Below are 556,497 nucleotides of genomic sequence, written 5' to 3' on the forward strand. Positions count from 1 at the left end.
TGGCATGCAGGATCTAGTCCCTGACCAGGGATTGAACCTGGCCCCCCTGCATTAGGAGCAGGGAGTCTTAGCCACTGGACCACCAGGGAAGTCCCCAGATCTTTATTTATGTGCCCGGATGGATCTCTTTGTCTACGTTTGGGATGTCCTCAAGAGTCTGATAACATGTCCAAAGCTGATCTCCAAATCTGTGCCTTATCTCTTGTGCTCCCCATTTCTGTGACACTGCCTCCACCTCAGACTCACCTTAACTCTGACCTCCACCATCAGTTTCTGGATTCCGCTCTCTTGACACCTCTCCAATCTAGTTCTTCCTCTTTGGATCCCACCCTCAACTCTCACCCTTTCCAGTATATTCTTCACATCAAACCTTTTTTTTTTTGCATTAACCAAGTCTGATGGTTTTACTGTTGTCCTAAATGCTTTGATGACTCCCAGCTGCTTAAAAGTTAACACCTCAACTCAACAAGGCAGACAAATCCTTGATAATATGGCTCTTACTTCCTTTGCAGCCTCATCTTCCAACACACGTTCGTTAACACTGAGCTTAGAGTATTCCAAGGACTTCCTTGTTCCTGTTTGAAATCCTGCCCTCCCCCATCCCTCTTCCTGGTGTGTCTAGTGAAGTTTTACTCAAGTTTCATCTCAAACATTTGCTCTCCTCAGAAGCCCTGAGGTGGAACTGGGTACTCTCTTCTCCTGATGTATCACCACCCCACTACTTACACTGCGTGGCTTACAATTGACTGTCTTAATTCCTCAGAGATTTGAACTCAGTGAGGACATCATAAGCACCTAGTGAGATCAAGAAGTGCAGAGAGATAAAACAATACACCCAAGCTTCACGCACAAACTGGAAACTATTCTTCTATGTTGGTGAGCTGGAAACTGAGAATTAACCTTATTGCAATTTATTTCTATGGGTTCCTTTGTGGTTCTTCAGTAATGCATTCCTCTCAGAAGTAACCTCTGAAATATCACATGTTGGCACATGTAGCTTGATGAGATTTCTCACTGGTTCCCCCTTCCAAAGTTCTTTCCACATTGCATACCAGTAATCATTTCAAACACACACCTGATCATCTTTCTCACCCCATCTCATACATACCACATCCTACTTAAAGCTCTTCATGGCTTCCTATTACTCTTTGGCTACAACAAAAGAAAAAAAAACCCCAAAACACCTCTTACCATGATCCACACCATCTGGCCTTTTCTTCAGCTCCTATTTACTATCTGTGTTGTGGCCATTCTGGTCCTTTTCTGGGTTCCTTGTACTTGTCTCCCTAGCCCCACTGAGGGCTTCTCTGCCTGTGCTTCTCTGGATAATTCTTTCCATCCTTCTTCCCCTGGTTCATTCACTCTTACTTCCAGACCTCAGCTCTAGTGCTGGCTCCTCAGGGCAAGGTTTTCATCTTGTGTGGATCAAATCCCCCCTGTATCTCCCTTCCACTGTGTTTGTCACACTCCATTTTTGGTACTTAGTAATGTGATGGTTTAGTCAATGTCCACGTCCCTAGGGCTGGAACCACATCGCTCATGTTCCCTCCTGCATCCCATGGTCCACATAAAGCTTGGCATAAAGGTGTTCTGATATAAGCCCCAGGAAGGGCACGGAGCTTTCAGTATAATCAACAGTCAGTAAGTAAACACTTGATTAATTTTTCACATAAATTAAGATTTATGTAAAATTGGTTTCTTGGGCTCCAAAGTCAATGTGGATGGTGAGTGCAGCGAAGAAATTAAAAGATGCTTGCTCCTTGGAAGAACAGCTATGACAAACCTAAACAGTGTATTAAAAAGCAGAGACATCACTGTTGACAAAAGGTCCATATAATCAAAGCTATGGTTTTTTCAGTAGTCACATACAGATGTTAAAATCGGATCATAAAGAAGGCTGAACACCAAAGAATTGATGCTTTTGAACAGTGGTGCTGGAGAAGACTCTTGAGAATCCCTCAGAAAGCAAGGATATCAACCAATCAACCTGAAAGAAATCAACCCTGAATATTCATTGGAAGGACTGGCGCTGAAGCTCCAATACTTTGGCCACCTGACGCGAAGAGCTGAGCCATTGGAAAAGACCCTAATGCTGGAAGGGCAAGAGGAGAAGGGAGCGACAGAGGATGAGATGGTAGGATGGCATCACTGACTCAATGGATATGAGTTTGAGAAAACTCAGGGAGATAGTGAAGGACAGGGAAGCCTGGTGTGCTTCAGTTCATGGGGTTGCAAAGGTTTGAACACCACTTAGAGACTGAACAACAAGTTAGCATAGAAGGTTTGGGCTTTGACAAAGAGTGTCACAGACTTATTCAATGAATAAGGGAGTCTGTGAGTTGAGTGAAGATCAAGAATAACAGTTTTCCCTGCTGCTTTCACCCTCACGGATACTCTGTATTTGTGTATGTACCTTAGTAAATTTGCAAAATATTTCCAGATAAGTGGTCTAATTTGATATTAACAATTGACTTGAAGAGTAGAAAGGGCAACCAGTTGCAGATGACTTGTCCAGTGTTACATGGCTAGTAAGCAACAAAGTGGGACCAGAACCAAGACTTGTTACTTTTCAGACCAGGGCTCTGGGCAGTAAACAACAAAAAGGAAGCAAAAGAAGAAAATGCACAATTGAACAGGCAGCATCTACACAAAAGGCAATAAATAGAGATTATCCAAATCAATTAAAATAAAAACAATTTATTTTAGGCTGATAGAACCTTGGTTCATTGTAGGTGCAAGTTCTCTAACTGCTGGCATGTTCGCATACAAGGTTAGAGCTCTGATAAAGAGCATGTCACCTAGAATTCTGGTACAACAGGACTCAGTTAATATTCTATCATAATTTTCGTTAAAATTTGGATGTTTAATAAATGTCGGCTATTAAGTCGTTAGTGGGAAAGTTTATTTCTGGAAACCTTTTCGTTCTTTCTTTAATGAGACTATTTATTTATTTATTATTGTAAGGAAAGGAGAGAAAAGTTAATCACTTAGTGGGCTAAGATTACGTAGCTGGATCCAGTTGTTTTAAAGAGCAGCCTCTAAAAAAAAATAAAGAGCAGCCTCTAACGATACTTGTTCATTTAGCTCACATCAGAGCACTTCTAGTCTTTATACACGTTAATTTTTATTGAAATATAGTTTCAATAAAACTTGGTTACCCCACTTATATTTAAACTTATTTTGCTTTGAGTTTAGTCTACCCGGTACCACTTTCTTTTGGGGAGCAGGGGCGTGGGTAAACGGGGAGAAAGATGTAAAAATACAACCTAGACGTGCAAAAATTCGTATACAGGAATTCGCTATCACCTGCTAAAAACAGGATTGGGTAATAGCTGGAAGTCCACAGAAAGTTTCACTCGACTGATGGAGTATACGCAACTGTTAACAACGATTTCCTACATTTGCCCTCATTTCCAGAGAATCAACGTTATCTCTGCATTCAGGAAAATACAAGAAGTGAAAAACGCCGGAGAAAGTCGCACTTCACTTGCCCCACGTGGTCCTTCCCGAGCTAGGGGCTTCTCCGCCAGCTCCAACGAATTTCCAGCGCCGGCAAACGCGTCCTCGCGCGCGACCTCTGAGGCAGGCTGCGGGTCGCAGCTCGCAGAACGGAATCTGAGCGCGGCCGCGGCGGTTCACTTGACGCGCCAAGAGCTGGCGCCTAGGGGCGGCAGAGCTCTGCGCGCCCGACCTACGCGCCGGGCACTAGGGCAGAGCGCCTGCGCGCCCAGTCACGTGCTGGGCGCTCCGCGCAAAGCGGGTTAAAAGTGACGACCGCGGAGAGCCCGTGAGAGCCTCGTCGGTCCGCGCGGCGCTCCTCGAGTCCCCTAACCCGGTTCTAAGGGAGGTCGTCCGGCTCTCCTTTATCACTTCCCGCCCTCTCGGCCCGGCTCAGCTCCACGCAACGCCAGCACACTTCCTCGCCGCCTACATAAGCGCGTGAAACCGCCTCTTTCAACTGACAATGAAGCCGTAGCCGCGCAGCACGGCCGCTGCGGGCCAACGGGCGCGAGGCCGGGAGGGGGAGGGGGTGGGGAGAGGAGAACGGTTGGGCCGAGCCCCGCCCCAGCTCGCACTCTTATTGGCCGGCACCAGGGCTCTGGGCCCGCCCCCTTACGGACCTGTCGCATTGTGACAGGCGGAGGGGCCAGTTCCTGTTGGGTCGGGGGCGGAGCCAAAGGTAGCCTGAGCTCCGCCCGGACGCCCGGGGGCTCCTCCTCCTGTTCCTCACGGCGCGGCGGGCGGCGGTTGTGAGGGGAATGTCACTGCTGCTCCGAGCGGTGGTGCCGCCTCCGACTGCTCCTGCTCTTTCTCTGGCGCCCTCGTCCCGTCAGTTTCCGCCGTTGCCGCAGCTGCACTGAGGAGACGGATGGCTAGAGGGGCGCAAGGGCCATCCGAGTTGAGAGAGCGGCGGTCGCGGCCACTGCTGAGGCGGAGACTCCCCGCCGCCGCCTCCACCCCCAGTTTTCTGGCCTCGCGGCGCTGAGGGCGGGCGCGCGCCGCGCTCTTCCCTCCTCCCTCTCCTCATTCTTCCTCCTCCTCCTCCTCCTCTGGGTCCCCGCCCAGCACCCCTCGCACCAGGCGGCGGCGGCGGCGCGGAGCGAGACCCGCCGCCGGGGCACAACATGGCGGAGCCCTCGGCCCCGGAGAGCAAGCACAAGTCGTCCCTCAACTCGTCCCCGTGGAGCGGCCTCATGGCCCTGGGGAACAGCCGGCACGGGCCCGGGGCCCAGTGTGCGCACAAGGCGGCGGGCGGCGCGGCGCCTAAGCCGGCCCCCGCGGGGCTGTCCGGGGGGCTGTCGCAGCCGGCCGGCTGGCAGTCTCTGCTTTCCTTCACCATTCTCTTCCTGGCCTGGCTCGCCGGCTTCAGCTCGCGCCTCTTCGCGGTCATCCGCTTCGAAAGCATCATCCACGAGTTCGACCCGTGGTGAGTGCCCGCCGCCCCTCCCCCGCCGCCGCTACCCCCCCACCCCCCCCACCGCCCGCTCTGCCCGGACCGGCCGTGGGTCCCGAGCTCGGGCGCGCCCCCGTCCGCGGGCGAAGTTTCCCCGCGCGGCTCGAGGCGGGGCGTCGGGGCCCGAGCGGGACCTTGACCCCGGGCCGGGCGAGCCTGTCGACTCCCTGGAGGGCGAACGTGGCTCTTCGAGGCCGGCTCGGCCCCCGGAGCCCGACCCGCCTCGCGGGGTGCCGGACGGCGGACTCCCCGCCTCCCCACTGCCCGGGGCTCTCAGCTTCTCGGGCGCCTTTTCGGCTGGCTGGGGTGGGATCGCCCAGGGGGGTGCCCCGTTGCAGTTGGAGGTGAGTCCCGATGTGCCGGAGCCTCGTCTGCTCAGACTCGCAGTTGCACGCTTTTACGTTGTCTCTCTGGGCTCTCAGACGGGAAGGGAAAAAGCGAGGTGTTGGAGCAAAGGAAATAATATCCCTGAAAGTGATCTGAAAGCTAGGGACGCTAATTTATTTAACGTGAGATATTGTCAAGAGTGGCTTTTTTTTTTCACGGCCCTTAAGTGCATTCCGCACCTCACCGGTTCCACAGTTACCTTGGCTCATGACACTTAGCCAAACTGTCACCCTCAGTATGTTATGCACAATATCCGAAAGCGTTACATTAGTTCCTTTATTGGTCTCTGTAAGAAGGTTTGTGGATTAGAGAACAAACGGTAGCATAGTGGATGGGAGCCCTGGATTTTAATACTGAAGTTGCACATGGCATCAAGGACTGACCTCAGGTTTTAGGAAATTACCCCATTAAGAGCACTGGCTAATTTATCTAATTTTATTCATTGGTCTGTGATAGGAAGAGTGCTTTAATATTTTTTGCAACTTGCCCAGCCTAAGTTTCCTGTGGGTTTTATTTTAGTCTGAGTCTATGCCTTTTAACTAACTTAATTCATCTTGACCCATCACCGTTGAGTTAATCTTACTTCCTTATGATCAGACCCGACTAAACTGGTATTTATCGCTGGGATTAGAGAGAAAATCTTCTTGAGAGTTACTAAATATATGACTAATAAATATTTGGGGGAGTGATGTTAAAATACCAACTGAAGTTCTGTCACAGATAGAAAAATTGGTAGTGCATCGTCTGTTGAACAGCAGAGGGGTCCACTCCTGGAGAATTCAATTTACATAGACAATTAACAGCTGTGACATGCTTCCCTGAAACGTTTTCAAAAGCATTTTAGAGGTTTTTTTTTTTTTTTCTTTTTAAAATAACTTTTGTGTTACTTGGAATCACAGAAGAAAATAAATTCCTGTGAAGCCTTATGAACCAGAGTATTCTTAGTCCTAGCTTTTAAACACATAAGCAAGTGAGATTAAAAATGAAATTGGAACCAGAAAATGAAAACTGCTAATATGTTGCTGAACAATGTGAAAAGAGAAAGTTCTGTTTTTTCAAATTACGGGAGCAGAAGTGCATGGTTGACCAAACCTTTCGGGTAACAAAAGTTGTGAATTCTGTTTCTGGAGAGTATAATTTTTAAAAGCAGAATTTTTATTAGTAACATTGAGGCTTAAATTAAAGATTGCAGAGAAATTAACAGCTACATAATGAGACGATTGGTATTTTTCCTTATTTTGAAGGAAGGTTAGACCTGTGCATCAAGCCAGCCAAAGAGTTTTTACTAAAATTGAATATTATTCATGAAAAGTCTTACTGGATTGCTTCACAGATAAGTTTTTTTTTAATATGGCAAAAAATTAAAAGTTGATTTCTTCTCTAGTTTCGAAAACATACTCCAAGGGTTTTTGGAGAACAAAATCCTTTTTCACTCACATAAAAATTTGTTTTGTGTCCCTTTTTCTATGTATAAGACACATTTTAGAAGCATCCTTTAGTAGAATATATAACGTTTGACTTTGATTCATATACTCTAAAAGTATATAAACCTCAGAAGTCTTAAAAATCTATTTGATGTAGCTGTTCAGCTTACTGATAGTTTTAATATTTATGTTTTGTTATATTCTTGGTTAAACATTTATGTTCATACTGTTAGATAATTCTGACTAATAGTAAATAGCCTTTTATAATAAAGGAATTTTTCCTATCTTTTATTGTGAATGGAGATTTGCCAGTATAAATCTTAAATATAATTCAGATGACTTAGAATTTTCAGTCCAAAAAAAAAAAAATTCCTTGTTTGTTCACTTACGTTTTTCCTGTCATGTCTTTCAAAGAATTCAGGTATCTTATTCTTAAAATCCATTCTTACTGAAAAATTAAAATTTTAAAAGTAGTTTTTCTTCAAAGCTACTAATAGTACCAGCACTTTGATTCTCAGACACTCAAGTATTATACTGTCTTGGGAGTCTCTCAGATTACTGTTTTAATATGTAGTAGTGACATGAACCTTTAATAATATTTGAATGTTCCTCTCAAGTTCTGTACCCGCAAACCAATTTTTCTCTGACCTTCCCTGATCCTTTTGTTGTTTTTTTTTTTCCCATGTCTCTGTACACTGGCTTCACTTCTGAGGTCTTTTTAGTGAAAAGTTTACTTCCTCTGTTTGATTGTAAGTTATTTCTATAAATTTTAACAGTAGTACTTATATTGTGTAAGACTCTAGTTAGCTGCCAAAGGTGACTCATTGTCACAAAGTTATACTTGTTTTTTAAAAAGTTTGTCATTCAAGTTATTTTATAAAGCTTACCAGTTGTTAGAAGGTGTGGTATGTGATGTTCATTAATATTTACTGAATTTTAAAGTACACTGCACTTTTTTAGAACTTCACTGCATTTTGGGTAATGATCTGTTCCCCACTTCACTTTAGTAATTTTCCCCCTTATCAGTTGAGTTGATCATACATGAGGACACAGTTTGAGAATTTGTTGTTTGTACTTGGCAAACATTAGGTTGACCAACTTGTTTAACAGCACCTAATTTTATCTTTTTATCTGGTGCAGAATGTAGTTTCTACTTATTTTTGTTGTAGCTGTTAATACTTTTATATTAACCAAATGCTTTTCCCATAACCATTATCTTGTTAAATTGTGGTAGCTTTTCCCACAGATACAGTGGAAAAGCTCCCTATAAAAGAGGAGTTGCTCTTTTCCCCTGCCTGCAAGGTTGGAAAGGGGTTCTCCCTGGAGCCTGGAAGGAGAATTCTCTCAGCCTTGAGTTTTGACTGCAGTTAACTGTAAAAGGGTAGCAGGGCAGAAAGCTGCAGTTTATGGAGTTGAAACTTGGGAGGCAATTTTCCATAGAAACTTTGGTATAAATAGGTTAATTAGTACCAACATGTTTTCAGAGGAGTGATAAACCTTTGGAACATAAGCTGTAAGTTGGGGACTACTTCCTGTACTTTGAGGTCTCCATGTTTTTCTTCACTTGACAGATGACAGAGGCTGTCGACCTCAGTTCTGAAGATGACAAAATGGGTAACAAAACCAATTTTAGAACAGAAGTGTCACAAAATCTTAAGTCTCTTTACGGAATCGTTAGTAGCAGCAACCCAGAGGCCCTTCAGAACAGGTGTACTGTCACTGATTTCATTGTAATTGAAAACTCCTTAAGCCTTGAGCTCTGGAGATCTTTCCACTTGTAAGAACACTTAGGGAGGAGGCGCAGGAAGTGTGTGAGCTCCTGGGTTGGATGAGGGGATTGGACCTGCTCCCACTGGCTGAGTATGGTGGCTCCTCTAGGTAGTAATCACGGGTTTCCTGAGGCGTCTCATAGGTGCTGGGGAAGTTAGGCTCTGTCAGCAACCACTCTGGAACTTTTTTCTGTCCTTATTCATGTATTGAGGGCCAACTTGAATAAGACTGCACACACCCCTTACTGCCATAAGCAGTTTGCACAATGTTGGTCTGAGAAATTTGATTAAGGAATTGCGTTCTAGGTTCTGACCCAGTTATTATGAATATGGGCAGACTTACTAGCCTGCCCATGCTTTGTCTTCTCTGATTTTTATGCTATCAGTAAGTTTTGGGTGCTTTGTGTGGTATGAGAAAGTGTTAAAAGTTGTCTTCATTGTAGTATCTTATTATGAATCAGTGCATACATGCTCTCAGAAATAATGGAATGATTGATATTCTCCAGTGACTGAAACATTTTTTTCCCTCATTTTGTTTACTTTGAAAACTTAATGCTGTTAGGGAAAGACAATACTGCAGTTAACCTGTATTATAAAGCACTGTACAGTTCAGCAGCTCAGTATATTGCTTGATTGTCATATTATGAAAATTTTCAAGCATACAGAAAAGTTGAAAGAGTTTTACAGTGAGTGCTCATACTGAACATGTAGGTTCTGCACTTTGTTGTTTAGTTGCTAGGTCGTGTCCGACTCTCTTGTGACCCCATGGCCTGTAGCCCACCAGGCTTCTCTCTGTGGGATTTTCCAGGCAAGAATAGTGGAGTGGGTTGCCATTTCCTTCGCCAGTTAGTATTTACTTAATTTGCTTTATCATGTCTTTCTATCTGTCCGTTACTGCTTTTAAATCCTGCTTGTAGGATACTAATAGTACACTGTAATGTGAAGAATGTTATCTTTGTTCCTCAACTCTGTGATAAAGAGGAGCTCTTATCTCTGGGTAGCATTTATTTTCTATAATACTTGAATATAATGAGCATAAATACAGTTTATATATCATCTTCAAATTGAACTGCAGGTTAGAATCAGATTCAGTCATTCTGGGTTTTGGTTAGTAACTCACCTGAGTACATTATAAGTCAGTGCTTTTAGGCCAAGTCTGTTAAACGACTTGAAAGTGAAAAGAAAGTGAAGTCGCTCAGTTGTGTCTGACTCTTTGTGACTCTATGGACTGTAGCCTACCAGGCTTCTCCGTCCGTTTTTTCCAGACAAGAGTCCTGGAGTGGGTTGCCATTCCCTTCTCCAAAGTTGAATCCTATGTCTCAGGAGAAATTCTGAAGGTTTTATTAGATTTAGTTTTTGTGGAACTCCTAAACTCGTTTGAATTATTAGAAGCCTTTTATTGGTGAGCCTGTGCTTATTATGAGTTCTTTTTTTCTTCTCTTTTTTTTTTTTTTTTTTTTAGCGTTTTGGCTGTTCTCCATTGCTGTGTGCAGACTTTGTCTAGTTGCGCTGCATGGGATTCTCATTGTGGTGACTTGTAGAGCACAGCCTCTAGGGCGCAAGGGCTCAGTAGTTGTACATGGGCTTAGTTGCTCCTTGGCCCATGGAATCTTCCTGAACCAGAGATTGAACCCCTGTCTCCTGCATTGTTTTAGAGACTTAAATAATGGCAAAACTTAAATAATGGCAATACTACACACATAAACTGGATTTTAATTCTACTGCTAGTGTAAAGGTCTAGTCACGCATCCATGACTTTTTTGAGACATCACCACTACTGCTTTTGGATTAAAGCACTCTAGTACTCTTGCCTGGAAAATCCCATGGACAGAGGAGCCTGGTAGGCTGCAGTCCATGGGGTCGCTAAGAGTCAGACATGACTGAGCGACTTCACTTTCACTTTTCACTTTCATGCATTGGAGAAGGAAATGGCAACCCACCCCAGTGTTCTTGCCTGGAGAATCCCAGGGACGGGGGAGCCTGGTGGGCTGCCATCCATGGGGTCACACAGAGTCGGACACGACTGAAGTGACTTAGCAGTAGCAGCAGCTCCTGCATTGATCAGTGGCTTCTTAACCACTGGAACACCAAGGAGCCTTCTGATGAATCTTATTCGTGCTTTTTTTTTTTTTTTGCCATGTTTTATCCACATGGAATGTGTAATTGAGTATTATGTATGATTCCAAAAGTGGCTTCTCTCAGTCCCTGCAATAAACGGGAAGAAAGGAAAACATGTTCAAACAATGTAGGACCCACAGTTGTTAACACATGGGCAAAATTAATACTTTTGAAAGGGGAAAATATATAAATGGTTAACCTGCTATTCCATTTTTACTCCTTCATTTGCTTAACTTGATTCTGGTGGCTTTTTTGTTTTTAAACCTCTGGCTCTTTTTCTGAGAGGGTTTCTATGACCTTACTTTATCTTCTTATATAAACAAATAATTTCCAGGAATTTAGAAATTGATAGAAAATGTGTGCTTAGTCACTCAGTTGTGTCTGACTCTTTGCAACCCCATGGACCCCACCAGGCTCCTCTGTCTATGGGGATTCTTCAGTCAGGGATACTGGAGTGGACTGCCATGCCTTCCTCCAGGGGATCTTCACAACCTAGGGATCAAACCTAGGTCCTCCAGCATTGCATTACAGTCTGAGCCACCAGGGAAGCCCAAGAATACTGGAGGGGGTAACCTATCCTTTCTCCAGGGGATCTTCCTGACCCAGGGAGACCCAGCGATTGAACCAGGGTCTCCTTAATTGCAGGTGGATTTTTCACCAGTTGAGCTACCAGGCAGTACTATAAGATTAAAAGAAAAATCTGTTAGGGGAGGGTCAGGACTGGAAGTGGAGAAGGAAATGGCAACCCACTCCAGTATTCTTGCCTGGAGAATCCCAGGGACAGAGGAGCCTGGTGGGCTGCCATCTGTGGGGTCGCACAGAGTCGGACATGACTGATGTAACTTAGCGGCAGCAGCAGTGGGGCTGGAAGAAACAGGACTCAACTCAAGGCTCTCATACCTTAGGTAAATGTAGGTTAACTGGCATTTATAGACTTGCCAGGAAACTGAACTACTGTTTGGAGCCTTATTTCTTCGGAAAAGGACTTTCATAGTTTTAAATGAAAGACATTTAAACATTTTGGAATATAACCTGTATTTAAGTTGGTAAATATCTTTATGTTGTTCAGGTTTGTACTATTTTTAGAAAAGCAAATTTCTAGGAAATTGTGACTGGCATACTGAGCTGACCATGTCATCAGTGACTTTTCTTTCTTTGGAACTTAATATTGCAGGATAACTTGAATGTGTGTTCTAAAAAGTGGTAAATGCTTAGTTTTTACATGGTCTTATAACTTGATTTTAGATCTTAGAATTGAAGAGGTCAGGTAACATCTTTTATTTCAGTAGATAAAAAATATTTCAATGCAGTATTACTCTCAAAGATTGTATAATACAGGTCTGCCTGTTCTCCAGAATCTGTCCTTTTTATTACATCTTTTGCCTCCAAGGCAGGATTAAATGACAGCATCCTCCATTTAATTTATGTTTTTTAATCAGTCGCCCTGATTTAAATCTTAACACGTTGGCCTATCAAAATGCCTGGGCACACACAGTTCCTGTTCTAGCAAACTACACACTCACTAGTTGGATGATGGCTAATTACTTCGTTTGTTTTGATGTAAGGAAGAGAGAAGAGTTGATGGTGGCTTAAAGTTGTTATACCCGAATGACTAGGCAATTTTCAGAGAGGGGCTTTTAAGGGAATAGCTGAATGAGAGGGAAAAATGATTGAATCCAGTTGAATGTTTTCATTTAGATTTGCCTATAAAAAGTTGAGAGAAATGAATTTGGAAGTATCACGCCATTCCAGTTAAGGGAATTATGGTTGTTACTGTTCAGTGGCTAAGTAGTGTCTGACTCTTTGCTCTTGGAATTCTATAGTCTAAAGGACTATTTAGAGAGTTAATGTTGGTCAGCTTGTCTTGTTTTCAGGACAAAGATGCTGACTGCCAGAGGACTGGAGTACTCTTTCTAAGGTAGTATAGTTGTGGGTTGGCCAAATTCTTTTGTATTTTCATTGCATCTGTGTTTGCATTAGAAGTTTTTTGAGAAGTTGTTTGGAGATTGTTACTTCAAAAGATGAGGGGAAGCTAGTGTCTACCCTCACTTAAATCTGTCTGGGAGATCTTCGCAGTTCAAGTTTAGCTGTGGAAATGGCTTTTGTGTGAAGTTTGACTGTTTTAGAACTAGGGATTTTCAAAACTCCATCAGTTATCTGTAATTTCTGTAAGTTACTAGTTTCCGTAGTTCAACTTTCAAACTTCTGTTTTTGATTTTTTTTTTATTCTTATCTCAAGGGAAATATTACCACAGAAAAACAAAGAAATTCTATGTTTCTGTTAGTAAAGTACTAGCAATTTGCTGATAACCAAGTTGGTAAGGTTTCTTTTGGAATTTCCTTTTAATTTCTTTCTCATGCCTTACTGGTTTACTAGCTATTCTCAAGTAAGGATTTTTCTTCATACTGTGGATGTTCTTTTCTTTAGTGATACCTCGCAGTCTCTCCATCCTACAGATGACTTGGACTGAATTTGGTTTTTAAATTTAAATTATTGGATTCTGTTTTTTTAGATAGATGGATAGATAATATTACAGCATATACTGTTTTTCATACTGTTTTAAAAATTAAAATGTAGTAATTCGTAATTAATTTCTAAAATGCTAGTATATGCATACCTTAAATGTGCTCCTGGCCAAAACCTGGAAACTCACTTGTTACTATCATGCCTTTTTAATTTTTTTAATTGAAGTAAAATGGACATATAACATTAGTTTCAGAAATACAACATATGATTTAATATTTGTATACATTTTGAAATGATGACCAGGGGAACTCTAGTTAACATCTATCAATCACCTTATATAGTTACCTTCCCCCCTTTTTTACTGGGATGAGAACTTTTTAGATCTACTCTCTTAGCAATTCATGCTTATTCTTAAAACACCAGTAACTCCTGTTAAGTAGAATGTAACCTTTTAAAGTAGTTTTTATTATTAAACTAGTTATTAGGACATGAAACAACAGACTGGTTCCAAATAGGAAAAGGAGTGCGTCAAGGCCATATATTGTCACCCTGTTTATTTAACGTATATGCAGAGTACATCATGAGAAACGCTGGACTGGAAGAAACACATGCTGGAATCAAGATTGCCGGGAGAAACATCAATAACCTCAGATATGCAGATGACACCACCCTTATGGCAGAATGTGAAGAGGAACTCAAAAGCCTCTTGATGAAAGTGAAAGAGGAGAGTGAAAAAGTTGGCTTAAAGCTCAATATTCAGAAAACGAAGATCATGGCATCCGGTCCCATCACTTCATGGGAAATAGATGGGGAAAGAGTGGAAACAGTGTCAGACTTTATTTTTCTGGGCTCCAAAATCACTGCAGATGGTGACTGCAGCCATGAAATTAAAAGACGCTTACTCCTTGGAAGGAAAGTTATGACCAACCTAGATAGCATATTCAAAAGCAGAGACATTACTTTGCCAACAAAGGTTCGTCTGGTCAAAGCTATGGTTTTTCCAGTGGTCATGTATGGATGTGAGAGTTGGACTGTAAAGAAGGCTGAGCGCCGAAGAATTGATGCTTTTGAACTGTGGTGTTGGAAAAGAATTCTTGAGAGTCCCTTGGACTGCAAGGAGATCCAACCAGTCCATTCTGAAGGAGATCAGCCCTGGGATTTCTTTGGAAGGAATGATGCTAAAGCTGAAACTCCAGTACTTTGGCCACCTCATGCGAAGAGTTGACTCATTGGAAAAGACTCTGTTGCTGGGAGGGATTGGGGGCAGGCGGAGAAGGGGATGACAGAGGATGAGATGGCTGGATGGCATCACTGACTCGATGGACGTGCGTTTGAGTGAACTCCGGGAGTTGGTGATGGACAGGGAGGCCTGGCGTGCTGCGATTCATGGGGTCGCAAAGAGTCAGACACGACTGAGCGACTGATCTGATCTGATCTGAGACCATCTTACCTGTGTAATTCATAGAAAAAATAATGGAGTACAGAATTTCTGGAAGGTGGCATTCTTTTAGTTTTTGAGATATTCTGAAAATGTCTTAAATATTTACATAAAAGAATCATATTCTGTCAGTGAGAAGATATTCAGCTTCAGTCTGTTAAAAATATTTCCCTTACAGTGAAACACATACTGAAAAGTATATAAACCTAATGTGCAGTGTAGTGACTGATTATAAAATAAATACCAACGTGACCATCACCTCCATCATCAAAAGAATTGCCACCACCGGGACATCCCCTGGTGGTCCACTGCCTAAGACTCAGAACTTGTAATGCAGGGGGCATGGGTTTGATCCCTGATCAGGAAACTAGATCCCGTGTGCTGTGACTAAGGCCCAGTGCAGCCAAATAAATATTTTTTTAGGAAAAAAAAAATTTCTGCCTCCTCAGAATTCTTGTTGTGTGCTTTCTCAATCCATCCCCCTCCCCACCACACACGTGATAGTAGTTACATTCTGCTTTTTCTCCTAGGTGGTATAATTCTGAGTGCATTCCTAAATAATATAGTTTTGCCTATCTTAGAACTTTAGAAAAATGAACTTGTGGCTTTTGTGTCTTGCTTTTTTGTTGTTCATCACTGTAAGATTAATCTTCAGTGCTCGAAGGGTGTTGAGAGTATGTCGGAAATAAGGTTTGACAATAATTTGATTCACCATACTTTTCAACCACCTGAGGAGGTTGCCTGCTCTTTTGCATCAGAAGTATCTGTAAGACAAGTTTTTTTTAAGGTATGGAGCGATTTAATCTTTTCAGACAGTAAGACTACAAAGAGGTTGGAGGAGGAGACATCACTTTGAGGAGACAAATGATAATCAGATAAATGCAAAATTATTGGCTTTTTAAACTGTAGCTTTTGCCAACTGTTCTTTTTAAAGTATATACACTAAAATTTACATAAGGAAAAGTTGCTGTAGTTCTTGAAAGAGAATGTTGAAAGGGGAGCTGAAATATAGGAATTTAGGAAAACCCTAAGACTGAACTGTTTAATGTATTAATATTTTTGTAGAGGATCGTTGACTCCAGGTTGTTTGTGATTTTGTGTAGATATTATGGGCTCTTGAACAGCTTTCTTTTGTCTGAGTGTTGTTTTCATGTTGCTTTCTTCCAGTCTTCCATGGCCACCATTTTTATTGTTTTCCCATATTGTTACCCACCTGGGTTCTTCGGGCTTCCCTTATGGCCCAGCTGGTAAAGAATCTGCAACGAGGGAGACCCAGGTTCAATCCCTGGGTTGGGAAGATCGCCTAGCGAAGGGAAAGGCTACCCACTCCAGTATTCTGGCCTGGATAATTCCATGGACTGTATAGTCCATGGGGTTGCAAAGAGTCAGACACGACTGATCGACTTTGACTCTGGGTTCTTCAGTCAATAGAAATTGATAAGAGGCCTCTTTAATCAATAGATATCGATAAAAGGATTCCTGCAGCAGGAGGTAACAGAAATAAGTAACGGGATCCCTTGCTTGCATCTTGCAGAGGGGTGAGCTGGTCCCTTAGGGGTGATGGTAGGATTGGAGGGTTGGGTCAGGTGGGTGGCTTAAGGTAGTCTTTCTACCCTGTTGATGCTGTGTGCAGGGATAATGTGCAACTTGCTTTTGGTCCTGGCACCTCAGAAGTAGTGGTTTTTTGGCCTTTTTGTATGGTGTTTTTCATAATTTGCCCCAACCTGCACAGTTATTTTTAGTCCCTTATAGTTTCTTTGTATTCTGTTGCTCAGGGAGATGTTTGTCCATGTACAAGTGCTGTAGGAAACGGTCCCAGGTCCCAGCCAGTTTCAATATCTTTTTTCTTTTATTGATTTAGTAGTTATCTTGGTCTTCAAGAAGAATGTGAGAGGGGTGATGGTAGAATCCTTTCAAAAGCTTCTTGGGATAAAAAATTTTTTTCAGAGAGGTAAAGAAGAGGTTGTTGATTTTTATGTAGGAACTTAGTATTTATTGGGGTGTGAGAATTTGTCATGTATTAGGAGGTGATTTAAAGACTATTGGAAACGTTATTCCAGATTATGAGCTTCTAATTAGCAGTTCTTAAGTGAAACAAACATATGAATGCTTCTAATGCATTTCTATTTATTGGCCAGAATGATTTTGATGAAATTTAGTGGTATTTTTCTGCTGTGCTTTAGTATGGAACCCATGCTACTTCAATGGATAACAGTTGGTTTCTTCTGTGAACAAAAAAGACTGTATAGTTAATTCATTAATAGTTGAAGGAGAATATAAATCTCGGACTGTCTTTCTTCAAACTTCAAATTGAGCTAACCAGTATTCATAAGGAAGATGTATTTATTATCCTTTCTTCTCCAAATCCCATGTAATGCATGCCAGAGAGAAACTTTGAATTAGGCTCTATTTGTATAATGGTCCAACTTAAAGATTTAAGCTATTTTAACACTTTCAGGGTTTCTCATGTGAATTCTTCAGGGAAGTAGGAAATGCCCAGCATACTTCTTTCAGAAATAACAATCCAATATAGTTTATCTGTTTTATGTGAGAGATTTAGGTACAAGTTTTATTAATCCCAGTATAAAGCAGACTTCAGTTAAATTTTGTTTATGATTGTTCATTTAACTAAATAGGCCAGAGCCATTTTGAACAAGATTTTAACACCTGTAATGTAAAAACACTTAAGGAGACTTAAGTTGTTATTCCTTCTTTGCCTAAATTATTATTGAGATATTGTTGTGGTGTTATGGTGCTCATTTCCCCCTCTAATGAATAATTATAATTTATAATTTATTGTTATTACTATACAAAGACAAAGGAAGATCCTTAAGAACATCATCTTCCTAGAATATCTACATTATATTGGGAGCGTAGTGAATGTTCAACAATGATAACCACATTTTATGTTTTGGTCATGACAGTGATGGAACAAGAAGTGTTTATTGTGTAATAAACTTTGATAAACTTTGGCTTTGACTGTGCTGTCAGGAAAATCATGTGTAGTTGGGATAAAGTGGTAATAAGTCATATTTGGTCTAAATTGTCTTCTTTGTGTACTTAGTCATGTCTGATTCTTTGCGACCTGCCATGCTCCTCTGCCCATGAAATTTTCCAGCCACTGAAGTGGGTTGCCATTTCCTCCTCCAAGTGATCTTCCCAACCCAGGGATTGAACCCATGTCTCCTGTGTCTCCTGCATTGGCAACCGGATTCTTTCCAGTGCCGCCTTGCAAACCTTAAATCCCCTTGCAGTTTCCTAAATGTTGAGAGCTTTGAATATGTCGTTTGTATGTTAATGAGTGAAGTTTGGAAGCCCCTGGCTCACCTGAGGATGGGAGATGGTTGCCAGTGGTCTGACTTTCAGTTCCACCCCCTGACCTCCAGGGAAGGGAGAGGAGCTGGAGTGATCTAATCACTGGAGAATCACCAGTGGCCAATAATTGAATCAGTTGTTCCTGTGTAACAGTCTCCATAAAAACCAAAACAGTCGGAATTGGAGAACTTCTAGGACCTTGTAGAGACTGAGCGATGGGTTCAGAGAGAGCGTGGAAGCTCCGTGCCCCATCCGGCACACCAGCTCTTCACCTGGCTGTTCCTGAGTTCTCTCCTTTTATATTAAACCAGTGATCTACTTAATGAGATATTTGAGTTCTGTGAGCTAGTTTATTAATCCAGCTCAAGGGGACATGGTTGGTTAGAAGCACAGGTGACCTGGACTTGTGATTGGCATCTGAAGTTGATGAGGTGCTTAGTCTTGGAGGTGTGAGCCCTTCACCTGTGGGATCTGATGCTGTCTCCAAGTAGATAATGTCAGTTGAGTTGTAGGACACGCAGCTGGTGTTGGAAAATTTCTTGGTGGTGTGGGGAAACACCCCCATTCCCTGCCCTCATCACACACACTGGAATGCTGTGGTGAACTGCTTATAGTGAACATCAAGATCTTACTCTCAATAAAGATGTCATTTTAATGTTAAGAAAGAAAGAGTTGAAGAAAGTAGGTGATAATGTTTGTAGATGTAATCTACCTGAGCATCAGGAATTGCCATCAGCAATTGAGAGATGGCTAGTTGGATGGATGGATGCCTTAGGAATAATTTTAAGGGAGGGAGATTTTAGTTACATGAGTAAATATTTCTTCGAAATACCAGCAACTCTTAAGTAAAAGTTTTGTCTCACTAGTTAAGGAACATTGAATAAGAAAAGACAGGTAAGTTAATATCTAAAAATCATATGAATGATACAGTTTAAGTGCTGTGTTCTTTTGAGATGATAAATGAAAAAAGATATCAGCTATAGAAGAGTAAAATTCACAAGCTGGCATTTCATTTGAACTTGAGAAATAATGTCTTGGTGTGGGAAAATAGGAATGATCATTATATATACAGGTACTAGTTAGAATATGCTAAATTCATAAAAATAAGTTTGGATGTGGTTAGATTAATGATCCCTTTGGTTTCTCTGTTCTTGACTTAGCTTTATGGTAACAGGTAATTAATATGGAAATTAAGCAACACTTTAGGAAGCATTCCAGCTCTGTCTGATCGAAATTTTTAAGTTTTACCATAAAAGGTTAAAGGATACTAAATAAAAATACTCGTTAGGAATGAAAAAAGTTGTTTGTCTCCTTTAAAGTGTCCACAGTGGAAATAGTTTGTCTATGTCTAATCACTGGGAGAATCATTGAATATTGTAGATCTTAAGAGTAAAGTAAACCAAGATATAAACTCTTTATCTTCTTTTACTGTGTGTTGGACTCTAACAAAATGATTGATCTGCTCTTTAATTATACTATTATTCATGTAATAATAACAACATTCCTATGAGTCCTAAACCTGATGTGCTATAGTGACATTTTTGCTTAAAACTGATTTTTTTTGTAACCTTCATACATGAGGGTGCCTTTAAAAAAATTGTTATAGTGAGTAAGGTTTGATGAATATATTGACAATTAAGACATTGAATATGTTCTTAAATTTAAAAACTTAATGAACTTGCTTCATGGAAGTTTAATTTTAGTCCTAATAATATTTTTATTCTAGTTAGCTAAAAAAGAGTTTTGTTTTAATATACTAAGCAGCTTCCTGGCATTTGAAGGAACAGGATAATGAAACAATGTGCAGCAGATGAACTGTAATCTTAAAACTGTCAAGTCCAGTCATTTGTTCAAAGTAGAAGAATGAGTTTGAGGAATGACTAAAATCTTTTTAAATATGAGTTTTTTTTTTTTTGGAAGATGGTTAAAAATGAGTTAGTCACTTAGAAAGGGAGATCTTTTCTCCTGTTTAAGGTACTTATTTTGATTGTTAAAATAATTTGCTGCATTTAAATGAAGTGTCTGATATAAACAATTTAAAGCAACAAAAAAGATTTTCCTTCTGAAATAAGAATCGTTTTGGACTTTTAATAAGCATTTGTGTAATTAGTGTTGGAGGTCATAATTGTTGGTTGTGAATTGCCTCATAATGTTCTACATAAAATTTTTGTAAGTCAAACTATATTGAGAATGCAACTTGCATATAAAAGAATGTATAAACCCTTGTATATAGTTAGGAACATGATAAACACCTGTGAAACTCCTACACAACTAGAGAACTGGAACATTACCAACTGCACATTATCTGTGTTCCTTCCCTAGCCTATCCTCCTTGTTTGCCTTTTCACGCTAGGAAACCACTGTCCTGAATTCTGTTTAACATTTCCTTTGAAATACTGAGAAAAAAAAGCTCATGTATGTATTTCTAGACAGTATATTGCTAATTTTGCTTAGTTTGGAGCTTTAAAAAATACCCTATTATATAAAGGGTCTCTGACTTGGATTTATATATATATATATATATCAGTTGAACATTTGGGTTTCCTCGTTTTTTATGAGTAATGCTACTATGAACATTAAAAGCTATATTTTCTGATGCATATGTGTACATGTTTGCTAGAGTGTATACCTGGGAATTTTGTCATGTGTTTTGATTGTTTGTAAAAACAAATCACCACTCTAAGTGACAAAACAGCATTTCATTATTTTGCAATCTGTGTCTTGAGTGGGAGGTTCTTTTGCTTCATGGTATCAGCTGTGGTGCTGGGATGATTATAGTCAACAGGCTGCAGTCTGCAGGGGCTAGAATGGCTGCGATGTGGACAGCTCAGAGTCATCTGGATTCTTGATTGGGAGCTCAGCCAGGGTCTTTTTTTTTTTTTTTTTTTGGCTCCTTCACGTGGGCTGCAAGGACTGCCTCACAGCATGGTGGCTGGGTTCTGAGAAAGAGCCTCCCAAGAGAGAGGAAGTTGCCAGGCTAGTCTTGGAGTTAAGGGAGAAGATGCATATACCGATAGGGACAGAATTGTTTTGGGCATCTTTGGAGACTTGACTGCCACAGTGTGTCACTTTTATCTCCTCTGTGAAATAGCTGTTAAGTTTTTGGTCAGTTTTTTTAGTTGGGTGGTTTTGTATTTTGGTGTGTGTGTGTATGTGGAGGGGGGATGGTGGCGCTGATACTAAGTCTAGGTTAAATTTGTTGCAAATTTTACTGCATATTTTGGCATATTGGTCCTTAAAAGCAGTCCTGTGAGACAGATATTTTATTACATTCATTTTACAGGTAAAATCAGTGCTGCTTATTATGTTAAAGTAGGTCTTAAAAGTCAGCCAGCCTCGGGATATTTTTGGTATAAAGAATAGCATATGTAAACATGAACAATTACCAAATGGCATGCTTCCATCAATCTGCCTGCTACACCACTGCCACTATCCTGCACCAAAAGATTAAAGCTTGAAAAAGTTTACAAGTTTCTCTTTATTCATTTATGGTCAGTTTCAATGTTTTAGGTGAAGTGTGGCTTTCGTTAGTAAACTGAGGCTTGGTGATGCCAGAGTGACAGAGCTGGAACCAGTACACTCAGGTCCAAGTTCTCTATAGTCTTCTTGCCTTCCCCCCATCCTCACTTTTTTTCCTCTAAATTCTTCAGTTGGATCATCAGCAGGATCTGCTAGTACATTTCAAGACACTTGTGATTTTGATAGCCAAACTAGTTCTGCTCTCAGCCTCCCACTTTGAGGATTTGCTGTAGTTCTCAGAACACAGTGTAAAGGAATTGGCTGATATTGGAGATTTCCTTGACTAACCCTGCTTACAGACTGTATATTGGAAATTAAGATGCATAAGTGTTGTGGTCAGAATGTTTTATAAGAATTCTAGTAAGCCTAGAGATTCACAACTGATATTCAAGTATCCGCCATATGTATGTACTTTAAAAAGAACACTGTAGGCTTGCATCAAGCTCAGCTGAGTTGCTTTAAAACTGAAAATGCCACGGAGCAAGACTTTAAAATGAAGCAGCTTTCTCTCATGCCTGAGCAAATTCAGAATATATAGAAATGAGTGTGTAGACACTTCCCAACCCTCAAATTTAGGAAAATCGTTCTTTGTGTAAGTATAGTTTCTGATCATTACAATTCTATTAATATATGTTGAATTCAGACACCTCAGTACAATTCTCCAGTGTAAAAGCGCTGCTTCAGGCAGCATGACTTACTTTCATGTCACTTCAGATTTCTTGGGTCCAAGATTCAAAGGCAGAAACAAAGGTGATAATAGTAATTGTACTTATTGGAGGAATTTTTGACGGATAGTGAAATTCAGAATATCTTTGGGCTTTGACTTAGGAGTGTTTTTCCCAGCAATAACAGCCATTGCAGGACTGAGCCTCTCATTCATTTTTATTTTTCCCAGCCCCATATTCTTCCATTCCAGTGTCCTGCATATGAAGATTAGTTACCCTTCCTCAGGAAGTAAACTGAGATAGAACACATTTGCTATACTGTTTCCATGATAAAGTATAGCTGTCAGGTCACTTGGCAAAAAGCTTAACACTAGATACCCCAAGTGAGTATAGAACAATACTATTTGTTTTTTTTTTTTAAGAGGAAAATTAATGATTTTTTTACTTCATTCATTTAAAAATTCAATAAATGCACTTAACATTTGTAATTCTTAGAATAAACACATTTTAAAATAGAGTATACCAAAAATATGCTATTCTCTGAATCTCTGAGGCATTTAATACATGTTATTAGTTTATAGAAATTAACAAAATTACCTTTGCTATGTGAAGGACACCAAAGCTTTCTTATAATTCACTGTTTCCTGTCAGCTTTTCCTCCAGCCTGAAATGTGGGTCAAAAGGGAGGAGAAAATGGAATCATTCTCCTTTTACTCTTTCATTACTCTTTGAGTATATTTGCTGATACTTTGAAAATGGGGTGATTAAAACTAGGTAAACTGGATCACTTTCCCCCGAGCCCTGGAATGTAGAATGAACTTCATACCTGGAAGAGAACATAGCAATTATTTGTTAGCATTCATATGTGCTCAGTCTTGTCTGACTCTTTGCGACCCTGTGGACTGTAGCATACCAGGCTCCTGTGTACATGCGATTCTCCAGGCAAGAATACTGGCGGGGGTTGCCATTTCCTCCTCCAGGGGATCTTCCCTTCCCAGGGATCGAACCCAGGTCTCCTGCATTGGCAGTCGGGTTCTTTAACACTCAGCCACCTGGGAAGGTCATTATTTGTTAGAGTGCTTAGCAAAATGTTGTGCAGAACACATATCACAGGAATTGTAGTTCAAAACTAAAAAATAACCTGCTTACTGCTAAGTCACTTCAGTCGTGTCTGACTCTGTGCAACCCCATAGACGGCAGCCCACCAGGCTCCCCCGTCCCTGGGATTCTCCAGGCAAGAACACTGGAGTGGGTTGCCATTTCCTTCTTCAATTAAAAAAAAAAAAAAAAAACTATTACAATTTAAATTTGGAAAAAACTGAATACCCTGTGCTCTTTATTACAGTACATATTAGCATGTTAAAGGCTGAGGCATTTTTGACCATAGTATTGATTTTATTTAGTATTAGTGTCTACATATTAGAGAATCTCTGTAGCTTTTTTTTTTTTTTTTTTTTCATTTTCTGTGCAATGCAGTTTGGGAAAGACTGATCTGGATGCTTTATTTGATAGATGAGGAATCTGAGGCTTGATGATACTAAGTGACTTCATAGAGCTACAGCTAGGACTGACAGCCTTGCAGGTTTGAAATCTTTCCATCTTTATTTTTTAGTTTGAATTACTACATTGTGAACATCAAGTGTATCTACCTTATAATGGGAGCATGTATGTTATTTCATAATGAAACAGGTGTCTACTCGCTTATACCATCACCCCATTCGTCTTGGTGACTAAGTTGGGTGTTTTGACACTCTTCAGTACTTGCATGGCAACCCACTCCAGTGTTCTTGCCTGGAGAATCCCAGGGACGGGGGAGCCTGGTGGGCTGCTGTCTATGGGGTCGCACAGAGTCGGACACGACTGAAGTGACTTAGCAGCAGCAGCAGCAGTACTTGGTAATTTGTCAGATTTTAACATTGCGCTCTGGCTTATGAATATGAGGGCCTATATACATTGCTTATTTAAGTGGCTGTTTCAGTTTCTTTCTCGATATTGCTTTCCCCCTGAATGTTGTTCACTTCGCTTTTGAATTACCCACTTTGGTTCTTTAATCTCAGCAAATTGTGGATCAGGGGATATTAATACTGTACATGTGTGTGCATGCTTAGTCACTCAGTCTTGTCCAGCTCTTTGCAACCCCATGGACTGTAGTCCGTCAGGCTCCTTTGTTCATGGGATTCTCCAGGCAGGAATATTATTGAAAGGGGTTGCCATTCCCTTCTCCAGAGGATCTTCCCAACCCAGGGATTAAACCTGAGTCTCCTGCATTGCAGGCAGATTCTTTACCATCTAACCACCTTCTTAGTTGGAAATCTTTTTTTTTTTTTTTTTTTTTAAACAGCGGGCTCTTGCTGCCTTCTCGTCTGTCTGTTCTTTATTTCACTAGTTGTATTCAGAAGGGTAGGGAAGTGGTGACATCACTGGTTTCTGTCTCTAGGTCTGAGTAGGTGCCAACTTGAAGGCCTGCTCCTGTTTTCCACGATGAGGTCCCTCTTTGTTGGGGAAATTTTCCAACGTGCCATTCTAAATATTTTGAGCCCTGTGCTTTTATTTATTTATTTTTTTCTTTTTTTTAATTTCAGGTATACACATGCTCTGTAGTATATAACATGTCTTGGGTTAAATATATATTATAATACATATTTATATATCAAATGCTTGTTAGTTGGAAATTAATTATATTGTATATTACAGTATAGTGCATATAATTATGTAATGGCAGTGTTAGATAAATGGGCTTCCCAGGTGCTAGTGGTAAAGAATCTGCCTCCCAATGCAGCAGATGCAAGAGACCTGGATTCAATCCCTGGGTTGGGAAGATTCCCTGGAGACGGAAATGGCAACCCACTCCCATATTCTTGCCTGGAAAAATCCCATGGACAGAGGAGCCTGGTGGGCTGTACAGTCCATGAGGTTGCATAGAGTTGGACATGACTGAAGTGACTTAGAATGCACAGCATGTTTTTGTGTGTAACATTTATTAGAGATCTTGTTGCTTTTATGTATGGATGTGTGCCTGACTAAAATGTGTATGACACGTACATGTGTGTGCTTTGTAGGAAGAAAGAATACATGCAAGTGTGTGTAACTGTCTCTTATGTAGGTTTTTTAAGACTTGAGTCTGTATTGCATTTAACTGAGCAAAAAGTATCATTATGTATACTTTTAATGTATCAAATACACTATTTTATGTATGACCCTAGAATTTTTTTAGATTTTTTAAAATGGCATTAAGACACTTATTTTGGTAGAAGTTTTTGGTGCCTGTCTATCGTCATTTCCTTTTTTCAGTTTTTAAAGTGTCCTTTATAAAGCAGAACATACTCCTTTTTCAAATGGTTACTTAGGAAAATTGATAGCTGTCATTGTTAAGTTAAGGCAAAAGTTGAGAGAGCAGTAATAATATTTTTGCCCTGTGTTCTTGTGAGATCTAATATTTTTTGTATTTAATGCATTCTGCCTTTGTGCGATGGCACAGAGAAGCTCTGTAGGGCATCCCCAGCTTTTGAACGGTCCTTGTTTTTCCCCTATGGGTTGCTCAGGAGTAGAGAAGCAGACTATTTGTCCATGTGAAACATACAGCATGCTTTCTGCTTACAGAAGATCTTGAGGCAGAATGACCCACACACATCATGGGTAAGAACCAGGGAGGTTATTAAGAGTAGTCTTAGACCCAGTAGCAGTTACTTTTCCTTAAAAGAGTTGTCATTGATGGTATGCTAGCGGTCAGTCTGCATTTATGGGTCTTTTCAAACTTCAAGATTGACCTAATAAAACAGGTTAAAAAAAAAAAAGACTTCTTTATTCTGTACCATTAGTAATCCTTTGAAATTTTATTTTTTTGCTGTTGTCACTTTAATATTGGTATGACTCTCTATAATCGTGTTAGGCTTTAATATATCTCTACATACAAATTTCCATAGTTTCCAGTTGGCTAAAGTGTTCATATGTATAACATGTTAGGATTAGATTGTCCCTTTTAGTAGTTTTAGTAAACTGAGGATTTTTTTTCCTCTCTTAGCGTTTCAGTGTGGCATACTTTTGTTTTTGATACTGCCACTAGATTGCAAGAATAAAAAAGGTATATTGAAATGCTGATACAAACTGGTAGCCTTAGCTGCTTTGTATTAATACTTTGCCCTGGCCTGGTTGTTTTCTATTCCCATGAGTGCTGAATTTGGGGTGTATATATATATAGTCTTGTAAATACTTACATATATAGATCTGGTACCTTGCGCAGTCTCTTCATTCCGAGACAAGGTAAAAGAGAACAGTGGGAAACAAAAAACATTCAATCCTGGATGTAATCACTGGTGTTCTAACACTTTGGGTTTCACTTTGATTATCTCTGTGAAATTCCGTTCCATTCCTTTATTTTATTGATTCTCTTACGTTTACATTGGTATCTGTAGTTGGTCATTTTTGTTGGTGATAACTAGTTGCCTTCTCATCTAGCAGATGCATACATATTCAGATCAGATCAGTTGCTCAGTCGTGTCTGACTCTTTGCGACCCCATGAATCGCAGCACGCCAGGCCTCCCTGTCCATCACCAACTCCCGGAGTTCACTCAAACGCACGTCCATCGAGTCAGTGATGCCATCCAGCCATCTCATCCTCTCTTGTCCTCTTCTCTTCCTGCCCCCAATCCCTCCCAGCATCGGAGTCTTTTACAATGAATCAACTCTTCGCATGAGGTGGCCAAAGTACTGGAGTTTCAGCTTTAGCATCATTCCTTCCAAAGAAATCCCAGGGCTGATCTCCTTCAGAATGGACTGGTTGGGTCTCCTTGCAGTCCAAGGGACTCTCAAGAGTCTTCTCCAACACCACAGTTCAAAAGCATCAATTCTTCGGCGCTCAGCCTTCTTTACAGTCCAACTCTCACATCCATACATGACCACTGGAAAAACCATAGCCTTGACTAGACGAACCTTTGTTGGCAAAGTAATGTCTCTGCTTTTGAATATGCTATCTAGGTTGGTCATAACTTTCCTTCCAAGGAGTAAGCGTCTTTTAATTTCATGGCTGCAGTCACCATCTGTAGTGATTTTGGAGCCCAGGAAAATAAAGTCTGACACTGTTTCCACTGTTTCCCCATCTATTTCCCATGAAGTGATGGGACCGGATGCCATGATCTTCGTTTTCTGAATGTTGAGCTTTAAGCCAACTTTTTCACTCTCCACTTTCACTTTCATCAAGAGGCTTTTGAGTTCCTCTTCACATTCTGCCATAAGGGTGGTGTCATCTGCATATCTGAGGTTATTGATATTTCTCCCAGCAATCTTGATTCCAGCATGTGTTTCTTCCAGTCCAGTGTTTCTCATGATGTACTCTGCATATAAGTTAAATAAACAGGGTGACAATATACAGCCTTGACGCACTCCTTTTCCTATTTGGAACCAGTCTGTTGTTCCATGTCCAGTTCTAACTGTTGCTTCCTGACCTGCACACAAATTTCTCAAGAGGCAGATCAGGTGGTCTGGTATTCCCATCTCTTTCAGAAGTTTCCACAGTTTATTGTGACCCACACAGTCAAAGGCTTTGGCATAGTCAATAAAGCAGAAATAGATGTTTTTCTGGAACTCTCTTGCTTTTTCCATGATCCAGCGGATGTTGGCAATTTGATCTCTGGTTCCTCTGCCTTTTCTAAAACCAGCTTGAACATCAGGAAGTTCACGGTTCACATATTGCTGAAGCCTGGCTTGGAGAATTTTGAGCATTACTTTACTAGCGTGTGAGATGAGTGCAATCGTGCAGTAGTTTGAGCATTCTTTGGCATTGCCTTTCTTTGGGATTAACCCAGCCCAATTTTGTAAGATCTTGCTCTATACTTTGTAAAAAAAAAAAAAACCTCTGAGTTATAATTGACTGTGAATCTTTTCACAGAATGAATTATTTTTGACAGAGCTTGTCTGTTGATAGTTTTTAGAGAATGGAGTGGTGGATAGAGGCTAGGGTGGTGGCACGTAGCTTCCATCTTAACATTATGTGAGATTCTGTCTTACTATTGGACTCACACCAGCAACTCCCCTTGCTGACATTATGAAGTACTAAGTGGCCATATTGGAGAAGTCCATGCGGCAAGGAACTGCAGTGGCCTCTTGTCAGGCTCCAAAGAACTGCCAGCAAGAAACCATGGTCCTCAAGGAAATGAATTCTCCCAGTAATCTAAATGAGCTTGGAAGTAAATTCTTTCCCTAATTGAGTCCCAATGACAGCCCAGCCCTGGTCACACCTTGATTGCAGCCTTGTGAGACCGTACAGGGGTGCAGTTAAGCTGGGCCTGGATTCCTGATCCCTGAAACCATGAGATAATGAATATATGTTGTTCTAAGCCAGTTGAGCTTGTTGTAATTTGTTACACAGCCATAGAAAACGAATACAAATACCCTTGATAAACCTTTCCCATCTCTGAATATTATGTATTTACCAGGTATTTGGATCCAGTGGTGTGAACCCAGACAGATTTAATTCTAGTCTAGTCGGGGAGATAGACTTGAAACAATTAAGAATGACAAATGGTGTGAAGGTCATACCACAAGAGCATGTAATAGACTTACTGAAACATGACTGTCTCTTTAGGACTTACTCTACTTTTAAAAATACTCTTCCTAGGTCTCCTCCCCCGACCCCCACCCCACCACTGTCTCTCTCTCTCTTTACTACTGGCAGTATATTCTAACGTCACAAAACTTGATCTAGCTTTATTTTCTATTAGCATTATGAAAACCATATTACAGCCTTATTATTGCCTCAAATTAATTATTCCTCAATAAGAGAATGAACTGTAGTGTTTGTAAATGGAATACTACTCAGCAAGAAAAAAGGAACAAACTGCTGCTACATGAATCAATCTCAGAAACAGTATGTTGAGTGAAAAAAGCCAGACACCAACAGAAAGTAAAATCTATGATCCATTTATAGGACATCTGAGAACAAACAAAATCAATCTATGATGAAAGAACTCAGAAAATGGGAGGGGGAAATGACTGAAAAGGTGATGTGGGAACTTTCTTTAGTGATGGTTTTGGGTGATAGTTATGATTGATGATATGTATAAAATTGTCAAAATTCATGGAATCAAACATAAAACATCAGTGTGTTTTAATGCATGTAAATTATACTTCAAATTTTAAAAATAAAGTTAGATATCCCTTTAGTTTCTTTTAGTGGATTTAGTATCCTTTAGTGGATTCTTTCGGAGAAGGCAATGGCAACCCACTCCAGTACTCTTGCCTGGAAAATCCCATGGATGGAGGAGCCTGGTAGGCTGCAGTCCATGGGGTCGCTAAGAGTCAGACATGACTGGGCGACTTCACTTTCAATTTTCACTTTCACACATTGGAGGAGGAAATGGCAACCCACTCCAGTGTTCTTGCCTGGAGAATCCCAGGGATGGGGGAGCCTGGTGGGCTGCCGTCTATGGGGTTGCACAGAGTCGGACACGACTGAAGCGACTTAGCAGCAGCAGTGGATTCTTTTCTCTGATTGTATTTTCTTGTTGACTATCCCTCCTGTAAGATTGTCCAAGATTGTGAGCTTCATGAGGTCAGGGACTGAGTTTGCCTCTGGTTGTTAGTTAGACTTGTGTGCTTGTATGTATAATGCCCAGGCTTATTTCCTCTGAGGGAAAAGTTATTTGTCAACTATAATTTACTCGTAAGTTGATAGCCATATTTCATGGTTGTGTGTTTCAAGAAAAATATTTGTATTATTTCAGAATTTTGTAATCAGTGTTTCTTTATGTCGCTTCTGTTTAAGTGTTGGTAATCTTGCTCCAGTTTCATCTTTGCCAGCCAGTTTGAGATAACACCGTGCTATATTTATATACCAAAACTTAAAAATCAGATTTTTTTTTAAATGTGAAGTTTATTATATTCCTCTTAAATGAAAACTAGATATTGCTCCTCTTTCTGTCATCTCTAATTTTTTGATGGGGAGCAAAGAATGGAGACACTCTTGTTTTACAGTTTTGATACAAAAAGCCCTTAAGTACCACAGTGATTTGAAAAAGAACAAGATGGCTCCATAGTACTTTGCCTAACTGGTGCTATCCCTTGACAGTAAAATTTAAATGATTTAATGGCTGGGCCACAAACTTGAAAAATAAGTATACTCTGGAAGTGGTAGATCACAGGTGTAGTGTTTCTGAACTGTTGAAAAAGATAACTCAGAATAGGTTTCTCAGTGCCAGAAAAAAATGCCTTTCTATTGTGACTTATATGTTGGGGGTCTTTAAAAATAAATTTGAAATTCTGCAGATTTTTTTTGCATATTCTTCTGATAAGAGAATTCATATGTTCATCAGACTCCCAGAGGCCATCATCTAGAAAGATTAAAAATCCCGCCTATCCCTCCTTTTTTCTCATAGGATTTTTTTATTGCCAGCTGATGGGTTGCCAACTTTTCAGAAACATAACCAGCTCTCAGTAGGCAGGAAATTACTCTGTACTGTGTTCACCTGTACTGAACAGTTTGAAAGTGTAGTGTTTGTTTCAGTTGGTTCTGTATATTTCTTCATTGTTTTTTTCACTGTTTTTCTGACCTTTTGGGTTGCACAGCTAAATCCTAATTACTGAGTTCCACCTGCATTCCAAACCATTACAGACATAGGTGTAAGAATGGTGGAAAAATACTTCCGTAAGTAAACCTGATTTTTGTTAGGGAATCTCTGGTCAGAAATGCTTGTTCTCAATTATGATACCAGTTTTTTTGCAGGAAAATACCACTGTCTGGCAAGATGTTGAGAAATGTCAAAGTCTGAGACTGTGGCTACATGTGTATTCTGTCATTTGTTGGTTTGTTCTGTCCTATTTCTAATCTTGCCACTCTTTTCCTTGAGGTGGTACGTGGTACCTAGCTGTAATAACCTATAAAAAGGTAAAATAGCATGATTCTTAGCAAAAAACTAATTAGGATAAGCTTCATATTTTAAGAAAACTCATATTAGAGTTGCTGCATTTTGATATCCGTATTCTATTTGAGTTTAAAAGACATTGTCATATTGAGATACGTTCAATCAAAATTTAATTGTGGAAATGACATTTTTTGTCCTTTCTGTTGAGAGTTATGTTACTCATGCCTCTCCTGTTTTGCCTTGATTGCTGGGAAATGAAATCAGATTTAAAGTTAAAATCATAGGCTCTTTTGACTTATTTGGTGTGCTTTTACCTAGTCTTGAATTTTTGTATATGTGTATTTCTCTTATTGTTTATCTTTTATTAGATATTATTGTGGAACCAGAAGGTAATAATAAGACAACTGATAGAATTTAGAATTTGGAAAAGCATTGATTTCTCTCCTCCCCCCACAGGCCTTGATTGCATATCTGAACTATTGTAGAGCAAATGCTTTTCGTACTAATTTACCTTTAACATTCAAGTCACATAACACATATTTACTGTGTGGCTTGCCTAGTGGCTCAGCAGTAAAGAATCTGCCTGCCAGTGCAGAAGATGCAGGTTCAGTCCCTGGGTCAGGAAGATCCCCTGGAGAAGGAAATGGACTCCATTCCCACTTCAGTATTCTTGCCTGGAGGATCCCATGGACAGAGAAACCTGGTAGACTGCAGCCCATGGGGGCGCGAAGAGTCAGCATGACGTAGTGACTAAACAACAGTAATCATGTGCCAGGTGCTGTGCTGAGTGTTTGGAATATATATGGGGTCTCTGTTGTAATGGACCTTATTTTCTGGCAAGGAAAATATAAACAAAAGACCTAGATCATTTTAGTTAATGATAAAAGCTGTGAAAAAATAATACGCTAGCTAGTGTCTGGGATGTTGCTGTGGGGCTACCACTATAGAGAAGGAAGCGAATGCAGCCCTTTTGAGGCGGTGTTTGACCTAAGATGTTAGCTAGCCTGTGAAGATGACAAGGAGTTAGCTAGCTCTATGAAGATCTGGGTTAAAGGCTATCTCTGCAAGCAGGAACAAATTTAGCATGCTGAAGGAAGATAAGGCCCCTGTGGCCAGGATATAGTGAGAAAGGATATACTGTGAATGGGGATAGGATAAGAGATAGAGGATTGTGGAGGTTAAACTCTGAATGCAGACTAGTTTGAAAAAGTAAGTGGAACAGAAATTAATTTGACTGTAACAGATGTTTTTCATTTCTGGGTATAATACTGAGTGGTTGTGGGTGACACACAGGATGGATGAAAGACTTCAGAGGCCAGAACCTAAAGAGGTAACCAAATAGCACTGACCGTATGGAGTGTTCAGTTCAGTCGTGTCCAACTCTTTGTGACCCCATGGACTGTAGCACGCCAGGCTTCCCTGTCCATCACCAACTCCCAGAGCTTGCTCACACTCATGTCCATCAAGTTGGTGATGCCATCCAAACATCTCATCCTCTGTCATGCCTTCTTCTCCTGCCTTTAGTCTTTCCCAGCATCAGGGTCTTTTCCAATGAATCAGTTCTTCGCATCAGGTAGCCAAAGTATTGGCGTTTCATCTTCAGCACAATGGAAATTTTTTAAAGACCTTTTAAAACTTTTTATTTTGTATTGGGGTATAGCTGACTAACAATGTTGTGATGGTTTCAGGTGTACAGCAAAGGGACTCAGCCATACATATACATGGATCCATTCTCCCCCAAACTCCCCCTCCCATCCAAGTTGCCACATAACATTGAGCAGAGTTATGTGCTATACAGTAGTTCCTTGGTTATCTGTTTTAAATATAGCAGTGTGTACATGTCCATCCCGAAGTCCCTAACTATCCCTTCTCCCCATTCTTCTCCCCTGATAACCATAAGTTCATTCTCTAAGTTTGTGAGTCTCTTACACAGTGGAAATTTGATTAAACCAGTTACAGTATTTTTATTGCCTCCTACCTGAATTCTATTTCTATAGAAGAGTAGTTTACCTTAGAGTGGGAGTTAAAACGTTACACAACTCATAACTCACATTAGCATTAAATAACCTTACTCAGGGGACATCTGTGGAAAATATGTAAAAATTGGATCATATATAAAGTGTTCAGAGGCGCTTTAACATTTATTGAAATTACTATATTCAGGGTGCTTGGTGATAAGGGGGATAGTAAGATCAAGTCATTCATCTTTGTACACCAAATTGTGTGACTCCTGGCTTTGCTGTTTTTTAAGTGACCTTGAGCCAAGCTAACTATTTGCATTTCATTTCTCATCTGTAAATTGGGATTGACATGGCTGATTCATGTCAATGTTTGGCAAAAACCACTACAATGTTGTAAAGTAATTAGCCTCCAATTAAAATAAATTAATTAATTTTAAAAATTGGGATTGACAGTAGTACCCATCTCAGTGAATTACCATAAAGATGGAATGTACTCATACGAATAAAAGTACTTAAAATAGTATATAATTCATAAAAGGCACTCATTAATGTTCACTATTTGTTAATTTTGTTACTGTTCACTTACAGGGGCTTTCCAAGTGGCTCAGTGGTAAAGAATCCGCCTGCTAATGCAGGAGACACAGGTTTGATCCTTGGGTCAGGGATCTCCAGGAGAAGGAAATGGCAGCCCACTCCAGTATTCTTGCCTGGAAAATTACATGGACAGAGGAGCCTGGCAGGCTGCAGTCCATGGGGTCACAGAGAGTCGGACACGACTTGGTGACTGACCAACCAACCAATTAACTTACGATGCAAGCTAATAGGTAAATCTATGCAGTTTAGTATGTTGGTTGGAAAGAGTGAAATGCAGAGTACAAGATCCACTAGAGGCATAAAGGAGGGTTTCCACTCCTTAGCTGAAAAGGAGAGTTATGACTTAGTAGCGGGTGTCTTTTGAGTTAGGTCTTGAAAGTTAAGTGTGGGAGAATTTGGAGGAGGATTTGCTCTTCAGGAAACAAGAACAGCTTGTGCAAAGGTATAGACGTATGAGAAAGCATGAACAGTATATGTTTAGGGAAGAACAAGTTTGGATCCATGAGGTAAGAAAGAGGTAGTAGGGAGCCATTTCAGGGTGGGGATAGGGAAGGGAGTCTAAAAACATTAGGACTTTGTCCTGTAGATTTGGGGAAATAGTGAAGGACTAGTGTATTTCATTTAAGAGAGAATTTGTGCAGGATGAATTGGGAGGCAGGAAGTTAATAAAGAGGCACGTGAAATAGAATAAGAAGAGTTGTTTTTTTTTTTTTTGGCCTCTCCTTGAGGCATGATGGGTCTTCTTTCCCTGACCAGGGGTTGAACCTGTGCCAGCTGCATTGGGAGCACAGAATCTTAACCACTAGATAGCCAGGGAAGTCCCTGAAGAGGACTTTTTATTGGGGGATTTTAAGAACTGGATTTAGGAAATGAGTATAAGATGATCCCGATACCTCTGTAATAATGGTAGCCTTTTTAACTAAGAAGAGAGCCTTTTTAACTAGTGGAGAGCAGAGTGAGTATGAGTTCAGTTTTAAGTACGTTGAGTATAATGTGCCATCATTTCCAATGTGAAACTGTCTCAGCAGCTGTTCTGGTGGGCTGCTCTATATGAGGATTGAGAATTTAGGCAGAGGAATTCTTAGGAATCATCCATGGTAGTCAAATGGACAAGGAAAGAGGAGAGGTAGCAGTGAAGAGAGTCTGGCATCAGTCAGACTCTTTACATCAATCTTTGAAGCATAGTGACTAAGAAAATTTGTGTACATGATGCACAAAATTGTTTTTCATCTAAGGGACTCAGGGGAAGGGGCACTTGGAAGAGACTTTTCAGGTTCTTCTTTATGTTGTTGTTTGTCTCTGAGTCATGTCTGACTCCTTTGTGCCCTGGTGGACTGTAGCCCCCCAGTCCATCCATGGGATTTCCCAGGCAAGAATACTGGGGTGGATTGGCATTTCTTCCTCCAGGGGAATCTTCCTGACCCAAGTATTGAACTCATGTTTCTTGCATTGGCAGGTGGATTCTTCACTGCTAAGCCACCAGGGAAGCCCTGCTTCTTTATGTACTTTTTCTTAAAACTGAGGTCCAGGCCACATGGGAATTCTCATTCCCCATCTCCCATTGCACAGTTACTCATCTCTCATTTTCCAAAAGGAAAGCATCCCACTCATGTGTCCCTGTATGTTGCCCTGAGCTATAAAAATCTCTGAGGGTTCCAGATGAAGGCACAATACAGTTGTCTGTTGGTGTGGAGAACTCTCCGTTCTCTCAAAAAAAGCTAGTAAGATCTCTGTTACAGGGACTTCCCTGTGGTACATGGGCCAAGACTCCACACTCCCAATGCAGGGGGGCTGGGTTTGATCCCTGTTCAGGGAGCTAGATCCCACTTGCCACGAAAATAAATAAATAATACATTTTTTAAAATGCCTGTTGAGTTTTTGGAAATTTGTTTGCCAGATCGTAATTGAAACAGATTGAATGTATCAAATTTAATTTGAAAAAGCTAATATATATCCTGAGATATTTGTGAGAGTAAGTCTAAAAAACATTGACTATCCTACTAATTTTAAAGCATGAAATAGAGCAGAAAAATCAGTATCTAAATGAGAAAAAAAATGGACAGAGGTCAGTTTTACAGACAAAAATCACAGTATAAACCTTGAGATGCTTCTTGCATTTGGTGAGGGATGTCTCATTTGGAATTTCGATATACAGATGGTCTCTCTCAGGACAGATCTAGCTTTGATAGAGCTTAGCATAGATTTTCGTACTCTAACAAAGCTGATGATGATTAAACAGGGTTCTTTAGGAAGCAATTTAGAACTCTGAAATTAGAAAACTAGTTCTTTTCCATAAAACCAGTCTTTTTTAGAAGACAGTACTTTTTCTTCTTGTGTTTTCTTGATAGTTTTTACTGCTATAGTTGAAGAAATAGGAAAGTTCCTTTTCTTTTACAAAATAACTAGAGTAATGCAAGCAAGAAAAGACACTAATTGAAATAGTTAAATATTAGAAGTATATAAAGGAAAAGGTGGGGCTTCCCTGATGGCTTAGTGGTAATGAATCTGCCTGCCAATTCAGGAGACCTGGTTCAGTCCCTTGGTTGGGAAGATCCCCTAGAGAAGGAAATGGCTACCCACTCCAGTATTCTTGCTTGGGAAATCACATATACGGAGGAACCTGGCAGACTATAGTCCGTGGGGTTGCAAATGAGTCAGAAATGACTGAGACTAAACAATGGCAACAACAATGGAGAAGGTGATTTTCCCTTGTTTCGTTTAGGGTAGAGACTCTCCTTTTTGGTAGTGTAATATTTTACTTGAAAAGAGTGCAAGTCAAAGGGAGCTAAAATTGCCCACTCTTGCACATTTTTGACATTTTTCCTTGGAAAGAGAGGGAGAATGACTTTTAAAGACAGACTAAATAAGTCTCAGACTTCATTTCTGAAATGGGTTATATGAATAATTTTCTCACTTGTCAGTAACAAAGACTATTTACAGATATATGGGTAAAATGGGATGAGTAAACTGTGATTTTTAAGTTCATTAAAAGAGGAGAAACAACTTTACTTATTGGAGGATTCCTATTTCATCTAAAAAGGCCAGTTTACTTTTGTAATATTTCTATTATACATAGGTGAAAAACTTATCTGATAGAAAACTGTCAGTTCTCATGCAGGACAGACTTGTTAATGGTGGTGGTGGTGGCAGCTTAGTAGTAGCTAAGTCATGTCCGGCTCTTGCGACCCCATGTACTGCAGTCTGCCAGGCTCCTCTGTCTGTAGGATTTCCCAGGCAAGAATACTGTAGTGGGTTGCTATTTCCTTTTCTAAGAGATATTCCTGACCCAGGGATTGAACCCGAATCTCCTGCATTGCAGGCAGATTCTTTACCATCTGAGCCACCAGGGAAGAAAATAGCATGACATATGGAAATGGCAACCGACTCCAGTATTCTTGCCTGAAAAATTCCATGAACAGAGGAGCCTGGTGGGCTACAGTCCATGGAGTTGCAAAGAATCAGACATGACTGAGCGTGCGCACACATACAGTATCTCTTGTGCTTTTCACCAGTATCTGGTTTCCCTCTTTTCTCAGCACATGAGTTGGGCCATGTGATTAGTATTAGTGGTGAATCAAGATTGTAAATGATGTGTGTTTCCTTCCAACCTGAAAATTTGTTGTGCCTGAGCCTCCAAAGTTCTGTCTGTCAGGCAGAATGATTGCAACGTTCAAGGTAGTGGCTGTTCAGGCCATGATAGTTTAAAAGGTAGTATCTGTACCAGAGAGGTAAAACCTGAAATGATACAGTTAAATAAAATTTAAAAAAAAAAAAAAAAGAATACAATTGTAAAAAAAAAAAAAAATTAAAAAAAAGATATAGTGGGCTTCTCCATCTGTTTGTTTCCAAAGTTACTTAAGAGCAAAAGCTTCATGGTTCAAAGTTGCATCTTAATCTTAAGAGAACTTTGCTAATGATTTTGCCTATATAATTTTAAATATATGCCAGTGTTTTTCAGACACTTGTTTTTAGCTCTTGAACCCTTACTTTAAATGAGAGTTTATACAAGAGCCTAATTAATATATAACCAGATAAGTATGATTAAAATGTGATGGTTCCCCATTCCCTTGAAAACTATATTCCATTTGCTTCAAAATGTGTACCCCACTCCTTTTAGAGTGGTAGGGGTTCTTTGAAATCTGATGTACGGGGAACTATTTAAGATTCACTTTTAAGATTCACAGTGCCTGGAAGGTGATACAAATTATTATTTGGATTTATTACTCTTACTTTTTGGAATCATTGGAGAAGGCAATGGCACCCCACTCCAGTACTCTTGCCTGGAAAATCCCATGGGTGGAGGAGCCTGGTAGGCTGCAGTCCATGGGGTTGCTAAGAGTCGGACACGACTGAGCGACTTCACTTTCACTTTTCATGCTCAAGAATGTGGGCTCTGGAATCCGAGCTGCTTAGTTCACATTCCATCTTGACCAGTTAATGGCTATATGACTTTGGGTAAGTAATTTAGTGTCTCTGATAGATTGGGCATAGTATCCTTAACCTCAGTGGTTTGTGTTTTTTGTGAAGAAAGCTGTTCTTACCACAGTACCTGACAGTTGTTGATGGTTTTTAAAAAATGTGCTTAGTCTCTCAGTCATGTCCCACTCTTTGCGACCCTTTAGGCTGTAGCCTGCCAGGCTCCTTTGTCCATGGGGACTCTCCAGGCAAGAATACTGGAGTGGGTTTCCATGCCCTTCTCCAGGGATCTTCCCAACCCAGGGATCAAACCCAGGTTTTCCGCATTGCAGAATATTCTTTACTGTCTGAGCCACCAGGGAAGCGCTGATTGTAAATAAACAGTGCTGAAAATGCATTTCTTTACCACCACTCCTCTTGGATTCTTTTCTGTCCTTAAATACACTAACCTCTCCCATCTCAAGGTCTATGCATTGGAGATTGTTCTCCCCTACTCTCCCATCATTAAGGTCTCACAGATATTAGAAGACTGCATTTATACCCACTTAAAGGCACCTTTACCCTTCTTCCCATTTCACTCTTTTATCCTGTCCCTTTAGTATCTTCCAAAGCTCTTGTTTCAACCTATAATTATCTGGTTTGTGTTTATTGTACTAAAGCTCCAGGAGAGAGATACTGCCTCTTTTTCACTGCTCTGTTCCAGTGCTAAACAGATATCTGTGACACATTCGTTGCTTAGAATTTTAAAAAATAATAATAATAAATGATTATTACTTTTAAAAAATGAAAACCACACTAATGTTCAATGTAGAATGGCAGTCCTTAGAGGCACATATTATAATATCTTGACAGACAAAAATTGGGAGTTATTCATGTTGATGTATGGCAGAAATCAAACCAATATTGTAAGCCAATCCTTAATTAAAAATAAATATTAAAAAATAAAAAAGATAATCACACTTAAGTGCATAAGTAAAGAAAAAAGGGTGTACATGATAAATTATAAAATTTATAAATATAAAACTAGTGGAATTATGCAGAGAAGGCAATGGCACCCCACTCCAGTACTCTTGCTTGGAAAATCCCACGGACGGAGGAGCCTGGAAGGCTGCAGTCCATGGGGTCGCTAGCAGTCGGACATGACTGAGTGACTTCACTTTCACTTTTCACTTTCATGCACTGGAGAAGGAAATGGCAACCCACTCCAGTGTTCTTGCCTGGAGAATCCCAGGGACGGGAAGCCTCGTGGGCTGCCATCTGTGGGGTCACACAGAGTCGGACACGACTGAAGTGACTTAGCAGCAGCAGCAGTGGAATTATGCAAGTAAATCTTCTAAATGCCATAATTGGATTAGTTTCACCAAAGTGACTGAATTTGTGTTGCTTTATGTACTCTCTAAAAGGAGTGTTACTTTTAATTTATTTTCTTAATAATATTATTGGGATCTCTGTCAGCCAGAGTAAAATTAATTTTAAAAGAAACTTTGAGGAAGACTTAGAAAAACGTGCTGTCAAGATGACATAGGAGCCATAGACAGCTCTTGAGCCCTCAGTTGGAGTCCATGTATCCTTATTTTTGGTAGAAACTAAAGTGTGGTTGACCTGGGCTTTCAGTGCAAAGCAGATGAAAATAGCGGCGCAAGTGCAGACTGTGGCCTTGGAGAGGGGACCGTTGGTGCCGGTGCCTGGTGCGAGCTCTGCGCCCCCTTCCCTTCTGTCACATCTCCTTCCTCCCGTTCCCTTCGCTGCTTTCACTTGGTGTTCATCATCATGGAGCAGAGCTGCTTGCCTTGCCTTTGTTTCCTCCACTGTTTCCGGTTGGTTCTTCTGTTTTTTAGGTTTTACTTGCAGAGGCTAAGCTAAACTAGACTTGCGTTGTTTTATGGAAGTCAGATTCACGCGCTGACCATTTGTGGGGTGTGGGACGTGTTTGTCTTCATCCTCTCTGAGTTTATCTTGTTTCGTTGCCAAAACCATTCTTTTTCTGTTGTTTCTTAGTTACTTCCTAATTTGCATCTGTTTCTGTAAGGCCTGGTTTTTGCACTTCTGAGGTTTTTACTTTGTTCCTCTAAAAGTGTGTTAATCTTGGATCTATACAAGAATCTAATACAGACGTGAAAAGAGTAGGGGTTATTACAGGAGGCACTTATTTTGAGACAATCATTTCGATGCCAGTCTTGCAAAAAAGCAGTGACATAGCCCCTGGAAAATGTCAAGTAGCAAACTGTAGTTAAGGGTTTAATTATATTTATATGCATTTGGTAGATAGTTTTAGAGAAGTAATGGTTTAGGGAAAAGGAGGACAGAACTGGCCCTTGGGAAACTTGGCTTGTGTTTTCCTTTCATAGCACTGCCTATAGCCCATTTCTTTGGCCTAGAACCTTTTCTGTCTTTTACGTCCATAGCTGTAAATTGAGGCCTTTATTTCTCAGCTTGCCTAGCTCAAGTTCTACATATACTGTATATTCTGTTATAAAAGCTAGTCACGGGAGTCATAGACAACTTCAGGTTGGTCACAACTTTAAGGCTAAGAATACACTGTTCTGCTTATTCTTAGACATTTTCCAATTATATTAGTTTTGTGTATATATGTATGATACAGTGTCATGTTTTTATAGAGGACTGGAAATGTTAAACATACAAAACCCTTTGCCACCTCCGAAGTTTCCTCTTGAAGATAGAGAAACCTTTGATTAATATTAGGACTAAGGTATATATATTTTTAACCTTCAGGATTAAGGGTATATTGTGGTATTTTGTTTTAGTACATAATCATGAGATTCTATGTTTGGTTCTGAATGTATGTTAGTGGTTCAAAATAGCATAAAATGAATAACAAACCTAAGATGAAATGTATCAAGTGGTTAGGTCATCAACTAGATCTATAGAGGAAAATGTGGTTGTTCCTAAGGGCAGCCCCAGTTTCTGAATGGATTGGTACTGAGTGTTCTCCTCAGGAAACAATATGGTATATGTTGATAAGCCTTAAATCGGTTTCTGAAATTCTATTTAAGCTATGTTTTGAATATAAGTACTAGACTAATCTCTACTAGAATCCAAGAAGTATAACCCATTTTTCCATAAATGGGCTTCCATAATTTAATTTCATCTTAACTACTGTAGTTTTTAAGCACAAACTTTTCTTAGCTTTTGAAGAATTTCTTGGGATGAAGAATTAATAGTATGGCATTCACAAAGATTTAAAATGAGTATGTGGCTTTCAGAAGCAAGTTTTTTATTCCTATCTTCTTTCTTGGCATTTATTCCCTATAGATAGAGGGAAAGGCCATTATAAAATGTGGTGTCTTTGAATAGCCAAAGGACACCTTAGGTCTTTTAGGAATATGTTGAAGAAGGAAATAAAATTTATATATCTTAGCTTTGTGAAGATGGGTCTCTAAGACCTCTTTTAATTTGTCATGTGGCCATTTCTCTTTTATCAAATTTAAAACTCATATTTCATTTTCATACCCAGTTTCTTCTTATAAAATAGTTTGTTACTCAGAAGTAGACAAATTATTTATATGCCCCTTTCAGAATGAAAAAGTTAATGTGAGAATAATTTTGTCTGTCTTAATAAGTCATTATCCCACACTTTATTGGAATTTCAGGGTGACTCTAGAGATTGGATTAAGAGAATTTGGGGGAAGGCATTCATTTATTTTTTAAAAGAACTTTTATGAGAGTGTCAAATGAACGTAAGTAGAGACTGTAATGAACCACATACATCTACTATCTGTATTCAGTAATTATCTTTTTGTCACAGTTGTTTCAAAACACATTATTTTATTGAACTTAAAATACTGAACATTGCTCTTACAATATTGATAAAAATGTATGTAAAATGTGGTGGTTTACTCAGACTATTTTAAGGTAGATATTATTTTACCACTTATCTTTCTCTTTTATTTCAGTTTTATTTTGATGTCTCCTAACTTTTAATACATTATTTCTCAGTCAATTCACCTAGTTTTACTTGTGGGAAACTAAGTTATATGTATGGCATATGTGTGTATTTGTGTGTGAAGTTTTCTGACAGTTGACTTGAAACAAGTAGACTGCCAGATATTCCTTCAGCAAAAGTGAATTATTCGGGATTAGCTGCTGCTGCTGCTAAGTTGCTTCAGTTGTGTCTGACTCTGTGCGACCCCATAGATGGCAGCCCATCAGGCTCTGCCATCCCTGGGATTCTCCAGGCAAGAACACAGGAGTGGGTTGCCATTTCCTTCAGGGTCTGCAACACATAGCAGGCCCTGTGCAAGTCCCAGCAGGCCATTTTATAGAGAGGAAAAGGGAGTTAGAGCGGCTGAAGTAAACAGGATCCATGGCTTTTCACTGGCTACTGAGCCCTCGCCAGGGAAGAAGAGGAACCTTTTTCCTCTTGGGCTCTGCTCTCCTTGCAGGGCATGAGAGCTCCCTTTTCTGATCTTCCTACTCTATTTAATCGGAGTTTATTAATTTTTAACAATATGTGTTACATTACTCACATATATAATTATGTAGACCATGTATCTATGTATATATAAGTTGTATTATAATTGCATATATAATGTATGTTTTATATATACACAAACACATATACACATGCACAATATCGTGGAAAATTTCAGACATAAACAAAAGAGCTAAAACTGTAATGAACCTCCATATATCACCCAGCTTCAACAGTTTCCAATTTATGGTCCATCTTTTTTCACCTTATAACACCCTCCCCAGCTATTCAAATGTTTTTTTAATATGTAAATTGGACATACTAAAATTGAAGACTACTTTTGTGCACGTGATAGCTTGCATTTAATGAAGAAGAAAATAGCTAAGATTGAAGTCAGTGTTAACACTCACGCCTAGTATGCTAGAAAGGAGAATTAACTGACCCTTGTAAGCGAAGTGCCAGGAACTATATGATGCCTCCAAGGATACAAAAGTCACTAAGAAAAAAATATTCCATTGCCAGGTGAACTAGAGTAAAGGTTCCAACTTGATGCTTTCAAAGCACAAATTCAAGTGGATTGGGAAAGGGAGGATACAGTATTAGAAAATGCTTCTTCAGGCATGAATTTCAGATTTGAGGAGACTTGCATGAAGAAAGGGGAATAAAATGCATGGCTATGGATGGAAAAAAGAGCTAAAAAAGATCACGCTAAAATTGCTCCATAAGAAGGCAAAACAAATGAGTGATAGGTATATTCTTTTTTTGGTTATTTACTGTAATGGAAAACAGTAGTTGTACGATTAATCCAAATGCCTTTTATATCTGTTTTGAATTTTTTTCCCCCATTATTAACCCTCCCACCCAGATTCTTTTTTTTCCAATTGAGGTATGACTACTATATAACAATGTAGTATACATCATAATGAGTTCATATATGTATATGTTGTGAAATGAGTACCACAATAAGTTTACTGAATATTAATTATCACAGCTAGTTACAGAGTTTTTTCCTTGTGATGAGAACTTTTAAGATCTAAGTAACTTTCAAATATATAATACAGTATTGTTAAAACCGTAAATTTGAACCTTTGGACTACCTTCATCCATTTCCCCCACTCCACCTCTGACAGCTAGCAGTCTGTTCTCTGTATCTGAGTGCTTTGGAGTTTTTTGTTTGTTTTGTTTGGGAGAGAAGGTTATATTCCACATAAATGAGATCTCGTTTATGTCTTTCTCTCTGACTTACTTATTTCACTTAGCATAATACCCTCAAGGTCTCTCCTTATTGTTGCAAATGACGGGATTCCTTCTTTTTTATGCATGTGTGTGTATGTGCTCTGTCATGTCCGATTCCTTATCCTTTTATGATTGAATTATATTCCTTTGTGGGTGTGTACTCGTACGTGTGTACACCGCATTTTCTTTTATCTGTTTATTTGTTAGTGAATACTTGGCTTGTTTCCATACTTTGCCTTTGCTACAGCAAACATGGGAGTACGGATACCTATTAAGGATAGTAATTTGGATTAATGCCCAGGAGTGTAATTGCTGGGTCATGTGATTGTACTATTTTTATTTTTTGAAGCATCTCCATACTGTTTTCCATAGCGACTGCATCGATTTACGTCCCCGCTCAGTGTGCATGGGTTCCCTTTTTTTTATACTCTCACCAACATACATTTCTTGTCTTTTTGGTAATAGGCTTTCTGACAGGTGTGTAGTGGTATCTCTTGTGGTTTTGATTTGCATTTCCCTGGTGATTAGGATATTTAACACCTTTTCATCTAACTGTTAGTATTTGTATGTTTTCTTTGGAAGAATGTCTAATCAGTTTGGATTGGGTTCCCTGGGAATTCACATAGAAGGAAATAACCAGACTCTACTTGTAGTAACAACTGAATCTGTAACACAGTGTTACAAATTAAAATTTGGGTACTTCTGCTTTACTCTCTATAATTTGTATGTGTGTGTGTATACATATAATGAGAAATACAAGCATTGTTACATAATAGTTACTTAATCTTGAACTGAAGTTTTCTATTAGGCTCTAAACTTTCATATCATTTAATTGAACGGTATCTTTAACAGCAAGGAATACTTTTTAAAAAATGATTACTGTTTGACAGGTACATCTGAGTCAAATTTTTTTAGTTTTGTGACCAAAAGAAAATAACAAATTTGATGAGATGGTTAGCATCTTTGCAACTATGATATATAACCTCAAGTTTAAGATTCTGTTTCTGAAAGAACCTAATTGTTTTTAATGATTGACTTATTAATAAACATTTTAAATTTAGGCTTAAATTTCTATTTTAAAGACTACTTTTATTTTTCCTTTATTTTAAAGATTTTATTTGAATAAAGGTTCAAGACCTTTATAGTTTGAGAATGTAGTAGCTTATTCCATTTTGAAATTTCATATTACGTATCTTAACTATTTCAATTAAATATCTTTACTTGAATGAAATTAATGTTTATCTGTATTTTCTGCTAATTGAAAAGATTGGTAGTTATAAGAAAGAATGAAGTGATTTGGGAAGACAATATTACCTCTTATAACAGGGTTTTAAAAACTTGAAACTTGTCAAGTAGTAGTCTGAGACATCTCTCTCTTTTTAACATAGTCATCGGGGTGTTTATTGATTTTCAGATTTAAAGCCTGAAGGAATCTAGTGACACGTTTCTAGTTATAAAATCAATGTAAAATATCACGAGGTGCCTGTCACTATGTCAAGCAGAATTTTTTAAAAATAAATGATTCTATTAAAAATGGGAATGGATCTAAGCAAACAGTGTAAGACCTCTCAGGTGAAATTATATATTTTCTGGAGAGACATTAAAGAAGACCTAAATGAAAGAGTTAAAGTGTATTTATGGATTGGATGGGTCAGTATTCTAAAGATATTAATTATCCCGAATTAATGTGTGGAATTAATGGACTTTCAGTCAAAACCCAACATGATTTTCTTGGTGGAATTGGCAAGCTTATTTTAAAATTTATGTGAATATGCAGAAGGGCAAATTATAAAACGCACAGTTTTAGAATGTTCTTTGAACTCAAGATTTTATTTGAAGCTCTACTTATAAAGTTTGCATATTATGGGAGGACATAAAGATTACTCAAGCAGAATAGAGTCCAGAAACAGATCTGCACTAATGAATCCTTAGTTTATGGTAGAGGTGGAACTGTACAGCAGTGGAGAAAGGAAAGCTAGTTGAAAACTAGTTGTTTCAGTAAATGGCAGGGAAACAATTATTTATATTAATACAGAGGCAATCAAGTTGAACCCTTATTTCTCATTATATAAAATAATTGATTCCAGGTGTATTACGTACCTAAATAATTAAAAGTTTAAGCTGTTAATTGTCATGAAGAAGAATATAATACCTTTATGACCTTGGGGCACTGAAAGACGTTTTTTAACTAGAAAAACTGCACTAACCCATAGCAAAGAACTGATGAATTAGGTTTATGTCAAGAATTTCTATTTAAAAAGTACCATTATGAGTGAAAAGAAGCTATGGAATGACAGTAGTTTATAAAGTCATATAACTGACAAAAGAACAGTATAAAGAACTTTATCAAATTAATTAGAGAAAATGTTCAAAGTACTTCAGCACACACTTAAGAGGAAGGTTAAAGACCAATAAATATATGAAAAGTGTTCAACATCAGAAGGCATCATGGAAATTCAGTTACTTTTGTTGGCAAAAAGCCTTTGGGAGTCCTAAATGTTGGTAATGTTACTAAGCAGCAAGAACTCTTAGGTAATGTGTCCACCATTTATATATCTCTGTAGTTAGTTTATTTAGCTGACAGGACTGATTAGTGGTAGTGGTGTGTTGTATGGGGGAAGATAGGGCTTCCATGGTGGTTCAGGTGGCAAAGAATCTATCTACAGTGCAGGAGACCTAGGTTCGATCCTTGGATCAGGAAGATCCTCTGGAGGAGAAAATGGCGACCCACTCCAATATTCTTGCCTGGAGAATTCCATGGACAGAGGAGCCTGGCGGGCTGCAGTCCATGGGGTGCAAAGAGTTGGACACGACTGAACGACTAACACACACGGGCAGTAATGTATTATGTGCCCGAAAAAAGAAAAGTGACTGCTATTACTTGAAAGTGCTCAGTGAAATAAGAGAGTGCTGTGCTTTACAGTAGATAAGAGGGGAAACCCATAAGCACATTCAGTAAACTATTCATAGTGGTGGGTTAGAAACTGGGCCAGAAAATAGGATAGAAAAATGAATGGCAAATCAGATGGAGGAAGTGAACTGAAAGTCAAATAAAAATGGGTATATACTAGAGAGTTAAGGGAGTTTTGGGAGCCTTGCGTATCAGGATTGACTTGACCCTGGGGATAAAACAGGGCAAAAAGCATTCTTCATTCATGTTTAGTTTTTCTATTCTTTGAGTAGGTTTTCAGTAGAATCTTAATGAACTTGCTTGTTTGTTTGAACTCCGTAATTCTGCCTTCAGGTTTGGATCTCAAGAGGTATAGTTAAACTGGTCTTTAACTTTGGGGATACCACTTAAAGTTGACACTAGGTAGCTCTCTGGGAAGCTATCTAGATTGTATTTCATCTATTTAAAACACATTTATGAAATCAGTTATTTATTCAACGAATATTTTAGGGCTACTATGTACCAGGTGCTATGCTAGGTGTTGGAGATATGTGGTTTCCTTGTGGAAGTATTTATCTAGTGCGGTAAATATTAATCAAGTAAACTGATGTGAAATTGCATCTGTGGCAAGTGCTAGGGAGAAAAAAGTACACTGAACCTTTTTCTTTTCCCCCCTCAGAACAGCATCCCCTAGAAATGTGCTGAAGTTTGAAGGATGAATTATTTAGGCTAAGAGGGGAGATAGCAGTGATACAGAGGTAGGGAACTGGCAGTCTGAAGATGCTGAGGAGGGGGCAGGGTGAGTCTGGAGGACTGAAAGATAGGTATATGGAAAGTAGGGAGATGGTAAAACGTGAGACAAGACTAGAGTTACGTAAGAGCTAAAGTACGTGTGGCTTTATATTAAGGTTCCTTCCATTTAATTTTAAGAGATGAAGCCCTTGAATAGTTCAGCAGAAGATTGCAATGTAATTACATTTGTATTTTGAAACATTCTTTGTTGAGAAACAGTATTTACGAATTGGGAATGAGATGGGCAAAATGGATGTAGGGGGTTGAGTTAGGGGCTGTTGCAGTAAGTAGTGTAGTTTAAAAATGATAGCTTAGATTTCAGTACTAGTATCAGAGTAGGAAAAGATTAGACAAATTTCAATGGTATTTAAATAGAAGGATCACTCCGGGATGACACCTAGATTTTTGGATTTTTCAATTTAGGTGGTAGATAGGAAACACTAAAAGCAGACAGTGTATGTGCTGGTTTTGAAGTTAGAGGGGTGGTGTCCAATCATAAGTCTAGTTGAATGTTGACTTTGAGATGCCTTTGTGACATTCAAGGGGGGAAAAACATGTAGATAGGGAGATAACATTGGCAGATTGTGAGCATACTGGCATACAGTCATACCCAGGTATGACTGACATCCCTTGGGGAAGAGTTAAGAGTTGGTAAGAGGATCTTGGGTAGAGGAGTCTGCCTGTACAGAAAGCAGAGAAGAGGACTGGAGATATAGGGTAAAAATTAGGAGACTGTTGTAGTTTTAAAAGCCAAAGAAAGAGAATGATTCAGCAAAGAGGGAGGAGAGGTCAAGAATTATGTAAAATGAAAAGTTTAAAATATCACGCAGAACAACTTTATAGAGCTGGAGCCCCATGTTTCTCAGTTTTCAAAACATGTTTATTATCCCTTGGAGTCCTTTTTTTTTTTTTAATCTGAAAAATTGTATTTAAAATTTAAAGCCCTGATTCTTGCTAAAATACTAGGCCTTCTGTCACTGAAATACTTTGACCAGTTTGGGGGCTGTTACTTGTGTAGTTTCTAATGGTGGTTCTCTACCGCCTATAGTTTGTTACTGTTTATGAGCTCATTTTTTCTAAAGTTATTTTTGGTTTTTGCTTAAACTGTTAATCTAAGTTTTTGGACCTTGGTTTCAGTGTTAATTTCTTGATTTGGAGATTCCTGGTAAATATAGACTGTCATGCATGGTAGGAAGGTTAAGAGTTTACCTTTTTTATGGGAGTCTTTCTTCCCTTGAAAAGAGAAAGATTTAGCCATTTCTATTCTGGTGGCTACCTTTTTTTTCATCTCTAAAGTGGTAGTCTCTCCAGGGTCCCACCTTTAAGTACAATAAATATTTTGTTTCTAGTATTGGGGGATTTCTCTTTTAAAATTACCTCCCATACTTTCTTTGGAGCATGTGTAGCATTTCTAGCACTAGCTTAGATTTCCAGAATTGTTGCTGGAAAATAAATGTTGTTTTACTTTAAGTTCTGATTTTAAAATTCTTTTCCTATAGTCAGAAATTTCATTGCCTTTGTAGCATTCAATAATGGCAATTAGTTGATACTCCTTCAGAGAAAATGTTTATTTTCTGTGGATGATTTTAAGTTAGACTTTATGCTTGTTGTTCAGTGTCTCAGTCATGTCCTACTCTGTGACCCCATGGACTACAGCATTGCCAGGCTTCCCTGTCCTTCACCATCTCCTGGAGCTTGCTCGAACTTATGTCCTTCCAGTTGGTGATGTCATCCAACCATCTCACCCCTTTTCCTCCTGCCTTCAGTCTTTCCAGCATCAGGGTCGTTTCAACTCTTCACATCAGGTGGCCAAAGTGTATTGTAGCTTCAGCTTCAGCATCAGTCCTTCCAGTGAATATTCAGGACTGATTTCCTTTAGGATTGACTGGTTTGATCTCCTTATCATTAGTGTTTTGAAATTTGTGTTTTTTCATAATCATCTGTGAAACATAGTGATTCTTTTTTTTTATGATTAAATGTAAAAACTGGATTTACTTTTTGTGATTTCTTAAATTTTTCCTTAATATTTTTTTCCAGCTTTATTGAGATACAATTGACAAAGTTGTATGTATTTAATGTACATAATGATTTGAGAATGATTTGGGATATAGGCAAGAACACTGGAGTGGGTTGCCATTTCCTTCTCCAATGCATGAAAGTGAAAAGTGAAAGTGAAGTCACTCAGTCATGTCCGACTCCTCGCGACCCCATGGACTGCAGCCCACCAGGCTCCTCCGTCCATGGGATTTTCCAGGCAAGAGTACTGGAGTGGGGTGCCATTGCCTTCTCCTGAGATATACATACACATTGTGAAATGATTATCACAATCATAGCACATCTGTCACCTCACATAGTTGGTTTTTGTGTGTGTGTGTGTGAGAACTTTTAAGATTCCATCTTCTCTTAGCAAATTTCAAGTACATAATACAGTATTACTAAATATAGTCATCTTGCTGTACATTAGAGCCTTAGAACTTATTCATGTTTTAATTGAAGTTTGTAACCTTTGACCTGTGTCTTCCCATTTGTTCCATCCCCCATCCTCTGACATTCACCATTCTACTCTCTTTCTGAGTTAAACTTTTTTTTTTAGTTCATATGTAAGTGATACTATTCAGATTTTTCTTTTTGTGTCTGGCTTATTTCACTTAGCATAAATGCCTTTCAAGTTTGTACATGGGTCACAAATCACCAATGGCAAGGTTTCCTTCTGTTTGTGGCCAAATGTTTCATTATATAAATGCATAATTATAAAATGTGTGTGTATATACATGTTATTATTTACATTATAATATAACTACATTTTCATTATCCATTCATATATCAACAGACCCTTAAGTTGTTTACATATCTTGGATATTAGAAATAATGTTCCAGTGAACATGGAAGTAAGTGCTGATACATCTTCTGTATACTAATTTTGTCTCCTGTGGATATACAGTAGACCCTTGAACAATGCAGGTTTGAATTGCCCAAGTGTACTCACACACAAATTTTTTTTCATTGATAAATACAGTCTGCAGCTGGTTGAATCAGGTGCAGCTGGAACAGATGCAGAGGAACTGCAGATGTGGAGGAACCAAGTATCTTGGAGGGCTGACTTATTTTTCAGCTGCAGAACCTTGATGCCCCTAACCCGCATATTGTTCACAGGTCTACAGTGTACCCAGAAATAGGATCTCTGGATCACATACTAGTTCTATTTGAATATTTCAAAAGGAATCTCCACACTATTTTCCATAATGGCTTATGAATTTACATTCCCACCAGTAGTATACCAAGGGTGACAGCATTCTTTACCTCGTCCTTTTGATAATAGCCATCCTCATAGATGTGAAGGGTGTATCTCATTGTGGTTTTGAGTTGCGTTTCTCCAAATAGTGATGTTGAACACCTTTTCTTTTTCCTATTGGCCATTTGTGTGTCTCTGGGAAAATACCTTTTCAGGTTCTTTGAACCTTTTTTTAAGTCATATTTTGTATGAGTTTTTGGATTTTTTGTTTGCTTTTGAGTGGTATGAGTTCCTTATATATTATAGATAATAACCCCTTGTTAGATATATGGTTTGCGAACATTTTCTTTAATTCCATAGGTTACCTTTTCACATTGTGTATTCTTTCCTTTGTAGTACACAAGCCTTCTCATATATAGTCCTGCTTATTTACTCTTTACTTTTTTTGCCTGTGTTTTTGGCATCATATCTGAGAAGACCATTGCCAATGCCAATGTCAGGGAGCTTTTTTTTTTTCCTCTATGCTTTCCTCTAGAAATTTTATGGTTTCACATTATACATTGACGTCAGTAATCTATTTTGAGTTAGTTTTTTTGTATGGTGTAAGATAAGGGTCCAGTTTCATTCATGTAATATCCAGTTTTCTAACACCATTTGTTGAAGAGACTAGTCTTCCATCATTGTTTGTCCTTGATGCCCTTGCCAAAGGTTAGTTGACTGTAAAAATAGTTTTTTTCTGGGCTCTGTATTCTGTTCCAGTGTTCTCTCTCTCTCTTTTTTTTTTGCTGGTAACATACTGTTTTGGTTACTGTAGTTCTGTAACATGGTTTGGAATCAGGGACTTTGATGCTTCCAGTTTTGTTCTTTCTCAAGTTTGCTTTAGCTATTCAGGGTCTGGGGATTCCATGAAAATTTTGGGTTATTTTTCTGATTGTGTGAAAAATAGTATTGGAATTTTTATAGGTATTGCATTGAATGTGTAGATTGCTCTGGGCAATATGGACTTCAAAATTTTTTTTTTCTTGGCGTATGGCTGATTTACAATGTTGTATATATGGACATTTTAACAATACTGATTTTTCTAATCCATGAGCATGGAGTATCTATCCATTTGCTTTTGTCTTCATTTATCAGTGTCCTATACTTTTCAGTGTACAGGTCTTTCACCTCCTGGGTTAAATGTATTCCTAAGTATTTTACTGACCTTTTTTTTAAACATACTACTGTAAATGGTATTGCTTTCTTAATTATTTTCAGATAATTCATATTTAGTTTATAGAAATGCAACTGCTTTTTTAATGTTTTTCTTGAATCCTTGGTAAAGTTTTTAGAGTTTTCTGTATATAAGATCATGTCATTTGCAAACAATTTAAATTCTTCCTTCCCAATTTGGAAGCCCTTTATTCCTTTTTCTTATCTAATTGCTAAAGCTAGGACTTTAGTACTGTGCAGGTGAGAGTGAGCATTCTTGTTTTGTTCTTGATCTTAAAAAGCTTTCACCATTTCACCATTGAGTATGATGCTAGCTATGGACTTGTCATATATGGCATTGATTATGTTGAGGTAAATTTCTTCTATACCTACTTTTTTAGTTGTGAAAGAATGTTGAATTTTATCAAATGCCTTTTTTGCATCTGTTGAGATGATTATATGATTTTAATCCTTCATTCTGTTAATATGGGATCACATTTATTATTTCTCGTATGTTGAAACATTCCTGACTCCCAGGGATAAATTCCAGTTAATTGTGGTGTGCTGAGTGCTAAGTCGCTTCAGTTGTGTCTGACTCTTTGTAACCCTGTGGCCTGTAGCCTGCCAGGCTCCTCTGTCCATGCAATTCTCCAGGCAGGAATACTTGAGTGGGTTGACATGCCCTCCTAACTCAGGGATTGAACCTGCATCTCTTAGGTCTCCTGCATTGGCAGGCAGGTTCTTTACCACTAGCACCATTTTAAATCCATTTTAAATGGCAGTCCCTAATAATGGTGCATGATCCTCTTAATGTGCTGTTGATTTCAATTTGCTAGTATTTTCTTAAGGATTTTTGTATCTTTGTTCATCAGGGGTACTAGCCTGTAGTTTTCTTGTTGTGTTGTCTGACTTGGTTGTCAGGGTAATAATGGCCTTGTAAAATGATTTGGGAAGTGCTTTTTCTTTAATTTTTTTGAAAGAGTTTGAGATGGATTGGCATTAATTCTTTAACTGTTTGGTAGAATTTGCCAGTGAAGCCATCTGGTCCTAGACTTTTCTTCGAATTAGTAATCAAAAGCCCCCAACAGTCACCTTTCTTGTTATTGGTCTGTTCAGATTTTTAAAATTTCTTCCTGGTTCAGTCTTTGATATACGTTGTTTCTAAGAATCTGTCCATTTCTTCTGGGTTATCGAATTTGTTGGTATATAATTGTTAATAATAATCTTTTATGATCCTTTGTGTATTTGTGGTAGTAGTTATAATCTCTCCTGTTAGTTTTTTTTTTTATATAAATTTTTTTGCCTTAACATGTGGCATGTGGGATCTTAGTTCCCCAGCCAAGGATCAATCTTGTGCCCCCTGTATTGGAAGCTCAGAGTCTTAAGAACTGGACCACTGGGTAAGTCCTCTCCTCTTTCATTTCTGATTTTGTCTTCTTTTTTCTTTGTCTAGCCAGAAGTTTGTCAATTTTGCTTATCTTAAAAAGTAGAATAAAACTTTTTTCCTCTTTTTTTTTTTTTTTTTTTAAGTCTATTGCATTCATTTATGCTCTGATCTTTATTTCTTTATATATGCTCTTTGGGCATAATTTATTCTTTTTCTGGTTCCTTGAGGTATAAAGTTAGACTGTTTATTTGAGATCTGTTTTCTACTAATGTTGATATTTATTGCTATAAACTTCTCAGATTGCTTTTGCTGCATTTTGCTGTGTTTCCATTTGGGGGTGTCTCTTTTTTTTTGGACACATTGATTAAGGAAAATATTGTTCAGTTTCCACATATTAGTGTATTTCCTAGCCTTCTTATTATCACTAATTTCATACCGTTGTGCTCAGAAAAGACACTCAATATAATTTCAGTCTTAAATTTGTCAAGACCTGTTTTGTAACCTAACGTATAAAGTATGGATGTGAGAGTTGGAGTATAAAGCTGAGCGCCGAAGAATTGATGCTTTTGAATTGTGTTGGAAAAGACTCTTGAGAGTCCATTGGACTGCAAGGAGATCCAACCAGTCCATCCTAAAGGAAATCAGTCCTGAATATTCATTGGAAGGACTGATGCTGAAGCTGAAACTCCAATCCTTTGGCCACATGATGTAAAGAGCTTACTCATTTGTAAAGACCCTGATGCTTGGAAAGATTGAAGGCAGGAGGAGAAGGGGATGACAGAGGATGAGATGGTTGGATGGCATCATCGACTCAATGGACATGAGTTTGAGTAAACTCTAGGAGTTGGCGATGGGCAGGGAGGCCTGGTGTGTTGCAGTCCATGGGGTTGCAAAGAGTCAGACACGACTGAGCAACTGAACTGAACTGATATGAAGTATCCTGGAGAATGTTCTCTGTGCACTTGAGAGGACTGTATGTTCCATTGTTAAATGGAGTGTTTTCTGTTAGATTCATTTGGTCTAAAGTGTAGTTCAAGTCCACTATTTCCTTCTTTATATTCTCCTTCTCATCTGTTCTTTGAAAGTAGGGTATTAAAGCCCACTACTATTATTGCATTGCTATCTGTTTCATTTGTTGTATCTTGATGAATTGATTCCTTTATCTTTATATAATGAATGACCTTTTATCTCTGTTACAATTTTGGGGTTCTTTCTTTTTTGGTCTGATAAAAGTGTAGCCAATCTTGGTCTCTTCTGCTTTCCGTTTGTATAGAATATCTTTTTCCATCTCTTCACTTTAAATCAGGCTGTGTGTGTCCTTAAAGCTGAAGTGAGTTTCTGTTAGCATATATTTGGGTATTGCATTTTTAATATATTTATTTACTCTATGATTATCTCTATGATCATCTCACACGCTAGTAAAGTAATGCTTAAAATTCTCCAAGCCAGGCTTCGGCAATATGTGAATCGTGAACTTCCTGATGTTCAAGCTGGTTTTAGAAAAGGCAGAGGAACCAGAGACCAAATTGCCAACATCCACTGGATCATCGAAAAAGCAAGAGAGTTCCAGAAAACATCTATTTCTGCTTTATTGACTATGCCAAAGCCTTTGACTGTGTGGGTCACAATAAACTGTGGAAAATTCTTCAAGAGATGGGAATACCAGACCACCTGATCTGCCTCTTGAGAAATTTGTGTGCAGGTCAGGAAGCAACAGTTAGAACTGGACATGGAACAACAGACTGGTTCCAAATAGGAAAAGGAGTACGTCAAAGATGTATATTGTCACCCTGCTTATTTAACTTATATGCAGAGTACATCATGAGAAATGCTGGGCTGGAAGAAACACAAGCTGGAATTAAGATTGGCGGGAGAAATATCAACCTCACCTATACAGATGACACCACCCTTATGGCAGAAAGAGGAACTAAAAAGCCTCTTGATGAAAGTGAAAGTGGAGAGTGAAAAAGTTGGCTTAAAGCTCAGCATTCAGAAAACGAAGATCATGGCATCTGGTCCCATCACTTCATGGGAAATAGATGGGGAAAGAGTGGAAACAGTGTCAGACTTTATTTTTGGGGGCTCCAAAATCACTGCAGATGGTGACTGCAGCCATGAAATTAAAAGACGCTTACTCCTTGGAAGGAAAGTTATGACCAACCTAGATAGCATATTCAAAAGCAGAGACATTACTTTGCCAACAAAGGTCCATCTAGTCAAGGCTATGGTTTTTCCAGTGGTCATGTATGGATGTGAGAGTTGGACTGTGAACAAAGTTGAGTGCTGAGGAATTGATGCTTTTGAACTGTGGTGTTGGAGAAGACTCTCGAGAGTCCCTTGGACTGCAAGGAGATCCAACCAGTCCATTCTAAAGGAGATCAGTCCTGGGTGTTCTTTGGAAGGAATGATGCTAAAGCTGAAACTCCAGTACTTTGGCCACCTCATGCGAAGAGTTGACTCATTGGAAAAGACTCTGATGCTGGGAGGGATTGGGGCAGGAGGAGAAGGGGACGACAGAGGATGAGATGGTTGGTTGGCATCACTGACTCGATGGACATGAGTCTGAGTGAACTCCGGGAGTTGGTGATGGACAGGGAGGCCTGGTGTGCTGCGATTCATGGGGTCGCAAAGAGTCAGACACGACTCAGCGACTGAACTGAACTGATGATTAGTGAATTTAATATGTTTACATCGAAAGTAATTATTGATAGGTAGAGATGGTTGGATGGTGTTACCGATGCAATTGACATAAGTTTGAGTAGGCTCTGGGAGTTGGTGATAAACAGGGAAACCTGGCGTGCTGCTGTCCGTGGGGTTGCAAAGAGTCAGACGCAACTGAACTGACTGACTGAAAGATTTAACTACTGCCATCTTGTTAATTGTTTATGATTGTTTTGTAGTTCTTTTGTTCCTCTCTTCTCTTGCTATCTTCCTCTGTGATTTGATAGTTTTCCTTCGTGGTAGTCTTTCTGTATCTACTATAAGCTTTTGCTTTGTGACTACCCTGAGGTTTAAATAAAACATTTTATAACAGTCAACTTTAAGCCATTATGTCAGTTTTTTTATGTTTTGTATTTAACAAATTATTGAATGCAGATATTTTAATTTTTGTCTTTCAACCTTTATACTAGTTAAGTGATTTACACACCATTACACTACTAGAATATTCTGAATTTGCTTATGTCCATATCTTACCAGTGAGTTTATACTGTATATGTTTTTAAGTTGCTAATCACTGTCCTTTCATTTCAGCTTGTAGAACTCCCTTTAACATTTCTTATAAAGCAGGTCTGGTAGTGATGAACTCCTACAAATTTTCTTTCTCACTCTCTTTTTTTAGTTTGGGAATGTTTTTTTCTGATGGTTAGCTTTGCTGAGTATTCTTAGTTGGCAGTTTTTTTCTTCTAGCACTTTGAATCTATATACCTTATTCTGGTGCAGGGTTTCCACTGAGAAATCTGATAACCTTATGTGGGGTCTCATGTATGAGTTTCTTTCCTCTTACTGAGTTCTCTCTTTGTCTTTGATTTTTGATAGTTTTATTAGATTATCTCTCAGTGAAATCCTGTGTGAATTGAATATGTATTGGGGCATGTGAACACCACATGCCAGGATGACTCAATTTCTCTCCCCAGATTTGGGAAGGTTTAAGCCATTATTTCTTTAAATAACCTTCCTACCCCCATCTCTCCTACTAGAACTCCTATAATGCAATCATTACCCTTGATGATGGCCTATAGTTGGTGTAGGCTATTTTTCACTTTTCTTTTCCTTTGCTTTGATAATTTCAAGTAACCTTTCTTCTGGTTTTCAGATTCTTCTGCTAGTTCAAGTCTACTACTAATGTTTTCCACTGCATTTTCTTTTTCATTTTATTAATTTAATTAGCTCCAGTATTTCTCTTTGGTGTTTTTTTTTCTTTTAGTATACTTTCTGTCTCTGTTGAACTTCTTATTCTGTTCATGTGGTATTTCCTGATTTGTTGAGTTGTCTCTCTGGCTTCTCGTAGCTTGCTGAGCTTCCTTAAAACAATTACTATGAAGTCTTCATTGAGAAATAGATTTATTTCTCTGTGGTCAGTTACTGAAAAACAATTGTGTTCCTTTGGCATTGTCAAGTTTTCTTGATTTTTTTTTTTTTTTTAACATTTCTTGTAGCCTTATTTTGTATAGTGTGTTAGTCACTCAGTCATGTCCAACTCTTTTTGACCCCATGGACTGTAGCCTACCAGGCTCCTCTGTCCACAGGATTCTCCAGGCAAGAATACTAGAGTGGATTGCCATTCACTTCTCCAGGGGATCTTCCCAACCGAGGGATTGAACCTGCATCTCCTGTATTGCAGGCATATTCTTTACCATCTGAGCTACCTTTATGTCTGCCCATTTTATGGAATAATTTTGGTGGGGAAAGACCTTTACCTGTGGGTAAGTGCAAGAGTGACAGCTGGATAGACTGGCAGTTCTTACCCCGGGTAAGATCCGGGGGTGTAGTCTTCGTGCATTTCTAACAGCTGAGTTTAAGTGGAGACTGCACACTGCGGAGGTTCTCAATGGCCGAGGCTGCAAGTGTCCATGGGGCTTGTAAGGGCTACGGGGAACCTTCTGATCTTTTTTTCTCCCATGGCGAGGAGTTGTGGCCAAGGAAATCTTTCTTGGCACCCGGCCCAGCTCACCGGTGTCGTCCTCATTGTGGTGTTACTGGCTAATGCCCATGGAGTCACTACGGAGCTGTGAGCTAGAGCGCAGGCAATGGTGGCTCAGCTGCAGATCTGGGGCCCAGAGGCACTTGTCAAGCCAACCATGGAGCTGGGATCTGGAGCTCAGGAGTCTGCAGAGCTGGAATCTGAAGTGTAAGCACTTAACAGTGGTTCTGGGGTTCAAGAATATTTGTGGGACCGTGGTAGCCCTAGTCCTGGGGCAGTGCAGCAGCAAGTCTTTCTTGTTGAGGGCATAACAGTGTCTCCTCCAGGGGCCCTGTGGCAGTGATGACTTTTGCTGAAAGCTGTTGTCCTCTGTAGAGCAGGCCACTGGAGTCTGCTCTGATGAATACTTACAGGGTCCTCCTTTGTGAAACCTCTCATGGATATTGTTGTCCTCAGTCAAAAAGCCTGCCTCGGTCCACCACAGAGCAGACCATGGGGACTGCAGGGGTACCTGCCACGTGGCTGATCCTGTTGTCTCCAGATGCCTCAGCTAAGCCTGTCACCCCAGTGATCCTTCTTCCGTCTGTGTGGTTGCTCTCCATCCTTTGCTTCATTGTGCTGCTGTAGGATCTCAGTTCTACTTGAGCTTCCCGTAAATATTTTCCTTTGTGGATAGCTGTCTGTTATTTTTTATTGGGGGTATGAAGGCTGCTGTCACCTACTGTGCCATCTTTTCAAAGCCACCTCTCAAGATACTTTTTGTCTTGTTACTAATTTCCTTTGCATCTTTAACTTTTTAAATATTTAGCTTATTTTTAATTTGACATTCAAAAACTCAAATAGTGCTTTTACCATACTTTATTTCACAGTAATAGTAACAGTAGCCTCTGGGTGCTTTAGGGACATTATATTGTTTATTTATCAAAGCCGCCTTATTGACATGGGTACAGTTGTTATTCCTTTTTTACAGAGGAAGAAACTGGACCACAGAGAATGGTCTAGCCAAGGTCACATAGCTAGTAAGTGTGGAAACAGGATATCCAAACTTAGGCAGTATGATTCTAACCTTTGTACTGTAAACCTCCCTTTCAGGCTGTGTGGCTTATCTTACTTCTGAAGTTATTCTTACGTCTGTTGCTATTAGTTCTTCCATTGGTTGATTTTGATGCTTAGTTTTCATATTGCTTATTTTTCTCATGTTTGATTTTTGGATGTGTGCTTATTTTATATTAGATCAAGTCTGTCTTAAAATATTACAGTATTTTGTTTCTAGTGATCGTGTGTTGGAAAGTCATGACTTGCTGTTGGGAAGGATATATCAAGCTGACTTTGGATATGAGGTTTTCCTATTCATCTGGGAAGCATTGTTCCACTCTTTGAATTACTTGGCTGTGTGTGTTGGAAATACCCCTGAGGCCCACTTCCTTGTTTGGCAGTGGTCGTCTAAGGGGATCCACCTGCCTAGCAGTTCCTATTGCTCATTACCCTGAGGTTGATGCAGGATTTTCTCTTGCTTCTCTCCCGCCCTCAACAACTTTATATTAAACATGAACCATCCTGAATATTGCCTCTTCAACTCTTCCCCCTTCCAACACCCAAGCGTGCACACATGTACACAACACACACACCATAGTTTGCAGTTACTTCAGGTTGCAGTTTGGACTGTGGTTTCTTCCATCTCATTTCTTGTTGTTGTTATTTTGTCTTTCATTGATCAAAATTCTCATTCGTTAAGGTCATGTTCTTATTTTACAGTACAGTTACGGTTCATCTCTGGTTATTTATAACTTGACTCTTTATTTCTGTGATTTTTAGAGTTATAGTTGTTCAGTCGCTAACTTGTGTCCAGCTCTTTGCAACCCTATGAACTGCAGCACGCCAGGCTTCCCTGTCCTTCACTGTCTCCTGGAATTTACTCACATACATGTGCATTGAGCTGGTGATGCTATGTAACCATCTCATCCTCTGCCACCTTTCTCCTTTTGCTTTCAATCTTTCCCAGCAGCAAGGTCTCTTCCAATGAGTCAGTTCTTCACATCAGGTGGCCAAGGAATTGGAGCTTCAACGTCTGTTCTTCCAATACATATTCAGGGTTAATTTCCTTTAGTATTGACTGATTTGATCCCAAGGGACTCTCAAGAGTCTTCTCCAGCACCACAAATTAAAAGCACCAATTCCTTGGTGCTCAGCCTTCTTTATGATTCAGTTCTCATATACATTCGTACCTGACTACCTGGAAAAACCATAGCTTTGACCATACAGACCTTTGTCGATAAAGTACTGTCTCTGCTTTTTTTAATACCTGTCTGGATTTGTCATAGCTTTCCTTCCAAGGAACAGGCTTGCATCTTTTAATTTTGTGACTGCAGTCACCATCTACAGTTATTTTGGAGCCCAAGAAAATAAAATCCGTCACTGTAATCACTTTTTCCCCCTTTTGTTTGCCATGGGGCCATGTGCCATGATGTTAGTTTTTTGAATGTAGAGTTTTAAGCCGGCTTTTCCCCCTCTCCTCTTTCACCCTCATCAAGAGACTTTTTAGTTCCTCTTTCTTCCATTAGAGTGGTGTTATCTGCATATCTGAAGTTGTTGATACTTCTCCTGGCAATCTTGATTCCAGCTTACGATTCATCCAGCGAAGCATTTTGCATGCTGTATTCTGCATATAAGTTAAATAAGCAGGAATTGAAAGCAATTATATTGAATGTACAAGCTTCATTTTGGTGCTGTATTCTGTTAGTGGTTTTTAGTCTTTTGAGAGTCATTGACATCTTTGAAGATTTGGTAAATTTTATGTACCATCACATTTTTTGTTCAGATGCATAGCTGTGTACCATCTGTACCCCAAGCAATGGCCAAATGTTAATTTGATCATTACTAGTTTTGTAGACTTGTTTTTCGGGGGAGAATGGGCTTTTTTTTTTTTTTTTTTAGTTATTTTTAGAGGTATAAGCCAATTTCTTAGAAAATAATCTATTGTTCAGGTTTGAGGGAAATTGTTATGAAAGATATATTTATATAGCCATAGATTTATGTATAAAGAGTTGAATATAAAGTATAGTATTAGAAAGCTAGAGCTATTTCTTTCTAGTAAACCAAGTTTTATAACATTTCTTTTTTTCCTATTTTCTCTAGGTTTAACTATAGATCAACACATCATCTTGCGTCTCATGGGTTTTATGAATTTTTAAATTGGTTTGATGAAAGAGCATGGTATCCACTAGGAAGAATAGTAGGTGGTACTGTAAGTATATATGCAGTTACTCATGTTAATCTTAAATTTTTTCAGTGATTTGAGTAAATCATTCATCACTAAGGTGATGGCAATTCTTAAAAGTTTTATATAGTTAAATGATACGTTTTCTCTGGCTAATTATCTGTTATTTAATTTGTTAAATCTCTTTTCTTAATACTCTTCTTCACATACCCCCACCCCCCAGGCTGTTTTGGGGTTATCTCATACTAGCCATTATTTCTGACAAGTGGTGGAGGTTAGGAGGAGAAGCTCTTGTCACACTCTTAAGTTCAGGTTACTTGTGTTTTTGTTTTGTTCTATAGAAGCTTTATTGAAAAAAACATTTTGGAAGGAAATAAAAATGTAGAACAATCAGATAATTCTAATTTTCCTGGTCCTAAATCTGTCTCAGATTACTCCAGGTATTGTTCATAATTTATGGGAAATCAGAATGTCCAGAAGATGATAGAAAGGAAAATGTTTTTAGGATTTGGGATGTAAGGAGAATGGTTTGAGAGAAAATGAAAGACAAGGCACCTACTGGAGAAACATATACATTTAATATTTTTTTCTTGATCACTTTTGTCAGAGGTTTATCAATTTTAGTAGATTCTTTAACCCATTAAACTTTGTTGATTATTGAATATTTGTGTGTTACCTTCCGTTTGTTTCCTTCCTCCTACTTTCTTGAGTTTGATGTTTTTATCTAGTTTCCTAATGTAGTTTGCTCAATAATTTTCAACTTCTTTGTTACTAATGTATTTGTTTTGAAGCTCCAAATTGCCTCATGATCACTGTTTTAGCTACATTGCTTAAGTTTTGATATGCAGTGTTTTCATTGTCATTCAAGTCAAAATGTATTTTAACTTCTGTTATAATTTTCTCTTATTCATGAGTTACTTAGGACTGTATTTAACTTTTAAACATTAGAGAATTTCCTCATCATCTTATTTTGCTTTTTACTTCAAATATATTAATGTTAGAAAACAAATTCTATAATTTTAATCCTTTGAAATTTATTGAGACATGATTTGTGGCCCCAGGATATAGCCAAATTTTATAAATGTTCCCTCTTTGTTTGGAAGGAATATGTTCTCCATGATAGTGAGATGTTATATTTATAAAATCTGGCACATCTTTTTATCTTTGTAAATAGGGATAATGATACAGAAGAATAGTCATGATAGCCTCTGAGGCTGATTAGAAAGGTATTGAATGGTGAAAGATGTGGTAGATGACTATTATCTGTACTGCTTGTGGTGTGAATGCTGTCATATATTTTATTGTACTAATCTTTGATTACTGTAGTTTGTTTCCTGCTATGTTTATAACTTTTTATCTTGAATTCACCCTCGGTTAAGGCTGGTTTTCTGAGATTCCTGGTGTCCTGGTATTTGGAACCATCCTTACAATAATCTTTTTCACTTCCCTTTTCTGGAGCCCTCAGAAGTTTAGGACTGTTTTTACAGGTTGTTTCTCAGTCTAAGTTTCTTATATGTGAAGTTGTTATAAATGTGGAGAGGGCTTCCCTGGTAACTCAGTGGTAAAGAACCCTCCTGTCAGTGTAGGAGATATAGGTTGGATCCCTGGGTTGGGAAGGTCCCCTGGAGAAGCAAATGGGAACCCACTCCAGTATTCTTGCCTGGAGAATCCCATGGACAGAGGAGCCTGGTGGGCTACAGTCCATGGGGTTGCAAAGAGTCGGACATGACTTAGTGACTGAGCTTGCATGTATAAATGTGGGACCCATACTCACCCATGTGATGAATGAGTTATTTCTTGTTTTGTTTCTACTTAAAGATTTGGACGTAAGGGAGAAGTTGCTTACTGTTTCATTTGATGGGTGGGTAGAATTCATCTAGTTTCATAAACGGGCCCTGGGTTTGTGCTGGGAATTAGGCCTTTTCTTTAATCTCAGTGGTGAGCAATAACTATCCCCCAACCACCTCAAGTACCTAAAGTATATATTAGGGCCTCGAGTGTTTTCGTTTTTTTTTTTTTTTAAAGACTTCTGAAATACCAGTGCCTAGTTTGAAATGCTTCTTTATGTTTGGAACCTGAAGGATTCCCTTCCAGGTTCTCTTTCTTTTAAGGTTAAACATGCCTTTTTTGTTGTTGAGTGGTTTTGTTTGTCTAGAATACCTTGATTTTTTCATCTAATACTTCTATGTGTTGTTTTGTGTGTCAGTTCAGTCTACCATATTTAGATATTTTCAGATTTATTTCCATTTAAAAAAAAATTTTGCCAGGAAAACTATTCATTTGGGACCTGGTATTGTATATGTAATGGAACAAAATTTTAATTTTTAAGAATGGTGATGATTGCCATACTTTTTCCCCTTTCCTTATCCCACTCTCCTTCCATGCGTTCAGTAGATACTGTGCATCTATTTTATGCCTATCATTGTTATTTGGATGCTGGGGAAATTGTTCATGTTATTCTGGAGCTTGTATTCTGTGAGAGTGTTCATTTATTTATTTATTTTTGGACATGCTGTGCAGCATGTGGGATCTTAGTTGCCCAACCAGGGATTGAACCCATGCTCCCTGCATTGGAAGTGCGAACTCTTAACCACTGGATCACCAGGAAAGTCCCTAAGGGTATTTACTTAATAGATTGTAAGTAAATAAGTAAAATAAATACTATGTGAAATGGTGATAAGTGCTCTGGAGAAAAAGCAAAGGAGTTGGTTTAAAGACCATGGGCAGTTTGCAAATAGTATGGCTCATAAAATAAATTTATAACATTCTTTGTAGTTTCAGTGATGGAGAAAGAAAAAATCTTTTAGGATGTAGCTAAGGATGAAAGTGTAAATACACATTTTAATCACAAATAGCTCAGAATTAATGTCCTGTTTATTGTTCATTGAATCTTAAATGTTTCATGTTCCTCCTTTGGGGAGAGGTTGAAGAGTACAGCTGTTAACTAGGCCTATTCTAGTTGATTTGCTTTCCATTGTTAAGTATTTTAAGAAGTGTAAAAATGTCAACCTTCGAGGAGTTCCAAAATATTATATTTGAATTCACTAACTAGTCCTCCTTTTCCTAGCTAGAATTGTTCACTTTCCAGATCTTGACTTTGAAGGGAGGAAGAAATTATTTATAAATATCACTTAAATAATAACTGCACATAAATTTTTTTCATCTTCTGTTTGTTTCTCAATCCCTTAAACACAAGTATGGGCAAAATTGTTAAAACCCCATACTTAAGGATGTGTTAGATAGAACCCTGTTTATAGAGAAAGAGTTAGTGGGGACAATTATAAAGTTACTCAGTGTTCCATCATTAAACATCTTCACTTTTAATACTTCATTCAGTCTGATCTTTCTTCTTTTGCTTAAATATATATCTCTGCATATGAGAATTTTTTGTGTCCAGTTGAAAAAGAACATTTAATTTTGTAGTATGTAAAGAAGGCAAACTGTTGTGAGAGCTTATTCTCAACCTAATTATGTAATAATAAAGAGCTTAGTGTTTTCAGCTACCTCCTTATATTTGTAATTACATTTTCCTTTTTTTTTTTCATAGGTTTACCCAGGGTTGATGATAACAGCTGGCCTTATCCATTGGATTTTAAATACGTTGAACATAACAGTTCACATCAGAGATGTATGTGTGTTCCTTGCACCAACTTTCAGCGGCCTTACGTCTATATCTACTTTCCTGCTTACCAGAGAACTGTGGAACCAAGGAGCAGGGCTGTTAGCCGCTTGCTTCATTGCCATTGTGCCAGGCTACATTTCTCGCTCAGTAGCTGGGTCCTTTGATAATGAAGGCATCGCTATTTTTGCACTTCAGTTCACATATTACTTGTGGGTAAGTAACACTTGATGTTTTGTTATCATTAATACCCATGAACTTTCTACTGAAAGTTGTTATTATAGTTGCATGCAGAAAACTGTTACTGTTCATGACAAATAAGTCACAGCTCCAATAAAAGAGGCTATTGGAAAATAAGCTGTTGATTTTTTTGTTGTTGTTTCTTTACTAGTGGAGAGAGAGGTCAAAAATACTTAAGAAAGCTGAAGTGGGGTTCAGTGGCTTAGGATGTTGAATTCTGTGTGTGAAATTTGCATTATTTTACTGTTGCCAAGTTATTTCTTCTTTCCCTATCTGTATACCTTCTGTTTCTTTTTCTTGTCTTGCTTTATTAACTAGTACTTCCAGTATGATGTTGAAGAGGTGTAGTAAGATGATCCTCACCTGGTTCCTTTTCTTAGTGGGAAATCTTTGAGTTTCTCACTATTAAACATGTTGGTTATATGTTTTTTTGATCTTATTTATCAAGTTGAAGATCCACTTTAGTTTGTTGAGTTTATCATGAGTGGATGTTGGATTTTGTCAAATGCTTTTTCTCTACTGATAGGTGATTGATTCATGAACAACACAGGTTTGAACTGTGCAGATCCATTTATACATATATATTGTTTTCTATTAAATACATACTACAGTACTTCACAATTTGGTTGAATCCATAGATCTGGACCCAAGGATTATGTAAGGTCCCTACTATAAAGTTATATGTGGATTTTCTTATGCCAAGGAGGTAGTCACTGCTACAACCTCTGCCTTGTTCAAGGGTCAATTATAGTTACATATAGTTGTAACTATATGTAAATTCTTTGACCTTTTGATGTCATGAATACATTATTTTCAAATGTTGAACCAGTGTTTCATACCTGGGATAAATCTCACTTGGTCATGCTATATAATTCTTAAAATATCTTGTTAGACTTGATTTCCTAATATCTTGTTGAGGATTTTGTTTCTAATGAGAGAGATAATGGTCTGTAGTTTTTTTTTTTCTTATAGTGTCTTTGGTTTTAGTATTGGTTCTGGCCTTGTAGAACGAGTTAGGAAGTATTTCCTCTGCTTCTATTTCCAGAAAGAGATTGTAGAAAATTATTATTTTTATTTATTCTTTTTTAATCATTTGGTAGAATTTACGAGTGACCTCCCCCTTGGCCTGGTGCTTTCTGTTTTGGAATGTTATTATTTATTTATTCCATTTCTTTAATAGAGATCTAACCAGATTTTCTATTTCTTTTTGTTTGAGTATTAGCAGATTTTGCCTTTCAAGAAATTGGTTCATTTCGTTTAGGTTATCAAGTTTTTGGACAAAGAGTTGTTCATTGTATTTCTTTATTATCCTTTCAATGAATGTCCAGGGGATCTGTAGTGATGTTCCTTCTTCCATTTCCAGTAGTATTAGTATTTGTGTCTTCTTTTTTTGTTATTAACCTGGCCTAGAGGTTTATTGATTTTTGTTCAGCTTTCAAAGAACCAGTTTTTGGCTTTATTGATTTTCTTTATAAATTTCCTGTTTTCAATTTCATTGATTTCTGCCCTGGTTCTTAATTCTGCTTTCTTTGGATTTAAATTACCCTTCTTTTTCTAGGTTCCTAAGGTGGAAACTTAGATAATCGTCTTAGATCTATCTTTTCTACTGTTTACATTCAGTGCTATAAATGTCCATACTAGCATTGCTTTTTGCTGCATCCCATAAATTTTGATCAGTTGTGTTTTCATTTTTATTTAGCACTATTTTGAAATTTCTCTTGAGGTTTTTGACTTTTGAATGTGCTTATTTAAAGATATGTTGTTTAACTTCCATGTATTTTGAGACTTTCTAGTTATTTTTCTATTAGTGATTTTTTGTTTGATTTCATTGTGGGCTGAGAATTTATATTATATGACTTTTATTCTATTAAATTTGTTAGGATGTGTTTTATGGCCCAGATGTTGTTTATCTTGGTGAATATTCCATGCCGACTTGAGAAGAATATGTATGCTTCCATTACTGGATGAATTTATCTTTAGATGCCCACCACAGCCAGTGTCCAGTTCATTGGTGGTGGTGTTGAGTTTTAGCTCTATCCGTCTGTCTGAGAGAAGGGTTTTAAGTCTCCAATTATGATAGTGGATTTATCCAATTATACTTGTGGCTCTGTCAGTTTTTCCTCATGTAGTTTGATAAACCTGTTGTTTGACATGCACACTTGAAGAATTGTTTTGCTGTCTTTGAGAATTAACCCCTTTATCATTATATAATGTACTTCTTGATCTCTGATAGCTTTCCTTGCTTTGAGGTAGGCTTTATTATATGTATCTTTATCAGTTCATTTCACTCAGTCATGACCAACTCTTTGCAACCCTGTGGACTGCAGTACACCAGGCTTCCCTGTCCATCACCAACTCCCAGAGCTTGCTCAAATTCATGTCCATCGAGTTGGTGATGCCATCCAACCATCTCGTCCTCTGCCGTCCCCATCTCCTCCTGCCTTCAGTCTTTCCTAGCATCAGGGTTTTTTCTAATGAGTCAGTTCTTTGCATCAAGTGGCCAAAGGATTGGAGCTTTAGCATCATTTTTTCCAATGAATATTTAGGACTGATTTCCTTTAGGATGGACTGGTTTGATCTCCTTGCAGTCCAATGGACCCTCAAGAATCTTCTCCAACACCACAGTTCAAAAGCATCAATTCTTTGGTGCTCAGCTTTCTTTATAGTCCAACTCTCACATCCATAATGACTACTGGAAAAACCATAGCTTTGACTAGATGGACCTTTGTCAGCAAAGTAATGTCTCTGCTTTTTGATATGCTGTCTGATGGAGCAAGTATCTTAATCTCATGGCTACAGTCACTGTCTGCAGTGATTTTGGAACCCAAGAAAATAAAGTCTGTCACTATTTCCATTGTTTTCCCATCTATTTGCCATGAGGTGATCGGACTGGATGCCATGATCTTCGTTTTTTGAATGTTGAGTTTTAACCCAGCTTTTTCACTCTCCTTTTTCCCTGTCATCAAGAGGCTCTTTAGTTCTTTGCTTTCTGCCATAAGGGTGGTGTCATCTGCATATCTGAGGTTAGTGATATTTCTCCTGGCAATCTTGATTCCAACTTGTGCTTCATTCACCCCAACATTTTGAATGACGTGCTCTGTATATAAGTATCTTTATATATACTTCAAAATTTTTTAAATCTTTAAAGGAAGTATTTATTTCTGGCTGCACTGGATCTCCATTGTGGCACACAGTACTCTTCATTGCTGCATGTGAGTTTTCTTTAGTTGTGGTATGTGGCCTTCTTGCAGAGCACGAGATCTAGGATGGGCAGGCTTCAGTAGTTGTGGCACTTGGGTTCAGTGGGATCTTAGTTCCCAAACCAGGGGTCGAACCTATGTCCCCTGCATTGACAGGTGAATTTTTAACCACTGGACAACCAGGTGAGGCCCTGTATCTTTATATTCAAAGTGGGTTTCTTGTAGACAACATATAGTTGGGTCTTGGTTTTTGATGCACCCTGACAATTTGTTTTTTAATTTGTGCATTTAGACCATTGACATTCAAAGTGATTCTTAACTGTAGTTGGTTTAATATTTACCCCACATGTTACTGTTTTCTGTTTGGTACTCTGTTCTCTATTCTTTTTCTGCCTTTTGTGGTTTGAACCGTGCATTTCTTGTGTTCTGCTTTCTTTCTGGCACATCAGTTATGCTTTTTTAAACTGTTTATAGTGGTTGCCATAGAGTTTGCAGCAGACATACACAGCTGATTCAAGTTCACTTTCAAAGAATACTATACAGGCATACCTCGTTTTAATGCACTTCACAAATACTGCGTTTTTACAAATTGAAGGCTTGTGACAACCCTGCATCAAGTGAGTCTGTCAGCACTAGACATTTGCTCTCTTCATGCCTGTCATATTTTGGCTTTTCTCACAATATTTCAAACTTTTTCATTATTATATTTGTTACAGTGATCTGTAATCAGATTTTTGATGTTACCCTGGCAAAACGATTATAACTCCCTAAAGGTTCAGGTGATTGTTAGCATTTTTTCGCAATAAAGTATTCTTTATAAAGTATTATGTGTTATTTTATTAAACATAATGTACTCTTAATATTGAGGACTTTCCAGGTGGCTCAGTGCTAAAGAATCAACCTGCCAGTGCAGGAGTTGCAGGTTCGACCCTTGGGTCGGGAAGATCCCCTGGAGAAGGAAATGGCAACCCACTCCAGTATTCTTGTGTGGGAAATCCCATGGACAGAGGAGCCTGGTGGGCTACAGTCCATGGGGATAGCAAAAGAAACGTGACTTAGCAACTAAACAACTCATAATCGACTCCAGCTTAGTGTAAACATATCTTTTATATGCCTTGGGAAGCAAATTTGTGTGAGTGGCTTTACTACAATATTCAGTTTATTGTAGTGGTCTGGAACTAAACCTGCAATATATCTGAACTCTGCGTGTGCCACTTTATAGGCAGTGTGAGTACTTTATAGTAACAAAATAATCCCTGTATCATTACTGTCATGACATTCATATGTAATACATACATAATAGATTACATTGTTGGTATTATTATTTTCAATAAACTTATCTGTTGAATCAATTAAGAATAAGAAAACTAAAAGTTTTTAATTTCCCTTCACTTATTCTGACTTTGATGCTATTCCTTTCTTTAGATGCAGATCTAGGTTATTTTCCTTCTTCTTAAAAAACTTCTAGCTTTTATTGCAGGACAAGTCTGCTGTCAACAGATTTCCTCAATTTTCATTTATCTGAGAAAGTCTTGAAGCATAATTTCACCAGGCCCAAATTTCTAGATTGTTTTTTTCTTTCTTTCCTTTCTCAGTTCTTACATATTTCACTCTAATCTCATCTTGCTTGCATGATTTTTGAATAGAGGTCATGTGATCGTTATCCTTGTCCTTCTAGAAGTAAGGTGTCTTTACCTCTGGCTTCTTTTAGGGTTTTTTCATTATTGTTGATTTTCTGTAGTTTGAAAAAGATATGCCTAGGTGTGGTTGGTTCTTTTGGCATTTATTGCTTAACATTTGAGCTTTCTGAATCTGTAGTTTGGTTTCTGACTTTATTTAGGGGAAATGATCAGTTGTTATTGTGTCAAATATTCTATTCTTTCTCTCCTCTCCTGGTACTCTCATTACATGTATGCTATATCTTTTGAGGTCTTTTAACTAATACGTAGTGTTTAACATATATAAGTATATATTTTGACAATATGTATGACTGAATCTTGATAGTATAATGCCAAGTGGAAAAATAAATTGAGGTAGAATACACACAGTAATTTTAAGTAGTACAGAGTGTATTGTCAGTTTATACTTATTTATAATGAAAGTATAAAAATATGGCATTTATCCATCATATATACCAACTTTATGATAGTGGTTACTCTTGAGTATGGGTGAGTGATACTGAGGAAGGAAGTGTGAAGGGGGAGGTTCAACTATGTTAAAAACTTTTTTTTAATAAAATCATCCAGAGCAAATATGTTTTATTTGCATTTGGAAGTCTGGATGGCTATTTTTCTCTGCTCTTCTATATGTTTGAAACCTTTTGTGATAAATTTTTAAAATAATATATTCTATCTGTCGGGAATTTAAAAACATAGAAAATTAATATAAAGAAACCATCACCTGGGTATTACTGTCATTTGCATTTTGTCATAGTTTAAAATTTTTTCATGCTTTTATGAAATGCAAAAGTGTTACTGTTTAAATAGTTTTTTTATTCTTTTAAAAAGCATGAGTCAACCATTGCAGTAGTGCCTTAACTGGCATGTTAATTACCTTTCATCATTTAAAAATTTAAGAAATTGAGACAAAATTCATGACATAAATTTACTTTCAGCCATTCTAAAGCGTACAGTTCAGTGGCTTTTAGTATCTTCTGTTTACTTGCAGAACATTTTATACCCCCTAAGGAAATCTTGAACCTCCCCCTTCCTTATTTTTTAGTTTCTGTTTGAAGACTTATTCTGGACATTTCATGTAGGTAAAATCCACATAAAAAAATGCATTCACTTAGCATAATCTTTGGTATTTTTGACATGTATCAGTATTTCTTTTTTGTGGCTGAATAACCCATTGAATTGCATTGTATTATATTGTATGGCTTCCCTGATGGCTGAGATGGTAAAGAATCTGCCTCCAACACAGGAGACCTGGGTTTGATCCCCAGGTTGGGAAGATCCTTTCGAGAAGGGAATGGCAACCCACACCACAATTCTTGCCTGGAGAATTCCATGGACAGAGGAGCCTGGTGGGCTACAGTCCATGGGGTCTCAAAAGAGTTGGACACGATTGAGCGAGTAACACTTTCCCTTGCAACCCATTGTATGTATACCACATGTTTAAAATCCATTAGTGGGTGGGCATTGAGTAGTTCTCAAGTATTAACCATTAGGGGTAATACTGCCGGTGCACATTTGGGTACTCGTTTTTGTGTGAACATATATATATTTTCATTTCTCTTCCATATATATGTAAGAGTGAAATTGGGGGATTTGCCAGACTATTTCCTGCAGTGGTTTCCCCCTTTTACATTTCCACTGGTAGTGTATGAGAATTTTAATTTCTCCTGATCCTCACCAAAACTTCCCCCCACTCACCCAGTTTTTTTCATTTGTTTTACTTGACTATTGGTATGAAATGGTATCTCATGGTTGTTGCTTTGGGTTTTTTGTGTGTTTTTTAAAATTGTGGTAAAATATATGTAACATAAAATATGCCATCTTAACTATTAGAGTTCAGTAGTGTTTAACATTCAATAGATTTATAATGTTATACAGTCGTCACCACCATCCATCGCCATCGTTTTCCATAACTGCCCATTTTAACCTTCTCCAGCCCCTGACCCACCACTATTCTACTTTCTGTCTCTGTGATTTTGACAGCTCTTAAGTATTTCATATAAGTGGAATCATACATTTTTGTCTCTTTGTGACTGGCTTATTTCACTTAGTGTTATGTCCTCAAGATTCATCCATGCTGTGGCATGTGTCAGAATTTCCTTTTTTATGGCTGAAAATAATATTCTATTGTATCTATATACCACCTTTTGTTTATTGATTCATTTGTCGGTGGACACTTTGGTTGCTTCCATGTTTTAGCTAACATGGGTATACAAATCTCTCTCTACCTTGCTTTCAGTTCTTCTGGGTATATACCCAGAAGTGAAACTGCCGGGTCATGTGTTAGTTCTATTGTGATTTTTTGAGAAGCCACCATATTGTTTTCTGTAGCAACTGTACTATTATACATTCCTACTAGCAGTAGGTCTATTTGAGTTAGTTTTGTATATGCTGGTAAGGATCCAACTTCATTATTTTGCACATTGATGTCCAGTTTGCTCAGCACTGTGTACTGAAGGGACTGTGGTTCCCCATTGAAAAGACTTGGCGCCTTTATTGAAAATCATTTGACCATATATACAAAAGTCTGTGAGTTTTTTATTTTGTTCCATTGACCTCTCAGTATGTATGTGTCTTCATGCCAACACCACACTGATTACTTTAGCTGTGGAGTAAGTTTTAAAATCAGGAGGTGTTTGTCCTCTTTGTTCTTTTTCGGGATTCCTTTGGCTACTAGGGGTCCCTTGAGATTCCATTTGAATTTAGGGTGGGTTTTTACTTCTGCAAAGAAAAAATCATTGGATTTTGATATGGATTGCATTGACTCTAGATTACTTTGGGTAGTATTGTCATCTTCCAGTCCATGAATAATCATGGAGTGTTTCCATTTCTGTTTAAACAGTGTTTTACAGTTTTCATCATGCAAGTCTTTTAATTCATTAGTTTAATTGTATTCTTTTTGATGCTATTGGAAATTTTTTGTAATATCCTTCTTGCATTGCTATTGGTTAGTGTATAGAAATGCAGTGGGGTTTATTTATTTATTTTTCCTGTGTTGACTTGTATCTTGCTGTTTTGCTGAGTTCATTTATTAGCTCTAGCAGGTTTTGTTTGGGGGGGGAGGGCTTTTTCCATATGAGATCATATCTGTGAACAAGGGTGATTTTACTTCTTTCCAACCAATTTGGATTCCTTTTATTTATTTTTCTTGTCTAATTGCTCTGGGTAGGACTTAAGTACTGTGTTGAATAGAGGTGGTGAAAGTAGGCATCCTTGTCTTCTTCCTGGTCATAGAGGAAAAATTTCAGTCTTTCACTTTTGAATATATTCACTGTAGTTTTCATATATGGCTTTTGTTATGTATTACATATTATTAAGTATGTAATATATTTTATATACTAATATATAGTATTTTGTATTTTAATGTCATTTACACATTTTTATACATGGTATCGCTAGTCTCATATGTGAGAGTTCGGCTAGATAGAAAGGTCTAGGTCATTTGTTCTTTACTTGAAATTTTTGAAATTGTTGTACTATCATCATTTTGCTTCTTACTGTTAACCTAATTTTATGTGTTTCATAAGAAATGTCTTTTTTTTTTTTTTTTTCCTAAAGAAATAAATAATGAGTTTTTTATTTTTTGGGTTTTTTTAACCTATATAGCATTGAAATCTAATAGATTCTAAGATATGTACCAGAGTTGATAACTCTTGGTAATGGTAAACCCTTGCAACACAGTATATTTATTGTTAATTTTTATTTCTGGAAAGCTGTCTTTGATTATAGTCTCAAATATAGTTTGTTTCACTGTTTGTTTTTCTTGGATCTTCTTCCTCTTTGTTTGAATTCCAGTTCTATCATTGGAGTTGTTTAAACCTCCTCCATGTCTATTTCATCAGTTATAAAATGAAAGACAAGTGATACTTAACTACACATCCAAATTTGAGGAAAAAAAATTATTTATTTAGGTTTCAAACACTGTAATGGATAAGAAGCAAAAATAAAATCCTGTTACAAAGTAAAAAAAAAAAAAATTACCTCATATGGTTTAAATAAGCTAATTCATGTAAAGGTACAGAACATTGTAGGAACACAGAAACGGATGAGTCAATGTTTGTTTCCATTGTTACTATCACCAAAAATAGAGCTAATGTGGATAGAATAGTACTTAGAACAGTACTTCTCACCATATTGCAGCCTATAGTCCTGTGCCTTGGTAATCAGCCTTGTCCTGAAACTGTATTACTTGCAATCACAGATCTGATTTCTGTCTGTATTATCTCTTGGAATTATTTCTTTTCTGGAATGCCATGTTATAGAAACAGACAGTTTGGAGTGGCCCTTTATGTCTGACTTCATACAGCATAATACTTCTGAGAGTCATCTAAGAACATGGTATCTCTTTTTATTATTTTATTTCTCAGTTTTTGCTTTAACTTTTCTAGATCATTATATTAGTCATTTGAGATCATCTCTTCTAATGTAAGGAATCTTCCCAGGTGGTGGCTCAGTGGTAAAGAATCTATCTGCCAGTGCAGGAGACTCAGGAGATGCGGGTTTGATCCCTGGGTTAGGAAGTGGAAATGGCAACACAGTCCATAGGGCTGCAAAGAGTCAGACACAGTTGAGCACTCATACACTTCTAATATAAGCAGTTTCCCTTTATGCACTATTTTAACTTCACTGCACAAACTTTCTTTGAGAAATAATTTACATACTATAAAATTCAGTCTTTCAAAGTATACAGTTCAGTGGCTTTCAGTATATGAATAGAGTTATAAATCAAACTTCCAGATTATAATTTTCTTGCTTTAAAAATTTTTAATATTTTAATATATCCCCTCCCCATTCATATTTCAGAATAGGACCCATGTTATCTTACCCTGCCCAAAGGGAAACCTTTTCAAAGTTGGCATGGTTTGGGGGAGGAGATCAGAGTATATTTTGGCATACATGTGCACTGTATTCCGAGCAGTGTTTCAGAACACTGAATTCTGAATTCTGAGCAGTGTTTCGTAGTCTATTAGAAGTCTCAGGCAGCTCGAAGTGCTGTGAATTGGGAATGTTTTCTCTTTTCTTCCTCTTTCCCTTCCTTTTTTGTTACAATTTCCCCAAAGGTTGATGTCACCTGTGGTTTGTTTAATGTACTAATAGAAGACCATTTTGAAAATAAAGAATTCCTTGAAATAAGCTCTGTATAATACTGTTAAGTTGAACTTCCTATCATATCAGGACATAAAGATAGCTCTTAATACAGGATTGCTTATAATGGGCCTTATGTCTATCATTTCTTTAGGACCCTCACTTGATTCATCTTAAAGATGACCCATTGCTCTTGGCATAAGTATTCAGAGCTTATGCTTTTAAATTTTTAAATTATGTTTCTGAAGGTGCTGATGTATTTTGCTCTTTCAGATGAACATATAAACTCTTTGATTAGTTTCTTTGTAGATCATAGACATTTGTCAACTTTTTAAACCTTTGTTTACAGACCGTTGTCTTTCCAGTTGAGAGTAATTGAGAATCTTACTGACATTAGGTCTTCTAGAAATTTAAGAATATAAACTTAATGAAGATGTTGATTGTGGTGTCTTAAAATTTCTAGTTTAATTTGTTTTCAAAAATGAATGTTCATAATTAATATTTATATATAGATGATCACATTCAGATGAAGAAAAACCACAGATTAAGGTGTTAGGTCTAAGCAAACCTGCCATATAAAAATGTAGAGTTACTAAACAAATTTATTTTTTAGTTAAAAATCTTAATTTGTTGATATTAATCATTTTAAGATAGAAAATAGAACAAATGGAGAAATATACATTGTTCCTTTTGATACTCTTTTTACTAAAAACTACATAACTTAAAAAAAAAAAATCGAAGCTACTCCTAAAATGTCTGACTACTGTCCAGTGTTAGTAAGTGGATCTAAGTATCTGTGTAATCTCATTACCCATTTTAAAGAATAATTTTCACTTTTTATAATACAAGTTTACTAAACACTTAACCTTTTTTCAATCAACAGGAACATTTATAAACATTTTTATATCAGTTGCTTGTTTGTTTTTCAGGTAAAATCTGTAAAAACTGGGTCAGTTTTTTGGACGATGTGCTGCTGCTTGTCGTATTTCTATATGGTAAGATTTCATACTTGAAACTGAATACATGAGGTCTGAGTCTTTGGCAACTAGACCAGTGCCTTCTCTTCTCAGTCAGGGTAGTTCTCCACTTCCTTTCTCCTGAAGTCTTTAAGATCTTTTATTTCATGCATTTTCTTTCCTTACTACCACTTTCTTCCCTACTCCTGTCTTCAGGGTCTTGTATGGACTTCTACTTTACGGGTGATGGAGGACTAATACTTAACCTCTCAAACAAAATTTGCAGCAAGTGAACACAAAAATTTTCTTTCAGATGTACAACTTTTTGTAAATAATGATCACATTCTCTGGGTTAACCTGTGAACTACTTGTCTAATTTTTTCAACAGGTTACTTAAGATTGGAGTTCAGTATCACCTCTTTAATCTCCTGCCTTTCTTTTCATACCACAGCCTATATGGTTTTCTTATGCTGAAAATTAATGATAATCTTAGGTAACTTTTTTTTGGTTGTTAAACAAATGTCATGGAATTTGTTTCCAAGTTATCCATGCCCCTTTTTAAGTGGTTAAAGGTTAGGACATATTATGTACCTAATTAATGTGTCCTAGGCACGTTATGCTCAGTAATAGCAAACTTACTCTCTTTTGAGTTTAGACTTAAATTTTAGAAATAACCAGGAGTCCTTCAGGTAGAACTGGAGCTCAACCAGAGGAATGTTGTTTTTTGTGAAAAAATAGCACATGACTGAAGCAGTAAACTGATGTTGTTATATGAATTGTAAACAAAAAGCAATTTCTTATATAAGTAGTTCTGAAATATTTTAGACAGGGATAGATTGCATTGTTAGAATGTATGTTAATATATAGTCTCCTAAGGTGACTGTTGATTCAAATGGTTCTATCAAGCTTTTCATTATTAGAGCATATGTAAGAACTTGATCTTGACAGACCTTATTATTGTTACTGAATTGAATATTCTTAAAAAATAATAAATAATAATACTTTAATCCTAAAGCATAATCATTAGGATCTTTATTAATTTAGACCAGAACATACTCAACTGTCTGATAAATAGAATTTTTCTAGCTTTGTGATACAGGCTAAACATTAAACTGGGATCCTGGTTTGTATCCATTAGTAGGAAGAAATTTATACCCAAGGTAGCACCTTTTATCTTGAGGATCACAAAGCATATCCAGATCATCAGAGTATTCCTTTTAGTTGAGGTGTTGACTGATGTTAACATCCATTGTTCTTACTTTCTGTGAAGTCTCTTGCAATGTATTTACCATAAAAAATGGGGGAGAGCAAAGGGTTTTTTGCCTTTAAAAGTTTATGATATGTATCCTAAAGTCTGTATCTCTGTGACAGTCTTTTTATTGCCAATTCACAAACTGTTCTCAATGTTCTTAATAAGTTTAATTTGACCATTCCTCTAGTGGATATAAAAAAGTGTATTGGATTTATGGGATTGTGTTGTTTTAATTATCAATAAAAAAAAGTAGGTTATTTGTATGTTATAGAAAAAATAGGTTATTTTGAAGCATCTCAAAATTGCTGAAAATCCTAGTGTTTATGTTTAGACTTTTGTGGCAGAATTTATCTACTTTAAGAAGCAAATATGTAAATTATTTAACTTAGCATTTCTTTACTCATAGGTCTCTGCTTGGGGTGGTTATGTGTTTATTATCAACCTTATTCCACTGCATGTATTTGTGTTGTTACTGATGCAGAGATACAGCAAAAGAGTCTACATAGGTAAGTGATTTGACTTCTGGTATCTGTCAACTTCTAAGAGGTGTTTTGTATACATTCTTTCATTGTCAGACATTTCTGTTTTGGTATTACCCATGAGTAATAAACCTAACTTTACAGTGTTTTGCTTTTTTGTATTCATAAGGAGGGTTAGGCATTTTTACCGAAGTGTGTATTAACTTTTCCTTAATGAGTTTGTTTTATTTTTGTAGAAATAAGTCTTGATTTAATATTTATCAGCCTTTTTTTTTTTTTAATTTGGGGAAATGATATATACACACTATAAGCATACTATTACACTATATATACACACTATTCTAATTCACCTTACTCACTGTAAGAGACTGAGCATCCTTAACAGTTTAATAAGCTTTCGAAAGCCCTTTCTGAATAATACACAGCACAGTGTCTTAATCCATTCAAGCTGCTGTAACAAAAATGCCACAGACTGGGTAGTTTATAAACAAGAGAAATTTATTTCTCAATTTGGAAGCTAGAAAGTCTAAAATCAAGGCACCAGAATGCTCACATTCTTCTGAGGGCTATTTTCCTGTTAGCTTGATACCATCTCTGTCTCCACATAGTAGAAGGAACAAGCCAGCTCTCTGGGGCCTCAATTTAAAAGGGTACTTGTTCCCCGGTGACCTCATTATTTAATCACTTCCCAAAGGCTGCCTCCTAACACCCTTTCCTCGGGTATTGGGTTTATAAACATTCAGACCAGAGAGTAGACTGAGTATTTTCTTTGCAAGATTTTAATTTGCTCTACAGGTTTTAGAACACATCTTTAGAATAAGATGCTTAGTAATAGATGGTGTCTTGAATCTTAGAACTCACTTTCTATGATAGAGACAGAACTTTTACAGGTTGTATTAATCACAGAGAAGTTGTCATCTGAAACCAGTGTCTTTATAATAAAGTAATACAATTCTATTATAATAATGTTGGAAAACATTAACAAAAATAATAAAGCTGTTTGCTTGATTAAAAAACATAACAGTTTGGCAGTTTATCAAAAACTTAATGATAAAGTTACTGTGACCCACAAATCCACTCCTTGGTATATACCCAAGAGAATTGAAAATTGCATACTTACACAGAAACTTGTAATGTTCATAGCAGCATTCGTTATTCATAGTAGCCAAAAACTGAAGACAACCCAATGTCCATTAACTAATGAATGGATAAAGTGTGGTGTATCCATACAGTGGAGTGTTGTTCAGCAGTGAAAAGGAATAAAGGTGATACATGCTACATCGTGAACCTTGAAAACATTGTGCTGAGTAAAATAAACCGGGTACAAAAGGCCATGTAACTATGGGATTCTTTCTGTATAAAATGTCCAGAGGTGGCAAATCCATAAAGACAGCAAGCAGGTTAGAGACAGAAAGTTGGTTTAGAGGTTGCCAAGGGTTTGGGGACTAGAGTGACAGCTTATAGATACGGGTTTCTTCTGGCGGGGGGGGAGGGGGTGGTGGAATTGTTCTAGAATGAAATAGTGGTGATAGTCACACAACTTTAGTCACACACATAACCACTATAATAACCACTATAATAACCACTCAGTGGTACATTTTAAAAGGGCGGGGTTTTTTTAGTATGTGTTATATCAGTTTTTTTAAAAAGTTATAATCTGCTGATTAGGTTTATACCCACTTCAGCATACTTTATAACAATCACCACTGAAATAGTACATATATATATATCAGGTAGTTCTTATACACAATGAATTGTCCTAAGTTCTTTGCGTGTATTGAACTCATTGACTCTTGATAACCTCACCTTGAGGATAGGTCCTGTTAAACAAGAGAAGACAATTTGCTCAGGATCATGTAGCTAGTAATGGAGCTGAAGCCTAAATGTAGATATTTTGGCTCGATACCCATGATGCAAAAAAATCACTGACTGTATTGCCTACCATATGAATAAATACCTTACTGTAGAAATATATCAACATGTGATTATATATCTCGTTACCCTGAAAACACTGTTAGCCAGCATTGGAATCCAGAAAAGACGACCATGGATTAAACAGTAACTCCGAACTTTTTGTTTTGAAACGGTATGAGGAAAAAATGTTTTTAAATTAAATGCTTATGGGGAAGAACTAAGAGTTTCTTTGTTTAATTTTAAAAATGTAGGGCCCTAAAAATGTAATGGTCAGGAGAACAGAGTTAGGGAGAAGATTGAGGGATAGACCTTTGTGAAATGCCCCTGAATCAGGAAGAGGAAGAAGAGCTAAAGAAAGTGAAGTTAGATTAGCAAAGTCTAACTTCCCTACCCTCCTCATTTCTATTTAGCTCTAGAAGTTACCAAAGAGCATCGTCTTACACTTTTAAATTATATTTCTTCGTTCTTTCTGCTATCCTATGCTTGATTTCATTTTAAGCATCAATAGTAGGTATATTTTGCTATTTTAAAAAATTGTCATTGTGTCTCCATTCAGATGTTTTGCACAAGTCACTTCTTCCTGCTTTTACAAATAGAGCTTATAAAATAGTAGTTTAAAAGATTCATTCAATACAGTTTATAATGAACCACATCCTTGAGAAAGAAAAATTATTTTTTCTCTTGTGTATCTGTTAGTCATTATATTTCTTTCTGCTGGTCAAGAAGAATCCATGGAGGGTTTTTGTTTGTTTGTTTGTTTTTTGTTGGGGGGGATCTTGTAAGCTATAATTCCATGTACGTTTCTTCCCATCTTTCACTCCCTTTATTTATCAGCATTCACAGTAATCAAACAGTAAAATATCTTTATTAATCAAAGATTTCAACAGTCTTGTAAGCCTTTAATCATATTTATTAATAATAAAGCAAAACTGGTTGAGTTTGGAAGTATTTTCTGTTTCTTTTGGTTAGTGCTGTTGTGGTTGAGAGAGAAGTATTTTGCCAGCCCTTTCTATTAAATATCACCCAGGAGATAGAGCGAATGCTAAGGTGATTTCATGGTAGATTAGAGTTAACTAGAATATAATATTCACAAAACCTTTTCTAACTTTATTTACATAAAGGGACGTACAGTAGTATTTTAAAAGCATGAAGGGTGCTGTCAACTTAAGTTGCGATACTTTGTCAGGGAGAAAGAAAATACTTAAAGATTACTTTGGGGAACAGCAAGAGCTTCTTGAAAACTGGGCATTTCTTTGGTACTTGAATCAGGCCTTTTGGTGCCTTTTATTTTACAGACCAACTCATATGTGCACCTTAAGCTAAGAACAGTGGTTTGTTTCTTTTCTGTATCAATCTAGTCCCACCCAGTACCCTTGGGAAAAAAAAGTACTGTAAAAGTGAAAAGATGTTTAGGTTCTGTTTTAGAAGATTACTATTTGTCCCAAATCAAAGAGATTTTCTTTGCTTACAAATAAGCTAACAGACTTTGTATATATCTTCCTAATGATAATTTGAGGGGAATTCTAACACATTGGAAGTTTGATCTGCAGGAGAAAATTGCTGGTAACTATACTTCCACAGGATGGCAGTGTGGTAACATTGTCATGATGTAATGAATGATTTACCACACTATTGGTCTTGTTTGTTTCCTTAGAACTCACTACTTTGATGGAAAGAAAGCTTTATTCTTCTGGTTTAAAGGGTAAAAAAAAAGTAGGTTAAGATAGATGGATAGAAGGTTGTGAAGATGTAGACCATAGTTTGGTCAAGTTTCAGAGTCTGATGGAGAACAATTGCTCTGTGCGTGTGCTGTTGAGGGTTCTGAGAATGTCAGAGAATGGTGCAGGTGGTGTTATGTGCGTCTTCAATGTCCAGGTCAAGAAGCAGAGCTCTCGCCCTCCTTTAAGTTCTTACAGAGCCAGGGTTTTTTCCACCAACGTTGCATGTACTTGCTCCATTGTATTGAGGTAATTTGTGTACATCTTTGATTTTCCAAATTGGATATCTGATTCTTAGAAGGTCGGATTGTATTTTTAGAATGTCTTGACCATAATAGAATATAACTTAATATTTGAATGAACTAAAGAGATAATTTTAAAACATATGGTACAAAGACTCGAGAAAAACACATTTTCATTTTGCATTGGAGAATGGTTTAAGAATTGAGGGTTTACTTCACAATTTCTACTAGTTTCACTGTTTCTTAATATGTATTTTCTGTGTTTTAAAACATGGGTTTGTAAATGGGATTTAAATTGAGGTATGGTGATGTATATCTAATTTTACAGGTTCAAGAAGAAGGGCAGTATTAAGCAAGATAAACTTGAAATTTTTTTTTTTTTAAACAAAATTCAGCTGAGTGCATTTTAAGTATCTAATTGGCTTTATTAATGATTCATAAGTTGGGCAGCATCACTATTCTAGCCAACTAGAAAGGAGCTCCAAAGAACCACTGTAAGGGAAAGATTTTTTATAGGCAAGACAAGGAATTCATAACCAAAAAAGCCTTTCAGGCTTAGGTAACCTACTTGTGGGGGAGGGAAAGGGTCTTTGTGGCAGATTCCCTCCTCTTTCTTTGGGCAGTGGGGGTTAGAAAGAATTACCTCATTTATGCTGACAGAACATTCCATGCTGACCTAGTAGAATAGTATTCCTGGGGAAGGTTGTGACTACAGTTAGGATTGGGTATTGAGTCTTGAATTTCAGCACTACTGACTCCATCTGGGGCCTTTAACAATGGAAATATTTGTGTGTTAAAGAGTACTATGAAGTAGAACATACATCCCTCTATGTAAACATCTCAGTATCACTGATCCAAAAAAGATAAAAATAGGGAAGACATGAATCAAGTTCTTTTAAAAGAAGATGGTTATCTTCGGATTATCGCATGTATCACGTTTATTAGCTTTGAATCATCAGTGTATGTAAGTAGGTATAAATGAGGTTAGTTTGGGTAGAGGAATATTTATAGGTAAAATATTGTTGAGAACATGTCTGTTTCTATTAGTTGAGATTTGTTTGACACTAACTCATATTTACAAAGTAATGTGTTTGCAAGTTAAAGTCCCACCTGGCCTTTTTTTTATGTTTCTTGAGATTGAGTTTCTTTTTCTTGAACCCATCTCCATCACTTTTTTTATTAACTTGAACTCTAGTGTACCACTTCTTTATAAAGAGTTTTCTTTACCTAATGGCAGTGAATGCCTGTGTAGCTTCATGAAACCACTGAAATGAGAATATTAGCAGATTTAGTCTCTTTTTGAATATACCTGGAAAAGTAGAAACAGTTAACAGATTTTCTTGGGCTTCAAAATCACTGTGGATAGTGACTGCAGCCATGAAATGAAAGACACTTGTTTGGAAGGAAAGCTATGACAAACCTAGACAGTATATTAAAAAGCAGAGATATCACTTTGCTGACAAAAGTCTGTCTGGTCAAAGCTATGGTTTTTCCAGTAGTCACGTGTGGATGTGAGAGTTGGACCATAAAGAAAGCTGAGCACCGAAGAATTGATGCTTTTGAGTTGTGGTGTTGGAGAAGACTCTTGAGAGTCCCTTGGACTGCAAGGAGAGCAAACAGTCAATCCTAAAAGAAAATCAATCCTGAATATTCATTGGAGGGACTGATATTGAAGCTGAAGCTTCAGTAATTTTGCCACTTGATGTGAAGAGCCAACTCATTTGAAAAGACCCTGATGCTGGGAAGATTGAAGGCAAAAGGAGAAGAGGGCAGCAGAGGGTGAGATAGTTGAATAGCTTCACCAACTCAATGGACATGAATTTGAGCAAACTTCAGGAGATAGTGAAGAACAGGGAAGCCTGGCACATTGTAGTCCATGGAGTCACAAAGAGTTGGACAGGACTTAGTGACTGAATAACAGCAGTTCTTCAAGGTCACAAAATGACCATGTTCCCATTTTTTTTTTCCTAATTCGGCCTGCTTACTCTTTGTGCGTCTACACAGACTGATTTGTAAGAGAAACATACTGGTATTTGAACAACATCAACCACAATGGTTGGCAGTTCAAATATATGTGACATAGAATTTCTTGTTCATATTTACTTTATTGCATTTGCGTTCACATATCTCATTGAGAGTAGTTCTAGTCCAACACTAATGTGTCTGTGAAGAAAGCTGAGCACCGAAGAATTGATACTTTTGAAATGTGATGTTGGAGAAGACTCTTGAGAGTCCCTTGGACTGCAAGGAGATCCAACCAGTCCATTCTGAAGGAGATCAGTCCTGGGTTTTCTTTGGAAGGAATGATGCTAAAGCTGTAACTCCAGTACTCTGGCCACCTCATGCGAAGAATTGACTCATTGGAAAAGACTCTGATGCTGGGAGGGACTGGGGGCAGGAGGAAAAAGGGATGACAGAGGATGAGATGGCTGGATGGCATCACTGACTCGATGGACGTGAGTCTGAGTGAACTCTGGGAGTTGGTGATGGACAGGGAGGCCTGGCATGCTGCGATTCATGGGGTCGCAAAGAGTTGGACACAACTGAGCGGCTGAACTGAACTGAATGTGTCTGGAAAGTACATTGTTGGATGAGTTTGTTCTGCAGGATCCTCTTGACAACCAGTTCTTTGTTAGCTTGAGGTCATCAGAAACTTTATACATTGGTCCTTCCTATTACATTTACTTAAGCTTCTTAGCCTTTTCCTAATACTGTAGTCATCTCTGACCAGACAGCTTGGAAGGCAACTTAACATTTGAAATGTTAACCCATAATTTACCTCAATAAGCATGCTTTCTCAGCTGGGATAAAGAGAAGTATATGCTGTGCTGTACAGTGTGTAGCATACAGATGCGTCTGCTGAGCCGTTCTCTTGCAGTCTTTTTTTCCCTAGTAGAGTACTTTATTTGCCAAGCAGTAAATATTGACTATCCTTCATAAAGTGATGTGTATAATAAGCTTTTTAAATGGAATATTTTTCACATTTACTTATTTCAGAAGAGTTTTAACTTTTTTTCAAAGTAAGTTTTAATTATGACTATTCCAGATATTTTCGCTGTAATGATCTGTGAACACCTTAATGCAAAAACAAGTCCTTCATACAAGCCGTAACCACTTCCCAATTTGCCTATACACTTAGGTTCATATAAGCCAAGAATACTACATAGTATATTCAGTGCAGAAAGCAAATAAGTTTCCTTTATTAGATCCTAATAAATTTGTAACTAGTCTGTTTTATGACTTGACCTCTGTGCACTTAGTTCTTTTATTCTTTAACAATAGAAAACCTAGTAGATGGACATAAAGTTTCTTTAAACTGGTTACATTACTGTACAAAAATATTAGGAGATTATAAAAAGGTTGTGAAATACTTACAAGCTTTTCAGACTGCAAGCTACTCATATAGGATAATGATAAGCTTTCATTTGGTAATGCATACTTTGTGTTAATGCTAATAGGAATGGTGTTTACATGCTTATTGGGTCATGTCAACAATTGTTAATGATAGGTTGAAAAAATTTGATTCCATTTTCAGAAGAAGAAAACAGCACCAGTCTCCTTAAAATAATACTTTTCTTAAATGGCAGAAAAGAATTGTATGTTTTATAATGTATGGTTGATTAATCATCAAATATGTATCAAATAGAATAGTCACTTCAAAATTCTATTAAAATAAGTTGTTAAAACTTTGCTAAAAAAATACATGAATCATGTATATATTTATGTTTGAAGTACTTAATGGTAATAGTGAATTGTCCTTGTTTCCTATTTTGTCTTTATAGCATATAGCACTTTCTATATTGTGGGCCTAATATTATCCATGCAGATACCTTTTGTGGGATTCCAGCCAATCAGAACAAGTGAACACATGGCAGCTGCAGGTAGGAAAAATATCTATGTTCTTTCTTCTAAAGAATCCATGAATGTGTGACTGGTCTTCAGTGGAATGAAGGGTTCTTTTGGGGTTTTGTTGTTGTTTCTAATTTTCATTGTATTAGTTCTGAAACATCACCACTGTAAAATATGACAGAATTTATTGAGACTTTCTGATATTGGGCTTCTGAAAGTGCCTGTCTTCCCAGGTATGACTGTTTTGAGAAGGTAAAACATCCTTTTTTGCCAACACTAATTTGCTTTGTATAAACAAATATTAAACATTTGCTTTGTATAAACAAACATTAAATAGTAATGTATCTGTATACTGAGTTATTATACCGAGTTGTCATTTTACCAAATTTAGATGGAATGAAACATTTCATTTTTATATTCTTTACATCTCACTAAAATATTTTATCCATCCCTACTAACTAGAATTAAAAGAGCTTTTATATTGATTATAAAGTCACATAATTCTCCCTAAAGCAGAGCATTTTGCCATCATTAATCTGGGTCACAGATAACAAGATATAATGAAAGATCTGTGAATAAAACTTTTTATCAGAGATTCCACACAAGGTCCATGACCCATGGAAAATCCGTGGGTAGTCATTTTGTTTGTAGCATTTTATAAATATCGGTATATTTAACTTTGAGATGATGATGGTCCATAGCTTTTATCATCAGATTTTTCAGTGAGAATCTCGAACCACACACACCCACCCCAGCTATGAACAGTAACCATATATTGTTGTTCAGTCGTTAAGTCATGTCCCCACGGACTGCAGCACACCAGGCTTCTCTGTTCATGTATTAGAAAAAAAAAATGTAACAGAATTTTTTGGATGTATTAATTGGTTACCTGTCATTTGACAAAGGAAATGTCAGATCACTGAATTGTACAAGGTATTCTAAGTCTTCCAAATTAATGTTTCTCAATGTTCTTAGAAAAATGCTTTGTTGATTACTTATATGCACCTTCTCTTTAATTAGGTGTCTTTGCATTGCTGCAAGCTTACGCTTTCTTGCAGTATCTGCGAGACCGGTTAACAAAACAAGAGTTCCAGACCCTGTTCTTTTTGGGTGTGTCGCTAGCTGCAGGTGCTGTGTTCCTTAGTGTCATCTATTTGACTTACACAGGTAGGTGTCATCACCTGTCGGATGTGAATATTGTCTCTAGGTCATTGCAAAAGGTAAATTCTTTTGCAAATTTTGTACATGTTCCATTTATCCTAGTAGGTCAGCTATTGTTTCCTTAGAAATGGTATGAAAATAAGTCAAAGGTTCTAAAATCTGAACAGCACTACAAATTTCTTTCTTTTTTTAAACAATATATTTGTTGCTTCAGGTTTTGCTAAATCCACATTCAAGCATCCTTCTCTTGATAGATGATTAGGCCCAAAATGTATAAAATCCAAAGTTTCTGGTGTTAATGGCATAGGTTTACCCTCCCTAGTGTGTTATATACTCTGTCTCCTGCTTCTAAACAGCCAACCAGATCAGCTTTCAGTCAGCTTCTGGATTCTAAGTTACTTTCTTGTCCTGACTTTACCAGTCACTGGAAGCAAATCAAATTCTTTCTGAAGATATGTCAAATTAATGTACCAGCTTAGCTCATAAAATCATGAAGAATTCATTGACAGGAGTAAAAGGCATAAATGTTTAAAATCACCTTTATAATTGATCTAAATTTGGCGTACTGGACACCTCTCACTTTTTAAAATTATCCAGTGCTATCTTAATATCTCTACTAGTCAATTAGAGGTTTAAAAGAATCAGAAAGCTTTCTACAGTGTTGGTGTCATTAGCTTGTTGTATTTCTTTGGAAATGTAATGTCCATGGGTATTTTTTTAATTTGATCCCTAAGGCTCAGACAGTAAAGAATCTGCCAGCAATGCAGAAGACCTGGGTTCGATCCCTGGGTCAGAAAGACCCCCTGGAGAAGGAAATGGCAACCCACTCCAGTATTCTTGCCTGAGAATTCCATGGACAGAGGATCACAAAGGATCCATAGGATCACAAAGAGTTGGACATGACTGAGTGACTTAACACTACTACTACTGTATTTTATGTGATGACCAGCTGTGTGAAATACAGTATAACCTTTTTTTTAGGGCAGTTCTTTTAACATTAGCTTAAAATTAGTCCAAATAATCCGTAAACATAAAACCAATAAAAACAATGAAATGGCCAATGAATTTCCTTTGCATTTTTCCTTCCAAGGTTACATTGCACCATGGAGTGGCAGGTTTTACTCATTGTGGGACACTGGGTAAGTGCAGATAAGTTATTTGCCCTCATGTTATTTAAATATTCTTTTGTCTTCTTTATTGTTAATATCTCTGTCAATACCTGGCAACATTCTAAAATATTTAGCATATACCGGTTTAGTAAATGTTGTATTTTGTCTTTGTTATAATATCCGTTTGGAATTCACCTGTAGTTTGATATGTAAGTCATATTTCTGTTCTTCATGGGCAACTCCTTATTTTTGTTTATTAAAACATTTCAGGTAATACGTGCCATTTTAATGATTGATTTTTTTTTGTTTTTACCAATGTATTCAAAGTTTCCATCTGTTAGTAATATTTAATTTTTAACCCTTAAGGATAGATACTATGTTATAAATCCATATGCTATAGATATGAGAAAAAATTTAATTTTATTTAAGTTTCCTGGTGTTTTTTAACCATCAAATATGCTAGAGGATATTTGTTGCATTTTTTAAGAGTGCTTTTACGAGATGAGTTAATAAAAAAAATTTTTTTACATTAGCTCAATACTTTTTTTAACTCTAAAAATGTTTTCCTAAGGATAAGAAAATATCTCTTGGTGATAATTGATCTCTCTCCCTTGATTCTGCTATTCTGTTACCCCATGTGGCCCGATAAAAAACCTACCACATTTTATTGAACAGGCCTGCCCTTTGATATAATACCAAAAAGGCCCCTAGCCAGGCCTAATTAAAGGGCATAAGCAAATGATGTATGGGTGGCTGAAGCTAACAGACACATACTCCCGGAGATCAGCCTTTGCATCACCAGAGAGTTTGAAGGAAAAACCCCAGTTGTAGAAGTTAATTAATTCTGACTAGGTTAAAATTTTACTAGTCATACTTATTCTTGTTTTCAAACTTTACTTGCCCACTTTGGAATCTTAGGACATTTCAGAGAAAATCTGTCTTGTCCTTTCCATGTCTCTGACCAACCACCTCTGTGCCATCTCTGTGTTAAGAAAGGTATTGTCACAATAGGATATCTTATTCTATGAGTTATTCTGCTAGTCACATATCCAAAAGGTAGTCGAACTCATTGGTGCAAACTTAGGAAGTGCTTGTTCAGTTCAGTCCCTCAGTTGTGTCCAAATCTTTGTGACTCTATGGACTTCAGCATGTCAGGATTCCCTATCCATCACCAACCCCCAGAGTTTACTCAAACTCAAGTCCATTGAGTCGGTGATGCCATGCAACCATCTCATCATCTGTCGTCCCCTTCTCCACCTGCATTCAATCTTACCCAGCATCAGGGTCTTTTCAGATGAGTCAGCTGTTCACATCAGGTGGCTAAAGTATTGCAGTTTCAGCTTTAGCATCAGTCCTTCCGATGAATATTCAGGACTGATTTCCTTTTGGATGAACTGGTTGGATCTCCTTGCACTCCAGGGAACACTCAATACTCTTCTCTAACACCACAGTTCAAAAGCATCAGTTCTTTGTTGCTCAGCTTTCTTTATAATCCAATTCTCACATCTATACAAGACTACTGGAAAAACCATAGCTTTGACTAGATGGACCTTAGTTGGCAAAATAATGTCTCTGCTTTTTTAATGTGCTAAGTTGGTCATAACTTTTCATCCAAGGAGCAAGTGTCTTTTAATTTCATGGCTGCAGTCACCATCTGCAGTGATCTTGGAGCCCCTAAAGATAAAGTCTCTGTTTCTACTGTTTCCCCATCTGTTTGCCATGAAATGATGAGACCAGATGCCATGATCTTAGTTTTATAGATGTTGAGTTTTAAGTCAACTTTTTCACACTCCTCTTTCACTTTTATCAAGAGGCTCTGTAGTTCTTTACTTTTTGTCATTAGGGTGGTGTCATCTGCATATCTGAGGTTAATGATATTTCTCCTGGCAGTCTTGATTCCAGCTTGTGCTTCCTCCAGCCCAGCATTTCTCATGATGTACTCTGCGTATAAGTTAAATAAGCAGGGTGACAATATAGAGCCTTGACGTACTCCTTTCCCGATTTGGAACTCTTGCTTTTTCGATGATCCGGCGGATGTTGGCAATCTGATCTCTGGTTCCTCTGCTTTTTCTAAATCTAGCTTGAACATCTGGAAGTTCATGGTTCACATACTGTTGAGGCCTGGCTTGGAGAAATTTGAGCATTACTTAGCTAGCGTGTGAGATGAGTACAGTTTTGTGATAGTTTGAGCATTCTTTGGCATTGCCTTTCTTTGGGATTGGAATTTTCCAGTCCTGTGGCCACTGCTGAGTTTTCCAAATTTGCTGGCATATTGAGTCCAGCACTTTCACAGCATCTTCTTCTAGGATTTGAAATAGCTCAACTGGAATTCCATCACCTCCACTAGCTTTGTTCGTAGTGATGCTTCCTAAGGCCCACTTGACTTTGCATTCCAGGATGTCTGGCTCTAGGTGAGTGATCACACCATCATGATTACCTGGGTCATGAAGATCTCTTTTGTATAGTTCTTCTGTGTATTCTTGCCATGTGTCCTTAATATCTTCTGCTTCTGTTAGGTCCATACCGTTTCTGTCCTTTATTGCGCCCATCTTTGCATGAAAAGTTCCCTTAGTGTCTCTGATTTTCTTGAAGAGATTTCTAGTCCTTCCCATTGTATTGTTTTCCTCTATTTCTTTGCATTGATACTGAGGAAGGCTTTCTTATCTCTCCCTGCTATTTTTTGGAACTCTGAATTCAAAAGGGTGTATCAAAAAGGTACCATTTCACACCAGTCAGAATGGCTGCGATCCAAAAGTCTACAAATAATAAATGCTGGAGAGGGTGTGGAGAAAAGGGAACCCTCTTACACTGTTGGTGGGAATGCAAATTAGTACAGCCACTATGGAGAACAGTGTGGAGATTCCTTAAAAAACTGGAAATAGAACTGCCTTATGATCCAGCAATCCCACTGCTGGGCATACACACTGAGGAAACCAGAAGGGAAAGAGACACGTGTACCCCAATGTTCATCGCAGCACTGTTTATAATAGCCAGGACATGGAAGCAACCTAGATGTCCATCAGCAGATGAATGGATAAGAAAGCTGTGGTACATATACACAATGGAGTATTACTCAGCCATTAAAAAGAATACATTTGAATCAGTTCTAATGAGGTGGATGAAACTGGAGACTATTATACAGAGTGAAGTAAGCCAGAAGGAAAAACATAAATACAGTATACTAACGCATGTATATGGAATTTAGAAAGATGGTAACGATAACCCTGTGTACGAGACAGCAAAAGAGACACTGATGTATAGAACAGTCTTATGGACTCTGTGGGAGAGGGTGGGAAGATTTGGGAGAATGTCATTGAAACATGAATTTAAAAAAAAAAAAAAATAAAGTTTTATTTCAGTTTTAAAAAAAAAAAAAAAAAAAAAAAAAAGGGTGTATCTTTTATTTTCTCCTTTGCCTTTCACTTCTCTTCTTTTCATAGCTCTTTGTAAGTCCTCCTCAGATAACCATTTTGCATTTCTTTTTCTTGGGGATGATCTTGATCACTGCCTCCTTTGCAATGTCATGAACCTCCGTCCATAGTTCTTCAGGCACACTTGTCTATCAGATCTAATCCCTTGAATCTATTTGTCACTTCCAGTGTATAATCATGAAGGGATTTGATTTAGATCATACCCGAATGGTCTAGTGATTTTCCCTATTTTCTTCAATTTAAGTTTGAATTTGGCAATAAGGAGTTCATGATCTGAGCCACAGGTCATCTTGGTCTTGTTTTTGCTGACTGTATAGAGCTTCTCCATCTTTGGCTGCAAAGAGTATAATCAATCTGATTTCAGTGTTGACCATCTGCTGATGTCCATGTGTAGTCTTCTCTTGTGTTGTTGGAAGAGGGTGTTTGCGATGACCAGTGCATTCTCTTGGCAAAGCTCTATTAGCCTTTGCCCTGCTTCATTCTATACTCCGAGGCCAAATTTGCCTGTTACTCCAGGTATTTCCTGACTTCCTACTTTTGCATTCCAGTCCCCTATAATGAAAAGGACGTCGTTGTTTGCTGTTAGTTCTAGAAGGTTTTGTAGATCTTCATAGAACTATTCAACTTCAGCTTTTTCAGCATTACTGGTCAGGGCATAGACTTGGATTACTGTGATGTTGAATGGTAATGTTGAATGTGATGTTGAATGTTGCCTTGGAAACAAACAAACATTCTGTCGTTTTTGAGATTGCATCCATTATGGTCATCTGAGTTAAATTCACCCATTCCATTCCATTCCATTTTAGTTCACTGATTCCAAAAATGTTGATGTTCACTCTTGCCATCACCTGTTTGACCACTTGCAATTTGTTTTGATTCATGGACCTAACATTCCAGGTTCTTATGCAATATTGCTCTTTACAGCATCAGAACAAGTGCAAAAGAAATTCCTATTTGAGCAAGCATTTTTGTGTTAGAAATCACACAGAAGAATATGTGTGTGGCCTTTTATAACTGGCCTTAGATAATTCTAATTTTAGGGGGAAGTATGTTGATTTTGGTTTTACCCATATGTGTCAGATTTATATCCACTATAGCAGGTAACATTGGAATGTACTTTTAAGCCAGAAGAGGGAGAGATGGGAACCATATCTATTAGTACAATCAAAGAAAGTTTATTCACCTAAAAGGAACTTCTGTTTTATCATTTAATTTTAAATAACGTAAACTTCTTTAATACCAGGTATGCAAAAATACACATTCCAATTATTGCATCAGTGTCTGAGCATCAACCTACGACTTGGGTATCTTTCTTCTTTGATCTACATATTCTTGTGTGTACCTTCCCAGCAGGCCTGTGGTTCTGCATTAAAAATATCAACGATGAAAGAGTATTTGGTAAGAGGTTTTTAATAAATACTTCGGTTTATTTTTGTTATTGAGATTATCATTCCACCATGAAGTTTTGTCTTTGCTCAACTTTGCATAAAGATAAACTTTCCTCTCTTACTTTGCATAAGTGCTTAACCAAAAAAAATTAAGTGAATTTGCATTATATATACTCTTAATTATTAACTGTTTAACTTTTGGACTAGTATGTAAGCTTTTCCTTCAATTTATTGTTTTCTGAGAGGTTAATGTAATGATAGTCTGTGGCTGAGAATTGGAAATTATAACTTTGTTGACAGAATAGACTTGAGTATGTTTTCTCAGTTAATTCTAAGTAGGAAGACTTTTGCAGGGGCATCCATGATCCAAAAAGTTTCAGTGGGAAAGTACATTTTGTAATAGAATAAGAATCACCTGTAAGTAAATATCCTCTTGGCTGATAGATTTGTGTAATTTTCAACCAACAAGACTTAGAATTACAAACTATTTTAAAGCCATTGTTTAAGATAAGACCTGAAACTGAAAATGCTTTGTAATATGCACAGGGTCACACAAGCATATATCTTGTATAAGTACGTGGCCTGGACCATGCATGACACTCACAAGTTAGAGTTTCAGAGTGAAGTCAGGAGAGAGAAAATAGCATCTACGTAGGTGCTAACCAAAGAATGGCACTCATTCTTTTCTGCTGTATATAGGTCAGTGGACTTTGGAGAAAGCCATGTTAATACTACATCACTCAAGAAGAATTAGTTTAACAAATTGCCCATTCATGATTTAGCAGTCCCAATCCTAGATACCAGGAGAAGGGAGTGTGTGTGTCTAACAAAGGACATGTCTAAGAATGTACATGGCAACTTTATCCATAATAGTCCCTAGTTAGAAACATTCCAAAGGTTAGCAGTAGAAAAAAGAGATTCTTATGCATTTTAGAGTGGAATACAGCACAACAATTAATATAAGAATAGCATGGGTAAACAAAAGAAGTCAGTACAAAAGAGAACATTTTATATAATTTTATTTCTATGAAGTTTAAGAATAAGGAAGCATCACTACGAACAAAGCTTGTAGAGGTGATGGAATTCTAGCTGAGCTATTTCAAGCCCTAAAAGATGATGCTGTTAAAGTGCCACACTCAGTATGCCAGCAAATTTGGAAAACCCAGCAATGGCCACAGGACTGGAAAAGGTCAGTTTTCATTCCAATCCCAAAGAAAGGCAATGCCAAAGAATACTCAAGACTACCACACAGTTGCACTCATCTCACACGCTGGCAAAGTCATGCACAAAATTCTCCAAGATAGGCTTCAGCAGTACGTGAACTGAGAATTTACAGATGTTCAAGCTGAATTTAGAAAAGGCACAACCAGAGATCAAATTGCCAACATCTGTTGGATCATAGAAAAAGCAAGAGAATCCCAGAAAAATATCTTCTTCATTGACTTCACTCAAGCCTTTGACTGTGTGGATTATAACAAACTGTGGAAAATTTTTCAAGAGATGGGAATACCAGACCACCTGACCTGCCTCTTGAGAAATCTGTATGCAGGTCAAGAAGCAACAGTTAGAACCAGATGTGGAACAATGGACTGGTTCCAAATTAGGAAAGGAATACGTCCAGGACGTATATTGTCACCTTGCTTATTTAACTTACATACAGAGTACATAATGAGAAATGCCAGACTGGATAAAGCACAAGCTGGAATCAAGATTGCTGGGTGAAATATCAATAACCTCAGAGAGGCAGATGACACCACCCTTATGGCAGAAAGTGAAGAGGAACTAAAAAGCCTTTAATGAAAGTGAAAGAGGAGAGTGAAAAAGTTGGCTTAAAGCTCAACATTCAGAAAACAAAGATCATGGCATCCAGTCCCATCACTTCATGTCAAATAGATGGGGAAAGAGTGGGCTTCAAAATCTCTGCAGATGGTGACTTCAGCCATGAAAGTAAAAGGCACTTGCTCCTTGGAAGGAAAGCCATTTCAAACCTAGACAGCATATTAAAAAGCAGAGACATTCCTTTGCTGGCAAAGGCTCATCTAGTCAAAGCTATGGTTCTTCCAATAGTCATGTATGGATGTGAGAGTTGGGCCATAAAGAAAGCTGAGCATTGAAGAATTGATGCTTTCAAGCTGTGGTATTGGAGAAGACTCCAGAAAGTCCTCTGGACTGCAAGGAGATCAAACCAGTTAATCCTTAAAGGAAATCAATCTTGAATATTCACTGGAAGGACTGATGCTGAAGCTGAAGCTCCAGTAGTTTGGGCATATGATGTGAAGGACTGACTCATTGGAAAAGACCCTGATACTGGGAAAGATTGAAGGCAGGAGGAGAAGGAGATGACAGAGGACGAGATGGTTGGATGGCGTCACTGACTTGATGGATAGCAGTTTCAGCAAGCTGTGGGAGTTGGTGATGGATAGGGAAGCCTGGCTTTCTGCAGTCCATGAGGTCACAAAGATTCAGACACAACTGAGCGACTGAACTGAGAATAAGGAAAGTTAAATTATTGCTTTAAAAGTTCAAATAGTGATTACCTGTTTTATGGGAGAGCATAGTGGTTATTGATTAGGAAGAGGCATGAGGGCTTCTCCTGAGGAGGGATACAGATGTTCTGTATTTTGATATGGGTGGCAATTACATAGGTGTGTGCATATAAAAATTCACTGAGATAAACAATATTGTATAGTAAATGTATTTTTTAGTCAGGAAAAAAATATGAATTTGTTTCAAGTGAGATGGGCACTCAGATGACTCAGTAACTTTGTGAAGTCACAGCCTCTAGCCAGAAATGAATAGAGACTTTCCCCGTGGTGAGCACATTATCTGGAACAGTTTGATTGTTGGAAAGTACTTGCAGACTTTTTAAGTTTCTCGGCAATAGCTTCATAAGTTCCTCCTTTGGTTAATAAATTATTTTCTTCTTATCCTATTCTTACTTTAAAGCAGGCTTTATGCCAAATATTGGCATGATCTTTTCATAGACTATTTGATTCTATAAACTTACTGTGCCTATAATTCACCACATTTTCCTCTGTTATGGATTTTCCTAATATGTGATGCTGTTGACAAATAACAAATTGTCTCATTCCCCATAATAGCTATAATTAATTTGAATCCTGATACATTTCTCTCAACTATTGATATGTAGTGTTTATTTGGTCAATACTAGTTATAATCTCTAAATATGACTTTGAAATTGGTTCAGATTATCAGTTTAGAAACAGCCCTTTTATGAGATGTTTGTCTGTGTTTCGATTGTCCTTTGAAGTAGTATTGAATTTTCAGTGGGTCTTCCTGAGACCCTTTCTTTCCTGAAGTATTGTAAGAGAACCTGTCTTTGCAGTTGCACTGTACGCCATCAGTGCTGTCTACTTTGCGGGCGTGATGGTCCGGCTGATGTTGACCTTGACTCCAGTCGTCTGCATGCTGTCTGCAATTGCCTTCTCAAACGTTTTTGAGCACTATTTGGGGGACGACATGAAAAGGGAAAACCCTCCTGTGGAGGACAGCAGTGATGAGGATGACAAGAGAAACCCAGGAAATTTGTATGATAAGGTGGGAAATCTAAAGTAAGGCCTTTAAAAGTTTTATGTGTTCCTTTGTTTTGTTTTTCCATCATAGTAAGAACCATACATATTAAGAAGTGTGGTTAAACAAGAATCTAGAGAAAGTTCGTCTTTTCATTCAGAATAAGAAAACAGAATGTCACCAGAGTATATAATCACCTTTTGGGTCAGGTTTTATAAACTAAAACCCAATTTTGAGAGCAAAAAGCTGATGTTCTTACTAAATTACATAAAATTTAACACTATAAATCTTTCTGAAACCACGTGCACAAGGGTTTATCCTTGAAGTCCATATTCAGTGTAAACGTTTTAAATATCTGGTAGACTGAACAGTAAATGAGGGATATTGTGTATGCTGTTTTGTCTGACACTTTGCGACCCCATCGACTGTAGGTCCTCTGTCCGTGGGATCTTTCAGGCAAGAATACTGGAGTGGGTCACCATTTCCTTCTTCATGGGATCTTCCCATGTCTCCTGTATTGGCAGGTGGATTCTTTACCCACTGCACCACCTAGGAAATCCCATATGAAGGGTATTAAATGCCTTTTTTTTTTTTTTTTTTTTTTAAAGTCTCCAGTTCGTTAATACTAGGTGCTGGGCCCATATAATGTAATTTACTTTTAAGATCTCAGGAAACACAGCAGAATTAGATTTGGTGGAAGTGTGGAAAGACTTAGAGCACTTATCTTGAACAACAAATTAAACTTTACTACATTAACTAGGTTTTTAAGTAGCAGTTTAAAACTTTCCTTACTATGATAGGTCCAATATCATTCATACAGATTAGTGCTATTAAAGCATATGCCTGCTTTTTTGTTTATTTTTGTTTTGTGGTTTCTTAATAATTAACCTTGAAGTTTAGAACCTCTGACTCTGTCCTGTTCTCTCCTGGTTTTTGATGAGGTTTATTGTTTTTTTTTTATTTATTTATTTTCTTTTTTAAATTTTATTTCACCTTTAAACTTCACAACATTGTATTAGTTCCGCCAAACATCAAAATGAATCCGCCACAGGCATACCTATGCTCCCCATCCTGAACCCTCCTCCCTCCTCCCCCCCCTCCACACCCTCCCTCCGGGCCGTCAAAAATACAATCTTGATTTTAACAAGCTTATTGATTTAGGGTTTGGAAATTGGAAAACTCATTCTGATAATGTGTTCTTTTTCCTGTACTAAAGTCCTACAAAGTCCTGGATTATAACTGAACATTGCTTTTTTTAGGATGAGGAATTCATTTTTTTTATAAAGAAAGGTTGCCAGGATGAGACCATTTGGTTCTCCCCTTTGTATTTATGTAAACATAAGGTCAATTGAGTTCCAAAGCAACTTCTTACTGGAGATATTTTGCTCTGCAACCAGTTCCTGGATTGGGTTTAGTTCCAGGAAGTCTTCTTTTTGACAGTTGACTTGAGAATCTACCTTGATAATTTTTAGAAAACATTGTATGACCCATGCAAGAATTCCTGATGGTTATACATTCTCCTCTTGAAAGAATTAAATTGATAGATGACATTCTCCCAGCTTCTCCATTTAATGTCTTAATGAAAGCAAATGAGATGATGAATTTGTCTCATCAGTTTTCTGTATTTTCAGGCAGGCAAAGTGAGGAAGCATGTAACTGAGCAGGAAAAAACAGAAGAGGGATTAGGTCCTAATATAAAAAGCATTGTCACGATGCTGATGCTGATGCTGTTGATGATGTTTGCAGTCCACTGCACCTGGGTCACAAGCAATGCGTACTCCAGCCCAAGCGTGGTCCTGGCCTCTTACAACCATGATGGGTAAGAAGATGGCTTAACTACGAAAGGGTTCCACACCTGCTCTTTCTCTTGCCTCAAAAAATAGAATTCAGAGGTCTATCTGAATATCTTCGCATATATAACATACACATTAGTCTTTCTCAAAGTGTCATGCTTGGACACAGCATCATCATTACCAGGAAGCCCATTAGACATGCGCGTTCTTGACCCCACCTAAGCATGTAGAGTTAGAAACGGGGGGGTGAGACTCAGGAATCTGTGTTTTAAGGAGTGCCCCAGGGATTCTGATGCAGCTGAAATTTAACAACAGGTGGTCTCTGTTCTGCCCCTACATTCCCACCCCAGCTTCTGCTTCATGTGGATACTCTTCAGACTTGTGCAGGCTCCATTTCAGAACTACTATATCAGAATTTGCTTTTTTACATGATAGCCTGGTGGTTTGTATGCCTATTAAGTCAAAGAAGCACTAGTCTAGCTCTTTTTTTTTTCTTTCTTCTTCCTACCCTTGAGGCTTTTTAACTACTATCCTTAAAATATGAAATTATTTAGTGGCCTGGCACCCCAAGATTTTAAGAAACCATCTTCACATTTATAAGGTCTTATTTAAGTTAATATTGTGATTCTTTTCAGAACCAGGAATATTTTAGATGATTTCAGAGAAGCTTACTTTTGGCTAAGGCAGAATACAGATGAACATGCCCGAGTGATGTCTTGGTGGGATTACGGCTATCAGATTGCTGGGATGGCTAATAGAACCACTCTGGTGGATAACAACACCTGGAATAACAGCCACATAGCACTGGTAAGAACTTGACCAACAGAAGGTCAAAAGTTACAAACCGTTATTCACTACTTAGACATCAGACTTCACTTGTGATTAAGTAGGAAAACTGTGGGGGAAAGTGCTTTTTGTTTGCTGAATTTTCAACATACTTCTCTACATATTTGTTCAGTAAAGTGATTCAATGTATGCTTGCTTATTTGGTTTTTAAGACTAGAATTTGTTTATCATTCAGAATCAGAGGCTATATGCTGGAGAATGAGGCAAAATCTGAAATTTACTGTATTTGTCTTATATTTTCCTTTTCGTAAGTTAAGAAAATTATTTGCAGATGTGTAAAGCAAGTGCAGTGTGTTTTATGAACATGCACATTATGTTTACTCTAGCTATTACATAACTAATTTACATTAATTAATCACCTTTCTGTTCTCTAAAGATTTTAAATAGATAGCTAGGTGTTAGCCAAATGAATTTTGTTTGTATTTAGTGTTGCGGCTAATCATTAGGTGTTTGGTAGACTGAAGAAAAGGATATATTTGTTGTAGCTAGATGGATGGTCATCCCCAGCATGGGATTTTGAGAAATTCTACTACTTTTAAGCTTTTTTTGTTTGCTTTCATATTAAAATGTTAATTTAATGCGACCAAATTACTAGGAAAATATGAGCACATATCCTGATTTTGACATGCTGTAGTTGGTTATAGTAAGGGAGGTGCTTATAAATCTCATGAATTTGTTGAATTTATAGCAGATTGTTTCTATAAAAGGAATTCCATGTAAATCAAACTTTTGAGATGCATTCTATTTTAAGGTAAAAATGTGCATTCATGTTTTAGTGTTATTTTGGGACTAAGAACACACATTCTCACTTTTTTATTCTTTAGGTGGGAAAAGCTATGTCTTCAAATGAAACAGCAGCCTATAAAATCATGAGGAGTCTGGACGTAGATTATGTTTTGATTATTTTTGGAGGGGTTATTGGCTATTCTGGTGATGACATCAACAAGTTTCTCTGGATGGTTAGGATAGCTGAAGGGGAACATCCAAAAGATATTCGGGTAAGAAACTAGGTTCTTGTTGGTGTGTGAAGGACCATTCCCAGAGTGCAGGTAACCCTCTTCCCTTTCTGACTGCGTTGTATTTGTTATCATCATCCTGTCTCCAGAGCAGTCCCTCACTGTACTGTTTACTAAAGCCAGCATAAGCATTTTCCCAGGTTTAAAACTTTTGAAATCTGGTACTCCCATTCTCCTCTAGGAAACAATTTCTTCTCAAGATTCTTGCTTTTACTCCTACAGCCTCTCACATTTGCCCTTTCCTTCCATTTTTGTTGCTTCCACTCTGGTATTGACCCCAGTGCTCATAAACCTGAAATAGGACAGTAGCCTTCAAATTGCTGTCTTTGCCTTTGTCTGTTTCCTCTCCCAATTTTAACATGACATTGATCATGTTACTTTACAGCTTTTTTTTTTTTTTTTTAAGCCTCCATTAGTTTAAGGAAAGGAGCCTCGGAAAAAAAAAAGCAGACAGATAAGAGTTGCAACTAAACCCTGCCGCTGTCAGCTTGGTGCTTTGGGCAAGTTGTTTTTCGACCAGTCAGCATTATATGGTTCGAGTGGTAGGTCTTGTTCTAGGTTCTAGTGTTAACAGTGGTGATTGGGCCATTTCAGTTGATAACTAATAGAGATGCCAGGAATAATTCACTTGTAGTACTGTTATGAGATTTTCTGGTAACATAGATGAACCCTCAGCCTCATGACTGGTTTAGAATAATCAGAATGATGATTGAAATAGGAAAGCATTGGTACAAAATCAAAACCACTTAGCTCAGAATGCAACCCTTTAATACTTCCCTTTGCTGGCTTCTTGTCCTGCTAGCAACGTTTTCCACTCTGTCACTCTCCCCTAGCCCATGAAACTTGGTTTGTGTTTTCTTTCCTTGGCTCATCTGACATTCATGTTATAATCTTTTCTTCTTGGGGTACCTTCCCTACAATAGTTCTGTCCTCTTGGCAGAGGTCCTTCTGTGGTAGGTACATCCATGTCTCTATTCATCAGGTCATGTCCAGCCTGTTTTGTAGGTAGACTGTGTTGTATCCTCCCACTCAGAGAGGATGGGCACCCAGCAGTGAGGTTACATGATGAAGGCATAAAAGAGGAGAGTAGGATTCACTGCTGATCCGGAATAAAAGGACCTTTTGGGAAAACATGGGAATGTGTTATGTGTGACAGGGGTAAAGTTGAGTAAAACCCCAGATTTCCTGTTTAAACATAAATGCTTAACTACCCGACATTATCTCTTAACTACCATTAATAGTATTTCCTTGTATTTACATTGGTCTTAATCTTCCAAGTATGTGAGTTTTCACTTGTGGATTTGCTTTTAGCAGTGTTAAAATTTTGACATGATAGATTGAGATATGTTTTGAACATTTGTGTAGAGAAAAATCCTAATTTTCTGTGCTTTGTGAGGAAGTAATTTACACATTCACATGGTTCACAAAATGAATATATATAGGGACATACAGTAAAAGTGTATCCCCCCCCCCCAAGAAAAAGAAAAAAGTCCATGGTAATCTCTTGTTATTTTCTTATTCTAATTGAAGCAGATAACTAGTAGGAAAATATATCAAAACTAATAGAATTATGTAAAGTTTTAAAATAAAATAAAGAATATATACATTGTTCTTGTATTTTTTTACTTCACAATATTCTATGGAGATCTTCACATATTAAAATATGGGGATCCTTCTTCATTTCTGTTTTTTTACATCTGTATAGTGTGTTCCATTGCGTGTGTGCACTATGATTTATTTAACCTGTCCCTGTTAATGGATATTAAGATTTTTCAAGTTTTTTAATCTGAAACGGTGGTGCAATAAGTAACTTTCTACACTCATCATTTTGCCCACATTTTAGTATCTCTGTAGGATAAATTCCTAGAAAAGAAATTTCTGTCAATAGTATCAGATTGGCCCTCTCAGAGGTTAATTTATAAACTTGATGCGCTTACAATAAAAATTGCTGCAAGAGTTTTCTAAATGTTCCCCTCCCAACTAAAAAAATTGTTTTGGCATTCATATGGAAAAATAAAACAAATTTAGGAAAACTCTGAAAAGGAATAATGAATGGCTGGGGAAGGGGACACAGTTGGAGAGAGTCAGCATACCTAGTATTAATTCATGGTGTTGGTACCTTTTTTTTTTTTTTTTTTAATAATTATTGAGGTTTTATTATAACATGGTTTAAAATCTGGTAGAATTAATTGCTCTCCTTCATCCAGCAAACTATTGTTCTCTTTATGTTTTCTTGGATACTTTTTTCTTTTAATAAATAATTTCTGGACTGAGTATTAAACACCCATGATAGTTTTGTGGGTTTTTAAGAGATCATATTAAATTTATAAATTTGTCTTCTGATACTGTGTTTTTTTGAGATTTAACTAAATACGGCTTTATGAAGATAACCTCAAAAGCTAGCTCTTACGGGGAAATGAAAAGGGGAACCTGTAGTTGTGAATATGTTATATTAAACTGACACAGAAACTTCTGGATTCTTTCCTGTAGGAAAGTGACTATTTCACCTCACAAGGAGAATTCCGTGTAGACAAAGCAGGATCCCCTACTTTGTTGAATTGCCTTATGTATAAAATGTCATACTACAGATTTGGAGAAATGCAGGTTAGTTATAATCTTTGTTTTTTTCTATAATCTTTATTTTATAAGCTTTATTCTAGACTTTTTCTGTAATCTTTATTCACAGGAATATTTTAACAATAGTCTTGTTTGACTCTAAAAAGCAGGATAATATTTTGGTTGTGCTCTAAAGAAAAATGTGCTCATCTAAAATTTTTTCTACTCTATTTACTTTCTGAAACTTCTGTGTGAAAAATGAGGAAATATTTTTTAGAGCAGAGGTTTCTTTCCAAAATGTTAATTAATAGAGGCTTAAATCCAACCCTTGCCTGCCATCCTGCTTTTTTTTTTTGACTTCATGTTTTTGGAAAACGTTGCTCTCCCAGCGAGGGGTCTTCCAGTTGGGCAGCAGTGTGATCTTAAGTAGCTTACTCTACTGCCTGGTGAGGGAAAGCTGGAAATGAAAGGGTTGGATTATTTAGTCACTTCACACATTTATTCTCTCCCTGTTCTCCATTACCTCAAATAGCTGGGACTCTCTAGGTCAGCGTTTCCCAGAAAATTAGAATGATGTGCTACAAAAGATTTAGTCAATGAAAGGAATGAATGGACAGGGAAGCATTGTGGCAAAAGGAACGAACAGCAACTGTCACAAGCTGGGGTCCAGATCGGGCTCTATCATATCATGTAATCCTTGGATGAGTCACATTCTCCCTGGGCTTGGTTTTTTCCTTATCTGTATATAATGGGGCTCCTGGTAGCCTCTACTGTTCTTCCTAACTTTTATATTCCATGACTGTCATACCAAGTTACACCTTCATACTAAGGTTATATTGAAAACTTTCTGGTTCCATGCTGCTTTCTGGTTGATACTAGAAGGCAGAGGAAAAAACCACGGATCAAGATAACGCTTCTGCATTATTCATTTGGAATTTTTTAAAACAAGTAGCTTTAAAAAATAATAATTTTACTACTAGGTTTAAGTTTTTGTTAGTGTTTTGATTTCTTTTGAAGGCAAACTGCCTGGTCTCTAAACTCATGTTATGCTAAGAGATAAGCACTAAGGGCACAATAATTAGCTGCCCCAGAAAATTGGTGAAAGATTAGTTTCTCTATTCACTAATAATAGCATTAAAGGACCTTTGTTTTTCCTGTCTGTTCGAGAGTTCTAAGCCATGCATCTAGCATGCATTCATTTTGATGCGTTTCCCTACTCAAGAATATGTTCAAGACATGAAGTATAATAACTTTCCTGTTGTAAGATATGTAATAAGTTATTCCCTCATTGGACGAGATTTGTTTTCTGGTCTTATTTTTAAATTGAATTCACTTAGGTTCTATGTGACAGCATAAACCTACTCCGAGAATTTCTTAAAATCCTCTCCCTTGCCTCCATTTTTGTCTCTCCTCGTCCTGGTTAATCTTCCCTTGGTTTGGTTTAACGTCCTTTGTAGTTGCCACTTTCAGGATGTTTAGCATCAGGCTTACTTGTGCTCTGATTTCACAAGTAGCACTGGTGAGAGAGAGCCACACTGAATAAGGTAAAGTCGTCGTGCACCTTACCTCCTAGTGGAGGATGCGGATAATTTTGAAAATAAAAATTTTAGCAACAAACACTATAGAATAAAACAATCAGTGGAGGAGACTTCTCAGTCATCAATCTAAAGAAAAGATTTCCCTGAAGTGATGGTGTTTGGGCTGAGACCAGAGAATAGAAAGGAGCCAGTCATGCAGAATTGCCAGATGAAGAACTTTGAGGCTGGCAAAGTAACCTGGTAGTGCAAGGTCCAGGTAGGGAGGCCCTTCTGTGTTTGCTCTGAAAACCTATAAGAAGGGTTTTCATGGATTTCATTTTGCTGTTTTGGGTTTTTTGTGCCTGCAGGCCCCTCGTCCATTCTAATTCTTATGCATTGAGTTTCTCTCTTGCTGATTTCTTCTTGTCTGGTTAGCAGCATACGAGGACTGGTTAACAGTATATCACTCTGATTCTGTTTCCCTAGTTTAAAAAGAGAGAGTTGTGCTCTGGTGATAACACTCCCTTCTAATACTGAATGTTTCCCAGTATGTTTAACATCCACCACTCATGTCACTTTTGCAGCTGGATTTCCGTACACCTCCAGGTTTTGATCGGACACGTAATGCTGAGATTGGAAACAAGGACATTAAATTCAAGCATTTGGAGGAGGCCTTCACATCAGAGCACTGGCTTGTAAGGATATATAAAGTGAAAGCCCCTGATAACAGGGAGACACTAGACCACAAACCTCGAGTAACCAACATTTTCCCCAAACAGAAGTATTTGTCAAAGAAGGTGGGTACCAAATGAAGTCAGGTCTATAAAAGAGTAACTCAAGATCGGTCGGTTTGTCTGAAAAATTACTGAAAATTGCTAATAGGTTTTCATTTGCCAGATTTGTAAAGACCAAGGCTTAAATACAAAGTAGATATCAAGTGCCAACCTTACAAACTAAGCACTTAAGCTTACCGCAGGAAGCAGCTGTTTCTGGAGAGTTCTTCATGCAAAGAGTGGTTATCAGTGAACTGAGCCAAGATTTTTCAGAGACATTCTGGCTTTAATTTGTGCCACTCCCATTACAAAGACTAGTTTGTAAAGTAAGATGTGTCTGTGGCCATCAGTTTCTGAACCTTTGTGAAAGTAAAAATGCCAAACACTCAGTAGCAGTTGTGATTCATTCATGATCATTTGGTTAAAGCAAATTTATATAGCATTTTCACGTTCCAGTCTCAGTACAATGTTACTATATTATTCATTGAATTAAAAAAAAGCTCAAGTTGAATTGAGTCCTGAATCCTCAAAAAATTTATCTTTAGATAATTATTAAGTATAATTGGCACGAAAAAGCTTGTAGGCAGAATTATGATGATGAGACCATTGCAGTCTTTTTGTAATACTTAATAAGACATGAAGCCTTTTATTAGAAGTCATTATAGCTCACTTAAACCAAATAGGTCTAATCTTTGCTATAAAAACTATTGAAAATGAGTATTTATATGGTTTGCCCTCTGTGGGAGATGGAAAATAATGAACAGTCAGATGAAATACGAAGATTGTATTTTAAAGTACAACCCTTAATAATACTAGTTGTTGTTAGACTGATTTCAGTCTTAAATCTTGAAAGATGCTTGTGTTTACATTGTCCAGATCAGTTATTTTAAATCATTGAAGGGGCTTCCCTGGTGTCTTAGTCGGTAAAGGATCTGCCTCCAATGCAGGAGACCAGGGTCCGATCCCTGGGCCAGGAAGATCCCCTGGAGAAGGAAATGGCAGTCGCAAAGAGTCGGACATGACTGAACAACTAACACTTTCACTTTGTATTACTTAAAATATACTTCAAATATGCTCAGAATACCAATTCAGTTTACCCTATAAAAGTGCTAACTATTAACTGAATGATATGTAAATGGAAACTTTAAATGACTATTAAAGTGTTAGTCGCTCACTTGTGTCCGACTCTTTTGTGACCCCATGGACTAAAGTTTGCCAGGCTTTCCTGTCCAGGGGATTTTCCAGGCAAGAAACTGGAGTAGGTTGTCATTCCCTTCTCCAGGGGATCTTCCTGAGCCAGGGATTGAACCCGGGTCTCCCACATTGCAGGCGGATTCTTTACCACCTGAGCTACCAAAGTTTCTGAAACTACCTCCATAGTTATATTTAAATATGAGAATTGAATTGAGGGATCAGTCTCTTGAGTCTTCACCTACTGCTAACCCAGTACTTTGATGATGCATTGAATTACTTGTTGAATTGAATTACGATAAAAAGTGTTGCCTTTTTTCAGTGTCTATGAAAATGTCAGATTTGTCAGACACATGTCTTATATGATTTATCTTGTGAGACTCTAAGATAGCAAACATTTTTGCAGTAATTTGTTTCTTACACCACAGACATCAGTTTGACAGTATTTTTTTTTAAAGATGTATGAAACTCAAAGGATGTTACAGTTTTGTTTTTTTTCCCTTGGTGTTTGCCTTTTGTTTCATTTTGAATATTTAAGTGCTGAAGAATGTGCCAGGTAACTTTATTCTCTTTTATTTTTGTGGATAGGTATAGGTCATCCTTTTACAGATAAGAGAATTGGGCTCCAGAAGTTACCAAGTTAATTAGGATTTCTGACATAGCTAATTCTTGGAGCCTAAATCAGGAGCACCAGAAACAGTTGCTGAATCCTTAGTCTAGGCATACTCTAGCATGCTTAGAAATGTGAGTCATTATAGCTAAGCATTTCGTGGTTGAGAAGGCAGGTCGGGGTCCATTCACTTGATGACAAAGACATATGACAGGCTTTGGAGGAGCACTGTGGTGGTCTTTCCTCATAAAGCTGAGGACCTTGTCCAGCTCATCCTGGACCTCCACATCCTCGGTGTAGAGCAATGGGGAGTGCTTGTTGACAGTTCAGGGAGACCGGACCCAGGAAGAGCTGAGTGCTTATTAAGACAGTCTTCACCACTCTGCAGTAGACCATGTGTGTATCCGTATTTTTAATCCAAAAGAAACCTGCACTAACACCAGGTATTCTGTTTTCTTTTTAGACTGCGAAAAGGAAGCGTGGCTACATTAAAAATAAGCTAGTTTTTAAGAAAGGCAAGAAAATATCTAAGAAGACTCTTTAAAAACACTGTTCTGGTTCCTAACTTGAAGCAGATGTCTTTGTGAGAACCGGTCTTTGCCTTTAGCTCATGTCGTGTTTCACAGCAGCGGAGGGTACAGAACCATCACTGGTCCAGGTTAACAACCAAAACTCTGGCAACACCTGATTTAAAAAATAAAATTGGCTTATTGAGAACAGCTGTTTTTGATTTGTAATGTGAAGCAAGACAGAGCACTGCTGTAAATGTCTTAACAGCAGATTTTTTTTTTTATTGGTACATATTATCCTTCAAATCTGAAAATTTGGACAATTCGCACCAAAGAACCCTCTAATTTGGTCCCTGGCACATGCATACTTGTCAAGGTTTTTTTATTCTTTTACAAGACCTGCATTTTATTTGAATGACCCAGATAGCAATATGTAAAATACAAATGACAAAATGTGATGCAAGCTTCTTGAACCAGTAAAACTAGTACAGGTCTGAGAAAGAGGTATGAGAAGAGTACTTCCTTGAACTATATTTATTTTCATGTTTCTCCAGTGCAAAGAATGTTTCATCAAATGTGCATTTTCTATTGCTTACTGTTTGCTCTGAGAAGAAGCTGCTGTTTTAAAGATGGACCTCTAACTCATTGATTCAAGTAGTTGTTGTTTTGTTTTGTTTTTTAATGTTGAAACATTATTGCTGCTGTTAGCAGTTGTTTTCACCAGGTACTTACAGAGCAGATACCATACATGGTTCATTCAAGGGCTAAATTTATATCCTTTGGCAATCATGGCAACACACACAATGTTGCTTGTTAGCAGGCTGGGGTTCGGTGTCCTACTCCTGAGGTGAGCACTGTGTTTACATACAAAAGGTTAAGGAAGAAACCCTTAAAGTGGACAGGTATCCAGAGTTCGTTTTGTGTGACTCTTCAAAATGACAAAGGATTTGTAAAATTCTGGCTTTCTCTCATTTTTACAAGTTTCATCCATCACAATGACTTTTGTCCTTTGCTCCATATTTGTTAATCCCTTAAGCATTTGATGAAACACTCTTTAATGCTATGTGCATTTTCTTTTATTAAAAATGTGACAGTTGTCAAAAAATGCACTAAAATGTCAATGGAGATTGAACATGTTCACTTTCCAGCTCATAGGCAACTTTATATAGACTTGAAATTTTTCTCCTGTTTAGTGAAAGTAAAAGAGAAAGGGTTTTTCCTGCCACAGGATATCTTTCCTTTTTTTTTTTTTTTTTTTGATATAAACAAGCATAACTTACACCACTGATTTTGGTGGAAAAGTGCAGAATAGTATGTACCTTTTATGAAGAAAAGTGTAATTTACAATATACAGTGAGAATGTTACTGCCAATTTTCTTTTTCCAAAGTGTAGAATATTCTTTGATTTATAGAATTCATTTTTGACCCAGATGATGGTTCTTTTACAGACAAATAAAATGGTCCAACATTTTCACAAATGAAGTGTAACTGAATCTGGATTTCTGATACCTTGTCATTTGGGGGATTTTATCTTACTTTGTTGCTTTAAAATTCAATGCAGAAAAGTTGTTGACTGTAGGGAAAATAAAGTTAATTCAAATTTTGTGTTAAGTGTTGTCTTTTTACAAGTCTTTTCTTTACAGAGTCTTGAGCACACGCTTCCTTCTTGTTCGCATTGACAAAGGTTTGAGAGAACCCATGTGGAGAATCAAAAACAATAAAAACAAAGGCAGTTACTATAATTTCACTTTTATATATCTCTAATTTCACTTTTCTGCTACATTAAGACCTCAAGTGTCATTACAATATAGCTTTTACTGACGCAGTTCATGGAACCAAAATGAGGTTCCCCCAAACTAATTCAACTGAGACCTACTATTTTGTTATGCCTTCCTCCCCGCCCACCCCGCCCAGAGTGAAAATTTCATTTTGACTTTTTATAGGTAAGTGAGGGGAAGACACCTAACCAAAAAGGAATTTTTATCTCCATGTAAATGAGGGCAAAACTCTTAACAAAAGCTCTTCTCTGTAAAGTTCTAGTTAAACATCACTGAAGTCTTATTTAATTTTCTCATTAAGAGTAGGAATGACCTCTCACCTCCAGTTCTGGTTCAGGGGATTATCTCAGTAAAAACTATATTGTAATGACACTTGAGGTTTTATTATAACAGAAAAGTGAAATTATCAACATATTAAATAGCTTTTGTTTTATTCCACATCTTAGAATTGAGCAAACTGAGTGCTTTGTAGTAAAAAAAACATTAGGCTGCAAGTCCAAAGATAAAACTCACATTGTTACCTACTGGAGAGTGCATGTGTAGAATTGTACTTTTAGTCCCCAGGCCATGACCAAAAGGCCAGAGGACTGAAGAGTATAAAAGCATCCTATAGAGTATTACTGTTTCTATAGCTCAGGGGTCATATGATTATGAAATCTGGAGCTACTACACATGTTTTTTAATGGTGGTAAAATATAAAAGAGAATATTTAACATCCTAACCACTGTACAGTTAGTCGAGTCGTGTTGAGTGCGTTCACGTTCTTGTGCGACCCTCTCCAGAAGCTCTTCCTCTTGCTGGATCAGCCGCTGTTGAAGTGGGGACTGTCAGACCTCTGCTTTGTTACCCAGGTAGGTGGAGTCGTGAGTGAACGTAGAAACAGCAACCTGTAAGAAATGGCAGGTGTCTGAAATGAAAAGGTAAGTCTTTTTTAGTGTGAAGTGTAACATAGAGAAGACAAATGTCCGCCTTAGCAAGTTACCACCAGACGAGCAACTCTGTAACCACAATTCAGATCAAGACCACAGCACTGCTGGGGCCTGGGAAGTTTCCTCCTGCCCCCACCCAGTCACTGGCCTGTCCCCTTGCCCGTCCAGAAGGTAATCAGTCTCCTAGCTTTTACAGTAATTACTCTTTGTAAACATATTTCATTGTACCTATTCTTTGAACACAAAATGCGATCAAAATAGATATTTTTTTGTATCTAGCTACTTCAGCTTAATTTTCATGAAATTCAGAATGTTGCATGCAGCTATAGGTTTATTTTCATTGATGCATAGTATTCTTTGTCTCACATACCATTCTATCATTGATGGATGTTTGCATTTCCAGCTTGAGGATATTATAGATAAGGCTATAGCAGTTTCTATTCTCTCTCTCTCAGAGACTATATGCACACATTTTTGTATTTACCTAATAAAGTAGAATTACTGGGAAAGGTATAAAGGTTCTTGTTTACTCCCACATCCTAATCAGCCCTTGTCAAGCTTTATAATTTTCTTTCTAGTAGGTGAATGATGGCTTTTTGTTGTTTAGTTGCCATTTCTAGGTTACTAGTGAGGTTGGTCATTTGGAAATCCCCTTTTTACAAGGTTTTGGGTGTTCTGTTGATTTATATTTTTTCATTGTATTAGTAGGGGTTCTTAATATATCCTGTGTATAAGCTCTTCATCATTGTGTTACAAACCACCTAGTTAGTATTCTGATGTTGTATTTTCAGTCTTCTATCTGCCTGTAGCTTTCTGTGCCATTTAGTAATCTTTTCCTTACCTGTGGTGTGAAGATAGTTTCTTGTGGTCTTTTCTGGGAAGTTTATTGTTTTATCTTTTATACTTAGCTTTGCAGTCTGCCTGGAATTCAGTTGAGTGCAGTGTGAATAGTTTGGGTTTTGTTTTGGGTTGGTTATGTTTTTGTTTTTTCTCCATATGTGAGTCTAATTTTTGCATTTATTGAAAGAATTATCCTTTTCCTGCAGCTCTGCAGTTCTCCTTTTGCAGGAAATCCGTACATGAATCTGTCTGAACTGTGTTATATTCCATAGGGTTCTTAGTTTTCTGTATTGACTTAATGTGCTTTAACATATTTCAGATGGTGATATAAGTCCTACTGCATCTTCTTAGACCTAGCTTGGCTATTTCCGGGCCTTTGTTTCTCCATGTAGATTTTAAAACCAGTTTATAAAGTGATACCAGAAAAGAAAGAAAAAACTTGTTGAGCTTTTGACTGGGTATTGAGCATTGAAACTATAGGAAAAATTAGCACCTTTGAGTCTTCTGTATGTGAATATGGCATATCCTTTTATAGAAGTCTGGGTCATCTTTAATTTCTGTATTGTTTTTAAATAGGTGTTACTCATTTTCATAAGTTGTATTGCAATACTGTCCTAGAAATTTATTTTCCAACTGTCAGGATATAAAATGCGTGGTTTTATGTGTTAAAATCATACTAAACAACCTGTTAAAACCATTGTAATAAGTTTAGATTGTTACTATAAACATATGCCATTGTAATAAGGAAACAGTGGCAGTTTTCTCTCTCCTCTTGTAGTGGTTATACATTTGACTTTGTTTTCGCTGCACTGGTCAGGACAGCGAGTCTAGTACTGCATAGAACAGGTAACACCTTTATCTTGTTCCTGTCTCAGGAAGTCATCAGTGTTTCTTCTTTAAATATGTTTGAAAGTGTTAGTTGCTCAGTCATGTCCAACTCCGTGCCCCCGTGCACTGTAGCCCACCAGGCTCCTCTGTTCATGGGGATTCTCCTGGCCAGAATGCCAGAGTGGGTAGCCATTCCCTTCTCCAAGGGATCTTCCCAATGCAGGGATCGAACTCTGGTCTCTCACATTGCAGGCGGATTCTTTACCATCTAAGCCATCAGGGAAGCCCTTAAGTATGTTTACTGTAGACTTTGTATTGGTATCTTTGATTGGATTGAGTACATATTTTTCCCAGTTTGCTGAGTTTATTACATGTGAAGGAATTGTTTTTTGGTTTATTGAGATGATTTTGGTTTTTCTCCTTTATTCTGTTAACACAGTGAATTATAGAGATTTTTTGTTTACATTGTTAAATTTGCCTTCCTGGGATAATGATCAGTGTTTCATCAAATTTGCTGGTGCAATCATTTGGGCATATATTTCTCTTTGAATATAAAATTAAATATGGGAGGGAATGGCTACCCACTCTGGTATTCTGAATTGAATAGATGTAATAATTTTATTACACAGTTGGATTTTTAAATTTTTTTGTCAGATTTGGTAAATTTTTCAAGGAATTTGTCCATTTTTGTCTAAATTTTCAAATAGGTGAATGTAAAATTGTTGCTAATATCACTTTAACAGTTATGTTACTGTCCACAGATTCTATAGTGATGTCCTTGTCATTTCTGAGGTTGGTTTTCTTTCTTCTCCCTGTTTGTCTCCTCTCTCCCTCGTTACCCTTCAGTTTTTATCAAAGACCAACTTATTTATGGCTTTGTTGACATTTTCTACAGTATGTTTTTATTTCATTAATTTGTGTTAATTGTTTGCTTAAAGGAGAGGTATTCTTTTCATCTTAGTGTGATACATGATTTTAAAGTTCTAAATTTATTCCAAGCATAGTCTTTCATTCTCAGAGTTATGATGTGAACTGTCATTGAGTTTAGTGCATACTTGTGTACTTTCTTCTTTGAACCTTGGGTTGTTTGTTTATTTAGATGTACATTTCTTGATTTTTTATGTAGTGGTTTTCTAGTTATCCTTTTATTATCAGTTTCTACCTTAACTGCACTGTAATCAGATACTCTAAATTTTACTCCTTTGAAGATGTTTGAAATTTGCTCTGTGGTCCAATTGTGTGTATAAAATCTCCCTGAAGCTTGTTCTGTTTGCTGAGAAGGATGTATTGACACTGTACACTGTTCCAGGTTTGCTTGTTACTCTCTGAACCTTTTTTATATGTTTGGACCCAGATTATTAGGTGTATATACATTTACAACTTTTATTGGTAAATTGAACCTTCAGTTTTTGGGGACTACCAGGATTTATTTTCAGTAATGCCTTTTGTTAAAGTCTATTTTGTCTGATTGTTTTATCAGCTTTCTTCAGATGACCGCATGATGTATGTTTTTCATCCGTGAATGTATCCTACTCTGGATTTGTTCAGCATGTAGCTTTGTAGCTTGTTGGGTTTTTTTAAGTTCCCAGTCATCACTTGGAATATTGCTTCTGCCCCATTCTCTTTGCTTTCCAAGACTCCTTCTATCAGAAGGCTATAATTAAGCCTTCTCTGTTGGCTGTCTCCTTTCCCCTCTCCATTCTGTGTATTTTCTCTTGATTCACTTCTCTCGTCAGTTATAACTAATCTGATGTTAAGGCTAGCCGTCCATTGAGTTATTATTTTCAATTTTAGAATTTTTCCCCATGCCACATCTACTGTTTCTTTTTATGGTTTATAGCCTACTACTGACAGTCTTTGATCTAGTGAACATAAAGTGTGTCTGATTCGCCCATTAATTCACTCGAGTTCTTGTGGGTCTTGTTTCTGGTGTGTTTCCTCTTAATGTGTGGAGGAGAGGGGGCAGATGGTGTGCCCCGAACATACATAGGAAATTGTACAAGTAACTTTAGGTCTAAGAGATTTTCCTTTATAGAAGATTTTGTTTCTGCCAGGTACCTCATGATTCATAGCAAGCCGTAATCAGATTCATCCAGTTCAAGGGATGTTGTGTGATCACAGAGCTAGGCTGCCATCTCTTTGAGGGCTAGTTTATGATTCCCAGACTGAAATCCTGCAAGGACCTCATCCACGCAGGTTTTAATACCAGCCTTTGTCCTTTTAGTTCTACAAAGTCACTGAAATTGCAGTTCAGTCTCTGCCAGTTTCCAGGGGGAAATGGCCTCAAATGCCAGGCCTTCTCTCTCAGAATTTCCATTTTCTGGATTCTGTGTGGTGATGCACTCTTGGTTCTGTGAAGTCTTAAAACAGGTGGTATTTCTTGTCCACTTCCCTGGTGGCTCAGCTGGTAAAGAATCCACCTGCAATACGGGAGATCTGGGTTCGATCCCTGGGTTGGGATGAGTCACCTGGAGAAGAGAAAGGCTACCCACTCCAGTATTCTGACCTGGAGCATTCCATGGACTGTATATATAGTCCATGGGGTCGCAAAGAGTTGGACACGACTAAGCGACTTTCCCTTGTCCGGCTTTACTACTTGGCTTTAGCTAAAGAGTTGGTCCAAACTCCCCCAGTTCACTACTGTCAGAAGCAGAATATTAGGAACAAAACGACTGATGGTCCTTTCAATCCCAAAACAGCGTATGTTTCTGAACATGTTCACCTCCATCTTGGTGTATAATAGCTAGACATTGTGACCATCTCTGGGAGCCACAAAATTCAGATCGTCTAGCTCTTAATATTTTACTTGGAGAATATGGAATATTCTTGGTGAGTGGTCTTATTTCTAAGATCTTGGAGGCATTTTGATTAGAGTACCAACTGTCTGCTTTTGTTGAATGGGGTTTCAATAAAAGCTGGAGATACAAGATTGAATGAATGAAAACTCAAGGTCAATGGCAGTCAGACTGACTGTGACAACAGTGCATTCTCTTAACCTCAGCACACTGTCGTAATTATTCAAACAGGCCAGATAAAGCAAGATCTGTTCTTTGACAAACTTAGATTAACATGAATCAGAGCTCAGGCCTGTATCCTGCTGAAGGAAATAATATATAATCCTCTTTGTCTTTTGATAAATATGATCTATTTTTTTTAATGTTTTTATGGCTCTAGCTATTTGAGGCAACAGATAGTGTAGAAGGTGGTAAGTTTCTCTTAGCCCACTTTGTACAGGAATAGAAAAACCTCCCATTTCGTACCTTTTTGGCCAACATAGAATTAACTTTTAGATCTGTAATCTGTTGAATTAGTTTTTGTATATGACTTGTGTGAGTTTTTTCAGTTGAGCCAACATCGTTTGTTGAAAAGACTTGAAAACTGACCAACATTCTTAATCTGTTTCATCAATCTTTGTGTATCCTCTTGATACACCGATAACTACATCTTTTCAGTAAATCTTGAACTTGGGTAATATGAGTTCTATACCTTTGTTCAGTGACCTTTAAATATTTGCCGAGACCGCAGGGCTAAACGAGGACGTGTTGTCACCCAGCCTGCAGCAGATGTAAGATCAATGTCCAGACTCTGTAAAGAATGCTTAGGGAAAAAACAGATGCTGATTTTTGATTAGTCCTTAACAGAAGAAATCCAAATGGGAAATAAACATACCCATGAGGTTAGCCAAAATACAAACATATGCATTGCTGATGGGAACTTTAAGATGACTCAGGAGTTAGCTGATGCACGCTGAAGATATATATCCCTGCAATTCTAAAGTCTGTCAGAAGTGGCTAAGATAAACTGATAGTAATATATTCATATAAAGGAACAGCATAGAAGGAAAAAGTGCACTACATTGATGATCATAAAAAGTTTGAGTTTACAAGCCAAGAGATTATATGATTCCATTTATATATCAAAAGCAGGCAAACTATGTATCATTTAGGAATGTGTGCATAGTATTAAAGCTATAAAGCAAACCAGGATGTGGTTTACTCACAAAGTTGGATTATAGGTCAACTCTGGGGGAGGAGAGTTGGGGGACAATAATGGGGACTTTGATTATAGAAAAAGGCTCTGGAGTGATAGCATGTTCCAGTTGAGTTGGATTGTGATTACATGTGTCTGCTTCTCCTTTACACTGTGCACTTGATTTTAGCACACACAAGACCAAGGTTGCAGACTGGAAGCTCCAGGCCCTTGATGCTCCATGAAGACATTTAAAGTAACAGCAAACGAGAACCTGGCTAAAATAACTTTATAGGGGTTCTGGAAAATGGTCATTGGTCTACAGCACTGAACATACGCCCAATCATGGAAAAGTCACACTAAAAATAGTGCTATGTTTGGAAGTGTTCTGATTTCATCCTTTTACATGGAACTGTCCCGTTTTCCCAGCACCATTTATTGAAGAGGCTGTCTTTTCTTCACTATGTATTTTTGCCACCTATGTCACTCATGAGGTGACCGTTAAGTGCATGAGTTTAGCTCTGGACTTCCTGTCCTATACCACTGATTCATATTTCTGTTTTTATATCAAAACCATACTGTCTTAATTACTGTAGCTTTGTAGTTTTTGACCCACCTTTAAGAGTAATGAAAATTTTTTAAAGAAAAAAAAAAAGGGACCTAATTGAAAGCTTTGCACAGCAAAGGAAACCATAAGACAAAAAGACAGCCCTCTGAATGGGGGAAAATAGCTGCAAATGAAGCAATGAACAAAGGGTTCACCTCCAGAATATATAAACTCAATCGAAAATGGACAGATCTAAATAGACATTTCTCCAAGAGGCACATGAAAAAGATGATCGACATCACTATTACAAAAATGCAGACACCTCAGAAATGGCCATTATCAAAAAATAAAGGCTGTGGGAAAAAGGGAACCCTTGCACTGTTAGTGGGAATGTAAATTGATACAGCCACTATGGGGAACAGTCTGGAGGTTTTGTAAAATACTAAAAATAGAACTACCCCATGACCCAGCAATCCCACTACTGGGCATATACTTGAGCGTCCCCTCTCAAATAGGAGGGAAAATAAAAGAACTTACCTGCACCAGTCTGATGTATCTAGGGCTACCTGAAGAAAAAAATCTTTTCACTCTATAACTTGTCAGAGAAAAGTGGTATGGCTCAGATCGCAGGCTGGGAAAGCTGCAAAAAGGCAGACACTGCTCATAAAACTAGAACAAAAATGCTGTTTGTTTTTATAGAAACATAAAATACCCTGAACACCCAAAGCTTGAGAAAGAAAAACAGACCTGGAGGAATCAGGTGCCCTGACTTAAACTGTATTACATAGCTACAGTCATATAGTGTGGTACTGGCACAAAAACAAATATAGATCATCAGGGTAGAAAGCCCAGAAATGACCCACACAACTAGGGTTGAGCTATATGATAAAGGAGGGAAGACTATACCGTGGAAGAAAGGCAGTCTCTTCATTAAATGGTGCTGAGAAAACTAGACAGCTTACATGTAAAACAAATTAGGACATTCTTTAACATTATACACAAAAATAAGAAAGATCTAAATGTAAGAACGTAATACTATAAAACAGGAAAACATGGGGAAGAACACTCACATAAATTATAACAGTATCTTTTTCAAGCTGTCCCCTAGAGTAATGGAAATAAATAGGACTTAAAATAGGACAAAAACTCAAAAGCTTTTGCACAGTGAAGGAAGCCATAAACAAAGTGAAAAGACAGTCCACAGAATGGGGAAAAAAATACTTGCAAATGATACGACCAACAAGGGATTAGTCTACAAAATCTACAAACAGCCCATGCAGCTCAATATAAAAAACAAACAAAACCCTGTCAAAAAAATGGGCAGAAGAACTAGACATTTTTCCAGGATGTCCATGGAAACATACTCAAAATTACAGTGAGAGACCATCAAAAAGTCTACAACAATAAATGCTGGAGAGGGCGTGGAGAAAAGGGAACTCTTCTACACTGTTGGAGGGAATGTAAATTGGTACAGCCACTATGGAGAACAGTATGAAGTTCCTTAGAAAACTGAAAACAGTTACTATATGATCCAGAAGTCCTACTTCTGGGCATATATCCAGAGGAAACTATAATTCAACAGGACACATGCACCCCAATGTTCACTGCAGTGCTGATTACAATAGCCAAGACATGGAAGCAATCTAGATGTCCAACAAATGAGTGGATAAAGATGGGTATATATACACAATGGAATATTACTCAACCATTAGAATCAAATAATGCCATTTGCAGAAACATGGATGTGCCTGGAGATTATCATACTAGTAAGTTAAATAAGAGAAACACCATATGATAGTACTTAAGTGGAATCTAAAAACTGACAAACTTACAAAACAGACTCACAGACTTAAAAATTAGTTTATGGTTATGAAAGGGGGAAGGTGGGGTGGGATAAAGGTGGAGAGGGGTTTTGGGGATTGGAATATACACACTAATATATATAAGATAATCAACAAAGACGTACTGTATAGCACAGGTAACTCCGCTAGATGTTCTGTAGCAATCTAGACAGGAAAAGAATTTGAAAAGGAATAGATGTGTGTGTGTATATAAAATCAAATCACTTTTCTGTACACCTGAAACACGTTACTCCAGCTCTACTCCAGTATTTTAAAAACAACAGAATGGCTATAGTGAGACTACAGACATGGAGATGCCTGGGCAAGAAATTAACGGGTAGAACAAGTATCTAAGGTCCTGAGAAGAAGCTAAAGGGAAAGTCTGAAAAATCAAGATGTAAAAACAGTCACATATAAGGTGGACTCAATGGTACACAGCCCTAGACAGGACATGTGCTCAGAAAAACACCTGAGACAAATTTCCACCTCAGGCTGATCCCAAGGCTCAGATGCCTTACACATCAGCGAAGGTCTTCCCTGGTGTGCAGCAGTGAAAACACGGAGAGATGGTTATTTTTTTCAAATGCCCAACATTCAACAAAATACCGCAAGAGATACAAAGAAACAGAAAAAAACATGGCCTATATGATAGAGGAAGAAAATAACAGCAATCATCTATTAGACAAAGACTTAAAGCCAACTGTCTGAAATAAGCTCATAGAAATAAAACAACGAACTAAAGTAATTCAAGAAAATAGAGAGTATCAACTAAGAAATTATCCTCTTAGGAAAAAATCAAATTCTGGAGCTGAAAAGAAAAAGTTGAGTAGAGTGTTTTAACAGGAAAAAAGAATCAATCTTGGAGAGGTCAATTGAAGTTATTACGTCAGTTCAGCTGCTCAGTCGTGTTGGACTCTGTGAACCCATGAACCACAGCACAACAGGCCTCCCTGTCCTTCACCAACTCCCAGAGTCTACCCAAACCCACGTCCATTGAGTCGGTGATGCCATCCAACCATCTTATCCTCTGTCGTCCCTTCTCCTCCTGCCCCCAATCTTTCCCAGCATCAGTGACTTTTTCAATGAGTCAGCTCTTTGCATCAGGTGGCCCAAGTATTAGAGTTTCAGCTTCAACATCAGTCCTTCCAATGAACACCCAGGACTGATCTCCTTTAGGAAGGACCGGTTGGATCTCCTTGCAATCCAGGGGGCTCTCAACAGTCTTCTCCAACACCACAGTTAAAAAGCATCAATTCTTCGGCGCTCAGCTTTCTTCACAGTCCAACTCTCACATCCATACATGACCACTGGGAAAACCATAGCCTTGACTAGACGGACTTTTGTTGACAAAGTAATGTGTGCTTTTCAATAGGCTGTCTAGGTTAGTCATAACTTTTCCTTCCAAGGAGTAAGCGTCTTTTAATTTCATGGCTGCAGTCACCATCTGCAGTGATTTTGGAGCCCCAAAAAAATAAAGTCTGACACGGTTTCCACTGTTTCCCCATCTGTTTGCCATGAAGTGATGGGACAAGATGCCATGATCTTCGTTTTCTGAATGTTGAGCTTTAAGCCAACTTTTTCACTCTCCTCTTTCACCCTCATCAAGAGGCTCTTTAGTTCCTCTTCACTTTCTGCCATAAGGGTGGTGTCATCTGCATATCTCAGGTTATTGACATCTCACATACTAGTAAAGTAATGCTCAAAGTTCTCCAAGCCAGGCTTCAACAGTACTTGAACCATGAACTTCCAGATGTTCAAGCTGGATTTAGAAAAGCCAGAGGAACCAGAGATCAAATTGTCAACATTGATTGGAGCATTGAAAAAGCAAGAGAGTTCCAGAAAAACATCTATTTCTGTTTTATTGACTATACCAAAGCCTTTGACTGTGTGGATCACAATAAACTGTGGAAAATTCTGAAAGAGATGGGAATACCAGACCACCTGACCTGCCTCTTGAGAAACCTATATGCAGGTCAGGAACAACAGTTTGAACTGGACATGGAAAAACAGACTGGTTCCAAATTGGGAAAGGAGTACATCAAGGCTGTATATTGTCATCCTGCTTATTTAATTATGTGCAGAGTACACCATGAGAAACACTGGGCTGGAGGAAGCACAAGCTGGAATCAAGATTTCCAGGAGAAATATCAATAACCTCAGATATGCAGATGACACCACCCTTGTGGCAGAAAGAGAAGAACTGAAGAGCCTCTTGATGAAAGTGAAAGAGGAGGGTGAAAAAGTTGGCTTAAAACTCAACATGCAGAAAACTAAGATCATGGCATCTGGTCCCATCACTTCATGGCAAATAGATGGGGAAACAATGGAAACAGTGACAGACTTTGTTTTCTTGGGCTCCAAAATCACTGCAGATGGTGACTGCAGCCATGACATTTAAAGATGCTTACTCCTTGGAAGAAAAGCTATGGCCAACCTAGATAGCATATTGAAAAGCAGAGACACTATTTTGCCAACAAAGGTCTGTCTAGTCAAAGCTATGGTTTTTCCAGTAGTCATGTATGGATGTGAGAGCTGGATTATAAAGAAAGCTGAGCGCCAAAGAACTGATGATGCTTTTGAACTGTGGTGCTAGAGAAGACTCTTGAGAGTCCCCTGGATTGCAAGGAGATCAAACCAGTCCATCCTAAAAGAAATCAGTCCTGAATGTTCACTGGAAGGACTGATGTTGAAGCTGAAACTCCAATTCTTTGACCACCTGATGCGAAGAGCTGACTCATTGGAAAAGACCCTGATGCTGGGAAAGACTGAAGGCAGGGGCAGAAGGGGATGACAGAGGGTGAGATGGCTGGATGGCATCACCGACTCGATGGACATGAGTTTGAGCAGGCTCCAGGAGTTGATGATGGACAGGGAAGCCTGACTTGCTGCAGTCCATGGAGTCAGAAAGAGTCGGACATGACTGAGCAACTGAACTGAAAGAAAATAAAGTCTCACTTCCAGATTTCAAAACTGGTACTGGCATAAAATCACAGACATGTACCAATGGAACAGACTAGGGAGTCCAGGAATAAACCCTTCACAGATGATCAAATGATTTTCGATAAGACAACCATTCAATGGGGAAAAGAGTGTTTCCAACAAATGGTTCCAGGAAAACAGGATATCGATATGCAGAGTCATAAAACTGGACACTTACCTAACACCGTATACAAAAGTTCACTTGAACTGGATCAAAAATGTAAAACATAAGAGCTAAAACTATGAAACTCTTAGAAGACAACATAAGGGGAAAGCTCCATGAAATGAGATTTGGCAATAATTTCTTGGATATGATATCCAAAGCACGAGATGAGCCACCTGGGAGGCCCAGGGAAAAACTGGGCTTCATTAAAGGTAAATACTTCTGTACATCAAAGGACAGGTATCAACAGAATGAAAAGGCAACCCACAGAATGGGAGGGGATATTTGCAAATCATGTATATTAACAATGTATAAAAGAACGCAATTAGAAACTGTGCAAAGCACTTTAACAGACATTTCTCCAGAAGATACACAGATGGTCAATAAATACATGGGAAAGATGTCAACATCACTAAAAATCATTAGGGAAATGCAAGTCAAACCCACAATGAGATAACTGTTCACACCCATTAGGATGATTGTAAAAACAACACAATTCAGCAGAGGCACAAAGGTGGCTTTCAAGGTGTGGACAAACGGGTTTCTTTCCCGAGGCAGTGGGTACACGGGTATTTATAATCATTCCTGAAACTGTAATGTGTTTTATATAGTTCTTTATATGATGTTTCACAGTATTTTAAAAGGCCAAATGAACTCCCCGCCACGACCAAAAAAAAAAGTGATGGATCTCCATTCACCCCCCAGGCGGTTTATGCTCTGGTATAAGACTGGAACATCGAAAAACACCACAGTGATTCCTTTGCAGTCTCCTCATTAAAGATTTCCCTCTCAAAATACATCTAACCTGCTTTCCCTCTCAGAAATAAAATGATTCCACTTTCTTCTCCCAGATGTCTTAAGACAGTGAACCAGAACAGGCTTACCTTAGCATTTTGCCTGGTAAGTCGCTTCTCAAAACAAGACCATTCCCTGGATATAAGTTAAATTTTCTTATGACCTTATCAGAAAATATCCATATATGATATTTAATGTGTTTAAAACCCTGTTTTGATGGAAATATAATGGCTGTTCACATCAAATGAACACTAATCAATAAAATATGAGTTCATGCAGAGCCACCAATTCCAACAGAACTTTGGAATACCTGAAAATCAAGCACAGACACTCAGATAAGTATAGTATTTAATCGAAATATATTTGTCTAATGTCTACAAAGTGTGAACAATTGGTCTTAAGAAAGCAGACGAAAGGCACAGAATTAGTATTACTACAGAGAAGCATTCACGCTACTGGACTGTATAAATATTCTCAGAGTGGCACAGTAAAAAATAAATTAAGCATTGAGCAAAGATCAAATACTTCATTTTCTCCTTGCTTTATATTCTGGTCATGTCTCGACCTCATTTGTAAAGGCTGAAGACTGAAACTGAACTGAAACCATGGAACACTTAGGCAGGCTGTATGGATGTTTTAATCACAGTGGTTTCCTTGCAGAGTTTGGGTCAAACAAGAGAGGGAGATGCGCTTAAAAAAAAAAAAATTCACTGGGTATTCTTTTCTCTTTCCCCAAACGAAATACAAGGCTGTGGTAGTGCGTGTCTGTATGTGCATGCGTGTAACTCACTTCTAAAGCCCTTTTTTCAAAGATAAAAGGAGTGAAGTCTCCATAGGACTTGTTTTCTACCATGAAAGCAGCAGCTTCTGAAAACTGTATGACTGGCGCTTTGAGCATAAGAAATCATCAGAGAGCTTCTGGGGCAAGGATGTGGGAGGACCATCCCAAGGCAGGCCTGGCTGTGGGCTCCCTCCGAGGGGCGCTCCATCCGGGAAGGCGCCAGCCTGCGCCTGGAACAGCTTCCTGCCTGCTCCCCGTCCCGCAGGAGATGCAGATGATCTGTCTTGAGCATGGACAAACGGACAACAGAGTTGGGGGCAGAGTGGGAATCCCAGCCATAATGGGAAGTGGCGGCCGCCTTCCACCAGACGGCCACACCCGTTCACCTTCGTCTGGACGGGACTTGTCAACTGGAGAATACTTTGTGAGTGCAAAACATTTTTTGGCAAAAGTGAAAACTAGAAAACTTGAAACCTTATTGATAAAAAGGAGCTCATAATCACCCACGTCGCTGCTAAGTGCAGTATTTCCATGTGTAGTGATACCCAGCAGACGGAGCGCGTGCGTGTGAACAGACGGTGTGCGGGGAGCTCTGCACACAGACACGTGCACACACAAGCCCAAAGGCTCTTGAATAAGCTCAATCCCAGCAGAGTCCGGGGGCGCATTGTTCACAACAGAATCTCTCTTGGGTGCCGTGTCTTGAGTGCTCTCAGGCGGCCTCAGGGAAGACCAGCAGAACCTTGATACCGTACCACTTTAATTCCTACAAAATCAGGGCTATTTCTGAAAGCTCTGCATCTCCACCCATCAGTGTGCCTTCCACAGGGGGTTGAAGTACACCCAGCCGTCACCCTGCAAGAGACAGGAGGACTCATCAATACGTGGAGACCTGTCGGCGAGGCGAGGGCAGAAGCGAAGGGGTCCTCCCTGCCCAGCCCCTAGGACCCTGTGGGGCAGTGCTGGCTCCCACCAGCCTGTGCCCCTGCCTCGCTCCTCAAGGCGCACAGCCCAGCCACGCTGCTGGTCTCACCACCCCTCCCAGAGCCCACGGGGCCTGCACATCTGCCGCTTCAGGAGGAAACCCCATGAAATGACCAAAACAACAAAGAGGAGGCGGACGGCCTGTGTGGTTTCCGTCAAGAAAGATTAATTAGCCCCAAAAGAAAAAGCACCTTGAAACGGCAGGACAGGAGGCAAAAAGGAAGGTATTTGGATGAAAGGACAGGGAAGAGAGAAAACAAGGGCCTGAGTAGGAGGAACCTGCCCAAAGCAATGAATTTACAGCCAGCTAAAGGCACACAGCAGGCGGCAGCCCCATACACGCCAGCAGCCCCAGGAAACGACACCAGTCACACGCGGTACCAGTGAGGAAAAGCCGAGACTCCCGGCGGCGTGGGCCCGGCGCCAGCCTAGAGGAGCGCGCTGCACGGTAACCAGGCTGGGCTGGTCTGTACCCTTTAGGTGTCCTCAAGCCTGTTAGAGACGGACTGGCTTTTATACACCCTCTAGCGGGAGAAAGAATGGGGCTGGCTGTCATTTTACTTCTTCACGTGCAGCAGCCACAGGAGCCAAGCCGAGGAGTTGTCTCTGGGAGACTAGATCTAGCTCACGCTAGATCCTGCGGGATCCCGTGATGGCTACTTTGACGTGTCGACGTGACCGGCCCCGAGTTGTTTGTTTCTGAGCCTGAGAGTAAGGGTGTTTCTGGAGGAGGGTGGCATGTGGGTTGGTGGGTGGGGTGCGGTGGACACCCTGCCCCCGTGCGGGGGAGGGGATAGCCCCATCTCCCCCCGCCGGAGTAGAACCGGAGCGGGAGGAGGTGAGGATCAACCTTCTCTGTCTTGCCTCACTCATCTGGACTTCTGCTCTTGAGCTGAGGTTCACACCATCAGCTCCCCGGGTCTCAGGCTTAGGATTGAATAAACCACTGGCTCCCCTGCAGTTCCAGCTTGCAACCCACAGATCTCATGGCTCTGCAGCCCCCACCATCTCATCATAGATCTACATGAGCTCCTATCCCCTGTTGGTTCTGTGCTGTTTCTCTGGGGAACCCTGACTAATAGAGAGTCGCCTGCCCTGGGCAAGCCCTCCAGACAGGGACCCGCTCCCAGTGTCCCCCAGCAGGCTTCCTGTCTAAAGGAGCGGCCAACCGTGACGCCGACCCTCAGCCCACAGCCCTGGCTCCAGCCTCTGGGAGCTGGGCCCAGCCCACCTCATGGTCACCCTCTCTCCCTGCAGCCTTCCGGCTACTTGGGGCCATCCTTCCACGGAGTGCAAGGCAGACGCCGCCAGCGCCCAGACACGGAAAGTCCAGACAGACTGCCACTGGCTCTCAATGTCTAAACTTACAGATTCCTCGACACCAGCTGAGTATCAGATCTCTAATAGAAATTCTGATTTCTGGCTTCTCGTGAGAACTGGGGAATCGGCCTGTGATGGCCTGGAGGTGAGTAGCATCCACCCCTTCGGGTACAGACTGGGGTCTGTCTGGTCCCCACCAGCCTGTTTCTCTCATCGCGTGTCTCAGACTCCTGACCACCTGCCTGAAAAACTGCGCCTCCTGCGCTTCTGTTGTTTCCAGTTCTGTTCTCAGGACGCTGCCCAGCTGCGCCACAAACAGCTGGGCACGTGGCGCTCTGACCAGCAGGTGGGCCAGCAGGCTGGGGTGGTTTCCCCAGGATTCCTGGTGACCTGGGACAACCCTCCCCACCCGCCACCGGCCTCCCTCCAAGTCCAGTCCATCGGCCCCACGAGAGGCAAAGCTCTAAAAAGGTGCTTGTCATAGGAAGGTTCCAACCTCCCCAGGGGAGGAGATGGGCTGGGCAGGCCTTTGCTGTTAACTCGCTATGGAAGACAGCAGCAGTCTGCGACCTCTGTGAAGCGCTACGTGCCCAGGGCCGCGGCCCGTGCGCGCTTCCCCACTGGCAAGGGCGCTCCTCTAACGGAAACCTGAGAGCGCCCGGCACTCAGGGCCCCCGCCGCGCCCGCCAAGCCCAGCCCTCCGCCGCCCTCCCTGCCAGTCCCACGGCGGAGACGGGCCAGCCCGCCCACCCCGCCGCCGGGTCACCTCCTGGATGAAGTACTTGGGCCGCCAGGGCGCGCGGAGGTTTTCTCGCTTCCGCTCCTCCGCCCGCTGCTTCTCCTCCAGCCGCCGCTTCTGCTCGGTGGCCGCCTCCATGTCCCCTAGGCGCAGGCACCGGGTCACCTCCCGCCAGAGGTTCCTGGGGGAACACGGGGGGCACAGTTAGCAGTCAGGCAGGGCCAGCGGCCCGAGGCTGCGGTCCCCGGGCCCCATCTGCACCCTACCCTGAATCCCCTCTCCCCTCCCAGGCGGGCTCTGAGTGCCGGGGGCCAGTCTAGGGATGACGGGAGGAATCCTGCTGCTCCTACAGACAGAATCCACGCAGACCCTTCCACGCGCGGGTACCTTGTTTATAAGAGTTTACATTAACTCATCACCACAGCACCCCAGTGACACAGACGTGATGTTAGGACCCCACCCTAAAGCAGAGAAAAGACGACTCACACCCAGGGCAGCCACCTGCCCGAGGTCAGCAAGTTGATGGATGCAAACAGTGGCCGCTCCCGCAGGGGAAGCCCATACTAGGAGTTTGAGACACCGGGATCCACCACCTGCCCGTGTCTACATGCAAAGTCAGACTCATTCATTCATTCCTTTACTGGAGAAGCCATCAGCTTCCCTCCTCAGGAAACACCTTCCTGCTAGTCCCACTCTGTGCTGGAGCTGAGTTGGGGGGGGACCCGCATTTAGGTGAAGGGTCACTTCCTCACTTTCTCATATCAGGACCCGCCCAGATTCCGCACAAAGCAAACAGCAGACTTCTCCACAGCGAGCACCCCTCCCTGGCTTGGGGGACACAGATGCCTCTGCAGCAGGCTGAGCACAGGTGCCCTGTTAGCTCCTAGGCCAGGGAGTCAGCAGTGGAGCGGCCAAGCCGTCTGAGACAGCAGCCTCCTGGGGAATCCAAGTCCAGGACAGGAGCTGGGCTCAGGCTGCAGAGGCCAGACTGCCTGCTTCTGCCCCGACCAGTGCCCACCCCACAAAGCACCAGGGACAGTGGCGTCCTGGCTCCCAGCATACACAGGAGAAAGCTCTGGAGCGGGGCAGGAAGCCAGGTCCAACCAGGCTCCCAGCCCTTGCTCTTTCTACCGCACCCTGAGAGCTTAGAGGGGAAGAAGAGGTGGGCTCAAAGAGGAAAGGGGGGTGGGGAAGCAGACAGGTCAGGCTGGTTGCTGCCTCAAACTGGCTTTTCCATTGCCCCCACCTTCAACGCACATCTCGTGCAGAGGCAATGACCAGGTGCCTGGACATCCACGGTGGGGGTGCTCCCAGGGCAGGACTTCCCCTGACAAGTCCCATCATAGGATAGTGGCCTCAAAACTAGAGGGCAGAGAGCCCCCGTGGCTGGAGACGGGGTGGTGAGCAAGGAGCAGCCCCACGTCAAGGGCTCTGCCCATCCATTCACAGGCTCCACCCAGAGCCCCTTGGAGGGGCAAGGCCAGGGCTCGCTGGGGAAGGCGCTGAACTTCAGGCCAAAACACAGGGCAGGAAAGCCTCCAGGGCTGGGAGGGTAGGAGAAGGTGAGCGTGAAAAGCAAAAAGGAAGCCCATGGAGCCCTCACGGAGAGCAGGGAGGTCCTGGAGGCCGGGGGTGGTCAGCAGCAGCATGCAGGCCAGGCTCGGGGCATCGTGAGCACGCTGACGGGGGTGGCTGATGAAAAGCAGCTTCTCTTCCCACAATGGGGTAGGGGTTCCCTTCCATGGGGAAGGTGGGGGCCGGGCCCCTATGGAGCCAAGGCAACCGGGCAGTCCTTCACTTGGCCTCCGGCAGGTGGGGCCTGGCTGGCAGGCATGTAAGCAGGCTCAGGTGCTCCGAACAGCAGGTGCCACACCTCTGGGCCATTCCCACCACGAGAAACAAGGTGGGCGGCTGGGTTTGCCAACGGCCCAGCTCCAGGTGCCAGGGAGTCCACGTGTGTGAGACAAGAAGCGTCAACCCCCGCCCCCTCCCGTTCCACACTCCATTCCCCATCTGCTCTGCTCCAGGCAGGGGCCTGAGCTCCCCGCTTGAAGAGGCTTCCTAAGGACCAGCTAAGCCACGGACGTCCTTGGGAGCTCAGCTCAGGGAATCAGAGTTTAGTGCTCAACAGCCACGCCAGAAACAAGGGGGGCTGTGATAGGAACCGCAGGGCTCCTGACGGGGGGCGGCATCGTCGGAGGCCATGTGGACAGGGTACGCGTCCCATCACAGCTCACTGGGCTGGGTTCACGCCCTCCCTTCCGACACAGAGGCCACACTCTCATCAACGAGCACCAGGGGACGACTCCCAGCTCAAAGCCAGATTTCCAGGACACCGCAGCCCTCTTTCTAGTAAGCTTGGTGACAACGTATGATTTACACACACTGGGACCCCTGGCTCATTTCCACAAAATAAGCACTTTTCCAATTTGGCGGCAAACTTTTCTGGTCATGGCAAACCCTTTCACAGGATCATCTGTGATTTCATTTTAATCCCACGTCATCTTTCTATAGAGCAACATGCTTTTCAATAAGAGCAGGGGCCAGCAAACGTTCTCCTGTGACGGCCAGCGAGCCAACATTTCAGGCTTTGCAGGCCGTGTTGTCTTGGTCACCACTGTTTCACTAGAATTGTCGCAAGACGGTGGCCGCAAACAGATGAACACGGCGGTGTTCCCACAAAATTGTACAAAAATCATTTACAAGGTGCGATCTGGCTTGCGGGACAAACTTGGCTGAACTCCTGGATTTAAAAATTTTAATGGCATATTTCCAGAAGATTCTGCTTCTATACTTGCATAAGCATCACGTTAAGTGGCTGCAGAATATTCACATGACAGAGTGGATTCTCCTTTACTCACTTAACCATTCTCCAAATCACTGAACTGTTAGACAGTTTGTTTGTTGTTTAATTAAAAAAAAAATGCCCAAATTTCATTTTTAAAACCTTTTGTGAATTGAAGGAGTCTCCCTTAGATGAGATTCCCAGAAGCAGACTACAAGATAAAGGAGAAGTCACGAATGTAAAACTACTGGTCCCTGCAGCGAACCTGGCACCTTCCTGCACAAGTCACAGTGTCAACTTTATCACAGTTTCGCCAGCACAGAATTTTTTTAAATTATGTTGCTAATTTGTTAAGAAAAAAAAAAGTATCTCATTGCTTAATTGCATGGTTTTTTGATTACTAGCATCTCTCCGTACTTAACTTAGTGATTAAGTAACAGACCAGCAGAGCTGACAAATTCTCGTAAGACAGGCAGTAAAGTCTGGGCGGGCTGTCTTCACATTCTACCCCAGGACTGCAGAACAATAAACTGAAAGTGACAACCGGTCTATTCCTAAGTGACAGCCAGAGGATAACTCAAGTTTCTAAAGGAATCAGAACATGATTCTGGCCCCGTCCCCTGAGACGTCCTCTCTGCCCCTTGGGTCATGTGCTGAGGACAGCTAAGCTTGGGCCCCACCTGGACTCCATGGGGCCCTGCTTCTCCAGGGGGCGGATCTTCTTGGGGTACACGGGCAGTGTGGTTGTGTCGATGACCTTGGTCTCCCCGTTGTTGTAGGTGAACTCCAGGGTCCCGTTCCACTCCCCGTGGGCTTTGCACACGATGGTGTTGGTGGGGTTGTGCTTCACTTCTGCTGTGACCCTGAATGAATGAAGAGGGCAGTGCACACACTTCTGTGAGATTATCAGAACACAGACTGACTTCAAAAGGTGTGCTCGCATGGAGACACTTTTTTTTTTTTTTTTTATGGGGCTGCTCTTTTGCTCAAAGACTAGCTCTTAAAGTGTGATCTAACATCCTTGAGCAGATAAGGAAAACATCAATGGGCAAACAGGTAGATCTGAATAAAGTCTAAGGATGCAGCAATGTTAACTGCTTAGGTTTTTTTTTTAATTGAAGTCTACTTAATTTACAATGTGTATTAGTTTCAAGGAAACAGTGATTCATATAGTTACACACACATATATGAACACGGTATTTTTTCAGTTTCTTTTCACTTACAGGTTTATAATAAGGTACTGAGTAGAGCTCCCTGTGCTATACAGGAGGTCCTTGTGATTTACCTGTTTTATATAAGGTATGTATCTGTTAATCCCAAAGTCCTAATTTATCCCCTCCTCAGTTTTCCCAGTTTGTTTTCAATTAATATCGTTTTACTGATTTTTGAAAATAAATTAGGCAGCTTAAAATTATACGTGCTTTATTGCTCTTTATTGTGAGTTGTTTAGTTGAATCCCATCGATTTCTTAGTTTTGATAAACACGCAAAGGTTTTACAAGATGTTATTATTGGGGTGGAAATCACCCCTCTTCCTCAAATAGCGTCTAACGGTGTACATTTGGGGACCTCTCTGGCGGTCCAGTGGTTAAAATTCCACACTCCCACTGCAGGGTGGTGGGTTCGACCCTGGTGGAACTAGGGTCGCCAGTCAGGGAACTAGATCCTGCATGCTGTGGGGTGCGGCCAAAAATTTTTTTTAGTAATAATAGTGTACATTTCAACCACCAAAAGAACATAAGAGCCTCAGGAGAACTTTTCAATCACTAAACGAGGGCGACTCCCTGCGGCCTGGTTTATGAGGGTCTAGGTGGAGGTGTGTGGCCTCTCGCCTCACCCACCCAGCCCGGGGACTCGGGCTCAGCTCTTGGCCAAGGCAGGGCCCACTCCCTCTCCCTAGGAGCCTGCTGCGGGCAGAATAACACAGCAGGAATGGGAGGTGGAGGACCCTCTTTTCCTCTTTTCATCCACACTCTGGATGAATGTGGAGTTTCTGAACACAGGCCTGGAAGCGTTCCCCCTGAACCTGGACACAGCTGGGGGCCCAGGGCGCACCCAGAATCCTCTGGCGGATCCTGTGGGAAGGGTGTCTGTGCTGTGCTGGTAACGCTTTAACAGTGGGCTCGCCACGAGGGAAACACCCAGTTTGCAGCCCTTCTGTGAGTTTCTTCCCTGCCCCAACCTTGGTGGATTCTCAAGCCATCAGGCAGGATGAGGGCCCGCAGAGCTGGGGAGAAATGCACACAATTGGCTCTTAGGAGCCAGTGTGTCCAGCTCCAAAATGGCCAGGAGGGCATCCACTTCCTGGGGGACAGTCCAACACCCCTAGGTGAACACCACCCAGGACAACTTTCCAAGAGAAAGGTATAAGAAAGTCTCCTTTGCTTATCCAGTGATCTGCTCCAAAGGGGGAGAACCTTATAACCAGAACCATGGAAACGAGGTGAAGCTCCGCTCCAAGCCCTCTCCTTCCTCTTCTTAAGGCATGCTTCCTAGCTTCCCAAAGGAGAGAAACAGTGCTGCTCTCAAAGACACAGGATTCAGGATGTTGCATGGAGCCCATGGACCAACTGTATCGGAACAGGTCAGGCGGAGGCCTGGGGAGCGAGAGGTGACAGTGACCCCAGAAGCCCTCTGATCTCTGCTCTGTGTTCCACCAGCACCTCACCAGACTGGGAAGGGTTCAGAACTGCCCCAGGAGACCTGTCATCTGAAAAAGATCCCTTAACTGGATTTTGATTATCAATGCATCTTCCGGCTGGAACCCAGGCTTCTGATGGAGAGAAGAGGCCTGGGGCCTCGTGATCAGACGGACACGGGCCCGGCCCCGGCGGCCGCCTACCTGTGGACCTTGCCCCCGTAGAAAGGCTTCGTGTGGAAGATGACGGTGGCCGAGTAGCCGGTCTTGGCGCAGGTGATGCTGACTTTCCCTCCGAGCTCCACCCACGGGAGGGTGAGGATGGACCGGGCGTAGGCGCTGGGCAGGGTGAACACGTACTCCTCCCCGTGCTCCAGGAGCCGCAGCACGCCTGGGGGAAGACGGCGCGTCGGGCTCGCCCGCCACGGAAGGGCGGCTGGCGAAACCCAGCGCGACCCTGCGGGATTTCGTGCCCCCCCCCGCCCCCCAGTTGCTCATCGGCAAGACTCCAGCCTCCCCGACCTCCCCGGAGGTCCGAAGGGCAAACCCGCACAGCTGCTAACCAAGAAAGGGGTAGCGCTGCTGCTGACTGCAGCCGGGACCTGGGAACCTGCGCGCCCACCGACGGAGGAATGGACTGCGGAGATGCGGCCCAGGCACCCAGGGGAATATCAGCCAGAAAAAGAGTGAAACCGAGCCATTCATAGAGATGTGGACAGACCTAGTCTGTCGTACACAGTGAAGTCAGTCAGAAAGAGAAAAACAAATACCACATATTAACACGTATACACGGAATCTGGAAACAGCGCAGACGGACCTAGCTCCAGGGCAGGAACAGAGACACTGACGTACAGAGTAGACGTGTGGAGCTGCACACAGCCTCCTTGTCAGCAGCCCCACCCCTGAACTACTGAACTCCTCACCCCATCCTGCCGGGTTGGGACACACAGTTTGGAGGCCAGGAGCCCACCGTGTCCTCGAAAAGCAATAAAGCTGTTCTCTTCTACTTCACCCAAAACTTGGCCTCTGATTTGACTTGGCACCAGGGCATAGAAGCTGAGCTTGCAGCATCACCAGGACCAGAAGGTGCAAAGATGAGAAACCAAGCCTGCTCCCGCCACGGACGTCACGCCTCCGCCTAGGTCAGCTGCCTACCTGCCAGCCCTGTGTGTGCCCTGCCTCTACTGCACGCCAGGCACCAGGAACACACGTGAACAAGACAGACTCACTCTCTGCCCTCAAGAAGGTGAAGAGAAAGGTGGGTGAGACTGAGGTGCCAGCAAAGCCACAACTGTGATGAGGAGGGACGGGGAGGAGCTGACCTGGCAGGAGAGACTCCCCTGGGGAAGGGACGCAGGAGCTGGGCTAAGGGCTGAGCTGGGGAGGAGGCCAGGGGAGAGTATCAGGTTGAGGAAGGCATGTGCAAAGGCCCTGTGGTGGGAAGCAGCCAGGTGAGCACAGGGTCGGGGGCAGAAGGGGGCTGAGAAAAGGCCCCTAGGGGAGAAAGGGAGGCGGTGGGCAGAGGTGTGGAGGCTGCTCGGTCTACAGGAGCCAGACTGCACCTTTAAACTTCTAAAAGCCTGTTGACGAGTTCTGCCTTTGTCCTGAGGGCAACAGAGACAAGCTCAAAGGTTCTCAGGAAGTTAGAAATCAGAGCCGCTGCCACTGTCACGGCCCAGGGGAGTCTGCCCTGGAAGCCGAGCACCAGACTTGGAGAGCGCTGATCCTCTTGGGACACTGCAAACGATACAGGGTTCTCTCTTTTTCTGGGGAAAAGAATGATAGTTTGGACCAAGCTCTCAAAGGCCACTGTGAGCACCGCTGCACGCACCATCTCCCCGGGGCTGCTAGACGGCAGGTGCGTCAGCGTCCAGCTCTTGCCTGCTGGGCGCCCCCACCGAGGGCCAGCACCTCCCTGCCCGGCAGAGGCCTGGGAACCAGCAAGATGGGCTCCCTGAGGTTCGCTCTGTGTGAGAGCCTTCCCGGCCTTCCACCCCACCCTGGGGCTCTGCTTTCTGTAGAAATGCCCTCCTGGCTCCACTCCTGTCCATGCTGGCCTGGCAGTGGGCAAGGGCACCAAGAGCCTCAGGAAAGCCAGTGTGTGCTTCAGCCGGATCCATGCGACCAGAAGCATCAGTGATGTCCCCTCCCTGGGCCTCTGGTTCCTCTACCGGGAAGAATAAGGAGGCTCAATGTGCCCTGGGGACCCTGCCTGGCTCCAGGGCCTTCACAACTACTCACTGAGCATTCCTCAGTGAGAGTGAAGAAATGAAAACTCAGCTGGCACTTCCCTCTGAGGCTAGATAAGCATCTAAATCAACAGGCCTAGGTGCCACTCAGCCATGAAAAGAATAAAGTCACATTTTCAGCAACATGGATAAAACTAGAGATGAGTACACTACGTGAAGTAGGTCAAGCAGAGACAAATGCCACAATGTACCGCTTACATGTGGATCTAAAACACGACACAGATGAGCTTATCTACGAAACACTCTGCTATTTACCTTACATGCAGAATACATCGTGCGAAATGCCAGACTGGATGGACCACAAGCTGGAATCAAGATTTCCGGGAGAAATATCAACAATCTCAGATGACACCACTCTAAAGGCAGAAAGCAAAGAGGAACTAAAGAGCCTCTTGATGAGGGTGAAAGAGGAGAGTGAAAAAGTTGGCTTAAAGCTCAACATTCAGAAAACTAAGATCATGGCATCCGGTCCCATCACTTCATGGGAAATAGATGGGGAAACAGTGGAAACCGTGTCAGACTTTATTTTTCTGGGCTCCAAAATCACTGCAGATGGTGACTGCAGCCATGAAATTAAAAGATGCTTACTCCTTGGAAGGAAAGTTATGACCAACCTAGATAGCATATTCAAAAGCAGAGACATTACTTTGCCAACAAAGGTTCGTCTAGTCAAGGCTATGGTTTTTCCTGTGGTCATGTATGGATGTGAGAATTGGACTGTGAAGAAGGCTGAGTGCCGAAGAATTGATGCTTTTGAACTGTGGTGTTGGAGAAGACTCTTGAGAGTCCCTTGGACTGCAAGGAGATCCAACCAGTCCATTCTGAAAGAGATCAGCCCTGGGATTTCTCTGGAGGGAATGATGCTAAAACTGAAACTCCAGTACTTTGGCCACCTCATTCGAAGAGTTGACTCATTGGAAAAGACTGTGATGCTGGGAGGGATTGGGGGCAGGAGGAGAAGGGGACGACAGAGGATGAGATGGCTGGATGGCATCACTGACTCGATGGACGTGAGTCTGAGTGAACTTCGGGAGTTGGTGATGGACAGGGAGGCCTGGCGTGCTGCAATTCACGGGGTCGCAAAGAGTCAGACACGACTGAGCGACTGATCTGATCTGATGATTTTTCCAGTAGTCATGTACAGATGTGAGAGTTGGACCATAAAGAAGTTTGAGTGCTGAAAAACTGATGCTTTTGAACTGTGGTGTTGGAGAAGACTCTCAAGAGCCCCTTGGACTTCAAGGAGATCAAACCAGTCCATCCTAAAGGAAATCAACCCTGAATATTCATTGGAAGGACTGATGCTGAAGTTGAAGATCCAATACTTTGGCCACCTGATGAGAAGAGCTGACTCATTGGAAAAGACCCTGATGCTGGGAAAGATTGAAGGCAAGAGGAGAAGGGGACGACAGAGGATGAGATGGTTGGATGGCATCACCGACTCACTGGACGTGAATTTGAGCAAACTCCAGGAGATGGTGAAGGATAGGGAAGCCTGGTGTGCTGCAGTCCATGGGATCCCAAAGAATTGGACAGAACTTAGTGACTGAACAACAGCAACAGCAGCAAGACATAAGAAGACTCACAGATGTGGAGAACAGAATTGTGGTCGCCAAGGGAGAGGAAGCTAAGGGAGGGGTGGATTGGGAGGCTGGGGTTAGTGGATGCAAACTATTATATACAGGATGGATAAACAGCAGGTCCTACTGTAGAGCACAGGCAACTATATCCAGCATCCTGTGATGAACCGTAATGGAAGAGAATATGAAAAAGAATGTGTGTGTATGCATATATGTAACTGAGTCACTTTGCCGTACAGCCAACAAATTAAAATAAAAACATCAACCAACCAATCATGCTAGAGTCTGCCCAGCAGAGAGACACTGTGGGTGTGTCTGTGTCCCTTTCAGCCCCGGGGAGCTCGCGAGGAGAGTCTGAAGATACAGAGGGGTCACGAGTGCTGAGTTTCCAAAGCCCACATAAAGATGTCCTGGAGGAGTCATTCAATTTACTCTTGAAAACTCCCTGAATTGCCCGTGAGCCACAGTTGATGGAACAAACCAGGCTTGTCCAGAACCCTCACCCTCACCCCGGGTGAAGTCCTGCCAAGTCAGACCTGCCGACCCAGGCAGTCAGCAGGCTGTGTAGCCCAGGGAACAGCTGCGTGTGTGGGTGGAAGGGGTCACAGTCTCTCCCAGTGGGGCAGGATGCTCACGTGCAGGCACCTGGAGAAGTGAAGATCCCTGAGAAAAGCAGGCTCATGGGTCACTCAGGATCACAGGGGCAGGACTGAGGGGCAGAGGTTGCAGCAACATGGAAATCTCTCCCTCTCGCTCTCTTATGTTACTTGAATCCCTGTAACATAAATGCCCAGGCAACACGGCTCCACTCCACCAGACACACCGAAATCCAGAGCACACTGATCTCTGCACCATCTTAAGTACAGCATCTTCCCCAAAGCCAAGCCTCAGGCCTCTCTCTCCTCACTGTCCCTCCTCCCACAGCCGAGATGCCCCAGGTGACCCCTGGGGCCCTGTCCTGAGATGCAGGCGAGGGTGGACCTGACCCTTGTCTCTTCTCACGGCTCCTGCTCAGGACCCTGTGGAAGTATGGGCACGCCTGAGTTGCTTTCATTTTCAAGGCTACTTGCGTCCTTCCTAGAATTAAGCTGCTGAAGATAGAGAGGCAGGTGGCAAGTTTCAGCTCATGCTGAACAGATCTGACACCAACATCAAGAGGGACCGGAAGTGGAAGCTGGGGAGAATGAGGCCCCCACTGACTCCCCTGTGCCCCAGTTCTGCTCAGAAGCCTCGAGGTCTCAGGGCCTACGGCAGTGAGGAGGGGCCCCGAGACCAGGAGGAGGAAGCTGTAGGTGCCTCTGTCACCTGCCTTCAAGGGCCCAGAGAAGGCGGCTCTCTGTCCCCCATCCCTGCCCTCCTCACTGACGGACTACATGGCAGTCCAATCCTCCCAGAGGACTCAGGTGTCCCCGAGAGCACCACCCCACCCCTGCTGTCCACACTGGCCTCCTCTGTGGTCAGCCCTCCCAGCCCACTAGCACGTCCCACGGTGGCCTCTGCAGAGCAGGAGCGTGCGGCAGCCGTGAGTGCCACGTGCTGGGTCTTCCTGATCTTCACGAGTGTAAACTTGGTGAGCTAAGGTCAAACAAGTGACTGTTTCTTTAGAATGCATTTACCTGGAGCATATGCCTGGAGATGGTTAGATAGCATCACCAATTCAATGGACATGAACTTGGGCAAACTTGGAGAGATAGGGAAGGACAGGGAAGCCTGGCGTGCTTCCCTGGGGTGCAGTCCGTGGGGTCACAAAGAGTCAGAAGCAACTAAACAACAACAACATATGTCACCATTTTTTAAAAAAAGTCTTAGATGAGACCTTCCCAGGTGGCTCAGGGGGTAAAGAATCTGCCTGCAATGCAGGAGACACGGGTTCAATCCCTGGGTCAGAAAGATCCTCTAGAGTAGGAAATGGCAACCTGCCGCAGTATTCTTGCCTGGAGAATCCCACGGACGATGAGCCTGCGGTCAGAGGCCATGGGGTCGCAAAGAATCGAGCATGACCGAGCACAGATGAGACCTGAGGTCAGCAATCCCCAACATTTTTGGCCGCACCAGGGACCAGTTTCGTGGAAGAAACTCTTCCACGGACGGGGGGCTGGGGTGGTGGTCTGGGGATGCTTCAAGCACACTGCATTTACCGAGCACCTTGTTTCTATCGTCACATCATCTCCATCGCAGGTTATCAGGCGTTAGATCCTAGAGGCTGGGGATCCCTGCATCATTCCAAGTCCTCCGTCCTTCACCAGCCTGGTGACCTTAACTCCTCTGCCCCTCAGCTGATGCAGGGGTTACGGCACCCACACCTCATCGGGATGTGAAAAGGTGACCCCTGAAATTCAGCTAAGAGCACACAGCTACGCCGCCAGGATCCTGATCACTCCCCACTCTCTGGACAGGTGAATTCTTAGCAGTGATTCTTCCACTCGGGAATGAAGAGGAACTCAAAAAGTCAGGTGATGGGTGATGCTCGTGGGGAAAGGGAGCCAGGTGGGAGGCAGCCTCCACCCGCCCAAACCAAAGTGAAATTTCCTGCAAAGCCCTCCAAACCAAGGTGAAATTTCCCTCAAGTCCACTGAAATCAGAGGAGCGAGACCCAGAGCAAGGCTGACTTACTGCACTGCTGAGACCACCTTCCTGGGCTCTTTTCTGAAAACCCATAAATGTGTTCTCATTCATTAAATCACCAGCAATTATGCCTTCTCAACACTCTGTTTTCAAGACTGCGTGCAAAAATCTGTCCTTAATAATGAATAAAAGACTATATTAAAACTAGACTTGCAAACGGGCTCACAAATGAAAGCTCCTCTTTAATTGGCCTAAGAGCTGACAGAAGCTGAAAAACAGCGAATAATCCAGCCTTCCGGGCCATGGCTGGTCCTCAAGCTGGGAGGTTTCTGCTTTAAATCCCACCAATTGATTTATCAATAAATATAAGGCCAATAATGAAGACTTTGAAACTGACATATCTAAAATAATTTTGAAGAACCAAAATATTCCAACAGGACGTTGATGCTGGAAAGAAAGCACAGAAGCATGGACAGTGACTCCAGGGGACTAGTCTGCAGGCTCTGTGCTGCCAGCCTTCATGGGCAAACCTGTCCCGGCCTGTCCCCACGGACCTGTGTACTGGGCACTGGTCTGGAGTTCTGGGGGGCAGGGGTTTCCAGACTGGCTGGATGAGCTGTGTCCCCAGCAATCCGCTGGGTGCCAAGCAGAGGGACCTGTGCCCTTCTTCACAGAGCGATGTCACCTCGGGGAGCTGAGCAGTGTCAGCACTGAGGGACCATTCAGGGAGGTCTCTGAGGAGCAACTAGGAAAGGCAAGGCACGATGAAGCCCTTGAAAATGGCATTTTATCCCAGCCAAACACGCCGCAGCCTAAGGCAACCATTTAATGCTTCCCTGGGGCTTCCCTACTGGGCCGGTGGCTAGGACTCCATGCTGCCAGTGCAGGGGGCCCGGGTTCGATCCCTGGTCAGGGAACTAGATCCCACATGCTGCAACAAAGATCCAACACAGCAAAATAAATTTAAAAAATAAGATTAGCGCAGGTAGTTAAGTACAAAATTTCAAGTCGACCCATCTAATTTTTAGAATGAAGGGCTGAAAAATGTCACTTCAAGCCCAACCAACACATTCACAGAATGTTCCAGATCAGTGCAAAGAAGGCAGTGAGGCAAAGAGAAACAACCCACCTCCCCCAGCACCACCCACCCACAACCCACCCCCCAAAGGAGCCTTGAGCACAATAACCAGAATCTTGGAAGTTTGGTATTCTTAGAAGCATTTTCCTGATGGGTGAGACTGACTAAGGGGGAAACTGGGTCTTGTTCTGATGGGCAGGGTCAAGCTCAGTCAATCTTTAATCCAATTTTCTGTTGATGGAAGGGGCTGCGTTCCCTCCCTGTTATTCGCCCTGAGGCCACTATGGTGGAGGTAATGAAGATAATGGCGACCTCCTTCAAAAGGTCCAGTGTGCACTGCCACACTCAGTGACCCTGATCCTGCAGCAGGCCACTGCTGACCCATGCCTCCGCCAGAGACTCCTGGACACTCACAGGCAAGTCTGGGTCAGTCTCCTGTGGAGTCGCTGCTCCTTTCTCCTGGGTCCTGGTGGGCACAGGGTTCTTTCTGTTTGTGCCCTCCAAGAGTCTGTTTCCCCAGTCCTGGGTACAGGTCATGGTAGAGAGGTCTGACAAAACGCGGTCCACTGGAGAAGGGAATGGCAAACCACTTCAGTATTCTTGCCTTGAGAACCCCAAGAACAGTATGAAAAGGCAAAATGATAGGATACTGAAAGAGGAACTCCCCAGGTTGGTAGGTGCCCAACATGCTACTGGAGATCAGTGGAGAAATAATTCCAGAAAGAATGAAGGGATGGAGCCAAAGCAAAAACAACACCCAGTTGTGGATGTGACTGGTGATGGAAGTAAAGTCCGATGCTGTAAAGAGCAATATTGCATAGGAACCTGGAATGTTGCATCCATGAATCAAGGCAAATTGGAAGTGGTGAAACAGGAGATGGCAAGAGTGAATATCAATATTCTAGGAATCAGCGAATGAAGATGGACTGGAATGGGTGAATTTAACTCAGATGACAACTATATATACTACTGTGGGCAGGAATCCCTTAGAGGAAATGGAGTAGCCATCATGGTCAATAACGAGTCTGAAATGCAGTTCTTGGATGCAATCTCAAAAATGACAGAATGATCTCTGTTTGTTTCCAAGGCAAACCATTCAATATCACAGTAATCCAAGTCTATGCCCCAACCAGTAATGCTAAAGAAGCTGAAGTTGAACAGTTCTATGAAGACCTCCAAGACCTTTTAGAACTAACACCCCAAAAAGATGTCCTTTTCATTATAGGGGACTGGAATGCAAAAGTAGGAAGTCAAGAAACACCTGGAATAACAGGCAAATTTGGCCTTGGAGTACAGAATGAAGCAGGGCAAAGACTAATAGAGTTTTGCCAAGAAAATGCATTGGTCATAGCAAACACCCTCTTCCGACAACACAAGAGAAGATGCTACACATGGACATCACCAGATGGTCAATACCAAAATCAGACTGATTGTATTCTTTGCAGCCAAAGATGGAGAAGCTCTATATAGTCAGCAAAAACAAGACCGGGAGCTGGCTGTGGCTCAGATCATGAACTCCTTATTGCCAAATTCAGACTTAAATTGAAGGAAGTAGGGAAAACCACTAGACCATTCACGTATGACCTAAATTACATCCCTTATGATTATACAGTGGAAATGACAAATAAATTCAAGGGATTAGATCTGATAGACAGAGTGCCTGAAGAACTATGGATTGAGGTTCATGACATTGTACAAGAGGCAGTGATCAAGACCATCCCCATGAAAAAGAAATGCAAAAAAGTAAAATGGCTGTCTGAGGAGGCCTTACAAATAGCTGTGAAAAGAAGAGAAGTGAAAAGCAAAGGAGAAAAGGAAAGATATACCCAACTGAATGCAGAGTTCCAAAGAATAGCAAGGAGAGATAAGAAAGCCTTCCTCTGATCAATGCAAAGAAATAGAGGAAAACAATAGAATGGGAAAGACTAGAGATCTCTTCAAGAAAACTAGACACACCAAGGGAACTTTTCATGCAAAGATGGGCACAATAAAGGACAGAAATGGTATGGACCTAACAGAAGCAGAAGATATTAAGAAGAGGTGGCAAGAATACACAGAAGAACTGTATAAAAAAGATCTTCATGACCCAGATAATCATGATGGTGTGATCACTCACCTAGAGCCAGACATCCTGGAATGTGAAGTCAAGTAGGCCTTAGGAAGCATCACTACGAACAAAGCTAGTGGAGGTGATGGAATTCCAGTTGAGCTATTTCAAATCCTAAAAGATGCTGCTGTGAAAGTGCTGCACTCAATATGCCAGCAAATTTGGAAAACTCAGCAGTGGCCACAGGACTGGAAAAGGTCAGTTTTCATTCCAATCCCAAAGAAAGGCAATGCCAAAGAATGCTCAAACTACCGCACAATTGCACTCATCTCACATGCTAGTAAAGTAATGCTTAAAATTCTCCAAGCGAGGCTTCAGCAATATGTGAACCGTGAACTTCCAGATGTTCAAGCTGGTTTTAGAAAAGGCAGAGGAACCGAGAACAAATTGTCAACATCCGTTGGATCATTGAAAAAGCAAGAGAGTTCCAGAAAAACATCTACTTCTGCTTTATTGACTATGCCAAAGCCTTTGACTGTGTGGATCACAACAAACTGTGGAAAATTCTGAAGGAGAAGGGAATACCAGACCACCTGACCTGCCTCCTGAGAAATCTGTATGCAGATCAAGAAACAACAGTTAAAACTGGACACGGAACAACAGACTGGTTATGAATTGGGAAAGGAGTATGTCAAGGGTGTATATTGTCACCCTGATTATTAACTTACATGCAAGTACATCATGAGAAATGCTGGACTTGAGGAACCACAAGCTGGAATCAAGATTGCCGGGAGAAATATCAAAAACCTTAGATATGCAGATGATACTACGCTTATGGCAGAAAGTGAAAAACTAAAGAGCCTCTTGATGAAAGGCAAACAGGAGAGTGAAAAAGTTGGCTTAAAACTCAACATTCAGAAAACTAAGATCATGGCATCCAGTCCCATCATTTCATGGCAAATAGATGGGGAAACAGTGGAAACAGTGACAGACATTGGTCTTTTTGGGCTCCAAAATCACTGCAGATGGTGACTGCAGCCATGAAATTCAAAGACACTTGCTCCTTGGAAGAAAAATTATAAGCAACTTAAACAGCTTATTAAAAAGCAGAGACATTACCTTGCCAACAAAGGTCCATCTAGTCAAAGCTATGGTTTTTCCAGTAGTCATGTATGGATGTGAGAGTTGGACTATAAAGAAAGCAGAACGCCAAAGAATTGATACTTTTGAACTGTGGTGTTGGAGAAGACTCTTGAGAGTCCCTTGGACTGCAAGGAGATCCAACCAGTCCATCCTAAAGGAAATCAGTCCTGAATATTCATTGGAAGGACTGATGCTGAAGCTGAAACTCCAATACTTTGGCCACCTGATGCAAAGAACTGACTCACTGGAAAAGACCGTGCTGCTGGGAAAGATTGAAGGTGCAAGGAGAAGGGAACGTCAGAGGATGAGATGGCTGGATGGCATCACCGACTGGATGGACATGAGTTTGAGTAAACTCCGGGAGTTGGTGATGGACAGGGAGGCCTGGCATGCTGCGATTCATGGGGTCTCAAAGAGTCAGACACAACTGAGCGACTGAACTGAACTGAGAAGCATTTTCTGTGAAAAGTCAAGAAAAACGGTGGGTTACAGAGCCCACCCTTAATTAATATGAAAGAAAGGGAGATGGAGCTACTGAAAGGACTGAGACAGACTGAAAGCCCCACAAGAATGAGAGGCAAGCCTCCCGGGCCTGTCCAGGCAGGAGTGCACGGGGTGGGGTCCCCAGGGGGCCTCGCAGAGTCTCTCCAGACTCTTCCTTCGCTTTTAGCACTCCACTGAGATGTCTGAAGGAGAATTTTCATGCACAGAGGAAAACCGAGAGCAGAAAATCCCAGCTCTGCTCGAGATGCTACAGCAAGGGCATGACGCGATCTCCAACACACGTCATTAAGAGCTTTGTCCCGGGTGTGCAAGGTGAATGAAGGCCGCTGCCCCTACCAGCTGCCCGTTAAGGAACGGGGGAGCCCAGACCCTGAACGTCAGAGGCCGACCCTACACTCAACAGACGTGAGTCTCCAGGTCCTAAGTGACACGTTTTAAACTCATCTGGGACCTCCCCACAGAACCCCAGCATGCAGAGTCACCGTCTGCTCAAGTCGTCCCTCGAATATCTAAACCCTAACAGAGCCCACCTGGACCCCTGTGCACTCCTCCTTCCAAACCCGCGCCCCTTCCAGTCTCCCTCGCCTCAGCGAAGGGCTCTTCCATCCTTGTAAGCTGCTCAGGCCAAAAGCCTGGTGTCACCTGCCTCTCACAGCTCACATCTGCCCAGATGCATCTGATGAGGGGTTAATGTTCCAAACAGACAAAGGACTCACACATCTCGACATTAAAAAGCCAAACAACTGACAACGAGGTAGAGGATCTGAAGAGACACACAGCAGTCCGCACGGCCGCTTAACGGCCAAGAGGCGCATGAGCAGATGCTCCGTGTCTCAAATCAACAGGGAGAGGCAGATCAAAACCACAGTGAGACGTCACCTCACACCTGTCAGGACGGCCATCGTGAAAAAGATGAGAGATGAGAAATGCCGGTGGGGCTGTGGAGAAAAGGGAACCCTTGTTCACTGGTGCTGGGAACATCACCTGGTGCAGCCACCATGGAGAACAGTATAGAGGCTTCCCCAAAGCTAAGGAGAGCACCACCGCACGATCCGGCAATCACACTTCTGGGCATTTACCCAAAGAAAACGAAAACACCGATTGGAAGAGATACACAGCCCTGTGCTCAGAAGCAGCAGCATCTACAATAACCAAGGTACGGAAGCAACGTAAGTGCCCACCAACGGACAAACGGATCAAGAAACTGTGGTATAAATACACAATGAAACAGTAATGATGAAAACCATGAAATTTTGCCCTTTGTGATGAAAGGGATAGACCTAGACGGTATTATACTACATGAAATAAGTCAGACAGAGAAAGATAAACACTGTATGATATACTTATAGGTGGAATCTAAAAAAACAAAATGAACAAAGCGAATGAACAAACATAACACAGCAGAAACACAGATTCAGAGAAAAAACAGGCGGCTGCCAGAGGGGAGGAAAGAAATAGATGGGGGAGATCAGGAGGGACCGACTTGCAGCTGAAAAATAAATGAATGAGTCACGGGTATGAAGTGTAGAGTGCTGGGAAGAGCATCAACAATCATGCAGCATTTTAGGTGGCACTAGGGTTGAGGAATCCCAGGAGACACGAGAGACACGGGTTCGATCCCTGGGGCGGGAAGATCCCCTGGAGGAGGGCGTGGCAACCCCCTCCAGTATTCTCGCCTGGAAAACGTCATGGACAGAGGAGCCTGGTGGGCTACAGTCCGTGGGGTCACAAAGAGTCAGACACAACTGCATGACTGAGCACACACAGAAACAAAGCAAAAAGGCTCGGCATCGCCTTCTGCTCACACCCCACGTCTGATCGCTCCACTTATTCACCCAGGTTCCCGCCCCATGTCACCACCCCACCATCTCTGCCCTGGCCCAAGCCACCACCATCTCCTGCCTGGATTCTCATCATAGTCTCCTGACTGGTCTCCTTGTGCCCCTTTCTCCTCTTATGACCTAGCGGCAACAAGCAGCTGGAACAATCTTGCTAAAATGCAAGTCAGTTCACAGAATCTTCTACTCAAAGCCCACATCTTCGCAGCTCACTTAGCATCAGTGACAGCGGATACCCCAGGGGATGGCCCCCAGGCTCCCACATTCCCTGGCCACAGTTCTCTCTGACCTTATCTTCTCCCCCTCTCTCCCTCCCTTCTCCAGGCACATGACTTCCCATCTCAGTCCAGCATGCAGGGACCCCCTGCCCCTGGTCCCCAGGGCCTCTTTCTCTTTGTCAGACACACTTAGCAGGCCATTTACAAGGCCTGTTCTTCATCACCCCTGGGGTCCTTCACCACCCCCTGGGGTCCTTCACCACCCCTGGGGTCCCTCACCACCCCCTGGGGTCTTCGCCCAGTTGCCTCCTTTTTAGTGAGGTCTATCCAGCTGCCACTCCAGCCCGTCCTCTAGCTCCACCACCCTGTCCCCCCCATTCCCAGGTCCACCTTCCCTGCTTTATTTTTCTCTCTAGCACTGAACACCTTCTAAAGCACCCACCACTGTATTTCCCCAGCAGAAGAGAGCTTCATGAGGACACGTTTTCTTCCGCGTATTTTGTTCACTCAAGTATTCATGGCTCCCAAGACAATGGCTGGTGTACATTAGGTGCTCAATAAAAGCCTACTAAGTCAATGGGAGGTACTCTAATCTTCTGGAATTCTGGAAGGGCTTCTGAGGAGCCATGTATACCCTGAACCCGAAAGCCAAATTTTGTGTTGGATTTTTTTTCTCTTTTCTGAGAGTCTGTGGCCAGATTCTCAAAGGGACTGATGACTAAAAGGGAGTTGAAGAAACACTTACATAGGCACCTGAATTTAACAAGGATTATTAAAGTTTTTCTCCAACAATAAACTGCATTCATAGCTATCCACTAAGAGGGGAATGTGTGATCCATGCATGGTCTGATTACACTGGGTTCTTGATTCAGAATTGCAAGCCCAGCATCCAGAGATTTGTCTTGAGAATTATTTATGAGCAGATAATGAACAGGCAGCTCTATGATGCTCAGGGCATCGCTGGTGGCTCAGAAGGTAAACAATCTGCCTGCCATGCAGGAGACCTGGTTTCGATCCCTGGGTCGGGAAGATCCTCCGGAGAAAGGAATGGCAACCCATTCCAGTATTCTTGCCTGAAGAATTTAATGGATAGAGGAGCCTGGTGGGCTACAGTCCATGGGGGTCACAAAGAGTCGGACACGACTGAGCAGCTACGTTGTTTGTGAGCCAGAACACCGATGAGCATGAGTAAAGATGTGTTTTCATAGATTTGAAGCCAACTCTAATATTCATACGGAGCTGGAAATAAAAGGATCTGTTTGGTGGCCCACACATGAGGAGAAGGTGAAGAAGCCAGCCTAACAGGCAAAGAGCCGCATCCTGCTTCCTGCATCACCTCGGCCCCACTGGCAAAGGGCCAGGACCTGGTCCCCAAAGGCAAGCCCCATCCCTAGTTCCCGCCTGTCCGCTTACCCCCAGCTCTGTGATGAAGTGAAAAGAATGGAGTCCACACGCACACCCTCAAGCACCCATCATGTACACAAATGTCCCTCCATCAGAGCCCAGCTCCACCCCTCAGCACGGCTTACCTTCCCCGATCATCGAGACCCCCACGGACATGCCCATGAACTTGCTTTTGGTCCACACGTGAGTGTTGACACACAGTCTCTTCTCCTTGCACTCACAGTAGAAGCAGGAGATGGGCGGATGGTGAGACACCTGCTCGGCCACAAACCGCAGCTTGTAGTTCTTGGAAGAGTCGTCGGCCATTGGGTGTTCGTGGCCCGCGGGGGCAGGGAGGGCAGTCCTCCGGGCCTTGACCTTATCCTTAGGAACCTCCCAGGAGCAGTGGAACGTCTCGCCAATGATGGGGTTGTAGGGCTTCTTGGCCAGGGCGCCCTTGCGGCCCTCATGGAAGGCGGTGAGGTAATATTCCACGAAGCCGATGACCCGGTCCTGGGGCGTGGCCCCCGCCGCGACGGCCAGCAGCAGGTCAGGGTGCGCCAGGAAGTCCGCGTACATCTCCAGCAAGGACCGCTTCTCTAGAATGAACGTGGGGAGCACCACCTGCGCCCGGAGGAGGCAAGGTCAGACAGCGAGCCCTGCGGTTACAGGTGAAAGCTGAGGCTGCCACCCCCTAGGCACAGTCCCCAGGGCCGGCGCCAAGGCCAATTCCTTGGATGTGCGCACACATGACACATCAGACGGCAGAATGAGGAACTGGAAATGGCTGCGGAGGCGCCCATGATGCCCACCCAGCTTCGTGGGTGAGACCGTGCTGAGCTGTCTTCCACTCTGCTCACCTGGGCTGAAACCACAGCCTCTGTGTCTCCCTCCACAGCCAGCGCCTTGCTAACACGTGACCCTTGGTCCACACCCAGCTCTCCACATTTAGAGACGTGAAGAAAACAGCTCCAAAGGGCTCTTTTGTATTCTTCCTGCCACTGGGCACTGCCAAGGGCAATGCTCGGTGTGTCCCCACAAACCCGGATCCCGGGGCTCAGGGCTGCCATGTCAGAGGGGGTCCAGATAGACCACCACCCACGGAGAGAATCTTTGGAAATGGCTATAGTAAGAGCAGTATAGAAACCCTACCAGGATTGGGACAGAAAATGAGTACAGAAAGGGCCTTGGCCCATGTCTCTGGAGGCAAGGCCAGCTAGCAGCAGTGTTCACAGGGCTACCACGGACAGGAGGGCCACAGCTGGAGGCTGCTCCGTGGGCTGGGTCAGGAGAAATGAGCTATGAAGAAACAGACTGGGCTGACAGCAAAAGCTTCTGGTAAACTGCCTGGCAGAGGGGCCGTCCCCTCGCTGTGTCACTGGCCCATGACTGAGGACAGGGAGGAGCCTGGAGCGTCCACCAGGGGCTACGGCACTCCTCATTGGTCCAGCGTGGATCTGAGTGCTCCCTCGTGTGCCATCACCCAAACGCCCAGAACCCAGGGATTAGGCCACCTAAAGCAGCTGAGGGACTTTCTGGGACACAGGTAGCCCCTCACCACGCCGACCTGCTAGCACCCCTCAGTGAGCTCACTACAAGACGGCTGTGGGCCAGTAACCACACCCGCTCGGCTGCAAGACAAGCCTGTGCTGACGTGGAACGCCATCTCACTCGGCTCCTCCTCTCCTAGGGTCACCGGGTTTTGAAGCCAGAAGACCAGTCCTGACCCCTGAACTGCCCGGGTGAGGGAAGGGGCTGGCCAAGGTCGCACGCTGGCTTCTGCTCCTCCCTGCGTGGCTGAGTCTGTCCTTCTGCCACATCCGTGGCGCCAGGCCATTCGAAAGCGTCACCAACTGGGGATATCACACACAGCCCTGTGACTGGGTCCCCAGCTCGGCCCTCACTGGGACCGTTCCTCTAGAAAGATGGAGACACAGTGGAAGCGAGGTATCCTGAGAGACAGGCGGACACGAGAGAGACAGGCAGACATGAGACAGCCAGGCAGACACAAGAGAGACAGGCGAGGCAGACACAAGAGAGACAGGCAGACATGAGACAGACAGGCGGACACGAGACAGCCAGGCGGACATGAGACAGCCAGGCAGGTACAAGACAGCCAGACAGGCACGAGACAGACAGGCGGACACAAGAAAGACAGGCGGACACAAGACAGGTGGGCACAAGACAGACAGGCGGACATGAGAGAGACAGGCAGACACGAGAGAGACAGGCGGACACAAGAGACAGGCGGACATGGAAGAGACAGGCGGGCACGAGACAGACAGGCGGACATGAGAGAGACAGGCGGGCACGAGACAGACAGGCAGACACGAGAGAGACAGGCGGACATGAGACAGGTGGGCACGAGAGAGGCGAGGCAGACACTAGAGAGACAGGCGGACATGAGACAGCCAGGCGGACACGAGCCAGCCAGCCTCGAGAACAGCAAAGCACAGATACCTCAGAATAAGCTAGGGAAAGGCCAGCCCACCGGGAAGGAGAGGCCGGTATCCTTCTTAATGCTTTTCTATCTTTCTCTTGAAACGAGAGGACAGCGCAGCTGTGACAAGTCAAAGGAGCCAGACGCAGAATGAACACATGACACAGCCCACAGGCCACAGAAGGACCCCATGTTCCACACGTCTCTCTTGGCGACAGAAGTGTCTTTACATTTCTTATGAGTATCTTTCTGCTTCCTTTTTCTAATAAACTGCAAGAAGAAACATCTAAACCACAACCCTACAAACTAACAGAGATCTCATTTTCTTCTGAGCCACAGCCTGACAGATTTGAGCAGCTCGGTGCCCGAGGACTCGAGCTGACCAGGAAAAACACATTCCGGCTCAGAGTGGCCTTCAGACCCCACTGATCTCACCTCCTACGGCTCTGGGTGGGAGGAGGTCAAGTTCAGCCTCCTTCCCCACACTCTGTTGGGGCCCGACTATGTCTCTTATGTCCTCCCCCAACAGAGCCACTCGAGGTCCCCGCAGGAACGCCTCCCACACAGGCTGTGCAGATTGGGAGCTGTGGATTTAAACAGCCTTTGAACTCCCCCTCCTTCCAGCCAATAAAGTTAAATTAATTTAAAAAGTAAAGAAAGGGACTTCCCTGGTGGTCCAGTGGTTAAGACTCTGCACTCCCAATGCAGGGGGGTTGGGGTGATCCCTGGTCAGGGAACTAGATCCCACATGCATAACTAAAGATTCTGAGTGCTGCAACTAAGAGCCGGCACAGCTAAATACATAAACATTTTCAAAAAGAAAAGAAGCTTCCAGGGTCTCCATCTCCAGACCCTCCCACACCTCTCCACTCCTGTTCTCCCACCCAGGCAAGGGGTTCTCTGCTGGGATCGGCTGTTGGGCGCTGAGCCACACTGAGGCCTCCAGCCCAATGGACGGAGCTGCACATGAAGGGGGTCCCCCGGCCTGGCTCCTCCTCCCCGCCCCCCATGGGACGAGGTGTCTCTGTCAACCATTCCACCTCTGGGACCCAAGAATGAACACGAAGGCAAAGAATCATGCAGATGTTTCTGCTCTCCTGGGAAAAGGGCTAGAGTTTAAGACATTTCCTCCAAGCTAGCATTTCTGAACTCAGAAGCTGAAGGATTAAGACAAATTAAATCGGGACTTGCCTGGTGGTCCAGTGGCCAAGACTCTACACTCCCAATGCAGGGGGAACTAGATCCCACATGCACAACTAAAGACCCGCTGTGCCACAACTGAGACCGGGTACAGCCAAATAAACACATACGTAAACAAATGTTTTTTTAAAAAATGAAATAAATGGAGAAAAGAACGCCACTCAGAATCCCCAGCTGCAGATCATTAAAGCCCAAAAGCCTCTTCGGGATGCTGTGGTCAGCCCTCTGCTCTCACAGGTGAGGGACAGACAGGGGAGGAGGCAGGGAAGGTGTGTGGAGGGAACCCCAGGGCCCCCGACTGCTCCCCAAGTTGGGTCCATCACCCCGATACCACGATTCTCTGCTTCTGCCCAACGAGAGCATCTTCTTTCCCTCAGTGACAAACGAGGTGAGCGTTCACTGGACGTCAGAATGGATGGCTGGGCCACCCCTTCTCCTGTCCCTGATTACGGCCAAGGGGGTCAGGAAGCGGCCCAGGGGAAAGGGTGGGATGAGAGCCCCACCTTCCAGTCCATTTTACTCTTTCCAGGATGACAAGGCAATCCACCAGCCCCAAACTGTCATCAATATGCAGACGGGCATCTGCTTTCCAACACAGGGGACTTGGGTTCAACCCCTGGTCTAGGAACAAAGATCCCATGTTGAACAAAGATCCCATCTTCTGCGGAGCAACTGAACCCATGAGCCATAACTAGAGGAGCCCACACACCTCAACAGAGACCCAGCACAGCCGGAAGAACAAAACCAAACCTGGCATTAACATGCAGAGGGGAGGGAGCCGTTGGTGACTAAGAACGGACACTTCCGGTGCCCCGTTTCTGGAAAAGCACAGCTGACCCTCCCTAACCCACCCTCCTTTCCAGCTGTCACGCCCACTTCTTATCCACGCCACAGCTGGACTCGTCTTTCTAAACTCTCTGCAAGAGACAAAGGCCAGGGTGTCCCTCACCTTCTCCAGTCTCACATTATCCCTCATTTTCTGCCTCCAGCCTTCCCCTCACAAATGTGCATGCACACACACACACACACACACACGTTCAGTCCTGTCTCTTTTGCCTGCCCTCCCTCCTGCCTTGTCTAAATGAGAAACAGCTCAAGGGTAACCTCCTCTAGGAGATCGTTCCTCACAGCCCCCCCTTCCAGGCGAACCCACCCACCGGCTCCTTGACTGTAACCATCAGACACCCACTTTGTAGCATCTCCAGGGCTCTCTTGCTTTGATCAATGCTAAACAGAGCCTTATTGGAACAACTGGGGGAAATTTTACTATGGGTGTGTTAGGGGACGCACACTGAAACTGCGACTCTGGCTAGGCACCAGAGTAACCATCTGTGTGAGTTATTTTACGACAGGAAGTCCTGGTAAGGAACTAAGCCGCCACCAACCGGAGGAGTTCGGGAAAGGTCAAAAGGAGACACCACGTGTCCTTCCACCTCCCACCTCCTTCTCGCTGGCATCCATCTTGGCTGAGCAATGCATGCCCCACGGGAGACAGCCTGGAAACTGATCCCATCACCGAGAAACCCGAGGCTGCGGAGCCACGTGGCAGGGCAGTTCTCCTGGGGCCCCACACCCTGCTGCTCTCCGCCTGGCGCCCCTTCCCAGTGAAGTCTCTCGCTTTGTCAGCACATGTGTCTCCTCGGAAGATTCATTTCCGAGTGGTAGACAAGAGCCCACGCTCGGGCCCTGGAAGGGGCTCCCCTTCCTGCAACAGGTGTGTGAGAAACAGAACGGCATCGAGGTTAAACTTGACCAGGGTGACGAATGAGTAGTGCAGGAGAATGTCCCCGTCAGGTAACTGATGATCTGCCCAGATCCACTCACTGAGGGACATCAGGGAGGAGTGCTGTGTCTGCGACCTACTCCGAAACGGCTCATCAGGAAACTAACACACACATACACCTCCATGCGTTCTTGTGAGGGACAGAGAGAAGCGGGAGAGGAGGAAGAAGAGAGAAAAGTGCAAAATGGCAACATGTGAACAACTGGCCGATACAGGTGAAGAATGTGCGAATTCACTGTTCTCTTCCTGCAGCTCTACCGTAGACGGGAACATGGGCAAAATAAAGAGCTGAAAGGAAAGAAAAAAAGGCTCTGCTAGGGATGCAACGCCTGGGAATTTACTAGTTGTCCCAGACAATGCTCCTGAAATGAAAGACGCAGGGAATGTGGCCTCATAGCCAACCGCAGGTCCCACCCACTAGGCACCCGCTAGGCATGTGATGCTGTGGCTCTGTCAGCTCTGGGAAAAGTAGAACTCCTGGAGAGACAGAGGAGAATGGGGCAGCTATGCGGTGACTGTCTCCCCGTTTATCTCTTGCTGGTGTTTGTGCAGCATATCCAACCCACGTCTTTCCACCCAGCACCGTGACCATCCTGGGCAAAGACGTCACCCTTCCCTCTAAAGTAGATTCTCTCTCGTCTATGGTCCCTCCCTGACATTCCTTTTTTTGGTCCCTTTGCCAGTCAGTCACTTAATCATCTGTGTCTTGGGCAGTGGACACTGTAGACACGAGAGCCAAGAAGTGGGGAGGACTAATTGGGCCGTCTGTCTCCAGCAGAGAGGTGAGCGACCGCCCAGCTGCTCAGGATGACGGCAGCCAAAGCCCCGAAAGCACTGCTGCAGGTTCATCAAGCCATCCGCCAGGGCTGCCTTTGCCGCCACCAACATAATTAAGACCTTGAACTACTTTGGGGAAAAGGAAAAAAGATCTGCACTTGGGAATCAGAGAAAACTTAATTACAGCTAAAGTCGCAGCAGTCTAGAAGTAACGAACTACCCTTTGGGTTGGGCTCCTAGAACCTGGAAACAATTGACTGCCCATTGAGAAAGTCAAAGGGTCCCCGGAAAGAGTGGGCCTCCTCTAAGAGCACAGTGGGCCTCCTATAAGGAAGGGCTGGGCGGGAGCCACCTCTCCAAAGAAACATCAGTTCATTTGGTAACCGGGAGAGCCATCTACCTGATGCTCTGCCATTAAGACTGGCAAATCCACCTGGAGCAAACAGCAAGGAAAGGAGACCAAGATCAGCCCCCGAGACGGATCTATGCAATCCTTTAAGGCAGCCAGAGGACGTACACACAAGCCACACACTACACACAAGCCCAGCCTTACAAAGCAAGCAGGAGAGGAGCCGCACTGCCCAGGGGTTTCTCTACTCAGCCCACAGGATTCTCCCCTGAGTTCCCTTAAAGGGCCAGCTCCCTTCATGCCTATTTCATGGTGCTTGGGACATCACAAAAGGCATTCATTAAAACTGTTATTGGATGAAATGAGTTTCAAATAAAATTTTACTTTTTCTGAGAAGATATTTACTACATATAGAGAGGTGCATTTGTTGGAATCAGGTCCCACGTAGCCTCAGGGTTCAAGACCTCGGCTCATAGGAGAGTCAGAGGCTGTGGATCGAGGTTCACCTCTTGGCTGCGGCAGCCATGAGGACCTGGGCAAACTCTCCCCTGAGAAGGAGGAGCGTAAGCACAGCAGTGTTGTTAATCTGTGCATGTTGTGACTGCGCCTAGAATGTGGCCTAATAAATTATGTGATCAAAGGAAAAAGCTGTGCATTTAGGATGTCCACTGTATAATACCAAGTAGCCACTTGAGGAGGTCATGCAAGACAACACAACGGTCTGCTGGGAAGTTATCCATCCGTGAACAGGAATGCAGGCCATGAGAAAGTTTTCATGCAGACATGCAGGTATCTGTCCTAATGCGATTCTCTATCCAGGGGGTCCACGAACCACAGCCACAAACTAAATCTCCTCTTGGTTTTACAAACAGCAATACTGAAACAATTTAAACAATTCTTTAAGAATCAGAAAAAATTAAGACGAAGAAACGAGAATAAAAAAAAATTTAAGAAATTAAAAAAAAAAAGAATTAGAGAAACTTCATAATGATCTCGGCGAGTTTCCCTCTCAATGTACAGAATCTTGGCTAGCATCCTTGATGGACGGGATATGCATGGGACGCCCAAGGAGAGCTCAACCCACTCTTTGCCTTGCACTAGTTCTGAGCACAACTATCCCGAATTTACAGAGAAGGAAACAGAAACACTCAGAGGCAAGGTGACTCAGTTGGGAGGCATCCAGGCTCAGAGCCACGGGCATGAACAGAGGGCTCTCCTGCGAGTCCCTGGCGTCTGCACACTTCTCTGCTGCCTGCCTCCTGCTCCAACGATGAATGGTTCTGGATATGGGCAAGCCCTCTGCGCCTTCACGGGATCCCAGCCCCTCCCCTCTCAAGTTCCCGCAGGCACCTGCACCCTCTCTCCCGACTGTTCCCAGCAGCATTCAAACATCTGCAGAAACTACACTTGTCAATTGCAGACCTTCCTTCCAATTTTCTGGTCCCCGTGGCATCAAAACTCCTTGAAACTTTACTGCCTGTCTCCACTTTTTCTCCCCATCCTCCCTTGAAGCCACCCAATCATACCTTGACCAAAACAAAGGCAATGGTCCCTCTGCAAGCATGCTTTTTCTCCGCCCTCAGCTGGAATGCCATGCAGTGGAGACTCCCTTCTCTTTGAAACACTGTGTGACCTCATGCTACCATGCTCCTCTGCTTCCTGTCCTCTCCCTCCACTGACTCTCCATCTCTCCCAGAGAAGGCAATGGCACCCCACTCCAGTACTCTTGCCTGGAAAATCCCATGGACGGAAGAGCCTGGTGGGCTGCAGCCCATGGGGTCGCGAAGAGTCAGACACGACTGAGCGACTTCACTTTCACTTTTCATTTTCATGCATTGGAGAAGGAAATGGCGACCCACTCCAGTATTCTTGCCTGGAGAATCCCAGGGACGGGGGAGCCTGGTGGGCTGCCGTCTGTGGGGTTGCACAGAGTTGGACAGGACTGAAGCATCTTAGCAGCAGCAGCAGCAGCATCTCTCCAGACTCGACATATTGGGGATTCTCTGGCATTTCCTCCTATGCCTCTATTCACTCCCTTTTAGGTATGAATGGATCTCTCAGACCCAAGAGACTCAAGGTTGAACCTGGGGTATCCCCCTGACCTCCCCATTCTATACCTTCTTTCCCTTGCTAAGCAGGGGTGGTGGTCAGCTCCACTGTGGCCCTCAGCGAACCTGAGCCCCTGGAGATCACACTCCTACACAGTCCCCTTGTCATACATTCATCAACAGAGTAGAACTGACATGGTGTCAGTTTGGGGCCTAAGGTTTATCAGTGTTCACTTTTGCCCTCCTGGGAGTTTTGAGCTGGCTACCCCACTGGACAGATCGCGAAGGAAGGATTCACGGAGAAAGAAGGTCCTGGAACTTCATGGTGAGAGAAAGGCCCAGCTGTTCCAACCAAGTCCAGCCCACAGTCAGCCCAACAGCTGAAGACAGGCACACAGGCAGTGGCCACAGGCAAGACCAGCAGGGGGACTGCTCGGCTGAGCCCAGCCTAGACTGCCTGACTGTGCAGAGGTAAAAGGATCACTTTCGGTCATTTTGTTTAGGGTCATCAATTCCTCAGTAAGAGATCTCTGAAACAAACAGCAGTTCTAATTTTTATTATCCCAGTAGCCTGGGTTACAGTCGTTCTTTATTCCTCTTTAGCTCATATCCTACATCCAATCTACATGCAAACAGGACAGTCGCAGCCCGCTGGCACCCCTTCTGTGTACACCTAGAATCTGCCACCACCCTTACCACTGACTGTCACTTCCGTTTCCACCATGACCTTGCTGCCTGCACCCCGCTCGCCTTTTCTCAGTCCACTTTCCACACAAGAGTCAAAATAAACCTTTACTTTTTATAAGGAATAATAATAATAATAAAAAAACCCTTTACAAGGAAGGGAATTGCCCTGGTGGTCCAGGAGTTAAGAATCCGCCTTGCAATGCAAGGGATGTGGGCTGATCCCCGGTTGGGGAACTAAGATCCCACATGTCACAGAGCAACTAAGCCACATATCGAAACTCCTGAAGCCTGTGCGCTCTGGAGCCTGGTGCCTCAACCAGAGTCCATGCACTGTGACAGAAGATCCCGTGTGCCGCCACTAAGACCCGAGTCACCAAACACAAAAATAAATATTAAAACAATACGAGGAAGGCCCTGCATGACTCCGCTCAAAGCTCTCCAGTGGCACCCACATCACCCAGAATAATACCCAAGTCCTCACAATGTCCGACTAGGTTCTCTGATCCAGCCCCTGCCTTCCTGCCAACTTAATTTCCTGCCAACCCATACAAGTCACTCTCATCCTGGCACAGTGGTCATCCTCAAACGCCAAGCAAGATCCACCCTGGGCCTTGTCCACCCACCGTCCCCTCTGGCCTGAATGCCCTTCCACTGCGAGGTCCCCTGCCTGACTTCTGTATCTCCATCTGGGGTCTGCACTCCAGCGACACCCGGGGAACCCTGCTCGGAGCAGCTGATGGAGGAGGTCCGCCCTCCTGCCGTCACCTTAACCCGGGCCCACCGTGCTCTGTGTCTCTGCATCGCGTTTCTAGTCCCTGCATCCTTTTCACTCTCTTGTTTCTTGTCTGTCTCCTTCCACCACCACACAGGCTCCACGAGGGCGTGGATTCTGAAAGGTGGAACTCCCAGCATGGCAGGTGTGGAGCCCAACATACACATACCAGATGAGAGAGCACATGCGTCAGCAAAGGCTGCCTTTCACAGCCCTGGAAACAAGGGAAAAATAATCATAAACCAAGCTCAACCTTGCACCCTGGGGCCCGCCTCCCTGGAGCCCATGATTTGGCAGGACAGTGGCTCTGAACACGTTTCCCAGCTGCTCCAAGTGCTCCAGAGGTTTCCTACGTCCCTCAGGATCAAATCTACCCTCCTTCAGCAGCCCACAGGGCTCTGCAGATCTGACCCCTCCAGACTCGAGGCTCCTCCGGGCCCACTAGTACGCACTCCTCGCACACCCCACCACCGTACAGAACTCTCTGGCTTTGCCCATGCTCTTCCCTCCGCCAGAACACCCTTCCTCTCGTTCCTCCCACTCCTGTCCACTTGTTCTTCAGGCTCCACCTACATGTCCCTTTGTCAAAGTGCCCTTCTGTGACCTCCATCTTCTACAGCCCCTTCTTTTCCTGTATTTTCCTTCCTGGGCTACCCACAGTTTGTGAAAGTACAGCAGATTATTCAGCGGAGGAATTTACCAGAAACTTAGGCTTCTGGAACCACAACCGAGAAAGGAGGGCAGGCAAAGGTGCTTTTCGAAGCAGGACCAGTGAAAGGGCCCGGTGAAAAATGAAAATGCAAGTCAAGTCAGCAACAGCAGAGTAGTAACCAAGCCTGGGGTGCTTCTGAGCATGGGGTGCTGTACGACCCCACCAGTCACATGTCCAGGAAACTGCAAAATGCAGCCCTAAAGGCCTGGTGAGGCAGCTGACCTGTGAATGTGGCAGCACTGGCCATCTCTGCAAAGACAGAGCCATGCACTTATTTTATGGAGAGACCAGAGCTTCATTCTTGAATGGAGGAATCTTCCCTCTCCAGGATGCCCGCTCCCTGGACCAAGTGCCATTCAGGCCAAGTTCATCCACAGCCAGTTTAGCACAAGCGTCACTGAATAACACAGTCAAGAGCTGAGAAGAGGCGAAGAGACAACAGGAACGATTTGATCTACAAACAATAGATGCTGGACAGGGTGTGGAGAAAAGGGAACCCTCATACACTGATGGTGGGAATATAATTTGATGTCACTTCAGTTCAGTTGCTCCGTCGTGTCCGACTCTTTGCGACCCCATGAATCACAGCATGCCAGGCCTCCCTGTCCATCAACTCCGGGAGTTCACCCAGACTCACGTCCATGGAGTCAGTGATGCCAATTTGTAGCTACTGTGAAAACCAAAATGGAGATTCCTCAAAAACAAACAAACAAACAAACAAACTAAAAACAGAACTACCAAATGATCCAGGAATCCCAGTACTGGGCATATACCCAGATAAAACCATAATGTGAAAAGATACACGCACCCCAGTATTCACTGCAATGCTAGTCACAGCAGCCAGGACATGGAAGCAACCTAAATGCCCATCAACAGATGAGTGGATAAAGAAATGAGGTGCATACATAAAATGGAATATTACTCAGCCACGAATAAAGAACAATGCCATCTGCAGGAACATGGGTGGACACAGAGATGACCACACTCAGCGAAGTGAGGCAGTCAGAGACAGACAAGTACCATGCGATATCACACACAGGCGGAATCTAAATTACAGCACAAGTGAGCACATCAACGAAACAAAACCAGAATCAGAGACACAGAGAACAGAAGTGTGGTTGCCAAGGGAAGGGGAGGATGGGGAAGGGACAGAGGGTGAGGTCTGAAACGAAAGGGAAGGGGGAGGCAGAACCTTTGAAAGAAGGACACCGCCACAGGACGCGACAACAACTGGCTAGAACAAGCTAGTTCAAGATGGCGGGCGAGTGGACTTCCGCCAGCCCGCGCGCCTCAGCACGGGCTCAGCGCAACGCAGTGAAAGAAACGGCACCGCCACCAGCGCCAGGGCAGTTCCGAGGCTGCCCGTCAAACAGCAAACAGTGGGCAGTGGTCCAAGGCCTGGGAATTCCCGCCCCTCCCTCAAAACAGCTGTAGTGATTCTCCTGCTCATTAGCCTATAAGATTACCTAGCCTATAAAAACTAAAGATGCCATATTTGGGGCCTCTCTCGCCTTCTGAGAGGACCCACACTCTGTCAGTAGGGTGTACTTCTCTCTAAATTAATCCACTTCTTACCTATCACTTTGTCTCTCACTGAATTCTTGCTATGATAAGATATCAAGAACCTGAGTTTCATTAAACCCTGAGACCAGGTGTGCGATCTCAATTAAAAGACCTTGGGTTCAAGTCCTAATCTGGGTTGTCCTTGCAGTTTGGGATTAGCAGATGCAAACTATTATACATAAGGTGGATAAACAATGTTATATACAAGATGGATAGACAAATGTAAGATGGATCAACCCCGTTCGAGAGGAGATCACCTGGGCCAGACTAAAGGAGTACAGGCCCTGCACGCACCCTGAGCCTCAGCAGCAGCTCCACCCTTGAGCCGCTGCTCTACAGCTCCTCACCAAATCCTCCTGGGTTGGGGCACACAGACTTGAGGGCATTAGGCTGCTGTGTCCCCCTTTGCCTGACAAAGCAATGAAGCTGTTCTTCTCTACATCACCCAAAACTCTGTCTCTGAGATTCCTTTTGGCCCTGGTGCACAGAGGCTGAGCTTCCAGCATCAGAATCAGGACAAGGCAAGGGAACCCAAGGCAGGTTAGGCAGTCAAGTCCAGGCACCTCGCACAACCCACAAGGCCATTAATGCCCGCCCTCACCTCTCAGCGGCAAGCATAGCGGCCTTTCCTCTCGCCTCCAGAACAAAGACGCTGCCCAGAGTGGGGGGAGCCTCCACATGGGCCCTCTCCTGGGCATCACCGTGAGGATGCTGAGTCCTGTCAACAGTTTCCCAGGATGAGCGCACACCAGCGGGAGTTTCTGCATGTCCACCAACCAGCAGCACACAGCTCTCCACGTGGGCACTGAGGTCTGGTCACCAGCAGGGTGAAGGCCAGCAACAGGCGGCAGCAGCAGGTGGCCAGGTACCCGGGAGGAGGTGCCAGGGGCCAGGCTCACTCCCACCCCCACCGTCTCCTTCCTCCTGTTTTCTGTGGCTAATGTGCCACGTGCATCTCTCTAGGTCACCTTTCATCCTCTCGAGGACACAGTGGGAGACAAATCCCATCTGGAACTGTCCTCATCATCTCGTGTGCTCTCCCCACCCTTGGAGCATCTCAGCTCCTCCAGAGATGCAAAGGCCAGGCTCTCACCCTTGGGATGGGTGTCCGCATGAAATATCCTTTCCAGGGACTTTCCGGGTGACCCAGTGGTTAAGCTCCATGCTTCCACTGCAGGGGCTTAGGTTCAACCCCTGATGAGGGAACTAAGATCCCACATGCTGTGTGACACAGTCAAACAAACAAACAAAAAAAGCCTTTCCAATCATCCCTGGGGCATCCATGCTTGACAGGGAAGCCTGGGAGGGAAACACAGCGCCCAGACGACCAGCCACAAGTCCCTGGGGACACGCCCTCCTACCTTGGTCAGATCCATCCCAAGTTTGAGCTGAGAAATGAGGTGCAGGATCACACTGCGCTGGTCCTCCATGACGCCCAGTTCTGTCTCTTCCTGATCTTCAGTGTCGCTTTTCTCATCTTCGGACAAAACCAATTCAGGGCCTGAATTTGGCTAAAACAAGATCATCAATAAAAATCACCAGCTGGTCCCGAGAAGGGAGGCACAGCACCGCACCCATGTTCTTTGGCAAAAGGGCAGAGAGCCCAGGCTCGCCCAGAAAGAACTTCACCAGCTGGTGCTCCTGGCTGTGGGGTGAAGACGATCTTTGGGGTGCAGGTCCCGCCTGCAAGCGCTGCAGGAACTCGCTCATCTTCCCCACCTCATCAGTAAGTGAACATTCTGACCTAAGCACCTCCCCTGACAAAAAGCTTCCTGGCCCCCAAGAAACTATTAATAACTGTAACATACCAGCATGCATCCATTCATCTCCACTATTCCCAAATGATGTTCTCCTGTTAACTTGTACAACTCACTACAGCTAATGTAAATTTACACTATAAGTAATGCAAATTTCTGTTTATCAGCAAACATCAGATGCCTCTGAAATTGACATTACCCTTATTTATGTGAAAATTTACTCTGAAATTATTTCTACTCCCATTAGTTAATATCAAGATGGCAAGTGTGACCGAAAAAGGCTCAGTTGTTGGCGTTCATTTAGGCAGGGAAACAAAAATGAAAACGTAAAGAAAAAGCCTGAAATGGAACAACAATACTAAGCTTCAATCCACCAACAGACCCTATGCTTTCCTTGATGCAAGTTTTATTCATTCAGTTGCTTGATTCCCATTTTCCAAATTACACAGAAAGCAGGCAAGTTAATACAATGTGCCACGGGAGTAGCTAAGAGCAAAATTTTCTGATACCTAAGTGCCAAAGAACTCTTCTCTTGAAAGAAACCACCATTTTATTCACCATTCCTCATTTATGTTCTCAAAGTACTTGTTTCTCTATCAGCAAAAGCACTCCACACAAAACACGTCGTAATTGTTTCTAATTTCTGTTGACAGGTTAGACACAATGAACTTAAAATACAGAAACACAGGAGCTTGAACGTTTTCATATAAAAGGATACAGACTTGTCCAAATATCCACACAAAAACTAACGATTTTCAACCTCAGGAGACAGAACCATCGCATCTATTTCCGATACACAAAAGTTACTTCGCTATCACGGTATTGATAATCATCTGGCTTCACACACACATGCTGGCCGTTCCTCCCCAACGCGCCAGAGGAAATAAGGTATTTTTCCCACCGGGGTAGCAGTTTTTAAAATTTCAGTTGAGGGACTTCCCTGATGGTCCAGTGGTTATGAACCCACCTTGCAACAGAGTGAAGAAGCCCAGGCCACAGCTGAAGAGGGCATGGGCCACAAAGATCTCGATGATGCAGCCAAATACACACATAAGTATGCTGTTTAAAAGTAAGAGGAAGACTTCAATTGAAATAGACGTTTTCCTTAGACATATTTCTCAAATCATTCCCAAGTCCACGGGGCTGTCCTCCAGCCAAGAATCGTGTTTCCATCATCTGCCTGGTTCCCCAGACTCACGCCACGTGTCTTATGTGACCATCACCGGAAAGGTGCTTTGCTGGATATACTGAAACAACCGAGGGCCTCTGTCCCCCCATCGTGATCCAGCGGACGGACCTGAGCGGAGTCTGGGGCCGTGCTGGGAAGCCAGGGGCAGGCGGACAGGAGCCCAGCGCCCGGCGGCCCTGTCTCTCCTCCAGCTTCAGCTCCTCCGCTGCAGTGCCCATGGCGATCAAGGCCGCTGTGCTTCTGCGCCCGACGGGCTAAGTCAGGGCCACCCTCCCACGCACCTGTCCTCCTCACTCTCCTCGTTCCTCTCCTCAGCATTTTAGGGGAATTTTAAAGGGTGGCTGCCTCTGTGCTCTGTGAGTTTGCATCTCCAATCAGGTGCCACTGAAGCCAGAAAGCTCAGACACCCACCCTTCAATGCGAAGGCGAAAAGTGTTAGTCTCTCAGTCGTGTCTGACTCTTTGCAACCCCACAGACTGTAGAGCCTGCCAGACTCCTCTGTCCATGCGGTTCTCCAGGCAAGAAGACTGGAGTGGGTAGCCATTCCCTTCTCCAGGGGATCTTCCCAACCCCGGGATTGAATCCGCATCTCTTGCCCTGGCAGGCAGATTCTTTTACCTCTGAGCCACCAGCAAAGCCCGTGCCTCGGTGACGCAGCTGCTGCCTCCTCTGCAGCGATCTGACAGGCAGGAAGGATTAGCAGACTGCCCTCCACCCGGGGCAGGGGGGCAGGAGAGGGCAACACCTGGCATGTGTGTCAGGAGGAGAAAGCACAATCGAAAGCAATTGTGGGACCTTCCTGGTGGTCCAGTGGCTATTCTCTGCAATCCCCATGCAGGGGGCCCAGGTTCAGCCCACACCCTGCAACTGAGAGCCCAGGTGCCACAAGTAAAGACCTCACACAACGAAGACCTGGCACGACCAAGAACATTTAGATAACTTGTTAAAACAGAAAGCAAATCAGGTTACCAGCCTGCACTGGAGAAGGCAGGCGTGGCTTTCAAGGTCCCTGCACATCTCAGCAAGAAAGGGAGCGCCATGGGAAAAGACCCTGAAGAAGAACAGATACCTGTAGGTGTACAACTGCATCACTGCTGGGCACCCGAAAGGAACACAGCATCGCTCATCAACTGTTCTCCAAAACAGAAATTCAAAAAGAAAGGGAGCTCCATTTGGAGTGCAACTAACTGTTCCTCCTGAAATGAGTTGCTCTCGCAAAGTACTGAGTGTGAGGTAAACAAATCAATAGCTCAAGTCAGCTTTGCGAAGTGAAGAAGGCTCCTTTTTTCTGAAACTGTGATTTTTTCCATCTGCCTATAGGCCAGTGCATGGGGAACTCTCCACCCCTCCCATCCGTAGCCACTCTCAGGGAGGTGCTTACAGACCACCCAGACCACACATCTCCTGCTGTCTGCCTCCCTTGAAAACTAAACCCAGCCGGTCCCTGATTTCCAAGGAGCCAAGAAGCCTTCTGCGAGATCCTGCCACAGCAAACAGACATTACTGTGCATGCAAGCCTCTCCAGCTCGTCCCACTCCAATCAACGTCACATTTCCCGTGTCTCATGATACCACCAGGGACACTGGCTCCAGCAAAGAGAAAGCAGGCCGGTGCACAGGCCCAGAAGCTGACTCACTCCAGGGTGACTGGTGGCCAAAACTCCTGGGGGCCCTGAAGTCCCGTCAAGGGAAGAAAGGCCGCGGGGAGTCTGACACACATCCCCTCACTGGCACAGATCCTTAGCAAACTGTGCCCTGAGCTTAAACAAGGATCCAGTAATATTCCTGTTTCTTCCAGCTTCTGAGAAACTGCAGAAGAGTCTCCTACCAAACCTTGAATAAATAATCAAGTTTTGTTGTTTTTTTTTTTTTAAAGCTGGTTTCATTCATCACTTTGTCTGTGAACATATTAGAGAACCACCCCTCCTCCAATTCCACCCAAACTGGAACTCAATTCGTATGCAGAAGGTGAGACCACTTTTTGTGTGGGTCTCAAAATGGGGATGTGTGGGACTTCCCCCGTGGTCCGGTGGATAAGAATTTGCCTGCCAATACAGGGGACATGGGTTCAATCCCTGGTCCAGGAAGATCCCACATGCATCAAGGCAGCTAAGCCCACATGTTGCAACTACTGAAGCCTGCATGTCTAGAGCCCGTGCTCCACCACAAGGGAAGCCCCAGCAATGAGAGGCCTGTGCACTGCCTCGGTTTGCTGCAACTAGAGAAAGCCCACTCACAGCCACAAAGACCCAGAACAGCCAAAAATAAATAAAAGTAAATTAAAAAGTAGCAATTATTAGAAAAATAAAACAATACAGGCATGCGTGGATGGAGGGTAGACGTCTCCAACAGGGCACATCAGCCTGAAGGTCAACTGGCCGTGTGAACACCAATTTGTGGGCACCTGCAAAGCACCCACAGTTAGCAGGGTCTCTGAAAAATGGAGAATTCGAAGAACCAGCTTTGATGGAGTTTTAAAGGCAGAAAAGCTCCCTTTTCAAGGTCAAGGGCTTGCAGATTCTCCTGCTCTAACATGAAATCCACAACAGTGGTAACGGTCAGTGGATCCAATCTCCTTTCCACAGTCAGGCCCACGTGCTGGTCGCATCCTCCCCCGCCCACTCATCAGGTCTGCTCCTCTCCCCAGGGGATCAGAGGTGGCTGAACAGTGTTTCTCCACCTCAGAAGAAAACTGAAAGGAAAAAAAACGGCTTTATAACACTGAGAAAATTCCTAAGACCTGATCAAGAAGCATCTTCAAATCCCCCTCCCCCATCCCCTGGAGAGCTCTGCAAATGAGCCAGCTGGGCAGTAAAAAGGTCTGCAAACTTGAAGATATAATGGAATTAGGATATGCTGTAAAGAAAAGCAGACTTTGGGAAAATGAAGCTTTTAGTAAAAACAAAAATTATGACTCAGGATTTCTACCACATGAGCACCGCAGAGTGTGGTGCTACAACAAGCCAGTGACTCCTGCGTTGCTAGCAAAAGGGAGGACAGACAAGCGGAGGGCCAGGAAAAGGCCGACAGGCAGCTGGCGCCCCCTGGTGGCTCAGCAGTGACCTGGCCCCCAGGGCAAGGGCTCTTAAGGACATTCAATGAGGTATCTACTGCTATGGGACTTTCCTGGCCGTCCAGTGGTTTAGACTCCCTCTTCCAATGCAGGGGGCGAGGGTTCGATCCCTGGTTGGGGAGCTAAGATCTTGCAGCCAAAAAACAAAACAAAACAAAGCATAAAATAGAAGCAGCGTTATAACAAATTGAATAAAGACTTTAAAAATGTCCACATACAAAACAAAAATCTTAAAAAAAAAAAAAAATCTGTCACCTTTGACATTTCACACTCAAATTGGGGAGGGACGGCATTTTATAGAGTGGGTCTGCCTAGACTGACCTCAGGCCTCTCAAGGTCTGAAGGGTCATGGAAGTGAGCTGGGCTCTCAGGCTGAGAAGTGGTTGAACAGGAGACGGTCCCAGCACCAGACACGCCCCTGCCTCATTACCGATCTCTACGCCTCATCTGAGAGGGAGAAGCTCATCCGCGCTTTGGGATCCAAAGCCAGAAGCAACATCGCAACTCGTGTTAGATCCATGTGGGTCCCGCTGCCCTGTCAAGGGGAGCACCGGTGTCTCAGACACATTGAACTTGGCTGGTGTCTCATCCTTTTCACAAAAACCTCCACGCCTTCATACAAATGCAAATCCCAAGCAAGACTGAAATTCCAATCTCTTTTATTCAATACACACGTGTGATGTAATTACAGTTGGAGTCAGTTCCAGGGAAAAAACCAACCAGGAAACAGACATTTATCTTTAGAGTCCATGCAGTTCCCTATCGGAGGCCTCACTCCGCGTCACGCCCCCCAAACCCACCCTCTTCCCAGCCTCATTTCTATCTTCCCCTCCTCTTTCTTCACGGTGATCTCCCCTGCTGTCTGGACTGAGGCCTGGGGCCAATACAAGCAGCTGGATCTACTACTAATGTCCGCTTTAACCCAGTGACTTAAATCAAAGGGCTGAACCTTCACCTCAAGGCCTTAGAGAGAGGCCTGTGCCCTACCCAGCCTTCCAAGAAGTCGTTTCACTGCTGGGCAGGGAGCAGCTCCCCATGGAGCCTGGAAATACAGCCATGCAGGTCTGAAAGGTTTCCTCCAGTAAGGATCAGATGGATGCCCGCAGCCAACTTTTGCCAGAAAAACAAGCATCCTGACAAGAGGTATTTTTAACTGGACTACATTTTCAACAGAACGACAGAACCCACTGAGCTCTACTGAGCTGCAACTTTCCCCAAAAGTCTACCAGATCAAGACAGAAAGCCAGCAAGAAAATGAACGTCAACTTCTCTTCCAGCAGCGAACATGCTGCAGCTCAACTGTTTTTTAAAAGTCTGGCATCTCTCCCTGCGTGCTGGTATCTCGGCATGGAGGTATGGGTGGGCTGAGTCAACCCAAAAACCTTGACACTGAATGCGAGAGCTAGACGTAGCCCAGATATTGTGTTTACAGGAAAAGGGGGGACCCAGCCGTGCCAAGAACACTGTCTGGTATTCTGAGAGCCACCAAGAGGTGGGTGGCAGGGAAGAGGACCCCAAGCGTCACTACCCTCAGATGCCCTCCATGTCATGAGCACGGTAGCGGGCAGAGGAGTAACTGGGAAATGATGTGGCCTCATATGCCACGTGCTTCTCAAGGTCACAGCTACACAGAACATGCAACGGCATGCGATCACAGCCACCAGGGCGAGACGGCTTTTGCTCACTAAGCGATACAAGTCAAGAGAAGGTGGTCTTCCCAAAATGAGAGGTTTTAGAAAAAACAGGAACGTGAAGCTGAAACATGGAGAGCGCTGAGGGGGGCCAGCGCTGAGGGCCTCCCAGACTGGGAGGGCGGGTGAATGGAGACAGACGAAGGGAACAAAACAGGGAGCACGGCGAATTCCAGAAGACCAAGAGGATCCAAGTGTCTAAGAGGTACAAGTGCCCAGGGACCAACCACCAAAGGTGTTACCGCCTCTTCAGTCTCTGGTCATTTTTTCTCCATCTTGGTATTTACAGTGTATGTAACCAAGTGGTCACAACCAGTACTCTATCCTCAGAGCGCATCAACACATCAGTGTCATCTGGCACCCTAAGAAGCCCCATCTAACAGCCCGAGGTCACGAGGATTGGCACAGAGGGATCCAAAGTCCCAGTCCAACTTGGGGATCCAATCAGCAGCACTGGCAGAGCCCGGGGCCCCCACGGCCGGCCGGCTGTGCAGCGAATTCCACTGGCCACGTCCGCCCTCACTCCCCAGTGGTAACCATGTACCGTGGGACAATCGAGGGCACAGCCCTCGCTACCACACGCCCAGAACAATTACTCCCCGAGGACAGACATGGATGTGATGCTTGTCCTCTGAACACGCGGTGGCAACCGCGGGGACCTACTGTTCTCCCCACGCTCAGTGCATGCGGGGTTTCTCCTCCAGAAGACTCTCTCTTGCGCCTGTCTCTAATTCCCCAAAAGGAGGCCATCCTGGCTGGGTGGGAGGGTTCTCGCTCGAAGGATGGATGCTCGTCTCCGGTCAGAAGTCATGACAGAGGGCTGCTGACAGGCGCAGGTCTTTGGGTGGTGTCAGGTCCGGCTGATGCCCCTCGGCCCAGACGCAGGGTGGCTGCCAGAGGCTCCTCACACGTACCGTCCTCTGTTCGGAGCCGCGGTGGCCTCAGGCGACCAACTGTGCCTCAGAGGCCGCCCCTGCAGCTGGAGGACCTTATCTGGCCATTTGGAGGTCTGTACGAGGCCACGATCAGGGAAGACCTGATGGAGGAGTCGGCTCCTAGCTTGGACAGGTGCAAGTACAAGCATGTCCACGCCTGGGGGAGGCTGAGCTGGGTGCCGCTGATGTCACAATCCTTCTCTGCTGCCTCCCAGCGGCCGCGATGGCTCTCTGGCGCTACCCACACATACACACACACTTCCCACACTTGGCTCTCATAGACTGGAAGGACAGATGCTCGTCGTGAGCAAAGGGGCCGACCTGCAGAAAGGTTAATTGTACATCAAACACACCCCGGAAGATAAGAGGAGATTGCTGCTGGGGAGAGGGAACTGGAGAGGCGGGGCGGGCATTCCTCATCAGGAACAGCACACCGGGAGGATTGTAAAGGCATTCCTTTCAAGACGCACGGGGGAGGCATTCGGGGGAGGCATTCGAGGGAGGAGCGTGGCCAAGCCCTTTTCCATGTCTGCGTGTCTGCTTGGAAACCATCTTAAAAGAAAGGAATCGCGAAGGAGCAAAGGAAGCTTGGAGAAAGGGCAGCAGGGGAAGCGGCAGCAGCGAATGAAGCGGGAATGACTGTGCTGCAGTTGAGGCTTGGGAAGCAGGTCAGCGGCCCGGCCCAGGCATGCAGGCACCCGGAAGCGAGATGAGGGCGCAAACGCAGTGTGTCAGGCTAAGGGCCAGGGCTGTGTCCGGGGCTTTGTGACCTTTTCTGCAAAAGTCCGGCCCTTTCCAGCCTGAATTCACAGCTGGGCGAGGGCTCCACGAAGTTCTGCGGGGTGAGGGCGTGCCTACCACGCCCTGGTCCTCGGACGGTGCTGGCGGCACAGGTCACGCTTCCCAACTCACAGGAAGCCCCTGAAGATGGGATAAAGGTCACGAGAAGGCAAGGAAGAGGACACATCATCGCAGCTCTGTGGGGCAGCCAGGCATCCGGGGAGAACTCTGAGTGGTGGCTGCAGACACACCCTGGATGTAAATCCTGAACCTGCCGCCCTCCACCTGGCAGGCCGTCTCCTCACCTGTGAGATGGAGATGGTACCACCCATCCCTGGGGAGGGGGAGGCCGCGGAGAGGCTCAGGGAAGATGGGGCATCGGTGCAGAGGGAACGCTGAGCAAAAGCCCGCTGCTGTCCTGAGGTCGAGGCACCCTCGCCGGGGATGTGGGGGCCCTTGGTGCAGGGACCTGGAAGCCACAGCTGAAGCGCCCGCCACCCCAACTTGGCCTTATTCCCATCCTAGCAGCACCCTTCTGGAAGCTGCAGGATGCCGCCCACACTCTGTCCCAGGCCCTCCCCAGCCGAGGACTCGGGGGCCACAAAGATCCAGGCCCCCTGAACCACCAGAGGCAGCATCAGTTCCCAGACCTGGGGCTGCAGCAGGAAGGGATGCATAGGAATCCCCCTCGCAAATCTCAGCCGAGGATCCCGGGAAGATCCGGGCATCGCACGGGACAAACAGCACAGCAGCCAGGACAAAGACTCAACGCGAAGGCCATCCCAGGCCCCAGGGTCCGGCTGTGGTCTGTGGGGAGTGATGGGAGTGGGCGGCTGCTGTCCAACGCTACTCAGAAAAGGTGGGGAAGAAACTCCCTGAGTTCCATCCTAGCCTTTCTGGACTCTGGTAAAAGAGAAAAGTGGTGGTTTAAGACAAAAAAGACCTCCCACCCTTAGGGAGTGCTGAAGGATAAGCAGGTACCAGACTTGAATGAGTTACCACCACACCAGTCTCCTCAAATGCTCATGATCATCACCTGAGATACTGAAGACAGAAGGATGTTCGAGGTATGGGCCGCCCTGCATCCTGCAAGTGGGGTCTGCGGGAGACCCTTCTCCTCCAGCCCTGGGTGGGAGTGGCAAGTTTCAACGCATCATTCGAGACCTTAGTTCAGCTGCGCTTCATGGGCGTGGAGGCAGTGCCTCTATCCTAATCAGGACTCCATAAGCACCCTGTCTGTGCCCAATTTGGCACTTACCCAATTGCATTTTTTTTTAAATACTTATGAGCACCATAATTTCTAAGTACCATGGGAGGCTTGATTGCTAAGTGTGCTTTTTTTTAAAAAAGGATAATATATATTAATAGTTTGTTATCAGAAAGTTTATTTATCTCTTGGCCGTGCCTCGGGGCATGTGGGATCTTAGTTCCCTCACCAGGGCTCGAACTCACGTCCTCCATTGGGAGTGTGGGGTCTTAACCACTGGACTGCCCGGGAAGTCCCTTTGCCTACCGTGTTTATGCAACAGCACATCTATCTGCTTTCCCGTCAGAGCAGGACTGCCAGGACTCTTTTGGTACAAGGAATACTGATGATTCGGGCTGGCTGCTTAGGGCTCTGGGTCAATGTGAATTCGAAGCCTCTTCCAGGTTGCAGGAGGATGAAGGCCCTGATCCATCAGCAAAGTCAGCTGGGAGTTCAGGAGGGGAGACTGAGGCTGTCAGCACACCCAGCTCAGAGCTCCCTGAGGACAGGAGACTGTGTACCTTGGGTTTCCAATTCTAGAATCGCAGCACAGAGGCTGGTTTTGTAACAAGTGCTCAGTTAAAAAAAACACACAAAAAAACAACCTGTAAGCACTGAATGAAGAAAACTAAAGAAAAATCGGAAAAAGTAGAGCCTGCACGGACAAAATCCAGATTTAAATTGAAAAGGCCAGCCAATCACAGAAGATTACCAATGCTACAATCTCGCTCATGTGAGATGCCCAGAACGGGTCAGTCTATAGGGACAGGAAGTAGATTAGTGGTTGGTGGGGGCTGGGGGGATCTGGGGGTGACAGCTAGGAGCTAAGGTCCTTTATGAGGTGATGACAATATCCTAATGCTGACTGTGGTGCTGGGAGCATCCTGAAACACACTTGAAATGGGTGGGCTGACCTGGCCTGTGAATGATCTCAATAAAGGTGTCATTTTAAAATGACAATTAAAAAAATAAAAGACACGTGATGCCAAGTCAGACAAGGCCAGGAGGAAGGTGACTTGTGCGCTGCCAGACTCTGGGCCGAGTCTCACCAAGAAGCAATGCTTAGGGCAGCAGAAAAAGAAGGGGCCCTTCCAACAGGAGAGACACAGCGGTTAGGGAGGTCTGGCTGAAGCCAGATGATCCATGACTTTGACCTTACACCTCGACTGGGAGAGCCCATGTGACTGACTGGCTTTAAAACCATTTGTACACTGATGGCTTCTAAATGTACATCTCAGATCAGCCTTCTCCCCCAACCTCCAGCCTCGTGTGTCCAACGGCCTGTCCATACCCGCCTGAGCAATTAGGCAAAACCATGGACTTTTAGACTCGTCCAAGCCCTCACCCTGGAACCTGTGAATATGGTACTTCACATGAGAAAGAGGCTTTACAAATGCGATGAAAGCCTGGAATCAGGGTGCTGGTCCTGGGATATCCAGATGGATCCAACAGAATCGTATTATCTCTAAAATGCAAGACTCTTTCAACTGGCTGTGGTCAGAAGGAGGTGTCCCCAGGAGAACTGGTCAGAGAGAAACACCACTGGTGGCTCTGTGGATGGGGGAGCGGGGCCACGAGCCAAGGGAAACAGGCAGCCTCTCACAGCTGGAAGAGCCGAGGGGACCGAGTCTCTGGAACTCCCCCGTGGCCCAGTGGTTAGGGTGTGGCTCCCCTGGTGGCTCAGATGGTAGTCTTCCTGCTATGCAGGAGACCCGGGTTCAATCCCTGGGTCGGGAAGACCCCCTGGAGGAGGACACAGCAACCCACTCCAGTATTCTTGCCTGGAGAATCCCACGGACAGAGGAGCCTGGTGGGCTGCAGTCCATGGGGTCGCAAAGAGTTGGACACTGAGCGACTAACACTTTGACTTTCCAGTGGTCAGGACTCGGTGCTCTTACTGCACAGCCCACGTCCAGTCCTCGAAGGGGGAACTGAGATCCTGAAAGCGATATGGCCAAAGAAAGAAACTGAGTTTCCCCTACAACTGTCAGAAAAAATCCTTGGTTTTAGCTCCGTGAGACCTGTCTGGGACTTCTGACCTATGGAACTACAAGGTGACCCGTTTACATTGTTTTAAACCAATGAGTCCGTGCCAGTTTGTTACAGCAGCAATAGAGAATGAGCATACTAACAGGATCTCAACGTATCACGTCCAAAACACACCTTTCAGCTCCCACCTCCAAACTGCGCCCCTCTGTGGCTCAGAACGTGGCAACTTTGCTTTCCCAGGCTCTCAGCCGAAAGCCTCGGCAGCACCCCCGAGCCCACGCTTACTCATGTTCCCCCCACACCGCTCGCCCCAGCAAACCCTACAAGCTGCATCTCGGTGCTGACTGCTCTTACAGCCTCCACGCCCTGCCACCGGCCACCGTGAACTGTCACTTACTTACTGCACCCCCGTTCCAGCCAGTCTCTGGGGCCCCCGCCCTCATGGCTCTGTCTCCTCTCGGCAGCCAGAAGGCATCTTCTGTCATAAGGCAGATCCTCTGACTCCAGTGCTCAAAACCCTCCCCGCTTCCTTCCACATTAAAATCCTCCCTGAAGCCCACGAGGCCCCCCTGCTTCCCTCCCCTTCCTTCCCAGCATGCCCCTCCTGCACCCTCCTCGGGCCCCACCATCCACCTCCTGCTCCTTGGGCACGTGCAGTGCACACCTACCTCAGGGCCTTTGCACCTGCTGTTACCGACCTCCCACCCCGCCCCGATTCCTGCCTGACTCCCCCCCTCCCTTCCCTCAGGACTCACTCGAGCATCACCTGACCTGAGTGACAGCCTCGTGGTCCTCTCCGCCTCCCCCTCCCCCAAGCTCTGCTCCAACTTCCAGCACAGATCACATCCCATACTGACAGATCACATCTCCCCGCAGAGAAGGCCCGCTCTCGGGAACCAGGCTGTGTTTTATTCACACTATCAACAAAGTCAGGACACACACACTGACGCTGACATACTCCTTGAAGGAATAGATACACTTGGCTTGGCCCCTTTGGAGGTGAGCAACTACTGAAGATCTCTAAGAGGCTGATGAACACACCCCAGACCCCGGGGAGATGGCCTGTTCAAGCAGCAGTGTGACTGTCACAGGGCCGATGGGCACTGAGAACCACTCTAGAAGCTTCCTGCAGCCGCGGCCCAGCGTGAGGGAGCGTGGAGAGCAGTGGGGGTGCCGGAGGATGCCCCGCCCCTTCCCTTATCCAGACAGACCCGTCAGGCTCCGTGGGAGGCACAGGACATGGCCTGGGCTCCCCTGGACCTGCGTGGACCGGGGCTGGGCTGCGTTCCCAGCTGTGGAGTCAACAGGAGCTCTTGCCGGAGCCGTGGGGAGCAGTAAGGCGGCGGCAGGCAGTTCGGAAGGAAGGAAGCGGCGGGCCCTGGAGGCAGCAGATGGAACCGGCGGCCACTCTGGTCCCAGTGCCTGCAGGTGGCATTATTTTAGTCAACCAGGGACGGCAGAGGAGCACTTAAGAACTCAGACATGGCATCACTCAACTGGGAAAGAGCCGTTAGCATTTCTTCTCCCCTCTCAGGCCCACACGCAACTCAAGGGCCCCCCACCTTTCCTGCTTCACTCACCATCCTCCCCGTCACCCAGGCTGAGCCTGCAGGCTCACGGACACCTCCCCAGCACCCCAACAACCACCTGCTTATACACCCCCCTGCCTCCCCCACCTCTGCCATCACACTCGGGTCCTATTTGGGCACATCTCACAGAATCCCAGCTCTTCCCAGACTCTCACCTGCTCCAGACCCCTCCTCTCACACTAGTCTGGCACCACCAGAAGGTTCTTCCCTGAACACCCGCTTCTCCATTTAAAGTTTCCCACTGCCCAGAGACAATGATCTACTCCCTAAGCCCAGCATCTGGGGCCTTCCTCCCCCAGACCCCCTTACTCATATCCCCTCCTGCTGCTCACCTGACCCTCCTCCAGCCTAGACTTGCCCTGCTTGACGTGGCAGCCACCAGCACTAAGCAGATACGGGAATTAATTCGAACGAAACACACTTTACCGAGCCTCACTGGGAGTACTTGGGCTTCCCTACTGGTCAGTGTGCAAAGAAAACATGTTCGTCACTGCAGCAGGCTTTACAGTGACCGTCCTCCCAACTCATTTCCAGGGCTCCAGCATTTGTTATTTCTCTGCGGCAAGACCACGCGCATCCTGGCGAAGGTGCTGATGATCCCAGGGCTGAAGGAGTCCCTCTCTCCTCTCCTTCCCTCTCCCGCATGGAAGCCTCCCCAGGGTCATTCACAGGTTACCGCCGTACCTGTCTTTTCTTAACATTTTCACAACAAAAAGCTCAGTGAGAACAGATCGTTTAAAAAATCTAAAATGCTGACTGAAGCACAGAAGAACAATTTTACAAGGGCCTTCACCGCCAAAACGAAAAGGTGATGGAATGATGTATGGCGTTTTGGGGAGGGGCGGCGATAGAAAATGATTCTGTAACTACAGATTTCAAGGAGTTCTACTCTCTCTGATTTGCCTCTGTCACAACCACAGATGCACATCGAGGACAGAACTCTGACTTTCTGTATCCACAGTTACTGATTTGAGCTCTGTGCTGTATGATGGACTTCTGATTCGGCCAAGGTTAAGCACTTCTATTCAGAAGTGAACACAGGAGACTAGACTCGATGGCGCCCCCAGAGTGGCTGTTTCAGACTCTACCCTTAATGCTGCTAACTGATGGATCACCTAGCTTTTCCTGCAAATTATGCACAGCCATGGGCTCAGCCTCTAAGGCAGGGATGGGGAAAAAGGACACAAAGCTAGGAGAGGCTGCAGGACGGGCTGGGGGGGAGCTCAGGATCTGGCCTGCCTACCCCACTGTCTCCAACCTGCAGCCCCAGCATCACCAGAACTTGATGGAAATGCCAGGCCTGGGACTTCCCTGGTGGTCCAATCGTTAAGAACCCACCTGCCAGTGCAGGGGGCGCAGGTTCAGTTCCTGGTTCGGGGAGATCCCGTGTGCCTCGGGGCAACTACGTAAGCTGCGTGCCACAACTGCTGAGGCCTGAGCTCCTAGGGTCTGTGCTTGGCGATGAGACGCCACACACGGCAACCAGGGAGCAGCCCCTGCTTGCTGCAACTAGAGAAAGCCCACACGTAGCAAAGGAGATCCAGCGCAGCCCCCTTCCCCCAAAAATGCTTAATAAAAGAAAGAAAGAAAGAAATGCAAAGTCTGGGTCCTATCCCAGACTTTCAGAACCCGGAACTCTGGGGACAGGCGCCCAGAGCTTGTGTTCTGTTTGCGTTCTGATGCTATTTTTGAATCGAAGCAGAATTTACATACGATGCAATGTACAGGCCTTACTGCATAGTTATGACAAATCACTTTACACATCCGACTACTGGTTTAACATCTTAACTGTTATTAAGTGTACAGTTCAGCTGTATCAATTCTATTCATGTTACTGGGCAATAAATTTCTGGAACTTTTTCGTCTTGTGAAACTGAAGCTCTATACCCCCTGAACACTCCTTGCTTCCACCCTTCCCCCTGCAGAGCCTGAGGGTTACCGAGCCCCCAAGTGATTTGGACACACGTTAGCACTTGAGGAAAGCACTGCTCCTATGAAGAAAGGCCAGAGGGACTCCAAGGATCAGCCCAGAAAAGCAGCAGGCGTGTTGGAGGGCTGGGCCCCAGGAAAGCTGGTAGCAGGAAGTGTGTCACGGTCTCTAACGCCTTTCCAAACTTAATCCTGAGAGCTCAGTGTGGACACAGGATCCAATCATGGACACACGGACAACTTTGCCCCAAATCTCAGGTAGGCACAAGTTAAAGAAGGAAATTATATTTCTCAACATTAGACCAGGTCCTGGAAATTTTTCTCAAGGACCCAAAAGCTGGATGAGAAAGTTATAAGCTTGGACTGGAAGAGCATCAGCGGCTACAGCACGTGTTCATTTAATTCTGACTCAGGACTGTATCTGTCCAATTTCATCATTTCTGTCTCTCACTTGAAAATTCCCAATTGGTTCTCTCCAGGGAAAATTTCCCAGGTGGCTCAGTGGGTAAAGAATCTGCCTGCAATGGAGTAGACTAGGTTCGATCCCTGGGTCGGGAAGATCCCCTGGAGGAGGAAATGGCAACCCACTCCAGTAGTCTTGCCTGGGAAAGCCAGTGGACAGAGGAGCCTGGTGGGCTACAGTCCATGGGGTCACAAAGAGTCAGACATGATTAAGTGACTGAGCACACAGCACACACAGTGAAAATTTGGGGAGGGGATGATAAGCCAAAGGAGATAACTGGTGGTCCCACAAACTACAGAATAGCTTTGACTTGCTTCTGAGTCATTCAAAGCAAGAGGTATTTATTGTCCTTTGCAGGTAAAATGGGATCGCATCATGAATGGCAAAGTCAAAGCCCATTAAACTGTTCTGAAGATAACACTCTGTCCAGGCCATCAGGGATGACACCATTCGTGGGCGAGCTAGAAATTTTAGAAACGATCTGAAGCTTGGGCAATTTTAGACTCTACTTCTCTTAAAAAGTCTCTAGGGGGCTTCCCTGGAGGTCCAGGGGTTGAGACTCCGTGCATCCAGTGCAGGGGGCACAGCTTCGATCCCTGGTTGGGGAACTAGGAGCCCACATGCTGCACAGCGAGGCCAAATAAATAAAAGCCATCCATTTTTAAAGAAGCCCCCGGTGTACATCTATCATGTCCTGATCTCTATAAAAACTAATAAACTTAGGGAAAAGCATCCGGGAGAAAATAGGCTCTATCTAGGGTTTCGGTGGGGTGTGGGGGAGAAAAAGAATAAACCAGAAACAAAACCACCACAGCTCTTAACTCCACAGTGATGAAGCACCAATAAGCCTCCAGTGATGCTCCAATCTCTAAATCCCACTCAATACACTTTGGCTCAAACAGCTGGCATTTTCTCTGCTTTTTAATTTGCATTTTGTAAGACTATTTTTCTAGTCACAGTGATAGCAGATATTATTAAAGAAGGTTTCCCTGTATTTTTATCTGAATGGGAACCGATACTCGGGATCCAAGAGGGTAATTGCAACAGTGCATTTTTTCAGATTATTCCACTGCCATAAAATTCCAATGAGGCTTACTACATCTTCTACTTTAAAAACCATCACAGTATCATACTCTGCCTTGTCCCACTTTCAAATGCTTCATTCAGTGGAAACTTCAAGGGGAAACGTGTGAGACAGTTGTAACCATCCCAGAGGAATGAGAAAACTGCGTGGTTACAGCTATTCATGATCAGAACTGTGGGTTTAAAACCAGATTTCAAAAAGATACATGCATCCCAGAGTTCACAGAAGCACTATTTACAACAGCCAAGACATGGAAACAACCTCTATCCAGAAGATGGATACAGAAGATGCTGCGTATTATATATAATGGAATATTACTCAGCCACAGAAAAGAATGAAATAATGCCATTCGCAGCAACATGGAAGGACCTGGAGATGATCAAGTAAATCAGACAGTGGAAGACAAAATACCATATGATATCACTTACATGTGGAACTTAAAATACGGCACACAAATGAATGTACCTGTGAAATGGAAACAGACTCCCAAGACACAAAACCAGACTCGTGGCTGCCAAAGGGGAGGGAGAGTAGGAAGGGTCGGGAGTATGGGGTTAGCAGATGCAAACTAGTCTATACAGGAAGTGTAAACAAGGTCTTTCTGCACAGCACAGGGAACTATATTTAATATCCTGCGATAAACCACAATGGGAAGAATATGAGAAATAATACACGTAAGTGTAACTGAATCCCTTTGCTGTAGAGCAGAAGTTAACACATTGTAAATCAACTATACTTCACTAAAATACCGTTTTTAAAAAACTGGATGATATTTAGCACAAAAAGACCACAATGAATTTTAAGGTATGAATGTCTCAGGTAGGACCTACACTCTTTTAAACACTAATTCTTTTTAAGACCATTCTGAGGCACAGAATTTCCATTTCTCCAGCATAACAGAGCCCTGCGATGACTCTCAAAGCTAGGCTTCCTGTCACTTGGGTAGACGTTTGATAAATGCTCTATTCCTGAACGATAAATCTTCATCCCATTCATAAAGCATGATCATGAAACACATCCTTCATGTGAGTTTAAAAATACCCTGTGGTAGATGATACCTTATTTGAAATTGATATTTAACTGAATATTTTACCATGCTACCATCCAATGTCTTTAGAACTAAAAAAAAAAGAAAAAAATGTTTAACTTCTGACATTATGTGCTTCATTTTCTGAGAAATAAAACTATTGGTTTTTTTTTTTCCAACTTGATAAGTATCCTGCATAAAACTGTCTTAAGGGGCTTCTTTGGTGGTTCAAGTGACTAAGACCCTGTGCTTCCTATGCAAGGGGTCAGGGAACTAGATCCCACATACCGCAGCTAAGAGTTCAAAATGCAGCAGCTAAAGATCCTGAGCGCCACAACGAAGATCTGGTACAGCCAAATAAATACATTTCTGAAAAAAGACCCTTAAAGAAACTGCCTTAAAGCCAGCAACAATCAACTGTGGCTGGAGATGAAGGGTCAAAGCCAGGACCACTTGCAGAATGACGGCTACGTATTTTGACTTCTGCCTCTGAGTAAGCAGGGGCCCCGGGGAGAAGGTCGCAGGCAGGAGGACCAATGCTCTCCATGGCAGGACGCTTGATTCTTGCAGATGGTGTTTCCCGGAAGGAGGGGTATACACAGCAGCTCAAGTACATTCCCACAATGTCGAACTCCCTATAATACTGCCACCACACACACTGCAACACAGCAGCTCATCCCAGTGGGCGACCCTAGATACCAATACGCAACAGTCTTCTGAAACGAGCGCTGACTTATGAAAGGATGTAAAGGGAATCTGACTCTCAAACTGACTCAAGGAAGGGGTCCTCCACGGGGTGAAGTTTTATGCTGGCTACTGTAACGATGACTGTGATCGTCATGTCTTAGCGCTCAAAGTACACCCAAGAGGAGCGCAAAACATTTTTCCCACACAATGAAGGATTGATTGGCTTAATACAAAAAGGATTCTTATAGAAGTCCAACTGAACTGAAAGAAAATACAAAGGCTATGACTAAAACATTAAAAGCAAGAGAAATACAAAGGGCTAATAAATACGCGATGCATATCCTTAACTTCATTTGTAATTATAAAAACAGAAATTAAACAAGAAACCATTTTTCTTCTTAAAAAGCACCGGTAAGAAAACAAGACCTTGCTACTCATCCCTAATGGCAAAAGAAAAGGACAGTAGCGACCCTCACACAGTGCCGAGAGGGTAAATTTGGCGGAGAGTCTTGGGGAGCAATTTGGTAACACTTTGCAACATTTTCAATTCCCACATATGCTGGGAATTCCCACATATGAATTCTGCTTAAATTTCACTACTCGACAGTTTCCCTATATAAGACATCTGTGCATTATGTGCCAAATATGTGTCAAGCACTATTTGTAAAAGAAACTGGACAATCTGAAAGTCTCTCGTGGAGTCCGGTTAAAGAAATTAGTGGTTCACTATTGATAAATTACAGTATGTGATTCCATGACTTATGAGACACAGACTTGAATGCTTTGCGGCTGTTAAAAGGAATGCAAACAATATACCTATGGTCTATTGTTAAAAATGAAAGAGCCATGTTATCTATAGTGTGATTCCACTGCTGTAAAAACTGTTTAAAGCATGTATGTTTGCTCTGCAAACAGAATCCCCGGGAGAGAGACAGCAGCTCCTTGTAGGTGGTTGCATTGGAAGAATAGTGGGCATTTCCAACTTCCTACAAATCCTGTGCTGTATTTATGGAACAATTATGTTGTTTCACAGTAATTTTTCAAGTCTTCCTCCTCCTCCTCCCACTGACAAGCTCTGAACTGTGTGAACTGTCAAAGATGACCTCATGGGTCACATCTGACTTAAGTCTGAGGCTCCTGGGAGCAGTGGGAGTGGGGGGAGGAGAGCAGGGACAGGCTGGGAAAAAGCCACTTTGGAAAAGTTTCACTGTGTACAAAAAGCAAAGCCAGTCACTTTTCTCCTGATAATGCATCCAGCTGAGCTGACTGCTTTCCTTAAAGGGAGCAATTTAACCACTGTCTCTACTTCAAGCCAGAGGTCGATCCCAATTTCATTTCCTTGGTTTGTCTAATGTATTTGGTGACTGCCAACCAACTTGCCTGCTGTGTAGACTGAATAATGGCTCAAAGATGTTCTGTTCTAATAATCAGGACTCGACTGTGTTAGGTTATTAACTATGCTAGGTTATTAATGTTAGGCAGTGGGGAATTAAAGAGTGCTCATCAGCTGATCTTAAAGTAGGGAGATTCTCCTACGTTATCTGGGTGGGTCCAGTGTAACCACAAGGATCCTTAAAAGTGGAAGAGAGAGAGGAGTATGGAAGCAGAGTCAAAGAGATGTAAGGTCCCTGGCCCTGAAGACAGAGGAAGGGGGACTTCCCTGGCGGTACAGTGGATAAGAATCCACCTGCCAATACAGGGAAAACGAGTTCCATCTCTGGTCTGGGAGATTTCACACGCCACTGGGCAACAAAACCCGAGTGCCACAACTGCTGAGACCACACAGCACAACTAGACAGTGGTCCCCGCTTGCCACCACGAGAGAAAAATCTGTGCAGCCAAAGAAAAAAATCATTTTTAAAAAAGATGGGAGAAAGAGGCCACAAGCCAAGGCAGGCAGGTGGCCTCTAGCAACTGGAAAAGCCAAGGGAACAGATTCACCCCCAGAGCCTCTCTCCAGAAAGGAATGCCATCCTGCTGACACCTGGATTTTACTCCACCAAGACCTGTATAAGACTTCTAACCTACAGAACTTGAAGATGATATATTTGTGCTTTACAAGCTGTTAAGTTTGTGGCCATGTGTTACAGCAGCAATACAAAACTAATACAGTCCACGTAATATTTCCTTTCTCTACACTCCTGACTTCCTCTGCTGAGCAAGGCTGGGGTGTGAAAGTCAGCACATCTTCCAGATGCCCAGGGAGCTGGGCCCACTCTGCAGCTGGATGGATGGTTTCAGGACTTCCTCAGTGAGGAGCCTGGCAAGATGCCTGCCTTGCAAGAAAAGTGCCTTCATAATTTCTTCAATCAGCTGGAGAAGCCATATTTGAATAAGTGGAGGACCTTTGTAAATCGGGGCCACCAGATAAATAGATACATCTGTCATCACTTACACCCAGACTATTCTTTAGGAAAATGACATAAGAGAAATGAGTCTCGTGTGAAGAACTCAAACTCGCTTAACAACAAATGCTCGGAGGGGTTTCTCAACTTGTATCTACAGCCAGGGATAAGAGAGGCAGGTCAAAGACGATCTGAACAGGGACTGACTTAGACTAATGAGTACCTACTAAGTGCGAGGGACAGAGCTGAACACTGACAAGGCATGGTCTCAACTGGTTCTCATGACGTTTCCACCAGGAAATTACTATGATCTTTACCATTGATCACTGACACACCCACGTTCTCAAAAACAGTTAATAAACGGACTGGGGTTCAATCAACTCTGCCAGCCTCCACAGAGGGGACCCTAAAACATACCGTGCTAACACCCACCCCTCTGCATTAAGGGATGGCTCAACCTGACATCAACCCTAGACCAGAATGCCTAAGAGAAGACAGAGTGCCAGCTTCGGTCCTATGATCTAGGCAGGCAAACATCTAACCTTGCCTCTCCAAAACACTCCCACAGCTCTGAGAAACTTTTTATTCATCTCCACAGCCAGACTGTCAAAAAGAGGATCTCCCCTTCTCAAGTTAATGTTCTGGCTCTTACATTCTACCGATTGTTTCTTCCAGGAATCCGCATTCTAAAAAATTTATAAACAAAGATCCTGCTTCTGTGAGATGGGCACGCTGTTGCTTTATAAAGGGCTTCTGTTAAGGCTCAGGAAGAAGCCATTATGACATCTAACCTCACTTCTCCCCTCTTCCGGTGAAGACCCACTTATTTCACAAAACAGCATCTAACATGGGTGGGTATTTTCTCATTCTGGGAATTTCTACGTAAGATTTCCTTCTAAATAAAGTTTTTAGCTCTAAAAATGCACCATAATGAAACAAAAAGGCAGGTAACCCTAAGAGCAGTCCCTTTCTCTTGCTTGCATTTCTTTTCTCACTTCAGTACAGGAAACTGGTTTCAGTCACTATAAGAAAACCTTATGTTCCCCAAAGGGGTTGTTTTTTCCCCCAGTCATATAATTTTTTAAAACAAAACTACAAGCTGGCCCTGCATTTTAGTCCACAAGCCAGTGAAAAGAAGATATTTGGTGTCTGAAACACATTTTCCAAAAAAGAATGTCATTCATGGTGGGGTCCATTTCCAGAATGACCCACAAAACTCTTTCAAACTCAGAGTGTGGATTAAATACTATACATCCGCTGTAAGATCTGATGCCTTGCAGCATTACTTAAAGGCAATCAAGTTCCATACATGGCTAATTCTCTTTCAAGGAAAGCAATTCTGATAAGATCGAGGAAAACAGATTTGGGGGCAATCTGAAGGACAGTTCTAAGGCTTTAACAACTGATACAGCATTCTCACTCAGATTTAACTTCATTTCCAAAAAAGTTATGGTTTCTTTTTCCTGCAAATGGCTGTGTGTCTGCCCCTCTTATACTTATTAGTGATGAGGTCACGGGCTGGGATTACTGTAGCCAACAGAGAGAGCCACATGTGATGGAGGACAGTCCAGTGTCTAATGAGCCAGCTGCAGATGGAGAATGGCAGAGAAGTGGGGTCAGGGTTTTGGGTAAGCGATGACTACAAATTGTTCCCAGAGGAGAAAGAAGATGGTGGTGGCCAGGTGTCACGTGACACCTGACTGCACCTGTCACCTCACAAAGCCCACCTGCTTGACCCCTGCTGCTCTAATATCTGCAGGGACAAGGAGAGCTTTGGGAACAGGACAGACAGCCAAACAGCTGAGGGTAAAGTAGGATCAAGTGTCAGAGTGGCGGTCGTTTGAGTCCTATATCCGCAGGGAGAGAAATCTACCAGGACTTAGACAATTTCATTCGCATACACACACATCATCTCTGCTCTGGTGAGCTGCTCATCTTTCATCATTACCAAAAAATTTAGAATTTAGAATTACAATACAGCACAGAGGCACTCCCTGTGCCACATGGTCCCATAATCCATCTACAAAACTCAATTTCACATCGCAAAAGGGATCCAAGAACTCATTGATTAATTCAGGCAGAGCCCGAAGTGGATGTGAGAAAAGACTTTCCTCGTTTCTTCCATAACATTGTTTTCCCAAGATCATAAATCTCTGAGCATCGACTTCCCATCTCCGGAAAGTGAACATCATCAGAGGGGGCACATAAATCACCCTGGGAAGAGTTATTCATCGTGGGCAAATAAAAATGTAAGCCGGGCAGATGGTGGAGAGCTTCTTTCTGCTGGGAGCACTTCACAGGGCAAGGCGGGCCAGGGGGAAAGCGGAGGGAGTTGTGAAATTTGGGGCCACCTGGCTAGGAAGAGAATAAATAAACCCGAAACAACAGGACACTAAAAATAAGCATACCACCTGCATACACTCGCTTCCACTCTTCACGTCTGGTTCAGGTCAGGCTTTCCCTCTTTGTGGCCACAGGACTGGCAGGAAGGCAAAGAGGAGGAGGAGGGAGGGGAGAAGCGGGGGATGAGGAGGGGGCAGTGGAGAGGAGGAGAGGAGGGGTGGAGAGAGGGAGAAGCGGGAGGGGAGAAGGGGGGAAACCCACACGAAACACTGCATAATTCTAAGCCCTTTTCATTCACCAGTTTCAAAGTGCTTAATCCTTTGGGGGCTGCTGCAGGACGGAAGAGATTATACCACTTGGTGCTGATTTTTTTCATACAGCTCCAGCTCACAACTGGCAAATGCACGGCGGCTGCATCCCCAGCACTCCAGTGGGTGTTTATGTCACAAAGCCACAGTGGACTGGGGGGAGGGGAGGGGGGAGGCCAGCCACAGACCAGCTCGTTCCAGGGCTGCACCCGCTGGTTCAAGCCCCAGACACACCCTAGCAGCCCCTAAGGAGGTGTGGCTGGGGACCTCCTAGTGTATTCCACCTGCTCTCATGAAAGCAACACCAGCCAAGAAAACAAAACTTTATTATCACCCACTAGAAGGGAGAGGAGAAAAAAGGAAAAGGAATGAAGGGAGGAACAAATCCTTGAAAAAGTAACAAAAAATTCCCCCAAAGCTGCTCAGGAAATGACACTGCTGCATCTGGTAGCCTCTGAGAGCTCATCAGTGCAGCCAGAGTCCAGGCTCAAGCAGCCCTTGGAATACGCACACAGAGCTTAGGTTGTGTGTGATGGTTATGTTTGCTGTTGATTGTTAAGAGGACAGAAAAACTTTTTCTTTTTTTTTTTTTTACAGACAGGAGCTCTCGGGAGGAACAGCCATGGGAGGAACAGCAATCAGATCCTATGAGGGCACCACCAAATGCCATGCGGCTCACACATGGTCATTTTAACTGCCACGGGCCACAGGCAGACCACAGCCCCAGACCCCAGAACCTTCACAGTGTTGGCAAACTAACCTGGAAACATCACTGAGCTAAAAACCATCTCTCCTGCTTCTAATCTCAAGGTATAAAGAGAGAAAAATAATTGTGACTATTGTGAGAAAAGCATGGAGTTAATAAGCTGAGTGTCTTAGCTTGGGCAAACAAAAGTCCATAGACTGGGTTGGGTTAAACAATAGGAGTTTATTTTCTCACAGTTCTAGAGGCTGGAAGTCCAAGATGAGGGGGCCAGCACGGCTGGGTTCTGAAGAAGGCTCTCTTCTTGGTTTGCAGACGGCTGCCTTCCGCTGCGTCCTCCCAGGGTGGAGTCAGAGAGAGTCCTCTTGGGTTAGGGCTCCACCCACATGACCTCACTTAACCTTAACTGCTTCCTAAGGACTCTCAGATACAGTCTGTAACTCTCAGATACAGTCCTACTAGGGGTTAGGTCTTCAACATATGAACTTGTAGGGAGGGTTGGTATATGATTTAGCTCATGCGTACTAAGTTACTTTAGTCATGTCCAACTCTTTGCAACCCTATGGATCGTAGCACACCAGGCTCCTCTGTCCGTGGGATTGTCCAGGCAAAAATACTGGAGTGGGTTGCCATGCCTTCCTCCAGGGGATCTTCCCAACCCAGGGATCAAACCTGCACCTCTTAAGTCTCTTGCATTGGCCACCTGGGTATGACTTAGCTCACAGTACTGAGCTATGAAATCTGCTAAAGTAAGGAGTCTTCCATTCAACGTCCACCACATAGCAGCTCAATTAGTGTTTGATGAACAAACAAATAACCAAGAAGATGAATAATTACTATCTTACTCTATTGGGACACAGAGCAAACTTATGAGGGAAGGATCTTTTTTCAACACAATCAACAATCTGGATCCTTCTGATTTCTAAGTCCTGAGGGTCTGGTAACTAGGAGGCATATCTTCTACATTTGCAGAGTGGGTGGACTGCTGTCTCTGCAGACCTACAGCCAGAAGAGGAGAAGAAAAAATCCAGATGATTAAAACCCACTGCTCATTCCTATAATGTCAGGACCTAAATTGGAATGCCCTGCATGGATCTTCTGAAAAGGTCATAATAAGAGTTCCACATATCACCACCATCATCTAGTATGTGTTGGACAGGTCAAGGCCCATCACGAGAAATGGACTAATGAGTAGGCGAGCCTTCTGTTTAGGGAGGCCAGGACACTGGTCATTAATGAATTTCTTATTACAGCAGCATTCATAACTCACGTGCCACTCTGCAGGTTAGACTTACTTTTTTTTTAGGTTTTTGGCCATGCTGCATGGCATGTGAGATCTCAGTTTCATGGTCAGGGATGGAACCCATGCCTCCTGCATTGGGAGCACAAAGTCTCAACCGCTAGACCGCCAGGGAAGTCCCTAGACTTACTTCTATTGGAGCATCCAGACTCCTAGAGAGAGCAAGGGACAGAGATGAGGACAGGGAGAAACGCCCTCAGCACATGAACAGTGCAGACGGACCTTTCACTCACATTCACTCATCAAAGCATTGGGCCTATGAGATGAAATGGTAGGGCTGGAAAAGTCTTGTGGAAGCTGCAGATGAGTGCTGTAGGAAGAAAACCCGCTTGGGGCAGGTTTGGGGGGTCCAGTCACACCATCTCCATACCCCAAGGCTATCCCCACTTCTCCCCTGCTAATGGGGACCCAGTGTGGGGCCACCTAGGACTCAAGATTCACTGTGATTCAGCACCCTCCTCCACAGCCAGGGAGGGTGACTGATCACTCTAAAGCAGTCATGGAAACCCAGTTGCCAGGCTCGAGTTATAGGTCCTGGGTGGGGCCCCGGGGGGATCTAGTTCTGGTTGGGACATACAGGAGAAGTGTGCTGGGGCCTTCCCTTCCCACATGGAGCATCCTGGGAGAGCCTTCATCTCGTCCCACATTCTAAAGGAATGCCATGGGTTTCTGATGCTTGGGGCTGCAGCTGGCACACCGCCACCATGACAAGCGTGGGGACGAAAAACCGACTCAAGAATAGTGGAAGAAACCAGTTTTTATTTTATTTTTTTTAAATAGAGGTAACTGATGTTTTGCATCATAAAGGACTCACAAGATCTACTCTCATAACAAATGCTGAAGTGTACAGTACGGTCGGTGTTAGTTACACGCACACGGCTGCACAGCAGCCCTCCAAACCCTTCATCTCGTACAACGGGAACTCTCCACTCACTGGAGAACACTCTTCATCCCCCTCTACCCCGGCACCATCATCCTACTTCCTGTTTCTACGCATCTGATAACTTCAGATGCTTCCTATGAGTGGAATCATGTATTTGTGCTTCTGTGACTGGCATATTTCACTTAGCGTAACGTCCTGAAGGCTCGCCCCTTTTTTGAGACTGACTAACAACCCATCGTATCATACACCACAGTCTTTGTTCATTCATCCACTTAGGCTGTTCCCACCTTGTGTGGCTATTCAGGAACAAAGCTGAAATAAACGAACACTGGAGTGTAAACATCTCAAGATCCGGATGGCAATGCCTCTGGATAAAGATACACAGCAGGACTGCTGGATCAGGCAGTAGTTCGGTTTTAGTTTTTTGTTTCTGAGGAACCTGCATACCATTTTCTAACAGCCCGTATCTTCAAGGGCATCAGGACTGACTGCAACAAACCCATGACCGCTATCAGCAGAAGTCCAATTGTGGGAGAAAATTAAACGGTGTTACTGCTTGAGCTTCTAATTGGGTTCTCTGTTATTTGCAGTTGAAGATTCCTTCTGGACACAGGAAATGGTGTGGTCTATAGGAAAGGGCATTGGCTGGGGATAAAGAAGTCCAGACTTCTACCTTGCCTTTACTGCTCACCAGTCCTGTGATTCTTCACGACTTCTACCTTGCCTTCACTGCTCACCAGTCCTGTGACTCTTCACAAGCCAGTCACTCCCTCCAGTCTGGGGAGTAGCCACTGGACCCCTAAAGACTATTTTAAGATTTAGGGATTCAAAGGCATGGTTCACAGAGGAAAAAAGTGTTCTACAGGATCTGGAAAGTTTGATGCAATTAAACTCTCTGACTAAGGAAGGAGAGTGGGGTAGAAAACAGGTAATCGTGTCACCCGTGAACTTTCTTGTTACAAAGTCTGGACATGATCGACAACATTTCCTACAGAGCAACCATTAAACTTTGTGGACCTATCACAGAAATCACAAAAGCAATTTTCCACCATTATAATGATGGGTTAGCTGTCTCACTCCCTGGTCAAACAGTTGCTAACAAACAAATGTGTGTCAAATATTTTGAACAAATCTTCAAGGTTGAAAATGTATGCTAAAAGAATTAACCAGGACTTCCCTGATGGTCCGGTGGTTAAGAATCTGTGTACTAGTGCAGGGGACACAGGTTTGATCTTGGTCTGGGAACATCCCACATGCCATGAGGCAACTGAGCCCATGAGCTGAAACCACTGAAGCCTGCACTCTAGAGCCCACGCTCTGCAACGAGAAGCCCCTGCGATGAGAAGCCCACACACCCCCCTGCATCAGAGAGCAGTCCCCAGTTACCACAACTAGAGAAAGCCCAGGACAGCAACAAAGAGCCAGCACAGCCACCAATAATAGCTTAGTTACAAAAAATCATCCAAATGATCAAAATAGCATACCACCTTACCTTGAAAAATCTATCACCGTCCCATGCCTTATCCTTATGCTCAAATCTACACACACCTATACACTGATGCGTTGTGGAGGTGAGGCATGAAACACCACCAAAATGGCTTGAGATTGGACTGGCCAGGCTTCAACTTGAATTTCAGAGTATTTCAAAACTGACAGCCTTCTATGTTGAGTGAGTGGTTCAAAAGTTCTGGGCTAAAAATGACAATTCAACCAAGGGCATGAAAATTCTTCTTGAGGCAACATTCAGCTACATCTTTTATATCTGTCTCCTCCCCTCATTGGTAAGACAATCCCCTCCACTGGAGAAGGAGGGATTATGACATAAGCACTTGAAAATTCAATTCTGCCATTTTCTAACCAAAGCCCACTTAGCTAATTTATATGCTGATCCAGTCCGTAGTAGGGACATTAGGAGAAGTCTTTCTGAACCTGCTAGACTTGGAGGATGCAGGGCATATGGTCTCTTGATGGCAGTGCTGACACTTCGATGCAGATGATTCACCAAGCAAAGTGTTCTAATGAAACAGTCAACCCAGGGTTGACAGGAGCTGACAGCGTGTTCCTAAGACATGGCATCAGGACTTTCTGCTGAAGGTACCCATGCATGTGTGCTAAGTCGCTTCAGTCATGTCCGACTTTGTGACCCTGTGGACTGTAGCCCACCAGGCTCCTCTGTCCGTGGGATTCCCCAGGGAAGAATACTGGCATGGGTTCCCATGCCCTCCTCCAGGGGATCTTCCTGACCCAGAGACTGGACCCAAGTCTTTTATGTCTCCTGCATTGGCAGGTGGGTTCTTTACCACCAGCAGTACCTGGGAAGCCAAAGGGGAGGGATTAACGAGAAGACTCCCCAGTTTCTCTCCAGGCCAGGGGTAGGTGTCTGGGCACCAAATAAACACCTCCAGTGATTAACACAACACACGTTATGCCCAACAAAGGAAGCCAGACTCATGAATACAGACTGCATGACTCCATTTAGATGGGTGTTCTGAAAAAGGAAAAACTACGTGGAAAGAAGACAGGTGAGTGCTCACCAGGGACCAGAGGACAAGTTAAACATACAGGAACCCAAGGGAATCCTGGAAAGTGATGGAACTGCTCTAACAAATCAAAGGACAGAAGTGATAAAACTGCATTTTTAAAGGGCTGAGTTTTATTATTTATGAATTATACCTCTATAAACCTGACTTTTAGGACAAATGAGGGGTTTTACCCCTCAGATATATTGTCTAGAACAGTGGTCCCCAATCTTTTTGGCACCAGGGGCCAGATCCATGAAGACAATTTTTCCATGGACCGGGGGTTGGGGTGGAGGTGGGAGATGGTTTCAGGATGATTCCAGAGCACTACATTTATTGTTATTACATCAGCTCCACCTCAGATCATCAGGCACTAGATCCTAGAGGCTGGGGACCCCTGCTCTAGAAAGATGGGTCAACATCCAGGATTGCCCCCATGCCATCCTCTGCTTCCTTATTTCAACAACAGCCCGACCAGTCCAGATCCAGTGCTGGGAATGGAAACCACTTCAGGTGTTTTGACCAGGAAGGGATGTGATACGGGAATTGGGCATGTACAGTATCACTGGTCTGGAGGAACATAAATCCCTCTTAGGCTTTTTAACTCAAGAGCCAGCACTGCAGGCGGCCCTGACCCCAGCATCTGGCTGCTGCTGCTGCGGCTTCAGCAGCCTCTCCCGCCAGTGCAGCAGGGGGACTGAACAGAGCTCTGCCACTGCACCTGCCTCTGAACACATCCCTTCATGACCCTGTCCACCAGTTACACCAGCAGAAGGAATATGGGCCCCATCTCAGCTTCTAGCTCCCACACAAACGCTCTGAGGAAACCGTCATGTGTTTAGAGACCTTGCTGTGAAAAAGCAAAGGACCTGGGGACCTGGATTTGAGCTGGTGGGTTTTCAGTCCAGAGGGTGGATAAAAGTCAAGAGCACCAGGCCCAACATCTCCCCTTCTCCTGTCCTAAAACAAGCTGTGCTTCAACAAAGAAAGCGCAACCAAAACCTTTTTCTGTCTAAACTTAACATTTCAAACACGTTAGGAGAGTTGAATTATCGTTCTACTAACAGGGGAAACCAAGATCCTAACTCGCTTCATTATGTGAGAGTATTTCATTTTCACATTTAGTTAGTTCCAGCCCCAGCAGAATAAAATTTTGAGATTTGATAACAAGGCCAACCACGACTTTCTTGTAACTCACATTATTAAATACACACTGCTTTCTGAGTTCTGTTCTGTTGAGAATGAAACAGACTGAGCTTGAAAATGCATTCATTTTCTAGATATGTGTAAGTTGTTTTATGGTAAGCCAGAACCAGGAGAGGGGAGTGTGAAATTGTGATGTAGGGTAAGAAATGTACATTTGCTTTTTGTCTCTATTTCTGGCACAGAGTTCCTCAAACCCTCAGAATTTCCTAAGAAATGAGAGCTTTAAATGTGTCATTTGTTATGTTAGTGAGTGACTTTTGTAAGCCCCTGGTCGCCTAAGGATGGGAGATGGTTGTCCGTGGGGCTGACGCCCTGTGATGAGAGGCTTGGAGTTTTCAGTCCCACTCCCTTGTCTCCGGGGAGGGGAGAGGAGCTGGAGGTGCTTTAATCACTGGAGAATCATCAGTGGCCAAGAATGTCTTTACTCTTGCCTATGCAATGAGACCTCCATAAAACCCCTAAAGAACAGGGTTCAGAGAACATCCTGGTTGTGAATAGGTGGGGTGCAGGGAGGCGGAGGTACACTCAGAGAGGGCAGCAAAGCTCCAAGCTCCTCCCTACAGACCTTGCCCTGAGCTTTTCTTCCTTCCATTTCTGAATGACATCCTTCTGTAGGAAACTGGTAAATGTTTCTGAGTTCTGTGAGCCCCTCTAGCAAATCAATCACACCTGAGAGAAGGGCCGGACTCCGCAATCCATAGCCAGTTGGTCAGAAGCACAGATGACAACCTGGGCTTGTGACTGGCATCTGGCGGAAGGCGGGGCTCGTCCTGCAGTCTGAGCCCTTCCCCTGTGCGATCTGGCGCCCCCTCCAGGTGGACAGCGTCAGAACTGAGTTAACTTGGAGGATGCCCAGTCTGTGTCTGATGGGAATTGGATTGATGAGTTAATTGCTTGATGCCATAAAAAGACACAAACAGGGACTTTCGTGGAGGTCCAGAGATCCCACACTTCCACTGCAGAGGGCATGGGTTCAATCCCTAGTGGGGGAATAAAGATCCCGAGTACCATACAACATGGCCAAAAAATAATAAAACAAACACCATAAATATACATCAGAGTGTTTATATCCTAATTTACGCTCCTAAAGACCTAACATGATCACAACAATAAGCCAGAAGAACGTATTTGTCTAAAGCATCACAATAGCTACAATTCCTAGTCTCCCAATGACCACCCAGTTAGTAACTATATTCTCAATATCATAAGGGATAAGGAACATTCTCATAAGGAACTTTTTAGCCTTCAGGAATTTCACCTCACTTCTTCTGGGGTTATTTCTCCAAAATTATACAAAAGGGAGACAATGAAAACACTCTCCTTTTTCTGACAAGAAAACTATTGGGTGGCTGATGCTAGCTTCTTCAATTCTTACAACAAGAACAACAAAAAAGACAAAGCACAATGGCCTAAAATAAAAATAGCGTCCAACCAACACTAGCTGTTTGGGTTGCAAAAATCATCTGCTAGCGGTATCACTGGAAAAAATGAGGGAAGGCTTTGCAAAAGAACTCTTAATCCTTCCTTCTCAGAAAACCATCACACCCACATCACAAGCCGTAAGTCTTGCCTGCCGTAAGGGATTACCAGACAGGATCTCCTACTGGGCCCACAAAAGGAATAAGGGCAAAAATGACAAGAAATTAATGACTGTCCCTAACTTCAGGGGGAAAAGCTCTCCTTAGTGTTTCTCCTTCAGGGTCTATTTAAGTTGAACTTCGGAGCTAGTTATTTCATATGGATAATGATATACTATCGTCTGCCTGTGCTACTGACCAGAAAGCAAAGTGGGCAATAACTTTATGTTTAAAAAAAAAAACCCAGATCTCTCAAACTTTGGAGTTACAGGAAGCACCCATGGGAAAGCAGCACAGATACAAGGAAGAACTCAGAATGCGGAATACCAGCAGCCCTGATAGTCAGCTTATTAGGTTACTAAACAGACATTTCTCCTAGAACACAGAGATGGCCAACAGGAACAAGAAAAGATGCTCAAGGCCACTAATTATTCAGTTCAGTCACTCAGTCGTGTCTGACTCTTGTCGACCCCGTGGACGCCAGGCCTCCCTGTAAATCATCAACTCATGGAGTTCACCCAAACTCATGTCCACTGAGTCGGTGATGCCACCCAACCATCTCATCCTCTGTCAGCCCCTTCTCCTCCTGCCCTCAATCTTTCCCAGCGTTAGGCTCTTTTCAGATGAGTCAACTCTTCGCATGAGGTGGCCAAAGTATTGGAGCTTCAGCTTCAGCATCAGTCCTTCCAATGAACACCCAGGACTGATCTCCTTTAGGATGGAGTGGTTGGATCTCCTTGCAGTCCAAGGGATTCTCAAGAGTCTTTTCCAATACCACCGTTTAAAAGCATCAATTCTTTGGTGCTCAGCTTTCTTTATAGTCCAATTCCCACATCCATACATGACCACTGGAAAAACCATAGCCTTGACGAGACGGACCTTTATTGACAAAGTAATGTCTCTGCTTTTTAATATGCTGTCTAGGTTGGTCATAATTTTCCTTCCAAGGAGTAAGCTAATGATTAAAGAAATGCAAATCAAAACTGCCACAAAGTACTACCTCACACTGGTCAGAATGGCTATCTTTAAAAAGTCTACAAGTAACAAATGTTAGAGAAGATGTAGAGAAAAGGGAACCCTCCTACACTGTTGTTTGGAATGTACGCTGCTGCAGTTACAGTGAAAAACACTACAGAGGTGCCTCAGAAAAAACTGAACACAAAATGACCACATGATCCAGCCATCTCACTCCTGGGCATATATCCAGACACGGCTCTAATTCAAATACCTGCACCCCAGTGTTCATGGAAACAGCCTAAATACCCACTGACAGATGAATGCAGAAGGAATACACACACCACAGACACACACACACACGTGTGTGTGTGTGTAATAATCTCTAGCTGCATCCAGGTTGCTCATTCGTTAAGGCTGACTAGTATTCCATTATATATATAATTATAATTATATATATATACACACAACTAGAGATTATTACATTAAGTGAAGTAAGTCAGAAGGAGAAAGACAAATACCATACGATATCACCTACCTGTGGAATCTAAAATATGATACAAATGAACCTATCACAAACAGACTCATGGACACAGAGAACAGACTTGTAGGTGGCAAGGCGGGGGGGACTGGGAACTGAGAGATTGGGAGGTTGAGGTTAGCAGATGCAAACTCTTTTATGGAATGGATAGCCAGCAAGATCCTACTGTATGGCACAAGGGTCTACTGATATATTCAACAGCCTGTGATAAACCATAATGGAAAAGAATATTTTAAAAAAGAATTATGTATAACTGAATCACTTTGCTGTACAGCACAAATTAACACAGTATAAATCAACTAGACTTCAATAAATAAATTTTCTTTTAAAGCCTATTAGATGACAGTCTCTGCTAGGATTTCCGTGATGCTGCTGTGCACAGGATTTAAACAATTATTTCTGAAGATCTAAGAATTTCTCTTTTCACTTCTTTCTAGAGCAAGTTTTAAGTATGTGTATTATGGTGTGAAGTCCCAAAGCTTCTTTCCCAATGGAATGGAAGGGACTGGAGTTCTCAGCCCCTTAGCAGCGAAGTACCCCTCCTCAAACGTGACCCCACCCAAGGCTCTCAAAAGAGCTACCCAACACCAAGCTCCAATCAACTTCTCGGTTGCCAACTTACCTTGCAAGGCAACTACATGTCAGCTGCAAGTGTTCCCTACCTGAAACTTGGTGCATGGCTAGGCAGAGGCCTTTCAAAACCTCACACCCCCTATCATTTCATACTCTGTGAAGTCACCTTACAGATGCTGATGAAATGCTCTGTGGGCAGGCTAACCCTGCCTCTGGAAGGCCTAGGCCCTTTAGTCACCCTCGGAGAAAAGAACCACGTGAAGCTGGGAGGAAAATGCCAATGGAGAACCAACACCATCTGATCCAAGACGCTGCTTTGGGGCTTGCACCCTTACAAAATAGATCTTGTTCTATAATTCTGTAGCCGAAGTGATTTCAACTAAAACGAAGAACCACCTCTAACATGTGGTTACAGTAGGTCCCAGCCCAGTTCACGAGATCACGTCAACAGGAAACGTGCATGCAAAGAAACAGGGAAACAGAAATTCACTCGTGACACAGGAGAAATGAACCAAAGGCAGGCTGCATTGGCTTCTCTCCAGCTGCCACTCAGAGGCGCCATCAGTCAAGGGGCATCGTGCAGGCAGATCACAGGCCCCGGGGAGCCTGTGGGGGTCTGGCTGGCCGCTAGGGTCGACAGAGCTGCTCGTCCCTGGACCTGAGCTGCAGTGCAGCACCTGGAAGAGCCCCAGCCACTGCCCGTGGGCTCGCCCGGTTCTGTAGCATGCAGGGAGTGAGAGTGGGAGGCAGGTGCTCACGGTATTAGCACAACCAATACAAAGAAGCCGCTATTTTAGGGGAGTGATATAATATATTGTAACTGCTCCCATCGTGTCAACAGGCGTCACGTCAGTGGGTGCGTTAGAATCTCTCCTGCTCAATATGAAAATAACTTCCATTTCAATGAAAATAGGAGATTCCCCATAGGTTGCATCATAATTCGCCCACGGCAGCTGCCAGGCAGGAGAACAGGCGTGCTCGGGGGTGATTTTGTCTCCCCGAGGGATGCTTCCATTTTATCATTGGTCTCCTCTTAAAATCCTGAGATGAGCAAGTTACAAATATAATTACTCTCTTTCCCAGCAAGCACTAACAAAAGCCATATGCGGTGCTAGAGAGGACAGGCGGCTCACCTCTGGCTCTGGCTCTGGCTCTGGCGGGAAGGCTTGCTCGTCCTCCGTGGAGTTGGGTAAAATGGCCCAGGTGATGCTGGCGCTGGCTGATGGCAAGGAGCCAAGTGTCCCATTTTTCAGCTGCTCTGTGGAGTGCGACTTGGGCCCGTGCCATCCCAGGATGCTTTCTGAAATAAAGACCGAGGATGATGCCAAGCATTTTCCAAATCCAACATTTAGAGGTCAAGAGGAATCACACTAGATAAGAAGTCCAACATGAAGTGGGCCCAGCTTTAAGTGGACGGTGGTGGATTTCAGTTGATTCAGTAGACTGAAGTGTAGATTCAGATCATCTATTCATAAACGGGTCTCTGCAAAATGGCCATATCAGAATCACCATAGGCTGTGTCTCTCTCTATTCTTGGACAAAAACAAGTCTGCCACATCTCCTTAAGGGTGTTTTTATTAAATATAAAAAATTTTTTTAATCTGTTTAAAAATACTTTAAAATATTTACAATAAAAAACCAAAAGTCGAGGACTCCCCTGGCGGTCCCGTAGTTCCCAAAGCAGGGGGCATAAGTTCAATCCCTGGTCAGGAAAGATCCCGCATGACGTGGGCAAAAAATAAAAACAACGTAGAATTTTATCAGACACAGGCTGCTCACAATGCAGTTTGAGTGCAATCTGATGACCAGAGCTGAGAAAAGACATCTGCAGTGTGATGACGTCACAAGCCCACAGCCATTAGATGCAGCCAGCGTGGCAGAAGTCAAGAAGCCACATCACTGAAGACAGATGTGGTCATGCCATTATAGCAAAAAACACTTTTGGGGTTACCAGATTGGTGTTTATAAAATGTTTATTTTCTTTCTCTCTTTATTTGGCCATGCCACGTGGCTTGCAGGATCTTAGTGCCATTATCAGGGATTGAACCCAGGCCTCCAGCAGCAGAATCAAGAGTCCTAACCACTGGACTGCCAGGGAACTCCCTATAAAGCATTTTTCTAATCTTCCCTAGATCCTTGAGAACAACAAGAAAACCTTTCTAACTCTAATACTAACCTTTGTAAGCATGTATGCTCAGTTGGGCCTCTTTGCGACCCCACGGACTGTAGACTGTCAGGCTCCTCTGTCCCTGGGATTCTCCAGGCAAGAGTATTGGAGTGGGTTGCCATGCCCTCCTCCAGGGGGTTTTCCTGACCCAGGGATGGAACTCGGGTTTCCTGTGGCTCCTGCACTAGCAGGCGGGTTCCTTAAGCACTGAGCCACCGAGGCATCGCCGACCTTTCTAAGAGTCATGGGTTACTGTAGAATAGTTGTATATGCTTCCTAAGGGGACAGGAAGTAACCGGAGGCAGATTTCTACACCCCACCGCAGTCCTGCCGTTAGAAAAAGAACTGGCCTCACACTCAGCTGAATCTGGGGATTCCGTCCTCAGCCTGAGAGCAGGAGTGAGTAAGGGAAGGTTGGCTCAACTGCCTCACATGAACGAGAACTCAGTCGCCCTTCAGTGCTCAGACGCTGCCCGCCATCTGCTCTTCTCCCTCTGCTGTTCACAATGCCCAAGCAAGGCTATGTTTTTTCAAGCTCTTCAAAGTAATGAGAGTCTTGGTGGGCACTATTTCCCTGCTAAGACTGACATCCTTCATTCATCTACCTGGTGGAGGAGGTCTCCCACATAAATCCAGGGATCGACTCAACCATCACTCACTCAGAGAGGCCCCCTGCCCAGGACCATGGCGGCCAAGGCAGCACGCCGCAGGCTCCCCTCCATCCCGATAGTTGTTTTACTGTCTTCCGGCTCTGGAAAAGACCCTGATGCTGGGAAAGATTGAAGGTAGGAGAAGGAGACAACAGAGGATGAGATGGTTGGATGGCATCACCAACTCAATGGACATGAGTTTGAGAAGCTCCAGGCAATGGCCGGGCATGCTGCAGTCCATGGGGTCACAAAGAGTTGGACACAACCGAGCGACTGAACTGAACTCACTCTGTTCATTCGTTTACTGTCTGCCTTCCTCTTCTCCCTAAAAACTCAGCAAAGACCAGGACAGGAAGGGAGGTGGCAATGCATGCTGGGAAATGTAGTTTTTTGTACATTCTACAGATTCTGAGCATTAAAGCCCAGTGAGTGAGGACAGGAGAGAAGCCCACCTCAGACCAACCAGTCCAGCTGCTCTGATCCCCAGTCACTGGTTTGGGAGTCTGGATAGGCCTACATTGTGTGAGGATACAGGGGGGAAATTCTAACAGAGTGAATGATAAAGGCTGTATAAATTGATCAATTCTGCACTGAAGATGGGTAGTGGGGGCCGCTGCACCCTCATTTTCCTTCCTCTCAGCCCCAACCCTTCCCAAAGCCGAAACCAAAGCAAAGGCCTTGAAGGCCAAGGAAGCAGCGTTGAAAGGCATCCACGGCCATAAAATGAAAAAAGAAGATCCATACATTACTCATCTTCCAGTGGCCCGAAACACTGTGGCTCAGGAGGGAGCCCACATATCCCCAGAAGAGTGCCCCTGGGGGAAACATAGACCACTATGCCATCAAGTTCCCCCTCAACCAGCAAGTCAGCCACGAAGATAACAGAAGACACAACACAACTGGTGTTCACTGTGGATGTCAAGGTCAACCAGGACCAGAGTAAACAGGCTGTGAAGACGTTCTATGACATCAACATGGCCAAGGTCAACACCCTCATCAGGCCTGAGGGAGGGAAGAAGGCATATGTCCAATTGGCTCCTGACTATGATGCTTCGGATGCTGCCAATAAAATTGGGATCATCTAAACTGAGTGCAGCTGGCTAATTCTAAAGTTTCCACTGTTTTTTTTGTTTGTTTGTTTTTAAAGGATTCTACAGTGCTTGAGAAAAGAAACAGTATCCTGAGAAGGATACTCAGAAGGCTGAGAGGAACAATATATCTCTGAAATTCACTCTAATGGTAAGGTGTCAGAGAAAACATCAGGAGAGGTGTCTCCTTGAAACAATACAAAATAAAGTAACCACTATGAAACAAGAACACAGAGCCAGGAGAAGAAAACAGGCTGAGGTGAAGAAAGAGATGGAGGCAGGAAGGAATTATTATGAGGAAATGAAGCCATAATGTTGGCTTAATTAGCAGAATTAAGGTTTCAGTATTGAAACAAGGTTAAAACTGAATCAACTGTGTAGAAAGTCAAGTAAGTAGTGTGTCAAGATGAAGTTCTACTAGTGAGCAGCTGCCAAGGGCACAAGGGTGAGCAATAAGACAGAAGATTCAGGGCTTCCCTGGTGGTCCAGAGATTAAGAAGCCATCTACCAACGTAGGGGTCATGTGTTCGACCCCTAGTCCAGGAAGATTCCACATGCCACGGAGCAACTAAGACCACACACCGCAACTACTGAGCCAGTGCTCTAGAGCCCACGCTCTGCAACAGGAGACGCCGCCAACGTGAGAAGCCTGCAAACCACAGCTAGAGACCGGCCCCACTCACCGCAACTAGAGAAAGCCCGTGCACAGCGACGAAGACCAGTGCAGACAAAAATAAATAATAAAAATTGTTTAAAGACAGAAGGTACACAGCAGAGACCTTTAAGTTGAAAGAGATCACTGAGACAAATGGAAAAAAACAATAAACAATAACAGAAGAAACACACAGCCGGAGCTAAAGAGTGGGTTATGGGTCCTGTGAAAACAGCCCACCACAGTCCAGCAAAACCAATCAGAAAACACTCATATCTACACACAGCTTCCAATATTTTCTTAGGTTTTTTTCTTACTGAAATGTCAAACACACACAAAAATAGAAGAGTTTAATGAATGCCTGGCTCATGAAGTTTGGCAACACTTTTTAATTAAAAAAAAAAAATCAAGAGGAAAAATTTTCCATTCATTTAGGCAGAACAGTTAGACTTGCCTTAAAGGGGGAAAAAAAAATCAAGCTAGTCTTGGCTTTTGCCACAACGCTAAATGCCAAAAGTTGACAGGTGAAGAGAAGAATGTAAATGAATATCTACATATTTCTGGGTGGGTGCGAGGCTGGAAAGATAATGCTTGTCTTCGGACAAACTATCTTTCCTCCGCTGAAAACAGTCAGCACTTGTTGAGCTCTTGCTAGGTGCCAAGGACTACTATGCAAAAAAATTTCTTTTTAAAATTATTATTTAATATTTATTTATTTGGCTGGGCCAGGTCTTATTTGTGGCATGCAGGATCTTCTTCCTTTTTTATTTGCAGCATCTTTAGTTGTGGCTTGCAAACTCCCAGTTGCAGCATACTGAATCTAGTTCCCCAATCAGGGATCAAACCTGGGCCCCCGCACTGGGAGCAGAGTCTTAACCACTGGACCACCAGGCAAGTCCCTATCATGTGGAATTTTTGTGTGTTAACTCATCTAATGACGACCCATAAGGTAAGTCCTAGGACCTACCTCTTGACAGATAAACAAAAAGGCACGCAGAGCCAGTAAGTGTCAGGGGTAAATGGCAGATGAACACCCAGGCCACCTGTGCCTAGAACCCAGACTCTCAAACTCTACCCTCTATGCCTTCTGAGTACCACTGCAGGGACTCAGAAAATATCCCACTTTCCGGGGAAAAAATGACTTGAGGACATATCCCAAGACATGAAGAAAAGCACCAGGATAAAGAACTCAAGACCGGAGAAGCTGCATGAAAGGAGCGGCAGTGAGCAATGAACCCAGCTGAACGCAAGGCTAAGCAGGGCTGGGGCTCGGGAGGGAAAAGGCACTTGCCTCTGGGTAAAATTTAAACAGGCATCAAGACACTCAGTCATCAAGATAAATGTCACGTTCATGCAATATTATTTAAATCAAAATTAGTGTCAAAACAAAAAAATGTCTTAAAGGACTCAGTTGCCTCTCCCAGTCAAGTCCTGACTTTAAGATTTTGATATTTTGTTCATCCTGGATTTTTTTGCATTAATTTTGGTTTAAAGATATTGCATTAAAACATAATTTATCTCAATGACTTTGGTACCGTTAAATTTGTGCTCACAATAGTTGTTCCACTCATCACACCCCATCCTAGCCCTGGAACTAAATTTAAATACTTCTTGAAAACATGAAACACCACTGACGATTAAGTCAAAATTCTTTTAAAGAGATTTGTCAGGAAGCAACAGTTAGAACTGGACATGGAACAACAGACTGGTTCCAAATAGGAAAAGGAGTACGTCAAGGCTGTATATTGTCACCCTGCTTATTTAACTTATATGCAGAGTACATCATGAGAAACGCTGGACTGGAAGAAACACAAGCTGGAATCAAGATTGCCGGGAGAAATATCAATAACCTCAGATATGCAGATGACACCACCCTTATGGCAGAAGTGAAGAGGAATTAAAAAGCCTCTTGATGAAGGTGAAAGAGGAGAGTGAAAAAGTTGGCTTAAAGCTCAATATTCAGAAAACGAAGATCATGGCATCCGGTCCCATCACTTCATGGGAAATAGATGGGGAAACAGTGGAAACAGTGTCAGGCTTTATTTTGGGGGGCTCCAAAATCACTACAGATGGTGACTGCAGCCATGAAATTAAAAGACGCTTACTCCTTGGAAGGAAAGTTATGACCAACCTAGATAGCATATTCAAAAGCAGAGACATTACTTTGCCAACAAAGGTCCATCTAGTCAAGGCTATGGTTTTTCCAGTGGTCATGTATGGATGTGAGAGTTGGACTGTGAAGAAGGCTGAGTGCCGAAGAATTGATGCTTTTGAACTGTGGTGTTGGAGAAGACTCTTGAGAGTCCCTTGGACTGCAAGGAGATCCAACCAGTCCATTCTGAAGGAGATCAGCCCTGGGATTTCTTTGGAAGGAATAATGCTAAAGCTGAAACTCCAGTACTTTGGCCACCTCATGCGAAGAGTTGACTCATTGGAAAAGACTCTGATGCTGGGAGGGATTGGGGGCAAGAGGAGAAGGTGACGACAGAGGATGAGGTGGCTGGATGGCATCAATGACTCGATGGACATGAGTCTGAGTGAACTCCGGGAGTTGGTAATGGACAGGGAGGCCTGGCGTGCTGCAATTCATGGGGTCGCAAAGAGTCGGACATGACTGAGCGACTGATCTGATCTGAATCATTATTACACATTATTAAGTATTAAATTAATATTAAAATATTGATAATATCTCCCACATTATATTTTAATCAAAAATCGGGAAGTCTACCGAGAAAAAAAGGAAATTAAAGTATTCTGAGTCTTCATCACTCTACCCAATGTGTCATTCTTGATTTTGACAATTACAATAATACAAGTCAATGAATCTTTTCGAAGACTGCAGTGTAACCACTACTATAATTTATATGCATATTTCCCCCCAAAACGCTAAAGAAAAGGAAGCACAACCTGTGTAGCAAAATGAAAGGAAACAAGAAAAGCAGCATAGGAACACAGAAACAAAAAGCGTAATGGAGACTAACAGAAAAACAAGCATCAGTGTAAGGAAAAAAAATAACTGGCTGTATGATGTGTTTGAAAGATAAATTCTCAAGGTTGTGTCATAAAACAAAACACAAGTCTAAACCAGGTTTCATTAATCCAAAGACACACCAATTTTCACATTTTAACATCTCTGAAATCAGAGTCCATCTTATGCTCAACGATGTGTCATAGATTAACTAGCACCTTTTTCTTAGTGGCACAGAGGCTCAAGGTGTGTTTTACTACAGATGTGTTGGACAAGTGAGAAAACCTACAGAAAGTGACTCAGAAGGTCTATGACAGAAAGATGATCACAGACATACCAGCAAGTACAAATGCAAAGAAAACCAGGATCTAACATTACCACGTGGCTGCTGACCGTAGCCTACTGGGTGTATGTCAATTACCTTTCACTTTCCAGTCCACCTTAAAGCTCCTGAGTGGCAGACCATCAGAGATGATCCAGTGGGAGAGAGGAGCAAGGCAATGGGTCAGGTGTTCACCAATGTGCAAACCAGTGCTTACCCCAGGTTTTGACGTATGCCTGCAGCTCCTCACACAACACGCCTTAGTAGACACAAGAAACCCAAGAAAAAAGAGGGAGGGGGGACTTTCTGGTTCTCTTAACCAACCAGAAGCAGAAAGAAAGCTACAGAAGATTTAACCATGGGCTTAAAGCTTTGACTGTGGGACTGTCTGACTCTGCGCTTGGCCTCAGCTTACCCCTTGCTGGAGCGCTGGAGGCTGCAGTACCCACACCAGCGCTGTGATGCCTCTGCCCAGACAGAGGCCAGTGACAGGGGAGGCACTGGAAGGCCCCCCACTGTTCCTGTAACACAGTGAACTCCCGCCTCTGGGGTGCAGTCAATCTGAGAGGGCTTTCCCCAAGTAAGACTGACATTTACAAGCGTGGGGGAAAACATAGGGTGTATTTACGATGAAGAGCTGGTATGGTAGGATCTGACGGCTTTCTTTATGGAGGAAGTGCCAATCAATCTGTTTTGACCGCTGTAAAAAAATAAATAAAACTACCCATCTGAAATATTCTGCAATGGTAGTATTTCCAAATATGCTGCTTACTGAAGGGATCATCACATTTTTATCTTGACTTTTAATCACAAAATAAGGGAAAGTGACTTAAATGGGATGCACTGCCACCAGAAGCACTGGGTGTCAGGAGAGAAAGATGGATAGAGAAAGAGAAAAGATAGACATTGTAGGGGCAGAGGGAAAAAAGGGGTCTGAGTGGGGAAAAGGGATGAAAGTTGAGAATCTGAAGTTGTTTCTGGGAAAAAGTGAAGCAGAACAGGAGGAAGAAGTCAACAAGTGGGAAAAGCCCAGAAAGGCCCCTACAATAGTCTCACCAGGACTTTCCTGATGGTCCAGTGGTGCCGGGGGCCAGCATATTGCATATTGAGTGCATATTGCATATTGAGTGCAGCACTTTCCACAGCATCATCTTTCAGGATCTGGAATAGCTCAACTGGAATTCTACCACTGCCGGGAGCCAGCGTGAGGAACTCCGCCCATGACAAAGGTCATGAGGAAGGAGGCTCGGCATACGCAAAGGCGGGATCGAGCCTCAGGAGTCCCCCTGGAAATTCTCGAGCATCTACCCTCAAACCAGAGTCTGCCTACTTTCTGCTTTGTGCTCTCACCTACACCTCTGACTTCACAGGGGGGCTGTCCCCGACTACTTCTCTCTGAAAAAAGTTAGCTTACAGCTCCAGTTAATAATTCCTGGGTGTGACAGTGTTTCAACCTACAAACTCCTTTGGAAGTCCTCTAGCCTGCCTGAATAGGTTTTTCCGGCCACATGTTGGCTCAGAGCCTCCCAACTGTGAGAGGCAGGAGATGTTCTAAACTGTCTAAACACGGATTCCTTTGAGTAGTTAAAAGATTGGTTAGAAATTGTATTGGTGAAGGGTTTTTCGCTTATTGAGCCAATGTTTGCTGCTAAGTCTCCATACTCCTTACCTACTGTGTCCTTGGTAGTGTATTGATTGATATAATGGGTGTATAGAAATGTAAGTAGTAGCCTCAATGTTTGTAACCTTGGACCCTTGAGTTAAGTCTTTTCTTGATTGAGCCCACCTCACCTTTGCCCTATAGGAATGCAGCTTTGTCCAATGCTTTTTGGAGGCTGGCGCCTGACTTTAGAATAATCACCTTTAGAGAAAAATAAGTTTCTTAAAATGTTAACAGGCCTCCTGGCCAGAAGATGATGTAAATCACCTGAACTTTTGCATATGATAAGTTTGAAAGCCTGGCTTCGATTAGGACCAGGAACTGCTGTCCTTGCATGACTCCACCCCTTCCCCCATTATCCTCTACGCATAACTTAAGGTATAAAAACTACTTTGGAAAATAAAGTGCGGGCCTTGTTCACCGAAACTTGGTCTCCCCATGTCGCTTTCTCTCTCACTCTGGCTGAGTCTCCATCTGGAGCACGGAACCCACCATGCTTACTAATTACGCCTGGGCTTCTAAGATCCGACCGGGGAGGCCTCAGTGTCTCCTTTCCTTCGGGAGAACGGAAGGACGCCTGCGGCCTACATAAGTGGTGCAAACTTCTTGTCTTGAAGTTTTATTGGTCTCCCGCGTAAACCAAGCTACTCAGCCTCTTTTCTCCACTGAATTTCCTCACTGAGCTATCCTCATTCTATTACTGTTTATATTTTTGATAAATATTTAAATAAATAGGTCGCCTATGCCGTCTCTCCTTCGAATACCCTGGATCAGCCGGGGCTGGACCCCGGCACAGTGGTTAAGACTCCACACTTCCCACACAGGAGGCCTGAGTTCAAGCCCTGATGAGGGAACTGGACCCCACATGCTGTGTGGCGCGGCCAAAAGGAAAAAGTCTCATCTATTTGACCCTTTTGGCCAAAACCCCCAAATAGCAGGAACCAATGCAACTGGCTTATTAACCGACAATCCTTATAAATCTTAAAAGAGAATGAAACAGTTACTGGAAGGGCAAGTTAAGAAGTGCATATTAAATTCTGCTCCGGTTCCCCTCTCTTCAATTACATGTGTCTTGGTCTCTAGCCCTGATTCATGTCCAAGGGCATGAGCATTATCCATGCAGATTCCTCTGCCACCCCACTCCAGCAGCTCTAACCCCAGGGTTCTCTCCCAGCATGTCCTGCACCCACCATAGGGTGGTAGCCAGCTCTCACAGTGCACAGGAACATGCTGGTCTGATCACAGGTGTCTGTGCTACCTTTGAATCATGTTCCCTTATCAGATAAGGAACTCCCCAGAAGCACAGGCAGCAGACTGCTCTGCCCTCCTAGACCACTTTAAGGTCTGGAATCCCACTCCAGCACAGACTCCCAAGCAGCCCAGCCATCTCCAGCTCTGGTGCAGCCCTGACTTGTCACATCACGGAAAATCAGAGGCACATATCTGGACTCAGGAAACCAGATGCCCACCTGCCCCATCCCATCACACATCTGCCTCTATCAAAATGCTGGAGAAGATTCAGTCACCAGGACAGAGGAGAACTGGGGAACATAAGCCTGGACCAAGAAGCCACGTTCCTTTATAAAAATTTAGCTACAAACCTCTCCATAAACAGAAGTTAGATGAAGCATTTCAGCCCTGAATTATCTCAGAGGTAACATCGGAGACAGGACCCGAGCCTGAAATGTGTAGGTGGGCACAGAGGAGAGCTCAAGTAATTCTCCACCTTGGTCCAGCCACTCTGTTTGAAATGAAATTGAGGTCAGGGAGCAACATCTGCAGACAAAGGCTCTAGAGCCACCAGGTTCCCCAGAAGATGCAACAAGAAGCTACAGAAGATGCTGAGAGATCACAGATTGGTTTTGATTCCAAAGAGGGGCAGAAAGAAAAAAAAAAAAATCAGTGCAGAAGGGATCAGAAAGCAAAGAGATTTCATGAACAGTGCCTACAGATATCGGCTGTGCCGCACGATCTGCGCCCCACCCCTCACCCCCTGCCCCTTGAAACTCTAGAGCAGGGGTCCCCAACCTCTGGGCCACAGACTGGTACCTCCTGTCAGATCAGTCGTGGCATTAGATTAGAAATAAAGTGAGCAATATATGAATTTGCTTGAATCATCCAGAAACCATCCCCCAACTTCCGGTCCATGGAAAAAGTGTCTTTCACAAAGCCGGTTCCTGGTGCCCAAAAGGCTGGGGACCACTGCTCTGGAGGAAAGCCTGATAGAGGTTCACTTTAATGAGATTTTTATTTCCATCAAGCCAGTCTGGCACTCCTTGGATATAACCATTAAGTTTTTATCAGCAGGAGTCAGGCTGCTACAGTCCCTATCAACCCAAAGAACCCTGAGGTTCTTAACAAATGCATTTTGAGATGACACTCCTGGGGTCGCCAGGTTCTTCCATTCCATTAGCTTGAGATCCTGGAATTCTGTTTTAACTGCAGGCAACTATGATGCTTTGGATGAGGATGTAATTCCACCTTTTTTCCCCTAAATGTGCTGGCACAGATTTAAAAGACATGTGCAGAATGTTTTAAAATGCAAAGGGCTGTGTTATATGGAATGTAACTTTGGAAAGGGTTAGGAAGACAAAGAAACAGAATAACCTTTATGATGCTTCATGGTCTACTCTCCAACCTTCAGCCAAGTTCCCCGGTAAAAATGGCTAAAAGGAAGGGTGGATGGACAACGGAGTCAGGTCCCAGAAGGGACAGGACGACCACTCCCCCCAGGAGGCAGCAGGGTGGGTGGGGCAGTGTCCACGACATTGCGTGGTCTCCTGCGTCCCCCACAGACAGTCCCCATTTCAACCTCTCACCACATGTGAAATTCGACCTCAAGCTTTGTCCTTCCAGCCCTTAAAAACCCCTGAGAAAGAATGAAAATCTGGAACGAAAATTTGAAATTTACTAGAAAGTCACCCTGAAGAAAAAGGTAAGGCATGAATTTCAGGCACAAGAAAATGGTTCAAGTTTCTTAGCCACCCCTTCTTGGAATGAGCCCATTTGTTTGCAGAGCCTAGACGCAGGTTCTGGTGCAAGAAGAATTCTAGGAACTTTGAGAAGCACCCAGTCTAATGCTGAGGTGTGCCCGATGCCTAAAGCAGTCACTGAGGCTCAAACCAGACCAGGGAAAGTCAGGGAGTCTCAATTTTCAAGTAGAGAAGAAAAAAGCAAGGAGAAGAAGCACAGGGAGTGCCTTCACTCTGCACCTGGACACACACGCCTCTCCCAAGCCCAGATCTGGCACCTGAATGTTTTTTCTTTTGTTACAGAAGACACGGGTAGAGTCAAAGGGAAACTTCTGTAAAGTCGGGACTTCCCTGGTGCTCAGTGATTAAGAATCTGCCTGCCAACACAGGGGACATGGGTTCAGTCCTTGGTCAGGGAAGGTGACAATGCCACGGGGCAACTAAGTCCATGCAACACATCTACTGAGCCCACACTCTACAGAGTTCAAGAGCTACAACTACCGAAGCCCATGTGCCCTAGAGCCAGTTCTCCACAACAAGAGAAGCCCCCGCAACGAGAAGCGCAGGCACCGCAACTAGAGAGTAACCCCTGCTCATCACAACTAGAAAAAACCCACACGTAGCAACGAAGACCCAGTGCAGGCAAAAATATAAACAAATACAATTTTTAAAAAATTTAGTAAGGTCTGCAAATTAGGAAGAGGATTGTATTTATGTTAATTTCTCGATTTGGACCATTGTACTGTTATTACAGAGAAGAGTGCCCTTTTTTTAAGGAAATTCACACTGAGGTATAGGGAAGTAAAGATACATATTGTCGGCAACTTACTCTTTAGTGGCTAGAATATTATAATAGGCTTATACATACAGAGAATATGGGGCAAACATCGTAATACCATTTGGAGAATTTGGAGATTGATGAGAATTTTTCATACTATTCTTGTAACTTTTTTAGAAGTCTCAAACTATTTCCCAAACAATAAAGAAAAACTACAAATACCTGCCCTAAGAAAATGAAGATGTGAGCAGGACAGTGTCCCCAGTTCCAGTTTGGGGAATCCAGAGTCTACTGGGTGGTCCATTCTGGTTTGAACAAAGGACCCCAGGCACCTGCCACAGTGGGCAGAGCCCACCCCTGGACTTTGCGGTACCAGGGTGGCTTCGGGCAGGTCATTTAACTGCTCTGAGCCTCAGCTCACCCACATGATGGGCATAATGATACACACTTTGTGAAGATTTCATAAAATGTGCAGCAAAAGGTAGACACTGATAGAATCAGAGCTTAGTAAATGATGGTGGGTACTACAGAAGAAACTCACCCCCCCCACCACCACAGCTGCCTCTGAGAAACCAACATCACCCCTTAATCTTGGTGACAGAGGAGAGCAGTGGGGACCTGGAGGAAATGTGAAATATAGACCATTCATCATAACCTGGCTTGGCTTCCCATCACCTGAATTGCCTCATTCTTCGTTAATTAACTGAATCCTGGGCAACAAAACTCAGTGAGGCTTCAGTGCATCTCTTCTAATACTTTATAATTCTCTATGACATGACCCATCTCAAGCCATTTTCACCTTTATCATTTAATTTAATCTTCCCTAATATCTTTTTATCTGCTTATCGATGAAACCTCCCCTCAAAAGGACTGGCGCCTCTTCAGGGAGTTTATTATTATCTTGAACTTCTTGATAAACAACTAGAAATGCTTCTGTTATGTATCCCAGAGAAAATCTCACACCAGGCCCTGAGGAGACAGGAAAGAGCAGGGCATGGTGGCCCGGGGCAGAGAGCAGGAGGCAAGGCGGCTGCTCATCATGGGAGAGTGTGGAGGACACGCCCCACAGGCACAGTTAGAAAGAGCAGACCAGACGCTGCAGAGCAACGGATCTTGCAAACATAGCACTGAGTGCAAAATTCACAAACAGAAGGCAACGGAGAATTGAGTGCTAGCAAGTTTCAAAGGAGTTCTACAGTATTCATGAAAACGTTAAATTGTTGACAGGATGGCACACTGCTAACGGGCAAAATGAAAAAAATATAGACAGCCCAAGTGAGGTGGAGAAGGGGTAAACGGAGAAGCACTTGGATAAAAGGCGAGATGGAGCGATTTAAAGGAAGAAGGTCACGGCGGACAGACAGGCACATGCGTACACCAGACCACGCGCACTCGCAGACCCGGGGGCGCCGCCGCTGGGGAGGTCTTACCCGAGGCCCCTGGCCTGTGGCTGGACTGGCCGGCGTGGTGCAGGCTCTGCTGGAGCAGGCTCAGGCACTCCCCGAGGCAGCTGAGGGTGGCAGCGGAGGTAGCTTTCAGGAGCAGTAGGTCCTGGTCCAAGGCAGTGAGGGGACCAGACCCCGGGAGAGACTCGATGGCGTGCACCAGGTTCTTCTGCTGCCCCTCCACCTGGGTCATCATCTGCGGAAAAGGGAGACAGCCAGAGGTGAGAGTCGGAAGGCCTCACTTCCACCGTCCGGGAGCCAGCGCTTAAGCCATGGGAGTGGATCAAAGTGTGGTGCAGCTGTTTACAATAGCCAGGACATGGAAGCAACCTAGATGCCATCAGCAGATGAATGGAGAAGAAAGCTGTGGTACATATACACAATGGAGTATTACTCAGCTATTAAAAAGAATACATTTGAATCAGTTCTAATGAGGTGGATGAAACCGGAGCCTATTATACAGAGTGAAGTCAGTCAGAAAGAAAAACACCAATACAGTATACTAATGCATATATATGGGATTTAGAAAGATGGTAATGATGACCCTATATGTGAGACAGCAAAAGAGACACAGATGTCAAGAACAGTCTTTTGGACTCTGTGGGAGGAGGCAAGGGTGGGATGATTTGAAAGAATAGCATTGAAACATGTATATTACCATATGTGAAATAGACCACCAGTCCAGGTTTGATGCATGAGACAGGGTGCTTAGGAGCACTGGGATGACCCTAAGGGATGGGATGGGATGGGGAACACATGTACACCCATGGCTGATTCATGTCAATGTATGGCAAAAACCACTACAATACTGTAAAGTAATTAGCCTCCAATTAAAATAAATAAATTAATTAAAAGAAAAAAAAGTGTGGTGCAAGACGGCATCACCACCCAGACTACGGTGGCATGAAGATGCAGTCTGAGGATGCTTGGCGCACATCCGTCCTGGGATGCCGCAGGCCTGGGATAAAATCCATTCAGGTCCATCTACCCAAAGGTACTTGGCCTCTGCAGCTCTGCACACAAGAGAATTTTAGAACTTTAGACCTGAAGGGGACCAGCAGGCCATCCAGGTGTATCTTTTACAGATCTTTGGAAGGTAAAAATAAATATCCTAAAAGTAGAAGTCTTGTGATCAACTTTAAGGTCCTTGGACCACAGGAAGGTTATCCGAGACAATGGGCACCCCTGGCTTTGTCTCAGAGCAAGGTTAACTCCTTGCTTTGCTTCCATCCCCTGTCCATCCCTAACTCCTTGGTGGTCCTCCTTGAAGTTCAGGAAATAAAAGTGAAATCTGGGGCTAGCATTTGTGGGGGTGAGACCACACACACAGCAGAACCAGTGCCAACCCACTCGCCCCTAAAATGCTAGGAGAGCCGTCAACTTCCTTAACGCCAGGTGTGTAGGGAGCCAAGAGGAGGAGAAAAACCAGGAGTTCAAGAGCCGGCCCTGCTCCACAGCTAACGCTGTGACAAACCAGTTAACCCCATAGTGGCCTGGCTTCAATTCAAAAGCTACAGACAAGCAGTGTTTCCTTGGACAACTCAAGGAGAAAGGAATCTGAGAACTAGAAAAGGACTTGACTGGTGATCTTGTGAAGTGCATCCTTCTCCTGTTTTTATACCTTATCTTGCTAAACAAGATGATAAGCATAAATTGCATGGCCAGCAAATAAGCAGTCGAGCTGATGTGTGGAGGAGCAAAGGCAGCCCGCCCGAGGTCACAGGTCAGCATTCAAGGTAGGGACCAACTCCTGCTCCCTGGACTCTCACTGTTCTTCAAGCAGCTCCCACAAAAGCCATCCTTACTCTAAAGCAGTTGCTCCTGCTTCGTCACCATCATCCCCAGGAGGATCCTTGTGACCATCATGATGCCACCACCCGGGGAGAAGCCATACCTCTGCAAGGACCGCTGAACCTGGACACAAAACCCATCCCATACTTGGTCTTCTCTTTCTATTTTCTTTTGAAGACAATATCTCCTATTTCCTATCAGTGTAGTCATCGCCTTAAAAACACATAGTTTGCCCATTGCAATCCTACTTAACCAAAATTGGTGCTGTTACTTCAAAAAGATTTTTTTAAATAGTGACATTAAACATATTACATGCTCATCCTCTGGCCATGTAAGTTATTTTCTGCTGATTACAGAGGTTATAGCTAGCCATTCTGGCGCCTCAAACAGTACCTGAGGCATAATAGGGGCTCAGTAAGAATTCGTTCCTTCTTCAGGTCTTTGCTGAAGAGCTGCCTTCTTGGGAAAGCTTCCTGCACCACATAATTTAAAATCATCGGTACTAGCATGAAAGCAGGAATCATTCTATCTGTGTGATTCACTGATGGATCCCAAGCAACTATCTGTTGAATGAATGAATGAACCCCCAGGGTCCCTTTCGTTTCACTGAGGTGCAAAAGAATCCATTTATGACACAGAGTCTGCAGGAATCATCTCAGTCAATTAGGACAACACAGCTGAAGATTCAGGAAAAATAATAACTCTGCTACCAGTTTAAGTTTGCCAAGAAAATGGTTAAATTTAACCTCAAAAAGATAAAATGTTTACATACTCATTGACAGTCAACTCTATGGAGAACTGCTAACATTTAGGGAGAAGTTGACTTCGAGCTACTTGTCGTAGTCAGCATTTCTGTAAATTCCTACCATAAAAACTTGTCTCCAAAAGTGATGTGTTGAAAGAGAAGAAGAAAATATAACACCAGAATGTAAATCATATGTTCTTGACTATTACAGAGGATGTCATAATGCTTAAGAGAAAAGGTAAGTAAAATGAAGCTATTAACTATGGAATCCACTCATTTTTTAACTTTTATTTTGTCTTGGACTATAACTGATTCACAGTATTGTGGTAGTTTTAGGTGTACTGCAGAATGATTCACTTATGAATCTACACATATATCCATTCTTTTTCAGATTCTTTTCCCATATAGGTCACCACAGAACACTGAACAGGGTTCCCTGTGCTATACAGTAGGTCCTTGGGGATTATCTATGTTCTATATAGTATTTGGAATATACTCATTTTTAATCAACAAAAAGAACTATATTCCAATTATATAGCATAGGATAAATAATTATTTCACAAGCATAAAATATGATGCAAATCTCAGGTAAAAAAGACACCTGGTGGTTCAGTGGTTAAGAATCCAATTGCAAGTTCAGGGGACACTGGTTCAATCCCTTGTCAGACAGGACTAAGATCCTACAGGCTGTGGAGCTGCTAAGCTCAAGCACCACAGCTACTGAGCACTCACTCTAGACCCTTTGAGCCACAGCTACTGAGCCTGAGCATCTCAAGCTCGTGCTCTGCAACAAGAGAAACCACTGCAATGAGAAGCCTGCACACCACAGCTAGAGAGTATCCCTCTCGCTGCAACTAGAGAAAGCCCATGTGCAGCAACGAAAACCCAGTACAGCTAAAAGTCAATAAACACAAAGCTGACTCCCCGCATCTCCTACGCTATTACAAGAGAGGCACGCACCCAGAGATGGGTGGCACATACCTACTCTCTGGAAAATATCTGACAGTGTTTATTGAGAGCTATTGCCAGCGCTAGAGACAGGATGGCCACCTGGAGGGGACGCCAGGACTGGCAGTGGGTGGATTTGTCAGTTACAGTGACTGCAGAACAGCTGGTGCTGAGTGGGAGGGGGCGGGGGTGCCACATGCCCCACAAGTCAGGCCACAGCCCACTCAAGAACTTTCCTGCTCAAAAATGCCAGTAGCACCCCCCTGAGTCACCCTGCGCTAAAGACATGCCAGTGACCAGGCACTGGATGGACTTCAGCATCCTTCTGGTAAACGGAGCACTGAAAGTAAAATGATCCCAGCACAGTGCTCGACATGTTAAGTAGATGCCTAGTGATTCATTTTCTCTCCCTTTTCCATGTGATGTGAAACAGAACTTTAGTCTTCACAGACACAACTGATGCCAACCTTCACTTTCTATTAGCATCATCAGGCTCCAAAAGGAACTGAATGAACTCTGCAAGCAACGCAGGACTGCCAGCCTCACGCTGATGTATCATGGTTATTGCTGCCCAAACATTCCTCAGATTGGGAGGTCCTGAGGAGAACCTCCCATCAGACTTGGGAAGAACAAGTTTTAACCCTTCTCATATCTGATTTTAATGAAGGGCACATTTGAGAAGATGTCACAAAGCTGTATATGCGACACCAAGTCTCTAAGCGGCTCACTCTGACCCGCAGGTTCCCACAACCTCAACACAAGAACGAAGCGTGGTCAGTGACGGCCACCAGCCTTGGAACAGCCTGAACCACGAATTACATGTATTTCAAATCAGGTTTCTGAATGCTTCTTTATTTTATTCTTTGGCTGCTCCATGAGGCATGCAGGATCTTAGTTCCCCAGGTATCAAGCCAGCGCCCCTGCATTGGAAGTGCAGCCTTAAGTCACTGGATCAACCAGGAGGTCCCTAAACACTTCTTCTGAAGCGCAATATGAACCATGCGTGGTGTTTAAAGACCAGGGCGAACAAAAGGCACACGTTTCATTTCTTGCTGGCATTTCATTTCTACAGTCAGGGGCATCACACCTCGTAACATGGGTGCAAACAGGACCCTCGTCAAATTTCAGAGATCTACTCCCTGAACACATCAACTCCGAGGTTCTAAAATAGATTAACCGTAGGTCAAGTCCAATTTCATAGGGAAGCGGAAATTCTATGATCCATTCCTCATGGTGCAAATAATGGCATATGCTCTGCAAAATCAAAGTGTAGGTTAATGCAAAGAAAGTCAGTAGCCGCAGATTGTATTGTTCTCTTTCAGTGAAGCTGAAACCAAAGCTAAAGGCAAAGACCAAACCCCAATGACATCAGCTCAACAAGATGAGATCTAGCTAAAGGAGGACCAGAGAAGCACTGGCTACACTAGCCTCGATCACTTTAGACTGTTCTGACCTGCAAAGCTTGGTGTAGGTTTGGAGGGGAGCCAGAATGGTCCCGTCCTGACAGGTCAGACATCAACAAACACCAGCTCGTCACTCATCCATCCATCGGTAACCAAAGCATCAGCCTCACGCATGGCTTTCTTAACCTAATGTCACCAGAGCTGCCAGCCTTGTTGGCAGAACCTCCTGGGCTCCCAGACAACCCGGGGCCTTCAGCAATTCAATCTGTCCTGCTTGGGAGGAGACCAAACAATTCGATGTCAACCTCGAGGTGGCCTTGCTTTGGCATTTCTCCTCAGCCTGATGGAACCCCAGAGCCCCTGCTAAGTCTTATGTCTGGGTCACGGATCAGTCCTTGACCACCTTAGGGCAATTTTTTTCACTTGGCCAAAGTCATCACCCAGGCTTACAAGCCAGGCTCCAAAGACCTTAGAACCCAAACTAACTAACCTACTAACTAGCTTGCCATCTCCATTAACATGGATTTACTATTCAACTACCTTCAGTAGCATTACTTTAGTATTTCAGACTCCCCACCCAGACATGACTCCACAGCTCATTACAGAAGTTTCCTAAAATATCCAGCAACATACAGCATGACCCTAAAACTCACTGCCTGTCTTGCCTCAACATCCTCACCTTGCTGTTTCTGCCAGTCCTGAGCCACTGTTCCTTGATCCCTGTCAAGTCTCTGTTTTGTCAACCAAATTTCTAATTCCCAGATTTTTAAAAAAAATTTCATTGAGTATAGTTGCTTTACAATGCTGTGTTAGTTTCTGCTGTACAGCAAAATGAATCAGCTGTATGCATACATATAGCCCTCTTTTTTTTTTTACATTTCCTTCCCATGTAGGTCACCACGGAGCACTGAGCAGAGCTCCCCGTGGTGTACAGTACGTTCTCATTAGTTATCTATTCTACACAAGTGTCAGTAGTGTATGCGAATCAGTCCGCATGTCCCAGTTCATCCCATCCCCCTTAACTCTGACACCGCCCCCGCGGCCGGGAGGCACCGCCCCCCCCCCACCCTCCGCCCTCTCCCCGCGGCCGGGAGACACCGCCCCCTGGAGGTTTGTTTCCCCCACAGTGTGAACCATAAAGCCCCTTTGCTTTGCCACCAGAGGGCAGTAGTGACGCCTGGACAGTGACATTCCCCCCTCTCCAGCCTTTCTCCCAGGTGCAGAGTTGGGAACACAGTCACTCCTGGGCTCACCTGAACAATTTTCTCCTTCTTGCTGACTCACTTCCCTCTCAACCGGCCTCCTGTACTCGTCTGTCCTTCTGGCTCTTGATACATCTACTGGAATGCTAACCAGCCGAGAGCCTCCTTGAGGCAGGGTTCCGGGTCCCCTTGCACGGCTCTCCATGGTCCCAGGCATGACCCCACGTAGGCTAGTCCTAAACATCTTATGGACTCCCAGCTCTCCCTCAAGGCTCATCAGGTGAGCAGACAAAGAAAACTCCACGGAGGCAGATCTTCAGACCCTCACTGCTCGGTAGGGGCAGGAGGGTGATGGTGACAGTAAGGAACAAAGATGAGCAGGAGGAAATCAGGTCCCTCTCCAATGGGGCGAGGCTGCCGGCTACACAGATGAGGTGACGATGATGAGGAAGAGCAAAACGACAAAACGTAGGTAGAGAAAGGAGAAACCAAGGTAAAGACCATATTATTCTATATTACAAACCAAGGGAAATTAAAAAATGGGAAAAAGAAGGAAAGATCTCCCCCAAATGGACCATTAGGTGTCTCATGCCCGACTGCACATGTCGGCAAACTTCTATAAAAGGTCAGAGAATAAATATTAAAGGTTTTGTAGACCACGGGGTCTCTGTGCTTAGCTCGGCCCCTGCAGCTTGAAGGCAGGCAGGGTCCAAGTGTAAACAGATGGCTGAGGCTGTGCTCAGCATTTAACATCTCGGTTTAGATGTCAGATAATTCTCTTTTCATTCAAGGTGTACTTTTGTTGGCTCTTGGAGCGAGAGGTGATTTTCGAGCCAATCTCGGACATCTTGGCTATCATGGTAGGAGACTCCAGGTCCAGTGTGAATTTTTTAGGAGGCAGTCATATGCCTGGATTGAGCACACAAGCCCTTGCCTACTTTTATGGCCTGTGGCTTCAATGGCGATCTAATTTCAAAGCCTTAATGCTGCTACTTTGATCTGCTTGGTTTGCCTCCTGTCCAAGGCCTCCACTGGTCCCTGCTGGTTGGCCTGAGAGCCCAGGCCTTCCGGACAGAGGACAGGTGCCTGTTTTGGCAGGATCCCCCTTGCCCTGGGCTCTGGGTCAGCGAGGGGAGCCTCAGGCCTGAAATCACTTTTATGCCTTTGGGCATAAGGAGACGTGGGTTCGATCCCTAATCCAAGAGGATCCCACATCCACGGAACAACAAAGCCCATGTACCAGAACTACTGAGCCTACGCAACAGAGTCCACGTACTCAACTACTGAGCCCGCGCACCGTGACTGCTGAAGCCCCCAGGAACCTAGAGCCCATGCTCCACAACAAGAGAAGCCCCCCAATGAGAAGCCCGTGCAACGCAACTACAGAGTCTCCCCCACCCACCACAACCAGAGAAAAGCCCGCACAACAACGAAGAACCAGCACTGTCAAAAATAAATAAGACAAACCCATAATGTTCCAGAACTATAACATCATAAACAGAAAACAATGCAATCAAAAAATGGGCAGAAAACCTTAATAGACATTTCTCCAAAGAAGACATACAGATGGCCAATAGGCACATGGGAAGATGCCCCACATCACTAGTTATTAGAGAAATGGAAATCAAAACTTCAGTAAGGTACCACCTCACAGCAGTCAGAATGCCCATCATTTAAAAGTCTACAAAGAACCAGTGGTAGAGAAGGTGTGGAGAAAAGGGAGCCCTGCTACAGCATCGGCAGGAATGTGAGTTGGTGCAGCCACTGTGGAGGACAGTGTGGAAGCTCTTCAGAAAAGTGAAAACAGAATCACCAAAGGATACAGCAGTCCCACCCTGGGGCACGTATTTGGACAAAACTCTAATTCAAAAAAATACATGCACCCCTGCCCTCACAACAGCACTATTCACAATGGCCAAAACATAGAAACCACCTCAATATCCATGACAGATAAATAAAAACGATGTGGCACATACATACAATGGACTACTTCTCAGCCACATACAAGAACCAAATCATGCCATCTGTAGCCACATGGATGCAACCAGAGACGATCGTAACGAAGTGAAATAAGTCAGAAAGACAAACACCGCATGCTACCATTTGTACGTAGAATCTAAAATATGACACGAATGAACCTACAAATGAAACAGACACAGAATCACGGGCATGGAGAACAGACCTGTGCTTGCCAAAGGGCACAGGACTGTGAGTCTGGGGTTAGCAGGTGCAAACTGTTATCTATAGGGTGGATAAACAAGGTCCTACTGTACAGAAAACTGTACCTAATATCCTCAGATAAACCATAATGCAAAAGAGTATAAAAAAGAATGTGTATACACATGCATAACTGAGTCACCATGCTGTACAGAGGAAATTAACACAGCATTGTAAATCAACTATACTTCAATTTTAAAAAAAGAACTACGAGATCATAGTATTCATGGCCAAAGGAATCTATGACTGTAGATTCAAAATCAAAACCATTTTTCAGGCAGGAAACCTGGGTTCAGAGAGGCTGGGGATCTGTGCTGAGGTCACACAGCTTCATCTGGAGTGGCAGCCCTCACTCTCCTCCTCAGGGGCCTCTTCACTACGAGGCACAAGCTGATGTACTTCCTCCTCTTTCCTTCTCATATTCTGAAAGCAAAATAGCCCTTTTGCCTCAGAAAACAACTACAGTGACTCAGCCCAGCCTTCTCACCACCTGGAGACACCTAGTATCTGTTTTTCTCATTAAAAAAAAGGCTGACTTACTCCCTCAACCACTGTCCCAACAAAATTACACAGTAAATATAGTTCTAAAAAGGGAAGTAAACATTACCTGAAATCCTACTTCCCAGACATAGGCCCTAACATTCTGGTATTGCTCTGACTCTCCCAATTTACACACACACACACATGCAATGTTAATTTATCTATCAGGATCTTTAGATCTGATTTTACCACGTGGAATGCATCATTTCTTACGGCTGACAGTTACTTCAAAATACGCCACTGGGGGTTGAAGGCAGAGACAGTATGAAATGATACTGGGTTGGGAGATGCTAAAGCTGTTGATAGTGACATGGAGGTTTAATATTGCCGTCCCTAATGTTTTTATGTTTGAAAAATTTCAAACTAATGAGATTTTTTTCAATAGGAGGAAAATACATTGTTATGGGTTGAACTGTGTCTCTCCCAACTTAGTATGTTGCCATCATAACTCTCATAGCATAAATGTAACATTTCTGCAAGGGGAAGTATAGCCGTTATTTAGTAAAAACTTTGAATTATAATCTATAAAAAGACTGAATTGCTGTGCTGTACACCTGAAACTAATATAACATTGTAAATTAACTATACCTCAATAAAACATGTATTAGAAAAATACAGGAGTTTCTTGAAGATTAAAGGTGTTGAACAACCAACTCTCGGAAAGGCCAAGAGCAAGGCTGAGATTAGGGGACACTCAGCGGCAGTTCTGCGGCAGTTCATGGGGTCGCAAAAAGTCGGACGTGACTTAGTGACTGAACCGCAGCGGCAGCAGCAGCAAAAGCCTGAGGAGCCCCGTCCAGGGCCTGCCAGGAAGGGCTCCAGCTTGCTTCCACATGTGCATGATTCCGATCACATTTTTCTCAGGAAGGAAATTATTAATATGATTGGATGTTACCCAGGAGTTTCAATCCTTGCTGCAATCATTCATAGCAGTGAAAAAGTCTCTCTCTTTTTTTTTTTACAGAGGTCATCAGGTTAAAATCCAGTCATTACAGTGGGTCCTAGTCCAATATAGTGTCCTTATAAAACAGGGAAATTATGACAAAGACACACACAGAGGGTGAATGAGAGAAGCCGTGGGAGACCTGGATCAGACCCTCCAAGGCACCAACCTGCCAATGCCTGGACCAGCAGCAGGAGACAAAGCAGCCAGTTTGTGGTTCTTTGTTACTGCAGCCCCAGGAAGCTGATACATCACAGATGTCTTAATTTAGTGGCTACCCCGTGGAAGAGCTTTTCATTCCAAAGGCAACGTCAACCCTGGCTCTGGAGCAGAGGCTCCTTGCATGCAATGTTACCCTCGTGTTTTCTCAAGGGATTTTTACTAAAGGAAACGTGAGATCGAGAATGCATTTTCAGAATGAGGAATCTAGAAAAATGGTACAAATGGACCTATTTGCAGGGCAGGAAGGCAGAAGCCAAGAACAGACGTGCAGAGGTAGGAGAGGGTGGGCTGAACTGGGGGAGCATCACTGACACATACGCTACCGTGTATAGAAAGGAGAGCTGGTGGGAAGCTGCTGTCTAGCACTGGGAGCTCAGCCTGGTGCTGTGATGACCTAGAGGGATGGCGTGGGTGGGGGTGGAGTGGAGGATGTTCAAGAGGGAGGGAATATATGCATACATACAGCTGATACATTTCACTGTACAGCAGAAACTAACACATTATGTGAAGCAATTATACTCCAACTTTTTAAAAAAGGTAACGGAAGATGGTGATACACAGGTTAAAAGCATTACTTTTTTGAATTCTATGTGTTTGCACTGAATGCTACCAAGTTGACAATGAGGGGTGCCAGGTATAAAAGGAATCATCTCTTGCTGTCAAAGAAACAGGCCAACAGGACTGTGAGTAGAAGGTAAGGGGTCAGGAAATAATTGTCTCATTCATCCCTCATTGCTTGACAGCTCCTGCCTCCCTCGCACAGACACGGCCCCGACAGGGTGCTAGGTGCAGTGAAGGCGTACAAGGCTGGCCTCCCCGGCACAAAGGCCAAGACGGGGCTCTGGTGGGAGATCCACCCACTGCTTTTCTTATAAATATCTTTTTTTTTTTTTTAACAAAAGCCATACTTATCCAGGAAAAACATTTACCCATAACACATAGAGAAATAAACTTTAAAATTTAGGCAAATATACTTACAACATTTTGATGTACAAATGTGTTCTTTGACTTTTTACAAAAGGGGTTGCATACCATAATACTGCTTTTTTTTTTTTTTTTTTTTTGAGATGCCAGTCCAGGTTCGATGCACGATACTGGATGCTTGGGGCTAGTGCACTGGGACGACCCAGAGGGATGGTATGGGGGGGAAGGAGGAGGGAGGAGGGTTCAGGATGGGGAACACATGTATACCTGTGGTGGATTCATTTTGATATTTGGCAAAACTAATACAATTATGTAAAGTTTAAAAATAAAATAAAATTAAACAACAACAACAACAACAAAGAACAGAGTGAGAACTCCACAAACAGGCAATAAGTATAAAAAAGAACTGATTATAATGGAGGAATACAATAACTGACATGAAAAATACAGCAGATGAGTCAAGAGATTGGATGATTCAGAGGACAGATCAGTAAGCTGACACACAGAGCAGTGCCGGTGCACTGGGCTGACCCAGAGGGAGGGGGCGGGGAGGGAGGGGGCAGGGCCTCAGGACGGGGAGCACATGTGCACCCGTGGCGGATTCATGTCAGTGTACAGCAGAACCACTACCGTACTGTAAAGTAATCAGCCTCCAATTAAAATAAATACATTTATATTTAAAAAATAATAATAATACTGCTTTTTAAATTCCATCTGCTCTGCTGCTCTGCTAAGTCGCTTCAGTCGTGTCCAACTCTGTGCGACCCCATAGACGGCAGCCCATCAGGCTCCCATCTAGCTAGAATCCTCCTAGCAGTGCAGGGGATGAAGTTCAGTCCCTGGTCAGGGAACTAAGATCCTACATGCTGTGGAGTTATGAAGCCCACACACCAGTGAAGATCCAGTGCAGCCAAAAACCCTGTGTATTCTCAGCAGTGTATGAGCTGTCTTCTTCCTCGACAGTCTCTAAAAATCTCCTTTTTCTCATAACCAATTGCTGCTGCTGCTAAGTCGCTTCAGTTGTGTCTGACTCTGTGCAACCCCAGAGACTGCAGCCCACCAGGCTCCCCCGTCCCTGGGATTCTCCAGGCAAGAACACTGGAGTGGGTTGCCATTTCCTTCTCTAATACGTGAAAGTGAAAAGTGAAAGTGAAGTCACTCAGTTGTGTCCAACTCCTAGCGACCCCATGGACTGCAGCCTACCAGGCTCCTCCGTCCATGGGATTTTCCAGGCAAGAGTACTGGAGTGGGGTGCCATTGCCTTCCGTAGACCAAAAAAAAAAGAACCCCCCGAAGCTAAAACCAGTGTTTTGGGTTTTCTTTTTTTGCTTTAATCCACTGCCCATGTTCCTGAATAATCTGGGGTTTCAAAAAACGTTAAGGAATTTCCACATCCAGCAATGAATAGTAAATAAGCCCAAGAGACCTAATGTACAGTATAATGAATATAGACAATAATATTGTACCATAATCAACCTTGCTAAGTGACTAGAACTTAATTATTCCAAGCACTAAAAAGAAAGGGTAATTATGTAACATGACAGAGGTGCTAAATATTGCTACAATGGCAATGCTATTACCCCATACACATGTATCAAATTAACAGGAGATGCACTTTAAATTTACACCATGACATATACACATATGTCAAATATTTTGAACAGAAAAGCAGTTTCCACATCCAGTCAAGAAAATTCAAGCAAAATAAGATGAAAGGGAGTCCAGGGAGCACGTTTCCTTGGTGAGAGTGGAATCAGCCATGTGGATGCTGGGTGGGCACTCCAGTAGGGCGGAAGACAAGATGGTCCCAGCAATGGATGGAAAGTTACACACAGCCCTGGGAAGGGAGGGGAAGGATGACCAGGAGAATCCAGGGATTCAGAAAACTCAGAAGAGGGACCTCCTGGTGGTCCAGTGGTTGAGAGTCTGCCTGACAGTGCAGGCGACACAGGTTCGATCCTTGTCCGGGAAGATTCCACATGACCCAGGGCAACTAGGGCCGTGTGACTACAGCCCACACAAGAGAGGCATCACGATGAGAAGCCCGAGCCCCTCCGCAAGAGAGCAGCCCCCGCTCACCGCAACTAGAGAAAGCCCTCTCACAGCGATGAAGACCCAGCACAGCCAAAAATAAATTTTTTAAAAAACTCGTAAAGAAAGCTCATGAAGCAGCTATAGTTCTCTTCTAAAAAGTCAAGGATAAGGAAACAATAGGAAATAATGCCTGACCCTAAACCCTGTCCAGCTGCCTGCTCTGCTCCCAGGACCCATCAGATAAGGGAAGGACTGTGCACCTTTGCCAAGCTCACCAAGGCCCTGCATCTGATGTGGATCCAGCCTCTGAGCTGAAGAGGAAAGCAGAAGGCAGCTCCTGGCTTTCCACACTGTTCTTTCTCAACCTCTCCACCTACTTGCAGTACAGAAGCCACGCTGGTCACAGGCAGTAACATGAAATAGGCCCAGGGTCATTTCACCTCCAGGTCAAGGGGAAGGTGAACAGTGTACAAAGTGCTCCTACACTCATCGCCTCTCACCTCCGCCTCTGCCTTGCTCACCAGGCAGGCTGGTCGTTGTGGTACGCCACCCTGGGACCCAAGTCATGACCCACGCCGCTGGAGATGTGAGCACTGAAGTCCCCTGTCCCGAAGCCAAAATTCTCTGCCTGTCTGCCTCACTCCCAGGAGGCGCACAGAATGGCAATGCTCTAGACATCTCATGATCACAGCACATGCACGCACGTGTACAGACACACACACACACTCTCATGGCGTGGCCTTCTGCCTGAAAGAAATTAGATGCAACTCCACTGAACTGAAGTAGAACAAGTTAGACCACATACTCTTCCTGGGTAAAACCCCCAGAAAAGAAATCGTGATTCATAAACAAAGCCTCAACAACAAAGCGTAAGCATGTATCCTGCAAGTGGTGTGAAGTTGCACGCAGAAGTCCTCTCATCAGAAACTTAAATATACATCATGTTTAAAGATACACACACACACACACACCCACACCCATGTAAAAACCAAAACCTAAAATGCCACTTTACAGATCCACACCGTCAGCCTTCCAGTTGACCCACCATTTCTCAGCCGTTGCTGGCTGGTGAACCAGGTTTCTATCTCTTGCAGAATGAAACCTTACAACCAAACATCAATGAGTATGAAATTAATGGAGTCTGCTCTACCTTTGTTTACACTCATATTCCATATCCATGCTCAACCTATCTCAAAGAACCTCTAAGTTTCTGAAGTATTCAGTCTTCATTTGGGGAAATCCTTTTATGTGGGGGAGAGAAAGTTGTTCTAAGAATTCCTGGGGGTGGGGGGGAAGCCAACAGATATCTATATCAGACTTCAGGATGGTAGCATATACTTATCTCAGACTGGGCCACCGCTCTACCTACTAAAAAGCCTGCTTCTTTTTTTAAAACTTAATAGTTGTTTTTAGTTCAATCATCTACCCAAACCAGCAGACAAGAACATGACAACACAGCTCTTTTCTAGCTAAAATTAATTTCACTATTGTCAACAACTTTCAGGAAAGAAATGTTTCTCCAAAGGGCACTTGAAAGAGGGGGAAAAATTGGACAAGAACTTCACGCCTCCAGGCAAATCCTTTATAGCATCTGAGCCCTGACATATGAAACTCTGGAGAGAGAAATGCATTTATCAGGAGTCTGCTTTCATTTTCTGGAAGAGAAATTATGGTAAGGGATGAGCCACCAGTAATTAATATTAATTGTATCCCCACTGGGTAAGTGACATTGCAGCCACCATTCTAAAGAGAGGACACAATTCCTGCACACAACAGCTCACAATGTAATCCCCAAAGTGCTAAAATACGAGCCAGAATATGACAACATACATTATGCTTTACTAAAGAGCCGACACCCCTCACGGGTGCCTGCCTGGAAATGGCTTTCATGTCATGGAGATGAACGGGCCTGGATCCATTTTTACTCCTTCCCCACTCTTCCTCACGACTCTGGCACCCACTTTTTAAGGAAGTGGAAGAGTGTGTAGTCCACGGCCACTCTTAACAGGAATAAACACACAAAGGCAAATTTGCAATCATTTCCATACCTGCCCGTCTTGAGATTCCGAGCGTACGGATGAGATTGATCACTTAATCCACGACCATATGGCATCTCATTCATCAGAGGACTCCATTCACAGGAGATACCTGACGAATGCCGATGGACGGACAGATGGACGAATGGATGGGAAGGAGGGAGGGAGGAAAGGAAGAGCGGGAAGGCGGAAGGATGGATGGGGGAAAGGAAGAGAAGGAAGGAAGAGGGCAGTGACAGGAGGAAGGAGGGAGGGAGGAGAAAAGGCAGGAGGAGAGGGGAGAAGGGGAATTGAGAGAACAGGGCGGGAAGGAAGGACACAGTGACATGGGCTCAGGAAGTGTGGACCCGCTGGCAAGGCCCTCCAGCAAGTCTGAGAACTCCCCTCAAGTGACCCTCATCTGGAGCTGCTCCTTCTGCCTGAAGGATAACGGTCATTGCCCTCTGCATCCTGCAATGTTGGAGCTACAGCCCGGAGGACAGGGGCAGCAGGACGCTTTAATTGCACATGAGGCGTCTATCTCCAGGCACACGACTGCCCCACGTTTCTTACAGCCTCTAAATTAATCTGCACGTCCCTGGGAAAAACAAAGCCCTACCTGAGGGGGCTCTAGCCTCCACCACGAAATGTTGGTTTCCCGATTGTCTTTTTTTTTTTTGAAGTATAGTTGATTTACAATGCTTCAGGTGTACAGAAAAATGATTTGGTTATACGTATTTATATACTTTTTCAGATTCTTTTCCATTATAAGGTCATTGCAAGACACTGAATGTAGTTCCCTGTGCTACAGTGTTCTTTATTTTATATAATAGTGTGTATCTGTTCATTCCAAATTCATAATTTATCCCTCCCCCTCACATTTCCCCTTTGGTAACCATAGTTTGTTTTCTATGTCTGTGAGTCTATTTGTTTTGTGAATTAGTTCACTCGTATCATTTTCTTTAAGATTGCACATATAAGTAATATCATATAGTATTTGTCTTTCTCTGCCTGACTTACTTCACTCAGAAGGATTACCTCAAGATTCATCTGTGTTGCTGCAAAAGGCATTATTTCATTCTTTTTTATGGCTGAGTAGTATTTCATTGTACCATATCTTATCCATTTATTTGGTGATGGACATCTAGGTTGCTTCCATGTCCTGGCTGTTGTAAACAGTGCTGCTATGAACATTGGGTGCGTGTGTATTTTCAAATTATGGCTTTCTCCAGATATATGTCCAAGAGGAGGATTTCAGGATCATATGGTAGCTTTATTTTTACTTTTTTTTTTTTTTCTGAGGAAACTCCATCGTGTTCTCCATAGTGGCTGCACCAATTTATCTTCTCACCAACAGTGTGTCTCCTGGTGGGAGATTCTCTTTCTTATGACCTCATCTTAGAGGTTGGTTTCACCAGGTAGCCTTCCACCATCTCCAGAAAGCTCACAGTGCTCATCGCCATAGAACACATCATGGTTGTATCTAAGTAAGGTGCTATGTTATTAGTTGACTCCTCTCTCTGGCTCTTAGGGAGCTCTGATCTCCATGAGGATGAGGACCTTGGCTCTTTTGTTCACTGCTGTTTCTCTAACATCTAGGAAAGTTCTGGCAAACCTCAGGCAAAAAAAATACTAGTGGAAAGAATGAGTGAATGAAGAAATGAAGGGGAACACCCAGGCATCTCCTGAGAGTAGCGTTCTCCCCCAACAGGCACAACAGAAGGTGAGGATTTGAGACGCATCCACGTGAAGAAAAGGTCTAAACACCTTCTGAGTGACAGCCATGAGCCTTCAGAATGGACACGGGAAGGAGGCACCATGCCAGTTCTGGGGACAAACAGGAGCGGGTGAACTGTTTACCGACAACATCATGTCAGAGAACTGCAGTGGTCAAGGGACAAGGTTTCACCCTCTGCTCACGTGCCTCTCAGGTCTGGCGAGCATGGTCATAGAGAGCCTTTAGTAGCAAGGAGCAGAAATGCACCCATATTAGTTCAAGGAGAAGGGAACCCACTGGTTGGATACAGGGTAGAGGTGCCCAGTATCTACCAGAAAGGACCATCCTCTGCGGCAACATCACAGTTTCCCTTCTGTATCCCTCCGGTCACCCTGGGCTCTGAGGTCTGCACCTTCTCTCACTCCTCCTGCTCAGCTGAAAACTTCCCGCACTTGGACTCATCCCAGGAGAGCCCCTGGAGTCACACTGACCCCATCTCACATGGCTGGCTTCTCGTCTCTCCTCATTCAGATTCAAGAGAAAGTGAATCTGGCCGTGGACCAGATGACCATCCTCGTCCAATCAGCAGATGCGGGGGATGTAAAGAATGATGCCATGTGACGCCACAGCCCTGCACGCATGGACCTCCCCTTCAGAACGGGCTCTCCCCTGGACTCACTTCTCCCTGATTGTGGTATAAGATTGTGATATGCATGATACAAGGATGTACACTATTTACAAATCCCCTAAAAACTCACTTCACAGGAAAATGTACATCTCAACTGGAACAGCAGTCAACGCTTTCATCCAAAACACTTAATTCAATGCTGAGGTGCTGCCCTACGCTTAATGCATGCGCGACATGACTGTCTCACCTGCACAGATTCCTGGAGGGTTCTAGACGTTTACTAACTCCTTCAAAGGCGTATGATAAAAACCCATCTCCAACTGAGCGCAGACCTCACCCCCAAGCTCTCTCTTATCTGTGACACCATCTCATAATGCAAGGTCAATAGGACCCCCCAGGTTAAAGGGGGTTTATCTATTTCTTTATTTTAAAATATATATTTATTTAGCTGTGTCAGGTTTCAGCTGCAGCACGCAGGATCTTTGATCTTCACTGCAGCATGTGGGATCTAGTTTCCTGACCAGGGATCGAACCCAGATCCCCTGCACTGGGAGCTCAGAGTTTTAGCCACTGGACCACCAGGGAAGCTCCTTTAAGTTCTTGAGGTCAAGGGGGCAGCCCCACGGCCGTGTGTCCTCAGCACCTGGCTAGTTTTCGATGGTGCTCTGTCTAAATGCATCCCCAGGTTTGCGCCACTGCTTCAGTTTCCAGACTTGTGCTTTCACAGTAAAAATGCTCTGCCTCCGCTGTGTTTGTGTCAGTAGCTGGGGCTGCCTAATTTAGGCAAAACTGGGCATTTACAGAAGGAAAAATGCATTTTTTTCTTCAGTTCAGATAGTTTGAGATAACTATCTCCCTCTAGGCCGACCTGTGTACTGTTAATTTACCGGCTTTAACCTAATCTTTTAGAAATTGTACAGTATTAGCGACTCTTCATATTTTACCTCCAGTTTCCCAACTGTAAAATAAACAGGCTGTAATTCTTTCCACAGCTTCAATGTAAACACATATTTCATCCTAGGGATCAACTGACTTTACTTTCATGGGCTTCCCTGGTAGCTCAGCTGGTAAAGAATCCGCCTGTGATGTGGGAGACCTGGATTCGATCCCTGGGTTGGGAAGATCCCCTGGAGAAGGGAATGGCTACCCACTCCAGTATTCTGGCCTGGAGAATTCCATGGACTGTATAGTCCATGGGATCACAAAGAGTCAGACATGACCGAGCGATTTTCAGTTTTCGTGTACATGTAGTAGCAATAGTAGGAGCAAAGGTAGCCCTTGGCATGAAGAGATACTCATGCTTCTGACTATATAGGTTACCCTCCACCCTACTCCAAAGCAACAAGAAACAAAAAAGTGAGACTTCCCTGGTGGTCCAGTGGTTAAGACTTCACGCTGCAGGGGACGCAGGTTCCATCCTGGGTCAGGGAACTGAGATCTCACACCACGTGGCATGGGCCAACAAAAGAACAAATAAAACTACTTATCTAAAAGACGCCATTTCCTCTAGTAAAAGAAAAGTTAAAGTATTGCTTCACACTTCAGTACAGGCTAGATTCTAACAGAGCTGCATTTATTAACAACTTCCCCAGCTTTGTCACTGGTGAATCTGAAGAGCTCTGACCATTTTTACCCTCTCCAATGCTGCCCCCTGCTGACAAAGCATGGACACTTTGGCCAGACACACCCCTCCTGCCCCCACCCTGGAGAAAACGGTGGCTGCGACAGAGTAAGCCCACTAACCCTCTCATGTGGAATCTAGAACAGGGCACAAGCGAACATATCTAGGAAACAGGCTCACAGACTCAGAGAACAGAGCAGTGGTTGCCTGGGCGGGCGGGGGTGGGAGGAGGGATGCAGGGGGAGTTTGGGATTCGCAGATACGCGCTATTATGGACAGGATGGATAAACAACAAGGGAACTATATTCAATATCCTGTGATAAACCATAATGGAAAAGAGCGTGGAAGAACATGTTAATATATAACTGAGGCACTTTGCTGTACAGCAGAGATTAACACTGTAAACCAACTGTACTTCAATTAAAGAAAAAACACTGATAACCAAAAAAATATTAATAATAAGCCCACTGGCCTAGAGGGTGCCAAGTCCCATGGAGGAGACGAAAGGGGCAAGAGACACAGCTCCCTAAGGATTCTAAGAATGAACAGAGAAGATACAACATGTTCATACAGAACCATCATAATAGATAAAACCATACTGTTGAGTACTGGAGTCAGGGCTGTCCAGACAAACAAGATTCTGAAAAGGGTGAGATGAGGCCAGTGAAGACAAAGGAGGCACTCAGGCTAGTGGTTCTCAAGCTTTCACGCTAAGGAACCCCACCTTGCTCAGCATGGATTCCTTGCTGTCACCGGCGTGTCCATGTAAGAAAGCCAGAGCACCCAGCAAATGCTCATCTAAGCCCAGCCAAGAGCAAAGAAACATAGACAATTGCTCGGCTTCAGTTAGGGGTTTTAAAGTGGTAAAAAGAGGGACTCCCCTGGTGGTCCAGTGGCTAAGACTCCACACTCCAGATGCAGGGGCCCTGGGTTGGATCCATGCTTGGGGAACTAAATCCTACCTGCCACAAGTAAGAGCTCACATGCCACAGCATACGGAGAATTCCACGTGTGGCAATGAAGAGGGAGTGCAGCCAAATCAATAAACTTTTTTTTTTTTTTTGATGAAACTGAATGGTAAAAATAGCTCACAGAATCCTGCAAGACAGAAGGTTCTGGAATCCATGAACTCTAAGAGGCCTTCTCACTGGGCTCCTGAGGAGGCCTGGTGCCCACAAAATGGATTCAGTGACAGAGTTATTTATGCCTGCAAGCATTTTACTCCCGAGAAAAGAGTCCTTTGCTTCCATGAGATTCTCAAAGGCGCTTGTGGCCACTGTAAATCAATTGGCAAGCAAGCAAAACTGAACTCTGCAGGCTGACAATGTCAGGCTAGGAATCCCCAGGACAGATGAGCTGAAGGGTGCAGAGCGCACTTGCTAGGGAGATGCCATGCCCTCCTGTTTCTATCCTGAGAGGTTTCCATTCAGATTCAATTAAAGAAAAAAAATACATATATATATTTATTTTAAATAGAAATAAAAAGGAAATGTATATTTGGCTTCGTTTTCCTCAAAAAAAAATCTATTTTTCCTTTCCATACTAACTCCACCGAACCTTAATATCCCATATATCACTTCCCTTCAACAATTTACCAACTAAGAAAATCACAGGTCAATATCACTGATGAACATAGACACAAAAATCCTCAACAAAATACAAGAAACTGAACCCAACAATCAGTTCAGTTCAGTCGCTCAGTCGTGTCCGACTCTTTGTGATCCCATGGACTGCAGCATGCCAGGCTTCCCTGTCCATTACCAACTCCCAGAGCTTACTCAAACTCCTGTCCATTGAGTCAGTGATGCCATCCAGCCATCTCATCTGCTATCATCCCCTTCTCCTCCTGCCTTCAATCTTTCCCAGCATCAGGGTCTTTTCAGAAGAGTCAGTTCTTCGCATCAGGTGGCCAAAATATTGGAGTTTCAGCTTCAGCATCAGTCCTTCCAATGAATATTCAGGACTGATTTCCTTTAGGATGGACAGGTTGGATCTCCTTGCTTTCTAAAGGACTCTCAAGAGTCTTCTCTAACACCACAGTCCAAGGGCATCAATTCTTCGGCGCTCAGCTTTCTTTACAGTCCAACTCTCACATCCATACATGACCATTGGAAAAACCATAGCTTTGACTAGATGGACCTTTGTTGGGAAGGTAATGTCTCTGCTTTTTAATAAGCTGTCTAGGTTCGTCATAACTTTTCTTCCAAGGAGCAAGTGTCTTTTAATTTTATGGCTGCAGTCACCATTGCAGTGATTCTGGATCCTAAAAAAATAAACTCTATCACTGTTCCCATTGTTTCCCATCCATTTGTCATGAAGTGATAGGACCAGATGCCATGATCTTCGTTTCCTAAATGTTGAGTTATTTAAGTCAACTTTTTCACTATCTTCTTTCACTTTCATCAAGAGGCTCTTTAGTTCTTCTTCACTTTCTGCCACATGGGTGGTGTCATCTGCATATCTGAGGTTATTGATATTTCTCCTGCAATCTTGATTCCAGCTTGTGCTTCATCCATCCGTGTTTCTCATGATATACTCTGCATATAAGTTAAATAAGCAGGGTGACAACATACAGCCTTGACACACTGTTTTCCCGATTTGGAACTAGTCTGTTGTTCCATGTCCAGTTCTAACTGTTGCTTCCTGACCTGCATACAGATTTCTTAGGAGGCAGGTGGTCTGGTATTCCATCTCTTGAAGAATTTTCCACAGTTTGTTGTGATCCACAGACTCAAAGGCTTTGGTATAGTCAATAAAACAGAAGTAGATGTTTTTCTGGAACTCTCTTGCTTTTTTGATGAGCCAACTAATGTAGGCAATTTGATCTCTGGTTCCTCTGCCTTTTCTAAATCCAGCTTGAACATCTGAAGTTCATGGTTCATGTACTGTTGAAGCCTGGCTTGGAGAATTTTGAGCATTACTTTGCTAGCATGTGAGCAGAGTGCAATTGTGTAGTAGTTTGAGCATTCTTTGGCATTGCCTTTCTTTGGGATTGGAATGAAAACTGACCTTTTCCAGTCCTCTGGCCACTGCTGAGTTTTCCAAATTGGCTGGCATATTGAGTGCAGCACTTTCACAGCATCATCTTTCAGGATTTGAAATAGCTCAACTGGAATTTCATCAACTCCCCTAGCTTTGTTCATAGTGATGCTTCCTAAGGCCCACTTGATTTCGCATTCCAGGATATCTGGTTCTAGGTGAGTAATCACAGCATCATGATTATCTGGGTCATGAAGATCTTTTCTGTACAGTTCCTCTGTGTATTCTTGCCACGTCTTCTTAATATCTTCTGCTTCTGTTAGGTCCATACCATTTCTGTCCTTTATTGAGTCCATCTTTGCATGAAAAGTTCCCTTGGTATCTCTAATTTTCTTGAAGAGATCTCTAGTCTTTCCCATTCTATTATTTTCCTCTATTTCTTTGCATTGATCACAGAGGAAGGCTTTCCTATCTCTCCTTGCCATTCTTTGGAACTCTGCATTCAGTTGGGTGTATCTTTCCTTTTCTCCTTTGTCTTTCACTTCTCTTCTTTTCATAGCTGTTTGTAAGGCCTCCTCAGACAACCATTTTGCCTTTTTGCCTTTATTTTTCTTAGGGATGGTATTGATCACTGCCTCCTGTACAATGTTATGAACCTCCATCCATAGTTCTTCAGGCTCTCTTGTCTATCGGATCTAATCCCTTGAATCTATTTGTCACTTCCACTGTATAGTCATAAGGGGTTTGATTTAGGTCATAAAATGAATCCAGCAATACATTAAAGGAATCATACATGATGATCAAGTGGGATTTATCCAGAGATGCAAGGATTCAATATATGCAAATCAATAAAATCACCATATTAACAAATTGAAGAATAAAAAGCATATGATCATCTCAATAGATGCAGAAAAAGCTTTTGACAAAATTCTCTCCAGGAAGTGGGCAATAAGGAAACCTACCTCAACATAATAAAAGTCATATATGATAAACCCACAGTAAACATTCTCAGTGGTGAAAAACTAAAAGCATTTCCTCTAATATCAGGAACAAGATAAGGGCATCCACTCTCACCACTATTATTCAACATAGTTTTGGAAGTCCTAGTAACAGCAATCAAAGAGGAAAAAGAATTAAAAAGGATCCAAACTGGAAAAGAAGTAAAACTGTCACTATTTGCAGATGACACGATACTATACATAGGAAATCCTTACGATCTACCAGAAAACCACTAGAGCTAATCAGTGAATTTAGTGAAGCTGTGAGACACAAAACTAATACACAGAAAAATCTCACATTCCTATACACTAACAAGGAAAGATCAGAAAGAGAAATTAAGGACACTATCCCATTTACCACTGTAACAAAAAGAATAAAATACCTAGGAATGTACCTACCTAAGGAAGCAAAAGACCTGTATGCAGAAAACTACAAGGTACTGATGAAAGAAATCAAAGATGGCACAAACAGATGGAGAAATATACCATGTTCTTGGATTGGAAGAATCAATATTGTGAAAATGATTATACTACCCAAAGCAATCTACAGATTCAATACAATCCTCATCAAATTACCAGTGACATAAAATTTTACCATTTTATGGAAACACAGAAGAGCCCAAATAGCCAACACAATCATGAGAAAGAAAAGTGGAGCTGGAGGAATCAGGCCCTGTGACGTCAGGCTATACTACAAAGCTACAGTCATTACAACAGCATGGTACTGGCACAAACACAGAAATATAGATCCATGCAACTGGACAGAAAGTTCAGAGATAAATCTGGGCACCTGTGGTCACCGGATTTATAACAAAGGAGGCAAGAACTTACAAAGGAGAAAAGACAGTCTCTTCAATAAGTGGTGCTGGGAAAACTGGACAGCTACATGTAAAAGAATGAAATTAGAAGACTCCCTAATACCATACACAAAAATAAACTCAAAATGGATTAAAGACCTAAATGTAAGGACAGACACTATAAAGCTCTTAGAGGAAAATATAGGCAGAACACTCTGACGTAAATCACAGCAAGATCCATCTATGACCCACCTCCTAGAGTAATGGAAATAAAAACAAATATAAACAAATGGGACCTAATTAAACTTAAAAGCCTTTATACAGCAAAGAAAACCATAAACAAGATGAAAAGACAACCCTCAGACTGGGAGAAAATATTTGCAAACAAAGCAATGGACAAAGGAATAATCTCCAAAATACATAAACAGCTCATGCAGTTCAATAAAAAAAAAAACAAAAAACCACCAACCCAGGCAAAAAATGGACACAAACCAAAATCAACATTTCTCTAAAGACGACATACAGATAGCCAACAAACACATGAAAAGATGCTCAGCATCACTAATTACTAGAGAAATGCAAATCAAAACCACAATGAAGTATCATCTCAAACCAGTCAGAATGGCCACCACCAAAAAGTCTACAAACAATAAATGTCGGAGAGGGTGTGGAGGAAAGGGAACCCTCTTACACTGTTGGTGGGAATGTAAATTAGTATAGCCACTATGGAGAACAGTATGGAGGGTCCTTAAAAAAAACTAAAACAGAGCTACCATATGACCCAGCAATCCCACTCTTGGGCATATACCCAGAGAAAACCATAATTCAAAAAGACACATGAACCCCAATGCTCATTGCAGCACTATTTACAATAGCCAGGATATGGGAGCAACCCAGGTGTCCAACAACAGGAACAGATGAAGATGTGGTACATATATACAATGGAATATTACTCAGCCATGAAAAGGAATGGAACTGGGTTATTTGCAGAGATGTGGATGGAGACTATCATACAAAGTAAATCAGAAAAATTAAAATTTCATGTTAATGCATATATGTGGAATTTAGAAAAATGGTATAGATGATCTTATATGCAAAGCAAAAAGAGACACAGAGAACAAATGTATGGGTACCAAGGGAGAAAAGGGAGAGTGGGATGAACTGGGAGATACATACACACTTCTCTGTATAAAACAGTTAACTCATGAGAAGTTACTGCATAGCAGAGGGAGCTCTCCTCAATGCTCTGTGGTGACCTACAGAGTTTGAGCAAACTCAGGGAGAGAGTGAGGAAGGGAAGCCTGGCGTGCTGCAGTTCATGCGGTCACAAAAAGAGTTGGACACAACTTAGCAACTGAACAATGACAGCAAATGGGAAGGAAATCCAAAAAGAGGAGATACATGTATAGCTATGGCTGATTCACTTTGCTGCCCAGCAGAAACTGACACAGTGGCATATAGCAACTATACTCCAATTTTTAAAAGCAAAAACAATCTGCCAACTAAAAACTGACACTTGCCATTTCCCTCTATAAGGATTGGGTCCTTAGTCACTGCAGCCTCTGACCTCCAGCATCTCCTGAAAGGAGTTTAGGGTGGAGATCAGGAATGAGGCACTCTGTGTACTGGGGAAAACTGAGAACAGGTCTTCAGATAAACATTTTCAAAAGATTTTATAAGCCCAATTCTTGCATATCCTCACGTCTAAAAAAGCACTAAAATCATTAACATTGACACCTGCTCCTCATGACTAGTAGTAACCTTCTGCCTTCCGGTTGACTGGTTGACTGCACATACCCACCTTCCCTAAAATCATATATAACACTAACCTTCTCCACCACCCCCCGCCACTCCCACCACACACCTTGTTGGAGTAGCTTCTATGAGTTATCTGAAATGCTGTCTCCCAGGCTACAGTCCTCACGTGCCCCAAACAAAACTTAGCTCACAATTCTCACCCCATGCACTTTTTTCAACCAACAAAGTTTAAAGACCACAGCAGACCATAACTCTCAATCATTGATCTCATGTAGTGAAGTTCTCCTTGACAAACAGGTCAGCCTCTGTTTACAAGTCTGGTTTGAGAAACAGGAGTTTATCACCTGACATTTAAGTTACAACCTATAGAAACCAATCAGCTGAAGAGCCCACCAGCGCTAATCTGAGTTCAAGGCATGCCAAGTTAATAATATATAAATAAAAAGTGAGGGACTTCTCTGGTGGTCTAGTGGCTAAGACGGCATGCTCCCAAAACAGAGGGCCCAGGTTCAATCCCTGATCAGGGAACTAGATCCCACAAGCCACAACTAAGAATTTGTATACCACAATGAAGACTGAAGATTCTGTGTGGAGAGCACATTCCAGTTCCTACCCAGGGAATTGGTTTATTGGTGGAGGAAGCACATCCCCTAAACCCCTACTCTGGGAAGCAGCAGAATTAATTAGGATCTGAACAGAACAGACTCAGAACCACTTATTAAGTGTGACCTTGGCCATGCAGTATACTCGTTTGGGGGCCTCAGTTTCCTCATCTGTAAAATGGGGCTCCTAGTTCTCCCAGCAGAGGCACCTTTGAGGGGTGAATCAGTCTATAACTGTGAACCGCTGACAGATGGTCCTAAGACACAGCAAGCGTCCCACAAAGCGTCTGCAGCAGCTGCTGCGCCCACACCTTCCACGACCCCCATGACTGTTACTCCACAGGTTAAAGGAGCTCACATACAATGAGCTGAATGGGAAAACAGGAAACACTGAACACAGGTCAGCAGCCACGCGATGGTGAGCACCAGTGGAGAATAAACGCAGATACAGAATTTCCACCCTATGGCTTTCGCCAGACACCATGAGACTTATTTCAGAAGCAATGGCGTCGACATCAGACACATCGCACATCTCCACAGACCCATTTCCTTTCCTATCAGTGCTGCCTTCTGTATTTTTAAAATTAATTCACCAAACTGGTTTCAGTCGAGTCTCATTATTTGCAGTAGTTACATCTACAAAGCTGCTGCAAATGTTTAATTAGAGAATACTGGATGGACCATCGCTGCTAAGGGAAGTACATTGTGAGAGTCCTGTGAGCCTGCTGTGACATTCTGGTCCACTTCTAGGCTTGTCTGCCAAGGTCCTTGTAAAACATGCTAGTTTCATTAGCATCGAAATCCAGCTTTTCCATATAATCCTTTTCTTGTAGCATCCTTTTCTTGAGCAGGTATAGTCGATTCTCATTATTCACAGTAATTATGTTCTATCGTCACCATGAACAGTCAATTACCAAATGCTGAGCTGTTATTTTTAGGATACGTGTGTATATGCACATATATGTGTGTGTGTGTGTGTGTGTGTGTGTGTGTATCACATAGGTTATAATCTCAAATGCTGAACATATCTTAGTCTGGTAGATTCTATTTTCTCTGTTTTACAAAAAAGAAAACGAGGTTCAGAGGTGTTAAGTCACCTAGGGCTGCCCCAATAACCCAAGCCAGAGCTGGGATCAACTCCCATGCAACTGACCCCAAATGTGGAGGCTCCAGCAGGAATCGCCCCTCTGTCTCCATCCCCAGGTCGCCTATACACTGAGCTCGCAGAGGGCTCAGTGGCCTGAGCCGGGAATGTGTGCGCTGCGGGACACTCTCCCTGCGTGCCTGCCACTGACTGCAAAAGCACCACGAGCGTCCACTTTGGTGTTTCGTCTCCATTTTAGCCAGTGGGAGAATTCATAAATACAGAATACATCAGTAACGAGGATCAAATACGTTTTTTTTTTGAAAGCCTATAAGATAGACTATTTTTCAAATTCTTCCTCAGTCTCTTGATCGTTAGAATTTGTTCAACCAATAAACATTTAACATTTTCACGCTGTATCACCGTTTGAGATCCGTGAGTCAGCCAGCAGTAGACAAGGAAGGGTTACCACTTTTCCGACCCTGGGGAACAAGACCAACAATCTTTGGCTTTCGGTCCCATGTCGAAGCTGCCCACTACGCTTTTTAACAATCAGCTGCCATCTCACAAACTCACTAATTTAGCCGCTTTTCCATTTTTTCCATAGTTTTATCACACACTCTAGATGTTTTTTTTGCATTTTCCAGAGTGGCCTCACATACAGATCATCAGGTTTCTTCTTCCTTTTTTTGGATATACCATATTTTGTTCCATGAACACTGAACTCCCAGCCAACAGCACTATAACTCACACCTGAATGAAGCTCACCAAATATGGATTTTCTCCATCGGGCACATCACGGCCTTCTCGCACTTGGCAACCTACAGGACTTCAGCACTAACACCTGGGGGCCAGTTAATACAGAAAAATCACCAACAAAAGCATAAACATGCCCAAACTGTGGCACTAAACAGACTGTGAGAGGCACACTTGCTTATAAGGGAGAGCCCAGACGAGAAGGCCGAAGGTCGCCTTGTTCAACCTCAGCTGGGACCTGTTGGTCAAGGAACTCAGATTTTTGGGGGGCAGGGGCTCTGCAGTGCAGCCTGCAGGATCTTAGTTCCCTGACCAGGGATTGAACCTGTGCCCCATGAAGGGGAAGCACATTCTTAACCACTAGAACTCCAGGCAAGTTCAGGACTCAGAATCTTTTGCAGTGTCTCTGTGAATGACCAGGAAAGCATCCCAAGTATCGATTCTTGGGTTACAGATGCATTTCAGCAAGCAGACAAATTTGCAGATACAGAACCTATAAACAATGGGGCTCAACTATACGTTCCTTTGGTCTTGATGTTTTGGCCATGCCGCATGGCATGCATGATCCTAGCTCCCTGACCAGGGATCAAACCCACGCCCCCCCGCAATGGAATGGCAGGGTCTTAACCACTGGACTGCCAGGGAAGTCCCTCAATTATATGTTTTTTAAAAATTAACTTTTTAAATTTAAGGCTAATTACAATATTGTGGTGGTTTTTGTTATACATCGACATGAATCAGCCATGGGTATACATGTGTCCCCCCATCCTGAACCCCACTCCCACTTCCCTCTCTACCCCATCCCCCTGGGTTGTCCCAGAGCACCAGCGCTGAGTGCCCTGCTTCATGCATCAAACTTGCACTGGCCATCTATTTTACATATGGTAATCTACATGTTTCAATGCTATTCTCTCAAATCATCCCACCCTCGCCTTCTCCGACAAAGTCCAAAAGTCAGTTCTTTACATCTGTGTCTCTTTTGCTGTCTCGCATATAGGGTCATTGTTACCATCTTTCTAACTTCCATATATATGCGTTAGTATACTGTATTGGTGTTTCTCTTTCTGACTTACTTCACTCTGTATAATAGGCTCCTGTTTCATCCACCTCATTAGAACTGACTCAAATGCATTCTTTTTTATAGCTCAGTAATATTCCATTGTGTATATGTACCACAACTTCCTTATCCATTCATCTGCCTTTGGACATCTAGGTTGCTTCCATGTCCTAGCTATTGTAAACAATACTAAAATGAACTTTGGGGTATGTGTCTCTTTCAGTTCTGGTTTCCTTGGTATGCATGCCCAGCAGTAGGAATGCTGGGTCATATGGCAGTTCTATTTCCAGTTTTTTAAGGAATCTCCACACTGTTCTCCATAGTGGGTGTACATTCCCAGCAACAAATTATATGTTTTTAAAGTATTAGTACATTCTGAAATCCTGGAGCTATCAAATCAACAGAAATAAAATAAAAAAGGGATATGTATTTACTTGGCTGTACAGTAGAAACAACACTGTAAATCAACTATGCTCTAATAAAACTTAGCTTTTAAAAAAGAGAAAAAAGGACACATTGTGCTGTGTGTGAGCACATGTGTGTGTGTGTGATTTCACGAAACCACTGTGAGCCATTCACTTTTCAGGCAAATGTAGGTGGCTGATTACAGAGAAAAGATGCTTATTATTCAGTGCTATCTCCACTTCAAAACAGGTGGCTCAAGTTGACTCAATTATTTTAAAGTTCTGTGATGAATAATAAATTGGAACAATCATGACTGTTGCAGTTATCCAAGTTCAGAAAATTATGCTCCCAGACACGCCCCTTCAGCTTTAAAGGTATTGATCTGATGTAGAATAAAGCTTCTCAAATACTTTTTTTTTTTTTTTTTGGTAAATCATTCTTGGGCAGCCCTTACACAACAGATTTTATTGGATTTCATAGTCCAGATCATCATTTTAGCTCCTAAATGATGTTCACCTATGGATCCCTCTCTGTTACCTCTCAGGGCTGTCATTTTCTTCACAGTTCACAAAGGCGAGGTGTTTTTAAGGCTATTTAAAGTTTCTGGGTAGAAAACCTGGGAAAACATCCTCTTTGACATTGGCAGGCTTAACTTGGCACTCTCCGAGGCAAGGGGGTACAGCCAGGAATGAAGCACTGAAATCTGTGCCCACATGATCCGCTCCAGGGGAGGAAGACGGCCAGTAAGTAAACACACAAAAGTGCGGCGTGCCAGGTGTGATGAGCGCTGTGGATAAGAAAACTGAGGCAGGGAAAAGAGCAGGAGATGGGGGCCCGGGGCAGCAATATTAAGAACACTTTACTGACCACAGATGCATCAATACGTCTTTTGTTACCCAAACACTACTGATGCACCAATACATTTTCAGAGAGTGATACAATTAACAACGTGTGAAGTTGTTAGAGCTTAAAGCTGATTAAAGGCTCATCACCCAGCTTATGACTGCTGTTATCATTCACATTTTGCCCCATTAGGTTTTTGTTCCAACCTTATGTATATTTTAAACAGAAAATTTTCAAAAATGATGTGTCATGAAATTTTGAGTAAATTAGAATTTCTCGGTGAATTTTATGCAGATACCTTCTCTGTCTGAGCGACATATACACTAGTGTTTCAGAAAATTATAGTTCTAGAATATAGTTCTGATTCAGACAATGTGAATATCAGACCAACAAAAAGACAAAAGCCTCAGTGATTGATTCTGATGTGGAAAGCAAACACGAAACTCGTGATATTGGAGAACACTCCTTTGCTTCTACAGAAGGGTGGACTGAAGACAACATTTCACAAAAATCACAAGACTTTACAGGTGTGGGAGGTGTAACTACTGAAGGCAATAATCCACAAAGAGCTAGTGAAAAAACAGAGTTAATTTTTGGCCAGCCCAAAGAAAAATCATGGGCCATGAGTGTTAGTTTCTGCAAAAAACCCTGATCAGTAGTGAGTTAAACAGGTGGGTAACCTAGGAAGGCCTCACTAAACAATCTTTGAGTAAACACCTCAAGGCAACAAGAGGAAGCCGCGCACAGATCCAAAGGCAGGCTGTCCCAGGAAGGAAGGAGAGGTGGAAGTGCGAGGGCCCCGAGGTGGGGGCAGCCAACAAACACGAAGGCCGACAGGACTCGAGTCCGGGAGGGAGAGGGGTGGAGAGGGTCTCCAAGAGGCCAGGAGGGGCTGGCACATGTGGGGCTGTTTGGACTGGCTGTGAGGTTCAGATACCACTTCATGTGAGAAGGGGCACATTTTAAGTGGATTTTAAACTGTTTTTAACTTGTTTGGCTGAGCTGGGTCTTCACTGTAGCACACAGCATCTTAAGCTGGGGCATGTGAACTCTTTGTTACAGCATGTGGGATCTAGTTCCCTGACCAGAGATGGAACCTGGACCCCCTGCATTGGGAGTGTGGAGTTTCAGCCACTGGACTACCAGGGAAGTCCCTAAGTGAGTTTTTTAAATTCTCTCTTAAAATTTAAATATTCACAAATTTAAAAAAAAATGGAAACCCAGGGAATTCCCCAGCGGACTGGTGGTTGAGACTCTGCACTCTCACTGTAGAGAGCCCAGGTTCAGTGCCTGGTCAGGGGAGTAAGAGCCCAAAAGCCATATGATGTGGCAAAATAATTAATAAATAAGGATATTTTTTAAAAAAAGAAGAATGGAAACCCACATACCCAGAAGCAAGATCCAGCAACTGCTCACGTTGCCATATTTGCTTTGTAAGAAGGTGTGCACACCTCTCTCACATACCTGTTCTTCCTGAAATGTTTGCAGTTAAGTTACAGGCAAGTTACACTTCACTCCTAAATATTTCAGCATGTGTCTCCTAGAAGCCAGGACATTCACCTACTTGCCCACATTTCCGCCATCTCAATCTATAAAACTAAAAATCATCCCCAGTAAATTAACTAATACATAGTCCTAGGCCTTCACTGATGGTCCAGTGGCTAAGACCACACTTTCAGTGCCGGGGGCCCAGGTTCAATCCCTGGTCAGGGAACTAGAGCCCGAATGCCACAACTAAAAATCCCACGTGCTGCCACTAGGCCTAGTGCAGTCAAATAAATAAATGAAATATATATTTTCTAAAAGCCAATAATCCAAGCCCGGACTGTCCAAAACATCAAGGTCCATGTGGAGAATTTGGTTGCTATGTCTCAGGAGTCTCCTTAAAACTACAAGGGCTCCTTTTATTTTTCTATTTCTTAAGATTCAGGACCTGTGGGTCTCCTAGGAAGTCCCACCGCCTGACTTTGTCCACCTGTGCCTTCCTCGTGCTATTTAAGTGCTTCTTTATCCCTTGAACTTTCTGCAAGCTGGTAAGCGGGTCTAAAGGCTCGATTAGGTTCGGCCTGGGGAATATCTTGTATCTGTCACTGAGAAATGTCACACGATAGCCCATCAGCGGGCACACTGGGTCTGTCTGTCCACTGATGGACACTAAGTGACGCCAGGGGTGAACAAACAAGGCGGGGACTGCCCGCTACCTCCCTGGATGTTAAACTTTCGCTTTTGTAATTAGCAAGTGCTCTTTGGCATCTTATAAGCAACACAAAAATCCCACAAGGACGCCTTATGAATACCTCGTTCCCCGACACCCTTCACCTAACGGTTTAGGCAGCCTCTAACGGTCTTTGCCTACGTCTATTATTTCTCTGGAATGCCAAAGTGATGATTTTCTAAGTCTCTTTGCTTTCTACATATATTGGTTGACATTCTCTCTCCCCACCACCTGCCACTTTTCATTTTGCTCCCACTACTGACTTGTGGGTTGCGTTTTCTATTTGAATGTTTCAAATCACCACCAAAAAGCATCTTTTTGACACTTACCCATGGGCCTTGAGCACTTCCGTTCAGGTACCATATGATGTCCCAGGCTTATTTTGTACTTTCCCTATTCCAGACTGAATCAGTCATTTCAGAGTTGGCAGATTTTGAATAAAAAAAAGATAGAGACATTATCAGACTTTTTCAAGGATCCCTCCAGCTGCTGGATTGAGAATGGTGCTATGAGGAAAGTCAAATGAAGCAAGGAGACTAGTAACCAGGTTCCTCTCACTGATGTCCAGGTGAGAAGCTCATAAGAGGGTCATAGGTGATACTTTGATGGATGCAGCAATGGAGTATTCTTACAATTCTGATGAGGAATAATAATTAAAAAAAAAAAAACAGAATAAGTGACAAGGTTTGGAGTATGACCTCCGGTTTGGAGTCTGAGCCACTGAAAGGATGGAGTTTACAATTATAAATGTGGGATCAGAAAAAGAGATATACAGATGGCCAAGAGGCACACGAAAAACTGCTCAACACTACTAATTATTCAGTTCAGTTCAGTCGCTCAGTCGTGTCCGACTCTTTGAGACCCCATGAATCGCAGCACGCCAGGCCTCCCTGTCCATCACCAACTCCCAGAGTTCACCCAGACTCACGTCCATCGAGTCAGTGATGCCATCCAGCTATCTCATCCTCTGTCCTCCCCTTCTCCTCTTGCCCCCAATCCCTCCCAGCATCAAAGTCTTTTCCAATGAGTCAACTCTTCGCATGAGGTGGCCAAAGTACTGGAGTTTCAGCTTTAGCATCATTCCTTCCAAAGAAATCCCAGGGCTGATCTCCTTCAGAATGGACTGGTTGGATCTCCGTGCAGTCCAAGGGACTCTCAAGAGTCTTCTCCAACACCACAGTTCAAAAGCACCAATTCTTCGGTGCTCAGCCTTCTTCACAGACCAGCTCTCACATCCATACATGACCACAGGAAAAACCACAGCCTTGACTAGACAGACCTTTGTTGGCAAAGTAATGTCTCTGCTTTTCAATATGCTATCTAGGTTGGTCATAACTTTCCTTCCAAGGAGTAAGTGTCTTTTAATTTCATGGCTGCAATCACCATCTGCAGTGATTTTGGAGCCCCAAAAAATAAAGTCTGACACTGTTTCCACTGTTTCCCATCTATTTCCCATTAGGTGATGGGACCGGATGCCATGATCTTCGTTTTCTGAATGTTGAGCTTTAAGCCAACTTTTTCACTCTCCACTTTCACTCTCATCAAGAGGCTTTTTGGTCCCTCTTCACTTTCTGCCATAAGGGTGGTGTCATCTGCATATCTGAGGTTATTGATATTTCTCCCGGCAATCTTGATTCAAGCTTGTGCTTCCTCCAGCCCGGCGTTTCTCATGATGTACTCTGCATAGAAGTTAAATAAGCAGGGTGACAATATACAGCCTTGATGTACTCCTTTTCCTATTTGGCACCAGTCTGTTGTTCCATGTCTGGTTCTAACTGTTGCTTCCTGACCTGCATACAGGTTTCTCAAGAGGCAGGTCAGGTGGTCTGGTATTCCCATCTCTTTCAGAATTTTCCACAGTTTATTGTGATCCACACAGTCAAACGCTTTGGCACAGTCAATAAAGCAGAAATAGATGTTTTTCTGGAACTCTCTTGCTTTTTCCATGATCCAGCGGATGTTGGCAATTTGATCTCTGGTTCCTCTGCCTTTTCTAAAACCAGCTTGAACATCAGGAAGTTCATGGTTCACATATTGCTGAAGCCTGGCTTGGAGAATTTTGAGCATTACTTTACTAGCATGTGAGATGAGTGCAATTTTGCAGTAGTTTGAGCATTCTTTGGCATTGCCTTTCTTTGGGATTGGAATGAAAATTGACCTTTTCCAGTCCTGTGGCCACTGCTGAGTTTTCCATGCTGCTGCTGCTGTTGCGTCGCTTCAGTCGTGTCCAACTCTGTGCGACCCCATAGATGGCAGCCCACCAGGCTCCCCCGTCCCTGGGATTCTCCAGGCAAGAACTCTGGAGTGGGTTGCCATTGCTGGCATATTGAGTTCAGCACTTTGACAGCATCATCTTTCAGGATTTGAAAGAGCTCCACTGGAATTCCATCACGTCCACTAGCTTTGTTCGTAGTGATGCTTTCTAAGGCCCACTTGACTTCACATTCCAGGATGTCTGGCTCTAGGTCAGTGATCACACCATCATGATTATCTGGGTCGCGAAGATCTTTTTTGTACAGTTCTTCTATGTATTCTTGCCATCTCTTCTTAATATCTTCTGCTTCTGTTAGGTCCATACCATTTCTGTCCTTTATCGAGCCCATCTTTGCATGAAATGTTCCCTTGGTATCTCTAATTTTCTTGAAGAGATCTCTAGTCTTTCCCATTCTGTTGTTTTCCTCTATTGCTTTGCATTGATCGCTGAGGAAGGCTTTCTTATCTCTCCTTGCTATTCTTTGGAACTCTGCATTCAGATGCTTATATCTTTCCTTTTCTCCTTTGTTTTTCACGTCTCTTCTTTTCACAGCTATCTGTAAGGCCTCCTCCCCAAACAGCCATTTTGCTTTTTTGCATTTCTTTTCCATGGGGATGGTCTTAATCCCTGTCTCCTGTACAATGTCACAAACCTCATTCCATAGTTCATCAGGCACTCTATGAGATCTAGTCCCTTAAACCTATTTCTCACCTCCACTGTATAATCATAAGGGATTTGACTTAGATCCTACCTGAATGGTCTAGTGGTTTTCCCTACTTTCTTCAATTTAAGTCTGAATTTGGCAATAAGGAGTTCATGATCTAGTTAATTATTAGAGAAACACAAATCAAAACTACAATAAGGTATCACACTGGTCAGAATGGCCATACTTTAAAAATCTATGAACAATAAATGTGGGAGAGGGTGTGGAGAAAAGGAAACCCACCTACACGGTTGGTGGGAATGTAAATTGGTAATAGCCACTGGAGAACTATGGGCTTCTCAGGTGACGCTACCGGTAAAGAATCTGCGTGCCAATGCTGAAGATGTAAGAGACATGGGTTCAATCTCTGAGTTGGGAAGATGCCCTGGAGAAGGGAATGGCAACCCACTCCAGTATTCTGGCCTGGAGAATGCCATGGACAGAGGAGCCTGGCGGGTCATGGTGCATAAGGTCACAAACAGTTGGAAACAACTGAAGTGACTCAGCACGCACGCACTATGGAGAATGTTGTGGAGGGCCCTTAAGACACTAAAAACAGAGCTACCATATGATCCAGAGGTGCCACTCTTGGGCATATATCCAGAAAAGAAACAATTCTAGTCTGAAAAGACACATGCACCCCAATGTTTACAGAAGCACAATTTACAGCAGCCAAGACCCTGAAGCAGCCCAAACGCTCATCAACACATAAGTGGATAAAGAAGATGTGGTACATATATACAGTGGAGTATTAGCCATAAAAAAGAATGAAACAGTGCCATTTGCAGCAACATGGACAGACCGAGAGATGATCATACTAAGTGAATTAAGTCACACAAGACAAATATGGCATCACTTATATGTGCAATTTAAAATATGATACAAATGAACTTATTTACAAAACAGATTCACAGATTTAGAAAACAATCTTACAGACACCAAAGGAGAAAGTGGGAAATAAATTAGGAGTTTGGGATTGACATATACATACTGCTATATATAAAACAGATAAACAACAAGGACGTGCTGTATAACATAGGGAACTATATTGCAGTATCTTATAATAAACTATAATGGAAAAAATACAAAATAGAATATGTATGTTTAAAAACACAGAGGAACAGAGAGGAGCAAGTTACTGTTATTGCTGTTTGTGGGGCATGGGGAAAAGACATGGAAGATGTTCAAAAACTCAGTTTTAGCTACATGAACACAGTGACTGTGACACAGAGATTAGACATCCAAGTGGAGATGTAACGAGGCATCTGGACATGTGACAAGCACAGGGCTTGTCGGCACATGGACGGTTCTAGAAAAGATCACCAAAGGGCAATCGAAGACAGAGGAGAAACTACAGCATTTTAGAGACAAGGATGTAAAATGAAACCAGCAAGAGAAACAAAGAAGAGTGAGCGACGTGTGCAACAGGATGAAAAGCAGGATAGCGTGGTATTGTGAATGCTCCGGCGGCGGGAGGGCGTGGCGGTGGGCAGGGACAGTGTTTCAAGGAGGAAGGGACCCGCTGGATCCAGAACCACTGACTGGTCAGCGGGATGAGGCCTGGGAGCGACCCCGAAGTCTACCAAGCTGGAGATCCCTGGTGAGTTCAAAGAGAGCTGTTTCAGTGGAAATCGTGGAGGAAAAAGGCCTTAGTAGCAAAGGGCTTAAGAAAGACTGGAAACGAGGTTAAAGGGAGCAGAAAAGTGAACCACAGTTGGAGAGAGTGTGGGATCAAGAGAAGGGTTTTAAGATGGAAAAAGTTACAGCTGATTTGTATGCTGATGAGAACACAGCAGAATATGCCACCGTAAATCATGCCCCTCTGGCATAAGAAAGCAGTTAGGCTCAAACAAGATATTCTATGCCCTCTTCCTTTCCTCCAGGAAGGGCGAGAGGATTCTTAATTCTAGACACTCTAGACTCTCACCAGCCTTAGAAGGCATAGAGGAATTTACACAGCAAACCACAACAACCATCCATACTTATCCATCAGTTTCCTTCATATACTTTGACCTCTTGACAACGTGAAGCCCTTAGAAGCAGTTCTTTTCCTTTGCCTGTCACTTCACAAAAAACATTATTTTTCCTAAGTTACTTTGCAAAGCTGAGTTCTAATCAATCCTTAAGAGTTCCCAGTCGTGAGCACTCCTCTGTGTATGCAAGGTACGGGCTTTAAGATCCAAACTTTTGTTTTTCTCTTGTTAGTCTGTCTTTTGTCCTGACAAATTTAGGAGGGGGAATAAAAAAGTTAAGCTTCTCCTCTCTTACTGGAATAATCCCATAGACTGACATTATAGGAGGGGAAATTTCTAGAACTAGGTCTACAGCGGAGAGAGAGGGCAACAGTGAGCACGTGAGTGCTGGGACCAGCCAAAACTAGGGAAGGCAGAGTGTCTGCAACAGAGGCAGGTTTCGGGGCAGCAGTGGAGGAAGGAGACTGGTGTAAGTTCTCTGCTGGGGGCTTTTATCTTCTAGAGAAACAGAAGTAAGGTCATCACCTAAGAGCAAAGATGGGAAAGAAAGTACTGCAGGTTTGGGTGGGGGGGTTTCTGGGTTTTCTTAAAAAATTGGAGTATCATTACTTTACGACGCCATCATTAGTTTCTGCTGTACAACAAAGTGAATCAGCTACATGTGTACAGATGTCCCCTCCCTTCCGAACCTCCCTCCCACTACCCCATTCCACCTCTCTAGGTCATCACAGGGCACCAAGCTGAGCTCCCTGTGCTACACAGCGGCTGCCCACTAGCTAGCTATCTTACATGTGGTAGTGCATATAAGTCAATCCCTCTCTCCCCACTCACCCCACCCTCCCCTTCTACCCACCCCCACGCCCACATATCCATTCTCAACATCTACGTCTCTGTTCTTGCCCTGGAAATAGGTTCATCTGTACCATTTTTCCATACTCCAGTGCTGCAGGTTTGAGGATTTTTGCCAGGCGAGTAGAGCCAAGGGAGAAAGGTAAAGAGACCTAAGGGAGGGTGAAAGGGCTTGACACAGAGAGAAGTCAGAAAATTTAAACAGGTTAATGAGGAAATGGCTGGAGGGAGTAACAGTAATTCAGGAGCTCAAACCACCAAGGGACGAAGGAAGGACAGTGGAGATGTGGTATTAATATAATGATGGCATGAGATTCAAAAGTAGGTTCTTTAAGGAAGAGGGAGCAAAATGATCCTGCAGTGGCAAAGAGAAACAAACAGGCCGCTTTTCCATCTCCATGTCCTGGTAGGAGGGAAAGAGACAGCCATGGCCACATGGGAGGGTTACCAGGGAGAACAAGGTTAAGGTAGAGAAGGTTAAGAGATTGTTTAGAGAACAGGCTGAGGATTCAGGGGCTTAAGTTTGATGATGGACCACGAACTCCAAGAAGCACAATGGAAGGGTTCCAGGAGCTGAGGAGCAGAGTGAGGGGGAGATGCGCAGAGTCACAGGAGGTGCCAGGCCGGGATGGTCTGGAGTCCCAGAGTCCTGTGATGACTGTCACCTTCTGGGTTCATGGGTGTGATACTAGAGTCTACAGTCTCAAGCAAGTGCCAGGACTTAAAGTCGAGATGAATTATTAATATACATAAAAGTTAAGTAATTATCTAAGAATAAGAAGCACACCGTAAGATGCTCGTTATCATTAGTCATGAGGAAAGGGCAAATCAAAACCAGAGTGAGACACCACTTCAAACCCACTGGGCTGGCTACAGTCACAAAAGCAGAAAAGAACAAGTTTTGGTGAGGATATACGGAAATTAGAACCCTCATCCATTGCTTGTGAGACAGTAAAATCATATAGTCATGGCAGAAAACAGTTTGGCATCTCCTCAAAAAGTTTAACATAGAATTACCGTAGGACCCAGAAATCCCACTGCCAGACAGAGACCCCAAGTTACTGAAACTGATTTTTTAAAAAGTACATGTACATGCATGTTCATAGCAGCACTACTCGCAATGGCCAGAAGCAGAAACAACTCAAATGCGCACCAGCAGATGAATGGGTTCACAAAAGGTGGTATATCCATACAATGGAATATTATTTAGCCATGAAAAGGAATGAAGTGCTAAAACGTGCTACAATGTGGATTAACCTTAATAACATTATCTACGTGAAAGAAGCCAGATGCAAACGTCACCTAAGGTCACATACTGTATGATTCCATGTACATGAAATATTCAGAATAGGCAAATCCAGGGAACTGAGATTAGAGACTGCCAGGAGCTAGGAGGATGGGGGAATGGGGACCGGCTGCTTGATGGGTGTGGGATTTCTTCTTGGGGTGATGAGAAAGTTCTGGAACTAGACAGAGCTGGTAGTTGCACAGCATTATCAATATACTAAAAGTCATTGAATTGTTCTTTTTAAAATGGTCAATTTAATGTTATGGTAATTCACTTAATAAAAAAAATACTTTAGAGAAAAAATTTAAGCATTAATTCACCCATCTCAAGATCAGTATCAGTAATCCTGCACTAAAAACAAATGTTAAAAAAGGTATTTAATGTTTAAATTCATGAAGAACAAGGAATACCAAGATTTAGGAGCAGGCTGTCACTAGACTGGGCACTAGGCTCTCTCCACACCCAAAGCCTTCTAAAACCCACAGCTAAAAAGCAAACTGTGCGAGGACTCTCCCGACACATCCGTCCACACTTGTGGCTCATCTACTCATTGCTTCTGGATCCAAGGAATGTTGAATAATAGTGACACTTTCCAATTAGTTATTAGAACATAGTAGCTAATTTAAATTAGTACATGTTCCCCTCTGTGAGACAAGTGAGTGCCCTACAACTGTCCCAGTAGCCTGGTGGTTCACTAATGAGAATGTGACTCAAGTCAGTTGGTAACACAAGAGGAGTTATGGTCTTTTCTCTGTCACAGAGAAGGGCACGTTGTAGGTGTGTGATTGGTCTTTGTGGGAGGGAGAAAGGGAGACAGGGAAGGAGTCAAGATGAAACTCAGGTTTGGGGACTTCCCTGCGTCCAGTGCTTAAGACTTCAAGCTTCCACTGTAGGGGCACGGGTTCAATTCTTGACCAGGGAACTAAGTTCCCACATGCCACACAGCATAGCCAAAACATGCTATGCACGCTAAGTCACTTCAGTCATACCCAATTCTTTGCAACCCCATGGACTGTAGCCTACCAGGCCTCTGTTCCATGGGATTCTCCAGGTAAGAATACAGGAGTGGGTTGCCATTTCCTACTCCAAGGAAAAACAGAGAAAGGGAAAAAACCTCAGGTCTGGTCAGGTAATTGCAGAAGAAATAGTTCTCAGTGAAGAATTTCCAGACTTGCCTGCATCTGTCTTAAAGCTGTTTCTTTGGCCCCCAAGTCCCACTTATAAGCCCACAGCAGAGGACGGAGCCCTAGACTCATAGTAAAGAGGTTCAACTCAACTATGAATAAAATTGTATGTGACTTCAAACACATCACCAACCTCTCTGAGCTGGGCTTTCTCATTGAACCAGACAGACTCCAACATGGCTCTCAGTTCTAACAAAGATCCATTCTGGGATTTTTTCTGCAAGGCATGTTCTCTAAGAACTGGAAGAAGCTGGACCATTCCTGTTCAATAACAGACAACCATCACAGGCAAAAGTCCTGTCCTTCCCTCAATAAACTGTCTTCTGAGCTTCAGAGAACTACACTCTGCTCCTAGCGTGGCTTTGAGACACTAATGACTGAAATTTCTGGACAAAATACAGTTATGATTCCCCGTGACTCTGAAGGGTCCCATCCACACCGCTCATCACTGTAGGTGCCGGCAGTGTGCTCTGTTGAAGGGTATTTTTTTTTAAATTGTATTTTATTTAACTTTACAATATTGTATTGGTTTTGCCATATATCAAAGTGAATCTGCCACAGGTATACATGTGTTCCCCATCCTGAACCCTCCTCCCTCCCCATACCATCCCTCTGGGTCGTCCCAGTGCACCAGCCGCAAGCATCCAGTATCGTGCATCGAACCTGGACTGGCGACTCACTTCCTATATGATACCATACATGTTTCAATGCCATTCTCCCAAATCATCCCACCCTCTCCCTCTCCCACAGAGTCCAAAAGACTGTTCTATACATCAGTGTCTCTTTTGCTATCTCGTATACACGGTTATTGTTACCATCTTTCTAAATTCCATATATATGCGTTAGTATACTGTATTGATGTTTTTCTTTCTGGCTTACTTCACTCTGTATAATCGGCTCCAGTTTCATCCACCTCATTACAAGGGATTTAAATGTATTCTTTTTAATGGCTGAGTAATACTCCATTGTGTATATGCACCACTGCTTTCTTATCCATTCATCTGCTGATGGACATCTAGGTTGCTTCCATGTCCTGGCTATTATAAACAGTGCTGCGATGAACACTGGGGTACATGTGTCTCTTTCAATTCTGGTTTCCCCGGTGTATATGCCCAGCAGTGGGATTGCTGGATCATAAGGCAGTTCTATTTCCAGTTTTTTAAGGAATCTCCACACTGTTCTCCATAGTGGCTGTACTAGTTTGCATTCCCACCAACAGTGTAAGACGGTTCCCTTTTCTCCACACCCTCTCCAGCATTTATTGCTTGTAGACTTTTGGATCGCAGCCATTCTGACTGGCGTGAAATGGTACCTCATAGTGGTTTGATTTGCATTTCTCTGATAATGAGTGATGTTGAGCGTCTTTTCATGTGTTTGTTAGCCATCTGTATGTCTTCTTTGGAGAAATGTCTATTTAGTGCTTTGGCTCATTTTTTGATTGGGTCATTTATTTTTCTGGAGTTGAGCTGTAGGAGTTGCTTGTATATTTTTGAGATTAGTTGTTTGTCAGTTGCTTCATTTGTTATTATTTTCTCCCATTCTGAAGGCTGTCTTTTCACCTTGCTTAGAGTTTCCTTTGTTGTGTAGAAGCTTTTAAGTTTAATTAGGTCCCATTTGTTTATTTTTGCTTTTATTTCCAATATTCTGGGAGGTGGGTCATAGAGGATCCTGCTGTGATGTATGTCAGAGAGTGTTTTGCCTATGTTCTCCTCTAGGAGTTTTATAGTTTCTGGTCTTACGTTGAGATCTTTAATCCATTTTGAGTTTATTTTTGTGTATGGTGTTAGAAAGTGTTCTAGTTTCATTCTTTTACAAGTGGTTGACCAGTTTTCCCAGCACCACTTGTTAAAGAGATTGTCTTTAATCCATTGTATATTCTTGCCTCCTTTGTCAAAGATAAGGTGTCCATAAGTGCGTGGATTTATCTCTGGGCTTTCTATTTTGTTCCATTGATCTATATTTCTGTCTCTGTGCCAGTACTATACTGTCTTGATGACTGTGGCTTTGTAGTAGAGCCTGAAGTCAGGCAGGTTGATTTCTCCCGTTCCATTCTTTCTCAAGATGGTTTTGGCTATTCAAGGTTTTTTGTATTTCCATACAAATTGTGAAATTATTTGTTCTAGCTCTGTGAAGAATACCATTGTAGCTTGATAGGGATTGCAGTGAATCTATAAATTGCTTTGGGTAGTATACTCATTTTCACTATATTGATTCTTCCAATCCATGAACATGGTATATTTCTCCATCTATTAGTGTCCTCTTTGATTTCTTTCACCAGTGTTTTATAGTTTTCTATATATAGGTCTTTAGTTTCTTTAGGTAGATATATTCCTAAGTATTTTATTCTTTTTGTTGCAATGGTAAATGGAATTGTTTCCTTAATTTCTCTTTCTATTTTCTCATTATTAGTGTATAGGAATGCAAGGGATTTCTGTGTGTTGATATTGTATCCTGCAACTTTACTATATTCCTTGATTAGCTCTAGTAATTTTCTGGTGGAGTCTTTAGGGTTTTCTATGTAAAGGATCATGTCATCTGCAAACAGTGAGAGTTTTACTTCTTCTTTTCCAATTTGGATTCCTTTTATTTCTTTTTCTGCTCTGAGTGCTGTGGCCAAAACTTCCAAAACTATGTTGAATAGTAATGGTGAAAGTGGGCACCCTTGTCTTGTTCCTGACTTTAGAGGAAATGCTTTCAATTTTTCACCATTGAGGATAATGTTTGCTGTGGGTTTGTCATATATAGCTTTTATTATGTTGAGGTATGTTCCTTCTATTCCTGGTTTCTGGAGAGTTTTTATCATAAATGGATGTTGAATTTTGTCAAAGGCTTTCTCTGCATCTATTGAGATAATCATATGGTTTTTATTTTTCAATTTGTTAATGTGGTGTATTACATTGATTGATTTGCAGATATTGAAGAATCCTTGAATCCCTGGGATAAAACCCACTTGATCATGGTGTATGATCTTTTTAATGTGTTGTTGGATTCTGGTTGCTAGAATTGTGTTAAGGATTTTTGCATCTATGTTCATCGGTGATATTGGCCTGTAGTTTTCTTTTTTTGTGGCATCTTTGTCAGGTTTTGGGATTAGGGTGATGGTGGCCTCATACAATGAGTTTGGAAGTTTACCTTCCTCTGCAATTTTCTGCAAAAGTTTGAGTAGGATAGGTGTTAGCTCTTCTCTAAATTTTTGGTAGAATTCAGCTGTGAAGCCGTCTGGACCTGGGCTTTTGTTTGCTGGAAGATTTCTGATTACAGTTTCAATTTCCGTGCTTGTGATGGGTCTGTTAAGATTTTCTATTTCTTCCTGGTCCAGTTTTAGAAAGTTGTACTTTTCTAAGAATTTGTCCATTTCTTCCACGTTGTCCATTTTATTGCCATATAATTGCTGATAGTAGTCTCTTATGATCCTTTGTATTTCTATGTTGTCTGTTGTGATCTCTCCATTTTCATTTCTAATTTTATTGATTTGATTTTTCTCCGTTTGTTTCTTGATGAGTCTGGCTAATGGTTTGTCAATTTTATTTATCCTTTCAAAGAACCAGCTTTTGGCTTTGTTGGTTTTTGCTGTGGTCTCTTTTGTTTCTTTTGCATTTATTTCTGCCCTAATTTTTAAGATTTCTTTCCTTCTACTAACCCTGGGGGTCTTCATTTCTTCCTTTTCTAGTTGCTTTAGGTGTAGAGTTAGATTATTTATTTGACTTTTTTCTTGTTTCTTGAGGTATGCCTGTATTGCTATGAACTTTCCCCTTAGGACTGCTTTTACAGTGTCCCACAGGTTTTGGGTTGTTGTGTTTTCATTTTCATTCGTTTCCATGCAAATTTTGATTTCTTTTTTGATTTCTTCTGTGATTTGTTGGTTATTCAGCAGCATGTTGTTCAGCCTCCATATGTTGGAATTTTTAATAGTTTTTCTCCTGTAATTGAGATCTAATCTTACTGCATTGTGGTCAGAAAAGATGCTTGGAATGATTTCAATTTTTCTGAATTTACCAAGGCTAGATTTATGGCCCAGGATGTGATCTATCCTGCAGAAGGTTCCGTGTGCGCTTGAGAAAAAGGTGAAATTCATTGTTTTGGGATGAAATGTCCTATAGATATCAATTAGGTCTAACTGGTCTATTGTATCGTTTAAAGTTTGTGTTTCCTTGAAGGGTCTTAACCTGACTTCTGAATCACTCCCATAATGCTCGTTAGTGCAAAAGCCTGATGAGAACCAGATGTGGATGCAGGCAAAGACCCGGGAAGTCATTCTTCTCTCCTTTTCAGTGAACAGTATCCTCGTAATCTTTCCCTACTTCCCCACTGGGTCGTTGGCTTTTCTTCATCATTTCTAGGAGCTCCTTACGCAACTGAGGAATTGGCCTTTATCTAGGTTAAGAGTTGTATTCCTTCCCCAAATTGACTTTGCCTATAATATATTTTAGGCCACAAGAAAGTCTTTTTATTCTTAAGAAGTCAAATTCTTGAATCTCTTTTTGGATTTGGCTTAAGATTTTTTAAGTCATGTTAAAAGGCCTTCCCCATTCAGAGGCCAAAAGCAATTCTTATGTGGTTTAAGCACTTTAGTTTCTTTTTTCTTTTTTAATACCTAAGTCTTGGCTCCACTTAAAATTCATCCTGTAAAGAAGATATGGTATGTGTACACACACACACACATAATCAAATACTACTCAGCCACAAAAAAATAATGAAATAATGCCATTTGCAGCAACAAGGACAGACCCAGAAATGATCATATTAAGCGAAGTTAGTCAAAATGAGAAAGACAGTTACCATATGGTATCACTTATATTGGGCTTCCTAGGTGCTGCTGCTACTGCTACTGTTAAGTCACTTCAGTCGTGTCCGACTCTGTGCGACCCCATAGACGGCAACCCATCGGGCTCCCCCATCCCTGGGAGTCTCCAGGCAAGAACACTGGAGTGGGTTGCCATTTCCTTCTCCAATGCATGAAAGTGAAAAGTGAAAGTGAAGTCACTCAGTCATGTCCGACTCTCCAGGACCCCATGGACTGCAGCCTACCAGGCTCCTCCGTCCATAGGATTTGCCAGGCAAGAGTGCTGGAGTGGGGGTGCCATTGCCTTCTCCTAGGCGGTGCTAGTGGTATTAAAAAAAAAAAAAAAAAACACTTGCCAATGCAGAAGACATAAGAGACTCAGGTTCAATCCTTGGATCAGGAAGATCCCCTGGAGGAGGACAAGGCAACCCACTCCAGCACTCTTTCTTGGAGAATCCCTTGGACAGAGGAGGCTGGTGGGCTATAGTCCATAGGGTCACAAAGAGTCGGATGCAACTGACAGACTTAGCACACGTCACTTATACGTGGAATCTGAAACGTGACACAGATGAATTTACTATGAAACAGAAACAGACTCACAGATACAGAAAACAGGCTTGTGACTGCCAAGGGGGGAGCGGGTAGGGAAGGGACAGATTGGAAGCCTGGTATTAGCAGATGTAAGCTATTATATTGGAGAAGGCAAAGGCACCCCACTCTAGCACTCTTGCTTGGAAAATCCCATGGATGGAGGAGCCTGGTGGGCTGCAGTCCATGGGGTCACTAGGAGTCAGACACGACTGAGTGACTTCACTTTCACTTTTCACTTTCATGCATTGGAGAGGGAAATGGCAACCCACTCCAGTGTTCTTGCCTGGAGACTCTCAGGGACGGGGGAGCCTGATGGGCTGCCGTCTATGGGGTCGCACAAAGTCGGACACAACTGAAGCGACTTAGCAGCAGCAGCAGCAGCAGCAAGCTATTATATACAGGATGGATAAACAACAAAGTCTTCCTGTGGAGCACAGGGAACTACACACAATATCCTGGGATAAACCATAACAGAAAAGAAAATGAAAAAGAATGCATATATGTATAACTAAGTCACTCAGCTATACAGCAGAAGTTAACACAAAATTAATCAACTATACTTCAATAAAATACATTCTAAACAGTAAAATAAAATAATAAAAGAAAGGAAAAATGCATCCTGGCATACCTCTCAGGTTACCACCAGTTACTTCAAACTGTAGTATCCCAGGTATGAACTTGGGCCAAACCAACAGAAGTTTGTGAGACCGAAGCAGATTCAGATCTGAGCCAGTTCACTTCCTTACAACCAGAGATCGGAGGCAAACTATTTAAACCTATCCAGTTCTCAATTTCCTCCTCAATCAAGTAGAGATGACTCTAGCTGTCTACCAGGTTTTTCTGAGATTAAATGAGACAACTGTGGAGAAGCACTCTGCACAATGCCCACCACAAAATAGGTGGTCAAGACACGACTGGTTGCCTCCTTTTTAGTTCTTCATTTTCCTTAATCTGTTTGCCTTTTTTTTTTTTTTAGTAATTTACAGCTTATCAAAGGACATGGAAATATCACAGAGAATGAAATTTGTCAATTTTCTTTGTTTTTAACTGTGAAAAGAAGAGGAGGGATTTGATCATGGTTAAAATTAGGCCTCAGGGCTAGTTGCGGATTGATTTAACTACAGTAAGTGCAGTCTCCTTAACTGTGTATATAGTAGATTTGAAAGATAGTAATATATTAATATTGCAGGACCGTTGGAAGCCAAGGAGGTCAGCTCATCAATCCTGTGGATCAAGAAGATGACAGATCAGAGCCAGACCACTCACTCCAAATGCACTCACAGACGATGTACCTTGCACAGTGCATTTGGAAATAATTTGAGATCTACATGCTGTGTATACACAGTTTTAGAATAATCTCCAAAACAAAGATGTAAAAATGGCAAGCAGAATACATACCCAACAATAGAATGATTCATTGAAATAAGTTATAAGGGAATTTTGCTATTTTTAAATAAATATATATAGTTTATTTTAAAACACAAATGGAAAGATACATATTAAGTGGAAAAGACTATACATTTTTCTGCCAACTACAAGCATAATAAATGTATGAACACTATCTATGCAAAGATGAGAAAATGTTATAAAACCATTAAAATGGGGTTCTTTTCTTTTAATTTTCTTTCTCATTATTATAAGTTTTTCTCCCCAAGAAAAAGATGATTCTGGAATAAATTTCAAGGTTGTCTAGGGATCAGCCTATGTCTAGATTTCAGAGTTCTCAGTAATCTAACTCTGGCAAGGTTACAGAAATTATTTTTTTAGATCATCAATGTGCACCAAAAAAAAAAAATGAAAGAACATTGCACCAAGTTTTATCCTATAAAAGGTCACTCGCCACAATGTTACTTAATAGAAGATAACTTTTATCCATGGGAAATAAATGTCAAAAGAGGCATCAAAGAAATGATAGAAGACACTCAAAACGGTTTAAAGACTTAAACATAAGACACGACACTATAAAACTCCTAGAAGAGAGCACGGGCAAGACATTCTCTGACAAATAGTACCAACATTTTCTTAGGTGAATCTCCCAAGGCAACAGAAATAAAACAAAAATAAACAAATGGGGCCTAATCAAACTTACAAGCTTTTGCACAGCAAAGGAAACCATTCAAAACATGAAAAGACCACCTACAGACTGGGAGAAAATATTTGCAAGTGATGCACCTGCCAAGGGCTTAATTTCTAAAATATACAAATAACTCATACAGCTCAATAGCACAAAACAAGCAACTCTACTGAAAAATGGGCAGAAAACCTAAACAGATACTTCTCCAAAGAAGACATACAAATGGCCGACAGGCACATGAAAAGATGCTCAGCATCACTGATTATTAGAATGTAAATGTAAATCAAAACAACAATGAGGTATCACCTCACACCAGTCAAAAAGTCTACAAACAATACATGCTGCAGAGGGTATGGAGAAAAGGACACCCCCTCACACACACTGTTAGTAGGAATGTAAGTTGGTACAGCCACTGTGGAAAACAGTACGGAGGGTCCTCAGAAAACTAAAAACAGAATTACCATAACACCCACCAACCCCACTACTGGGCATGTATCTGCATAAAACTCTAATCTGAAAGAATACTTGCACCCCAGTGTTCATAGCAGCACTAGTCACAATAGCCAAGACACAGAAACAACCTCAACATCCACTGACAGGTGAATGGATAAAGACGTGGTGTACATATGGAATGGAGCATTACTCAGCCGTTAAAAAGAACAAGAGAATGCCACGTGCAGCAACATGGACACAACTAGAGACTATCACACTAAGTGAAGCATTTCAGACAAGGAAAAACAAATATCACGTGGTATCACTTATATGTGGAATCTAAAATAGGAAACAAACCTATCTCAAAACAAAAACGGACTCAGGGACAGAGAACAGGCTTGTGGTTACCAAGGCGGCGGGGTGGGAGATGGAACAGAAGTTAGGGTTAGCAGATGTAAGCTATTATATACAGAATAGATAAACAACAAGGTCCTAACCGTAGAGCACAGGGAATTATATTTAATATACTGTGATAAGCCATAATGGAAAAGAATATAAAGAATATACATATATAACTGAATCACTTTGCTGCACACCAGAAACTAACACAACATTGTAAACCAACTTTAATTTTTTTTAATTATTTTAAAAAATTTTAAAAATGACAGAAGAGTGGTTTTCCTCGATTCTTATTTCCACTTAGCCTTTGCCTGGTTCCATCTGCTGGTGACCAGTGTGCATACATAACTCTTGATCTAATTTTGCAAACTTGGGGTGAGGGGGGAGGAAGGGAGTTGAAAGAAAAAGGAACCTGAGATACTAAAAACCCCATAATCCAAATAGCATTCTACAGCTCATCACTCCTCAGCCCCTTTTCTCTAACATTTAAGGAAGTAAAAAAGAAAAAAACACCTCATTTTTAAATGGCTTTAGAGAATTATAAGAACATAATATAGACATGGTAGAAAATTTGGAAAATACAGAAAAGCATGAAGAAGAAAATAAAATTAACATTTAAACCCATTAATCCAAAGAAAAATCATGTTGGTGTACTTCCTTCCAGTATTTTTTTAATATATTTTTAAATGAAATATTGTCAGATGTTCTTTCATTTCCCATAAATTGTGTGGCCTGAAAGGCCCCATCCATGGATTCAATGGAATGGGGGAGTGATGGGGGTGAAGGATAGACACCATCAAGGGGTCATTCTTCAGGTCTTATCTCATTCACAAAAGACAGTGGTGAAGTCAAGCATTGCTGAAGAGAGATCGATTCTGAAACTTCTTAACACACCTTGGAAGTCTGAACTGCAGACCTTCCCACAGGCTACAGGGCAGAGAGGACCAGAGCTGGGGAGCAGGGGGGCGGTCAGGGATGCTGCTGCTCTGCAGGGCAAGAGGACCGAGAGCCTAGCACCTGCCGAGAAAGGTGGCGTGGGGCCAAGTTGAGAGCCAGCAGCATCTCCAGGAGGGATCCTGCTTCAGGAAGGATGCTCCCAGGACCAGGGCCCACTCTGATAGAGGCGGATGTGACTGGGGGTCAGAGGCTGACCGTATCATAGGAAATTGAGGCCGGGTCGTGTTGCAGGAGGACCATGGGCCCTGGCTGAATCAAGAGTACAAACTACAAGTGATGAGGACACTCTGGAAAATTCTCTCCTCCCTCCCAGGATGGAGGCTCCTGAAATGACTGGACCAGTCACCAAAAATAAACACAACACTTTTTCCTTGTAATCTGAGTTGTAGGGCATATAAATTTGTGACTCCTAAATATGTGTGCTATAGTCATATATTTCATTAATGTTTTATTAAGCTAGAAGTATGAGACATTTTTACTACTGATTTTTTTTCACTTAATAAATTATGAAAACTTCACTGTAGTATTAAATACTTTTAAAAACATAATCTAAAGGGCTATCTGGTATCCCACCACATGGGTATTCCTACTTTAGTTGAGTGGAAATGAGTGTGCTAAAACTGTAAGCAACGATTATCCCAAAAAATTATAAATTAACTCTGCTTCAATAAAATAAATTTTAAAAAAAACTGTTACATGATTACCAAAATTACAACATGATTGATAAAATGACATTTTTCAATCTCATTTTCCATCTCTAAGTAATTAAAGAAATTCAAATGAGAAGAAAATCAGATGCTTTTACTATCAGCTAAACAAGTTGCAAGAAATTTTAAACATAATAAAAGCCAGTGTTGGCAAGCCTTCAGGAAAGCGGGCACTCACATCGACGGCTGGCCAAGGCTGTAAATTAGTATGACTTTTCTCTGGGCCATCTGGCAATACGTTCCCGGAGCCTTTCAAAGACCATTTGTGTGCGGCAGCACTGGCAAACCATTGAGTGTGTGCTCAATGAGGAACGTGTCCTGAATTACCCTCAAACAGTCAGGGGCTGGTCTACACATCACATGTATCAAATTCTTACGTCTCTGAATCCCAGATGTTAGCAGCGGCCATCTGCCGAGCACTAAATACTGATGCGGGATAAAGATTAAGGGGCCATGTGACGGCATTCTCCCAGCCACCTGCAGGCAGAGATGCCATGAGATGCTTGCAGAGCTGAGAGGGTCCTCAGAACAGGGATTAGTCCCTGGGATCTGACCCCAAAGCTTGAATTTGAAGATCTGAAAGCCCCAAGCACCCACTCAAGAGGCAGGTCAGGTGGTCTGGTATTCCCATCTCTTTCAGAATTTTCCACAGTTTACTGTGATCCACACAGTCAAAAGCTTTGGCACAGGACTGCCCCCTGGGTGAACCTTGCAGTAAACAAGACACACTGACCCACGTGATGTGCCCTACACAACCGTCCTTCCCGGTAATAGGCTTACATCATCCAGAGCAGATCCCCGGCCCAGACAGGGAAGATCTACCACATATGTGTCTGAAGGCCAGATGGTGCAGAAAACACAGATCTGCTTGTTGGAATTCATCTGCGTGTTATCCCCAGATGGTTGAGGGTCCCCTGGCTGGCTGGCATATGGAATCGGGCATTTAAGACTCATAAACAAGTTACCGAAGTGCAGAGGGAGGGAGGGATGGAGAGGCTCGGGTCTGGTCCACTTGGCTCATGAAAATGAATGTCCTGGAACAAAACACCTGTGTGACCTTTGTGCGAAACGAAGCATTTTTTGTTTTAAAATAGAAGTTTCATTTTTCACACTGGAACAGCCTGCTCTTCTAAAGATCTGGCTCTTCAAGCAAGCTGAAAAATCTTGTTGTTTGAAAATCATAATGCATCTTTGCAAACCTCGGAGACTGGGATTACACGCACAGTGGCTTTGAGAGGAAGAAACGATGCACAGGACGCGTTCTTGGGCTAAAAACTCCCTTTCAGTAAAGGCCAGTCAGCAGTGGTATTTAGTACATTTCTGAAGCTGGTGGGAGTCTTGAGGACAGAGTTATAAAAGCAGGATTAACAGCAAATAAAAATACAGATGCACTTGCCCTGAGGTTCTGACATTTTTCTGATGGCCTTGCATTGTTTGTACTAGCTGCACAGCAGGAAAAACTCAATCTTACACCCCGGAATGGGTTTAGTTATATTCTAATGTGCATTGATCTTAGAGCTTTAGCCCAGGGAAAATGTGAGTCCGTACTGGTTCATAGAAGCAAGGAGACTAGTTCCTTTGACTTCATAAAGCTTTGCTGAGCTCAGCTGTATGAAGCTTAAGTAACAGAGCTAGTTACCACCAACTGAGAAAAACAGATCATTCTGTGATTAATTATGATCTTAAAAGCACCCAGTGCTTAAATGAAAAGTTGCATTTCAAAGGCTAGCATTTATGAGAAGGAAAAAGGAGAAGCCAGCACACTCCAGTCCAATTCAACACTGACTGAGCATCCAACATGTACATGGCGGGATAGGTGTTGTGAGGGGTTAAAACATGAGCTAGGAACTTTCCTGGTTCCAGTGGTTTTAGGAATCCCCCTGCCAATGCAGGGGACACCAGTTCAATCCCTGGTTCAGGAAGATCCCACACCCCTTGGGGCAACTAAGCTGTGTGCCACAGCTACCGAAGCCCACACTCCAGAGCCTGTGGTCCGCAATAAGAGCAGCCACCACAGAGAGAAGCCCAGGCACAGCAACTAGGGTAACTCCCACTCTCCACAACCAGAGAAAGCCCAAGCACAGCGACCCAGCACAGCCCCAGATAAATACATTTTAACAAATACAAACAATATGTATTATCACCTGGAAACATTACAGGAGCTTCCAAGCAATCAAACCTTATGCATTACTTTCAGTAAACATTCAGGAAGGGGAAAGAATCATTATCAAGTTGTAGGATTGATCATTTCAATGAAGTTTTTCCAAGTGTTTGAGAAAGCCAAGGGGGTAGCTTTCAAACATCCCAGTTTGAGCAAAGTACAAAGAAGTTCCTCTCCCCCTTAGTCAGCATATGAGATGTTTGAAAGGCTTGCTGCTGCTGCTAAGTCGCTTCAGTCGTGTCCGACTCTGTGCGACCCCATAGACGGTAGCCCACCAGGCTCCCCCGTCCCTGGGATTCTCCAGGCAAGAACACTGGAGTGAGTTGCCATTTCCTTCTCCAACGCATGAAAGTGAAAAGTGAAAGTGAAGTCGCTCAGTCGTATCCGACTCTAGCGACCCCATGGACTGCAGCCTACCAGGCTCCTCCGCCCTTGGGATTTTCCAGATAAGACTACTGGAGTGGGGTGCCATTGCCTTCTCCGTTGAAAGGCTTATAGTTACCTAAAAATGAGAGACCACCGCAGCAGCTTCTTTGTTTTGTTTTTGTATGTGTGCATGTATGTAGACAGTAAGTTCCCTACATACAAACATTTAAGTTGCAAACTTGCAAAGAGGCAAACATGTATTCACCTCTCCACGTGTTAGCTCACGTCTGCTGTACACTGTCAGATGTGTGCATCCTCCAAGCGGCTGTGCTTTTGTGTACTCTACAGACTGTGCAGCAGAACAGTGTATTTCAAGCCAAGGATGTCTGGAGCAAGTGTAAAAGCAGTGCTACATAGCCAGTTATGTTAATCGGGTGCCAAGGCTAACTTTGTTGGACTTAAGAACAAACTGGACTGATGAATGCACTCTCAGAACAGAACTCATTTGTATGTAGTGGACTTACAGTATATTGTGTCCATGTGATTCAAACTCTCAGCTATCTAGACACACTGGCTGTTCCACAAAGTATCAGAGACTGGCTCTGTCCCCAGGAACTCACACAATTTGGATCTCCTGGAAGCTAAGCATGAAACAAGTTTTAGATTCCCTTTGTTGTAGCCGTGAAGGGCAAAGAGAAAATGTATTTCGATTGAGCCCATTTCACCAGCTCCCCAATCTCCCCCCAGAACCAAAGGTGGCGGAAACACCTTCCTAATCCCTGCATCACTTTCTGGCCCTGCCTCCTCCTCCTGCCAACGGCATCTGTACCTCCCGTGAACTCCCAGCCAGACTGGGAGCACGCCTGTCACTGTCTGTCTGCCTAAAATAGCTACGCCAGCAGAAGCAGCCAGACACTGCACTTCCTCCGCTTCACTGAAGTTTTCAGCACCAAGATCAAGGACCCGTTTGTAGGATCCCCGCAACACACATAATTTATGCAGAAATTATGCAGAAAATTAAAACATACAGAGAGGTGTTTTTTCTTTCATTTCTAAATTTAGACGTAATCTAATTAGCAATAAATGCCTGATAATATAGATGATATCAGCATCTTTATAGTGCTGTTACTCTGCAGCATTATGTGGGTTTAAGGAAGGGGGTAGCATGTCGGAATTATGCTAAGAAATCTCCAAATCCAGTCCCAAATACATGTTCCCCTTCTTGAAATCAGATAATCTCACAAACATAACTGTATCTCTTTTTTAAAAAATTTTACTTCATACTGGAGCATAGTTTTTAATGTTCTTTTATTGATAGTATTTCGTTGTTTTTGTTCTTGAGTAACAGTTGATTAACAATGTTGTGTTCATTTCAGATGTATAGCAAAGTGATTCAGTCACATATATACATGTATCTCATCTCTTTCAAATTCTTTTCCCATTTAGGTTATTGCAGAATACTGAGCAGAGTTCCCTATACTACACAGCAAGTCCTTGTTGGTTGTCTCTTTCTCCTTCTTAAAAAGCTCCTCTGGTTTACGAAAAATACCACAGAATCATGAAGACTTCCTAATAAGCTTTCCAAGCGAAAAAAGTCACTGTAATTAAATTCAAACTCTTACAAAACAACAGTGTTCAGATGTTTTAAAGAGAATACAGAGTTCGGGCATCTCCAGGTTTTGCCCCAGTCTCTTTTAAGTCAGGGCTTCGCAGCCTCAAAACTCTTGACATTTGAGCCCAGCTGACTGTACAGGACTGACCTGTGTATTACAGGATGTTTAGTGGCGTAACCCCAGCCTCTGCCCCTGAGACGCCAGTCAGCAAATGTGTCCAGACAGCGTCAAGCGCCCTGGGGCCGACAACCCCTGCTGCAAATGACGGCTCATAGCTGATCCTTTCCTGGCCAAGGAAGGCTGCCCAGGGTCCCAACTTAGGAGGTGTCCGCCTCATTCCTGATCTCTGCCAGCAGTCACTGACCCCCTTTCTCCAGGACGGAAGCACTTCCTCCCATCCTCATACCAGCTCCTTCCAGAGAGACAAATCTCACCAGCAACATCAGGGCAACAGGGAAACGCGAGCTGAATGCTCGTAAGATCCTTAGCACTGAAATGGACTTTCCTCACTGTGCTCCGTGTTAAAGTTACGGGTGCCTGTAACACCTAAGGTCTCCCAAGGGTGAAAGCAAAACGACAGCTACAAGACAAGAGGCCCACCTCGCTGACCCCACACACACAACTTAGCCTCCCTGACCCTTGGGCCCAGGAAAGAAAATGAAGTTGGACCAGGTGATCTCAGGGAACGTTGCGAGTTCTCCATCTATCGTTTCTCTTTTGTGTCCCTCAGGCGTGTCTGACACTTTGCGACCCCATGGACTGTAGCCCTCCAGGCTCCTCTGTCCATGAGATTTCCCAGGCAAGGATACTGGAGTGGGGTGCCATTCCCTTCTCCAGGGGGTCTTCCCCATCCAGGGATTGAACTCAGGTCTCCTGCACGGCAGGCAGATTCTTTACAGTATGAATCCTGCAAAGGGTCTCAGCTATTTTCTCACATAAAAGAGGGCACATCACACACACATATAGAGCTTCCTTGGTGGTCCAGTGATTAAGAATCTGCCTAGCAATGCAGGGGACACAGGTTCGATCACCAGTTCGGGAAGATTTCACATGCCGCGAGGGAACCAAGTCCGTGTACCACAAGTACTGAAGCCCATGCGCCTAGAGCCCGCGCTCCGCAGCAAAAGAAGCCACAGCAGCGAGGAGCCCGCACGCTGCGATGCAGAGGAGACCACGCCCACCGCAACCAGGGAAAGCCTGTACAGAAACGGAGACCCAGCGCAGCCACAGCTAAATGAATAAAACTCAAAGGAAGCAAATAAAACCCAAACACATACACACAGGGAAGGGAGCCACGGTCCCTTTCGCCTTTTCCACAATACACCAGAAAGATCAACTGGGTTCGGGTCCCAGCAAAGCCAGCAACTCTGTGTGACCCCAGACAGCTTCCTCAGCAGCTGTGTCTCTCTGAAGGGTAGCAGATCATGTCACTCCAAAAGATGCCACTTTGGTGTAAGAATTATTATGAGCTGAAGGTAACTGGGAAGAAGCAGATATAAGAAAAACTGTCTGCTCTCCCATTTTCCAAGAAAGCCTTAAGTTGACAAGTCTTCCTCCTCCCCCTCCACCAAGGACAAAGGTTAACCCCCCGAGGCAGCTTCAGACCCTATCTACCTGGTGACCCCGGAGGAACCTACAAAACCAACTTTACTCCCCAGCCTTCATCTCCGCCCAGGAAACCCCAAAAGTGACTTCTTTTGTCCTGGCATTTCTCCACAGATTTACTGACCTTTTTTGAAGATGCTAAATAAACCAGAATTCTAAGCCACTTCTTAAACTCTGGGTAGCTCTCATGTTTACATGGGGTGTACTTGTTGATAGACTTCTGTTTGTTTTTCTCCCATTAATCCTTTTTTTAACAGGGATCTCCACCCAAGAACTCAGAAGGGTGGAGGGAAGTTTTTCCTCGCTTATACCTTCGTCTGTAAAATGGAGAGAGAGGTAAGTCTATGTTAGACAAAAAGGACAAAACTGCAATAGAGTCCTGACTCCATGTTGGATCTGTTTCTTTTACTTTAACCTTTTTATCCTATTGCTTTGGCAGTAAGAATGTTGCCTATAGCCTGAAATATACAAGTAGTCATTCTCAAAGCTCTGACCTTTAAAGGTATAACATTTGCCCATTCATATCCAGATAAAAAGTTGCACAACAGAGAATAACATCTGTCTGGATGAAGGTTTGACCACGTGACTTGCCCTACACCGACACTGCTAACAAAGGCCTCCAAGAAGTTTGCAACAACCAATCACACCCCTCCCTCTTTCATAAAAGAAGATTTCATTCTAACTCTGGGAAGACAGTTCTCTGGGACAGTCGTCGTCCACCATCTTCTCAGTCTGCTGGCTTTCCAAATAAAGTCTCTCTTCCTTGCCCTAACACCTGGTCTCTCAACTTACTGACCTGTCATGCGGTGAGCAGTACAAGCTTGGACCCATAACAAAGAGACAGCAACGGTTTTACCCGATGCTCTCAACCAGACTCCATATACATTCACAGGCTACGGTATAAAACAGAACAATAAAGATTGCTTTTGCACAACTTGTTTCAGATTCTGGGTCCAGGCCCAAGAAGCTGCATGCAAGGGAGTCTTAACGTAATACATTTATCTACCAATGCAGGTGACAGCCCCTAGCCACATGTGGCTATAAGCACATGAAACACGGCCAGTCCTGGTTGGGACATGTGTGCAGTGTGTGCAGAACACACACAGAGCTGCAAAAACCTGATATGGAGAAAAGACGTGCGGCATCTTACTATGCTTGAATATTGATCATATGTTGCGATCATACTACTTTAAATGTATTGATTAAATAAAATATATCATCAACATTAATTTGACCTGTTTCTTATTACCTTTAACGTGGCTAGAGAAATACCTGAATTACATCATGTGTCTTCCATTATATTTCTATCGGACTGTGGCAAATGGACAGAGGCTGGTGGGCTACAGTTCATGGGGTTGCAAAGAGTCGGACACCACTGAGCGACTATCATTTTCACTTTTCATGCTAAGCTAACCGACCCCACTCCGAAGGCCATACTCAAAGGCAACTAAGTCAGTTTTTACTTATTGGTGGAAAATGGGTTTCTTCTAGTCCTCTGTACAGTTTGAGTCTGGAGTGCAGAAAACTGTCACTCTAAGGCAGATGTCAGCTGGTCTTTTACACCCGATGCCCTTTCTGGTGCTTCACGGGGGCGTCTGTCTGACAGACACTGTCACTCTCTGGATCTGATTTTCAGATGTGCCGAGAGCAAGCGGAGGATGAAAGCGTATGCACGATACAGAGAATGGGGAGTCCAGAGGCCAGTGTGGATTTCAATCCCACGTTTTTTATCTATCTGACCGCTGTGCCTACAGCACCTCATCTGTAAGATGATGGCCCGTAATGGGGCAGAGCTCGCAGAGCCGTTGGTGAAGATGAATGAGTATTCAGCACAGCACCTGGTGCCTGGCTGACATTTCAGAAATGGTGGATGAAACCAACAATCAAACTCCATTAACAGATAAGAAGATGAGGGGTCCAGAACAGAAGCTGCCTGCTCTGAATCCCATGAATCTGAGGCAACACCTCCAGAAACTTATTAAACAAGCGAAAGATGCATATTTAATACTTACTGTGCATGCGTGCTCAGTCGCTTCAGTCATCTCTGACTCTCTGCGACCCCATGGACTGTAGCCTGCCAGGCTTCTCAGTCCATGGGATTCTCCAGGCAAGAATACTGGAGTGGGTTGCCATTCCCTTCTCCAGGGGATCTTCCTGACCCAGGGATTGAATCCGTGTCTCTTGGGTCTCCTGCAGTTTCTTTACCACTAGTGCCACCTGGGAAGCCCTTTAATACTCACTGTCTGGGTTCAATTCGGCCAAAGGGTAAAAGGGCAAGAAGTTCTGAGCAGAAAATGATCTTAGGAATTGTCCAACTTCTCACGTGAACTTGAATCACACTGATGACCTGGCTCTAGGGGCTGCACACTCTTGTGTAGAAACTATGAATGTTTCTAAAATGGAACATCTCCCCACATTCTCTGCTGTACATTTTAAATGTCCATTAACAGAGGAGAGGATAAAAAAGACATATTACATACATACAATGGAATACTCAGTTCAGTCGCTCAGTCGTGTCCAACTCTTTGTGACCCCATGGACTGCAGCACACCAGGCTTCTCTGTCCATCATCAACTCCAAGAGCTTACTCATGTCCATCAAGTTGGTGGACATGAATACTACTCAGCCATAAAAACACAAAATAATGCCATTTGCAACAACATGGATGGAGCCAGAGATTATCATGGTAAGTGAAGTAAATGAGACAAATATCATATGATATCACCCATACGTGGAATCTAATTTTTTTTTTTTAATTATATAGATGAATTTGTTCACAAAACAGAAACAGATCCACAGACTCAGAAAACAAACTTATGGTTACCAAAGGAAAAACATGGTGCAGGGAGGGATAAATGAGGGGCTTGGGATTGGCATACTATTACATGCTACTCTATGTAAGATAGATAACCAACAAGGACCTATTGTATAGCACAGGGAACTCTACTCAATATTATGAGAAAAAAATCTGAAAAGGGATGGATATATGTATATCTGAAGGACTCTGCTACACAGCAGAAGCTAAAACAACAGTGTAAAATAACTATACCCCAATAAAATTTTTAAAAAATTAAAAATCCTCAATAACCGTCCAGGTCAATGAATTTGTTCTGGCCCACCACAGGCAGGCAGCAAGATTTCAGGACGTTCGCATCTTGCTGTGCCCATCACGCTCGGGTAACAGGGGGGACTCCTCTTGGGGAGGAGACAGTGAAAGTGTCAGTCGCTCTGGTGTGTCCAGCTCTTTGCAACCCCATGGTCTGTCCATGGAGTTCTCGAGGAGAGGAGAGAAGTTTTCATGACAAGTCTCAGTAAACCACTGAGCACACTGCCGATACCAGCCTACTTGCAGGGGCTGATGCAGTCATCGAAGTGTGTGTCTTCCAGGCCCTTCTGGATGCCCCAACAAAGAGAGCTTCAGCCCACAGACTGACAGCCCTGCTAATCCCTGTCCCTAAAAGATACTTTCCTTCTCCCTTCTTCCAACCACCTTCCTGCACTGAAAGCCAATGAGCAGGCAAAACAACCACTATTTGACAATTCCTTCATGGTCCAGTGGTTAAGAGCCCACCTTCCAATACAGAAATCAAAGGTTCGATCCCTCCTCAGGGAACTAATATCCCACATGCTGCAGAGCAACTGAGCCCATGTGCTGCGACTACTGAAGCCAGGCCACTTCAACCAGAGAAGCCCACAGGCCACAACCAAGTCCCAGCACAGCCAAAAAAGACCACCACTGCTTATGGGGATAAATAATCAGCATAAAACCATTCAGGGCTACAGCAAAAAAAGGCGTTTAATGGGCCATATTTGGGGGCAAGTTAAAATTCATAGCTATACCGTGAAATTCAAGACGCTATAAAAACTTACAGTACACATTTTAATTTTAAAATGAAAACTGTGCTGATAACAGTGAATGAGACAGGGAAATTATATGCGTCCCCAAGAAAAAAAAAAAAGCGTTACCAGGATTACTCAGTTTATAATGTCCTTTGGCTTTCTCTCTGAAGTTTTTCTGAAATATGCCTAACACAGGAACTGCACTTCATATTTTCTTACGTCTTCATTCAGCAACAAAATAATGCTTTACTGTTCCTCTGTCAAAAGAAAAAGTGAACCTTTCAAATGTTCTTGTCTTCCAAGATAAAGATAAGGCTGCTGATATTTGCAGAGCCTGGCTGCCTCCAAGGGGGCAGGAGTTAGGGGATTAGGGTCCTGCCACCCCAACCTTCTTACAGGTCCCTGGGTGTTGGGGGTCAGGCATGAGGATGAGTGACCTCACAGGGTATGGGATGAGGACTCTCTCTCTAGTAGAACTAAATCAGTCCACTTGGGACAGCATGGCATCTCCGCAGTGCAGTGATAGAACCACAGTGGTCCCCGAGTCTCCGACATTTCCTACAGTGAAATGTTGTGCTCTTAGCACCAGGCACATGGAAAGACTGACCAGATGCGGAATGGCAACCTTGGCCTCATCTGAGAGAGTGAATTCTAGCCTCCTACCACCAAACACCTTAGGTGCCATTAGACACCCAAGAGCCACGAATGTCCTCAACAGTGTGTTACGCGAGGAAATCTGCATCATTTTCTGACATCACGGGGTTATGATCGTACAGACTAGCACGCTCTCTGCTTGTAAGAGCCTAGACCTTACCTGCTCACAGGTAAAACCAGGCAGGGCTGCGGGCGTGGGGAACACTAATCCAGCTGCTCTGCACAGACCTCTCTGAACTAGACCACGAATGCAGAAGGGGCTCTCAGGCGGCGATGCTACCACCCCCCAGTATCCATCCCACTTCATCCATCACCCTCCCCGGGTGTCAGCAGGGCATTCGGCCACCCAGCTGGGGACTGTGTTGCCAGCCTCACTTGCACAAAAGGCGTGACCGTGAGGTCAGGTTCATGCATGTGGTTCCTGAGCAGAGGCCAGAGGTCTACATTCTCCATCTCACCACAAAGTCAGCTCAGAGCCCGGGCCTCTCTTTCCCTTCTTCCCAACAGCTGGGGAAGGTGCCAACCAGAGAGCCTGGTGTGACTGGGATGGAAGCCAGCTGATGACCAAAGAGCCACCTGGCCAGCTGCAGGTGGGAATCTCTTGGACCCTCTAAGGGAGAACAAGGAGGAGAGGGTGGGGTGGGTTGGGAGAGTACCACTGACACGTATATGCTATCATATGCAAAATAGACAGCTAGTGGGAAGCTGCTGCACAGGGAGTTCAGCTCGGTGCTCTGTGATGACCCAGAGGGGTGGGATGGGGTAGGTGGGAGGGAGGCTCAAGAGGGAGTGATGTATGTACACATACGGCTGATTCACGTTGTTGTACAGCAGAAACCAACACAACATTGTACAGCAACTACACTTCAATAATAAAAGAACCAACTTGGACCTTATTTAGACAATGGTATTTGGGGTCTCTTCGTTACAGCCTCTGAGCTCGACTAATACACTCTTTCAATCTACAAAATGGATTTCCTAAAAATCTCACATGACTCCGTGAGCACCCCCTCAAATGATTTTTCCTGAACCAATGAGCATCATCTATAAACATCAGCTGCCACTTGGACATGATGCTGTCAGAAGATGGCAACAAGGAAGAAGGTTGTGGTGCTCCCAGTGCCAGCTTCCAAGCAAAGCTCCACTGGCCCGTGACCAGCTACAGCTCTGCTGCTCCCAGAGGAGCTCTGGCCTAAGGTCAACCTGGGGGCCTGAGCTTTCCCAGGGAGAGTCAGTGACAGCCAACCATTAAGGGATCCCACTGCCACACCTGTAACCCAGAGGTCCCCAGTCTCCAGGATTTGATACCTGCTGAGCCGAGGTGGAGCTGATGTAACAATAATAGACATAAAGTGCACGATAAATGTAACGTGCTTGGGACTTCCCTAGTAGCCCAGGGGTTAAGAGTCTGCCTGCCAATGCCAGGGACATGGGCTGGATCCCTGGTCTGGGAAGATTCCACATGCCATGGGGCAACTGAGCCCGTACACCACAGCTACTGAAGCCCACGCCCCAGAGCCCCTGCTCTGGAACAAGAGAAGCCACAGCAATGAGAAGCCCATGCACTGCAACTAGAGAAGAGCTCCCACTTGCTGCAACTAGAGAAAGCCCTCAAGTAGCAACAAAGACCCCAGCACAGCCATAAAAAAATAATAATTTTTTAAAATGTAATGTGTTTGAATCATCCTGAAACCATCCCCCACACCTGGTCTGTGAAAAAATACTGCCTTCCAGGAAACCAGTCCCTGGTGCCAAAAAGGTTGGGGATCAGGGCTATAACCCGATGACAAACAGAAGGGCACCGTCTCCATGTCACAGAGCCATGCTGAGCTCCCAGCAGAACCGGCAACATCTGTAACCACCTTCTTTCAAACCAAAAGCAGCGGCAGATGCCTCCGTCATGTTTCTGAGCACAGACTGTGCACAGGCACTCTGTCCAGTGCATCACAGGTTTTGGAAAACACGCTACTTTCAAATAATTCTAGGCTTGCAGGAAAACTGCCACAATTGTACATAGTGTTTCCGGAACCCCTTTTACCAAGCTTCCCTTCTGGTTTACATAAAAGCAGCACCTTTATTTTTGTGTATGGTGTTAGAAAGTGTTCTAGTTTCATTCTTTTACAAGTGGTTGACCAGTTTTCCCAGAACCACTTGTTAAAGGGATTGTCTTTAATCCATTGTATATTCTTGCCTCCTTTGTCAAAAATAAGGTGTCCACAGGTGTGTGGATTTATCTCTGGGCTTTCTATTTTGTTCCATTGATCTATATTTCTGTCTCTGTGCCAGTACTATACTGTCTTGATGACTGTGGCTTTGTAGTAGAGCCTGAAGTCAGGCAGGTTGATTCCTCCAGTTCCATTCTTCTTTCTCAAGATGGCTTTGGCTATTCGAGGTTTTTTGTATTTCCATAAAAATTGTGAATTTGTTCTAGCCCTGTGAAAAATACCGTTGGTAGCTTAATAGGGATTGCATTGAATCTATAGATTGCTTTGGGTAGAATACTCATTTTCACTATATTGATTCTTCCGATCCATGAACATGGTGTATTTCTCCATCTATTAGTGTCCTCTTTGATTTCTTTCACCAGTGTTTTATAGTTTTCTATATATAGGTCTTTAGTTTCTTTAGGTAGATATATTCCTAAGTATTTTATTCTTTTTGTTGCAATGGTAAATGGAATTGTTTCCTTAATTTTTTCTCTTTCTATTTTCTTATTATTAGTGTATAGGAATGCAAGGGATTTCTGTGTGTTGATTTTATATCCTGCAACTTTACTATATTCATTGATTCGCTCTAGTAATTTTCTGGTGGAGTCTTTAGGGTTTTCTGCGTAGAGGATCATGTCATCTGCAAACAGTGAGAGTTGGTGGGAATGCAAACTAGTACAGCCACTATGGAGAACAGTGTGGAGATTCCTTAAAAAACTGGAAATAGAACTGCCTTATGACCCAGCAATCCCACTGCTGGGCATACACACTGAGGAAACCAGAATTGAAAGAGACACGTGTACCCCAATGTTCATCGCAGCACTGTTTATAATAGCCAGGACATGGAAGCAACCTAGATGTCCATCAGCAGATGAATGGATAAGAAAGCTGTGGTACACATACACAATGGAGTATTACTCAGCCATTAAAAAGAATACATTTGAATCAGTTCTAATGAGGTGGATGAAACTGGAACCTATTATACAGAGTGAAGTAAGCCAGAAAGAAAAACACCAATACAGTATACTAATGCATATATATGGAATTTAGAAAGATGGTAATGATAACCCTGTATACGAGACAGCAAAAGAGACACAGATGTAAAGAACAGTCTTTTGGACTCTGTGGGAGAGGGAAGTTGGGGGATGATCTGGGAGAATGGCATTAAAACATGTATAATATCATATATGAAACAAATCACCAGTCCAGGTTCAATGCAGGATACAGGATGCTCTGGGCTGGTGTACTGGGATGACCCAGAAGTATGGTATGGGGAAGGAGGTGGGAGGGGGGGTTCAGGATGGGGAACACGTGTATACCTGTGGTGGATTCATGTTGATGTGTGGCAAAACCAATACAGTATTGTAAAGTAATTAGCCTCCAATTAAAAGAAATAAATTTATATTAAAAAAAAAAACAGCACCTTTAGCAACACCAGGAAATGCACTGATACACAGGGAGCTCCTGACCCGTCACACCTGTGTGCATCTCACCAGCTGTCCCACTCAGCTCTTTTTTCAGCATCCAGGATCCCATTTCACATTTAGCCATCAGGTCTCTTCACCTCCTCTAACCTGTGATACTTTTGAAAAGTCCAGGCCAGTTAGCTTCAAAATGGCCCTCTCATTTCTAACAATGACAATGAGGTTATGATACATATATTTGGTGTTATGTGCCATTGTGTTTCTGACTGATGCATCATATTTGGGAATACATGGTAACACAACATCTTATTACTGGTGATATTAACCTTGATTGCTCAGTCACCAGGGTGTCTTCTGCATAAGTCTGCTATCAAGTACTATCTTCTCTTTGTAATTATATATCTCTTAAGAGGAGATACTTTGAAATTATGCAAATATCCTGTTTCTCATCATACTTTCACTCACTAATTTTGGTATCCTCTGACAGTTCTTGCCTGCAACAATGATTATTATGTATCTGGCCTGGTAGTGATCTTCTATTTCTCATCCTTTCTACACTTACTAATGGGACTTCTACTGTAATGAAGAGTTGTTCCTTCTTTCCCGTTGGCTTTTTTGTTCAATTATTTGTTAACACAGCCCAGATTGAGGACACTTTTATTCTAAGGGTTGTAACCCAATACTCTCAACATAATAAATCTTTGGTCTTGATAATTCTGGTATTATCTCCATTGTACAGATTAGGAAAATGAGGCAGGATGTGGTTAAAGTCCTTGCCTAAGGTCGCTCAGCTAGTCAGGGGACTAGATACAAAGCCAGTAGAACTATAAAGCACACTTTAGGACGGAAGAGCCGGAAAAAAGAAAAAAACACCTTAAGCCTTGCATTTGTTTTTTTTTTTTTTTTGGCTGTGCTGAGCAGCAAGCCAGACCTTAGCTCCCCAACCAGGGATCAAACTTGTGCCCTCTGAATTGGGAGTCGGAGTCTTAGCCACTGGACCACCAGGGAAGTTCATCTTAACAAGTAGAATTACTTTCCCCAAATTAGTTGCCATCTTCCCAGCCAGCACCCCACCCCCACAGTGGACAGAAGCCATCGAAGGCGCTTTGTGAGGACTCAGGGCAATTCTACCCAAACACTTAAGTGCTGATTGCCAAAGCAATGAACAGCCACATTAGTGATCTAAATGAAGCTTAAAAATGAAGCTGTTTCAGAGGTTATTCAACTTCAATAAGCCTTCACTTTCCCAGCCACCTGATCTGCTGTGGTCTGCAATTTACTGGGACTGTTTAACTGATCAAGGTTCTCACTGTGCATGTCTGCTCAGTGGGAATGTTTCAGATTTTAAATTCAACAAGAGAACTACCCCTGGGGATGCATCTTACTGCTTGATGACGCTTACATCTTCAGCATCATGCCCAACTTTCCTTCTGGTTTTCTACATCACCAATAAAATTCATAATAGTTATTATTCTTTAATCTAAAATGTGTGCTGCTGCTGCTGCTGCTAAGTCGCTTCAGTCGTGTCCGACTCTGTGCAACCCCATAGACGGCAGCCCGCCAGGCTCCCCCGTCCCTGGGAATCTCCAGGCAAGAGCACTGGAGTGGGTTGCCACTTCCTTCTCTATTGTGTGAAAGTGAAGTCGCTCAGTCGCAACCAACTCATAGCGACCCCATGGACTGTAGCCCACCAGGCTGCTCCATCCATGGGATTTTCTAGGCAAGAGTATTGGAATGGCTTGCCATTGCCTTCTCCGAAAATGTGTGCAGGGTCTGCCAACTCATTCTCAGTTTCAAGACTTATCTTTCACTGCTGCTTTAAATGAATCAGCATGGGCTTCTATTTTCTTTAAAAATGAATTATGCATGTGATTTCGGCAAGGTATTTTAGGCTCTTCCTTTCAGGTGAACTTTCAAACAAAATCCCCAGTCAGCCAAGGTACTACAGATGTTAACCCTTTCTGGGAACTCATTCAATGTCTCCACACACAAGAAAATGACTGCAGTCTATGGGTACCGGGGAACCCACTAAACCTGGCTACGTCCACCAGTCCCTCGTCTTGGGTACCCTTCCTGAAGACCACAATGCTAACTAAACACAGAACTGACTTTTCTTCTAAGCTGAAAGACAATTAATCAACCTAACTGTAACTTGCCTCACATGCCTCATTCTCAGTCCTATGTGCTTTCAGCCCTGAAATGGGGTGCCTGGGTGAGTGTGGAAGCAGCAAGTGGCCAGGTATCTCACACCCAAGAAAAGGGAAGGTGCAAATGGTCTGAGAAATGAGGTCAGAGACACAGCCAGGGACCTGGGCCCACAGAGCCTGGGGCCACAGATCAGATTGGGGGGGAATGATTGTAGGTGTAGTGGAAATCCACCACAGCTTCCTAACAGTTTCCTCATCTGATGTGGCCATGAGAAAGATTCAGTCCAGCCACTGTGGAAAATACAGGGTGGGCACCAACAGCAGGAGAGGGGGGAGTTAAGGACGACAGTGGCCTGGACCAGGGCAACGATGGCAGAGGTGATGAGACGTGGTTTGGCCAAATTTAGAACCAAACTCCTTGAGGACAGAGGCACTAAGGACACAAGAGATGCTCTAAGAATTAGAAAATACTTAACGATGAGAATACAGATGCTTGGCCATGATATGATGATGCATTAATAACCTTGTCTTTTTGTATGAAGACCACTACACAGGGTATTATGTTAAGTGGAACAGACTAGACAAAGAAAAACAAATACCATGACCTCATTTTTAGGTCGACTCTAAAAAGGGAAAAAACAACTCACACACCAAGTTCACTGTATGGCTGTGAGCATAACTGAGCCATCCTGGGCCCATGCAGCTCCTCCTGTTCTCCCGTTGACCCCACCCAGGACTGTACAGGGCAGTCAATAAGTCGCTCAGTCATGTCCGACTTTTTGTGACCCCCGTGACTATACAGTCCATGGAATTCTCTAGACCAGAACACTGGAGTGGGTTGCTTTTTCCTTCTCCAGGGGATCTTCCCAACCCAGGGATCAAACCCAGGTCACCCACACTGCAGGCAGATTCTTTACCAGCTGAGTCATTAGGGAAGCCCAAAAATACTGGAATGGGTAGCCTATCCCTTCTTCAGCGGATATTCCCAACCCAGGAATCAAACCAGGGTCTTCTGCACTACAGGTGGATTCTTTACCAACTGAGCTATCAGGGAAGCCCTCTCTGTCATTAGGGCCTTTGTAATTAAGAGATACTGTTTAATAATCATTAGGAGCAGGTAGCCTGCAAGTGCTATTAGGCCACCAACAATGATGAATACTGGCATCCATGAGACCAGCTCAGTTCAGTTGCTAAGTCGTGTCTGACTCTGCGACCCTAAGGACAGGAGCACGCCAGGTGAGACCAGTTACCCATTCACAAACTTAAGTTAGGAAGGCACATCCTGTTTCAAGCACCCACCCCACACCCTAGATTAACTACAAAACTGTCCCAATATCCCTTTGGAGGTGTGGAGTATAGCTGTGAATGCTTCTGGGTCACCATCCACCTGATCCAGACCCTACCCTGCAAGTTACCCTGTAATAACCTGGTCCATTGATTATACAGACCGGCCTGCCTTGCTTTTCTCTCTCAAGATGCCTTCTCAGTTCAGTGGGCACTTGTGGTTCCCTCCATCCTCCAGCACTCATAAATACAGAGAACAGCAATTGGTGATTGCTAAAGACAGTGGGCGGAGAAGGCAATGGCACCCCACTCCAGTACTCTTGCCTGGAGAATCCCAGGGACGGGGGAGCCTGGTGGGCTGCCGTCTATGGGGTCGCACAGAGTCGGACACGACTGAAGTGACTCAGCAGCAGCAGCAGCAAAGACAGTGGGAGAGATGGAGGAAGGGGGTCAAATGGAAGAAACTTCCAATTATATAAATAAGTCATGGAGATGTAAGGTACAGCAGGTGACTATAGCTCATAATGTCTGCATATTAGAAAGCTGCTGAAAGACTGAATCCTACAAGTTCTCATCATAAGAAAATAACTATGTATGATAACAGATGTTAGCTAGATCTGTGATTTCACAGTTTACACAAATATGGAATTATACACTTGGAACTAATATAATAAGTCCATTGTATCTCAATTAAAAAGGGGGAGGGGGGAATTATGTAGCATGAAGACGATTCCAAGGTGCACAGGTCTATCCTGATTTTGTCAAATGAGCAACTAGCTATGATAACCCTCATGTCACCCAGGATTGGCCACCGGCAGCCTGGGGGGTCCCTGAGAAGAGCAACCACCAGGAAGTGAAGACAAAACACAGAAGCCACCTGGGAGCAGCCAGAGCGATGCAGGAGAGCTGGTGGCCAGGGAAGCTTCAGGACCCCCAAGGTCCTGTCAGGTGGGGAGTCTGCAGCCGGCGATCTCGGGATGTAGCCGGTTGCCTTAGCAACACTCTCTCCATCCACAGTGATAAATTACCCTGCTCGCTTACACATTCAGTTCACTTCTTAAACAATCGGCATCCTGGAAATAAGATGAGAGCAAGCAAATACCAGCCAGTGGACTAAGACAGCATATCATGCGTCGGGTTTGCCCTGAGGTCCCTACAGCCCTGGTGAAAATGCCGGACTCTGGGATGGGGGCAAGTGTACCCAGGGTTTCAAATTAAATAAAAAGAAAAAGATAAAGCTAATGAAAAGACACCTGAAAAATTCTAAATCTCTTTCTGACCGTCATAACTACATTCACCACATTATTCCCTATCTCTCTCCTCACTTGACTTATAGAACCTGACATTTATTAATTATTTGATTTCTCTCCTGTCCGTTCCACTAGACTTTCAGCTTCTTGACAGCAAAGGCTTTGTTTCATTTCCCACTGTGTCCTCAGAACTAGAATCCTGCCTAAAACACCATAGACCTGTAATAACGTTTATCAAATGAGCAAATTAGTATCTCTCCTAGATTTTTAAAAAGCTCTTAATAAAGTGATGCACATATATTTTATACATCTTACATATACGTTATATAATATGTATATTTTCTATAATACATATATACATATTTTATGTTTATTGGGGAAACTAGAAGCATTTTTAACAAAATTAGGACTAAGGCACAAATGATCACCATAACCACTATGATTTAAGTTTGTTTGGGGATAAGTTAGGAGGCTAAGATTAAGATTTATACACTATACATTAAACAGATAACCAGTAAGGACCTACCATATAGCAAAGGGAACTACAGTCCATTATTTTGTAATAACCTATAAAGGGAAATCCCTGGTGGCTCAGATGGTAAAGCGTCTGTCTACAATGCGGGAGACCTGGGTTCGATCCCTGGGTCAGGAAGATTTCCTGGAGAAGGAAATGGCAACCCACTTGAGCACTCTTGCCTAGAAAATCCCATGGACAAAGGAGCCTGGTGCAGGCTATCGTCCAAGGGGTCGCAAAGAGTCGGACATGACTGAGTGACTTCACTTTCTTTCTTTATAAAGGGAAAAATCTGAAAAAGAATATATATGAATCACTGTGCTGTATACCTGAAACTAACATGATATTGTAAATCAACTATACTTCAATTTAGGAAAAAAAAAAACAGATACACTAGCCAGCATAATTATTAAAAGAAACCTGATAAAAATCAAGAAGAAGGTGAATGATCACTATCTATAACAGATAAGATTGTATACCTGCAAAACCTGAGATCAACAGAGAAGCTACGACAAACAAAATAATACAAGGTATTTAGATTTCTGGGAATAAATTCCACCCACAGAAAACAACAGTCTTGATATTTACAAGCCACCCAGTCAATATGCCCTGTAAAGCAAAAAAATACAAAGGGGGAAACTGTCATTTGCAACAGCAATAAAAGGGATAAAATACTCAGCAATTAAAAGTACCATGTAGGCTAGGACTCAAAGCGTTCACTGTGGAGGGCCCAGGTTCAATCCCTGGTCAGGGAACTAAGATCTCATAAGCTATACAGCAGCTCCCCCAAAGAGGGAAGATGTAGGAACATGTTACTTTAATTCTCCTGAGGGACACAAAAGAATGCTGAAGTGAGTTGAAAGATAAATAGCTATGCTTTGATTCTTAAAAAGGACATCATCTAGACGTCAGTTCTCAAGGAATGTATAAATTTACTGCAAGCCTAGTTCAAAAAAAAAAAAAAGCCCAAGAGGTGATCGTGGCCATGGAGTTTTTAAGAATTAAACAAGCTGATTCTGAAGTTCTTACGGAAACAATCACCCAGGAATAGCTGAAATGAAGCATAGCTAAGGTGCACTGGCCTCATAAGACACTGAAGCACACTCTAAAGTGGCAGTACATAAAATATAATTCTGGCATATTAACAGGCTGACAAATCAATGAGAAAGAAAAGGAAGACCACAGATGGACCCACATGCCGAATTTAGGACGCAGTTTAAGTGGCACTGCCTTATCAGTAGGAAAAAGACTATTCCAGAAACGGTGTTGGAAAATGAATAAGTACAAATTTTAAAATGTGGATGGATGCTGTTCTCACTGTTTGCACCAAATTCCAGATCAAACAAAAATTCCAAAATTCAAATAGAATAAATTTTTGAAATGTTTAAAACATAAAAACAAAACAGTGACGGAAGTGCTCTGAAGCAGGATGGTGGCCATGCATAAAAATTCGTTAAACGTCACTGAACTGTAAACTTAAATGACTCAAAAGTTTATGACCCAACAATTCCACTCCTAGATATATACTCAAGAGAAACAATATGTCCACAGAAAAGCCTGTACACCCATGTTTAGAGTAGCATTATTAATAATAACCAAAACATGGAAACAACACAAATGTCCATAAGCTGATGAATATAACAACAAAATGTTCAATGTTTGATGTAATATTATAACACAACCATAAAAAGGAAGTACTAATACATGATATAACATGGATGAATCCTTAAAACATTATGCTATGACTTTATTTTTCTGGGCTCCAAAATCACTGTAGATGATGGCTGCAACAATGAAATTAAAAGACGCTTACTCCTTGGAAGGAAAGTTATGACCAACCTAGATAGCATATTCAAAAGCAGAGACATTACTTTGCCAACAAAGGTCCATCTAGTCAAGGCTATGGTTTTTCCAGTGGTCATGTATGGATGTGAGAGTTGGACTATGAAGAAAGCTGAGCACAGAAAAATTGATGCTTTTGAACTGTGGTGCTGGAGAAGACTCTTGAGAGTCCCTTGGACTGCAAGGAGATCCAGCCAGTCCATCCTAAAGGAGATCAGTCCTGGGTGTTCATTGGAAGGACTGATGCTGAAGCTGAAACTCCAATACTTTGGCCACCTGATGTGGAGAGCTGCCTCATTGGAAAAGACCCTGATGCTGAGAAAGACTGAGGGCAGGAGGAGAAGGGGACGACAGAGGATGAGATGGTTGGATGGCATCACCGACTCGATGGACATGGGTTTGGGTAACTCTGGGAGTTGGTGATGGACAGGGAGGCCTGGTGTGCTGTGGTTCATGGGGTTGCAAAGAGTGGGACATGACTGAGCGACTGAACTGAATTGAATTGAAAGAAACCAGTCACAAAATATCCATTATATTATTCCATCCATGTGAAATGTTGAGACTAGGAGAAATCTATAGAGACAGAAAATAGATTGGTGTTACCCAGACCTGGGAGAAAAGAATGGGAAATTGAAAGGGTGACAATTAAAAGGTATGGAGTTTCTTTTGATAAAAATGTTCTAGAGCTGACTATGGCAATGGTTACACATGTCCGTGAATAAAAATAAAGAATCTCCACATAAAAATGAAAAATTTCAACCAGAAAAAAACATCATAAATAAAGAACAACTGACTAATTATGAAAGGCAAATCTCCTTAATATATAAACAACTCCTAGAAATCAATAACACCTACTAAACAAAACAGGCCAAAAAATGAACTATTTTTATGAATATGAAATGATGCTTAGCCTCACTTAAAATAACATTAAAATTCTGAGATACTGTTTTCTTCAAGTATCTGGCAAATGCAAAAGCTTGAAAAAAGCAAGGAGTCCATAAAAGCATAAAGAAACCTCCTCTCACAAACATCGTGGGAGTGGTATAAATGGTTCTATCAAGCAACTCTCCACTCATGATCTTTATCTTCATTAAACAGCACAGGGCACAGACAGTTCCTATAGTGTTGTTCATAAGCGCAAGACATTAGAAATACCCTAAATTTCTCATATTGCACTCCATATGCCAAAAATTTTGAAAACCAAGCAGTGGCCACAGGACTGGAAAAGGTCAGTTTTCATTCCAATCCCAAAGAAAGGCATTGCCAAAGAATGCTCAAACTACTGAACAATTGCCCTCATCTCACACGCTAGTAAGTCAGTCTGTTCAGTCGCTCAGTCGTGCCCAACTCTTTGCAACCCCATGTACCACAGCACGCCAGGCCTCCCTGTCCATCTACCAACTCCGGGAGTCCACCCAAACCCATGTCCATCGAGTCGGTGATGCCATCCAACCATCTCATCCTGTCGTCCCCTTCTCCTGCCCTCAATCTTTCCCAGCAACAGGGTCTTTTCCAATGAGGCAGCTCTTCCCATCAGGTGGCCAAAGTATTGGAGTTTCAGCTTCAACATGAGTCCTTCCAATGAACACCCAGGACTGATCTTTAGGATGGACTGGCTGCATCTCCTTGAAGTCCAAGGGACTCTCAAGAGTCTTCTCCAACACCACAGTTCAAAAGCATCAATTCTTCGGCACTCAGCTTTCTTCATAGTCCAACTCTCATATCCATACATGACCACTGGGAAAACCATAGCCTTGACTAGACGGACCTTTGTTGGTAAAGTAATGTCTCTGCTTTTCAGTATGCTATCTAGGTTGGTCATAACTTTCCTTCCAAGGAGTAAGCATCTTTTAACTTCATTGCCACAGTCACCATCTGCAGTGATTTTGGAGCCCCCAAAAACTAAAGTCTGACACTGTTTCCACTGTTTCCCATGAAGTGATGGGACCAGATGCCATGATCTTCGTTTTCTGAATGTTGAGCTTTAAGCCAACCTTTTCACTCTCCTCTTTCACTTTCATCAAGAGGCCTTTTAGTTCCTCTTCACTTTCTGCCATAAGGGTGGTGTCATCTGCATATCTGAGGTTATTGATATTTCTCCCGGCAATCTTGATTCCAGTTTGTGCTTCCTCCAGCCCAGCGTTTCTCACGATGTACTCTGCATATAAGTTAAATAAGCAGGGTGACAATATACAGCCTTGGCGTACGCCTTTTCCTATTTGGAACCAGGCTGTTCCTCCATGTCCAGTTCTAACTGTTGCTTCCTGACCTGCATACAGGTTTCTCAAGAGGCAGGTCAGGTGGTCTGGTATTCCCATCTCTTTCAGAATTTTCCACAGTCTACTGTGATCCACACAGTCAAAGGCTTTGGCATAGTCAATAAAGCAGAAGTAGATGTTTTTCTGGACTCTCTTGCTTTTTCGATGATCCAGCGGATGTTGGCAATTTGATCTCGGGTTCCTCTGCCTTTTCTAAAACCAGCTTGAACATCTGGAATTTCATGGTTCACATATTGCTGAAGCCTGGCTTGAAGAATTTTGAGCATTACTTTACTAGCGTGTGAGATGAGTGCAATTGTGTGGTAGTTTGAGCATTCTTTGGCATTGCCTTTCTTTGGGATTGGAATGAAAACTGACCTTTTCCAGTCCTGTGGCCACTGCTGAGTTTTCCATATTTGCTGGCCAGTAATGTAATGCTCAAAATTCTCCAAGCCAGGCTTCAACAGTACGTGAACCATGAACTTCCAGATGTTCAAGCTGGATTTAAAAAAGGCAGAGGAACCAGAGATCAAATTGACAACATCAACTGGATCAAAGAAAAAGCAAGAGAATTCCAAAAAAACATCTGCTTCATTGACTACACTAAAGCGTTTGACTGTGTAGATCACAACAAATTGTGGAAAATTCTTCAAGAGATGGGAATACCAGAACACTTTACCTGCCTCCTGAGAAATGTAGGTCAAGAGGCAACAGTTAGAACTGGAGATGGAAGAACAGACTGGTTCCAAACTGGGAAAGGAGTATGTCAAGGCTGTATATTGCCACCCTGCTTATTTAACTTCTGTGCAGAGTACATGATGCAAAACGTGGGACTGGATGAAGCACAAGCTGGAATCAAGATTGCCGAAGAAATATCAATAACCTCAGATATGCAGATGACACCACCCTTATGGCAGAAAGTGAAGAAGAACTAAAGAGTGTCTTGATGAAGATGAAAGAGGAGAGTGAAGAAGCTGGCTTAAAACTCAACATTTAAAAAACCGAAGATCATGGCATCCAAATACATTACTTCACGGCAAATAGATGGGGAAATAGCAGAAACAGTGACAGACTTTATTTTCTTGGGCTCCAAAATCACTGCCATTGGTGACTGCAGCCATAAAATTAAGACACTTGCTCCTTCGAGAGAAGCTATGACCAACCTGGACAGCATACTAGAAAGGAAAGACATTACTTTGCCAACAATGGTCCGTCTAGTCAAGGCTATGGTTTTTCCAGTGGTCATGTATGGATGTGACAGTTGGACTGTAAAGAAAACTGAGCACCAAAGAATTGATGCTTTTGAACTGTAGGGTTGGAGAAGACTCTTGAGAGTCCCTTGGACTGCAAGGAGATCCAACCAGTCCATCCTAAAGGAAATCAGTCCTGAATATTCACTGGAAGGACTGATGTTGAAGTTGAAACTGCAATACTTTGGCCACCTGATGTGAAGAACTGACTCATTTGAGAAGATCCTGATGCTGGGAAAAATTGAGGGCAGGAGGAGAAGGAGATGACAGAGGATGAGATGGTTGGATGGCATCACCAAATCAATGGACATGAGTTTGTGTCAACTCCGGGAGTTGGTGATGGACAGGGAGGCCTAGTGTGCTGCAGTCCATGGGGTCTCAAGGAGTCGGACACGACTGAGCTACTGAACTGATGAAGATCCAACTCATTAGAAAAGACCCTGATGCTGGGAGACTGAAGGCAGGAGAAGAGGACAACAGACGATAAGAAAGTTGGATGGCAACACTGACTCAATGGACATGAGTTTGAGCAAGCTCTGGGAGATAGTGAAGGACAGGGAAGCCTAGCATGCTATAGTCCATGGGGTCACAAAGAGTCAGACCGGACTGAGCAACTGAACAGCAACAAAATTGCTCATTAAGAGTATAAAGAGCTGAGCTATCCGGTGACAAGGAGGTCAATTAGGAGAAGAAGCCAAACTGAAAATAACAATTGAGAGTTTATTGACTTACTGTGACAGTACATTCTGCCTTCAGCATCCACGAGTTCAACCAATGGCAGATGATAAATAGCACTCAGCACTTCCTGGTGGCTCAGTGGTAAAGAATCCACCTGCCAATGCAGGAGATTCAGATTCGATCTCTGGGTCAAGAAGATCCCCTGGAGAAGGAAACGGCAACCCACTCCAGTATTCTTACCTGGGAAATTCCATGGACAGAGGAGCCTGGGGTCACAAAGAGTCAGACCTGACTTAGCGACTGAACAACAACAACAAATAGTACTCAGTGCATGGCTGGCTGAAGCCACGGATGTGCAACCTGCGAATAGCAGGATCCACTGTGGGCCTTGAGCACCCACGGGTTTTGGTATCCACAGCAGGTCCTGGACCCAATCCCCCACTGATACAGAGGGGAATACTGTATAAGCCAGAGGCAGAACAGGGGAAACAGGGACACTTTTCCCTATGGAATAGCACAAGGCGAGGGAAGGTCACATCTGTGTAGGTGGCAGGAAGAGATGGTCCTCTCACTGCCAAGGGGTTGGGGAAAATGGTTACCAATGGAGAAGTCCCAAGGATGAGTCAGAGTAGAGTGTCTTCAAGCCCCTCCTTTCACAAGGAGATATCCGCAGAGGTGCCTGGGGAGGGTCGTGGCCAGGGCCCGTGGGTAAGGAGGCCTGGGGTGAAGGCACGGGGACTAGCAACGCAGACGCGTGCAAGAGCACGGACTCTAACTCCCTCCAGGCTCCACATCCAGGCTGGTTCTGGGAGGGCAGCTCCCCTGACGAGGCCCACCAGGTAAAGCCCGTGTAATTGCAGTGCTAGAGCCAAGACATCACACGTGGGATTCCAGACTCCTGCAAAGTCTGAAAAGCAGACTCCTGAAAAGGAGGCGTCTTCAAGTGCCAGGGCTTATCCAGAACACTCTCCCGATGTCATATAGAAAGAGTTCTTGCATGATCAATAAGGAGCCATTTCCAAATGAAAGAAGCAAAGTTCATAACAAGATGTAATAAGTCCATACCAATATGTACAATATAGTTGGAGTTTTTTAAAACAAGACTATTTTTTTAAAGAATATACATAAAGATATGGGTATATACAAATGTATGTGCCAATATACATATAGAACACACATGAAGCTAGTAACAGTTGTTGCCTTTGGCCAAGGTAGAAGGCTGAGAGAGAAAGGAGACAGAAAGGGGAAAATGAAACCCTCTTATGCTGTTGGTAGGAGGTAAGTCGGTGCAGCCAGCATGCAGAATAGTGTGGAGGTTCCTCAAAAAACTAAAAATAGAGTCTCCATATGATCCAGAAATCCCACTCCTGGGCGTATATCCAGATAAAACTCTAATTCAAAAAGATACACACACCGCTATTCACAACAGCCAAATGATGGCAACAACCTCAATGTCTATCAAACAAATGAATGATAAAGAAGATGTGCTACATATATATAGTGGAATACTATGCACCCATAAAAAGAGTGAAATCATGCCATTTGCAGCAACATGAATGAAACTAGAGTTTATATTAAGTGCAGTCAGAAAGAGGAAAAAAATACCATGTGATATCACTTACATGTGGAGTCTAAAATAGGACACAGATGAACTTACCTATGAAACACAATCAGGGACACAACCGCCAGGGACACGCTGGCAGGTGCCAAGGCGGAGGGGAGGTTGGGAGGGACGGACTGGGAGTTTAGGGTTGGCAGATGCAGACTCGGATGTACTGGATGGATAAACAGCAAGAGCCTACTGTTAGCACAGGGAACTATACTCAATATCCTGTGATCAACCATAAGGGGAAAAACATTAAGAATAGACCAGGAAAAATATTAGGAATGGACACCTTCCCCAGTGTCCAGACTCTCGTTCTCGAACCTCATCTGTCAGTGCCTTCCAAGCACAGGGTTTAATACGACTGTCACAGCTCCCAGCCTGGTCTATAACACTCTTCAGAATCTCAAGTGAAAGGTGCTGTGTGATTATGAAGTATTACGGCTGTGATTTCTATGCCCCGATGTTAGTAAATTCTAAGTAACACATCGTCCTGTGATAATTTCTCTGCCGGTGAGAAATCTTCACCTTACCTTCTCATCTCCCGAGTGCTAAGCTGATAGATGTTTATTCTGGAGGTATGCTTAGAACAGCTTGACAACAGGCAAAAAAAAAAAAAAAAAAAAAACACCAAGATTTACTCAACAGCATGTCAGAAGGACAATTATTTTTATGTTGGAGATAAAAATTTGTAGTAAAATGACATAAATTCTATTTTTCTCCCCCAATATAGGGCAGAAGTTTTTGTTTACTTTTAGGGTACTTAGTTTTCTTTTTTTTCCCTACACCGTGCAGTATGTGGGATTTAGATCCCTGACCAGGGATATTGCCTGCCTTGGGCCTGTGGAGTCCTAACCACTGGACCACCAGGGAAGGCCCTTAGAATTCTTATTTCAACACTGGACAACCAGTGTAAATAGCATATGTTTTCCATTGGAACCTCTCCAATATGAGGAAGGAAACATACATTCTGTGAAGAATCTCTCTGTAAATAAAAATACAGAAATGTTTCTTCACAGATCTATTTTAAGACAATATTCCTGGTGTTGCAGTGGTTAAGAATCCGTCTGCTAATGCGGAGACCCAGGTTCAATCCCTGGTCTGGGACGATCCCACATGCTGTGCAGCAACAAAGCCCACGAGCCCGCAACTGCTGAAGCCTGCATGCCTAGAGCCCATGCTCTGCAACAAGAGAAGCCACCGCAACGAGAGGCTACATCCCACAACTAGAGATTAGCCCCCCACTTGCTACAGCTCAAGCAAAAGCAGTGAAGACCCAGAGAAGCCAAAAATAAATAAAGTACCATGTGGCTGAAATACACATTTTCTGAAAAGACTATATTCTTGCACAAGAAAGAGTAATCCTCAAAGAACGAAAGTAAACAGAGGGATGAAGAACCTTCAGAAAGAAACCCTATCGTGTCCTTTTCACTGTGACACTGAGTTCTGGTTTACAAACGACCGGAGCATCTTTGAGCTGTGACCCAGTTTGATGCCCTCATTTTCACAGGTGGCGGCCAAACTCAGATGACTCCCCCAAGGGTCACAGAGCAGGTCACAGACTCAGAACGCAGACCCACAACTTCACATAGGTATCCCCCAGCCCCACAGCCTCTGCCATGAACTCATTATCTACACAGGCAGGATTTTTCCTCTGTGAAATGACATATGAGACAAAGTGTTAATATATCAATACAGCAAAGCTATAAAAACCCACACTTCCTATCATTGCCTTTAGTACCAACTGTAAGCTGGGAATAACATGCATAAGAAGGTACCTGAGGGACTTCTCTGGTGATCCAGCAGCTAAGACTCCCGATGCAGGCGTCCTGGGTTCAATTCTTGGTCAGAGAACTAAGAGCCCACATGCTGCAACTAAGACTGGGTACAGCTAAATAAACAAGTAAAAATATTTTAAAAGGGAAAAAAAAAGAGAGTATCTGAGCCTAAGCAAAGCTAGGAGCCAAGAGCACTGTGCGTGCATGCTAACTCACTCCAGTCATATCAGATTCTGTGCAACCGTACGGACAGTAGTCCGCCAGGCTCCTCTGCATGGGATTCTCCAGGCAAGAATACTGAAGTGGGTTACCATGCCTTCCTCCAGGGGATCTTCCTGACCCAGGGATTGAACCCATGTCTCCCATGTCTCCTGCGCTGGCAGGCGGGTTCTTTACCACTGGCAAGGAGCACTATTCCTGCCCTATTCACTATGTGGAAACGCAGGTATGATTCTGAGGCTGGAGTGGTCACAAGGAGCCTGTATGGATGACTCTAAGCCTGGCTGAGAGATGGCTCCAGGGTGGGGCTTCCGTGGGCTCAAATTTGGGCCCAGCTGCTTCTCTGCAGGAGCTGAGCACACGGCTCAGTCCCCGAGGCCTCGTGTCCTCACCAGTACTGCGGGGATGAAACCCACTTGACAGGGCAAGGACCCAGGACATACATGTCAGCTTCTGATAGGTGGGAGCTCCCTCCAAGAAGGGATGGGTGTACGTACTGAAATCCAGGGCCCACATGAGGAATCAAGACAGAGGAAGAACACCCTAAGCACCACAGGCTGGGCCTTGCCACCACCCAAGGCTTCAAGAAACCACACTCAGTATCTCCAACAGAGCTGGTACCATCAGCCACGCTACCCTCAAAGCCTCGCTCACCTCTCGGCACAGGCAACCCCAGGGGCAAGACAACTTTCCCCCCATGCCTGACAAACTCCACCTGGCCCAGAGCTATCCCAGGGAGCCCGCCCTTGAGGTCAGGAGAGCTGGGTTTGCAACGCCAGGCCTGCCATGTTGAAAAACAAACCCAAGAGCTTGGAGCCCATGTGGACTAAATGGGCTTTGTACTAAATCACCATCACACAGTGAAAAACAGAAGAAGAGCATTCAAGTGCTGGGACCAAACAGAACCTAAGTTCATGGGGATCTGTACTGGGTTCAACAGTGCTGCTCAAAATGTTAAGTTCAGGGACTTCTGTGGTGCTCCAGGGGTCAAGTCTCCATGTTTCCAATGCAGGGGACACAGAGTCAATCCCTGGTCAGGGGATAAGATTTCACACGCCACAGGGCAACTAAGCCCAAAAGCCAGACTGCTACAGGGAGAATGTCCGCACACCGTCACAAAGACCCAGCAGAGCCAAAATAGAAAAGAAAGTAAGCAACAGATTGCGGTTAAAAGGAAACAGGAGCTCTGTGGTACCATGTAGTATCCTTTGATTTTTAACTGGAAAAAAAAAAAAACTGCTTCTCTACTGGTTTCCTTTGTAGCCTCTTAGGAAACTTGTGAACTGTCTTCTAACCCGTTTAGGAAAGTTTAAAAAAATTTTTTTCTACTCTCCTGACTGTGCCTGTTCACAGCCATTTGCAAACTGCTTGCCCCGGTAGAAAAAGGAATCGAAGTCCTTTGGAGCTTTGATTTTTCAATCCCTAATACGAAAGAGAGATTGCTCCATCTCTACTGTGAAAGTGGAAGCAAAAGATATTACACCTTTAAAATGAACTAGAGGGACTTCCCTGATGATCCAGAAGTTAAGAATCCGCCTTCCAACATGGGATGAGGGCTTGATCCCTGGTCCAGGAACTGAGATCCCACATGCCATGGCGCAACGCGCTCCAGAGCCCGAGTGCCACAACTAGCAAGGCCTTGCCAGGCAACAAGAGAAGCCCCTGCACCAAAAGCACCCAGTGCAGCCGAAGTTAAAAACATTCAAATAAAAAACAAAATGAACCAGACAGAACTTGGATCAAAGCATGGAAAATGATCATGGTTCTTGCAGGGAGGCAGCTAAGGAAGGTGAGTACTTTAGGGAATCTTGTCATTTACATGCAGGTCTGTAGTGACCAAGCACCCAGTGAGGGTGGGAGACAGGCGTGACCACAGCTCCTCTGCTCACAGAATGAGATGACCGGCTTTTAAATGACAAAGGAGCCCTGTCTTATACCGAAACGCTACTATGAGCCACTAGGGGAAAAATAACATCCTTCACAGAAGAATCAGACTGTAAAGCACAAGTTTCAAGGATGGTCTGAGAGTCAAAGGGCGAACTTGGCTAACTTCCCTCTTTGTCAATATCCAAAATACGTTATTATCTTGCGGGCTGGAGGCACTCATAGGAAGGCTCCTTGTATTAAATTGCCACCTGGGGTAAAAACAGGCACAAGTCTTTTCTGTCACAGAGCTCCGACATAAAATAATCAGCCATTCTGCTTCCTTCTGAGGGCAACACTTCAAAGATGTCTGATCCACGCATTTTCTGTGTGCCAGAGAATCAGAGACAGATAGAGGGTCCCTCACCACTCATATAATTTTTCTCAGCAACAATCTAATGATCTAGGGTAACTTTTCCATGGGTACCGGTGATGTGCAGAGCCCAGAGGTTGAAGGTCCATGTGGAGGGGGGCCAGCCTACACTGGCTTCACCTTATGGTGAATTCTTATTGCCATTCAGTTCAGTTCAGTTGCTCAGTCATGCCCGACTCTTTGTGACCCCATGAACCGCAGCACACCAGGCCTCCCTGTCCATCACCAACTCCAGGAGTCCATCCAAACTCATGTTCATTGAGTCAGTGATGCCATCCAACCATCTCATCCTCTGTCGTCCCCTTCTCCTCATGCCCTCAATCTTTCCCAGCATCAGGGTCTTTTCAAATGAGTCAGCTCTTCACATCAGGTGGCCAAAGTATTGGAGTTTCAGCCTCAACATCAGTCCTTCCAATGAACACCCAGGACTGATCTCCTTTAGGAAGAACTGGTTGGATCTCCTTGCAGTTCAATGGACTCTCAAGAGTCTTTTCCAACACCACAGTTCAAAAGCATCAATTCTTCGGCGCTCAGCTTTCTTTATAGTCCAACTCTCACATCCATACATGACCACTGGAAAAGCCATAGCCTTGACTAGACAGACCTTTGTTGACAAAGTAATGTCTCTGCTTTTTAATATGATTAAATTAATAATTTTCATACTAGTTTAGCCCACCACCTAGACTATCTTGACCCTGGACAAGAACCAGGGCTGATACATCATTCCACACTCACATCAGAGGCCAGCGGCTGGACCCATGGTCAGTGCAATAACTGAGCCTGATCTGACTGGTGACAGTCAAGTTCTGTGAGCTTCCCAGAAATGGGCTCCAGGACCTTAGCACAGACAAGCATAGGAAAACTTCAGCGGGAGTATGACAGTCTAGGGCCCTTGCGACAGTTCATTTTATGTGTCAACTCAGCTGAGCCACAGTGCCCAGATATTTGGGCAAACACACTCTGGATTTTTCTGTGAGGGACTTGGATGAGATAAACATTTAAGTTGGTTGACTCTGAGCAGAGCAGACTGCCCTCCACAATGTGGGTAGGTCTCATCCAATCAGTCAATGGCCTGAATAGCGCTAAAGACTGATCCTTCCCGATCAAGAGGAGATTCTGCTGGTACACAGCCTTCAGACTTGAGCCATGGCCCTGGCTCTACCCTGGGTCTCTGATCTGCCAGCCCACCTTGAAGATTTTGGACATGCCAGTGTCCACACTCACAAGAACCACTTCTTTAAAATAAACCTCCTTCCTTCCCCTGCACCCCCATCATCACCCACACCCCACTGGCTGTGTTTCCCTGGAGAACTCTAAAACAATGGTAACCTCTGGGAGTCCACCAGCTTCTGCTTTAGCTGCGTCCACTCTGCTGACGGCAGTTTGTTTCTCCACTAACTACTACTTCTCCACCACTCGGCATCTCTGGGCTTCCCATTCGCTCTCTAAAGGGGCATCTGATCTCTGTTCCCACTGAAGACCGCCTGCAAGTCCCATGGCCAGGCTAGAGGACAAGCCAGTGACAGCTGGTCTAACAGCTTTGTTCAGAATGGTAGTCACATGGCATGAAACTCAATAGGCTAGTCATCATTCATCACTCAAACCACCTCCTGTTTTTATTTCAAAATCACCAGTGACAAGGGTGGAGGTTGCTCAGAGAAATCAATATACTATTCATACAGGTATAGAATGTGAGTGTCTCCCGTGTGGACCGACTGATGAATCAGGAATCCCACATTTTGCACAACTATCGACTTAGGAAGTGACACCTGGGTCAGAATCAACCACTCATTACCTGTGTGACCTCTTGTGGTGGCCTTTGTGGTGTCTCAACTTGGCAGTGAGTCAACTGCTCATCTAAATGTTTCTGTGAGGTCTTCTGTAAGGGTGATGACACTTCACAATCAGCTGACTTGAAGTGAGAGAGAGATTACCTAGATAATCTGGGTGGGCCTGCTTCCACTAAGAGGCCTTAAGGGCAGAGCTGAGGCTTCTCTGAAAAAACAGTGTTGTGAGTAGAGAGCTACTTGAGCCAATGCCTGAGAACCAGGCCCACAACTGCACAGAAGCCAATTCTTTGCAAAGATCCTGTCACATGTATTTTCTACTGGATCTGTTTCCCTGGTGGAACCCTGGCTAACGAATACCCCTTGTCTTTGCCTTAACCTCTCAATGCCTCCGTTTTTCATCTATAAGACAGACAACAATATCTACTTCGCAGGGCTGACCTGAGGATCACACAGGTGAAGCTGAGCACAGTATGTGGCCCAGAGTAAGACTACAATGAGTATGAAATAGTATTGTTCATGCAACAGTCACTATGTTATTAATGAACCCATGCCTTTGGGGAAGAAGTTTCTACACAAGTGGGGAGACTTTTAAAGACCATCACAACATAAAGACAATTTGCTAAAAATATAGCCAGATATAAACTGCACCGGGAACTAAGGAAAGAAAGACCTATGCATGTCTGGGGCATAGTAGAAAGCAGCCCATGGTAAATACAGCTCCACTGCTTCTGTTTGGAACCATAACTCTCCTCAAAATATGCAACAACAGGGCCAGAAACTCCTTTCTCACCAAAAGCTTTTAACCAAGTCTGCAGAGGAGTGTTACCCAACAGCTATGATTCCCTTTATGAAAAATCAGTCACTCCAATTTTTACTGACCACCTACTATGTGCCAGGTATTGTGCTCAGGGTTGAGGAATAAAGAGGTTTAAAAAAAAGTAAACCTCCAGGTACTTCCCTGGTGGTCCAGTGAATAAGACTCCATGCTCCCAACACAGGGCTCAGGGTTCAGTCCCTGACTGAGGAACTAGATCCTGCATGGAAAACTAAGCTCACGTGCCATAATGGGAAAACCCAACAAAGTCAAAATAAGTTATAAAAAAGAAAGAACACAACCGTTAAAAACTCATCATGTTAATAACAATAAAGGACAGAAATGGTATGGACCTAACAGAAGCAGAAGATATTAAGAAGAGGTGGCAAGAATACACAGAAGAACAATACAAAAAGATCTTCATGACCCAGATAACCAGGATGGCATGATCACTACCTAGAGCCAGACATCCTGGAATGCGAAGTCAAGTGGGCCTTAGGAAGCATCACTAAAAATACAGCTAGTGGAGGTGATGGAATTCCAGTTGAACTATTTCAAATCCTAAAAGATGACACTGCTCAAGTGCTGCACTCAATATGCCAGCAAATTTGGAGAACTTGGCAATGGCCACAGGACTGGAAAACATCAGTTTTCATTCCAATCCCAAAGAAGGGCAATGCCAATGAATGCTCAAACTACGACACAATTGCACTCATCTTACATGCTAGCACAGAGAAGACAATGGCACCCCACTCCAGTACTCTTGCCTGGAAAATCCCATGGACAGAGGAGCCTGGTAGGCTGCAGTCCATGGGGTCGCTAAGAGTCGGACATGACTGAGCGAGTTCACTTTCCCTTTTCACTTTCATGCATTGGAGAAGGAAATGGCAACCCACTCCAGTATTCTTGCCTGGAGAATCCCAGGGATGGTGGAGCCTGGTGGGCTGCTGTCTGTGGAGTCGCACAGAGTTGGATATGACTGAAGCGACTTAGCACCAGCAGCACACACTAGCAAAGTAATGCTCAAAATTCTCCAAGCCAGACTTCAACAGTACATGAACCAAGAACTTCCAAATGTTCAAGCTGGATTTAGAAAAGGAAGAGGAATCAGAGATCAAATTGTCAACATCTGTTGGATCATATAAAAAAGCAAGACAATTCCAGAAAAACATCTACTTCTGCTTTATTGATTACACCAAAGCCATTGACTGAGTAGATTACAACAAACTGGAAAATTCTTCAAAAGATGGGAATACCAGACCACCTTACCTGCCTCTTGAGAAATCTCTAGGCAGGTCAAGAAGCAACAGTTAGAACCAGACATGGAACAACAGACTGGTTCCAAATCAGGAAAGGAGTATGTCAAGGCTGTATATTGTCACCCTGCTTATTTAACTTATATGCAGAGTACATCATGAGAAATGCCAGATTGGATGAAACACAAGCTGGAATCAAGATTGCCGAAGAAATATCAATAACCTCAGATATGCAGATGACACCACCCTTATGGCAGAAGTGAAGAGGAACTAAAGAGCCTCTTGATGAAAGTGAAAGAGAAGAGTGAGAAAGCTGGCTTAAAACTCAACATTCAGAAAACCAAGATCATGGCAACCAGTCCCACCACTTCATGGCAAATAGATGGGAAACAACGGAAACAGTGACAGACTTTATTTTCTTGGGCTCCAAAATCACTGCAGGTGGTGACTGCAGCCATGAAATTCAAAGACACTGGCTCCTTGGAAGAGAAGCTATGACCAAGCTAGACAGCATGCTAAAAAGCAGAGACATTACTTTGCTGACAAAAGTCCGTCTAGTCAAAACTATAGTTTTTCCAGTAGTCGTGCATGGATGTGAGAGTTGGACTATAAGGAAAGTTACAGTCCGAAGAATTGATGCTTTTGAACTGTGGTGTTGGAGAAGACTCTTGAGAGTCCCTTGGACTGCAAGGAGATCCAACCAGTCCATCCTAAATGAAATCAGTCCTGGGTGTTCATTGGAAGGACCGATGCTGAAGCTGAAACTCTAATCCTTTGACCACCTGATGCGGAGAACTAACCCATTGGAAAAAAGCCTGATGCTGGGAAAGATTGAAGGCAGGAGGAGAAGGGGATGATGGAGGATGAGATAGTTGGGTGATATCACCAACCTGACGGACATGAGTTTGAGCAAGCTCCGGGAGTTGGTGATGGACAGGGAAGCCTGGCATGCCGCAGTCCATGGGGTCACAAAAGAGTTGGACACAACTAAGCAACTGAACAGAATAGTGAAAGAAAGATAAAGCATAGCAAGAGAATCAACTGAGGGCAAAGAAGGAACTCTGGGAGAAGTTGGGATAGAAGCGGGAAAAGAGGGATTAGAACTGTAACCAGCAAGACCAGAACCTATCCTTCAGTTGGGTGCAGGATTCCTAAGGTGAAGAGCAAAACTGTGCGCACCCTGAGCTTGCTGGGAGTCCAGGTGGTTAGTCCTTCTGTGGTTAGTTCTGCCCTCAGCCCCCTCCTCCAATTCCTCCCCCAATCCCCGCCACCCTCCTTCCAGCTGTCCCCAGTGGTGCCCTGAGTGGGCAGAGATTCCTGCCCTCAGGGGAGCAGCTTGGGAGACAGCAAGTCAAGGGTTGACAGGGGATGGGCCCTCACTACTTTGCTTTTGTCATTATTCACCTGAAACGCTGCTAGTGCCCAAATCTCTCAAACTGGTTTCTTAGAGGATGTCCGAGGGGTTCCACAGACCACACCAATGTTTGTTTCAAACTGCACAGATACAGAAGCTGATAAAGAGAGACTGCAGTGGCGGTCATAAACACTCACGATTCCAAGGCTCTGTAATAAATGTCGGTGCCACCTTCTCTAGTAAATCTGCACTAATAAAGCACTGTTTTTATGTAGTGGGGATCTATACTATTTTTCTTGAAAATAATATTCTGCTACTTTAACAATATTTGAGGATCACTGCTATTAAGGAAGTCCACGTTACCATTTTTTGAAAACTGAAGTCTGGGGCTGACTTACTTTGAGAGGTTGCAAATCACCACTCCAATGCATGCAAGAGTTACTGGCTGTCACTGATTCAAAAAGTACACAGGAGAATTAATTTGGGATTTAAAAAAAAATCATCATCCTATTCATACAAAGGAAAAATGCACTTACAACTCTAAATGTGGTTTCCCTGGTGATGCGACGGGCTGTGTTCAATGCTGCCAGCACTGAGTGCTACCTCAACACGGACTGACTAATAACATACTTCGGGGTGCTGACAGCTCCTGCTTCCAGATTCCTCCAAATCAATCAAGGTTTCTAAGCAGGCATTCACTATAACTGTGTACACCTGAATCAAACCGAACCATCCTGAAGAGAGAATACTGAGTCAGCACTGTTGCCAAAATCTTGGCTCCTTGTCCATTGATCCCAAACAGAAATAGAGTCTGGAGGAAACGGAGAAGAATAGCTTTATCCCTTTTGCTAGACAAAGAGGAAACACAGCAGGCTAGTTCCTCAACAACTGTGCTCACTCCTCTCAGGAATTTTTGTAGGTGTTCAGTCGCTCAGTCGTGTCTGACTCTTTGCGACCCCATGGACTGTAGCCCACCAGGCTCCTCCGTCCCTGGGACTCTCCAGGCAAGAGTACTCGAGTGGGTTGCCTGTTCTCCTCCAGGGGATCTTCCCAATCCAGCGATCGAACCCATGACTCCTGCATTGCAGGTGGATTCTTTGCCGCTGAGCCGCCAGGGAAGCCCTCTCTCAGGAATGGGGAGAGGGTTTATGTCCTCATCAAGGTCTTCCACTTTTTTCTTTTGCAAAGTTTCAAAACGGCCATACCTGGCCTCAGGCAACTCAGTAACTGGGTCAGGGTCCCCAAAGTTATGTGCCCCTGATGTTCATTTAAAACATAGACTGCTACAAAAGAGTACAGGAGGAGAAGAACGCCAGATGCAGAGGATAACTCAGATGAAGTCAGAAGTAATTAACTTTGTTTAGCTTTATGAAGAACAAGTCTAGCTACAAGTGTTTGTCAGCAGTAACAGCTAAAGAATAACCAAGATTGTTTAACTCTTGCAGACCTGTTTGGCTGGTATGTGCCAAAGGCTGTTTATTCATTTTTGGTTTTGCTGCAAAAGTACCATTTGTAAAGATGGCACTTCATTAAAGCATTTTTCCTTTTATGTTTTAAGTAAACATAGTGCAATTACATGAAGAAATATGTGTGTCTATATATATATGAATACACACCACTGGAACCACATAAACACACTCTGCTCCACATATTATATTCTGTGAAAGGTTTACTAATATTTAAGGCCACATTAAAGGACACAACTTCAATACAGTTTATCTACCCATTAAACACCAGGGCAGCACAAAGCCTTCTCATAAAAAGGGTATGTGGCTGGAAGCAAGCTATTTAACAATAAAAAAAAGTGTAAGAAAAAGATAATTTCTATTGGTCAATAAATTATCACTGAAGGCTTAATTAAATCTAAATTTACGCCTCACATACATCCACTACAATTTCATAGCATGAGTTTTTCTCTCACCAAGCTACAGAATCCAAAGTCTATCTATTGAATTAGGTGTATTTAAGTCTCAAATGTCACAACAAAAAAAAATTATTTGGTCAAAACCACAAAAACCAGGCTCTACAAAGCTTATTCTGTTGCTCAAATATTTGTTATGTCTGGGCCGATTACCACATTTGGACTTAAAAGAAAAATTTTAGTAAGGACTCTCTTTAGAGAATGTTCTTAACTCTAAGTCAAGGAAGAAAATAAAACCTGCTGGAGATCACAAACAGCCCACACACACACACAGTTCTGAGCAGAGACACAAACACACACATGCTCTCATGTGTGCAGATATTCAGATCATTTCCTCAGTAGCCACTCCTGGGAAACAGCAATGAAGAATTAGGAAAGGGAGAAACCTCTGATTTTCCTACTTCTTGTTCTTCAATTCACATATGCAGGTGTGTACACACACACACACACACACACACACACACGTATAAACAGGTATGAGGGGCTTTCCTGGTGGTCCAGTAGTTAAGAATCCGCCTGCCAATGCAGGGGACAAGGGTTCAATCCCTGGTCCAGGAAGATCCTACACGCCACGGAGCAACTAAGTCCATGGGCTGCAACCACTGAAGCCCTCACACCTGGAGCCCGTGCTCCACAAGAGAAGCCACCGTAATGAGAAACCCATGATCCACAACTAGAGAATAGCCCCTGCAGCAACAAAGACCCAATGCAGCCAAAAAAGTAACTAAAACAGGCATGAGAGATGTGTTCTCTCAGACAGCGTCTAGCACACAGGCATTTTATAAAAGTCACCCTGCACTTGTACCAACTGAACTTGTGCCCATTTAAACAAATGTGAACCACCTTAAAACCTGTTATAAAGGCACTAAAAGTATAAAAGGTAGAATACAAATGAATACCACACAGGTCAATCATAAAATGCTTACACAGCGAGAGGCGCAAATGGATTTTTAAGAACATGTTAGAGTCTATTTAATAGACTCCAGCGGCACATCCAGAGGCTCACCCTCTCACTGCTCTTCCCTCGGTCGCATGGTTCCCCAGGTACCCCCCGCAGTGCCCTCAGAGTCAGAGAAGACCATGTCAACACCTGACTCAACCCTCCACCAATCACCAACCACCTCGTACGGTGACCCAAGCAACCCCCGATGCCTACGCAATACCATTTCTAAAGCCTTCTGTTAGAAAATGGGTCCTTAAATCAATGTGTCCAACCGACACACCCACCTATTTCTGCTAGGGCTAGAAGATGCAAAGATGAATAAGACATGGCTTTCAGCTTAAAAATCCAATGCCCGGCACATAAATGAAATGAAAATGAAATGAAGTCGCTCAGCTGTGTCCAACTCTTTGCGACCCCATGGACTGTAGCCTGCCAGGCTCCTCCATCCATGGGATTTTCCAAGCATGAGTACCAGAGTGGGCTGCCATTTTCTTCTCCAACATAAGAGATGCCCAGTTAATCCCTGAAGAATGAGTGGAGGCATGAACTGAATAAGCAAGTTCACAGTTCCTGGCGGTTCAGTGGTTAAGGTTTGATGCTTCCAATGCAGTGGCACGGGTTGGATCCGTGGTCAGGGAACTAAGATCCCACATGCCACAGGGAGCAGCCCCCCCCCCCCATAAAAAGATGAACCTAGGGGCCATGTCTATACATTATTGTCTATCCTGATTGTCTCATTTTATATACACATGTCCAAGTGGAAATGATACTAATGTGACTTTTATCTTAAATTGCTATATAGCAATTCAGAGTGTTAAGTGTATTATTGTTTCTTCAGTCATTCCTGGAATGCTGTGTGTTGAATCTATCACTTTACTAGTATCAACAGCTTAACCCAAATTAACTTTCCTCTTCTACCCCCAGTTCTATGAGTTATTTCCTCAGAATACAGTTCCCAGCAGGGAATTTATGGGTCAGTGGCAACAAACAGCTTCTTTGTGCTTAATTTATCACCAAACTGTAGCAAAAAAGAAAATATGCAATACTACCAATATTTCTTACCACCGTAACCTATAATTATTTCGAGTAATCTCGCAGACAAAATAAACTGGATTTCCATTTGCTGAACTGCTGAGGAGGATATCCCTGTTCTCCACAATGATGTCATGTCTTGGATTTTCTATCATCATCTCTCCTCACCACTTCCAGAGAGAACTTTGTGTACTGACCTTTGGGATCTCAGTATTTTGGATGATAACCATTTAACCTTTTACACTGTCCCTTTATTTTTACCCATGTTGTGGCATTCCATTTAATACTTATTCTGTTGCTTGTGGCTGGGCTATTTTTCTTTTGTTCTTTAGCTATTCGGGCCCATCTGTCTTGTGGACGATGATTTTCTGGCTTGCCTCAGTGGCTGTAAGTTTATCTTCCTGGTACAGCTGGGTTAAAAATGCTATTCCATTTTCTTCTAGTTATTTTATGAATAAATACAGTGGAATCCAAAAGCCGAGGCACCTTTATACTTTGAGATTAACAGACTTTTAAAACTGCAGAACTTTCTGGTCAGAGTGAAATGTTCTCAGTTCCCAAGGTGGACTGGCCCATATCATGAAAGGACAGATGTCACACGACAGTTACCCGTCTCCAATCAGGAGGAAAGCTGGGCATGAAATCTGAGAATCAAAACTTCCACCTCCTTCTTAGGTGTCTGCCACCCTCTAACCCTCAACTGCTAGTGTTTTATACACGTCTCAACAAGCTGGCTCAGAATGAATATTCAGCAAGAAAGGTCATCACAGATGTAAAAGCAATCACCTGGAGAAGATACCTGGTTGTCGCCCAGAAGTACAACCACCAAATCAAAACAGCTATGGAGGCATGTCACCTAACTATCTTCCGTATAATGAAACTCCCTAGTAAATTTCAATAATTTCCCTCCATTGAAAAAGCAGCATATATATATATATATATATATATATATAGTCATTTACAAAGTTGAGGTTATGCTTCAGAATTTTTACTTAGAATTTTATACTTTAGAATTTGTATCTTGGACACAACTGAGTGACTAACACATATTTAGCTTATATATTAAAAAAGAAGTAAATTCACCTGAAACTACTTCAATTTAAAAAATAAAGTAAAATAAAAGCTAAGAAAAGAAAATGGGTATGGCCGACTTTGGAATCTCACAAAATAAAGTGTTCAAAAAAAAGGAATAAACTCATTGAAAGATTAACAGTGCTTATGTGAAGGGAGGTAGGATTATGAGTTATTCTGATCTTTAGATTTCTTTTGCATTATATACTTCATACAATTAAATATTTCTATACACACATAGCCAAAGCACATACTTTTATCCTTTTAAAAGCTTGAATTTCTAAAAATGGATGTAGAGAAGATTTTGGCATTATACTGAAGCAAATGCTACTAGTAATTAAGCCAAATACCCTAACTTTTATTTTGGCTCAGTTCAGTTCAGTTCAGTCGCTCAGTCATGTCCGACTCTTTGCGACCCCATGAATCACAGCACGCCAGGCCTCCCTGTCCATCACCAACTCCCGGAGTTCACTCAGACTCACATCCATTGAGTCAGTGATGCCATCCAGCCATCTCATCCTCTGTCGTCCCCTTCTCCTCCTGCCCCCAATCCCTCCCAGCATCAGAGTCTTTTCCAATGACTCAACTCTTCACATGAGGTGGCCAAAGTACTGGAGTTTCAGCTTTAGCATCATTCCTTCCAAAGAAATCCCAGGGCTGATCTCCTTCAGAATGGACTAGTTGGATCTCCTTGCAGTCCAAGGGACTCTCAAGAGTCTTCTCCAACACCACAGTTCAAAAGCATCAATTCTTCGGCACTCAGCCTTCTTCACAGTCCAACTCTCACATCCATACATGACCACTGGAAAAACCATAGCCTTGACTAGATGGACCTTTGTTGGCAAAGTAATGTCTCTGCTTTTGAATATGCTATCTAGGTTGGTCATAACTTTCCTTCCAAGGAGTAAGAGTCTTTTAATTTCACGGCTGCAATCACCATCTGCAGTGATTTTGGAGCCCAAAAAAATAAAGTCTGACACTGTTTCCCAATCTATTTCCCAATCTATGAAGTGATGGGACCGGATGCCATGATCTTCATTTTCTGAATGTTGAGCTTTAAGCCAGCTTTTTCACTCTCCACTTTCACTTTCATCAAGAGGCTTTTTAGTTCCTCTTCACCTTCTGCCGTAAGAGTGGTGTCATCTGAATATCTGAGGTTATTGATATTTCTCCCGGCAATCTTGATTCCAGCTTGTGTTTCTTCCAGTCCAGCGTTTCTCATCATGTACTCTGCATAGAAGTTAAAATAAGCAGGGTGACAATATACAGCCTTGATGTACTCCTTTTCCTATTTGAAACCAGTCTGTTGTTGCATGTCCAGTTCTAACTGTTGCTTCCTGACCTGCATATAGATTTCTCAAGAGGCAGATCAGGTGGTCTGGTATTCCCATCTCTTTCAGAATTTTCCACAGTTTATTGTGATCCACACAGTCAAACGCTTTGGCATAGTCAATAAAGCAGAAATAGATGTCTTTCTGGAACTCTCTTGCCTTTTCCATGATCCAGCGGATGTTGGCAATTTGATCTCTGGTTCCTCTGCCTTTCCTAAAACCAGCTTGACTATCAGGAAGTTCACGGTTCATGTATTGCTGAAGCCTGGCTTGGAGAAATTTGAGCATTACTTCACTAGCGTGTGAGATGAGTGCAATTGTGCGATACTTTGAGCATTCTTTGGCATTACCTTTCTTTGGGATTGGAATGAAAACTGACCTTTTCCAGTCCTGTGGCCACTAAACACAAGCACCTCCCTTTTTTCATATGTACCAGGACTCCTATCAATAAATCTATCCAAGATTCATTACTGCACATTTAAAAGAATTCTCAAGATACTACAAACTTGCTTTTTCTTTTCTTCTTAGGGTTCAAGTCTCTAAATTACTTGCAAAAAACAGCTTCAATGAGGTTTACATAAAAGCAACCTGATGGTATTGTGGTTATAGTTTCTTTTTAAGTCCTTACCCACTGGATAAATATTGAAACATTTATTGGCAGTAATAAAATATTTAAAATTCTATTAAAATACTCAAGCCAAAAATAGTGTTGAGGGAAAGAGATCAAACAAGAACAAAAGAGGATTGAAATTATTTGAGTTGGGTGGTGGGGACCATTATTCTATTCTGCTTCATGTACATACAAGGTTTTCCCTAATAGAGCTTTTTGAAAATGTGCTGTAAATGAAGAGCCATATACACAAGTGCAGCAAATCATTCCTTATTTCATCCAAGGTAGCAAAGTTAAGCTCATAGATACTTTTTTTCCCCCACATCAGGGTGACTGTTTCAAAGGGTGCATCTGACTCTGTACCTTCTCCTTATTAGGCAATAAAAAGTATGCTACTGCTGCTGCTGCTAAGTCGCTTCAGTCGTGTCCAAGTCTATGCAACCCCAGAGATGGCAGCCCACCAGGCTCCCCCGTCCCTGGGATTCTCCTGGCAAGAACACTGGAGTGGGTTGCCATTTCCTTCTCCAATGCATGAAAGTGAAAAGTGAAAGTGAAGTTGCTCAGTCGTGTCTGACTCTTAGCGACCCCATGGACTGCAGCCCACCAGGCTCCTCCGTCCATGGGATTTTCCAGGCAAGAGTACTGGAGTGGGGTGTCATTGCCTTCTCTGATAAAAAGTATATGCATGTGTAAATCTATCCAAAAATGTCTTTCATATGCACCTATAGACTTGAGTCAGAAGATTTCAGATTTTCTGTTCTGGGTCAGAATTAGAACAAGACAGCCAGCTGACATAGCACTCCTTGGCTTATGACACTTAAAAAATAAAGCAAGAGGCATGCTAATTTAGACAGCACCCAGACCTATTCTGGGAGCCCCATTCTCCTGCTTGACACAGTGAGGACTCGGCTGCTTCTCAAAAAGGACCAGCTGGTCTCCACATGAGACAGCTGCAGGGCAAAAAGCCTCAGTACTCAACACAAGTTAGACAGGCGAGACCACAGGGCTTCCCTGCTGGCCCAGTAGCTAAGACTCTGTGCTCCCGACGCAGGGGCCCAGGGTCCAATCCCTAGTGAGAGAACTAGATGCTGCATGCCGAAACTAAAGAAGATCCCACACACCACAACTGGGATCCGGGGCAGCCAAATAAATAAATGAAAAATTTAAAAATAAAGAAAAAGAAAACCAAGACCATGATCATTTATTTTATACTGTCAGTTCTCGGTAATAGTTGCAGAGGATGACATGAACACTAAAGACCCTCGGAGCCCCAAACTGATGACTTCCAGCCAATCAAAAGTAAAAACAAAACATAACCCCTAAGGGACTGTCAGCAGAAGGGCTTTCATGTACATTATCACATGTGATCCCTTGAGAGGCTGGGAGGGCCTGTGCCATTTCCATTTTGCAGATGCAGAAATGTGGGTTCCAAGCTTTAAGGCAACAAAGTCCTCTGCCTCCAAGGACAGAATTCTTTTCACTGGCTCACACCCCCTCGAAGTGTGTGAGAGGATAAGCACCTCATAAAGTGAAGGAGAAAAGGGGAAATCAGCTTTAGGTCCCACGTTTTCTGAATTTCAAAATGCCCTCAATTATTTCCTGATGATCCACTTTATGTTCTTTCCCTTTGTTATGAGCCTGGAGACTTCCCTGGACAGCCCTTCCACCTCCCTCAAGTTTCTATGGGCTTGTGTCCCCTGCTTTTTGAGCCTGGGTAGCAGAGGTCTCCTGACAACTCACTTAACCCATGAAACAGAAATAATTTTTTTTTTTTAAACCAGGAGGAATCATGATGGCTATCTCTGGGAGGTTTGCTTCTGGTCCTCTCTCTCCATCCATCAAGACGGCGCTAAAGAAAAGGGGCTGGGGAGCGACATCGCAGCCCTCACCTTCCACAGACAACTCCACCTACAGGGAGAATGAGGCCTACCTCTCTGACTTCGTGAAGTTGGCCGGAATACTGACTCTTGGCTCTTCGGGCGGCGGCAGGCGACTTGTGATGCGTGATTGTGACGACGCCAGGGGCTCCCGCGCTGAGGTGTCTCTGGCTAGAGGGAGATGCAGAATTGGACGTTCCATGGGGGAGCAAAGTGAGACTTCGGCTTCGGGAGCTTGGAGGTGTCTAGAAGAAGCAACACGTGTCAAAACTCAACAACCGGCCTGCAGAACACAGCCAGGCACTGCCTTCCATCTGTGCTGAGCCTCTCGGGCTTTCCCCTTCATCTTCAGAGCAGATGAGGGCCTGGGGGTGCATGCTTTCATCTTACACTCTCTCAGGCCGCAGAGGCCATCCCCATTAACTATGCTTCTGGTCTCCCTTCTAGCAGGGTCTCCTGCCCCAAACTATGGCTATGGAGAGCTACTCCAAGGCCTTCAGACACCACAGGCTCTCAGGGGTCTGTGTTCCTCTTCCTAATACCCTCCCCTCCTGTGGTAAAGCCAGCTGAGTGCTCAGTGTTCTGTGAAGCATTCCCTGTCTGTCTCAGCCTCTCCACCCTCCTATTCTACTACACTGAGGCTATGTTTATTATCCAGCTAAACTATATGAGATTCTTTCAAACTCATCTTTGTACCCCCAAGACCCGGCACATCATGATTGTTTAATTCATTAAGTACTTAACACATGTTTGCTGCATGAGTACTAAGAATGAACTAAGTTATCCACCAATTAATCCTCATTTGTCCGTGCACTGCTGGTATTTCATCCTATTGTGACATATCATACAAACAGTAACTGGGTATAAGGACAGCATCTCAACTCAGTGGCAATACATTTTTCAATAATGTGTTGGACTAACTGGGCAGCCAACTGAAAAACAGATTTATCTCTCAGATCACAGACCCCAAACAGATCAAAGACTAAGAAAAAAGAAAGAAAGAAAACAAATCCAAAGGTCATAACAGAAAAACTCAATAAATTTAATGACCTAAAAATTGAAAACTTATACACGGGGAAAAGTAAAAGTCACTCAGTTGTGTCTGATCTTTGTGAACCCCATGGACTATACAGTCCAAGGAATCTCCAGGCCACAGTACTGGAGTGGGTAGCCTTCCCCTTCTCCAGGGGATCTTCCCAATCCAGGGATTGAACCTGGATCTCCCACATTGCAGGCAGATTCTTTACCAGCTGAGCCACCAGGCAAGTTCAAGAATACTAGAGTGCATAGCCTATCCCTTCTCCAGCAGATCTTCCCAACCCAGGAATCGAACCAGGGTCTCCTGCATTGCAGGTGGATTCTTTACCAGCTGAGCTACCAGGGAAGCCCTCTGCACAGGAAACAAATTTCAAAAACCCACTCCTGCCACCAACAGAGTCAACCGATAAACCAGAAAAAATATTTTCAACTAGCTTCACAAATGGTTCATCATTCTAATTTGTAAGTAGGAGAAGAATTTCTAGGAATTGATGTGACTGAGCACAGTATTCTAATAGGGCAAGATATGAATAGATAGTTCACACACAAAAAACCCATAAATGGCCCTTAAGCCATATGAAAAGGTGTTCAACTGTATTCATATGATAAATGTAAATTCAAACCACATTTAGATATACCATCTTTTACCCATCAGATTGTAAAAACCCGAAAGAATCAGTATGCAGTCTGCTGACAGACCACGGAGAGACAGTGATGCAGGACTGTCAAGTGACAGACACCCTGAGGAGAGCAATCCGACAGGCCCTGCCCCAGTTACAGGGGCGCTTCCCCGTGACCCAGCAACATCCTATTGGAGAACGTCTCTTCCACACACCTGCACCCAGGCATAATGGCACCAAAGCCGAGTGTTTAATGGAAAGGATCGGAAGCCACCTAAAGGTCCCTCCATATGCGATAGGTTAACGAGACACGGCACACCTCCATGACGGAACACTACCAGGAGGCTAAGAGGATTAGAAGAAAGGCCTTCGTGAACTGGTTTGGGAAAAGAACCCTCTAAGGTATGTAGTTAAGTGAAAAAGGCAAGGTGCCTAACTGTGCTATAGTATGCAAAGTTCTGTGTTAAAATGTGGAAAATGAGTATTTTTATCATTGTTTAAAACACAAAAATCATCTAGAAGGATACACGCTGAACTCCAAGTGGCTGCTTATTCCACGGAGGAGATGTGAATAAGAGTGTGAACAGAGAGGGAGAGAGATTCTTTCATTCTGAGCCATGTGAATGGATTATAGTGAATGGATTTTCTAAATTCTACATTAAAAAATCTGTATCTCGAGGAAAAAAGGCAGCTCGAGAAAAACTGGCAGATTTGTGCCATTTTCTCTATTTCAATTACCTAATATTTACTGAATACGTACTGTGCACCAAGGAAAATATCTGAAATGTGATGTGGAGGAAAACATAAGATGGACGAGGCCGTTTTTCAGCACAGATGCTTATACTGTTACGGGGGATAGAGGAGCAAAGACCCAGAGACAGCAAGACAGACACGCACACACACACAGAAAGGAAGACATGACAAAGTGCTAATTTGGCAATACAACCAGAAAATGCCAGAGTGAGGAAAAGCATGATCAAGGTGAACTGACTTCATCACAAGAGGCTATTCTGAGGGCAAAGGACTTGAAGCTTGAGTAGAATTGGGAGAGACAGAGAGACATGTGTGGTGTACAAAGCAATCCAGACAGGAAGTTCAAAGTCTGCAGCCTTGGGTAACAGTCCCAGGTCTTAAAAAACAAACAAACAAACAAACAAACACATGTACTCCAACGGCCACTGCAGCACTATTCACAGTAGCTAGAACATGACAGCAACCTAGATGTCCATCAAGAGATGACTGGATAGAGAAGATGCGGTACATACATACACAATGGGATATTTCTCAGTCATAAAAAGGAACAAACTTGAGTCATTTGCAGAGACGTGGATGGACCTAGAGTCTGTCATACAGAATGACGTAAGTGAGAAATAGAAAAACAAACGTTGCATATTAACACACATATATATATATATATATATATCTCTAGAAAAATGGTACAAATGAACCTATGTGCAGGGCAGGAATAGAAATGCAGATGTAGAGAGCAGACTGGTAGGCTGTGGGATGAACTGGGATTGACATACACACACTACCATGTGTAAAACAGGCAGCTAGAGGGAAGCTGCTATACAGCATGGGCAGCTCAGCTCAGCTCTGTGATGACCCAGAGGGGAGTGGGGTGGGAGGGATGCTCAAGGAGGGGATACATGTATACATACAGTCGATTCACTTCACTGTACACCAGAAACTAACACTGTAAGGCACTACCCCTCCCCCAAAGTTGATGATTCATCATTTTACAAATCTCCAAGAGGGTGGGGAGCTGCGTAGGAGCCAGGGTAGAAACTAGAATTCTATGTCAGCATGCAGTACCATGGTAGCTCACGCATTTCTCTGGATTTGAGCTTGGACAGAATTAGTAAGACAGATAAACTTGGGAAGCACTGTATTGCTTTCAAGTTACCTTATAAACAGGTAACTGGAGAAATCTCTGGTCTGAGAATTAAATATACTTTGATTATACTGAAATTCAATAGTCATCTACTTTCAACTTCAATCTTTTCCCTTGGAGTGAAGAGGAAGAAAGAAGCTATGTCTGTAACACTTTTTCTGTTTGTATATAATATACGTTTGTATGCGTGTGTGTGTGTGTGTCCTGCACAGTCTGTGGGATTTCAGTTCCCTGACCAGGGATAGAACCTGTGCCCCTGCAACGGAAGCACAGAGTTTTAACCACTGGACCGCCAGGGAACTCCCTCTTCAATCCTTCAACAGCAGCAAATTTGCCTAATCCACTGAAATACATTTTGATTGTTTGGGAGCCTTATTCCAACCCAAGAAAAGGCAGATTTTTCAACAGGCTTTGAAGCCAGACAGCCAGGTTTCACCCCCACCTCCAATCCTAGCACTACCAGCTTCAAGCTGTGTGACCTCAGGTGAGTTATTCGAGTTTTCTTATTAAGCAACAATTTCCTAATCTTTAAAAAAGGCATCATAATATTGACCCTTAAGAGCCATCATGAAAGTTGAATTAGCTCAGGTACAAAAAACGCTTAGCACAGGGGTTGCTGTGCAGGAGCCATGTGGCCACAGTTCATTTCTTTCCTTACAGCCCTTAAGAGTTGATCGATGGTGGCATTATCGATTTTTAAAATGTTAAGAAGTCGCTTAGCACAAAATTGTAAGCAGTCATTGACCTGCTCCTTATTTTCTTTAGGATCAAAGTCGTGATGAAGTCCAAGATGTAATTAAATACTTACTGGAGAATCTATATGGTCAGCAAGACTGTAAGGAGAACCATACTTCTAGATTCTGAGTAGAATGAGAATCCATCAGAAATCAGAAAGGAAGGCCTCTCGCTGCCTGAAAGACTGTCCCATAGACAGCAATAAATCAGGAAAGTCACCCGGGAGCCAAGGAATTCTGCTGTGGATGGCTAACCCTATATTTATTATCTAATGGCTGTCATCTGAATTCACAAGCAGTAAATTTGAGGCGAAAAACCTTTAATTTCCCATTCACTGTGTGTTTCTCACGGTTTAATTCATACCCATGCCTCCTCCTGAGGGCAAACAGGAGCCAAAAAAAAAGTCTCCTGGTAAATCCCATAGGGCATCCGGAACTGGGAGGAAAAGGCAGAAGAAGAAGCAACAACTGCCACCCCTACAAACAAGCGGGCCCTTTATGACAGGCCAGCCTACTGCAGCTCGGCTCAATGTCAAGCGGCAGCCTGGCTGGGAGGGGAGTTTGGGGGAGAATGCTGAGTCACTTCAGTCGTTTCTGACTCTGTGCGACCCCATAGACGGCAGCCCACCAGGCACCCCCGTCCCTGGGATTCTCCAGGCAAGAACACTGGAGTGGGTTGCCATTTCCTTTTCCAATGCATGAAAGTGAAAAGTGAAAGTGAAGTCGCTCAGTCGTGTCCGACTCTTAGCGACCCCATGGACTTCAGCCTATCAGGCTCCTCCGTCCATGGGATTTTCCAGGCAAGGGTACTGGAGTGGGGTGCCATTGCCTTCTCCGTGGTGGAGAATGGATACGTGTATATATGTGGTTGAGCCCCTTTTTGTCCACCTGAAACTATCACACAACATTGTGACTTGGCAAAACTCTAACATAAAATTAAAAAAAAAAATTTTTTTTAAGTGGCCTCTTGAAAATGTTCAGGTTGTGTTTGAAAATTACACTTAGGGAACTCCCTGGCCGCCCAGCGGTGAGGACTCCATGCTTTCCCGCTGAGGATGCGGGCTGGATCCCAAGCTCGGGAACTAAGATCCTGTAAAGCGTGTGGCACGACCAAATTTCTTTAAAAAAGAATCACATTTAGGTGGCATACACACCCCTCCCTGCTACAAATTTAAAATAAAATATTTTCAAAGCCTGAGGTACCACATGTCAGGGTTTTGCTCCGAATACTGACTTCAGTGGGGCTAATGAGAAATGCTGAGTGTGCCATCTGCAGAAAATTCTGAGGCAAGAGTCACCACTTCTACCTGGGAATACGACTCACCCTAACCTAGGAAGAGTCACCCCACGTGTCCCCTCTCTTGGCCAGTAGCACCAGGTCAGTGGGGTGCCTGCATGAAAAATGGGGGTGAGGCCAAAGAGGGAACAGGTAGCAGAGAATGTGCGTTCAGACCGTGAACACAAAGATATTCAGACCGTGGCCAAGACTGCACACGTACTCAGGTTTTCTGAAATCCACCAACCTCCTGGTTTTCCCAGCTTTCTTCCTTGGATCCCTGGGCTCCCAGGCATTGGTGGAAGGGACACACAGACATTCTCTGTGTATTTACTGGCCAACACGGGCATGAAGGAGAGATGTGATTGCAAACGGAGAAGCAGCCCTGGAAAGAGTGCTTCCAGCCAGGGAAACCAAGCAATAAGCCAGACAGAGTCTAGTCTGAGGAGCTCATAAGAGAATCAGGGACTGCCTGAAGCTTCCCGCCATTGCTGCACCACCCAGAAGAGCAGCAGGGGAACTGGATACCACAGGACAGCGGGCAGGGTGCGGGGTGGTCAAGACCGAATTTTCTCAAGTCAGTGGCCTGGTTTCGAATCTGTGCCCTGCCACTCATAAGTTATGAGACATAGTAAACTCACCTAGCGTTTTACTTTCTAAAATTATATTACCTACCTCATAGGGCTGTTGGAGAATAACATGAAAAGACACAGGTGAAGCACGTCATGTAGAAAGCATGCAATAAGCGTCACCATTACCATTCATCAGATCAGATCAGATCAGTCACTCAGTTGTGTCCGACTCTTTGCGACCCCATGAATAGCAGCATGCCAGGCCTCCCTGTCCATCACCAACTCCCGGACTCACATCCATCGAGTCAGTGATGCCATCCAGCCATCTCAACCTCTGTTGTCACCTTCTCCTTCTGCCCTCAATCCCTCCCAGCATCAGAGTCTTTTCCAATGAGTCAACTCTTCGCATGAAGTGGCCAAAGTACTGGAGTTTCAGCTTTAGCATCATTCCTTCCAAAGAAATCCCAGGGCTGATCTCCTTCAGAATGGACTGGTTGGATCTCCTTGCAGTCCAAGGGACTCTCAAGAGTCTTCTCCAACACCACAGTTCAAAAGCATCAATTCTTCGGCACTCAGCCTTCTTCATAGTTCAACTCTCACATCCATACATGACCACAGGAAAAACCATAGCCTTGACTAGACGAACCTTTGTTGGCAAAGTAATGTCTCTGCTTTTCAATATGCTATCTAGGTTGGTCATAACTTTCCTTCCAAAGAGTAAGCGTCTTTTAATTTCATGGCTGCAGTCACCATCTGCAGTGATTTTGGAGCCCAGAAAAATAGTCTGACACTGTTTCCACTGTTTCCCCATCTATTTCCCATGAAGTGATGGGACCAGATGCCATGATCTTCGTTTTCTGAATGTTGAGCTTTAAGCCAACTTTTTCGCTCTCCTCTTTCACTTTCATCAAGAGGCTTTTGAGTTCCTCTTCACTTTCTGCCATAAGGGTGGTGTCATCTGCATATCTGAGGTTATTGATATTTCTCCCAGCAATCTTGATTCCAGCTTGTGTTTCTTCTAGTCCAGCATTTCTCATGATGTACTCTGCATAGAAGTTAAATAAGCAGGGTGACGATATACAGCCTTGACGAACTCCTTTTCCTATTTGGAACCAGTCTGTTGTTCCATGTCCAGTTCTAACTGTTGCTTCCTGACCTGCATACAAATTTATCAAAAGGCAGATCAGGTGGTCTGGTATTCCCATCTCTTTCAGAATTTTCCACAGTTTACTGTGATCCACACAGTCAAAGGCTTTGGCATAGTCAATAAAGCAGAAATAGATGTTTTTCTGGAACTCTCTTGCTTTTTCCATGATCCAGCGGATGTTGGCAATTTGATCTCTGGTTCCTCTGCCTTTTCTAAAACCAGCTTGAACATCTGGAAGTTCACGGTTCACATATTGCTGAAGCCTGGCTTGGAGAATTTTGAGCATTACTTTACTAGCGTGTGAGATGAGTGCAATTGTGCGGTACTTTGAGCATTCTTTGGCATTGCCTTTCTTTGGAATTGGAATGAAAACTGACCTTTTCCAGTCCCGTGGCCACTGCTGAGTTTTCCAAATTTGCTGGCATATTGAGTGCAGCACTTTCACAGCATCATCTTTCAGGATTTGGAAAAGCTCAACTGGAATTCCATCACCTCCACTAGCTTTGCTCGTAGTGATGCTTTCTAAGGCCCACTTGACTTCACATTCCAGGATGTCTGGCTCTAGGTCAGTGATCACACCATCGTGATTATCTGGGTCGTGAAGATCTTTTTTGTACAGTTCTTCTGTGTATTCTTGCCATCTCTTCTTAATATCTTTTGCTTGTGTTAGGTCCATACAATTTCTGTCCTTTATCGAGCTCATCTTTGCATGAAATGTTCCTTTGGTATCTCTGATTTTCTTGAAGAGATCCCTAGTCTTTCCCATTCTGTTGTTTTCCTCTATTTCTTTGCATTGATCTCTGAAGAAGGCTTTCTTATCTCTTCTTGCTATTCTTTGGAACTCTGCATTCAGATGTTTATATCTTTCCTTTTCTCCTTTGCTTTTTGCTTCTCTTCTTTTCACAGCTATTTGTAAGCCCTCCCCAGACAGCCATTTTGCTTTTTTGCATTTCTTTTCCATGGGGATGGTCTTGATCCCTGTCTCCTGTACAATGTCACGAACCTCATTCCATAGCTCATCAGGCACTCTATCTATCAGATCCAGGCCCTTAAATCTATTTCTCACTTCCACTGTATAATCATAAGGGATTTGATTTAGATCATACCTGAATGGTCTAGTGGTTTTCCCTACTTTCTTCAATTTAAGTCTGAATTTGGCAATAAGGAGTTCATGGTCTGAGCCACAGTCAGCTCCTGGTCTTGTTTTTGCTGACTGCATAGAGCTTCTCCATCTTTGGCTGCAAAGAATATAATCAATCTGATTTTGGTGTTGACCATCTGGTGATGTCCATCTATAGAGTCTTCTCTTGTGTTGTTGGAAGAGGGTGTTTGTTATGACCAGTGCATTTTCTTGGCAAAATTTTCTTTGCCCTGCTTCATTCCGTATTCCAAGGCCAAATTTGCCTGTTACTCCAGGTGTTTCTTGACTTCCTACTTTTGCATTCCAGTCCCCTATAGTGAAAAGGACATCTTTTTCGGGTGTTAGTTGTAAAAGGTCTTGTAGGTCTTCATAGAACTGTTCAACTTCAGGTTCCTCAGCGTTACTGGTTGCGGCATAGACTTGGATTACTGTGATATTGAATGGTTTGCCTTGGAAATGAACAGAGATCATTCTGTCGTTTTTGAGATTGCATCCAAGTACTGTGAGGCATTGTGAAAATGAAAGATTAAGTGGTCCCAGAATCAAATTAAGGATTTAAAGGTGGTTTTCATCTGAGTACTTTGTGCAGACATAGCCTTACCTTAACTGCCTTAACTTAAAAAAAAGGGTAAGTTAAGAATAATCATCCTAATAACTGAAAAACAGTTTGCTCCGGACAAAAAAGTACAAAGCACATCTACTACGATTGCACGTTTGTGAAAATCCATCTGCTGTTGAACACAAAGTGCCTGTAGACTGCTCCAGTGCTACACGGGTACTGACGGCAAAGAATTAGTATAAATAAGTAATGGGCTGTTTCCCATTAGGATTTTGGAATAAACAAAGCCCCAAATTGAAAAGATCATCAGCTGGTCCTAAAAATGCCATAAAACGTGTATCAAAAATTTATAACTAGGCTTCCCAGAGATGAAATTAAAAAGCTAAAAAGGAGTAAGGGAGGTGGTTATCTTAAATATACATCCGTGGCAACTGCTTCTGTAGAAAATTTTTCTGATGGGAAAAACTTCAGAGAGAAAATTATAACAGCCTTCAAATGCCATTTAATTTTGGTGCCCATCTCCCTCACTTCCTTGAATTCTTCCACAGCAAAGGGAAAAAAAAAGACACTAGATTTCAGTCACATAGCCCCAGGAAGGCAGAGAAATCAAACCAGCCTGGTTACAATTTTGAAAAATAAATTCAACCAACTCAAATCATTTCATCACATTCTTTCCCTCTTCCTCTTAAAAAAAAAAGAAAAGAATAATGTGCCATTTCTAAATATGTGTGTTAGTTGCTCAGTCCTGTCTGACTTTGCAAGCCCATGGACTGTAGCCCTCCAGGCTCCTCTGTCCTTGGAATTCTCCAGGCAAGAATACTGGAGTGGGTTGCCAGTTCCTTCTCCAGGGGATCTTCCTGATCCAGGGATCAAACCTGGGTCTCCTGCACTGCAGGCAGATTCTTCACTGTCTGAGCCACTAGGGAAGCCCAAAGTGAAAACTAAGCATTAAAACTATGGCTTATTTCTTTTCTTCCAAAAGTACACATACCTCAAAGTCAACCAAAAGAGAAAAAGCCTAAAGTTTTTAAAATATTACATTCAGGGCCTTAAAATTATTCAGAATTTTGATTTCCTGGCAGTCAGCATCTGAATAAATGTGGAATATTTTTAAATCAATCTATTCTACTAAATATTTTGCTTAATAGCTTCTTAGATACAGTTTCATTTGCCCTTTTTATTTTTGTTTTTTTTTTTTTAATATTCTGTCACTTGAGCTTAAAACCTAGAGTAGAAATAAAATGTTTTAAAGTGGGCCATTTTCCAAGTTCATTCCCAAGATTAATGATTCAAAATTATACTCAGCTCTCTCTACTTTTCCAAACTCCTGCCCTCTTACAGAAATAGGAGTTTCAACTTTAAGTTACCAAGCTTTGGAAATTTCTTCCATTGTCCTCTGTGAATCCTTCACACATCTTAGAGATGTTCCACTAAGATTCTCTTAAAAATACACACATAAAAACGCATGCAAACATGTGTGCAAAGGAAAAGTCATGGTTTTCCCCTGAGAGGAGAGTGCTCTCCTGTTTCTAAACATATCACCCTGATTATACATGCAAATGCTGGATCTCTGAAAAATCAGGACACGCAAGTGCAGTATTTCTAGTTCTTGCAGATAAAGGGAAAGAAAACTTGACATTTCCAGCTTGCCTTCTCTCTCTCAACATTTTCAGCCCCCAAATAAATTCTGCTGACTCTTCTCTCACAGCTAACCCAACTGTTCCAGAATCCCTAACCCATACTCTTGATCCAAACCTCCATCTAGATCAAGTTGAGGTCCCAAATGGGCTGAAAGCATTGGTCTCATGCACTTGGCACCCTTATCACACAAAATCCTTTTTCCCCACTTCCTCACCTTCTGCCATTCTCCAGATCCACCTAGAAAATGATTATATGCGATCTTACTTTTTAAATATTTATTTATTTCTTTGGCTGCATGGGTTTTAGTTGCAGCACAGGCTTAGTTGCCCCACAGCATGTGGAAGCTTAGTTCCAACACCAGAGATCGAACTCACATCCCCTGTGTTGGAAGGCAAATTCTTAACCGGTGGCTGCTGCTGCTAAGTTGTTTCAGTCCTGTCCGACTCTGTGTGACCCCACAGATGGCAGCACACCAGGCTCCCCTGTCCCTGGGATGCTCCAGGCAAGAGCACTGGAGTGGGTTGCTATTTCCTTCTCCAATGCATGAAAGTGAAAAGGGAAAGTGAAGTCGCTCAGTCGTGTCTGACTCTTTGCGACCCCATGGACTGTAGCCTACCAGGCTCCTCCATCCACGGAATTTTCCAGGCAAGAGTACTGGAGCAGGGTGCCATTGCCGTCTCCACTTAACCAGTGGACCACCGGGGAAGTACCTATGCACAATTTTAAAACCATCCATACATCTACCCTCTCAGCTCTTGCTTCTTTCACCCATACATACCCTGTGCTTGGGACCTTGCGATTCCAGGTCCCAAGACTCCTGGTTCAGTGCTTTGTTCTAAGAGCAGGAGGATTCCCTCCTACTGTCCAAGTCCCATTCTCTCCATTCCTCCTCATGTGAAATCACAGAATTTCAGAGCTAGAAGAGACTTCAGGTCTATACCTCCCACTTTATAGACCTAAAAACTACAGCCTCAACGAGGCAGAATGAAACATACCAAAGGAGGAGCCAGATTACAAGTCTCGTTCAACATTTAACCCAAAGAGCCTGAGACTCTGGGGAAGGCGATGGCACCCCACTCCAGTACTCTTGCCTAGAAAATCCCATGGATGGAGGAGCCTGGTAGGCTGCAGTCCACGGGGTCGCAAAGAGTCGGACATGACTGAGCAACTTCACTTTCACTTTTCACTTTCATGCGTTGGAGAAGGAAATGGCAACCCACTCCAGTGTCCTTGCCTGGAGAATCCCAGGGACGGGGGAGCCTGGTGGGCTGCCGTCTATGGGGTCGCACAGAGTCGGACACGACTGAAGAGACTTAGCAGCAGCAGCAGTAGCAGCAGCAGCCTGAGACTCAGCCCATCCAGCTGGTCCTTCTCAATTAAACGAGGGCTTAATCATTAAAACAGAGTCTGGCAGAGGGGTGGGATAAATCGAGAGACTGGGATTGACATACATACATGACTACATATGAAACAGATAATTAATAAGGACCTGAATACTCACTGGAAGGACTGATGCTGAAGCTCCAATACTTTGGCCACTTGATGCAAAGAACCATCTCATTGGAAAAGACCCTGATGCTGGGAAAGATTGAAGGCAAGAGTAGAAGAGGGCAGCAGAGGATGAGATGGTTGGATGGCATCACTGACTCAACAGACAGAGAGTCTGAGCAAACTCTAAGAGATAGCGAAGGACAGGGAAGCCTGGCATGCTGCAGTTCATGGAGTGGCAAAGAGTTGGACATGACTGAGCAACTGGACAACAACAATAAGGACCTACTGTATAGCACAGGGAACTCAACTCAGTACTCTATAAAACTACCTATATGGGAAAAGAATCTAAAAAAGAGTGGCTATGTCTATAACTGACATTTCACTGTACAACAGAAACTAATCAGTTCAGTTCAGTCGCTCAGTCGTGTCCAACTCCTTGCAACCCCATAAAACTAATCAACTATGCTTCAATAAAAATTTAAATTAAAAAAAAACAGTGTCTGATACAAGGTTGACATTAAAATATTTGATATAAAGGATGAAAGCTGATATCCATTATCCATTTTCACCTTTCCTCTTGCACATTCACCTGTTATAAAAATACATACGCCACACTCCTTTGAAAGCGAAATAACTGTGTACTATATTCTCTTAGAACTGCAGATCCAAGAAAATCATCTTATTTAATATACGTTTGTAAATAACATGAAACACTTTCTAAGGCTTTTAAGGCTTCATTAAGTCTTTAACAAAGACTTTCTTTTTAACAGAAAAATAACTCTGAAAACAAGAACCAAAAGTTTCTTTAACTTAATTATGTTAGAGCCACCGCATAAAACCCAGAGTAAACCCCACACTTAATATAAAAAGTTTAGTTTCATTGCTTTTAGTCTTACAAACAAGATAAGGATTCCAATATCATCATTACTGTTTAACAGTACTAGAGGCATGAGCCAACAAAATAGGAACAACAAAAAAAAGAGGCAGAAGAGTAAGAAGGAACAAAAACAGTCACTGATTGTACATGTGACCATTTTACAGAAAACAAAAAGAAAATTAGTGAGCCCAAAGTTGCCAGATATACGATAAACTTAGAAAAGTCAACAGCGTTCCTCTGAATCGACAATAACCAGAAAATATAGTAGAAAATAAGATATTCATAATAACAATAAAAACTCTGATGTACAGGTATTAATCCAATCAGGAGTACATGAAACTTTCATTCAGAAGTTCTTTTAATCCTGTGGAAAAAAATTCATGAAGGATTAAGAAAATGAAGACACACAGGCCAGGTGAATGAATGGAGCAACACCTTTATAGTGTTTATAGTTGACCTGGTGGCTCAGGGGATAAAGCATCTGCCTGCAATGCCGGAGACCCAGGTTCGATCCCTGGGTCGGGAAGATCCCCTGAAGAAGGAAATGGCAGCCCACTCCAGTATTCTTGCCTGGAGAATCCCATGGACAGAGGAGCCTGGCGGGTTACAGTCCACAGGGTCGTAAAGAGTCAGACATGACTGAGCGACTTCACTTCATTTTATAGATGTCACATCTCCCAAATAATTATATCATTTTTCTAATAAAAATTCCAGTGGGATTTCTTGAGCAACTCAACAAATTCAGTATAATACATGCTGCTGCTGCTAAGTAACTTCAGTCATGTCCAACTCTGAACGACCTCATAGACGGCAGCCCACCAGGCTCCCCCGTCCCTGGGATTCTCCAGGCAAGAACACTGGAGTGGGTTGCCATTTCCTTCTCCAATGCAGGAAAGTGAAAAGTGAAAGTAAAGTCGCTCAGTCGTGTCCGACCCTCATCGACCCCATGGACTGCAGCCTTCCAGGCTCCTCCGTCCATGGGATTTTCCAGGCAAGAGTACTGGAGTGGAGTAGAAGAATAAAGGTTTATGAAGGGTCAAGTAAATTTTTCTCAGAAAAATAAGAGGGGATCACCCTCCCAACAGATGCAAATACTAAAAATAGCAAAACCACAGTGATTATATGTGGTATTCGTGCAGGAACTAGCAACTGCATTGAAAACTAGAAAAGAGGGTGTGAGATATGTTTATGTATACATGAGAATCTGGTATATTACCAATACAGCATCATAAATCAGTGATGGTGGTGGTTTAGTTGCCAAGTTGAATCCAACTCTTTTGTGACCCCACGGACTGTAGCCCACCAGGCTTCTCTGTCCATGGGATTCTCCAGGCAAGAATACTAGAGTCAGTTGCCATTTCCTTCTCCAGGGGATTTTTCTGACCCAGGGATCGAACCTGTGTCTCTTACATTGGTAGACGGGTTCTTTACCACCGAGCCACCAGGGAACCCCCTACCATAAATCAGTAGGACAGCACAAATGTTACTGGGAAAAGCAAAAATATGGTTGGTTTGCTGCCTTACAGGGTATATACAGAGGCAAAAATCTAAATGTAAAAAAGCAGAAACACAAGCTAACAAAAGACAGGGTAGGAGCACAACTCTGTAATTTGTAGATAAGCATTTCTGAATCAAGACCAAAAGCTCAAGTCACAAGCAGAACAATTTGATGGACTTGACTACACGGTGAATGAGTTTTGGTTCCATGAGGAAACTGGAAAGATCACAAGTGTGCAGAGACTGGGAGAAGACAGATTAATATTAGAATATAAAAGGTACTCCTAGAAAAAGAAGTCAGAATATACTGTAGAAGAGGTGCATATGATAAGAACAGGCATTATACAGAAGGAGACTCCTGAGTGGCTAACAATGTATCAAGATAATCAGAGAAATACACGTTAAAATAACCAGGAGATTCTACATCCACCAGATTTGCCCAAACATTCCCAAATAATGGAAAAGAAAGGAAGAAACTGGACCCCTGCAATGCTAGTGGGAGGACAGACTGGTACAGCCATTCTGGTAGCAATGCAGCAGAATTTTGTGAAAATAGAGATATATGTTCCTTACGATCCTCAAACGTTCTGGGCAGGCACCCAACGAACATGCTCCCAGTCAGGGTAGATACAGGGATACATACAAAGGCGTTACATACATACAGGGTATATACAGGGATACATACAAAGGGTGGAGAGTTTGAGCCAATGTAGGTGTACAGCAGTAAGAATCTATAAATAACAGACCTCACACAATAATATACATGCAACAGTTAGAAGACATGACTTTGAGGTACACAGAGCAACATCAGTAAAATTTAAAACATACTTTTGAGTTAGAAAACTGTAAGACAACAGTAAGGATAATACTACTCACGTTAAGTTCAAAACACAGATACAAGGCAAACAAAGACCTGGGTATATCCTAGGAATTGGTACCGACAGGGATGAGGGGAATGAAAGTGAAGGAAAAAAGAAAATAATTATAAGAGTTGCCTTAAAAAAATTTTTTAAGAGAAGACTTGTTTGGACTGATGAGCTTTCCATGACCCAGTAATGATGGTTTTAACTTTATTTACAAGTATATTTATAATAGCTAACACTTACATGACACCCAGAAACAGTATGGACTTAACAGAAGCAGAAGATATTAAGAAGAGGTGGCAAGAATACACAGAAGAACTATACAAAAAAGATCTTCATGACCCAGATAACCATGATGGTGTGATCCCTCACCTAGACCCAGACATGCTAGAGTGTGAAGTCAAGTGGGCCTTAGGAAGCTTTACTACGAACAAAGCTAATGGAGGTGATGAAATTCCTGCTGAGCTATTTTAAATCCTAAAAGATGATGCTATGAAAGTGCTACACTCTATATGCCAGCAAATTTGGAAAACTCAGCAGTGGCCACAAACTGGAAAAGATCAGTTTTCAATTCTAATCCCAAAGAAGGGCAACGCCAAAGAATGCTCAAACTACCATACAACTGTACTCACTTCACATGCTAGCAAGATAATGCTCAAAATCCTTCAAGCTAGGCTTCAACAGTATGTCAACAGAGAACTTCCAGATTTAGAAAAGGCAGAGGAACCAGAGATCAAATTGCCAACATCAGTTGAATCATAGAAAAAGCAAGAGAATTCCAGAAAAACATCTATTTCTGCTTTATTGACTATGCTAAAGCCTTTAACTGTGTAGATCACAACAAACTGTGAAAAATTCTTAAAGAGATGGGAATACAAGACCATCTTACCTGCCTCCTAAAAAACCTGTATGCAGGTCAAGAAGCAACAGTTAGAACCGGACATGGAACAGACTGGTTCAAACTTGGGAAAGGGGTATGTCAAGGTTGTATATTGTCACCCTGCTTATTTAACTTATACGAAGAGTACATCATGTGAAATGCCAGGCTGGAAGAATCACAATGTAGAATTAAGATTTTTGAGAAGAAATATCAATAACCCCAGATATGCAGATGACACCACCCTTATGGTAGAAAGCGAAGAGGAACTAAAGAGCCTCTTGATGAAGGTGAAAGAGGAGAGTGAAAAAGCTGGCTTAAAACTCAACATTCAAAAAACGCAGATCATGGCATCCAGTCCCATCACTTCATGGCAAATAGATGGGGAAACAGTGGAAACAGTGAGAGACTTTATTTTCTTGAACTTCAAAATCACTGCAGATGGTGACTACAGCCATGAAATTAAAAGATGCTTGCTCCTTGGAGGAAAAGTTATGGCCAACCTAGACAGCATATTAAAAAGCAGAGATATTACTTTGCCGACAAAGATCTGTCTAGTCAAAGCTGCAGTTTTTCCAGTAGTCATGTACGGATGTGAGAGCTGGACAATAAAAAAGGCTGAATGTGGAAAAATTGATACCTTCGAACTGTGGTGTTAGAGAAGACTCTTGAGAGTCCCTTGGACAGCAAGGAGATCAAACCAATAAATTCTAAAGGAAATCAATCCTGAATATTCATTAGAAGGACTGATGCTGAAGCTCTAATACTTTGGCCATCTGATGCAAAGGAAAGATTGAGAAAGACCCTGATGCTGGGAATGATTGAAGGTGAGAGGAGAAGGGGACGGCAGAGGATGAGATGGTTGGATGCCATCACCGACTCAATGGACGTGAGTTTGAGCAAGTTCTGGGAGCTGGTGATGGACAGGGAGGCCTGGCATGCTACATGCAGTCCATAGGGTCGCAAAGAGTCAGACACGACTGAGCGACTGAACAACAACATATGATACCCACTACACACCATAAACTGTTTTAAGTAATATACACCTTATATCACTTTATGATTTATAATAAAGGACTTAATAAATCTTCAAATAATGTAAATCGTTAAAGGTTTACAGTCCATCTTTATAACACCACGAGGTAGGTACTATGGTTTCCATTTCAGGAATGAGACACAGAGAGACGCAGCAGTTTTCCTCGGGTCACACAGCTCAGAAACAATGGAGCTGAGACTCGAGTTCACAGGAGCAGCTTCTGCAGCCCATTGTACTAGCTAGAGTGATTCATCATTCTCTTCAACTGAGGTCTGAAAAAGTCACCACCCCTCTTTGTAACCATAACTAATAGCTTAGTTAGCATTTGGGGGGAAACTTCTTTTTAATATCAAAGCCCTATACAGCGTGCCCATTCTCCAACACTTAAATACTCAAATATTTAAATAATAAGCTCCTTAAGGCCAAAACACACTGATTTAATCATGTTCAATCAATTACCCATAATAATGGAGGCAGTGTGGTGTGTCTAGAGATGTCAAGGATAAAACGCAGCTCACATTCTTCACAGCACTTAGTGCGTTTTCCCCAGAGGCAGTCTGTCCAGGCCCCACTGTCCTCCCAAGACCGTGACCTCTCCCAGGCCCAGGACGGTGTCTCACCAGCCACTGTGCACCCCGTGGAATCTGATACAGGCCTCATCTTGGGAGAACTACGAATGCAGTAAATGAGAGCAATGAATCCCTCAAGCCCAATTTTCACCACGGATTACACCACTGCTCCCTGCCCAAAAACCTAATTTTAAAAATATCAACGACTCACTGAATAACTCCTCTCCTTTTCCAAGAGCCAGCAGAGTCTGGAAAAGATACCATTCCTGCTTAACTATACACAAGACCCAAAATGTTCAAAACGTAACCGCGTACAGCAGCAACCAACACACATTATTGAGAGATTCAACAGGTATGTATTGAGTGCCTACTATGTGCCAGGCAGGCTTCCCTGGTGGCTCAGACAGTAAAGAATCTGCCTGCAATGCCAGAGACCAGGGTTTGATCCCTGGGTAAGGAAGATCCCCTAGAGAAGGGAATGGCAACCCAGCACTCTTGCCTGGGAAATCCCACGGACAGAGGGGCCTGGCAGGTCCATGGGGTCACAAAGAGTCAGACACGACTGAGCGACTAAAACTTTCACTTTATTATGTGCCAGGCACTGCTCTGAGCAACAAAGACACAACAATAAACTAAATAGATGAACATCTCTGCCCTTATGGAAGCAGCCTTTTGGGGGAGACAAAGAGACAGTCATAAAAGGAAGTGTTATAGATATTACAGAATAACCTAAAACAGGAATAACAATTAAAGCAATACACAGTTGTTGTTTAGCTGCTAAGTCACGTCTGACTCTTTGTGACCCTATGGACTGTATCCTCCATGCTCCTCTGTCCATGGGATTCCCCAGGCAAGAATACTGGAGTGGGTTGCCATTCCCTTCTCCAGGGGATCTTCCCAACCCAGGGATCAAACTTGCATCTCCTTCACTGAAAGGCAGATTCTTTACCACTGAGCCATCAGGGAAGCCCAGACAAAGATAGGAGGGCTCTCCAATTTTAGACACGTGGCCAGGGAAGGCCTAGAGAGAGGGTGACATTTGATTTAAAGAGCTGAGTGAAGCAAAGGAGTGAGCCACGATGACAACTGGGGGACAGCGTTCTAGGCAGAAATGCAACAGGTGGAAGGTCCTGGGGCAGGAGTCTACCTGGCATGTTTTAGAAAGGCAGACAGCATGTCTGGGGTGAAGTGAGCAAGGCCCAGAGCAGCAGGAGCTGAGGCCAGAGAGGGGAACGACTGGGAAAATGAGCTCCTGTACGAGACACTGCAGACAATGCCAGGCAAGCCACAGTATCTGGTGTCGCCTGGGCTGATTCAGACACTCAGAGTGATGAGCCAAAAGAACACTGGGTTCCATTAAGCTCTCTTCCTCAGGGCCACATTCAGGCATTACGTGGTCATTTGCATAGAATTTGCATATGTCTATACAGCACAGATCACATCTATTGGATCATTTTCATAGTAAAATTGTATTACTACTGCCCTGCAGATGGGCACTTCATGATTTATTCCCTTCCCTATTTCTTCCCACCTCTCAATATCATCGACCCAGAAGGTGTTTTATACCAGAAATGAATCATGGAACAAAAGGAGACTGCATGCCAAGAGATTCTATAAATGATCACCCCATAACATGTGGGGAAAGCAGCTCTTATTTTATGTTTCAACTTCTGTCACTTACAGCAGGTCAAGCCAGCAATGGGGATTAAAAAGTCCAGTGCAATTCTAAGACAGAACATTTGAAGAAGCAAATGTGATTTTTTTCCTACAGTCAATAACTAATCTCTGACAGACGCACTCCTATCTACTTAGAGATCATGACCTCCTCCCCAAATGCTCAGGGACAAAAGCATGAAGCTCAAAAGGGCACTCTTACTTGGGTTTCAAAATGCTTCCTTTAGAAAAACATTCAATCACACCATTGTCAACATGCCTCAGCTGCATGCAGAATTCTACAGGATTCATGAAACAAATCCCACTGATTATGTATTTCAAGTTCAGTATCACCGCTGAAGTTAATATGGAAATGCAAGATTTGCTAATAGCTCAGGGAAGTTGGGTAAACAGCACCTGACTAACTCCACAGCGGGGCTTCCCAGGTGGCGCTAGTGGTAAAGAACCTCCCTGCCAATCCAGGAGACATAAGAGATGTGGGTTCAATCCCTGGGTCCGGAAGAGCCCCTGGAGGAGGGCACGGCAACCCACTCCAGTATTCTTGCCTGGAGAATACTGGATACTGAATCCCATGGACAGAGGAGACTATTGGGCTATAGGCCACAGGGTTGCAAAAAGTCCAGACATGACTGAAGGGATTTAGCATGCATGCACGCAACTCACAGGAAGCTAGTTTTCCTGAAAACACGGTATCTGATCAGAAACTTTGAAGCTATTGATATCTGTCCCTTTCCTTGCCGTTGGACTTATTATATGCATGTAACAGACACATGTCAATATCCTGCACCTAAGTGAAGTGTTTAGTTGCTTCAGTCATGTCTGACTCTGCAACCCCATGGACCGTAGCCTGGCAGGCTCCTGAGTCCATGGGATTTCCAAGTCTAGAATGCTGGAATGGGTTGCCATTTCCTTCTCCAGGAGATCTTTCCAAGCCTGGGATCTTCCCAATCCAGGGATCAAACCTGTGTCTCCCACATTGCGGAAACACTCTTTACCACTGAGCCATCATTCCTCCTCCCTAATTTTCTGAAAAGCACTTCTTACCAAAGAGGAACAAACTGTAAGTTCACAAAGTGAAGTCGCCCAGTCGTGTCTGACTCTCTGCGACCCCACGGACTGTAGCCTACCAGGCTCCTCAGTCCATGCAATTTTCAAGGCAAGAGTACTGGAGTGGCTGCCATTTCCTTCTCCAGGGGATCTTCCGGACCCAGGGATTGAACCTGGGTCTCCCTCACTACAGGCAAACGCTTTACCATCTAAGCCATCAAGGTGGGAGGAAAGTTCACAAGCTTATGCTAAAACTAAGCTAGGCTTTTTATTATTTTTATTATTAATTTTTATTGGAGTAGAGTTGCTTTACAATGTTGTGTTAGTTTCTGATGTAAAGCAATGTGAATCAGTTATATGTTAACATATATCCCCTCTTTTGGGGATTTCCTTCCCGTCTAGGTCACTATAGAGCACTGAGTTCCCTGTATACAGTAGGTTCTCATTAGTTAATATCTGTTTTACACATAGTATCAATAATGTATATATGTCAGTCCCAATCTCCTAGTTCATTCCACCCCTGCCCTTTCCCCCTTGGTACCCAAATGTTTGATCTCTATGTCTGTGTCTCTATATCTGCTCTGCAAATAAGATTTAAAACACAAAGGAATTTCAACTTTGTGTCTAGAATTTTTAAGAAGCCAGACACAAGACTTGACAAGTATACAGAGCCCAAAAGATTATTTTCCCCTGCAACTGATTTCTGTACCACAAAGGAAAGAACCAGACTCACTCTCAGGTCTCTCCATTTTTCTCAAAGAATCTGAGACAGGGTGTCATTAGAAGTATAAGTGGTTTAAGCACTTGGCCCCATCATTCCAATCAGTGAAATCTGCAGGACCTGGTCCAGCAAATAAGTATCTGGCAAAGCTGAAGAGCCAGAAGGACTCCCAGTGGGCACCAGTAATTTCCATGCAGAGAGTCTGTGGATGGAGTCATTAGAGGCAACCCAGAGAAAGGTTTAGGCAAGATTATACGTGAGGATTTTTGCAATGCCCAATCTCAGCATATCAGGTAGCAGAGTCAGAAAAGCTCCAGTTGATGTTCCCAATTTAACCAAGTAATTGAATTTCTCACCCTTTTCATTCCTCCCATCCACCCTCCAGCCCAGCAGGTGCTAACAGCTCCCAGCTCACATCACCCACCCCCGGCCCAGTGATGTCTGCACGCTTCTACCCGCCAGGTGAGCTGGGAGGGCGACAAAGAGCCAACTGGATGTAGTCCCTACTCTGTTGAGGTTGGTACATGTATTATTTTAACAGAATAATTTACATAGTAAACTGACAAAATATAAAGATGAAAAATAATTCAAACATATAATGAACTCCTTACAAAATCACAAAGTCCTTATGAAACCAAGCTGGATAAGTTGAAAAATGTCAACAGAGCGAAGTTGCTAGAAACTGCTGTTGAATTAGATGTGCTCGTGGTAGCTGTAAAATATTAGAAACCATTTCAAAAAATCTAGGAAGATTCTGTAATTAGTTTGCTCTGTTCTTTAAAGAAACCAAAACAGATTACAGGTGACTACATTATAGACATGCTTTCTACAGAAGAGAAGAAGCAGGCTTCTGCCAATAAACACAGGCTTGGTGAAAGGGCCTTGGAACTACATCGGAAGATTGGGATTTTAAGTTAAAATGGAATACATGTTTAAGGTTAGATTCCTAGCTTTTAGCCACTTGTTCATCTGGGGCTTTTTTAATATTGTAAATTGAAGGTTTCCTTTTCTTTAAATTGAAGTATTGCTGATTTACAATGTTAAGTTTTAGGTGCACAGCAAAGTGATTCAGTTATACATACACTATATATGTGTGTATATATTCTTTTTCAAATTCTTTTCCTTATAGATTATTATAAAATACTGAGTATAGTTCCCTGTGCTATACAGTAGGTACCTGTTGATTATTTTATGTATATTAACGTGTACATGATAATACCAAACCCCTAATTTATCCCCCCATCCTTTGCCCTCTGGTAATCGTAGGTTTGCTTTCTAAATCTGTGAGCCTATTTCTGTTTGCAAAACAAGTTCATTTGTGCCACTTGTTTAGATCCCACGTATAAACAATACCATGCGATGTTTTCTTCCTCTGTCTGGCTTATTTTATTTAGTACGGTCATCTCTAGGGCCATCCATGTTGCTGCAAATGGCACTATTTCATTCCTTTGATGGCTGAGCAATATTTCACTGTGTACATGCACCACATCTTTATCCATTCCTCCATCGATGGACATTTAGGTTGCTTCCTTGTCCGGGCTATTGTATATAGTGCTGCAATGAACACTGGGGTGCGTGTATCTTTTCAAACGACAGCTTTCTCCAGATGCAGGCCCAGGAGTGGCCTTAGTGGATCTTATGGTAACTATTTTTAGTCTTTTACAGCCTCCATACTGTTCTCCATATTTAGCCAACTGCTGTTCACTCAGAGACAGCACCTCCAAGTCATCAGCTGAGAGAACTTCTCCTGGAGTGTCAGCCCTGGGGTTAAACCCTGCTCTCCAGTGAGCGAGCATGAACCCACTGGAGCCAACACTGGCTCAGCCAAGAGCTCCCGGCGCATCACAGGGGAGGCAGAACAGGCTCCAGGTGCGTCTACACCTGGGCAGGTCGGCTACACGTTAACACTCAGGGGACAGGGCGGAGGGCAGCCTGACCCTCGTGGGCAACGTGGATGCAAAGTTGTTGGGTGTTACAGACACAACAGGTCCTTCTAGGACTCAAACTACTTCTGGGCTAATGTCTCCCTGTTACAACAGACTCGAGAGCACACGAAGGGGAGAGTTCAACTCTGACTGCTCCCCGCAGGATGGTACACGAGAGATTTTCCTCCTCATTCCTCACTGTCTCTAGAGACCCCACTACCTGCTGAAGAGTTCAAAGCAGTCATTTTTAACAAGAGGGTTTTGTCTTGTATTAAAATTGGCTAATTGGCTTCCTGCTGTTTTAACACTTAGTAACTTGAAGAGATCAAGCGACTTAATTCCATCAAAATGAGTAACAGGAGAAAAAAGACAGGAAAGCACTGGGACAAGTACACGACCTTCACGGAACCTGACTGAGAAAATCCTCTGTGAGCAGATACTAGCCTTTCTTGGTATTCCTCAAGCTCTGAGAGACAAAGCAGCAGTGGGCACCAAACTCGAGATGGGGGATGTAGAAATGACATGTGCCAGACCCACGTATGTCCTGCCTTCCTTCCATCCTCCCAGCCCACTTTTTCATTCCAACAGTTTCTGAGGCATCCAGCAGTGCCCAGATGCTAGTACCAGCCTTGGCTGAGCCATTTAAAACCTCCTACTCAAGACTTCCTTGGCGGTAAAATGGTTAAGCACACCCAATGCAGGGGGCCCAGGTTCGATCCCTGGTTAGGGACCTACATCCCATGTGCTGCAACTAAGAGTTCACATGCCACAAATAAAGAGCTCACATGCCAAAACAAAGACCCACTGCGGTCAAATTAATTAACTAAAATTTTAAAACTACTTTCTGACCTGGGGCTACTCTATGGGAGCCAATTCAAAAAGTCGATAGGAATCAACTTTCAAGAGGTACAAGGCAGGTTTCAAGAGCAAACTTAGAACTGCAGGAGAAGGACCTTCCTGGCGGTCCAGTGGTTAAGACTCCACACTTCCACTGCAGGGGATGCAGGTTCAATCCCTGGTCAGGGAACCAAGATACCACATGCCATGCAGTGCAGCTAAAAAAAGTGAAGAAACTTTCTGGTGGTCCAGTGGTTAAGAATGTACATGTCAATGCAGGGGACACAGGTTCGATCCTTGGTACAGGAGGATCCCACATGCCAGGGGGCAACTAGGCCCATGCTCCACAACTGCTGAAGCCCTCAGCCTGTGCTCTGCAAGAAGAGAAGCCCCCAGTGAGAAGCCCACATACCACAACCAGAGGAGGCCCTGCTCGCGACACCTAGAGAAAGCCCATCGCAGCAAAAATGAATAAATAATTTTTTTTAAGTGCAAGAGAAAATTCTTGATCACTGGGTTTTGGGAGCCAGTGGATAAATGATCCCATCCTCTAAACCTGGGGTGGAGAATCCTGAAGCACATTCCTACACCGGTGAATGGTGATTCTGGTTTCATCGCCCTCAGGGGTAACCAGCACAATAACCTGATTTTTGGCTGCCTCTGTCAATTTCCATATCTCCCTCCTGCCGGTCTCCCTAACTCCACAATCCTGCACGCAAGCCTTCATCTCTCAGGCTCTGCCCTGTGGGAGAACCTACCAAAAACTAACTAAGCAAACTCCGGAAGGTAGTGAAGGACAGGGAAGCCTGGTGTGCTGTAGTTCATGGGGGCGCAGAGAGTTGGACACGACTTAGCAACAGAACAACAACAACCAAAAACAATAGCTATGCTCTGTTACATGGGACGGAGAAGGCGATGCCACCCCACTCCAGTACTCTTGCCTGGAAAATCCCATGGATGGAGGAGTCTGGTGGGCTGCAGTCCATGGGGTCTCGAAGAGTCGGACATGACTGAGCGACTTCCCTTTCACTTTTCACTTTCACGCATTGGAGAAGGAAATGGCAACCCACTCCAGTGTTCTTGCCTGGAGAATCCCAGGGACAGGGGAGCCTGGTGGGCTGCCATCTCAGGGGTCGCACAGAGTCGGACACGACTGAAGCGACTTAGCAGTAGCAGTTACATGGGAAAAGGGGATGCTGGCTTTAATGTCATCAAACCTGGTGTTTGCTGACCCTCTTCTTCTCTTTCCCACCCAGATTTACTCTCCTAGGCTGACATCAGCATGACATCACATTTCATTTCCTCCTTCCATCTTTAAAGAACTATATTGAGGAATACAGAGTTAAATTTCCAGACAAGGGCCCAATCCAGAGACTGTCAATAGAATATAACTAATTAAAAAGTTCATGGTAGGATACTTCCAGGACATGGGGAGCCACACATTTAATGGTCCCACAGTTGCCAACAGCCCTGGACCCTCAGGTGTGAGCCAAACAAACAACGTAGCCTCTCAGAACTTCCCCAGTAGTCCAGTGGCTAAGACTCCAGACTCCCAGTGCAGGGGGCCTGGGTTCGATCCCTGGTCAGGGAACTAGATCCCTCATGCTGTTACTAAGACCCAGTGCAGTCAAATAAATTATATATATATATTTCTTTAAAAGGCAGACCCTCTCTGAAGCAATGGCAGGGACTGTGGGACCTGGGGCTGTGGGACTAAGATCTGCTGACAGGCAGAGCAGTAAAGGACTCGGTGAGCAGCCGTTACAAGACCAATGAGACTCTGTCTTCTATTTTCCACCACACATAGAAGATGCTGAACTAGGATTCCTGGAACAAAGTACCAATCACTCTCAATTGGGCAAAAGACTCTCCAACTTTGGGATGGTGACCAAAATCAATATGAAGCAGAGAAATGCTTTGCAGGCAGCAATATGTGTGGGTTCCCACAGAGAGCTCCCAGGATCTAAGTGGTCTTCCTCAATCTATGATTTTACTTTACAACCTAGGGCGTGAGGAGCAAGATGAAAGCCTCAACCAGAAGTGAAAACAAGTTCTCACACAAATACACGTACACATCCACAAATATTCACAGTAGTGCTATTTACAAGAGCCAAAAGGTAGGGCCATAAGTTTTTATGGAACTTATTTTAAGGCTGATCTTACTTCCCCTTCATGCAGGCAGAACTGTAAACCCAGGAATAAAAACTGGAAGGCATTTACAAACCTCAGCTCAAGTTCTCGTAGTAAAACCAACACAAGAATAAAAACTATTTGCACAAACGATCACAAATTGCTAACAGTGGGAGTTCTACATTGGCAAAACTGTGTCATTCTTTCCTCTAGTTCCCAAGCTTTCTTATATCCCATTATACTACTTTCATAACCGAAGAACTTAAATTAATTCTATTGTCCTGGAATTTCCCCTGATGCCGACTGTATTACACATAGCACAGAAACTCAGGAGGAGACAGTGCAGATTTCAGCCCGTGATGCTGCCAGGCACAGGTTCCAATCAGCAAGCGTGAAGAGACACTCTCACCCAAGTCCAGGTACCCCAGAGAGAGGGAGGTGTGGGCCAACCGACTCTCGTCAGAGATCCCCACGCCTCCGTGGGCGCCCCAGGCAGGTTCTCTTGGTCCCAGCATTGCCCCACTGACAGTTTCCTGCTAATATGAGCATCCCTTCATGACCTGAGAAGGATCCCGCGCCTCTGAGCGGGTCAGGGCCTACAGAAGATGTGATGGGTTGCCTCTCGGAGGGCAACTCTGGGGCAGCTAAACAGTGATACAGTAAGAAACGGCTATTTTTAAAACCCTACTTGAAACAATTCCTCTGACGCTGGTGGCTAAATATAAATATCCTGCTCTCTCGACCTTCCTCTGGGGCAAATCAGAAGGCTTTTCCCCAGTCACCCTTCTCCTCTGCAGCCTCTGAGGCCACCCAGCATTCCCGGCCTTTCAAAGTTTACCAGATGACACACCCTCTCCAGATACGTCCTGCATCTGCACACACAGCCTTTTTCTCACGAAGTCTTCTAGTCATCCTTGACCAGCAGCTGTGGGTGAACACTGAGGGCCAGTCCACAATTCTTTGCATGTACGTTTTAATCCCTGGGTCAGGAAGATCCCCTGGAGGAAGACATGGCAACCCACTCCAGTATTCCTGCCTGGAGAATCCCCACGGACAGAGGAGCCTGACGGGCTACGTCCGTGGGGTCGCAAAGAGTTGGACGTGACTGAAGTGACTTAGCATGCAGACACCTTTCTCTACAAAGGACACTTTCTATCTGTGTCTTTAACTGTTGCCTTTACTCGGAGGAATTACAAATACCCAATGTCAGCCCTCAAACGAACTCCAGATTTCCAATCATCTATAAGATGCCTTCACTTGAATTTATTTACAAAACAGAAATAAGAGTAACAGAGATAGAAAACAAACAGGGTTTCCAAGGGAGAAAGGGGGGATTAGTGGGAGACTGAGACTGACATATACACAGTGCTACATATAAAATAGGTAACTAAAAAAGGCCTGCTGTATAGCACAGGAAACTCTACTCAATAGTCTGTAATGACCTATATGGGAAAAGAATTTAAAAAACAGTGGACACATGTATAACGGAGCCACTTTGCCTATGCAGCAGAAAAGTGTACAGCGCTTTTGTGTATAAATGCATATACAATGTACATTACATTGTATAAATGTACATTACAGTGTACATTACATCATGTACATTAAAAATCAACTATACTCCAATAAAAATTAATTCCAAAAAAATGCCTTCACTTAAAGGACCCTTCTCTCTGCCCTGTTTCCCCCTTTCTTACATCATCATCCATCCATTTCTTACATCATCCATCACAGGCTGGCTTCTCCTGGCCCAGACGCCATTCACTGCTACTGCTAAGTCACTTCAGTCGTGTCCGACTCTGTGCGACCCCTGAGATGGCAGCCCACCAGGCTCCCCTGTCCCTGGGATTCTCCAGGCAAGAACACTGGAGTGGGTTGCCATTTCCTTCTCCAATGCAGGAAAGTGAAAAGTGAAAGTGAAGTCGCTCAGCTGTGTTTGACTCTGAGAGACCCATGGACTGCAGCCTACCAGGCTCTTCCGTCCATGGGATTTTCCAGGCAAGAGTACTGGAGTGGGGTGCCATTGCCTTCTCTGGACGCCATTCACAGGTCATCCTAAATCCTCCCCACTCTAGTTCTCACTATTCATGTCTAGTTTTCCCTGTTCAGAGTTCTCCATTCCTGTCCCACTCTCCGCCACCACCCCAGTCCACATCTGTGCTGACCCAAGGAAGTCCTCCAAACAGGTGGTCAGAACTGGGCCTCCTCCACACAGAAGCGTGCATATTGGGAGATACAAAATTGAGCCCAATCAGGAAACTGGAGATTTCTCATGGGGAATTTAACTGGGAAAACTGGTTAAATAGAGAATGGGAGAACAGAAAGAACCACCAGAGAAGGGTGAGGCATCCTGGAGGTTCGCGCAACCTCTAGGTTGCCTTTAGGGTTGGAGGGATCCTAGCGAGAAGGTTGGGAGCAGCATCCAGAGAGGGCTGGACGCCATAGGCAGGCACTGAGCGGGGCCACGCCCACCTCTGGAGGCAGGACATGGACAGCCACGCCCATCCTCCTTGCCCAGACAGAGCGGGGCCACGCCCACCTCTGGAGGCAGGACATGGACAGCCACGCCCACCCTCTTTCCCCAGCGCCGTGGCCCACCCAGCTTCCACTCCACAGTCTGAATCGGCTGGAACCCAGAGCAAGGCATCCCTTAAAGGCCTTCCTGACAAAAAGCCAAACAGGCAAATCTGTGCCCTGTGAGGTTATTTACAATCGTTTTACATGCCAGGACACCTGCCATAAATGTCTGGTGTTTGCTTGTTAGGTCCTGAGGGTGGGGTGGTTATAGAGACTGGCGTAAGTCTCTGTCATCTTTTCTCCAGGTCTCTGACCCTCCACCTTACCTCTTGCTGAACCACCTACCCTTTCTCAGGGACACACTGTTTTCTCTTATGCTGTCACTATTTGTTCTCCCTGCAAGAAATACCCATTCCCCCAACCCCTTGTTCAAGTAATGGCTATATGGCAGGCACAAGGTCATAGCTAAAAACTCTCCTTGGTACAACTCTCCTTCCAAAGGTGAAGATCCCAGCTTCCATCAGGCTGGTTTTAACTCCACCCAGGGACTTTTTTCCTCGGTTCTTTAAAAAAAACAAAAACAACTCATGCTCTACCACTCTCAACTCACCTGCTGTGTTTAAAACAAAAAGAAGCCTACTTTATGAAGAACAACTAGGTCCCCTGCCAGAGCCCATTCTCTTAATGGTGCTTTTACTCCAGAATCAGTGAGAGCAATGCCTGCCCCCCACATGCCCACTCCTTGCTGTCACCTCTCTGCCCATGTTGTAGGTTTAACACAGAATAGTTGGGACCATTTCTAGCCAAAAGCTAAGGATGCCAGGCCATCTAAAAGCATGGCAAAATGGTCTGTAATACTGCCCTCCCACACATTAAAATGGAGTTGGATAAAAGGTACAAACAACCGGCTACTCTTCTTTATTTAACCATATTCTTGATCATGACATTTTCCTATCATTTAGGAAAAGCTGCAGGTAACAAAATTTATATGGGCCTGAAATTTAGGATCCTTTCAATAGCGAGAAATTCAGAGTTGAGTGGACCCAGAGTCCATTTGGTGATTCTTCCCACCCGTCTGCTCAGCCACCCTATGTGTAGTGGCTTTGGCCCAAAGCACAATCCCTCATGGTGACACACTGGCTGCCACTGCTCCAGGTTCCAAGTCATCACATGTGAATATCCAGAGTAGGAAGGAAGGGAGATGAGACTAAGGGACTTCCTCCTTCTGCAGCTTTCTTCTTTTACCAACCAGAATAAAAAAAATCCCCCTTCTGCCCACAGCAGCCTCCTCCTCACACCCCACTGCTCAAAATGGGTTTTGTGACCATCCCCAGCTACAGGAGGGGCTGGTGGGTGAGTACTGGCCATGTGGGGCTCAGACCAAGCACAATTCATCGCTGGGCCTGAGACCACTGGCTGTGGAGCAAATCAGGGTTCCAGTGGCAAGAAAAAAGAAGGAATGGCTATCAGGCTAGCACTAAACATCTATGATCCCAGGCAGAGATCATTCTCCCCAGAATCGTGTATTTAGGCTGCTTGAAAGAAAGAACACACTTTGAGTACACAGTAAGATGCCAAAATTCTCTTCATTGGGCTTTTGCAGCTATTCTCATTTACCTCAAAGTCATCTAGGAAGCTTCACATGTGGCACTAGTAGTAAAGAACCCACCTGCCAATGCAGGAGACTTAAGAGACACGTGTTTGATCCCTGGGTCGGAAAGATCCCCTGGAGAAGGAAATGGCAACCCACTCTAGTATTCTTGCCTGGAAAATTTCATGGACAGAGAAACCTGGCAAGTTCAAGTCTATGGGGTCACGAAGAGTCAGACATGACTGAACTGAAGCAGCTAAATAAGAGATAAATCTTATTCCTTCATTGTAACAGATTTGGTATATGACATACATGTAATAGACTCAACAAGTGCCTCAGACATGAAGACACGGAAAAACAAATATGTTATCTTGTCTTCCAAAACACACAAGGACAAATTCAGTGGAAATGTTAAACTTCCGGTTCATTTTCACCATCTCAAAAAAAGTAAAAAGAGCTCATAAGCCTGTCTGGCTCCATCTTTCTCAGAGATGAGATGAGCATGATGTCACTGCATCATGTCTATGACACTCGCCACATCTGCTCCCTAAATTCAGACCTTACCGACCCCACCATCTCCTGATCCTGAATCCTTCTGTCCTTCCAGGACACACAACCTCCATTCACACTGTGTCTTTTATCTGCCAGCCTCTTCCCAAGCCCACTCCAGCCCTTCTCTCTGCTGTAAATACCAGCTCACTCATGCTGGTTGAATCAGATCCCCCTAAAACTTCTCTCACCCTCCAGATAGAACAGAGGGGCCCTTCCTTTGGGACTGCACAGCACTGGGTTTTTATTTCAACCAGAAACATTTGTTCTAGATTATAACTTATTGTTTAGCCATCAAATTCCACACTGAACAGTCTCAATGCAGCAGCCACATGGAATCTGTTCTCATACCCTGGTGCTTGGAAACGTACCTAGCATATACACAGTAGAAGTCCGAAGAAGGGCTTTTTGTTTGCTTTTTTTTTTTTTTTTAAATATAAAGGGCATTTACCCCTCACAGGAAGTCCTTAAAATCTCTGTGGCCGGCTTCTGCTTGCTTCTTCTTCCTTTTTCTACCATCTTTCATTGTTATTCTACGGCTCAGTTAATAGGGTATGCTAAACTATAAACATGGAGGACTTCCCTGGTGGTTCAGGGGCTAAGACTCCACACTCCCAGTGCAGAGGGCCCAGGTTTGATTCCTGGTCAGGGAACTAGATCCCACAAGCTGCAGCAACTAAGAGTTCACTGCTGCTGCTAAGGCGCTTCGGTTGTGTCCGACTCTGTGGGACCCCACAGACGGCAGCCCACCAGGCTCCGCCCTCCCTGGGATTCTCCAGGCAAGAGTTCGCATGCCCCAACTAAGACCGGGTGCGGCCAAATATATAAATTAAAAAAAAAAAAAAAACTATAAACATGTCCATGATCCTTGGGAGTTCCTCCCATGGCAGGGGGAGAGGGTTGGTGTCTAGCTGGAAGTGACACTATGTCCGTTCCACTCCAAGGCTTCAAGAGGCCTTTCGGTTTCTGTTCTTGCTCCTTTGGGAACCCTGGCCAGCCACCTGTGACCAGAACCAGGGTGGCCTGCCAGGGGCTGAGAAATACTCTTCGACTCCCATCCTAACTGCCAGCCAGCAGCCAGTATTGTGAGTAAGGCCATCTACGAACACCAGGCCCAACCCACCTGCCATCTGACTAGACACGCAAGCAGACCGCACGAGAGCCACTGGGCTCAGCTCAGGCAAGACGAGAGGCTCAGCATGGCTGCAAGCTGAACAAAACAGTGGTGGTTTCAAGGCACTCTGTTTTAGGACGTCTGCTGTTTGTTACACAGAAGGAGGTAACTAGCACATGAGATCTCAGGATGAACTGGTAACACTGAAAGCTGGATAGGATCTGAGAACACCTTCCAGTCCAAATCTCTAAAAGGAAAAACGAAGGAGACAGTAAAAAAATATCATAAAACTATACTCCAATAAAAATTAATTTTAAAAAGAACAAAGGAAAACTGAGGCCCAGAGAAGCTGAACCACAAACTCCAGGCACACAGAGGCAAGAAAGACTGGGAGATCCCCTTGTTCTAGGACTCACAAGCCTTATCACTTCATAACACACATAAAGCAGGCCTTTCTCTACATTCAAGGGTCTATTATGTACCCAGAAAATGCTCACCAGGAGATTTATGAAGAGAATTATGACACATGCATTCCATTCCATGCAGCTGATTTTTTTTTAAAGACAGATTCATATACTGGCATGGAAAGATTTCCAGGACTATCATGTGACAAACAGAAAAGCAACTCTGTAAAATTCAAAACAGTTCATAAAAGAGGGCTTCATTTCCCTGTCTTGTAAGAAGTTGACTTTCAGGATGGGAACTGAACAGAAGGGCCGAAAGCAAGCAGAAAGCTTCCAACATGTAAAAAAGCAAATCCAAACTCCACTTTCTGTCCACTCCCAACTGAAAATTAAGTGCAAAAGAAACATGCTTTCTTCTTTTCCGACAGAAATACAGAGGTCTGTAGCACACCCCCACCCCAAATCACCCTCGTGGGCACCCTGAACACACAAAGTTGACAATTAAACTATTCGTCATCATAATTACAATATGAATAGCTACTCTCATTCAGCCTCTCTAAAAGTACTCATTTACTATTCTTGCAGTATCTCTACAAAACACGAGGCAGGCGGGCTCCACCTCTGTTACAGAGTAAGACCCTATAGTATAAAAGAAAGCAAACGGCTCAAGGTCAAGGCCCAGGGTGGCACCACCAGAACACCCCCATTTCCTGGCTCTCGGAGCTCAGCTGTCCCAACTCACGTGCTGTGTGCACATCATCCCGTATTTTGAGATGAGCAGGGGCAACTAACATGACAACTCATGCTGGCTTCGAAAGCCTGCAAATCTAAGCAGCCACCTGAGGTCAGTAGCTGAAGCAAGCAGCAAGTCTTCACAAGAGAGAAGACAGGATTTTTTTTTCCTATTTCCAAGGTCAACCAACTCTAGGACTCTTTCATTTCAAAAATCAGATTCTAAAGAAACACCTCAAGTTCAGTTATCCTGGACTGTGTGCATCACACTAGCGGAAAGAATATTTAAGCTTCAAATGTGCAGAGAGAATTCCCTGGTGGTCCAGTGGCTAAGATGCTGCAGTTCCACTGCAAAGGGCAGGGGTTCAAATGTGCAGAAATCCTGGGGCCCTGGGAGCCTAGACCATGTTTTCCAAGGTAGACATGAAGGGGAGTTGATGAGTAAATGTGCCCTTCAAACCCCTCCCCAGTTCTCAGGACCGCATTTACCTTCGATGAGCAGGGGTGAGGGGTGGGCAGGAAACTCCCTCCACCCCCACCCACAGTGGGATGAGGCAGGAGGACATGCTGCCGGGGGTCCTGACAGTGGCTGAGTGACAGCAGCCCACGGGGAGGCCCAGAGCCCCCGCCCAGAGCCCAGCCCGGATCACACACAGGCTGCCAAGCCTCATTCTCTCCGCTTCTCCACCCACCAGTGCAGCACTACACGTCGGGGAGACTCCACTTCAGAAACATGTGCCAGGGTGCCACCAGCTCTTCTCAGGTTTTTTGAGCAGAATCCTGGCTAGGGTACAAGGCTGCAGAGTGTGGGGTCCCCTTCACTCCATGGCTGGGCCTGGGGAACCCCCCCAACCCAAGATGGCTTGGTGGAGCGGGACTGCCAGTGCACCTGTGCTCCACTATTAAGCTCTCTTAGTTCTTCACTGCATCCCTCGTGGTGGGAGCGGCCCAGGAGTCTCGAGATGTGATGGATGGGCTGTCTCATGCCTAGCAAGAGAACACGGGCTCTCCCAAGAGCAGAGGCTCTGGCCTGGCTGCGCCCCATGCACTGAAGCAGCTTTCCAGCAGCCTCAGGCCCAGAAGAGTCTCAGGGGAAGAGGCAACTGTGTGGGCGTGGCTTCAGGTCTCACCTGTGTTGTGGCCTAGCCCTGGGGCCACTGGACCTTCCTGAGCCTCAGTTTCCTCTTCGGTGAAGTCCTAGTGAGGTCGGGTGACACCTACCTCCTAGGACTGTTAGGAGAATTATACGAGGCAGCTGTTCTCAACTAGGGGGGATTTCCTCCCCCAAGCCCCCTCCCCAGCAAGAAGCATCTGCAATCTGGAGACTGTTCTGGGTGTCAGCTCGTGTTGGGGGTGTTACTAGCATTTAGTGGGTGGAGGCCTGGGATACTGCAGAGTGTCTAACAGCACTCAGGATGCTCCTCACAACAAAGAATGGTGCAGCCAAAGATGGTGGCAGTGCAGATGCTGAGGAGCCCTGGCCGCAGGTGATTTGTGTGAAAGGAATTTAGGAATTTTGGGACACCACTTATCACTATGATCATAAGAACATGTTCTTTTTTGGCATCTAAACAAACCATTTCCATGGAACAAAAATAGTTTCCTGTTGTCGTTCTTGCTTTTTTTTTTTTTTTTTTTACTATAATACATGATGCGGATCTAAGAACTTGGAGCTACCCTATAAGCTGTAAAGGAGAGTGTGCCAGGGAAAGTGTACTGCACACAGTAGGAGCTCAATAAATGCCTGCCATCCAGGGAACAGAGGAAACAGCTTTTGAATTTAAAGAGGTCTGCGGGTCTGCCAAGTAGCAGGGCTGAGGGGGATAAAAAGATGATGCCATTAAGAGAAGCTGCCGAGGGATCTCCCTGGTGGTTTAGGGGTTGAGGATCCACCTTGCAATGCAGGGGATGAGGGTTCGATGCTGGGTCAGGGAACTAAGATCCCACATGCCAAGGAGCAACTAAGCCCATGCGCCATAAGTACTGAAGCTTTGCACGCCATACCTAGAGAGACCACGCGCCCCAATGAAATATCCTACACAACATGACGAAGATCCCAAGTGCTGCAACTAAGACCCAACACAGCCAAATAAATAAATATTCTTTAAAGAATGAGAGAGTGAAGCTGCCAAGTAGGTGAATGAAAAAGATATATCTTAAATGCAGGTTTCAGCATCAGCAAACTTTTCCAATTGCCGACCTGGCTAAAGGGGGTTCCGAGGGAAGAAAGATCCCGAAGGTGAATGCCACCCTACTAGTGGAACTCAGGGGTCACCGGAAATGTCCCTGTGTTCTGACTCCAAAGGGCTAGCCTCATAACCTCTCCAGCTGGGTGCCAAAGAGCCTGTGGGGGACTCTGAGAGCAGCTAAGAGTAGATGATGCTGGGGTAAAATTTGTGGTAGAGAACTAGGATCATCAAATCTGTACCACGGGCAAGAGAAGCTGGGGGTGTAGCTGGCTGGCAGAACCAAGAAAACTACAAAGAGGGGTTACACAGTCCCCCTGAGGACCCAAGCCCAGTGGGTGGGTGGGTTAGATGGATGCTCCAGCCCAGAACCAACTCCACTGACACCAAGGCCAAACTGCTCCATTCATTTTCCAAATACTTTCACTCTCCTACATTAACACATGAAAGATCTATTCCTTACATGTAAGATCTATTACTTACAAAACCCTCTTCCCTCCTGGGCCTAAGATCACCCTCCTTGGTAACACTAACACTTCCCTTTTGGGCAAGGCAGGCAGCTTAATTTTAAAATTATGCTCAAGAAGGTATGCAAAATTGTTGCACTTTATTAAGACAATAAAAACTCCCCAAACTTTATCGTTTTAATAAAAGCTGCTCTTAAACTGTGTTTTATTTACTTAATTTGATGGTGTGTTTCGGAAGGTGATGCTTTTACACTTAGTTTTAAGTACATGAAGGGTAATTATCTGTGAAAAGTTCTAAAAGAAAAATAGCACTGCACTTAACAGAACATGAAAGTAAAATTGCCCAACAACAGGAAACAGGAAGATGGAGCCAAGAAGAGTAAATCCTCCGGTGGGCTTGTCCAGCTTTACTTCCAGGAGTTTATCAAGCTCAAACCCACCGTATTGGATGCTTCCCCATACAGACCTGCTACTGAGAAACACACACAGAACCTCAGGATGCTCTGCTTCTCAACCTGGGGCCGTTTCTACCTGAGGGTCTCAAAGGAAGATGACAGTCATCTCGCTTCTTACCCAACAATTTGAGGAAAGAAAGAAAACATGTTTAAATATTAAATCAAGCTAGTATATTTACACAGTAAGATGAATGGGTTGAATTTTTTTTTTTAAATACATGGGATTTCTAAACATGTTATCAGCTAATCAGCATGAACTCCCTTCAACCTCCAGTGGAGAAGCTCTGTTTGCAGAACTCTGAACCCACCTGGGGGCCCCCTACTCCTCTGCCAACTGCCCCAGCACCAGAGGTTTCGGCCAAAGAGGGCAGGCATGCTCACCCCTCATCACTGATAAATTCAAACACAGGGGTGGGGGAAAGGAATTCTTCTCCCAAACAGCATTAAACTTTAAACACCTCAAACCACAGCAAGTATAATCAATTCAGAGAAACAAAAATAGAAGCCTCATGTGAATTGGCAGGAATCTGGAATTATCGAATATCTTCAAGAACATTTGGTTTTTAAGACTTTCAAGGGCAGACTATAAAGAGAACCAGGTGAACCACCGGCTGCCTGGGAGAGTTCTGTCTGCAGACAAAGAGCCAACGTGACCGTGGCCCGAGAGCCACAGCACTTAACCACACGGCCTCAGCAACGCTCTTTAAAAAGGAAACTTTCATGAAAATAAACTTTAACCATCTGAGTAACTTACACTTATATATGCCAACTAACAACATGAAAATTTCAAATAGTAATAAAATCCTTTCTTTCAACTCTAAATCTCCAGTTTTCCCTCTTCTCTCCCAGAGGCAACTGCTGCTACAGGCCCTCACGTGTCCTTCCAAAGACCGTACGTTGTGTATTTCTGCTTGCTCTGGCTTTTTTGGCGGGTGTTTCTTTTTTATTTAATAATTTTATCTATCTTTGGCTGTACTGGGTCTTCGCTGCTGCACGCAGGCTTTCTCTGGGTGCAGAGAGCGGGGACTCCTCTGCTGCGGTGTGTGGGCTGCTCACTGCAGCAGCTTCTGCTGTTGCAGAGCCAGGCTCTAGGGTGCTTGGGCTCCAGTAGTTGCAGAGCATGGGTTTAGCTGCCCCTCAGCATGTGGGATCTCTCTGGGCCAGGGACAGAACCTGTGTCCCCTGCACTGACAGGTGGATTCCTGTTTATAGGCCACACGGAAGTCCTTGGTATTTGACTGGTTGATTGGAGGAAGGTGTACCATTGTGGAACCAAAGTGTTTTTCTTCAACTTTCCATCCATTTTAATGTTGGCTATTAAAATAGGTAAAAATTTCTCTTCTGGGACTTCCTTGGTGAGCCAGTGGTCAGGACTCAGCACTTTCACTGCCATGGGCCCAGGTTCAAACCCTGGTCAGGGAACTAAGATTTCACATGCTGTGTGGCACAGCCAAAAAAAAAATTATTTTAATTGAAAAAAAAAAAGAGAGAGAGAGATTAAGTTACTCTAAACAACAAGTCTGGTCAGTTGCTGCGAGTGGTCCAGGCATAGACAAAACCCAAGTCCTTTGACCCTAATCCCTACTCCACTATATCGATGTCCCATTTGTTTTCAAAAATTTTACTTATGTCAAAAAAGATGAGAAAAGTGAAGAAACAAGCAACAGAACAGGAGAAAACATCTGCAAATTATGTATCTGATGAGTCTAAGTAGCCAGAATATATCAAGAACCTCACAATTCAACAACTAAAAATAAGTAATAACAAAGGATTTAAGTAGACATTTTTCCATGAATGGCTGATAAGCATGTGATAAGATGCCCAATATCATCAGTCACTCAGTTCAGTTGCTCAGTCGTGTCCGACTCTTTGCGACCCCGTGAATCTCAGCACGCCAGGCCTCCCTGTCCATCACCAACTCCCGGAGTTCACTCAAACTCATGTCCATCAAGTCAGTGATGCCATCCAGCCATCTTATCCTCTGTCGTCCCCTTCTCCTCCTGCCCCTAATCCTTCCCAGCATCAGGGTCTTTTCCAATGAGTCAACTCTTCGCAAGACGTGGCCAAAGTACCGGAGTTTCAGCTTTACCATTATTCCTTCCAAAGAACACCCAGGACTGATCTCCTTTAGGATGGACTGGTTGGATCTCCTTGCAGTCCAAGGGACTCTCAAGAGTCTTCTCCAACACCACAGTTCAAAAGCATCAATTCTTTGGCGCTCAGCTTTCTTCAAAGTCCAACTCTTACAGCCATACATGACCACTGGAAAAACCATAGCCTTGAATAGACGGACCTTTGTTTGCAAAGTACTGACATCAGTCATTAGGGAAATGCAAATCAAAACCACAATGACATACAACTTCACTCCCACTAGGATGGCTATAATCAAAAACTGACAAAATCAAGAGTTGACAAGAGGTGGTGAAATTGGAGCCCTAGTTCACGGGGATGTAAACTGAGCCAGCTTTGGAAAACAGTATGGCAGCTCCTCCAAGAATTAATCAGAGTTACCATGCAACTCAGCAATTCCACTTTTAGGCATATACCTGGGGAAAAAATACATCCACACAAAAACTTGTGCACAGACGTTCACAGCAACACCATTCATAACAACAAAAAGGTGAAGGTCAGCCGAATATCCATCAACCGATGAGTAAAAAATGTGGCATATCCAAACAACGGGATATTATCCAGTCATAGAAAGGAATGGGGATCTACGTATGCTTTCCGCTGATTCATATTATTGTCCAGCAGATACTAATACAACACTGTAAAGCAATTAAACGCCAATTTAAAATAAATAAAAATCTTTTTTTAAAAAAGAATGAAGTCCTGATTCATGCTACAACATGGAAGAAGCTTAGAAACATTATGCTAAGTGAAATCAGCCAGACACAAAAGGCCACACAGATAATGACCCTGTTCACATGAAATGTCCAGAACAGGCAACTCTATAGAGACAGTGGTTTGGGATTAGCAGGGGCTGGGAGAGGAGGCGGGTGGAGGAGGACGCTTGACTGCTGATGGGCACAGGGGGTTTTCCTTTGAGGGTGATCAAAGATTCTGGGCTGATAGAGTGCTGTGGCTGCACAACTCTGCAAATATACTAAATTTACACTTTTAAAGAGTCAATTTTACAGTATGTGAATTATATCTCAAATCTTTTTTAAAAGATGGAAGTCCTTGCTAGCTATTCAGCATGGGCAGGCATATTGTCATCCTTTCTGTCCTGACCTATAAAATGTGGTAATAAATTAGTTGTACCTGCCTTGCAGGGCTACTGGGAGAAATACCAAAGATCACCCAAGAAAAGCCCCTCCCTTAGTATCTGCCACATAGAAATAATGCTGATAGCGTCCATTTACTATTATTTCCTTCTCCCCAAAATGTGCTCCTTTTGATTGCTATTCTCTTTTCTTTAAAAAAAAAAAAAAAGTCAGGATACATATCGTTACTCTTGAATGATTTTTGGCTACAGGAAGCCCAGAGCTCTTTCTACATCCAAAAAAATAAAAACCTTCCACTACCATGTGTGAAATAGATAGCTAGTGGGAAGCTGCTGAATAGCACAGGGAACTCAGCTCCATGCTCAGATGGCCTCAAGGGGTGGGATGGCGGGATGCGTGGGAAGGAGACTCAGGAGGGAGGGGATATATGGATGCATATAGCTGATTCACCTCCTTGTACAGCAGAAACACACACGACATTGTAAAACAACTGTATTCTTAAAAAAAGAATCCTCAAATACTTAATATAAAATACTGTAATATTCAAGAAAAGTTAGACTATGATAACTTGAATATAATTTAGGAAACCCAAATCCAGCACCACTACCCTACTAACACTCCTGTGACTCACACACATGCCAGGAGGAGTGAGGAAGAGGAAGCAGAGCCGACATGATTATTAAGAGCTTCAAAAGCACTAAGTGCTTTATCTCCATCGCGACTTGTCGTGACAGTGGTAGATACGGAGGCGGCAGCCCTGATTTCCCCACAGTCCTAGGTGTTAAGGACGCAGCTGATGTGTGTGGGTGTGCGCACGTGCACACACACACCCTTACCGTGAGAAGCACGGTCATACAGGTGTGTCCTGGTACACACAGGAGCACTGGGAAAGCAGATCCACTCTGAGCAGGCAGGTCACGAGGGCATCAGAGAACTCTGAACCTGACGACCACATGGTTATTCACCCAGGAAGGAGAGGCAGAGGCGGTTCCTAGCACAGCAGACGCACAGAAGCAGGAAGGATGGGGTGTGCCCAGGTGTGGGGGGCAGGGGTGAGAGTCTGAAAGAGCATGTGCCTGTCGGTGGGGGGAGAAAGCAGACCTGACCTGGGAGGGGCTGCTCTGGACTGCATCTTAGGACAAGGGGGCAGTAAAGGTCGTGCGCCCCAGTGGGCAGCCCCACGGGCACCCTGCCCTTGCTCCTCTGTGCCTCGCAAAAGTGCAGACTAGCTTTCCCAGTACACAGCCTCGAGGTAACCACTGAAAACGGCTTGCTATTCACCTGACCCAGAAAAACCCCACAAAACCATGCAAATCAAGACCTTCATGCTCGGTTTAAGAACACTTGTGAAGTTACCCAGGCGGTAAAGGATACGCATGTTCAAAAAGCCACCAAGTATGTGAAGGATGTCCCTAAATTTACAGAAGTGATGGATCCCACTCTGTTGATCCAGTGAAAGAGCTGGTAGGTGTGCCCAAGTCCCACAGCGGACTGGATGCAGGGTGGATGGCCCCACACAAGTGCTGAATTTTTACTGCACGTGTTCAAAAACGCAGAGTAGGACTTCCCTGGTGGTCCAGTGGTTAAGACTCCACCTTTCCAATGCAGGGTGTGTGCGTTTAATCCCTGGTCAGGGAACATGCAACATGCCACAGGGCTCAGTCGAAAAAAAAAAAACAAAAACACAGACAGTAATGCTGAACTTTAGGGTCTAGATGTAGATCCCCTGAACAACGAGCACAGCCAGGTGAACAAAGCCCCCAAGATGGGGCGCAGGACTTTCAGAGCTGACAGTCCGATCAACCCATACATGAGCTCTCCTGGTCACACTGAGATGATCCTGACTGAAAAAGAGCAAACTGGCCCTAAACGAGGAGAGGAGGTTGTACAGAAGAAAAAGGATATTCCAGGAGAAACTGAAGAAGCAAAAACTTACAGCCTGGGAATAAATTCTGCAAAAAGATAAAGGCAAATAAAAGTTAGAAAAAACACCTAAAACTAGTTTTCCTGGTGAACAGCTGGAGTGCGGAGAGTATGGAGAGGAATCTGAGCACTTGAGAACACCAGTTCCTGCCTTCACACAAGGTTAGGGTCCCTGTTGCACAGACAAGGCCATGGGAGAACTGAGAGTGAATAGGATGTTCAGTGCCAAGGCCGGGGGGTAGACGAGAACTCCCGACCAGGAGGGTGCAGGAGAAACCCTAAAGGAAGGACAGAGGGGTTGGGGAGTGCCAATCAACATTTTCAGATTTAAAGAAAACAAAACACTGTCTACAGCACAAGAACAGATTATACTGGACACTGGTAAGCTCCTCCTTGGAAACCATAAAGCCATAACTGGAGCTTCATCAGCTCTGCCCTACAGAACCTTCTGTGATGATGGAAAACATTCTGTCCTTGTGCCGTATAGTACTGCAGCCATCAGCCAAGCGTGGTTCCTGAGCCCCTGCAAAGTGGCCGAGACTGAGAAACTGGATTTCAGATTTAATTTCAAATCATTTCCATTTAAACAGCCTCATCTGGCCTGAGGCCTCCATACTGGACAGCACAAATTTAGGACCTATGTCTTGTCTGAGCACACACACACGCTGCTGCTGCTAAGTCGCTTCAGTCGTGTCCGACTCTGTGCGACCCCAGAGACGGCAGCCCACCAGGCTCCCCCGTCCCTGGGATTCTCCAGGCAAGAACACTGGAGTGGGTTGCCATTCCCTTCTCCAATGCATGAAAGTGAAAAGTGAAAGTGAAGTCCCTCAGTCATGTCCAACTCTTAGCGACCCCATGGACTGCAGCCTACCAGGCTCCTCCGCCCATGGGATTTTCCAGGCAAGAGTACTGGAGCGGGGTGCCATTGCCTTCTCCAACGCACACACGCACGCTTGTCCTATTCCTTACAGCCACTCTTTAGACATGGGGAACAGAAGGAGTTTGGGTTCCTTTCCCACTTTTTAATCATTCTATTACTTTTGAGCTGTTCAAACAGTTCAGAGGAATCTCAAATTTGTTTACTCATAAAAGAGAAGTGTTTGATGTCCTGTCCTTTGTCATATTACTCCCCCACCTCTTGGCATTCTCTCAATGAGCCAGCAGCAGTGGCCCCTCTAGGTGAACAGAACCGGGGGCTGTTTTGAGAAGACCAGCTCGCAAGTCTTCATGATTACCATAAATATTCTGGTGTTTGTTTCTGTGCAGATGGCGGGATAAGGTGGGGCCAGGACCGGATGACATCTTAAGTCCCTCACAAGCACGTGGTCTCAGAGTCTACAGATGCCGCTGGTCTAGTTCAGGCAGCAGGTGCTTCCTGTAGTGGGGTCCCCAGTCAAGACAGCTAAGCACCTCCCCAAGCCCTCTGGCTCACACCCCACGGCAGCAGACAGTCGGGAGAGTTGCAGTCATTCGTCAACAGAAACCAGGTTTCCTGGGAGAACCTATTAAATAGCAGCTTCACATCTCCTCATACTTCACCCAAGGCTGTGGAATTCACACAGTCCGATCCAATTACCCACCCACACCTCTCCAGAACAGATAAGCCTCCCCCAGAAATAGTCCACACATCCCCCACGCCTCCCCAGATAAAATCTCCAAAAGCCCCCCGCAACGGGATTCCCTGCACCTGGAAACATGGCTGCCAGGGGCAAGGTCACCAGCCCACCTACTCCTGTGCTTTTAGAATAGAAGGTATTCACAGAGCATGCTTTCCTGAGCCAGAGGGGACATGGAGGTGACCAGTGTGAGCCAGCGTGCCATCCCATCATTCTTCAGCCTCCTTTCTCCTGTCCAATAACCCTCCCGTCTTGCCCTGATGGAAGCCCTACATCACTGAGACAGGGGAGGTAGACCAGATGTCCTGACAAAAGCAAGGGTGAGAGTCAGGAATTGTACCACCAGTGCCTACTATCACAGGGGGGTTATGTAAGATGGGTAGGTCCTTACTGGACACTAGCTTCCAGGAGAGAAGAGAAGTCCTGCCCAGTCCTGGGGTCACCAGACCCCAGCCACTCCCCATCCCATGGAGGAGATGGTGCTCTTAAACCAAGAAGTCTCACATGAATTGTACATCAACGATCATTCCAGGGGATGGAAAAAAAACAAAGGAAAAAGAAAGATACTTGTGAATCAGGCAGCTTCCACCATGAATATTTATATAAACACTCTCTGAAACTCAGCAGCTTTCCAGCTCATTCAAGACTTCCCAAGATTTATAATGAATTTAAAATCCTATATTAGACAATCACATTCCTCCATTTCTAAATCAGCATAATCCTCTACCCCCAAATTTGTGTTTAAATTTAGAATTCTCTAGCAAGGATGAGAAGGCCTAACCATATACCTATCTGATCTAACCACAGTGTCTTCAAACGCTACCAGATAAAATTTCCTAGGACCTACTGCATTCCTGAGTGGATGTGTTGGCTGGGATCTGCTCGTGGAAGTCAGCCTGGGAACCAGATCACTGGAGCCATAAATAGTAATGCGAGGATGGAGCCAGAACTGGGCCTTGTGACCCAAAGAAAGGGCTCCAAATACAATATTATGAACTACTTCAAATGCCCCTAAATATCTACTTTTCCCTACTTAATATCTCCATAGATTTTTTAAGTTACATTTTCCATATTTTTTAGATGGATCCATCTCAGGCAAGATTTCCCTTTTTGGGCCTTCACTGGTGGCTCAGTGGTTAAGATTCCACTTGCCAAGGCAGGAGATATGGGCCTGATTTCTAGTCCGGGAAGATTCCACATGCCATGGAACAGCTAAGCCCATGTGCCACAACAATTGAACCAGTGCTCTGCAACAAGGGAAGCCACTGCAGTGAGGAGCCCAAGCACCCCAACTAGAGAGCAGATGCTCGCCGCTACTAAGAAAACTCATGCAGCAACAAAGACCCAGCACAGCCCAAAATAAACAAATCTTAAAAAAAATAAAAGGAATCCGCCGTCTAATGCAGAGGATGCAGGCTCGATCCCTGGTTGGGAAACTTAAGATCCCACGTGCCATGCGGGCAACTAAGCCTGTGCACCGCAACTCCTGAGCCCACGCAACTCTGGAGTCCACACAACTCCACGAAAGATCCCACAGGACGCAACAAACCTCCCAAGTGTCACAACAAAGACTCAACGCAGCCAAATTAATAAAGATACATACTCTGCAAATATTAAAAAAAAAAAAAGACTTCCCTTGTTTCCTCGTTTCCATCTGGATCTAAACAACAGCAGGAAAACAAAGGATGACAACAGGACGATAAAAGGAAGAACCTGGAAATGCTCTGAGACCCAGGTCAAGATCACGACCTTGCACAGTCACTGTAAAGACAAACCAGCCCCAAAACAGAGGACAGACCCGTGGACGAAGCCTGGTCTCAGAGCCCCACCCCAGGAGAGGTGGGCGCCTCACGGGCAGAAGCGTGTGCTTTGTGTGCACAGGCATGTGTGGAAAAGACTGGAAGGACGGCCCCACACATGGAGCCACGCGACCTGTCTACGTCCCTGCAGAGAAAAGGGTCTGGAAGGATACTCACCCACACAGTATCATCAGAGATTAGGTCTGCGGCTGGGATTGGGGGTGATTTTTTTCCTTCCTTATACTTTCCTATCTTCTGAACGTTTGGCATTGTGTATAGGAAACATTCACAAATTTTTTAAAAAATGCTACTTCCAGTACAGGGGGAAAGATGCTTTCACAAGCTGTCAGCGCTGAACTTGTAACAGGAGTATGTTTCTGGTGGGGATGGGGGCGCTGGTCAGAAAGGAGGCAGCTGAGCATAAAGGGAGCCCTGGGCACCCCCAGAGTTTGAACCCCACACCCCCTCTCTCTCCCTGTGGTGGGGGTGGTTGGAGATTCGACTCCAGAGGCAGCGAGAACCATCACCTCCTGTCAAGTGTTCATCCTTTCGGAGCCGAAAGGTAAGGGAGCTGGTGTGTGTGCTCAGTCGGTTCAGTCACGTCCGATTCTTTGCAAGCCTATGGACTGTAGCCTGCCAGGCTCTTCTGCTCAGGGAATTCTCCAGACAAGAATACTACAGTATGTTGTCATTCCCTTTTCCAGACGATCTTGTCAACCCAGGGATCGAACCCGTATCCCTTGAGTCTCCTGTATTGGCAGGTTCTTTACCACCAGCGCCCCCGGTACTAACGTCCAGTTAGCATCAGAGGAGACTCATGAACTTAGTCTATGGGTCACCCTCACAAGCAAATACACCTTCCATGTCTGGATGAGAAAAGCCAAAGAAGTATTAAAAAATACCTTAAGTTTCCACCAAGCTGAGCCTCTGAAAATTCCTTTACCTGGCCAGAATGAAAGCTAGTAAAACTACAACCTTCAAAATCTGAATTTCCTTTAAACACTTTTCAATGGCTTGGCTATTGTCTCATCACCCCACTTCCCACACAGGGCAAAGTAACCTGGAATCTGTATTATTCATAAGTTCCTCTAACACGCCACATTCTCCAATATCTGCTTCTGTTGATTTTGAAGGACCCTAAGTTCTCTGTGTGACATTCTGAAAAAAAACACAGCCTATGGGAAAGCAGGTACACACCCCGAAATGCATCAGAAACACACCTGCTGTCCCTGAGGAGCTTGTCCAAGCGCCTAGGGCTGGATTGGTCATCCTTAAAGCCCTGTGCAGTCCCAAATAAATCCGATTTCTCTCGACACTCTCACCAGGTTGAGTCTGAATGTTAACCCCACTTCATCTGCCTAAACATTTGTTCCAGGCAACAGTTGATTCTAAATCAAAAAAGCTTTTAAAAATTTTTATTAGAGTATAGTTGCTTTACAATGTTATGTTACTTTCTGCTCTACAGTAAAGTGAATCGGCCTCACATATACATATATCCCCTCTGTTTTTGGATTTCCTTCCCATGTAGGTCACCACAGAGCACTAAGTAGAGTTCCCTGTGCTGTGTACTAGGTTCTCATTAGTGATCTATTTTATACATAGTATCAATAATGTATATATGTCAATCGCACTCTCCCACTTCCTCCCACCCCTTGGTGTCCACACCTTTGTCCTCTTGTCCTCTATGTTATGTCCTTGTTTCTGCTTTGCAAATGAGATTATCTAAACCATTTTTCTAGATCCCATATATATGCATTAATATATGATACCAGGTGAAGTGTTTTTAAGTGGGTTTTCTTTTCATGTAGACCATTTTTAAAGCCTTTATTGAGTTTGTTACAATACTGCTTCTGTTTTATGCTCTGGTTTCTTTTTTATGTTCTGTTTTATGTCCCTGGCATGTGGGATCTTAGCTTCCTGAACCAGGGATCAAACCCACACCCCCTACACTGGAAGTCAAAGTCTCACCCACTGGACCACCAGGGAAGTCCCACAGTATTTGTTTTTAAAGGTAAAATTCCAAGCAGCTGTATGGAGAGTGTTCTCAGAGAGGATGAGAGGACCCAGGGAAGGGAAGGCTTAACTTGCGTTCCCAGCAAGCACAGCACAAATTCAATAGCCATCCTTCAGTGAACTGGTTATCAAGTTGATATTCACTTCAAGCCTAACTTAATTTTCACTACTTCTGCTTGAGCAGACTTGGACTTGATCATACTTCTGCTGCATTACAAGGTCTGTTCACAATTTAAAAATGATTCTTCCCTAATTGATCCCAGTTGCTATGCTCTAAATGAGCAGTGATGGCTTATCTTCTCTCCAGTTCTCAAGTCAGGAATCCTACAGGCCCTAACTTCTAATTTATTATTTATTTGGGTTTTAAGTTAACAGATCAATCCAGATTCTTAAAGCTACTCCTTCAGAAAATCTTCAGCTTCTCCTATTTCTACTAACACTGGGTCTGCAGTGATCTCTCAAAACATCAACACACTTAAAACTGGTTTTCCCACCTCAATTCTTACACCCAGAATAAATGCCAAATGAATCCATTGTTTACACATGATAATTAAACTATAAATTCACTGGGAGAAAACTGAAGAATGTTTTCTTAATTTTGCAACAGAGAAGCTCTTTCAAAACACAATGCAAATCCAAAACCCCAAAATGCAAATGTTTGTAAACTTGACTACAAAAATGTTCTACATAGCAAAAGAATATATTCAAAGTCAAAATACAAATTACCTACTAGGGGAAAATACCTAGTACAAATGACAAGCAAAGGACAAATAGACTTAACACACATACAGCTACTGCAAATCAAGAAGAAAAGACAAATTCAACAGAAAAATGGGGGAAGGATATAAATAGGCAATTTACATAAAAGAAACACAAGTGGCCAGTAAACACCTGAAAATACACTCAAGCTCCAGTCATGATTTTAGAAGTGAAAATGAAAATCACAAGGGTCCATTTTTTTATCTGTGAGACTACCAAAAACTCAGTGTTCGTGAGAGCTACGGTTAGTGAAAGGGGGAATAAACGTCCTTACACACAGAACGGATGGAAGTGCAAATCAGGACAACTTTTGAAGAAGACAATTTAGCAATGACTATGAACATTTAGGAGACATATTCTCCATGACCCAGTATTTCCACTGATATAAATTCATAGACACACACCCTAGAGGCACTAGAAGATGAGTGTCCAAAGATGTTTATTACAGCTTCATGTACAACACCCACAATCAAATTAAGCATCCATCAGTGATGGGCTTAAAGCTCTGACATCCACCCCTCACAACAGCATCTTGCCATCCTAACAAGAGTGTGGTAGATGCAGATATCCAGCAGGGGAAAGTCTCCAAGACATGTTAGTAAATGAAAAGAACAAAATGTAGAACAGTGTGCATGACGGGATCCGTTTGTATAAAAAACGTCTGAGGTTTTCAACATCTGAGAGCTACAGATCCAGACACACACACAGTAACACACACCTAAATTTACTAGACTGATTCACCAAAGAACAGTCACCCCCAATGAGCAACAGGTAAAGGCACATCCTTTGTATCTTATCCCCTTGTGTTCTATTTTACAGAAAGTAAAACAATACATAGAAAAAGAAAATAACTTTATACTGCCCTGCCTAGGTATTTATAAAATATTGATGACGTGCCCAGAACGCCTACTGTGATTGCCAGAGAATAAAGGAGGCCAGAGGGAGAAAAGCTTTAAAAGTGGGGCCCTACCATATATCCAGACAAAACCATAATTCAAAAAGACACATGCGCCCCAGTGTTCACAGCAGTACTATTCACAACAGCCAAGATACGGAAGCAACGCAAGTGTCCGTAAACAGATAAATGGATGAAGAATATGTGTGTGTGCGCATTCACGCACACACACACACAGGAATATGACTCAGTCATAAAAAAGAATGGAACGATGCCATTGGCAGCAGCATGGGTGGAACCAGAGATGATCGTACTAAGTGAAGTAAGGCGGACAAAGACAAATACCATATGTTATCACAGAGGTGGAATGTAAAATATGACATAAATGCATTTATCTACCAAACAGAAACAGACTCACTGACATAAGAGACTGCCCTTGCGGTTGCCAAGGGGTAGGGAGTGGGAGAGGGAAGGACGGGGAGTTTGAGATTAGCAGATGAGAACTATTATATATAGGATGGCTAAACAAAAACTGTCCTACAGTATAGCGCAGGGAACTATATTCAATATCCTGTGATAAACCAGAATGGGAAAGAATATGAAAAAGAACGCATATATAATTGAATCACTTTGCTGCAGAGCAGAAATTAACACAACATTGTAAATCAACTATCCTTCAATAAAATATATTTTTTAAAAGAGAAGAGGCCCTCCTTATGGTTACCCAGACGCCAGTGGGGGCACGTCTAAAGGCATTACAGTGAATGCAATTGTAGTAAGCAAGTTAAGAAGAAAGAAAAAAATGAAGAAATCATTTCAGGTTGTATTTGGAGGCAGAACAGAGAGGTATACCTATACAAGACATTTCCACGAGCAGAAGGTTACAAGCAATGGAATCCTAAGACGTTTTAAGCATGGGTCTTCCTATCAGAAGCATGGAATACAGAAAAAGACTGCAACTGAATATCATAACTAAGCTTGAACTAATGATATAAAAGGGGTAGCCCTTTGAATAGTAATTTTAACAAATATTTCCTGCCCTGAATAAATTCATCGGGCAATTATTTTTTATACATTTTAATTGAAATATAGTTGATTTACAATATTGTGTTCATTTCAGGTGTACAGCAAAGTGACTTTTTTTTCAGATTATATTCCATTTAGGTTATGACAAGACACTGAATTCCCTGTGCTACACAGTAAATCCTTGTTGCTCATCTGCTTTATGTGTATGTTTATACTCTTGAGAGTCCCTTGGACTACAAGGAGATCCAACCAGTCCATTCTGAAGGAGATCAGCCCTGGGATTTCTTTGGAAGGAATGATGCTAAAGCTGAAACTCCAGTACTTTGGCCACCTCATGTGAAGAGTTGACTCATTGGAAAAGACTGATGCTGGGAGGGATTGGGGGCAAGAGGAGAAGGGGATGACAGAGGATGAGATGGCTGGATGGCATCACTGACTTGATGGACGTGAGTCTGAGTGAACTCTGGGAGTTGGTGATGGACAGGGAGGCCTGGCGTGCTGCGATTCATGGGGTTGCAAAGAGTCGGACACGACTGAGCGACTGATCTGATCTGATCTGATATCTCTTAATCCCATACTTCTGTTTTTTTTACTTTTTATTTCCCATTTTATTTTACTAGTCAATAAGTTTTCCTTACCATACTTCTAATATATCCCTTCCCCTCTGTCCTTTGGTAACCCCAAGTTTGTCTTCCAAGTCCGTTTGTTTCTGTTTTGTACATATATTCATTTGTGTTATTTCTTACATTCTACATATAAGGAATATCCGGCTTCCCAGGTGGCACTAGCGGTAAAGAACCCACCTGCCAATGCAGGAGACCTAAGAAATGTTGGTTTGATCCCTGGGTCAGGGAAGACCCTGTGGAGGGCACCATGGCAACCCACTCCAGTATTCTTGCCTGGAGAATCCCATGGACAGAGGAGCCTGGCAGGCTATAGTCCCTGGGGTCACAAAGAGTCAGACAAGACTGAAGTGACAGCACGCACGCATAAGCAGTATCAGATGGTTTACTTTCTCTGACTTATTTTCTGTATTTAATGATAGGAGATCTTCTGAATAATCCGTGGGAATGCCTACCTCCTACCTCCTATACCCTGCACATCTGACCCAAGATCTCAGACTGAATCCTGAAGAGAAACTAAGCCCTACTGGGATGCCAAAGTACCCGAGACCAAGCAGACACACTTAGAGGCAGAAGCGCCTCAACAATCTGGGGTCTCATCTTATTTAAGGATCTGAGACAACGAGTCTTCGTGAACAGTAAACCAGACCCCTCTGCTGCCACCATGAAACCACCTGCTCAAGTTCTCTGCAGACCAACAACCGGCTGCCTAAACAGACAACACAGAAAGCTCTACAAGTGTCTTTCCAGAATCAGCTCCCATCAAGTGTATGCCTGCCCCCTCACTCTCTGTATAAGCAAATCCTCCCACTTGTCTCTCGGCTTTAAATGTAAATGTCATGGGACATGTATGAATTCCTAATGGTGGTGAACTTTAAAGATAATATGGAAAACAGCTCCCCAAAGAAGCCGATCCTGGGCTGAAGGGGAGCCATCCTAGCTGGGGCAACCTGCCCCCAGTACCCCCCCATTTCTGCAGTTACTTACCTTCGAATTCATCTCCATGTGGTATTTGGCACAAGCTCGAAGCTGAGTCACCCAGAACTGTTTCTCTTTTGCATCAGCAGCTGAAACAGAGAAACAAAGGCTTGTAGCAATTGAGCCAAAACACATCCAACCTGTTTCTACACACACCTGAGGGCTTGGGGCCTGGAGATGAAGGAAGGCAAGCAAACACAGATTGTACTCACGCCAAAAAACAGCAGACACCAAGTCTTAACCAAAAATCTCCCCCTCTCTTTTTAAAGAAACTTTCTACAGTTCTATTGAGAAACTTAAAGGCATTTTCAGAATTTCATTTTCCTGGATGGAATTCACTGCGCCTATCTATACAGGTCAATTTCTCCAAAAGGAATCACTACATTACTCTGGGAGTTGATGATGGACACGGAAGCCTGGCGTGCTGCAGTCCATGGGGCCTCTAACAGTCAGACACAACTGAGCAATTGAACTGAGTTGAATCAGTACACCTATATCATTTTTACAAAAATTCCTAAGGTGGTCCAGTGGCTAAGACTCCAGGCTCCCAATGCAGGGGGCTGGGGTTCGATCGCTGCTCAGGGAACTAGATCCCCCATGCCACAACTAAGACCCAACACAGTTAAATAAACAAATAGATATTTTTAAATTTCTAACAGATTTTTTAAATAGCTTTACTGAGGTAGAATTTACATATGTAAAATTCACCTGTTTTTAGTATGGAGTGATTTTGAGTATTAATATATTTACAGAATAGTAAATATAGTGGCAACCCACTCCAGTACTCTTGCCTGGAAAATCCCATGGATGGAGGAGCCTGGTAGGCTGCAGTCCATGGGGTCGCTAAGAGTCGGACACAACTGAGTGACTTCACTTTCACTTTTCACTTTCATGCACTGGAGAAGGAAATGGCAACCCACTCCAGTGTTCTTGCCTGGAGAATCCCAGGGACCAGGGAGGCTGGTGGGCTGCCGTCTCTGGGGTCACAGAGAGTCGGACACGACTGAAGCGACTTAGCAGCAGTAGCAGCAGCACAGAATAGTACAACTGTGACCATAATCTTGGTTTAAAATATTTTCAGGATCCCTCAAAGAATCCTGTTCCCATCATCAGTCTCTTCCCATTTCTCTCCTCTCACCCCCTCTCCATCCCTAGGAAACTGCTAATCTGCTTTCTGTCTCAGAGATCTGCCTATTCTAGACATTCCATACGAATGGCATCATGCATATGTGGTTTTTTGTGACTGCCTTATTTTACTTAGCTTAACATTTTGAGGTTCATCCACACTGTAGCATTTCTATTACCCTAACACATTTTTTTAAATGTCTCTTTTCAACTAATAAACACCAAACTCAGAAATTTCAAGCAGAAAAAAAAATGAGTAAGATTTCTTGTCATTAGCAGAGGGTAAGAAGTGGAATTTGCTTTTTGGTGGGGCATGTCTAAGTGGCTGCAAAGATGCCCTGTTAAGACATCTTAACCTAGGACTTCCTGGGTGGTCCAGTGGCCAAGACTCTGTGCTCGAAATGCAGGGGCCCCGAATTCAATCCCCGGGTCAGGGGACTAGACCCCACATGGCACAGCTAAGACCTGGCACAGCCAAATAAAAAAAAAAAAATACCTTAACCCACACATCTATGGTCAAATAATCTATGACAAAGAAGGCAAGTCTACATTAAAGTTGGAAAGAGTTTCTTCAACAAATGGTGCTGGGAAAACTGGACAATTACATGTAAAAAAATGAAATTAGACCATTCTTTTAACACCATACACAAAAATAAGCTCAAAATGGATTAAAGACCTAAATGGAGACTGGAGACGAGAAAACTTCTAGAGGAAAACGTAAGCAGAACACTCTCGGATACAAATCGCAGCAAGAACTTTTTCCTCCCAGAATAATGGAAATAAAAACAAAAATAAATGGGACTTAAACTCAAAAGGTTTTGCACAGTAAAGGAAACAATAAACAAAATGAAAAGTGGATATGTGTGAGTGCTCAGTAACCCAGTCATGTCTCTTTTCGACCCATGGACTGTAGCCCACCAGGCTCCTCTGTCTGTGGGATTTTCCAGGCAAGAATACTGGAGTAGGTTGCCATTTCCTACTCCAGGAGATCTTTCTGACCCAGGAATCAAACCTGCTTATCTTGTGCCTCCTACACTGGCAGGTGGATTTACCACTGAGCCACTTGGGAAGCCCAAAAATGAAAAGACAACCTCCCCACACACACACACACAAAACACCTTGCTTCATTATATAGTGGGGTACCTAATATAGTCCTATGACAAGTGCTTAAGGAAGGCTTCCCTGAAGAAGTAACCCCCAAATTCCCTCTTAAACCATGTTAATAATGTATTCTGAAATGCTTAAGAACAATTTGGCCAGTTTTTAACCTACTGTGCAAAAGTATTTTCTACTTCTTTAAAAAGCAGCAGAGAGGACCAAACATGGTTGTTTTTAATGCTGCCACCACACGTGGCTAATAGGAAGATCAGAGAACAGTGTTTCAGGGCCCCTCTGTTATCTACTGAAGTTGTACTATGGAGCTATCAGCCTTTACAAAATAAGCTTTCAGCTGAATTATCATTTTAATATGTGTTCTCAAGGGGTACTATGATTGGACAGAACAAGGTACCAAATGCTGCCTCAGAGACCCTCAATTGTCCCCTAAAGAGACTTCTAAGGACAAGTCAACTGCATTGTCACAATCTTCCATCTACAGCCCCATCTCTCAAATATACAAACTCATTTTCTTAAGACTATGGATACATAACAGGGTCTCATAAAATCCAAATTAATTTAATTGCATAACTCACTGCATACATATTTTAAAAGAACACTGCATAAATGTTGAAAACATTTTCTATGCAGAAAACAGAATGATTCCCCTATAAGTCTGTACTTTTTACAAAAATGAACCTCAGTGTCATTTGTCAGTAAAACACAGCTTCAGGTAAAGAAATCTGGAAGTGTAGACCCGGTGAACCTCAACTCCAAAGAAAAAAGGATTTTTGCAAAAACTAGAGTCATTTTCCTCAGAAACATTGCTGGTTTGTGGCAGTACCCAAAGCCTCTGCCCCAAAAACATTCCTCAAAGCTGTGCATCTATTAACATCAAGATTCATCTCTACGTGTAGCAAGATGTGAAACGGGAAAATCAATGCCCAGATCCTTGGGGATGGACGAAGGACCAGCCAGAAAGCAGCGGAAATGTATCCTGCATTTGCTGTAGTGGATAACTTTAAGCTAAATTTAGCCCTTATGATTAGTTCATGCAGATAATAAAACTTTTATGTTTGCTACTAAAACTATCCTAAAAAAAAAAGTTTGGGGCTTGATAATCTAGAGAATAACAACTAAAAGGCAAAATGATGTCTCCACTGGCAAACTGGTTAGACTGTTCTGTATGGAGCTGTGTCATTTGTATAAACCCTGACAGCCCTGGGGTAGGGGGAGGGAATGCCATTAAGTTTTTCAGCTGCTATTATTTCTGCTTTGACAATTTATTAAGCAATAAACAGCAAAGCTAAACCAAGGACCATATACATGCGGGACATGCACTGCATGAATCTCCAAAGAAAACATGACTCCTCTCATGGTTCCCCCAAACTCAAAAACTTTCAACTAAAGGCATTTTTATTTCACAAGTTTTGGGGATTGTTTTATAGATCCTGAGATACGACTGGTATACAGATAATAAAGGAACCTCAGGGAATTCTCTGGTGGTCCAGTAATTAGGACTCTGAGCTTTCACACCCAAGGACTTGGGTTCAATTCCTAGTCAGGGAACTAATACCCTACAAGCCTTGCGGCTTGATCAAAAGTTATCATTCAGTTGCTAAGTCATGTCCGACTCATTGTAGCAACTCACAGATTGCAGCACACCAGACTTCTCTGTCCTTCACTATATCCCGGAGTTTGCTCAAATTCACGTCCATCGAGTCAGTCATACTATCTAATCATCTCATCCTCTGTCACCCACCTCTCCTCCTGCCCTCAATCTTTCCCAGCATCAGGGTCTTTTCCAATGAGTCAGGCTCTTAGCATTAGGTGGCCAAAGGATTGGAGCTTCAGCATCAGTCCTTCCAACGAATATTCAGGACTGATTTCCTTTAGGATTGACTGGTGTGATCTCCCTGCTACCCAAGAGCCTTCTCCAGTCAAAAGTAAATAAAGTACAAATATAATAAAGGAACCGCAGCTAAGCCTACCCCTTGGTAGCAAAGCCTGGAGGAAAGTCAGCAAACACTGGCCTCTGAGTTGGGGAATCAAAGCCCTCAGTCTGGTTTTGCAAAGGCCAACCCACCACTATCAGCCCCCAGGTCAAGCACAAAGAATGAGGGGCCCTTTCTTTGTACTCAGCCTTCCCTTAAATAAATACGTTAAAAGGCATGGGTTTCCCCAATGGCTCTGCGGTTAAGCATCTACCTGCAATGCAGGAGATGTGGGTTTGATCCCTGGGTCAGGAAGATCCCCTGGAGGAAGAAATGCCAACCCACTCCAGTTTTCTTGCCTAGGAAATTCTATAGGCAGAGGATCCTAGTGGGCTATATAGTCCATGAGGTTGCAAAAAAGTCAGACATGACTGAATGGCTGAGCGCACACAAGAGGTGTGATTACCAACGACCTCCCAGCACTTAATACACACTTCTTTCCTCAGACCTTTACAACACTGACTGTATGTGTGCGCGCACATGTGACCAAATGTGCATCCGGGGGTCAGTTTTGTTATTCTATGAGAAGACGACTATTTTTCCAGCAATGCACCTATGACAGAATGCTGGTAGAATGGTCTAGCAATCAAATCACGTCACTGCAGACAAGTGTGCCCCATCTGAAAACCTGTGCGGTGCATATGCCTTGGTGCAGGTGGTGGCTAGCTCTTCCGTGTATGTGTGTGTGTGTGTGTGTGTGCACTCAGTCGCTGCAGTCGTGTCTGACTCTTTGTGACCCTATGGACTGTAGCCCACCAGGCTCCTCTGTCCATGGGATTCTCCAGGCAAGAGTACTGGAGTGGGTTGCCAAACCCTCCTCCAGGGAATCTTTCCAACCCAGGAATCAAACCCATGCCTCCTGCATCTCTTGCACTGCAGGCAAATTCTTTACTGCTGAGCCACTGGGGAAGCTTGGCCCACAAGCTCCAGTTGTGGCCAAATGCTGGGCTCCTAGCTTTCAAGAAGCAAAGAGAAGGGGAGACAGTAGACAACAGGAAATAACACCAATTGTCTTTTCACCAGGCTCTAGGGCCACAGAGGGTTAAATAAAGTACAAGTAGGGGAAATTCTCTGGCGGTCCAGTGGTTATGACCCAGCGTTACCACTGCTGAGGGCCTGGGTTCAATCCCTGGTCGGGGAACTAACATCCCACGAGTTGCTTGATGCAGCCCCCAAAATAAAGTACAAGTGAAGGGGGCCTTTACTAACAGCTGGTTCTAGAGAAACTCTGAGTGGAGGGCACCATGACCCTTTTCTAAAAAAAAATAAATAAAAGATTTGTTATCTTGCTTTTAATTTTTTTCAATTTTTTTTTTTTTGATGTGGACCATTTTTAAAGTCTTTATTGAATGTGTTACCATACTGCTTGTGTTTCATGTTTTGGCTTTTTGGCTGCAAAGCCTGAGGAATCCCAGCTTCCCCAGCCAGAGATCAAAACCGCACCACCTGCATTGCAAGGCAAAGTCTTAGCCACTGGACCACCAGGAAGGTCCCCACCATGATTCCTAAAAGACTTGTTTGGACTTTCCTGGTTATTCCCTTGTTAAGCCACCAGGCTTCCACGGGTTCCATCCTTGGTCCTGGAAGATCCCACATGTCATGCAATGCAGCCACACAAAAAAAGTAGAAAGGAAGGGGGGGAAAGGTTTATTTTATCTTTAGAGCACAGCCTCATGGGCACTGAAGAGTCACTATATAAGGTACAAGCAAATATATACTGAGCTAATATGAAAAATCTGCTGAAGTCCTAAGGTTCAGCCAGCTTTGCGATCACTCACCTTGCATTTTCCTTAATTCCTTGGTTAATGAGGACAAATACTTCCTAATCTCAGCTCCTCTCCCCACCTCAAAAGGAGGAGAGGCAGTGTCTGTCACCAGAGTCCTCAAATACGGCAAACTGTTAAAGGTGATTTTTAAAAAACTGAAAAACCAGAGAGCCATCACCATGTTAACTGTGAACCCAAGAGGCCCATCTGCAAGCCTCCCGGGAGGTGAACATACCTCTCAGTTTGTACATCTCCCCATTGGCAGCATACACGACCAGCATGTGGGGTGCTTCGTCGCTCAGGGACACGATGGCACCAGAAAGAGACAGGGCTCCTCGAGGCTTCTGGTGCTTGCTCTGCTCGTTCACAAAATACTGCAGGATGCCAGCCTCGAAATCCAGCACGAAGTACCTGGGCAGAGAGATCACAGGGTGTCTGTCAGTTTTCTCTCCAAGCAAAGGAGAAGAAGAACCGAATCCTTATGTTGACATCAAGGGTCCCAATCCAGGATGCTGGGAGCTAAAAGTCCCTGCCAGACACCCACACAAGCCAGACCTGGGTAGCGAGAGAGAGTCCAATTCTTAAGTCAGAATGGAGCTCGTCGTGGCTCCTGAACAAAGGCCAGGCCCATTCGGGATATGGTGTGATGCCCACAGATACACGTGAGCCTCAGGATGGTCAAGAAGAGCAAGGCACTGGGATACAGAATCTGGTAACAGGTTCGACGTGACTTCACAGGAACACCTGAAATTCACACCCCGGAAGTAGCAAGCTGGGCTGGACTCTGGGGCAGCCTGGGCACTGTATCTGAGCCCCAGGACTGGGCCAACCAGGAACTAGAGGTGCTCACAAAGCTCTCTAACCTCCAGCGGGTCCTTCCACAGAACACTGTTCACACAACAGGGCAAGAATTCCCTCCGCTCTGGGAGGCCACAATGCCACTGGAGTCTATAACCAGGGGAAAAACAGAGGAACCGCTAGTTGTCTGAATGGCTCAAACAAATCTTGGGAGCTGAGTACCTGGCCTATCGACACTCACAATCTATCAGCAGAAAGTAGTCCAGACAACTTGCGCTTCTCCACAAGCCGTCTTCATCGGAGACCCACACTCCTCCTGGAGCCCAGAGGCTCAGCATAGCCCCTGCCTGCTTTCCCCGCCTCCCACTGTCTGCTCCACCCACGCCGGCTCCCCCAGCTGCCTCCCACCACAGGGCTTTTGCTCATGCTGTTTCCCCACCTGGAGCAGTTATTCAAAACAACACTGAAACTGTCTGCGCAGCTGGGTTTCACATCAGCATCCCACTGCACCATCAGTGGGTTTCTCTGATTAAAGAAAAGTCCAGAGGCTATCTGACCCACAGCCACACCCAAGCCACAGAACCAGTCTCAAATCAAATCACGGTGCAATTAAGGAGGGAAAAAAGTCAGTCCTTCATTAGCTTGAAAATACTTGCCATTCCTGTGTCTAGAACATGGTTCCTTCCCCTATTTATACTGCACGGTAACTTCAGGAACAACTCAAGTGCCACCAACTTGAGAAAGCTTCTCCTGACCAGGTCAAATCCTCCCACAAGTTCTCACCTGGAACTTGCCCCTCGTGGCTTTGGCCCCCATGGGAATCTACATTTACAGGATTATCCAATTTAATGTCTGGTTTCAGCCCCCTCCCCTGAGACTCTACCCTATCCAGAGACAGACAGTGCCTGACACCTCACTGATAGTATATTTATTCAGTGAATCAATGAAGGGGGAAAACTACCAGATTCCTACCAGATTCCAGTTTTCAATCCATGCACCCAAGCAGCTGGGTCACGACTGGGAACTCGCACAGGCACTTGAAAATACGTCCCATATTTGAGGGTTACACAGTGATGCTTGCAAGTCAGACACCAAGCACGCAGACAATCCAGCCAGTTTGGAATCTGCAGGCACACGCAGTCCATCAACATGTACCTGCGGTTCTTAACACAGAAGCATATTGTGCTTTTATGGTGATTACTTTTTCAAATGGCTACTGAGTTGTTAGAACATAAATGTACATGAAGCTGTTTGCAGATGACTGCTTTAATCAATGAAACCTCGGGGCATTATCTTAACCTCTAAGCACCACAAACTAAGAAAGTGTACAAACTGCCACCCTGATTCTCACAGTATCCGACAGACAGCCATCATTATCCCTCAGTTTTCAGGGGCTGGGACTCAAAGAAACTCCAAATCCAAGTCCTGCTTGTCTGTGTCCACATCCACACCTGGTTCAGTCCAGCTCGCAAACTCTCTTTCGAGTCTCCCACAGGTCCTCCTTCACTACCTGCCCCGGGTCACCTCTCCTTACCCACTTAGGTGCTTCATTCTCCAAACCTTCCTGCTCCGAGAGCGCTAGCGCAGCTGAAAGTCCTCCTGCCTGCCCACAGAGGCGCCACTGCATCCCCAGCCCACAGGGCAGGTCTCAACCCTCCAGAATGCCAGTTCCTCCAAGAAATCTTCCTCTTTTAATTACTTGTAACATTCCAAATGTCCTGGACAAGACTATCTTTTTTACCTCTGTCCTCCCCCCACCCAATCTCTTTTGGGTCATAATAATAAGGCTATACTTCTGGTCTCCACCACTACCATGGATAAATCAAGATACAAAGATGCCTTTGTGGGCCAGGACTCTTCAAAGTGTGGTCCCAGGCCCAGCAGTAGTATCAAGCTCACCTGGGAGTTTGTTTGAAATGTAAATCCTTGGGCCCCATCCAAGGCCGGCTGGATCAGAAACACTGGGGAAGGGGTCAAGGAGGCTTCCAGATGACTCTGATGCAGCTCAAGTTTGAGAAGCACTGGTCTAAACTAACAGCGCATCACCAAATCCCTGCCCACTTCTTCCAAGAGACATGAGATGAAAGGACAGAATATATCTCCCAGTTTTCTTTGTCGGGATGTGTGGCCATGTGAGCTGTGGCAACAGAATGTGAGCAGAAGTAAAACGCAGGACAGGCACACAACACACACTCACACAGGTTGGAATGGAGACATCCTGTGGGGCCACTGGGGATCCACAACGAGTGTGCCAAGGACCCCCAGAGAGAGGAGCCTGGGCCCCCGAATCACCACCTGGAGGACAGCCACCTGCTAAAAAACACCCTTATTTCTACAAGGATGAGAAAGAGGCTTCTGCTTATCTTATGCTTCAGATCTGTGATGGCAGTCAGCCTGGCAAATTCACCAAAAATCTTTTCAAAATGTCTATTTTCATGTCCTTCTACTCCTCCTCTCTGTGATGTTGAAGGAAAGTTACACAGATCAAAATAACCTGGAGTTAAAGCTCCCCTCTGGGTCCTCCCCACCATTCTATGCAAAACAAAGAACTCTCACCAGAAGGAAAAAAAAAAACGGACATTAAGGTTGATTACACCCAGCTCCCAGCCGGTCCAGCCTCTGGCGGAGCTCCAGAATTCCTTGCCCCAGCCGTTTAAGAGATAACTACTCTGAACAACCTTGGAGAAGAACAGGCCCCTTAAGACAGTAGCTTTCCACATACATGCCTATATATACTTCGTCTTTTCTCGGGTCAGCGCAGCAGCTCACTAATCTGACTGCTGCCCCGTCTCGCCTCATTAAAGGTGATCTGTTCCTGTAAACTGCCAGTCTTTTCAAACCTCGCCTTCTCTAACTCCCTTACCCTACAATGTGAAAACCAAATTCTATCCATGAGAGAGGAGTTGCGGTGATTTCTGAGCCACCAGGGGTCACGTTATTCAAGTGCTGACCCTGCCTTCTCTTTAGGAGTCCTGGTTTCAACGTGGCCTGGATTTCCTGTCACGGTGACTGCCGGTATGCAGACAGCTCCCGGCAGGTCAGAGCATTGAGAGCAATAATCTGTACAGTGTAGGGAAGGAGCCTCGTCTCCAACTACAGCATTGTGTGTCTCCAGCCCCTGCATCCCCCCGCCAAACCACCCTGGCAGAAGTGCACTGTTCCCCATCTATAAACATGCCCCCTTTACACAGAGGAAAGCAGAAAAGGTAGCATACAATCTCAACAGGCTTCAAGGAAAAGGCGTAAGCCAAGTTGCCGTCCACACCCTGACCCTCCCCATCAACCCTGTGCCCTTGTTGCAATGGAGAAAGACTCAACACCTCTTCCCTTTCTGCTCTGTCCGCTCATCACCCAGGCCCATCAGCCTTTCCAGCTCCCAGATGCAGCTTCACAAATTCATCTCATTTATACCAACCATATATTTGCAAAGGACATTACTAAGAAACTGGTACCAAAAAATGAATTGAATTCTGGTTTTTTCCCCCCTTAATCAGGATGACAGAATAACCCAATGAGCAGAAATCATGCAGGCTATGGGAACACATGAATGATTTTTCACATTACCTATTTCAAAATGACATCTTAATTCTAACCCCCTGCCTCAGACAAAAAACAAAACACACCTTTCCACTGCTTCCTAAAATAGTTTCAGTGAAAATACAGGTTTGAATCAGGTGCACTAAAGAAGGTTATCAATAATTTGCTTTTTTTCTAAAGACAGTTAAAAGTTCGATCCTATTTGGAAGGAAATGATGGGAGAATATCCGATTAAAAATTGCAACAGATTAAACATAAAGTGTTCTTCCAGGACTGCCTTTGAAAGTTGAGTTAGCAGCTGTCACGTGTAGGTAGGAGCTGTCCACCCAGCATTATGAAACGCATTGCCGTGGGGGTCACATCCCCTGGGAGGAAGGAAATTAAATTTGGTTTCCTGCAGGGTCAGGGCTCTGTCAGGCATTGCTGCATCAGAAATTTACGGCTTTCATCCTAAATGGAAAAGTTAAACGCATTTAGGGACAAGGCTTCACCAAATTAAGTGCAAACGCCAGATAAACTCCTGAAACTTTCCTAAAGGCCTTTCATTCTGGAGAAATGAGTAAGACGAACCAAATTCCTAGAGTGGGTTCAATTCTAATTAGCATCTCGAGCTTCAGCTTGCATCTTGACTGAGGAGCAAGTGAACCTAACTGTATATGAAGGGAACATACTTTAGGGGCTATGTTAACAAACCAGGGAGGGTGCGGGGTAGAGAGGAGAGAAAAAACAGAGGCGTCAAACCAACCCAGGAGACATGCCATCAGTCCTCATCAGGCCAGCCTCCGAGTGGCAACCTCGCTCTGTTCCAAAGCTGGGACCCACGGGGAGCGGCAGGCCCACTTCACAAGGGCTGAGAACAAGCCACTGCTTCGGAAACAACACGTAAGCACGTGCTTGCACATACACACCTGCGTGCACACACACGCACATTCATCTGTACGCACACAGTCACACTCACTTGCGCATGCGTACATCCAAAGCAGCTGCCCTTAGGCTTAACTGCTTTCCAATCCTGGCATAACGGAGTCATCTGTCAACACCTGTAGCCTTTAATTCCCACCCTCACCTGCGTTACAGACTTTCATGAAGGTTCAACTTCAGGATCCGAAAACTGAAAATCTGACATTTTTACTTTGGGAGGGGATAGACACGCCAATTGCCATCAGCATCCAGTTAGCAGCAGAAAAATAAAGGGAAAGGATTGGGGTGGGGGTGGTGGGAACAGGGGGGGAAGCAGCTCATTAATGCCAAGAGGCAGAAATCACAAGCAACCTACAAGAAAATTACAAAGAGGAAAACTGCAGTGAAAAAAGCTCTTTTGAAGAGGAACTTCGCCAGACAGGCTGCTACTGACAAAAAGTTAAGACATTTCATCTAAACTTGAAAGTGAAAATTAAAACAAGAGGAAAGGGCTTGAGAAGGGAGGTTGATTGCCCAGCTCTTGACACCTGAGCTAGTTCTAGAAGGGAGTAAGGACCCCTCCCATTCCGTGTGGGGCTCCCACTTCCTTCCACGCCAGGCTTGAGGCCTCGCCCACCGGGGCTCAGGACCCAGCTAGCGCTGGTGTCCCACCTGCTGGGATCTGCCTCACCTTCCCAGGCCCTCCGTTTTGTTTCTACCTCCAACCCCACACTAATTATTGATCAAGAAAAGCTAGTCTCCAGCCCAAATATTCACACGTCATGGTTCGGGAACACAGCTCAGTGACAAACTCCCATGGACCTCACCCAGACAAATTCTTTATATTCCAAAATCACTTTGTACTCTGAAAGGCGTGTCCTGGAAACCTTTCACAGAATCATAGTGTCTGTAGAAATCTGCATACTCCAGGCCCTCTGTCTTCTGAGAAGCTCCTGCTCAGACTCCTGGAGCCCACCTGTGCCTTGTTCTGACCATGGCAACGGCGGCCTTGTCTCCAGCTAAACACCCTTCTCTGGATTGAGTGCCTACTTGAAATTTTCATCTGTACAAGAGGCAAGTGCGGAAAGGTCAACAGCACACCCCCGATCTTATAGAGAGGAAACTAAGGTGTAGATTTTAATCAGGCCATCTAGCCGTAAGGCCCAAGGCTCAAAACCATGCAGACAGTGTGTGTTGATTAAAGTACCGTTTTCACTGCAAAGATGCAAAACACAGGGTCGAAACTGACAGAAATATAAGAAAAAAATAAAACACAATCCGATTAGGAGACTTTTAGAATCCTTTTGCCCAGAGTTGGACAGATATGTAGAAAATGAATGGGAACATACAGATTCAAAACAATATATTCCCAAGTTTTATTTTAAATGTTACAAATAATTACATACCCAAATGAAAAATACACACACACAACTTTTTAATATAAACTTTTTAAATGTGCATGGAACATTTTGCAAAATGTTGGCTAAAAACAGCATCAAAAAGTAAAAATTTTATAGGGCCAATCTTTAGACCTCACAATAACATCTGACATGTTAGAGACTTTAAAAAAACTAGTAGTATTAGTTTTAATAATACATTATATATATATCATATAATTTAATATATTCATATTAGGAAAAATATGGGTGGGTATTTTTAAACTGTTAGCATGGGGAAGGCACCAAAACAGGAAAGGCAAAACCATAAATTTACACATATTTATAAATTTTAAGCAATCTCCAGTTAAAAATAAGCCATAAATAAAACAAAAGACAACCAATAAAGCAGAGTTTTAAAAAAGAGTATTTTTAACTGTCTTCTTGTAAAAAGAATGTTCTTACAGTTTGGGTCAGCTGTTCCCTGCTTCTGAATCAGCAGAGAAGTAGTTTAAAATGTGGATTCCAGACTGCCATCCCATAGAGAATCGGAATCTTTGTGGCTCAGATCAGGAAATCAGGAATATGAATTTCAAAATTTCCCTAGTGTGTGTTAATCTCTCAGTTGTATCCAACTCTTTGGGACTCCATGGACTACGGCCCTCCAGGCTCCTCTGTCTGTGGAATTCTCCAGGCAAGAATACTGGAGTGGGTAGCCATTCCCTTCTCCAGGGGATCTTCCCCACCCAGGGGATCAAACCCAAGTCTCCTGCATTGCAGGTGAATTCTTTACCGTCTTAGCCACCAAGGAAGCCCTAGATAAGCAGAAAAAACCAGTGCAAAATTGAGTCAGAATAAAAACCTTAAGCGTGTTATTCACACCCCTTTTTTGTCCCCCCTACCCTTTCAAGCTTTTCCTCCTAATCATTCATTCAGCAAACATCTGAGCACTATGGGCCCATCCAACAAAGTGGAACATATTATTTAAATATGAGCTGACCTTATTTTATCATTGTGTGAAAGAGCTGAAGCCCTGCTCCTAAATCACAACAGCTCAGGCAGTAGGTATCTCGGCTCTGTCACTGCGGGAGTATTTTTGAGAAAGATTTAATGAAAAATTATGTCACTGGGAATGTTGTTTCTGCATAACTGGATCATCAGCTAGCATCATGTAGGTTCACCTGGGCACAGCGGCCCCAGAGAGCAGGCCGAACGGCTGCTGCCTCGTGAACCACCTCACCTGACAAAGCATGAGCATTAAGTCAAAGCGAACTTTTAACACAAGACTGGATGCACTGCACTTGGATTTCATGTATGATGAGATTCCATCTGCCTTTGAAGACCAGATCATTACATACCGGGAGCAAGAACTGAGACCTTTCTAACAAGGGTTAATACAGGCACTTCTGAACTCCTATTTACTCAAGTTTCCAAGGCCATTGGCTAAGAACTTCAACTACTACTACTTTAAACTGTAAAATGTCAAGACCCATCTTAATGCTCATGGTTCATTTTCATTCTTGCCATCGACAACGCAAGGAACTTACCTGGGAATCCTTGAGATGGGCGGAGTCTTGAATCAAGTCTTTGCTTTACACTAAAACCCTGAACACACACATCAAATCACACTGAAGAGAATACTGGCTAAAGCCCGGGGGCAAAAGTGTGTGGGCAGCCTAGTGCCCACCAGGATGAAGAGAGATGGAAAGCTAGCCTGTGGAGACCAGGGAAGCAATTAGGATCAGAAGCAGGCCCCTAGGCTCAGGTTTTCTGCCCCTAAATATCCAACTGAATCCGCCTGGAGAAGGCAAGGCACCCCACTCCAGAATTCTTGCCTGGGAAATCCCATGGGCAGAGGAACCTGGCGGGCTACAGTCCATGGGGTCACATGAGTCAGACACAACTTAGCAACTAAACAACACAAATCCAGTGAAATCACACCCTAAACTCCACTGTCCCTGGATCAAAGCACCCTTTACTTTTCCCTACAGGCTACATGGCAGAGAGGAAAGAGGTGTGATCTGGCAGGAAGATGGCTGGTTCGACCTGTGGTTTTCAAACATTTGCTACATCGGCATAACCTGCAAGTTTGTTAAAAACACAAGCTCCTGGGCCCCTCCCACAGATTCGGGAGGTCTGGGTGGAACCAGAGAATTCCAGCAAGTTCCCAGGTGATGTTGATGCCGCAGGCGGGACCACGCTTTGAGAGCTACTGGTCCTCACTCTGTGACCTTGGCCACGGCACTCATCCACTCAGAACCCTGAGTCCTGCATCTGCAAAGCCAGAAAGCTGGCTTGTTCTCTTCTGAACTGCTGTTCCACCATCGCTGTGCCTCAAGGTCCGAGTGGGTATAAAACAAGAACTTCCCAGCGTCCACATCACTTTTCCAAATGCAGACAGTGAATTGGATCCCATGCTCATATTACACTATATCAGCGGTTTAATTAATTGGCAACAAAGCCAACAAGATAGAACTTAAAACAAGAGCCAGTGTTTGCTCTTTTCTTGGAGGTGCTGTGGCAATACAATTTGGCAAGGTTCTCAGATGTGGTCAGCTGGACCACATTCTGTGATATGGATAAAGCACTGTGGATACGTTTACTCATTCTATGGTTAAAGAAAAGAGAATTTACATAAACTCAGCTAAATTTTAAAGAATTTGGCTTTGGTTCCAAAACTAAGTCTTATTTCTAAGAATTCACTCATTTCTTTAAAAATACATATATATATATATTTTTTTTTTAATGAGTACCAAACTTGCTAGGCACTATATGCTAAATGCTAAAAATACATAGGAGGGGACTTCCCCAGTGGTCCAGTGGTTAAGAATCTGCCTGCCAACGTGGGGGACACAGGTTCGATCCCTGGGCCCAGAAGATCTCACGTGCTGTGGGGCAACTAAGCCCCCGTGTGCCCCAACTACTGAAGCCCACACGCTTAGAACCCAGGCTCTGCAACAAGGGAAGCCACCACGAGAAGAGGCCCAGGGGCAGCAACGAAGACGACCCAGCGCAGCCAGAAATAAATAAAAGCAAATAAAATGAAAAAAAAATTTTTTAATGTAATCCATAGGAGGTGGGGGACAAGGTCTCTGATTTGATGGGGGTACGGAAAATGTGCCAAGAAACAATAAGGTATTTACAAAAATGAACACACAGCTTTAGCTGCGCTGAGAGTCTCGTGTTAAGAAAGTAGAATGTGACCTAGCTAGAGATTTCCCAACACAAAATGTCCATGAACTGGTGAATGGATAAACAAATTGTGTGATAGAGCCACACCACGGAATACTATCTAGCAATGAAAAGAACACAACATTGACATGTGCTATATGGGTGAACCTCAGAAATAACATGCTAAGTGAAAGAAACCAGATGCAAGAAGATTACATGTTGTATGATTTCATGTATACGAAGTGTCCAGAGAAGGGAAATTTATAGAGACAAAAGCAGAGGAAGAACTCCTCTGGTGGTCCAGTGTTTAGGGATCCATGTTTCCACTGCAGGGGGCACAGGTTCATCCCTGGTTGGAAAACTAAGACCCCACATGCTAAAAATAAACCAAGAAGCAAGCAAGCAGACAACTGACTGTTTGGAGCTGAGGATGAGAACAGTGTATTAACTATACACTGTACACTGTATATTAACTATACACTGGCTAGAAGGAATTATTTTGGTGATAGGAATGTTCTCAAACTGGATTTTGATGATAGTTGCACACTATAAATTAGCTAAATATTATTGAATTGTATGCTTGCAATGGGTAAATTTTATACTGTTCAAATTATACTTTAATAAAAGTGTTTTTAAAAACTTCAGCAATCCTGGCAATATCCTAGACCAGGGTAGAGGTGTCAGAATTACTGCCAGGGTACAATTGACAAGACCTGATAATGGACTGGGAATTTCATTTGTGGGCTGTTACACTTCAGAAGCCTTTACAACTTCCAGGAGGTGTTGATTGGCAATTGGATGAATGGATCTGGAGTCCAGATAGGATCTGAGCCGGGGATTAAAGATGAATAATCTGACAATAAGTAGCCAAGAGAGCTAAAGGCACAACTGAGACTGCACAGAAAGAGAAGACAGGGAAGAGAAGGCCCAGCATCAAGACATGAGGAACTCTTAACATTAAACAGGAAAAAGAGATGAAGAGAACAAGATGGAGAGACGGGAGGAAAACCAGAACCCCAGAAAGAGAACATTCATGAAGGCAGGAGTGATCAGCTGTGCCAAGTGCTAACAAGATGTCAGTAAGATAAGAACTGAAACATGTCTTCTCTGTGACCATACACAGATCTGTTTGTATATTTCAAGACTCAAGGATTCCCATGACCCTGACTTTACCATAAAGCAAATCAGTTCATGTTGGTATGCAAGGCCAAGGGAGACAGGAAAAGAACTTCTCTTTTCCTCCAAACATGTATTGTCTAAGTCCACCAGCTGCTTCCCAACACTCATGTTCCATTTTTACTGGGATCAGTGGAAAGACAGATCTCTGGGTTGAAACCAAGGGTTACAACCTCAGCTCTGGCTCAATTAGCTTGTGGTCTAAAACCAGATGTAGCGGTGACAGTTGACTATCTATCCTACCTATAAAATAATCATTTTCTCTCTCAAATCAAGAGAACTCCAATTGTTATCTGAGCTGATACACAATGCCAGAATACATTTCCCAATCTTCCTTTAAGCTAGATGTGGCCATCTAAGTTCTAGCTCATGAAGAATAGTGACAGATTGGACTCCTTCCCCTCCTCTACTTGCTTTGTTGGAAGGTAGACACAGTGGCTGGAATTCCAACACTCTTTTTGAACTTTGAGGACATGGCCACACCCTAGGGATGGTGAAGGAGAAAGTTAAAAGGAACACGAGCCTCTGAAATCTGTGGAACCCCCACACCAACCCTGAAATAATTAAGCAAAAAAAATCATGTATGTACAATGGAATATTATTCAGCCATAAAAAAGAATAAAATAATGCCATTTGCAGCAACATGATCAAACTAAGAGCAGTAAATCAGACAGAGAAAGACAAATCACATGATATCACTTCTACTGTGGGATCTCAAAAAAGATACAAATGAACTTATTTACAAAACAGAAACAGAACTACAGACACAGAAAACAAATTTAAGGTTACCAGAGGGAAAAGGTGGAGGGGAAAGGATAAATTAGGAACTGGGGATTAACAGATACACACTACCATAGATAAAATATAATCGACAAGGACCTACTGTATAATAGCACAGGGAACTGTATTCAATATTTTGCAATAACTCATATGGGAAAGAATGAAAAATAATAGATACAGATGTATGTATAACTTAATCACTTTGCTGTACACCTGAAACTAACACAGCATTGTAAATCAACTACACTTCAGTAAGATAGATAAATAAAGACTAAACAAGAAGGAGCTTAAGGTTAACAAAAACAAAAACACCCGCCTACCCTCTGAGGTAGGTACCATTACTACCCCTTACTAACCACAGGAAACAGAGAGGGTCTCTCCCTCAACCAGTCACACAGCCCATCAGCAGAGATGATGTGAGCCCAGGCAGTATTCCCCTAACCCCTGCACCACCCTGCCTGTCTCAGAAAGCTACCAGCACACTACACCCCCCACCTCAGGACAGGGTGCCTCAGCCTTCCAGCACCTTCTAAGCAGAGGTGTGGGCTAGGAGGGACACGCTGCTCAGGAAGTGTTGACCATTCAGACTTCACGTCAAAGGTGGGATGTCCGGCTTCCCTGGTGGTCCACTGGTTATGAATGTACCTTGTAATGCAGGGGACACGGGTTCGATTCCCGGTCTGGGAATATCCCCACATGCCATGGAGCAACTAAGCCCATGAGCTACAATGACTGGAGCCCGAGCACCAACAGCCCACGCTCCACAGCCAGAGAAGCCACTGCAACGAAAAGCCTGAGCACCGCACCTGGAGCGTAGCCCCCTGTTGCTGCAACTAGAGAAAGCCCACGCGCAGCAACAGAGGCCAGTGCAGTCAAAGATGGGAGGTCTACTCAAACCAGGGAGCTGCCTGGGGTCAAGTTCTCCTCACAGGATTATGCAGGCAGCTAACACCTGGGAGATGGGAAGGAGAGAAGATGAAAGTGGTAAAGTCTAAATGGGATGGTCCAAAGAATTCTCACCAGGCTGATCGGTGTCACCCGGGAGAGATCACGCCTCCTGCTTCTTCCAGCCGCCGTGGGCAGCCACCCCGCCCACTCTCTCCCTGGGTCCTCCACACCTGCTGTGATCCTGCTTACACCCAGCTTACCTTCCCCAGCATGAGATCCCAAGGCTCCCAGCCCTGCAGGAAACCAGCAGGAGCATCGTAGTCGCCTGCAGATCTCAGGGCCGGGGAAGGACAGGACCAGCCTGGCAACTAGTCTCAGGCACTCATGCAAAAAGAGGCTCACGTGACCAACGGGCAGATCAGATCCAGCTGCCGCCAAGGGCCCTTGAAAAACACACATTCCCAAAGGGAAATCGCACGCTGGCTAGCTCTACCTGGCATGTCATTAAACTAACGTGAAAGGGTCCAACATACCCAAACACGATTAAAGTCTCAGCTGCTTCTCCAACACATGCTCCAAGGCCTCCCAGCAACATAAGCCACCATGAGCACAACATCAAGGCCACAATAAAGCCTCGAGGTCACCAGGTCCTCCTGGGAGTTGTGAGCCCAGTACGCTCTCTGGGGACACAGTCCCAAGCAGGGGACACAGAGGCCCAAGTGTCCACACATGCCCACTCTCCACACGCGCTCTCTCAGGGAGCCTGAGTCAGTATCATTTCCCACCTGGTCTGACCTTATCAAGATCTGCGCCTGGGGAAGTCACCGGTATTCATGGGACCTCCCCGATTTTCTGGGGAAGAGGCAGTGTCGGTGCCAACAGCCAGTCAACATGAATGCTCAGTCGTGTCCGACTCCTTGTGACCCCATGGACTATAACCCACCCGACTCCTCTGTCCGTGGGATTCTCCAGGCAAGAATACGGTGAGTGGGTTGCTGTTTCCTTCTCCAGGGGATCTTCCAAACCCAGGAATCAAACCCACGTCTCCTGCATTACAGGCAGTTTTTTTAACTCGCTGAGCCATCAGAGTGAGTGGACAGAATTCCCAGTTTGAAGTTTTTCTTTAAAGAATTTTTCTAGCGGCCACTACCAACATGTCTACAGTGGCCAAAAATCAAACATACATGGACAAAGGAACCAGGTTAGAAAAGTTTTTATCTCGCAGGGCTTTTCTAAGAATTAAGTTATTTTCTGTAAAATGCTGAGAACAGTGTCTGACACATAGCTAGCAACATATATATTACATATAGAAATTACATATACATACAATTATTTCTCAAATAATACATTAAGGCAATACTTAGCAATTACCTTAAAAAAGTGTGGTCTTATTTTTTTCATTTTACAATTAAGGAAAGAGCTTTTATTGTTTTTGTTGTCAGAAACAGCCGGTTACGGAATTTAATTTACTCTGTTCTATTTGCTAACAGCTCTGTGACGTAGATATTATTTCTATTCTACCTAAAAAGAAGCATTCCCAGGTGGCACAGTGGTAAAGAATCTGCCTGCCAATACAGGAGACATCAGAGACTCGGGTTCGATCTCTGGGAAGGGAAGATCCTCAGGGAAGGAAATGGCAACCCACTCCAGTATTCTTACACGGACAATCCTGTGATCTCGTACTGGATACACACAAGTCACGTGACGACAGCAAACCCGGCCGTGTCAGAGCACACGGCATCCCATAAAGAGCACCCATCCCACAGCCTCCTGGCTGCTCATCTCAATAGTGAGATTAAGGCCTAATGAGAGGGGAGCATGGAGACTGCTGCTGCTGCTGTTGTGTCTCTTCAGTCATGTCCGACTCTGTGCGACCCCAGAGACGGCAGCCCACCAGGCTCCCCCGTCCCTGGGATTCTCCAGGCAACAACACTGGAGTGGGTTGCCATTTCCTTCTCCAATGCATGAAAGTGAAAAGTGAAAGTGAAGTTGCTCAGTCGTGTCTGACTCTTCGAGACCCCATGGACTGCAGCCCACCAGGCTCCTCCGTCCATGGGATTTTCCAGGCAAGAGTGCTGGAGTGGGGTGCCATTGCCTTCTCCGATGGAGACTAGTAAACATCAACCAAATCCCAAACATCAATGATATTTTCTGAATCTACTTTGAAATCACCACTACACCATCTCCAAGATAAACACCTGCCGGGAGCCGGCGTGAGAAGCTCCGCCCATGGCAAAGGTCATGAGGAAGGCGGCTTGGCATACGCAAAGGCGGGATCGAGCCTCAGGAGTCCCCCTGGAAATTCTCGAGTATCTACCCTCAAAACCAGAGTCTGCCTACTTTCTGCTTTGTGCTCTCACCTACACCTCTGACTTCACGGGGGGCTGTCCCCCACTACCTCTCTGAAAAAAAGAGTTAACTTACAGCTCCAGTTAATAAAGTTCCTGGGTGTGATAGTGTTTCAACCTACAAACTCCTTTGGAAGTCCTCTAGCCTGCCTGAATAGGTTTTTCCGGCCACATGTGATTGCTCAGAGCCTCCCAACTGTGAGAGGCATGAGATGTTCTAAACTGTCTAAATACAGATTCCTTTGAGCAGTTAAAAGATTGATTAGAAATTGTATTGGTTTTTCACTTGTTGGGCCAATGTTTGCTGCTAAGTCTCCATATCCCTTACCTGCTGTGTCCCTGGCAGTGTATTGATTAATATGATTGGTGTAAGTAGTAGCTTTAATGTTTGTAACCTTGGACCCTTGAGTTAATTCTTTTTCTTGTTATAGCCCACCACACCTTTGCCCTGTAGGAATTCAACTTTATCTAATGCTTTTGGAGGGTGGCACCTGACTAATCACCTTTAGAGAAAAATACGTTTTCTGAAGAAAGGGTCTTAAAATGTTAACAGGCCTCTGGGCCAGAAGATGATGCAAATCACCTAAACTTTTGCATATGATAAGTTTGCAGGAAGAAAGCCTGGCTTACTGCATGACTCTACCCCTTCCCCCATTATCCTCTATGCATAACTTAAGGTATAAAAACTACTTTGGAAAATAAAGTGTGGGCCTTGTTCACCGAAACTTGGTCTCACCATGTCGTTCTTTATCTCACCTTCTGGCTGAATTATTCAGCCTCTTTTCTCCACTGAATTTCCTCACTGAGCTATCCTTATTTAACCACTCTTTATATCCTTAATTAACATTTAATTAAGCAATTGTTTCCTGATCCTCGCCGACACCGACCCTGCTTCGAATTCCCTGGATCCACCGGGGCTGGACCCCGGCAAACACCGAAGCCTTCTCAGCAAGACAGCCTAGGCTTCCTTGCCAAGAAACTGCCACTTGATTTCCTGTTCTGACCCCTCCCATCCCCCAAAGAGGGGGAAACAAGACGTGTATTCTCCACCTACTGGTCCAGCCTGAATTTTGACCACCAGTGGCCACTGTTCAACCTTATTTATCTCCTCTCCTGTGGAGACAGCATGAGTTTGGGGGTGGCCCTGCTAAGCTGTGTGAGATTTCACAAACACACAGAAGATGGATGGAAGGACCAAGGTCAGGCAGCAGCACGCCAGCTCCTTCTCTCACCCCGTCCATTACCTGCCACTTCAGTGTGCCCAGCAAGAGCAAACGAAACAGTCCACTTCACGAAAAGCCAATCTCTGTTCACTGCATTCTTCGAGCTTTTTATACCCTCCCTCAACCACCTCTTAAACTGTTTTTCATTAAAGATATATGACCCACCTGCTCCTACCACTCCCAACCAGAACGAATCTCTTTTATCAACCTCCTACCCCCACCCCGCAGCAGACCGATGGGGCTGAAAAAGTGGGAAATCGTTTGGCTTCCTATTAACTGTTACTATTATTATTACCATCATCACCATCATCAGGTTCCATGACTGTCTCTAACACCTAACCTGGAAACTCCTTCAGGGCCACATCACTTGATGGGAGAATCCCTCTGGGCTCAGCACAGAATCTCATATATTGAGGACTCTAATACATGTCCCCTGTTGGGCCAGGGTGACGGTCAGTAAACAAGAAAGTGTCCCTTCATTATCATTCCCTGTCCTCATTTATCTATTGTCACCACCATCACAACCATAATATAAAACTCTCTAACATCAGTACCATTCTCCATCATCAGGGACATTTTTAGGTCTATGAATATGCCTAAGATGCCACACGAGGATCGGAAAGTTATCATTGACTCTGCCTCTTCCCCAGTGTACTTATCCCTGATTAAAGACCAGCCAGTCAGCAGAATAATCAATCCCCAACCATTGAAGACCTAGTTCATCCGGGGACCACCCTGAGCCCCTAGTCCCCCGACTACGAGCAGATCAGATTCGAGTTTCAGGAATAAGAGCGGCTGCACCTGATGACGACGATCGTGGTGTCAGGCCATCATCCATGGCTAATGGAGAACTCCCTCACGTCAAACTTGATTCTGAAGACCATCACTCATTGAAGACAGCTTGCCTGCCAAACCCACTTGTGTAGAAGATTTTATGTTGAGAGAATGCTCATAGCTGTGGGAAGCTAAACATTTCCCCAACCCTCTGGAGAAGCAGGGAAACTGCCCAGCCTGCTTCTGAATTACTGATGTCATAATTTATTGAAAGGTCTCTGCTAGGTCATAGGTCACACCCCCTATGCAATGCCAGGTACCTACTCCAGGGTCTCTCCCTGCGGGGAGCGGGGGCAAGCAACATGGAGACAGTGGTCCCCGAGAATCTACCTTTCAAGGATCTTACAGCCCCGAACCTGACCAGCACTCAGCATCAACACACTCGTCTGGTGACCTCATTTCATCATCTCCTAAAGTAGGTGGGGTACTCTTCACTCTATTTTACCAATATGAAACCTAAGGCTGGTAAATTTCCCCAATTTCCAGCTAGTTGATAGAGGGACCAGGACCAGGACCAGCTATTAGAACTTTTGGTCCACTGCTTGTTTCATTCAGTCATGAGGTTGCCCCAACTCATGTTTACATTCACTGCCAGGCATTCTTCTAGATGCTGGGGACAGAGAAGTGAACAAAACAGATAACTCCTGCCTCACGGAGCTGACATTTCAGTGGGAGGAGAGAAATTACAGACCTATAATATGTAAAAATACAGTGTCAGAAAGTGAAAACCAGGCTGCCATTTGGCGCAGTCGAATTTCCCCAGGTCAGGGAAGGTCTGTTTATATGGAGGACTTGAGCGGAGACCAGAAGGAAACGGGAGGTGTGTGTCAGCTGAAGGGAAAACTGTGTTCCAGGCAGGAAGTACGACATCGGAGGCGGGAGCAGGCTGGGCACGCTGGAAAAAAGCAGGAGAAACGCAGACATGACAGGAGCAGGTGAGTGAGGGGGCCAGAAGCCACAGGGCCTTGCAGGCTGTGCTAAGGACCCCAGATTTTACTCCCAGGAAGACGGGAGGCCTCCAGAGGGAACTGACACTAGAGGGTCACTCCAGAACAATGCTTAAGCGGGTGACTGGAGAAGCTGGGAGGTCCATTAGGAGCTAACTGCCAAAGTCCAGGCAGAGATGTACCCCAACGGACCACATGTAACATGTATACATAAGCCACGTAGAATTTTCCGGCACAACTTAAAAAACAACCCTTTCTCCTCTACCTGCGTCCTGATAACTTGTTCATCTATTAGCTGACTCAGAGACAGGGTGTCCAGCCTGGGATATGGGTGCCAGGCATTTCCACTGTGTCAGCGGCCTACTTGTACTGGCCATGGTCCACAGTGAGGCTGAGGTTAAGGAAAGGACCGGCATTGACTTTGGTTTCTATTATTTTAAGATGTTTGCTTGACTCTCCACAGTCTGTGATTCTCTGGATTGCAGCCATCAGTTCTCTGATTCGATACTCTGTTCCCATAGGCCAGGATGTATTTTAAGAACCAGAAGATATTGATCTCAAGTAGGTGACAGAAGTACTGGGGACAAAGAAACGGAAGCGAGGATGGGCAGCAGCTCCCCTCGGGCACTGCACACAGCTTGGCTCTCACCTAACTCGCGATCTGTAACCGACAAGAAACTGGGGGTCACCTCTTCAACTGTGTCAAGAGCCATCCAATAACACTGACTTTAGGTCGCTGGAAAAAAGTCTCAGCATAGAATGAGGTCTCTTAATGTAACCTTGGGACGTCCCTGGTGGTCCATTGGCTAAGACTCTGCACTCCCAATGCAGGGTTCAACCCCTGGTCAAGGAACTAGATCCCACATGCCTCACCAAAGATCCTGTGTGCTGCAACTGAGACCCAGCACAGCCAAATAAATGAGTAAAAAAAAAACCTAAGCATACAACTGTATGGCTGTGAGCATAACTGACGCCATCTTGGGCCCAGGCAGCTCTTCCTGCCCTCCTGCTGACCCCACCCAGGACTGTACTGAGCGATAAATCCCATGTCTGTCGTTAGGGCCTTTGTGGTCAAGAGGTATATTTTAATAATCACTAGGACCAGGTGGCCTCCATGCTCTGTTAGTCCCCAAACAATGATAAGAGACCTTGGTTGACATATTCCTGGCGCCCATGCAAACAGTTACCCTTCATAAACTCGATTCAGGAAGGCATGTGCTGTTTCTGAGCATCTACCCCACCCCCAAGTTATCTAAAACCGTCCTAACATTCCCTTGGAGGTACAGAGTGCTTCTAGCATTCTAGGAATGCTTCTAGATCGCTGTCTGTGGGGTCTCCACCCCACTCTGTAAGTTCCCCGTAATAACCTGGTCCCTGGATTATACAGAGCTGCCTGCCTCGTTTCTCCACCTGCAGACACCTCCTCAGTTCAGTGGGCTCTCTTCATACCCTCCACCCTCCAACAATAACATCAGGACTCTTAGTGACACTGGGCTTCCCTGGTGGTTCAGACGGAAAAGAACCTGCCTGCAATGCAGGCGACATGAGTTGGACCTGGGTCAGGAAGATCCCCTGGAGAAGGGCATGGCACCCCACTCCAGTATTCTTGCCTAGAGAATCCCATGGACCGAGGAGCCGGGAGGGCTACAGTCCATGGGGTTGCAAAGAGCCGGACACGACTGAGTGAGAATGCTTCCGCTTCTTAGTGATGTTAATTTTCCTCTCTATAGGCTGACCTAAGGAACCCTTGTTCGAGGCCAGTGAAGACAGTAACCTGAGGCTCACATGGCCTCCTCCAGCAGCAGGGCCTGGCCTCCAACGGCCTCTCACGGCTTCCTTTCCACACCCACTCTCCTTCATACTAACGGCCTACATCCTCTTAACACCATGACCTCCCGTTCCTAACCAGTGTTCTCCACCAAAGGAAATGCGCTGGCATTCAGCCAGAACACCTCTCAATTTGGTTTCTGGTCTTGTGCTCTGTTTGTGAAGCTGTTTTTGAGGCACCTGGAAATTAGTCCTGGGGAAAAGAACATACATAATGGAAAATAAAAGATTCCATTAACTTGATGACTCTTGTGGCTGATGAAAGCTATGCCTGGTGCCGCTCAAGGTTAAAAAAAAAAGGGGTGGGGGAGCGGGGACGGGGGAATGGCTTACTAAATAGCCTCCTCTCAGCAAATTATTTCATTAGCAAAAAAACACAAATTGCATTCCTACAGTGACTGACTGACTCAGCAGAGACTCTGGTGCCCGGCAATTTCCGGTCCAACAAGCACTGCGATTCCACAGACCCTCAGTGTCCCCATCAGCTCTTGTTCCCCAGCTGTTCTCTACATCCCAAGTGAGACACAGGCTACTCGTGGACCTCACATCCATCTCCCTGAACTGCCGCTACTCCGAGCAGCAGCCTTGAAACCAACCACGTAACATCCACTCAAACAAGAAGAAAATCTGATAAGTTAGAGGCACTGAAAAGCAAAGCCTGAGCAAAGCAAGTGATCGCTGCCCTGGAGAGATGAGGACCACCGGTAGCATCCTCGTCCTCTGGCCTTTCAACACAGGGACATGGGCTTCCGGCAGGGACAAGGCAACTACAGAATTCAGAGGGAGGCCAGGACTCCAGAGATGCGCCCCATTCTGCTGTTTTTGGCAAACACAGTGGCCCAGATCAGAGGCAGTACTGTTGAAATACAGCTTGGTCTTCCACTGCAAAATGTCACTTCCTTCAACAGCAAGCCTAAGTCTCCCAAGACTTACCAATATTTATAGCATGCTTCAATTGCCTTCTACTTCAATTTAATCCACTTCATGAATTAAAGGGCCTCTCTTTCCTTTCTCCCAATCATTCTGTAAGCCAGCAGGCTCTCATTTCAAACACAGACCAGAATAAAATGTTCTCCTTAATCAAAGAACATGGTTTCAAGGTCTGCCACACTTGGGCTATTACTTTGATTTTGGTATCACAATGGCACGGCCTTTCAGGACACCAAAGGAAGGTTCCTATTAAATGCAGCATGGAGCCTGGCCAGCACCCCACTGCCCCTGCCCCTTACAGCCTTTAGAGCTATACAGACACTCACGGCTGACCTCAGGTCCAATGGCAGAGGCCCTAGAAAAGGAGTGGCAAACTGCTTCTGGGAAGGTCCCCAAAGTAAGTATTTTAAGCTCAGTGGGCCACAGGGTCTCTGCCTTGACTACTTAGTTCGCTGAGTACCTGTAGACGAATGTAAATTGATGCAGCCACTCAGGAGAACAGTATTGATGGTCCTTAAAAAAACAAAAATAGAGTTACCATGCTGCTGCTGCTAAGTCGCTTCAGTCGTGTCCGACTCTGTGTGACCCCATAGACAGCAGCCCACCAGGCTCCCCCGTCCCTGGGATTCTCCAGGCAAGAACACTGGAGTGGGTTGCCATTTCCTTCTTCAATGCATGAAAGTGAAAAGTGAAAGTGAAGTTGCTCAGTCGTGTCCGACTCTTCGCAACCCCATGGACTGCAGCCTACCAGGCTCCTCCGCCAATGGGACTTTCCAGGCAAGAGTACTGGAGTGGGGTGCCATTGCCTTCTCTGAGAGTTACCATCTGATCCAGCAATCCCATGCCTGGGCATATGTCTGGAGAAAACCATACCTTGAAAAGATACATGCACCCAAATGTTCGCTGCAGCACTATTTACAACAGCCGAGACCCGGATGCAACCTAAATGTCCATCGACAGAGGAATGGATAAAGAAAATGTGGTGCACATATATATAATGGAATATTACTCAGCCATAAAAAAGAATGAAATAATGTCATTTGCAGCAACATGGATGGAATAGAAATGATCATACTAAGTGAATTAAATTAGAGAAATACAAATATCATAGTATCACTTACAGGTGGAATCTACAACCAATACAAATGAACTAATTTACGGAACAGAAAACAGACTCACAGACATGGAAACCAGACTTGTGGTTGCCAAGAGGGAGGGGAAGCAGGGGAGGGTTGGATTGGGAATTTGGAATCAGCAGATGCAAACCAATATGTCCAGGATGGATAAAGAGCAAGGTCCTACTGTAGAGCACAGGAACTATATTCAATATCCTGTGGTAAACCAGGATGGAATATGAAAAGGAATATAGGTCCAAAGAGATGTGTGTATATATAAACAGCTCAATCACTTTGCTGTACACCAGAAACTAACACTTATAAATCAACTATGCTTCAATAAAAAGTGAGTAAAAAAATAGTGACAACTGATGTATATACTACAATCCAACCACAATTTTGTTACCACCACATGGACAGAGATATCCTAGACTCTGCTTTTAATTTACAACAAAGCAGATCAGGGAGCATAAACAAAAGCCAGGAGTCCTCTGTAAACCAAGGCAGACAGCAGAAATGGTCACATGAGTGGTACTAATTTATAAACACAAACAGAAAAGCAAAATCAAACTGTTCAACATTTCTATGCACGTATTAATTTAGGCTATCTTAGATCACAAGCTTAGAAGACTGACTAGACAGGAACTTCCTCAGCATTCCAGGAAGACTCTGCTTTCCAAAGCAGGGGTTCAGGTTCAATCCCTGGTTGGGGAACGAAGATTCCACATGCCGCAGAGTGTGGACAAAATCTTTTTAAAGAACTAAAGCATGGGCTCCAGGGTGCATGGGCTCAGTAGTCGCAGCTCCCCACCTTTAGAGCACAGGTTCAACAGTCATGGTGCACAGGCTGAGCTGCTCCATAGCATGTGGGGTCTTCCCAACAAGGGACCGAAGTCATGTCTCCTGGATTCTTTACCACTGAGCCACCAGGGAAGCCCCCAGTACAGTTCTGTGAACACAGCATTTAATAAATAGTTGTTGAATGAGAACAGGGTAAAAATTATCACGAATGAGACTTGCCCTGCTCTGCCGTTATTGTCTCCACACCCTCTGCCCTCCCAGCTCTTGTCTTTGCAGCGTCCCCTCAGCACAGAGGGACCTTGAGGGCGTTATGCTAAGTGAACTAGGTCTGGGAAAGAGAAATCTGTACGATGTCACTTCTGTGTGGAACCTAAAAAAAAGCAAACTTACAGAAAGAGAGAGTAGACTGGTGGTCACCAAGGCTGAAGGGATGGAAGATGGGAATGCTGGTCAAACCCCCCAGGTACATGTTTATACCTCAAACACAAACTTCCAATTGTAAGATGAGTAAGTTCTGAGGATCTAATGTACAACATGGCAACTACAGTTAACAATACTATATCACATACTTGAAAGTTGCTAAGGAAGTAAATCTTAACTGCTCTTACCACACATAGTAATTATATGAAGTGATGGATGTATTGACTAACCTTATTCTGGCAATGATTTTGCAATATATTCATGTATCAAATCATCACTTCTTATACCTTAAAGTTATACATTGACATACAGGTATGTCAATTACATCTCATAAAGCTAGGTGAAAATCTCTTCAACATGGATCCAGCACTGTCTCCAGTAAGTCAATAATTAATGCACAGTAAGTTTTTATGTACTCTGTGTGTGTGTGTGTGTGTGCGTGCGTGCGCATGAGTGCACTTAGAAGCTCAATCATGTCTGATTCTTTGTGGCCCCATGGACTATAGCCCACAAGGCTCCCCCGTCCGTGGAATTTTCCAGGCAAGAATACTGGAATGGGTTGCCATGTTCTTCTCCAGGGGATCTTCCCAACCCAGGGATCAAACCTGTGTCTCCTGTGTCTCCTGCATTGGCAGGTGGGTTCTTTACTACTAGCACCAACTGGGAAGCCCATTTACTCTGACATGGTTCAAATTCTATCAAAAAGTCTACAACCCACATTGATAGATACTAAATTTTTCTCAGAGGGCCTCCATCCTAGAACACCAGAGAATTAGTCAAAATGCAAAAAGCAGTGTACAGATTTTATACAACTTCTTACCCACATATTTCCTCAATGGTAGAGCAGCCATAAAATGTTCCTTCCCGGTTTTTCTTTCTGGTTGGGTGGATCTGGCAAGTTTTAGAGAGTGGCCATTCCCCTGCCTCTAAAATCAGGGGTCAGATGTGCCAGGATTCTTAGACATTATGATGCCTTTGTTCTCGTGACCCTACACCTTCTTCAGACACCAGCCTCCCTCAAAACCGACTCAAAGTCAATTTTTTACCACCATGGCCCAAAATGATCATTCCCCAGAATCCACCGCTCACCATGGATTATGTTAATCCATGCAATAAAAATGCAAATGTTTGTTCCACTCAATACTCTTAAAAGACTGAAGTGGATATTTTCACAATCACCTTTCCCCCCAACATAAAAGCTCTACAAATCTGTGATTAATTACTTCTCAGGCACCTGTTAATCTCCCTTCCTCTTTCCAATTAACTAAACCAAAATCAGTGGGTTTTCATATTCATGCTGAAGAACCCAACTGCGTTGATTCATCGACCTGTCCCTTCCCTGAAAATGACCACTTATCTCTCCTTCTGTATCTTTAACTCTTCAGCTTAATACTTTTTAAATTCTTTTTCATATTCTTTTCCATTATGACTTATCACAGGATACCAAATATAGTTCCCTGTGCTATCCAGTAGGCCCTTGCTGTTCATCCATTCTCTATATACCAGCTTGCATCTGGTAATCCCAAACTCTCAACCCACCCCTCTCTCACCTTCCCTCCCCCTTGGCACCCACCAGTCTATTTGTCTGTGAGTCTAAGAAGCAGATTCTTTAAATGTGTGATTACAGTTTAAAGGATTCCAATTAAGCCTGTAAGGTGCTAAAAGTCCTAAGAAATGTAATGTTACATTTAGAAGTAAAGTGAACGGTAATAAAGAAGTGAAACAATTTTTAACATAAAAGTTACTAGTTAATAAATAAAATGATCTCCACAAATTGATCTTGGGTTTACTAGATGTAAAATTTTACAATTTTAATAAACTGAATAATCATTGAAAAAGATAAATTCCAATTGACTGTCAGTGTTTCTTTCCAAGTATAAAAGACATCCTCTGTTACTAAAAACACACTGTCAATTCACTTAGCCATTATGTTATGATTTTAAACCTTCTTTCTGGGTTTTTTTAAAAATAGTAATAATGACAATGTAAAAAGACACCAAGACAAGTCTCCTGGAAAATTACACGAGCCCTCTTAAGAGGCACATGCTGGAGATGTCCTTGATCTAAAATCCTTGTCAGGACCTCCCTGGTGGTCCAGTGGCTAAGACGCCATGCTCCCAATGCAGGGGACCTGGGTTCAATCCCAGGTCAGGGAACTAGATCTCGCATGCTGCAACCAAGATGGAAGATCCCACACACTGCAACTAACCTGGCACAGCCAAATACATTTTTTCAATGTTTGGAATTAAAAATAACCTCAGAAAGGAAAAAGGTTAATGAGATGGTAAGGTGGTCATTATTGGCAGCCCTGCCAACTAAACAGAAAACAACAAGGAGCAAGGCAGCCATTCTGGTCTCAAGGCCTCCGGCTGGGTGGCCGAACCTGTAAGGATGGAGATGAGTCAGCGGATGGAGCAGATCAGTTAAGAAACGGCAACAGGGGCGAGCACACTCTGTTCTGTAAGGCCAGGGGAGAGGCAGACTTACTACTGCTAGATCACCTGATTCTTCAGAAAGTTTTGAATAGTTACGCTTTATATATCCAGATTTTTGAGTGAAAGCATTTGACTTTTAAATCGTGGCAACTGAACGTCTAAAAATATCTGCACGAGCAAGACAAAACATAGAGACCGCCTCCACACCAGGAGCCTGCTCGTGACTCCTGGTCCCCAGGGCAAAGTCCACAGCGTGAAACTCTCAGAGCCCTGCTCCCACCTGCCCGTCAGCCCCCACCAGTGCCAAAGGAGGCCAAACGCCCCACACTGCTGAGATCACTCCACTCCCTGAGTCTGCACCTCGGCTCCCACCGCACCGTCCATTCGGAACACCCTGCCCCGCCCACCTGACAGACCCACCTCTGTCCTGAGTTCTGCGCTGGCCCTCTGACTCTTCCACAGACTAGTAAATAACACCTTACTATCCATTTAAGTCTGACACATCAAACACACTCAGCACAGCGCCTGGCAGAGAAGAAGACCAAACTGAAACACAGACGGCTCCATCAGCGCTCCTTCACTGCAAATAACATGCCAATCTGAACTTCCTTGAGCGAAACAGGGGTGACTGACTGATGGGTTCAAGACATCTCACAGAAGACGAGGGAGGTGGCCAGGCCTCAGAAGGCCCCAGGAGCCAAGAACCGGAAACCCAGCCAACAGAAAGGATGCGGTCTCTCTCTGATTCTAATGTCTGCTTCTCCAGAGATAAACATAACTGTTACAGCTCCCAGGGTGGCACCTTGTAGAATTCCACCAAGAAGCCACCTTGGTCTCCTGTCTCTCCAACTTAAAATTTCCAAGAGAGGGGAATAAACAAGGGTCCATGGGAGACAGTCCTCAAAGCAGGAGGAATGGCTTCCAGAATGTGTCTCCAGTGGGGATTCCTATCCTGGGCTGGAAAACAAGGCTGGAGATACAGGCAAGGCAGGACTGCCCCCCAGACGAAGCCACACAGAAAGTCTCATCAAACACGCTTTTTTGTTGGTGGTGGTGGTGGTTTCTTTTTTGTCAATTAAAATCCAGTTGATTTACAATATTTCAGGTGAACAGCAAGGTGATTCAGTTATATTTGTGTGTATCTATATATACACATATATGTGTTCTTTTTCAGATTCTCTTCCATTTTAGGTTATTACAAGGTATTGAATACAGTTCCCCCTATGTTATATAGTCAGAGAAGGAAATGGCAACCCACTCCTGTATTCTTGCCTAGAGAATCCTGTGGACAGAGGAGCCTGGTGGGCTGCTGTCCATAGGGTCGCAAAGAGTCGGACACGACTGAAGCGGCTTGGTATGCATCATGCATTGGAGAAGGAAATGGCAACCCGCTCCAGTCTTCTTGCCTGGAGAATCCCAGGGACGGGGGAGCCTGGTGAGCTGCCGTCTGTGGGGTCACATAGAGTCGGACACGACTGAAGCGACTTAGCAGCAGCAGCAGCAGCATGTTATATAATCGGTCCTTGTGTTTGTAATCCATTTTATATACAGTAGTGTGATGTGTTGATCCCACATTCCCAATTTATTCTTCCATCCCCCAACACATTAACACAATATCCACTGCTTTATTCCAAAGAGAAGTCCACATTCCTGTACCTCCCAGAGCAGCAGAATGATGACCATAAGCTCCTAACCACTGGTCATCCTCAGTGGAAACTCACTTCAGAGATGTAAATGTAACAGGCTTTTTTTTATTTTGCTCATTTGTTTAGGTTTTTTGGTCATGTCATGTGGCTTGTGGGGCCTTGGTTCTCCGACTAGGAACTGAACCCAGTCCTTAGCAGTGAAAGCGCAGAGTTCTAACCATGGGACTACCAGGGAACGTTCAGGTAGAGTTTTTATAACAGAAGGAGGAAAAGGTAGAACTATGGAGAAAGCAAACAGATCAGTGGTTGCCAACAGTTTGGGAGGAAAAGGGGAGAAAGCAATGGATGGAGCACAGGGCATTTCAGGTAGCGAAGGCGTTCTGTGCACCATAACAGTGGATACAACAGGCATTTGTCAAAACCCAAGGAACATGCAACACAAACAAGGTAGCTTGGTGTGTGCAAATTAAGAAAGAAAATCATTCAGGATGTCAGGGGATTTCAGGAAAGAAGCCAGACCGTGACAAGAGAATCTAACTATACTACAAATGAATCAAACAGCCTCACTGAAGGGAGTGGGAAGAGGCGCTCTACCTAAGTAACTTTGGAAACGAGTGACATCTGTAAGACTAAAGACAAAGGAAACACACCTGAGCACTGTATTCTGCTTGATAAAGTTGTTTCCCATAGAGCTATTCGTTAACAATTCTGATACCGCTGTACATGTACAATGGAATTGAATAATTAAGTACAAGAATGTCAGAAGGTAAAATCCAAGTTTCTCACTGTTAAACTAGGGATTTACAGATAAACAAGAGGATGAGTCTAGAGTGATCCATATGGTGATTATAGAGTTGGAGATATCAGTAATGTTAAACCAGGGTCAAACTCATGTACAGATACAGATGGTTACACACAGAAATATATATGTATACACACACACACACATATACAGCTTAGCACACACAAATAATTTTTTCTTCTGTCAGCTGAGAAGTCCTAAAAGAAATGACAGCCCTTTAGCAACAAGCACACCTAGCACCTGGATCTTGGTTTCTAACGCCATGAATTCTCCAATAAAACCGGGCTCCTCGGAGAAACGGCTGATTCTAGGATGGGAGCAGGAAATACACAAGAGGAGCTTGGAGGGTCTTGTAGTGCCAGAAAGGAAGGAAATGCTCCAAAACAAACAGAAAAGTCCCCAGGATGGGGGGTGCTTTAAGATGACAAAGAAGCCAACCGAAAGAGGTCAACATCGGAACCATTTTAGCAGCAAAATAAAGTAATACTGGACCATAACCCAAAGCTAAAAGTAAAAACCCAGGATTCCACACTGATATGAATACATGATTAAATGGAGATCAGATAAATCACCCATGCAAAATAATTTTAAATTTTTTATGTAGATACACTTCCCTTGAGGAAGCAGAGCGTAACTCTCTACTTAAGTGTAGGCTGCACACGGTGACTTCTTCTAAAGAGCACAGGATGAGAGGGTGGAAAGAGAGAAGGTTTACAGCAGAGAAAACTGACAGTCACTACTTCCTAGCCTGGCAATCAAAGTTAACAGCAACAGTCACAAATCACGTTCATACATGGACCCCCTTGATATGATGGGATGAAAATGGCTCTTCACCTCTGTGCTCTTCCTCTCAAAACCCACCACCCCAGTCTAACCACGAGGAAAACATCAAACAAATTCCAGCATGGGACATTGTACAATGTATCTGACGGCACTCTTCAAACTTGTCAAAGTCACCAAAAACCAAGTTGACGAAACTGTCACAATCAAGACAAGACTAGTAAATGAAACGTGGTCTCTAGAATGGGATTCTGGAGCAGAAAAAGGACAGGAAGTTAAAAAAAAAAAAAAAAACTAAAGAAATCTGAACTAACTATATACTTTAGTTAATAATGGGGTGTCGACGGGACTTTCCTGGTGCCAGCGATTAGGACTCCATGCATCTACTGCAGGGAACAAGGGTTCAACCCTTGGTCGGGGAACTAAGATGTCACATGCTACATGGCAGAGCCAAAAAATAAATATATAAATAAGGTATCAATACTGGTTCACTAGTTGTAACAAATGTACCACATTAAATAAGATGCTAACTATAGAGAAATTGTGGGGGTGGCGTGGGGAGTATACAGGAACTCTCTGTGCCAGCTGCATTTCTGTCAACCCAAAAGTGCTCTTTAAAAATTCCATTAATTGTTTAAAAGTGGGAGGAAAGGGAAGAAAGGCAGACGAGGACCTGGGCTATCAGCGTTCGGAGTGTTACAGTGACCTAGTCCCCAGTCCAGCTGGCTTCACGTGTAGCTCCGTCTTGCTGGGGTGGAATGCTTTTTTCTGTGCGACTGAGTGTTTTTTGTTTTGTTTAATTTTTGGCCTTGCCATCTGGAGTAGGTAATGGCAGCCCACTCTAGAATTCTTGCCTGGAAAATCCCACGGTTGAGGAGCCTGGCGAGCTACAGTCCATGGGGTCTCAAAGAGTTGGACATGCCTGAGCACACACATGCTATGCCGTGTGGTTTGAGGGATCACAGGTCCCCCACCAAGGATCGAACCCATGTCCTCGGCAGTGACAGCACTGAGTCCTAACTACTGGACTGCCAGGGAGTTCCTTTGAGGTGGAATTCTTCATCTCACAAACGCACCCATATCTGGCCAAAACTCCTTACCTTGAAGATACAGCTACCAGGCATCAGCAGCAAGAACTTCTACGAGCACAGAACAGAAGCTATTTTTAGCGACACCAGGAATTTCCAGAAAAATCTCAAGCAGTTAATGTGAGGGGTTCACAGGGTATAAAAATCACTTGGAACTTTAAAGGAGCAAGTGTGAGATGAAGGAAACCCTCATGTGAACACTTCCCAGAGAAAGAACAAGGGGCAAAGTCCACAAAGGACTGAATAGGCATTTTGCGTTTATCTGAACTGCTTTCCTTGGGTAATCACTCTCCTTCTATTGGAGAATCCTTGCAGGCAAGCAGCCAAATCCCACAAAAAAACTAAGCTATCCAGTCTGGAAAGGGAGCAGGAGGCCACCAGTTTTGCTTAATTAACATTGTCTCTGGCTAATAGCTAGCTGTCCCTGGCTGTCCCTTCAGAAGTCCTCTTTCTAGCCAACAGCACTGTGTAACCTGTTATGAATCAGAGTGCAAGTGTCACTTTGAAAGGCAGTAAACAAATAAACATGGCCATTAAAATGAGGGGAGACCGGAAGATTGTGAGGAGGAAAGGCATGAGGCCATCAAATACTATATATTTTTCTTTTGTATTTTTGAAAGCCAAAAATATTCTCTATCACACAAATTCATGTAAAATAACACTTTTAAGAAAAAAAAAACTTGAAAGTGTGAAATATACTGGTCCTTTATGGCTTTAACTCTGGAGTTGCCAATGCGGCAGGAGTGTTAGAGACCTCCAGGATGGAGTGAGCCCTGGTACGCGCACAGCCCCGGCAGGCACGCGTCCATCAGCATGGGCTCAGTAGCAGGGAGGGCGAGTGCATTCGAAACTTCCTGAAGACAGCAACGCCAAGCTCTAGAGCATTATGGCTCTCTCAGGTAAAATCCTGGATAATACCATTTCTACTGTAAGACTGCAAACACAAGCCTCACTTGGAACAAACACAAGTACCAAAAACAGCCTAATTTAGTCTATTTGGAAATTATCTTCGCCAGAGTGAAGATGTGAAAAATACTTGAGTGATTTGGTGATTTGACAAGAACAGTTACCTTATTCAGTTGGATCAAACTGTTTCTCTTAAAGGCCAGATGGTAATTTCAGGCACTGCAGGCTGTAGGGCATCTGGGACAACTACTCACTGCCTGTGTAGCACTCAACAGCCGTAGACAATAGTGAATGAATGACCATGGCTCTGTTCCAAGACAACTTTACTGACAACAAGCAGCAGGCTAGATCTGACACACAGGGTGTACTCTGCCAACTCCTGAATTAGACAACTCATTCTCATTCTCTCTCTCTCTCAAATAGTTGCCATCCATTCAAATTTCAGTAACAGAATGAAACGTTTTTGTTCATAAGTCAGGAAGAAAAATCTACATGAATCTGCTGTAAGTCTCCTTATTTCTTAAAGAAACTCGGTTGAAAGTCACATACCTGTAAACAGTCCTGTAACAGGTAACAAATGTGACTCCATATGGGACCTGTTCCCTTAGTTCTAACCCTTGCACTCCGTTCTCTGTGCTTAGTCTGCACCTTTTGTAAAAGAATGTTGCCTACCGCCTGAAATACACAGGCCAACCCTTTTTCAAGGCTCTGCCTCCTAGACTTGACCTTTTAAAGGTATTAACACCCTTCCATTCATACAGAGATGAAAAGTTACAGGATAGAGAATAACGTTTGTCTTGGTGCTGGTTTACAGGAACACTGTGACCAGACCTACCTGCGTAGCAGGATTCCTGCACCAGGAAGTTGCAACTACCTGCCACTCCCTCTCCTTTCAGTCCAAATTCTAACTCGGCTAAGACGGTTCTTTGGGACATGAGTCTACCACCTTCTCAGGCTGCTGAGTTTCTGCATAAGGTCGCTATTCCTTGCCCTAACACCCTGTCTCTCGATTTACTGGCCTATCATGCAGTGAGCACTATGAGCTTGGACTCAGGAACAGTACCTGGCTGCAACCAAGCAAAACGTGGCCAAGAATCACTTCTCGGGGTAACTATTTTCTCTAAGAGGAAGTGTTTGGGAGATGCACAGCCCATCTGGATCACACTGAAATGTCTCAAGGGCTCAGAAAGCTTATCTTCCCTGTGGCTGTCTTCCTAACACTCTGCCTCATGTGGAAGCTTTGACATGGTTCCTAGAATGTATGGAGCAAATCCAATCTCCATAATATGGCATACAGGATCTCCCAGGGCCCTCTGCATCTGGTCTCAACTTCATCTCCAGCCATTCTTTACATCTCCTTCCACCCCCAAACTATACTCTGACAAATCAGAGGACGCATTACACCTCAAATACATCATTTGTCCATGAGTGTTCAAGTCTCTAAGCTCTTATCAGAGTGACCATTTGTTGTTCAAAACAGAGCATTTCTGAGAGTAAGAGGAATGCTATTAATAGCATTGCTGGGACAAGAAGCACAGTAAGGCAGACTGTAATAGAGTCACTGAACCTTCATTCATGATGAACTTCTCTTGTGAAAACCATTGCCAACTCATTCCTCTCCGCCATTTTCATGCTTCTGCTGACCTCTTTCTTGCAGAGGTAACCACTCCCTCATTTTTTTATCTATGATAGCCTTTATCACATAGTATTATATTTACTTTTTCACCTATATGTTTTCTTTGAAGAATGTTTCCTCTGTACACTTGGCTTTATGCTGGAATTCTCCTACAGTTAGCAGTCTCCAACTGCTTGTTCATTTTCTTACAATAACAAAAAGCCATTCTTTGTCTATCATAAACCAGTGGTTCTCAGCTCTGATACTTTGGCTTCTCAGGGGATATTTGCAATGTCTGGAAACATTTTGGTTGTCATAACTAGGGCAGAGACTACTGGCATCCAGTGTGTGCAGAGATGCTCCTAAACATCCTACAACACACACATCACACCCCCCACAACAAAGACTTACCCAGCCCCAAATGCCAATCGTGCTAAGGTTGAGAAGCTCTGGAATAAATTTAAAACTTCAGCTCACTTCCTCATAAAGTTACTACAAATTCTGGATGACAGAAGTAAGAGGTCATGAAAATTTTCAGCCCATTTGCCATAAACATATTCAGAAAGCCAACACACCCAAGGAGTCAGGATAATGTAAGACAAGGAAAAATACACAGGCATACTATAAAGATTCATGAATTGGCTTGAAGAGCAGTATGGATACAGTGTTCCACAGAGCACGCTGAATGTGACTCTCAAGCAGAAGTTATTAATCCAACGTATGAACAGTACCAAAGTAGACAGCAGGAGAAATAAGGAATAACCTCAACTGTATACAAAACCAAAGATGAAATAAAAGCCACAAATTCTGGACCATTCCTGAGTCACTGACATTGGATATCTGTAGTAGATTAAAACTAAAGAATCTCTTTCTGTCATCTTTCGGTGACGCCAGAATGGTGCACATGAATGTCCACTGTTGATATTTCAAGAATATCAACAATGCCAAAAAGAGAGGCAGACACCGGGTACTTATTAGGCCGTGCTCCAAAGCCATCATCAGGTTTCTAACTGTGATGATGAAGCATGGTTACACTGGTGAATTTGAAATCATTGATGATCATGGACTGGGATAATTGTTGTGAACCTCACAGGCAAGCTAAACAAGTGTGGAGTGAGCAGCCCCAGGTTTGACGTACAATTCAAGGATCTAGAAAAATGGCAGAACAATCTGCTCCCATTCCGTCAGTTTGGTTTTCCTGTACTGACAACCTCAGCTGGCATCATGGACCCTGAAGAAGCAGGACTAAAACACAGAGGAGGAAAATCCTGGGATTCTTTTTCCAGCGATGTAATACATAAAAATAAAATGCCTCAGGGGTGGGTAGTGGGGAAGACTACCTGTGGTGGATTCATTTTGATATTTGGCAAAACTAATACAATTATATAAAGTTTAAAAATTAAATAAAAATTTTTAAAAAAGTGGATATATAAATATGTATGAAAGTGAAAGTCATTTAGTCGTGGCCACTCTTTGAGACCCCATGGACTCCATGGAATTCTCCAGGCCAGAATACTGGAGTGGGTAGCCTTTCCCTTCTCCAGGGGATCTTTCCAATGCAGGGATCGAACCCAAGTCTCCCACATTGCAGGCAGATTCTTTACCAGCTGAGCCACAAACGATTCATTTTGTGGTATACCTGAAACTAACACAACATTGTAAATCAACTTCAATAAAAAAAATTTTTAAAGAATGAAAATAATAATAATAAAGTAGATTAACACTGTATTCTTTACAAAAGTTGAACCTAAAACTTCAACTATCATCAGAACCAAGGCCATTTATATGTAAGAGAAACTCCAGAATATTTAAAAGATATTTTCAACCACAGAATCTTTTTAATTCCTAAAGAAAAACTTGGCCACCAACTACTTAACTGCTTCCCTTAAAACAAATCTTTTATGCTTCCTTATTCACAGGAATCTGCACTCTCCAATCCTTGCTTGAGGACTTCCCTGGTGGCCCAGTGGCTAAGACTGTGCTCCCAGTGCGGGGGGCCTGGGTTCGATCCCTGGTCAGGGAACGAGACCCCACGTGCTACAACCAAAGATTCTGCGTGCTGCAACTAAGACCTGCTGCAGCCAGATAAATAAAAACTGAATCCTTGTTTGGTAAAATTTCCCAATAACTGAGTCTAAAACACCCTACATACCTTTCTGCCTTCATAAACTGAACAAACTATGTCAAATTTGCTTCTCCTGATTGCCCAGAGTCACCTTAACTACTTAATTATTGTACTAATATAACTCCCTCAGCCTGTTTAGAAGGGACAGAAGACCAGCACTTCATGAAACGGCCCCTGATGGCTGATTTTCTCCTGTGATCATTCCAGGGTCACCCACTAAGCTGTAACTATCATTCCTGCTGCAGTCGGTATACCTGCCTGCCCCTTCATCTCCAGCCTTTTCTAATTCATCTCTTCTGGAAATTTTGTATGAAGCAATTAACCAGAAACACCTATCTGGATAAGAGTCTGAGTGAATGGATGATGGAGGAATTCTTCCACTAACACAGTAAGTCCCTAACATACGAACAAGTTTCTTTATAGAAGGCTTCTGAAAGTCCAATTTATTCATAAATTCAAGAAAGTTGAGGGCTTTCCAGGTGGCACAGCAGTAAAGAATCCAACTACCAAAGCAGAAGATAAGGAGACATGGGTTCGATCCTTGGGTCAGGAAGATTCCCTTGGAGTAGGAAATAGCAACCCACTCCAGTATTCTTGCCTGGAAAATTCCATAGAGGAGCCTGGTGGGCCACAGTCTATGGGGTCACAAAGAGTTGGACATGACTGAGCACACGCGTACCAACAAAGTTAGCTGCTGCTGCTGCTAAGTCGCTTCAGTCGTATCTGACTCTGTGTGACCCCAGAGACGGCAGCCCACCAGGCTCTCCGTCCCTGGGATTCTCCAGGCAAGAACACTGGAGTGGGTTGCCATTTCCTTCTCCAATGCATGAAAGTGAAAAGTGTCCGACTCCTAGCAACCGCATGGACTGCAGCCTACCAGGCCCCTCCGTCCATGGGATTTTCCAGGCAAGAGTACTGGAGTGGGTTGCCATTGCCTTCTCCGAAAGTTAGCATAAGTATCCAATTAAGACAATCAGCTTTATAGCACTGTACTGCAATAGGTTTATAATACTTTTCACACAAATAATACGTAAAAACAAGCAAATACAAAAAAATAAAGAAAACATTTTTAATCTTAGAGTACAATACCTACAGTACAGAAGGACAGTCCAGCGGCTTGCCTACAGGGGCTGGCACCAAGTGAACAGGCAAGAAGAGTTACTGACCGGAGGCGGGAGAGGAGGCGGGAGAGGGTAGAGCTGAAGGATCATCAGCAACAGGAGACCGAGGGCACGCTGCAGTTTCACTCACACCTGACCTTTGCACCTTTGAGAGTTTGCAACTTGAAGGTTTGTATGTAGGGCACTTGCTGTACTGAAGCAGAGATTTGCACCTGTGAATTCTCATATCTTTGTATGTTCATGCCTTGGAGTTCCTCTCATTCACCACAACCCCTAACCCTTGTTCAAGAACTGGGAGAAAGCCACACAGGTGAGGGGCGAAAAGTTTTAAAAGCCCCAAAGGGCTATGCTTCATAATCAAAATGAAGAACAAAGAGAGAGAATAAATTAAACATGAGCCACAACCAGTAAAATAAGGTCATGAAACCCCTGAGGGATGAGATCACGTTAGTTACATTTATAACATCACCTCTATCCTAAAGCGCAAAATCTTTAAGAAAAATAACAGACTTGCAGACGTTATTGAAAACCCTACAGAAAAACGAGCACTCAGGTCCTTATAAAACTTTGATTCAGAGGTACTGATTTAAAAAAAAAAAAAAAAACAGGCAACACATAACCAAAGCATCCTGTTCATTTGGCATCTATCTTAACCTGCCTGGGGCGGGGAGGGGGTTGCGGAAAAACCACTAATTGAGAGTTTCAGGAATGACTCATACATATATTAAGGTGACTTTTTAAAGTTTATCTGCATGCTGCCAGCCAATAATTATTGTGTGAACCACCCCTCCCCACACCCCAGTACTCTGCTCTTGACTTAGATGACACACGCCCTGGCATCTACCTCAGACTTGCACAACAAAGCCCAGAATACACATTCACACCCACATAACTCCATCAAGACTGGAAGTTTAACTTGAAGGTACCAAAGGATGCTGAAAGGAGAAGACAGAAATATAAGAACTATTGTTCAAAAGTCAATCCATTATCAGGTCTGTGTTTATGGAATACTGGTACCATCTGATCAGACATAAGAAAAAAAAAACAAAATTCAAAACATACATTCCACAAAGAACATCAGAAAATTCATACCTGTAGAAAAAGGGCTAAATATCTATGACTACCTTTGTATTCATATTCTTTTGTTCCTTTATTTTTTAAATTAAAACACGCATAGTTGATTTACCATGTTGTGTTAGTTTCAGGCATATAACAAAGTGATACATACATGTGAATGTATTCTTCTCCAGATTCTTCTCCATTATAGGTTATTATAAGATACTGGATGTAATTCCCTGCACCATACAGCAGATCTCTGTGTTTTTCTGTCTTATACACAGCAGTGTGTACATCTCAATCCCAAACTCCTAATTCACCCTCCCCCCTTCTCTTCTTGAAGGCAGCATTTCCCAAAGGGTCTTCCATACAGTTTCAAAAACAAAATAAGTCCCCACACTCTAAACAAGTTCAAAGACTGCTTCCTACGTCACCCTCATATGCATTAGGATTGCATTCAGCTACATCTTGTGAGTCTCTCCGAGCGCAAAGAGATCAAATCAGTCAATCCTGAAGGAAATCAACCCTGGATATTCACTGGAAGGCCTGATGCTGAAGCTGAAGCTCCAATACTTTTGCCACCTGATGCAAAGAGCTGACTCGTTGGAAAAGACCTGATGCTGGGAAAGACTGAGGGCAGGAGGAGAAGGGGGAGACAGAGCATGAGATGGTTGGATGGCATCACCGACTCAATGGACGTGAGTTTGAGCGAATTTCGGGAGATAGTGAAGGATAGGGAAGCCTGGCTTGCACCAGTCCGTGGGGTCACAAAGAGTTGGACACAACTTAGCAACCGAACAACAACACATCATAAAAACTCAACTACAATGGTTTAACAAATAGGGCTTTATTTTTCGACCAGAACAATTCGTCCAAGATGGAATGTCTAAGGCCCGTGGAGCAGCTTCAGGAAGCCATCAAGAACTGCTTCCAGCTTCCTGATAGGCCACTCCTAGCACATGGTGGCTGTTCTCCTGGTACAAGTTGGCTAGAGTTCATTCCAGCAGGAAAGACCATGGCACAGGCGTGTGTCAGTGTCCTGGTACCTTGTTTATCGAGAAAGCAATGGCTTTCCTTGGAAGACACGCCCTGCAGACACTTGACTGACATCTTATTTTGGCCAACACTGGGTCACTTCTAATGGCAAAGGAGTCCAGGGAGGTGAAAATTTCTAACTAGGTACGTTGCTACCTACAGCAAAACCAGAGTACCAGAAAGAAACAAGAGATTGAATGGTTATTTAGAAATTTAAAAGATTCACCCCATACATCTTAGAAATTCAAAGATGCATGTTTGATATGAAAGTCGCTGAGAAATTGTGCTGTAAATAAACCTGTTTAACTTGTTTTAACACAGCACTTCTCAAACTTATTTGAACACAAAGTTCCTTATTTCCTTAAACAGCCTGTTGAAACACCATTCGGTGCAACGGATCTTGGAACACACTGCTTTGGAAACAAAAAGAAGAAAAAATACTTGTAAGAAAGAGTCTGTTTTCATACTTAAGGTAGAGAAAATATGCTGCATTAAAACAAAGCACTCTGGAAATAAAAAATGAAGTGACAGAATTCTACAATCAGGAGCTGACGTGTTTTCATTTTTTATGTGAAGTCACAATTCTGGTGAGAAAAAAATCTCTTTTCCCTTTATGCCTTCAAAGACATCTCCTTTCTACCATCCCTTCTCAACTCCAAAACTTTTTTTTTTAATTCTGTAACTTCCCCCATCTGAACATTTCAACCTGGCCTTTAAAAGCCCATTCTGGAGTTTCTCCAAGATCTCACTTCTCCTTTGGTTCCGTTTCTCATGCTTTAATTACTTTTCTTTCTTCTGCCATTTTCTTACACTAACAAATCAATTTGAGGTTTCGCACTGAGTGAGCTCTTCCTGTATAATTTTTTTAATGTATATTTATCTATTTCTGGCTGTCCTGGGGCTTTGTTGCTGCATCAGCTCGTCTCTGGTTGCAGCAGGTGAGGCTACTCTCTAGCGGTGGTGCACAGGCCTCTCACGGCAGTGGCTTCTCCTGCTGTGCAGCACAGGCTCGAGGGCACGCAGGCTTCAGTAGCTGCAGCTTCCAGCCTCCAGAGCACAGGCTCAAGAGTTGTGGTGCACAGGCTTAGTTGCTCCATGACACGTGGGATCTTCCTGGATCAGGGGTCAAATCCATGTCTCCTGCATTGGGAGGCAGACTCTTTGCCACTGAGCCACCACTGAAGCCCTTCTATACAATTTTTACTCAATTTTTTCAACCACCATTGTAACAGGGAAGAACAAAACCTGACTCCATGTTGGATCTGTTTCCTTCAACCTTTGCTTTCTGTTGCTTTTGTTACTACAACCACTAAACGGACACTGTCTGTAGCTACAAGCATGCACAGTGGCCTGTGTGGGGAACCCTGCCCCTCTGCCAGAATGTTCAACTAAACTGCCTTTGTTCAGCTCACAGGGAGACATTCTGACCCTGCCCACCTGTGAATGGCTGCCAGAAGGAAGAAATGAACACATCCCCACATCCCCTCCCCGAGGCTGGCCATGCCAGGAGATATTTTGCAAGACTTACGGCCATTTAACTTTACTTCCTCACCACCTACATCTCCCCTCCTCTGTTCCATAAAAGAAACTGGCATCCAGACCCTGATAAGATGTACTCTAGGACTCTACTCCTCCATTGTCTCGGATGCCCAGCTTTCCAAATAAAGTTGCTATTCTTTGCCTCAACACCTATCTCCCGATTACTGGCCTGTCATGCAGTGAGCAGACAAGAGCTTGGACTCAGTAACACCATTCTTTGATAACCAATGGAGGTTGCTGTTAATTAAATGCTGTTGCAGATGCCAGTGCTGTTTCCAAGAAGAAATGTTCATATTTTTAAGAAAAACACAGGAGAAGCATTCAAAGCATAATCTTTCATCCTGATACTAAAGCTTTTGAAAGAAAGCCACTCAGTCATACCTAGTTCCATTAAAATAATCATTTCTTTTAATTCACTTTGATTTTTTTTTAAAAAAAGGGGGAAAGACTACATTTTTCTCATTTTTCAAAGCCCATCAATTTTCCACAGAACCCATCATATTTCCTTGCCAAAAAATCCAATGTTTCTCTTTTCTGGAAGAGAGGTAAGAAAATGCCATCTTTTACTTCCTGAAAGAAAAAAATTAAATAGGTCAAATATATAAAACTTTCATGGAAAAAGGCAACACTTCATTTAAGCCATTAAAGGAAAATGTGTTGCAACTTCCCAGTGGAACTCCATTCTCTATAACAGGAAAGGTCTATTCACTGCTGAGAGAACCAGACATGGCTCTCACACTGTTAGGAGAAGCACACTGTCTGAAACTGCCCACCCAGGCCAGACACCACAGTAACCATTTGCATGAGTTATTTTATGACAGGCTGCTGCTGCTGCTGCTAAGTCGCTTCAGTCATGTCCGACTCTGTGCGACCCCATAGACGGCAGCCCACCAGGCTCCCCCGTCCCTGGGATTCTCCAGGCAAGAACACTGGAGTGGGTTGCCATTTCCTTCTCCAATGCATGAAAGTGAAAAGTGAAAGTGAAGTCGCTCAGTCGAGTCTGACTCCCAGCGACCCCATGGACTTCAGCCTACCAGGCTCCTCTGTCCATGGGATTTTCCAGACAAGAGTACTGGAGTGGGCTGCCATTGCCTTCTCCATGACAGGAGGTCCTAGTAAGGAACATGAAACTAGTAAGCCACCACCAATCAGAAGAGTTCTGGAAAGGTCAAAAGGAGACATCATGTGTCTGACCACCTCCCAGAATCCTTCTCACTGCCATCCATCTTGGCTGAGTAATGCATGCGCCACCAGGACGGACTCTGTCAGAATGATTGGCCAAAGACAACCTGGAAATTAATCCAATCAAAATAAAACCCGAGACTGCGAGCCATGTGGCAGAGTGGTTCTCCTGGGTTCTCCTACCCTATCACTCTCCTCCCAGGCACCTTTCCAATAAAAGCTTTTGCTTTGTCAGCTCATATGTCTCCTTGGACAATTCATTTCCAAGTGTTAGATAAGAGCCCACTCTCAGGCCCTGGAAGGGGCCCCCTTCCTGCAAGAACACCACTTTACAGAGACTCTGAATGGAACTGAACCCTTAAACCAACTGAACTGAGCTGGTCTTCCTGTGCTCCTATTTTCTAGAAATCAAGGGAAAAAAAAAAAAAAAAAAAGCAGTTGGGAATATTCACATCTCCAGTAGACAGGCCTCTAGAAAGTCAAAGGACCATAAAACATTCAGATGCCATCAAAGACCTTTGAGTGCCAAGTCCTGGCCATATGGATTCTCCATCCTCTTTAGAGGCTCATCACTCACAAAAGGGAGAAGGACATGGCCACCCACTCCAGTATTCTTGCCTGGAGAATTCCGTGGACAGAGGAGCCTGGTGGGCTGCTGTCTATGGGGTCGCACAGAGTCGGACACAACTGAAGTGACTTAGCATGCATGCATGCATTGCAGAAGGCAATGGCAACCCACTCCAGTATTCTTGCCTGGAGAATCCCATGGACAGAGGAGCCTGGTGGGCTGCTGTCTATGGAGTTGCACAGAGTCAGACACAACTGAAGCGACTTAGCATGCATGCATGCATTGCAGAAGGCAATGGCAACCCACTCCAGTATTCTTGCCTGGAGAATCCCAGAGACAGAGGAGCCTGGTGGGCTGCCGTCTATGGGGTCACACAGAGTCAGATACGACTGAAGCGACTTAGCAGCAGCAGCACTCACAAAAGAGAAGGCATAGCCAACTCGCTCCAGGTCAGAAATTAGGACAGTATCACTTTAGGTCCAGAAGAACACTTCCCAAATTGCTTCCAGAGAGGAGACATGATCCTCCCAACCACCAGGGGAGCTAGAGAACCATATGGCTACTTGCTCCCATCATGCCTCTCTGCCCCACACCAAGCTGAAGCTCCTTCCTGCCCCCAGCCATCCTTTCCCACAATCTTAGACCCATATCCCCATCCTGATTCCCATCTCAATTCCTGTTCCCATACCCCTTAGAACCACCTCTTATCCCAACCTCTCCTCCTATATTGGCTGAAATGGCCACTTTTGATGGCAGCACACCATACCGTCTTCTTCCTCCACAAAGCCAAATGAAGAGCTTCCACCCTTGGGTGACACTTCCTTCTACCTCTAACAGTCCTTCTCTCCCATCAGTTGAAGACCTTGTCACCTGGCTCATCTTCTTTGAGACACCAAGTCCAGCTGTCATTCTTTCTGAGTGACCTTAGAAGTCCCCAAGCACTCTGCCTAGTTGACTCCTTGTCCTCATTCTGTAAGCTTCTTCTCTGCATTACTGCTTTCCTCCCAAAGATCCATCCTGGACCTTCTCCTCACCACTTAGAACTGCTCCACCTCTGGCTAGACCTCCAAACACCTCACTCCACCTCTTTTCATCCTCTATAAACTCCTTTCCCTTCAGACCTCTCTCTCAGAGCTTCACTGACTACACCAATGCCCCCATTTAACCTGATGCTCCAGTCTGCTGGTCCCTCTGTTTCCCACTTCTCTTGAGTCCGTTGTCTCTATTTCTTTCCTCCTCCATTTTCCATTGACCACTGATTGGCCAAGGATCTCAATTATGTTCTGCTCCATATACACTCACCCAGCCAAATCCCATCACCTCCTCTGTGCCCATACCCAGGACATTCAACACCAAGGAGAAAACCACAGATTTGCTAAAGCTGATGGTGTAACAGGTTCATGGGTCTTCATTCTCAAGAGACCCTCAGAGCTGCCAGAACACCTGCTCAGTATTTCTCCTAGACCCTTCAAAGGGTCTTTTCAAACCTCCTCCACCTTACACAAACCGTGGAACCCACCACTTCTGCCTTTTCCCTCTCCACCTTCAGAAAACGGCCTCACTTCCTGCTTCGCAGGAATGGCTTCAATTTTCTGCTCCACACCACACGCTCCTCTCCTTCCGTGCCCTTTTCCCTCCCTCCTAGCCTGCCTGGGACTCCACCCACTCCTGACTTCCCAGGCATGCGCTTGCCCTCATGCCCTCAAACTGCTCTACCATCCTCCCCTCCGTCATCACTTGAATGTGCCAAGACTACCATCTTGGGAAAAACATCCTGCTTCCAACCTACAATCTGCTCTAATTATCATTCTCTTCTTCACAGCCAAGCTTCTAGAGATGTCTCTGCCATCTTCTCTCCCCTCTGCTAACTCTGGCCTCCCTCCCCGCACCTCCGGCAAAACTCACACCAGCCTGGTCTTAGCTGCCAAACTCCACCAGCACATTTCAGACCGACCTCCCTTATTCCTCTCTCCACTTCCTAGTCCCACACACACTCCTGCTTGTCCTTGTATCTGGCGGACCCATCTTTTTCCCCTGCCTCCATCACTGCTTTTCAAACTGTAAGTCTTCAACCTTCAAAAAATCAACTCAGAGCAGAGTTTCTCATTGGTGTTACTTACATTTTAGCCACATGGTTCTTTGTTGTGGGGGCCACCCTGTGCCTTAGAAGCTGTTTAGCAGCATCCGAAGTATCTACGCACCAGATGCCAGTCGCACAGAGCAAATATGTCTCTAGACATCATCAAACCAGCATCACTCCCATTTGAGAACCACTAGCATAGGGAGTTGCAACCCAGGTTTTTTTTTTTTTTTTTAAGAAAATGAAATAAAATAGAAACTACTACGATATATCTCCTAAGAAAGAATAAAGACCTTTCATTAAACATTGGTCTCTGCATCTTGTTGGAACTTGTCTACATGTGTACATGTGGAACAGAAAATATTTCTTTCTGTAAGTCAGAGTCAGAACACTTTAAATTGGGAATTCCCTGGTGGTCCTGCAGTTAGGACTCTGCACTTCCACTGCTGAGGGCCCAGGTTTCAATCCCTGATCTGGAAACTAAGGTTCCACAAGCTCTGCGTCACAGCCAAAAAAAAAAAAAAATGAACACTTTAAATTCCAGTGCTGTACATGTGGGTGCTCCCAAGGTTCTGTCCTGGGTTCCCACCCTTTCAAAATCACCCAGCAATGCAAAAAAGGCAAAGACACACACAATAACCACTCAAGTACTCAGCACCCATCAAGAAAACAAAGCATCATCGACCAGATAAGAGCGGGGAACTGCGAACGCACCCCTCCCAGACTCCTGGAGGAAACCACAACTCCAATTTAACATTTCCCCCCCAATTTTACTGTGTTTGGATGTGAATCCTTAAGCAATATATAATACATCACTCAAGTTTAAAATGTTTTACATGTTCTTCTGCAACTTGCTTTTGTCCCCTTAACATTATGTTTGTGGGATTCGTGCATCCTGTTCTACACCACCATTCATTCATTCTGTAGTTGGTGGGCCCTACTACAGAATGAATGAATGGTTCATCCTCTCTATAATAATGAACATCCTCTCTAGAAGGTCAGTAATTCTGCTCCTGAGCACAAATCCAAGTGGATCTGTCACACATCTGCACAGAGTGCACACACACCATTTATCCATTTTCTATTAGACTGTTATCTTTGTCTTATTGATACTAAGCAGTTCTTTCATATACTCGGAAACCAAGTGCTGCACCCTTGGTGATATGTTACCATATCTTCTCCCCGTCTTGGGTGGGTCTTTCTCCCATACCCAGTCATCTCCTCTACTCCCACGGCCTCTGCCACCGTCCCCATGGTGACCACCGTCTGCTCCTCCCCTGCTGCCAGGTCGCTCTTCCGGCCTCCAGATTCACAGAGCCCATGGCCTCTCGGCCCCCTCTCCTCTGCCAAGTATCTCAAACTTAACTGTCCCAAATGAAACCTGTTGCCCTGCCCCGACTCTGCCCCTCCTGCATTCCTTCACTGGCTCAGAGAAAACACTGTCATTCCCACAGCCAGTGAGCCTCTCCTCTCGTCTCCATCATGTTCATCACCTCCTCCTGTTTATTCAACTTCCTCAGTACAGGGATTTTATTCACCATGCTCCGCCTCCAGGATTTATTTCTGGACACTTCCATCTCTCAGTTGGACCATACACCATAGCCTCCCTGTTGCCCTTCAACTCATAATATATTCTTTAGAAGATAAGCAGACCTAGAAATCCCACTGTTATTTACCCGAGACAAATAAAATAAAATTCTCCCAAAAAAGGACTTGCATAAGAACATTTATAACACCTTTATTTATCAAAACCAGTAACTAAAAGCAACCCAAATGTCCAACTGAAGACTGGATGAACTAACTGTGGTTCATCCATACAATGGAATCAGCAGTAACCAACTCAGCAATAACTAATTCAGCAATAAAAAGGAGCTTCTACTTACAAATGCAATGATGTGGATGACTTTCAAATTATGTTGACTGAAAAAACATCAGACACAACAGAGCCTCTACCATGTGACATCATTTATGGGAACTCTAAGAAAGACATAACTGGAGATGAAAGTCAGAAAGTGGCCAGGGTGGGGGTGGGGGGGAAGTTGGGTGACTGAATGGAAAGGGACATGGAGGAACTTTCTGAAAGAATGGAGATGTTCCATATCTGGTTTGGGGTGGTGGTAACATGAGTGTATATGATTGTCAAAACTCATCAACCAAACTGGCCAATGACTAAAATCTGGCCATTTTACTTACATAATTATATTAACACACACACACACACACACATATGTATTTATTTATTTATGTGTGTCTCCAGCTAGAGTAAGTTTGCTAAAATTAAAATCTGGAATTAAAATCGGAACTCCCTGGCAGTCCAGTGGTTAGGACTCCATGTTTCAACTGCAGGGGGCATGGGTTCGCTACCTGGTCAGGAAACTAAGATCCCACAGGACCGCACAGAGTGGGGAAAAAAAATTAAAATCTGATCAAATTATTTCTCTGCTTACATTTTTTCTGAAAGTCCTGTGACCTTCAGAAGGTCGTACCTACCCACCTCTCCAATATTCACTCTTAACCCTTCTTCTCTGACCCTCCCTTATGGGCTATGCTACTCTCACACTGAAGTTCTTAAATCTTCCCAAGTGAATAATGTCCCCTTTCACCTCTGGCCTCCTCCACTTTGCGCAACCCCACAACCCTTGATGTGGCTGACTCCTATTATCTTTCAAGACTCAATATGGGGGACTTCCCTGCTGGTCTACTGATTAAGATTTTGCCTTCTAATGCAGCAGGTGCGGATTCGATCCCTGGTTGAGGGCTAAGATCCCACATGTGTTGTAACCAAAAAAACAAAAAAAAGAAGAAGCAATACTGTAACAAATTCAACAAAGACTTTAAAAGCAGTCCACATCAAGGAAAAAAAAATACTTAAAAAAGGACTCTGTGGATGTCACTTCCTCCAGGAAGTCCTCCCAATCGCTCAACATTAAATTAGACACCTTTCTTGGGCTCCTATTACACCCTGTGCTTATTGATAGCACAACCCCTTTGACTCTGAAATGCACCTGTCCATCTGCTTCCCCAGGACATAAACTCCCTGAGGACAGAGCCTGAAAGCCTGTCACTGCTGGATGGGCTGAGAACTGAGGAGGGCAAATCTTCAATGTTTGTTCAATGAGAAAGTGAAATACTCAAAGCATGTTTTCTCCTCAAGCTAAACATGGAGAGATGGGAACTCACAATATCAATACTGAAGGAAAAATAACTCCAAAACCAAAAAATAAATATTTTATATTGAACACGTCAATAACCACTTGGACACAGAAGACTGTATTATATCAGGGTCTGCTGCAAACAAAACAGAACAGTAACACACACAGACCCAGCCAGCTCTTACCCGAAAGCTAGGAGAGAAAGAAAATGAGAGTCATCTTAGGTAAATAAATAAATCTCAGGGAAGGCATACTGAAGACACAAGACGCTTTGATGAACAGAAAAGTGGTCACTTGTTCAGTTGACTTAAGGGAGCCGAGCGTTCGTCCAACAGACCTCTGCGAACTGTGTAAATTCCAACAGAAGCAGCGAAGAGCTGAACAATGATCTGGAAATGTACCCAGAGTTCAAAAGCATCATGTCTAGACATGTCAAACTCCCCTGAGAGGGATCTGGCTGCTTGCCTGCTGAAGGTCCCGGCTGACCCCAACTGCTTCCTTTCCATAAGCATTTTTAGATGGATGGCTAAGAAGTCACCTTTAGGAGAAGCAGCCTCTGCCACCCACCTTCTCTCGTGTCTCGGCAGGGCGCCGCCTCCCCTTCACAAGGGAGAGAAAACACACTCATGTGAAGCTGCAAGTGAAATGAATTCCTTAAATATCAGGAAGCAGAGAATATAAGTAAAGCTCTTCCTTCAGCACTTCTTGCTGCCAAATGAATTTCCGAAGCAAAATCGCACTGGCTGTATTTCTTCAAGGGCTGTCTGATTTGCCAGAATACTTTTGAATATTCCAGAACTGTTATGGGCTGCCAGTTATCACCAAACCTTTCCTTTCTTCCTTCTCCTCCCTGATAAAAACTCAATATATGGCCCGAGATGAAGAGTAACACCTTTCCCTTTATAAATCTCTTAAACCCTCCTAGATGCCGCATGAACCCCCTGCTCCATTATCTAGACCTGAGCCTGGCACCCGAAACCTTCAAAACAGCACATTTACAGCACAGGGATATTTGTGGCATCAAAGTGAAGCACAAAAATGGAGATAAATGAACCATGATTGACAGCCACTGTCAATCAAAGCAAATACATGGTCCAATGAGCCAACACAGTTTTGTCTTTTCTGAATATTTCTATTGAGATGGGTTAGATATCATCACTTATTCAAAGGACATGAATCTGAGCAAACTCCAGGAGATAGTAAAGGACAGGGAAGCCTGGTGTGCTGCAGTCCATGGGGTCTCAAAGAGTCAGACACTACTTAGCAGCTGAACAACAACAATTCATATTATAAAATTTTCTATTTAACAGTTTGTAGGTGTATAATTATATGGCATTAGTTATGTTCAAAATCTTGTGTAACCATCACTACTATCTATTCCCAACACTTTTCTGTTTTCAATCTTGTGGCTGTGCTTCAGGGCATACAGGATCTTAGTTCCCCCAACCAGGAATAGAACCTATGCCCCCTTCACTGTCAGTGGAGTCTTAACCACAGGACCACCAGGAAAGTCCTCCAAAATTTCATCACCCCAAATGGAAACTCTGTACCCATTTAGCAATAACTCCCCATCCCCATTCCCAAGCCCCTGGTGGCCTCTGTCTCTAGGAATCTCACATAAGTGGAGTCCTATCGCATTTGCCCTTGTGTGCCTGGCTGACCTGACTTAGCACAGGGTACTCAAGCTTCATCCACCTTGTCCTGTGCATCAGAACCGTACCAGCCTATGGTGAGTCACGGCCCACTGCATGGAGGGACCACACTGTGCTCATCCAGTCATCGGTGGGACACGGGCTGTTTCTACTTTTTGGCTCTTGTGACCAGTGTGCAGTGAACACTGTCACGCAAGCGTCTGTTTAAGTGCCTGCTGCCAATTCTTACGGGTATACACCTTGACGTGGAACTGCTGGGTCACACAACAGATAGTTTTTTAATAGTTTAAAAGGAAAAAATTTATTTTTTACTGATTATAAAAGCAATAGGCATTCATTGAGGAAACTCTGAAGAATAATTATACCACCCAAAGAAAACCACTGCTAATGTTTTGGAATATGCCATTAAATTTTTACTGTCTAGTTAGACACAGATGGATATTTTCACTCACACCAGCTTTTTCCCCCTTAACATTATTTTAGGAGCATGAACTCTGCTGTCATTAAAAGTTCTTCAGAAGCATCATTTAATATCCAAATGGTATTTCATCAGGGGGAGCATAATTTTCTTAACTATTCCCCTATTTAGGCTTTTCCCCATTTTTCATGGTTATAAATAACATCAATGAACATCTCCATGCATTATTAGTATTCTGGTGGACTTCTCTGATTGCCATCAGATGATATATTAGAATCACTGGGTCAAGCTACAGGAACATTCTTAAGGTTGATAAAGACTGTACGTCTGGGACTTCCCTCATGGTCCAGTGGCTAAGACTCTGCACTCCCAATCAATGCAGGGGACCCAGGTTCAATTCCTGGTCGGGGAACTAGATCCCACATGCTGCAACTAAGAATTCATATGCCACAACTAAAGATCTCACAGGCTGCAACGAAGATCAAAGATGCTGCATGCTAAGGGTCTTCGGCAACTGAGGCCCAGCACGGTCAAATGAACAAATGAATGTTTTTTTAAAAAAGACTGTACATCTGTCTTCCCTCAGTGTCATATCAATCTGCATTCCCGCCAGGAATGCTAAATGTCATGTTTCAATGTAAAAAGAACATAAATTATTAAAATTAAAAATGGTAAAAATTATAATAAAATATTAGCAAAATTAAAAGTGAACAGAAGAGTAGAACCCTTTTTTACACTGTGTGGGGTAACAACTTTTTTTGCAGGAATGCAGACACTGGGGGAAGGGGACAGTGGTTCAGAGAGCAGCATGAAGCACGCCCATCACAGTGTAAGGCAGACAGCGGCGGGAAGTGTATGTAGAGCACAGGGAGCTCACCCCACTGCTCTGTGACAGCCTAGGGGGCGGCACAGGAGGGAGGCTCAGACGGAGGGGACATAACACACTTGCGGCACTGCTGTACGGCAGAAACCAACACAACGCTGCGAAGCAATTACCCTCCAACTACAAGAAATTTAAAAAAAGAAAGTGATCAGACTGGACGACCTGAGAGGTGAGCTTCTATCAAAATAAGTTTTCAAATGGAAAGCCCTATTCTGAATTAACAGACCTGCTAAAGCAGCAATATATTCACATAGAGACACATGGAGAGAAAGATTTGCATAAAACCACCTTCTTCCTTATAGCGGCCCTCACTTCCCAAAGTTCCCCTGTCATTTTCACCCAACCGTGGATAGATTTAAAGGCAACTCTAATGCCTACAACATATTTACCTAGAAAAAATCCAGAGCTTGGGTTTTAGTAGAAAGGGCAGGTCCACCCTTCACCTCTTCACCAACAAACATCAAGAAACCAAATGGGGATTTTAAAATAAATCCCATGAGTGACACCCACTTGTCACTTAGAGACAAGCCCCATCCCGGCCAGGGTGGGGGCTTCACATGAACAGGGGACAAGCCACACCCACAGAGCAGACTTGGGAGTCACTACGCAGAAGGTGGTTCCCTAAACTGCCCTTCCACATCAGCCAGTGAGGGGTCAAAACCCCACCAGGAACTCGGGCCTACGCTACGGTCCCACTGGCAGCACCAGTGTCCAGGGGGCCCAGAGCCCCCACAGACGTGCTCTGGGGACCATGCAGACCAGAGCTTCCAATGACAGGCAGCGGGAGACACAGGATCCGGAACTCAAGTCCGCTAGTGCTCTTGGTTTTGGCCAGAAAAACAGCATTTTGTTTTATTTTGGGTTTTTCATCCTCTTTTGGTTTGTTTTTGAATTTTGAACCAGATGCCTATCTTTAAAAAATAAGAGCTTCTCACAAAAATCCACACCTGGTTCCTCTTAAAATACCCGAGGACATCAACCTTAGGCCCACACTGAAGCCGTGGCAGTGAGAGGCCAGAGCTGAGCAGCGGCTCCCCTGTCCGATGTGGGGTGTGGACCCACAGCCTGTCTTCCTGACCACTCAGGACCCCTTGACCTGCAGCTGGAGGGCCTAAGCTCTGCAAAACGTTTGCTCTTATGACCCTTGTCTGATGGGAATAATGTGTTATTATACATGGTAGGATTTCTTTGGAAGGAATGATGCTGAAGCTGAAACTCCAGTACTTTGGCCACCTCATGCAAAGAGTTGACTCATTGGAAAAGACTCTGATGCTGGGAGGGATTGGGGGCAGGAGGAGAAGGGGACGACAGAGGATGAGATAGCTGAATGGCATCACTGACTCAATGGATGTGAGTCTCAGTGAACTCCAGGAGTTGGTGATGGACAGGGAGGCCTGGCGTGCTGCGATTCATGGGGTCACAAAGAGTCGGACACGACTGAGCGACTGATCTGATCTGATACATGGTTATTTTTCATAAGTCTGCAGATCCCACGGCAACTAATAAAATCCAAATTACTGAAATGCATAACTGAATTCAGACTACCTCGTGCTGTGAGGTATCTCCTGAAACAGCAGACACTATCAAGTATTAAGTAGGGAGGAGGAACTCAAAATTTTTATTTTACTAGTAACTAATAAAAGATTAGAGACCACTCAATTATAAAGTCTGTAGGACATCCCTGGTAGTCGAGTGGATGAGAATCTGCCTGCCAATACAGGGGACACAGGTTCGATCCCTGGTCCAGGAAGATCCCACGTCACAGGGCAGCTAAGCCCATACGCCTCAACAAGAGAAGCCACCACAGTGAGAAGCCCACACACCTTAATGAAGACCTAGCACAGTCAAAGGTAAGTGATTTTTTAAAAATCATTTTAAAAAATCATAATCATTTAAAAATCAACTATACTTGAATAAATTTATTTTTAATTGAAGTAGAGCTGATTTGCGGTGTTGTGCCAATCTCTGCTGCTGCTGCTGCTGCTGCTGCTAAGTCGCTTCAGTCGTGTCCGACTCTGTGCGACCCCATAGACGGCAGCCCACCAGGCTCCCCCGTCCCTGGGATTCTCCAGGCAAGAACACTGGAGTGGGTTGCCATTTCCTTCTCCAATGCATGAAAGTGAAAAGTGAAAGGGAAGTCGCTCAGTCGTGTCCGACTCTTAGCGGCCCCATGGACTGCAGCCCACCAGGCTCCTCCATCCATGGGACTTTCCAAGCAAGAGTACTGGAGTGGGGTGCCATTGCCTTCTCCGGTGCCAATCTCTACTGTACAGAAAAGTGACTCAGTTATACACATACATTCTTTTTTTATATTCAAACTAAATTTTTTTATTTTTATTTTTTTTTACTTCCTGCCTCCTGTGCACAAAATATGGGGCTTCCTATTATGGACACAATAATAAGTAAGACATGGCTTCAGCATCATAGGCAGATGGACAGACCTGCCATGTGAAAAGTACCACCACAGAGGGGGACAAGGTGGTAACACCTCCTGCCTGTGTGTAGCACATGAGCCCTTATCAAAGGACAGAGAGCCTGGGACGTCCCTGGGGGTCCATGGTTGGGATTCCATGCCTCTACTGCCAAGGGAACTAAGATCCCACAAGCTACACAGCACAGCCAAAACACACACACACACACACACGCACGCACACAGCACCTGCCAGGCTGGAGGGGCAGGGGGTCAGACAGGAAGCGAGATGGGGGTGGGACATTGGGGCTGAGTATTGGGTACCACTGTACTAGAACATGTATTTGATTGGAGATCATGGAAAGTTGCTAAAAGCTTTAAGGATTCCATTGGCTTTGGGACGGTCCCCATGGAGATGGTGCTGAAGAATACAAGCTTGGGTTCAGGGAGGCCAGTAATACCATATGTGAAACGAATTGCCAGTCCAGGTTCGATGCATGATACAGGATGCTCAGGGCTGGTGCGCTGGGATGACCCAGAGGGATGGTATGGGGACAGAGGTGGGAGGGGGGTTCAGGATGGGGAACACGTGTACACTGTGGCAGATTCATGTTTATGTATGGCAAAACCAACACAATATTGTAAAGTAATTAGCCTCCAATTAAAATAAATAAATTTATATTAAAAAAAAAGATGACCATGAGTGTCCAGGCCAGGGTGAGGAGCATCTAAACCAAGGTAAAGGGCAGGAAGAAGGGTAGAGAGGCAGGGAGGGCTCAGGTGGCTGTTTAAGTATTGGACAGAGAATGAGACAGAGTCACAAAATTTCTGGCTTCAGCAATTCAGCGGATGTCATTGCCATGAAGCCAAGACAAGAAATATGAGTACAATGATTAAGGAGTGAGGGTGAACAGGGCTTGGAGCTAGGAGGATAGTGGAAATCTAAAGATGGGCAAGACACGAAATCAGCCCTCCGAACAACCTCATGGGGCAGAAGAGACTCAACGGAGCCAAGTGTGATGGCCAGAGAGGAGAGACAGACGAGTCTGTCTTGGGTCGTGCTCCCTAGAAGAAGAGCCTGATGTGGCAACTCTTGCACCAGTGGGTGCTGGAGAAAGAGCTCTGAAGAGAAGCTTGTAGCAAAGTGAGGGAAGTTGCATGGACAGGGAAAGGTGAGGGCTGACAGCAGGCCAGCTGCGGTCTGATCTGGCAGGGAGCTCCGGAGTTACCTGGACTGTAGACTTTGTGCTGCCCGGACGCTAAGGGCTGGGTTTTATTTCCCAATCACTGACATCAGTCACTGATGTCAACCGCTCAGTACAGGGCACCCCAAGGTAGGGAATGAGACGTTTCTTTCCAGTCGTCTCCAGGGTATGGAGCTGCTCTCCAGCAAGGCAGTGAAGGATCCTTCCATGAGGTGTTAGCAACTGGCCCTGCTGCAGCCAAGCGAGGGGCACACAGGGCCAGGAGAGGGGATCCAGGCAGAGTACCAACAACATCTGCTACAGAATCCACTCCAGAAGTCCATGAGAACACCGCCGAGGGAGAAGAGGGAAAGGTCCTTCTTGATCATAAATCTTTCCATCTTTCCAACCTCCCTGGAAATTGGCAGGAGGTTAACAAATTTATCTCCACAAGGTGCTTGAGTACCTCTGAAAAGCCTCGAGCATGCAGTGCAACTTTGCAACCCGGGCTGAAGGCTGCTCTCCTGGGCACTGGGGTATCTGTTCCCTGGTACAAACAGCAGCCCATGGTTCCACCTGCCTTCTGCCCAGGAGCCCTCCAGCCTCAGAATGGCTTTCCCTGACCACACCCGAGCAATAAACGGGCAGCCATCCTCAGCCATATAACTGACAACATTCCTCCAATTTTTACAGTGCTTTTTATGCTCACCTTATAAAGTTTCATGTTTTACTCTCCAGATTTCATTGTGCGCCCTCAATGTGTCCCAAGAGTACAGCCAAGCAGTTTTAATTTTCTAAGAAGTACTTCTCTGCCTCTCCTTTCCACTACAGCACAGCTGAGAAATTGGAAAAGGCCCCCGAAGCAAGATTTCCGGGCAACCTGAACAATTTGCTCCAAGATATTCAAGCAGGAATGAACTTCAGGAGAGCTTCCAGCACCCTGGCTGAAGCCCCAGCCCCTGTCTTCATGTATTTAGAGGGTACATCTCTGGCAATACAAAGCTGAACAAGCAAATTCCAAAGGAATGAGATGAACCTTATAAAAAAAAGACTATCTGATTATCCGAGGGCAGAGGTAGAAGGTACTCTGTAAGATGCCAGAGAAATTCTGAATCACCAACCACATCCAAAAGGAAATAGATGCTCAAATCAACTAATTCATTAATTATGATTTACCCTTTGACTAAACTCACAGATCAACTTTCTGACAATACTAGGTCAGAGTTTTGTGGAGGACAGGTTGGTTTCTTAACCAACACAAATCTGTTTCCTAAAATACGCACATTAATGACTTCATGAAGAAATGCACTCATCAACAGAAAAACCAGGTGACTGAAGGTTATAACAGCAATAACCTACCCTTACAGAACACCTTGCATGTGCCCAGAACTGTGTAAGGAGCTGGAGTATTTACATTCCTCCTCATGCTTGGGAACACAGTGCAGGAAACACTAAAGGATATTGAGTCCCTACCTCACACCACACACACAAAAGTCCAGAAAGACTACAGACTTAATTCAGAAAGGAAAACATCTGGAACTTTCAGCAGAAAATAAAGAATATCCTTCTAAGGGGAACCCTCTTACACTATTAGTGTGGAGGTTCCTCAAAAAACTAAACACAGAGCTACTGTATGATCCAACAATCCCACTCCTGGGCATATATCCAGACAAAACTATAATTCAAAAAGATACATGCACCCTTGTGTTCACAGAAGCACTATTTACAGCAGCCAAGACAGGGAAGCAACCTAAATGTCCATCAACAGATGAATGGATAAAGAAGAAATGGTACATATACACAACAGAATAGCACTCAGCCACCAAAACGAGAAATAATGCTATTTGCCACTACACAGATGGACCTGGAGATGATCATACAAAGCGAAGGAAGTCAGGCAAGCGACAAGAGACAAATACCATATGATATCACTTATATGTGGAACCTAAAATATGATGCATATTTAAAATGAACGTATATATGAAACAGAAACAGACTCATAGACCCAGAGAACGGACTTGTGGAGGGGGTGCAGGGGAGGGTTGGATTGAGAATTTGGGATTAGCAGATGCAAACTATTATATATAGGATGGATAAACAACAAAGTCCTACTGTATAGCACAGGGAATTATATTCAATATCCTGGGATACATTGTAACAGAAAAGAATATGAAAAAGAATATTTATATAACTAAGTCACCCTGCTGTACAGGAGAAATTAACACAACATTATAAATCAACTATACTCCAGTCTTTTAAAAGAGTGTATTTCTAACCAGGAAAGAAAATACAGAAATCCTGTCACAGTAAAATTAAGCACCTTTTGACCTGAGGTTGCCATCTGTGGATTGACTGGGTTTAGATGGGAGCTGGGAGCTACTCTTAGGGAAAAATCTGAGTTGTCAGTTGTGCTCTGGGTTGATGCAGTGATCTGAGAATCAGCAGTTTTTAAAAAGTAGGTCTCTGCAGGAAATTCTACTTATGTTTGTTTGTGTTTGCATCCCAGGCGTCTGAGATGAGCCTGCCAGAAGTAATGGCTGTTTCTGTCAGTGAAGGGAGCAGCTGTCAGCATGGGGAACCATAATAAAGATAATACAAAAATAATAAAAATTTGTTTTCCAAATGCATCACAAATAAAGTTAAAAGACAAGCTACCAACTAAGAAAAGATATCTGTAGCACATACATTCAACAAAGGATAAGTATTCAGAATATATAAAGAACTCATAAACTGGACTTCCCTGGTAGTCCAGAGGCTAAGACTTCATGCCCCCAATGCAGGGGCCCAGGTTCAATCCCAGGTCAGGGAACAAGATCCCACATACCACAACTAAGACCTGGCACAGTCAAATAAATAAATTTTAAAAAACAAAAACAGAAGTCATAAACCAACGTGAAAAACATAAATAACCTACCAGATAACTGAGCAAAAAGACACAAGCTGGAATTTCACAAAAGAGGAAAAAAAATGATTCTTGAACAAATGAAAAGCTACTCTCTTTCTGAGAACCATGTATACACAAATTAAAACATCAAGGAGCTACTATTTATACCCAGTAGCTTAGCAAAATTAAGAAGTCTAATCACAGACATAAAAAACAAATGCATGGTTACCAAACAGGAAAGGGAGAGGGAGCGGGGCATAAATCAGGAGTTTGGAATTGACATAAACACACTACTACATATAGATACATAAAAAGGTCCTACTGTATAGCACAGGGAACTATACTCAGTATTCTGTAACAACCCATAATGAAAAAGAATCTGAAAAAGTATATACATATACTTTATATATGTATATATATATATGTATACGTATATATAACTGAATCACTGTGCTATACATTCGACACTAAAACAGCATTGTTATACCTCAATTTTTTAAAAAGACAAGAAAAATAATCACCTATTCATTCTGCTGCTGCTGCTAAGTCACTTCAGTCGTGTCCGACTCTGTGCGACCCCATAGACGGCAGCCCACCAGGCTCTCCCATCCCTGGGATTCTCCAGGCAAGAACACTGGAGTGGCTTGCCATTTCCTTCTCCAATGCATGAAAGTGAAAAGTGAAAGTGAATACGCTCAGTCGTGTCCGACTCCTCGCGACCCCATGGACTGCAGCCTACCAGGCTCCTCCGTCCATGGGATTTTCCAGGCAAGAGTACTGGAGTGGGGGGCCTATTCATTCTATGACAGTATAAAACTGCAAAGTGGAAACAAACAGTGCATAAATGATTTTTTGGATTATATGCAGTATTACCAATCTCATTCTACTGATGAGGAAACTGAGGTTTAGAAAGGTAGGATCACTTCCAAGCAAGCAGGTAAATGAAAGTAACAAAGCTGGGCTTTTAATCAATGCCCAGACTTCTAACACTATGCTAGACTACAAGGTTTCCACCCGGAAGAAAAAAAAATTACAGACAATTCATAAGACTCAACTCTTCTCACAGAACACCTGTGCCTTCCTGGAGTGGTGGGACGTAATCTCAGCTCTACAGTCACAGTTTCGGGGTTTTTTTTAACATCTTAACATGTGGTTATACTGAACAAAATCTTTCTTAAAAAATAGCAGAAAAAAATCCTTTAAAATTCAAGGAAATTTGCAATTGAAAGAACACCTATGATAAAGCATCTTCATTTAGTTCAAACGCAGAGAGGACCCTGGTACAGGTGAGAAGCCATGCCATAGTGCACTGATGGTTGGGCTGAGAACTCATTCTATGAAAAAGGTGATAAAGTAATCAGGTCCTGGGTCTTCTTTCCTGGCTGGCTCTCAGCTTTTGAGCTCTCTCTCACACCTCCACAGTCTAAGCAGATGTGCTCCCTCCAGAAAGAATTCTTTGCCTACCACATCCAGAGCTCCCCTCCACCCTGCTCCCTCTGTGCCCCAGGACTCCACGCCACGTCCAGGGTCTCTTTCCCAGTCCACTGCTCCCCAAGGGAGGGACCCCCCCAAACACCTCCAAGTCACATGTGGCAGATGGTGAACAAGGAACGAACAACCATCCTGCCATGACACCCATCCACAGAAAGGGAGGGTGGTAACGGGAAGAGCGTGGCCACTGCAGTCAGACTGCCCCCTGCTCCAATGTCCATTTTGAGATCAGCTGGCTCAGCTCAAATAAGAAGATCTTACTAAAACCTGCCTGCCTTTGGTGATTATTAGGATTAGCAGCGATAATGTATGTGAAAATGGGTCCCCATGTGATTTTAAGCTGCGGCTTCCCATTTAATAATGGGGGTGGGGAGTGGGGGGCTTCCCCGATGGCTCAGCAGGTAAAGAATCCACCTGCAATGTAGGAGATGCAGGTTTGATCCCTGGGTCAGGAAGATCCCCTGGAGGGAATGGCAGCCCACTCCAGTCTTCTTGCCTGGAGAATTCTATGGACAGAGGAGCCTGGCAGGCCACAGTCTATGGGGCTGCAAAGAGTAGGACATGACTGAAGCGACTTAGCACAAGCATGTGGTGGTGAGGTTGGGGTCACATCCTGCTTCAACTGGTCCAGGACAGGAAGGATTTGGTAACATCTTACCCAACACGTCTCCTGTATAGGCAGGTTCCAGAACCCCTGTGAAGGAGAGAATGAGGCAGGTGCCAGCACGTACCCTTGCTATATCCAAAACTCATCCACATCAGTTAATAATCTGGCCCCAAAGAGTGGGCACTGGCTCCTTATCATCAAGTCGCACCAAGCCTTCCCCACCCTCTTCCTTCTGCCCCTCAAACATCTCAATGACCTTGAAAAAAGATCTGCCTGAATTTTCAGATAAGTTAGTATATGTAAATATACAAACGTGAGTGTGTGTGTGTGTGTGTGTGTGCATGTGACAGAGACAGAGATGGAGGAGGAGAAAGGAGGAAGGAAGGATGGAAGGGAGAGACAGAGCAAAAACTTAGGGACAGGAAGCAAGAAAGTGACTCTTTTTTCTATCAGAGAATTTAGCAACTTCAGGTTCTGGTTAATTCATTAACAGAAAAGCTAAACAGGAATTTGTTTTCAACTCCAGCTGTTGCACCCAACTGGTCTTCTATTTCTAGCACGTACTAAGCATAACGAAATCCTCAACAACAAAAATCATTCAGATTTTTTGGGGGGGGCAGTATGGCATGTGGGATCTTTAAGTTTCCTGACCAGGGATCAAACCCATGCCTCCTGCTTTGGCAGCATGGCATCTTAACTGCTAAACCACCAGGGAAGTCTCATCCTTCTTTTAAGCCTAAGACAGTCAAATGTCAAAGGTGCCCATCCACAAGCCCTCTCATTCCTCCTGCACATAAACCCCCACTGACAGTAGTCTCAAGATGGGAGGGAAATGGATCCAGAGAGAGGATGCCCTGGCCAAGATGCTGAGACTCTTAAAGAGAGTGGGCCCAAAGGCCTCTGAGCCCCTTTAAATCTAACTGGCTACAAAGAGCCTTTGTGCATTGATGCCACCTGGCTGGAAATGAGAAATAAGAAAGACCTCCAAATTCCACGAGGAAGGCTCATCATTGCTTTGCAGCAATGATTTTAAAGCTGCTGACTCAACAATGAGAAGCAATCAGTGCCCGATAAGACACAACTACACAGACGAGCCCCAACATGTTACGCTGACTAGAGGAAGCCAGGCAGTAGCGACTGTACTCACTGTCTGGTTCCATTTATACGAAATATTAAACTAGGCAAAACTCATCTCCAGTGGGAGAAAACAGACTGGTGGCTGCCCGTGATGAGAGGGGCTGGGGCACCAGAACTTTCTGGGCAGGTGGTGATGTTCTGTACCTTGAGGCCTTCGAGTAATAGGTGTAGGCAGCTGTCAAAACTCAGCAAACGTACACTCAAGATTCATGCATTTCACTGTGAGGTTTTACATCAAGAAAAAAAAAAAAACAGCAAACAAAGATCATTAACGATATTTGTTCATGATAGGCATGTTAAAATATTTACAGGGCAGTGTACTGACACTGGAAATTTACTTGGAAATGTATAAATAGATAAAAAGGGGATTTCCTTTGTGGTTCAGTGTTTAGGGCTCTGTGCTTTCACTGCCAGGGTGCAGGTTCAATCCTTGGTCAGGGAACAAAGATCTTGTAAGCTGCACACCACAGTGGAAAAAAAGACAAAGAAAGAAAGATAAAGAAGATGGATTGATGAATGGATACATGGGAAGCTATGTGCTAAAGCAGGTATAATCAAACGTTCCTTGTAGGGATTTCCCTCATGGTCCAGTGGTTAAGACCTTGTTTTCCAGTGCAAGGGATGAGGATTTGATCCCTGGTCAGAGACCTAAGATCCCACATATCTGGAAGCCATAAAACTAGAACACAAAACAGAAGCAATATTGTAACAAATTCAATAAAGGCTTTAAAAATGGTCCACATCAAGAAAAAAAAAAAACTCTGAAGAAAATTAAAATTTTAAAAATGTTCATTATAGAATCCAAATGATCACTATATGTGTGTTCCCTGTACAACTCTATAAAATTTCCTGTATGTTTGCAATTTTTCATAATAAAATGTTCAGGGAGCAAGGGGAAAGTTAGACATACAGGAGGTGAAAAAGGTAAACTAAGAAAAAGCACAGAAGCTACTGTACTTACTGGGGTTTAAGGCAGCTGTGAGCTGCTCAGGCAAATGAAAAAGAGAAACAGGGCAATGCTGAGCACAAGAGCAGTCATTCACTGAGCAACCACCATACATTAGAAGTGTGTGTTAGACAGTCTGCTGATTTTGCCATCACCATCTCCCTGCAAGGTAAGCATATTATCATTTTATAGCGAAGCAGATTGAAACTCAGAGTGGAGTAATAACATACCTGTGGTTATGAGGCTGGAAACTGGAACTGGCTCTGCCAGCCTCAAAACTCCAAGGCTACAGAGGAAAAAGCAACATGAACTCAGCATCTCTTCCCTCTTTCCAAGGTCAGGACCATACCAAGGGCACAGGCATGGCCAACGGCCACTCCTAGCCAGCAGTGCCACCTGCCACACAGTGGGTAACAGCACTGACAGTTGCCCTGAGTTCCAGTCACTGAATCCTCCCAACAGTCCCCATGAGCCTCCCACACTCAATTCTCCTTCTGTTCTTTGTACTTCGAGAATCTATCTACCCACCAGAAGTTTAGCCATCACCTCTGTGCATACACCCTGGGTCACAAATATTGCAACGTTCAGCACCATCCAACAGCTTTCCAGCCCACCCACCTTCCTACTCTACAGAGGTTAGAAAGTTAGACACTCCCTTCACTGACTCCCTTGCAGCTAGATTCTTCCAAGGAAACACACTTATGCAAGATTTTTTGGGGGGGGAGGAGGGGAGGCGGGAATGTGGATCATTTTAAAAGTCTTTATTGAATTTTGTTACAATATTGCTTCTGTTCTTTTTCATGTTTTGATTTTTTGGTCACAAAGCATATGGGGTCTTAGCTCTATAACCAGGGATCGAACCTGAACTCCGTGCATTAGAAGGTGAAGTCTTAGCCACCGGACAGCCATATAAGATTTAAAAGGCAGAGGGGAATGACAGGAGACAGCAGCTACAGGTTAGGTTAGGACTTCCTGCAAGACAGTGGGAGGGGTGTCTGATGCCTTGGAGCAGCTGTGCAGAGGGTTTAGTGTTCTGCCTCTAGTGTCACAGGTACTGGGGCAGAAGTGAGTTAGAATCATGTTACAGTTGCAATCTGGACCTAAGCTGTGTCATTGCTGAACCTGAAGCATCAAAGCCTGGTTCTCCCAGAGATACTTTAAAACTGTCCAGTAAATCACCTATTGCTTATACAACTTAGAAGGAAGCTACCATCTGTGACAAAGATCCTAACCTTGCCTGTGAGCAGCTCTGAGACTACCTCCCAAGTTACAAGCCTACACCACTGCCTGCCAGGCAAGAAAACCCCCAAGAACAGGATGTTAGCTTCCCACTTTCCATGTTGGAGGGACAGCAGGAGAGGACAAAAGGAATGAATAGAAGTCTGTCAGCTTCTAGGAATACATGCACAGACTCCCAGAAAAGCAAACCTAGAAGAGACTTTCAAATATCCCAGGGACAAGAGAGCACACACAAAATGAAGGCTTTTCAAGGACCCTGGACTGGGATCTGGAATAAAGCAGGTCATTCTTGGAGGCCACTTCAATGGGTAAGGATGATCTCATTCAAAAGCCATGTTGGCATGGTGATTTGAGGATAGTCTAATGATCTACAAAGGCATGAGATTTTTTTTAACTGTCACAGTTTACACAGATGTAAATTTTTTTTTCCCCTCCAAAGAAATACCCTCAGGGGCTCCTGGTTTATTGCCATTATCCAAAACCTTTAGCTCTGTTGAGACAAATCCATCTGCTCCAAGCATGGTTACAAGACTGGGAAATAGCTGAAACCAAATCAGGGCCATTTTTAGTCAAAAATGAGGTAAGACCACAAAGCAGACAGAATTCTTTTCTGTGGCGGCTTGTCACTGGTTCTGAAGGCAATTCTAGGAGGGAAAAGGAGCTTTCAAAATAATTTGAGCAATGGCAGCCCTGTTGTAAAAAGGACTCCTGCCATTCTCGCATATACATATTTGAGAATTCATGTTTAGGAAAATACATCTTTAGAGTCACATCGTATAGAGGGAAACTGAACTGTGGTCATTGTTTCTTGGTTTCTTTTGTGTGCACCAAGAAGGAAAAAAAAAACAAAACCTGCTACAGTCTAGCTTCTGGAACTGTTGGCAAGGGTGCAGGCAGGCTCACACCACTCTGAAACCTGGGGACCACAAAAGTGACTTAGAGCCACAGGGTGACTTGGCATTGAACGGCCCTGTACCTGAGTCACTGTGATCCTGGCTTAATTTCTTCCAATAGCTGGCCCTGTAACTACTGCTCTTTTGCATGGCTTAAGTAAAGAGTGAATTATAACTCTTTTATTGAAAAAATCAAAAACAAAGAAAATGATACTGCTCCTCACATACCCTTGAAAAATCTTCTCTGGGGAGGCGGTCCTAAGATGGTGGAGGAACAGGACGGGGAGACCACTTCCCCCCCCCCCACAAATTCATCAAAAGAACATTTAAACGCTGAGTAAATTCCACAAAACAACTTCTGAATGCTGGCAGAGGACATCAGGCACCCAGAAAAGCAGCCCATTGTCTTCGAAAAGAGGTAGGAAAAAATATAAAACACAAAAAAAGAGACAAAAGAGGTAGGAATGGAGTTCCATCCCGGGAAGGGAGTCTTAAAAAGAGAGAAGTTTCCAAACACCAGGAAACACTCTCACTGCCCAGTCTGTGGTGAGCCTTGGAAGCACAGAGAGCAACATAACAGGGAGGAAAAATAAACAAATAATTAAAGCCCACAGATTACGAGCCCAACGGTAACTCCCCCAGTGGAGAAGCAGCGCAGACGTCTGCATCCGCCACTAACAAGCAGGGGCTGGGCAGGGAGGCGTGGGCTGCATTGCTTAGAGTAAGGATCGGGCCTGAATGGCCTGAGGGTAATCAGAGCGAACTGACTTGGGCTAGCAAACCAGACTGTGGGATAGCTACCACGTGAAAAGCCCTAAGACACCATCAGGCCCATGCACAGAACAAAGGGCTGAACAGAACTAGCCGGCTGCGAACCATCCCCCTCTGGTGACAGGCAGCCAGAGCCAGAAGGGGGCAATCGCAGCCCCAGAGAGACATTATCTACCAAACTGCAAGCAGGCTTCTTTGCTAAGACTTCTTGGGGTTCTGGACAGTCATCATCCGCCTGAGAAGGTGCACGGGTTGTACACCCAGAAAACCGAGCAGCAGGGACGGGAGAGGTGATAAGTCACAGCGACCGCGCTCACCAAACACCTCATCACCCAAGCTGCTCGGAGCTGGGAAGGGCACAAAACGCAGGCCCAAAGGAGTCTGCACCTCTGAGGACTACCCGAGTGCCTGAACCTGAGGGGATTAGACCTGGGAGGTGCATGCAGCCCAGGGCCGGCCTTGGATGGTTCCCAGCAGAGCAACCTAGAGCCTGAGCAGTGTGGGCAGGGAGGGCACACACGCCGTGCGCGGGGGCAGGCCCAGTGTGGCTGAGACACTGTGAGCACACGCCAGTGTTATTTGTCTGCAGCATTCCTCCCTCCCCACAGCGCGACTGAACAAGTGAACCTAAAAAAGTGTCCACCACCGCCCCCCTTGTGTCAGGGTGGAAATCAGACACTGAAGACACCAGCTAACAGAAGAAGCTAAAACAGAGGGAACTGCCTTGGAAGTGACAGATGCAATAGGTTAAAACCTTGTAGTTAGTACCGACTACATAGGAAGGGGCCTATAGAAATTAAGAAATATAAGCTGGATTAAGGAACTATCCGAAAATGAACTGACCCCACACTGCCCACATCACCACCAGAGAAAGTCCTAGATATATTTTTACTATTTTTACAATCATTCTTTTTTCTTCTTCTTTTTTTTAACTTTTTTAAATTTTTAAGTCCTCTCTTACTCCTTTAATTTTGATTTTTATAACCTACTATTACTTTTCCAAAAAAAAAGACCCTATTTTTTAAAGCAAACTTCCTATATATTTTTTTTAATAATTTTTGTGACTTTGTTGTTTTTTTTCCTTCATTTCTTTAATATTGTATTTTTGAAAATTCAACCTCTACTCTAGATTTTTAAATCTTTGCTTTTTGGTATTTGTTCTCAATTTTTTACCTTTAAGAACCCAATCTTCAGTACCCATTTTTACTTAGGAATCAGATTACTGGCTTGACTGCTCTCTCCTCCTTTGGACTCTCCTTTTTCTCCACCAGGTCGCCTCTGTCTCCTCCCTCCCCCTTCTCTTCTCTACCCAACTCTGTGAATCTCTGTGTGTTCCAGACGGTGGAGAACACCTAGGGAACTGATTACTGGCTGGATGTGTCTCTCTCCTTTACATTCCCCCCCTTTTATCCTCCTGGCCACCTCTGTCTACTTTCTCCCTCTTCTCTTCTCTGTATAACTCCATGAACATCTCTGAACAGTCCAGACTGTGGAGTGCACATACGGAAGTGATTACTGGCTAGCTTGCTCTCTCCTCTTTTGATTCCACCTCATCTTATGCGGGTGACCTCTAACTCCCTCCTCCCTCTTCTCTTCTCCAAGTAACTCTGTGAACCTCTCTGGGTGTCCCTCACTGTGGAGAAACTTTTCATCTTTAACCTAGATGTTTTATCAATGGTGCTGAATAGAAGGAGAAGTCTTGAGACTACTGTAAAAATAAGACTGAAAACCAGAAGCAGGAGGCTTAAGTCCAAATCCTGAGAACATCAGAGAACTCCTGACTCCAGGGAACATTAATCGATAGAAGCTCATCAAACGCCTCCATACCTACACTGAAACCAAGCACCACCTAAGGGCCAGCAAGTTCCATAGCAAGACATACCATGCAAATTCTCCAGCAACAGAGGAACACAGCCCTGAGCTTCAATATACAGGCTACCCAAAGTTACTCCAAAACCACTGACATCTCATAACTCATTACTGGACACTTCATTGCACTCCAGAGAGAAGAAATCCAGCTCCATCCACCAGAACACCGACACAAGCTTCCCTAACCAAGAAACCTTGACAAACCACCGATACAACCCCACCCAAAGCAAGGAAACTCCACAATAAAGAGAACTCCACAAACTGCAAGAATACAGAAAGGCCACCCCAAACGCAGCAATATAAACAAGATGAAGAGACAGAGGAAAACTCAGCAGGTAAAGGAACAGGATACATGCCCACCAAACCAAACAAAAGAGGAAGAGATAGGGAATCTACCTAATAAAGAATTCCGAATAATGATAGTGAAAATGATCCAACATCTTGAAATAAAAATAGATTCACAAATAAATAGCCTGGAGACAAGGATTGAGAAGATGCAAGAAAGGTTTAACAAGGACCTAGAAGAAATAAAAAAGAGTCAATATATAATGAATAATGCAATAAATGAGATCAAAAACACTCTGGAGACAACAAATAGTAGAGTAAGGCAGAAGATAGGATTAGTGAAGTAGAAGATAGAATGGTAGAAATAAATGAATCAGAGAGGAAAAAAGAAAAACAAATTAAAAGAAATGAGGACAATCTCAGAGACCTCCAGGACAATATCCAATGCTCCAACATTCAAATCATAGGAGTCCCAAAAGACAAAAAGAAAGACCATGAGAAAATACTTGAGGAGATAATAGTTGAAAACTTCCCTAAAATGGGGAAGGAAATAATCACCCAAGTCCAAAAAACCCAGAGAGTCCCAAACAGGATAAACCCAAGGCGAAACACCCCAAGACACATATTAATCAAATTAACAAAGGTCAAACACAAAGAACAAATATTAAAAGCAACAAGGGAAAAACAACAAATAACACACAAGGGGATTCCAATAAGGATAACAGCTGATCTTTCAATAGAAACTCTTCAGGCCAGGAGGGAATGGCAAGACATACTTAAAGTGATGAAAGAAAATAACCTACAGCCCAGATTACTGTACCCAGCAAGGATATCATTCAAATATGAAGGAGAAATCAAAAGCTTCACAGACAAGCAAAAGCTGAGAGAATTCAGCACCACCAAACCAGCTCTCCAACAAATGCTAAAGGAAATTCTCTAGACAGGAAACCAGAGAAGGCAATGGCACCCCACTCCAGTCCTCTTGCCTGGAAAATCCCATGGATGGAGGAGCCTGATAGGCTGCAGTCCATGGGGTCGCTGAGGATCGGACACGACTGAGTGACTTCACTTTCACTTTTCACTTTCGTGCATTGGAGAAGGAAATGGCAACCCACTCCAGTGTTCTTGCCTGGAGAATCCCAGGGATGGGGGAGCCTGGTGGGCTGCCATCTATGGGGTCGCACAGAATCGGACACGACTGAAGTGACTTAGCAGACAGGAAACACAAAAAGGGTGTATAAACTCAAACCCAAAACAATAAAGTAAATGGCAACGGGATCAAACTTATCAATAATTACCTTAAATATAAATGGATTTAATGCCCCAACCAAAAGACAAAAACTGGCTGAATGGATACAAAAACAAGATCCCTATATATGTTGTCTACAAGAGACCCACCTCAAAACAAGGGACACATACAGACTGAAAGTGAAGGACTGGAAAAAGATTTTCCACGCAAATAGAGACCAAAAGAAAGCAGGAGTAGCAATATTCATATCAGATAAAATAGACTTTAAAACAAAGGCTGTGAAAAGAGACAAAGAAGGACACTACATAATGATCAAAGGATCAATCCAAGAAGAAGATATAACAATTATAAATACATATGCACCCAACATAGGAGCACCGCAATATGTAAGACAAATGCTAACAAGTATGAAAGGGGAAATTAACAATAACACAATAATAGTGGGAGACTTTAATACCCCACTCACACCTATGGATAGATCAACTAAACAGAAAATTAACAAAGAAACACAAACTTTAAATGATACAATAGACCAGTTAGGCCTAATTGATATCTATACGACTGCTGCTGCTGCTGCTAAGTCGCTTCAGTCGTGTCTGACTCTGTGCGACCCCATAGACGGCAGCCCACCAGGCTCCCCCATCCCTGGGATCCTCCAGGCAAGAACACTGGAGTGGGTTGCCATTTCCTTCTCCAGTGCATGAAAGTGAGAAGTGAAAGTAAACTCGCTCAGTCGTGTCCGACCCTCAGCGACCCCATGGACTGCAGCCTATCAGGCTCCTCCATCCATGCGATTTTCTAGGCATGAGTACTGGAGTGGGATGCCATCGCCTTCTCTGATCTATAGGATATTTCACCCCAAAACAATGAATTTCACCTTTTTCTCAAGTGCACATGGAACATTCTCCAGGATAGATCACATCCTGGGCCATAAATCTAGCCTTGGTAAATTCAAAAAAATTGAAATCATTCCAAGCATCTTTTCCGACCATAATGCAGTAAGATTAGATCTCAATTACAGGAGAAAAACTATTAAAAATTCCAATATATGGAGGCTGAACAACACGCTTCTGAATAACCAACAAATCACAGAAGAAATCAAAAAAGAAATCAAAATATGCATAGAAATGAATGAAAATGAAAACACAACAACCCAAAACCTGTGGGACACTGTAAAAGCAGTGCTAAGGGGGAAGTTCATAGCAATACAGGCATACCTCAAGAAACAAGAAAAAAGTCAAATAAATAATCTAACTCTACACCTAAAGCAACTAGAAAAGGAAGAAATGAAGACCCCCAGGGTTAGTAGAAGGAAAGAAATCTTAAAAATGAGGGCAGAAATAAATGCAAAAGAAACAAAAGAGACCACAGCAAAAATCAACAAAGCCAAAAGCTGGTTCTTTGAAAGGGTAAATAAAATTGACAAACCATTAGCCAGACTCATCAAGAAACAAACGGAGAAAAATCAAATCAATAAAATTAGAAATGAAAATGGAGAGATCACAACAGACAACACAGAAATACAAAGGATCATAAGAGACTACTATCAGCAATTATATGCCAATAAAATGGATAACGTGGAAGAAATGGACAAATTCTTAGAAAAGTACAACTTTCTGAAACTGGACCAGGAAGAAATAGAAAATCTTAACAGACCCATCACAAGCACGGAAATTGAAACTGTAGTCAGAAATCTTCCAGAAAACAAAAACCCAGGTCCAGACGGCTTCACAGCTGAATTCTACCAAAAATTTAGAGAAGAGCTAACACCCATCCTACTCAAACTCTTCCAGAAAACTGCAGAGGAAGGTAAACTTCCAAACTCGTTCTATGAGGTCACCATCACCCTACTACCAAAACCTGACAAAGATGCCACAAAAAAAGAAAACTACAGGCCAATATCACTGATGAACATAGATGCAAAAATCCTTAACAAAATTCTAGCAACCAGAATCCAACAACACATTAAAAAGATCATACACCATGACCAAGTGGGCTTTATTCCAGGGATGCAAGGATTCTTCAATATCTGCAAATCAATCAATGTAATACACCACATTAACAAATTGAAAAATAAAAGCCATATGATTATCTCAATAGATGCAGAGAAAGCCTTTGACAAAATTCAACATCCATTTATGATAAAAACTCTCCAGAAAGTAGGAATAGAAGGAACATACCTCAACATAATAAAAGCTATATATGAAAAACCCACAGCAAACATTATCCTCAATGGTGAAAAATTGAAAGCATTTCCCCTAAAGTCAGGAACAAGACAAGGGTGCCCACTTTCACCACTACTATTCAACATAGTTCTGGAAGTTTTGGCCACAGCAATCAGAGCAGAAAAAGAATAAAAGGAATCCAAATTGGAAAAGAAGTAAAACTCTCACTGTTTGCAGATGACATGATCCTCTACATAGAAAACCCTAAAGACGCCACCAGAAAATTACTAGAGCTAATCAAGGAATATAGTAAAGTTGCAGGATACAAAATCAACACACAGAATTCCTATATTGTAGGAATATACAAATTGTAAGATATATACAATATATATACAATATATACAATACAATATATTCCTATATAGTGTATAGTGTAATATTCCTATACACTAATAATGAGAAAATAGAAAGAGAAATTAAGGAAACAATTCCATCACCATCACAACGAAAAGAATAAAATACTTAGGAATATATCTACCTAAAGAAACTAAAGACCTATATATAGAAAACTATAAAACACTGGTGAAAGAAATCAAAGAGGACACTAATAGATGGAGAAATATACATGGTTCATGGATCAGAAGAATCAATATAGTGAAAATGAGTATACTACCCAAAGTAATCTATAGATTCAATGCAATCCCTATCAAGCTACCAACGGTATTTTTCACAGAGCTAGCACAAATAATTTCACAATTTGTATGGAAATACAAAAAAAGCATGAATAGCCAAAGCAATCTTGAGAAAGAAGAATGGAACTGGAGGAATCAACCTGCCTGACTTCAGGCTCTACTACAAAGCCACAGTTATCAAGGCAGAATGGTACTAGCACAAAGACAGAAATAAAGATCAATGGAACAAAATAGAAAGCCAGAGATAAATCCACACACCTATGGACACCTTATCTTTGACAAAGGAGACGAGAATATACAATGGAGAAAAGACAATCTCTTTAACAAGTGGTGCTGGGAAAACTGGTCAACCACTTGTAAAAGAATGAAACCAGAACACTTTCTAACACCATACACAAAAATAAACTCAAAATGGATTAAAGATCTAAATGTAAGACCAGAAACTATAAAACTCTTAGAGGAGAACATAGGCAAAACACTCTCTGACATAAATCACAGCAGGATCCTCTATGACCCACCTCCCAGAATACTGGAAATAAAAGCAAAAATAAACAAATGGGACCTACTTAAAATTAAAAGCTTCTGCACACCAAAAGAAACTATAAGCAAGGTGAAAAGACAGCCTTCAGAATGGAAGAAAATAATAGCAAATGAAGCCACTGACAAAGAACTAATCTCAAAAATATACAAGCAACTCCGGCAGCTCAATTCCAGAAAAATAAATGATCCATTCAAAAAATGGGCCAAAGAACTAAATAGACATTCCTCCAAAGAAGACATACAGATGGCTAACAAACATATGAAAAGATGCTCAACATCACTCATTATCAGACAAATGCAAATCAAAACCACAATGAGGTACCATTTCACACCAGTCAGAATGGCTTCGATCCAAAAGTCTACAAGCAATAAATGCTGGAGAGGGTGTGGAGAAAAGGGAACCCTCTTACACTGTTGGTGGGAATGCAAACTAGTACAGCCACCATGGAGAACAGTGTGGAGATTCCTTAAAAAACTGGAAATAGAACTGCCTTATGATCCAGCAATCCCACTGCTGGGCATACACACCGAGGAAACCAGAATTGAAAGGGACACGTGTACCCCAATGTTCATCGTAGCACTGTTTATAATAGCCAGGACATGGAAGCAACCTAGATGTCCATCAGCAGATGAATGGATAAGAAAGCTGTGGTACATATACACAATGGAGTATCACTCAGCCATTAAAAAGAATACATTTGAATCAGTTCTAATGAGGTGGACAAAACTGGAGCCGATTATACAGAGTGAAGTAAGCCAGAAAGAAAAACACCAATATAGTATACTAACGCATATATATGGAATTTAGAAAGATGGTAACGGTAACCCTGTATGCGAGACAGCAAAAGAGACACAGATGTATAGAACAGTCTTTTGGACTCTGTGGGAGAGGGAGAGGGTGGGATGATTTGGGGGAATGGCATTGAAACATGTATAATATCATATAAGAAATGAATCACCAGTCCAGGTTCAACACAGGATACAGGATGCTTGGGGCTGGTGCACTGGGATGACCCAGAGGGATGGTATGGGGAGGGAGGTGGGAGTGGGGTTCAGAGTTGGGAACACGTGTACACCCGTGGTGGATTCATGTTGATGTATGGCAAAACCAATACAATATTGTAAAGTAATTAGCCTCCAATTAAAATAAATAAATTAAAAAAAAATCTTCTCTGCCAAACCTCACTTATACCTTTTAGGGTTAGTTTACTAGATCTCAATGTACTTGTACCTGTCAGATATGTGGGTGCATCTTGCTCTTGAATAAAACCAACTGATCTGCATATACATCGAGGCTTTGCAAAAGTAAAAGCACAAAATGACAGGACTCAAAAGAAATGTACAAAAATGAAAATCCAGTGGTATGATCCCAAGAGCAGTGAGATTCGGGGAGATTTTTTTCCAAAAAAAGCCACATGGTTATAATAACTGAGAAGTTATTGAAAAATGATACAAAAGCATCTTTCCAACCATGGATGCTAAATCTCAACTGAGATGTTTATATCCTGAGGACTGGATTTTCTCTCTTCTCCATCACCCATAGAAGCCAATGGGACTTCAAATCTTGTTTTCTAGAACACCACTAAGCCAGAGATCAGCAAAAAAAATGACCCATAGGCCAAATCTGGCCCACCATTTGTTTTTTGTAAATAAAGTTTTATTGGCACACAGCCACGCCTGTTTGTTAACGTACTGTCCATGGTTGCTTTCATGCTACAATAGCACAGTTGAAATTACTTACTATCTGGCCCTTAACAGAAAGAGTCTGCCAACCCCCACAATAAACCAGAGTAAGAGCCACTGTCCTACATGAGAGCTCATTAGTGCACCACGAGAAATGTTCCCCAAAGGTCAAATACCATCACGGGGAGCCAAGACACCATTCTTCAAGAGTGGAGGAGTGTGGGACTTTCCTGGTGGTACAGAGGTTAACTATCTGCCTTCTACTGTAGGGGGCACTTGTTCAATTCCTGGCCTAGGAACTGAGAGCAACATGCCTCAGAACAGCTAAGCCTGCAAGCCACAACTAAAGATAGCCATGCATCGTAACAAAGGCTCAATGCAGCCAAAATATAAATAAAGTTTGTTTAAAAAAGAGTGGAGGGGTGTACAACAGAAACAAACATGTCACATTCGCCAGCACATCAAGGTCAGGGTAGAACCACTGCCAAATGACCAAAGAATATTCTGTCCTAAAGACCTGGGAGGAAACACCAGACCCCAGGGAAAAGTCTCAAATGTGTAATGCAACATAATCAGATTTAGCTAGGCACCTTTCAGAATTCAGAAGTGCATCTTCTATTTTAACATCACCAGAAAGAGTGCATCTATCTACAGATAGATTTGAAGCAGTTTTAAAATCTGGTTTATTCATAATTTGGAAAAACAAAAGCAACTATTAAACCCAGTTCTCTTTGCAATATAAGGAACTCCCTGGAAGTTCAGTGGTTAGCACTTAGCACTTTCACTGCTGAGGGCCCAGGTTCATCCCTGATCAGGGAACTAACATCCTGTAAGTTCCAAGCCCAAAAGAAAAAAAAAAAGTGACTTATTCTTTGCAGTATATTAGAGGAAATTAACATCAGGTTCAGAGATAAGATATCCCAACACAATCTTTTAATACCCCGGGAACACAGGGTTCAAGAATAGCTGTCTTCACATTTTGAAATCGTTCTCCATCACTCAAAACAGCTAATAAATAAACCAGAACACTGAATGAATTTCAGGGCATCAGCCAGATAATGAGAAACCAGTGGGTATTCTTTGCTGTATAACAAAAACCACAGGGCAGAAAGATCCTTTTTAGCATCACTTTTCTGGAGTTTTTCCAAAATTGTCTGAGGAGCAGAGAGCCAGTTTCTTGTTCTAACCGTCACAAAGCCAGAGTATAACTTTGAACTAAATGTCATCTCTTTGGGGCTGCTTCCTTACCTGTGAGATGAGGGCAAGTTCATTTGAGGATCTTCAGGGTCCTGGAATGATGCCCTGAGAAGGAAAATGTCAGCCTCCGCCTGCCTTTTATTGTTTATTTATTTTGGAAAATGCTTCCAGAAAAAGACAGTGGTAAAACGTCAGGATTGTTTCTGAGTTGTAACATGTGGTCACAGAGTTACTTCCAATCAGGTTCTCTTAAATGCAGAGAATGAAAAAGTTGCATATCAGTTAAGAAGACCAAAACTCTCCCTCCTGGGGATCAGATGTATTCCACTGTAAAAACAGTTCTTCCAAACTCCCTGGCACAGAGGGGACCATCTTAGTGTCTGGCTGAAAATTTTTTAAATTACACAAAAAGCTTCCATGAGCAACAAACAGATCAAGATCCAGTGATCCTGCAAATCGGGAGCCTTGGAGATTCCTTCCTGAGCTTGCTTTTGGGTTTCATCAACCTAACCAAGTGCTCTCTCCCTGGAACTTCCCTGGTGATCCAGTGGCTAAGACTCTGTGCTCTTGATGCAGGGGATCCAGGTTCAATCCCTGGTCAGGGAATTAGATCTCACATGCCACAACTAAAGATCCCATGGGCCACAACCAAGATCTGGCACAGTCAAATAAATAAGCAAATATTTTAAATAAATAAATAAAACACCCTCCTCATGTCGCTCAGGATGTCAGAGGTACCACATAAAGTAAGGCTGGCACCAGCCACACCCTACTGGTCATTCAGACCCTCAAATACCCTAATCAAGTTTAACAACATGATGTAAAATTTTTTTCCACTTTTAATACAGTAAAATTTATAATGTAGTGTTAGTTTCAGGTGTGCAACTATATACATATATATATTCTTTTTCAGATTCTTTTCCATTATAGGTTATTACAAGATACTGAATATAGTTCCCTGTGCTATATAGTAGGTCCTTGTTGGTTATCTCTTTTATATATACTAGTGTGTATCTGTTAATCCCAAACTCCTAATTTGTCCCTCCCTACCCTATCCTCTTTGGTAGCCATAAGTTTGTTTTCTATGTCTGTGGGTCTATTAACAAGATATAAAATTAAATTAGAACCCTGCATTCAATTCACATTCAGGATAACAAGAGCATTTGCATCAATTAGGATCCTAAACAGACTATGGAAATGAGATGCAATAGGGGAAAACAGTTTAAATATTCTGTTGTCTGGCCAAATTTCTAACTCAGATCCAATTGACCTAAATGACAAAGCAAGGCTACAATGGACACCAGAAGGTTGCAAGTTAGTTTACAAAATACAGCACTGCATCCCCTACCCCGCAGCTTGTAACTACTCAGTTCCCAGTAAGACTGGGAGTTTTGCCGCTCTGTTTCCCCTTCATTGGCTCAGAAACCAAGTGTCTCTGAACCTTCCTGACTTCTGGAAACGGCTACAAGAGACTGTGTGACCACCTCTCTCCCTCTCAAGGGTATAACCCACATTCACTCACACACACACACACACACACACACATACACACACACAATGTTGCTCACCACTTGGGAGAAATTAACCACAAACCATCCTCTTTAATCCTTCTTCCTCATTTTGAAAGGAAAATACACTCCAAAGTCCCAAAAAAACTCACCCACAAAGAGTTGGAACACAACCTGCTTGTACACAAAAGCTGTTTGAAAATTAGCATAAACCACCTCATAGCTCAAAAATACCCAGGTGCCTCTCTCGGTTAATCTTTCATCAGGAAACCAGAGCTTTATTTTTTTATTGTCCAGAGCTGTCTTAAAAGTCTCCATGTAGAACTCAGTGCAAAAAGAATACTTCTAAGCAAGTCTATAACAAACAGAATTCTCAAGCTGTTCCAATCACCTGTTGGCTCAACCATCAAATACAAACCAGGCAAACACAAGCCCCGTGGCTGCCTTCCTGGCAGGACATTGTCACGAACCACCAAAAGGTAAGGAAGAACCCAAGTGCCAGCAAGGCTCTGGGAGAAAAGTGGACCCCCCCACCCGCAGGAAGCTTGGGAGGCTGGTAGCTCTGAACTGTATCTTAGCAGGCAGATGTCTCTTTATAATTTAAAATGTAATAAGAGAGGCTGGGGGGACGTGCAGAGAGTATACGGGAACTCTGCAGTTCCACTCAATTTTGCATGATAACCTAAAGCTGCTTTTAAAAAAAGAGCTTATTTTTAAAGAAAGAGAGGAGATCATTCTTGATGGTCTTGAATTTCCTCTTTACTCTTTTCTGAATTTTCTAAGTTTTGTATAAAGAACATGAAATAATACTTTTATAACTGGACAGAAAAGTCATTAAAGTAGAGAATGAGGGAATTCCCTGGTAGTCCAGTGGTCAGGACTCAGCATTTTCTCTGCCAAGAGCCTAGGTTCAATCCCTGGTAAGGGAACTAAGACTTCAGCACTGCCAAAAAACAAGGATGCAATAGTATCTGTATTAAGAAAACAAAAAAAGACACAAAAGTCATCAAACTATACACTGAAAACAGGTACATCTGTCTGCTAATTATGCCTCCATTAGGTTAATTTTAAGAAGTATTTTAAAAAGCCTTAGAGCTCTTATGTTTCACTTTAAACAGTATATATTATAGTGTATGTTATAATCTTTTTAAAATTTTTATTGACATATAGTTGATGTATAATATTACATAAGTTACAGGTGTACAGTATAGTGATTCATGATTTGTAATGGTTATATTCCATTTAGTTATTATAAAATATTGGCTGCATTCTCTGTGCTGAAAATATATTCTTGTTCAGTTCAGTTCAGTCGCTCAGTCGTGTCCGACTTTTTGAGATCCCATGGACCGCAGTACACCAGGCCTCCCAGTCCATCACCAACTCGCAGAGTTTACTCAAACTCATGTCCATTGAGTCGGTGATGCCACCCAACCATCTAATCCTCTGTTACCCCCTTCTCCTCCAGCCTTCAATCTTTCCCAGCATCAGGGTCTTTTCAAATGAGTCAGTTCTTTGCATCCAGTGGCCAAAGGATTGGAGTTTCAGCTTCACCATCAGTCCTTCCAATGAACACTCAGGACTGATTTCCTTTAGGATGGACTGGTTGGATCTCCTTGCAGTCCAAGGGACTCTCAAGAGTCTTCTCCAAAAGCATCACAGTTCAAAAGCATCAAGTCTTCTGCACTCAGCTTTCTTCATAGTCCAACTCTCACATCCATACACGACTACTAGAAAAACCATAGCCTTAACTAGATGGACCTTTGTTGGCAAAGTAATGTCTCTGATTTTTAATATGCTGTCTAGATTGGTCATAACTTTCCTTCTAAGGAATAAGCATCTTTTAATTTAAATATATTCTTGTAGCGATTTTAAAAATAATTTTAGTGGAATATAGTTGCTTTACAGTGTTGTGTTAGTTTGTGGCATATTTTCTACATAATAGTTTGTACTTCTTAATTCCCTACCCTCTCTTGCCCCTCCTCCCATGTATGTTATAATCTTCAGGGAAAGTTAATTTCTGTAAACCAGCAGTAGATGTTCCTGTTAAACTTGTTAGTGTCTTCCTGCAAGATAATTAATTAAAGTAAATTCTCTATTCTCGGTGCCATCAATTTGAGACTTGGGGTCCTGGAGCCTACCATCACTAACAATTATAATTCTGGAGAATAAATGGCTTGTTAAGCAAATAATAAGTTATTGTGTAATGAATACAGAGTTTCAGTTTAGGGGGATGGAAACCTTCTAGAGATAAAGAATGGCCATAGTTTCACAACAGTTTGAGTGTCCTTAATGCGACTGAACTGTCCATTTAAAAAAGGTTAAAATGGGGACTTCCCTGGTGGTCCAGTGGTTAAGAATCTGCCTGCCAATGCAGGGGACACAGTTTCAGTCCCCTGTCTGGGAAGGTTACACACGCTGCAGGGCAACTAAGCCCGTGTGCCACACCACTGAGCCCACGCTGTAGGCCCGTGCTCTGCAACAAGAGAAGCCCGTGCCCCGCACCTCGAGAGAGCCTGCACGCAGCAGCCAAGACCCGGGACAGTCAAAAACGAACAACAAAACAAATACTTTTTTTAATGGTACAGTTTATGTCATATATATTTTACCATAAAAAAAGTAACTCCAGCTTCTCCCTAAACAGTTTTTTGGAGACGTCACACTGTAATGGGAACCAATACGGCAGGAATGTCACAAGCGCTCTGCCAGGTGCCTTGGGTGCCTCTCCCAGCAAGAAGCCTAGAATTAGGGTTTCAGTCTCTTCCGTATCACTCGCTGTAATGCAACGTTCCTGAGACAAAGCCTGTCCATTTGGTGATTTTCACAGAATTCACAGAGGCACGGAGAGGTGTGTCCAGGGAAACACATGCAAACCAGGGCAAGGCGAACTCCAAAATCATGCCATTGCTGCTGTGACTCCATTCATCCTAACAAATACTTACTGAGAGCCCACTACAGCCCTGCGTTGTGCCAGGACTTGGAGCAACATCTGCTCCCCAGGATCATGCGATATAGTGACATTTTACTCAAACTACTCGTTGACTTGACAATTTCAAATAATATTATGGGGCGGGGGGAATGGACTGGGAGTTTGGGATGAGCAGATGTCAACTATTACATATGAATGGATAAACAACGAGGTCCTACTATATAGCACAGGAAACTATACTCCATATTTTATGGTAAACCATAATGAAAAAACATACGAGAAAGAATATACACATATAACAATAATTTTGCTGCGCACCAGAAATTAACACTACATTGTAAATCAACTATATTCAATTAAAAAATATAAATCAGTAAACCATCAAATTAAATAACATCACAGGACACATGTGACTCATGTTTCTCAAAGAAGGCAAGTGCATTCTTGTTTACTTTTCAACTTTTTTTTCTTTGTACTCCGAAACGATTCAAACTTACAGAGAGTTGAAAAACTTTACAGAGAACTACTGTGTACTGGGTGTGTGCCAAGTCGCTCATTTGTGTCAACTCTTTGCAACCCCAAGGACTGTAGGCCGCCAAGCTCCTCTGTCCAAGGGATTGTCCAGGCAAGAATGCTGGAGTGGGTTGCCAAGCACTCCTCCAGGGGATCTTCATGACCCAGGGATCTGGTCCACGTCTCCAGCACTGGCAGGTGGGTTCTTTACCATGAGCGCCATCTGCACAGCCCAACATCTTCACCCATATTCAACAGTCACTGATGCTCTGGCACCTGCTTTTGCCTAATTCTGGCTCTCTCCCTCTCCTCTCCTCCCTTGCCCCTGCCTTTCTGCCCCTCCATCCACAGCTAACCAGCTCCTTCCTCCTCCCCTTCCCTCTCCCTCTCTCCTTACAGACTGGTTTTCTGGAACCACTGTGAAGCACAGACATCGCCTTTTATTCTGAAATACTTTATTATGTAGTTCCTAAGAACATTCTCTTATATAACCACAGTGCAATTATTAATTTCTGACAGTTAACAGTGATTCAATAGAACTACCTAATACACACTCCATACTCTAATGTTGCCAATCGTCTGAACCGCTGGGAGAATGGGTGGTAAAATACGGATACCGGGTCTTAAAATACTGATTTGAAGGCTCCTTCCTCAGCCACCCAGTGGACTAACAGCCTCCCAGGAGACCTGGTTTACTTCCCATAGGACCTTTCCTAAAGGACTCCAGGCAGAAGGAAATTCTCCTTGTGTTATTTAATAAAGCTCTTAACAATCACCTCACATTTAACCTGAATTCATGATGTAACTTAGGCCTATTTTCCTTTTGTTTCAGTCGCTGAAAGTCTCTGGATAAAAATATTTCTTGTAATAAAATTCTGAAGCATCACTCTCCACCCCGCTCAATTAGAAATTGTTCAAATCCCAGTAGCCCTTCTGCTCAGTGCCTCTCTCAGCATCTTCAATTTAAAGCAATATTTCTCAACCTCTGTTATCATCGTCAGTTTCCTAGGGCACCTTTTCAGACAAATTTCCTTCAGTATTCTCCCCCTGCAATGAAATTAATACAAAAGATAGACTGTACATCTATTTATGAACTCTTATCTATATCTGCATTTTATACATTAAAAACTAACACATTTTTACTACCATCACCCCAGGAACCATTTTCTATCACCCCCATTTAGAATGCATGGTCTGACATCATTCACAAGCTGGGATGGGGAGAAAAGGAGAGAGATCAAGGTGTTGCCCGTATGAGACCAGACCCCAGTCCAGCCTAGGGTCCTCAGATGGGGGGTCTAACGGAAGGCTCAGAGGTCTAATGACCCCTTTTCTACAGATGTGGTCTGAGGTTCACCTCGGCCCCAAAAGAGGCTCAAAATATTTTGAAGATTTTGCATATTCAAAGCTGGAGTCGAAGCCTTAGCGGATACAGGTAAATGCCCCCTTGTTAAGGGGGGATGGATAAGCCTGGCTTATCTAAAGGCTCCTTGCACAGATGTCTCCCCAGGACTCAGTCTACTTGGCACTCTTAACGGGGGAGTTCTGGCCTGAGAATATCTTCAGTGGCCATTCACCCACTCAGTAGAATCAACACACATATTTTGTCTTCTGGCTGTGCCACACAGCTTACAGAATGGAAGCCGAGCCCGTGGCAGTGAGAGCACCAAACGCTAACCACGACTGCCAGGGAATTCCCAGAACCAATGCATAATTCTGTATATCAATCTGCGGTTGGTAACCAATATATTTACATTAATTCCCAATTGGACTGAGCTAAACTGTCCAAAAACATTTCCAAGTAGCTCTAAAACTGTTTTTTCAGGAATTTACCTAAAATAACGGCAGGTGCCAGACAGTCAGGGAGAAGACCTCATAAAATAAAGTGAAGAACACCCTGCCCCATAATGTTTTATGTGCTTTCCCCAAAAATGGACAAATATCAAGCTCCTATGACTTTATGCAGCTTATATTCAAGAAAATTAAATATACAAATAAGGCAGTCTGTGAAGGAACATAAATTAAGGGGAAATTTTGAATACATATGACATTGTATGTCATATGTCAATGTCAATATTCAATATTGTCATATTTCAATGTCAATATTCAATGTCAATATTCAAGCAGGAGTTATGCTTTCTTTCTAGACCACAGCTCTAAAATCATAAAATCATAAAAACTTTTTTTAAAGTCAATCAGGACATAGAAGAACTGAAAAAATAACAATGAACTGGATCTAATTGACATTTACAGAACAATTCTCCCAATGACGAAAGAATGCCTATTACTTTCAAGTATACATGGAATATTCACCAAGATAGAACATAACCAAGGTCATAAAACAACCCATATAAACATTAAACAACTGAATTAATTCAAAGTATGTTCTCTGACCATAATGAAATTAATGAGTAACAGAAAGATAACAGAAAAATCTTCAAACACTTGGAAATTAACACATTTCTAAATAATTCATGAGTCAAAGAGAAAGACTCAAGGGAAACGAGAAAATACTTTGAACCAAACTAAAATGAAGATTCGACATATTAGAACATGTGAAGGCAACTAAAGCCGTGTTTGAGGGAAACTTAGAGCATTAAATATTTACACTAGAAAAGATGAAAGAATTCAATACTGTAAGCTTCTGCTTTAAGAAACTAGGAAAAGAAGAAACTAAACATAAATCGCAGAAGGAAGGAATTTAAAAGATTAGCACAGGAGTAAAAAACTTAAAAATAGAAAACAATAGGAATTTCCTAGGGGGTCCAGTGGCTAAGACTCCATTCTCCCCATGCAGGGAGCCTGGCTTCGATTCTCGGTCAGGGAATTAGATCCCACAGGCTGCAACTGAAGATTCCACTGCTGCTAAGTCACTTCAGTCGTGTCCGACTCCGTGTGACCCCATAGATGGCAGCCCACCAGGCTCCCCCGTCCCATGCCACAACAAACATTGAGATCCTGTGTGCTGCAACTAAGACAAGCTCAGACAAATAAATAAATATTTTTTAAAAAATAAAATAATAAAAACTACCAATGAAACAAAAAGCTGGTTCTTAGTAAGATCAATAAATAAATCTCTAGCAAGACTGTCAAAGACATAAAATTATCAATATCAGGAAAAGGAAAAAGGGAATATCACTATAGGCTTCAAAGATATTGAAAGGATAACTGGGAATAATAGAAGTAACTTTATACATCCTATAAATTCAACAATTTATAAGAAATGCACCAATTCCTCAAAAAGCATTTACTACCAAAACACACCCAAGATGAAACAGATAATCTGAATAGCTTTATGACTATTTTTAAAACGAATCTGTAGTTAAAACCCTTCCAAAATAAGAAATCTTCAGGCCAGATGGTTTCCCTGGTGATTTCTACCAAATATTTAAGGAAGAAATAACACCAACTCTACACAATTTCTTCCAGAAAATATAACAAGAAGGATACTTCCCAACTCATTTTAAGGCCAACATTACCCTGATACCAAAACCAAAGACAGTATAAGAAAACTGCAAACAAATACTTTTCATAAACAAAGATGCAGAAGTCCTTAACAAAATATTAGCAGATTGCATCCAGCAACATAAAAAAGTATAACACACCATAACCAAGTGAGGTTTATCCCAGAATAGCAAGGCTGGTTCAAAATTCAAAAAGCAGCCGATGTAATTTACCACATTAATAGCTGAAAGCAGCGATTAGAAAAGGGCCGGACAGTAACCATTTCAGTCTTTGCTGGCCTCAAAGTCTCTGCTGCAACTACTTAACTTTGTCATTGTAGAGTGAAAACAGACACGGGCAATGTGCAAACAAGTGGGCATGAGTGTGTTTCAGCAGCACTTTACAAAAGCAGAGGGCAGACCCTTCCATAATAAAGACACTCAACAAACTAGGAATAGAAGGAAGCTACCTCAGCATAATAAAGGCCATTTATGAAAACTCCACAGCTAACATCATAATCGATGGCAAAAGACTGAAACTCTTTCCTCTAATATCAGGAACAAGGCAAGGACACCCACTCTCACCATCTCTATTCAACAGAATATAGGAAGTTCTGGCCAGAGTAACTAGACAGGAAAAAGAAATCCAAACCGGAAAGGAAGAAGTAAAACTAGCTTTGCAAATGTCATGTATAAAAACTACTAAAGACTCCACAACAATTTTAAAAACCTGTCAGAAGTAATAAAAGAATTCAGCAAAGCTGCAAGATAAAAAAATCAACAGAGCAAGGGAGGCAGGAGGGAGGCTCAGGAAGAAGGGGACGTACGTGTATATACTTACGGCTGATTCATGCTGATGTATGGCAAAAATCAACAAAGCACTGCAAAACAATATACTCTAATTAAAAATAAATTTTAGGGGGAAGGGAGGAAAAATATATAAATAATTTTTTTAAAAATCAACAGAAAAAAACCAGTTTTTGTTTACAATAGCATCAAAACGAATACTTAATAATAAATCTAAACTATTATATTCAGTACCTTTCACTCAACAACCTATAATGGAAAAGCTGAAAATACATACATACATATATACACACACACACATATATATACACACACACACATATATATATAACTGAATTACTTTGCTGTACACCTGAAACTAACACAATATTGTAAATCAACTAAACTTCAAAAAAAAATTTTAGAAGAATAAACCTAACCAAAAAGGTGAGAACCTTATGCACTAAAAACTACAATACATTTCTGAAAGAAATTAGAGAAGATATAAATATATGGAAAGCTAACCCACATGTCTTGGATTGAAAGACTTAATATTTTTTTAAGACAATATCTTAAAGAGGCTCATACCAGCCAAAGTGATCTACAGATTCAGTGCAAACCCTAGCAAAATCCCAGTGACACTTTTTTTTTTGCAGAAATAGAAAATTAATTCTAAAATTCATACAGAATCTCAAGGGACCCTGAAGAACCAAAATAATTTTAAAAAAGAAGAAGGCTGAAGGAGTCACAGTTCTAATATCAAAACACATTACAAAGCTACAGTGATCACCTTACTGTGGTGCTGACATAAAGACAGACAAGTGGACCAGTGAAATAGAATAGAGAGCCCATACAGCATGTGGTTCTCTATGTGGTCATAAGATCTCTGAAAAATACTCAGCAGGAAAAAGAGAGTCTCTTCAACAAGTGGTATTGGGAAAACTGGATATCCACATGCAAAAGAATGAAGCTGGGCCCTTATTTTACACTGTATGCAAAAATTAACTCAAAACAGATTAAATATCTAAATATAAGACCTAAAACTATAAAACACCAAAAGAAAATACAGTAGAAAAGCTTCATGACATTGGACTTGGCAATGATTTCTTGACTATGACACCAAAAGCAAAGGCAACAAAAGCAAAAACAGACAAACGGGACAACAGCCAACTTTAAAACTCTCGGGCCTCAAAGGACACAATCAACAGCGTGGAAAGGTAACCAGCGGAAGAGGAGAAACGCTCTGAGCCCACGCCCAGTCCCAAAGCCTTCATCTACAGCCCCGAAGTCACGGCCATCAACGAGCCCAGAGCTGCTGCTCCCAGAAGCAAGTCCATCATCACACAAAACTCCCAGGACACAGTGCCTTTGTCCTCTTTAGTCAATGCTTACAGGTAATTTTACAACAAAGATCACCATAATTCTAGGTAATAGAATGTATTTCTTAAATAAAGTTGTAGGTTTAAAGTGGTTATAAATGATCATTCATTCTTTCTATGTCACAGAGGGAACAAGCAATATATCTCCCACTTTGTCTTGTTTACGGATGGAAAACAAATTGGTTGACATTCAAAGAAAATTAACAACTAAACAGGAAAGGGATAAAAACACAAATTGTCCAAGCCTTTGGTTGAACGTTCTTTCCATAAGCTGCAAATACTGCAGCTTTACCTAGTTTCATGGACAGCTGCTCACAGGCAGGAACAATTTCCACCGGTTAACATCTGGAATTGTCTATCTTACCACACCTGAAGCAGCTTCCAAAAGTAGTGGATGAAGACCACAGAATGGCTGCCTGAGTGGCCACTTGAGAAGATTAAAGTTAAGGCAAACTGGGTAATTTTTATTAGCTACATGCTACATTCACCCAAGAAGTATATGCTGCATGCCCCATAGTCTTTTTTTTAAACATAGGCCAGGAACCTCCCTGGTGGTCCAGTGGTTAAGAATCTGTCTTGTACTGCCTGGGATGCAGACTGATGCCTGGTTCAGGGAACTAACATCCCACATGCCACAGAAACACAGTCCACGCAGGGCAACCGCTGAGCGCACGCAGTCTAGAACCCACGCTCTGCAACTGGAGCCGCCTCCACATGCTGCAAGCGGAGAAAGCCTGACCACAGCAGGGAAGACCCAGTGCAGCCCAAAGAAGTGGAAACGGGCAAAACAAAGGCTTGCTAACTTTTTAACACAGTTCCAACAATGACACAAGGTTATCTTTTCTCTCTAAAAATATATTTTTCCAGAACCACATGAGAGTAAGTTGCCAAAATAATGCCCTTTGACCCCTAAATCCTTCAGGGTACAAATATTAAAATCAAACAATTAACATGGATACTGTACTGTTAGCTATAGACTGCACACAAATTTTCTGTCATAATAATGTCATTTACACACACACAAAGAATCAGATCACAAGTTATATTTAGTTAGTACAAAATGTACACTTTGTAGTTTTCAAAAGCAATTTACAGCTTCAAACTAAAAAAGCAAAACTAAAGATGGAAACAAAACAAAAAACACTAAGAATACCAATAACTGCTACATTGCTGGAAAGGAAAAGGAAGCCAGTTCTAGATAAGCAGAAATTCAATTTCATGACATAAGCAACTGCGATTTAGTCTCTTTCTAGATAGGTTATGCTTTGCTTATGTTCAAAAAGATGACGCCCCCCAGGCTTAAGCTTGACTCCATAAGTTTAGTCCTGTTTCTCTGACACAGAGATTTTCTAAAGCACTTTTATGTCAATCCTATCTTGTGAGAAAAATGTGAGAAAAAAAAAAATGTACAGTTTTGGCTTTCAATACTCTTTTCCTGAATTTCAGCTCACTCCAAGGGTATCACAGAAACTGATGTTTAACAAAAATTTCAGTTACAGGAAACTCCAAATTAATTAAATGACTAAAACAGTGTTACAATGCACTTTGGGCCAAGGTATCAAGGGCAGATTTCTCACAAAAAGGAAAAAGGCGCAGATTAGCTGGAAGAATAAAAATGACAAGAATATTGCTAGTATAAAAAGTGACAAAACTGCTAGTGTAAAAAGTGACAAAACGCAATATGATACAGATACAGATAAATAAGTGCGCAACAATACTCTCCCAACAGCATTCTCAGCACACACTGGCTTTCGTCCTGCTCCATTTTTTAGGGCTCAATCCATGAAATGAGTCAGCTGGAACACGTACACAGTAAAGCTCTGTAAAGTTCGCCCAAGTTCACCAAAGGGGTCGGGAGGCCCATTTTTAAGGTATTAGTAATAGGGTGGAACTCAGCTACATAAGAATCCCAGAAGCAAAATGCATTCAAAACATGTGATCCCACTTCACCCAAAGTCCACAGTCTGATTTGGGAGTGTGGATTTGGGAGGCCTCCCTGGCAATTAAGACTTGGGCCAGAGCTTCCTAAGACTCACAGGGTCCAAGAGCCCCCTCAGCCTGTCCTGGGAGCCCGAATGAAGACAGGACAGGACAGACATGGAAAGATCTTCCGAAGGACTGCAGGAGGCAAGAGACGAGGCTGTGAGAGCTCTGAACACACAGCCCGAAAAAGTGCCTGCTTCTGACCAGGAAAAACCCACCAAACATCATCTACTCACAGAAAGAGATGCCACCCAACGCTGGGCGAGAAAATCGCTAACGACAGCACAGGGGCCCTTCCCAGGGAAGGCCAGGGCTAGAGAGAGCGAACAGGAATAATGCTGAGCAATGACTGCCTTGCAGTGGAATGCGTGGCTGCTTTACCCTGAGGCAAAGCCCTCAGTGATCTCATCTATAAAATGAGGTGGGAGAAGGTCTCCAAGTTCCTTCCAGGGCGGTGAAAAGAAAGCAAGCCCCAGAGTCAGACCAATCCTGACTCCCCAACTTACCAGCAAGGCCATGTAGGTCACTCTGTGCCTCAGTTTCTACACCTGCAAAATAGAGATCCCACCTGCAACAGTCAGGGATAGATTTGGCTGTAAACAGTGGCTTAAAAATGAGGCTTATTATGCCCATCATAAAAAATTCCAGAAGATAGTAGCCCAGGATTTGTGAGGTGATCAACTGAGGCTTCCCAGGTGACTCAGATGGTAAAGAATCTGCCTGCAACGCAGGAGACCTTGGTTCAATCCCCAGGTCAGGAAGATCCCCTGGAGAAGGGAATGGCAACCCACTCCGGTATTCTTGCCTAGAGAATTCCATGGACAGAGAAGCCTGGCAGGCTACAGTCCATAGGGTCGCACAGAGTCAGACACAACTGATCAACCAACACTTTCACTTTTCTGATCAACAAAGTCCTCAGAGGTGTCTTCTGTCTTTATGGCCTTCATTCAAGTTGCCTAAAGACTCAAGATGACTGCTGCAATTCCAGACATCACGTCTATATTCCAGTTTTGGCCACATGTCTTTATTTTAAGAAGAAAGGGGGAAAAGGGGGAAAGGTACAAAGGAAGTTCCAGGAACCTATTATGTGACAACTCTGTTCCCCTGTAAGGGGGACTGTGCGGTGCAAAGATAGTTTTCTCAAGGATAAAGCACGTATACAGCTAAAAACTAGGGATCTATGACTATAGAAGGGAAGGCCGGATAGATCTGTAGCACCTCTTATCTCATGTTAAGGATTAAATTGTAAATCTAAAGCATCCAAGGGCCCCTGGGCCCACAAAGGTATCCCTTCTGATTCTGGTAGCACTGACATTTTATGACCTGTGGTGTCCGTGGCTTGAGAGTCCTTCAGGAAGCAGGTTTTTCCAACACAATCTACTTTTACCATTTGGTCTTTGGCCACAGCCTACATACCACCTGAGTTCCAGCCGTACCAAACCATCTCCCTCACTCCACACTTCCCAACCTTTGTACCCACAGAGCTTCTACCAGGGAAGCCCTCCCCAAGCCCCAGGCTGCACAATGAACCCCTCTGTTCAATATCCTAGGTCTCCCCTCACCTGCTTGTCTGCTATCCCCAGGTGGAGATGGGGCTCTCCCCTGGAGCTTCTTCTCGGGTAGCATCACCACCACCCACCACCCCATATCATAAAAAAGTGTTAGTTGCTCAGTCGTGTCCAACTCTTAGCAAGCCCATGAACTGTAGCCCACCAGGCTCCTCTGTCCATGAGATTCTCCAGGCAAGAGTACTGGAGTGGGTAGCCATTCCTTTTCCATGTGCCATGCCCTATTCTAAGCCCTTTACATGAAGTTTGGCTGCTGATCCCAACAACCCTATGACACACTCACTGTAACATCCCCATTTTACAGATGAAGAAATCAAGGCACAGAGAGGTTAAATAGCTGGTCAAGGCCACACAGGTATTAATAGTCAACAGCAAGGTTGGGATGCAAGCCCAGGCTGCTGGACCGCAGAATCCTTACCCTTAGCCACCACACTCAGCTGCCCCGACTACCTGAGTAAGGGGTCCGCACGTCATTTCAGACCAAGGATGGTCAAACCACAGCCTATAGGCTAAATCCAGCCCACCACCTGTTTTTGTAAACAAAGTTTTATTGGAACATAGACACACCCGCTTGTTTACAATGGAGGAGTAGAGGAGTTGCCATGGAGACTGTGGAGCCCACAAAGCCAGATATTAACTGTCTGACCCTTTACGGGAAAAGTCTGCCACCCCTGATACAGGCTGCCAGCCCTGTAAGGCAGGACCTGTGCTGTTTTCTTTCGTCTCTCACATCTCACATGGCATTTATTTATTTATTTTAAACTGAAGCATGGTTAATGTACAATGCGTGTTCATTTCTGTGTACAGTAAAGTGATTCAGTTAAACATACATATATTCTTTTGCATGGTCTTTTGCATTATGGTTTATTGCAGGATACTGAATCTAGTTCCCTGTGCTATCCAGTAGGACCTTGTTGTGCATCCATCCTGCATATAAGAGTTTGCATCTGCTGATCCCAGGCTCCCAGTCGCCCCCCTCGTCTCCCGCTGGCAACCACAAGTCCATGTCTGTGAACCCGTTTCGGTTTTGTAAATTTGTTCATTTGTGTCATATTTTAGATGCCACATATAAGGGTATCATGCGGTATTTGTCTTTCCCTGTCTGACTGACTTCATCTTGAGGTCCATCCCTGTTGTTGCGAATGGCATTATTTCATTCTGTTTGATAGCAAAGATTCCATCATGTATATGTACCAAATCTTTATCCATTCAACTGCTGACAGACATTTAGGTTGTTTCCATGTCTTGGCTCTTCTGAACAGTGCTGCCATGAACAGTGGGGTGCACGCATCTTTTTGAATTAGAGTTTTCTCTGGCTATACTGCACGGCATTTGGCATATACACACAAGGCCCTCAGTAAGTGCGTGGGTGTGAACCTTCCGTCAGGCCTAACTACACACAGAGAGGTGTGTGTGTCTGGGGGCTGCAGCCCCCAGCTCACGCAGGACTTGGAAAGTCTCCCACTTCTGTCTAGACTCTAGTTAGCAACAAAGGGCCCAGGAAAACCTTCGTGGTGGCATTCCCTGCACGGTTCACAGCCCACCACGGTTCTGATGACGTGACCATCACCGGGATGCACCTATCACCTAATCCACCTAACTCCTCTGGAACAAGGGACTCACACAGAGCACCAAGTCCCACCTGCACTTGGGAGAACCTGAATCCCATGGCGTCCTGGGCGGTTCCCAGTCCCTGCTCGTGGTTCACCGGCCACGTGACCAGCACTGCCTAAACACTTAACACATCCTGGGAAAGAGGTACTAAAAACCGATGCTGGGGACTTCCCTGGCGGTTCAGCAGTCAAGAAGCTGCCTGCCAACGCAGGGGACATAGGATTGACTCCTGCTCTAAAAAGACTCCACCTGCCTCAGGACAACTAAGCCTGTGCCCCTGCGCTCTAGAGCCTGCAAGCCACAACTACTGAGCCCAGGTGCCCTGACTATTGAAGCCCACACGCCCTAGAGCCTGTGCTCCGCCAACAAGAGAAGCCACCACAAAGAGAAGCTCACGTACCACAGCTAGAGAGTAGCCCCCACTTACTGAATCTAGAGGAGACCTGTGCACAGCAACGAAGACCCAGTGCAGCCGAAAAAAACAAAAACAAAAAACTGATGTCGGGGCCTTTCAACTTGTTATATTTTCATCAAAAGATTTCTAGAAAGGGACCAAACCACATACAAACACATTCCTCTGAAAACTACCACCCAACGTGAACAAGTTATTCATGACTCAAATGCCTTCAAAGAACAGAATCGTGCACATTTCCTGATTGCAGTGCTGTTCTTGGTATCATTGTACAAGGCACAAATACAGCATTGGGTTGTGACCAAATCCCATCAAGTCTGGGTTATCAACCAGCAAATTCTGGACGGCTTTCTTTCTAATTCTGTCTTGGCCGGCCCCGAAACTCATCAGGAGCCACCCAGAGGAAACATGCAGAGAGCCTCCCACGTTTCCAGCACAACCATCTCAATCCTGCTTTCAGGACACAAAGGCCGTCTCTCCTCTCCCCCCAGGGTTCTCAAACTGCTGTCTGATGGGACACACCCTGCCAGGCCATGTGATGGACAGCCAGTGGAGACCAGCATCCACTACACAGATAAAACTGCTTGTCACCTGCCCCAGCGCAGGGGGAGGAAGGTCTGAGAAATACCTGTATACTGGGTCTAAAGTGGCCACCAACTCAGCCCCAGGTTCCGCCAAGTCACCCACTGGTCTAAAGCGTGTGTGTGTGTGTGTGTGTGTGTGTTAAGTCGTTCAGTTGTGTCCAACTCTTTGCAATCCCATGGACTGTAGCCCAACAGGCTCCTGTGTGTGTGTGCGTGTGTATGTGTGTGTATGTGTATGTATGTGTGTGTGTTAGTCACTCAGTCATGTCTGACTCTTTGCGATCCCATGGACTGTAGCCCATCAGGCTCCTCTGTCCATGGAATTTCCCAGACAAGGATACTGGAGTGGGTAACCATTCCCTTCTTCAGGGAATCTTCCCAACCCAGAGATTGAACCTGGCTCTCCCATGTTGCAGGCAGATTCTTTACTCTCTGAGCCACCAGGGAAGCCCCCTACAATACTGGACTCCTAGAAAATAAACTATTGTATGCCAGGCCTGATGCTGGGCCCGATGCCTGCAGGAGCTCACAGCAACGCTACAAGGCTGGCATCACGCACAGAGGAGGAAACCAGGCTCCACAGAGGTAAGCGAATTGCCAAGGTCATGCAGCAAAAACGAGGAAAAGCTGGACTGGCAAGGGGGTCTAAGCATGTCACCAGCCTGTGGTCCTGCAGGCTGTCCCCTCAGAAGCAAAGTGACTCCAGGAGAAGGAGGCAGTCTCAGGTTCCAAAAGTTCCCAAGAGGCATCACAGAAGGTGTCCGGGACGGGGAGTGACCCACTCACTTATACACTGATAGTGGGGGTGGAGAATGGTCCAGCCATTCTAAGTTTCTACACGTACCTCTCCTAGGATCCTGCGATTCCAATCCCAATACTGACCCAAGAGAAATGAAGCTCACGTCCACACACAGACTTGTACACGAACAGCAGCTTGGTTTGTAACAGCCAAAAACTGGAAACCACCCAAACATCCACCTATGAGTATACAGATAAGCAAACTGTGGTATATTCACAAGTACACTACGACTCAACAACAGAAAGAAATCCAGTATAAATGACTGATGCGGCGGCAAAGAGGACCAAACTCAGATCTTTCTGAGTTAAACAGACCAGACTCTGAAAAGGATAAGCTCTAATGGTTCCACCCACTGATACATAAAGCCCAAAGAGACAAAACGAATTCATGGTGATAAAAATCAGAAATAGATTGCAAGGGAAGGGGAATGGACTGGAAAGAAGCACAAGGAACCTTCCTGAGGGGATGGAAATGTTCTGTACCTTTTGAAGCAGTGGTTATATGCTATAAACAAGTATCAAAATTCAAATGGAACATCTAAGATAATCGTATTGTATGTTTATTAGGACTTGAAAAAGAAGCCTTTGGACTAATGAGTCATTCTGATGATAAAATGGAAAGCACAGCTTATTACCTGTATTCTTCCAAAACTAACTGCTCAATTAGTACTTAAAGAAACCCCAAAGAAACTCTGATTGGCCCGTCAAAGGAAATTAGGTTTACTCATGGGTATTAGAAACAATTTTCCACACAATATTACCTACTTAATACTTGCCCGAGAGCTCTGTCCAGGCAGACAGAGATGAATGAGCCCGCCAATCTGGCCTAACAAGCCCACTTACACTCATGACAGCAGCCTGTGTCCTTCCCTGAAAGAGATGGCTGTCACTATGGCAACCAGTGGAAGGTAGGCACGGTGGACAGAGAAGGGAGCCAAAGAGCTTAAGAACCACTTTGGACTCATGACTGCAGGAATGCCATTCCCTACCCCCAAGATGTTCACATCCTAGTTCCTGGAACCTGTGACTGTTAATTTATATGGCAAAGTTTTTGGCACAGGCTAACTCGCTTCAGTCGTGTCTGACTCTTTGCAACCCTAACGACCCTAGCCTGGAAGGCTCCTCTGTCCATGGGATTCTCCAGGCAAGAATACTGGAGTAGGTTGCCATGCACTCCTCCAGGGGATCTTTCTGACCCAGGGATCAAACCCTTGTCTCTTATGTCTCCTGCACTGGCAGGCAGGTTCTTTCCCACTAGAGCCACCTGGGAAATCCTAATGGCAGACTGATTAACTTAAGGATCTTGAGATGAAGGGATTCTTTAAGCAGACCCCAAACACATTCATAGGAGTCCTTCTAACAGGGAGGCAGAGGGAGATGTGACACACAGAGAGGAGAAGGAAACACGAAGACAGAGGCAGAGATGGGGGTGATGCAGTTTCGAGCCAAGGAACGCTGGCAGTCACCAGAAGCCGGAAGAAGCAAGAGCTTTCCCTGGGAGTGTCCGGCGGGAGCACGGCCTTGCCAACACCCTGACTTACATCCAGTGAAACTAACCTCAGACTTCTGGCCTCCAGAACCATGAAAAAATACATTTCTATTGTTTCAAGTCACCAAGTTTGTGGTCATTTTTTATAAGAGCCATAAGAAAACTAACACAGACTGGAAGCCTTAAAGTCATATTGCTTCTGCCAGCAGTCCACATTCCCCCAGTATCGACTCCAATGTCTGAGAAATTAATTTATTATTTTAAAATTAATGAAAGCTTGTTTCTTAAGACAAAATGTCATAGAGACTTCCCTAGTGGTCCAGTGGATAAGACTCCATGCTCCCAACACAGGGGGGCCGGGGTTCAATCCCTGGCCGGGGAACTAGACCCTGCAAGCTGCCACTGAAGAGTTTACACGCAGCAACTAGAGAGTCTGCACGCCACAGCGAAGACAGAAGACCCCACGTGCTGCAACTGAGACCCAGCACTGCCAAATACACAGATAAAAATAAATATTTTAAAAAAGGAAAACATCACAGACCATCTCATGACCATGGGACAGGTAAAGATTTCCTTAACAGGGCTCAAAAAGAACCCAACAAAAAGGGAAAACATTGACAATGTGACTATGTTAAAATTTAGAATTTGTGTTTATCAAGACACTAGTAAGAGAGGAACTCGCAAACCATGGCATGAAAGAAGCTGCTTTCTCTGTATATAGAACACCTGTGCCCGCGTGTGCAGAAACCTATCAGTGAACTCAGACCCAGAATACACAGGAAATTCCACAATTTAATAAGAAAAAAAGCAGATATTAGAAAGCTAATAACTTCATTAGCCATCAGAAAGGGCAAATTAAAACCACAAGGAGATACCGACACACACCCACCAGACTGGCTACGACGAGAACAGACAATGTCAAGTATGGATGAGTCTGTGGAGCACCTAGAACTCGCTCACATTTCTGGTGGCATACTAACAGACACAACCACTCTGGAAAACTCTCTGGATGCCTCTCGTGAGTGGGACATCTGTAACACCTCCACACCTAGGTACCCACCCACAGACAGGTATGCGTGTATTTCCCAAAACTATTCATATGAGCCCCAAAACTGGGAGGAACTCAAATGTCAATCTATAATAGGTACAAATATATTTTGTACATTCATACAACGGAATACCAAACAGCAGTGGAAATAAAGAGACCACAACATGAATGGGGCTAAGAAGCCAGACATAAAAGATCACATTACAATATGAAATTAAAAAATAGGCCTAATAATATATGGTATTGGGAGTCAGAATAGTGGCACCTACAGGGGCCAGGGATGACAGTAAGGGATGGGATGAAGGGGCTGCTTTTTCTTGATCTGGTTGTGTGTGAAAATTCACTGAACTACGTATTTTTATGAGTTGTGTATTTTTCTGAACGAATATATAAGACTTCAAATTTACCCTCAAAAATTCAGTTATTCAGAGATTATGTGGAAAGGTATGGGCAGCTTTCCTTTTCTCGATAATATTTTCAAACTGCAAAATGGATGCACGTTCACCTTAGGGGGAAAAGATAATGGGAAGAAAGAGAAGGAAAATCATGCTCACCATTCAGGGTGTGTGTGCAAGCATGCACACGCATGTGCATGTGTGTGTGTGTTAGTCACTCAGTTGTGTTCGACTCTGCGACCCCATAGACTGTAGCTATGCCAGGCTCCTCTTGCCATGGAATTTTTCAGGCAAGAATACTGGAGTGGGCTGCCACATCTTCCTCCAGGGGCTCTTTCTGAGCCAGAGATCGAACCTGGGTCTCCTGCACTGCAGGCAAATTATTTACCATCTGAGCCACCAGGGAAGCCCACTGGGTATAAATATCAAATACATGTTCACTTTAAATAAGGCAGGGGTGAGAGGACAGCCAATCCCACAGAGGGTGATTAACATATGGCATACATTACATATATCATATATAATGTATTATATACATGTATGTGTATAGTACAAATCATATACAATATAATGTTGTCATCACCAGTTGTGTCGGACTCTTTGCAGCCCCATGGACTGCAGCATGCCAGGCCTCCCTGTCCCTCACCATCTCGTGGAGTTTGCCCAAGTTCATGTCTACTACATTAGTGATGCCATCCAGCCATCTCATCCTCTCATGCCCTCTTCCCCTTGTATACATTATATAGGATAATATGCTATGCATATATTATTATATATTTTATACATATATAGTTGTATATATTACAATATAATACATAGATATAATCAGCAGCTTTGTGATCTGAGCAATCATCTTTTATAATTATTGTCAATGAAGCCATCTAAGGTCCCTAAACAATGTGAGTGGGGCCTCAGAACAATCTGACAACCCAGACAGCAAGACGTGCAAATCCTTCGGAGCACAAGGAGACGAGACCATTAAACCAGAACAGTGATTTTCAACCCTGGTATCACCACCAACTGTCTCTAAAACTACTGGAATTCTCGAAAAGCATTCATTTTAATGCAGTATTACTTTTGAGGTCAATATATGCCCCTACTGACTTTGCTAAATGGACCAAGTGACCCCAAAACCCTGGGAAATCATGCCAGAGGCTACACACTGTCTTCTCAAAGTCTGTTAATACAGATCGAGTGAAAAGCAAGCCCTGGATATCTGGTTCCTAAAGGTCCACCTTGGGTGGGTGGTCATGGGTCTGAGGTCAGGATGGGCATGTCTGCTGATGACATGTTGCAGAGAAGAGGGCAAACGATAAACATACTAACTCAAGGACGAGGCTTTAAGCTGGTAGAGCATTAAGAATTCCAAGAACAGTGGTAAACGCTGGCCAAAATAGAACTAAATCCTGGCTTGTCTTTTCTGTCATTCATTTACTTGCTAACTCATTTGGTAATACTTACTGAACCCTTATTATATGCCACGTCCTATTCTAGACTCTAGGGATACAGCAGTGAACAAGACAGGCAAAATTACTCTCTGTCCTCAGGGAGTTAATACCAAGTGCAGAAAGACAAAAGAGTAAAATACAGAGCATGTCAGCTGGTGGTAAGGGTTGAGGAGGAGATAAAGCATGAAAGGGAGATGGGGTTTAGAGGCTGGAGGAGGAAGGAAGTCACTTCCGACAGAAACGTAAATGCCTGGTTCCAAGTTTTAAATGACCTCTTGCCCCTCAAAGAACCCATCATCTTCTCTGCAAAGAACTCTGTGATAATTATGCGAATGGGACCCCAGAGCCATCACAGCATTCAAAAAAGAGACCAAGAGTTTTATGGACCGGAAAGGGTCCGCTAAAGTAGGGGCAAACTGAAGATCCAAAAACAGCTCCTTCTTGAGATCCTGAACTATTCTCAGCCCCTTACACATCAGGTCTTCATTTAATCCCCACACTGAACTAAGGAAAAGAGCAGAGGTTACACCATCTTCAACATTTAAGCAAGCAGGAAAGCGGAAGCCCAGGGCAATTACGGAACTGGCCCAAGGCAACAGGTGTGCTCAGTACTGAGGTCAGGACTTGACCCAGAGTCCACACTGCTCTAACTGTCCAAATGCATGTCCACTGGCCTGAGGTTTTCATATGCCAGCACTCGTCCACTTCATCCTATTCAAGATTTGCCTTTCAGTGTTTTCCTGAGTTCTTACAACCTCACCAATCACCCAAGAAAGAATTAGAGGCTGACTCCACATTTGCAGTCTTTTTTCCTCCAAATATCAAAAACTGAATGGCGATGAAAGCCCTCAAATATTTAAACATCACTTCCCAGATCTAATGAGAAATTATTTCCCCTAAAACACTAGAAGCTAAAACCAACCCCAGAGCAGTTCCGTTCTGGCCAAAGACTAAACTCAGCCTTAGGGCAAATGAGAGTCCATACTGTATCCTTGCTAGATCTACCCTTCTCAAACTGAACACAAGCAAACAGAACTCCTGAGTGTCCCCTATCCTACCCACAGGCAGGTGCGTCCCCTGTGACCCTGGGATCCATAAAGGATGCCTCAGCCTCCCAGCCTACATACTCAAGAAGAGAACATTAAAAAAAAAAAAAAAAAGTAAAACTGAATCACTTTGCTGTACACCTGAAACTAACACAACACTGTAAATCAACTATATTTCAATTTTAAAAAAGTTTAAGCTATCCTTGGCCCCTCTTGCTTTCTCACCTCAGCATCCAACCCCTCAGCAATGTCCCTCCTCCCCACTCCAAATGTGTCCCTTTCTGCATTTCCCTTGTCCCCACCGTCCAGGCCCCCAGCATCTCTTGCCTGGACCGCCATGCTGTGCTCCTGTCTGCTTCCTGACCTGCTCCTGAAAATCTCATCTCCACACAGGAGCCAGAGTGAGCTCTTGAAAGTTGCAGACCGGGCCACCTCCCTGCCTAAAATCCTTCTGTCAAACTGTAACAGTCTTCAATCTTTCCCCTGCCTACAAGGCCACATGTGATATGGCATCTGCCTGACTCTCCCCAGTCTCTGGGGTTTACTCTCCCCGTGGTACACTCATTCCATATGAAACTCAAAAAGTGGGTGAAAAGATTGTGCACTAGATTAAAATGTGAGTATCAGCAAAGACATTAGAGCCACACAAATTTCCACAAATACATGCCTTTATTTCACCATCTTTTATATATATATATATATGTATACATGTATATATATATATGATATATGTATCATATATATGTGAGAAGGAAATGGCAACCCACTGCAGTATTCTTGCCTGGGAAATCCCATGGACAGAGAAGCCTGGCGGGCAAAGGAGCGCGTGGGATCACAAAGAGTTGGATATGACGAACACTTTCACACTTTCATAAATGTATATGTGCCATGCCCTGTTGCTCGTGGGATCCTAATTTCCCAAACCGGAATCGAACCCAGGCCCACAGCAGTGGAAGCATGGAATCCAAACCACTGGACCACCGGCAAATTCCCTAAATATATTTTTAATCTATGAGCACCTACCTCCTTCTGAAACTGTGTTCATTTGTTAGAGGTATTTACACTTTAATGGGGCTTCCCAGGTGGTGCTCATGGTAAGGAACCCACCTGCCAATGCAGGCAGTGTGAGACAAGGATTTGATCTCTAAGTCAGGAAGATGCCCTGGAGCAGGGCATGGCAACCCACTCCAGTATTCTTGCCTGGAGAATCCCATGGACAGAGGAGCCTAGTGGGGCTACAGTCCATGGGGTTGCACAGAGTCAGACATGACTGAAGCAAGTTAGAATACATGTACTTTTTAATGCCATCCTACAAATCTCTACCATGCTATAATGTCTGAAATATTTTCTTCAAAGAACTATACTAATGCATTATAGAAACTCCTTCCTTTGGCCCATTTTTTGATTGGGTCGTTTATTTTTCTGGAACTGAGCTGCAGGAGTTGCTTGTGTATTTTTGAGGTTAGTTCTTTGTCAGTTGCTTCATTTGTTATTATTTTCTCCCATTCTGAAGGCTGTCTTTTCATCTTGCTTAGAGTTTCCTTTGTTGTGCAAAAGCTTTTAATTTTAATTAGGTCCCATTTGTTTATTTTTGTTTTTATTTCCAATATTCTGGGAGGTGAGTCGTAGAGAATCCTGCTGTGATTTATGTCGGAGAGTGTTTTGCCTATGTTCTCCTCTAAGAGTTTTACAGTTTCTGGTCTTACGTTTAGATCCTTAATCCATTTTGATTTTATTTTTGTGTATGGTGTTAGAAAGTGTTCTAGTTTCATTCTTTTAGAAGTGGTTGACCAGTTTTCCAAGCAGCACTTGTTAGAGATTGTCTTTTCTCCATTGTATATTCTTTCCTCCTTTGTCAAAGATAAGGTGTCCATACGTGCATGGATTTATCTCTGGGCTTTCTATTTTGTTCCATTGATCTATATTTCTGTCTTTGTGCCAGTACTATACTGTCTTAATGACTGTGGCTTTGTAGTAGAGCCTAAAGTCAGGCAGGTTGATTCCTCCAGTTCCATTCTTCTTTCTCAAGATCACTTTGGCTATTTGAGGTTTTTTGTATTTCCATACAAATTGTGAAATTATTTGTTCTAGCTCTGTGAAAAATACTGTTGGTAGCTTGATAGGGATTGCATTGAATCTATAGATTGCTTTGGGTAATATACTAATTTTCACTATATTGATTCTTCCAATCCATGAACATGGTATATTTCTCCATCTATTAATGTCCTCTTTGATTTCTTTCACCAGTGTTTTATAGTTTTCTATATATAAGTCTTTAGTCTCTTTAGGTAGATATATTCCTAAGTATTTTATTCTTCTCGTTGCAATGGTGAATGGAATTGTTTCCTTAATTTCTCTATTTTCTCATTATTAGTGTATAGGAATGCAAGGGATTTCTGTGTGTTGATTTTATATCCTTCAACTTTACTACATTCCTTGATTAGCTCTAGTAATTTTCTGGTGGAGTCTTTAGGGTTTTCTATGTAGAGGATCATGTCATCTGCAAACAGTGAGAGTTTTACTTCTTTTTTTCCAATTTGGATTCCTTTTATTTCTTTTTCTGCTCTGATTGCTGTGGCCAAAACTTCCAAAACTATGTTGAATAGTAGTGGTGAAAGTGGGCACCCTTGTCTTGTTCCTGACTTTCGGGGAAATGCTTTCAATACTAAACAGACATTTCTCCAAAGAAGACATACAGATGGCTAACAAACACATGAAAAGACGCTCAACATCACTTACTATCAGAGAAATGCAAACCAAAACCACAAAGAGGTACCGTTTCATGCCAGTCAGAATGGCTGCTATCAAAAAGCCTACAAACAATAAAAGCTGAAGAGGGTGTGCAGAAAAGGGAACCTTCTTATACTGTTGGTGGGAATGCAAAGTTGTACAGCCACTATGGAGAACAGTGTGGAGATTCCTCAAAAAAACTGGAAATAGAACTGCCATATGACCCAGCAATCCCACTGCTGGGCATACACACTGAGGAAACCAGAATTGAAAGAGACACGTGTACCCCAATGTTCATCGCAGCACTGTTTATAATAGCCAGGACATGGAAACAACCTAGATGTCCATCAGCAGATGAATGGGTAAGAAAGCTGTGGTACATATACACAACGGAGTATTACTCAGCCATTAAAAAGAATACATTTGAATGAGTTCTAATGAGGTGGACAAAACTGGAGCCAATTATACAGAGTGAAGTAAGCCAGAAAGAAAAACACCAATACAGTATACTAACATATATGGAATTTAGAAAGGTGGTAACGATAACCCTGTATGTGAGACAGCAAAAGAGACACAGATGTATAGAACAGTCTTTTGGACTCTGTGGGAGAGGGAGAGGGTGGGATGATTTGGGGGAATGGCATTGAAACATGTATAATATCATACAAGAAACGAATCGCCAGGATGCTTGGGGCTGGTGCACTGGGATGACTCGGAGGGAGGGTCCGGGGAGGGAGGTGGGAGGGGGGTTCAGAACGGGGAACACGTGTATGCCCGTGGCGGATCCATGTTGATGTGTGGCAGAATCAATACAATATTGTAAAGTAATTAGCCTCCAATTAAAATAAATAAATAAAGTAAATAAATTTAAATTTAAAAAAAAAGAAACTCCTTCCTGAGGATTCCCCACCCCACTCCGATTATGTGGCACCCTCTCAGCCAATGAGAGCACCAAGTGTCCTGGACGTGCACTCCTAGGCGAGTCCCACACATGTAGCTTTCCCTCCTGCCATCCCTCTTTATGTCACCGGTCTTGTGTTCTGGCCACAATGCCTTCCTCGGGACGTGCAGATGAGGGTAAGAGCACTACAAATAAATTAAGGCAGAATATGATACTGAATGTTAAAATATAAGCTTTACTTGGGGATGTGCAAGCAGACACCAGAGTAAAAACTGTTGGTGGGTGGCTGGTGTGTTATCAACAGACAGCAGCCTCACCAAGGACTTCATGGCTGGAGATCCATCACTAGCTGCAGACAATTTGGGGGAAAAAAAACCGCAAAGGAACATGCCATGAGGCCCCCAAATGCAGGGAGCTTGACTCAGCCCAACTACTCACACCAAGGTGTTTCCCCTGGGGGGTGGGTGGTGAGGTTTCCTTCCACTTTTGAATCCTGTGTCCCCCTCCACTATGTGATGAAAAGATGCCTATGTGTTTTGCACACAGCAGGAGCTCCAAAGTAGCTGACCCAATGCCTGGCACATAGTAGGGCCTCCATAAAATAGTTCCTGAATAAATGACTGATAAGTGAATATTTTTCAAAGTTTCCATCTTTGTTCTCTTCCCTGTTCCTTTTCACTGGTCCAGATCCTCCTTTCTAAGACCCCTTGAGGAGGGAGAAGCATGCAGGCACAGCCATCACAGACGTTCTCCGGATCACTGATGCACCCTCAGCCACAGCTGGAAACAAACCCCAACGCTGAGACCCTGACCACTAGGAAGAGACGATGCTTTTGAAGGCAATGGTAGGCTTTGAGACCAATGCGTCTACTGTGGTAAGAACAAACAGTGGCAGCCAGCTATAACCCACAGTAAACAAATTCGATAAAGATGAGACTTCAGCAGTATACATAGTACATTTCACCTGTGTAGCCTGCAATCAAGTATGTGTTGTTGGTGCTGTTATTAGTATTATTATTGTTATAAATTTTGCCTCTTCGCAATCTGGCCTTCAACCTAAATACTCCAGAGGATTTAATTACACAAAAGCATGAGTTACTCCAATTTCCCCTAAATCCACTCCAAAGAACAAATCCTTTAATATACATTGCAGGTAAAATGCCATCCCCAAGTGAAGTAACTAATCCAGGGTAAAAGCTCTGTTGGCCTCATAAATCACTTCAGGGGGGAAAAAAAAGGAATTAAAGGTGATTGTCCAACACGCAAACCAAATGCTACACAAGCAAGGCACAGCCAGGTACCATTAACAAGGCAATTACCAGGACCTGAAATCAGATTCAGTCCTCTCATCTGTCTCCTCTTTGGCACTCTACCTATTCCCTTTTCAGCTTTCAAGAATTGACACTGGGGCTATTTTGGGAAATAAAAGGATTCAAAAGTTAAGGTGCAGCTTCCACTAACACAGTAGTAGATCCCCAAGGAAACTCTGGGAAAGTTCTCTGCCTAAAATATCAACTCAGTTTCCTTACTTAGGAAGTCACCCTTCTCCACCTGCAACGCAGGAGACCCTGGTACAACCCCTGGGTCGGGAAGATCCTCTGGAGAAGGAAATGGCTACCCACTCCAGTATTCTTGTCTGAAGAAGTTCATGGAAAGAGAAGCGTGGCGGGCTACAGTCCGTGAGGTAGCAAAGAGTCCAGACAAAACTGATCCACTAACACTTTCTCCTAGTAGAGCTTCACGTAAATAACTGCCTGCAGTTTCAGCTGGAAACAATCTGAAACTTACACAGGGAGAGACCGCCAAGTACTCTAGTAACTAGCAGAGATAAGCAATAGCTCCCGGGATGTGATGAAAATCTTGCAAGCATCCTTAAGAACCACAAGACCTCGTATTCAAGGGCTATTAAGGACCTGACACAGATCTCATCAGCAAACTCTCCAAAAAGTCCCATTCTCCTTGCATGAATATTGGTATTTTTGACTTGTTTTTGAAAAACTATACACACACACACACACACCTACACATAAATGCTGTGCCCCGTCTGCTCCTTTCAAGTGTTCCTTACTACCTCGGTCCACACACACCGCGACCCCTTGCCCTGGCACCCCTCCTTCCACGTGTCCCAACTGGGAGAGTAGAGTGAGCAGGCAACTTCAGGAAACACCTTAAGGGAGAAAATAACTTAAACAGCGAACTGCCCATTTCGAAAGGGGAGAGAGTGTCAAAGAAAAAACCACACTAAACTTCCGTCGCAGTGTCTCTCGGCCACCAACTGGGCGGGGGGCTAGCGCGCGCCCCGGAAACTGCCGAGGATAACTGGCTGATTTATGGGGGTGGTGGCGTCTTTAAACAACAAAGTTTTAAATGAACTAGGATGTAGACAGAATTGCTGTGATGGGGCCAGCTCTTACGTACAGGCATCGCGCACGCCCCTCTGCCCCCTACTCTCAGTCCTTCTCCAAGGGTGCCGGAAGCCGCTAGCCTGCAGGGCCCGGGGACCAGCGCGCTCGCCTTGTCGCTCCAGTCCCTGCAGGTGCCAAGGCTCTCCTTCCTTCCCCACTACTGCGATGCGGGCCCGGGGTGGGGTCGCGGCGCACCTAGGGTAGCGGGGACGCGTGGTGGGCCCGGGTGCCGAGGCCGCCCCAGCTTGCCGGCGGCGCCATCGCGCGCGCACACACTCACACAGAGCAGCGCGCAGGGAGGGGCGGACGGCGGGCGCGTTACCTGTTCTGCCAGCCCTGGAGGAGGTTGGTGTATTTGCTGAGCACGCCCTCGAGCGCCGGCTCCCTCCGCCGGCCGCTGCCCCCGCACGGGCTAGCGGCTACCGAGCCCGGGCTGCTGCGGCTGCCCCCGCCTCCGAGCCCGGCGGCCGCCGACCTGCCAGAGACCCCCCGGCCAGCCAGAGAGCAGGAGGGTGAGGAGCCCGCCGAGGTGGCGCGGCTGCTGCTGCGGCTGCTGCTGTTGCTGCCCCCGCCGCTTTCCGCGCCCTGGGCTGCCCTCTCCATGGTCCGTGCGCGCCCGGGACGCGGGGGCCCGCCGCGGTGGCGGCCCCGGCGCTGGGGCTCCTGGCGCGGCGGCGGCGGCTACAGCTCCGGGAGCCCGGGCCGCGCGTGGCTGCTCCAAATCCCCGGGAAACGCCTGACTCATACAGGAGGAAGAGGAGGAGGAGGCGAGGAGCGCTGGGAAGGAAGCCAAAGGGGCTGGATGCAGCTGCGGCCGCCCCTCCCCCGTCGCGGCCCCGGCCCCTCCCTCCGCACTAGTTTGCCTGGCAAGTTCGGAGCGGGTGGCCGGTTCGGCCAGCCCTCCTCCAGGTCTTCCTTCTCTGCTTTCCAGTCCCCGGGGCCGCTCAGGCCCGGGGCTCGGGGCGCTCTTGAAGCCGATCCGCAGGGTGGGCACGCCCGGAATCCACACCCTGCCGCCCCCTCTCGATGGGAAGGTGCGAAAGGGAATCTCCGCGCGTTACTCCCCACCCCCGCACCCACCTCGGGACCTGGCGGGAGGAGCGGCCCCACCCACTGGGTCCACCCGGATATGGACCCGCCCGGCCTAACACCGGTCACACGCAACTCCTCTCCGTCTTCCGCACCGAGCCTGGGCCGGACACACGTACACGGTCACCTGGACATCGACCTCGCTGGCCGAGAGGAGGAACAGGGCTAGGAGGTCCTCCGGGCTCTCCTGCGCGTCTGGGAGGGGAGGGGAGAAGCCAGGTAAACTCGCCCGGGGCGTTTTCACCCATTGGAGTTATGACAAATGCACAGTGGACACCCGGGCCAGGATTTGAGTGGGGCAAGAGTACTCGGATTCCTGCAAGCGCCTCCTTCAGTTGAGTGTCCTGGACGCAGCTCTGGTCTCACCCTAATCCCTACACTGATGGACACACGTCAACCTAGCCAATCCAACCATATCTGGTGTTATCAAGACAGCACGATGCACTTGGGAATCAGAGGCTCCGAAATGGGTAAGACTGCACGGAAAGCAGGAGAGATCACAGATACCTACAAACAGACCAAAGTATTCTGTGTATTGACTGTAACTTCTGCCCCCACCCCCAATGGAGGCACACGGAGCTGCAGCTGGGTTTCTAAATCTAAAGTTGAGTTGATGCTCTTCTGCAAAATTAGATGGGTTACACTCTCCACTGCACTCATCATTTTTGTGCATATAAATATCCAGTGCAATCTGGAAGTTTCTAAAAATTACCTAGAAAAGAGCTTTGAGGATCTTACCCTCCCCCAACACACACACACACACACACATAAACACACACACACACGAAAACAAAAAGATTGATAGGTGGTCCCTATCTAGGAACTCATAACACAGGTAAATAATTCAACAGTTAGAAAATTACTAAATGGAATAGAGTCAGCTCTCATGGGGCCAGTTCTCCAAGCCTGACCCTTTTCTAGCCCCATATCCTTCCAGGAAGCTTTCAAAGGTGGTTCAGTTCTAGAAATTTTCATGGAGAAGCTTCTGGAACTGGTGAGACATGGTTGTGCCCCCAAATAAATTACAATCCCAAGTGTCCACACAGTATAAAAAGAGATAGCCGCGCCCCACCCGCCATGAGACTGCATGGTAGAAAGGACCAAACTTTGAAGCCAGACTGGGCTGAATTCAAATCTATGACCTTGATCAAGTGACCTCTTTAAGCCTTAGTCTTCTCACCTGCAAAAATGGAACTAATGTTACTAGTGGCTGGGATGAGAATGTTTATTTGGTTCAAAATATCATCTCTTCCCATGGGAGGAATATGTTCCCTCCATATGAACCTCAGGCTTGGCCATGGAATTCTTTTGGCCAGTGGACGGAACAGATGTAATAGATGCTACATCCAAACATAAGTCTAAGAGCCATCGTGTGGTTCCACCATCTTTCTCCCCCTCCTACTAGGGGAGCAGTGTGTCTCAGTTCAAGGCTGTCCTTCAAATTGGGTCCTGGATTAAGGAAATGTGTGACAGAGCTGGCCACATGCACAAAATCTTTGCTATCAGCTGCTGAGATTTCAGGAACCATTTTGTTACCACAGCATAACATTGCCTGAGCCAGCTGGTCTGTGTATGAGTGTGTGTGAAGCCCTTCATTGATATGAGGACAGGGAAGTGGGCACATACTGAGCCACATGTCAGTCATTACACCCCTAAACAGCACCCCTCATGGGGGCCTGCCACATGCAGGCTACAAGCAGGGAGGTGCCATCATCTTATTTCATATCACTGAACCTCAGCCACTACCACTTCATCCTACCCAGTCCACCTGTGACTGGATGAGCCATTGCAGCCAAGTTTCACTTTAGACTAAAAAATGAAGACCCTTGAGACAGCCCAGTTGCAGGAGAGAGGAGCTACTGCTGAAAGAAGTAGTCCAGGCCTGTGTCCTAGTCTGTGCAGGCTGCTAGAACAGAATACTACAGACTGGGAGCTTAGAAACGACGAAAATGTATCTCTAACAGTTGTGGAGTCTGGAAGTCCAAGATCAAAGAGCTAGCACAGTCAGGTTCTGCTGAGAACCCTCTTGCAGGCTTCAGATTTCTCATTGTGTCCTCAAGTGGCAGATGGGGCTGGGGAGGTCTGTGTTCTCTTTTATAAGAGCGCTGACCCCACCCTCATGAACTAAGCACCACCCCCCCAAAGGCCCCACCTCCTCATATCATCACATTGGGCATTGGGATTTCAGCTAGGCATTTGAGGGGACACAGATATCAGACCATAGCAACCAGGATGCACCGAGAGCAGGCCAGCTGTGTGGGATCAGACATGGCCAAGGAGGTAAATTAGTGGCAAGAGGTGAATGGAACAGATGTGCTGCAAGAAGAAGCAAGACCGTGACCAAGATGGGAGCACACATGTCCCCACTCCTCTCTGCCTCTTCACCAGGCTTGAGCTTCTCGCCCATGGAATTGGGGGTTTTGTTATTATTGTTTTTTTTTAACTGAAGTATAGTCTATTTGGAGGGCTTCCCTGGTAGCTCAGTCAGTAAAGAATCTGCCTGCAGTGCAGGAGACCCGGGTTCGATCCCTGGGTTGGGAAGATCCATTGGTGAAGGAAATGGCAAACCACTCCAGTATTCTTGCCTGGAAAACCCCATGGACAGAGAGGCCTGGCGGGCTACAGTCCATGGGATCGCAAGAGTCAGACACAACTTAGCGACTAAACCACCATAGTCAATGTACAACGCTGGGTTAGTTTCAGGTGATTCAGTTTTACATATATATACATATTCTTTTTTGCATCCTTTCCATTATGGTTTATTACAGTATATTGAATATTGTTCCCTGTGCTACACAGTAGGGCCTAGCTGTTTATCTATTTTATTGATTTTTGTTATTTATTAATAAATTTATTAATTTATTAATTTTTATTGGCATGTGGTTGCTTTATAATGTTGTGTTAGTTTCCTCTGTACAGGATGTTTGTCTATTTTATATATAGTAGTTTGTATCCACTAACCCTGAACTCCTAATTTATTCCTTTCCCACCCCGTTTTCCCTTTGGTTACCATAAATGTTTTATGTCTTTGAATCTGTTTCTATTTCATAGATAGGTTCATTTGTATCATATTTAGATTCCACATATAAGTGATATCATATGATATTTGTCTTTGTCTGACTTATTTCACTGAGTATGATCACCTCTAGGTCAATCGATGTTGCTGCAAATGGCATTGTTTCATTTATGGCTGCTGCTGCTGCCGCTAAGTCACTTCAGTCGTGTCCGATTCCATGAGACCCCCATAGATGGCAGCCCACCAGGCTACCCCGTCCCTGGGATTCTCCAGGCAAGAACACTGGCATGGGTTTCCATTTCCTTCTCCAATGCATGAAAGTGAAAAGTGAAAGGGAAGTCGCTCAGTCGTGTCCGATTCTTTGCGACCCCATGGACTGTAGCCCACCAGGCTCCTCCATCCATGGGATTTTCCAGGCAAGAGTACACTTATGGCTGAGTAATATTCTATTGTGTATGTGTGTGTGTATATATATATATATATATACACCATGCCTTTTTCTCCATTCACCTGTTGATGGACATTTAAGTTGCTTCCATGTCTTGGCTATTGTGAATAGTGCTGCTATTAACATTCGAGTACATGTAACTTTTCAAATTAGAGTTTTCTCCAGATATGTGCCCAGGAGTAGGATTCTTGGATCATTGGAGTTTTAAACAAAAAGTCACTTCTTCCAGAAAGTTTTCTTGACCCACTATAGTATAACAAATTGAGAAAAGATACCTGCAGAATTCTTTTCACATGAGAAAAACAGCTTGAGAACAAAAGACAATAAATTGGCAAACACATCTGTAAAGCTTACATACCCAAAACAAGGAATTTATTTCCTTAACTTACCCAGACTGCATAAATCATTAAGAAAAATACAAATGTAAATAGAACATCTGGAAATCTAACAGCCATCTTGGGCCATGTGAAGAATTTGGGAATGAAAGCCATACATGATGGGAACAAAAAGACAAACACCACACCTCTTCAAATAACAAGCAGAAACAGTCACCACCAGGAGGGAACCGACTACTCTAGCTTCTCCACATGGACCCAACGAGCTGGTCTGGAGTTTCCAGTAGTTGTTTTCAGAGCCCCTCCTCTAGCTGGGACTACCATTCTTGCCAGTGGCACATAAAGTCTTGGGAGAATGTTCATGGACCAGCAAGAGTAGGTAGTCACTAGAAGTTAACACAACACTGGAAATCAACTATACTTCAATAAAATAAATTTGAAAAAATAAAGAGTAGGTGGTCACTGACGTAGTCGGTCAGATGACATAAATGAAGCCACAAATGGAGAGAAATTTGTCATAACCAGATAACCCTCTGTTTCAACTTGCTCACATTTGTGTTAGCAGCAACTGATCTAATGTGTTCTCTGTACCGAGTAATAACAGTAACAGCTACTATTTATTGAGCAGTTACTATGTGTCAGGCACTGTGCCAAATGTGTAGTACACAGTAACTTGTTTAATCTTTACAACAACCACAAGAGTTGCATACAGTTACTCCTCCTGTGTTACAGGTGGAGAAAAACTGAATCAAAGAAATGTTAAGCAACACCCCCCTATAATGGAAAAGAATCTAATAATATATATAATGCATACATAGTAAAACTTGGTCGTTTTGCTGTACGCCTGAAAGTAACACAACAGTGTAAGTCAACTATTAATATATTTCAATTAAAAATTTTAACAAAAAACTTAGGGACTTACCTGGTGGTCCGGTGGTTAAGAATTCACCTTCCAATGTAGGGGACATGGGTTCAATCCCTGGCCCAGAAACTAAGCTTCCACTTGCCCAGGAGCAACTAAGCCCTGCACCACAACTAAGGCTTCTCACCACAACGCAGGTCCTGATTGCTGCAACTAAGACCCAGTGCGGCCAAAAATGAATAAATAAGGCTATTAAAAAATAAGAAAGATACATAGGAACAAACTTAAAATGTTACTAAAATATGTTTACAATATCTGGATTAAACCACTTTAAAAAAATAAAAAGCTTCCCTCCACCTTGCTGGAGCCAGAATTTGAGCCCAGACTGTTTGGCTAGTGAGCCTGAGTTCTTTACCACTGAACTGTTCCGCTTGCTTCATAATGGATCCAGTCTCCCTTCTTCTGCTTAATGAAGCCACTGAAAGCACAGCTCAGTGCCTGGAATTCCATTTCCTGTTATGTACTTTTGTTCATGTAGGAATTGCCTCTCCTGTCACCACTGGGAAGAAAAGCAGGGCAGGAGCTTGGGCCCCTAGCACCTAGCCACAAGGCCTGCATGCAGTAATCCTCAATAAATGCATATTGTTTGATGAATGCAGCCTGATTTTACTGCGGAAGAAACAAAAAGGAGGAGCCAAGGGACTTGCCTGGCAGTGCAGGGGTGGAGACAGGCCTGGCGTGCTGCAGGGGCACAGGTTCGATCCTGTGGGGAGCTAAGATGGCACGAGCTGCAGGGCACAACCAAAACAGAAAAGGAGGAGCCAGTACTAACCCTGAACCCAGGTCTTCTGACGCCAAATCCACTGTTCTTGCAAATACAGCCTGCTGCCTGGGCTTCAGCTCTGGCGTGTCCACACAACATTACCATCTGGTGGGAAGATGAAAACACCCCAGTGAGAGCAGGGACAGCCCGCCACCCTGTAAATCAGCAGCTCCCCGAGTACCACCCTGAGGGTTACATCCAGGAAAATCAGATCACTACAAGGGTCACATGCAGCTTAGCATGTCATTTTATGGACATTCTTCCAAAATGGAAATTATGTCGTTTTGATGATTGATTTATTAAAATGGACGTTCATTTGTAAAGATTCATATACACAAAGAGACATTGTGGAAAGTGAAATATACCTGTAACACCTTCCCAGAGGAAACCACTGTTAATAATTTATATGTATATTCTTCCAGACACTTTTCTATGCAGAAATATAGCTACAGACTGTCTTACTCAAAAACACGGTCATACTGGGAATTCCCCGGCGGTCTGATGGTTAGGACTCTGAGCTTCCACTGCAGGGGAACTGGGTTCAATCCCTGGTTGGGGAACTAAGATCTTGCAAGCCACACAGTGTGGCCAAATAAATAAATAAAGACTCATGCTGTAAAATACATGCTTTCTAACGTGCTTCGTTGACTAAAGTATATGATATAGAGAGGTCCTGTTAGAGCTCTATCATCTATATGTATCATCTACATATCAGCTGTATATTTGTAAAAGTTTCAGAGTATTATTCTGTATATGTGCACCCTCATTTAATCATCCCATTAGTGAGGCACTCTGTAGTGTTTCAAACTTTTGCTATTATAAAAAAAAAAGTTCCTAAAATAACCTTGTACATTAGTTAAATTATTTCCTTAGAGTAATATACTGGAATTGTAATGACTGGGTCAAACTGCCTATTATAAACATGGCTCATGTATGACAAAATTCTCCCAGAAAGTCTGAATCAGTTTTCATTCTGCTGCTCATGTCTGGATCTCCTCGAGTGTCTGAGCAATGGCTGAATGGTCTAGGTTGGCCGTGGCTGGGACAGCTGGCTTCTCTGTCTTCACCAGGGTCTTTCATTCCCTGGGAACCTCACCTGGGCTTGTTCTCGGGGTACGGAGAGGGTTCCAGAGACAGGAAGCGTGCAGAGCCTCTGGAAGCCTGGTCTGGGGACTGGCACAGGGTCACTTCTGTCGAATTTCCACAAAGGTGCTGACTTCCCGAGACATCCAGGGAGGGGTCCACATGGCAATGTTCCAGGTTCCCATGGTAACTTAAAGGAAAACTTCCACCTTGTCCACATCCCTTCAGGTCCTACAAGTAAAAGAGGAAGATATCTTCATATTCCTTGTAGCAGGAACCCAAAGAAAGCTGTTCTTCCTCAGACTCTTAGAAAATAAAAAAAGGTCCATGAAAAATAAACAGTTTCTTTAAAAACAAAAAACAGTGCTGAACAATTGGACATTTGTATGCCAAAAAGTCAGAACTGGACATGGAACAACAGACTGGTTCCAAATAGGAAAAGGAGTACATCAAGGCTGTATATTGTCACCCTGCTTATTTAACTTATATACAGAGTATCATGAGAAACGCTGGACTGGAAGAAACACAAGCTGGAAACAAGATTGCTGGGAGAAATATCAATAATCTCAGATATACAGATGACACCACCCTTATGGCAGAAAGTGAAGAGGAACTCAAAAGCCTCTTGATGAAAGTGAAAGTGGAGAGTGAAAAAGTTGGCTTAAAGCTCAGCATTCAGAAAACGAAGATCATGGCATCCGGTCCCACCACTTCATGGGAAATAGATGGGGAAACAGTGGAAACAGTGTCAGACTTTATTTTTCTGGGCTCCAAAATCACTACAGATGGTGACTGCAGCCATGAAATTAAAAGACGCTTACTCTTTGGAAGGAAAGTTACGACCAACCTAGATAGCATATTCAAAAGCAGAGACATTACTTTGCCAACAAAGGTCCGTCTAGTCAAGGCTATGGTATTTCCTGTGGTCATGTATGGATGTGAGAGTTGGACTGTGAAGAAGGCTGAGCGTCGAAGAATTGATGCTTTTGAACTGTGGTGTTGGAGAAGACTCTTGAGAGTCCCTTGGACTGCAAGGAGATCCAACCAGTCTATTCTAAAAGAGATCAGTCCTGGGTGTTCTTTGGAAGGAATGATGCTAAAGCTGAAACTCCAGTACTTTGGCCACCTCATGCGAAGAGTTGACTCATTGGAAAAGACTCTGATGCTGGGAGGGATTGGGGGCAGGAGGAGAAGGGGACGACAGAGGATGAGATGGCTGGATGGCATCAGTGACTCGATGGACGTGAGTCTGAGTGAAACTCCGGGAGTTGGTGATGGACAGGGAGGCCTGGCGTGCTGCGATTCATGGGGTCGCGAAGAGTCAGACACGACTGAGCGACTGATCTGATCTGATGCCAAAAAAATCAAGAAACCCATACTTCACACTTTATTCAAAAATGACCTCAAAAGTGATCAAAAACTAAAAGGTGAAACATAAAAATGTTAACTTTTAAAAGAAATCATAGGATGGACTTCCCTGGCAGTCCAGTGGGTAACAATCCAGCTGTTAATGCAGGAGACTTGGGTTCAATCCCTCGTCTGAGATGATTCCACATGCTGGAGAGCAGCTACATGCAGCGCAACCACTGAGCCCACACACCACAACTGCGGAAGCCCAGGCACCTAGAGCTGGTGCTCCCCAAGAGAAGCTGGTGCTCCCCAAGAGAAGCCACTGCAGCGAGAAGCCAGCACATAGCAATGAAGAGTAGCTCGGGGCAACTAGAGAAAGCCCACGCAACACCATGAAGACCCAGTGCAGCCAAAAGCAAATAAATAGAATTTTTAAAAAGGAAAAGTATAGAAGAAATCTTTATGAACTGGGGTTAGGAAAACAGAACAAAGAAAGTCGCATTACCTTTTATGAAGAGTGAAGGTCTATGGGGAGGCAGAACCAAGGGTTTGGAGGAGGAGTCGGGGACCAAAGAAGATTATTCCCAGGTCTAGAGAAGCAATCAAGGAACTTGAAATGGGCTTACAACTTGCTGACTGGATTCTAGAATCACCATGGACCACTGGTTCCTTCCTGCCTCTCATTCGCCGTTTTTGAACAGGAGTATCAGGGGAGTTATCCTGTGTCTGGTGTCTTTTGACCGCTGTGGAGGAGGGAGAGGGCAGACAACCTTTCTCCAGGTGCACAGGTTGCAGCAATGAACTCAAGGAGCTCATCTTATTAGGGAGCTACCCTAATCACCCTCTCCTTTCCTAGACCCAACTCAGAGGACACGATTCTGGACTTCAAGCCGGTGCAGCAATGGGAGGAGAGTCTTGGAGGTCCTTGAGTGGATGAGTGTATTCTGCATGTGGGAGGAATATAAATAACTTGTGGCCAGACTATAGTGGTTTCAAAGATATGTCTACAAATTCTGTAATAATAGGACTTCCTGGTGGTCCAGTGGCTAAGACTCTGCCACTCCCAATACACGGGGCCCAGGTTCAATCCCTGGTCATGGAACTAGATCCCACATGCCACAACTAAGACCCAGCACAGCTAAATAACAACTTTTTTTTTTTAATTCTCTCAAGAGGTGGAGCTTAATTCCTCTCCCCTTGGGTGTGGAATGGACTTAGTGACCCACTTGTAGTGCAGAAAACATTGGCAGAAGTGATGAGCCATCAAGCCCAAGGTTATGTTATAAAAAGGCAGTGGTTCTTGTCTTAGGTGAATGTTCTCTCTGTCTCTCTCATCACTCACACTAGAGAAGCCAGCTGCCATGTCATAAGGACACCCAGGAAGCCTACAGAGAGGAATTAAAGCATGCCAGCCACTATGTGAGTCATCTTGGAAGCAAGTCTTTAGAGGCCAGCTGACCGCCACATGAGTGACCTTGGAAGTAGGTCCTCCCTGGCCAAGCCTCAGGACGAGTATAGCCCTGACAGGCAGCTTGGCGGCAACCTCATGAGAGACCCTGAGCCAGAACTACCCAGCTAAGCCACTTCCAGATTCCTGACCTTCAGACACTGAAAGACAATAAGACTTTTTACTTTAAGCCACTAAATTTGGAATAATTTGTTACCCAGCAGTAGATAACTAAGACAGATGGATACCTTGAAACTTGTCATTTTCTCATGTTTATCTCTGTTTCCTTCTTGCTACTGTTGACCAAATTTTCCATATTCTGAAGCTATGAAGCAGGGAAAATAACAGAATTCAGGGCAGACTAAAAGAAAATAAAAAGATATATCCGTGGCAAAGGCATAGACACATAGAAAAATGCAACCAAATAGAAAATCTAGAAATAATACTACAGAATAGCCAATTGACTTTTGATAGAAGTGCAAGCACAATTCAGTGGTGCCTTCTGTATTAGTCTCCTGTTTCTGCCATAAAATATCACCACAAACTTAGCGGCTTTAAAACAACACAAAATTATTATGGCAATCAGAAATCAAAAAATGGGTCTCACTGGCTATAATTAAGGTGTTGGCAGACAGGAGCATGTTTTTTTATGAAGGCTCCAGGAGAGAATCAGTTCCCTGCCTTCTCCAGCTTCTAGGGGTCCCTGTATTCGTGGCCCCTTCCAGCAATGGCCTCACACCAACCTCTGCCTCCAGCATCTCACTTCCTTCTGATTCTGACTCTCCTGCGTCCCTCTTAGAAGCATCCTTGTGATTAAACTGAGCCTACCTGGGTGATCTTTTCAACAAATGATTGAAACATTTGTTGGAACAACTGAACATTCATACGCAAAACAATATATATGAAACTTACCTACATCTTATACAAAAGTTAACTCAACATGGATCATAAACCAAAGTGTGGAAGGTTAAACTTTTAAACTTTAGAAAGAAAATATAGGAGAAATCTTTGTGAACCTGGATTAGGAAAATAGTTCTTAGACACCACATTGAAAGCACAATCTGTAGTTAAAAATTGAAAACTTGACTTTATCAGAAAAAAGTCTGCTCTGCAAAGACACTGATAAGGGAACTTCCCTGGTGGCCCAGTGGCTAAGACTCCTCACTCCCAATGCAGGGGACACAGGTTCGATCCCTGGTCAGGGAACTAGATCCCAAATGCCGCAACTAGGAGTTTGCGTGCTGCAACTAAAAGATCCCACATGCGGCAACTAAGACCTGGCACAGCCAAATAAATAAACACATTTTTAAAAAGGAACTACTAAGAGAATCAAAGGACAAGCCACAGGCTGGGAAAAATATTTGCAAGTCACATATCCATGAAAGGACTTGTCTCCAGAATATGTAAAGAATTCTCAAAATATAGAACTAAGAAAATAAACAGCCTTATTTTTTAAATGGTGAAAGATTTTAATAATCATCAAATAAGGCACACAGATAGCAAATAAGCACATTAAGAGATGCTCAACATCATTAGTCATCATTAGTTGCTCAGTAACGCCCAACTCTTCCCTGTCCATGGAATTCTTCAGGCAAGAATACTGGAGTGGGTAGCCATTTCCTTCTCCAGAGGATCTTCCCGACCCAAGGATCAAATCCCAGTCTCCCCCACTGCAGGCAGATTCTTTACTGTCTGAACCACCAGGGAAGCCCATTAGTCATTAGGGAATGCAAATTAAAACTACAGTGATATACTACATGCCTATTAGCATGGCACACACACGCATACACACTCACACCACAAAAAAACTAATGATTCCAAGTGCTAGTGAAGAATTAGAGTAATTGGAATGCTTGTACATTGCTGGTAAGAATAGGACCGCCACTTTGGAAAATATTTTGGCAGTTTTTTCTAAAGTTACACTTATCAAGTGAAATAAGACAGAGAAAGACAAAGACTGTATGGTTTCACTCGTGTGTATAATAAAAGAAATTTTCACATATTGAGTTATAGGGATGTCATGCGAACATAAAAATAAAACATGAGTTCACTTAAATGTCATGCTGACTGAAATAACCTGTTTTGGAATACTAAACATACATTGTACATTTTCTTTAATTACTAAAGGAAAGGGCACATAGACTAGAAGTAAAGAATGTCCATGTTAAAAATAAAGATTAAATGCCCGCTTTGCTTGGACGCAAATGCTGGTTCTCCTTTGGTGATAAGACTCGTTTCCCAGGCACCAAGGCCATGCTGACTCCCTGTGCGCATGCTGACCTGTTGTTCTGGAACCTTGAAGGAATGTATCCTTGACTTGTTTGATGTTCTTCGTTCTGACAAGATATAAAACTGTGCTGAAAACCCAGCTTCTCCAGAGAAGTTTCTCAGAGTTACCTCAGAGTCTGTTTTCTGGGCTATAGTCCTCAGTTTGGCTAAATAAAACTCTTTTCTATTCCTATTACAGATTGTTTATTGGTTACTGTCAACAACATGTGTAATATTAAAAAAAAAAACAAAACCTAACAAACAGCAGGGTTCTACTATACAGCACAGAAAACTATATTCAATATCCTATGATAAACCATAATAGAAAAGAATCTTTTTAAAAAGAATGCATATCTATGTATAACTGAATCACTTTGCTATACAGCAGAAATTAACACAACTCTTTAAATCAACTACACTTCAATAAAAGAATTGGTTTAAAAAACTAACAAAACAAAATACATGAATAAATCAAACCAAACAAAAACAAACAAATGCATACAGAGAACAGAGTGATGGCTACCATGGTGGGAAGCGGAGGCTGGAAGGGAGAGTGAAATGGGTAAACAGGATGGAAACCAAATTTTTGGTGGGGAGCACACTGTGGGGCATTCAGAAGTAGAAATACAATGTTGCCCACATGAAACATATAATATTATAAATTGATGTTATTTAAAAAATAAACACATACATAAATAAGCAAGTAAAAGAACAACAAAAACAACATACAACCTAGTTATCCCACTTCGGATATTTATTTCGGTGTAACAAAACTCTATGTTCACAATAAAACCTCTAGATGAATGTTTACTGCTGCTTGATTCATAAACATCAAAACATGGAAACAACCCAACTGTCCCTCAACTGGGGAATGAACTCAAAACAAAACTGATACTTTCATACAAGGAACAACTAACTACTCAGCAATAAGGGAGAGCAATTATTGATCCCTGTAACCGCACAAGTGAATCTCAAATGCATTCTGCCAAGAGAAAGAAACCAGACTCACATACTGTGATCCCATTTGTAGGACATTCTGGAAAAGTCTAAATTATAGGGACAAGAAACAGATCAGTGGTTGCCAAGAGGTAGGGGTGGAGCCAGGGCCTGGCTACAAAGAGGTAGCTGGAGAGAAATTTTCTTGAGGGAGGTGGGGTGATGGGACTGCTCTTTATGAGGATTGGTGGTGGATACAAGAACTCTATGCACTTGTCAAAGCTCATAGACTGTCCACCAAAAAAGAGTGAATTTTATTCAATGTAAAAGTTTTAAGCAAATTTTTTAAAAGAAGGAAAAAAAGATATATGAGGTCAAGGGTCACCCTCATGTCGGGGAATATGTTCCCTATGTCAGAGAATAGAAGGACAAATGGATGGAAGGAAGGACAGATGATGGATGGATGAAATGAAGGAAGGAAGGATGGGTGGATGGATGGATGGATGTCTATCTACGGGCATATTTATTCACTGCTCAAATTGTTAGGTTTCCCAGGCCTTTTAGGAAGGAGGGCCAGTGTCTTTTCTACACACTATCCTCAGTTTACAGTACAGTGAGTGTCTGAGGATAAATGAGATACCAAATGTGAAAATCCTTTATAAATTGAAATTTCAATACAAATGCCTGCTGTGTTACTGCTAGAGAAAGAAACAATCTAGATATTCATTTTTTCTGCAACAATATTGAGGCTCCTGAAGGGCCACGAAACAAATACCCCAGGTTAAAAAAATCCATAGACCATACACAAAAATAAACTCAAAATGGATTAAAGATCTAAACGTAAGACCAGAAACTATAAAACTCCTAGAGGAGAACATAGGCAAAACACTCTCTGACATACATCACAGCAGGATCCTCTATGACCCACCTCCCAGAATATTGGAAATAAAAGCAAAAATAAACAAATGGGACCTAATTAAACTTAAAAGCTTCTGCACAACAAAGGAAACTCTAAGCAAGGTGAAAAGACAGCCTTCAGAATGGGAGAGAATAATAGCAAATGAAGCAACTGACAAACAACTAATCTCAAAAATATACAAGCAACTCCTACAGCTCAATTCCAGAAAAATAAATGACCCAATCAAAAAATGGGCCAAAGAACTAAATAGACATTTCTCCAAAGAAGACATACAGATGGCTAACAAACACATGAAAAGATGCTCAACATCACTCATTATCAGAGAAATGCAAATCAAAACCACTATGAGGTACCATTTCATGCCAGTCAGAATGGCTGCGATCCAAAAGTCTACAAGCAATAAATGCTGGAGAGGGTGTGCAGAAAAGGGAACCCTCTTACACTGTTGGTGGGAATGCAAACTAGTACAGCCACTATGGAGAACAGTGTGGAGATTCCTCAAAAAACTGGAAATAGAACTGCCTTATGACCCAGCAATCCCACTACTGGGCATACATACTGAGGAAACCAGAATTGAAAGAGACACATGTACCCCAATGTTCATCGCAGCACTGTTTATAATAGCCAGGACATGGAAGCAACCTAGATGTCCATCAGCAGATGAATGGATAAGAAAGCTGTGGTACATATACACAATGGAGTATTACTCAGCCATTAAAAAGAATACATTTGAATCAGTTCTAATGAAGTGGATGAAACTGGAGCCGATTATACAGAGTGAAGTAAGCCAGAAAGAAAAACACCAATACAGTATACTAACGCATATATATCGAATTTAGAAAGACGGTAACAATAACCCTGTATACGAGACAGCAAAAGAGACACTGATGTATAGAACAGTCTTTTGGACTCTGTGGGAGAGGGAGAGGGTGGGATGATTTGGGAGAATGGCATTGAAATACGTATAATATCATATATGGAACGAGTCGCCAGTCCAGGTTCGATGTACAATACTGGATGCTTGGGGCTGGTGCACTGGGACGACCCAGAGGGATGGTATGGGGAGGGAGGAGGGAGGAGGGTTCAGGATGGGGAACACATGTATACCTGTGGCGGATTCATTTTGATATTTGGCAAAACCAATACAATATTGTAAAGTTTAAAAATAAAATAAAATTTTTAAAAATCCATAGAAAGATGCAGTGATATGAAGGGGGTGCGATGAATGCTGAAGGCACCTGCAGTAGAAAGCCACCATTAACGACAATCCACGACATCCCCTTCAACCTGCCACCTGACAAAATGCTCTATGGAGCCTTGGAAACAGAGGATGAAGCCCATCTTAGCATTTTCTTGAAAAGGAAAATGAAACCCAGAAAGAGGAGGAGACTTTCCCAGGCTCACACTGTGAGATGGTGATAGAATCGGAGCCCCAGTCTCCTGCTGAATGTTCTTCACTGGAGTCATTTCAATTCAGTTTTATTAATAAGTGGTATGCAAAATCCAACTTCCCAGTGGCTGAGCCTTTATAACCAGACTGGCAGATCATTGAAACAGGCAAAATATGCCAGCGATGTAAAATAAGATCAAACAATGTAGCATTCGTATAAAGAAAACATCTATCCCAGGAAACCTTCTAACTGAAAATTGTGACTTTCTTTTTGCTACAATCTGTCCGGGAGGATGTGGTTTCTCTCTTCGCTCCCATGTAAGAGAACAATGACACGATTGTGGGCTATTTTATTAATACTTGGAGAGTTTCTCAACCTCCTAACTTGAGCCCTTCTCTGCCTCTAAATATAAGCCAACCTATGTTCTGATCCGAAGAATTTTTTCAAGATACAAATTTCTGAGGAATAAAGGGGGTCGGTGGACATTAAAGCTTTTATCCACAAATCTAAGGATTGGTTTCCACAAAGTTTCAAAAAGAAAGAAGACCACTGTCCAGGAAATCTGTAATGTATCTTTGTACTCCCCAGTCATGGGAAAGAGAGGCATTCTAGACAGGAGGTACTGCCACGTACTGACGTTTCTTTTTGGATTAATCTTAACATTCGAGTGGATCTCAGTAGGTTAAAACTACCGAAGAAAGAACACAAATGTGCCTGAAGCAGAAGACCAAAAAGCAGTAAACAGAAACCCCCGCACGCCACTCCAGAGGGTGCAGAACTCTGAAAATAAAAACCAACAAACATGAACCTAGAGATTACCACACTAAGCAAAGTCAATCAGGAGAAAGACAAACACTGTAAGATACCAGTTACGTGTGGAATCTAAAATATGACACCAGTGAACCTACCTGGAAAACAGAAACAGACCCACAGACATAGAGAACAGAACTGTGGTTCTGGGGTGGGGGTGGCAGAGGGAGTCGGCGATTAGCAGATGTAAACGAATACATACAGGATGGATAAATGGCAAGTTCCGACTGTACGGCACAGGGAGTTACATTCAACATGCTAAAACAACGACAAACAGAAACTTGACAAGTATCTCTGGACAGGTAGAAAGCTCATTGTGAAAACTTCATTCCAGATAACCGTGAACTTGTGAATCTTGGAGAACTGAAGCAAAACTAAGGGCTTCTTCCCTTCTCCGCACAAGACTCACCATTTACAATGGGACAGGAGCCCAAAGCAAAGAAGTGATCATGGAGAGTCATCTTGATGCAAAGGTAGGTGCTTTTATTTATAGATATCATGCCCTTTCTACAGCTGAATGGTTTACTTCCTGATGAGACACATTTAGGATCATCATATGCTCGAATTTACTGGCAGACATTATGCAGTAAATTATTTCTGGCTATAAAAGCAAGCCTGATTTATGTGCCTAGCACAGCCCCGTAAGTATGACTATTACAGTGGCAATAGACAGTGTTTAAGTCCTAATAGTCTCTTCATAATCACTTATGAACATCACTCATTTTTAGAGACAGGAGTTAGTGAATTGGCAGATGTCAGACAGAAGGAGAATTCTGTATTTTGCTTCCCATATCAAATAGCCTGCTTATAACAGATTCATTGGACAAACATCTTGGGATGGGAGCTCAAAGGGCTGTGACTTATTGGCACCTGGGGTCCAGAGGACTTGCGTGTGCGTGCAGCTTTGCCTCTTCCTTGCCACAGAGGGAACCAACCCTCTCTCTCGGAGCCCCAGTGTTTTCATTGGAAAAATATGGATGCTGTTTTAAGGTTCAAATAAGGTATTTTATGTTATGCTTTGTGAACTGTAGAGTTTTGAAAAAAATAAGAGGACATGTTTGGGTTTTTGTTTTCCTTTCAGCATCTCCCCCCCAATAAAAAGGAAGATGGAATCAAGTGACACCCCCATCAGCACACCTCTCCACTGGTGGTTCAGCCCAGCAAATGAAAACTACTCACAAAATATTCCACATTAATGCTGAGGCAGTTGATGTCTTGCTGCCAAGAGAGAACGGTTAACAGTCAGAACCGGAGCAGAGTTGTTTGTTTACAACTCAGAAAGAGAACTCCACCAGTATATGAATTTGGGATTGCGTGCATTGAGATACTTCATTCTCACCAGCAGAACCCATAAGGAGTCTGGGACTTCCCTGGTGGTCCAGGGGCTAAGACTGTGCTCGCCATGCACAGGCCCAGGGTTTGATCCTGGTCAGGGAACTAGATCTCACATGCTGCAACAAAAGACCCGCATGCCACAACAAAGATCCAAGACCCTGTGTGCACAACAAACCCTGCACAGCCAAATACATAAATAGGTATTTTTTAAAAGAGCCCATGGCGATTTTCAGTCACCTTATCTGATTCACTGGATATTTTCCAAGAATTTTGATACAGAAATGACAAATGTGGCAATTTGGATTTCCTATTTTATAGCTGTTATTTCTAATTGGCTACCCATTAATTCAGTCCATATTGGGAACTCTGCCTGTTCCCTCTCTGGCTCTAGTCTCCTTTCTCTGATTGTTCTTTAATGACCCAACTCTCTCACTTTTTCTGCTCTTAGAGTTCTTCCCCCTTTGGTTAGATATGCACCATTATTGGAGAGTTTCCAACTATCTCAGTTCTTTTTCTACTGTTTTGGATAAATAAAATTTATTTTTCCAAATGAGGGTACCTATCAGCTTTGGATAGTCATTTGCACTTTAGTATAAATGAACTTTTAATATCTATGTAGCTTATTTGCATTCATAAGAAAACGCAAGGTCGAGGAAGGTGCATGAAAGAGAAAATAGGGCATAATTTGCAAAATTCAAATCAGTCAGATGTGGATGATAATCTCCTGGAGAAGGTCTAATTTTTATTTTTCACTTAGTCTCTGCTCTGCTCTCAGCGTTGCTCTGGGTCTTACAGGCTTGATCAGCTCTCTCTCCTCTGTTCTCTGGATGATATTATTTTAACTCCAGCAACGGTCTGTGTCTAGGCTTCAGTAGCTACCTGGGTGTGGCACCTGCAAAAGTCTCCTTTTCTCTGCCTTGCTGGCCTCCCCCTCACTGCGTTCCACATCAATGGTGATGACGTGACCCCCACTGTTTTCTTTCTTTTCAATAAATGTGATTATCTATGTATGCTCTAAGCGGTTTTTTGGGTTTTTTCCCCCAAAAAAGGGTACAAAATCCTTTTTAAAAATCATAAGCTGTTCATCTATCTTGCTGTGGGTTTCAGAAAACCCGGCTCTCTCAACTATGTCCCAGTGTCAGGAATAGGTTCACTACCCTGACAGCTTTGCACTTCCCAGGGCACACCCACTTGCCAGGGAAATAAGACCCACACAGCAGGCTATTTTATAAGGGAACTCGCCAATTTGACTCTTTAATTTTACTGCTGTCATAAAGGCTGGCCCTAAAGACAGGGCATCAAAGGGATCGTTCGATTCCCTCACTGGAGATCAGTGCTGAAATACTCTTGAGAGGCCTCTTCAAGACTAATTCTCTTTCCCTTTAAACAGATAAGCTGTGGCCTCAGCTGTTTCTCAAGGTCTGAGTCACATGGTCTAATGATTATCTTTGTGGGAGAGATTATGTCCCTATCAGAAATTTCAGCCTTCATTCTGCCTTCCCTAATTGTACCACGTTATTCTATTTGAGGCTTTCTTCCTGTTCCTGGTGAGTGGTGTTCATTTTCCTGGGTCTTATTCAAGCATCGGCCTCCCTCTCCACCCTCTCCCTTTTCACTGTGCCATGGTCGTTCTGGTCAGATGACTTATCACTCAAGATACAGGAGGAAAATTAAGATCAGAGTTATTTACAAACTTCCATTATAAAATGTGCTTACAAAACCAAAGGTCATGATACAATACATAGATAATCCTAAAGATGACCGAGAAAACTACTAGAACTAATCAATGATTTTGGCAAAGTTGCAGGATACAAAAGTAACACAGAGAAATCTGTTGCATTCCTATATACTAACAATGAAAGATTAGAAAGAGAAATTAAGGAAACAACCCCATTTACCATCGCAACAAAAAGAATAAAGTAACTAGGAATGAATGTACCTAAAGAGGCAAAAGACCTGTACTCGGAAAACTATAAGATACTGATGAAAGAAATCAAAGATGACACAAACAGATGGAGAGATATACCATGTTCTTGGATCAGAAGAATCAATATTGTGAAAATAATTATACTACCCAAAGCGATCCACAGATTCAATGCAATCCTTATCAAATTACCAATGGCATTTTTCACAGAATTAGAACAAGAAATTTTATAATTTATGTGGAAACACAAAAGACCCCAAATAGCCAAAGCAATCTTGAGAAAGAAAAACAGCTGGAAGAATCAGGCTATGGACTTCAAGCTATACTACAAAGCTATAGTCATCAAGACAGTATGGCACAAAAACAGAACTATAGATCAACAGAGCAGGATAGAAAACCCAGAGAAAACCCAGGGCACCTGCGGTCACCTGATCTATGACAAAGGAGGAAAGGATACACAATGGAGAAAAGACAGTCTCTTCAATAAGTGGTGATGGGAAACTACATGTAAAAGAATGAAATCAGAACACATCCTAACAGCATACACAAAAATAAACTCAAAATGGATTCTTTAATATAAATGTAAGGCCAGACACTATAAAATTCTCAGAGGAAAACACAGAACACTCCTTGACATAAATCACACCAAGATCTTTTTTGACCCATCTCCTGGAGTAATGAAAATAACAAAAATAAACAAATAGGACTACTTAAACTCAAAAGCTTTTGCATAACAAAGGAAAAACAATAAACAAAAACAAAAAGATAACCCACATATTGAGAGAAATATTTGCAAATGATGTGACCGACAAGGGATTAAGCCCCCAAATTTGCAAGTAGCTCACAAGGCTCAGGGCTTCCCTGATAGCTCAGTTGATAGAGAATCTGCCTGCAGTGCAGAAGACCCCAGTTCAATTCTTGGGTCAGGAAGATCTGCTGGAGAAGGGGTAGACTACCCACTCCAGTATTCTTGGGCTTCCCTTGTGGCTCAGCTGGTAAAGAATCCACCTGCAATGCGGGAGACCTGGGTTCAATTCTTGGGTTGGGAAGATCCCCTGAAGAAGGGAAAGGCTACCTACTCCAGTATTCTGGCCTGGTGAATTCCATGGACTGTATAGTCCATGGGGTCACAAAGAGTCGGCCATGACTGAGCACTTTCACTTTCACATGAGGCTTAAAATCATCAAAACAAACAACCCCATCAAAAAATGGGCAGAAGACCTAAACAGACATTTCTCCAAAGAAGACATACAGATGGCCTAGAAGCACAAGAAAAGATGCTCAACATCACTAATTATTAGAGAAAAGCAAATCAAAACTACAATGAGGTATCACCTCACACTGGTCAGAATGGCCATCATGAAGAAATCTGCACACAATAAATGCTAGAGAGGGTGTGAGAAAAGAAAATCCTCTTACACTGTTGGTGGGAATGTAAATTAATACAGCCACTATGGAGAACAGTATGGCGGTTCCTTAAAAGACTAAATAGAACTCCATAAGATCCAGCAGTAGTATTCCTGAGCATATAACCACAGAAAACCATAATTCGAAAAGACATATGCACCCCAATGCTCATTGCAGAACTATTTACGGTAGCCAGGACATGGAAGCAACCTAAATGCCCATCAACGGAGGAACGGATAAAGAAAATGCGGTACATATATACAACGGAATGTTACTCGTCATAAAAAGGAATGAAATTGTGCCATTTTCAGAGGCATGGATGGACCTAGACACTGTCATATAGAGTGAAGTAAGTTAAACAAACATTGTATATTAACGCATTATGTGGAATCTAGAAAAATGGTACAGATGAACCTATTTGCAAAGCAGAAAGAGAGATGCAGACGTAAAGAACAAACATATGGCCACAAGGGGGCAGGCGGGGTTGGGATGCATTGAGAGACTGGGATTGACATATATACACTACTGATCTGTTCAGTTCAGTTCAGTCACTCAGTCGTGTCCGACCCTTTGTGACCTCATGGACTGCAACATGCCAGGCCTCCCTGTCCTTCACCAACTCCTGGAGCTTATTCAAACTCATGTCCATTGAGTCAGTGATGCCATCCAACCATCTCATCCTCAGTCATCCCCTACTCCTGCCTTCAATCTTTCCCAGCATCAAGGTTTTTTCAAATGAGTCAGCTCTTTGCACCAGGTGGCCAAAGGATTGGAGTTTCAGGTTCAGCATCAGTCCTTCCAGTGAATATTCAGGACTGATTTCCTTCAGAATGGACTGGTTGGATCTCCTTGCTGTGCAAGGGACTCTCAAGAGTCTTCTCCAACACCACAGTTCAAAAGCATCAATTCTTCAGCGCTCAGCTTTCTTCATAGTCCAACTCTCACATCCAAACATGACTACTGGAAAACCCATAGCTGTAACTAGATGGACCTTTGTTGGCACTATTGATACTATGTATAAAAGAGATAACTAATGAGAACCAATTATATAGCTCAGGGAACTCTACTCAATGGGTCATGCAGTCTGATCACTTCCAGGTAGGTTACACTTCAGTTTCCAACATTCTGCTTCTCTGCTCAGCATCTCTCCCTTCTTCCTGGAACTGCTCCCTTCCCGACTCCAGCCAAGGGGTTTACATGACAAAGACCCTTTTCTTACACGGTCACACATGAATACTCTGAGGTGGACAACTTCCTAAAGCAAACCACTCAAAGTCATCCCTGGAAATCCTTGGAACTGAGATTGCGGACAGACCATCCTTCTTTCCTGGGGGGTGGCCTTGGGGAGGGGAGTCTTGGCAACTATGGTGCTGACGGTGTGGACAAGGCCAGTGGCAGGAACAGAGAATCAAGGCAACAAACAGGAAGAGTTGAAGGGCAGGGAGAAGGCATCTTGTAGCACTGGGGCCCTTGAGTACAGACACCTTCAGATCCAAGTAGGTGTCTGTTCTTCCTGAAGCCTGGCTCTCCTCATGCTTCCAGGCATGAGCTACCCAGGTCGTTCCAGGTGGGATTCTGTGCTTGAAACCAAGGAGCACCCAAATAAGGGGCAAGCCTAACCATCCGGCCAGGATGTGTCCCAGGAGAATTATCCCTTCCAATTAGGAGGTTGGGATCAACATATATACATTACTACACATAAAATACATAAAAACTTCGCTGGTGGGCCAGTGGCTAGGACTCCATGCTCCCAATGTAGGGGGCCCAGGTGCAATCCTTGGTCAGGGAACTAGATCCTACATGCCATAACTAAAGATCCTATCAGATCAGATCAGTCGCTCAGTCGTGTCCGACGCTTTGCGACCCCATGAATTGCAGCATGCCAGGCCTCCCTGTCCATCACCAACTCCAGGAGTTCACTCAAACTCACGTCCATTGAGTCAGTGATGCCATCCAGCCATCTCATCCTCTGTCGTCCCCTTCTCCTCCTGCCCCCAATCCCTCCCAGCATCAGAGTCTTTTCCAATGAGTCAACTCTTCGAATGAGGTGGCCAAAGTACTGGAGTTTCAGCTTTAGCATCATTCCTTCCAAAGAAATCCCAGGGCTTATCTCCTTCAGAATGGACTAGTTGGATCTCCTTGCAGTCCAAGGGACTCTCAAGAGTCTTCTCCAACACCACAGTTCAAAAGCATCAATTCTTCGACGCTCAGCCTTCTTCACAGTCCAACTCTCACATCCATACATGACCACAGGAAAAACCAAGGCCTTGACTAGACGGACCTTTGTTGGCAAAGTAATGTCTCTGCTTTTGAATATGCTATCTAGGTTGGTCATAACTTTCCTTCCAAGGAGTAAGCGTTTTTTAATTTCATGGCTGCAGTCACCATCTGTAGTGATTTTGGAGCCCAGAAAAATAAAGTCTGACACTGTTTCCACTGTTTCCCCATTTATTTCCCATGAAGTGGTGGGACCAGATGCCATGATCTTCGTTTTCTGAATGTTGAGCTTTAAGCCAACTTTTTCACTCTCCGATATGTAGCAATAATGACCAAATACCCCCATGCCGCCACAAAGATCTGGTGTGGCCAAATAAATAAATTAAATAAAAAATAAAAAAACAAAGTTATGATAGCCTTGGAATGTCATGTCCAAAAACCTCTTATCTGAAGCTCAGCACCTGGGTTGTAAACTGTATACCTGGTTTGTATTGAGACTCTCCTCTCTGTCATGACTTAGACACACACCCCAGTGGGATGTTTCACTTTTTTAAACATCTTTCTTTATAACTAATATGTAACATTGTGTAAGTTTAAGGTACACAGTGTGTTGCTCTGATACATTTATGTATGGCAAACTGATAGCTACAGTGTCCTTGAGAGAAATATTAATTTTTGTTAACTCTGGAATGGGTTTTATCTGTGTCTTTTACCCTGGCCTGATGAGTGGCCGGGCAGATTTTAAAAGTCTGTGCTAACTTTTACTTTCTCATGTCTTGCTGAGGGCCACAGACAATCGGGTCATCACAGCACAGTGCAGAAAGGTGCTCTAGTAAGGGGTTTCATTTATACGTAGGTTAAGGAAGAATGCCTGCAGGAGGTAGACTTCCATCTGGGGAAAGTCGGAGTTGGCCAAACGAAGGTGGGAAGGAGGGTCAGGACTTGGCCAAAGGCCTAAGAGAGAGAGGGTGGCCAGCTGGAGGAGGTGAATCAACAATACACCAAGGGAGTTCCCTGGCGATCCAGGGGTTAGGACTTCATGCTTCCACTGCGGGTGACGTGGGTTTGATCCCTGGTCGGGGAAGTTCCACAGGCCACATGGTGCAGCCAAAACACACACACACACACACACACAAACACACACACACAGAGTACACCTAGTATGGGGGGAGGAAGGAGGCAGGCGGCATATAACACAGTTCATTAAAATTTACACCCGACTCTTGCCTTTGAGAGGTGGAAGGCGCAGTCACCTTGGAGTTGTGTGTTCTTGGTTCAGAGAGGAGTTCTTCGCATGGTCTTCCTATGTATGCACAAGTGAAGGGCAGGGGGCCCTCATGGGGCTGCTGAGGGGACCCCTCAGGCTGCCCTTTCCTGAGACCCCTGGTTAGGGGCACAGCTCATCCTTGCAGAGCAAGTAAAGCCTTTTTGTTGACTTGGCCTTGAAGCATCCTATCCTACTTCCTGAGAACATTCAAGGTATAAGAGGGAAGAGCAAAACCTGACTCCGTGTTGGTTCTGTTTCTTTCACTCTGACCTTTGCTCGCCGTTGCTTTTGCTACCACACTCTCTAAAAGGCTGCTGTCTGTAGCTGTAAGCAAGCATAGTGGCCTGCCTCAGGGAACCCTGCCCCTCTGCCTCAGGGAACCCTGCCCCTCTGCCTGAAGGTTAAACTTAAGTGTCTTTGTTCAGCTCACAGGGAGACCTCCTGACCCTGCCCACCTGTGAATGGCCGCAGGAAGGAAGAAATGAACACATTCCCACATCCTCTAACCGAGGCCGGCCAAACCAGATGTTTTGCAAGACTTACGGCCATTTTACTTTACTTCCTCCCCTCCTCCCCATCTCTGATCAGTAAAAGAAATGGGCATCCAGACCCAACAAGATGGCACTGTAGGACTTTAGTCCCCTATCTGGCTTTCCGAATAAAGCCGCTATTCCTTGCCTCAACACCTCGTCTCCCGATTATCAGCATGGTAAGCACAGCCAGCCTGGATTCAGTAACAGGGGGGAGCCAGGCTGGCCTTCAACCAGTGCTGAGTTGTAGGGAAGCACAATGAGACTGCAGACGAAGTGATACAGGGAGTAGGGCGGCCTGCAGGAGAGTCCTGGGTTTCGCTGTGGGTGGCATCATTCCTAGAGGGCACAGACTGCCCCCTGAAACAGGCCAGTCCTCCTGCTGGTCTCTTCACTGCGGATGTGAAGGGCCTGTGGAGGCTGTCTGCAGAGGTGGGCCTCCCAGGGCCCAGAGAGGGTGGAGAAGGGAGAATCATGGGTCTGGAGAGACGTGGTGTGAACTCCTAGTGCAGGGGTTAATGCTGAAAAGGCTTTTCTAACCTGCTGACCCTGCCAAACAGCTGAGTTCGAGAAAGTGAGATAAGTGAGTTGTTACTTACTGCAGAGCAGAAAGGGGCAGACCCAAGGTCGGTGGAGTAATCAACTGCCTCCTCAAGCACCAGGCCCAAGAAAAGTTTATTTAGTTTGAATTGTAACTGTTTTATTTAAAGTCACTTATTATTGAATTTTAAAATCTAAAAAAGAGTGACCATGGTCTTCCCTGGTGGCTCACTGGTAAACAATATGCCTGCCAATGCAGGAGGTATGGACTCGACCACCGATCAGGGAAGATTCCACAAGCCACAGTCGCAGTTAAGCCCGGGCGCCACAGCTCCTGAGCCTTCACCCTAAAGTCTGGGGGCTGCAACCACAGAGCCCACCTGCCGCAACCACTGAAGCCTGAATGCTCTAGAGCCCGCAACAAGAGAAGCCGTGGCAGTAAGAAGCCCACTCACAGCAGCCAGAGCAGCAACAAACACCCAGTACAGCCCAATAAATAAATAAGAGTAACCATGGCTGTACCCTTGGTTAAAGAAGCAAATCATGCCAGTTCAAGTAGCAAAAGCTGAGGCCGGGATGGCTGAGCAGATCTGGAAGGACTTGAATGTCAGGTAGAGACTTTACCCCCAGGACAGAGTGGGTCCCTGGAAGGCCAACGAAGGGGTCGGGGTGGGAAGCAGGAGAGCACAGTTCCCTGGCCTGTCTTGGCTGGATGATCACAGAGATAGACAAACTTCTGCCTCCTGGCTTCCATTACCAGGAAGGATGGACAACAATGCCACCATCAGCTGACTTTCCCACCTAGAGAGAGAGAGCACGGCTGGAGAGAGGTGGGGACCCAGAGGAGCAGGGGGAAGCCATTCAGGGAGACAAGACACAGGGATGGAGGCGAGGACCTGCTTCTCAGCCCTGAGCCTTGAAAATATGCGGGAGGAGATTTAGAAAAGCTTAGTTCAAAGCGCCACATTCTTTGGTTTGACTATGTTTCTAAGCTTTTGAGGGATCTATAAGCTGGTTTCCAGAGTGTTCTGAGTTTTCAGTCCACAAAACTATTTATCACCAGCTTGTGCCGGGTACCCAGAGAATGGCAGAGGGTGTCTGACACGGGTGCTCCCCAGACCCTCCCAGCTTCGAGCAGCGACAGATGCAGGAACCACTGCTTCAAACTGTGCCAAGGCCTGAGAGCAATGCAGGGCGTGTTGTAGACAAAACAACATCAAAAAAAAAAAAAAAAGGAGAGCTACAATTTTTAATTGGTTTTTTAAAACAGATGCAGAAATTGAGTTAATCATACTCCTCAGCTCATAGCATCTACATCAGTCTCCTATTTTATTTTCTCCCTTCAGTTCCCACCCCTATTTCCTCCCCTCCTCCTGGGATTTAATGGACTTGGTAAGTATTCTTGCATATGTTGGTTAAAATATGTTAAAATATACAAGAGTCATATCATGCCAGATATCTGAATCTGGTTCTTTCAGTCAACACTCTGATTTTAAGATCTGCCCAGAACAATAGCTGAGACATGGAAGCAATCTAAATGTCCATCAACAGACACACGGATAAAGAAAATACGGTATGTATATACAAGGGAGGACAGGGAAGCAGCCTGAAGTGCTGCAGTCCATGGGGCTGCAAAGAGTCGGACATGACTGAGCCACTAAACAATATACAAAGAAATGCTACTAAGCCTTAAAAAAGAATGAAATAATATTATTTTCAGCAACATGGATAGACCTAAAAATTATTATACTAAGTGAAGTAAGACAGAGAAAGACAAATATCATATGATATCACTTATAGGTGGAAAAAGTTATACGTTCATTTGTATCACTTTAAAAAGTGATACAAATGAACTTATACACAAAACAAAGATGGACTCACAGACTTAGAAAACAAACTTATGGTTACCAAAGGGGAAAGGCAAAGTGGGGAGAGACGAATTAGAGGGTTGGGCTTAACATATACACACTAATATATATAAAATAGATAATCAACAAGGACCTACTGTACAGCACAGGGAACTCTACTCGATTTTTTTAACCTGGAAGAGAAAAAAATCTGGAAAAAAATAGATACATATGTGTATATAACTGAATCACTTTGCCATACACCTAAAACTAAATAACATTGTAAGTAACTATCAGTTCAGTTCAGTCGCTCAGTCGTGTCCGACTCTTTGCGACCCCATGAATCGCAGCACGCCAGGCCTCCCTGTCCATCATCAACTCCCAGAGTTCACCCAAACTCATGTCTGTTGAGTCGGTGATGCCATCCAGCCATCTCATCCTCTGTCGTCCCCTTCTCCTCCTGCCCACAATCCCTCCCAGCATCAGAGTCTTTTCCAATGAGTCAACTCTTCGCATGAGGTGGCCAAAGTATTGGAGTTTCAGCTTCATACTTTGGTTTAAATAAGTAAATAAATAAGATCTGCCCAGGATGCACTTGCATATCGAGTTTATATCACCTAACTGCTGAAAAGCACCCCATAGGCAGATCTATTCCATAGCCCTATTCCATCACCCTCTTGTTAAATTCTGGTTGCTTCCACCTACTCAATACCTCAAGAATGCTGAGATGAACACCCATGAACCCATCCATTCGTGGGCTATGAGCAAGTTTTCTCTTGAATGCTTAGCCACAAGCATGATGGCTAGATCCTGGCATATACGTGGCATCCTTAAGTGTGGGCACACTGCTCTCCAGAGGACCACACTTGGAACTGTCTGACTCTAATGTGTGCTACCCCAGAAGCTATAAAGTGATACCCCATCCTGTTTTGCATTTCTCGGTTACCTAACCACGTTGAGCACTGCAGGCCATTTGGATAGTCCCTGCGCACATTTTTCATTAGATTTGCTTTATAATCTAAATAGTGTTTGTGTGTGACTTTTTGAGGGTGTAAAAATCTCCCTGTGAGCCACCTGTCAACTTTGTCACTTGTATATTTTAAATAAATTCTATTTATTTATTTGGCTGTACAGGGTCGTACTTATGGCATATGGGATCTAGTTCCCTGACCAGGGATGGAACCAAGGACCCGTGCATTGGGAGCATGGAGTCTTAGCCACTGGACCACCAGGGAAGTCCCTAAAATAAACTCGTAATTGTTATGTACCTGTTAATACCTCTGTTACCCACCTTTAACTTTTTCACCTTTTGGAGTCTGCATTCTGTGTCTTGCTTATGAAATCCTTCAACCCTACTCACATGACAAAGTCAGTCTCCTACATTTTCTTCCTGTAACTTTATACTTTCATCTTTCCAGGGCACCTTAGTCCATCTGCAGTCCAACTTTATAAATGAAGTGAGGTAAGGACCCAATTTAATTTTTCTCCAGTGCTAAGGCAATGGCACCCCACTCCGGTACTCTTGCCTGGAAACTCCCATGGACAGAGGAGCCTGGTAGACTGCAGTCCATGGAGTCGCTAAGGGTCAGACACGACTGAGCAACTTCACTTTCACTTTTCACTTTCACACATTGGAGAAGGAAATGGCAACCCACTCCAGTATTCTTGCCTGGAGAATCCCAGGGACGGGGGAGCCTGGTGGCCTGCCATCTATAGGGTCACACAGAGTCGGACACGACTGAAGCGACTTAGCAGCAGAAGGCACTATTTCCTTTCTCTATTGATTTGTGCCAACTTCATCATCTTTCAAGTTCTCCTATACTCAAAGGTTTGTTTCTGAGCTCTCAGTTCTGTTCTATTGGGCTAGCCTGTTCATCCACAATTACCATACTGTTTTTGTTACAGTGGCTTTGTAGTGTGTCTTAATATCTGGGAAGATACCTCTTCATTCTTGGTTTTTCTATTTCAAAATAAACTTAGCAACTTATTGACGTGTATCTTTCCTTAGACACTTTAAAGGAAGATGATATGATTTATTTTTAAAAAACAATCCAACTGAAATATTGTGTGGACTGCATTGAATATATAGACTACTAATCAGAAGGGAATTTTATCTCTATAATATTAAATCATCTAGTCCATTATTTGTGGACTGTCTCTTCATTGATTCAGATAATTTTCTATTTCTTTTTTTTTTAAGTTTTTCAAATTTTCTCCAAAGAGGTTTTGAATACCTTCTTGATATCTTACTTCCCAGATACTTTCTATTTTTTTTCTTATGAAAAATATGTTTTCTGTTATATCTTATACATGTTTATTGCTGGTATAAGAAATGAATGCAATTGAGTCTTGTAAGGTAGTCACTTTTGTAGAGACCTTGCTAAACCCTTATATTTTTATGGTTTTTGTTATTGATTGTTAGGTTTTCTAAAGTTGAGCAAGTAATGACAATTTTACCTCTTCCCTTGTTATCTTTTTACCTTTAGTTCTTTTTTATGTCTTTTTGCATTGACTAGAGCTAGCAGTACTGTGTTGAACAGTAGAGGTGATATCAAGTATCTCTACCTTATTTCTTTTTTCTTTTTAAAAAATTTTTATTGATTGATTGATTGATTTTGGTGAAGCCATGTGACATGCTGGATCTTAGTTCCCCAGTTCAGTTCATTTCAATACGTGAACTCAGTAGCTCAGTCATGTCCGACTCTTTGTGACCCCATGGACTGCAGCGCACCAGGCCTCCCTGTCCATCACCAACTCCTGGAGTTTACCCAAACTCATGTCCATTGAGTCGGTGATGCCATCCAACCATCTCATCCTCTGTCGTCCCCTTCTCCTCCCACTTTCAGTCTTTTCCAGCATCAGGGTCTTCTCCAATGAATCAGCTCTTCCCATCAGGTGGCCAAAGTATTGGAGTTTCAGCCTCAACATCAGTCCTTCAAATGAACACTCAAAACTGATCTCTTTTAGGATGGACTGGTTGGATCTCCTTGCAGTCCAAAAGACTTTCAAGAGTCTTCTCCAACACCACAGTTAAAAAGCACCAATTCTTTGGTGCTCAGCTTTCTTTATAGTCCAACTCTCACATCCATACACGACTACTGGAAAAACCATAGCCTTGACTAGATGCACCTTTGTTGCCAAAGTAATGTCTCTGCTTTTTAATATGCTGTCTAGATTGGTCATAGCTTTCCTTTCAAGGTGTATGTATGTATGTATTTGAAGTTGCTCAGTCATATCCAACTCTTTGCGACCCCAGGAACTGTAGCCCACCAGGCTCCTCTGCCATGGGATTCTCCAGGCAAGAATACTGGAGTGGGTTGCCATTTCCTTCTCCTGGGGATCTTCACAACCCAGGGATTGAACCCGGGTCTTCTGCACTGCAGGCAGATGCTTTATCCTCTGAGCCACCAGGGGAGCCTTCCAAGGAGCAAGCGTCTTTTAATTTCATGGCTGTAGTCACCATTTGCAGTGATTTTAGAGCCCCCAAAAATAAAGTCTGACACTGTTTCCACTGTTTCCCCATCTATTTGCCATGCCATGATCTTAGTTTTCTGAATGTTGAGCTTTAAGCCAACTTTTTCACTCTCTTGTTTTGCTTTCATCAAGAGTCTCTTTAGTTCCTCTTCACTTTCTGCCATAAGGGTGGTGTCATCTGCATATCTGAGGTTATTGATATTTCTCCCAGCAATCTTGATTCCAGTTTGTGCTTCATCCAGCCCAGTGTTTCTCATGATGTACTCTGCATAGAAGTTAAATAAGCAGGGTGACAATATACAGCATTGATGTACTCCTTTTCCTATTAGGAACCAGTCTGTTGTTCCATGTCCAGTTCTAACTGTTCCTTCTTGACCTGCATACAGATTTCTCAAGAGGCAGGTCAGGTGATCTGGTATTCCCATCTCTTTCAGAATTTTCCACAGTTTGTTGTGATCCACAAACAAACTAGGCTTTGGCATAGTCAATAAAGCAGAAATATACGTTTTTCTGGAACTCTCTTCCTTTTTCCATGATCCAGCGGATGTTGGCAATTTGATCTCTGGTTCCTCTGCCTTTTCTAAATCCAGCTTGAACATCTGGAAGTTCACGGTTCATGTACTGTTGAAGCCTGGCTTGGAGGATTTTAAACATTACTTTACTAGCGTGTGAGATGAGTGCAACTGTGTGGTAGTCTGAGCATTCTTTGGCATTGCCTTTCTTTGGGATTGGAATGAAAACTGACCTTTTCCAGTCATATGGCCTCTGCTGAGTTTTCCAAATTTGCTGGCATATTGAGTGCAGCACTTTCACAGCATCATCTTTTAGGATTTGAAATAGCTCAACTGGAATTCCATCACCTCCACTAGCTTTATTCGTAGTGATGCTTTCTAAGGCCCACTTGACTTCACATTCCAGGATGTCTGGCTCTAGGTCAGTGAGCACACCATCATGATTACCTGAGTCATGAAGATCTTTTTTGTACAGTTCTTCTGTGTATTCTTGCCACCTCTTCTTAATATCTTCTGCTTCTGTTAGGTCCATACCATTTCTGTCCTCTATTGAGACCATCTTTGCACGAAATGTTCCCTTGGTAGCTCTAATTTTCTTGAAGAGATCTCTAGTCTTTCCCATTCTATGGTTTTCCTTTATTTCCTCACAATGATCACTGAGGAAGGCTTTCCTATCTCTCCTTGCTATTCTTTGGAACTCTGCATTCAAATGGGTATATCTTTCCTTTTTTCCTTTGCTTTTGGCTTCTCTTCTTTTCACAGCTATTTGTAAGGCCTCCTCAGACAGCCATTTTGCTTTTTGCATTTCTTTTTCATGGGGATGGTCTTGATCCCTGTCTCCTTTGTACAATGTCACAAACCTCCATCCATAGTTCATCAGGATGAACTCTTTCTATCAGATCTAGTCACTTAAATCTATTTCTCACTTCTACTATATAATCATAAGGGATTTGATTTAGCTCATACCTGAATGGTCTAGTGGTTTTCTCCACTTTCTTCAATTTAAGTCTGAATTTGGCAATAAGAAATTCATGATCTGAGCCACAGTCAGCTCCCGGTCTTGTTTTTGCTGACTATATAGAGCTTCTCCATCTTTGGCCGCAAAGAATATAATCAATCTGATTTCAGTGTCGACCATCTGGTGATGTCCATGTGTAGAGTCTTCTCTTGTGTTGTTGGAAGAGGGTGTTTGCTATGACCAGTCTGTTCTCTAGGCAAAACTCTATTAGCCTCTGTCCTGCTTCATTCTGTACTCCAAGGCCAAATTCGCCTGTTACTCCAGGTATTTCTTGAATTCCTACTTTTGCATTCCAGTCCCCTATAATGAAAAGGACATCTTTTGTGGGTGTTAGTTTTAGAAGGTCTTGTAGGTCTTCATAGAACCATTGAACTTCAGCTTCTTCAGCATTACTGGTCAGGGCATAGATTTGGATTACTGTGATACTGAATGGTTTGCCTTGGAAATGAACAGAGATCATTCTGTCGTTTTTGAGATTGCATCCAAGTACTGCATTTTGGAGAAGGAAGTGGCAATCCACTCCAGTGTTCTTGCCTGGAGAATCCCATGGACAGACAGGCCTGGTGGGCTGCAGTCCATGGGGTCAGACAGAGTCGGACACGACTGAAGCGACTTAGCAGCAGCAGCAGCACTGCATTTTGGACTCTTTTGTTGACTATAATGGCTACTCCATTTCTTCTAAGGGATTCTTGCCCACAGTAGTAGATATAATGGTCATCTGAGTTAAATCCACCCATTCCAGTCCATTTTAGTTCATTGATTCCTAAAATGTTGACGTTCAATCTTGCCATCTCCTGTTTGACCACTTACAATTTGCCTTGATTCACGGACCTAGCATTCTAGGTTCCCATGCAATGTTTCTCTTCACAGCATCGGACTTTGCTTCCATCACCAGTCACATCCACAAATGAGTGTTGTTTTTGTTTTGGCTCCATCTTTTCATTCTTTCTGGAGTTTTTCCTCCACTGATCTCCAGTAGCATATTGGGCACCTACCGACCTGGGGAGTTCATCTTTCAGTGTCATCTTTTTGCCTTTTCATACTGTTCATGGGGTTCTCAAGGCAAGAATACTGAAGGGGTTTGCCATTCCCTTCTTGGTTTAGTTCCCCAACCAGGGATCAAACCCAGGCCCCCTGCATTGGGAGCATGGAGTCTTAACCCCTGGACCACCAGGGAAGTCCTATCTCTCCCTTATTTCTAATATTAATGGAATGCATCTAAAATTCTTCCTTAGAGTAAGATGTTTTCTATGGATCTTAGATGTAAAGACTCTGGCTGTTTACCGTAATCCATCCTTCCTTTCTTCATTGACGTATCAGCCCAGCTTCCCTAGAAAATGGACTCTAAGGTAAAAGTTTATGTGATGACACTCTACTGGGGAAAAGAGCAAACCCAAGGAAGCAAAGTCACGGAAGTAAAGCAGGAAATCGGGGGGAAGCAAACAGGGAGTATGTTCCCAGGCTGGCAAGAGCATCACACAGTGATGCCAGGACCTTGCAGTATGGCTCCAGCGAGGCTGCGTGAGATGACTGAGTCATAGAACCGTCTGAGGAGGTGGTAAAGGGAGAATGGTTTCTGCTGGATCCTGCCTGCCCTGTCTCCCAGGGCTGGATGTCAGCCCCTCACAGCTTTAACCTCCTTCACGTTTGGATTCATCCCTCACCCCCACTGATAGCTTCGAGATGATTAGAGCCTCCGCAGGTCCATTCTGGGTGGTGCAGGGAGGGACTCCCTGGACCGTGGAAGCAGTGCTGCCACCATGTATGCATCCTAGAAACACCAGACGGTGACTCATCATGACCCACTCAGGTCTTCTCCCCCGACCTCTAGGTCTCTAAGGTCCCAGGAATGGCATGAGCTGCCACCAGGGGCACCCTCGCAAACGACTAAAGGTAGGCACGGCCACGCAGAGCCGGAGCTGTGTACACAAGGCGGCGGAGCTAGACCCTGGCACGCTTCCTCGACGTGTCTGCAGCCGGACGAGGCCATGTGTCTAAACTGTCATTACTGGAATGTAAAATGATATGGGTCATTCTGCGTCTGGAACTTAAGACACTGGGCATGCCTCCTTCGTGATGTCTTTTCACAGCTGGAACCTGGTCATGGCAGCCACCTAGCTTTCACTAGAGACAATGACACGCCCAGGGGATGCTGCAACTACGACACAGGAGAAACTTGGAATCTTGAACGATGACATGAAGAGGGCCATCCATCCCCTAGACCAGGACTGCTCACAGTGAGAGGGTTAAGTGAGAAAGAAATAACGTGTTTGTTTGAGCCACTGTTCACACCTTTTTGTTTTAGCAGGTCACTGTACCCTAATGTAATAGCCTTTATCAAGAAAACAAAATGACCACAGTCTATTCCTAAGTTTCTGAGTTTTTATCATGAATTGTTTAATTTGATTAAATGCTTTTTCTATATTATGATAATTTTGTGATTTTACTCCTTTAATCTATTAGCAGGGTCAGTTGCATAGAGATTTTCTAAGGTCCTTGCATTATGGATGTATACGTCTGTGTAAGTGTGTGTATAATACACACATCCATATCTATGCATAATTGCCAGTAGGTTTAACTAATATTTAATTCAGAATTTTTGTATCTGTAGTTGTGAGGTAGACTTGAAACTAGTCAGGGTTTAATTGCTTACGACAGGTCACAGAGGGCTTCCCTGGTGGCCCAGTGCTAAAGAATCTGCCTGCCAGTGCAAGAGACGTGGGTTCAGTCCCTGGGTCGGGAAGATCCCCTGGAGAAGGAAATGGCAGCCTGCTCCAGTATTCTTGCCTGGGAAATCCCATGGACAGAGGAGCCTGGCGGGCTGCAGTCCACGGGGTCACAAAGAGTCAGACACGACTTAGTGACTAAACAACAACAACAACAACGAGGTCACACAAGCAGGAAGTATTTAAATACAGGCAATTGGGAAGACTTCCCTGGTTGTCCAGTGGCTAAGACTCCATGCCCCTAATGCAGGGGGCCCAGGTTCAATCCCTGGATCGGGGAACTAGATCCCGCATGCTGCAACTAAGACCCAGCGCAGCCAAATAAATAAATACATTTTTTAAAACATTTAAAAAATAAAATAACTAAATAAATATAGGGAATTGGGTGCTTATAAAGTCATAAACAGCTGACTCATTGGAAAAGACCCTGATGCTGGGAAAGATTGATGGCAGAAGGAGAAAAGGGCGACAGAGGATAAGATGGCTGGATGGTTTCACTGATGCAATGGACATGAACTCGGGCAAACTCTGGGAGACAGTGACGGACAGGGAGGCCTGGTGTGCTACAGTCCATGGGGTCTCAAAGAGTCGGACTTGACGAGGTGACTGAACAGCAACAACAAAATCATAAAAGGGATGGAGAAGCAGGCGCTAGGGTGGGTCTGCAGGGATGCCTCTCAGAGCAGACCTGGGGCACTGTTTTCACGGTCTCAGTTGCAGAGGAAGAACTGAGAGCTGCCACGGAGAAGCAGCTGGCAGCACCCACCCGGAGCCATGACCCACAGAGCAGGGGGCTGCCGCACTGTCACCAGAACTGCCTCTTACACCCCAGAGCTAGTGATGGGACCCAAAAATGCAAACGCCAGGCCCTCATGCTTCCCAAGTGGTTTCTCAGCACTCACAGCCAGGGACTTCCCTGATGGTCCAGCAGTTAAGAATCTGTCTGCAATGAAGGGCATGGGGGTTCAGTCCCTGGTTGGGGAACTACAGTAAGATCCCACATGCCGCCGAGCAACTAAGCCTGCTCACTTCAACTAGAGAGCGTGAGGCAACCATCCCGAGTGCGGAAACCAAGACCTGACACAAGTAAATAAATATTAAAAAAAGAGCACTCCCAGCCTGTGGGTGGGCTCCACAACGCTGCTCCAATGAGGAAGGCGGCAGTAAGAGCGTTGGGAAGCATGCTCCATGGTCGGCACATCTACCTTTTATTCAAATGCGGCTGCCACACCCAGAACTCCAGCAGCAAGGGAGCAGGAAAGGGTTGCGTTTTGTTTTCTAGGTTTGGCAGGACTGGTGGGCTCGCTGCTGGCATTCCTTGGTTGTGGCCGCAACACTCTAATTTCTGCCTCTGTCTTCACATCACCCTCTTCTCTGTGAGTCAAATCTCTGTCTGCCTTTCGCTCCTTCCTTTGGCTGCACCACGTGGCATACAGGATCTCAGTTCCCTGACTAGGGATCGAACCTGCGACCCCTGCCATGGAAGTGCAGAGTCTTAACTCCTGGACCACCAGCGAGTCCCTGTTTGCCTCTCTTTTAAAAGGACACTTGTGATTCACGTAGGGCACACCCATATCTTTCAGGATAATCTCCCTATCTCAAGATGCTTAACTGAATCACATCTGCAAAGACTTTTTTTTTTTTTTTCCCCAAATAAGGTAATGTTTACAGGTTCCACGGATTAGGATATGGACACTGAGGGGAGACACTGTTCAGTCTATTATTGTTGTTTAGTTGCTCAGTCGTGTCTGACCCTTTTGTGACCCCATGGCCTGTAGCCCACCAGGCTCCTCTGTCCATGGGATTTCCCAGGCAGTAATACTGGAGTAGGTTGTCATTTCCCTCTCCAGGGGATCTTCCTGAGCCAGGGATCAAATCCCCATCTCCTGCAATAGCAGGCAGATTCTTTACCACTGCGCCACCTGGAAAGCCCTCAGTCTATTACAGGAATAATTAAATAAATCATGGTATATACCTACAGTGAAATATTTTGCCATTACTAAGAAGAATGAAATGAAACTACATATATTAATATGAAATGATGTCAAAGATGTACTGTTAAGGATTAAAAATGTATATTACTGAACAATTATAGTCTTCTCCTACACTATAATTTACATATATTAAATATCTGCTTATGTGTGCTTAAAATATATTTCTGACTACATGCATGAAAGTAGTAATAATCACCTCTGGAGAATGCAGCTGAGGATGGAACAGGAAGATGAGAAAACACATTCTTCCTTTATACTTTTCTACATTGTTTGGATTTTTAAAAATCATGGACAGGTTATTTTTACCATCACTGTAGTTTTGGTTACAAAGTATTCTGTAGCCCATCAGCTTATTGGGCCCTGGCCCTGTCATGGAGAAATTATTTGTTTTCCCCCCTCAATCCTTTTCTACATGAGAAGCAAAACAAAATAATCATTTTCCAGTGCCCTGTGAAGGTCTGCAGTTGCCCTCTTTCGCTGCCTGTTGTTGAACCTGAAGAGATAAGTCAAATAGGATCGGAGAAAGAAGCTGATGACTCAGCTTTCAGAGCTGGCAAACACATAAGCTATTCAGTTCACCAGCACATAAACCTTGAACTCCACATCCACCTCAGGCTATGTCTCATATTCGCTGGAGAACCTTGAGCAAGGGACTTAATCTTTCGGACATCCTTATCTATAAAATGAGGAAATGTTACGGTCTCTCTACGGAGAAGACTAAATGAGACACTATATTTCCAAGTAAAATGCTTGGCAGGAGCAAGTTGCTATCTGCCTAGGCATAAAGAAAGCGTTGGTGAAATTCAACGTGGTAAACTAAACAGCAAGAACGATACCACATACAAAATCAGATTTGAAATAGCCTGGTGCACTGCAATCGAGTGAGCCCAATTCCACATGGGATTCGGGGTTCCAGTATGGGCGCCAGTGAGTCCCAGCTGTGTGACCTACACACAAGACTCATCCCCATCCGGGCTCCAAGTTTCATCAACTAAAAACTGAAGGCACCAAAGTATGATCTGTAAGGTCCCCTCTGGCACTCACATTCTATGATTTTGCAGAGTTGGACACAAAATTCATGACTGTGCTTGTCAAAGTGTTTCTGCAAGTATTTATAGAAAACACTCTTATTACTTTAAGGATAAAAACTGGGATTTTTTAAATAAGCTGAATTGTCCCCCTCTCCCCAAATTTTCATACGTTGAAGTCCTGACCCCTGTAAAGTGATTATATTTGGTGATATGGCCTATGAAGAGGTAATTAAAGTTAAATGAGGCCAAAAGGGTGGGGCCTGAATGCAATAGGATTGGTGTTCTTATAAGAAGATGAAGAGGAGCGGCATCAGTAAGATGATGGAACCGGAGTCCCAGCCCTCATTCTCCCCACCCCCTGCCACACACATAAATCTTTCATGACTGAAAACTCAAAAACTAATTATAGAAAGAATTTACCTTAACCTAACAAAGGCCAGATATAAAAAGCCCATAGCTAACATCATACTCAACACTGAAAGACTGAAAGCTTGTCCTCTAAGATCAAGAACAAGGCAAAGATGCCCAGTCTCATCACTTCTATTCAACATAGTATTGGAAGTGCTCATCAGAGCAATTAAGCAAGAAAAGGAAATGTGAGTCATTCAAATCAGAAAGGAAGAAGTAAAATGACCTCTGTTCACACATGACATAATCTTATATATAGAAAATCCCAAAAATTCCACCAAATACTCTTAGAACTAATAAAGGAATTTAATAAAGTGACAAAACACCAAATCAGTATACAAAAATTACTTGTGTTTTCATTTCATTTCATTTCATTACTGTATCCAAAAGAGAAATTAAGAAAACACTCCCAATTATAATGCTTAGAGATAAATTTAATGAAGGAGATGAAAGACTGGCCTACTGAAAACTACAAAACATTGATGAAAGAAATTAAAGAAGACACAAATAAATGGAAAGACAGCCCATGCTCATGGCTTGTAAGCTGTGGTACATATACACAATGGAGTATTACTCAGCCATTAAAAAGAATACATTTGAATCAGTTCTAATGAGGTGGATGAAACTGGAGCTGATTATACAGAGTGAAGTAAGCCAGAAGGAAAAACACCAATACAGTATACTAACGCATATATATGGAATTTAGAAAGATGGTAACGATAACCCTGTATGCGAGACAGCAAAAGAGACACAGATGTATAGAACAGTCTTCTGGACTCTGTGGGAGAGGGAGAGGGAGAGGGTGGGATGATTTGGGGAGAATGGCATTGAAACATGTATAATATCATATAAGAAACAAATCGCCAGTCCAGGTTCGATGCAGGATACAGGATGCTTGGAGCTGGTGCACTGGGATGACCCAGAGGGATGGTATGAGGGTAGTGGGAGGAGGGTTCAGGATGGGGAACACGTGTACACCCGTGGTGGATTCATGTTGATGTGTGGCAAAACCAATACAATATTGTAAAGTAATTAGCCTCCAATTAAAATAAAATAAATAAATAAAATAAAATTTTAATTCTGTTAAAATGTCCATACTATCCAAAACTATCTATAGATTCAATATTATCCCCAATGACATTTTTAAGGGAAATATTAAACATAATCCTAAAATTCATGTGGAACCACAAAAGATCCCAAATAGCCAAAGCAATTGCAAGAAAGAAGAATGAAGCTGGAGGTATCACATTTTCTGATTTCAAAATATAATACAAATCTACAGAAGTTAAAAGTATGGTACTGACAGAAAAACAAACATATTTACCAAGGGACAGAATAGAAGGCCCAGATGGGCTGGGACCTGGGACGCTTCACTGCAGTGCTTACACCTGGACAAATGTCTCCTCGAGCAACAGAATATGGTTTCTCTGGGAAACCATAAGGGATTAAAAATAACTGTGTGCATGCACCTTTAGGGTAAATTATGAACAAGATACAAGAAGACCAAAAACCCAGCTGCCGCTTCTGAAGAGCCAGAAGGAAAAGCAGGGTCTTGTGCATGGTCCTGACACGCAGTACCACCGGCGGGGGGCAGACCTCCTCAGCCACCCGCTTGATCTACCAAGCTGCTCCCACCCTCACCCCATGTAAGGGACCAGCTCACCCCACCTAGGGGAGCAAGCAAGGGCACCACTTACTTGTTTTTGCTCCCTCCTGCTACAGCATGAGTCCCATAAAGCCTTGCCTAAATTCCCCTCTGGTCTCTTACCAATTCCTATTGAATAAAGAGTCCAAGAATAAGGGTGCCAAATACACAATGGGAAAAGGACAGTCTCTCCAACAGACGGTGTTGAGAAAACGGAATCCACAGGCAAAAGAATGAAATCGCACTTCCCTGGTGGCTCAGACGGTAAAGAACCTGCCTGCGATGCGGGAGACCTGGGTTCGATCCCTGGGTTGGGAAGATCCCCTGGAGAAGGGGAAGGCTACCCACTCCAGTATTCTGGCCTGGAGAATTCCATGGACTGTATAGCCCATGGGGTCACAAACAATCGGACACGACTGAGCAACTTTCACTTTCACGCACAACCAGATCAAGAAAAAGCAGCCCCTTCATCCCATCCCTCACTGTCATCCCCGACCCCTGTAGGTGCCACTATTCTCATCGACCGGACCACCAGCGAAGTCCCTGTTAATAAAGATTTTAAATCATCTGACCACCTCTAATGCTCTTGTCTTTAACATTCTATTATGTCAGGGGAATTCTGAGCAATTACATTAACTGTATCTCTAAACTTAAAGAAATAAGTGATTACAGACTCTTAAAAGAGTTGTTAAAACTTTATGATAAAGAAGTTTGATCCCGGCACTTTGGAAATCAGCTTTTTACATGGGGGGTTTGTGCACCGGTAGATGGGCAGTGGGAACAAAGATCAGACTGAGGCTCAATATTAAAGAAAAAAAAAACCCAATCAAAAAAAAATGGGCAGAAGACCTGAACAGACATTTCTCCATAGATAACATACAGATGGACAACGCGCATATGAAAAGATGCTCAACATCACTAATTATTAGAGAAATGCAGATCAGAACGACAGTAAGGCAGTTCTCAGTGTGACTATTCTCACACCAGTCAGAACAGCTATCATCACAAAGCCTGAGTAGCATGGAAACATATGTTTATTACACATGTAAAATTAAATAGTCAGTGGAGAGTTTCTGTATGATGCAAGGAGCTCAGATCTGGTGCTCTGTGACAACCTGGAAGCGGTGGGATGGGGAGGGAGGTCGAGCGGGGGAGTTCAAGAGAGAGGGCCATATGCATACCTATGGCCAATTCACGTTGATATACGGTGGAAACCAACACAATATTGTAAAGCAATTATCCTCCAGGACCAGGGATCAAGCTCATGTGCCCTGCACTAGCAGGTGGATTCTCGTCCACTGTACCACGAGGGAAGTCCCCACGGTGTCCTCTGCGTGCTAAGTCACTTCAGTGCACGACCCTGTGGGCCACAGCCCGCCAGGCTCCTCTGTCCATGAGATTCTTCAGGCAAGAATACTGGAGTGGGTTGCCACGCCCTCCTCCAGGGGATCATCCCGACCCAGGGATCAAACCAATATCTCTTATGTCTCCTGCATTGGCGGGCGACTTCTTTACCACTAGCGCCACCTGGGCAGTCCTGTAAACAAAACGGAAAGAAAATAATGCTTCCTGTGTGTTCACACTGGGAACAGCTGAATATAATAAATAGGCAGAAATCAAAAGGAAATCACAATTTCAAATAACTGAGTAGTGAAATGTTGATAACAAGAAGTGAAGGGTGCAAGACATCAAAATTGGTGACAAGGGTGGGGGAAGGTCCATAAGGGAGAAAAGGGAAAAGTGACAGAAGGAGTAGGGAGCGGGGGCGAAATGCAAAAAAGGTCATTTCCACCAAGAAAGAGTCCAAGCCGCTCTTGATTTGAGGGGGTCATGCAAACATCACCACATTCCAATTTTAGAACATCGCCCTCAAAACTCTTGAATTGATTCCCACAAATTTTGAGCCTTCCAAAGTCCACAGGAGTTGGAAGAAATGGGCCAGCCTTCTGAAAAGTTGAGGTTGTTTTTCTATTTGGCCACTAGGGGGTGGTACATTCCATTCAATGCAACAAGCACTTAGAGGTGCCCTAGGAAATGGCAACCCACTCCAGTGTTCTTGCCTGGAGAAGCCCAGGGACGGGGGAGCCTGGTGGGCTGCCGTCTACGGGGTCGCACAGAGTCGGACACGACTGAAGCGACTTAGCAGCAGCAGCAGCGGCAGAGGCAGGACCAGTAAGGCACCGTTCTTTGTGCACAAGCATGCTTGATCATCTATTTACACAAATAATCATAGCTCTAGGAAGAAAGGAGCTATGGAGTGGTATGTGAGTTAGGTCTTTAAGAAGAGGTGAAAATTCAACATAAGCAGATATGTGTGGTAGGAGGAAAAGCTGTAAGAAAGGAAAACACTTGCAAAGAAACACTGATGACAAAGATCATGCAAGCTTCGATTATATAGTAGGAATAGAAAGCATTTTCTTACCTTGATGTTTTCGTACATTGAATATCTGCAGACCACTTAATGGGGATCAGCCCCATATGTTAATAACTGAAGAGAAGTGAGTTATACAAAATTATTCAGGGACTTCTCTGGTGGTCCAGTGGCTAAGACTCTGCGCTATCAATGCAGGGGGCCTGGGGTCGATTCCTGGTCAGGGAACTAGATCCCACATGCCAGAACTATAGCACAGGGAGCTCAGCTTGGTGCTCTGTGATAACCTAGACGGGTGGAGTAGGAGGGTGTGAAGGAGGCTGAAGAGGAGGGGATACATGCATACATATGGTTAATTCATGATGTTGTACAGAAGAAACTACCACAACATTGTTAAGCAATTATATTCCAGTAAAAATAGAATAAAGATCCCACATGCCGCAACGAAGATAAAAGATTCAAAGATGGGAGACTCCATGTGCTGGAACAAAAAGCTGGAGCAGCCAGATAAATATATGCTGGTGCTGCTGCTAAGTCACTTCAGTCATGTCCAACTCTGTGCAACCCCATAGACGGCAGCCCACCAGGCTCCCCCGTCCCTGGGATTCCCCAGGCAAGAACACTGGAGTGGGTTGCCATTGCCTTCTCCAGTGCATGAAAGTGGGAAGTGAAAGTGAAGTCGCTCAGTAGTGTCCGACTCTTCGCAACCCCATGGACTGCAGCCCACTAGGCTCCTCCATCCATGGGATTTTCCAGGCAAAAGTACTGGAGTAGATAAATATATAAATACAGACAATAATAAAGTTAAAAGACAATAAAATCTTTAAAAAGATTCAACATATTTTTTAAAAGCAATTATACAAGTTGTTAAACATGAACTTGTTTGCGATCTTTCCTCGTGTTATCTCCACTTGACTCCATGATCAATAGCTTGAATTGTAGTCTGATTCTTCAAGTTAGTTTCCTTTCCTATCCTTTATTTCTGCTTAACTAGACAATAGAAATCACACTTACAGATCTCCGGCTACAGCAGCAAGGGCCTCTGCTTTTATAGTGGGCGCTAGATACTTGATCAAACCTAGACTCCAAAGTCATGGAGAGATCTCTCTCAATTTCCACTCACAGTGCTCAGTAGAAGCAGACTTAAGGAGCCTAACACCCGAAACATCAGAAATCTGGATGTCTCTCCACTTACAGGATACAATTGGCTCTGATAAGCAATGTTCATAGTTTCTTGCAGCTGCTGCTGCTGCTAAGTCGCTTCAGTCGTGTCCAACTCTGTGTGACCCCATAGACGGCAGCTCACCAGGCTCCACTGTCCCTGGGATTCTCCAGGCAAGAACACTGGAGTGGGTTGCCATTTCCTTCTCCAATGCATGAAAGTGAAAAGTGAAAGTGAAGTCACTTAGTCGTGCCCGACTCTTCGAGACCCAATGGACTTCAGCCTACCAGGCTCCTCCGTCCATGGGATTTTCCAGGCAAGAATGCTGGAGTGGGTTGCCATTGCCTTCTCCGTTATTGATGTACAATTTATATACCATAAAATTCACCCATTGTAAATTCATTCACCCAATGATTTCCAGTAGACTTACAAAGTTGAATGATCATCACATTCAAATTTTATTTTTTTTAAAGAGTGTTTCTTGCTCACTTTATTTACTTATGAGTGGCATATGGAACCTTATTTCCCCAAACCACACTTCCTGCATTGAAAGTGTAGCATCTTAACATTTGATTTTTAGAACACCCCTTCAGCCAATTCCCTAGAGCCCTTTTGCAGACAATCCCATTATCCATATCTAGCCCCAGGCAGCCACTGATCTACTTTTTTTTTAATTTATTTTTAATCAAAGGATAATTGCTTTACAATATCATGTTGGTTTCTGACATACATCTACATGAATCAGCCATAGGTACACATATGTCCCAAGTTTGCCTTTTCTCAACACTTTATATAAATGGAATCATGCTATGTGTAGTTTCTTGCATTTGGCTTTTTTCACCTAGCATAATGTTTTCAAGATTCATCAATTCTGTAGCACATCTCAGGATACTGGTATCCTAACTGGCATAATAATACCTTTTGCATATCAGAGCTTTAATAAGTTTTGAGATTGAACAACATAAATCCTCCAATTTTGATTTTCCTTTTCAAAACTGTTTGGCTCTGCAAGGCTATTTGTATTTCCATATACATTTTCTGATCAGCTTATCAATTTCTACAAAAAATAGTCTGTTGGGATTTTGATAAGAATTGTATTGAATTAAGTCAGTTTTGGGGAAATTGCCATCTTAACAATAACAAGTCTTCCAACTCATGAACTTTGATGTGTATTTATTTAAATCTTCTTTCATTTCCTTCAGCAATATTTTGTTGTTCTCAGTGTATATATCTGGCACTCAGTTCAGTTCAGTTCAGTCGCTCAGTCATGTCCGACTCTTTGCGACCCCATGAACCACAGCACACTAGGCCTTCCTGTTCATCACCAACTCCCAAAGTCTACCCAAACCCATGTCCATCGAGTCAGTGATGCCATCCAACCATCTCATCCTCTGTCATCTCCTTCTCCTCCTGCCCTCAATCTTTCCCAGCATCAGGGTCTTTTCAAATGAGTCAGCTCTTCTCATCAGGTGTCCAAAGTACTGGAGTTTCAGCTTCAATATCAGTCCCTCCAATGAACACCCAGGACTGATCTCCTCCAGGATGGACTGGTTGGATCTCCTTGCAGTCCAAGGGACTCTCAAGAGTCTTCTCCAACACCCCAGTTCAAAAGCCTCAATTCTTCGGCGCTCAGTCTTCTTCACAGTCCAACTCTCACATCCATACATGACCACAGGAAAAACCATAGCCTTGACTAGACAGACCTTTGTTGGCAAAATAATGTTGCTGCTTTTTAATACACTGTCTAGGTTGGTCATAACTTTCCTTCCAAGGAGCAAGTGTCTTTTAATTTCATGGCTGCAGTCACCATCTGCAGTGATTTTGGAGCCCAGAAAAATAAAGTCAGCCACTGTGCCCACTGTTTCCCCATCTATTTGCCATGAAATGATGGGACCGGATGCCATGATCTTCATTTTCTGAATGTTGAGCTTTAAGTGAACTTTTTCACTCTCCTTTTTCACTTTCATCAAGAAAAAGGAGACTTCTTTTTCCTGTTTATCCTTTCATACCTTTTGAATTTTGTACCGTGTACAAGTATTCCTATACACACGCACATGCACATACTTTTATTTTATAAAAATGCTTGTATCATAAGGAAACATAGTCCCAAACAAGCTGAGAGTCACAGAAACAAGCTTTGTGTTGGAAGAAATGCTGGGAGTCGGGCATTGTTCCTGGCTCCATGGCCTTTAAGCTCAAGGAGTTGGTCCTCACTAAGATTCTATAAGAACTTTAATATTCTTTAAGGAATTCTTTTTCTTTTTTAATATTTATTTTTATTTATTTACTTGGATGCACCAAGTCTTTGTTGCCGCATGCAAGATCTAGTCTCCCGACCAGGAATAGAACCCATGCCTCCTGCACTGATAGGCTGGAGTCATAGCCACTGGATCACCAGTGAAGTCCGTAAGGGGTTTCTATTCTGCTTAATATAACTTCAACGTAGAACCCAGATTGATGTTGTCAACTACAAATTGGTACTTGTCATGGGCACTCACCATGTACCCCTACAAAGATTAAATCAGGTAATGCAGCAGTTGCTGATTTTCACCCCCCACCCCCCACCCCCCCCCCCGATAGTAGGTCAGGCTGGAGAGAAGGAATGAGGCACTCTGTGCTCTGGGAAAAACTGAGAGAACAGGTCTTCAGACAGTTAGATATTTTCAGGAGCTGATTTTATCAGACCAGTTCTTGTATCTCCTCATATCTAGAAAAGCAGTTAATCCCTGCATGATGACATCAGCTCCTCCTGACTAGCAGAAGACTTTTGCAAAGATAAATATTTGTTGCATGAACATTCACCAAATCATACATACATCGACTTTCTTCTCACCCCCCACCTCTTTGGAGCAGCCTCTCAGAGCGACCTGAGGTGCTGTCTCCCGGGCTGCAGTCCTCATTTCGCCCCCAGTAAAGCTTAATTCACAACTCTCACGTTTTGCATTTTTTTAAGTGAACAATGTGATTATAGGAATGCCTAAAGGGACAGCTGAAGGAGGTATGTGTGTCGGAAAAGTCCCTTAATGACTATTACCCCCGGGGGCTTCCTACCACACACGGACTGGTCATTAAAGAAAACCCTGCATCAATTGGTATCTGCAGCACGTTTGGCATCTTGAACAAAGATTGTTCTTGGAAAATGGCCAGCGATGCTGCTAACTCTCTCATTTCCAAATAGGAGCCCTCACAGCTGAACTTTGCAGGTGGTGCTCAGCTTCTGCTATTTTTAGCCAAGCGTGCTAAGCGGAGGAAGCAGGCAGGACTGAAATTCCCCAGAGGTCCCCCTCACTTCCTCAGTGACACCCTCACTCCTGGGCCAGAGGCACTGCAACTGCATCCACAGATCTGCCTCAGACCCCAGACAGGCTACTGTCATGCCCAGAGAGGACAAGCTCTGGAGTTCTAGGACACAAACTTGAGTGAGAATAGCCATGGCTTGCGGAGCCATACTTCATTAATAAAACAGTATGTGAATTAATACCCTACATTGGCTATTATGTATGAAAATTATAAAATATGGATTGGAAAACACAGATAAAACTCATCAGGGCTGACTGAAGTCAGGGCAAAGAGAGGAGAGGAATAGGGGTGGGACTCCAGCTTCATCTATAATGCTTCATATTTGTTAACAAGAAGATGATATGCATATCAGACAAAACAGGTAAGTTATTAATTCCTGACGCTGGGGAACTTCCCTGGTGGTCCAGTGGTTGGGACTCAGCTCTCTCACTGACGAGAGCCTGAATTAGTGAACTAAAATCCTGCAAGCCGGGCTTCAAGGTCAAAAAGGCAACCAACCAACAACTTGGTGTTGTAAATGGGAATGTTTGCTAAATTTTTCTCTATATTTTTCAATACGCTTAGCTCAAAAAACTAATAGAAAATTGAATGTGTTCAGATTTTGGTTTTGGGTTTTTGGGTTTTTTTTTTTTTTGGCTGCACCATCAGGGATCAAACCTGGGCCCAAGGCAGTGAAACCCTGAAGTCCTAACCACTGGACCTCCAGGGGATTCCCACCCCTCCCTCCTTTTTTTAAGCTCTTTTTGGAATGTGTTCAGATTTTAACCAAGAGGATGTTGTGCAGAATCCTGCAAAAAATGGAAACGCTCCTTCAGGCATCATAATTTAGCTTCTTCTTACAGCAAGACTCCAGTACTCATGTATGGATGTAAGAGCTGAACCATTAAGAAGGCTGAGCGCTGAAGAATTGATGCTTTCAAACTGTGGTGCTGGAGAAGACTCTTGAGAGTCCCTTGGACTGCAAGGAGGTCAAACCAGTCAATCCAAATGGAAATCAACCCTGAATATTCACTGGAAGGACTGATGCTGAAGCTGAAGCTCCAATCCTTTGGCCACCTGATGCTGGGAAAGATAGAAGGCAGGAGGAGAAGGGGACAACAGAGGACGAGATGGTTGGATGGCATCACCGACTCAACAGACATGTGTTTGAGCAAGCTCTGGGAGATGGTGAAGGACAGGGAAGCCTGGAATGCTGCAGTCCATGGGGTCACAAAGAGTCAGACACAACTGAGCGCCTGAACAACAGCAATAACACAGCAAGACAAGACCTAGAGTTTCGTCCTTCCTATTCTGCTCCTGGTGTAGCAAAGGGAAGAATGGAGAGCCATCTTCCATCCTTCAGCCACCTTGGCCGTCAGAAAATACCTAGTCACTGGGTTCTGGAAGTGGGTCCTGAATGTGGACGCAGGCTCAGCCTGGGATGAGGGAAAACACTTAAGAATCTTCCTCCCTGTTCATGACGGCCCCACTGCTTCACCCAGTCATCTCTTTAGCTAGTATCTTTCAACCCACCTCTCAGCCTAGAGCTCACATGGTCCTGCTCAGGAAGGGGGAAATACAGACGGCCTCTCACATGCACACATGCTCACACAGGTAGATGTGGGGGGTCAGCTTGGTCTTGACTTCAAATATCTGTCTAACTGTGGGTCACAGCCAAAATGTGTGAGTGCTGCTATCCTAAGCAACGCAAACATCACGTGACCAAGTCAGAAATCTTCCTCTCATTCATTTTCTTCTCTCTAAATGTCTGAAAAACTCCCTCCCTGACTGTCTCCATCTCGGTAAATGATACCAGCATCCAATCCAAGTGCTTCATCCAAAGACCAAGGGGCTGTCTTCTCTTACCCTCTACATGCCAGCCACTGGCTGCAGAATAGATGATACGTAATATTTGCACTGCAAGTACCGGTTTGTAAAACTTGTGTTTTGGACACAGACATGCACGTCCACACACATAATATGCACACTGCACTGCAATATAAAATGTGTTTCTTCCTTTCTCTTGAAAAGGAAGGACTGTTACAAAGATGCAGTTTTTATATTTTAATCCTCTTTAAGGTGGTTGGAAGCAAATATCCAGCGCTCCGAGATGCCTCCTCTCCTCTTTTGTATTGCTAAATGTTTGGTATCCTCTTCATCTGTTGCCTTTCCTTTTCCACTGCTAAGAAACATGCTCTCTTTGTAAGAAAGAACTGATGGAAAGTAGGAGCAAAGAGAGACTGAGGAGAATAGGGTGTGTTTGTGGGCTTCCCCGGTGGCTCAGTGGCAAAGAATCCGCCCGCCAGTGCAGGAGACTCAGGTTCAATCCTGGGTCGGGAAGATCCCCTGGAGAAGGGAATGGCAACCCACTCCAGTATTCTTGCCTGGAGAATTCCATGGACAGAAGAGTCTGGCAGGCTACAGTCCATAGGGTGGCAAAGAATTGGACACGACTTAGCGACCAAACAACAGCAACGATGCATCTGTAGTCTGCTGTGTCCCTGTTGATAGTGTGAAGACCAGCTAGAAGTCTCCTCCGTCCTCTGGATTCCCCAGCACTCCATCTAGACCCTCTGTGCCACTTCCCACTTTTGACCTTGTGCTGTGCGTATGGAACACATGTTTTATCCTCTCTAATTATCTATACTCTGGTTGGGGAAGGTTCCTTCTATATTTTACCTGTTTTCCCCCCAACCCTGCCTCGCCACCAGAGAGCCTAGGGAACTCTCCGACACCGTTTGGTGGAAATGTAAGTTGGTGCAGCTGCTGTGGAGATATGGAGTTCCTTAGAAAACTAAAAATAAAGTTGCCATGTGGTCCTGCAATATACCCTGATGAAACTGTAAGTCAAAAAGATACACGCACCCCTATGTTCATGGCATCACTACTTACATTAGCCAAGACGTGGAAGCAACTTCAATGCCCATGGACAGATGACTGGATAAAGAAGATGTGGTACATACAGATAACGGAATATTACTCAGCCATAAAAAGTGAAATAAAGTCACTGACAGAAACATGGATGCAATTAGAGATTACCATATTAAGTGAAGTAAGTCAGAAAGAGAAAGACAAATACCATATGCTTTCACTTATACATGGAATCTAAAATATGACACAAAATGAAAAATAAACCTGTCTATGAAACAGAAATAGAATCATGGACATAGAGAACTGACTAGTGGTTGCCAAGGGGGAGCAGGTTGGGGGAGAGATGGAGTGGGAATTTAGGGTTAGCAGATGTAAGCGCCTATATACAGAATGGATAACCAACAAGGTCCTACTGTATAGCACAGGGAACCATATAGTCAATGTCCTATGATAAATCATAATGGAAAAGAATATTGAAAAATGTATATGTATGTACGTATAACTGAATCATTTGCTATACAGTAGAAATTAACACAGCATTGTAAATCAACTATCAGTCAGTTCAGTTCAGTTGCTCAGTAGTGTCCGACTCTTTGTGACCCCATGAATCGCAGCACGCCAGGCTTCCCTGTCCATCACCAACTCCCAGAGTTCACTCAGACTCATGTCCATCGAGTCGGTGATGCCATCCAGCCACATCTCATCCTCTGTCGTCCCCTTCTCCTCCTGCCCCCAATCCCTCCCAGCATCAGAGTCTTTTCCAATGAGTCAACTCTTCGCATGAGGTGGCCAAAGTACTGGAGTTTCAGCTTTAGCATCATTCCTTCCAAAGAAATTCCAGGGCTGATCTCCTTCAGAATGGACTGGTTGGATCTCCTTGCAGTCCAAGGGACTCTCAAGAGTCTTCTCCAACACCACAGTTCAAAAGCATCAATTCTTCGGCACTCAGCTTTCTTCACAGTCCAATTCTCACATCCATACATGACCACTGGAAAAACCATAGCCTTGACTAGACGGACCTTTGTTGGCAAAGTAAGGTCTCTGCTTTTGAATATGCTATCTAGGTTGGTCATAACTTTCCTTCCAAGGAGTAGGCGTCTTTTAATTTCATGGCTGCAGTCACCATCTGCAGTGATTTTGGAGCCCAAAAAAATAAAATCTGACACTGTTTCTACTGTTTCCCCATCTATTTCCCATGAAGTGATGGGACCGGATGCCATGATCTTCGTTTTCTGAATTAAGTTGAGCTTTAAGCCAACTTTTTCACTCTCCACTTTCACTTTCATCAAGAGGCTTTGAGTTCCTCTTCACTTTCTGCCATAAGGGTGGTGTCATCTGCATATCCGAGGTTATTGATATTTCTCCCGGCAATCTTGATTCCAGCTTGTGTTTCTTCCATGTTGTACTCATGTTTCTCATGATGTACTCTGCATAGAAGTTAAATAAACAGGGCGACAATATACAGCCTTGACGTACTCCTTTTCCTATTTGGAACCAGTCTGTTGTTCCATGTCCAGTTCTAACTGTTGCTTCCTGACCTGTATACAAATTTCTCAAAAGGCAGATCAGGTGGTCTGGTATTCCCATCTCTTTCAGAATTTTCCACAGTTTATTGTGATCCATGCAGTCAAAGGCTTTGGCATAGTCAATAAAGCAGAAATAGATGTTTTTCTGGAACTCTCTTGCTTTTTTCATGATCCAGCGGATGTTGGCAATTTGATCTCTGGTTCCTCTGCCTTTTCTAAATCCAGCTTGAACATCAGCAAGTTCACAGTTCACATATTGCTGAAGCCTGGCTTGGAGAATTTTGAGCATTACTTTACTATCATGAGAGATGAGTGCAATTGTGCGGTAGTTTGAGCATTCTTTGGCATTGCCTTTCTTTGGGACTGGAATGAAAACTGACCTTTTCCAGTCCTGTGGCCACTGCTGAGTTTTCCAAATTTGCTGGCATATTGAGTGTAGCACTTTCACAGCATCATCTTTCAGGATTTGAAAGAACTCAACTGGAATTCCATCACCTCCACTAGCTTTGTTCGTAGTGATGCTTTCTAAGGCCCACTTGACTTCACATTCCAGGATGTCTGGCTCTAGGTCAGTGAGCACACCATCATGATTATCTGGGTCGTGAAGATCTTTTTTGTACAGTTCTTCTGTGTATTCTTGCCATCTCTTCTTAATATCTTCTGCTTCTGTTAGGTCCATGCCATTTCTGTCCTTTATCGAGCCCGTCTTTGCATGAAATGTTCCCTTGGTATCTCTAATTTTCTTGAAGAGATCTCTAGTCTTTCCCATTCTGTTGTTTTCCTCTATTTCTTTGCATTGATCGCTGAAGAAGGCTTTCTTATCTCTTCTTGCTATTCTTTGGAACTTTGCATTCAGACGCTTATATCTTTCCTTTTCTCCTTTGCTAAATAAACAATAAATCTTTTTGCTGCTACTGCTGCTGCTAAGTCGCGTCAGTCGTATCTGACTCTGTGCGACCCCATAGACAGAAGCCCACCAGGTTTTCTGTCCCTGGGATTCTTCAGGCAGGAACACTGGAGTGGGTTGCCATTTCTTTCTCCAATGCATGAAAGTGAAAAGTGAAAGTGAAGTCGCTCAGTCGTGTCCGACTCTCAGCCACCCCATGGACCGAAGCCTAGCAGGCTCCTCCGTCCATGGGATTTTCCAGGCAAGAGTACTGGAGTGGGGTGCCATCGCCTTCTCCATGAGTGACTGCCTAATTCTAACTGCCTTCCTTCCTTCCTCTGGTCCTTCCTTCTTTCTATGCTTCTGTCCCTTTCTCCTTTCCTTCTTCCTTTCTTCCTTAGCGAGCTGGAAAACTGTGCTTTAGAAACTCCGTTTTCAGCTGGAATCAGAAGGGGCAGGGCCCTTGGTGCCAAGAGCATCCCCCCCATGGCACCTGCCCTTGTCTGTCCAGTAAACGGGCCTGCAGAAAATAAAGTGTACGGCAAGCACAAACAAGCCTAAGAGAGACAGTGGGACCTCCCAGGTGATGCCGTGGTCAAGACTCCACTGTTCCAGCGTAACAGGAGAAGGTTCAGTCCCTGATCCAGGAACTAAGATCCCACATGCTGTGTGGCATGGCCAAAAAATTTAAAAAATAAAATAAGAGAGACAACTCTTATCAACCTGGGCACAAGCAGAGTTTGTCAAGTGTCCTTGCCAATGTGAGGGAAGAAATCCCTTTATCTTATCCCTGTGGGGAAATGTCTCTTCCAATCAGTTTTGAGTGACTCTGACCTCTATGGTTATCTCCAACACTCACTCGCTGACATGGGCAAGGCAGCATAAGGCTCATCTTGGCATCAGGAAGCAACGTGATCTGCAGGCAGAGGTCACTGGTACACCTTGACACTGCAGTGCTTTCTCTTAGGGAGTTCAACTGGACTGCCATGGAATCTAATACTTGTGGGAAGAAGGTCAGTGAAAATAAGGTGAAAAGGCATCATCTCACACTAAGCAATATCCATTCCCTACCGGGGATATAGCTCAGACAGAGTCAGAGAGACCATATGGAGACACATCGCTTTTATTTGCTGGATAATGGAGCATAGGGCGATGATTACAGCTTCTTTATGTCTAATGTGACTCCAAGCACAACCACCAGCAATCAACAAATAATTTTTAATAACAATAATGACGTTAGGGCTGAGAGCCATAAATCCTCTAGCACTGCCCATTAAAAGTAGCCTGTAAACCATTTCTTGCAATTGCTTTCCAGCCAGTTCCAAACATGATTCTATTAAACCATTAAATAAAACAGAACAGACTGTCATAAAGTGAGAGTGAGGATTATGTCAAAGAAGGTTAGAGGCTAAATTGATAGTATCTAGATTTTCTTGAGGAAGCAAGTAATAAAATTTTACTAACCCTTAAGTTACATAAAATATTCTCTGGCTGGAATCACATTTTGTCCAAAAGTACTTCTTTATCTCAAGGGGGTGATAAGATAATATGAAATATTTTAACAAGGGAAAGATTGAAAATAATCGAGGAGAACTAAAGTGAACTTCACCTACCAAAAAATAACAAAACACTTCACAATTATAGAATTTCAGGGAGAGCAGCAGGGTTTGTCCTGTCTGAATATACCATAAGCTCACAGATGAAGCCAAGGTCATTGGTATTTAGAACTTTTAATTTTTCATATAATGAACATAACTTTTTTAAAAGATGTGATTTGGACCAGAAGCTAACTTCTTGAAATAAACACGTTTTTAGATTGTCTTCCATTATTTAATCCGAAGAGCTTGGAATACACTGAAAGAATCCATAAAAGTCTAATGTTAGTAGCTTTTACCAATTGTTTATTAATTTAATTATTTAAAAAAAATTTTTAAATTGAAGTATAGCTGATTTAATGATATTTAAATGACTCTTAAATGACTATTTGGAGATGGACTCAAGAGAGAAAAAAACTGATATAGGAAAAGCATAATGTAAAAGCAAACAATGAAAAATAGGAAATAGGAATACAATGGGAAAGTGAGCTGGAAATCTTAGCGTATTTCAGAATCCAGTGCCACATAGAATTGCATGCTAACCTTCAACCCAATGGAACTATGTTTCAGATTCCTGTTAATTAGAACAGAAGAAACAATCCATGGAATTCTCCAGGCCAGAATACTGGAGTGGGTAGCCTTTCCCTTCTCCAGGGAATCTTCCCAACCCAGGGATCAAACCCAGTTCTCCCACATTGCAGGCAGGTTCTTTACAAGCTGAGCCACAAAGAAGCCCAAGAATACTGGAGTGGGTAGCCTATCCCTTCTCCAGGTGATCTTCCCAACCCAGGAATCGAACCGGAGTCTCCTGCATTGCAGGCGGATTCTTTACCAACTGAGCTATCAGGGAAGCCCAGGAAATACAATAGGAAAAGTTAACCTCTGGCACAGTCCCAAATGAACTCACCATTAGCACAGAATTGCAAAAAATAAGATTTGTTGTTTGTGGAGTTTCATTGAATAAAAATTCATGTCTTTACTCAAGAATATCCCATTTACTTCTAGTGATAACATGAAAAAAAAAACAGTCTTCTGAATTATTAATGCCTGTAGTCGGTAGTAATATTTAAGGGCTTGTCAAACTACAATTTGATGGGTTTCCTAAAAAGTGCACTTAGATTTTACAAGTTGTGTGAACACATCTGTAATTTCCAATACCATAAAACAATTTGCAATGTGTATTAAAGCTCATAGGAGTTGGTTGGGGTTTTGTTTGTTTCTTTTGGTAGAATAATTTTGGCTCAACTTGTCAAAATTTGAGGATCTTAAGAGCTGTTTCAGATATAGGAAGGCTTTCAATTATCTGTATTAATCTTATACGATTAATTTTCATCTTAATAGGAATTCTTATTTTTTAGCTAGAATTAATTAACTTGAAACCTAGTTATCCAGTAGAATTTAAAATCTGGCAAACCATGAACACCTGTCCTCAGGCTAGAAATTTAATGATAAAATGTGCTCGGTTGCTAAGTCATATCCAACTCTTTTCAATCCCATGGTCTGTGGCTCTCCAGGTTCTTCAGTCCATGGGATTTCCCAGGCAAGAATACTGGAGTGAGTTGCCATTTCCTTCTCTAGGGGATCTTCCCAACACAGGGATCCAACCCACGTCTCCTGCTTCGCAGGAGGGTTCTTTACCACTGAGCCAGCAGGGAAGCCTGATTATAAAATGCCTAGCATCTGAAAGGCACTCAAGGCATGTCTGTAGATGCAGTGAATGAGGCCAAGGAATACCTCCCTGCTGGTCAAAGCGTGACAAGGTCTGAACTGCAGCCGAAGAATGCTGTAGAAGAAAATACCTAAGAATCTTCAGATTCACATTTCATTGTCAGCTACAAGTGACATCAACTTCCACAGAAGGCCAAAACAAAAACAAAAACAGACAAGATTCCAGTAAAGTTATTCATACCCTTTATGATGGGGGTTACAGGGCATTTAGCCCAGAGTGAGATGAGCTGCCCTCAAGATGGGAAGGCAATAAGAGCCCTTGTTATTATAAGACTTTCTTACTCTGTCTCTAGCGCCAAGAAAGAGGAGCAGCAAGGTGAGAAATAAGGCTTCATATCAAACACAAATGTCCTCCTCTCCAAAAGCTCTGAGGCTTCCTCAAAGAAAACTAATCAATAGTTAAGAGTCCAGTCAATCACAAGCTCTGAGACTGATGAAAACTCAACACCAGGATTCTCCTCAGTAAAGAAAACAAAGCTTGGGACTTCCCTGGTGGTCCAGAGGCTAAGACTCTGCACTCCCAATCAAGGGGTCCCAAGTTCGATCCTTGGTCAGGGAACTAGATCCCACATGCCTCAACTAAAGATCCCACATGCCTCAACTGAAGATCCCACATGCCTCAACTAAAGATCTCACATCCCTCAACTAAAGATCCCACATGCCTCAACTAAAGATCCCACATGCCGCAATGAAGATGGAAGATCCTGAGTGCCGCAACTAAGACCTGGCACAGCCAAATAAATAATTAAAAAAAAAAAAAAAACCACAACTATGGAGCTTATTGTAGTTATTTCAGGGAAAACAAATACCTGTACTGCTCCTAGTCCACAGAGTGGGAGACTTGCATTGGTCTTCAGGGCAACACCTACTATGCTGCATGCATTCAACCTTGGTCAAGACACTGCTTGCCAAGAGGCAACAATTCCAGGCTCAGTCCACGGCTTCAGTGTCCTCGAGCTCACATCTATTCATACTACATCAGACAGGTGTTATGAGAATCAGTATTCATCAATGCATGGTAAGTCAATTTCAAACTACAAAAATCCATAAAACACATCAAAATAAGTATAGTGCATACAACTATTCCACAGTCTAAGAAAAAGAAGCCGACATATACATATATATATAAACTTACAGAGTGATGATGCTGGTAAATATGAAGTATTTTTTTTAATATTTATTTATTTGGCTGCACCAGGTCTTAGTCATGGCGAGTGATATCTAGCTCCCTGGCCGGGGATCAAACCTGGGGCCCCTGCTTTGGGAACACAGAGTCTTGGCCACTGGACCATCAGGGAAGTCCTGTGAAGTATTTTAATACGTGACCGACAGGTCCCCTCCTATCACTGAGGTTGTTTTACAGAAACAGCAGTGTCTACACTCAGTTGCACCAAGTACACAATCACGGCCCCCCACCCCATCCCCCCACCCAGAGAGAACCTTGAGATGGAAAATGAGGAGGCAGGATATACCATGGAGGCTATTTTATAGAAAAAATATGTTAAGTATCATACTAAGTGAAGTAAGTTAAAAACAAGTATTATATGATATCACTTATATGTGGGATATAAAAAATAATATAAATAAGTCTATAAACAAAAAAGGAATAGACCCACAGTCATAGAAAACAAACATATGGTTACCAAAGGGGCGAGAAGGGGAGAGATAAATTAGGAATGTGGGACTAACAGATACAAACCATTATACATGAACTAGATTAACAACAAGAACCTAGTATACAGCACAGGGAACTCCATTCAGTATCTTGTAATAACTTATAATGGTAAAGAATCTGAAAAAGATGTTATATTTATATGTGTGTGTGTGTGTATCTGAATCACTTTCAGCTGAATACCTGAAATTAACACAGTATCGTAAATCAAGTTTGTATGTATATGTGTTGAGTGGCTCAGTCGTGTCTGACTCTTTGCGACCCCATGGACCACAGCCCTCCAGGCTCCTCTGTCCATGGGATTCTCTAGGCAAGAACACTGGTGTGGGTTTTCATGCCCTCCTCCACGGGATCTTCCTGACCCAGGGATCAAAGCTGCATCTCTTGCATCTCCTGCACTGGCAGGCGGATTCTTTACCACGGCACCACCTGGGAAGCCCATGTAAATTAATTATAGATCAATTTAAGAAAAGGAAAAAATACGGTACAACAAAAACTCACAACAGATGCATCATCTATATAAAAGGAACAGATACTGATGTTCTTTTTTAATGAATAAAAATATTGAGAGAAAGAATGCTTGTAAGAGCCCGTAAGAGAATATCCATTCATCCCTCAACCTTCTAGCAGGAAAAGAACTAAAGCTATGTTCTCAGATTTAACAACAACAACAACAACAAAAAAGAGGCAAATCCATAGACAGAAAACAGAGGATGAAAGCCTGTGTTATAAAATGTACCACCTCGAGCTTTTCTAAGCGTACAGTCCAGTGGCGTCAAGTACGTTCACAGTGCTGTGTAGCCCTCGCCACCATCCGTCTCTAGAACTCTTTACCTTGTAACTTTTTCATTTAATATTTATTTTATTTATTAGGCTCCCCTGGTGGCTCAGATGGTAAAGAATCTGCCCATAATGCAGGAGACCTGGGTTCAATCCCTGGGTTGAGAAGTTACCCTGGAGAAGGGAACAGTTACCCACTCCAGTATTTTTGCCTGAAGAATTCCATGGACAGAGGAGCCTGGTGGGCTCCAGTCCCTGAGGTTGCAAAGATTTTTTAATTTATTACTTATTTCTTTGGCTGTGCTGGGATAATTAGTTTGGGGGTCTTCGATCTTCATGGTGGCATGTGAACTTTTAGCTGCAGCGTGTGGGATCTAGTTCCCTGACCAGGGATGGATCTGGGGCTCCCTGCATTGGAAGCTTGGAGTGTTAGCACTGGACTGCCAGGGAGGTTCCTCATCTTGTAAAATTGAAACTCTGCGCCCATTAAACACTTTCTCATTCTCCCTCCCCACACCTCTGCTAACTAACCATCATTCTACTTTCTGTCTACATATCCGACTACTCCATGTACCTCATTATGTTACACATATTTTACCACAATAAAAACAAAAGTTTTAAGGAAAATATAAGAAGCTTTCCCCTCCTTTCCATATCAATTGCCCTGTCCTGGCCAGGCCAAAGTCTTGTCTTATGTAGATAATAGCAGGAACTCCATGACTAGTCTGCACCCCTGTCATGAATCTGACCTAGGACCCACTCACCTCTCCGTTTCCATTCTGAAACTGTCAAGGATTTTCAAATTAATTTCCACACAATCAAATGGGCAGGTGGCTCAGTAGTAAAGAATCTGCCTGCCAATGCAGGGGACACAGGAGATACAGGTTCAATTCTTGGGCCAGGAAGATCCCTAGTAGGAGGAAATGGCAACCCACTCCAGTATTCTCGCCTGGAAAATTCCATGGATAAAGAAACCTGGAGGGTTGCAGTCCATGGGGTCTCCTGGGGTCACAAAGAGTTGGACACGACTGAGTGAGTGCACGCATACAATCAAATACAAAATCCTTAGACTGCCTCAAGGCTAACAGAGGGTGAACCACCAGCTTCCCAACTTGCTAAGATGCTGCTCCTCAGAAAGACACAGAGAGACAAGAAAAACACAGAGGTCACACAGCAAAGCCTAATAAGAGACCTTTCTGCTAAATGCAGCCTTTGATTGTAAAACATACCGGTAGCAGTATCCGCTCGGCTCTCGGCACCGTGGAAAGCCAAAAAGTAAGCGACTGTATCCCCATTCTGACCAAAGTTATGTGGAAGTCTGACTAGTTTTGGCAAACTAGTTTGATCTAAGCTAGTCTAAACCACAGTTGGGCCTCACTTTGGGGGCCGCCCCCATTCAATGACAACAACTACCATTACTAATGCACCCACTGCATCTCGGGCAGTGAGCATCGTCTCAGGCAGCACCCCCAACAGTAAGTGCTGGAGGAAAGGGCTCCCCGCACACCCCAGCCAAAAGGGACTGTGCCTCCCGGCTCACTAGGAGGGCTGGGCCCAGCAAGCAGGAGGCAGACAGCCTTCTCCCTGCACTGTGGGCAGCTTCCTGGACTGGTTCAGCAGCCGGAAAAGTTTTCCTTCTGCCAGAAGAAAGCTGCATAGGCCCCAGAAACTGTTTTGGAAGACAGTGCAGTTCGGTTCTCCATCAGAAATCTGACACCTGCCTCAGTGAAGGGGGTAAGGAGAGTCCAGTCACCTGCCTGCTGACCATCTCCTACTTCACAGAGGGCAGAATCTGTACATCCTAGAAGAGATTTTGCAGCTTTTAAAGGAAAAAGAGGATCGTTCTGAGGACTCTGGGGGGAAAAAAAACACACTGTTGCCAAAATTTAAGAGCAAAACAGTTTATAAAATAGCTGAAGGATCTGGGGCTTCCCTGGTGGTTCAGTGGTTAGGAAGCTGCCTGCCAATGCAGGAGACAAAGGTTCAATCCCTGGCCCAGGAAGATCCACATGGAGGGGAGCAGCAGAGCAAATAAGCCCATGTACCACAACTACTGTGGAGGGAGAGCCGGGGAACTGCAGAGAAGCAGTGCTCCACAAGAGAAGCCACTGCCGTGAGAAGCCTGCTCACCGAAACTAGAGAATAGTTCCTCCTTGCAGCAACTAGAGAAAAGCCCACACAGCAATGAAGACCCAGCACGGTCACAAATAAATGAATAAATAAAATTATTCCAAAAAAATCTGGAGTAATGAACCAGGAGTCAGGGAGTTGCAAAAGGTCCTCTGGAGACCTTGGCAAAGTGCTGATTTCTGCCTGAATCTAGGGGAAAACCACCAGAAAAGAGTAGGTGAATAAACCTAAAATATCAGAAGTACTGATACATGTAATGTGCTAAGTCCCTTCAGTCGTGTCTGACTCTGAAACCCCATGGACTGTAGACTGCCAGGCTCCTTTGTCCATGGGATTTTCTAGGCAAGAATAGTGGAGTGGGTTGCCATTTCCTTCTCCAGAGGATGACCTTCCAGGCCCAGGGATCAAACCCACATCTCTTATGTCTCCTGTATTAGCAGGCAGGTTCTTTACCTCAAGTGCCACCTGGGATCAAGTGCCACAACTGATCCATGGGTGGGCCTCAAAAACATTATGGTTAGTGAAAGAAGCCAGGCAGGAAAGACTGGATATTATATGATTCCATTCCATGAAGTGTCCAGACAGAGCAAAGCTACAGACACAGAAAGCAGATGGAGGGTTGCCTGGGGCTGGGGGTGAGGAGGAGGGCTGACTGCAAACAGCTATGAGTTACTGGGACATCCCTGGTGGTCCAGTGGTTGAGAATCCACCCACCAATGCAGGGAACACAAGTTTGATCCCTGGTCGAAGACCCCATATGCCACAACTACTAAGCCTGGGTAGCCTGGAGTCCTCGTGCCACAATGAGAGAGCCCATGCACCCCGACGAAAAGATCCCACATGACGCAGTGAAGATCCCATGTGCCGCAACTAAGACCCCATGCAGCCAAATAAATATTAGAAACAAAAAGCAGCCATGAGGTATGAGACGGCATGATAGAAATGTGTTAAAGTGGATTGTGGTGATGGCTGCACAACTCAGTACCTTTACTAAAAATCACTGAATTGTCCACCTAACCATGGGTGAATTTTATGATACTTAAATTCATAATTCAATAAAGCTGTTCAAGATTCCCAGATGGCACAGTGGTAAAGAATTCACCTGTCAATGCAGGAGATATGGGTTGTGAAGATCCCCTGGAAGAAAAAAATGACAATCCACTTCAGGATTCTTGCCTGGGAACTCTCATGGACAGAGGAGCCTGGCACACTATAGTCCACGGAGTCACAAAGAGTTAACCACAACTGAGCAACTATGCATACTCACACACACACACACAAAGCTGTTAAAAACAAAACAAAACCACACCCTAGACCAGAAGAATAAAATAAATGGACAAAAAGTCTTATCTAGAAGTGAAGATAAACTGAAAGACTACTCCAAGTAAACTACAAAGGTAAATTAAAATAAAATGATTATTAATTAACTAACTAGAAGAGAATAAGATTAATACAAAAATTTTAGGAGCTATTAAAGAATTAATAAAAAGAGCTTTCATTAAAAATTTATTTAAAAAAAGAAAATAGAAATTCCAGAGGAGATGTATAAAAATAAACTGAGGCTTATTGAAATTTTTGAGCTTGAGCAAAAATGTATTCAAACCAGGCAGCATCTAACCTAGCAGATGGAAAGGAGCTCTAAGGTGCTACACAGAATGGAAGACTTTTTTTTTTAATGAAGAACAATTGAATTACAATATTAGTTTTAGATGTATAACACAGTCATTCAATATTTTTATACCCTATAAAATGATCACCAAGATAAGTCCAGCTTTATAATTACCATATTATTGACAATATTCCCCATTCTATACATTACATACCTGTGACTTGCTTATTTTATAACTGGAAGCTTGTATTTCTTAATCTCCCTCACTTTCTTCACACATCCCTCAAGCCTTCCCTTGGCAATCACCAGTTTGTTTTCTGTATCTATGAATATTCTTCTGTTTTATTATCTTTGTTCATTTGCTTTGATTTTTAGATTCTACCTATAAGTGAAATCATACAGTATTTGTCTTTATCTGACTTATTTCACTTTGCACAATGCCATCCATGTTGTTTCAAATAGCAAGATTCCATTCTTTATTACGGCAGAGCGATAAAATGAAAGATTTTTGTAGCCAGAGGGAAGCAGGAATAAGGAAGCTGTACTAGGCAAAAAAGTGGGTTGGTGATTGTAAAGTCTCTTTCCTTTAGGGGACTACAGTGGTCTATCAGGCAGATTGCCTGACAGTGTTTCAGGTCCTTTCAGATTGACTGGTTTAAGATTCCTGGAGTTCCCTGGTAGTCCAATGGTCAGGACTCTGCCCTTGCACTGTGGAGGGCCTGGGGTTCAATCCCTGGTCAGAGAACAAAGATCCCACAAGCCACACAGTGCAGCTTAAAAAAACAAAAAATGTTGATTCCATTTCTGGGAGAGGATGAAATTGTAATTAAGACTCTTTGGTATTTATGAGGTGTAGCATAACTGATTCCATTTTGGCCCTGTTGCATTGTATTTTAACAGAGGTATAAAAATGAAGATGTAGGATTTGTTTTTAACTTAAAAGAAAACAGAGGAAATACCCCTAAATGTTAAGAGTGATATTCTCTCTTTAAATTAATTATAAGTGGTTTTTATTTTCTCTTTTCTTTTCTAAATTTCCTATACAACACAATTTTGATTATAAAATTCGATTATCTGTGAGCATGTTTATAAGTAATGAATTGGAAAATTTAAGTGAAATTGGTGAACTTGCAGAAAATATAAATTACCCAGGACTTTACAGGTGGTCCAGTGGTTAAGACTCCAAGCTTCCACTGAAGGGGGATTGGGTTAGATCCCTGGTTGGGGAAATTTCTCAAGCTGTGGTGTGTGGCTCCTCCCAGAAAAATTACCCAGATTGCTTTAAGAAGAAACAAGGTCTCTTAATAACCAGCAAGGACCTAGCGTATAGGACAGGGAGTGAATGACATTCACTATCTTGTAATAACCTATAAAGGAAAAAAATCTGAAAAAGAATATATATACACATATACAAAACTTAATCACTTTGCTGTACACTTGAAACTAACACAACACTGCAAATCAACTATACTTCAATTTAAAGAAAACAACGGGAATTTCCTGGTGGTCCAGTGGTTAGGACTCAGCACTTGCACTGCCAGGGCCCAGGGTTCAATCCCTGGTGGAAGAACTAAGATCCCACCAGCCACCAGGTGTGGCCCCTCTCACCACCATCCCCCCAAAAAAACCTAAAAAAAAAAAAGGGCAAAGAATTTGAATAGACATTTTCCCAAAGACATACAAATGGCTAAAGGACAAATGAAAAGGTCTTCACTGTTATTAATCATTGGAGACATGCAAATCAAAACCACAATGAGGGACTTCCCTAGTGGTCCAGTGGTTAAGAATCCACCTTGCAATGCAAGGTACGTAGGTTAGATCCCTGGTAGGAGAACTGGGATCCCATACACGATGGAGTAAGGAAGTCCTCGCACCGGAACTTCTGAGCCTGAGCACCACAACGAGAGAATCCATGTGCCACAACGAAAGGTCCCGTGTGCCATGACTCAGCCAAATAAATACTTTTTTTTTTCTTTAAGAACACACACAATGAGATACCACTGCCCATCCACTAAGATGGCTATGATCAAAACAACAGAACAAGTGTGGATGAGGATGTGAAAATATTGGAAGCCTTAAACATTGCTGATGGAAATATAAAACGGTGTAGCCAGTGTGGAAGACAGTTTGGTGGTTCCTCAGTTAGTTAAACATAGAACTACCATATGACCCTGAAGTGCCATTCCTAAGTTAATATACCCAAAATAACTCAAACAGGTGTTCAAATGAAAACTTACCCACAAATACTCACAGCAGTATTGCTCACAATGGCCAATGGAGGAACCCTATAAATGTGTTAGGTGAAGGAAACCAGCTACAAAGGCCTTATCTTCCATGTATATGAAATGTCCAGAAAAGACAAATCCACAGAGACAGAAAGGAGGAGATCAGAAGTTGACCGGAGCTGGGGGGAGGGAGCAAAAGACTGATTGCCTCAATGCATTTGGGGTTGCCTTGGGGGCAGAGATGTTCTGGGCCCAGTTAGGGGTGATGGCTGCATAATATTGTGAATGTACTAAATATACTGATGGTAAATTTTATGTTATGTATATTTTACCACAATTTAAAAAAAAGCTGAGGCAGATCCTGTAGAAGCTGGAAACTGCCAGACAAATATACTTTGCAGAGCTGGGTGGTCAGTCCTTCCTTGAAGGGCTCTGAGTGGGGCCTCTGTGTCTTCCTCACCAGGTTAGTCATGGGAGTTTTTTTATGAGATGATCACTGCTCTCTCTCTTCATTCCCACTCCCTGGACCTTCTCTTTCAGGAGAAGCTGTCCTTCCCTCTGCCCTGCCTCAGGGACGGGGTGACTCCAGGACCTGAGTCCTATCTTTACATTTGAGTTTGGAAAAGTGAGATCCTCTGGGCATAAATAGAAAAGATTTTGGAAGGATGTGGTCAAATTTCCAGCCTCAGGGGTTTAACATTGGGTTAGAATTTAAGGAATCCTTGCTTGGGGTGGAAAAAAGATAAGGGAAAATGGTAAAATTATTTACTCAAAGAATGATATCTCTCAATTTTATTTGAAATAGCAATTCAATGCAGCTTCTACTTGAAACTGGCAGGGGAGGGAACTTGGATTTTTGAGAGGCAAGGGAGTGAGGGAGAGATGCCAGATAGATTTGGAGGGTCTAGAGGGGAAGTCTGGCTTCTATAGCTGGCTTAAAACTCAACATCCAAAAAATGAAGATCATGGCATCTGGTTTCATCACCTCATGGCAAATAGATGGGGAAACAATAGAAACAGTGCAGACTTTATTTTCTTGGGCTCCAAAATCACTGTGGATGGTGACTGCAGCCATGAAATTAAAAGACGCCTGCTCCTTGGAAGAAAAGCTATGACAAACCTAGACAGCATATTAAAAAGCAGAGACATCACTTTGCCAACAAAGGTCCGTCTAGTCAAAGCTATGGTTTTTCCAGTAGTCATGTAAGGATGTGAGAGCTGGCCATAAAGAAGGCTGAGTGCTGAAGAATTGATGCTTTCGAACTGTGGTGCTGGAGAAGACTCTTGAGAGTCCCTTGGACAGCAAGGAGACCAAACCAGTCAATCCTAAAGGAAATCAATCCTGAACATTCACTGGAAAGACTGATGCTGAAGCTGAAGCTCCAATACTTTGGTCACCTGATGTGAAGAGCCAACTCATTGGAGAAGACCCTGATGCTGGGAAAGATTGAGGGCAGGAGGAGAAGGGGACGACAGAGGATGAGATGGTTGGATGGCATCACCGATTCAATGACATGAGTCTGAGCAAACTCTGGGAGACGGTGAAGGACAGGGAAGCCTGGCACACTACAGTTCATGAGGTAGCAGAATCAGACACAACTGAGCAACTGAACAACAGCAAGGAAGGAGCCTGATTGTCACCTCTGTGTCTCTGTGCAACTGGCCTGGCACAGGAATGAATGGCAGTCGGTAGACAGAGAAGATAGCAAAGCACCTCCAGAGTTCCCTGCAGCCCCAGGGTGGTGCAGGAGAGCAGCCAAATCCCCTTTCTACCACCCCCACCCCCATGTCCAGTGAACAAGCGGTTCTAGGTGAACTAGAATCGATCTCAAGAAGCACAGCAGGGCCTCTCTGGTGGTCCAGTGGTTAAGAATCCACGTGCCAATACAGAAGACTCGAGCCCTGGTCCCAGAAGATTCCACATGCTGAGGGGTAACTCAGTCTGTGCATTCTAGAGCCCAGGCTCTGCAACGAGAGAAGCCACCCCAATGAGAAGTCCATGCACTGCAACTAGAGAGTAGCCCCTGCTTGCCACAACTAGAGGAAAGCCACACGCAGCAAGTAAGGCTCAGTGCAGGCAAAAGGAATAAAGAAATAAATATCCAAAAGCCGAAGAGCAGCAGGAAGGGACAACACGGTGAATCACTTTCCTGGACAAAGTGGGGCATTCACATCTGGGCAGATGCCAAGTGGGACCAAAGTTCACACTGACCCGGCTCCCTCCACACTGCATATGCCCCAGAGAAGGGAGGAGGGGGACTGAGCTGCAGTGATCCAGAGCAGCGGAGATCTTCCAGAACCAAGATTAAGTCTCCACGCCCTGATGGAATTTCTCAAAGGAAGCAGCAGACTGACTCACAGAAAAACGAAGTTCTCTTTCTCCTGCAATACACAGCTTCAGAGACGGTGCCTGTCACAGAGGCAGTAAAGGGTATTCACACCAGGGCCCCCGTCCACATCCACAGCCCCATTTCCTGCCTGTTTCTGCTCCACACCAGAAACTCTAGCACATAGACCATTCTACAAGCCCTCCTACTTCCTCAGCTCACTGGTAACAAGTATTTAAACGGCCATATGCCTCCCACAAAGGGGCGAGGGTCTATGGCTTTTACACCTTCGTGGCTCTTCTGTAACCCACGGGATGAAATGGAAGCGATACCCTGTGACTTTCAAAGCTAGGTTGGAAAACTCCATGCGGCTTCTGCCTGGTTCTCCAGAAGCACTCATTTTGAAGCCCTGAGCCACCAAGTTAGGAACATCTGACAGGGATAGAGCAGGATAATCAAATTATTAGCTTAGAAACCCTATTAGGAAATTATAGATAGACAAGAAACTTCATGGGGGCTTTGGGAGACCACAATAAGACTAATGATCCCTCAAGAAAGTAATGGAAAAATTCTGAAACAATGTGGGCTTGCTTGACTCACAAAGCAAAAACAAGTCATTAAGCATCAAAGCCGAATTGGCTGGCTTAACAATGAAATCAAGCTAGCCTGCTTAGCAACAAAACCACGCAACAGAACTACAAGACATGCCCCCAAACAATAAAATAATGGTGTCATAAGACCTACATCCTGCCCAGTGAGCTCAGTGAGTTAATAACTCTCAAATCACGCTCTTCGGCCCTTAAGACATGTTCTTTGCACAGTGCCCCCAAACGATAAAACAACAGTAGAGAATAAGGCCTACAACCTGCCCAGCAGTGTCATCAAGTTAATGACCCCCAAAACATGCTGTGTGCACACACAAAAAAACAATCATTTATGGAAAGGCGATTTTTCAAAATGAAAGACCTTCACTGTACTGAGACCTGAAAACACTTTCCCAAAGTGCTACGGCAGTCCTGGCCTGACCACACAGGGACAAGAAAACCTCCCTGCCCAACCTGGGAGAGGAACTGATGCTGGAAACGTGATGTCTACTCAAGAAAGACTAAAAAGATCCTCTTACCCTCCCCTTCTTTCTTTGAGCATAAAAGTGTAACCCACTGAGCACTTGAGGGCACAAGCATCCTATTCTAGTAAATCACTTCTGATCTGTCTCAGGGCCTCTCACTGAACTCCTTTCTGCTCTGAGACATAAAGGATCACAGCACCAGAGTTCTTTGGAGCCCTGGAGACACACCTATCAGCTTCACATCCTGAGTCCAGCCGCCATGCTGTGAGGAAGACCCCAGCACACAGAAGCCTAGATCAGGTATCCTGCTGACAACCCCCACAAAGGTCACATCCAGTAGCCAACACCAACCACTGGACATGGGAGTGAAGACGCTTCCAGATACTTCCAGCCCCAGCAGTGGGGTCCCCGGCAGCCTTAAAGCATTTCTACCTAGGGAATCCGTTGCACTCTTATTGAATTCCTGATACAGAGTGTCCATGAGCGTAGCAAAATGATCGTTTTTGGCTACTAACTTTTAGGGCAGCTGATTGTACAGCAGTCGTAACTGGAACATGGTTGTCGTTGTTAGTCACTCAGTCATGTCTGACTCTTTTCAACTTCATGGGCTGTAGCCTGCCAGGCTCCTCTGTCCGTGGGATTCTCCAGGCAAGCACAGTGAAGTGGGTTGCCACGCCTTTCTCCAGGGGATCTTCCCAACCCAGGGATCGAACCCAGGTCTCTTGCCCCGTAGGCGGATTCTTTACTGACTGAGCCACGAGGGAAGTCCAAGAATACTGGAGTGGGTAGCCTATCCCTTCTTCAGGAGATCTTAGCAATCCAGGAATTGAACCGGGGTCTCCTGCCTTGCAGGCAGATTGTTTACCAGCTGAATGACCAGGGAAGCCCATATGTAAGCAGTACCATGTGTAAAATAGACAGCTAGTGGGAAGCTGCTGTATAGCAGGAGGGAGCTCAGCTCGGTTGCTCTGTGATGACCTAGAGGGGTAGGGGAGGGGAGAGAGGCTCTTGAGAGATGGGATATATATATAATTATGACTGATTCACATTGTTGTATGAGACCAACACAACATTGTAAAGCAATTAATCTCCAATCTAAAAAATAATTAATTAATTAATTTGCAGTCTGAGATAACCTACAGTATTTAATTTCCCTTAATCTGCTTTTTTTTTTTTTGATCATCGTTACAAGTTTACAAAATAAAAGAGGCCTTGCCTTTTGAGATGACACAGGGTAGGAGCCTGGAGCTCACTTGAGTAAGAAAGTCTAGGTGGAGTCCTGAGTGGTTTCCTAAAGGCACTTCAGAGTGTGGTTTCTGCCAGTGAACATTCCAACTCCCCCTGCGCACAGCCTCAGCTGGGCTTTTTCCAGGAGGCAGGGAAACATTTGTGAGTCACTTAGGAGCCAGATTCCATTTATGTCTATCATAAAAGTAAATTTCAGTAAGAGCTGTTGTGGTGACTGCGATAAGAGTGAACTGATAATTGAGTTAATGCTAACAGATCCATCTGCAAAGAGCCGGCAGAGACAGCTGTGAAAGAGCCTGAGTGAGGGTGCAGAAGGTGAAGCTCTGTGTACACAGCAGAGTCCTTGGGCAATGGAGGCAAGGTCAACAAGGGAAGGGCTGCCAGCTTGGCTTTCCATCTAGAGGAGGTGGGGTGGGGCAGATGTCGAAAACTGACAGCATTTAGCTTGCAGTCAGAGGAGACAAGCTTTTTTTTTTCCCCTGCTGAGCTGGGTCTTAATTGCTGTATGTGGGATCTAGTTTGCTGACTGGGGATCAAACCCTGGCCCTCTGCTTGGGGAGCACAGTCTTAGCATCTGAACCACCAGGGAAGTCCTGACAAGTATTTTTAAGGTGGTATTGGCTCTGCACATTGAAAACTCCATCAGTCTCTCAGATTTCCCACACCGTCTTCCCACAGTGAAACTGGGGGGGTGGATGGGGGTGGCGGTGATTCAGCATCCTCCTCTGTCCCTCCCCCATGGGGCTGACTCAGCAGCATGAAACAAAATCTCAGACAGGACTTGTAAGAGTATCAACTAGGAGTGAGCAGATAAAGTCTAAGAATAAATGCCATTACTCCAGGTTTTGGGCTTCCCTTGTGGCTTAGCTGGTAAAGAATCCACCTGCAATGCTGGAGACCTTGGGTCGATCCCTGGTTTGGGAAGAATCCCCCTGGAGAAACGAAAGGCTACCCACTCCAGTATTCTGGCCTAGAGAATTCCAAGGACTATAGTCCATGGGATTGCAAAGAGTCGGATACGACTGAGCGACTTTCACTTTCACTTGTGTGGGTATGATGATAGGAATCATTCAAAGGATTGATAATCCACGGTGTTTTCAGGAAACCACTGACATTCAAAAGTTATCTAATAGTACTCTCAAGATCTGTGCATTTCACTGCACATAAATTTTACCTCAAAAAAATCTGTAAACAAACCTTGAACTCTAATTAATGATATGCATGGAATTGTCCCACTGTTTACAACTTTGAAATGCATTAAAAATCAAATAAACTGATGATGGTTAACTGGATCAGTATGTGCTAATGCTCAAAATTCTCCAAGCCAGGCTTTAGCAATACGTGAACTGTGAACTTCCTGATGTTCAAGCTGGTTTTAGAAAAGGTAGAGGAACCAGAGATCAAATTGCCAACATCCGCTGGATCATGGAAAAAGCAAGAGAGTTCCAGAAAAACATCTATTTCTGCTTTATTGACTATGCCAAAGCCTTTGACTGTGTGGATCACAATAAACTGTGGAAAATTCTTCAAGAGATGGGAATACCAGACCACCTGATCTGCCTCTTGAGAAACCTATATGCAGGTCGGGAAGCAACAGTTAGAACTGGACATGGAACAACAAACTGGTCCCAAATAGGAAAAGGAGTACGTCAAGGCTGTATATTGTCACCCTGCTTATTAACTTATATGCAGAGTACATAATGAGAAACGCTGGGCTGGAAGAAGCACAAGCTGGAATCAAGATTGCTGGGAGAAATATCAATAACCTCAGATATGCAGACGACACCACCCTTACGGCAGAAAGTGAAGTGGAACTAAAAAGCCTCTTGATGAGAGTGAAAGAGGAGAGTGAAAAAGTTGGCTTAAAGCTCAACATTCAGAAAATGAAGATCATGGCATCCAGTCCCATCACTTCATGGGAAATAGATGGGGAAACAGTGGAAACAGTTTCAGACTTTATCTTTTTGGGGGCTCCAAAATCACTGCAGATGGTGACTGTAGCCGTGAAATTAAAAGACACTTACTCCTTGGAAGAAAAGTTATGACCAACCTAGATAGCATATTCAAAAGCAGAGACATTACTTTGCCAACAAAGGTCCGTCCAGTCAAGGCTATGGTTTTTCCAGTGGTCATGTATGGATGTGAGAGTTGGACTGTGAAGAAAGCTGAGCCCCGAAGAATTGATGCTTTTGAACTGTGGTGTTGGAGAAGACCCTTGAGAGTCCCTTGGACTTCAAGGAGATCCAACCAGTCCATTCTGAAGGAGATCAGCCCTGGTTTTCTTTGGAAGGAATGATGCTAAAGCTGAAACTCCAGTACTTTGGCCACCTCACGCCAAGAGTTGACTCATTGGAAAAGACTCTGATGCTGGGAGGGACTGGGGGAAGGAGGAAAAGGGGACAAAAGAGGATGAGATGGCTGGATGGCATCACTGACTCGATGGACGTGAGTCTGAGTGAACTCCGGGAGTTGATGATGGACAGGGAGGCCTGGCGTGCTGCAATTCATGGGGTCACAAAGAGTTGGACACGACTGATCAACTGAAATGAACTGAACTGAACTGACTGAAGTACCATTTGAAGGCAACTGGTTAAATAAATTATGATATATCCAAATACATGGATACACACATCCACTCCATGATACATGGAATAAAACAGTCATTTAAAAAGATAAGGCAACACAAAAGATGATATGCTGTATGATTCCATTTACACAAATTTTAAAAACAGGTAAAATTAATCTAAGGTTCTAGAAGCGAGCATAGTGGAAGAAGGCCCATGAGGCGGCACTAGTGGTAAAGAACCTGCCTCCAGTGCAGGAGATGCTGGTTCCATCCCTGGGTCGGGAAGATCCCCTGGAGGAGGGCATGGCAACCCACTCTGGTATTCTCGCCTGGAGAATCCCATGGGCTACAGTCCACGGGGTCGAAAACAGCGAGACACAGCTGAGCACGCACGCAGCCACAGTAGTGGGTGCTGGGTCCTAACCACTGAATCGTCAGGGAAGTCCCGAGTGTGTGTTTAGTATCTCTTTTCCAGACAAACTATACGTACTGTGGGCACAACGATGGTGTCTGCCCCTGAACCACTCTATTTCCAGGACTTAGCCCCAGGCCTGGCACAGAGTAGGAGTCTGTAAATATTTGTTAGGTAACTGAAATCATAAATGAGTACTGAAGAAATGCTCTTTAAATAACCGCAGAAAAATTAAACGGACTTAGCTATCACTATCTGAGGCAAAGTCACTTGTGGGGGGAAAACCTGAGGTCCTTACAGACTAAAACCCTTTCAGGAATCCATTCTCCCTTCACCCAGTCTCAGATCTCGTCCCAGGCCAATAGAGGGGGCAGGTCTTGTACGAGTTGCTGGACTTGTACAGCTGGAGAGCAACTAAGCCTACTTAGGGAGAAAGGAGGCAGCTGGTCTGAGGCTTCAGATTCAATAAGTGAGATTCAGTCTGGCTGGGCGCCAGAGAACAGAGCTTGGGAAGGAACAGGGGGCGTGAGCAGGAGTGACCCTGGAGGAAATGCATCACCAAAGGAAACCAGAGCAGAAATCTGGGGTGCTCCTGACACCCCGAACCAGAAGCAAGGAGGGGGAACTTCCCTGGTGATCCAGTGTTAAGAATCGGCCTTATAATACAGGGTGCTCAGGTTCGATTCCTGGTCAGGAAACTAAGATCCCACATGTCAGGGAACAACTATGCCTGACTGCTGCAATACTGAGCCCTCACGCCACAGCTAGAGAGTCTGTGTGCCTCAACACAAGACCTATGTGAGGAAACTAAGACCTGGATGCAGCAAACAAACTAATTAATTATAACAAAATATTTTTTAAAAAATGAGGAGGGAGACAATGCAGACAAAGGAGCTACACAAGGATCACTGGCTGTGCTGGGGGCATTGATTTTTGACCAGCTTGACCCTAACCTGCTGTGTAGCCTTCATCAGACCACCCAGTCTCCCTGGGCCACAGGTTGCCTGCGTACCAAATGAATGGTTTCACAAAGACAACATTTACTAATAGTTCAGAACTTTTGTAAATGCCGATGTTCAATGACAACACTCTCCTCAAAAGACAAAACAAAAGAAGAACTTGGACAAATTAAACCCTTTTCACCTTAAGGACTAGTTCCAAATTGGGAAAGGAGTACATCAAGACTGCATATTGTCACCCGCTTATTTAACTTATATGCAGAGTACATCATGCGAAATGCCAGGCTGCATGAAGCACAAGCTGGAATCAAGATTGCTGGGAGAAATATCAATAACCTCAGATATGCAGATGACAACACCCTTATGGCAGAGAGTGAAAATGAACTTAAGAGCCTCCTGATGAAGGTGAAAGGAGAATGAAAAAGCTGGCTTAAAACTCAACAGTCAAAAAACTAAAATTATGGCATCCAGGCCCATCACTTCATGGCAAATAGATGAGGAAACAATGGAAACAGTGATAGACTTTATTTTCTTGTGCTCCAAAATCACTGTGGACCATGACTGCAGCCATGAAATCAAAAGATGCTTGCTCCTTGGAAGAAAAGCTATGATAAACCTAAACAGTATGTTAAAAAAGCAGAGACATTAATTACTTTACCTACAAAGATCTGTATAGTCAAACCTATGATTTTTCCAATAATCATGTACGGATGTGAGAGCTGGACCGTAAAGAAGGCTGAGTGCCAAAGAATTGATGCTTTTGAACTGTGGTGTTAGAGAAGACTCTGGAGAGTCCCTTGGACTGCAAGGAGAGCAAACCAGTCAACACTAAAGGAAATCAACCCTGAACATTCACTGGAAGGACTGATGCTGAAGCTGAAGCTCCAATACTTCGGTCACCTGATGTGAAGAGCCAACTCATTGGAAAAGACCCTGATGCTGGGAAAGATTGAAGGCAGGAAGAGAAGGGGACGATAGAGGATGAGATGGTTGGATGACATCACCGATTCAATGAACATGAATTTGAGCAAACTCTGGGAGATGGTGAGGCCAGGGAAGCCTGATGTGCTAATAATGTCCATGGGATCACAGAGTCGGACACGACTGAGCAACTGAACGACAACAACCTTAAGGATCTCGGCTAGATCCATGTAACAGTGCTCACTTTGGCTAAGTACTTATTTTCTTACTAGGCTCTCTAACCTAATCTATGTTTTAATCTGGTTCTAATTGTTCTGTAAGACTTCAGCTGTTTTCAATCACAATAGTTGATGTTTGTAGGATATACATTGTCTTTAACTACCGCACAATTATACTCATCTCACACGCTAGTAAAGTAATGCTCAAAATTCTCCAAGCCAGGCTTCAGCAATACGTGAACCGTGAACTTCCTGATGTTCAAGCTGGTTTTAGAAAAGGCAGAGGAACCAGAGATCATATTCCCAACATCTGCTGAATCATGGAAAAAGCAAGAGAGTTCCAGAAAAACATCTATTTCTGCTTTATTGACTATGCCAAAGCCTTTGACTGTGTGGATCACAATAAACTGCGGAAAATTCTTCAAGAGATGGGCATACCAGACCACCTGATCTGCCTCTTGAGAAACCTATATGCAGGTCAGGAAGCAACGGTTAGAACTGGACATGGAACAACAGACTGGTCCCAAATAGGAAAAGGAGTACATCAAGGCTGTATATTGTCACCCTGCTTATTTAACTTCTATGCAGAGTACATCATGAGAAACACTGGACTGGAAGAAACACAAGCTGGAATCAAGATTGCCGGGAGAAATAGCAATAACCTCAGATATGCAGACGACACCACCCTTATGGCAGAAAGTGAAGAGGAACTCAAAAGCCTCTTGATGAAAGTGAAAGTGGAGAGTGAAAAAGTTGGCTTAAAGCTCAATATTCAGAAAACAAAGATTATGGCATCCGGTCCCATCACTTCATGGGAAATAGATGGGGAAACAGTGGAAACAGTGTCAGACTTTATTTTTTGGGGCTCCAAAATCACTGCAGATGGTGACTGCAGCCATGAAATTAAAAGACACTTACTCCTTGGAAGGAAAGTTATGACCAACCTAGACAGCATATTCAAAAGCAGAGACCTTACTTTGCCAACAAAGGTCCGTCTAGTCAAGGCTATGGTTTTTCCTGTGGTCATGTATGGATGTGAGAGTTGGACTGTGAAGAACGCTGAGCGCCGAAGAATTGATGCTTTTGAACTGTGGTGTTGGAGAAGACTCTTGAGAGTCCCTTGGACTTCAAGGAGATCCAACCAGTCCATTCTGAAGGAGATCAGCCCTGGTTTTCTTTGGAAGGAATGATGCTAAAGCTGAAACTCCAGTACTTTGGCCACCTCATGTGAAGAGTTGACTCATTGGAAAAGACTCTGATGCTGGGAGGGATTGGGGGCAGGAGGAAAAGGGGACGACAGAGGATGAGATGGCTGGATGGCATCACCGACTCGATGGACGTGAGTCTGAGTGAACTCCGGGAGATGGTGATGGACAGGGAGGCCTGGCGTGCTGCGATTCATGGGGTTGCAAAGAGTCAGACACGACTGAGCGACTGAACTGAACTGACTGAAGGATCTAGAAAGTTCTTTCAGGTTGGCCCAGACAAACATTCTTGAGTACAGATAGGGAAACTCGTCCCAGGATGCAGGACTGGAAACGGGAGAGAAAGGCTGGGGTAGGGGCTGCCTGAAGGACCTGCACTTAACTCCCAGCTGTGAATGAACAATGTCACCCGTCGCATCAGTAAACAGAAGATGCCGCAGCCACCATCTCGGACAGCCACCTCCATCCTCCCCCAAGGACCCTGAGGGAACTCGGTGGAACCAGAGGGCTGCCACTGAAGTCACCACCTGCTGTGGGCCCTGATGGGATTCAGGACGGACTAAAACAGGAACCTGGTCCTAGACAGCTAAGGTGCATATCAAAGGGGTGATTTCAGTTATCTCAGATTTGTGCATCTTTCCACACAGAGAAAACTGCGAAATTTATTAACTTGCGATGCCTGGTTTTCTTTAGTTAACAGCAATCTTTTGATGTTCTGCCTACCTGGTTTCCGTTTCAAAGAAAAAAAGAAAACCCCGCTATATCCTGGCTCCCTTGGCCCTTTAGAACAGTCCCTCAGAGCATCCGAGAAACTGTATCCTCAGCTTAAGTCCTCAGGTTTATCCACCAAATAAAACAGAATTCTCAACTTTTAGGTTGTGCGTTTTTTTGTTTTTTTGTTTTTCCAGTTGACACAACAAAAGACTTGCTATTACTTATATTTTGTTTTTTGCCACATAGCATGTCGGATCTTAGTTCCCCGACCAGGGATGGAACCCATGTCTCCTGCAGTGGAAGTCTTAACCACTGGACCACCAGGGAAGTCCCAAGACTTGCTATGATGAGCTTCATCTTGCATACTTAGTCACGTCCGACTCTTTGCGACCCCATAGATGGCAGCATGCCAGGGTTCCCTGTTCTTCACCATCGCCCGGAGTTTGCTCAAACTCATGTTAATTGAGTCAGTGATGCCATCCAACCATCTTATCCTCTGTCTTCCCCTTCTCCTCCTGCCCTCAATCTTTCCCAGCATCAGGGTCTTTTCCAATGAGTCGGCTCTTTGTATCAGGTGGCCAAAGTATTGGAGCTTCAGCTTCAGTATCAGTCCTTCCAATGAATATTCAGGGTTGACTTCCTTTACGAATGATTGGTTTGATCTTGCAGTCCAAGGGATTCTCAAGAGTCTTCTCCAACACCACAGTTCAAAAGCATCGATTCTTCAGCATTTCAAATAAAGTCTGTCTTTTTCCAGTATATCTTACCTTGAATATCCTGACAGAACACAGATCCTAAAGTTAGTCACAGATCTTGGATAACCTCGATTCACAGCAGTTAATGTACTAAAAATATTTATGTATTCCCTAGTCTTAATGGGCACAATAGCAGTCTTTCAAAAAACCATGCAGTGGGATGTCATAAACTTGGACTGTAGCCCTAAATCATTTCTAGGTTTCTTTCTTTTTTTATTTTTTGGCCATGTCACGTGGCTTGTGGGAATCTTAGTTTCCCAACCAGGGAGGGAGCCTGACCCTCATCAGTGAAAGGGCCTAGCACACTGGACTGCCAGGGAAGTCCCCATTTCTAGTTCAATTCTGTTTCTTGGTTGCTGAGTCAACTTGGGTAGGTTTCAAGGGTAGAACAGCAGAGGACTGCATTCCCTTTGGAGGAAGTGAGGCGTGATATTGATCTGAAATATCTCTCATGAGGTGGCTGCTGACTATTTTTAGCCCCAGAGTGACCAGTTAGTTCCCCATTTAATCTTGTAGTGGGCTGGAGGCTGCCGAGGCAGCAAAGGGTTTAGAGCCATGTGAAGACAAGGACCCAAGGAGAAGTTTAGGGTCTCAGCTCTGTTGCAGGAAGGGGGACCCCTTCCAGGGCCCGAGAAGGGACTCTTGCCTAACACTCAGAAATGAATTATGCAAGGAGACACACAAGCTGACAAAGCAAGAGACTTCATTGGAAAAGGGAGCCCTGGCGGAGAGCAGGAGAGTAAGGGAACCAAGAGAACTGCTCTGCCACGTGGCTCACAGTCTCAGGTTTTATGGTGATGGGATTAGTTTCCAGGTTGTCTTTGGCTAACCATTCTGACTCTGGGTCCTTCCTGGTGACACCCAGCCAAGATGGATGCCAGCAAGAAGGATTCTTGCAAGTGGAAGGACATGTGGCATCTCCTTTTGACCTTTCCTGAACTCTTCTGGTTGGTGATGGCGTGTTAGTTCTGTGTTCCTTACCAGCACCTCCTGTCCTAAAGTAACTCATGAAAATGGTTACGGTGGTGCCTGGCCAGTTCCAGTCAGTGGGGTTTCCCTATCAGCTCCGCAGCCTGGGATCTTTGGGCCTTACCATCACAGCGACCAGGCCCCAGGTAAGCACACCAATGCCAGACGTTAAGGGCGGGGTGGTCAGAGTTAGATTAACCAGCACACTCACCATGTGCTACCCGGAAGACACGGACAACTCGTGTGAGCACTCTGCACCCCCGAACCCTCCTCCATAAAGGACATAAACACAGTTTCCCTTAGAACTGCTTTGGAGATGAGATTCTAGAGGATAGACAGAAGCTGGTCACAATTGTGTATTTGGCACCTAGTTCTCTGGTTGACTCCAAATAAGTGCTCACTGCAAAACTGCTGAATGAATAAATACACGAAGGATGAATGTGAAATGCTTAACAAAGAGCCTGCCTCATGGTAAATACTGAAAGAAGACACGTGAACTGAATGCTTTACACAAAGAGTTTGGGCCACAGAACAAAATGGGGCTGATTTGTACAAGGCCTCACCCAGAAGAAGAAATCTAAATGCAAGTGAACTGACTGACAGTTACTGTGTCCTCTTCTCAGTAAAGGAGCCAGCCTGGGAAAGCTAGGTGAGTAAAAATGTACAAAAAGGGCACTCTTCTGTTAGATTCAACATTGGGGGTGTGTGTGTGTGTGTGTGTGTGTGTGTGTGTGTGTGTGTACTAAGTCACTTCAGTCATGTCTGATTCTTTGCAACTCCATGAACTATAGTCTGCCAGGCTCCTCTGTCCATGGGATCCTCCAGGCAAGAATACTGGAGTGGGTTGCCATGCCCTCCTCCAGGGGATCTCCCCGACCCAGGGATCGAACCCACCGTTTCTATGTCTCCTACATTGGCAGGTGGGTTCTTTACCACTAGCACCATCTGGGAATTACAGGAGAACAGAAACCATTTCCCCCAACACCCAGCTGGGGCCCTGAGGACTGAAGCCACCTGACCCCCACATCTCCTTTAGAGGCTGTGTTGATTTCACTTTATAATTCCACGGCCCTCATTAGCATGACTTTGCCATTCCAAAAGACTCTGCCCAGGCAAAAGGCTAGATTGTTTAGAACAAGAACTTCCTGAAAGATTCATGCCCTTCAGTGGAACCCATCAATAGATACTTTGTCCCTTAAGATTCTTCAAATCCCTCAAATTCCTGGCTAGTCCTGGATAGTTGCCTCCTGATCCTTATCCAGTTCTGAGGAAAGGCATAAACTGAACTCCCCATTCTAATCCCTTTCCACCTTGCCTTCTCCTTGGGGCCTTGCCCAGGCTCCATGCAGGCAGTGTGCAGCAAGTGACTGTCAACTACAGATCGGCACTGGCATCTGCCTCGACAAGGACTAGATCACGTGCTGCTGTAGCTGCTGATTTCCAACCCCCCCACCCTCCCTGAAAGAAATGAGGCACTCTGTGCTCTGGGGAAAACAGGTCTTAGGGTAGTTAGATACTTTCAGGAGCCAACTTTATGAGCCCAATTCTTGTCTGTCCTCATACCTAGAAAAGCACTAAAATCCTTTACGATGACGACCGCTCCTTGTGACTAGCAGAAACCTGTAAAAAGTATGTGCTTGACTGCGTGTACTCCCCGTTCACCAAAATTACATCTATACTGATCTCCCCCCACCTCCCCCCGCCTCTTTGGAGCAGTCTCGCTGACCTATCTCAGGTGCTGTCTCCCGGGCTACAATCCTCAATGTGTGCCTGATAAAGCTTAACTTGGGACTCTCACATTGTGCATTTTTTTTTAAAAGTGGGCACAATAAACTCAACTTGGTCTTTTCAGTGGGTCTTTAGGCACAGTTGCATTGATAAAGAGTCACAGAAAGTCAAGAGTACAAAAGCAGCCTTAAGGCGCCTGGTCCACCAAGGATGGGCCCCGCTAGCAGATTTTCTTCTCCTCCGAAGAGTCATCAGAGCTCTGCTCTGAGACCCCTGTGCTAAGATCCCCCCCTTCCCACGGGGCCTATTCTGTCTCTTCCTGGTCCTCTCCCCATGTCTCCCACAAATCATATTCACCCCAAGACTGGCTTCTCTTCAAAGAACCAACTGACAAGGAAACCATCAGTGCTGAGTCCTTATCAGCTCCCTCTGAAGGCAGCTGCCCCTCAAAGCAGGATCTAAAATATTAGAAGCCTGCTCAAAAATCTCTTATCTCCTCTCTCAAGCAGGATCAGAAATTCCTACCATTCCCATTTGGGAATAGAGATTCTGTATCTGACAAAACCAGAAAAAAAGATAATATAATTATTCCCTCCATTTTGTCTGTCCGGGAATGGAAATAGCTGTACAGGATGCAGAGAAGGGGGCTTCCTTGGTAGCTTAGCTGGGCCTGCAATGCAGGAGACCCTGGTTCAATTCCTGAGTTGGGAAGATCCTCTGAAGGATGGCATGGCAACCCACCCACTCCAGTATTCTTGCCTGGAGAATCCCCATGGACAAGGAGCCTGGTGGGCTACAGTCCACAGGGTCTCAAGGAGTCGGACACGACTGAGTGACACAGCACTTTGTTCAAAGATAAAAAGTGAAAGTGTTTAGTTACTCAGTCATGTCCGACTCTTTGCAACCCTTATGGACTGTAGCTCACCAGACTCCTCTGTCCATAGGATTCTCCAGGCAAGAATACCGGAGTGGGTAACCATTCCCTTCTCCAGGGGATCTTCCCCACCCAGAGACTGAACCTGGGTCTCCTGCATTGCAGGCAGATTCCTTAAATTTTTTTTAAATTTATTTTTGGGTCACATGGCAAGTGGGATCTTCGATCTCTGACCAGGTATCGAGCCCACACCCTCAGCAGTGAGAGCACAGAGTGCTAACCACTGGACCATTAGGAAGTGAAAGTGAGAGCTGCTCAGTCATGTCGGACTCTTTGCAACCCTATGGACTATACAGTCCATGGAATTCTCCAGGCCAGAATACTGGAGCAGGTAGCCATTCCCTTCTCCTATGGAGCTTCCCAACCCAGGGATTGAACCCAGGTCTCCTGCACTGTAGACGGGTTCTTTACCAGCTGAGCCACCAGGGAAGCCCAGTAAATGTTTTTTGAATGGGGAATACATAAAACCTGTTCTATCCTTTACAAACTTCTCAGCCAAGACGAACAAAGCAGGACTTGAATCCCAGTTGCTTTGAAAATATTTTATTGTTGTCCTTTCATATAGAGGTAATGCATATCTGTTATAGACAATTTAGAAGAGATAAATTTTAGAAAGGTTACCTGCTGTCTTCATCATCTGAATATTACCTCTGATCCTGAATCTTTTTATATTTTTACTGGTCATCTGTGTTTCTGCTGCTACACGTTCTCTTTGCGTGCCTTGTGCTCATTTTTTCTACTAGGATATTCAGTTTTCTCTCTAGTAAGTTATAAGAGCTCTTTATATATCATTAATCTGTTCCATATTTTATACAATTTCCTGAAGTTTAATCAGCAAGAGAGGTGAAGGGTCTGGATCCTATTGAAATAAAGGAAGGTATACAGCTCAGGAAATGTCCACAAAGGTGGATCTTGGGAGCATGGGGGAATTAAAACCTTTAAAACCTAGGGGCAAGTAGGGAGAAAAGACATCAAAAAGGAAAAGCTGAGAACAAAGACTCAAGTCACAGAAGGCAAAATAAAGAGATCATGGACAGTGCAAGAGGGTTTCTAAATGGATAAACGCGTCCCAAAGGACTGGGTGGAGTTCCTTTCGATTCAGCTAGATGTAATTAACTTTTCAACTTGCTCAGTACTGCATGGAGGGGAGCCAAGACCACCCGGGATGGTTTGCAGTAGGAAATGGGGAAATCCCAAAGATCTCAGCTAAAGCAGCAGAAGTTCCCCTTCCAAACAGACACAAGCATGCTCTCTACATCCCTCCCACACTGTCAAAGGCTTCCTTCTTCTTTTCAGACCCCTTAAAGCTACCCCAGGAGTGTCCCACCTGGAAGGCCTCCAAGCTTCCTGTAAGCTCACTCCACCCTCTGTGATGGAACCACTTAGTCTCTTTTTTAAAAAACAAAACCACAAAAACACCTTGCTGAGTTTCAATTATCTTCAGACAATCCTGTCTATTGAATTCTGTCCTGAATTTGTTTGAATTTAAGCTTCTCGGATTCACTGATGGAACACTTGGAAGGAAAGTGACGGTTTACAAAGAAGAGTTTACAATCTTCCCTGTGCCTAACAGTGAGACCTGAGCTCTGAAGGCTGCCTGGTTTTGACTTGCTCCCTTTTCCCTTCTTGCTCTGTATCCAGCCCTTTCTTTCTTTCTTTTGGGGGAGTGGGGGGTGGGGAGGGGGGTGCAGCGTAGCATGGGAGATCTTAGTTCCCTGACCTGGGATTGAAACTGTGCCTTCTGCAGTGGAGGCATGGAGGAAGGAACCAGTGGACCACCAGGAAGTCCCATCTAGCCATTTCAATTTCTGCTCTTGTAACCAGGTAAGGTGAGGGGGTCCCCTGATGTCTTTCTTGAGAGAAGAGAAGCCATTTTTGGCCTAAGCTATTTGTCATCTAGTGGGCTTCCCTGGTGGCTCAGTGGTAAAGAATTTGCCTACCAATGCAGGAGACTTGTTGGATTAGATCCCTAGGTCAGGAAGATCCCCTGGAGAAGGAAATGGCAACCCACTTCAGTATCCTTGCCTGGGAAAACCCATGGAGAGAGGAGCCTGGTGGGCTAAAGTCCATGGGTTTGCAAAAGAGTCAGAAACAACTTAGCCACAAAACAACAATTTTGTTATCTAAGCCTGGTCACAATCCTTGCCCTTAAATGGGTCTCAACAGTATCTTAAGGGAACAAAAGAACCAACAACTGTCATCAGGCAAGAAAAGTAACAGTAGGGACTTCCTTGGTGGTTCAGGGGTTAAGACTCTGTGCTTCCAGTGCAGGGGCCGCAGGTTTGATTCCTGGTTGGGGAACTAATCGCACCTGTCTCCCAGCATGGTCAAAGAAAGAAAAGTAACAGTAGCAAAGATAACAAATTAGTTATAAACTCCCAGTTCTAGCCCAGGGTAAAGATTTGCCTGAAGAAATTTCTTGCACTGTTTCTCAGAATTTAAACTTCCGCTGGGAACTCAACCACTGGTCAACTGGAACCAAAAGGATGATGACGTTGACCTTTTCTGACAGACACTGTGGCTTCAATCAACTGAAACTCGGACTCTGTCAACCTTTGCCCCCATTCTATGCTGACTCCTCTGCTCAAGCCCCTTTATGAGTATGTCTGTTCTCTTAGCTTAAAACTTCCCCATTTTGCTTTTCCGGAAGACTGCTTTGGGGAAGATTCCCAGTATTCTCCTTGCTGCTGCTGCTGCTAAGTCACTTCAGTCATGTCCGACTCTTCACAACCCCATGGACTGCAGCCTACCAGGCTCCTCTGCCCATGGGATTTTCCAGGCAAGAGTACTGGAGTGGGGTGCCATGGCCTTCTCTGAGTATTCTCCTTACTTGCTACAAATAGTAAATCCTTCTTTCTCTGGATCTTTAGCTCAGTTGTGTTTTTTGGCTCAACATCCATCAAGAGGGGAACTTGGACTGGATGGCACAGCTCTCCTTTCCATGAAGCACTCCCAAACGTCATTATCCTAACGACTGTTTTCCAGAGCAGGTTCATTTCTCAAAGGGAGAGTTCTGTGGTTTCCCGGCAGGGACACGACTGAGCGACTGACATAATTTGTAGACCTGGGTTTTTGTGGGGGAGGGGGCAGGAGAGAGGACAAGCAGGAAGGGAAACTCCATATCTATAAAATGCGCAGAAAGGAATACAGTCCCTCCTACACCCACTCTCCACACTTCCCCACAAAATACAGGTGAAAAATATGCCGAAATACACCACCCTCAAACAGCAGTCACTGTCTGAACATGTACTTTGATCACAGCTGCTACCAACCAAAGCAGAGACAGCGTTTCTCTCAGTTTTGCCTTCCCAGTTCCATAAACACACACACCGAGGAGGGAGTCATTACAAATATCTGTTAAGTGAATAAACACATGTGCTATAATATGCCTGTGTAATCATCCCCGGCTCGCTAAAGTGAAACAATAATATCTTTGGGACTTCCTTGGTGGTCCACTGGTTAAGGTTCTGCCTTCCAATGCAGGGGACGTGGGTTTGATCCCTGGTCAGGGAACAAAGATCCCAAATGTGGCAACTAGAGAGGCCCACACACCTCAGTACTGAGCCCACATCCTCTAGAGCCTGTGCCACAAGAGAAGTCCACACACAGACACACAGCAGTAAAGACCCAACACAGCCCAAGAATAAAAACAAAAAACTGTTCCCTGCCCAGCCCACCCCCAATTTAAAAAAAAAAAAAAAATCATTCAAAAACAAAAAAGCAGGAACTTCCCCGGCAGTCCAGTGGTTTGAGAATCCACCTTCCAATGCAGGGGACGTGTATTATATCCCTGGTCAGGGAACTAAGATTCCGTGGCCCCCACAACTACTGAGCCCAAGAATTGTGGAGCCTGCGTGCTGCAACTAAGACCCAATGCAGCCAAATAAAAAAATTAATTTAAAAAATCAATAATATCTTTATATATGAAAGTGAGTTTGGAGTATATGTGTGATCTCTTCTCCCTTCACCTTTGACAGTAAGGCATTCAGCCTTCACCCCACCAGGAAACCACAGAACTCTCCTTTTGAGAAATTAACCTGCTCTAGAGAACAGTGGTTAGGATAATGACATTTGGGACCTACTGCTACTCACACAGCCCCTCTCTGTTGACAAGCCTGCCCAACGTGCCTGGCGGTGCCTCACTCTTAACTATGAACAGCTCACAAGACCAAACATCTGAAAAAGCCTCTGCCCTGACAGATAACACTCACAGGATAATGCAAAAACAAAAGAAAACGAACAGGGAAAACCTAGACTTAATAAATTCAAAGAGATAAAAAAAATACTAATGAGAAAGAACTCTTGGAAACTGAAACCACTAAAAAAGCCTTTTATAAAAGACGCACAGAAAGAGTTGAAATATAGGATCCAGAAAATTGGGGGGTGGGGGGTAGAATGGGCGCAGGCAAACAGAAATGAGGAAAGAAAAGACTTTGGAGAAGATGACAAGTGCTAAATGATAAAAGTTTCAGATAGAAGCTCCAGAGAAAATGGTAAGAGCTAGTTACTGAAGACATGAGACAAGAAATCTTCACAGCATGGAAAAACATAGTAATACCAATGGAAAGTTCATCACTGAATTTAGACAGACCCAGGACAGGACTATCATCATGAAATTTCTGGACCCTGAGGATAAAAAGAGGATCCTAAAACTTTCAAAGAAAGAAAAACAGGTCATATAGAAAGGAACAGTGTAGTAGGGAATAGACTGCTGCTGCTGCTGCTGCTGCTGCTAAGTCGCTTCAGTCGTGTCCGACTCTGTGCAACCCCATAGACGGCAGCCCATCAGGCTCCACCGTCCCTGGGATTCTCCAGGCAAGAACACTGGAGGGGGGTGCCATTGCCTTCTCCGAGGGAATAGACTAGGCGGCTTTAAAACAGAGATACAGAAAATGGAGCATGGTAATCAAAATAGAAATTTATTCCCAGCTCCTGCCTTAGCTCAGCGGAGGAGCCCAGAGCTGGAAGGGCATGTCAGGAATCCTCATAGTCCAGCTGCTAGTTCTTAGTTTAGGGCATGAGCCTAGGTCCCTCCATCACGTCTGCATCCCTCCTCAGGGAAAAGGGCAAAGTGCAAGGACTTTGGACACTGATTCCTTCCAGGTTACAACCTGGAACTTCTGGCCAGAGCTTAGTCATCTGTCCAGAGTGCACTGCAAGAAAGGCTAGCAAATGTGATCTCCTAGAAAAAGGAAGAATGGATTCTGGAGGACAAAAAGAATCAGCTCTGGACTGTATTACTTCACACATCACTGGATACTAGTGGCCAGTGAATAATGTCTCCATAATTTGAGAGAAAATGATCTTTACCCTAGGATGTCATATTAGTCCAGTATCAAGGTGAGGTCAGAACAAAGCCATTAAAGACCTAGAAACAGAATGTTAACAAAGTTCTTGATTGATGTGCTGTACTTAACTAAGGAGTAATCCAAGAAGAAAGACATGGGATCCAAGAAGCAGGCTTGGAGAACAAGTAGGTCAGGATGGTGAAAGAGACCAATGACAGCGGGAAAGAAATCTCCAGGGAAAAAAATGGAATCAGCAAAAGAGTCAACACATTTGGTCATTTGGGGAAAATTACTGATAGGAATACACTTGACCCAACAGAGCAAATGATAAAACCTTAAGGAACAGCAGGAAAAAAAAAAAACACGTGAGCCAAAAAAGCCAAGGCAATTATTAGGAGCAACTCTTCCGTCCACCAGTCACCCAACTGGTGGCCCAAGTCAAAAATCTGCAAGTCATCCTTAACTTTTCCCCTCCTCCCATCCGTTCAAATGCAGCCAGAGAGATCATCTAAAAGATAAATATGAGCACATCACTTAGCAGCCTAAATACTTCAATACTCCCCCTCTGCCTTCAAAATAAAACCAAACCCCTACAAGAGAACCCTCTGTTGTCTGGTCCCCATCCACCTGTCTGCCTCATCCGTCTTTACCTCTTGATCAATCCTCCAACTTGCTCAACTTTGAGATCCAGATCTCAAAGGAACCAAGGACTACTTCTCTTTTGCCTTCAAGCCTTCAGACAGGTTGTTCTGTCACAAACACTCTTCTTCCATTTAATTCCTACACATCCTCCAGTTCAGACATCCTCCAGTTCAGACATCCTCCTACCAGAAAGGCTTACCTGGCCCCCTGGGTACTGCTCCCATCTGTCCCCAGATTGACCTGTTTCCTATCAGAGCAACATCAGGCTGGACTCTATGGAAGACGGTGCGACTCTTACGATCCCATGGACTGTAACCTGCCAGGCCCGCCAGGCTCCTCTGTCCATTGGATTTTGCAGGCAAGAATACTCACATGTGTTGCTAATATTGGAGTGTTTTGCCAATTTCTCCTCCAGGGGAACTTCCTGACCTCGGGATCAAACCCAGGTCTCCTGCATTGCAGGTAGATTCTTTACCCACTGGGCCATCAGGGAAGCCCCTCTGTGAAAGATACTTGTTTTTATTTGACCTCCTTTCCAGACTGTAAACTTTGTCTCTATTTTTCAACATTGTATCCTCAGTTACTGGCACAAGGCAGGAGTCCAGTGTTGAATAAGGAGATGAACAAGACTCATCTAGAGCCAAGACTAGGTTAACATTTGATTTTCAATCAAGTAGAAACTGAATAAATCTCTCTGCCTCTCTCAGGTTGGGTACAATGCTGAATCTGATCATTTCATCTTTAAAACTCCCAAGTTCTCCAAGTCATCCAAGGTGGCTGCAACCCAGATGTAATCAATAATAATACCCAGTGCTTGGCTAAGAGCTGGTTTCTAAATAAAGCTAGGTTTTAGTAGTGTGACTTTTTAATTTTTTTTTTTTTTTCAGTAGTGTGATCTTTAGAAGAACCAACAGATCCCCAATCTAAGGGGCTGGTGCTGAAGTACAGCTGGTGGATACAACCTGATGTACAAACCTTGCTTGATAATTTAATAAACTTTAATATGAACAAATTACAATTGACAGTGGCTACTGTTAAGTGTCTGGAACTCTATTTGGTTCTTTCAAGCAGTGAAATCTGCCTTTTATCTACTCTTGTTTCTTTTCCCCAAGGAAGTGAAATAAAAGCCCATATAAGTTTCCAGAATGAGGCATTGTTTTCTTTAGCCAAAAATCTGTACTTTCTCATTAGACTGTCAGTAGCAATATTGAAGATGGGCAATTTCATCTGAAGCTTGTCGTACCAGGAATAAATGTTACCACCGGGGGCTGTACGGCGTGTAATTAGGAAGCAGAGAGGTGACACGTGTACTGGGGGACGAAGTAGATAAATGTTTCTTGAGCGTGGCCCAAGTTTATGTCTTCCCTAGAATTAGAGGAATGAATTTAACCAATATCAGCCTGTGAAAATATTTTCAGTGCCACAGAGAAATGAGAAAAAGAAAGATTTTGTGAGAGAAAGTTTTCTAAGGAGTGTCCTTTATTCTTTTCACTCTTCATTCTAAGTTTTCATTATGTGAATTCATTTTTTTGAGAATGACTGATGTTTGAGATATGAAATAATGTTAAGTGGGGACACAAATAACAGGACAAGGTGTCCACACAAGAAACTGGTAACAAGGTTTCATCAAGAAAGGGAAATGGAGGCTGGAAAAAGGAGGGAGAGGAACTTCCCTGGTGGACCAGTGGTTAAGACTCCGGCTTCCAATGCAAGGGGTGCGGGTTCCATCCCTGGTCGGGCAGCTAAGATCCTACATGCCTCATGACCCCAAAAAACAAAAATATGAAACAGAAGGAATATGGTTTAACAAATTCAATAAAGACTGAAAAAATAGTCAACTATCAAAAAAAGAAAAAGAAAAGGGAGGGAGAGAGAATTTCATTCTACAGCCTTTCCATAGCTTCCCCCATAACTCAACAGTAAAGAATCTGCCTGCAGTGCAGGAGATGAGGGTTGGTTCCCTGAGTGGGGAAGATCCCCCGGAGAAGGAAATGGTGACCCACTCCAGTATTCTTGCCTGGAGAATCCCACGGACAGAGGATCCTGGCAGGCTGCAGTCCACGGGGTTGCAAAGAGTCAGACATGACTGAGCAGCTGAGCACACACGGCAAATGGTTTCTGTCCTTATTTGGAAAAAAAATAGTTAATTCTACATCAGATGACCAGACAAGAAAAATGTGTTTAATCTATAAAATCCCAAGACCTAGGAACTATTTCAAAATATTTTTCTGACAAGCCTATATAAACTAAATGCCTTCTCACGCCAGCCAAAGAAGGCATGTGTGTCCCATCTCGGGTAATGTCTGTGGTGCCCAACAGGAAGTTGGTGACAGCCAGTTTTCTCTACTGTGAGGTTACTCTTTTATCTCTTGTAAGAACTTTATGTGGAGATTCTGAGGCCAAGTATCCTGTCCCTCATCAAACTTCCCCCACTATTTTGGCAACCACTGTTGACTGTGGAACTTAATGTTTATTTGCTGGCATGCTATTGTAAGCAAGACTGTCCCTTCTGTTGCTTTGCTTACTTGTTTCTCTAAATCACCATGGACCCATGACTTTTCAGTTTATTCAAAGCCTGTTACTATCATTATTTACTTTATTTTTAAGCTATTTATTATTTACTTACTTTTAGTTACAGTATGCTGATTTACAACATTTTGTTAGTTTCAGTTATACAGCAAACGGATTCAATTACACATGTCTGCATGCTCAGCCATGTTCAACTCTTTGCAACTCAATGGACTGTAGCCTGTCAGTCTCCTCTGCCCGTGGGATTCTCCAGGCAAGAATATGGCAGTGGGTTGCCATTTCCTTCTCCAGGGGATCTTCCCGACCCAGGGATCGAACCCTCATCTCTTGTGTCTCCTGCACTGGCAGGCAGGTTCTTTACCAGTTGTGCCAACTGGAAAGCCCAGTTACACACGTAAATGTTTATTCTTCTTCAGATTCTTTTCCCTTTTTAGGATATTATAAGATATTGAATGTAGTTCCCAGTGCTATAGAGTAAAATCCTCATTGTTTATCATTATTTACTTTAATAATTGTGTTGACCCAGATTTGGCTACTGGGAAATCCTTTTTTTTTTTTTTCCTTTTAAACCATAGAGCACAAGGCCCTACAATTTAGTCTGCCTAAATTCTGCCTCTCTGACCACAATTCTCCCCTCTCTCACATTTGTTCACCATTCTATAGCTCTTTCTGTTCCTTAAACACAGAGGCTATTTATTTTCTGCCACAGGGCCTTTGCACTGGCTACTTCCTCTTCCTGGAGGGTTGGCTCCTTTGATTCTCTGAGGTGTCTCTCCTCAGAGTACTTCTCTGTCTCATCTAATTTAAGGCTAGCCTCTCTCTCCCTCTCCTCCTCTCCCTCTCATTCTCCTGTGTTTTCTCCCTCTCCCTCTCTACTGGTTCCTTCCTAGGAATAATCCAGCATGTTCTAGCCTTTTCCACATGATTTAAAGAGGGGGAAAAACCCCTTCAAATTCTTCCCTTTCCCCTGGGTTTTGTTGTCCCTCCCCACATGGCCCCAGCCCTCATCTTCTGCTGACAGCCAAACTTTTGGAAAACAGTTTCTACACTCTCTCAAGTGCCATTTCTTTGTTTTCCATTTAAGCCTCCATCTACTTCAAGCTCTGCCCAGAACCAAAACTGAAATCTTCTGACCAGGCCCACCAACAACCAGGGAGGTGGCTACCTGTACCAAAAAAGTATCCCTCCGTCAGGGCACTTGCTTCCATCTGTCAGAAAAAGGTACTCTCAAAGACACATATCTACAATGTACACAATAGGCATGGTGCCCACTGGCCTTGTGCAGTGTGTTACCTGCACAACCGTACTTTGCCAGCAGCCTTCTGCTAGCCTGAAAGGCGTACTCTGGTCTCATCCTATCTGACCACCCTCAAATTCCCCCGTGACCATCCCTCCTGCTGGAAATGTGGTCTTCCTTGATGACCACAACACGACACTCTGTATTCCTTCTGCTCCTTCCTCGTTCTCCCGGGCTCTTAAATGTTAAATCCATTTCAGAGTCCTGTCCTGTTTTGTCTTCCTTTGTTACCTGACTCATCTGTGTGAGTGATCCCAATCCCTTTCACTCAACACTTACAGAGTGTCCACTCTATGATTGGCAGTGTTCTAAGCACTGAGCCCTTGAGTTCATACTGATGATCTACAAACATGTCTCCCTAACTGCCTTCCTGAAATCTATACGTGGAAACCAAATGGACTCCTCAGACTTAACTTCTCCAGATCTGAGCTCATCACCCCTCTCTTCATATTGATTACTCTTCCTGTTTTAGCAAATGATGCTCATTCAATTGCCCAAGCCTGAAAGCTGGAGACATCCTAGACTCTTTCATTTCTCTGCCCCTAAAAAGCAGTAAGTCTTATTTTTCTACTTCCTAGGCATGTCTCAGTTTCACCCACATATCCCCATCGCTGTCACCACCACACTGACCTCCATCCTATGTATCCAGCATCACTTCCCATGTAGAATAAACATGGCATCACAGATGTAGAAAAACTTATGGTTACCAAGGGACACGATGGGGGAAAGATAACTGGAAGATTGGGACTGACATATACATATATACGTACTACTATATAAAGAATAGATAACTAGGGTCTTCCCTGGCAGTCCAGAGGTGAGGACTGCCAACTTAAAAAGAAAAATGAACAACGTGAAAGTTGAGAGTTAAGTTTTATTTGGGGCAAAATGAGGAATACTATGGGAGCTTCCCAGGTGGCACCAGTGGTAAGGAACCCGCCTGTCAATGCAGGAGACACCGGAGATGCAGGTTCAATTCCTGGATTGGGACAATCCCCTGGAGAAGGGCCTGGCAACCCACTCCAGTATTCCTGCCTGGAGAATCCCACGGACAGAGGAGCCTGTGGGGCACAGTCCACAGGGTCGCAAAGAGTTGGACACGACTGACGCAACTTAGCACAGATGCATAAAATATACTGTAGCCTGGGAGACAGCTCTGAGAACCTGCTTCAGAGAGGTAGGACGCAAGGTCAGTATATACATGATTTTGGTGAAGAGGGGTACATGAAGTGAAGCATGTGTTTTTTGCAGGTTTCTACTAGTCACGAGGAGAAGTGGTCATCGTGAAGGATTTTAGTGCTTTTCTAGATAATGAGGAGATACAAGAATTGGGCTCATAAAATCAGCTCCTGAAAATATTTACCTATCTGAAGCCCTGTTCTGCCAGTTTTTCCCAAAGCACAGAGTGCATTTCTGCTTTCCACCCTGAAATCCTTTCAGTGGATGTTGAAAGTCAGCAGCTATAGCAGCAAGAGATTTAATCCTTGTAGAGGCAGATGGCAAGTGCCAATTTGTACTTCACAAGATTCTGTGCTTTCACTGCCTAGGGCCCAGGTTCAATCCCCAGTTGGGAAACTAAGGTTGCCACATGCCATGTGATATGGCAAAAAAATAAAATAAATAAAATAAAAAATAACTAATAAGAACCTACTGTATAGTACAAAGAACTCTACTCAATACTCTGTGATGATCTATATGGGAATGGGATCTAAAAAAGAATGAAAATATTATCGTACAGAGAACTCTACTCAGTACTCTGTAATGATCTATATGGGAATGGAATCTAAAAAAGAATGAAAATATGCACATGTACAAGTGAATCACTTTGCTATACACCTGAAACTAACACAACAATGTAAATCAACTATACTCCAATAAACATTAATTAAAAACAAACAGGCTCCCACCTGGCCTCTGTCTCCTGGCCCTGAGGATGTCAAGCTCCTTCCAGAAAGTCTACAATGGCTTCTTCTGCCCTTAGGATTTCAGTTTTAATTCTCTGATATGGTTTACAAGGCCAATCATGACCAGACACCTCCTCCACCTCCCAACTTTCATTTCTCTTCATTTCCCCTGCCCTTCATACTGAAAGGTTGTTGTTGAACCTTTCCAAGACACCGGGATTCTTGGCCCCCGGAGGAGAATTCAATCCGGGGCCAGAGACGAGGCTTGATCGCTCAGAGCTTTTGTGTAATAAAGTTTTATTAAAGTATAAAGGAGATAGAGAAAGCTTCTGACATAGGCATCAGAAGGGGGCAGAAAGAGTACCCGCTTGCTAGTGTTAATAATGAGGTTATATACTCTCCAGTGAATCCAAAGAATATCTGGAGGTTGTAAAGACTTCATCAGACCTCCTCCCATAATTTACATTTTAAGATAACAGAATTAGCCAGAAGGTTTAATCCAAAGACTGTCCTTAGGCAAGATACATGATTGTAAAGACCAGGTCTACTCCCATAATTTACATTTTAAGATAACAGAAGGTTGAATCCAAAGACTGTCCTTAGGCAGGATACATCATTGTTATATAATCCTAAGAAATGTGGAGAAAGAAAAAAGTTTGTCCTTTCTTCCTCCTTGAGAATTCTAGACCCCTCTCTCCTTGGGGACCCCTAGACTCCCTATCAACCTGCCTAGGAACTGACTCTTTCAATACTCTTCCCCTTATTTGTTCTCCCTTCCATCCTTACAGAGCTCCGTTTAGTTCCTGAACATGTCATCTGTTTGTAATCTCTGAATCTTAGCCAATGCTAGTCCCCCTGCCTGGAAGAGCTCCTTTGGGTCCCCTCCCAGCCCATCACCTTGCTGACTGCACCTTTTTTCTTAAAAAAAAAAAAAAAAAAATTATTTGGCTACACCTGGTCTTAGCAGCCATTGAAGCATCTTGGAAGTGAAGCCTCCAACTCTCTTTGATCATGTACCCCATATGGAGAGAGCTGTCCCCTCTGATTCTGCTGCTGCTAAGTCACTTCAGTCGTGTCCGACTCTGTGTGACCCCATAGATGGCAGCCCACCAGGCTCCCCCATCCCTGGGATTCTCCAGGCAAGAACACTGGAGTGGGTTGCCATTTCCTTCTCCAATGCATGAAAATGAAAAGTGAAAGTGAAGTCGTGTCTGACCCTCAGCCACCCCATGGACTGCAGTCTTCCAGGCTCCTCCGTCCATGGGATTTTCCAGGCAAGAGTACTGGAGTGGGGTGCCATTGCCTCTGATTCTAGAGCTAAATGAATGTGGTTGCCTGGAGACCTAACCTCGGGATGCTCTGTTAAGCAACAAGAAATAACCAGGGGGTTGTTGAGCCCTGGAAGTGGAGTGCTTCTGCCTGACATGCACCATTGGCTTTGGGACCCGGCAGCAGGCAGGTGTCCAAAGCCCCAGGGAGCGTGTCAGAGACAGGGTAGAAGGCTGAAGGTGGGGGCATAAGAAAGGAATGGAGTCTCCAGTTACAGAGGCGAGTTTGGCAATACTGTTGCCATTGTCTCCTGTAGGTAGAAAGTCAGAACTGTGCTTCAGGAACTCAGTGACCTGGTGAAGGAGACCACTGGGCTGTTTCTAAAGGGCTTCCTGGCTTCTCCTAGCTGCCTGATGAGTTTTCATCAAGATACATGCATAACCCAGTCACGCTGTCTCCATGCACCATGCACTGAGTCGTAAACACCCTGGGACTTCTCCAGGTCCCTCAAGACTCGGCCTGTCCAATGAGACTGGCTAGCGTGTTGTCGTCTGGGTTGTTCAATCCTCCTGGGGAAGCAGACCCACAGAAGGCCAACTGGCAGCACTGCCATCTTAGCAGACCAGGAGGGGACTGGCAGAGAACCAGAGATCTCAGCGCTAGACCTTCTCCTCTTCCCCATGCTCTTCGTTAGGTCGATATACAAGAGTGTTTCTAACATATACACACTAATATAAAGAATAGCCAACCCTCCTCTGCACTATAACCACAACCCTGCATTTTGTGTTTGTTTCCCTTCTTTTCCTTTACAGTTATGCTATGTATGTGTTTATCTACAGTGATACATGTACTTTTGCTTGTTTCTGAACTGACAGAACTAGAATTCTACCGTGTGTAATCTCTTGCAGTTTGCTTTATTCTCTCAACGTTCTACCCATGGGTTTCACCTCTGTGGTTTTGGTTTTGATCTTTGCAACCGGTCTATATAATAAATGGCTACTCACTATGTCCATCCTGGCACAATGTGTATCTTGGGTGGCCGATAAACCCTCTATGATGATGCTGTGCAAGATGAGTTCACAGAACAGCCAGATCACTCATTTTCAAGCAGATGCAGTTGCAACATCAGGGAAACCGAGTGTCCACATGAGGTATAAATCTTTTAGGCAAAAGTTAAACATGAACTGATCACTTGGCATAAATCTTGGCAATGTATGCTGCCTCCTCAAGTACGAGTTAATCATTGAGTTAGGCAAACCCAAATGCAAGGGGATAAAAATGAATAAAATTTAGATAGTCCACCTTTGGAGTTATTCCTGCTTTGGTATCTTTCCTGGCAAAGAATTGAGAGCAAGCCACCAGTGAGGAGTGGAAAGCATGCTTTGTCTCACCCTCTCTCTCTCTAGGGAGTTTCTTCAGTTAGTACCATAAGTAATAGAAGTAAAATTTTCATATAATGTAGACGTAACAAAAATAACAGTTAATCCTCTGGGCATCAAACTAACAGGCCTAATATTTTTCTAGGTACTAGAGTATTTGTTTCCTCTGCCAGTCTCTGACATTTTAGTTCTCTGGTTCTCAATCTTGAGTCCTTTTGTAGTCACCCCCCGAACATTAAAAAATTCGGATGTCTGTATCGCATTCCGGGAGATTCTGATGCAATCGGTCTGAGGTGATGCCTTTGCGTGGAGGTTTTGCAAAGTTCCAGAGACTCAGAGCTATAGTGGAGCTGAGAATCTCTGGTTCACACCACTTCATTTCCTCCCCAGGGTCCTGCGCTGCGCCTGGTAGAAAGAGATGCTCAGAATGGATACACAACGTTCAGTTTCTCAGGAAGGAGGGAAGCGAGGCCTCAGAACCTCAAACCCTTCCGGTGCCCTGGAGCGAAGACCACTGAGGAGCCAAGTCCTGCCAAGCCAGTGGGTGAGGGCGACGCCCCTGTGCCCAGGTCTCTCCCCACCTGCCCTGACTCTAGAAAGTTCCCACCCTGGAGGGCAGGTACTCTCCGGTCAATTCTCAAAGGCCTCAGAAGATACACGGCCACCGCGAAGTTCGGTGGTGCCAGGCGGTTTTTTGTTTCCACAGGTGAGGCAGAGTCTGAAGAAACTAAAGTGGCCTCTTGGGGCTCTGGCCCAAGCCGGGTCGACTTTTGAGTCCACAGTCCTCTCTTGGTTTCAAATTGCAGCCTGGCAGCACCTCCCGAGACAGGTGGAGCGGGAGGAACCAGAGTATGCCC

General features: G+C 43.5%; 2 protein-coding genes, 2 long non-coding RNA genes and 1 pseudogene across 17 annotated transcripts; 3 read left to right on the plus strand and 2 right to left on the minus strand.

Annotated features, from left to right (window-relative positions):
- The first annotated feature begins 4,574 nt into the window (after positions 1-4,574).
- Positions 4,575-106,771, plus strand: STT3B (STT3 oligosaccharyltransferase complex catalytic subunit B). 2 transcript variants are annotated; one of them, XM_086365642.1, is made up of 16 exons: positions 4,575-4,927; positions 60,821-60,929; positions 64,450-64,737; positions 75,652-75,717; positions 77,337-77,436; positions 85,066-85,164; positions 86,153-86,299; positions 87,384-87,432; positions 92,077-92,231; positions 95,568-95,779; positions 97,384-97,571; positions 98,181-98,352; positions 99,216-99,389; positions 101,898-102,011; positions 104,065-104,277; positions 106,518-106,771. In XM_086365642.1, the coding sequence occupies exons 1-16, from the start codon at positions 4,626-4,628 to the stop codon at positions 106,596-106,598; spliced, it is 2,469 nt and encodes an 822-aa protein (XP_086221768.1). In that variant the 5' UTR covers positions 4,575-4,625; the 3' UTR covers positions 106,599-106,771. The 2 variants fall into 2 exon arrangements, with proteins under 2 accessions (XP_086221768.1, XP_086221769.1); XM_086365643.1 differs by lacking the exon at positions 4,575-4,927 and adding an exon at positions 4,990-18,766.
- A 14,792-nt stretch (positions 106,772-121,563) lies between these two features.
- Positions 121,564-465,009, minus strand: OSBPL10 (oxysterol binding protein like 10). 13 transcript variants are annotated; one of them, XM_086365654.1, is made up of 12 exons: positions 461,902-465,009; positions 359,685-359,860; positions 353,479-353,558; positions 302,486-302,677; positions 206,792-207,002; positions 193,238-193,404; positions 158,776-158,925; positions 145,230-145,707; positions 130,683-130,869; positions 128,522-128,704; positions 125,084-125,237; positions 121,564-122,868 (listed from the first exon to the last, which is right to left on the minus strand). In XM_086365654.1, the coding sequence occupies exons 2-12, from the start codon at positions 359,728-359,730 to the stop codon at positions 122,824-122,826; spliced, it is 1,893 nt and encodes a 630-aa protein (XP_086221780.1). In that variant the 5' UTR covers positions 359,731-359,860; positions 461,902-465,009; the 3' UTR covers positions 121,564-122,823. The 13 variants fall into 13 exon arrangements, with proteins under 13 accessions (XP_086221780.1, XP_086221770.1, XP_086221777.1 ...); XM_086365644.1 differs by lacking the exon at positions 461,902-465,009 and adding an exon at positions 461,144-461,559; XM_086365651.1 differs by lacking the exon at positions 461,902-465,009 and adding an exon at positions 376,448-376,659.
- LOC147347962 (uncharacterized) lies at positions 376,384-378,371 on the plus strand. Its single transcript, XR_015150863.1, has 3 exons — positions 376,384-376,895; positions 377,335-377,415; positions 377,949-378,371. It is a non-coding gene; the product is annotated as an uncharacterized LOC147347962 (long non-coding RNA).
- On the plus strand, positions 392,643-393,093 carry LOC147347963 (small ribosomal subunit protein uS8 pseudogene; annotated as a pseudogene).
- LOC147347964 (uncharacterized) lies at positions 432,763-461,136 on the minus strand. The gene is made up of 2 exons (XR_015150864.1): positions 444,620-461,136; positions 432,763-441,116 (listed from the first exon to the last, which is right to left on the minus strand). It is a non-coding gene; the product is annotated as an uncharacterized LOC147347964 (long non-coding RNA).
- Positions 465,010-556,497: the final 91,488 nt, after the last annotated feature.

Source organism: Bos grunniens, chromosome 22 (assembly GCF_055505025.1).
Source record: "Bos grunniens cultivar Pamir isolate PY7600 chromosome 22, Bosgru_T2T1.0, whole genome shotgun sequence".
In the NCBI taxonomy this organism is placed as follows: domain Eukaryota; kingdom Metazoa; phylum Chordata; class Mammalia; order Artiodactyla; family Bovidae; genus Bos; species Bos grunniens.

Bases quoted from the DNA above. Each gene is read 5' to 3' on its own strand.
- STT3B (XM_086365642.1), top strand. From the start codon at position 4,626: ATGGCGGAGCCCTCGGCCCCGGAGAGCAAGCACAAGTCGTCCCTCAAC. The intron at 98,353-99,215 runs GTAAGAACTTGA...TTTATTCTTTAG, and splicing joins ATAACAGCCACATAGCACTG to GTGGGAAAAGCTATGTCTTC. The intron at 99,390-101,897 runs GTAAGAAACTAG...TCTTTCCTGTAG, and splicing joins AACATCCAAAAGATATTCGG to GAAAGTGACTATTTCACCTC.
- OSBPL10 (XM_086365644.1), bottom strand. From the start codon at position 461,424: ATGGAGAGGGCAGCCCAGGGCGCGGAAAGCGGCGGGGGCAGCAACAGC. The intron at 193,405-206,791 runs GTAAGACCTCCC...TCTTTATTTCAG, and splicing joins CCACAGGCCAGGGGCCTCGG to AAAGCATCCTGGGATGGCAC. The intron at 145,708-158,775 runs GTAGGAGGGCGT...CTCCGGGCGCAG, and splicing joins TTGGGATGGATCTGACCAAG to GTGGTGCTCCCCACGTTCAT.